Source organism: Typopeltis vanoorti, chromosome 5 (assembly GCF_054136105.1).
Source record: "Typopeltis vanoorti isolate ZY-2024b chromosome 5, IOZ_Tvanoo_1.0, whole genome shotgun sequence".
In the NCBI taxonomy this organism is placed as follows: Eukaryota; Metazoa; Arthropoda; class Arachnida; order Uropygi; family Thelyphonidae; genus Typopeltis; species Typopeltis vanoorti.
Window position 1 is genome coordinate 49,995,782 of NC_143553.1, and position 498,332 is coordinate 50,494,113.

General features: G+C 36.2%; 2 protein-coding genes and 1 pseudogene across 5 annotated transcripts; all 3 read left to right on the forward strand.

Moving 5' to 3' along the window:
• The first annotated feature begins 27,514 nt into the window (after nucleotides 1–27,514).
• On the forward strand, nucleotides 27,515–164,650 carry LOC150106395 (uncharacterized). Of its 3 annotated transcripts, none has more exons than XM_090392421.1 (7): nucleotides 27,515–27,563; nucleotides 35,589–35,690; nucleotides 80,325–80,409; nucleotides 106,854–106,942; nucleotides 120,672–120,787; nucleotides 142,023–142,179; nucleotides 160,835–164,650. In XM_090392421.1, the coding sequence occupies exons 2-7, from the start codon at nucleotides 35,606–35,608 to the stop codon at nucleotides 160,960–160,962; spliced, it is 660 nt and encodes a 219-aa protein (XP_090248547.1). In that variant the 5' UTR covers nucleotides 27,515–27,563; nucleotides 35,589–35,605; the 3' UTR covers nucleotides 160,963–164,650. The 3 variants fall into 3 exon arrangements, with proteins under 3 accessions (XP_090248547.1, XP_090248546.1, XP_090248548.1); XM_090392420.1 differs by lacking the exon at nucleotides 27,515–27,563 and adding an exon at nucleotides 27,739–27,964; XM_090392422.1 differs by lacking the exon at nucleotides 27,515–27,563 and adding an exon at nucleotides 28,367–28,516.
• A 39,502-nt stretch (nucleotides 164,651–204,152) lies between these two features.
• Nucleotides 204,153–485,542, forward strand: LOC150106396 (protein SERAC1-like). Of its 2 annotated transcripts, XM_090393115.1 has the most exons (15): nucleotides 204,153–204,224; nucleotides 215,133–215,237; nucleotides 228,267–228,390; nucleotides 252,791–252,900; nucleotides 277,092–277,253; nucleotides 306,269–306,399; nucleotides 319,950–320,078; nucleotides 334,421–334,703; nucleotides 361,230–361,383; nucleotides 378,168–378,426; nucleotides 412,218–412,318; nucleotides 429,066–429,163; nucleotides 449,603–449,791; nucleotides 477,184–477,327; nucleotides 485,203–485,542. In XM_090393115.1, the coding sequence occupies exons 3-15, from the start codon at nucleotides 228,290–228,292 to the stop codon at nucleotides 485,400–485,402; spliced, it is 2,061 nt and encodes a 686-aa protein (XP_090249241.1). In that variant the 5' UTR covers nucleotides 204,153–204,224; nucleotides 215,133–215,237; nucleotides 228,267–228,289; the 3' UTR covers nucleotides 485,403–485,542. The 2 variants fall into 2 exon arrangements, with proteins under 2 accessions (XP_090249241.1, XP_090249242.1); XM_090393116.1 differs by lacking the exon at nucleotides 319,950–320,078.
• Nucleotides 301,630–301,767, forward strand: LOC150106397 (5S ribosomal RNA; annotated as a pseudogene).
• Nucleotides 485,543–498,332: the final 12,790 nt, after the last annotated feature.

A 498,332-nucleotide genomic window follows, 5' to 3' on the forward strand; every position in this document is an offset into this window, starting at 1 on the left:
ATTTGTTGAAGCACGGGGCTTAAAGGGTTTTAAGATATGTTCTTCCTTGTCGTTATATCAGTTGCTTTAATATCATTTTTGTTCTAGGTTTTTATCAGAACTTTTCAGCCCCCCCGTCGTAATTGAATTCGCTGTTTTGATTACAAATAACTTGCTAAAGCGATATGAGAAATTGGTTTCAAATCAATTTTTCAACTTTTGCATCTAATTCGTAAATTTGAAATGTATTATTTTATCTGAATTGCATCTTCGTTTTTAGCACTCTATATTAGAGCTTCACACACACACACACACACACACACACACACACACACACACACACACACACACACACACACACACACACACACACACACACACACACACACACACACACACACACACACACACACAATCTCATTTATTTATTTAAACCCAATACATATTTAAACTGTTTATTAAATTATTATATGATAAATATTATTATTATAGCTTATTACAAAGTATACATATAAGTTATTGATATACTTAATTTAAATATTTACTCTGCTTATTATACTTATTATTACCCCCTCAAAAAATAATGTATGAAAGTAAAGACGGGAAGGCATCTCTTATATTCCCTACTGTGTACCTAAACTCAGGGTAATATGAGCGTAGTTGCAGTTTAAGTTGAAAGCAGCTGCCATCTGTTGGTGCAAGAAAAAAGTATGCTATGTTAAACGCGTATAATTTTTTTTTTCTGTGTGGGTGTATGTGTTCTGAGTTACTGAGAAGGAGCGAGTTCTATGGTATATCTGGAAAGTCAACCGCTTAAGAAAAGATCAATGACGATGAGATTTACGATTTACGTTGGATTATTGGTATAGCAAATATTTGCTCATTTCGTCCATCTTGGTCAGTGGTTTGAAAAAGAGAAGCCTATTGGTTTTATAGACATTAAAGTCACCTAGGAAGATAACTTTACTATTTCAATTAGCTGCTTCAGAAAGTCGAGCTTAAGGAATAAGAAGGTGAAGAGGTCAGCTTGGTTTGGAGAAACTGGATAGTGGTAAATGTAATAGGTGAATGTTGGTGAATTGGGCAAGTAAACCTTAAGCTAGACCAGTGGAGGTCAAAAGCAGAACATTCTAAATTTCGCTTTCTTTGGCAAGCAGTTTCAGTCTCACCAAGACACGTGAGACTTTTGTAGAGAGTAATCATGCGTCTATAATTTGGACAGTGAAGGTGAACTATGGTGTTGTTGTAATTTGGGTTCTATTAGCAAGAGGAGATCTGCTCTAGATATGTGGGAGAATAGACTTTGGATGCTAGTTGCCGTCTCTCTACTCTTCCTCCTTGATATGAGATGTGAAATCCATTAATCGCTTCCTATATTAAAGGAGTTGGTCCAGTTAAATCAAGAATACTTCCAGAAACTCTCATGTGAGGCCATCTTGACCAAAGGATTTGTTCTTTCTCAGAACAAAATGTTATTTTTAATTCCTTCAAATTGGTAATTTCATATATGCTCTGATCTTTGGGGGGAAAAAATTATTTCTCTCAGGATTACTTAAATGGTCTCAAAAAGAGGTTCACGAGGCTGTAAATAGTTTGCTAGTATCTCATTATTTCTGAACTGATTTTATTTAGACATTCTCTGATGTTGCCATTTTGCATTCTTATTGCCTAGATCCAGTTGCTGCATTTTTTTTTCCCAAGAAGGTATATAGCAGCATCTCTGAAATGTTTATATATATTTTTGTGCCATGAATTAAGTAGGAGACCTTTGTCAGAGAGTTCTAAATATGCTAGTATGACTTGGAGGATTGATATATATATATATATATATATATATATATATATATATATATATATATATATATATATATATATATATATATATATATATATATATATATATATATATATATATATATATATATATATATATATATATATATAAGACTTTCTTCCGGAGATACTAGATGTGATTTTTTTAGCTGTGTGTCTGCTACAGTTTCCAGTCTTGAGAGATGAAACACATAGCCAACCTATATATGAGTTGTATTTATTTATTTATTTATTATACTCATTAGTACACATGATAGCATTATCAAGCGATGAATAACTTGCGATGGTACTAGTATAATAAGAAATCTTTCTTCCACTGATCTAGCATCACTGAAGTTTCACAAAGGTATGTTAATCACCTTTCATATCTTATCCAAAATAAAATAAACCAAATAAAAAATAATTCTTCTTACTCCTTTTATCATTATCAAGCGATGAATAACTTGCGATGGTGCTAGTATAATAAGAAATCTTTCTTCCACTGATCTAGCATCACTGAAGTTTCACAAGGGTATGTTGATCACCTTTCATATCTTATACAAAATAAAATAAACCAAATAAAAAATAATTCTTCTTACTCCTTTTATTCTCAATGGGAGCAAGCAGAATTCTTTTAGCCATAACGTTTTGAAACTCTATGGGCAGCTGGTCTCCATCTTTAGCATAACTGATAGTGAGCTAGAATCTATTATTGAACTAAGGCCATTTAGAGGTAGAGTATCACAGATAATCATAGCATCTCGTAGGACGATTGATTTTCCTACGAGAATAGGAGAATAACAAAAATGACCGTAGGTCGATTTTTGTTACAGTTATCCATTGAAAAATCCTATTTAAAAAATGAAAAAGGGGTGAAGAAAGGCCTAGAAAAAGTTTCTCTAGTCGACGATTAGAAAGGACCTGTGACACTCTTTCTTCAGGCAGTCTTGCTCTATATTTACGAAAAGGACATTTTGATTAATAAACATACTGCATGTGAAAAATTAAGAAGCCGCCGTAGTGCAATTGGAAGAATAGCAGAACATTCTGCCTGGAAAAGACCTGGGTTGTTGGTGATGATGGGCGCAATGGTGTAGCTAGAGCTTTTGCCGCTTGGGGCGGTCCCTGAGTTTTGCCGCCCCTCTCAATACACACCAAAAATACTACAGAAAGTCAAAACGATGTATAGGGAAATAAATTAAATCACTATATTTATTTTTGAAGTAAAACTTTAATTTCAACATTCTAAAATGTTATTTTCTTGCTTTTCTGTTAGCAAAATCGTCGATGATATTGGCGAAGTCTATTTCATAATAATGTAGGTAATTCTTAATCTATTTTATTTAGAAAAACTCCTCTCACGACTAGCAACACCTACAGCAATTGTGAGGAAAATTCACAGTAGTAATACAATATTTGGAACTGAATTCTCGAGACTGTATTTTAGAATTAACTGCAAAAGTTCAAAAAGGTTCAAAGTGCGCCCGGGGAAGACCGCTCCCTCCGCTCCTCCCTAGCTACGCCTCTGGATGGGTGGCAGATGGCGTTGATGGTAGTAATGTCGTAGTTGGAGAGTTGAGTAGTAGAGAGGATGAGATATATTTAGCGAAGTAGAGTAGTGTGCCCTTCCACGATGAGTCCTTGAACTCTCTGGAGGTGTTACGTAATAATAATGAAACAACTTTTGCAAATGGAAGTAATGTTGAAAAGACTGCCATTCTTAGAACTAAATGCATCTACAAAGAAGAATTTAAAGGGGCTTATCCCATGTAGTATTATTATTTTATAAGATAAAAATAAAATTTATTTTTTTAAAAAAATCTTGTAATGCTTATGAAGACACAAAAGGAGTAGGCAGAATTATAATCTAATTTTATAACTAATTTTTTTTCAAAAAAAAAAAAAAAGAAGAAGAAATCGGCAGTGTCTGTCCTCCACCTCTAGTCGTTGTTGGAAAGTGCGTTTATGAATGCATAGAAAGGGGGGGGGGGACAGCACTGGTGGTATCTTCTAATGCTAAACCCTGACTGGTGTATTATCGTAATTAAGTCAGAAAAAGTGTAAGTTCTACTGGTGATTCTTCAAACTCCATAGGAATCTATCTTTATAATTACTTAACAAAGAGAAAGAAATATTTTAATGCGTTTTTTTTACAAAAGTAGTAGCCAGCACTATTCTAATATTACAAATTTGTGAGCCGGTGGGGAGCCAGACTCCAGTTTTCACTATCAGTGATGTAATGCATTCCCTCGATATTCTACATAAGGAATCCTACTTCCTAACTCTAATTAGTATTTACTTATTTGTACTGTGTTTCTCTTTTCGATTTTATTAAGTACTTATATGAAATCAAATCAAAGACGCGAATTTATAATCGTGGGAACACTTTACTTTGTAATCTGCAATTGCAAGCAAAAACCTAGAATCGAATCAGCAAATCTGAATCTTGCTTGAAAGTACCTCACTGTCCTGAACATTACTGAGTCATTATTCTTTTTCAGTGAAGAACAAGATTTTCAAGGATACGTGAGGGAAAGAGCCTTTAGACGCTTATATTTAATACCTATGAGAGCTCTCCGTAAACGCATTTACCAAATACGCACTCGCAACATTAACAGTAGCGCATTTCACACACTCGCCACATGCAACGCGAAGAATGTTAATATTAGATTTGCTTACTAGCAATACCCTCCAGCGAGTCGTATCAAATGTCTTGACAAAATGTAGAAGTATCTTGGTATATCCATTACTGCTTATCGAACTGTGCTGTAAGCCTATTATAGAGCATGAGCAGATAGCTAAGAGTTTCTTTCCGTAACTCAATCAGCTTTGAAGGTGCCCTTTGGATGGAAAGGAGTGGGTTGGAATCCCATCTAAGTCACGAAGATCCTTTATCAGGGCTTTTTACCTGAACGTATTTAGTCAGTCTCATATGGAAGCAGCAGGTTTTCCCCTCTCCGAAACCCAAGTGTTTCGTCCCGAAAAACAGGCAAGCTGACCAGAAGAATACACGCAATATATAGGCATAGAAAACCATGAGAATAAAGATTAACTCCTGTTCTCTCTGGTATGGTTTCGAAAACCTGCATTATACTATATAGGTCTACGCGCAGGCATAAAACAGAGAGATTTGTCTTTGCACCTTGAGATGCAATTCCTGAGTAGTCTTTCCAATACTTTGATGGCAATACCACCAGAAAGACTAAGTGGTCTGTAATTCATTGCATCAGTTTTAGTTTTGCTCTCCTTCAACTTCTTAATAAATCTTACATGTTTCGAGACATGTTATATGTCTTACATGTTATTTCTTACATGTTATATATATATATATATATATATAGTTCAAACATAGTTTGAACTTGAAACATAGTTCAAGTCTAAAGATGGTACAACACCAGTGCAACTCATTGTAAAGGTGGGTAAATTTATATACAATATCCCCAAGTTAAAAAATTAATTTCATATATATATACAGGGTGTTCGGGATAAATTTGACATATTTATAATTAATTATATTTTTCCGTAAGTTACATGTATTAACACACACTTCTCTTCATTTAAGTTTGGACCCTTCTTCATTCATATACAAGATGTCAGAAAGGATGGATAGCTGGAACCCACCTGAATCATGGAAGAGAATAACTTGTATCATGATGATTCGTGCCCGCCATCAAAATAAGGATATTACGACTGCTGCCCAATGCTCCCTGAATACAGTAAAAACAATCAGGCATGAACTAGAGACTTGCAATGGTGACTACGAGGATGTAGCAAGAAGAAAGATCCCTAGCAGACGATCTGATTGCGTTCGTACAGCAGAATTCCTCGCAAATCTGCAGGAACAGGTGTTGAAGAACCCTGGCATTGGAATTCGGGCTTTGTTCGTGGAGTTGCTAACTGTAGTCAAGCCCTGGATAACAAGGGTAGCCAATGGTAGGCCGTATGTATGGCAGCAGGATTCGGCCCCTTGCCACACCTCTGGGAAAAGTCAAAAATGGTTGTCTGAAAATTTCTACGACTTTACTAGTCCAAATGTTTGGCCTCCAAACTCCCCAGACCTTAACCCCATGGATTATTTTGTATGGGGCGCAGTTGAAAAAGACACCAATCGCACTTCCAGTAATACAAAAGCCCAGTTAATGGATAAAATTAAAACAGTTTTTGCGGCCCTTCCCAGGGAGACTGTAGCATCAGCTTGTTCGAGGTTCCGAAGCAGAATTGAAGCTGTGATCGATGCTAATGGTGGTTATTTTGAGTAAATCTTGTTGATAGTATTGTAATTAACTCTGCCTGTAATGTTTTTTTGTCAATTCATTAAATTTAATAGATACAAAGAAGATTTTCTTTTTCCTTACGAAACTGTCAAATTTATCCCGAACACCCTGTATATATATATATATATTAGGGTTACCAAGTAATTTTATATATATATATATATATATATATATTAGGGTTACCAAGTAATTTTATAAACTTCGTTATTTTACTCCTAATCCCAAGTAAGCAAACAGTTAAGTTTGCGCCTGAACGTAGTTCAAATCTAAAGGTGGTGCAACACCAGGGCACCTCATTGTAAAGGTGGATAAAGTTCTGATCACTATTCTTAGAATTTTCCATAATGTAAACCACATCTCACTAAGAGATGTATACTGTTATACATTATGGGTGGGGGATCACTACCTAGACCGGTTTCAACCTTTTTTGAGGTCTCCTCAGTGAGTAAAATAACCAAGTTTATAAAATTACTTGGTAACCCTAATATACATTATATTATACATTATTCCCAAGGTAAAAAAATTTATTTACATATATATATATATATTTTTTTTTTCAGGTCTCCACAGTGAGTAAAATAACCAAGTTTATAAAATTACTTGGTAACCCTAATATACATTACATTATTCCCAAGGTAAAAAAACGTGTATGTATATATATATATATATATATATATATAATATGAAACGTTTTTTACCTTGGGGATAATATATATTATATTAAGGATACCAGGTTATTTTATATACTTGGTTTTTTTACTCTTTCTCCCAAGTAAGCAAAACAGTTAAGTTTGCGCCTGAACGTAGCTCAAGTCTGAAGGTAGTGCAACACCAGGGCAACTCGTTGTAAACGTGGGTAAAGCTCTAATCACAATTCTTTATTTCCCATAATGTAAAACACATCTCACTAAGAGATGTATACTGTTATACATCATGGGGGTGGGTCACTACCCATACCGGTTTCAACCTTTATTGAGGTCTCCTCAGTGAGTAGCTAGACCCTGAAATATCAAGGTATTGACAATTGACATTTATGTCTTTAGGGGTGAAGCAAGATGCTTTTCATATTCCCCGCTATCTGTTGTGGTTACAGTGAGGGTAAAATTTATGAGCAGTTTGCTCGCCCTGAATGGGCATTGAGATTATGCATCGCTATGGAATGCTAATATAGCTTTTGGTCTTCTATATTTGAATATGTCCGTTGGATCGTATGCTGCAGCTTGCTGAACCAAATCGTTGGGATGTGTGGACGTCTTTAGGAAAAACTTGGTTGCTAAGGATTGTAGAAAAGAGAAAATATAGGGAATATTTGTGTCTCTGTGGAGCTGATTGTTTCTAACATACCACGGGGCGTTCAGAATCATTCTCAAGCACTTGTTCTGCACTCGCTGTATTTTGATAATGTTAGCATTAGAGGTGTGGCTCCAGGCCGGAATATCAAAGTTTAACAACAACAACAACGTTACTGGCTTGCTGGGTGAAGCATAAAATGCTTTTTATTTTCCCCTTTATCTGTGTGGAGAAGCTTGATTGGGGAGGTTGTGAGACTTATGCTCGCACTTTGTGAGCTATGGAGTTAGCTCTGTTCTGCTGAAAGCAGGATTGCCTTGGGTCTTTTGTGTTTTTGATAGTCATGTTCACTATAACTGGAAGCTTGTCTGATTAGTGGATTGGGATGAGAATGTGCCTTGCTGAAGAACTTTTCCGCATGGTCATGAAGGAGAGAACGGATGTCAGGGGTTTCGGTTTCTCTGTGGATCTGCGTGTTTCTGACGAACCATGGGGCGTCTAAGATCATCCGCAGGCATTTGTTTTGTATCCTCTGTAGTTTCTGGATGTTAGATTTGGATGTGTGACTCCATGCCGGGGATGCATATGTGATTACTGGTCGAATTACCATTTTATATAATAACAGCTTGTTGCGTTTATCCAATTTGCTGTTGCGATTGATCAGGGGATAGAGTTGGGCTATGGTTCTGGATGTCTTTGTGCCTATGAGCTTGATATGGCTGTTGAAATTTAGCTTTTTGTCTAGCTGCACTCCAAGGTATTTGGCTTCTGTCTGCCATGGTATCTTTTTTCTGAGAAGTTCAATATCATCTTGGATGAAGGCTTTGCGTCTGGTAAACAGTATAGCTGAGCTTTTGACGGGGTTTACTTGTATCCTCCAGTCGGAGAACCATTTCTCTAGCTTTGTGATAGTATCCTGGAGACGACTGATCGCCAGGTGTGGGCCGAGAGATCTTGTCATTATGGCTGTGTCGTCAGCATATAGGGCTGTGATGGTAGTCCTCAGGTTCTGTGGAATGTCAGCCACGTAGATTGTGAAAAGTAAAGGAGCCAGGATTTTGCGCCTAGTTGAGATGGTGCCATTTATTTTTATCTGCATGGATCTGTCAGTGAGGTATGATTTTATTAGATGGGTAAGGTTTGTTGGAATGTTGGCCTGAATGAGTTTATAGAGTAATCCTTGATGCCATACCTTATCAAAGGCCTTGGCAATATCCAGAAAAACTGCAGCTGTGTGAAGGTTCTAGTTGTATCCTTGAGTGATATGCTCCACTAGTCGGTGTATTTGTTGCACTGTGCTGTGCATACGGCGGAAGCCGAATTGTTCGTTTGGAATTATTCCTAATCGGTCTGATTTTTCTTGTAGTCTTGAAAGGATAATTTTTTCAGCAATCTTTCCCAGGTTGGAGAGCAGGCTTATTGGACGGTAGCTTTGCGGGAGTTGCGGATTGTTTCCTGGCTTTTTTATTGGTATGATGTCTGCTGTTTTCCATGTAGAGGGGAAGTGTTGTATCCTCAATATTGCATTGGTTATGTTAACCAGGTGCATAATAGCCTTTCTAGGAAGTAATTTGATGATTCTGTTAGTAATTCCATCTGGCCTTGGAGCTTTTTTGTTGTTTAGATGCTTTATGATGTTGGTTATTTCAACTGGAGTAGTGGGGGAGATGCTGGTTGGTTTGTCTTCGGACTGATTTAAGGTACGCTTGACCTGCTGGTGGACTTTATATATGTGGGTGATGTTTATATTATCATATGACGGGCTGCATTGTTTTTCTAGGTTTTCTGCTATTGCTTCTGCTTTTTCTTTATCAGTGTGCGCCGTTCCATGAGCAGTTTGCATGGGCGGTAGGGGATTGTGTTTAGTGTGCAGAATCTTCAGAAATTTCCATATTGTGTGATCTTCTGGGTTGAGTGATGATAGTTTATTGTCCCAATCCTGATTCCTGTGGATTTGAAGTGCTTTTCTGACTTGGTTGTTCAACTTGTTCAGAGTTTTCTTGTCCTGTGGGGCTCTTGTGTTGTGGTATCTTTTCCTGGCTTTGTTTTTTGTTCTGATGAGGTCCATTATGTTTTCTGGGAGCCGACCGGATGGGTGGTTGGTTGTGGTTTTGGTGACTGCTTCTAGTGCTTTTTTAATTTGGCTTGTTAAATTGCTTATTGCTTCATCTATGTCTTCTTTTTTGTGGATGATTGGTACAGGGCCAATGTATTCTGGTAGGATTTTAGCTAGCCTATCCCACGATATGAAGGTGTGCTGGTGGGCCAGTTGATCATGTGTGCCAAGTTTGATCAGGATTGGGTTGTGATCGGATGATAGCTCATTGAGCGTCTCTAGTTTGCATTGATAACTGATGTTTCTAAGGATAGCTATGTCAAGTACATCTGATCTGCCATGAGGGCTGTAATGAGTGTGCTCAGTGGGTCCTGCTACCACAACTGAGTTAAGTGTTGAATAGTTGTGTAGTATGCGACCACTTCTGTTGTTGGTGGTGCTGAACCATGCTGTGTGTTTGGCGTTCAAGTCACCTGCTATGATGGTGGGGTCTGTGGTGCCGAGGACTGCATCCAGGTCTGTTGCCAGTAGAGGATTGCTTGGTGAGTTGTAGGCAGCAAATATCTTGAGGCTTCCAGCATTGTTTGTGTGGACTTGTATTCCTGTGGTTTCCAGGTTTGTAGTCTGTGGGTTGGATATGACATTGTGGTGGAGGTATGGTTTGATGTAGATGGCAGTGCCTCCCCCTCTGGAGCTGAGTCTATCCGTTCGGTATATTGTGTATCCTCTCACTTTTGGGTTGTTGGCAGGTCTTAGGTGGGTCTCGTTGATCAGCATTATGTCCGGGTTGTGTCTTTGTGCGAATTCCTGTAGTTCTAATGTTTTGTTGGTGAGGCCATTGGCATTCCAGGCTGCAATTAGAAGCGAGTTAGGTTTTACTTTTGTTTTATTCATAGTTGAGTGCTGTGAGTATGGAATGGGTTCCTTGCAGGAATCTCTTTGTGGAGGATGGAGTTGGGTTTGTTCTGCTGAATTCCTGGAGCATAGTGGCTAGCGAAGCAGTCACTATTGCTGTGATGTTGGAGCCTATTTAATTGCTTTGTACTGTGTCCTTTGGGCGGGCTGCTTCAACATAGGTCTTGGTGGAAGGTTGAGCCCTTTCCCGACTTTTATGGCTTGGGTTTTGATGGTTTGATGACTGTGCAGCAGAGATGCTTTGATTGGTGGTCCAGATTGGGGGAGGTTGAGCGGGTCTTGTAGTTCCGTGATTTCTGGGCTGGTGGCTGCATCCTTTGTAGTTTGCTGGGTGGGGACCACCACAGTTGGCACATTTGGCTGGTGTGGTTCTTGCTTTTGTGCATGTAATGGTTTGATGCTTCTCGCCACACTTCAGGCATCTGAACTCGGCTTTACAGAGTCTTTGGGCATGGCCAAACTTTTGGCAACGATGGCATTGCCCTGCTGATGCCCTTTTCCTGAGTGGCTCTGTTGATATTTTAAGTCCACAGACCGCAGTTATGTCATAAATTTGTCTTTGAGTGTTCTGTATCTCAACCAATACTAATGGCATTGGTTGTTTATCGGATCTGTACATCCGGCTGACTTTGACAGGTGTTAGGCCCTGCTGGGTAAGGTCAGCCGCGATCTCCTCGGAGGTAATGCCTTCGGTGACACCTCGCAGTACAACCTTTAGATTTCTTTCGCTGCTTAGTGCGAAGGTGTGGTACTGTAGTTTGTTGTTATCCATCATTTTTGTTATTCCTCTATAATCTGTCACTGTTGTTGGTTGAATTTTTACACCTTCGTCGGTGTTTTTGGCCCAGGAGTATCCAATTTGATGTTCTCTTAGGTTTCTTGCAACTGTGGTCCATTTTTCCTTTTCACGGAGAATTACCGTTGGGACCTTTTCCCTTTTTTCCGGGACTGTTTGTGAGGGAGTTTCGTTTTCCACCTGATCATCCTCGATTCTACGTCTCTTGCACGTCTGTTCTCCTGTGAAGACCGTCTGACTGAGGTTCTCGGGCCGGGAGATGGATGTGTCATTGATCTCTTCCACTTCGCCGTCCATATCATCGGATTCTTCCGGCTGTGTGTACAGGTTTAGGAAACCTGGCCATTCAGTATCAAATTTTTTAAGCAGTAATTTAAACAATTTTAATGCTTGTTCTTTGTTTAGAAGCGCTAGCAGATCAGTAATATTATCCATGTCTGTTTTATTTGTTGTTATATCTAGTAGGTAGTGATTGGAAAATTGCTTATGATCGCAATTAGAAATCCCGCAGGTCTTGAGACCTGCCAGAAGAAATTTTGTAGAGGATATTGCAGATGAAAAGGATTGCCAGCAATATCGAGCAATTAGCTAAATGCACAAATCAATATCATATGAAATTTCAGAAAATGAAGAACGCTTACCTCTATATATATCATTTATCATTCAAAACTATCGCACTGAACTAATACGCGAGCCGCCATTTGCATTCACAAGTATCAAAACTCTCTCCCTCAGATCGAAATCATTATATCAAAGTTTCTAGTAATACGGAGCTTTATCAACTTTACCTATACAAGTTGCTACAAGGTGCTTTTACTTTGAATAAGAAACTCTGGATGAGATAAAGATGTGAAAAGTTTTTTACCTTGGGGATAATATATAATAAGGATACCAAGTCATTTTATAAACTTAGTTTTTTTACTCCTTCTCCCAAGTAAGCAAAACAGTTAAGTTTGCGCCTGAACGTAGTTCAAGTCTAAAGGTAGTGCAACATCAGGGCAACTCGTTGTAAAGGTGGCTAAAGCCCTGGTATTGCACTACCTTTAGACTTGAACTACGTTCAGGCGCAAACTTAACTGTTTTTACTTGGAAGAAGGAGTAAAAAAACCAAGTTTATAAAATTACTTGGTATCCTTAATATATATTATCCCCAAGGTAAAAACTTTTCACATCTTTATCTCATCGAGAGTTTCTTATTCAAAGTAAAAGCACCTTGTAGCAACTTGTATAGGTAAAGTTGATAAGGCTCTGTATTACTAGAAACCTTGGTATTTCAGGGTGTAGCTACTCACTGAGGAGACCTCAAAAAAGGTTAAAACCGATCTGGGTAGTGCCCCCTCCCACCCATAATGTATAACAGTATACATCTCTTACTGAGATGTGTTTTACATTATGGGAAATACTAAGAATAGTGATCAGACCTTTATCCACCTTTACAACGAGTTGCCCTGGTGTTGCATTACCTTTAGACTTAAACTACGTTCAGGCACAAGCTTAAATGTTTTGCTTACTTACTTGGGAGAAGGAGTAAAAAAAACCAAGTTTATAAAATTACTTGGTATTCTTATATATATATATATATATATATATATATATATACAACCAAAGACCAAATATAAAAGTAAAACCATTATATAATTTAAGAGAAGTTCATAGTGTTTTCCAAAGTTTTGTCCAATTCTCGTCGAACAAATCGTCTCGACTCCTTTCTTTGCTCTTAATATCTAAGGCCGAATGTCGTCCTATAAGTAAACACAGATCAACATACTTTGAAAGATCGAAAATTCTTAAAGGTGGTCCAACGAGTTTGATGAATAAAAGTGCCAAAACTGTTTTAGACTTCAAAGACGCACAAAATCCGCGTTCACATTCAAAACATGTACCAAACGCAACAGTTTTTCTGGCTATGTCTTCTCGAGAATGTATTCACGAAATCCACGAATCATTTCTCTTTCATTTAGTTGCAGTCTGATTGACAAATTTCTAATTTCCGCCTCTACGAATGTTAGCTGAGCATCAATATCTTCAGGCCAATGTTTTTGGTCAAGCAAGCGAGCCCAAAGTGTTTTTTCAATTGACTCTTTCAATTTGGTATAAAATGTTTTTGGGTCAATAGGAGGATTATTTTTCGGAGCTTTTTCGTGAAGTAAAACTCCACGAAAGTGCAGATCGCGTACAGCAGCTGCAGCACATCTATAATAGGGTCCATAATTCTGTCTTCTTTCTTCAAAAACTTGTACACGTGCATTTATTTTTTGATTTACCTTGTAAAGGTTCATATCACTGTCTTGCAAGTCCAAACTTAATTCAAACAATTCTTAGAGAGTGTCACACATCAATCCTAGATCCAATAAAAAGTCTGTAGATGTTATTTTTCTTCTTAAGCCATCATAAGTACATTAATCATTTTTATCTCTCCTAGGATCTTGCATCACATCTTCAAAATGATGCACTAGAGATTCGAAATGATTCCACACAGCCAAAACTGAACGGAAACTAGATGACACCCATCGAGGTACTTAAAATTCTTCCAATTTTCAGAAGCTCGACCTCTAGTGATTCTACACATAAATGCAACTCTCCACTGTTTTTTGGCGAAGCATGGTATAGGACATAAAGTTTATCAATAAATGATTTCAGTCTATTGATTCCTGAAATTTCCTTTACAGTATCACTTACTGATAACTCTAGTCTGTGATAGCACAATGCCAAACCATAAGAGAAGGAAATTTTTCTGACAGCAATTTTTTTTTACTCCACTATTACACCCTAACATTACAGCAGGGTCATCGCATGCTAGAGAAACTAAATATTTTTTTAATAATCTTCTGTCATTCCATAATAGTTAAGACATTGGAGTAAGGAATCAAATGCACTTTTTGCCGTTACGTTTTCAATTTCGATCAAGTCCAAAAATAAATTTATGGGTGAATTAATTCCAACACCTTCGATACAGCATCGAATATACACTATAAGATGGTTTTATTGCTTATTGTTGTTGATTCATCAGTTAACAATGAAATTATATTTTTGGATTGAACGATTTCTTTAAACACATTTTTTCTCATTTCTTCACTTCCATGATTCACAATATTAATACATGCATTTATTGAATGAAGAATACAACCCATTTCAATTCCGTTCAGTTCTTGCAGATCAATTTCACTTTCAAAATTATGGAATGATTAGTTTTCCTTTGCTACTTTATATGCAGTTCGAAAAATTTTTACGGTTATTTCTTTTTGATGAGATAATGATTTTAAAAAACCTTTTGAAGGGTCTTTTTTTCGGCTTCAGAAACAATATATAGAAATTATTTTACCTTGGGTATAATAAATGTTAAAGATACCAAGCTATTTTAAGGGTAAGCTAGACTTGCATTACGTGCATGCGCAAACTTGACTTATTTGTCTGTTTGCTTACTTGGGTAATGGAGTAAAACTATGTTTAAAATAGCTTGGTATCCTTAACATATATATACAGTATATATACACACTCTTCTCACGATATCTGATCCACAATATCCGCTTACTTCCTATGTGATTATTGAAAAATAACTTCCCATAAGCATCCTTCGAGGTGCACTGATAATTCATCCACCATGCAGTTTCTCATACCAAAGTTCCAGGATGGCCATAAATAAACTTCCACTATTGAGAGCTTTATGTAGTTCAATCTAACAACTGGAATATCACTAAATTTGGTAGAGAGACTAATCAAGACATAGAAAGGCTTCCGCGGGAAAAAAAATTAATTGGATCAGCTGCCGAAGAGAGAATATGGCACTGTTGTAGCCCAGGAAGAGAAAATTTCCCTTAAACGAAGTTGAACACCTGTTTGCTGCCATCATAAGAGCTATAAAATGAAGGGGAAATTGCATAAAGGTATTCCTATTGATAGTCGTATTCAACATGTGTTCAACTTTAGCTTACTGCACATTACTTGTAAGCTAATTTTACCTTTAACGAGTGCAATGCATCAGCCGCTCTTCATGTGTTTAGAACTGGCCAGAACTTGCGTCAAGTCCTCTGTTAGCTAGCAATTAAATCGATAATTCTGAGTTTTAAGAAACAGGATCTTTGGGGAAGTTCGACCAGGCAGAGAAGGAAATCAGTCCACGGGTAACTGTAGAAGTTACCGCAAATTACCGTTTGGTGTGGCTTTAGAGCAGAGTTTATAATATGGCTGTTTTTTTTTTTTTTTTTTTTGAAGACATTCTCCAATGGGCCAAGTAGCCTGTACCATTACCGCAGGTATATCGAAAGATGCTGAACAGTTGTATCATTGCGCAACTTCAGAGACGATGTCCGGATGTGATCATTTTTATGAACACATAAAAATATGATCATAATGAACATCTTTTTATGAGAACAGTTTTTATGGGAATATCTCCCCACGTTGCCCGACAGGCACAGCATCTTCTATGGCATCACTTCACAGAATAAAGAGTGAAGCCTTTTATTGTGAAGAGTAAATAGTTGCTTCTTTCCAGTTGCATGGCTACCTTTCCCCCCTTAATATTACTCCACTTTAATAGAAGCCACCATTTATCTATCGAAGGCCAACATCTATCGTGTCTCGACATTGGCAGTCTTAAAGGACAAAGTGTCACAAACTATGGTGACCATTCCTTCAAACATGCTACGTTCTACTGCTATGTACAGGATGCAATTTTTGGTCCACGAGAACGGTGGCTACGTTGAAATAAATCCTCTTTCGCATGGGTGAATTGAATGTGCTCGAATTGTGCAACGAGTTTGGGACAACACTTATGCTCCAGTAAATGTAACACCATAATTACTGTGCTAAATTAAATTAATATTAAATATTTTATTGCTATGTTATCATAAGTGCAATGCATAAAGGTAGTATTTCATTTCATTTCAGTTTAGTCTGTTATTCGTTTGTCTGTCTAGTTTTTATAATGCTTTTTTACGTTGCAGCGCCTTATTTCCCCTATTGGAGCCTTATCGAATATTTTTTTCAAGGAATCCATCTTCCCATTTTTTAATAGTCTCCCTAACAAATGTAGTGACATTCCTGTTGTTAGATCGAGCTACATAAGGCTCTGAATAGGGGAAGTTTAATTATGGCCACCCTGTGTATACGCGTTAACTCTCGTCCACAAAAGATTGTAAGCTATACTACAATAGTAATATGGATGGACTAAGTATATACTTTCCAATTTTCTTAAATTAAACTCTTTTTTGTTTGTATTTATTTTTTACATAATCAGAAACCATGCTCAAGAGACCAGATATGAACTTTTTCAAGCCACTTCATACCTCCAGTCTGTGGTGCTGGTCTTGTGGCAGATGATGAAATTCATACCACTGTCATCTCCCAAGTCACAACTGCATGATAACTCTCACCATTTGAAGGCAGTCAGCTAATTGCCTGACTTACAGTCAGATAATCGGATGTTATTACTAGATAATCAAATGTTCTTATACCGCGAGTCCTTTCCACCACATGTTGCTTAAGGTAATTATCCCTCAACTCCTCTATAAATACTTTCCTCATCCTGCATGCTTTTCTCCCTCCATTCAATATTTCTATAGTTGAAATCACCCGAACTGATAGTCCTCTTTGTACCTATGAAATTTTATCAGTATTTGCAATTCATAATCCTCTTCAGGTGTATTTTGTCTTGTTGAATTCTGTCTCCCATAAATAATTTCAAATCCATTTCCATATTGCTTATTACTTACTGTACATCAATGAAGTTTTCCTCTCGAATTATTTCAAAAAATTTCAGTATGAATTTGAAACTGTTGTGTTCTGAGCTGATGATGTATTATGGCTTATCGTTCACTGGGATGTTACTTCATCATAGCCTTGCAACAAATTATCATAACTTGTAACAAAGCAATAAATGCGCATTATTTTAATTAGATTTTTTTTCATATGGTCTATATTCCTCATGCTCTTCATTATTTTCAGAAGGCATATTTTGAAGCCATAGAAAGTTTTCAAAATTATTTGTGCTATTCACAATTTTAAAAAAATATATATATAAATTGTATCATCCAAATTGTTACACTTGCCAGAAAAATATAAAAAATAAGGTGCACGTTCATAGTAGACAAATTTGTGGATTTCTCGTTAATAGTATGTCCGGAATTCTAAAACAAATATCATTGTTCACAACTCAAACTAGCCAGTTCTTCTTCAATAACATGTCTGATGGTTTTTTGATCCAGCCAAAAGAGATTCAAATTGTGTTCAGAAAAAAAGAACACAAGATGTTCATCTAACATCACAGTTCAAAATAGTCCACCCTGATCCAAATAATTCCTTTGACTAAATTACGAAATAATTCGAACCTGAATGAATTCAAACTATCCTCTACCCCATTCAGAAGCACTTACTTCTATCCAATATTTGGTACTGGACTACTTGTAACATGCAGTTCAAGAAAAGGAAATCAGCAGATCTCAAGTTTTATGTGATTAAAACAACAGTTCTGCTCTAAGGGTTCATTGCGGCTCGTAACAGCTACAAAAAATCCATCAAGAAATCCAGAAGCGATTTTGAAAGGCCAAATCCAAAAAAAAAAAAAAAAAATTAATGGATATTGTTAGGAATGATAGATGCAACTTCTATACTTCGATACTCCCTACTCTCACACTCAGACGGCACCAAACACCTAATGATACGACAGTTTCTTGCCATCATCCTTCTCCAACTTTTATATAGATAGCCATGGCAAATTACTTTCCACAAAATCCAGAACAGCAAATTGCATACCTCCTTTTGTCTTTTGATAAAAAGCAATCAAAATGATTCTGGATAGCATACAGATAAACAAGTCCACTAGTGCTTAATGCATTTCCAGTTCTGCTCAAAAGTGCTTTGCTGCTACTCACTGTTGTTGGAAACAGTAGTGGAGGAGATCACCAACAGCAAATTTATTTTTTCACTACCTGAAAAAGTCTCATTACCACGATTATTTGCCAACGATATGAATTCTGACTACTCTCAACTCACAGCAAAACGCTTAGTCGTCATTCTTCATCTTTGGATACACGCCATGGAAATGTTTGGAAAGCTAACATGGCTGCCATTAATATTTGCAAGGGCATTCATATGGTCTAAAACAAAGGCCAACTTACTCTTCGTAATGGATTGATCATTTCTTCCTTAGTCATTGAGTTGATGGTGAGGCTTTCTTATTTTTTCTTATTTTGACGTTGGTTGAGAAAACAATCTGACGTTGTTTTCTCAACCAACGTCAGATTCCAATCATGGTTCTGTAGTTTTGCCCACTGCCTTCCCTGTATATAAAAGACAGTTCTTTCACTAACTAGGAATCCTATCCTTAGTTTTGGCTATGATAGCAGCAATCAGTTAACTCCGTTCGTCTTCTTAATTAATTATCGAGCCCTGCAGTGCACATTCAATTCCAGTTTTAAGATATTCCATAATAATGCCTTAAATTCAGATCTCCTTTCCATTCTTAGAGTCAGAATTTATTTCTCACATGAAAGATCTTATTTCAATGGCCCTTAACTGGATGACCCTCAATTCTCCTAACTCTTCTGACCTTTCTCATAAAAAAAATCACATTCATAGCCACCTCAGTTTCCGAACGACACTGTGTCCATTCCTGCTCATGACACTACGTCTCACCTGTGCACCTACCAACACAAATTCATCCAACTGGGAATGCTCTTACATTTTGGATGGTACACCAAAAATCTCCATAAAAATGTGTGAAGTGTCTGAAAAAGAGCAAATTAATTAACTGACAACTGCTTTCTTAGACGTTCATCCCAATCACTTTGTCATGTATATTCTTGTTCAACCTCTTATGACTAGGGTCATCGTAACCCACTAAACAACTAAGGCAGTGCCTAGGAGCGGAAAGTTTAGAGTTCGGCAACACCGTCAAAATTATATCTGAAAACTTTTTTTAATTTTACATATTTTCTTGAATTTAAGGGAGGTAAAATAGTGTTTGACCAGGAGTGACATATACTCTGATAACCATGCTATAGACGCATATTTTCATGGGCAATGTTTTATTATTATTATTATTATTATTATTATTATTATTATTAAGAGAGACTTCCAGAGCGTCAGTGCCTCATCGAGGGGAAGCCACATACTACACATACTAGCTGTCATACTTGTTCTGGAATTCCTTCACAATATTTGCACATATAACATCCAGTCAGTGGCGGATCGTGGCGTGAAATCGTGGGGATGCTGCAACTTTCGAAATATACATACACAGTATGTATATGGTTATGTAGAGTGTGTTTGGATAAAATATCAAAATTATCGTAAAAATTTAAATTTAAGTAATTCAAAATTACTTAAAAATAAAATATATTCTTCTTATTTTGTTTCATGAAAAAATATTGTTTATTATCGATAAAATTATACAGTTTAGAAAAAAAATCAGCGAATACCTTTTATTCCCTAATAGAGAGTAGGCGAGGCCTTTAAACCCTATCTAGCTTTTGGAGACTGAGTAGGCAGTTCAATCTCCATCGGTAGCCAATTAGAGATAGCTGTCCCATGTCTATCACTAATTATAAGCGGCTACTGATGAAGAGACTAGTAACCAAGTGCTGCCATCTCTTGGTGCCTAACCATAACAGGATGTGTTATTGTCTGAAATAATGTGGGTACTACACTCGATTTTCTTGAATTGATGGGATGAAAAACCCGAGTTTCCGGGAGGAAAAACCCGCTTGCCCGTCCAGAGATCGACTAACTCGGGAACTGGCCGAAGATAGGCTTAGAAAAAGTTCCTCTAGTTGGCGACTAGACTTGAACCTAAGTTTAACTTCGAGCGGCCAAGCGCAGAGAACGCAAGCGCAACTTCCACTGAGCTACACAGGCTTCTACACAGTTTAGTATAATTCAAAATTACTTAAAAATAAAATCCATTTTCATAACCCCAATAATGTTCTAAAATAAAAACTATAACAAATGTTATGTATTTAATATAAAATGTCTTTGTAATGTTCAAATATTTAAAGAGATGGAGTAAACACGATAAGCGCTATGAACACTCTACTACTGGTACAAACTGCATATACACAACATTAGAACTGTGCGACGGACAGTGCCTCATTACGCTAATAGCTCTCATCTCACTATGACGTGCATATGCTTGCGCACTTAGCAATATGACACTGTGGTAAACACAGTGCTGCTAGCGTTCTTTGCCCTCCTAAGTGCTACAAGATGGATTTTAATTATTTTTATACAAAATAAGTGTATTGTGTAAGATTGTTGATAATAAAATTAAATATTACAAGCAAATATAAATAAATTAATAAATATATTTATATATCGAGAAAAATTGGGTGTGCTGCAGTTCCGCAGTGCCTATGCATGTGCTGCCCCTGAATCCAATGGCAATCATCTCATTCACGCAACCTATATGAGAGAAATATCTAGTCCTTGCTTCCTTTTCTTGACGGGATTCAATCTCAGCTTTCAAGGATGCCCTTGCCTCCTTTCCACCACCCTCCATAAAATGAAAAATTCCACTTATTGAAATCCTGAGCTACCTCCCCGTGGTGCACCCTGGGGTGTTGGAAATCCTAACCACTATCGCGCCTGGACCCAACATCACTAACAGAGCTCTGGCAAACACTTCAGAACCCTGGTAAGGAGAAATGTATATGCGACCACAGCAAAGATGCTGCTACAACACCAGAAATGACCCACACTCACTTTTCTATAGTGGCAGTAAGGCACCAAGTGTGGCCAGGACTGCTAAGAATCTTGCAGATGAAAACAGGCCGGCTCTTAAATCTATGAAAATGGCAATCGGTACCCTCAATACTCGAACTTTTGGCAAGAGACTACAGAATAGATTTATTAATCAAAGAACTAACCAATATCAACTTGGATATCCTGCTAGTGAATGAAACAAAAAGATTGAAAGAACTGACAGCAAGATGGTACAATGGCTCACAGATACTCCTTGGAGCATCCTCAAACAATGGCAAACAAGGCAGAGTGGGCTTCATTGTTAAATCTAAGCTCACCAAGTCGATACTTCCTTGTAACATCATATCTGAAAGAATAGGTGTACTGGTAATTGGAATAGAGAACAATGTAACAATAAAATTAATATCCTGCTATGCATCAACATCTGTAGCTGATAATCAAGAAATAGAAAATTTTACATGAATCTTTAATAGGCATTAAATTACAAGTCAACCTACACATTCGTCGGTTGTCACTTTATTGTCAAAATAGGATGTGGAAAAGAAAACGAAAAGTTCATAGGACCACATGGCCTAGGAGAAAGAAATGAAGAGGAGGGAGAGATTAGCTGAATTTGCTGCAGCTGAACAACTCTTTATCATTAACGCTTTTTTCAACAAACGCCTAGGAAAAAGATGGACTTGGCAATCACCGAAATGGAGACACATAAAATGAAATTGACTACATTTTAACAGACTGTAAAAGACTGGTACAAAATGTTGGTACAATAGGTGAAACATACTTCAACATAGATTCTGACCACAGACTCATCAGAGCCATTATAAGAATAGACCACAAAACAGAACAACATATCAGGGCAACATCAAACCATAAATGACAACCTAAACAAATAGACTACCACAAGTTCAGGAAGTGCATAGAAGAGACCGAATGGACTATTAAAAACTGTTACATAAATGATAACTATATTGACTGTATTAATAAATTCAACAAGTGCAAGAAAAAATCAGAAATTCCTGTGAAACAAAAGAAAAGAGAACGACTCTCACCTCAAACTATAGAACTACTGAAAAAGAGAAAAGAACTGAAGAAAAATGAAGAAAATTTTCTAGAATACAAAATTATCTGTAAGTTACTAAGGAAAAGAATTCCAGATGACTACAAAGCTTTCAGGATACAAAAATTAAGAGAAGCAATGCAGGCAAAAACCAGCCTGAAAAAAAATAGAGAAAGACTTAAATTTTAAGCAGAATTCCATCTGCTTTACAGGATCAAAATGGAGAAAAACATACTAATAGAAAAAGAATAGAAGAAATTGTGCACAATTTTTATAATGATCTCTACGCAACTAAGTGCCAAGTTTCAGAAGCTCTCATTCCAAAACCAAGCAATATGCCAGATGTACTTCCAGAAGAAATAGAACATGCCCTTAAGAAAATTAGTAAAGGTAAAGCCTCTGGACTTGATCATGTTAAGGATGAAGAAATCCAACAAGGTGGACCAATTATTTTCAAAGCCTTGGCTGCCAGATTCACGTGGTACTTCAAAGAAAGAAAGATTCCAGAGGAATGGGAAACCTCAAAACCATAATTCTAATCAAAAAAGGGAACAAGGAAGACATAAAAAACAATTGTCCAATCTGTATACTCTCTCACATATATAAGATCATGAACAGAGTAATACTGAACAGAATCCAAAACACTCCAGAAGACAACTCCAGCAGAGAGCAGGCAGGATTCAGAAGAGGCTTCTCCACAATAGATCATATCCAGGTCATTTCACAACTAACAGAAAAATGCAGATAATGCCGAATCCCTTTATGTTTCCTCTTTATTGATTGATTTTCGAAAAGCATTTGATACCATAGAACACAATGCAGTCATCAGTGCCTTACTGGAAATAAATGTGAACCCTACTTATATCCACATGATAAAAGAAATTAACAAAAATCAGACCACACAAATAACCTTATTTGATCAACCTATAAACATAGATATAAAGAGAGGGGTCCGCCAAGGCGATGTGATCTCCCCAAATCTATTTACCAGCACTTTAGAATACATTCTGAAAAAATGGACCTAAACGGAGGAATAAGCGTAGATGGTGAAAAGTTTCAAATTCTTATGTTTGCCGATGATCTAGTACTGATATCCCACAACCCAAAAGACCTAGAAGAAATGGGTGAAAAAGTATACACAAACAGCAGTAAGATAGGCTTAGAAATGAATCTAGAAAAAACAAAATGGATCAAAAACATCTACACAAGTGACAGTCACCTATGTATTGATAACATCCCTATACAACAAGTTGACTCATGCAAGTACTTAGGACAAACAATAAAAATCAATAACGATTTATCTGAAGAACTAGCAAAAAGAAAGAAAGCTGCATGGCTATCATTCAACAGACTAAAAGAAACACTTACTAATCCAAACCTTGACATCTCTCCGAAGGCAAAACTATTTAATAGTGATATTCTACCATCACTCACACGTGGATCAGAAACGTGGAACACGGCAAGAAAAAAAGAAGAGACTCTCAGAATAACTCAGCGTGCAATAGAACGCAGGATTTATAACATCAGCAGAATGGAACATGTTAGAAACTCGGAACTAAGAAAGAGATCAGGCATAAAAGATGTGGTAACTACAGTATATGAAAGCAAGATGAGATGGGCAGGTCACATAGCCAGACTCAAGGATAACAGTAACAGAAGGACATATAGAATACTCAACTGGCAACCAAGAATAAAGAGAAAACCAGGAAGATCACCTACAAGATGGGAAGATCCACTAGTAAAATCTATGGGTATAACATGGAAGAGAGGCTCAAGATCGAGATTGTTAGAGGTATGGAGAAACCCTGAATGAAACACGGGTCCATCAAGGTAATCAAGATAATGATCCTTTCAGAAGGTTATGTCTCAATGATATCACCCTCTTTCTCCCTTTTACTAGTATCGACAGTCTACTAATTCTCAATCTGTCTTCATAATCAGCATCCCACAATCCTGATATTATTTTAATATGGTCATTTGCACTCTCTCTCTCTCTCTCTCTCTCTCTCTCTCTCTCTCTCTCTCTCTCTCTCTCTCTCTCTCTCTCTCTCTCTCTCTCTCCATGGCATCAGAATCACCACAGAAACAAGGAGACCAGACATGCGCACAATACTCCATGTGAATTCTTATCAAGTTTGTATAGAGGCAAAATGATATTCTTTTCTTTACATGGCAAAGTTCGCTTCAACATTGCAATTATCCTCTGAGTTATATTTGCAATCTTTGCTGTATTGGCCCTAGAACTTCAACTTCTTATCTACTAAAACTCTAGGATCCCTAGCCCGATCAGTTTCTTCTAACATAATCCCACCAGCATAATATGACATTGAATATCTAATCTAACCGAAGTTCATGACTTTGCATTTACTAACATTGAGCTGACAGCCATTTACCAATGTCCCCAATTCCAGCCTGTTCAGATCATTCTGTTTATATCTTTGTATCATCAGCAAATAGCTGTATGTCACTACCAAATCCTTTCCCATGTCATTAATGTATAGACTGAATAACAAATATGTGTACCAAGGACTGATCCTTGTGATACACCACTGGTTACGTTAAATCTTGCAGACTCACATCCCCCCATATACCACTTTTTTGATATTTGCAGTCAGTCATCCTCTTATTCACGCTAAATAGTTTATAATCTAATCCCATATTCTCCAATTTATGCAACAGTCTTCTATGCTGTATTCTGTCAAAAGCCTTGAGAAAATCCTAGAGGATCATGGTATTTGCATTCCCTTTGTCTAACGCAATGGTAACATTATTATAGAATGTGAGCAAGTTACTAAAACATGACATTTCCTTAGTAAATCCATGCAGTTCATTGCAAATGCACATTCTCTGTCAACCCATTTCTGAATGCGAACCCTGACCAACTTTTCGAAAATCTTCACCACCACTCCAGAGATACTAGTAGATCGACAGTTGGATACAGCAGTCCTTGTACGACCCTTGCGTAATGGGATTACCATACATTCTTTCCACTCTTGTGGAATCTTCCCTGTTCTGAGACTCAAATTATATAGCCTTCTGAATTATTTCATCATTCCTCCACTTTCTTCACAGACTGGAAGAACATGTGAAGATGCTGATCAACATCCATTTACTTGTCAGTTTCAAAGATAAGTTCCGTTAATATTATAATCTTTAGCTCTTCATGAAGAACATCAACAGATTCCCCCTATCGTACACGCATTCATGTGCGATATATTTTACGACATTTCGAGTTGATATTTAGAAAAAATGTTCGGCGATCCCTTCGAGCAGTACATTATAACTCCTCCTGATATCCATATCGAGGTTGAGGAAGGGATGATTTCCTGTTATTAGCAAATTCAGTAGAGTACGTTTATATTTTTATTTAGTAAATATCAATACATTATATTATCAACACATTTTCTTATTGTGTAAATAATGTCTATTGCTGTAGTACAATTTATTATTTATTTCGTATGGGGATTCCACGGCCGTAAGCCGCTTTTTCGGGGAGGTACGGCACCATCTCATTTCCCCCCCACACACACATCACCCCAACTCCTCTTGTAGTACAATTAAATATATCTAATTACCTTGTATGCAATAATAAAGGTTTCATATTTGACCATCAAATAAAAAGCACAGTAAGAGCAATGCTTTCGATTAGCTTTTAAAATAGAAAATTTAAAAGTAGTGATAGCTCTTGTGATGAATACGAAGTATCATTAAGTTTGTATACTTTACATTTGTGTCAGTTTAGTTTGCATTTGCTTTTACAATACGTAATCAAGGCTGTTGCAACGAACCAAGTTTTTAGCGAGGCAAAACGGACAAAATTATATTTCAACCATAAAAACACTTTTTTTTTGTTTTTAATTCACGTATTCTTAAATTTAGAGGCGGCAACATACTGTTTAGAGATATGTTAAATAAAGATTATTATTATTATTATTATTTGACACCTCCAGGGAGTCCAAAGACTCATCGAGGGAGAGTGTGCCAACAGCATCGAACGATGGGCCCCTTCCAACTACTAACCGCGCTCAAACTTACTTAACTGAGCCATTAGTAGCAGAGGCTCTACCAATCGACCAACCTTTGCCGGCATGATAGACATTGTGAAATAAATTGGAATGAATACATTGGTGAGAGAGATAATAAGGAAATCAGTCTGGCAGAGCTTGATGGAAGATGCAGAATGGAAAATCCCTTTGGGATAGATGGCTTGCCTGTTGAAATGATCATCGCTTCTTGTAGTATAGGGTTGAAATAGTAATATGATATGTTTAGACTGATCTGAATACCTAATGATTGGACCAAGGAGATTATCGTTCCAAAACATAAAGGAGGCCCCATAAGGGGAGCATAGTAATTATAGAGGAATAACATTAATGTATCGTACAAAGATTTACGAAAGGATAATGGTTGGACATAATAGACTAGACTTCAAAAGAAATATGATATCTTAAATGAACTTGAGGTGATATCTGTTTTAGACTACATTGATCCAGTGGCGGCTCGTCTAGAATGGCTTCAGGACTGCATTTAATGCAGTTCTGCAGTCCTTATGGAAACACGCCACTGCATTGATATTTATAAAGTGAGATGGAAACAAAATGAGTGAAGGAACACTCTCCAGAGAGAAACGGAGATATCGACCTTAAGGGAGAAGTAAAAGAGGACGGCCTTTGAAAAGATGCGAAGAGACCGTAACAGGCACTACGCCTATTACTAAAAAGAATGAAGAAGAAGAAAAAAGATAATGGCAGCAGGAATAAAAGATGACAGAAGCACGTCTAAGAGAAGCCAGTTCAGTTTTAGAAAAGGGCGATCAACTGTTGATCTGATTTTTGCTGTAAGAGAAATGATGATAAGACACTGGGAATTTGGATAAAGTCTGTTTACGGCATTTTTTGATTTACAAAAAAAGTCTTTGACTGGGCTACCGGGGGAAAGTATGGAAAATTTTGAAAAAGATAGGCATAGAAAAAGGAGAAATAATCATGATAAAGAATATATATATTAACTCTAAAAGCTGTGTGAAGACTAAATTTGGTAATTCGGAGTGGTTTACACTTAAAAATGGACTGCGACAAGGAATTGCGTTATCTCCATTGCTTCATTGTGGTGATAAATAGTGTCTTAGATATGGTTAATGACTAGAAAGGAGAAACAGAAAAAAGAGCAAAATGAGAAACAAATCACCACATCATCTGCACCACAAAGTTTTAAGGACAGTACTGACAAAAAAAAACAAGAAAAGAGAGAATAAGAAATATGGACATTAGGAATAATTTAGCACTAAAAAAAAGTGTCGAAGAAATGCTTATGAATTTAAAACAAACCAAGAAGAATGTATAAAATGAAATTTTGGAGAGACCAAGAGGAAGACAGCGAAAAAGGTGGAGGAACCAGGTAAGAGAAGAACGTGAAAACTGAAATCTGAAGTGGCGAATTATTTATGACGGGAGGATAGAAAGAAATGGAAAGATTCTATCTGCCTGACCTGTTAGTTTCTGTCGGAACATTTGTTGCTAAAGTAAAGTAGCATAGTACTTGCCTAGGAGTGGCATATACTCTAACAACGTTTCTGCCATTAATTAGCAACACCAGCAAAATCCTGCAGCTGGAATTCGTGTAACACTTTTTTTTTGGTCGGAAGAGTCGCATTTTATATATATATATAAATTTTACGTGAGCTCGTAGGTGTGTACGTTAGATATGTCTTTTTTGAATAATTACAAAAGCCACGAAAATATCTTTGGGTGTTTTGTCTTGTGATTTTGAACTATCAGATTAAAGTTTTCCGTCACGTTATTTTCAGCTCTATTTGAACTGACAAGATTTATCACTTGGATGTGTAGTTTGATATAAAGTGTTGTAGAAATAGCGTATAATGTTAATGACTCTATGTGATACTTGGTTTTGTTGTTATTTCACTACTAAAAATATAATAATGATGAGACTGTTCAAAGTTGAACATAATGGAGAATTTTATTGTTTTTGCATATTATATTAATATTTTCTTAGAACATATTAACAATTCATTATGTCAATTTTGAGATATGCATGTTTGCGATTGCCGTACACTGCTATTTCATTGACAGGTATGTGGTAATTATAATGCATATGTTATTAAACAAATATTTTGTATAGTCACTGTGGTACTACTGTACGGTATCAGTACAACATAACTGAATAATAAACATTTCCTTGTGTGAGACAAGGTTAAACAGTTAAAATAATTACTTGATAAACGAACTGTACAGAAATCGTTTTAACTCAACAGGGAGTTTACGGGGTTCGGTTCACGGGTCTATTATAGAGCGATCAGGGAAGCACTAAAAGTATTGGTGAAGTATGAAGAAGCATTCTTTGAACTTACTGCCGAATTTTGAGAAATGTTACACAAATTATTTTCGAGAAGTTGTTTTGAGAAATTACCCAAATGAGAGAAGAGTATGCCATAGGTGTCACGGTTGACCGTGGCAAGTCCAATCGGTGATAAATAGTGTTTCTCAGAATTCCATGCACTGTTAACTGGCTTTGTGGCCATGGTATATAATTCTACATGTTGTACCATCAGTATATTCTGAAACTAAGTTTCATGATGCTCCTGATTTTAAAACAATAATAAAAAAAATAGCAAAGCTTATTAGGTAATAGAGCTACTTCACTTTCCAACGAGAGGCCAGTTAACTTAGGAGAATCCATAACTCTTATTTTTTTCCCACCCATTTTTGGTTCAAACATGTTTTATAAATCTTTCACCATTTCTGCTTAAGTGACATTCCACCTCAGATCCTCTCTGCTGAGACATTTTTTATGCAAGTAATGTCATTTTTTTAATCTTCACTTTTAATGTGATTTTGCAACTGATGTCATATGTTCACCCTCCAAATTTTCATCAGGACTCTCATATTTGTAGTTTTAGTCTTCAATTAAATATTTCATTTCATTTTAACAAAACCTTTTGTTGTTATTATTAAAACACTGTGGCACACCACTTGGTCTAATTTCTCATATATTCCATATAAATATATTCAGCAGTAGGACTCCTACCATTCCATATTTGCATATTAGCTGTTGCCATATTTAACATATGTTTTAATTCTATAACTTTATTTTTTGACAACTCCTTTCATCCTTTGCTGAATTTTATAACAGATTTTACAGCAGTTTTGTGATTTAATTAAAGATTCCTAGAGTCTTGAAGTCTGTGTTATTTCAATTGATATAGGCATTATTTGCATAATTGCAACATATTTATGCAAATCTCTTTTCTCTCTGATTCTTCAAACCAAGGAATAAGAAAGTATTCTTATTAATATCACTGATTTTGATATTATGAAATCAAAATCAGATTTGAAATTTTGATAAATGTTGCTCTGCTTCATAATGTGATTCATATAGATGAATAAGAGCCAAGATAGCTGCCATGCTTCTTGCCTGACACCTGATTTTACACCAAACCATCGTACAACATTCCATTCTAAGTGCTAACTTAAAATGTAGGCTACTTGTTATTTATTCTTATGATATGACACTAAGGATTCATTTTGGGAGAGGACACCCCACACATTAATCTAAACCCTGTTATCTTTTGCCCATACTGATAGTCTATTTAAATCATCCTGCATGATTAATTATTATCCTGCCCAATTTTGCATCATCAGCAACAGCTGAAAATGTTTACCTTCAAATTATTTCCTATATCATTTATGTACAAATTAAACAGTAGTGGTTCAAGTACACAGCCTTGCAGCACACTAGTGACCTTCTTTCTCCTGAATTCTGCTTCTCCATATAACTGCTTTTTGGTATCTCTCAGCTACCCTTAAATACATATCATCAGTTTCATATCCATCCCCATTTGTTCTAATTTGCATAACAGAGTTCCATGTAGTATTCTGTCATGCTCCTTTGCAAAATCCAACATAATTATCAGTCATTCCCTTTATCCAACTCGGCATTCACTCTATAATAAAAAGTTAGTAAATTACTGAAACATGCAGAGCCATGCCAACCCTCATAGAGTATCATATTTTTATTCACCCATTCCTGAATTCTCGCTTTAACCCACTTTTTTGGTGTGACCAACCACTCTGTAAATACTTGCAAAGTGGTTACTCAGTTATATTGCTTGCTTCTGTCACTGTTGTGTTCTGCTGTAATGTTTGATTTGTGCAGTATGACCTTTGCTGTTCTTGTGCCAATAAATCATAAATCGATCAGTCTGTCATGTTACTACCACCTGCACTGGTTAAAGTTATCCTTCCACAGTCGTTCTTCTTCCTACTTGCCATAGAACAAAAGAACTCAGATTTCATTTAGCCTGCTCAGCTAATTTCTTTCATAATCTGATTTTATCTTCCTTATCATGCTGGTCACCTTTCTCCTTATATCCCCCCCCCCCCCCCACACACACACATAATTTTTGTAGTACCTGCTTAAATGATACTACTCATCTATCTAACTCCCACCTGATTAAACTTCCTGATCTTGGGTATACATTCTGATATTGCTTTCTCCAGATAATATCCCTTGACTATCTTCCATGCACTGCCAACATCTTTCCTTGCAGTCTTTTATGCCATGGCACAGCTTCAAGCTTTTTCCTAAGCTTGTCAATTTCACCTACTTTGTAGTTCAACATTTACCTCTTTTTAAGAAAACACCTTCTTTTGCAACCTCCCAAGTCAAGATTACATGATCACTCTCACCAATCAGAGGCAATGTGGGCACCTTGGTAGTGGATAGCTTTTCTGATCCTGTGACCAGATTCAATACTCTTATATCCCAAGTTCCCTCATATGTTGCTCAAACAATTATCTCTCAGCAGGTATATAAATTTCATCTCCTTCCTGCAATGTGATCTTTTCTTCCTTCCAATCTGTCTATAGTCGAAGTCATAACATGTTTGTCCTGCACTCCTTGTACTAATTTGATGATGCATGTTTTCCACATAATCCTTCGAAACCTATAGTAGCAACCAACTCTAAATTTTGTCATTTTATCTTCAATCTCACTACTGCAGCACTTCAAAAAACTTATATCTGCTATCCTCCTTTCTCCTACTTTTTTGGCTGCAATTCATCTGCACAAGAATGATTCAAAAATAAATTTGAATTCTTAGCAAACCGTGTAGATTGTAGTGCAGCTTGTTTCTCTGTATATATGTGTATGCTCCAGATGATGACCTTGATATGAAGGTCGAAACATCGAGTGTTCATTTAGTTTATATTAAACTAAAGTTTTGCTCTAACACGGTAGTTGTCTCCATAATTTTCCATAATGTAAGGCATTAGAGTAGATTGTTTAGCTTTAGAAGGTGGTGAATGGATTGTCAGAAGTGGTTGTGAGTGCTTAGTCACTGAATGAGTTTGAGAGTTATGGTAGTTATTGTGTGAATAATGAGTCTATTACAGAATATGTATATATCTCCATGGAGATAACTGCATAATAATATATATATTTTTTATTATCAGTCATTCAATTGAAACATACATGGTGGACATTATTTTTTAAAACAATAGTTTCACAGATGTAAAGAAAATTAGAATTTATTAAATACTCCTCTATATTTTGTTTATTTTCTGTAGCATAATAATAGCATCATTCAAGGAGAAAGTAGAATTGGCTACATTTTAAAACATGAACACAAGAATGAGTCATGCAAGATGTGTATACTTCCAAGTGTCTTGGTTACAGCTGAGTGCATAGGAAGAAACACTATTAAATTCCCATGGAAACAAGTATAGTTATGTAATTTTTAAATGAATAAAAAATAAACAATGCCAATTAATTCCCAAAACTTAGACATAGGCATACAGTCTGTTCAATTAAGACTAGAGCAGTGGCATGGGGCACACAATTCAAGAAATGTATGATCAAATTTAAACCTATTGTTGTACAACATATTTGTTTGATTGCAATAAACTCTGAGTCTAGTGTTGATGCCATAAGAAGCAAGGCTTGAATCTTCTGATTTCTGCAAAATGGTCAGTCCATCCAAAGTAGCAAAGTTAACAGGAAAAAGGGTGTTTGATAAACATTAGGCAAGAACAGAGGAAATAATTTATCCTTAATAGGCAGTACAGAAGAAAATAATTTCCATGCTTATTTGAAAGTGGTGTACAGATTGTATTCGCTAAGAATCCTTGATTCTGAGGTCCCTTTGCGGTCTTGGAAAAGAATAATGATTATCGATTATTTTCTGTATCATGATTTTGTTATAGCCATTGAATGATGATAGTGAATTTTATTTTATTTAATTCTTCTAACAGAAGAACAAATTGTGAATGTCCTGTGCATAAGGCTTTTGATAATACATGTCTTTTGTGAAGGATGATGTGAAGCTGTGTGGATATACCTGCTAGGGAAGGATGGCTTCCTGTAAATGGAAAATTCAGTATTACCAGTAGAGTTATATTACCAGTAGAGTTGCAAAGTATTTGGCTATGTTGTTTTAGCAATATCTTTTCAATCTGGTTCCATTCTAAAACGAAACTACTTAGATTTTGAACAAATCAACTCTTTATACACGCTCATTAATGAGTGTGAATGAAACAATAGTCGTTCCTTTCTGAATATGTTAATACTCTATATTATGATTCTTAAATTGCTGAAATTAATATTTCAAGAATGAAGTAAGTGAAATTTAACTAGATGTTCTCTGCCAAGGCAAGTAGCGCTTGAATTAGTTTAAAAAATGCCAGTAAATCCACTGTGAGAAGTAGACAGTATGAAAAAAATTGAAGAATGCATGAGGCAACTAAGGCTTTGAGATGAGCATAGATGACTGTTAATTCCTTTTGTATTCTCTGGTAGTTTTCTTTGCTTTGTGCACAGGTGGTGGTTGGTTAGTATAATACTGAGGCAGCTAGGGTAACAGACCACATTTTTTATATGAATCAACTCGGAGAAGATTATAAAATTGTAGTGCATTAATATCATTAGGATTAAGGGTTAGATCATTTTGGGAAGGCTTACTTACAAAGATTAAAAAAAAAAATTTTTTTTTAATCTCTGGATTCACATCCACAGCTTCCAATAAGCATCATGGCTATATTTTGTAAAGAAATTACAACATTAGACTATTGTATTAACTAAAAACAAATTTATTATTTCCAGTATTTTGGCAAAGTCAAATTGCCATCATCAGGGAATAAAAAACATAAGATACTGCATGCAGGCACTACACATAATAATGAATATGAATCATGTTAGCTGAGAGTAGGCCTAAAGTCCTAAATGGTGCCCTCTAGTGGACTAAATTGGGCATTCTTGGTTGTTGGACTGAAGTGCAGAGGATAAGACCTTTACAAATTTGGGGTAGTTTCATGCAATGAAATTTGTTGATGTTATGATAGTTTCATAAGGCAGAAGCAGATTCAAGGATAAGTTTTTCATATTTATATTTGTTGCAATGGAGTAGTGGCTTTTTTCCAGTGTATTCTATGGCAGGTGTATAAAGTATGGTCAGCAAGTTATGAGCAATGATAGTGATGGAAATGGATATAGTTTTGTGTTCAGCAATTCTGATGTTGGCTGTCCTTCCTGTTTGGCCATTGTAGGATATTTTATAACTGCAAGGGATGTGATAAAGACTGTGGTGCTGGTCTTTGGTGGAGTGGATAAGGGATGCTAATTTTTTATGTGATCTGTAGGTGGTTTGCAAGGTTGTATTTTTTTAAAGATTTTTGTTACTTTTTCAGATGTCTTGGATATGTATTCATATGAAATAATGATAGCTTTGGTGTAGTCTCTGTTCTGGAGAGGATGTGTGGGTTTAGGGTTTAATATTTTTTTGGATATGATAGGAATTGTAGCCATTGACTAAGAAGGTTTTGTGAAGATGGTCAAGTTCATTAGAGAGGGCATTGTCATCTGAACTAATTAATTTAGCCCTGTTATATAACATTTTAATAATTTCATACTGTTGGCAGTGGGGGTATGTGATTGAATGTACCTGCTGGTGTGTGTGGGTTTTCTGTCAACAGAAAGCCAGTGATCCATCAGGCTGGTGTGTAATTAAAGTGTCTAGGAAGGGGAAGCTGTTGTCAGTTTCTTTTTCTAATGTGAACTGAATTCTGGGAAGTTGATTGTTTAGATGTGTTAAAAATATGTTGAGCATCCAGGCCATGTGGTCAAATAGAGAAAACATCAACAAAGCATAGCCAAATAGTGGATCTATATGGGGAAGAGTTTAGTGCTTTTTCATCAAATGTTTCCATAAAGAAATTAGCCAGAGAGGAGAAAGTGGAGAGCACATGGCTGTCCCTTCTATTTGTTTGTAGAATTTTCCTTGCCAAACAAAATAGCAAGAGTTCATAGTGAACTTAAGTAAGGCTGAATGATCCAGAGGAAAGTTAGTTTGAATAAGTTCTAAAGTGTCTTTAAGTGGTATATTGGTGAACAAAGAGGAGACATTAAAACTGACCATAATGTCAGTTTGTTGGAGTGTGAGATTTTCTGTATAGGCTTTATGATTTTCTACACTGATGTTATGGTCAGTTTCAATGATGCCTGTACACCAATGTCCCATTTAAAGATACTTTAGAACTTATTCAAAGTAAATGCTGTATGTTGAAGCCTCATTTGATATGAGATAGTTCTTATGGTTTGATATTTTCTAGAAAAGTAATCTTATTATGATAGTGTTATTATTGTAATAATGTGAATCAAGAATGTATACACTCTCTACCAATAATTTTCTGGACACTAACAATTTACAGTTGATCAGCAGGCTATCCCAAATATTGGGTATGTTCACCTTTGGCTGTGATCTTTGTCTCCATTCCTCCATCAAAGCAGCACTGAGTTCAGCGACAGATCGAGGGCATACTGCTCCGGACCTCAATCACCACTGTAATTTGTCCCATAGGTGTTCAGTGGGGTTGTGGTCAGGACTCTGTGCAGGTCAGGGCAGTCATTTAAACCCATCTCTTCATGTAGCATGGGGCATTGTAGTCTTGATAGTAACATGGGTCTGTTCTATAAAAACTCCACAGTGTAGGCAGCACCTGATTATCTAGAATATCAAGGTACTGAGCTGCCATCATAGAACCATGGACAACAACCAGTGGTCCCACTCCACACCATTACTCCTCCACCACCAAACTTTACTGTGGGTATAACACTGTGGTAACAAGCATTGCAGTCTGCCTCCACACCCTGTCATCAAACTGGAAACAGGTGAACCTTGATTCATCGCTCCAGAGTGCCATTTTCCATGCCACCAATGTGACAGCCCACGATGACCCCCCCCCCTCTCGAAGTCACTGAGTTCATGTCATGTTTCCATATCACCTGTATTCAACTGCTATGATGAAATACTGCTTCCTACTATCTGTACATTATATGTAACATAAAAACCATTGTATGTTAATAACATACAATGGTTTTTATGTTATTAACAAACCTGGAATGTTCCATAATTTTAAATAACATATGTGTTTGGACAATTATTGGGAGATAGTATTCATGTGATAAAACTTTTCTGCTAGATAAATAATTTGAGGTCAATAACTAGTTGATGTTGTAAATTCTATCTGTTTAATCATGTCAGTTTTGCTTGAAAATAAATACCAAGTTTGGTATTAATTTTCAACCAAAGTCTTGTAGAGTATATGTTCTTGTTTTCATTTATACCATTTTAAGTGCACTTTAATTTTTTAGCAGATATAACTGTTAATGATTTAAGAAAAGTGAAAAAATGTTCCATTTTAGTGTTAGCCATTATTTACATGAATCCAGCTAAAAGTGATGGATCAGACTGCTCTCCTCATCTAGAACATTGTGAGAAATGTTTACCTGGAAATTTTGCCAACAGTAAGTTTTATTTTTATTAATGTATTTTAATTCTTGCCTTTTTTTTTTTTTTTTGCTCATTTACTTTATAATTTATCACGTTTTAAAATTCCATCTTTGAATTATCAGCGTGAGTTGCGCCAAATATCTACTATAAATACATCATCATCATCATCAAATTCCTGCCATGTACCCTCAAGGGGTGTACAGGATATGACAGTACTACATGAAAAAATTACATCATTACTAACTTCCTATCTACAATTTTCCTCCAAATCAGTCTGTTGCTTGTCAAGACTCCAACATTATCAGATCTTATATTTCTATCGTCTAAGGCACTTTGTACCGTATCAATCCACCTATATCTTGGTCTTCCTCTGGGTCGTTTTCCTGCCAACCTGGCAGAGAACACTTGTTTTGCTAATCTTTCCTCTCCTATTCTATTTAAGTGACCATACCATCTGAGATTAGCTCTGCTAACACATTCCTGGATGCTGACAATGTCAAGTTCTTTCCTAATATCCTCATTTTTAATATGATATTGCCATTGATGCCATCTGTTCACGCCTCTAATCTTTCTCAGGACTCTCATATCTGCGGTCTCTAGTCTTTGGTCAAGTGTTTTACTTCTGACCCAGCTCTCAGATCCATAAGTTAAAATTGGTTTGAACACAGTCTTGTATACAGCTAATTTAGTGTTCCGACTAATTTCTTTCTTATTCCATATGAATTTATTCAATTGACTTCCCATGATACCAGCTTTGCTGATTCTGTTGTCTATTTCTATATTTAGTTTACCATCTTCAGTAAAAATTGTGCCTAAGTAGCTGAAATGTTTTACTTGTTCCACAGGTTCTCCATTCACAACACAGTTGACATTTTCAATGATTCTGCCTATTTTCATTGTCTTTGTCTTTTTATTGCTGACCTTCATACCATATCTATTACAACAGCTATTCAATTTAGTCAAAGACTCTTGCAGACTTGTAGCGGATTTATTTAGAAGTATAACATCATCCGCATAAAGCAAAGAGCTGACATTAACATCTCCAATTTTGATATCAGGTTTAATACCACATTCCTTCATAATGTGATCCATATAGATAATGAATAACAGAGGGGATAATGTACATCCTTGTCTCACACCAGATTTAACATTAAACCATCTTCCTGTACCTCCTTCAATTCTAACTGCTGACTCACAACTCAAATAAAGACTAAGTATTGCTTGATATAATGCCCCATTGACACCATATAACTGCAGCGTATTGAATAGCTTCTCTCTTGGCACCTTGTCATATGCCTTTTCCAAATCGACAAAACTTAAATACAGATCTTTGTTATATTCCCATGCTTTCTCGACTATTTGTCGTAAAGTGAAGATCTGATCCTGACAGCCTCTATTTGGCCTGAATCCAGCTTGTTCTTCACCAAGCTTTTCTTCCACAATTCTTCTCAACCGTTTCTCAAGTATACTTGCATAGATCTTGCCAGGAACACTCAGTAGGGAAATACCTCTGTAATTCTCACATTCAGTTTTATTTCCCTTTTTATATATGGGTACTATGAGAGCTCTACTCCAATCATCGGGAATTCGTCCCTCTGTCCAGGCTTTCTGAACTATGCAGTGCAGCCACTGTAAGACTCTTATACCACCATACTTCAGCATTTCTGGTCGAATATCATCTACTCCTGCTGCCTTTCCACATTTCAAGCCTTTGATGGCTTTTTCTACTTCAAGTATGGATATGTATTCCTGACTGCATGCCTGGTCAGTGTTTTTTTATCACTGTGCTGTCATCACTGCTTGTTTCATTTAGCAGTTTTTCAAAGTAATTACTCCATACTTCAAGGATATCTTTTTCTCCTGTTTTCATTTCACCTTTATCATCTCTAATTCCTTTTACAGCACTCTTTCCTCCATTCCTAAGCTTCTGCAACAACCTCCAGAATATTTTGCCACCTTCTTGATATTTATTTTCTATATTCTTGCCAAAGTCCTCCCATGACTTTTGTTTAGCTAGTTTTACACACTGTTTAGCTTTCTTACATTTGTCTCTGTATTCTGTAAGAGTAAAAGCTGACTTATTTGCCAGGAACTTTTGATATGCTTTCTTCTTTTCCTTCACTGCCTCTTTAACTTCCTGTGTTCACCAGGGAGTTCTGATTTTTTTATCTTTGCACACAACCTCACCACATGCCTCTCTGGCAGAATCAATCAATGTTTCCTTCAGAGTTTGCCACTGAATCTCCAAGGTTTGATTCCTGTTCTCAAACTCTTTCATTTTCTTTTCAATAATATTTCTGTATTTTAGTCTACAGTTTACATCTGAGAGCTGCTCAACTTTTATTCGCTTTAAAACTTTCTTACATGTTATTCTTTTCAATATGAAATTCAATTTTATCCTGCTCAAGACTAAATAGTGATCACTTCCAATTTCAAATCCTCTGTACACTCTGGTGTCCTGCACCAGGGAGAAAACATCACTATCAACAATAACATAGTCAATGAGACTTTTCTTATTCCTGGCCTCTTCTCTCCATGTGAATTTGTGCACATTTTTATGTTGGAACATGGTGTTAGTAATAACCAGTCCATGTCCTGAGCAGAAATCCAACAGATATTTGCCATTATTATTAGCTTTGCTCTTTTCTCCAAATTTTCCCAAAATATTTTTGTATGTCTCACAATCATTTCCTACTCTACTATTTAGATCCCCAACAAGGACCAACTTTTCCTTTTTCATTGTGTCAGTTGCTTTTTCTAAAGCCTCAAAAAATTCCTCCACTTCTACCTTAGTAGAACCTTCTGTGGGACCATAGGCACAAATAAGTCTCATTGTCCAGTTCCCCATTCTCATATTTGCCCACATTACTCTACTTGAGACTGACTGCCATTCAAGAAGATTAGCCTCGTATTTTGTGTTGAATACTATGGCTACTCCTTCTTTTCCTTGATTGTTATTGCCTGAATATAACATTTTGTATTTATTGCTCAGAAAGATCTCACCAGTTTTGGTCTTTTTTGTTTCAATCACCCCTATTATGTCGATCTGGTACTTATCTAATTCCTCAGCTAGCTCCATTTCTTTGCCATTCAGGCTTCTTACGTTGATAGTACCGATCTTTAACTCTGGTGATGTTGAGTTGGGGTTTGTTTTCAGATTTGTTCCAGTAGCTGACTTTTCGCTGTTCGCCCTGGTTCCCTGGCGAAAACAACGGGGGCCTTGTTTAACCGGGCGACGCCCCAGCCTGCATGAAATTTTGTCATGTTGTACCATCATTCTATATTTTGGTTTAACCAATAAGAATACAATTTGGTCGGCTAAATCCCAAATTGCCAGCCCATCCTCGTTCGTTCAGTATCAAAGTAGATACCCAACAGGGTGCACCACGAGAAGGTGAGGATTGGACATTAGGTCAGAAACCCTGGTCGGTTCTCCGCATTCCTTTAAAGGCTATGTGGAGGTCTCCTCTCAGTTATACAGCTTTGATCCTTAAGCACCCATAAATACTTATGTATAAAATGTCCTGTTATAGCATTTTGAAGAGAATTTCAGCCTTTGAGATGAATATGCCAATCATAAACTTGGCAGCTATAAATTCCAATATGTGCTCAGCAGCACAAGTTCACATTTATAACTCTGATTGCTGAAGATAATTTTTTGGTGTACTTCCTTCTCCATATTGAGAAACACTAGGTCACTGATTTGCAACTTGCAAAAGTCTGTTACTCCACACACTTTTTAAAAAAATTATACAAAAATCCAATGTGGTATTTCTAAAATGGGGTGTTGTCTTGGGATTTTTCTGAACTAGAAAGATTTAATTGATATGTTGCATACAAAAGGAAGGCAATGGGAAACCACCTTGCATCATTATCTCCCTAGTAATCAGCTGCAACACTCTTAAGAGAAGAAGCCACAGGATTAAGATTAGGTTGCATACAAAAAAAAAAAAAAAAAATCAAAGATACAAATTCCTTTTTTTTTATATGTCAATACTTTTTCATACAGTGCATAGACAAAGCTATTTTGCTTATTTAAAAGCTTGCAGTGGTCAGAAATCAAGTTTTGACTCCAGAGCAAAGAACAAGTTTTCTTTTCCACATTTCTTCTAGTAAGTAATGAGTTATTTCCTGAGTTGCATCAGACATCATGGAGATACCTGACATTTCTTCTTTTCATCTTCATCCATCTTTGTCAAACATAGTATAGAACATGATCAAATTGACATTCTGCCACTTCCAACATAGAAATCGTAGAGGTGGAGGTCCAAACCACAAATGCAAGCTTCCTGAAAATATACTCTGTATGTAACTCTGCAAACAGTTACTGGAAGCAGACTTAACTGAAATTCTAGGCACAAACCAAGCAGCACTAGTAACAGGAGACCTAAACACCAAGCACACAGCCTGGAACAGCAAAACTACAAACTGAAAGGAACCTCCAACAACTTTGCTGCCACCAGGAATATTGTTATTCTAGGAACTGCAGAACCCACATACTACAATGTGATGGGACTTCCTGATGTCCTTGACATAGCAATACTACAAAATATTGCATATAAGCACTGATAAATGACCTCAGCTCTGACAATAACCCACTTTTATTCCAACTGGGCTAGTAACATGAAAATATCCAAGATTGGCTCCCAACTGTCAACTGGATGAAATTAATGACCACTCTGCTCAAATATGTTGGCTCATTTCCAACCATCGAACTCAAGGAAAAAATCAACCACTCAATTTTGAGCTTGGAAAAGCAGATAATTACATTAACAGGTGGATGTGCCATGAACAAACTCTGACCAACTTTCTAACAAGATTAAACATCTCATCCATGAAAAAGAACAGATTCAGACATTAATACCACAGAATGCTGGCCCCGGAAGAATCAACGAGTGCTGAACAGGGCTAATGAAATTCAGTATGTACTTAAAAACACTCAAAACCAACAATGGGGAAGGGAACAAAACTCCAGTCCATAAACAGAGAACCAGATGCACTGGAAAATGACTAAAACTCTATGCACAGCCCATAAACCCTTCCACCAATCCATAGTGAACATAATCTGGTTCAGCACAATGCAGACAAAGTTGAAGCTTTTGCTGACAGACTAGAGAAGCAGTGTAGTTAAATTACACCCACATGAATCTAGACTTTAAGACTAAAGTACACACCCAGATACGTTATGCTCTAAAATGCATAGCCTGTAAAAATCCCATCCAAGTGATATCTTCTGTTGACTTACATGAAATCATCACCAAACTTGAAAATACAAATACGCCAGACAGAGAGTATTTCTAACAAAATCATCAACATCTGCTGTATAAAGCCATATTGTACATTGTTGCTGTTATTCATTCAATTAAGATATCACTAATTCCCTGCATGATGGAGCTGACATAATCTTAATTCCAAAACCAGGAAAAGCAGCACAGTACTCCAAAAACTACTGCTTATTCAGCCTGCTTTTCTGCCTAGGAAAAATAGTTGGAAGTGTATTACCAACAGTATTGCAGAAAGTCATCACTGAAGAATTAGAATTCTGGTAGAACCACTCCACTGAAGAAGTTCTCAGAGTTGAGGAAAACATAAGCATAGAGTAGAAATAGAAGCAACACACTGGGGCAAACTTCCTAGATTGTTTCCAAAGTATTCAACAAAATATATCACAGTGATCTTCTTTTCAAATCCTACTACCTACAAACTTCAAGTGAAGCTGCAGAGAATTAGATCAGCTGAAAGCATAATCACAGTAGGCATCCACAGGGTGCCCTGTCATAACTTCTGTTCTTTGTCATCTATGTGGCTGACATTTCACACACAGTTGCTACCACAATGCTGCTATATGCAGATGATACCAGTAATGGTATGCTTCGTTTGTTGCTAATCTAGGTCAGAGCTCCCTCTGACCTAGATTAGCAACTGAAAAACTTCGGAATGCAATCTCGGAACTAGAACAATGGTTCAAAAAATGGCAAATTGATGTCTATGCAGATGAGCACTACAGTGCTATTCACAAGAAGACAAGTATCCCTAGGGTGAAGTGGTAATGTTTGGCATCCTTGTTGCATTGCATCCAGTAGCCAAATACTTAGGGATACAATTAGATAAAGAGCTTTGTTTCATGACTCATGTCAATCAAAAGCAAATTGGTCAGTTATGATAGTTATACCCATCACTCAACCAGCATAGCTGGCTAAGCACAGAACTTAAACTACTCCTATACAAAATACTGTTCAGGCTAGTTCTGCTATGGCTTATCATCATGGAGCCACATAGTGGATTTGAACATTAACCAACTACAGATAATCCAAAACAAATGTTTACAAATAGCGTTCAGTGCATCATGGTTTTGTAAGAGATGTCTCAAAAAAATTGCACCAAACAGGTAATTTATTTTTAAAAAAACTTGCCACCATTAGCCCACAATGGGTGACCCAAGTGCTCATCAATCACCCTTAATCCAACAATTACTTTGCCTAATAAGAGACCACAGGTCCAATCAGTTCATCATGCTAGAATATTTATCAGTGATATCATTTTTATCCACCTCTTCACCCTCTCCAAAATTATTTCATATCCCACTGACCAGATGTAGTCTTGTCGGAGCTTTATACAGAGGAACAACCACCCTTTTATCTCTCATGGTCAGTTTCCTCCTTAGTATTGCAGCAGATCTCTGAGTTTTCTTCACAACCTTTGCAATATGTCCTCTGAACCTGAACTTCAAATTTCTACAGTCACCCCGAGATCCCTTGCTTTCTCCGGTATGACTCCAAGAAATGGATATGAAGCAGTCCATATGTCCCCAAATTTCTTGTCTTTAGCCATATTAAAGTAATATCCTCATTCATTTATCCACCTTTCCAGCTTATTCAAATCCTCTTGAAGAAAACAACGGTTTCTTACTAATAGCCCTCCCAATGCTCACATCATCTATAAACATTTGAATATCTCCCAGTAGTTCAGTAACAATATCATTGACATAAAGATTGAAGAATAATGGTCTCAGACTGAACACTGTGGAAACTTCATTTGCAGCCTTCCTACTCCATTTCACTTAGTTTTAATCCTCTTCTTAATTGCACACAAACTTCACTCCACAGATGTTCTTTTGTCCTTTTCCCACTGTTCACATAACGCAAAATTTTCACCAACTGATTTCTTATAACACCTTTCAGAAGTTGATAAGTCTATCATATCACTTCTCTTTTTTCTGTTTACCAGTGTCTGCAATGTGTTTTCAGTCTTTCTTCATAATCTACATTCCCTTATCCCAATATCATCTTTCAGCCCTCCTTTGCACTCTTTCTACAGGTTCTTCACTAAATTTAACACGTGAACCACAGTAGTAGGTTTTTTATTACATAAATATTTCGTCCTAGATATCTTAGGACATCATCAGTACAGTAGAACAATACTAGGAATAACACAAAGGATAGGGTGCGTACGTACAATGGAATCCAAATTGCGTGCAGTGGTGCATTACAGCCTGAACTTAAATTGAATTTAATTAAATTAAATTAAAATTAAATTATTTTTACACAATTTTGTATGACAATTTCCCATACTTTGGCAAGAACATCATTGCGGTTTAGATTTGGTCTGTGAAATAGGGCTTCAACACTTTCTTTATATAAGCATTCATATTTATTTTGATTTAACAGGTCTACAGTTTCTTTATGGGGGATATTGGTGAAGAGAGAGACTATGTCGAAGCTAATTAGCATGTCAGTTTTGAGCAGTTGAAAGTCTTTTATTTTGGCGTGAAATTATGTGGAATTTTTTATTGGGGATGGAGAAGGTTGGATAAGAATTTTGATAACTTGTAAGTAGGGCTGCTAATTGAATCAACGACAGGTCTGAATGGGACGTTGTTCTTGTGAAGCTTGGGTAAACCATATATTATCGGAGGTCTAGCATGGTATCGACATCGTCTCTCTCTTCACCAATATTCCCCATAAAGAAACTATAGACCTGTTAAATCAAAAATTTCTGTCGGATATTGTTGAACTTTTCAAATTTGTTATCACTTCCGGTTACTTCACATGGAAAGGAAAAATCTACAAGCAAGAGGAGGGAACAGCAATGGGGTCCCCCTTGTCACTCAACTTGGCAGATCTGTTTATAGAACATCTTGAAGAAAAAATTCTCTCGTTTGAACCCAAACCAAAACTCTGGCTTTGATATGGCGATGATATCTTCACAGTCTGGAGTCATTCCAAACAAGAGCTACTTCAGTTTTTAGATAAAATCAACCTTCTTCATCCACGCATCAAATTTACATTAGAAAAAGAATCCCCACAGGGTTTTTTTGGATTTACACATCCAAAGAAAAGAAGACGGTTCCATCTCCATCTCTGTCTATTGCAAGCCGACATTTTCAGGTCGCTACATTCACCATACTTCTGCTCGTCATCCCACTCAAAAATTTGGCATCATAAATCATTGGTAACCAGAGCACACGGATTTTGCTCCTCCGAGGATTCTCTAAAACAAGAATTGGAAATAATCAAAAACACAGCCACTCTAAATGGATACAATCTCAAAACAACTCAAAAAAATCATCAGCAACTTCTCCACACATCAACCTAGACAAGAACAAGCCCATGGGATTCCCATATCTTATATCAAAGGCATCTCCGAATGGATCTCGAAAATTATGAAGAAATACAATCTTGCTGCCACCTACAAACCCATCAACCAGATCCACAACTTGTTACCTTTGCCTAAAGACAAACTTTCACCTGTGATACTACCTGGTGTATATGAGGTTCCATGCTCCTGTAAACTCTCTTATTATGGACAGACAGGCAGATCAGTTTTTAAACGCATTTCGGAACATCAAGACCATATCCGCCTCATCAAACTGCAAAAATCAGGCCTCGCTCAACACAGAGTTGAAAACCCAAACCACAAGATCCACTGGGAAAAGACAAAACTCCTACACAGATCTTCATATAAATATGAACGCTTATATAAAGAAAAGTGCTGAAGCCCTACTTCACAGACCAAATCTAAACCGCAATGATATTTTTGCCATCCCTAAAGTATAGGAAATTGTCATACAAAATTGTGTAAAAATAACTTAATTGTAATTTAATTTCAATTTAATTTAATTTAAGTTTAGGCCACAATGCGCCACTGCATGCAATTTGGATTCCATTGTATGTACGTGCCCTATCCTTTGTGTCATTCCTAGTATTGTTCTACTGTACTGATGATGTCCTCAGATACCTAGGACCAATTTTTACGTAATAAAAAAAACCTACTACTGTGGTTCACGTGTGTTAAATTTAGTCATGAATTCTCCACAAGTTTCTCTATATAATCAAATACAGGTTCTTCATCTCTTCAGAACCCAGTAAGCCAAATCTGCACATTAGTCCAGGTGTGGTCATATCAAAGTCTTGTAAAGAGGCAAAATAATAGTGGAAGTGGCCATTACTTGATTAAATTTAAGTTCTCAGATTTTCTGAAATTTATCCGTTTCTTTTGTCTTTATTTCTTTCAAATACATCATTATGCAACCTAAAGAATCAAACTTGTGTCATCACCTGCCCTGTTATTTTATCCTCTGACTATTTTTGATATAACATGATCTCTACTGTCCACATAATGGAAAATATTTACCAACTGATTTTCTATGACACCTTTCAGAAGTTTATGAGTCTGTCATATCACTTCTCTTTTTTCTGTTACCAGTGTCTGCGATGTGTTTTCAGTCTATCCTCATAATCTACATTCCCTAATCCCAATATCATCTTTTGGTCCTTCATTGCTGGCCTGGTTGGCTGAGTTTTCTCCAGCCAAAAGGCTGGAGAAAATCCCGCCATGGGCATGGATGTTTGTGGTTGTCTGTAAAAATACTAGTGGTGGTGGTCGGCGGTAGATGATGAAGGTAACTTCAGTTGGTGGATTGGTGTAGGTTGTTGAAGAAAAAAAGATTATTGAAGAAAAAATGAAAGAGTTTGAGAACAGGAATCAAACCTTGGAGATTCAGTGGCAAACCCTGAAGAAAACATCAATTGATTCTGCCAGAGAGGCATGTGGTGAGGTTGTCTGCAAGATTAAAAAAATCAGAACTCTCTGGTGGACACAGGAAGTTAAAGAGGCAGTGAAGGAAAAGAAGAAAGCATATCAAAAGTTCCTGGCAAATAAGTCAGCTTGTGCTCTTAGATAATATAGAGACAAATGTAAGAAAGCTAAACGCTGTGTAAAACAAGCGAATCAAAAGTCATGGGAGGACTTTGGCAAAATATTCTGGAGGTTGTTGAAGAAGCTTAAGAATGGAGGAAAGAGTGCTGTAAAAGGAGTTAGAGATGATAAAGGTGACATGAAAACGGGAGAAAAAGATATCCTTGAAGTATGGAGTAATTACTTTGAAAAACTACTAAATGAAACAAGCAGTGATGATAGCACAGTGGTAAAAAAACACTGCCCAGGCATACAGTCAGAAATACATATCCATTCTTGAAGTAGAAAAAGCTATCAAAGACTTGAAATGTGGAAAGGCAGCAGGAGTAGATGATATTCAACCAGAAATGCATAGTTCAGAAAGCCTGGACAGAGGGATGAATTCCCGATGATTGGAGTAGAGCTCTCATAGTACCCATATATAAAAAGAGAAATAAAACTGAATGTGAGAATTACAGAGGTATTTCCCTACTGAGTGTTCCTGGCAAGATCTATGCAAGTATACTTGAGAAACAGTTGAGAAGAATTGTGGAAGAAAAGCTTGGTGAAGAACAAGCTGGATTCAGGCCAAATAGAGGCTGTCAGAATCAGATCTTCACTTAACGACAAATAGTCGAGAAAGCATGGGAATATAACAGAGATCTGTATTTAAGTTTTGTCGATTTGGAAAAGGCATATGACAAGGTGCCAAGAGAGAAGCTATTCAATACACTGCAGTTATATGGTGTCACTGGGGCATTATATCAAGCAATACTTAGTCTTTATTTGAGTTGTAAGTCAGCAGTTAGAATTGAAGGAGGTACAGGAAGATGGTTTAATGTTAAATCTGGTGTGAGACAAGGATGTACATTATCCCCTCTGTTATTCATTATCTATGTGGATCACATTATGAAGGAAAGTGGTATTAAACATGATATCAAAATTGATGATGTTAATATCAGCTCTTTGCTTTATGCGGATGATGTTATACTTCTAAATAAATCCGTTACAAGTCTGCAAGATTCTCTGACTAAATTGAATAGCTGTTGTAATAGATATGGTATGAAGGTCAGCAATAAAAAGACAAAGACAATGAAAATAGGCAGAATCATTGAAAATGTCAATTGTGTTGTGAATGGAGAACCTGTGGAACAAGTAAAACATTTCAACTACTTAGGCACGATTTTTACTGAAGATGGTAAATTAAATATAGAAATAGACAACAGAATCAGCAAAGCTGGTATTGTGGGAAGTCAATTGAATAAATTCATATGGAATAAGAGAGAAATTAGTCGGAACACTAAATTAGCTGTATACAAGACAGTGTTCAAACCAGTTTTAACTTATGGATCTGAGAACTGGGTCAGAAGTAAAACACTTGACTAAAGACTAGAGACCGCAGATATGAAAGTCCTGAGAAAGATTATAGGCATGAACAGATGGCATCAATGGCAATATCATATTAAAAACGAGGATATTAGGAAAGAACTTGACATTGTCAGCATCCAGGAATGCGTTAGCAGAGCTAATCTCAGGTGGTATGGTCACTTAAACAGAATGGGCAAGGAAAGATTAGCAAAACAAGTGTTCTCTGCCAGTTTGGCAGCAAAACGACCCAGAGGAAGACCAAGATATAGGTGGATTGATACGGTACAAAGTGCCTTAGACGATAGAAATATAAGATCTGATAATATTGGAATCTTGACAAGTAACAGGCTGATTTGGAGGAAAATTGTAGATAGGAAGTTAGTAATGATGTAATTTTTTCATGTAGTACTATCATATCCTGTACACCCCTTGAGGGTACGTGGCAGGAATTTGGTGATGATGGATTGGTGTAGACAGAGAGTTGTAGAGTAGGTTCCCTCTCTCAATGAGCCTTTGGACTCCTTGGAGTTGTTATATAATAATAATGATTTTGTGAAATTTTGTTTGCATATTTTATGTATGTCATTTTTGAAGGTCATCTTCCTTATTTTTTCATATAATGTGATCACTGGATATCTTGTTTTATTGTTATTCTCCATATTTATACAACTTGATCAATATTTAGACAAACTATACTCTAATACTTTCATTAGTTTCAATATGTTCTGTTAATTTATCACCTAATTGTAACTTTATTTTTCTGTTTTTATGTAAACTTTTTATAGCATGTACTACATGTAATGGATGTTGTTTTTTCATTATACTCCATAAGTTTTCTCTGTATTTTATCAAAAGCCTTTGTGCAATTTATAGGCAGGGGATATATATATATATAAAAAAAATTATAAAATTTATATATATATATATATATATATAATATATATAATATAATTTATATATAATATATATAAATATTAAAAATGTGAACAAAGATAGAAAATGCAGTAAAAGAAAGAAACAGCATGTAGATAATTCCTTCAAAAACAAAAAGAGAAGAAATTTACAAAAGAAAAGAAAGGAAAAAATATATCTAAAACCATTACTGTGAAAAGAGCTTACCAGGATTTTTGGGATAGAATTATTAATCAAATAGAAGATATATATGGAAGATGAGAAATAGCCTACTAAATATTATTATTATTATTACTTGACACCTCCAGGGAGTTCAAAGACTCATTAAGGAAGGGCATCTACCAGTGGTGGCCTGTGAAAATTTTAAGTGGGGGTGCTGCTTATACAAAAAAAAAAAAATTTTTTTTTCCTAATCGGTAACCAATTTATTAATAAATAAATTTACATATTAAAAAAATTGCTTTTTAAAAATATTTCACCCTCACCATGAACAAACACAAATAATAAAAGTTTCGTATCTCACAGAAATAACACGTGCAAGCATACGATACGCTGCCCAAACGAGTAGTGTCGGAATCACTTGTAACGTGCAATCACAAGCGCAAATGAATATCGGTGAGATTAGCTGCAATTGGCTGAACGTGATAATTCTTACACTGCATTAGATCACAGTGCATTTGTTTCATGTAACGATAATTGAAAAAATATAATTATTTTCATATTTTCAACAGTGACACTCGTCATAATTCAGCCTTGTATCTATAATAAATAAATAATTATATGTTATTTTAACAAAATAAAATAAGATTTACAAAACATTGTTCACCCTCACCACGAACACACACCAATAATAAAAGTTTCGTATCTCACAGAAATAATGCATGCAAGCATACGATACACTGCCCAAACAAGCAGTGTCGGAATCACTTGTAATATGCAATGAGAAGCGCAAACGAATATCGGCAAGATTAGTTGCAATTGGCTGTCTGTGATAATTCCAACACTGCGTTAGATTGCAGTGCATTTGTGTCATAATCTAAAGCTTTAATCAAACAATTCCAATTATTAACTATTCAATCAATGTCAAAACATAAGCTGTAACCTTTAACATGTTGTATTGCATTTATATAATGTTGTAAACATTGTTATTATTTCTAAACACAAACAAAATTTAATTTTTTCATTTTTTTCTTGGGGATGCTGCAGTGTCACAGTGCTTATGTACGAGCTGCCACTGGCATCTACTCTACAACTGTATCTCCACCACCCACAATCCACCAACTACAATGAACCACAACTACACCAACGCTATCTACCGCCCACCTTTACCACTAGTATTTTCACAGACAATCACAAACATCCAAGCCCATGGCAGGATTTGAACCCACAGCCTTTTGGCTGGAGAGCAGATACGCTAACCACTTGGCCAACCAGGCCGGCATTTCAATGTAACACATTTATTAAGAGATAACTGTACCATTCATTCTAAATAAGTAACAATGTACATACAGTTGAAAATATTTAATTAAAGTAGATTAATTACATATGTTTCAATTCCCATGTTGTGGATCGTCATTAGTATAAAACAGTAAGAAATTAAAAAAATTAAACAACAATGAAGATACACTGCTTAGAAAGAAGTCAACATACATCATAGTATGAGAAACAAATAAAATGGTGTCTACCTTAAGATGTAGCCTTCTTTCACTGTGATGACTGTGACAATCCTACTGGGAATACTTTCCACAAGCATATGATAGTGATCAATGGGAATTTTGAGCCATTCTTCCTGTAGTCATGTAATGAGGTCCTGGACACGTGTGAGGCAGGTGATCCCTTGACCTCACTTGATGCTCCAGTTCATCATGCAAATGTTCAATAGGGTTAAGATCAGAGCTCTGTGGTGGCCACTCAAGAGTGGTGACATTCATGTTCACAAACCATGCAGTTACAGCAGCAGCATTATGACACAATGCATTGTCTTGCTGAAAGAGACAATAGTCATTTCCATAGAAATGCTACAAAGTAGGAAGCATTGCATTGCCAGAATATTCAGATGCCTCTTGGAGTTCAGCTTTCATGGCAACACAAACAGAGGTCTGAGGCCAAACCAGGAAAAATGGGACCATACCATCACACCACCACCACCACCTCTGAATTTCATAGTTGAGGTTATGCACTTCGGTAAGAGACATTCACCAGATATTCCCCACACCCACACCTGTCCATCTGTTTGGTAGAGGGTGTAGCAAAATTCATAACACAGCTTTCCAAGTTCCATGTTCTACTGTACATGCTCTTTGCACCACCAAAGCATGTTGGTTTTCAAGCAGTCTGGCATATTACAGGCTTTAGATTGCCTGAAAATTAATATGTAACCCCAACTGTTTTTGTTCAATTTGTGTTCTGGTCAATGTTCAGACCCTACATTCAGTGTGTCAGCTGATGAATGGTGGTTTGTACATATTATCGTTTGTAGCACCTTATGGTCACTTTCAGTGAATGTAGTGGATCGTCCACTGTGGGCAGCACTTGCAGTTGACTCCCTGCACTTCCATCTCAATATTGTATCACTGATTGTTGATGTGTGATGGCCCAATTTGTCGACAGTTTGCTGATCAGATAGTCCTGCAACATGGCATCCTGTTGCAACACCTCTTTCAGACTCTGTCAGTTCCCTTCTAGAAGTATTTCACCTGGATACAGTTGCACTGACTTGGGAGTGTAGGATATCTGCTGTTTAATGATATCAGATTTTATTTGTTATTTTTTTTAGTGGCAGCCGATTTTGATTAAATTATGTACAATATCTGCTGTTTAGCGTTAGCAATATCAGATTTTCTTACACTAATTTTTTTAGCTGCGGCTGATTTTGATTAAATGAATAAATAAAAAGGAAAGGATAACTTTTGATTTTATTATTTTTCATGTAGTTAAATATTTCCAAAATGTGTAGCGGAAAAATGCATTATTTCTTGTAATAATTAGAAATATTTATATAAGAAAGCTTTATATACTTGCGGCCAGTCGAAAACTGTTTTGATTTTGATATTTATTTGTAAAGGATTCGCTTCTAATGTGGTTTTTATTTCTATAAAATAAATTTGGGGGAAGAAAATATTGAACTTTCCAACAACGTTTTCACGCCATTCGAGAACTGCAGGCTTGTTTACAAAAAGTGACTTTCATCTCACCATTGTGTTGCTTACCACATAAGGCAGTACTGTGTTTGCAAATTCAACTAATTCAACTCCCTCTTTGTACTTCCAAAGAGGGAGTTGAATTAGTGCGAGAGAGAAAAATAGGACAGCTGTTGCATTCATTAGAACAGAGAGAGAGCGATGATGTCCTAGAGAAGAGTTGGAAGTTTTAGGGGAGAAAATAGTTTTAAGGAATTTCTTAAGCCAAAAAGGTGGATAAGAGTGTTAAAAGAAACAAATAGTAACAAAAAAACATAGTAAAAAAAAAAAAAAAACAGATAGAAACAAATCCCAAAATTAACAGATGAATTTCCTTTATATGAAGTAACATTTTGATAGATAAAAGTGATTATATAGTTTCTCCCGAAGCAAAGGAAGCTCTTTCTTGATATGGTATGGATCAATCGTATTCCAGATAAGCGCTGCAAACCGGTAAGAGATGAACTTTTTGTATTTAAGGATAATGATGAAGCTTTGCAAAGAAACTTTACAAGGGAACTTTAAAGTTATCTTCGTATTCTAAAGAAATAATTATTATTATTCAGACCTCCATGGAGTCAAAAGATTCATCGTGGGAGGTCCTTCCTAGGAAACACAGTCTATCATACCACTCCTTGAACTCATTGACCGTTCTCGCTCTCTCACCACTCTGAGGCAATGCATCCCATGGTTCAACCACTCTCCATACGAAGAAACCACTCCTCACCCTCTTTCTCACAGCTTCCTTTTGTAACTTCCAGGGATGGCCCCTTATCATCACTATTCCTGCTGTTCCACCAAGTGAAAGAACTCTCCAGTGTCAACACTGTAACCACCTCTCAACAGTTTAAAAGTCTCAATCATGTCACCTCTCCTTCTATCTACCAAACTGCAGTCCACATTCCGTCAGCTGATCCTCATAACTAACATTGTAAAGTCCTGAAACCATCTTTGTTATCCGCCTCTGTACCCTTTCCAGAGTTAATTTATCCCCTTCAAATCCTGGGGACCAAATTTGATAACAATAGTCTAAGTGTGGTCTGATCAGGGTCTTATACAATGGAATGATAACTCTTTTATCTCTGCAGGTCAGTGTCCTCAATATTGCAGCAGTCCTCTGTGTTACCTTCACCACCTTTGCAATATGTCCCCTGAATTTCAGGTTTCTATCAATCATCAACCCCAGATCTCTTGTCTCCCCTGCTTCCTCCAGTACAACTCCTCCAATAGAGTATGAAGTGTCCCAAACCTCAAGACCTTACATTTTGCTGCATTAAACTGGTACCCCCATTCTTTTGCCCATCTATCTAGTTTATTTAAATCCTCTTGCAGGGCTACCATATCTGCACTATTACTAATAACCCTTCCCAGCTTCACATCATCCACAAACAACTGAATATCTCCCTGCAATCCACTGACAATGTCATTGATATAAAGGTTGTTATAAAGCATAGGTGGCCAACAGCAGGCCACATGCAGCCCGTAATGTGATTTTGTGCTGCCCGCGGCAGGATAAAAACTATATTAAATTATATGTATTATCAATTTAATTTAGCTATTAGTTTCGACTGCAGTTTTTCTGATTAATATACTAATTATATTCATTATTTCTGATGACGGAAACAATTTATATTCTCAAAACGAAATCAAAATTGCTTTAAAAAGATTATTCAATTTATAAAATCTACTGCTTCTCTGTGCGAGTTGTAGTAGTTTGAGTAGTAGATTTCTATGCGCTCCAGAGTAACGTATCAATGAATGTCACTTGCCCTGCTCTGGTTACAGTGATCAGTTTCTGAAACTGAGTTTCACCATTAACTCTTATTATTGCAGTTTGTGTCCCTTGGTCAGTTACTTCAGCCTTTGTGTACTATGAGTAAGGAACGTAAGATTTGTGAAGAAAACAGGTCATTTTAGGAGAAATGGGAAAATGAATTTCTGTTTATAAACAATAATGACAACAAACCACAGTGCCCTGTGTATTTGCAAGTACTGTCTGTGCACAAGGAATATAACCTCAAACTCCACTACATACAGCACCATACCGCTAAATTCCAAGAATACGTTGGACAAGTACGTGCTAAAATTGTACGTAATTTGAAGAGAAAGGTTAGTGCTCAGAAATCTATTTTTACTAAACCAACATCAATATAAAAAAGCTCACTCTTGGCATCTTTTGTTGTAAGTGCAGAGATAGCAAAGCAAAAAAATCGTTATCTGATGGTGAATTTGTAAAACACTGCGCTGTAACATGGCACGTGCATTTGGGGAAGATAAAATTGCCAGTGAGTTTGAAAGCATCCCACTGTCTAAACAAACTGTAACAGAAAGAGTCAAGGAAATAGGTTCTCACATATTAAATAAATTAAAAAGTGTTATCAAAGATTCAGCTTACTTCTCATTGGCTCTGGATGAATCAACTGACATAACAGATGCATCTCAATTTTCATTCGAACTGTTTCCAAATACTTTGTTATTAATGAAGCGCTACTAGCATTAGATTCATTACATAATACAGCCAAAGGTCAAGACATTTATGATGCAGTTATGAAGGTTGTAAATGGTACTGGTGACATCAACAATCTTACAGTTATTGTGACAGATGGCACCAAATCAATGTGTGCTACTCAAACAGGCTTAGTTGGCTTACCAAGGAAGGCTGGAATCAATTGCCCTGTATTGAACTGCATTATACATCAAGAGGCTCTGAGTGGTAAAATTCTGGAGATAGAGAATGTTATGAAAATGTAATGTGTGAAGCTAATTAAGGGCAGAAATCGGGCTGTGACACACCACAAGTTTCTTTCTTTTCTAACAGAAATGGAGGCAGAATATGACGATTTAGTGTTGTACATACACAGAAGTACATTGGTTAAACAGAGGGAACTGTTTGAATCGGTTTTTTGTTTTGAGAAAGGAAATAAAACAGTTTTTAGAGGAACACAAGAAACAAACAAAGAACTAATCACAAAACTATGTGATCCTCATTTTAACAGCTTACTCGTCTTTCTAACAGATATCACATACCACATGAATGAACTCGACGTGAAGTTAAAGGGACATAACCAAATGTGATATCTGTTAGAAAGACAAGTAAGCTGTTAAAATGAGGATCACATAGTTTTGTGATTAGTTCTTTGTTTGCTTCTCGTGTTCCTCTAAAAACTGTTTCATTTCCTTTCTCAAAACAAAAAACCGATTCAAACAGTTCCCTCTGTTTAGCCAATGTACTTCTGTGTACAACACTAAATCGTCATGTTCTGCCTCCATTTCTGTTAGAAAAGAAAGAAACTTGTGGTGTGTCACGGCCCGATTTCTTCCCTTAATTAGATTCACACACACTTCATTACATTTTCATAACATTATCTATCTCCAGAATTTTACATGAATGAACTGGACGTGATGTTAAAGGGACATAACCAAAAAACCTCAGATTTAGTTGGACACCTAGATAGGTTCACAAGTCGACTGAAGGTTTTTAAATTCACCTTAGTCAGAGGAAACTTGGAACATTTCCCTTCCTGCAGGGAGTTGATGGAGGAGATCCATGACATCAAGTTTTCTGTGCCAATGTTAGACCAACTTTTGGAACAATTCAGTAAGCAATTTTCTGACTTCAGTGACACATGGGCCACAACTGACATTATTTAACAACCCAATGAAATGCGACATTTCAGAGCAACATGACACTATTTGATTGGAGTTGTGTGACCTTCAAAGTGACCCTTTTTCCAGTCAAGGGTGGAGATCGGTATTGACTTTTGGAAACTGGTACCAAGGGAAACTATGAGAGCAGTTAAATTGTCACAAAGAAGCCGACTGACTGATGACCACCTTCAGGATTTGTTACAAATATCGTCATCGTTGTTGATGAACTTGTTACCGTACATGAACGCCCCCAGTGTTCTCATTATGTTGTGTTACATGTAAAATACCAGAAATACGTAATTTAATTTAACAACTTATATTTAAATCAATCAGGTATTTTATATTGTTCTCCCAGTAGTAAAATAATTTAACAAATATATTAATTCAATACATATAACTATTGCCTTGAAAAAATGCAGAGTTTTTTTTTTTATTTAAGTTATGTCTAAAAGTGTGTGGCCCGTGACGCTACCACTCATCATATATTGGCCCTCGTATAGAATGAAGTTGGCCACGCCTGTTATAAAGGATGTTAAACAATATAGGTCCTAGTACTTATCCCTGTGGAACCCCACTCGTAACCTTCTGCCTCCTTGATACTGCCCCAACATACACATCTCTCTGATACCTGTTGGACAGCCAATCCTGAATCCAGTTGACCAACCTGACATCCAAACACATGTGCTGCAACTTAAATATCAGCTTATCATGTGGCACCTTGTCAAATGCCTTTGCTAAATCCAAGAAAATGGCAGTATATGCCTTTCCCTCATCAACTGCTCTTGTAACTTTATTATAAAAGGCTAGCATATTACAAGAGCGCCCCTTAACAAATCCATGTTGACTCTCATAGGTAACATTACCCTCATCTGCCCAATGCTGTATACAGTCCCTCACTAATTTCTCCAAGATCTTAACAACTACTGATAACACACAAACTGGCCTATAATTAGACACGTCCAGTCTGCTGCTGCGCTTATGCTATGGCACTATCTTACCTTCCTTTCATTCCTTGGGCATCTTCCTGTAGCCAGACTTTCATTGAAAAGCCAGGTCAAAGGAGCTGTCATTTCTTTAGCACATTCTCTCAAACTTGTGGTGAAATACCATCCAGTCCCACAACTTTACTCACATCCGGTACTCAGTATTTGGAACACGCTCTCCTCCTGCACGTCTAAAACCTCGAACCTGCTCTATCCCTCTAGTATTAAAATTTACTCCTCCAGGATGAAATACTCCAATAAAGTGTTCATTGAACAATTCCACTATGTTTTCTGCATCGGTCACTCTATTCCCATTTTTATCCCACAATCATTTCTTCTCCTACTGGCCACATAGCTGAAAAATTCCCTATTTTTTTTGGATCTTAGGGCTAATCTCCTCTCATATTCCAGTTTTGCCTTCCTTACCATACTAGTTACTCTCCTGGCCTGTGTCTTATATTCTTCATGCATCTGCTCTTCACCTGTCTCATGAAAGGAACTAATATTGCAAGAAATAAGTTTTTTTATTTAAAGAAAGCTTGTACAAAAATTATTATTTTGTTTTAGAGGAAAAATGGGTATGGCCATTATTGAGAGCTGAAGAAACTGTGTTATGAGCTTAAGATTTGTATATTCTCACGTCCTGTGATTTTGAAGAGAAGGAATCTTATGTAATGTTTATGTTCTTTAACTGTGTCAAATGTGCAGACCTTTATTCTCTTTAGGAGATAAATCTAATTAAAATGCAAAATTGTATATAGCACTTGCAAAACATAGACATTTTACACACACCATTTAAAATAATACAGAAAAATCTACACTAATATTATTTGTAAATAAATATATCATTTTCGAATTTCCTTTGTCTCACTGAATTTCTTGTGTATTACATGTAATAAAACTTATATAATTAAACAGTATGATTCTAAATAATAATTTCCCAGATTTTGGGCATAGTCCATTGTTAATGTTCAAATTCGAGTGATACTGAAGTACTTCGGGAGCTTTCTTTAAAGAGATGCTCATATTTATGGGAACATCTACATAGCAGTTTGGCATCACTCCAAAGGATCCTATGGCTAGTATTAGCAATCTCATGTTCTACTAGACCTGATTTGTTCTGTTTCTTGGAGGAAGTGTAGGATTGGTGTTTTTCTATACACTTTTTTGGATACCAGTCTGACATTTCCTCCAAGATACAGAGAAAATTGGGTCTAGTAAAACAAGGGGTTACTAATAGTAGCCACAGGATACTTTGAAGTGGTGCCAAATTACTACGTAGATGTTCCTCTGTGCCAAAAATCTGGGAAATTATTAGAACTATGCTGTTTAATTGTATAAATTTTTATTATATGTACACATGCTTCAAATTTTTTATTTATTTTTCATAATCACACACATGGACACTTCAAGTAATCCTAATAGTATAATTTTTTACCTAGCTGTCTTGTGACTGCATATAAGCAGAGATTCTGTCCTCCATATACCTTCATTGTTGTTTAATTTTTGATTTCTCTTTTATGCTGACAATGATACACAATATGTGAATCAAAATATTTGTAATTGCAGTAAACCCTTTTTTTTTACAGACTTCGGATTTAATGGACAAAATTTCTAGTCTGTATGTCACGTGAAAATTAACACCCTGTTAATTTTAAAATGCTTTTAACCAAGATTTGCTTATAATTAAATTAACAGGTTATTTTTTGTTATTAATTTCCTGTTATTTTTAACAAATTTTGGCGAATAGGTCATATGTTTGAAAAACACTGTATTAATTTAGCTGACATAAATGAGTCACCGCTCATAAAACATGTTTGGCGAATTAATAGCACGTGATCACACCAATCGTGCTGTAATTGGTTCTTTTGTTGCATGGTGTGACTTTCTGTGGCAGTTTTAACGCGTACCAGCTGATTTTCCGAAGCGTGCTAAGCCACCCCAATAGTGTGCATTTGTTTACTCTCGGTGAATGGTTTATGTACGTACGCATTTTATAGACCTATTCAATATAAATTTAAAATTGGATATGTATGAATGGTAAAACACATCTTTGTAACCCTAACTTTAAAATATGGACAACAGAAAAGAGTTAATTTAACGTTAAATCAAAAATTAGAAGTCATACAAAAGTTGGATTCAGGAGTGTCTGTGTCTCATATATGTGAGCAATATGGCATAAAAAAAAAAACTATATCGGACATTGAAAATAACAAAGACAAAATAAAAAAATTTGTGATAATATGTGGTGTAGGTGAAAACACCAATCCCCGAAAACATATGAAATTGGCACGTGAAACTTCAGTTGAAGAAGCATTGTTGAAGTGATACGCACAGCAACGTTCTTGTGGGGTTCCAGTTAGGGCAGTTGAATTGAAATCTGCAGCAATTAAATTAACAAATCAAATGAACACGCCATTCAAAGCAAGCGATGGATGGCTTTGGCACTTTTGCAAAAGGCACTGAATTATGAATAAACGAATTTACGGTGAAGTTTCAAGTACTCCAACAGAAGATATTGAACCATTTAGGCAAAAATTAATAGAATGTATAAATAACGAAATGCTATTACAGTCTCAGATTTATAATGCTGACTAAACTGGGTTTTGTTCTGCTGTTCTGTGCCAGAAAACACACAAACCTTAAAATATGAAAAATTGGATCTCGCCGCTGCTTTGTGCTAATGCCGATGGATCGCATATACTGACACCTGTAATTTTTGGCAAATCTCATAAACCTACATTTTTAAAAAATATAATGAATCATCTGCCCCTTTCGTATTATAACTCTAAAAAGGCATGGTTCAACTCGAATATTTTTCAAGACTGGTTTTTTAAAGAATTTGTACCTGCAGTCAGGAAATTTCAAGTCGAAGAGCTTGGAATACCACCAGAAGATGCGAAATGTTTATTGCTTTTAGACAACGCTCCTGCTCATCTATCCGAAAATATTTTATGTTCAGGAGATGGCAAATTTAGATGTATGTTTTTGCCAAAACATACATCAGTTATCCAGCCCATGGACCCAGGGATAATTCTTGCAACCGAACGAATATACTGCAAAAAGTTTTAGATGAAGTAATGGTTGTATTTCAGGATGAAGATAATGAAGAAGATACAAGAGGTCTGCATACCTTACAAAACTTAAAAAGTTACAGTTTAAAATGTGCGATTTTTAATTTTTCAGCAGCATGGAAAGAAGTGGAAGTTCAAACATTGAAGAATGGTTGGAAGAATTTGCTTGAAGACGAAGATGCAGACTTGGATTTAGAAGGACTAGAGGTTAGTGATTACTGCAGGACAATACAGAATATTGGTGTGCAGGAAGTAGCTCAGGAAGATGTTTCACAGTAGTTAGATGAAGGTGATCCTGGAAATCATATCATGACTGAAAATAAAATAGCAGATGAGGTTATTGCCTTGGAAGATGAGGATGGGAGTGGAGTTTACAACACACCCAAGTGTTAAATTATCAGTGATTAGATTGCATCTCGACGATCTAATAACATTTATTGACAATTCATCAGATAACGAAATTCAGCCTTATTACACACATTTTCGTAATTTTAGGGAGTTAATTATAAAAAAACTTGATAGTTTTTTCAAAGCAGGATTACTTGAACCAAGCGCCTCCACATCGAACATTAACTTCACGCCAGAATGGAAGTGTCTGGATATATCATCATTCAAAGATGAATAAATAGGAAAAATATTTTGTTTTTATAAAATTTAAATTTATTTTTGTTTTTAAGAACATTGTTTATTTGTTTATTTAAATATAATTAAAGCTTATTTTGGGGAAAATGTTTGTTTATTTATTTCGATATAGATTGTAGACTTGTTTTTTAGAGTGTCAAAACCACAGTGAGGTTATAAGCAATAATACATGTAGAAAACTTTTCATAGATACAGTACTTAATTTTAATTACATACGTTTCTACACAAGTAAAAACATGTAAATTAGCTAATGTGTCAATTTTTTAACATACACATTTGGAAAATCTACTTTATTAAAGAACAGACTTGGATTTAACGGACACCCCCTCGCCCGAATTAGTCAGTTATATCGAGATTTTACCGTAATCCATCTTAATTAAATATTTTTAACTGTCTACATGTTAGTTATTCAGTATATAACACGAGAAACAATGGATAGAACATCATAAGATTTATTGTTATGACCCAAGTTTGTTAATAAAAAAATTAGAGTGACGAAAGTACAACTATAGAACTGTTTAGATTAGAACTAAAAGAAGTGAAGGTATCAAAAAATAGAAAATTAGTTGGATTAAATGGCATTAATACAGAGCTTTGGAAGTATGATGGAGAATACTTACATCAAAGATTCTTAAAGTTAATAGATATGAGGGTGGTCATAAAAGTACTTGGCCTAACAACGAAAAAATGAATTCATAATTTCAAAATTATTTTTATTTTTCAACAACATAATCTCCCTTAAGACTAATACATTTATTCCAGCAATGCTGCAGCACCATTATCCTGTCCTTGTAGTGGTTCTCAGTAAGATCTACAAATTACCCCTCTACAGCTGCAATCACTTCTTGATTTGAAGAAAAACGCTGACCAGTGAGGAAGAGTTTTAGTTTTGGGAAGAGATAGAAGTCAGAGCGAGGAGCCAAATCTGGGATGTAGGGTGGATGATCCAACAATTCATAGTGCCGATCCCTTAATTTTCCCATTGCCAAAACACTTTTGTGGGCAGGTGCAATGGCCTGATTAAAGATGATTTTTTCTTCTGCAAACCGGGTCTTTTCTCACGAATATTTTCTTCTAGTTCTGGTTAAAAATTCGGAATAATATTCCCTGGTTATTGTTTTACCCTTTTCAAGATAATTAATAAACAAAGGCCTTTAGCATCCCAAAACACAGATGCCATGACTTTTCCTGCTGATGGAACCGATTTTATATGCTTTGGTGCTGAACACAACAGGCTTCTGTCCACTGTTTTGACTGCTATTTGGATTCTGGTGTGTAATGGTGAATTCAAGTCTCATCCATAGTAATAAATTGATGCACAAAATCAGTTTTATTCTTGTTAAAACACTCCAAGCACTGTTCAGAGATTTTCATGCAAGTGCGTTTTTGATCTGCTGTAAGCAAGCGTGCCACCCCATCTTGTGCAAAGCTTTTTCATATGCAATTCTTCATGCAATATATATCCTACACATTCTTTTGAAATGCTTATAGTCTCAGCAATTTCATGCAATTTGATTCGCCAGTCATCCAATACTATATCGTGCCCTTGATCAATGATTTCTGGTGGTGTTACACTTTTTGAACGTCTTTCACGTGGATCATCTTCAAGGCTGGTACAGCCACATTTAAACTCGCCAGCCCATTTCTTAATTGTTGAAAACAAAGGAGAAGAGTGCCCATAAACTTTTATGAATTTCGAATGAATTTCTTTTGGCTTTAAACCTTCTTTTACAAAGAATTTTATAACTGCATGATACTCAATTTTATCCATTTTTAAAGGAATGCAGACAACACTTTTGTTTTACAGCTATATAAAACAAACTGCTTGATAGAATGACTTGCAATTTCACATGGATGCTTATGACAGATGTACAAAGTTAGAAAGAAAAAATCTTGCGAATAGTGTTGCCATCTGTGGTCAAGGCCGAGAACTTTTCAAACCACCCTCGTAACTGTTAGAGGGAGCATGACATTCCAGCAGATGGTTAAAAGCAAAGATTATATCTATATAACCTTTCAGAAGTTTCCACTTATAGACCAGTCTGTATAACTGCAGTTGTACTCACAATGTTGGAGAGATTGGTGAATAGAATACAAGATTGGGTTGATGAGTATAGTATTCTTTATGATAGTTAGCATGGATTTATAAAGGGTATGTCTTGTTTTAGTAGTTTACGTGCATTTTGTGATAAGTGTGAGATAAGACAGAATCATATACAGTGATATTTGTGGACTTCGCAAATGTGTTTGATAGATTACCACATGATAAGTTGGTATACAAGCTGCAGACAGTGGGAATAGATAGTATATTAGTTAAATGGATCAGAGATTGTTCTCTGAACTATACTAGCAAGTTGTGTATGATGAAGCAGTGCTTTGCTTACTCTTAAAAAAGGAGTATAACCATTGCCATGCCCCAGAGTTCTGTTCTTAGACCCATGCTGTTTAACAGGCTTGTAAATGATATATCATGTGGACTGACTGAAGATGTTCCATTATTTGTTGATGATGCAAAGTTGGAGAGAATTCTAAGTAGCTTTGCTGATGTTAATTCCCTTCAGGAAGATTTGAATAGAATTTTGACTTGGCCAAATTAGTGGGATTGTAGTTTAAATATTAAGTGCCTTATATATCTGCACTCCAAAAGTGCATTTTGGAGTGCGGATATATGACTGTGCTGTACTGCAGGACGTGGATGAGATTTGAAATTTTGGAGTGATAATTGACAGCAGACTGAAGTTTAGAAGGCATATTGAAAACGTTGCAAAGACTGCACATCATAGTGCTTCTATGATACGAAGTACTCTAACATGTACGGATAAGGAGATAGTTGTGCCACTGTGTAAAGCACTGGTCAGAATATTGTGCTCATATTTGATCATCTGGTTTTCATTGTGATCTAGAAACATTGGAGAGGGTTCAGAGAAGGGTGACTAAGACAATATCAGGACTCTGAAATGCTGACTATGGAGAGAGAGAGAGGTTGAAGAAATATGTATTAAAAGTTTGATGGATAGGAGAAAAAGAGCAATATGATAGAGATGTTTAAGTTAGTTAGGGAATTTTATCAGATTAATCCAGAAGGGATTATAAAAAGAGTAAAAGGTGAGAGGCAAAGAACCAGAGGCCATCCTAGGAAGTTGTGTAAGCATGTGGTAAAGATGGTGGGGGGGGGAGAATAGATTTTTTACATGGAGAATTTTTTCTTTTTTTTTTTTTTCAAAGAAAGTTGCAAAGCCATTTTACATTGGCCAAATCTGAATTGGAACAATTGTCTCTCTCTCTCCCAAAAGTTTGGAAGATTCTTATTTTATGTAGCCATCAAAAATAGTTTTTAATAGTAGTATTTATTAATATTAATTTCTAGCATGTGGCAACAGTTTTTAATTGGTAAACCACCAATTGCTGTATGTACCTTGTATTCCCGTTTCTTTGATTTGCTTGTTTCTACACACTGATGATGTAGTGTTATTTTCAGTACGATATATCTGTACTTTCATTTCATTAAAGTTAATTACTGTGGTTATCGTGTAATTTGTTTCTCATTCTATGCCAACAGGAAAATTGAAATGATATGAAAAGAAAACTAAAAAATTATTTACTGATATTTTTACTTCATTGTAATGTGTATATATAAAAGAGTAAAATATATATGATAATTTTAATAAAAATGCTATATAGTAAAATATTAAAAAAATTTATGTAGTAAATATTTTAACAATAGATGTAGTGAAAAAATGCACACTTCATTAAATAACTTATTTCATACTAAGTAGATATGTCAAAATGTGATGTAATGTCTGCTCTGTACACTTGTTTACCGAGGTGGTTAGGTTATGGTATGAAAGTGAGAGTGCAGAGGGAGAGTAGCAAAATGTTTTGTGACCAAGTGCCAGAAATGAGAAATGTGAAAAACATGGAAACTGAAGTAATGAATGCTAATGATGAAAAGCATAATGAAAGTTTATTTTGCACTTGGTTAGACTATAATAAATTTAGTTTAATCCTTTATCCAAGTGAGAGCAAACAAAGTTTGTGTCTAAAAATTTCTTCAGGACTGAGGAAAGGTAGTGCAATACTTTCCTCAGTCCTGAAGATATTTTCAGGCACAAACTTTGTTTGCTCACACTTGGATAAAAGATTAAACTAAATTTATTATATGAAATGCATAATCTTATGCTTTTCATCTTAAGAATGTTGAAGTGAATGATAGTGGACAAAATATAAATGAGGGTATGAAAGAAGTGGTTGAAGATAATGTGCTATTGAGGAGGAAAATAGTGCACTTATGCTGAATCCTTCTCAAGTTACTAAGTACATCAGTACACTTGTTTACTGAGGGTGGTTGGGTTATGGTATAAAGGTATAAATATGGCATAAAAAAGGTATAAATATTATGGTTACGAGAAGTAACTGGCATGTGATGCAGCTAGGAAAATAATGAAAGGAAAAGTGAGTGGGAAGAGTACAAAATAGCAAAAAAAAAAAAAAAAAAAACTGAGAATAAGGGAGGGAAAATATTGTATAGTGATTCAGTGATAAGATTTTCACATTCATGAGAATGTGACAAAAACATTTCCCAGGTGCCAAGATCAAGGCTGTCAGCGATGCTATTAGTATACCGTGAGGAGAAGTGTTCATTGTTTTGGCAGGTGTGAATAATTTGAAAGGTGAAAAATATGCAATGAGAGAAGATATGATTTCTAGAAGAAGCAAAAAGAAATAGCTTGAGTTAAGATTCTAAATCTGCTGCCAGAATATTATTATTATTATCTCCAGACTACATTGAAGGTAGAGACTCATCGTGGGAGGTCCCACTGTAGAACACATGGCTTATCATACTGTGCCTTAAATACTTTAACATTATCTGCAGATACCACACTCTCAAGTAACATATTCCAATCATTCGCTCTTCTTCATCCATAAAGGGGAGGGCACTCATGAGGCAACAGTAGCATTGGTGTGTAAGAAGTGCTTTGTATTCAGATAAGTTATTCTTGAAATAATTAATTGTATATGAGGGATTGTTTGAGTAAGAGCTGCTATAAAAGTTGTGCGCTAGTATTATTAGTGTGTGGGATATTTTGCTTAAACTTGATTACAAATTTGTTGTTTTTGGTCCTTAGAGTAGTAACCAGCAGAGGAAAGATGGTGGCAGCTTTGTCATTGCATGACTTTAACTTAGACTTCAGTCGTTTCGTGAAGTGCGAGGTGTGCTATATGTATTCTTTTGATTACATAGATGGTTTGTGGACATTTAGGGCTGATGGAAGGAGAGTATGTGCAAAGTGTGAGCTAAACGAGGATTTGATGAGTGCTAATATGAATTTGATGACAGAAAGTGTTAGTAGTGAGAATGTCGTGGGAAGAATGAATGCTCGTTCGAAAGAGAAGCATGGTGTGAAAGAAAGGTGAAAAATTGTTAAGGAAGCATTGAAAAAGAAAACAAGTGATTTGAAAACCGTAATGGATGATAAAAAGAATGAAAGCAAGGCAAATGTGGCGGAAGGAAACAAAATTGAGAGAACGAAAGAAACCGGAAATAACGTGATGAAAGGGGAGGGAAATGGAAAGAATGAATGAAAGTGAAAGTTGGACGCATGGACCGAAAGTACAGAAACTCAAAAGGATGAATGAGAGTGAAAGTGTGAAGCGGGAGTTGAGAGTTCGAAAATTAGAAAGATTGAATGATAGAGAGAATGTGACGCGAGATTCGAAAGTTGAATTAGTTTGGATGAGGCAAGAGATGAAATGGATGCGGAGTGAAATTAAGAAAATTCAGGTGAAAACGATTTCAACAAATCAAGTAGGTACGAAAGAGTTAACGAAAGAAGAGTGAGTGGCATTGTATGGCGACTCCATTATTAAAAGTGTGCTGGATGAGAGGATGCACAAGGTATGTTTTCCAGGCAGTAAAATGAATAAAGTGATTGAAGCATTGGATATGAGGTGGGAGTGAGCGAAGGAGTTGATGGTTTTAATAGGTACGAATGGCTTTATAGAGGACAAAGAGCATGTCAGAATGGATATCAGGAGGCTGCTTAGATGGATAAAAGAGAATAATGTGACAGTAAGGGTAGTAAGCGTGTTGCCTAGGTGTGACTGTAGTGAGATGAGGCAGAGAGCAAGGATTATGAATGGTATGTTGGCTGAAATGTGTGAGGAGAGGGGAGTACAATTTGTTAATGTGTGGAATGAGTTTGAATTGCGAAATGAACTGTATGGGAGCGATGGACTGCATTTGAGTGGTTATGGTGTGAGTCATTTGGAGAGAGACTTGCTGGAAGGTAAAGAAGTGAGTATAGAGAATGAATCAGATCAAGTGGGAAGTGATGTGGAAGAGCAGAAGAGATTGAAGAGGTGGTTATGAATGAGGAAGTGTCAAGAATATGGAAAATAAGAGAACGGGTATGCAAGATGAACAGGGAAATGGGGAGGCTCAGGGTGGACAGGGGTACACAGCGTGAGAAAGGTGGATGCTCCGAGAGCATGTGTAGACAGGAAAGGAATGGGATGACCTGGGATCAAGAAGAAACAGTTGGAATTGAAGAGAGTTCTGAAATGAATAAGTAGAAAGAGAAATGGCCCCAGTCGAGCTTGGAGAGATCACATCGAATGAGTGTTATCATTGGAACTAGCTGTAGATCCAGGAATGAGCTGTTGTGTTTATATACAAATGCTAGAGGTGTAAGAAACAAGGCAAATGAAATGGTTGCACTAATTGAGTCGGTTTACCCAAAAATTGTTGAAATAAGTGGGACATTGTTAGATGAGGATGACATCCTGACAGGAATAGAGATGGAAGGATACAATGTGTTTCGTGAGGATAGAATGGGTAAAAAGGGAAGGGAAGTGCTATTGATGATAGAGAAAGAGTTATGTCCATACAAAGTAAAGATGCAAGACGGAAATAGTGCCAGTGGTTTTGAGGCAGTATGGTGTGAGATAGAGGTGAATAGAATGAAATACTTAGTTGGATGTTGTTATAGACCAGGAAATGTGGATGGTAGTGACTATGAAATGTATAATCCAATTAGCCAAGCTATTAAGAAAAAGTGATCATTATGGGCGATTATAATTATGGCAATATAGCCTGGAATGATGAGATAGTAACTGGAAGTTGTAAAAATAATCATAATTAAAATTCTGAATATTTTTACGTATTGTTTATGTTAACATGTTTATTAGTTTTAGTTTCATAACACGCATTATCGGCACTTGTGATGTGCCCGTTATGAAAATTGTTTTGTCAAAAGTGATATGTAAAAAAGTTAAAAAAAATTGATGTACTTAACAAATTTGATATTTGTATTACTTACAGGAATTTTATTGTAATTTAAAATATTAAGTTTTGTGTTTTTATGAAGACATTCTCTCTTGTCGCTAATGGAGACAATGTGTCAGCCATTATTTATACCTAACTTCTTGCTTACCAGTTTCATGGAGTGCGCATGCTCGCTGAGAAGTTGGATGTGTGATTGACAGATGACAAGGAAAGCGTTCGGTATCCAAGTAATGGCTGTAAACAAGGATAGCGTTCGGAAGGAATTTAGAACACAGGCCAGCAGATATTTAGGTTCAGAGGAACTTAAGTTTTTTTTATGTGACAGTCGGAGGAAAATTAATAGTATATTCCGAAAAAGGAATCGTGGAACTATTAAGTTGTAATGTGGAATAAGTATTGATAAATAAAAGGGAAATATTGCTATAAATCGTTTTAAAAGGAATATTGGAGGAAACACTAATTGAAAGATTTATAGTAGATTCCAGAAAAGGGAATCGCAGAACTGTAAGTTTTTTTAATTGGACGAGTTAAGACTGTCAATAAGCATTTAGTAAATAAAAGAAGAATTTGCTATTTACATTCTAAAGGAATGTTCGAGAAAACTCTGATTAGGAAGTTTCATCTGTATTGAGGACGCTGAATCTGATTATTATTTCTACTGAAGAAAAGAGACAGAATTAAGTTCCGAAGAATTAATGTGTGCTACATAAGTGATGAGAAAGGATCCTGTAAAAATGAAGAATAAAGTCATATGTCTTTAGAGAAGGGCCTTCACACAGAGAGAGAAACTGACTATGAACATTATTTCATTTGTGAAAACAAAGTGTTTATCTAGTCTTAAGTGTAAGTTTATTTTAAAAAGGCCTTGGATCCAGTTAATTTGTAGTTAGTTATGTAATATTGTTTGAAGTGTATATATATTGTTTTTGTTTTATTAAATGTGTTTATTTTGTATTTGGTCTTGAGTCAGTGATTATTTGGATTCTGAAAGAAAGAGTTAAGGTCATTGCACCAATTGGAGTGAACCCTTGTGCATATATAGGTACACTTGAAAATTAAAAAAAAAATTGTTAGAAACAGAGATCAGCTCTATGGTAGGATTAATAATATGATAATATCTATGAATATCCTCTATATAAAAATCCGCCAATCCAAGCAAATAAGAAAAGAGTGATCATTATGAGCGATTTTAATTATGGCAATATAGACTGGAATGATGAGATAGTAACTGGAAGTAAAGAAAATGAGTTTCTTGCGTTTTTGAGGGATAACTACCTCAGACAGTATGTAACAGAGGGCACATGAGGTGATTACGTGGGTGGTTACCAGCAGTGTGACGACCTCTGTAAGAAAAGGGTATATGTGGAACTACAAGGGGGTGATTATGAAGAGCTCAGGAGACAGGTTGCAGGTGTAACATGGAATGAGGAGTTAATTGGAAAAGAGATCAATGCAGCTTGGGGGATTTTTCAAAAACTATCTAGTAGATGCAATGTCGAGCCTGTGTAGCTCAGTGGATGTGGTGTTTGCACACCACGGCGCTTGACCGGTTGAAGGAAGACTTGGTTTCGAGTCTAGTCGGCGACTAGAGGAAATTTTTCTAAGCCTTTTTTAGAGCGGTTCCCGAGTTAGTCGATCTCTGGCACGGGCAAGCGGGTTTTTCGTCCCGTAAACTCAAGAAAATCGACCGTAGAACCTACATTATTTCAGACATTAAATATATTGTGTTAGGGTTAGGGACCACGAGATGGTGGCACATTTGAGCCATCTCCCTTCACTGTGTACCGCTTAATTAGTGATTGTCTTGGGCCATCTATCTCTGATTGGTACCAGTGGAGATTGAACTGCTCACTCAGTCTCCAAAGTTAGGGCTAAATGGCCTCGCCTACTCCCATATACGGGAATAAAAAGGTGTTAGCTGATTTTTTTTTTTTTTTTTTTATAGATGCCATGTCTAAATGGGTGAGAAGGTTAAATAAGGTAGGTGTGAAATGAATGAAATTAAAGAGATTAAGCATGCTGTACAGAGAAAAGGGGCATTATGGAGGCAGCATAAGAGAAGTGGAAATAACCAATTCTATGAAGACTACAAAGACCAGGCAAGACGGGTGACTTGGTTGGTGAGGGTAGCTAAAGAAAGATATGAACAGCAGTTAGCTAATGAAGCCAAAAAGAATCCTAAGGAGTTCTTTTGATATGTAGCCAACAAAAGAAAGAATGATTATGGAAGGATGACATTGATTGGAGAAAATGGTATAAAGACAGCTGTTGCAGAAGATGTGATGGAGATACTTAATGAGCAGTTCATGAAGGTCTTTCAATCTTGTGAATGTGACTTCATGGAGAGATTCAGAGCAGTTGATGATGGGGAAGAGAGACTGTCTGTAAGTGAGCAAGAAGTGTATGGGGAGTTGAGCAAACTAGATGTAAATAAGGCTGTTGGACTTGATAATATATCACCACGTATTCTGAAGGAATGTGCCAGGGAGTTGATGCCAGCCTTGACATATGTTTTTAATATGAGTCTTGCACTTGGTCAAGTTCCTAAGGAGTGGAAGATTGTCCCACTTCATAAAGGAGGTGATAAAACTCAAGCATCGAACTATAGGCCTATCTGTGTCAGGTGTTGTAGTTAAGTTGTTGGAGAAGCTTGTGAGAACTAGGATCCAGAATTGGGTTGACAACCATGGTATTATCTTTGGTGGACAGCATGGATTTGCTAAAGGAAGGTCATGTTTTAGTAATCTACTTACATATTACAATAAGGTGACTGCTTCCATGGACAGAGGAGACGGATACACAGTAATATACTTAGATTTTGCGAAGGCTTTTAATAGATTACCACATGAAAAGTTGATAGTCAAACTGGAGTGGATAGCATTGGATATTCAATTGGTGCATTGGATTGGAGACTGGCTATCTGATAGGTATCAACAAGTTGTGTATGGGGGGAGCGATATTCAGGAAAGGGAAAGTTACTAGTAGTGTGCCTTGGGGTGGTTTTAGGGCCATTGCTGTTTAACTTGTATATTAATGATATTGGTGAAGATTTGGATGGAGATATTCAGTTGTTTGCAGATGATGGAAAGTTTGGACGAACCATGAAGAGTAGAGAAGATGTTGACTTGAATAAATTGAGTGATTGGGCATGGGAATGGGGATGAGAGTTCAATGTTGCAAAAAGGTTTTAAAATTTGGAAAACAAAAATAGGATGCAGAATTTATGCTTGGTGAGGATATATTGTCGGAGGTGGAGGAAATAAGAGATCTAGGAGTGATAATGGATAAGGATCTGAAATTTAGGGGACACATAGCCAAAATTGTGAAGACAACAGAAAAGCTTCTAGGAATGATGCGGAGGACACTGACTTGAAGTAGGGAGATTCTTGTTCCATTGATTAGGCCACACATGGACTATTGTGCCCAGATTTGGTCACCTGGTTTTCAGAAGGAAGAAGAGATGTTGGAGAGGGTCCAGAGGCAACTGACTAAGGTAGTTTCTAACCTCTGGAATGTCGAGTATGAGGAAAGATTGAGAAGATGCAACTTGCAGAGTCTGGTGGACAGGAAGGGAGATATGATAGAGACCTACAAGTTATTAAGGGGTTGTTATAGGATCAATGCTGGATAGGTTCTACAGAAAATATTTGGAGATCAGGGGAGAATCAAAGATCATCCCTGGAAGCTGTATAAGGAGGGTGTGACTAAGGGAGTGATAAGCAGGTTTTTTTCATGCAGAGTTGCGAATGATTGGAATGCTTTGCCTGAGAGAGTGGTGTCTGCAGAGAATTTGAGTGTGTTTAAAGCATGATATGATGAGCTGTGTGTTTGATAAAAGGACCTCCTAGATGAGTCTTTGACTCCATGGGGTCTTGGATAATAATAATAATAATAAAAACCACCCTCCTTTTCTCACATCCTCCTTATACAATTTCCAGGGATGACCTCTTTCCCCCTATCTCCCACCATTCTGTGAAAAGCCTCTTCAGTGCTAATCTGATAAGAACCCATTACCAACTTATGTCTGTATCTTATCATCCTTTCTCCTCTCTGTTAGACAAGTGTTTCCCAAACCTTCAGTATCCACATATTCCCTTTTAAAATTTCAGTAACACTGGGGTACCTTACCCCCCCCCTCAGACAAAAGCAATTTGGCCAAAGTTATAATAGTACTTCATTCAAATTAATAATATTAAAAATTCAAAATAATAGTATTTCATTCATTTTAGAAAAAAAGTTATAAATCTGCAGATTTATAATCTGCAGAGAATTTGAGTGTGTTTAAAGCATGATATGATGAGCTGTGTGTTTGATAAAAGGACCTCCTAGATGAGTCTTTGACTCCATGGGGTCTTGGATAATAATAATAATAATAAAAACCACCCTCCTTTTCTCACATCCTCCTTATACAATTTCCAGGGATGACCTCTTTCCCCCTATCTCCCACCATTCTGTGAAAAGCCTCTTCAGTGCTAATCTGATAAGAACCCATTACCAACTTATGTCTGTATCTTATCATCCTTTCTCCTCTCTGTTAGACAAGTGTTTCCCAAACCTTCAGTATCCACATATTCCCTTTTAAAATTTCAGTAACACTGGGGTACCTTACCCCCCCCTCAGACAAAAGCAATTTGGCCAAAGTTATAATAGTACTTCATTCAAATTAATAATATTAAAAATTCAAAATAATAGTATTTCATTCATTTTAGAAAAAAAGTTATAAAGGTATTTATTTTTTAACATTTATGTTATAATAAACTAGCAACTTGAATTTTTTTTTAAAAAAATATTAAATAGTTATATAAATACAATACATGAAAGTAGATATTTAAGAGATCTGACTTGGGTTTAAACTTTTAATGCAGACAGTTCAAACCATGCAGTTGGAACATGATTATGCTGTTATTTAAATATGCCCTAATGGATGTCATTTAATACATGCTAAGAGACAAAAGTTTCCTTTCCATTTTCTGGTTATTGAAAAATTAATTATAGAACAGACATGCACTTATTTGCAATAATATGGCAGGAAAAAATTTAAAAGCTAAACAAAAGCAATACAAATTAAAAAAGTGCCACATACCACACTTTGGGAAATACTGCATTAGACTGTAAATTGCATCTTGACCTTTCTTCATATTTTCTGCTCTTGTTCCAGAGACTAGAAAGAAACCTTAGTCAATTGCCTTATACAATGAAATCAGAATCTCCTTTCTTCAAACTGATGCCCTCCACATTCCATCAAATTTTGACCGGCACAATCTTTCCCGCCTTCCACTCCTTTGGAACTTGACCAGTGCAACTCTCATATTAAACAAATATGTCAAGGCAGATGCCAACTCCCTGGCACATTCCTTCAAAAACGTGGTGATATATTATCGTCTCACAGCCTTATTAACATCAAGTTTTCTCAGTTCCCCATATATCTCTTGCTCACGTACAGTTAGTCTGTCCTCATCAACTGTTCTCAAACTCCATGATGTCACATTCACAAGAATTGATACTGGTATTATGTCATGGTCAACTGTGAAAGATATTGTTAATAATGCAAACACTATGGGATTGCAGAGAAAGACTCCATTAAAGTGGTTAAGCCAGTAGGGGCAATTTTTACTGCTTTCTGAAAATAATCTGCTAAATTGATTTGCATAGTGATGTGAAAGATGTAGATGCCTTACCAGAAATATATAAGATGTGGACCATATTTTCTGATCTGGAAAAATAAGATCCAGGTTACACATTTGAATTTAAAGCAATAGAAATGAATCAGTTATGAGGAATGGCAACATTTCTGCTAAGAAATTCCTAGGCACATTTGAAGAACTTGTCTGAGTTATTCACCTTTCCGGGTGTTCAGTTTTAACGAAACAATGCCCAAAAGAACATGCATTATGAAGAATGAATAGAAGCTGCCAGGACACAAGGCATCAAAAGATCATATAATGTTGATAGTGGGATTGAATGCTTAAGGAAACTTCAAATTGATGCTCCTTATATATCATTCTGAGGACAAAGATTATGATTTCTTTGATTCTTAGTGATTTTTTTGTAAAGAGTAGCAATTGAAAAGTATGTATGACTCCCACCCCATTGAAAATTTTCAATATTGGTTTGTAAATTATTTTACACTAGCTTAGTGTCTTCAGACTAAGAACTTGGTGAAGATGAATCGGTTGTTGATAACACATCAGCTCGTAACTGAGACTTTTAGCATTTCTCCAGGATTCATAAAAGCAAATTTTTCCTCCCTGCCTCCCACTTCTGAATACTCATCTTATTGGTCCAGTCAGTGAATCAGTATATCATCAAAATCTTTAAGACCAAGTACCATAATCTCATGTTCAAACAATGTTTCATGCAACTGATAGTGACATTAAGATTTCTGGAAAAGTTATATCATAGATACTACAGATAACATTAGCAAAATGTGAAAGAATACAAGTTAAAAATTGTCAGCAGCATGGAACAATTTGAGGCCCTAATTGTGCCCCAAAGAATAGAAACCAACAAATGACAGCAAGGAACTGAAGTGGCAGCTTGAAGCAAATCAGAAGCAACATTGAAAAATGTGGAAGAGTTTGTCCTCTCTCATTCCAAAGAACTCTTTGAGAAATTCCTTAACATCAATAAAGCAGTTGCCTCAGAACTTTTCTGTATAATAACTACAAAAGAACTTGCAGTGCAGGAAATGTTGATGAGGCACACAAACTGAAGCCACTGTTTTTTGCATATGCATGACGATGACAGAACATTCAAAGTTGATTAGATTCTCATATTGAGGCACATGGGCCATATTAGAAGCAAGCAAAAGTAGATTTTTTTAAAAGAATTGACTTGCTTCTAGATTAGAACATCAGCTATATGCTCTATTTATAATAGCAACATTTAAATAATTTTATTGGTGTGTGTGTGGGGGGGGATCCTCATTGCTCCTCTTACTGCAACATGTACTTCAGATTACTTAATCGAAGATTTGAAATGGTAAGTAATTAAGTTTATTTTATCTTAGTTTTGACTTCAATATGGTAGTCATCACCATATTTTTTTCCATAAAACTGCTTGGTACCATATAATGAAGGGAGTTGATGTTGAAAGTTTTTCCACTTGCTTTTACTATAAATTAAAGGTGCCAAGAAATTATATTCTTGGCTTAATCCTTTATACAATTGTAAACAAAGTTTGCACATGAAGTAATTTCACAACTGGGTAACTCAATAGAGGCTAATGACTTCACATCACTTGCCTTACTATCCCATAATGCAAAGTACAACATATCCTTACAGACATGTATAATGCTATGCATTATGGGAAGTGTCACTACTCAAACTGGTTTTGACCTTTATTGAAATGGAAAAGTAAAGGGGTGCTCATCATAGGCCTGGGGGGGGGGTGCAGGAGAGCCTGATAATATTAGGAGAAAGAAAAGACAGATAGTATGAGAGATAGAGAAAAGGCCTCAACTCATTTATATCATCATATAGCCAAAGGCTATCAATTTTCCTGTTTCACCAATCACATATAGATGAACAACCAAAAGACCAGTTAAAGCTAAAGTGCAAATATGACTGATACCCAGGTCGTTAGCCTTATCTGAGTTAACCTTGAGTTGGCCTTCTCTGCATGGGATTGCTCTGCAGTCATTCATGCAATTGACTATAAGACCACATTGAATTAAGAGGATGGAACCATTTAAAAAACCTCTCATAGCAAAAATAGATAGAATTTTATCTCACCTGAGTGAATATTGCTTAATGTGGATGGTTACACCATCGGCTCCCAACCGGTAGCACGTGTGCCCCTGTGGTACGTGCAGGCCATTCAGGGGTACATGAAAAATAACCAGTAATGATGGAAAAACAAGTAAAGTAAACAAAATGCGAAACGTTAGTTATGGAACAATAAATGTCGGTATTTAAAAACAGCTATTTTAAAAACAAAGGGTACAATTTGTGTACCCCTTTTAAACCCCTTAGAAATGGGTTTAAAAGGGGTACACAAGTGGAAAAAGGTTGGGAACCACTGGCCTAGACCATCTAGTCAAAAATTTGATATCTCCTAGAACAGCGCTTCCCAAACTGTGGGCTGCGGCCCCCTTGGGGGCCGTAGGTTTTGTTGAGGGGATCCGTGAAATAATGAAAACAAATTTAAAATGTTTTAAGACTAAGTATATTTTTTTTTTTATTTTAAAAGAAACGTATTTAACTTTTATTATTTTTTTTTTGTTATTTTTTATATTTTAATGGAAAAATTCACACATTGCTGTTGGTTCACAAACTTTGCTTCCTGCGTATTTCGGCGCTTAACGAATATTAGTAAATATTGCTTATTCATATGTTTCATTTCAAAGCAGTGGTTAATTGTATTTACTTTGAATGCTCTCCAGGGAAGTTCCAAATCTTTCTGTCCCTTTCATAACGCGTTTGTAATCAGGGACTGTTGATATTGACTTTATATACATATCAAAACTCGTTTTATATTATCACTGTCATCCGAGCTAGTTTTCTGTTACCAATAAAAGTTTCGCATATACTTCACACATGAAAAAAGCTTAAAAGTTCATGTGGGGATAGGGGATATAGTAACTCGCTTGCAGTGGTAAACAACACGCCCTCCCTAAGAGCCACTATAAAAATAAGTACTTTTATTATGCCAGTGAATAATGTATGAGGAGTCTGTGTAATATATTTCTCAACAAATAGTGCAATTAGAGACAACTGGGATAAAAACATGCTAATTGATGAATCACATGTCCCCTTATACAGAAACTCTGCTGTATAGACTGAAACAAAACCATATGTTGCTTGGGCAAACACAGTATATAACAAACTATTGTTATTAATTAGATGTGTGCGAGTCCGATTTCCCAAGGCAGCAATAAAATTCAACCGAACGTGTTAAAACTAAGTAATATATATATATATATAATGAATGTTATGGCAGTTTCACATATGGAATTCGGTTGAAGAGAGTTAGCATTTCAACTCAATTGTCAGCTATGCTTTTATCTTTCGGTTGCGCGATCTTTTGTTAATACCGCACCAATCATATGCACGTTTTAATAAACAGACTGCCTTTGCTGTCTGTTTCACGTTAGGCTTAATTACCGTAAAAGGAGAAAAGTCACAAAAGTGAAAAATGTTCCTGGTCTGGGGGATTCCCTTATTCAGGTAATATTCACTAATTTCATGTTATCAGTCTGTGGTGTGCCAGTATCGGTAAGTGGTGATATTATTTGATCTATTCTACGTTAAAAAATTTAACCCTGAGATGGATAAGTGGATGATAAAAAATAAAAAAAAAAATCCCGCGAACAATCAGAAGAAGCAGAAACAGACTAAAAAAAAAAAGGACAGTATTTCATATTTTACCAGAACAGCCCGCATCATCTTCAGAACCAAACGGTAAGAGGCAAAAAATGTAATATGTGCATTTGATTTTTGCAATATTCGCTATGTATGTTTTGTATTAAATATAAATAATACAATAAATATTATAATAATATATCTCTCTGTTACGATTTTTTTTCGAGGGGGGCCGTGAAATATTTTAATTTTTGCAAAGGGGGCCCTGACATCCAGAAGTTTGGGAAGCACTGTCCTAGAATGCTTTTTTCTAAATACAAAAATTGTCTGACTGAACAATAAAATTTCCACAATACAATATTATAAAGCATTTGGTTGTCATATTGCTGGTTTTTTCAAATTCATGTTTCTTTCTTCCATAAATGGTATTTTAATTCATTAATTATCTCATCTCATCTTCTTTATACCCTGTTTTGCCTTATGGTGTCAAGGGTTTATTAATCATCAGACCTCAAACCCTTCACAGGATAAGGTGGTCACCCCAACGCCCCTGGTGTATTCTATGACCTGTAGTGTTGAGTTCTCAAGACCGGTTTGCCTGCTTTGCAGGATGAAAAACCAGATAAACTGGGGGAAAAAACCCTATCCCACTCCCAAGACCAACTAACTTGACTATGGATGAGGAAGATCCTTCAGCTCCTCACGTCACCAACGGGAATCAAACCTAGGACATTCCTTCCCCAGGCATATGGTTGTGAAGCACACAGCCACTAGGCTAACCGTGCGGATTCATTAATTATAAAAATCAAAATTCTCTTCCCATTGCTGACAGGTGGTGGGTACTGCAAAAAAACTTGTTCTGTTGTAATTAATGGAATGCCCAACACATTACATAATTTGTTCCAAATACAATGAGCAAGAGGGCAGCTGTAGAATTCATGTTCTAGTGTTTCCAATCAGTAACAGATGTCACAGATTGGATCTCCAATGTTAAAGTACTTCCATTTTATGGTATTGACTGGGAGACGACTATATGTAATTCTCCAAGCAAGATCCCTTCTGTTAGGGTATCCTTGGAACTTCAATAAGTTATGAAACAAATATTGTTGTCAGTACCCAACTGTGGAAGTTCACAGCAAAAGAGATTAAAGGTTTCTTTATACCAAATTTTATTATTTTTTTTAATGGAAAGACTGTCATTGCCATAGCGTTGTAGCAGTCTTAGAGTTAAGCACAGAGTGTTGTAGTATCTCAGCTTTTGGACCCTTATTAATCATTTATTCTAAATGGGGGAAAATGAAAACCCAGGTAGAAAGTCTGCACATGTGTGATTGGTCTTAACTATTTTGTGGATTTTTGAAGCTGTATCACTTAAATAGCAGAATTTCAAGACTGGAAGCCCAATTCTTTCATACTTCTTTGATAGTTGAAGAACTTCTTTTTTGATTTCTTGATATCGGCTGGACCAAAAACATTGAACAGGCTTACTGTATAATTGCTTATCTTCAGCTTCTGTGATGTCTGTAATAGTAATTATGTACATCTGAGCAGGAAAGATTATGGTTTTGAGTACTATGGCTTTAGAAGAAAAGGAAAGTGGCCCTATTTTTCAGTCCTCTAAGGTTTCAAAGTTTTTGCATGTAATTTCTTGAACTGGTAATATTAGGTATGTGGAGAAGGGAATTCCAAGTATAACGAGGGGCTCACTCTTAGGGGTTAGTCCAAAAGGAATGCCTCCAAGATCCCACTTTCAAAAAATTTTTAATTTTCTCTTGTCTGCATTAATAGTTAATCCACTGATCTTGCTGAATTTTTCCAAAATATCAAAAAAGATACATATGGAATCATTATCCTTCAAAGTGCCCATTACGTCATCGGCATATGCTAATACCGTATTTTCCTTCGTAGTTGAAGGAACTGTTATTCCTTGCACAGCATGTGTATTGTCGACTTCCTGTAAGAAAGGTTCAAGAACCTGTGGAAAGAGCAACGGACTGAGAGGGTAGCCTTGCTTGGCTCCTTTTCAAATTTTAACCGGGTCGGACAGGAACTCATTTACTAGGAGTCAGGTAGTTGAATTGGCTCTTTTGATAACAGATAGCAGCGTTTTACCTACACCAGTTTGCTGGAGGATGCGGAACAGAGAGGAATGGTGGACATTATCAGATGCTTGAGTAAGGTCTACCTGATAGCACTGCCATCGACTGCTTTTTCATATTAACTCAGCAGATTAGATCATGTATCAGAAATAGATTAAATTCTCCTGCTTTCCTGGAACTCCATACACCTGTGTGTGCTTTTAATTATGTATCTCATTCCCACTTTGAGCCTGTTATTGATAATGCAGAAAAATATCTTGTAGCCAGTATTAAATAGAGAAATAGGTCTCCAACTGCTGATTAAGGTGTGATCTCTGTTAGGTTTTGGAATGAGGACAGTATGGCTTGGTACAAATTCGCTTGGTATGTGTCTTGATGAGAGAAAAGAATTAAATAGCGTAACGTGAATGGTAAGAATAAAATCCCAGGCTTTGCAGTAAATGGGAGCCAGATCCAGAAGTAATACCAAGGTCTAAGTAATGCAGAAATCATATTTCCATATACAAGTAGCCAAAAGGTGTCACACCTTATTACTTAAATACTTTGGATTAGAGATAGACGTTGAAAGTTTTTCCACTTGGTTATACTATAATTTAAAGGTGCCAAGAAATTATATTCTTGGTTTAATCCTTTATCCAAGTGTAAGCAAAGAAAGTTTGTGCATGAAGTTATTTCATGACTGGGCAACTCATATAGAGAGGCTAATGACTTCACATCTCTTGCTGTAGTATCCCATAATGCAAAGCATATCCTTACAGACATGTATAATGCATATCTACATTTATATTGCAGACAATATAAATGTACATATGCATTATACATGTCTGTAAGGGTATGCTTTGCATTATGGGATACTAAGGCAAGTGATGGGACGTCATTAGCCTCTATATTCAAGTTGCAAAGTCGGGAAATTACTTCACGCAAACGTTGCTTAAACTTGGATAAAGGATTAAACAAAGAATATAATTTTTTTGGCACCTTTAATTTATAATGAATGGAAAGATATCACTTGCTCTCTTCAAAGATTGCTTGCACTATGATTTGCATTATTCATTTACTTGTACTCGAACTGAAACAAACTGATATTTACAAAAACATATTTAATGTAATGTTTTCAAACATGTCAAATCATTGAATATATAGTAATCTCTCACTTATCCAACTTTCTAGTAACCAGATGTAGACTTAAATTTAACACATTACATTAAATGTTTTTGTAAATATCAAAAACATATTTAATGTAACATGTTAAATTAACTAATCTTGAATGGGTAAATACTTGAACAGCATTATCATTTAACATTCAATTAACTAACTAGAAAATTGATTTTCCCGAGTGATTTTGTGTTGCAAATTTTTTGCAAATGTTTCACATTAATATTTATAATTTTCACTGACATTCTTGACATGCCTATTGTTTGCATATAGTAAGGCAACATATGATTGAAAACAAGAATATGGTTTATGAAGGATAATGTTTAAAACTTAATTTTAAATAGTGGCAATTTTGTTTTAAGTGGCTTCTACCCAGAAAAGCTTTTTGTAAATCTAGAGTTCAATTATACCATGGGTGATACAAGGATTTTTTTTTTTTTTTTTTTTTTTAAAGTCTGTAGGATACCCTGCTCTGGAGACCAAACCTGGAACTTTTTCAAGCCACTCCAGGCCTCCAATAAGAGGGTGGTTGTCTTTCACTGGATGACGAAAATCAGCTACCACCTAAAGACAATTACAAACAACAAACATCCATGCCTATGACAGGATTCAAAGTCGACCTGCTAATTGGAGAGTAGATATGTTAACCACTTTGCCAACCAGGTCAGTGTTTTGAAATTTCAGGGTTTGTTGCTTTGTTAGTCATCAACATGATGTTTTGTACAGTTAATATGCCAGTTAGCATTTTTCATTGTTAAATATGTACCATTTTGAATTTTACATTTCATATAACATCTTATTAATATAAATTTTATTATTTTACAGATACAAATTGCACATGTTGTAAAAGTGATGGCTTTTGCCAACACCAGAACTTCTGTAGCCCATGTCCACCTGGAACATACTGCAAGTGTGTAGTTTAAAAGCATTTGTTAGTATAAGTTTTTGTGAATTCATTTTTTAAAACACTCCCAAAGTAAGGTGCACTCCTTTCAGTGTGCTTTACTTTTATTTTTTAGTAATACTATAGTTATGTTTATGCATTTATATGTATAAATTATTATTATATAACACCTCCAGGGGGGTCCAAGGACTCATCGAGGGAGGGCACCTACTCTGTAGCTCTGCCTCCACCGACTACAATGACCCGCAACTACACCAACGGCATTTACCACCCGCCACCACCACTGGTATTTCCACAGACATCCACAAACATCCAAGTCCATGGCGGGATTCGAACCCGTAGCCTTTTGGCTGGAGAGTAACCACTCGGCCAACCAGGCCGGCATTTACTTTCAATTGTTTTTTTTTTTTAATTGTAATTTAATTTTAATTGTATTTTAATTTACTTTTAATTGTATAGTACTGTGATTTTAAAAAAAAATTATTTTCAAAACTTGCATTGATTACTGCTATTTATCATTTCTGCTTTTATTATTACTGCTATTTATTATTTATTATGTGGGCATATCAAGGCCTTATAAAGAGGAATAACAGCTTCCTTATCTCTACTTGTTAATATGTTCTTCAAATAGCCAAGTAATCTTATGGGCTACCTTAGTAACCTTAACAGTATGTCCTCTAAACTTTAACTCTATCTACCACCATTACCCATAAATCTCTAGCTTCATCTATTTCTTTGAGTGCGGTGCCATCAGCGTGATACACAGCTTATAATCAATTTATCCCAAAATGCATAACTTACATTTCTCAACATTGTTGGAAGTTTATTTTTCACTTGGTTAGACTATAATAAATTTAGTTTAATTCTTTATCCAAGTGTGAGCAAACAAAGTTTGCGCCTGAAAGTATCTTCAGGACTGAGGTAAGGTGGTACAACACTGGGCAACTCGTTGCAAAGGTGGAGCAAGCTCACAACACTCCTATCTCAGTATCTCCCATAATGCAAAACACATCTCCTTGCAGATATGTATAATGTTATGCATTAAGGTGGAGGGCCACTACCCAGACTAGTTTCGACCTTTATTGAGGTCGAAAGTATCTCTTCGGTATCTCTCCTGGCTCCCACTGAAGGTATCTCTTCAGTGGGAGCCAGGAGAGATACTGAAGAGACACTGAAGGTATCTCTTCAGTGGGAGCCAGGCCCGAGTGGAGATACCTGGCAGAAGCATTAGCAAGGTCATCTCTACCTATAGGATTTGTCAAACGGTGTGCCACCTTTTTATTAAATTACTCTTGATTTAGAGAAAGATGTTGAAAGTTTATTTTTCACTTGGTTAGACTATAATAAATTTAGTTTAATCCTTTATCCAAGTGTGAGCAAACAAAGTTTGCGCCTGAAAGTATCTTCAGGACTGAGGCAAGGTGGTACAACACCGGGCAACTCGTTGCAAAGGTGGAGCAAGCCCACAACACTCTTATCTCAGTATCTTCCATAATGCAAAACACATCTCCTTGCTTGGGCCTGGCTCCCACCGAAGAGACCTCAATAAAGGTTGAAACTAGTCTGGGTAGTGGCCCTCCACTTTAATGCATAACATTATACATATCTGCAAGAAGGAGATGTGTTTTGCATTATGGGAGATACTGAGATAGGAGTGTTATGAGCTTGCTCCACCTTTGCAACGAGTTGCCCGGTGTTGTACCACCTTACCTCAGTCCTGAAGATACTTTCAGGCGCAAACTTTGTTTGCTCACACTTGGATAAAGGATTAAACTAAATTTATTATTTCTCAACATTAAACTGACACCCATTAACTTTTGCCCATAATGAGAGCCCATTTAAATTGTCCTACAAGCTCTCCACATTGCCTTGATTTAACTATTACTTTACCTAATTTTGCATCATCAGCAAACAACTGAATATTTCCTTTCAGGTTATTTCCTATATCATTTAAGCACAAATTAAACAACAACAATTAGTGTATAGAGGCTTAAGTGCTGTGAAGACATAATGTTGGAGGTTTAATAGATTTTTTACAACACTCAGAAAGGATTAAAAAGAATTTAATACTTCCTATATTTCGTTCTAGTCACTAGGACATCTACGGGGATTACAAAAATAACTAATGTAACATAACACAAATATCATACAATACTAAGCCCAACCACGTGGGTGACACTAAAGTCCTATCTAGGTGGAGCGCCCTCTAAAGACGGTTGCAGGTGGCCTGGAATATAAAGTAGGATCTCTGGTGATGAGTGTTTCCCAAATTTTTGGAAGCTTAATGCAACCGTATTTATTAAGATTTGGTTGATTTCTAAGAGCTGCTGCTGCTGCTTCTAAGAATAGTCTCTCTTTCTTGAATTTGCTGTGATGGAGCTTGGTGGTTTTCTTCCATGATACTCTGTGGGTGGTGTCCAAGACATGGTCAGCCAAGCCTGAATGACCATAGTTGTGTTTACAGATGTAAGACTTGTGTTCCTCTAGGCAGATGGATGCTGATCTGCCTGTCTGTCCAAAGTACGCCAGCTTACAGGAACAGGGTACTTTGTAAACTCCAGGGAGAGAGAGAGGAGGGAGCTGATCTTTTGTAGAACGGATAAGGGTAGCAAGTTTGCGGTGGGGTTTATATGCTGTGTGTAGGTTGTACTTTTTTAGAATCTTGGCTATTTTTTCGGATGTAAAAAAGTACAACCTACACACAGCATATAAACCCCACCGCAAACTTCCTACCCTTATCCGTTCTACAAAAGATCAGCTCCCTCCTCTCTCTCTCTCTCTCTCTGCCTGGAGTTTACAAAGTACCCTGTTCCTGTAAGCTGGCATACTTTGGACAGACAGGCAGATCAGCATCCATCCGCATAGAGTCATTCAGGCTTGGCTGACCATGTCTTGGACACCACCCACAGAGTATCATGGAAGAAAACCACCAAGCTCCATCACAGCAAATTCAAGAAAGAGAGACTATTCTTAGAAGCAGCAGCAGCAGCTCTTAGAAATCAACCAAATCTTAATAAATACGGTTGCATTAAGCTTCTGAAAATTTGGGAAACACTCATCACCAGAGATCCTACTTTATATTCCAGGCCACCTGCAACCGTCTTTAGAGGGCGCTCCACCTAGATAGGACTTTAGTGTCACCCACGTGGTTGGGCTTAGTATTGTATGATATTTGTGTTATGTTACATTAGTTATTTTTGTAATCCCCGTAGATGTCCTAGTGACTAGAACGAAATATAGGAAGTATTAAATTCTTTTTAATCCTTTCTGAGTGTTGTAAAAAATCCATTAAACCTCCAACATTAAACAACAATTATATTTATGTATGGCATTAACATTTAATGAAGTGGAAGTAATAAGGTTTGCTTGTAGTTTTCTGTATCCAAAATTAGTGTTATAGTTGCATATTTGTGTATGTTTAAAAAATATAAGCTGAAAAGACTTACTTAGTTGACTGAAAATGAGAATTTTTACTGCTTTCAAGCCCACTGCCATGAACATACAGATTTTTTTTTTTTTTTTTTTGCTTGTTTCTATGCTGATGATGTACTGTTATTTTTAGTATGAAATGTCTGTACTTTCATTTCATTAAAGTTAATTACTGTGGTTACCTGTAATTTATTGTTTATGAAAATAACACCTAATAGTGGCAGTTTCCCTTACTTCGTGACTGAAGTGGAACCAGAAATATCGTTCACACTGGAGCATGCATGAGTGAAAAGAACATGATAACTGCGAGGGTAGTCTAAAAAGTTCTCAGCCTAACAATGAAAAAACAAATTTATAATTTCAAAATTATTTTTATTTTTCAACATAATCTCCCTTAATACTAATACATTTATTCCAGCTATGCTCCATTGCCATTATCTCATTCCTGTAGTGGTTCTCAGTAAGATCTGCAAAATACCCCTCTACAGCTGCAATCACCTCTTGATTCGAAGAAAAACACTGACCAGTGAGGAAGAGTTTTAGTTTTAGGAAGAGATAGAAGTCAGAGGGAGCCAAATATGAGATATAGGGTGGATGTTCGAACAATTCATAGTGCAGATCCAGTATTTTTCCCATTGCCAAAACACCTTTGTGGGCAGGAGCATTGTCCTAATTAAAGGTGATTTTTTCTTCTGCAAACCGGGTCTTTTCTCATGAATTTTTTCGTCTAATCTGGTTAAAAGATCAGAATAATATTCCCCGGTTATTATCTTACCCTTTTCAAGATAATTAATAAACAAAATGCCTTTAGCATCCCAAAACACCAATGCGATGACCTTTCCTGCTGATGGAACTGATTTTATATTCTTTGGTGCTGAACACAACAGGCTTCTGTCCACTGTTTTGTCTGCTGTTTGGATTCTGCTGTGTAATGGTGAATTCAAGTCTCATCCATAGTAATAAATTGATGCACAAAATCAGTTTTATTCTTGTTAAAACACTCCAAGCACTGTTCAGAGATTTTCATGCAAGTGCGTTTTTGATCTGCTGTAAGCAAGCGTGCCACCCCATCTTGTGCAAAGCTTTTTCATATGCAATTCTTCATGCAATATATATCCTACACATTCTTTTGAAATGCCTATAGTCTCAGCAATTTCATGCAATTTGATTCGCCAGTCATCCAATACTATATCGTGCCCTTGATCAATGATTTCTGGTGGTGTTACACTTTTTGAACGTCTTTCACGTGGATCATCTTCAAGGCTGGTACGGCCACATTTAAACTTGCCAGCCCATTTCTTAATTGTTGAAAACAAAGGAGAAGAGTGCCCATAAACTTTTATGAACTTCGAATGAATTTCTTTTGGCGTTAAACCTTCTTTTACAAAGAATTTTATAACTGCATGATACTCAATTTTATCCATTTCAAGGAATACAGACTACACTTTTGTTTCAGACAGCTATATAAGACAAACTACTTGACCGAATGACTTGCAATTTCATATGGATGCTTATGAGAGATGTACCAACTTAGAAAAAAAAAAAATCATGCCGATAATGTTGCCATCTATGGTCAAGGCCGAGAACTTTTCAGACCATCCTCATAATAAACAACTGGAGGGAGCTGTGTAAGTAAGTGAGAGAGAGGGAGAGATGCAGATATGAGTGATGTGGAAGAGTTTTTTTTGGAACTAGTGAGAAAATGTTCTGTTAATAACAGTCTTTCAGAAAGATGTTTGAAAAGTTATTTAGCTGTCGGGTTATAAAAGTAACTGAAATAATAGTTGTGGAAGAAATTTATAGGAACTTTGGAATTTAAGAAATGAAGTTTCTCATATAGGAAGAGAAATATTTATTGGATATTAAATGTTCCATTAGTATACTAATGATTTAATGGCTGTTTCGTGAAATAGATATAGCTAATTACTTTTTAAGTGTTCAATAATTTTTTATTCCTTTTCTAGACACACTCGTCACACATCTTCCCTCAGTCTGCCCCTCCTTCACTGTCTACCAGAAACCTATATGCAGGCCAATACATACATGAAAATTCATACCACCATCCAACACAAAAACTAGGGGGGGGGGTATCAGCTCCCTCAAATACAGAGCCCTAATAATTTGCTCCAGTGAACAAGTTCTGAACCAAGAATTTGAAATTATTAACCAAACATTTGTAAAAAATGGCTATAATAAAAAAACAGTTCACAAGATCCTCCATTAAAAGCAAAAAAAGTTACGTGGGCTATCAAGGCCATAATCTTTGGAGTGCATGGTCATCAGACCACTCACTCCAAACACGCCACAGAATTGACTGGAAAGGCACGCACTAAGTGCCTTTCCAGTCAATTCTGTGGCGTGTTTCATCATCCCAATCTGAACAAAAATTATGGATTAATTATTCCAAGAATGTGGAAGACTCATCTTCAATCGTATAGCAACCAGAACAACTCTAAACAGAAGAAAATCCCAATATAAAAGGACTGTAGAAATTGTTTAATGTAGTTCCATTTTTCTTCTCACCAGAGGTCAGGCTAGGATAAATAATTAACAAACATTAGATTCATCTTACTTTTGTATAGTGCAGCATCATGTAGCTTGTACAAATGTATGTTTTCCTGATGATGGCCTCAATACAGAGGTCAAAACATCGATTGTTACTTGCTTAATTTTAATTAAAGTAATATTCTAACATGTGTGTATTGTGTCTCTATAAATTCTTCGCTATGAATGCTGACCACCGTATAACCTTAAAAGAAAGAAAGATAGTTATAACAAGTTCTTTGAGATAATTGTCTATCAAATTACACCATGAATGAATCAAATAAATACCTGATTTGCATGAGCTGAAGTATAGTCTACCAACTGGTTTGAATTTCATTCCTTGGTGTAACAGTTTCTTCTTAAATAGCTATAAACGAAGACCAAATGACAATAGCAACAATCTTCATACCTCTACTGATGAGCCTGTGGAAGTAATTGGAATCTTTAGAAGGCTAATGGTGTAAAGTAGCTAATCATTTGGAGGCATGATGTTATTATAGTTTATTGTGATGGTTTACAAATGATTTGAATTAAATGAATAGCAGATTTTATCAGGATAGGAAGTTAGGATATTAAGAAACATTTATTAAATATGACCATGAAGAAAAGCCCAAAAATAAGGGGGGGGGGACTTTATTATGAATTCAAAAGTGACAGTCTGTAGACAGGAAAAGTAAGTAGCATCCACGGAATCTCCATGGAAATGCCACATAATAATAATAATAATCTGTTAAAGCTATTAAAAGTACAGATAAATCGATAATAAAATAGATTTCACAAAACAGAAACAGGTTGCACAAGAGTATTTACTTTTGAAATATAAGCTTGGAAAGTGACAATTTATGAAAATACATCCCTTATCCTGAGAATTGCCTTGAGCTTAAGAACAGCAGATGCCGTGAATGTTCCTATATGCTTGCCTTTTACAGCACTTTTAAATAGGGTTTTCACTGGCTTGACAGCTATTTCAAAATGTTGGTTCTCATCAGAGAATAGGCAAATACCCTCTATTGGTAGGAACAAAAATCCTACCAATTTTGTTAACAATAGTCCTTATTGCTCTTGCTTCGTGACCGAAATGAAAACTGTGATGACTGTCACAGTTTTTATTTCAGTCATTTCAAACTGGAAGTATGACTTATGCTGAAATATGTGCAAGTGAGAAGATCATAACAGTGGTAGCAGCTGCAGAGAAATATAATGAATTGAATTTTGCAATTTGATAATGTATAATTCTGTTTTTGAAATTGTTTTGAAAAACACATAAAAGCTATAACTGTTATGTTCCAACTCTGACTACAATAGAGCTGCTGACAAGAAGATATGGTAAGTTGACTTTCTAATGGATTTTTTCTATCGACCTTTCCTATAGAAAGAAAAATAATAGTTGTGAATTTTTTAAGAGTTAAAAGAAAAAAAGTGAAGATAATTGTCATGCATTATAAATTTTAGAGAAAACCAATGACTAAAATTACCGTATTTTCCGGTGTATAAGACGCACTTTTTTACCTTAAAAATTCATCTTAAAAATGGGGTGCATCTTATATAATGAAGGTAAAGAATGTTTCCTCTTTTCAAAGTCGTATGCACTCCCTTTTATGTTCCAAGATCTTTGTAGGCGGTTAATGGTGCAATCAAATTGATTCGTGACTTTCACGTGACTTCTAGCACATCATTGGCTAAGAACAGGGAGTCCCTATTCAAGTTTCATAATATCTTATCTGAGTAATCAGTTACCGATGTTTATCAGTATTGAGTTGACGTGTTGAGATATTTTGTGTTCAGTTTGATATTTCCCTGTAGATTTTAGTGATGGAAAAAAAAGCAGGCGACATTCATATACTTCAAGTTACAAATTGCAGGTTGTAAAATATGCGAAAGAACACAGGAATAGGGAAGCTGAAAGACATTTTGGACCTCCGCCTACAGAAAAAATTATTAGAACTTGGCATGGTCAGAAGGCGATTTTGTACAATTTGCATAATGAAAAGCGCGCGGAACGTGGAAAAATTGCGAAGTGGCCAGAACTAGACTGAAGTTTTGAAATGGGTGCAAGAAAATCGGCAAAATGGCATTGCCATTTCAATAAAAATGATTTTTACACATGCAGTCAAAGTAGCCTGTGAGCATAACATTGAAGATTTTAAAGGTGGTGTGTCATGGTGTTACCGTTTCATGAAAGACATTTTGTACGCCTACAAAGACAGTGGACTTTGTAGGCATACAAAAACAAAACTCAGTCCAAAAATGCCAAAAGAATATGAAGACAAAATTATTTCTTTTCATAAATATGTGATTCAACATCGAAAAAAATTACAATTTTGAAATGGGACAGATAGCCAATATGGATGAAATGCCCCTAACCTTTGATGCTCCCTCAAATAGAACTGTAGTTGAGAAAGGTGAGAAAAGCATTATAATCAAAACCAGTGGACACGAAAAAACGCACTACACTGTAGTTCTTGCATGTTGTGCTGATGGTACGAAGCTGCCGCCGATGATAATTTTTAAGCGGAAGACTCTGCCTACAGAAAAAATACCAACAGGACTGATTGTACATGTACATGATAAAGGTTGGATGGATGAAAGTGGTATGAAAGTGTGAATAGATAAAGTATGGAAAAGAAGGAATGGCATACTACCAAAGAAGAAAGCTCTTCTTTTATTTGATCAGTTCCGGGCTCGTCTGAAGGATTCAATCAAACAAAAATTCCAAGAGTGCAATACTGAATTGGCTATCATACCAGGAGGACTTACATCACAACTGCAGCCACTTGATGTATCTTTAAACAAACCCTTTAAAGTCTTTATGAGGGAAGAGTGGAACAAGTGGATAATGAATGCCGGTGTACATCAGCTAACACCAAAGGATGCCCTGAAACGGCCATCATTCTCTCAAGTGTGCGATATGAAAATGATGATGATGAAAAACAAGAGGAAGAAGAAAGAGAAGAAATTAATGATGATAGAGAAGAGTCAGATGACAGTGACATGGGTTTTGCAGGTTTCTGAAAGGTCAGTTTACTATTAAAAATTACCTATTATTTTATCCATTTTTTTTAAATCATACTTTAAAGTTTAGGTTTTTTCCAGAAAATTGTATTAAATTTCTTGGGTGCATCTTATACATAGGAGCGTCTTATACACCGGAAAATACGGTAAGTGTTTTCTGTGACTGTAAAAGGAATGTTAAGAGGTTGAATGTAGAATTTCTGATCAAGTGGTGAAATTTCTGTTTCAGCCTGAAAGCCCATTCAGCTTTCACGGATGACTAAGTTCTCCTTCCTGCCACAAACTGAAAAATTGCTCTTGTATCTACGCTGTAAGATTCTCTTACTATCTCATATGTTTCTATCTTATCTCCTCTCCTTTTATTCCTCAAACATTGCATCACACACATGCAAGAAATCGCAAGAACTGCAATGACAATGCTCTGTGCAAGCAAACGGTTAAGGGAAAAAAAAAAGACAATCCATTAACAAGTTTCTTGTAAAGCAGGGGATTGTATTCATTAGGGAAAACAGCATCTGGAAGGCTGAGAGTAAAGAACAGAGATTGATGGAATGAAAGTAGATGATACATTTGGATGATTGTATGAAGATGATCTGTTTGGAGGTTGACTAGTGACTGCTCATGTTTTTGCACTATCAAAGGAAAGTAGAAGAATGGTAGTGCCAGTTCAGCAGATCGGTGCCCATGAAAATACCTATAAAAAAAGTATGATGCAGAGATAGTATCTATGAGAAATTGATCAGACGTAGTATGTAAGAAAGGTGTCCTTTCTGGCATTCGTATAGCGAAGGTATGTAAGTTCTTTTCACTTAAACTTTGATATCATCTAGGTCTAGCTACTCACTGATGAGGCCTCAAAAAAGTTTGAAACCGGTCTGGGTAGTGACCTCTCCTCATAATGTAAAGCAGTATTACATCTCCTAGGAGCTGTGTGTTTTTAGATTATGAGAAAATATCAAGAATAGTGAGGGAGCTTGCTCCACCTTTGCATCGAGTTGCCTTGGTGTGGTACTACCAAGTGGTCACTTACGCTTGAATTTGCCGATAGTTCGTCGGCATGAAATGCTTAGATCGTAGTTTTCGATCTTAGAGTTTCACATACTGGCTGAAAAACAATAAGGGATTTTTATCTCCTTTATTTATCAACTTCGCCAGAAAAAAATAGCCGTTTGGCTTTTCATCTTAGTTATAATATGTTATAATATAATATGGTGGCACACCTTTCTGGCATTCGTATAGCGAAGGTATGTAAGTTCTTTTCACTTAAACTTTGATATCATCTAGGTCTAGCTACTCACTGATGAGACCTCAAAAAAAAAAAGGTTGAAACTGGTCTGGGTAGTGACCTCTCCTCATAATGTAAAGCAGTATTACATCTCCTAGGAGCTGTGTGTTTTTACATTATGAGAAAATATCAAGAATAGTGAGGGAGCTTGCTCCACCTTTGCATCAAGTTGCCTTGGTGTGGTACTACCAAATGGTCACTTACGCTTGGATTCACCAATAGTTCGTCGGCATGAAACGCTTAGTTTTCGATCTTAGAGTTTCGTATACTGGCTGAAAAACAATAAGGGATTTTTATCCCCTTAATTTATCAACTTCGCCAGAAAAAAATAGCCATTTGACTTTTTATCTTAGTTATAAAGGTGTCACCTATTAGGTGACTGCCCCGTACTGCATAAAATCAAAAATTCTTAAGGATTTGGATGCTCTACACCCAAAATGTGAGAAGAGTATTCTATGGTCACTTTGAAATGGAATTTGTCAAGTGTTTGTTGAGAAGTATTATTTTGAACAAAAAAAAAAAATAAAAAAAATCCAAGTTTTTTGGATGTTGTGGATGTAATGATAGGCTCTATGAACTAAATTGGGTTCATAAAAACCCAATTTAGTTCATAGAGTTTAAGAACACTTTAGTGTCCTTCAGCCTAACAACTAAGGTGTTAGGCTGAAGTGCAGAAGATGAGAATTTCCAAATTTCTAGCAGTTTCATGCAACCATATTTGTTGAGGTTAGGGTAGTTTCTTAAGGCAGAAATAGATTCAAAGAAAAGTCTTTCATATTTATATTTGCTGCAATGGAATAGAGTGGCTTTCTTCCAACATATTCTATGACAGGTGTCGAAAGCATGGTCAGCAAGTCCTGAGTGGCTGTACTGATGCAAATGGATATAATCCCTATGTTCAGCAATTCTGATGTTGGCTCTGCCTGTTTGGCCATATTAGGATAGTTTACAACTACAAGGGATGATAAACACCTGGCATGTCTAAAGACTGTGGCTGGCCTTGGGTAGAGTGGATAAGAGATGCTGATTTTTTAAATGGTCTGTAAGTGGTTGAAAAGTGTTTCTTTTTTTTAAGATTTTTGTTTAGTTTTTTGGGATGTGATTTGCATATATAGAATAGTTGATAGCTTTGGTGTAGTTTCTGTTCTGGAGAGGGGGAGGTATGTGGGTTTGGGGTTTTCACATTTCTTGGATATGGTAGGAATTGTAGCCATTGGCTAAGAAAGTTTTATGAAGGTGGTCAAGTTCAGCAGAGAGGGTACTGTTATCTGAAACTAATTAATTTAGCCCTATTATATATTAATTCCATACTGTTGACAGGAGGGACAGAGGGGTGACTTTGTGACTGGATCTACAGATGTGTGGATTTTCTTTAAATAGAGAATGCCAGGGATCCATCGGGCTGGCATGTAATTGAAGTGTCTAGGAAGGGGAGATGGTTATCTTTTTCTAATGTTAACCAAATCCAGGGATGTTGATTATTTAGGTGTGTTGTTGTTTTGTCCTTTGAAGAGTCTTAGATATTTCCATGTGCTCCTTAAACTGCTTTGGCTATGTTGATGATTTTGTTCGTATAGAGATGTTGTTCAGGATTAGGGTTTATTGCTTGCAAGGCCGCTGTAATTGCTGAACAGGTAAAAATGTGAGTGGGTGTCAGTTCAGTATTAGGGCAGTTATTGCAGTTTCTATATGTTCTCGTGTGCATCTGTATTGATCTTCATTCCTCTAAAATGTTCTGTTCGGAGTCTTGCTATCGTGGTGGGGGGTTTTCTGTCAACATTGATTTCGGGAATTTGGTGGTGTATCCCTGATTTTAGTGGAATTAGTTTAGATTTTGCTAGTGCATTAGCATCAGCAAGAGTTATCATGTGAGTTTCTTGGTTGAGTTCTCTGGCCTCTTTTGCTAATTTATCAACTGCCTCATTGTAATCAATGTCTACATCAACAGGAATCCATTGTAAAATGCAACTTTTTCCAAAACGCTTTAGTTGATTTAAGAGTTCATGGGTGTCTTGTGTGAACTTGGTATTGCCATTTTTGATTGCCTCCATAGCTGATCTTGAGTCACTGTAAATTATAATTCCCTCTGATTGTTGAGATGATGATAATTTTAAGTAGGCTTCGAGTGCTTTATTTATTGCATAAAGTTCGCTGGTAAAATTGGAAGCAATTCTCCCAGATCCAACTTTTATTGAAAGTTTTTCACCTTTTGGGAGTAGAAGGAGGGCGCCAGTGCCTCAATTAATCATATTGGTGTCTGACGATCCATCGGTATAACAAATAATTTGTTTGGAGGATGAAAGAAGGTTGATAATATTTAGGCCTTTTTCTTTGAGCGTTTCTTTTGATTCTTTTTTTGTACAGGATTTGGTAAGGTTTAGATTTATGGAGGTATTTGAATGTAAAGAACTGGAAAATAGCGTTTTATTGCCCTGATAGTGTCATCATATTGTAAAGTTGATGATCTGTGAAGTCTGCATTTTTGATTCCAATGTTCATGTGTTTTTAGGGAGATTGTTTTGGTAGCTTCTGATATTATTAATAAATTTTATGGTTGCAAATTTCCATCTGTCCTCCAGCAGGACAAGCACACATTTCTGTTGGGCTCTGATGTTGTTAGTAAATGAGACTGCACAAATGATAATCTTGGATGCATTTGCTTGTACTTTGCCTAATTTTTCCTTTTCCAATGAAGCCGAAGGTGACCAGATAGGTGCTGCATATTCCATTATTGGCTTTATTAGTGTTGTGTAAGTAGTTTTGAGAATTTTTGGCTTTGTGCCACAATTTGTTTCGCAAAGCCTTTTCAATATATTTAGTTTTTTGAGAGCCCTGTTGGAAGTGTCAGAGATGTGTTGAGCAAAACGTAATTCCTGATCAAGCATAATACCAGGGTATTTTGGATTTGCATCTTTTTCAGTTAGCCTGTTGTTGATCATGACTTTGAGATTGTAGGAATATCTATTTTTCCAATCTGTACTAAAGATGCTTAGGTTTAGACTATTCATATTTGGTCTTTATATACTGTAATAAATATAAAAAGTTATTCTGATTATAAGATCATCGGTTTAATACACATATGTACAAGAATGCGACTAGTTTCGTTAGCATACTGTCTAGCTTTGTCAAGACTAAAAAGGTGAAAAAAAATAATAAATGCAAAAAAAAACGAAAGAATACAGTAACCATTTTAAAACGGTTAGGCAACCAAATTTGACAGCTCGCGTGACAATGTATGCATGTAGCGAGATGCTTCAGTCATTATTGTGAATACGCATTACATAGTTTTTAGCGTACTGTAGTTCCGCTATATTTAATGAATTAATCAGATTTTTCCACGTATCTTTCAATACTCGTCTGTTCGTTGATTTCTGTTCAGATTATTTCCTGTTCGTAGGATCATTGCTGCTTTGAATATTCGGCATCTGTAATCATCCTCTATATATGGCACTGAGCTGTTTTCCCAATCTATTGCGTGGTTGAATGATATAATCACGTAATCACAAGAAAGATATTTATTTAACCAAATATTTCGGTCTGGAAATAGCAGACCATCGTCAGTGGTATTACAAGAACAGTTTAAAAAATACAAGCTAGAATACTAACAATAGATCGTTAAAATTAGAACGGCGCGTGATGTTATATCACTAAGTATGAAACGGAATATTTTGAAGTAGAAACATGATTGAATTTGCTATTTAAAAAATAAATAAATAAAATAAAAAATTAATTAATGAGTAATCTTGATTGGACTTTCCCAGATTTTTGATATAGATATACAGTCATTACGATTCAGGTTGGGGCGATGGAGCAAGGCCTCTACGCTTTCCTTGAACAAACGCTCGAACCTATAATGGGATCTATGTAAGAGGCGAGTTCTGGACCAAAGGATGCTGTGGTCAGTTTCAATCCCGTGTTGAGCCAATCTAGACTTTTCAGGTTTGTTGTGAAGAATGGATGATTGATGTTCTTGGATTCTTTTTTCAAGAGAATGTCCAGTTTGTCCAAAATAAGAGAGATCACAGTTGCACGGAATTTGATAAACTCCAGGAAGAGATAAAGTTGAGCATTTGTCATTAGGAGAAGGAAAATGAGAAGACAATTTGTTAATAGGTGAATATGTAGTTGTTAAATCATATTTCTTTAAAATTCTTGCGATAGGTTCTGAAATACCTGAGATATAAGGAATAGGCACTCGACGTATTGAAACTTTGTTGTTTTGTGGAGGATTATAAGAACTGACCACAGCATCCTTTGGTCCAGGACTCGCCTCTTACATAGATCCCGTTATAGGTTCAAACGTTTGTTCAAGGAAAGTGTGGAGGCCTTGCTCCATCGCCCCAACCTTAATCGTAATGACTGTATATCTATAAATTTAAAATAAATCAAGATTACTCATTAATTTTTTTTTTTTTTAAATAGCAAATTCAATCATGTTTCTACTTCAAAATATTCCGTTTCATACTTAGTGATATAACATCACGCAGCGTGTTCTAATTTTAAAGATCTATTGTTAGTATTCTAGCTTGTATTTTTTAAACTGTTCTTGTAATACCACTGACGATGGTCTGCTATTTCCAGACCGAAATATTTGGTTAAATAAATATCTTTCTTGTGATTATGTGATTATATCATTCAGTCTTATGTCGCAAGTATCCTTGAAACGACATATTGCGTGGTTAGAAGTTGAGAAGTGATGCGCCAAACCTGCGGTATCCATTCTGTTGTGATTTACATCTCCAACGTGTTACTTCTGTCTAATTTCCAGGCTTCTTGAAGTTTGGCCTATGTAGGAAAGTCCACAAGTGCATGGTATTCTATAAACTCCTGCATATTTGAAAAATGGAACGCTGTCTTTAGGGGATCTTAAAAATTGTCTAATGGTTGTAGTCGGTTTAAACACAACTCTGATGTTGTAAGGCTTCAAACTTCTAGCTATTTTAGTGGAGATTGAACCAACATAGGGGATGACTACGAATGAAACGTACTGAGTAGCTATCCTTTGTTGTTGGAGGTTATTTTTATAAAGCAATTTGTTGATTATGTTTGGAGGATAACCATTTTGAGGTAGCAATTTCAATATTTGAGAAAGTTCTGTATGTATATCTTCTTCGTCTGTGACTATGTTTTGGGCTCTATTTCGTAACATACTGATGATGCTGTATTTTTGTGTATGATGATGATTGGAAGTAAAATGCAGATACTGTCCAGTATCTGTTGGTTTTTTATATATAGTAAGTTTAATATTATCATTCTCTTGTCTTTTGACCAGTATATCTAAAAACGGTAGTTGTTGATTGTTTTCCAATTCTAAAGTAAATTTGATTTTGTTGTGAAACGAGTTGATTTTATTTAAGAACACATGTAAGCTTTCTATTTTTTCTTTCCAAATAATAAAAACATCATCTGCGTATCTCCACCAGACTGATGGTTTTAGAACAATGTTGGCTGAAATTTCATTGTCTAATTTCTCCATGAACAAGTCTGCACATGGTGGTTACAGGGGGCTGCCCATGGCTAGACCTTCTAATTGTTGATAAACGATGTTGTTGACTTTAAAGAAATTGGACATCAGGCAGTGATTGAAAAGTTGTGTGATATCCCCAGGAGAGAATGATAATATTAAACTTACTATATATAAAAAACCAACAGATACTGCGCGGTATCTGCATTTTACTTCCAATCATCATCTTACACAAAAATACAGCATCATCCATATGTTACGAAATAGAGCCCAAAACATAGTCACAGACGAAGATGTACGTACAGAACTTTCTCAAATATCGAAATCACTGTCTCAAAATGGTTATCCTCCAAACATAATCAACAAATTGCTTTATAAAAATAACCAACAACAACAAAAAATAGCTACTCAGTACGTTTCATCCGTAGTCATCCCCTATGTTGGTTCAGTCTCCACTAAAATAGCTAGAAGTTTGAAGCCTTACAACATCAGAGTTGTGTTTAAACCGACTACAACCATTAGACAGTTTTTAAGATCCCCTAAAGGCAGTGTTCCATTTTTCAAATATGCAGGTGTTTATAGAATACCATGCACTTGTGGACTTTCCTACATAGGCCAAACTTCAAGAAGCCTGGAAATTAGACAGAAGGCACATGTTAGAGATGTAAATCATAACAGAATGGATACCTCAGGTTTGGCGCATCACTTCTCAACTTCTAACCACGCAATAGATTGGGAAAATAGCTCATTGCCATATATAGAGGATGATTACAGATGCCGAATATTCAAAGCAGCAGTGATCCTACGAACAGGAAATAATCTGAACAGAAATCAAGCAACAGTATTGAAAGATACATGGAAAAATCTGATTAATTCATTAAATATAGCAGAACTACAGTACGCTAAAAACTACGTAATGCGTATTCACAATAATGACTGAAGCATCTCGCTATATGCATACATTGTCACGTGAGCTGTCAAATTTGGTTGCCTAACTGTTGTAAAACGATTACTGTATTCTTTCGTTTTTTGCATTTATTATTTTTTTCACCTTTTTAGTCTTGACAAAGCTAGGCAGTATGCTAGCAAAACTAGTCGGCGTTCTTGTACATGTGTATATTAAACCGATGGTCTTATAATCAGAATAAGTTTTTAATGCTTAGTTTTATTTTATATAGGTTGATTTTGAATTTAAGTTCATCTGACCATTTTTCTAATCCTCTCATGGATTTATTTAGAATCTCTTCCAATTTTTGAATTTTATCACTAGTGTGCCAGATGGCTATATCATCTGCTTAGCAAGTTACTTTTGTGTCTTCTGTAAGGTAAAGATGAATGTTATTGACATATAAAAGGAATAGTAAGGTACTGAGCGCTGGGGAACACCAGCCCAGGTCCTCCACTCTCTAGATATTGCTGCATTGATTCTAACTTTGGATTCTTTCTTCCTCTCATGAAATCAGTGATCCAGATTAATGCATTTCCTCTAATTTTGATATCATCTACTATTTGTATTAATTTTTTGATCCTAACACAATCAAAAGCAGAAGTCATATCAAGGAATATGGTTGTTGTCTTTTTTTGTTGGTTTTTCCTGAAATGAGTCTATTATTGTTTGGTGGAAGTAGAATAATTGATCTGTCATCGAATGACGCGCTCTATAGGCAGTTTGGTAGAAGTTAATTTTTATATTTTTTGTGAGCTAGTGCATGAGTCTGGAGTGTATGATTAGTAATTTTATAGAGTATACTAGTTAATGCAATAGGTCTATAGCTTTGACATTCTGCAGCATTTTTGTCAGGTTTTAGAATGGGTATGATAACTGATTTTTTCCATTCTTTGTGTGTGTGTGGGGGGGGGGGGAATCGGAGAACCCATGACTGTCCTTTCTATTTCTTTCTAGAATTTTTCATGCCAAATAAAATAGCCAGAGTCAATAGTGAACTTAAACAAGGCTGAAATATCGGTAGGAAATACAGTTTGAATAAGGCCTAAAGTGTATTTAAGTTGGACATTGGTGAACAGAGAGAAAAATTTGAAACTATCCATAATGTCAGTGTCAAGTTTTTTTATACTGGCTTTAAAATATGCTGAGTTTTTTTTGTTTATTTTTTGTGTGTGAAGGAGTGTTGTTAGTATATTGTAAGAGCACTTTCACTAGTGTTTGGATAATTTGTATGTGGTTGAATGAATGGCATCTACAATTTCAACTTCTCCTCTTTGTTCACCAATATTCCACTTTAAGACACTTCAGAATTTATTGAAACTGAATTTCCTCCAGATATTTCAGCTTTGTTTAGGTTCACTATGAACTCTAGCTATATTGTTTGGCAAGGAAAATTCTACAAACAGAGGAAACAGCCATCTGCTTCCTCATCTAATTTCTTCATGGAAACATTTCAAGAGGAAAGCTGTAAACTCTGCGCTATATAGATACACTGTTTGGCTACACTTTGCTGATGATGTGTTCTCAATTTGGCTGTGTAGCCTAGATACTTTGAACATTTTTAACACCTCTACGCAATCAACATCCCAGGATCTAGTTCACATTAGAAAAAAAACTTTATATAATAGGGCTAAATTAATTAGTTCAAATAACAGTGCCCTCTCTGCTGAACTTGTACACCTTCACAAAACTTTCTTAGCCAATAGCTACAATTCCTATCATATCTAAAAGATATTAAAACCCCAAACCCACACACCCTCGACAGAGCAGAGACTACACCAAGTTATCACCGTTCCACATATCCATACCACATCCAAAAAACTAACAAAAAATCTTTATAAAATACAACCTTTCAACCACTTACAGATCATTTAAAAAATAAGCATCCCTTTTCTACTCTACCAAAGACCATGCATAGTTAAGTTAAGGGGATAAAAATCCCTTATTATTTTCCAGCCAGATGCGAAACTCAGAGATTGAAAACTATCCAAAACTAAGAGTTTCATGCCGAAGAACTATCGGCGAGTCCAGGTGTAAGTCATCTCCTGGGTAGTACAACACTAGGGAAACTCATTGCAAAGGTGGAGCAAGCTCCGTCTCTATCCTTAATACTTTCTCATAATGTAAGATGCAGCTCCTAGGAGATGTATTACTGTTTTACATTATGAGGAGAGGTCACTACCCAGATTTCGACTTTTATTGAGGTCTCATCAGTGAGTAGGTAGACCTGGAATACCAAGGTTGTGAAACTGAACTTACATATACCCCTACTAATAAATTGCCAGAGTGGTGTACCGATATATTATTGTTACTACGATAAAGAGCCAAGCGGTTATTTTTTTTGGCGGTGTAAATTAAGGGGATAAAAATCCCTCATTATTTTCCAGCCGGATGCAAAACTTCGAGATCAAAAACTATCGAAATCTAAGAGTTTCATGCCGAAGAACTATTGGCAAGTCCAGGCATAAGTCATCACCTGGGTAGTACAACACTAGGGCAACTCATTGCAAAGGTGGAGCAAGATCCGTCACTATCCTTAATATTTTCTCATAGTGTAAAACGTAGCTCCTAGGAGATGTATTTAAACCTTGGTAGACCTAGAATACCAAGATTTAAATGAAGGGGTATATGTAAGTTCAGTTTCACTTAAACCTTGGTAGTCCAGGTCTACCTACTCATTGATGAGACCTCAATAAAGGTCGAAACCGGTCTGGGTAGTGACCTCTCCTCATAATGTAAAACAGTAATACATCTCCTAGGAGCTGTATTTTACATTATGAGAAAATATTAAGGATAGTTACGGAGCTTGCTCCACCTTTGCAACGAGTTGCCCTAGTGATGTACTACCCAGGTGATGACTTACACCTGGACTCGCCGATAGTTCTTCGGCATGAAACTCTTAGATTTCGATAGTTTTCTCCGAGTTTCGCATCCGGCTGGAAATTAATGAAGGATTTTTATCCCCTTAATTTAATTTACACTGCCAAAAAAAATAGCCTTTTGGCTCTCTTTATTGTAGTAATAATAATATATTGGTACACCGCTCCTGCAATTCGTTAGTAGGGATATATGTAAGTTCGGTTTCACTTAAACCTTGGTATTCCAGGTCTAACTACTCACTGATGAGACCTCAAGACAGGTTTTACATATCCCAAAAGTTAGAGCTGTATGTTCAAGAGATACGACACACTGCAGTGAGCAGTATGCTCACCGACCACAAAATGGTGATACTAAAAATAAAACTCCCAGAAGCCCTTGGAGGCCTCCCCACCTTTCCCAGTCTATTTAGCAACAGGCTACAGCTCTTCTGTGATGAATGGAAAGACATCAGGTGGGACTTGGAAACCTGGCAGCAGTTCAAGTCGCAGGTAAAGGAACTCTTTCAAGAGTGTGGGCGCGAAAGGGCCCAACAACAACGTAAACGTCGGAGGGATCTCTACAGGGAGCTAGGTTGGTACCACATAAACGAGCATTGAAGAGTCCCCTGTGGAGATCTCATCAGACAACTGGAAATTGAACTGCAACAAGAGCGGCAGAGAAGAGTCGAAGACCTCGATTTTCGAGCGAGACTATCTCAGATATTTGGAAAGACCTTCCGCCGCATTGTACAACCGACAATGGGTGGCGGCAAATGACGATCGAACGGTTTGCCAGATCCGAGAGAACGGCCAAATGCTAAAATCATCTCGGGAAATTCTACGACATTTCTATCAGCACTACCTCGGAACCTTTTCTGATCAGCAGGGCGCAGATGACTTTAGCGAGTGGGACATTACATGTCTTCCCGATCATTGTAGTTCTCTGCATGACAGGCCGATTACTGCTGAAGAAATAAAAGCAGCCTCCAAAACAATGAAGGAAAGAAAAAACCCTGGCTTAGACGGATTGGGGATTGAGTTTTATCGAGCTATCTGGGAAGTCGCTTTACTGATATTAGTAAAAATGTTTAACAATTTCCTCACTTCGGGAATTATCCCTGAGGATTTCGCTAAAAGTCACACAGTTTTAATTCCAAAAAAGACCAGGATCGAACTTTAGCAAACAGCTGGCGACCGTTCTCCCTCACACATTTGGATTATAAAATCTTTGCCAAAATTATCTGTACCTGCATCAAATGCGGTATAGAAAAAGTAATAACGAGCTCCCAAGTTTACGGAGTCCCGGGCAGATCGATGGAACTAAATCTCTTTCTCATAAAAGATCTAATCCGTCTTTGCAGAAACAAAAGCTATCCTTTAGCACTTCTCTCAACAGATCTGGAAAAGGCATTCGATAGCATCAGGCATGCGTACTTGCAGGACATCCTTCAAAAAATAGGGGTGGGACCTAGGCTTCAGCACGTAATCAAAAACATGTACGCAGAAGCCTCTACCCAAATATCTATTAACGGGTTCCTCTCAAATCTATTTCTTATAAAAAAAAAAAGGGGGGGGTAAGGCAGGGTTGCTGCTAAGCCCTCTCCTTTTTTCATTAGCACTGGAACCCCTTAGCCGGAAAATTGATAATACCCCCCTCAATTAGAGGAATCCCGTTACCCCCAGTTTCAAGACAGAGCAAAATTGTAGCATATGCCGATGATGTAGTGGCTACGCTCAGAGACTCTGAGTCCATCTACATCTATTTCATCATTTTCCAAAAATTCAGCATAATCAGTGGTCTCCGCATAAATCCCCCCAAAAAAACTAAAATTAAAATTTTTGGAGATTTCTATAATACGTGCCTTCCCTATGGTTTAACACTGCAAACTCAGTCTCTTACATTACTTGGCGTTCCATTCCCCTCGACTTCAGTACTGCCTGTCTCAAAACTACTGGAAGCCTGTGCGGAAAAACTAAAACTGTTCAAACCCAACTTTCTCATTTTACAGAAGAGCAATAATTATCAAAACCATTATTACGCGAATGTACATGCATACAATTAATATTACTGATGTTAAGGGAATAGAAGAAAATCAGCTTTACAAACCATTGATAGAATTTTTCTGGAATAATAGAAAACACTAAGTCAGGAAAGACTATCTAAATTTAAAAAGTAGTCAAGGGGGATTCTCACTTCCCAGTTTAAAATGTTTGTTTTACACAAATACTCTTAAAACCATACGGAAGGCTTTAAAGTCTAACCATATTTCAGGCAACTTAATTAAATACTTCCTAGGACATTTCCTTCCCTACTTCGGGATCATGGGTCATGCTGGCCCCTGCGCAGAGGTTGTGCCTAAATTGTATTATTCACTTAGTAAACACATCAAAAAATTTAAAACAGAGGGAATAGAGATATTAAAATTAAAATCACAAGCAGTATACTGGGAATTTTTCCAGCTTTCCAGATGTGATAAGCCAAATTTAGATACAAATATGTAAATCCTATTCCAAAACATCAGGAATAGCTGGGGACAGCCATTTCAAGGGATTTAGCATGACGAATAGCCTTCGGACAACTCCCTGTGAAACTGACCAAGTCCCGCTATAGACCAAGTCTGTGCGACCCCTTCTGTGACGTCTGCCAGAGCGTTGAAACGGTAGGACACTTCTTTTACTTTTGTCCCCCTGCCCAACATCCCGATGCTGACACTAGAACAGGTCATACATCTGCAAATCCCCCCCCCCCCCTCCAGTCAGAAAAATCCAAAAATTGATAATTTTTCTGATCAACGTGATCAAGTATCACATCTGGAAAGTGTGGAAAAAAGTGCGGGATGAAAGCATAATCTACAAAAGAGTCATAAGCGGGCTCTATTTCTATCTGCCAAAGTTTCTATCCCAAGAAAGGCATCTCCTAGGAGATTACAAATTTGCTAAACAAATGGTGCAAACCACCCATAATATGTTTCCTTATACAGAGGCAAATAAAACCCTGTCTCTTCCTATAAGGTAATCCACAGGTCTTACAGTTCAACAAACAGGAGGGGGTTGGCCTGAGAACCCGAGCAGCGAAGGCTTACGTCAAGGCAGTGCGGCTCCTCGTGAGCTGCATCACTCTGGCCAGGTTCTTTCTCCAAATCTCCGTTCTCAGGTTTTTTTTTCTCCCCTCAGTTACCCTTCAAAACAGTGGATCCCTTTAATTCGGCACTAAGCTAATCAGTTAAATTCCAAAATGCAATCCTATATAATTTAAGTTTAAAATGTTTTCAGTTTTTCTTTCTTGTAGGAACAGGAGACATCTACAGACACCTGGTTTAATTTAATTTAAGTCACGTGTTTTTTATATAGAGCAATAGGTGTTAAGAGATGACATCTTCAGACACCTGGTTAAATCTAGTTTAAGCTATGAGGTAAAGTAAAGTACGTTTACACCTGGTTTAATTTAAGTCACGTGTTTTTTATATAGAGCAATAGGTGTTAAGAGATGACATCTTCAGACACCTGGTTAAATCTAGTTTAAGCTATGAGGTAAAGTAAAGTACGTTTACACCTGGTTTAATTTAAGTCACGTGTTTTTTATATAGAGCAATAGGTGTTAAGAGATGACATCTTCAGACACCTGGTTAAATCTAGTTTAAGCTATGAGGTAAAGTAAAGTACGTTTAAAGTTTTTTTTCAGAACAGGTGAAAAGAGATGACATGTACGGACCGTTTAGCCACAACCTCTTGGTTACATAGCTAAACAGGTTGACTGAGGCCTCTTTATTATCTCTTACTATCATACTCTACCTTTCGTTCTCTTCCCCTCTTACTACCTGCTGACCCTCAGCACTCTTTATACTCCAAAGGCCGATGATGAGAGACATGAACTCCCATGCTTACTCACTGATAAAACCTCAATAAAGGTCGAAACCGGTCTGGGTAGTGACCTCTCCTCATAATGTAAAACAGTAATGCATCTCCTAGGAGCTGCGTTTTACATTATGAGAAAATATTAAGGGATAGTGACGGATCTTGCTCCACCTTTGCAACACTAGTTGCTCTAGTGTTGTACTACTACCCAGGTGATGACTTACACTTGGACTTGCCGATAGTTCTTCGGCATGAAACTCTTAGATTTCAATAGTTTTCAATCTCCGAGTTTCGCATCTGGCTGGAAAATAATGAGGGATTTTTATCCCCTTAACTTAATTTACGCAGCGAAAAAAATAGCCTCTTGGCTCTTTACCAGCCATAGTGTTTAGACCTATCATCTGTTTACCATGTCCCTTATAGTTGTAAACTATCCTACTGTGACCAAACAGGCAGACAGCCACATCAGAGTTGTTGAAGATAAGGATTATATCTGTTTCCTTCACTACACCCACTCAGGACTTGCTGACCATGCGTTGGACACCTACCATTGAATACGCTGGAAGAAGGCCACTCTGTTGCATCACAACTATACATATGAAAGCTTTTCCCTTGAATCTACTTCTGCTTTAAGACCCTAACCTCAACAAATTTGATTGCATGAAACTGCCCCAAATTTGGGAAGCTCTCATCCTCTACATCCTCCATACTTCTGCCCAACAGCAGGATGCCAGTTTAGCTCAGGCACTATTTTCAGGTGACATGCTTTATCTTTGTTACTTAGTATAGTGCCTGCATGCATGTATCCTATTATATTTTGTTCTCTGATTGTGGCAATTTGACTTTGCCAAACTATCATCATCATCATCAAATTCCTGCCATGTACCCTCAAGGGGTACATGGCAGGAATTTGATTTTAATATATTATATTAAATATATTAGTCTATATTATTATATTAATATATTAGTCTATGTTGTAATTTCCCTAGGAAATTACAACATAGACTAATGTTGTAATTAGAACTTGAAAGTACTTAAGAACTTGAAAGTACTCCTGCATTGATAAAGAAATCTGAATGGTAGCTATTACTAACAGAAAGAGAAGTCTGTTTGGGTTGAAATTATTTCAGTAAATGTAACTTTTGCATCTATAGAGAATCCTCTCACAATTTTCTTTTAGTCTGATTAAATTGCCTTTACATCCCTTGAAAAATTCAATATAAGAAACAACCACATTTCAGATTTCATCAAAATTGGTTCAACTGTGATCTATATAGCTCTGTGTTGGAGGAATATAAGTTATACTATAGTAGCAAATTATAGGCTGATTAAGATATTGAAAAAGTTGTTTAGGGATAGAATTCAAAAATGGGTAGATAGGAATATGATAGTACTTGTATTTTGTGTTTTTACATAATCCAGAAACCCTGCTATAAGATTAAACATGGAACTTTATCCAGTCACTTCAGGCCTTCTATTAGCAAGGTGATGTTCTCACACTGAGAAACAAAATTCATCTTCCACCTAATGGAAGGAAAAATCATGTTACATATTGAAAAAATTCTTCTACATCAATCTTATAAAACCTCTTTAGTAACAAGTGTTTATATCATGTCCCTTCTTTTATACGTATCAATGAAACTTTGCAGCAGACAGCACTGTCACCATGTGTCACTTCTCAGGATTCTCTCCATCTCCTCAACCTGCAAGAAATCCAGGGAACCAAATTGTGCACAACATTGTTCAAGATATAGCCTCAAAGCCTTATAAAGAGGGATAATAACCTATCTATCTCAATGTGTTCAACATCCCAAATAATCTAAGTAAGGCCATATTCCAAAAGTGAGCAAAATTCCTCCAAAAAAGTAAATTTTGCTCACTTTTGGAATATGAACTTCAACTGCCTCATCATTATTACTTCCAAATGCCTAGCATTTCCTGCAGTCTGGTTCTGGCAACGTAAATTTTATGCATCTCCCATTCATTCCAGTAGTGTACTGTGAGAAAGCCAATGATTTCAGATAGCATGTAATCTTTTCATCCTAAAATGCATAATTTTAGGATGATTTAAATAAACAGCCATTATCCTCTGGCCAAATAGTCCGTTTACTCAAATCATCCTGTAGGATCTCTACATCACCTTTAGTAACTAATGCTTTTGTCAATTGTACATAGAATATAACAACTGAATATTCCCCTTCAACTTATTCTCTATCATTAGCGTAAATTTTTCTTTAATGCGTCTCATAGCCACGAAAGTTTATAAACCTATGGTACATAACCTTTCATGGTTTTTTATTTTATATATATTTTTTTTAATTTAATTTTTACATAATCCAGAAACTCTGCTCTTGAAACCAAACACATGGAACTTCAAGTTAATTCAGGTCTCCAATAAGTAGGGTCAATAGTCACACATGCCATGTGATAAAACTTGAAGACACAAGGGGGCCATCCCTGGAAGTTACGAAAGTAAGCTGTGAGCTAGAGGGCGAGGAGTGGTTGCTTTGCATGGAGGGTGGTTGACCTGTGGAATGCATTGCCTGATAGAGTGGTGAGAGCAAGAACGGTCAATGAGTTCAGGGAGTGGTATGATAGACTTTGTGTTTCCTAGTAAGGACCTCCCACAATGAGTCTTTTGACTCCATGGATGCCTGAATAATAATAATAAATGTGCAGGATTTGATCTTGCAGCCCATTGGAGAGTGGATATGCTAACTACTCAGCCAGCTACGAACATGTAATTAAACAGCAGCAGCCAAAATACTCGTGAATACAAAAAAAAAAAAAAAAAAAAAAAGGAAAGATAACAAGATAGTGATGAGGTATTGTTTGAGTCCATGCCCTAGGCAGGATTTGAACCTGCAGCCTCTTGGGGCTGGAGAGTGGATATGCTAATCACTCGGCCAGCCAGGCTGGCTTGATTTTTCTTAACACCTAAATATCATGTTTCATTAAAAGTTTTCCATAGAAAATTCCTCAAAATTAAATTAGTAAAACTACAGATTTAAGTTGTGCATTTCATTGTATCATTTATGCTTTTTTTTATATATATAGTACTTCTGGATGTATATCCTGCATTTCTTGTGCTGCTGGATTTTTTGCTTCAGAAAGTGGTTCAAAGGAATGCTTCCCATGCCCTGTTGGTAAGCTGATGCCAATTGCTAAGATAATGTTTAGCGATTTGTATTAACAAAAACTTAATTTATTTTCTTTTGTAGTTTTTCACATCTGTTTATATAAGAGTTCTTTTATTAAAAGAAAATGGAAAATATAACAAATATCCAGCATTATACTTAGTAGGTAAACGGCACTTGCCATTTGAGTTTTCATCAGAAGTTTTAAAAGTGATCGATAGCTTATGAAATTGTATACCTTCAGCATGAACTGCCTTTGGTATTACCCTCTTGTTTTGAATATTGGTAAACACTCATCAGAATTACTACTCAAATTATATTGGGGAGGGGGGGGGGGGTTTCAAAGTTCTTAATTTATTATTTTCAAGTACATATTAAAAAAAACAAACAGGAATTATTAATTTTTTTCTCCCCATTACTGTTCTGCAAACATAGCATAGCTACAACCGATATAGAAGGAATTATAATCTCTCTCTCTCTTGGAAGGACATATGGAACATATTTATCTTTTTTTTAGAGTGTAAGTTAACATAGTGTTTGGTTTCCTGGTACTGTATGTAGAATATTAATACAAATACTCATCAGAGTTATTAGTGAGAAGTTTATATCATACTATTTTTTTCTGAATTATCAAGTTATAGTTTTCATTTCAAGCACATGTTTTTAAACCTAAATCATTACAATTATTAGTTTTGTATTCAGTACCATAAATTAGTCCTGTGTTTTGGTCACATAAGATGGTGACATTACCAGGCTGAGAGAGCACCATGATCTCTGGTACTGGGCAGCGTTCATGTTCTTTAAGTAATGTAATATATTCATTTGTAGATTAGATGGCATGTTGCATAGTTATTAATGCTCCTTGAGGGATAAATAATTTTTACATATTTTAATTGATAATATTAGATTAATTTATTGTAGTTTTTGTTTTAAACAGGTGTGTGATTGAGTTATTTAGTTTGTAAGTAAACCTTGTGTTTTTTGTATAAATACAATATTTATACTTGGTTGGCCGAGTGGTTAGCATATCCGCTCTCCAGCCAAAAGGCTGTGGGTTCGAATCCCATCATGGGCATGGATATTTGTGATTTCTGTGAAAATACTAGTGGTGGTGGTGGTGGTGGTGGGCAGTAGATGGCGCCTGTGTAGGTGATGACGGAGAGATGCAGAGTAGGTGTCGTGTAATAATAATATTATTATTTTACGATATTATGAAGGTGGTTTCTTGTACTGTGAGCTGTAGCTGGTCTAGCTTATGGCTAAATCCAGCTCTGGAATAGGGGTAAGAGATTGTCCCATACTCTTTGAAGGGGAATGAAAAAGGTGTTAGAGAATTATGTATCGATCAGTACAAACTATTATCACCCTCTCTTATTTAAAGCTCTGCATTCTCAAGCTGGAATCAGACAAAACATTCTGAAGACATTGAAATCCGGAGTCACTCATGATGTTTTTCAGTACAGCCTCACAAACCAAGTCATATATCTGTTTTTTTTTTGCCGATCTGGTTGGCCGAGTGATTAGTGTATCTGCTTTCCAGCCAAAAGCTGCAGATTCGAATCCCGCTGTGGGAATGGGTGTTTGTGATTGTCTGTGAAAATACTAGTGGTGGTCTATGGTAGGTGACGTTGGTGTGGATGATGAAGGTAGTTGCAGTTGGTGGAGACAAGGAGTTGTAGAGTAGGTACCCTCCCTCGATGAGCTTTTGGACTCCCTGGAGGTGTTAAATAATAATAATAATACTTTTGGTATGGTTCCAGTGCGTGGTAAAACAATGGTAGCAAAGACCATGGGTGATTTGAATTTGCGGGATTTTGTACAATGTATTCATTGATAATATTGAAAATTAAAGGATATGTGGAAGGAAATTGAAACTGGAGAGAGAGAATGTGTATTAAATGTTTCAGAAGTGAACACCTATTAGGTGACGAGAATGGAGCCAAATGTGTGATATTATATTGATGGTAGGATGGAAAATGTCAAATGTGTGACCTGGGAAACAGAGGAGAATGAATTGGACATGAATAACGAAATAGCATGCTTGAAGTTTATCCTTCACAGGACAAAGCACAAATTGAAAAATTGCAGAAGTGGCCAGAGATTATGCAGGCTGAGGGAGAAAAAAAAAGTGGATCATCCAAAGTAATAATCAAAACTGAGCAAACAAACAAGAAAAACAAGTTAAGGAGAAAATTACGTAAGAAGACTCAGTGCTCAGGGAAGTACTTAATGAAAGTGTAACAAAATAGTGTTTCCCTGATGCAAAAATTCACAATATTACTAATATCATCTGGATTCAAAAGGTAAGGTGAAAGACCTAATTGTCTTGTTGGCACAAATGATTTGAGAGGAGAAATATTCTATGAGGGAGGATGTAAGCGAGTTGTTCTCCTGCCATGCTATGATACAAGTGAACTGAAGAGGAGGGCATTGGTAGCTATGAATCAATACATAGGGTATGCAGAAGTTATGATGTAGGATTTGTGGATCTGTGGTTGATGGAAAGAAGGATTTGTATAATGCTGATGGATTGCATCAAAATGATTTGGTGTTAGGTGTCGAGAGAGAGAACCTTGTTCACCAGGCATGCTGAAGCACAAATTCAGGAAAACTTAAGAGCTAGGATGGAAGCACATGAGTTTGTGTGAAGGCACCCATGATGCTAGTGCGTGTGAGAATGACCGAGTGTGGAGTCTAGTCTCTCAAGCAAAAATATTGAATAGGGTATTCAATTCATGAAGTAAAGGTTGGTGTGGCCTAAAAGGATGCAGTTTCTATATACTAATGCCAGAAGTATCAGGAACAAAAGGGAGCATTGGTTAGTGCAACCTCACCAAAAGTTATAGGCATTAGTGAGACTTGGCTAACACAGATGATGTAGTTACAGGGATAAAAAGTAAAGGGTTTAGTATTTTCAGGGAAGATAGGGGATGGGAACTGCTGATGATAGCAGATGAATTGCAGCCAAGAAGAATAGGAGGTAGGCAGGAAGGTGTTTGTTCATTTGAAACAGTCTGGTGTGAGATCAAGGCTAGTAAGATAAAATATAAGTTGATTGTTGTAGACCAGGGGGATTCCACGAATGATCTGGAAGACATGCATTGGCAAATTAGTACAATGAGTACAGGTTGAGTGATTATTATGGGGGACTTCAACTATAGAGATATAGAGCAGAAGGAAGAAAGATCACATGGCAGAAAGGAAATGAAATTTATATACCTGCTGAGAGATAATTACTTGAGGCAGCATGTGATGGAGACTAGCAGAACGAGAGTATTGGACCTTGTCATAGGATCAGAAGAGCTATCTGTAACCAAGGTGACCACATTACCTCCAATTAGCAAAAGTGACCTTGGAGATTGTAAAACATGAGGAATATTCTGTCAAGAAGGGGTATATGAGGACAGTTCCATAAGTTTCCAGCCTGACTAACTTTTAGAAGTGATAGAAAGAAAACAACTTTGTCACTTTTCAACATAATCTCCCTTTACTTCAACACAATTTTCACATGTATGAATTAACATTTCTATGACCTTGAAAAAATAGTCTCTACTTTTATCTGAAAAAATGACCTAAAACTGCATCTTTCACCTAATCGTCATATGTAAATTTTCTTCCTTGAAGGTCTTTCTTCAGTTTCGAGAAGAGGTAGTAGTCACTGAGTGCTAGATCTTGTCTGTAGAGTGGGTGTTCAATCTTCTTGAAGCCACAGTCCTTCACTGCAGCCTTCACAACACTAGCCATATGGACTGGACCATTGTTGTGAAGCAGGCGAACAGCATGACTCATTTTTCCTCATCTCTTCTCCTTGATGATGTCGCACAGTTTGTGCATGAGTGAAACATAATATTCTGCATTCATGGTGGTATTCCTTTCCTTGAAGTCAATCAAGAGAATTCTGTGGCAGTCCCAAAAAATTGTTGCCATGATCTTCTTGGTGCACTCATTGACCTTAGCTTTTCTCAGCGGTGCTTCACCTAGTTTGCAGCACTCCATGACTGGTGACAATGGACTCTAGCACTTTCCTCTGATTCTCTTGGCAAAGCTCTAAAAATTTGCAGGAACAAGTCACACAATGCTCTATCTGAAGAAAGAAGTCAGGGCATCCACCTTGCACTGACCTTTGTCGTGTGAAGCTTCTCATTAATGATGCAAAAGATGGCTGTTACAGAAAGTCCCAACCTTGCTGAGATTTCTTTGAGCGTCACCCATCTATCATTCAGCAGTTCCTTCTCAACAAGAGAGCAAATTTCCCTTAGGCATCACTTCCACAGGCCAACCATAACGGGGATCACCTTCAATGTTCTCTCTTCCTAGGCGAAACCGTTTAGCCCATTCCTTCATGGTGAAATATGAAGTAGAAGCTTCCCCATGTGTTCCTCAAACGAGTATCTCCAACTAAATGATGCAGGGAGAGAGTTGAAACTGGTACACTAACCTCTCCATAGATAGTGCTATCAGTCACACACAGCATTTTAAAATTGGGCTCGAATTTTGTATGTCAGGCCGGAAACTTTTTGAACCTACCTCGTATGTGGAACTACAAGGCAGATGATTATTACAAGCTTAGGAGCAAGGTTAAATCTGTGCCATTGCATAAAACATTGCAAGGGAAGGATGTTAGTAGTTCTTGGAAGATAGTTAAGGGTCATCTAGAGGAAGCAATATTAAAATTGTATACCTAAGGTAAGGAGGGTTAATCAAGCAGGAGCTAGATGGATGAGTAATATCATTTAAGCATGAGCTGCAGAAGAAGAAATGCTGTGGAGAGTATATGAGAAGAAAGGTGACCACAATGGCAATGAAGACAAAATCAGGTTATTATTATTCCTGATACCTCCAAGGAGTTCGAAGACTCATTGCCGGAGAACACCTACAACTGTCTCATCCACTACACCGAACCTCTACTACGAATCATCTCCATCAACGCCATCTACCGCCCACCTCCACCACCACAACAACTAGTATTTTTTGTCTGTAAATTGCATGTGTTCTGAAGGTCCGATTTGTCTGTATGCGGGATGAAAAACCCGAGTTTCCAGGAGAAAAAACCCTGCTACCTCCGTATGAGATTGGCTAACTCACCTTCGATTGTAATCATCCAGATAAAGATTCCTCCCGTCGCGACGAGAATTGAACTTAGGCCTATTCCAATCGAAGGGCGCAATGTACCGTCGTTCTTCCAATTTGCTGCGGAAGTTACAAGAAGAATCTAGCCAAGCAGGCCAAAGGGAATCCAAAAAGTTATTTTCTTATGTGGAAAGTAAGAGGAAGAATGACTATGGAAGATTAACCTTAAGGAGTTATGATAGTTATGAGGTGACAAAATTCAGATAAATAGTTGACAAAATTCAGATAATAGTTGAGTTACTGAGTTGACCCACTTTGCAAGGGTATGTCATCCAAGTGAGGTTACTGCTGTAACATATGTGACAGAGACTGATGTGGGGACAGAAGTGGAAGAATTGGAGGTTCTTAGGATGTTGTGGAATCTCAGTGTAAATACAGCTATGGGATTAGATGCGATGGATATCAGCTAGGATTTTGTGCAAGTGTGCAGAGGAACTAGCAATGCCTCTGACTAGGATCTTTAATTTATGTTTTCACCTCTGGTAGAGTTCTAAGGGAGTGGAAAGATGGCAAAATGATTTCTTTACATAAGGGAGGTTCTTAGACTGCAGTAGCAAATTATAAACCAGGGGTTACCACAACGTGGCTTGTGAGCCACATACCGCTCGCATCCACAAGTCATGTGGCTCTTCATGATCTACCAGGAAAAAATTAACAAAAAGAGAAGAGGAGACAACAATAAAGAGGAACAAAATAAAAAAAGAGAGAAGAGAGAGAAATAGGGTTAATAAAAAATAATGCAATAAAAAAAGTTTTAATTCGAAACACATTAAATGAAGTTTACTTTGAATAATTGAAATAATTTTAAAATCAAAACACATAATTGTAGTTACTTATTTACTAGTAGAGGTCTTTCTTGTATCCATTTTCTTAGTAAGCTCCTTTAAATTATGTGTGTGAAAAGATGACCTCTCCATTGCTTCTGCCTGGTATCTCCACTTCAGGGCATGGCTCCCACTGACGAGACCTCAATAAAGGTTGAAACCGGTATGGATAGTGACCTCTTCCCCTAATGCATAACATTATACATATCCGCAAGGAGATGTGTTTTGCATTATGGGAGATACTGAGATAGGAGTGATGGTAGCTTGGCCACCTTTGCTACGAGTTGCCTGGTGTTGTACTACCTTACTCAGGCCTGAAGATATTTTCAGGTGCAAACTTTGTTTGCTCACACTTGGATAAAGGATTAAACTAAATTTATTAAAAACGATTCTTAATTGTAGATCCATTTAAGTGTAAACTATTAGCTTTATATAAGTTCTTCATGCCATCAAATTTAATTCAAGGTTCACAAACCTTACACAGATCCCTTTGCTCAACCTACACTTTCACTTTGACTTATTGGCAATCATGGCCCTACTCCTCATATCAGAGGTTTGTAGTTTTCTTAGATCTATTTTTTATACTTTAAAGTTTCATTATTCACCCATTTGCTATAAAATAATGAAGCATTATTGTATGAAAACTACCAGGGAGGTTAAAGATTCAAAACGGGAGGCATACCATTTATCATGCCTATTCTTAAACTTCTTTCACTGATGATGCACCTGGCACCTTAATAAGTATTATGAGTTGAGCATTACTGTTAGCCTCTTTTTTTTGGCCATATTTCTAGTGAGGCCCCTATTTACCATTTCCTAATATACACTAGCTGGAATCACTACACGCCATAATCTTTTACAAAAATCTTTGCATTTTTCATTTTATCCTTACTTTTGGTAATTTTCAATGCCAGCTTGCACCATTTAGGTACTTTTTAGGATTTATCAGCAATAGTACTAGCATGGTATTGGGTTTTTGTTTGCTCTTTGAAACCAACAGTCGTCAGGCCAGAGAAAAATTTGATTCAGGTCACTAATAAAAACTGACACTATATGTGCTTGTGAACAGAGTCTGTCTTTTAACCATAGTGTAGTACCACAGGTACCTTATGCAGACGTTTTGAAAGTTTTCAAGGGTTCATATACCATACATGGTTGTGTAGTCAGTTATAAATAATGGATATTTATCCTTAATAATTTTCACTGTCAAGTCAAAACATTTTTTTAGACCTTTTTCTTCAGCATTCAAGGAGGGTTTTAACAGTAACGTATACTTCATTTAAGGTCAGAGCTAAGTAACTGGAAGGAGACCTCCACATCACCTTTAAGGAGTATGGAGAACTGACTGGAGCTTCTAACCTAGTAGCCAATCCTCACCTTCACGTGGTGTATCTTGGTAGTAGGTATCCACTGTGTACTGAATAAACAAGGATAGTCTGGCAGTTTAAGACTTGGCCAACTAAATCATACTCTCTTGGCTTAAACTAGAAATACATTTGATAGTATGACATGATGAGATTTCATGCAGGTTGGGGCATCACCTGGTTAACCAGGGTTCCTGTTGTTTTCTTCAAATTACACTGAATACCAAAAAAGTCAGCTACTGAAACAAACTAAAACCTCAGAAGAACTGAAGATAAGAGCCATCAATATAAGGAGCATTAATGGAAAGATAATTGAGCTTAAAGAAGAACTGGAAAAGTACTACATGTACATAATTAGTTGGCATCGCTGAAACAAAGAAGACAAAAACAAGTGAAATCTTACTAAATAAAAAGTATAGGATGTTATGTTCAGGCAGTAATGATCAAGAAAGGAAGGAATAGCGATAGCATTCAACACTAGACATGAAGATAAACTTCTTGATTGGAAGGCAATTTCAAGTAGAGTTATATGGCCAAACTTCAAAGGGTTCTCCTACATCCTTTTGGTTCCTTGTATGCATACTAAAGAAATTATGGAAGCTATTGGCATGAATGTTAACTTACCTGCACCAAACATAACATTATTCCTCCGTGGCAGGTTTGCACTCCCCCCCACCCTTCAACTTCTCACTTTGTCAACTGTAGTCGTTTAATGCAAACAGCCCCACAGTCTGATTTTTTGCCCAACTATACTGATGGTTCAAGATCTCAGACCTCTGTTGACTGTGCTGCTGTGTTTTCTGACATTACTATCTTCATTCAGATCCCACTTGACTGCAGTAATTATACAGCACAGTTGCATGCCATTCAGCTTGCACTTGTTTATATAAAAGAAAACTGCTACCAAAAATGTCCAATTTATACACTTATTGAGTTCTTCACAGGCTATCTCCTCTCCTGTGTATAATCCACATATAGTGCTTTGCAAAGTTTTGCAACCATTGTACAAAATGAAAACCTACTTTTGATGTTCACTTATGCTGGATTCCCAGCCACATTGGAATTAAGAGAAATGAGACTGCAGATGCAGCTGGTAGATTAGCTCATATTTTTTTGACGTACTGTTTGACAGTACCATATACAGACTACAGACAGTCTATAAGATCAAAGCTAATTGCCCAGTGGCAATCATGCCAGTAAGCACTGAGAAACAAATTTCATGAGATTACACGTGAAATTAATGATATTTTTAACTTTTTACAAATAATTAATTTATACAAACACATCTGATTATAAATTCTATTTATATGTAGATACTGCATTCCTTATCTTAATTTTTGCACATACATATTTGCTAATTTATCTCTTTATGACTTTATTAATTACCTTGTGTACTGCTGTAACTTTTGATTTGGCACAGTATGACCTTTGCTATCTTCGCTCCAATAAATCATAAATCAACCAACCAGCCTAAGGAAGAAGTGGGGAAATTTTTTGGGTCATTAGAGTAGGCAGCTGACATAAAGTAAACTGGAAAAAGTGGTACTTGGTGGAGAACTAAACAGCAGAGTAGGAAGTGAATCCTGCCATTCATATAGGATCATTTTAGGAAAATTTGGAGAAAAGGACAAAGCTAATAATAATGGTAAGTATCTGTTGAATTTCTTCTCAGGATATATTATAAACTAGTCATTACTAACACCATGTTCTAACATAAAGATGCACAAGTTCACATGGACAGAAGACTCAAGAAATAAGAAAAGCTTCATTGACTCTGTTATTGTTGATGGTGATATCTGCATGCTACTTTCAGGATACAGGAGTGTAGAAGATTTAAAATTGGAGGTGACAATCACTTAGTTTCAAGTGGGTAAAAATGAATACCACATTGTGAAAAGAACAGTATGTAAAAAAGTTTTAAAAATTAAAATTGAGCAGCTTGTAAAGGTAAGCTGTATACTCAACTACACAAACATTATTAAATAAAAAAATGAAACTATTTAAAAATAAGAATGAAACCTTGGAGTCTCAGTAGCAGACCCTGCAATAAACACTGATTTCATTCAACTATTGGGTGGGTGTGTGGGGGGGGGGGTCATGTGGTGAAGTTGTCTGCAAGGATAGGAAAATAAAAATATTATGGTGGGGGCAACAAGTTAAAGAAGCAGTCCTGGAAAAGATGAGAGCATACTAAAAGCTTCTAGCAAATAAGTTGAGAGTTAACCTATCTGTAAAAGTAGCAAAACAAAAGTCATGGGAAGAGCTCAATAAGAATATAGAAGATAAATATCAGGAAGGTGGTAAAATGTTCTTAAAGTTATTGAAAAAGCGTAGAAATGGAGGAAAGAGTAATGTAAAAGGAGTCGGCGATGATAATGGTGACATGAAAACTGAAAAAGGATATCATAGATCTGGAGTAATTACTCTAGACATCTAATAGACTGTTTAAATGAAACAAGGAGTAGAAGATATTCAAGAGGAATGCAAACAGGACTACATATCAATACTTGAGGTCAAAAAAACCCATAAAAAAACTAATTGTGGAAATGCAGTTTGAAATAGATATTTGACTAGAAATGCTCATATATGAAAGCATGAAAGTTTTTCAGTGGTCACACCGCATAATTCTGAGGTCCTGGTCAAATTCTAGATAATTGGAGTAGAGCTCTCATTGTTCCCATCTGTAAAAAAAAAAAAAAAATAATAATAATGTGGGAATTACAGAGGAATTTCTCTACTAAGTTTCCTGGTAAAATTTATATAAGCATACTTGAAAAGACACCAAAAAAAATTGGGGAAAGAGCAAGCTGAATTCAAGCCAAATAAAGGTTGTCAAGATCAGATTTTCATTTTACAGCAATTAGTTGAGAAATCATGGGAACATAACAATGATCTATGCTTAAGTTTTGTAGATCTGGAAAAGACATATGACAAAGTGTCTAGAGAAAAGATTTTACAGAGCAGTACATTGTCTATATTTGTTGTATGTCAGCAGTTAGAATTGAAGGAAATGCAGGAAGATTTTGATGTAAATTCAGCATAAGATGAGGATGCATATTATCTACAATCATATTCATCATCTATATGAATTGCATAATGAGAGTAGCATGAAACTAGATATTAGAATTGGATATATCAGACTTAGCTCTTTGCTTTATGCAGATGATGATTACTCTTAAATACATCCAAAAGATGTAAAAGGGCAAATAATGACAGTTTTATTTTAAACAGTATGACATTAGATTGAGGTAGGCAAAATGAAATATTTAGTTAGGTGTTGCTACAGACCTGGTAATGTGGAGGACAATGACAAGGAAATGTATAGGCAGATTATCCTAGTAAATAAGAAAAGAGTAATCATCATCATCACCAAATTCCTGCCATATACCCTCAAGGGGTGTACAGGATATGATAGTACTACATGAAAAAAAATTACATCATTACAACTTCCTATCTACAATTTTCCTCCAAATCAGTCTGTTACTTGTCAAGACTCCAACATTATCAGATCTTATATTTCTATCGTCTAAGGTACTTTGTACTGTATCAATCCACCTATATCTTGGTCTTCCTCTGGGTCGTTTTGCTGCTAACCTGGCAGAGAACACTTGCTTTGCTAATCTTTCTTCGCCTGTTCTGTTTAAGTTGACCATACCACCTGAGATTAGCTCTGCTAATGCATTCCTGGATGCTGACAATGTCAAGTTCTTTCCTAATATCCTCGTTTTTAATATGATATTGCCATTGATGCCATCTGTTCATGCCTCTAATCTTTCTCAGTACTCTCATATCTGTGGTCTCTAGTCTTTGGTCAAGTGTTTTACTTCTGAATCAGCTCTCAGATCCTTAAGTTAAAACTGGTTTGAACACTGTCTTGTATACAGCTAATTTAGTGTTCCAACTAATTTCTCTCTTATTTCATATGAATTTATTCAATTGATTTCCCACCATAGCAGCTTTGCTGATTCTGTTGTCTATTTCTATATTTAATTTACCATCTTCAGTAAAAATCGTGCCTAAGTAGCTGAAATGTTTTACTTGTTCCATCGGTTCTGCATTCACAACACAGTGGACATTTTCAATGATTCTGCCTATTTTCATTGTCTTTGTCTTTTCATTGCTGACCTTCATACCATATCTATTACAACAGCTATTCAATTTAGTCAGAGAATCTTGCAGACTTGTAGCGGATTTATTTAGAAGTATAACATCATCCGCATAAAGCAAAGAGCTGACATTAACATTTCCAATTTTGATATCATGTTTTATACCACTTTCCTTCATAATGTGATCCATATATATAATGAATAACAGAGGGGATGATGTACATCCTTGTCTCACACCAGATTTAACATTAAACCATCTTCCTGTACTTCCTTCAATTCTAACTGCCGACTTACAACTCAAATAAAGACTAAGTATTGCTTGATATAATGCCCCATTCATACCATATAACTGTAGCATATTGAATAGCTTCTCTCTTGGCACCTTGTCATATGTCTTTTCCAAATCGACAAAACTTAAATACAGATCTTTATTATATTCCCATGCTTTCTCGACTCTTTGTCGTAAAGTAAAGATCTGATCCTGGCAGCCTCTATTTGGCCTGAATCCAGCTTGTTCTTCACCAAGCTTTTCTTCCATAATTCTTCTCAACCGTTTCTCAAGTATACTTCTTAGATCTTGTCAGGAACACTCAGTAGGGAAATACCTCTATAATTCTCACATGCAGTTTTATTTCCCTTTTTATATATGGGTACTATGAGAGCTCTACTCCAATCATCGGGAATTCGTCCCTCTGTCCAGGCTTTCTGAACTACAGTGCAGCCACTGTAAGACTCTTATACCACCATACTTCAGCATTTCTGGTCGAATATCATCTACTCCTGCTGCCTTTCCACATTTCAAGCCCTTGATGGCTTTTTCTACTTCAAGTATGGATATGTATTCCTGACTGCATGCCTGGTCAGTGTTTTTTACCACTGTGCTGTCATCACTGCTTGTTTCATTTAGCAGTTTTTCAAAGTAATTACTCCATACTTCAAGGATATCTTTTTCTCCCATTTTCATGTCACCTTTATCATCTCTAAGTCCTTTTACAGCACTCTTTCCTCCATTCCTAAGTTTCTTCAACAACCTCCAGAATATTTTGCCACCTTCTTGATATTTATTTTCTATATTCTTGCCAAAGTCCTCCCATGACTTTTGTTTAGCTAGTTTTACACAGTGTTTGGCATGCTTGCATTTGTTCTCTATATTCTCTAAGAGCAAAAGCTGACTTATTTGCCAGGAACTTTTGATATGCTTTCTTCTTTTCCTTCACTGCCTCTTTAACTTCCTGTGTCCACCAGGGAGTTCTGATTTTTTTATCCTTGCAGACAACCTCACCACATGCCTCTCTGGCAGAATCAATCAATGTTTTCTTCAGAGTTTGCCACTGAATCTCCAGGGTTTGATTCCTGTTCTCAAACTCTTTCATTTTTTCTTCAATAATCTTTGTGTAATCAAGAGTAATCATTACAGGTGATTTTAATTATGATATAGATTGGAATGGGGAAGCTAAGATAATGAATAAGTTTTCTCAAATTTTTGAGAAAACAGCTACCTTAAGCATGACAGAAAACACAAGGACTGTTGGTCTTGAGATTTAATCATCTCATCAGAGAATATTGTTATAAATCTGTCTCCATTTGGTGGGAGTGACCATGAAATTATGATCACTTTTGTGATGACTTCTGTGGGAATGAGATATATATGGAATAAGGTTTATGACACATATGGCATAGCTTGTAGCTGTATCATGGAATGAGGAATTGGACTCATTGCTAGTTGTACGTTACACAAAATCTATCTGACAAAGTCAACATCTGAACATATTCCAAAAGTCAGTAGATTATTTTTCCATACTTTCACAAATGGAACACTCTTTGCTGGTACAATTCAGCTATCTTGTCACTCAGTATCGTTGCACTCCTTCTCGTTTCACTATTATATCCGGGCAGCAAAGTTACCACTTTCCCAATGTTACTGTTATCCTTCACCTCCTGCGACAACTTCTTCAAATCCCTTTCCACGTTCTTTGTCTCAATATCCAAGTCGTTTGTCTCCACCACTGCCACTAATTCTGATGCCCATTTGTTCCTTCTACGCAAAGCATCTGATATTCATTTCATTGTACCACCTGGAAAACATATCTTATTTATTTTATTATTTACCACACCTTTACTGATTGAATCGCCATATTTTGCTGTTATATTTCCTACTGTGATATCAGATGAATACTCCTTGAGGTTTAATTAATGAAAATAATAGAAAATGTTAATAATCAATTTTGCTTTATTAATATTGTTGAAAATTTTTCTATGCTTTTGTTAACAAAATCCAGTTTTACTGATTTGTTTAATTGCGTATTTTTTGAAGGGTATTATCAGCCAAATGTAAGCTTTGAAAAATGCCTACCATGTGATGATGGTTTCTATTCCTTGAAAGAAGGAGCAACAACATGCACAATCTGTCCAGAGGGGTTCTACTGTCCAGTAAGTGCTGAAATTAAAATGTGCAGTCAGATTATCTTCTTAGATGATTTACTTGGTTATAAATCAGTTTCAGTATATTATAAGAATTATATTATATTATATTATATTATATTATATTGGAAGAACGACGGTACATTGCGCCCTTCGATTGGAATAGGCCTAAGTTCGATTCTCGTCGCGACGGGAGGGATCTTTATCTGGTCGATTTCAATCGATGGTGAGTTAGCCGATCTCATACGGAGGTAGCAGGGTTTTTTCTCCCGGAAGCTCGGGTTTTTCATCCCGCATACATACAAATCGGCCCTTCAGAACACACGCAATTTACAGACAAAAATTACTAGTTGTGGTGGTGTTGGAGGTGGGCGGTAGATGGCGTTGATTCGTAGTAGAGGTAAGATGTAGAGACAGTTGAAGATGTCCTCCCGTGATGAGTCTTCGGACTCCTTGGAGGTATCAGGAATAATAATAATAATAATAATAATAATAATTATATCATTTATACTTCTGATGTACTCAAGGATATCTTTTGCATAACAATATTCCAAGAGCACTGCCTCATCCCTACTTTTAATATTTAATGAAGTATCACCTGTGCATGTGAATAAATTATTCAGAAGTCACACTTTAGTTATTTTCTTGATGCAAAAACCAAGTGAAGAATGCCTGCCCGCCCGCAGTGTGGAGGAACATATTGGCAATAATTTGGCACATATGATGAAATACTAGACTCAAACTCATGTCAGCCATACCATGAGTTGGTTTTGCTTATTTTATTTATAATTAGGTGAGTTGCTGTTGGGAAGGCATATTTTATGAGAAGTCTAGAAATAGTAGAATTACTGATGCAATTGTAAATTAGGTCAACTCTTGATCCAGTTTGAGAAAGTGCTCTCCAAGAAGGTGGGTACCATTAGTAAAGGATGTGTATAAAACTAAAAAAAGAAGAAAATTTTGAAAGAAATTCTAAAAACTCAGTATCAGCAGCAGTAAAAGGTATTTGGAGAATTAGATAAATAGTTAACAGAATTTGCACCTCTGCATCATGATTGCAAGGACAGCATGTTTTCCATTCTGATCATGGGCTTTAACTGAAGTGAGATAGCCTGATATGGAAAAGGTAGGGTTTGCCCACAGAGGATTTCGTATTTTTTTTTCATCTCAAAAAGTCAAAACCAACTAGAGAATAACAACAGGCATGAGACTGTAATTTGAATTAATATTGATATTACATGTAGACATTTGAAAACTGAAATTTCCTTGCATGCCAAGTAGTTTTGGAAGCAATAATGCATCTCAAGAAGAGAGAGATAAGGATGATTGCCCTACTAGGAAATCAGTGATGAGGAAAATAAAGTGAAAGCTAGATATGATGAGAAAAAGTAAAATCAGAATATCACTGAAAATTAATAAAATATAAATTCTATAATGTATTTTATTCTCAAAGAGAGTAGGTAGAATGAATTCCTTCATTCCTGACAAACTTTGGAAGATTGGATGGCAGCTAGTCTCCACCCTTCAGCTTATTGATAATCAACTCAAAGCTGTGAAAGAACCAAGACTTTTAGGAAAAGGATTACATCAGACAAGTGTCACTATCCTGTGGTCCTATATTCATTTTTGAGCTGTGGGTGTTAGAAACCTCATTTTCCCAGAGGGGGAAGCCCTACTTGCTTGTGCCAAAGATGAGTGGAAACAAGTCAAAGAAAGATCTAGAAAATGTTCCTGTAGTTGGTGACTAGAATCAAACCTATAATGGTCTGTCTTTGGTAATCAAGCATTATGGAAGCAAACCCACTTCTGAGAGGCTACAAAGAAAATTAATAAACTAATTTATCAGGAGAAAATTAATAAAAAAAAGTAGAAAATGTATCAGGAGTTCAGTTTGCGGGATCTTTTCAAGAAAGCAAGGATAATTGGAGGAAAATACTGTATGGTTCTATTCTTGATCCACTCTTGTCTAACCTTCTAATGAGTATCTGTAGATCCACTACCATAAAATAGCTCAGTGTTTTTTTTACAGCTAAGGTAAATTTTTTATGCTTAATAGTTCATTGTCAAGGTTTTTTACTTTCTTTTTGTGTATGCGGTCCTATCATTTGTATATTCTGTAAATTGCTCTTTTGATTCTGAGTGGTTAACTCAAATCTTAAAAAACCTGAAACTAAACTACAAATCAACTTTCACAAGTTTGAATTCCAGGATATATATATATATATTCATATTTGTGATCATAGGCTTTTACTCGGTTGTTGTGATACATTTTAAAACATAGATTTAATGACTTAAAAAACCGAGATAACTTATAAAGATTTAATCATCATCATCATCAAATTCCTGTCATGTACCCTCAAGGGGTGTACAGGATATGATAGTACTACATGAAAAAAAATTACATCATTACCAACTTCCTATCTACAATTTTCCTCCAAATCAGTCTGTTACTTGTCAAGACTCCAACACTATCAGATCTTATATTTCTATCGTCTAAGGTACTTTGTACCGTATCAATCCACCTATATCTTGGTCTTCCTCTGGGTCGTTTTGCTGCCAACCTGGCAGAGAACACTTGCTTTGCTAATCTTTCTTCGCCTATTCTGATTAAGTTGACCATACCACCTGAGATTAGCTCTGCTAATGCATTCCCGGATGCTGACAATGTCAAGTTCTTTCATAATATCCTCGTTTTTAATATGATATTGCCATTGATGCCATCTGTTTATGCCTCTAATCTTTCTCAGTACTCTCATATCTGTGGTCTCTAGTCTTTGGTCAAGTGTTTTACTTCTGAATCAGCTCTCAGATCCATAAGTTAAAACTGGTTTGAACACTGTCTTGTATACAGCTAATTTAGTGTTCCGACTAATTTCTCTCTTATTTCATATGAATTCATTCAATTGATTTCCCACCATAGCAGCTTTGCTGATTCTGTTGTCTATTTCTATATTTAATTTACCATCTTCAGTAAAAATCGTGCCTAAGTAGCTGAAATGTTTTACTTGTTCCACAGGTTCTCCATTCACAACACAGTTGACATTTTCAATGATTCTACCTATTTTCATTGTCTTTATCTTTTCATTGCTGACCTTCATACCATATCTATTATAACAGCTATTCAATTTAGTCAGAGAATCTTGCAGACTTGTAGCGGATTTATTTAGAAGTATAACATCATCCGCATAAAGCAAAGAGCTGACATTAACATCTCCAATTTTGATATCATGTTTAATACCACTTTCCTTCATAATGTGATCCATATATATAATGAATAACAGAGGGGATGATGTACATCCTTGTCTCACACCAGATTTAACATTAAACCATCTTCCTGTACTTCCTTCAATTCTAACTGCCGACTTACAACTCAAATAAAGACTAAGTATTGCTTGATATAATGCCCCATTCACACCATATAACTGTAGCATATTGAATAGCTTCTCTCTTGGCACCTTGCCATATGTCTTTTCCAAATTGACAAAACTTAAATACAGATCTTTATTATATTCCCATGCTTTCTCGACTATTTGTCGTAAAGTGAAGATCTGATCCTGAGCCTCTATTTGGCCTGAATCCAGCTTGTTCTTCACCAAGCTTTTCTTCCACAATTCTTCTCAACCGTTTCTCAAGTATACTTGCATAGATCTTGCCAGCAACACTCAGTAGGGAAATACCTCTGTAATTCTCACATGCAGTTTTATTTCCCTTTTTATATATGGGTACTATGAGAGCTCTACTCCAATCATCGGGAATTTGTCCCTCTGTCCAGGCTTTCTGAACTATGCAGTGCAGCCACTGTAAGACTCTTATTCCACCATACTTCAGCATTTCTGGTCGAATATCATCTACTCCAGCTGCCTTTCCACATTTCAAGCCCTTGATGGCTTTTTCTACTTCAATTATGGATATGTGTTCCTGACTGCATGCCTGGTCAGTGTTTTTTACCACTGTGCTGTCATCACTGCTTGTTTCATTTAGCAGTTTTTCAAAGTAATTACTCCATACTTCAAGGATATCTTTTTCTCCCATTTTCATGTCACCTTTATCATCTCTAAGTCCTTTTACAGCACTCTTTCCTCCATTCCTAAGTTTCTTCAACAACCTCCAGAATATTTTGCCACCTTCTTGATATTTATTTTCTATATTCTTGCCAAAGTCCTCCCATGACTTTTGTTTAGCTAGTTTTGCACAGTGTTTAGCATGCTTGGATTTGTTCTCTATATTCTCTAAGAGCAAAAGCTGACTTATTTGCCAGGAACTTTTGATATGCTTTCTTCTTTTCCTTCACTGCCTCTTGAACTTCCTTTGTCCACCAGGGAGTTCTGATTTTTTTATCCTTGCAGACAACCTCACCACATGCCTCTCTGGCAGAATTAATCAATGTTTTCTTCAGAGTTTGCCACTGAATCTCCAAGGTTTGATTCCTGTTCTCAAACTCTTTCATTTTTTCTTCAATAATCTTTGTGTATGTTAGTCTACAGTTCACATCTGAGAGCTGCTCAACTTTTATTCGCTTTAAAACTTTCTTACATGTTATTCGTTTCAATATGAAATTCAATTTTATCCTGCTCAAGACTACATAGTGATCACTTCCAATTTCAAATCCTCTGTACACTCTGGTGTCCTGCACCAGGGAGAAAACATCACTATCAACAATAACATAGTCAATGAGACTTTTCTTATTCCTAGCCTCTTCTCTCCATGTGAATTTGTGCACATTTTTATGTTGGAACATGGTGTTAGTAATAACCAGTCCATGTCCTGAGCAGAAATCCAACAGATATTTGCCATTATTATTAGCTTTGCTCTTTTCTCCAAATTTTCCCAAAACATTTTTGTATGTCTGACAATCACTTCCTACTCTATTTAGATCCCCAACAAGTGCCAACTTTTCCTTTTTCATTGTATCAGTAGCTTTCTCTAGAGCCTCAAAAAATTCCTCCACTTCTACCTTAGTAGAACCTTCTGTGGGACCATAGGCACAAATAAGTCTCATTGTCCAATTCGCCATTCTGATATTTGCCCACATCACTCTACTTGAGACTTACTGCCATTCAAGAAGATTAGCCTCGTATTTAGTGTTGAATACTATGGCTACTCCTTCTTTTCCTTGATTGTCATTGCCTGAATATAACATTTTGTATTTATTGCTCAGAAAGATCTCACCAGTTTTTGTCTTTTTTGTTTCAGTCACCCCTATTATGTCGATCTGGTACTTATCTAATTCCTTAGCTAGCTCCATTTCTTTGCCATTCAGGCTTCTTACGTTGATAGTACCGATCTTTAGCTCTGGTGATGTTGAGTTTGGGTTTGTTTTCAGATTTGTTCCAGTAGCTGACTTTTCGCTGTTCGCCCTGGTTCCCTGGCGAAAACAACAGGGCCCTTGTTTAACCGGGCGACGCCCCAGCCGGCATGAAATTTTGTCATGTTGTACCATCATTTTTTTATTTTAGTTTAACCAATAAGAATACTTGGTCGGCTAAATAAAGATTTTAATGAGAATAATACAACTAGTTTCGGCTTATAACAGCCTTCCTCAGGTGTTCATAAAGGAAAAGAATAGAAATAAACATTAAAGTATCTAAAACAACTGGAATTACAGGTAAAAATTGCCACACATAATTGATACATAAAAAAGTTGTATTTTTTCAAGTTGTTCTAACAGGCGTGCCATTGTTTATTGCATGTGTGCGTGCAGGCTCACGTGAACGCCAATATTGAATAACTGCAGCATGGCTATCTGGGATGTTATAACTCAAATTGTTGTTTAAGTGGACAGGGTTCAGCAGGATTTCCCTTGATTCTACAATTTTTCTCTCAAACTAATCATCACAGCGAAAAATATTTTCTGATCTATCCCAGCAAACAAAGTGACTTTGTTGATCATCATTAGGATTATTTGAAAAAAGAACATGACTGGATAACACAGTTGCATGAGATCTTTTGTAAGAGATGTCTCTCTTATGCTCTTCTATACGTTGTTCAGTAGATCTGTTAGTTTGTCCAAAAATAAGGGATATTGCAATCACACCATAATTTATGTTGAATTTTTTCTTGATAATTATTCATAAGACTATTACACTTTTTTTATAAAATCTTTATCAAGTAGCTTTATTTTTATCCTCCTACATGTTTCGCCAATCCATTTCTATTGGCATCCTCAGGGAATACAAATCAGTAAGCAAAAATGAAGGTTACAGACTAGGTTATAACCGATGGTTCTAAATCATACAAAAAATTGGTATTGTGCGTGACAATGTGCGTGTCTCGTTAACGTGATTTATTCGTAATGACTCATGACGTAATTGTTATGAAAGTTCATTTCTTTGATATTTAATGATCAGATAAAAGTTTTCCAAATTTCTGGTAAAATTAGACCTTGATTCTTGTTTAGGTTTTCAGTTTTACGGACAACTGTAGCTGCTTCTTTAAAGGTTCTTGAATGGTAGTTATCTTCTATGTATGGCATAAGGCTCTTATCCCACTCAATGTGATGGTTAGTAGAGGCAAAGTGGCATGAAAGGCCTGAAATGTCTTGTCTGTTATTTCTGACATATCCTATGTGTTCTTTCTTTTTTTTCTGATATACCACATCGACAACGTGATGACGTCCAATACATCAGTACAATTACGATTCCTTTTGTCAACAACCTTTCCAAAAAATTAGCTAACCTTTAAAACCACATAAGATCAGAGTGGCATTCAAACCAATCAACACTATTCGGAAATTTTTAAGATCACCGATTCTACAAATACTCTGGAGTATATAATATTCCTTGTTCATGTGGTATTAGTTACGTAGGTCAGACATCTAGAAGCTTCGAAACGAGAAAGAAAGAACACATAGGATATGTCAGAAATAACAGACAAGACATTTCAGGCCTTTCATGCCACTTTGCCTCTACTAACCATCACATTGAGTGGGATAAGAGCCTTATCTCAAGATTCTATTAAAATCTCAATCTTTAGGAAATCTACATGCACATAGATAGATAGATACCTGCATGCATCCTCACATCACTATCCTGCACAGAAAGTGGGTATCATCTCAACCCTAGCACATCGTGCTAGATCTATACTGTCAGATGATGAAGAGCTAAAAAATGAACTACAACATCTACAAAGAACCTTTACAAGTAATGGCTACTCGTTGAAAACTATTAATAAGCATCTATACCTCTGCCATCAAAACAACTCAGAAACACAAGACAACCCCAAAGGTTATATCTCCTTACCATACATCAGCTCGCTCTCCACAAAACTAAGAGGAATTTTGCGGAAGTTCAACATAAAAACCTGTTTCTCTACTCTTCCTAAACTAAGTTCGATTTTAAGCAAATACAAACAAGCTCACACCCATCTACAATTCCCAGTAGTGTACAAAATCACGTGTGAACTGCAGGAAGCAATACTATGGCCAAACTGAAAAATCTATCCTCCTACGTCTGGAAGAACACCAGAGGGACATTGCCTACAAAAGAACTAGAGCAAGTGCCCTGTATTGTTTTCAGTAAATACAAATGATGAAGGCTGTCAACATGAGATAAACTGGACAACAACTTCAAACCTTCATATATGCCATGACGAAGTGGAGCACCGCATAGTCAAGTCTAAGGAAATTGTTATGGACCCTCATCACATAAATAATAACCTTAGCTATAATCTACCAGACTCTTTCAGCTCTGCTATCTGATATTGGCACACTCGTGAAATCAGACGCATGCAGCAGCCTAACAATAGAACTTCAACACAGACTGTAGCTACAGTTCAAGGCTAACTGAATTTTATAATAGTCGTTTTTATAGTGATACGATGTTTATTTGTTTTCTATGTTCCCATATATATATCACTTATCCTTTTAGTTAAACTTAACCATTTTACTCATTAAGAGATTGAGTCTTCAGACATCTTTATAACCAAAAGAGAAAAAAAAAACTTTAATTCACGAAAAAAAAAAACCTAAGTTTTTTTTTTTCGTGAATTTTTTTTTTTCTTAGCTATGCAAGTGCCAATATATATATTTGGTATCACAACAGGCTATGAAACCACCTTCTCTACACTACCTCTTTTAATTATATATCTAAATAATATTTGTCCTTTCTGGATAAAATTCTGAGATTTTATTTTCTTGAATCCACAGAATTGATAGAGTGGTGAGAGCAAGAATGGTCAACGAGTTCAAGGAGTGGTATGTGTTTCCTAGGAAGGATCTTTGAAAGTGAAACTTTGTATTTCCTAGGAAGAATCTCCCACCATGAATCTTTTGACTCCATGGAGGCCTGAATAATAATAATACAGAAATTGCTCCTTCCTTATAACAGCAATAAGTCAGAACAGAATAGCATATAACAGAATGAGTCATGCTGAACACAGTATATCTTGTTTTCATTTAAAACATTCCAAATAACTTTAATCACTTGAGAAAGAATTTACTTTCTATATGAAAGTCATACTCATTGAAGAAAACTAAAACCATATCAACAGCTACAAATTCGCCCTTTAGATGGAGAATCTTAAATTTATGACTTGCACACTCTGCCAAGTCTCTTTCTCTAATTGTGAGGATATATGGGCTAACAACGACAATAAACTTCACACTTTTTTAAGGATTTCCTCTGTCTTCCATTTCTAACCTTTCTTCTAATTGCTATTCATTCTTCATATATTGAAGACACAGAGATCACAATTATCATTGTATCGTGTTCTATTATCTTGAAATCTATGAATGCTCAGAAATGCAGTAGAGCAACTTCCTTTCTAGTCCATCATTGTGCACTGCCTTTACTGTTTTCACTGTTTTGTTTGTAATGCTGGCAGAATTTATAATACTGATAATTTCATAAGGTTTATGCACTGAGGTAAGTTCATTTAATTACTTCTAAAATGAGGATGCTGCAGTCCGTTACTTATTACCCATACACAGCACTAATGTACTATAGGTTGATTAACCAACCACTCACGTATAATGGGCTCAACATTAAAAAGAGAGAGAGAGAAAAAAAAAAGTTGTTTTTAGCATATCCTCTAAGATTGGCATAAGTAACAGTATAACAATTTTTTTAAAAAATGTTTGTCAGGATACAAACAGCACAAAAATTTCAAAAATCTGATATCTTATGTCCTGTCCTGGCAAGTGTCATCTTCTCTAGGAGGATTGGCTATTATTGATCTCTACCTGAGATCCATAATGTTCAGTAGAAAGATAAGATGGTTAGACTCGAATCTCTTCCATCTCATAGTTGGTATCCTATGTCTATAGATGTGTGTGTTCATGGTGCCAATTTGCCCATTTTGAGGAATGAAAAACCAGAATTTCCAGAATAGTTTCCTCCATATTAGACTGGCTAACTCACCTTTGACTGAAAAGCCCTGATGAAGGTTCCTTGTGTCATAGACAATTTGAACCCAGGGCTTTGCAACCAAAGGGCTCTGTCAAAACCAGCTGAGCTATGGAGGCTCTGATACCTCATCCATAAATATAATTAAGCTCTAATTTCTAATCTCCAAGCAAGAGATTATATCGTTGTATCCAAGCAAGACTTTCAGTAGCCAAAAAATCTCAATGTCTTGCTCCGTGACATGCCAAAAGAGACAAACATTTAAATAACTATTATAAAATAATAGCATTTCATAATAAACTTTTATAATTTGATTCATTTCTTTTATTATTTATAGTATATCCGAACTTTAATACAAATATCCTACACCAGCCATGTATTGCAAAGTATGAATGTGTTATTCTGTATTAAAACAACCCACTGACTTTTTTCATGCAACTCCTGCTCACCAAAAATTGTACACTTATATTACATTAGCAATTTGGATGCTCTGAGATTTAATATTTTTTTATTTTTTAAATAATCTGGAATCTCTGTTCCAGAGATCAAATGTGGAACTTCAAGAAACTGAAGCAACAAAATTACTGGCATTATTACAATGCTTGTATGTTGTAATAGTGCATGGCCTAGAAACAGTACTGTAAACAACATAAATTCACATATAATATACATACATGATATTCCCTAAGAATTGCAACATTACGGTAAGCAACTTAACATGTTTAAATACATGTAAGTTTCTTTTGTATTATCACTACTGCTTAACCACATAGAGATCTCACTACTGATATATGCAACTGCGTTACTAAATGTGAACAAGTGTGTTCATACACATACAAGTGTGTGTATATATATTTATCACATAACAAAAACATATTGTTCATTAATGAAATTTTTACTTGGTATATATAATACTGTAAAACACAAACATAAGCAAAATGACTGTGAGATTTTTTACACTACATTTCATCCCTTTACCTCTTATCCACGTAACTCTGTAAGTGGCATTCCTCGTGTCCAGCATTCCAGAAATCTGCCACTACCTTATTCTTCTTTGAACACGCTCCAAAATTTCTTCACCTCTTTGAAAACGAGGTTGTTAAACCAACACACAACAGTAAAAATGCAGTTTGATGGTCTTGTATAGTGGAGCTATAACCTCTGTTTTTTCATGTCAATGTTTTCATTACTGCCATCTTCACAGTTCCCTTGTCTATTTTATTCCCAGATCCCTTCTTCCACCTCTTTCACTATATTCCAGTCAGCTGAATACAGTCAACTCTTACTATAGTAAACTTAGAAACATCGGAAAGATATGTTATAAATAGTGTGTTATATATGTTGATTCCTTTCCTTATTGTGATTTATGATGGCATTATTTAGGTAGGGGATATTACTCTCTGGTTTTCCTTTATATGCCCTATCAATACTCAAACTACCTATCAATTCTGTGGCCGTCACTTAGATTGCTCACGTGTGCGAATTTGATAAACAAAGAAACTGCCCCTGGATAGAGTCAATTCCTTTATTGAAAATCTGGAGTTGTCTCCTCGTTAGGTTCTGGAAAATTTGTTTGTTAATGCTGCGCCATCCAGAACCCTTAGATCAGAAATAACTTCTTAATCAATGAGTGAACTCTCATGTGTATAACACACATGGTTATACAATTTATATAATGATAGTTTCCAAGTTAGCTAAATCCCTTATTTTAAACTCTCCTTGCAGTTGTGATCTTCCCCAATTGATTAGTTCTGCTCAGGTTCTACTTGATGAGTGGTGCATTGGATTCATACATCAGGCAATTTGTTAGGTAAAAGAAAAAAGATTTATTCGTCAAACTATCACAATACAAATTTACAAGACTTGTCATATGACTAAAGTAAATCTTTCTCCTAAGTTAACAGACCTAACTATACAATACTTCAGTATTCCTAGTTGAATTCTATCACAAGACAATATTAATTATGAATCAATTCACTGATTTCTAACAATCGGATCTACAATTTCTGTCAATGTTTAACTTATCGAACTTCAAGCATTACTAAACTATAACATACTATATACAAATTATCACCACACTATATCAGAATTCACTCTCAGAGATCAACATTCTGGTATCAGGCTAAGCCCTAAAGTCCTGTTTCATATCTTATATAGGTCCCACTAATGAATAATTTTGCACATTATTACACACAAAGTCCTTTTATACACACAAGGGAAACTAAAAGATTCGTATGTTACCGGGACCTTCGGACTTCGTCGGGTCTGTCTCTCGATCCTTACAATTCTTTCCACAGCTCATTCCTTCTTCTTCCTCACAGTTGTCTTTCGAATGGGCCAGCCTGGAACTTGCAATTATGAATTATCCTCTCCGATGTAGAAGAGAACAGCTTGCATTGATTTTTTCCGCTTTACTGACGAAATTCTCGCTTCTCGGCTGCATAACTGCTTCTAGATCTCATTCTGTTGACCACTCTCACGTATTCATCTCAGGGAATAACTTGAGGTGGGCCCCTCGAGTGACCTGCGCCAAAGTTGAGAGAGAAGCAACCAAACTGAAGAGCACAGAGAGTAAGAGCCTACGAGAGAGAGCAAGCTAGCAGTGTCAAGCTTTTTATATCATACCTTGAGTGGCGCTCCTACAGCATCATACCTTTCCGCTCGGCACTACTCCTTTGCATGCAGTTCCGGTCCTTCTCCTCACATCTCCCGGGAAACTCCTGTGCACAACTTACTCCGTGCGTACGTGACTCCGAATATCTCGTTTGCAAACTTTGAATTCACTTTTGCATACTAACATAATTCTCATTAATTTTTCTTCCATTGTTAAATTTACAAGAACAGATAATATTATCTTACATAGAACAGTCCAATATTAAAAACATTTATTTAATAAATTTTTTCAAGCAATTAACATCTCTACTTATATACAAGTATTTCTCTCAGTGTTTTGATGCTTGTAAAATTCTGAATGAGATATTTCACAACGGAATCTCTTAATTAAGATTTAACAATAGCGAATTTTTTGCACAATAACATTGTCTGAGGCTTCATCAGCGAGAGTTGACTATACACAGCATCACATGTTTTTATCTTCTAAATTTCAAAATTTTCACTTTGTAATATTGAATTAGTAGCCCCACTGTCTTCCACAGGGGATGCATATCACACACACACACACAAAATGCATCCATTCTCTGCAGACACTACACTCTTAGGCAATGCTTTCTTTGCAAAAAAAAAAAAAAAAAAAAACCTTTTTCTCACTCCTTTACTTGCACCCTCCTTATACAGCTTCCAGGACAGACCTTCAATTCCCCATCTTCTATCATTCTATGAAAAACCGCTTCAAAATATCACTAGCATATCACACCTCCCTTCCACTAGCTCTAAATTGCATCTTCTCAACTTTTCTTCATGCTCAACATTCCAGAAACCACTTTAGTCAATACCTCCAAACCCTTTCCAGTACCTCTTCATTTTTTTAAAAACCAGGTGACCAAATCTGTGCACATTAGTCCATATATATGGACTTATACAATGGAACCAGAATCTCTTTACTTCTTCAAGCCAGTGTGTTGCTGCATCATTGTCAGAATTTGTTGTATTGTCCTCACGATTTTAGCTGTATGTCCTAAAAATTTTAAATCCCCCATCCACCATGCCATCCAGATCTCTTATTTCCTCCACCTCTTCCAGTATTCCTAACCAAGTGTATACTCTAAATTGCATCTTTATTTTCCAAATTTTAAAACCTTACACTGCATCTTCTTTGCAACATTGAACTGGTTCTCCTACTCTTGTGCTCATTCACTCATTTATTCAAGTCTTCTAGTAAAGAAACAACATTGTCTCTACTCTTCATAGCTCTTCCCAACTTTGTGTCATTTGCAAACAACTCAATATCCACATTCAAACCTTTCCCAATATCATTAACATACAGGTTAAAAAGCAATGGCCCTAAAACAGATCCCTCGAGGCACACCACTAGTACTTTCTTCTGGGATATTGCTCACCCATACACAAGTTACTGATCCCTATCTGTTCTAGTTTAACTATCAACTTATAATCTATTAAAAAGCCTTGTATTGTAATAAGTAAGTAATCTGTAAGTAATACAGTCATACCCTGAAGTTACGCGGTAGGTGTGACCTACAAAAAAAAGCACGTAAGTCGAATTCGCATAGCTCGGGGGTATAATTTTGCATGTAATTTATATATACAAACATACAAAATATTAGTTAATTGGGACCAAAGGTTTACAAAAACACCTATATTTTTTTGAAGAAATATAATCATAATTGTAGTTTTTCGTACATAAAAAAAAAAGAAAGTTATTTCTATGTCGATCGTTTCATAAAATCTAATAGATTCATCCGATGGCATAATGTCTTTTTCTTGTCACGCAAAATTTCTTCATAGCAAGCCAATGATTTTTTTATTCCTTGCCTTGTGGCTACAATTCGTTCCCCGTTAGAATCTATGTCCTCCAAAATCTGTAAACCTTTCTTTTATGATTGTTCTTACTGTGGATTCGTGTAGACTGAACTTCTTTGCTAGCTCACAAATTTTCATTCCGCCTTCAAAAGCCTTAATAATGTTGAGTTTTGTTTCCAAAGTCGATGTTTTTCTTTTCTTGCTAGCTATATCAGAATCGGACTTGCTTCTTTTGGACAACATTATTATTTTTTATGTGATAAAATTTTTATCAAGAACATAACATTAAACATTTGCAAGGTTTGTAGACTATAAAAATCGTGTATGAATGGAGAATGTGCGAAACACGTCAGTGCTTGTTCACAGCATGTGCGACACTGGCGAATGCGGCCGGCGCCGGAAACATACGACTAGTGGTGAAGCGGAACGGGAATACGTACATATAAGAAACCGCATAACTCCGAATTCGCATAAGTCAGGGTATGTCTGTATTACAATAAGTAATCTGCTTACTTATTACAATAAGTAAGTCAGATTACTAAAATATGACCTTCCTTTAGAAAATCTGTGCTGTCCATCAAAGAGAATACCACTGTTGTCAACCTAATTTTGGATCCTGTATTTATCTTCTAAATCCCTTGGTTTTCACTAACATCTCAAACACTTTAACCTGACACACATTTTGGCCTGTAATTTAAATCTTATTCTTTCACTTGCCTTCCTTCCTTCCACTTCTTTGGAACTTGACCCAGTGTAAGTTATTAAACAAGTATGCCAAAGCAGATGTCAACTCCCTGCTACAAAATTGCTCAAAACATGGTGATATATCAATTCTTAAACTTTATTAAAATGAAGTTTATTCAATTCCCCACATATCCCTTCTTCACTCAGTCAGTCTTATCTACCTTTCTGCTGCTTTCAAACTCTGCATTATGTCACAATTCATAAGGATAACATACATTTATGAACTGTTCATTGAATATCTCAACTATATCCTCTGCAACAGTTATCTTTTTACCATTTTCTTCAATCACTGTCATCCTTCCATAATCATTATTTTTTCTTCTGGCTACATATCAAAATAACTTTTTTTTCATTAATTAACCACTGCACCTTTGCTACCCTTACCAACCAAGTTACCCTCCTTGCCTGTTCTTATGCTCCTCGTGGAGCTGATTCGTGACCACTCATCTTATGTGAGGGCTGCAGAAATACCACTTAAATATACTGGTCACAAAAGAAAATTTCCTTGCCCATAGTATGAATTGTGGTAAAAGGTGTGTTTGTTTTTTTTTTCTCCCACCCACGAAAGGTTGTTTACAAACCTATAATATATTTCACATCATGGGTTGGCTAAGGATTTTTTTCTTTTTTTTTTATCAATTTTATATATATTTTTAATGTATTTTTTAAAACCATACTCTATAGACTGAACATGGAAATTCTTCAAGCCACTTCAGGCCTCCAGCAAGTAGGGCGGTGGTCTAACACCAGGTAATGAAATTCATTACCTGGTGTTAGACCTGCAGCCTGTTGGTTGGAAAGCAGGTACAATACCCACTCTGCCAACTATGCTGGCTACACCATGCATGCATACATACATCACTGTTTCACTTTCATTAACAAAGAGAACATCTTTAATAGAATTTAAAACAGCCAAATTCAAATTACGTGCAATAATTTGTAAGATTTGGCATGTGTCTTTTTAATTTTTGCCACTAGTCCTTTGTTTTTTTCCAAGTATGGTGTATGCTTCTTTGGTTCCACTGCCTACAAAGTGCAAACAAGAAGGGTAACTAGTATGGTAAAAAATGTGATAGTAAATCCAAAAGACTATTTTTTGTTATGTAGCAAGTAAAAGGAAAAATGACTATGTAAGATGACTTTAAACAATGCTGATGGTAGAAATGTGACAGAAGCAAAAAAAGATAGAGTTGCTGAGTAGTTATTTTGCAAAGGTGTATCATCCAGGTCAGGATTTACAGTTATTGATGTGACAGATGCATATCAGAATTAAGGTTGATGAACAGGATGTGTCCAACATATCAAAATATATCAGTGTGAATACAGCAGTTTGACTGGATGACATGTCAATCTATGCACTACATGAATGTGCAAGAGAATTTGACATTGCCTCTGATTAAGTTGTTCAGAGGAAAATGGGTGTGAAGTTAGTAGCATGGATGGAATGACAGACAGACACCAGAGAGTAATATATGGTGGAGTGGAGTCTAGGAGGATGACTAGTGGAGTACCTCAGGGTTCTGTACTAGAGCCGCTACTGTTTAATTTGTATATGAATGATAAAGGGAAAGATTTAAGGTGGGGGGGGGGGGGTATTCACAGTTGTTTGCTGATGATGCAAAACTGGAGAGGAGAATAATTGATAAAGGTGATGTAGATATTCTGCAGTCCATGCAGTTAGCCGAGTGACTATGCGCTTTGCAACCATATGCCTGGGAAAGGAGTGTCCTGGGTTCGATTCCCGTCACTGACATGAGGAGATTAGGATTTTTCTCAGACATAGCCAAGTTAACCAGTCTTGGGTGTGGACTGCAGGGTTTTTCTCCCCAGTTTATCTAGAGTTTTTCATCCTCCAAACTGACCTTGAGAACTCGATGCTTCTACAGACATAGGATACACCGGGAGGCATAGGACTAACCACCTTATCCTTGTGTACGGTTGCGGTTAAATGAATAGAAACCCTCGACACCGTAAGGTAAAAGAGGGAAGAAGAAGATATTCTGCAGTGATTTAAATAAATTGGCATTGTGAACAAAGGATACTATTAGATTGTCAATTTAATGTTGCAAAATGTAAGGTTATGCATTTCAGGTTGAAAAGATTACATATGGTATATCACATTGATGGTACTAGATTGCAGGAAATTGATGTGGCTATCCAGTACCATCAATGTGATACACCATATGTAACCTTTTTCACCCGAAATGATTAACCTTACATTTTGCAACATTAAATTGACAATCTAATAGTATCCTTAGGGACTTAAGGATAATGATTGACAGGGTTGCAATTCAGAGGGCATATTGCAAACGTTGTTAAAATATCTCATAAATTGCTGTATTTTTCACTCTTGGTAAGTCATCAGTTTGGTTTGTTATTAATAGTTCACTTTAATTAAAAATTTGAGTTGCTCTTTAAAAATTAAAACTAAGCAGATCAACTTTGATGTCAAAAAAACACTACCAAAGGCTATGATTCGGCCACATCTTGACATGCACAGATTTGGTCATCTGCGTTTCTTGGGGATCAGGAGGTGGTTGAGAGGATTCCAGAAATGAATGACCTAAGCTGGTGACAGGTGTGGGAATTGCTCCCTATGATGATAGGTTGAATATGTGTGGCTTACAAAGTTGAGTTGATAGGCAGAAAAGAGGGGGACATGATAGAAACTTATAAGATATCATCATCATCATCATCAAATTCCTGCCATGTACCCTCAAGGGGTGTACAGGATATGATAGTACTACATGAAAAAAATTACATTATTATTAATTTCCTATCTACAATTTTCTTCCAAATCAGTCTGTTACTTGTCAAGACTCCAACATTATCAGATCTTATATTTCTATCGTATAAGGCACTTTGTACCATATCAATCCACCTATATCTTGGTCTACCTCTGGATCGTTTTGCTGCCAACCTGGCTGAGAACACTAGTTTTGCTAATCTTTCTTCGCCCATTCTGTTTAGGTGACCATACCACCTGAGATTAGCTCTGGTAATGCATTCCTGGATGCTGACAATGTGAAGTTCTTTCCTAATATCCTCGTTTTTAATATGATATTGCCATTGATGCCATCTGTTTATGCCTATAATCGTTCTCAGGACTCTCGTATCTGTGGTCTCTAGTCTTTGGTCAAGTGTTTTACTTCTGACCCAGCTCTCAGATCCATAAGTCAAAACTGGTTTGAACACTGTCTTGTATACAGCTAATTTAGTGTTCCGACTAATTTCTCTCTTATTCCATATGAATTTATTCAATTGACTTCCCACCATACCAGCTTTGCTGATTCTGTTGTCTATTTCTATATTTAATTTACCATCTCCAGTAAAAATCGTGCCTAAATAGCTGAAATGTTTTACTTGTTCCACAGGTTCTCCAGTCACAACACAGTTGACATTTTCAATGATTCTGCCTATTTTCATTGTCTTTGTCTTTTTATTGCTGACCTTCATACCATATCTATTACAACAGCTATTCAATTTAGTCAGAGAATCTTGCAGACTTGTAGCAGATTTATTTAGAAGTATAACATCATCCGCATAAAGCAAAGCGCTGACATTAACATCTCCAATTTTGATATCATGTTTAATACCACTTTCCTTCATAATGTGATCCATATAGATAATGAATAACAGAGGGGATAATGTACATCCTTGTCTCACACCAGATTTAACATTAAAGCATTTTCCTATACTTCCTTCAATTCTAACTGCTGACTTACAACTCAAATAAAGATTAAGTATTGCTTGATATAATGCCCCATTGACACCATATAACTGCAGCGTATTGAATAGCTTCTCTCTTGGTACCTTGTCATATGGCTTTTCCAGATCGACAAAACTTAAATACAGATCTTTGTTATATTCCCACGCTTTCTCGACTATTTGTCGTAAAGTGAAGATCTGATCCTGACAGCCTCTATTTGGCCTGAATCCAGCTTGTTCTTCACCAAGCTTTTCTTCCACAATTCTTCTCAACCGTTTCTCAAGTATACTTCTTAGATCTTGTCAGGAACACTCAGTAGGGAAATACCTCTATAATTCTCACATGCAGTTTTATTTCCCTTTTTATATATGGGTACTATGAGAGCTCTACTCCAATCATCGGGAATTCGTCCCTCTGTCCAGGCTTTCTGAACTATGCAGTGCAGCCACTGTAAGACTCTTATACCACCATACTTCAGCATTTCTGGTTCGAATATCATCTACTCCTGCTGCCTTTCCACATTTCAAGCCTTTAATGGCTTTTCTACTTCAAGTATGGATATGTATTCCTGACTACATGCCTGGTCAGTGTTTTTTACCACTGTGCTGTCATCACTGCTTGTTTCATTTAGCAGTTTTTCAAAGTAATTACTCCATACTTCAAGGATATCTTTTTCTCCCGTTATCATGTCACCTTTATCATCTCTAATTCCTTTTACAGCACTCTTTCCTCCATTCTTAAGCTTCTTCAACAACCTCCAGAATATTTTGCCACCTTCTTGATATTTATTTTCTATATTCTTGCCAAAGTCCTCCCATGACTTTTGTTTAGCTAGTCTTACACAGTGTTTAGCATTCTTGCATTTGTCTCTATATTCTCTAAGAGCACAAGCTGACTTATTTGACAGAACTTTTGGTATGCATTCTTCTTTTCCTTCACTGCCTCTTTAACTTCCTTTGTCCACCAGGGAGTTCTGATTTTTTTATCCTTACAGACAACCTCACCACATGCCTCTCTGGCAGAATCAATCAATGTTTTCTTCAGAGTTTGCCACTGAATCTCCAAGGTTTGATTCCTGTTCTCAAACTCTTTCATTTTTTCTTCAATATTCTTTGTGTATTTTAGTCTACAGTTCACATCTGAGAGCTGCTCAACTTTTATTCGCTTTAAAACTTTCTTACATGTTATTCTTTTCAATATGAAATTCAGTTTTATCCTGCTCAAGACTAAATAGTGATCACTTCCAATTTCAAATCCTCTGTACACTCTGGTATCCTGCACCAAGGAGAAAACATCACTATCATCAATAACATAGTCAATAAGACTTTTCTTATTCCTAGCCTCTTCTCTCCATGTGAATTTGTGCACATTTTTATGTTGGAACATGGTGTTAGTAATAACCAGTCCATGTCCTTAGCAGAAATCCAACAGGTATTTGCCATTATTATTAGCTCTTTTCTCCAAATTTTTCCAAAATATTTTTGTATGTCTCACAATCATTTCCTACTCTGCTATTTAGATCCCCAACAAGGACCAACTTTTCATTTTTCATTGTGTCAGTTGCTTTTCTAAAGCCTCAAAAAATTCCTCCACTTCTACCTTAGTAGAACCTTCTATCGGACCATAGGCACAAATAAGTCTCATTGTCCAGTTCCCCATTCTCATATTTTCCCGACATTACTCTACTTGAGACTGACTGCCATTCAAGAAGATTAGCCTCGTATTTTGTGTTGAATACTATGGCTACTCCTTCTTTTCCTTGATTGTCATTGCCTGAATATAACATTTTGTATTTATTGCTCAGAAAGATCTCACCAGTTTTTGTCTTTTTTGTTTCAGTCACCCCTATTATGTCAATCTGGTACTTATCCATTTCCTCAGCTAGCTCCATTTCTTTGCCATTCGGGCTTCGTACGTCGATAGTACCAATCTTTAACTCTGGTGATGTTGAGTTGGGGTTTATTTTCAGATTTGTTCCAGTAGCTGACTTTTCGTTGTTCGCCCTGGTTCCCTGGCGAAAACGATGGGGGCCTTGTTTAACCGGGCGATGCCCCAGCCTGCATGAAATTTTGTCATGTTGTACCATCATTCTATATTTTGGTTTAACCAATAAGAATACAATTTGGTCGGCTAAATCCCAAATTGCCAGCCCATCCTCGTCCGTTCAGTATCCAAGTAGATACCTAACAGGGTGCACCACGAGTAGGTGAGGATTGGACATTAGGTCAGAAGCCCTGGTCGGTTCTCCGCATTCCTTTAAAGGCTGTGTGGAGGTCTCCTCTCAGTTATACAGCTTTGACCCTTAACTTATAAGATATATATATATTAAAAAAACCTTTATAAGATATAAAGGATTTTATAAAAATTGAAGCAAAGAAAATTTTTCAATGTACAGTATAGTCAGGGAACTACGAGTCATCCATGAAAGTTGTGTAAGGGCATGGTTAGCAAAGGTGTGTGGACTAGAATTTTTTTGCATGGGGAGTAGTGAATGAGCCGAATGGATTGCCAGAATTATTTGTGAGTTCCCTTAAAGTGAATGAGTTATATGGAGGAGAAGTATGATAGGTTTTGTGTATATAATATCTAGTTTGGGTCTCCCATGATGAGTTTCTTGACTCCATGTAGATTCTGTAAAATAACAATAATAAAACAAAAACACAAAATTTATGTGAATAAGCTTTTTCCAGTACATGATGGAAGCGGTGGTGGGGGGGGGGGGGATACACACAGAGAGAAAAAAAAGACAAAAGGAAATGAAAAATAAGGCTATGTTAAGCATCATTTGCAAAATGTAGATTTATCTCATGATTAATAATGAGACAGATTGTCATTGGAGAGAGAGTGATTGCATTGCCAATAAATAAGTTTAAGAGGGCAACTTTGTGCTACATGAAAGCACACAAACTATGATAATTGCATTTTAATTAACTTATATTTCCTTTGTTTTATTTCATTTTCTTCTAAATTCAGAATGGAAAATTTCAAAATTTCTTATTAAAATTTTTCTTAGTGTACATATTGTGAGCCATATCAGTGTCCTAAACATGCCTTATGTCCAAAAGGTCATGCCATACCTGTTTACTGCAGCAGTCTGTTCTATGTAATGGAAAATAAGAAATGCCGCTTGTCAAATGCAACAGTTGGTATAGTTGTATCTTTCACTCTTGGTAAGTCATCAGTTTGGTTTGTTATTAATAGTTCACTTTAATTGAAAATTTAAGTTGCTATTTAAAAATTAAGAATAAGCATTAAATCTTTATAGTATATTTATTTCATGTGAATGTGTTATGTCACCACTCTCGTTACTTTGTTGTAATTTATACTTGTTTTTCCTTATTTAGATCTAATTTGCTTTTACCCTAATTACTCTCAAGGTTTAAACCTAAATTTTGCCTTCAGTACACAATATAGAAAGACTATCTATATATCTGGCCGATTTCTAGATTAATCACATGTATCAATTACTCGGACAAAGGGTTTACCCTTTGTTAGGGGGAAAAATCCTTTGTGGTTACTGTCTGAGATTATCTCCAGATCAGATAACTGGCAAATTTATTTGTTATGCTGCGCCAGCCAATATCTTTATGTCAGAAGGAACTCTTAACCAGGGAAACTCTCTCAGATAACATACAGAGGTGAAGAATCTAACACTTATTCTTAGCACCGAAATTCTCAATATCAACTATGTTTAATATCGTTTGCAATCGTGGCTCTTAAACATCTATTCTACTCTGCTTAGGTTCCGTTTTTATGAGTGGTAATTTGAATTCATTCTCAGGCTAATGTCAGGTACAAAACATAAAGCACATTTATTGAGATCTTAAGGTTATACATTTACATTCATGCATTCAGTCAATTTTATATCATTCTAAAGTAAAGAACTAGTTAAACCAATTAAAACACAAATGGACATAATCATTAGCTCCTTCTATAAGATTAAGCATTAAACTGCACATTATACAAGTCTCAAATTTCATCCATTCAGTTCTCTTCTAAATTACGTTAGTTATTCACATAAAATACCTGTCACAAATCTATAAACTTTCTCTAACAAAATGCTCAGTGGAGTTAAGCCACTGCTATCATCGATAATCACCTAAGAGTTCTATACTACATTGTCTTTGCTCACTAACTATATAAGAATTCTTCACTCTAAGTGGGAAAGGAATAACAAAATTCTGTACATTACCAGCTCTTGGGAAGATTAACAGATCCGTCACTTAATTCACATTTTCGTCTTACACAGCCCGATCCTTCTTCCTTGAATTGGGATCAGAACATCTCCGCTTGGCCTTTATCCACGTGGTTACTCATAGAGGTCATCCTACTTGGCTTTCCTGAATGTCTGGCGATATGCCCACATCTGTCCGGTTCCGTTGTCACTTGTCCTCGTCAGAGCTGCTGGTTCAGCTATTCCATCCCGAGGAGCTAGCTAGTCAGGGCGCTGGAACTGCGGGTGCTGACATCTAACATCTCAGGGTGATCCGGAATCCATCAGGGGGTGAGAGAGAAGCCCAACATCCAACCATGTAAAACACCCAGAAAAGGTCAGGAGAAAAAAAAAAAAAAAAAACAGAAAAAGTCTTTTATTCTGCACCATTGGTGCCCTCTTTACTGCCATGTTCTTCCACACGGCACTGGTCTTCTTTGCCCGCAAGATGATCCAGTATACCGCGTCTCCTTGTGTAGCATCTTCCGGGAAAATGAGCTAGCGCCACATTTCCATGTATATGCTTATGCCTCAAGCCAAACGTTCATCCAAACAGTTTGCCCGCGAACTTTGGACTTTTGTTTACACTTTGATAAACATTTCATTTCACATAGAATACCCTTTTATAGTTATATTTTACAAACTGGAAATCTTTACTTAGATTAAAAAAAAACAAGTTTTCTTTTATGATTCTACATTTAAAGTTATTTATAGCCCTATTTACAATCCTTTTGTTTGCTTAAGTACAAGTTTCTCTTTGTTGATATGTTAGACTTGTTAAATCTTGAATGAATAAATTTTTTTTTTATAAATTCTCCCATTCAAGATCTAACGAATGTTAAGGATGGGAATATTATTCTTTGATACTTGAAAGGAAGTTGTGCCTCTGTAGCACAGTTGATAGGATGATGTGACATGCACTCTGGCTGAAAAATGTGTAGGTTGATACCTGGAATGTAGACTTCAGAGTTTGGTGGATAGGAGGAAAAGAGGTGATATGATAAAGATGTTTAAGCTAGTGAGGGACTATTATCAGATTAATACAGAGGGAGATTATAAAGAGTAACAAGTGAGAGAGAGGAAAAACCAGGCCATCCCTGGAAGTTGGGTAAGAGTGTAACAAAGAAGGGTGTGAGGAGTAGATTTTTTTTTTTTACTTGGGGAATTGCAGGTGAATGGGGAACACATTACTAGAATATGTTGTTAATGTAAAGATTGTTAAGGATTTTAAGATTCAGTACAATAAACATGTTGTCAGTTGAATGCCGGCCTGGTTGGCCGCGTTGTTAGCATATCCACTCTCCAGCCAAAAGGCTGCGGGTTCGAATCCCGCTTTGCGCATGGATGTTTGTGATTGTCGGTGAAAGTACTAGTGGTAGTAGTCAGCGATAGATGGTGTTGGTGGTAGATGATGAAGGTTGGTGGAGTAGTGAGATGTAGAGTTGTAGAATAGATGCCCTCCCTCGATGAGTCTTTGGACTCCCTGGAGGTGTGATGTAATAATAATAATAATATAGTAGCATCATAACTTTTATTGGTTTGCCCAATTAATTTTGCCAGCCCAATGAATTTTGAAAGAATAATTATAAAATTTACAAATATAAGCGAACATCTAGATTGTGTGTTTATCAGCTAAGAATGAAAAATGTTTTATGCCCCAACTCATTCCATCTTATTTTATTTAAGTCATTGGCATGTTCAATGGCTGAATAACTTTTATTATTATAACCTAATAATGTGATGATAGTGATTAATCCTGTCTCTGAAATCTGCCATGTCTGTTAATGTGTGTGTTCTTGCCTTTTTATGTTTTGTAGGGATAACTCCCACCATTATGAAAATTTACATTAGATACTTACGAAGTTGTAAATAAACCCCTCTCTAACAAACCCAAAAGTACGTCTTAAATAGGAGGGTAGCACTAAATGTGGCAGCAACTGGTAGATGAAAAGCAGCTGCCCAGAATATTGCTTGATGAGCAGTCTTGCAATTCACTGAATAGAAACTCCAAGTTTTATGAAGAATTAAATTAATACATATGGTTATATATCACACAAAAGATTTTAACTTGTGACAAAATTAATTATCTATGCTCTTTTCATTTAGATGAAATCTGCAGAATTTTTAGTTGGTACCTGTAGTTTGAAAAGTAGCAATCAAACTCATTTATGACAAGAAAGCTGTATATCAAAGTTGATGTCCTTGACTCTTACTGTTTAGATAATATCTACAGGAATTTGATTGGGTCCTCTGTTATTAAGTGGGATCAGCAAAACTTATGGTACTGTAGGTTATGACAAAGCTATCTGTGTATTAAATTTCATGATCATACTTGCAAAAGTTGGTTGGCCCTTCATGTTACGAAGGACCGATTACTTACAGTTGGAGTTAAGTGAATTTTGTTTGTCAGACAAAAAAATGGCTCAAACTGACAAAAAATTAATATATTATTCCGGAACAGCATTCTAAAATTTTAAAACTAAAATTGTTAAATATCATACAATAATAGACTACTAATGGGAGAGTGCGTGCAATATACAGCTTTCCCTGTTCTCAGCCCATATTTTTGTGCTGTAGTCTGTTCCAAAAAAAAAGGACTTGGCACACCTTCCAAGCATTCCCACTACAAAATGATATATTCCTAGTTGTAGGAAATACCAACTAGACCAACAGGTGGTAGATTACTTTTGTCTGTTGAAATATGAAATACCAGCAACCTACTTATTAGAAGCCTGAAGTGGCTGGCAAATGCTGTGCTTGGGCTCCAGAGCAGGAGTTCTGGTTTCTGTTTTCCACTTCTCCATGCAGTGTTGATACCTTTCAAGGTATCAGCACTGCATGAAGAAGTGGAAAACACTTTCAAGGACATGCCAAATGCATTTAGAAACTAAGATTTCCATTTTGAGGGTACAGCACTAAAAACAAACCAATGCTGTAGGCTGTTTGTTAGATAGTTCATGGACCAAACCTATCAGTAACAAGTCAGGAGGTTTCCTGATCAGTTGCCACATGCTTTGCCAGTCCAAGCAGTGGTCTGTGGGAGACACTGTTGTTATTACAATATGGCAAGAAGATCCATATGGGTGTCATAACTATAGAATCACATGTACCACAGTAAAAATTAAATTTATTATGCAGATATTTCATCTTGTGTATCATAAGACATCATGTTGTGCAAACAGTAACCAACAATAAGGAATTAGAATAACAAAATGGTAGAATGCATGCGTTAAATTAGAATCCCTCTATGTATACAGTCTTGTGTTCATGGGTTAACACTATTTAGCTGAAAATAAATTAAAATAGATTAGTTAAACATAAAATATAAGAGACTATAAATTTATTTAATACAGTTGAGGATAACAATTTCATGCACTTCTGGAACAGTAAGGCAGTCATTATAATTGAGGTTAGGACAATGAAGTAAAGCTTATCACTTTCTTTGTCTATACATTCATGTTTATATATGGATCTAGCAGCTAGTGTTTTCAATTCCGTTTTGTGCCAGGCCAGATTTATGAGGTTTGATAATCTGGATGTGGTCTTGATATTCAGAGACATTTATTGACGGATCTTCCTGCCATGTTGCACAATGTCAGGTAGCAATGAGTTTATATTTTATCATAATTTTTGCTGCCCTTTCAAAGATGCCTCTTATATATAGTATAGAAGTAAACTTCTTGTCTGGGTGCTATATGGGAGATGCAATTATTTTTTGAGTTATTCAAATGGATTATAACTATTTAATGAGGCTGTTTGGTTAATAGTTTACAGTTCTTGTTTTAGAGATTCCTCAGAAGAAGAACAGGTGTGAGAAGTATTATATGAGGGAGGATGTAAAGGAGTTGTTAGAAGAAACAAAACTGAAGAGCAAGAAGGTGAAGATTGTAAGCATCCTGCCACATTACGATAGGCAAACTGAGGAGGAGGAGAGCATTGGTAACTAATGAATCTATACGTAGGTTGTGCAGAAGGAATGACATAGGATTTGTGGATCTCTGGTCTATGTTTGACAGAAAGAAGGCTTTGGATAATGCTAATGGACTGCATCTAAACAGTTTTGGTGTTAGTTGTCTAGTGAGAGCTTTGTTCACCAAGCATGCTGAAGTACAAATTCAAGAAAACTTAAGCAATTATTGTGGAAGCAGGTGAGTTTGTGTGATGGCACCCACAATGCTATAATGACCAAGTGTGGAATCTAGTCTCTTAAGCAAAAGTATTGAATTAGGTAGTCATTTCAGAAAGTAAAGGTGGGGGAGCGGCCTAAAGGGATGCTGCAATTTCTATATAATAATGCAAGAAGTATCAGGAACAAAACGGAAGAGTTTTTGGCATTGGTTACTGCATCCTCACCAAAAGTATAGGCATTAGTAAGACTTGATTGACAGCAGATGATGTAGTTCCAGGGATAGAAAGTAAAGTATAATATTAGAAAGTTTTCTACCTTGGGTATAATATATGTTAAAGATACCAAGCTATTTTAATCCTGATTTTTACTCCATTTCCCAAGTAAGCAAACAGACAAATAAGTCAAGTTTGCGCCTGCACATAATGCAAGTCTAAGTGATCCGTAAAGTAGTACAAGTCTAGGCAACTCATGGTAAAGTTGGAATAAGCTCTGATCACTATTCTTAATATTTGCTCTTAATGCAAAGCCCATCTCCTTGAGGAGATGTATGATGCTATGCATTCAAGGCAAGGGGACCACTACCCTGGTATTTACCTAACCTTGGTATTTCTAGCCTGGCTCCAACTGATGAGACCTCAATAAAGGTCAAAACCAGTCTGGGTAGTGGCCTCCTTGCCTTTAATGCATAGCATCATTCATCTCCTCAAGGAGATGGGCTTTGCATTAAGGGTAAATATTAAGAATAGTGATCAGAGCTTATTCCAACTTTACCACGAGTTGCCTAGACTTGTACTACTTTACGGGTCACTTAGACTTGTATTATGTGCAGGCACAAACTTGACTTATTTGTCTGTTTGCTTACTTGGGAAATGGAGTAAAAACCAGGTTTAAAATAGCTTGGTATCTTTAACAAAGTCTAGTATTTTCAGGGAAGACAGGATGGGGAAGGGGGGGCTGCTGATGATAGCGGATGAATTGCAGCCAAAAAGAATAGGAGGTAGATGGGAAAGTGACTGTTCATTTGAAGCAGTCTGGTATGAGATCAAGGATAGTAAGACAACATACAGTTAGTTGTTGCTATAGGCCAGGGAGTTCCATGGATAATCTAGAAGACATGCATTAGCTAATTAGTATAGGGCAAGTGATTATTATGGAAGATTTCAACTATGGAGATATAGACTGCAAAGAAGAAAGATCATGGCAGGAAAGAAATGGAATTTACATGCCTACTAAGAGATAATTGATAACCTGCTACCTTTTCCAGAAGACAAACTTTCACTGCTGATGATACCTGGCATATACTAAGTACCATGTTTGCACAACATGTCTTACTATGGACAAACAGGAAGATCTGTCAATAAATGTCTCTGAACATCAAAACCACATCCAGATTATCAAACCTCACAAATCTGGCCTGGCACAAAACAGAATTGAAAACACTATCTTCTAGATCCACATATAAACACGAATGTATATACAAAAAAAGTGCCGAAGCTCTATTTCATTGACCTAACCTCAATTGTAATGACTGCCTTACTATTCCAAAAGTGCAGGAAATTGTTATCCTCAACTGTATTAAATAAATTTATATAAATGTGATGGAGGGGGGGGGCTAGGGGTGTGAGCATATTGGACCTGGTCATAGGGATCAGAAGAGCTATCCATAACCAAGATGACCATATTGCCTCCAATTTGTGAAAATGACCATGTCATCTGGACTTGGGAGATTGTAATACATGAGGAATATTCTGTCAAGAAGGAGTATATGTGGAACTACAAGACAATTGATTTTGACAAGCTTAGGAAGAAGCTTAAATCTGTGCCATTGCACAAAACACTGCAGGGTTAGGATGTTAATAGTGCATGGGAGATAGCTAAGGGTCATCTAGAGGAAGCAATATTAAATTGTATAACTAAAGTAAGGAGGGTTAATCAGGCAGGAGTTAGATGAATGAGTAATTTTATTAAGCAGGGTATATAAATCGAAAGATGACCAGCAAACTCATGAACAGTACAAGGCTCAGGCAAGAAAGGTGACCAGCATGGCAAGGAAGACAAAATCCAGTTGCAAGAAGAAACTAGCCAAGCAGGCCAAAGGAAATCCCAAAGAGTTCTTTCATTATAATAAATTTAATAACTAATATTTAAGGAATTGACAGCGTATACTGGAAATATAGATTAAATAAACTTTAATATACACTTTCCGATATTTCGGCGAACGTCACGTTGCCATCTTCTTGGGAACTTACTAAAAAGACACGTGCACACAAGTACTAATACAACAAATGAGACTGAGGCTAGGACGCTAGCGTTTTCCTAAAGTCCTGATGGTGCTCCCTGGTGGGCTATATTGGTAGTTCTTGGCCTTTGGGCTGAAGATCTTTTGATAAAAGTTTCCCAAATTTGGGGCAGTTTCATGCATCCAAATTTGTTGAGGTTTGGCATGTTCCTAAGGGCCGAGGCTGATTCCATGAATAGTCTTTCATACTTGAACTTGCTGCGGTGTATTACTGTGGCTTTCTTCCATCTTATTCTGTGGCGAGTATCCAGAGTGTGGTCTGCAAGCCCAGAGTGGCTGTACTGGTGAAATCGGATGTAATCCTTGTGTTCTGAGATTCTGATATTTGCTGTCCTGCCTGTTTGGCCAAAGTAGGACAGTTTACAGCTGCAAGGGACCTGGTATACACCAGGTAGGTCTAGGGGAAGTGGTTGGTCTTTGGTGGAGCGGATAAGGGATGCCAGTTTTCTATGTGGTCTGTAACAGGTGGTCAAGTCATGTTTTTTTAAGATTTTATTGATTTTTTCCGAGGTGCCTCTGATGTAGGGAATAGTGATGGATTTAGAGTAATCTTTTTTGTGAAGGGGAGGGGGTGGTGGGTTGTGGATAACTGGGTTAAGTATTTTTGGATTTTTTGGAGGGGGTAGCCGTTGGCTGAGAAAGTGTCACAGATGTGATTTAGTTCAGTGGTTAGGGCTTGATCATTAGAACAGATTATTTTTGCCCTGTTGAATAATGTTTTAATAACTCCATATTGTTGTGAGGGGGCGGGTGGGATTGTTGGTGAATGTATCTGCCTGTATGGGTGGGTTTTCTATAAACTGAGAAAACCAAGGTTCCATCAGGTTGGCGGGTGACTAGTGTGTCTAGGAAGGGGAGGTTATTGTTTTCCTCTTTTTCCAGGGTGAATTTGATTCTAGGGTGTTGGTTGTTCAAGTGTGTTAGGAAGGAGAGGAGTGAATCCGGGCCATGTGGCCAAATAGCGAAAACATCATCAACATAGCGAAGCCATATGGTAGGTTTTTGTGGGGCTGAGTTTAAGGCTTTCTCTTCAAACATCTCCATGAAAAAGTTGGCCAAGGGTGGGGAAAGTGGTGAACCCATGGCTGTCCCCTCTATCTGTTTGTAGAATTTTTCCTGCCAAACGAAATAGCCTGAGTTCATTGTAAACTGAAATAGGGCTGAGATATCGGGAGGAAATTTAGCTTGGATTAGCTCTAAGGTTTCTTTGAGAGGGACATTCGTGAATAGGGAGGAGACATCAAAACTGACCATTATGTCATTGTGTTGGAGTGTAAGGTTTTTTATACTGGCTTTGAAGTGGGCTGAGTTTTTTATGTGTGATGGTGTATTGCCAGTATAGTGTGAGAGCGCTTTGGCTAAATGCTTGGCTAGTTTGTAAGTGGGGGAATTAATGCCATCCACTATGGGACGTAATGGCACATTTTCTTTGTGTATTTTTGGGAGCCCATATATGCGGGGGGGTCTAGAGTTATAGGGTTTTAGTCTGTTGGTAATCTCCACAGGCCAAGAAGTGACCTTCTTAAGGAGCCTATGGAGTTTTCTAATTTGTGAGCTGGTGGGATTGTAATCAATGGGGAGGTAAGTGGAGCGATCTAATAATAAAGCCTTGAGCTTACCTGTGTAGTCTTTAAGATTGAGTACCACAGTGGCGTTCCCCTTATCCGCTTTGGTGATCACTATTTTTTTGTTTCTCTTCAATTCTTGTAGTGTCTTGTATTCACTAATGGATATGTTGGATTTTGGAGGTTTTGCTTTATTGAGAACACAGGCTACATCCAATCTAATGTCGTTGGCGATGTGGGTTGGAAGTTGGCGAATCCCGCGTTCAATTTGAATCATTAATTCCTCGGCCGGTAATTTCCTAGGAGCAATGGCGAAGTTGTGACCACGTCACAGAGCGTGGATTGCTTCTGGCTTTAAGGTAGCTGACGATAGGTTAACAACAGTGTTGGTTTGTAGTTTCGACGCCGAGTTCTTTGTTAATTTATCAAACTTGTTGATATGTCGGCTTCGTACTCGTTCAAATTCTTTTTTAGCTGCCATACACGAGACGTCATGTAGGACCGACCAAAGCTCGTGATTCAGCGTATGTGAAAGCTCGTTTTCCAGCGTTGCTATAGCGCTGTTTATATCGGCTAGGGAACCGCGTGTAGCGGTAATTTGCTCCCGAAGTAATGCCTGGCTAGCGCGGTTGTAAATACGGAGAGCTTTCTGTGAGATGAAGCGGTGTTTGAATTTAACACAGTTCATTTTCTTTGTGTATTTTGTGCAGGAAAAATTCTACAAACAGATAGAGGGGACAGCCATGGGTTCACCACTTTCCCCACCCTTGGCCAACTTTTTCATGGAGATGTTTGAAGAGAAAGCCTTAAACTCAGCCCCACAAAAACCTACCATATGGCTTCACTATGTTGATGATGTTTTCGCTATTTGGCCACATGGCCCGGATTCACTCCTCTCCTTCCTAACACACTTGAACAACCAACACCCTAGAATCAAATTCACCCTGGAAAAAGAGGAAAACAATAACCTCCCCTTCCTAGACACACTAGTCACCCGCCAACCTGATGGAACCTTGGTTTTCTCAGTTTATAGAAAACCCACCCATACAGGCAGATACATTCACCAACAATCCCCCCCCCCCCTCACAACAATATGGAGTTATTAAAACATTATTCAACAGGGCAAAAATAATCTGTTCTAATGATCAAGCCCTAACCACTGAACTAAATCACATCCGTGACACTTTCTCAGCCAACGGCTACCCCCTCCAAAAAATCCAAAAAATACTTAACCCAGTTATCCACAACCCACCACCCCCTCCCCTTCACAAAAAAGATTACTCTAAATCCATCACTATTCCCTACATCAGAGGCACCTCAGAAAAAATCAATAAAATCTTAAAAAAACATGACTTGACCACCTGTTACAGACCACATAGAAAACTGGCATCCCTTATCCGCTCCACCAAAGACCAACCACTTCCCCTAGACCTACCTGGTGTATACCAGGTCCCTTGCAGCTGTAAACTGTCCTACTTTGGCCAAACAGGCAGGACAGCAAATATCAGAATCTCAGAACACAAGGATTACATCCGATTTCACCAGTACAGCCACTCTGGGCTTGCAGACCACACTCTGGATACTCGCCACAGAATAAGATGGAAGAAAGCCACAGTAATACACCGCAGCAAGTTCAAGTATGAAAGACTATTCATGGAATCAGCCTCGGCCCTTAGGAACATGCCAAACCTCAACAAATTTGGATGCATGAAACTGCCCCAAATTTGGGAAACTTTTATCAAAAGATCTTCAGCCCAAAGGCCAAGAACTACCAATATAGCCCGCCAGGGGGCACCATCAGGACTTTAGGAAAACGCTAGCGTCCTAGCCTCAGTCTCATTTGTTGTATTAGTACTTGTGTGCACGTGTCTTTTTAGTAAGTTCCCAAGAAGATGGCAACGTGACGTTCGCCGAAATATCGGAAAGTGTATATTAAAGTTTATTTAATCTATATTTCCAGTATACGCTGTCAATTCCTTAAATATTAGTTATTATGTCTAACCAGCGTATAAGCCTCTCAACAAGTATAATAAATTTAGTTTAATCCTTTATCCAAGTGTAAGCAAACAAAGTTTGCACCTGAAAATATCTTCAGGACTGAGGTAAAGTGGTACATCCCTTGGCAACTCGTAGGAAAGGCAGATCAAGCTCTCATCACTCCTTGTCTCAGTATCTCCCATAATGCAAAGCACATCTCCTTGTGGACATGTATGCATTAAGGGAAGGGCCAGTATCCAGACCAGTTTCAACCTTTAGGTCTCGTCAGTGGGAGGCAGACCCAGAGTGGTGATACTAAGTCAGAAGCAATTGAGAGGTCATATTTACCTATACGAGTTAACAACTGGTGTACCACCTTATTATTAAATTACTCTGATTTAGAGAAAGATGTTGGGATGGATATTACACTTGTTAAGTAGGTCGCTCATTAACAGATATCAAAGCTGCTGGACGGATATCAAAAAGCAGTATATGAATGGGGAACTTGTTAAAAAAAAGATGAATGATATTGGGAGAGTAGAGGAGGCTATGAAGAATTTGAGGTGGTAGATATACAATTTGCATTTGAGTTGGTAGGAGTACACCCTCCATCCAGCCACTACGAACCTCATAACCCTTGGTACTACAAAGGTACCAATACTTGGTTAGGCTATAATAAATTTAGTTTAATCCTTTATCCAATCCTTGTGTAAGCAAACAAAGTTTGCTTACAAAAGCTACGAGTTGCCAAGGGATGTACCACCTTACCTCAGTCCTGAAGATATTTTCAGGTGCAAACTTTGTTTGCTTACACTTGAATAAAGGATTAAACTAAATTTATTATAGTCTAACCAAATGCAAAATAAAGTTCCAACTTCTTTCATTATGTGGCAAGTAATAGGAAGAATGACTATGGAAGATTAACCTTAATGAATGATGATGGTCACAAGGTGACAGAAGCAGATAAAATAGTGAGTGACCACTTTGCAAGGGTATACACCCAAGTCAGGTTACTGCTGTAACATATGTGACAGAAGCAGATAAAATAGTGAGCGGTCACTTTGCAAGGATATACACCCAAGTCAGGTTACTGCTGTAACATATGTGACAGACTGATGTGAGAACAGAAGTGGATGAATTGGAGGTTCTTAGGATATTGTGGAATCTCAATGTAAATACAGCTGTGGGATTAGATGGAATATCAGCTAGGGTTTTGCAAGAATGTACAAGGGAACTGGCAATACCTTTGAGTAGGCTCCTTAATTTTAGTTCTCAACTCTGGTAGAGTTCCAAGGGAGTAGAAAGAGGGCAAAATAATTTCCTTGCAAGAGGGAGAATGCAGTAGCAAATTATAGACCAATCAGTATCTCAGGCGCGATGGTAAAATTACCGGAAAAATTGGTCAGAAAGAGTACAGGCGGTCCCCGGGTTATGGACAATCCGAATTCCACCGTTCCATACTTATGAATGGACTTTCCATAAGGATAATTAAATAATTAAAGTAATAATTTGGGAATTTGTTTCTTCCGCACATGTAAACAAACCCACATTCGTAAGCGGTTCGTTGGCACAGGATCTTTACGCTAGCGGCTAGTCTCATTGTTTATATGGTTGCTTATGCACAGCATGACTTACGTCTTAACTTAAATTTCTCCTATTTAAACTTTTTGTATGAGTTTGTTGTTATGTTCTGTTTGTTTGAATTAAAAGAGGGAGCACAATAGTTTCTGTAACTTATTATTACAGTACAGGGGTATTATTATTACAGTATTATACTGTATTATTATTATTATTGCTACATATGAGCCATTATATTATTATTATTACCGTAAAAAAAAAAAAAAAAAAAAAGTATATGCGCTGTTCATCAGGGATCTGAGTTCTGTACAAATCCGACCTAAAGACATTCTCAGGAATGTATCTCGTTTGTAACCCAGGGAATGCCTGTGTTTAACAATGGATGGATAAAAATATGATACTGTATGAAGGACAACATGACTTTGTCATGCCATATTAATTTACTAACTTTTTATAATAGAGTAATAGCTGAGTTGGATAAGGGAAATGGCTACATGATGATTCCACTGAATTTTGCAAAAGCGTTTGACAGAATACTGTATGGAACTCTGTTATAAGAATTAGAACAAATGGGGATGGATATTACACTTGTTAAGTAGGTCGCTCACTAACAGATATCAAAGCTGCTGGACAGATATCAAAAAGCAGTATATGAATGGGGAACTTGTTAAAAAAAGATGAATGATATTGGGAGAGTAGAGGAGGCTATGAAGAATTTGAGGTGGTAGATATACAATTTGCATTTGAGTTGGTAGGAGTACACCCTCCGTCCAGCCACTACAAACCTCATAACCTTTGGTACTACAAAGGTACCAACTGGGACAACCTCTGGAACTTTGCTCTTCCTTTCCATGATCTGGCTACTACATCAGGGAATAATTTCAGTGACTCAGAGTGAGTCACTGAAATTATTCTCATCAGCATGAGGGCCATCATTCCTCATACAGCCCAAAATTCTTATCCACTTTGTGAGCTGTGGTTTAATAAAAGCTGTACCAAATAGTTGAAGGAAAAAACTTAGCTTACCACAGATAGATTTCATTAAGACCGATATGCAGCCTATGCCAAAGCATGCAATAAATACAAAAGCTATCGACAAATCCACATCTGATTGCATAAAGACCAATAGGAAACCCCCACCTCCTATCCATATGGAACTATGGCTTCTGGTCCTTTTCAAACGTTATTGGATGCAACTTCTGCTGACCTGTATATCCTCCCCTCTCTCTCACTCACTCACTCATTCAGGTGGTATCACTGTTACAGCACCTAAAAATAAAGCTGATTTCCTGACATCGCTCTTCTCATCCAACTCCTGCATAGATGACTCCTACCATACCATAACCTGAACACTGTCTCCTGTCAAAAAGACATCTGAAGCAGACTAAATAATTTAGATACTAAAATGTCTTTTGGTCCCAGTGGCTCTCTCCATTTCTAATCAGATTTGTCCCGAGCAAACTCCTGCCCTATTTGTCTCTACAATGTTTCATGCTCAGCTAGCTCATATCCAGCCTACCCCAAAAAAAGGAAGATGTCTGCCATCCTATTGCCATCACTTCAGTTCTCTCCTTGGGGGGGGGATGCAGAGACCAAGGAAATGACTAGAAGTGGAGCTGCTGCTGCAGATGGAGATCTTAAAGCAGCAGCAGGCAGAACTTGATGGTATTGTTTCTGACATTACACAGGATTGGAGGTGAACACCACTTGTTCTTAAATGTGGTGTCACCCAGAGCCTCCTTTTTGAGATGTAAAAACCTCCTTAAGGAAACGTAGCACTTGTAAAAAAAACAATCTGAGAGAGATCCAACAGATTGGGAGGATTAGTAGGATTAGAAAATTTCTTTCTTACCTTCCAGATGTGGTACTTAAGCTCATTAATCATAAATACCACTAACTTCTGCTTGTTGTTAGCTGGGTGAGTGAATTGCAGGAAGATGACTTGCTCCTGCAGTAGGAGGGGGATGTGGAGCACGTCGCTTAGCCTCCTCCACACCAAGATGGAAATGGGACACCGTTAGAAGGCGTGCTCTATGGTGTCCAGGCTCCCGCAGAAGTCACAAAAGGGGTTCAGGTGTTGTGGAACCGCCAGATGTTGATGTTGACTGGAAGGTGTCCATACGTAATCCTCCAAGCCAGGTCTTTTCTAGATGGGTAGCCTCGATGTTTGGAGAGGTGGCCGAAGAGGATCTCGTTGTTGTAGATCCCCAGATCCGGAACATCGGTACGAAGGATGTTAAAGAAATGTTCATACCATGTATAACTGTTCCGGATCCCGGTGATGTTCACACCCGACGAGCAGAGTTGTTGCATAAACTGGCACAGTCTGTTGTAATCTTCTGGAACAATGTCCGGCTTGGGACCCTGGTGGACTGGGATACCAAAAAAGGGGAAGCTTGAAACCCAAGAAATACCTCACAGGATAGCTGCAGGGATGTGTAGTCTGCAGTATGCTGTTTAGGTGGAAAGCGGTGTTGCTTAGGTATCTGATGTTAAGGGAGGTGAGGCCAAAGCCCCCCAGCTTCTCCAGAAGTTGAAGGATCTTAATGTCAACTTCCTGGCATAGACTGCCCCAGAAGAACTTCAGGGGCTTCCTGTAAAGCCGGATTTCCTGATCCTTACTGATGTTGGTAATGTTCAGGACGTGCTGAAGCGCAGGGCATATGATGGTCTTGATGACAGAGGCCCTAGAGGAGAGTGAGAGCTGTCCATTTTTCCAGTCCTTGAGTTTCTCGATGGTGTTGTTTGTTGAGATGTTCTATGTTGAGCAAGGGCTGTTCTTCAAACGGTACCCCCAAGATAGTAAGGAGGTCGGCAGTAGGGACGAGACCTGCAGGGATGTTGTTCAGTTTCCAGACTCCATATGCTTTGATCTTGGTTTTGTTGGGGTCGGATGTTAGCCCCGGCACTTTGAACTTATCTAAGATGTTATAAAAATTCAGTATGGAGTCATTGTCCCTAAGAGTGCCCACCATGTCATCTGCGTAGGCGATTACCTTGGAATCATCCGTGGTGAGAGGAAGTGGGCTTCCTCTAACCGCATGAGAGTTGTTGACAGCCCGCAGGAACAGTTCAAGGGCTAGTGCAAAGAGCAGTGGACTGAGAGGACACCATTGTTTTACCCCTTTCTGGATGGTAATGGGGTCAGATAGGTGTCCGTTAATGAGGAGGCGAGTGGAGCTGTTGTTGTAGCCTCCTCTGATGATGTTGAGGAGTCCACTGCTGACCCCAACTTTCTCCAAGATGTTGAAGAGAAAGGAATGCCAGATGCTGTCGAACACTCGGTTGAGATCAATAGTCAACAATGCCATAGAATAGTTCTTGATGTTAACCAGACGTAGCACTTCTCATGAGGATGAATTGAACTTCATCGATCGACCAGGAACACCATACACTTGTGTGCTTTTGATGACGTACCTCATCCCGATCTTCAGTCTATTGTTGAGAACATGGACGAGGATCTTATAGAGGTTTTTATAAAACCTCTATAAGATCCTCTATATAACCTTTTATATAACCCTTTATATAAATATTTTATATAACCTTTTATATAACCCCTGTTTTTAGAGGCCGAAGACTCTAATTTTCAGAGTCCAAAGACTCTAAAAATGATCCCGTAGTGCTAAAAAGCGCTGCCAGCAAGTTAACGGTTAATAAAATAAACAAGTTAGTAAAAATGTTAAAAGAAACACAATAAATTTAACCGAAGTAACTATGATACTGCAAAAAAAATTTCGCGGCCTTTGAACAGGAACACAGGGGAAAAAATGCAGGAACAAGAGAACATTTGAAGTGCGCGCCGCTCCTTATATCTCATCCGCGAGTGCCCTCTCTCTCTCTGCCTTCGTCACTCACTTAGCTATCTCTGATTAGTCAGGTATCGATGATGTCATATCCTTTTCTTGACGCCTCTCTTGACAGAACTGTTACGGCAGGGGTTACCGGATGACTGTACGGGCTTTCTGCTGTGTCACTGTGGACTCTTACATAGTGATCTGACCTTCCGTTGATTGGTTAACATATGACTCTGATTTGTTCAGCATAATTTTCCCATATTGGGCATGATTCTAAAATAGTATTTGGACTACTGTGCAACAATATTGTTAATTAAGTTGATATACCTTTTGATTACAATTTATTTATTACTTCATTACCCCTGCTCTTGAGAGTATAAGCATGTCTTTATCGTAAGTCACTATTTTCTCATGTTGGGTCTGAAACAAATGGCTGACTGATAGTGGGCCAGTTATTTCCGACATAACACCACATAAAGTGTTTATAGTTGAAAATTGTCTTCTTTTTTTTTGCTGGGAAAGCACATTAAAAATCATAAGTGTGTTAATCTCAAGCTGAGCACTTTATTTTCTGGTGAGTTATATACATAATTAATATGTAATGCTTTTTTATGTAAAAAAAATAATTTTTATAGTAATGGCCACTTAGAGGGCTTTTGCGATATGGTTGAAAATGAAATTAGTGAATTAATTGATGGGGAAATAGATTTAAATGAGGAGGAACTGGTACAGTTAATAGATAACGTCGAACCAAATGGTGGGGGAAATTCTCCCGAAGATTGTGATTAATCCGTTAAAGAATTCAGTTTAAAGAAATTAGCAGAAGAATTGGACTTGGCAAGAAAATTAGGAAGTTATTTTACAGATAATGATCCCTCAATGGAGCGTTCCGGAAAATTCACGAGACAGTTGGATATTTGTTTAGCTCCGTATTATGAACTTAATAAAAAAATTGCAGCATAGTAATAAGCAAGGTCTTATTACTGACTGCTTGATAACTAAACCAGCCAAAGTATGCAATGAGAATTATACAAATGATGTCCCAGAGATTTCAAGTGATGATGACGTCCAACCACTCATAAATAAAGAACATCTACGAAATGTTAGTTTTATAGACAATGATGACGATTAAAACATTCACTTTATTTTATTTTGCCTAAACATTTATGCATTATGTGCAATGAAGTTTATGCACAATTTGTAATTTTTATAATTTTATACTATGTATTTATTTAAGTTTGTTTTCTTAACTTACCTGAATTACCTGAATTAAATAAAAATATATTTTTGTTGGATATGTCGTTGTTTATATAATTAAAAAAATAAACGATTTTGGAACATAACCGTACTTTTTCTACGTGATCTGAGTCTCGCATAACGCGGCATTTCTGTGGAACCTAACATCCACATTATACAAGGGTTACCTGTATAGTGAACCTTGTGCTATTATTATTGTTATTATTATTATGATTATGTGACACCTCCAGGGAGTCCAAAGATTCATCGAGGGAGAGTGTGCCAACAGCATCGAACCATTTAAATCCCTTCCAACTACTAACCGTGCTCAAACTTGCTTAACTTTTTGCAAGCCATTAGTAGCAGAGGCACTACCAATCGAGCAACCTTTGCTGGCTATAACAAACTGTTTCAGTGATCATTAAGCCACTTGGGAAAATTTTACATGTTCCTTCTCCTTCCCCCATGCTTTACAAGTCAGTCACATTTGTTAGGCTGGGATACTTTTCCCAGATGATCAAATTGTTATTGAAGAAAACTGGCAAAATTGAGAAATGCAAAATTCAAGAAAATTATCTTTAAGGTACATAATCATAAATTAATTACTCCTGTTGGTATTAGTGGATTCTTGCTATAGAGAACTCACAGAGACTACAGGAGTATTTTGTTGTAGTGGACAGTTGTATAAATAGCCGGTTTGTTTACTCCAAGTGGATAATATCTCTGCTCAGTATGACAAACTAGATAATATTGGTAACTCAGAGCCATCTGATCATTGTTATGTTAAGTTTAAATAAAAACTTATAGTGATATTATAAATACAAATTGCTCTATTCTTAGAAATGGACCATAGCATTTATAAAGTGATCACTCTGGCTATTTTGTTGTGGATTGTGATTATATCAAAATTAGATTTTCTGTACAGTCTTATTATTGGATGATTTTTTTCTGGTTAATTTAACATTAATGCATAAAAAGGAGACTAAATTGATATATTTTGTAATTCTGAACAGTTTTTTTTTTTTTTTTTTCAGTTCTACTTCTGCCACTAATGATGTATGCAAGCTTGCGGTTCTTTCTCAGGATTCGATTACGTCATTGGGAATTACTAGAACAAGATTGCTTCGCACAAAATCTTCAGCCTGTTTATACAGGTTTATAAATGTGTGTGTAATAATTATTAACATCTGCATTGGAGAATATTATTATTGTTGATCTGGATAAGTTATGTCACTAATCATTTTAGAAATGAATTGTTCTCAAATTGAATTCAGTTCAGTTTTATTTAATTTGATTTGCACTTGGACACACTTCTATACAGATTTCTAGTCATTCTACTTAAATGATGATTACAGCCTCAGATTAGCTCTTCTTACATATTTTTGAAACATTAATAACATTAAGTTTCAGTCTAATATATATATATATATTATACTATAGTATATATATATTTTTTTGTTTGTTTGTTTTTATGATTCTGTCACTGATGCTATGTGTCAACTGATTAGAATTCCTACATCAGTGATTTCCAGTTGTTAATCAGCTGTTTTGTTTCAGACCTTGCTCTCAGTTCAGTTTGTAAAAATTAATAGAACACTGTATAAATTAATACCTATAATTTCTCATGATGCTAGTCTTGTGATAATTCTGTTTCCCTATTTAATTTCCTCAGTTATATATGAGTGACTGAAAAGATGTTAAAAGTGCATATTTTCTCTTTTCATTGTTTTAATCCCTTTGCTGATTTTATATTTAAACCTAATTTGAAAAAAATAGTTGTTTGATTTCACTAATCATTTTTAATGACTGTAGTCTGTGATATTAACTGAATAGAATAAAGAACAGAGTATGTTTTAAATGCATTTTTTACTATCCTTAAAACTTAACTTTTTTTTCTTCTTCCTGTAAGTTCTACTTATAAAAAAAAAAATTAAAAAAAAAAAAAAAAATATATATATATATAGGAGATTGAGCAAGAACCAGAGCTGCCCTCTTATTCTTTCCCATCTTATTATGTCATAAAAATTTCTATCATATTCTAGAAAACTGCTATTAACTATCATTTGAAAAATCCTTTTATTATTATTATGTGACCTCCAAGGACTCAATGTGGGAGTGCACTCTACACTCATTTCACCATCACCCATACTACTTAATTCTCCAAATACACACAACAATACTACTACCACCATCATCAATGCCATTTATGTTGAGCCACTAAGCTTACATGCTTAATGAACTTAGTGAAACACCCAACTGTCGTGAAAACAAAAGGAACACATTACAAAGTACATAAAGGTAAATATCGATCATGCTACTGCCTGTAAGATTCTTCACTAATTTTTTGTTAGCACTGATGCATGCTATGGTTGTGAAGTTGGTTTCACATTCACAAACATAAACCCATCCTAAGACATGTTTGGTAGTAGTGCTACATATAAGTTGTTATTACAGGAGGGCCCTCTACTCCACTATTTAATCCTTCAACGACCTACAACTCACCACCTCCACTATTCAATCGTTCAACTACACTACTACTCTCATTGCCGTCTACCCACAACCAACAACAATAGTATTTTTTTGTCTGTAAATTGCATATGTTCAAATTAATTGGGTGGGGAGAAGAAATTGGATAATTTGTGAAGTTCTTTCTGTGAACTTATTTCATGGTGGAAGGCTAATATTAAGAATATAATAAGTAACAATGTATTTTTATCATACCACCTCTTCTTTTCTCATGTAGTTTATAACCTCTCTTGCTTTTCATATTCCTGTATTATCTTAATTCACTCCCCCCTTTTATTTTTTGTTACCTTCTGCACTTCATCCTCTCTCAAACTTAGGCAACCAAATCTGTCTAAATAAATAAATAATAATATGATAAATATTTAAAAAATTGCAATGGTAGAAGAAAAGACCAGAAATTCTTAAGCAGAAAGATGATCACCTATTTGATGCACTTTTTAAGTTATGTGAAAGAGATTATATCATAATATATATTTAATACCAAACACAGTAATGAGGCCAAGACAGTATTAGGTTACAATGACATAGTTTAATAACAAAATTAAATTAGTAATTGCAAACATTTAATTTGAAGCCTTTAAATTGGATAAAAAAGGTATTTGCACCTGATACATAAAATTTAGGCCTTTACTTCTACTTTTAATCTTGGTGCTACATAGAAATAATTTCCAGAAATCCAAAATCATTAAATGTTGCAGCATTTGTTTCTTGCTTTTTTTGACAGTATATGTTTTGAACAGTATAATTATTTAAAAGGTTCCATTAGTTTAGGTAAAAGCTGCTGAATTTAAATATTTTGCTATATGTAAAATGTTTGCTTTCTCACTTTATAATAAACCTAAATTATTTCTGAAGAACAACAAAATTTCCTGTTTAAATAGTAGAAACAAAAGGGAAATTATTTTTTTATAAATTTTCTTTCTAATAAATCAAGATAGTTTATCCTCTTTGTGCTTGAAGGCACAGTTCAGTGACCCCCCCCCCCCAAAAAAAAAAAAAAAAAACGTTCTTATAAACATGTATTCAACTGTAATTTCATATCATATGTAAATATTCATTTGGATCAATCAGGATTACATAAGAATACAACAAAGCATCTTGTCCTAGTGTTTTGTTCTCTTTTAGTCTTGATAGTCAGCTGTAAAGTTAAGAATTTGATAGTGATGTATTCTTGGTGATGTTGGTATGATGATATTGTTTATATGATATAAAATGGTTTTTAGTTATCCTGAAGCCTTTAAAATTGTTCTTGCAAGATTATCTTCATAAATCAGCCTGATAGTAAAGCGATGCATGATATCACTCTTGTTTCAAGATCAGTCTCACTGCTCAAGCTGGTCAGCTTTATAATAGAATTATTCATGGTATTACCACCAGACTGCTATTAAATTGTCTATTCTCTGTGACTATTGCTTAATATGTGAATATTATACTTGCAAAAACAATTTTTGCTTATATATTATTTGCTTATTATTATAATTATTGTGCTTATATAAAATAACATCCTTGGCATAAGCCTGTTAGAAAACCAGCATTAGTTTTTTCCAGTCTGGAAATATTAAAGAACCAGTGGTTTGATGTTACATACCAACTACTGTAATAAACTGACGATTAATTCTAAATTACACGTAAGATATTTCATATTCCATTTTAATGTGAATGAAATTGGAAATCTAAATGGATCAGGATTACTCGTTCATGAGACATGTACATATAATTCACTATTTGTATGCATCATGTTTCAAGACTAAGAAAAGCTTAATTTTTGTTCTCTGATGGACTTGTATGCTGAGTATTATTTTATAATATCTGCCACCATGTAGCACATGTAATAGTTTGTGGAGTGATGAATGAAGCCGGTTACATTATCAAGGAAATATCAATCTGTGATTGTGTTGCAAATACTATGAAGTGTTTCATTATAAATATATATTTATGTCAGCTACTCGAGTTTTTTTTTTTTTTTGCGTGCGTGCGTGTGTGTGTGTGTGTGTGTGTAAGATGGAGTACAGAACAACAACTACTGTAATAATTTGAATATTGAAAAACTGCTTTCTAGGAGTTTGGTATTTCAATTATAAATAATTATTGCAAATAAGTTGTACATTAATTATTTAATAGTTAAGGCAAAATGAATGAATATGAGTGCATAAAGTTAATACACTATGCTGGTATTTTATGTTATTTTTACCTGGTAATAGTATGCAGTAGTGCTGTGTACTGATACTCATTCGTTTATTTATACCACCTAATTCTGTCCTTATTTACAGTTTGGGGAAAAATAAAATGTAAATCCAATACAAATAATAAATTATTTTGTAATAAATTAGTATTCACTTCCTTTTTTATACTATAGTAGTAATTCATTCCTGTTATTCACACTAAAACTACTGGCCTGGTTGGCTGAGTGGTTAGCATATCTGCTCTCTAGCCAAAAGCACTGTAGGTTCGAATCCCACCATGGGCATGGATGTTTGTGATTGTTTGAGAAAATACTAGTGGTGGTGGACAGTAGATGGCATTGGTGTAGATGATGGGTGGATGAGGTTGAGTGATGGAGACAGAGTTGTAGAATAGGTGCCCTCTCTTGATGAGTCCTTGGACTCCCTGGAGGTGTCACGTAATAAAAGTCACCTTTGAAATGGTATTTTTTTTTTAAAGTTAAATCTACATGTTACAACAGTAATCATCATAAATCTCTATGGACCAAGACTTGTCTTAGGAAGTCCTCATTATCATGTACGCAAAGCTCAGCAAACTGTGCTTGAAATTTATTTACTGTTTCTGCACTAACTTGATACACTTTCAAGCTATGCACTCCACTTTACAAAAAATCTGCTCATTATTTTGCCTACTTACTCTTACATAGAGATAGCTCATGTTCTACCCTGCACCCTTCCATTTGCTGAAAAATCTGCTGCACTAATTTGATAAAAGCTCCATACCAGTGCATGTCTCAATCATATCACCAATTCTTCTGTTGCATTAGGCTTTGCAGGCCCTCATTCTACCTTATTCATCATTCTAGAGATATAACATTACTTTAGTCACTCTTCTCCAGACCCTTTCCCAAATCCCATCATCAATCCATCCATCTAGCATGTGACCAAATCTGTGCACAGTAATTCATATGTGGCCATGTGAAGGTCTTATGTAAAAGCATGGTAACCTCATTACTTCTACATATTAATGTCCTCCTCATCATTCCCATAACCTTGTTATAATCATCATAGCATGGCAGTGTGGTCCTTAATGTTTTGCTTCTTTATTATTCCTTTTGAAAAAGTTCATTGGTACAGTATGTTTGCACATGACTAAATATTGTATAACAGAATAACCAATCTTCACTAAGTTGTCCATATCATCTCTAGATATGAATGCCCATAAAAAGAAATAATTGATTTTAAAATTATCTGTAGTTGATTTGTATATAGCAAATGCAAGCCTAGTTAGTTGAGTGGATAGCTTATTCAGCTCCCAACAGCAAGTTCTAATTTTATTGTTTTGGATGTTCATGGATACTTTAAGTGGTAGTTGAATTTCATTGCCTGGTGTGAGAGACCAGTGCCCATTTATTGAATGCATGAAGTGCTGTTTAAAGCTAAAAATAATTAACTGGAAGGAGACTTCCAAATAGCCTTTTAAGGACTGTGGAGAACCAACTTGATACTTATAATTCTTATAAGTATCAAGCTTCTGACCTAATGTCCAGTCCTCGCCTTCTCGTGGTACACCCTGTTATGTATCTACCTGGATACTGAAGGAATGAGGATGGGCTTGGAATTTCAGATTTAGCCAACTAACCATAATGTAAAATGATGGTACAACATGACAGAATTTCATGTCGGCTGTGGCATCACCCAGTTAAACAAGGTTCCCATTGTTTTCATCAGGAACCGGAGTGAAAAGTCAACTATTGTAACAAATCCCAGAACACTTCCTAACTCAGCATCGACAGAGTTCAAGATAAGAAGCCTCAATGGAAAAGAAATGGAACCAGCAGAAGAATTGGATAAGTACCAGATTGACATAATAAGCATGACTGAAACAAAGAAGACAAAAACAGGTGAGACCTTTCTAAGCAACAGATACAAAATGTTATATTCAGACAATAACTTACTCAAGGAAAAGAGGAGTAACTATAGTATCTAACACTAAATACAAGGATAATCTTGAATAGCTGACAATATCAAGTAGTCATGTAGGCAAATATCAGAATGGGAAATGGACAATGAGACTGACTTCTGCTTATGGTCCCACAGAAGGTTCTGTCAAGGAAGAAATGGAGAAATTTTTTGAGACATTAGAGAAGGCAGTTGGCATAACGAAAAAGGAAAAGTTGTTCCTTGTTGGAGATTTACACAGCAGAATAGAAAATGATTATCAGATATATAGAAATGTTTTGGAAATTTGGAAGAAGGTGCAAAGCTAATAATAATGGTAAATGCCTGCTGGATTTATGTTCAGGACTAGTTATTACTAACACCATGTTCCAACATAAAAATGTGTGCAATTTCACATGGAGAGAAGATGTAAGGAATAAGAAAGACTCATTGGCTGTTGTTGTTGAGAAATAATGTTTTCTCACTGATGCAGGACACCACTGTGTACAGAGGATTTATCCTGCTCAAGACCATTTAGTCTTGAGCAGGATAAAATTGAATTTCATGAAAAGAATAACATGTAAATAAGTATCATTGACTATGTTATAGAAGTTTTCCACTTGGTTATGCTACGGATTATATATTTGGTTTAATCCTTTATCCAAGTGTAAGCAAACAAAGTTTGTGCCTGAAGTAATTTCAGGACTGGGGAAACTTGTGGCAAAGGTTGTATGACTTCACATCACTTGCCTTAGTATCCCATAATGCAAAGCACACCTCCTTGTGGACATGTATAATGCTATCCATTAAGGGAAGGGTCACTACCCAGACCAGTTTCGACCTTTATTGAGGTCTCATCAGTAGGAACCAGACTCAGAAGTGGTGATACCAAGGTGGAAATAATGCAGAAGTCATATTTCCATATACGAGTTTCCAAAAGGTGTCACGCACCTTATTATTAAAATTCTGTGGATTAGAGATAGTTGATGGAAGTTGTTTTCCACTTAAGTAATTTCAGGACTGAGACAACTCGTGGCAAAGGTAGTATGACTTCACATCACTTGCCTTAGTATCCCATAATGCAAAACTTATAATATAATGTAAAAAAATATAATGCTATGCATTAAGGGAAGGGTCACTACCCAGACTGGTTTTGACATTTATTGAGGTCTCATCAGTGGGAGCCAGACCCAGAGGTGGTGATACCAAGGTGGAAGTAATGCAAAAGTAACCAAGTGGAAAACAACTACGATCAACTATCTCTAATCCAGAGAATTTTAATAATGAGGTGTGACACCTTTTGGCAACTCATATATGGAAATATGACTTCTGTGTTGAGGTTGACTGTAAGGATAGAAAAATCAGAACTGCATGGTGGACTCAGAAAATTAGAGGCAATAAAGGAAATCAAAGCATATCGAAAATTCAGTCAGCTTGTGCTCAGAGAATACAGAGGGAAAATGTAAGAAATCAAGCATTGCTTAAAACTAGCTAAACAAAATTCATTGATAGACTTTGATAAGAACATAGAAAATAAATATCAGGAAGGTGATAAAATGTTCTGGAGGCTATTGAAAAAGCATAGAAATGGAGGAAAAAAGTACTGTAAAAGAAATCGGACATGATAAAGGTAACATGAAAACTGAAGATAAAGATATTCTAGATGAGTGGAGTAATTACTTTTGAAAGACTAAGCTTTGTTAATCCAGAAAATGAGAAGGTGCCAAGAGGTTACATGCTGTACAAGGAACACCATGGGCAGTTAGAATTGAGAAGGTACAAGAAGATGGTTCAAAGTAAAATCAAGTGTGCGACAAGGGTGCACATTATCTCCACTGTTATTCATTATCTATATGGATCACATTATGAAGGAAAGTAGTATTAAATCTGATATTAAAATTGGCGATGTTAATCTTTTTCTCTTTCCTTTATGCAGATGATGCTATACTTCTGAATAAATCCAGCACAAGTCTTCAAGATTCCCTGAATAAATTAAATAACTGTTGTAATAAATTTGGTATGAAAATTGGCAATAAAAAGACAGACGATGAAAATAAACAGAAACATTGAAAACATCAACTGTATCCTGAATGGTGTACCTATAGAACAAGTAAAACATTTCAGCTATTTAACACGATATTTAATGGAAATGGTAAATTAAATATGGAAATAGACAACAGAATTAGTAAAGCTGGTATGGTAGGAAGTCAGCTGAATAAATTTATATGGAATAAAAAAAATTAGCTGTATATACAAAATAAATCCAAACCATAAGTTCAAACCAATATTAACTTATGGATCTGAGAGCTGAGTTAGAAAATAAAACACGATCAAAGACTGGAGGCCTCTGATATGAGAATTCCGAGAAAGATTACTGGAGTGAACAGGTGGCATCAATGGCAGTGTTACATTAAAAATGAGGATATTAGGAAAGAACTTGCTATTGGTAGCATTCAGGAATGTGTTAGCAGAGCTAATCTCAGGTCTTCACAACCTTTGCAATATGTCCTTGAAACTTCAAATTTCTATCCACACTCACCACAAGATCCCTTGCTTCCTCTGCTTCTTCTCACACACCAAGTGAGTGTGAAGTATGTATCCCCTTTCTAGATCCCAAATTTTAAAACTTTACATTTAGTTGCATTAAACAACCCCCATTCATTTGCCCAACTTTCCAGATTATTCAAATCTTGAAGAGCCAAAACATCAGCACTATTACTAACAATCCCCCAAGCTTCACTTCATCTGCAAATAACTGAACACCTCCCTGTAGTCCTGTGATAATATCATTGACATAAAGATTGAACAATAATGGTCCCAGAACTGAACCCTGTGGAACTCTGCTTGTAACCTTCCTTCTCCCTGATACTACTGCTCCCATATACAACTCTCTGATATCTATCAGAGAGCCAATCACCAATTCAATCCACCAATCTCATATCCAAACCCATATGATTCAACTTAAAAATCAACTTGTCATGTGGTATGCTGTCAAATTCCTTGGAAAAATATAACAATAAATGACAGTGTATGCCTTACCCTCATCAACTGCTCTTGTTTCTCTGTTGTAAAAGGTAACCAGATTACTAAAACACCCTTTAACAAATCCATGCTGGCCTGCATAAATATTAGCCTCATCTGCCCAATTCTGTATACGAGTTCTTACCAATTTCTTCAAAATCATAACAACTACAGAAGAAATACGGACTGTCCTATAGTTTTATACCTTCATTCTTTCACCACCCTTATGCAATGGTACTAATTTACCTTCCTTTCACTCTCCAGGAACCTGCCCTGTTGCAAACTTTCATTAAATAGCCAAGTTAATAGCACAGTCATTTCCATAGCACATTCCCTTAAAACACATGGGGAAATTCCATCTAGACCCCTGCCTTATTGACAATTAGCATACTTGGTATTTAGAAACAATTCACCAGTTATTATACTTCTAGGAATAAAGCCTGTAGTACCAGGATAGAACACACTAGTAAAATGATAATTAAATAGCTCAACTATGTCATTTGCTTTGTTCACTTGATTCCCATCTCCACCCAGCAAAGTAGTCCATCCACTATCATTTTTCCTCCTACTCACCACATATCAAAAAAACTTCTTGGATTTCATTCTCCTGTCATATTGTAATTTTTCTCTCCTTACAATACCAGTCACTTTCCTTGCCTGAGCCTTATATTTTTCATGCAACTGTTCTTCACCTCTTATTATTACGGGCGACTCCAGGGAGTCCTTAGACTCATCGAGGGAGGCCCTAAATCATGTCCACACAACTATACGACATTCTCACAGTATCTATCATACCTTGCCTTGAACTCACTCACCGTCATAGCACCCACAACAGACTCTGGCAGCTTATTCCACTCATTTACTACTCTAAAAGTAAAGAACCCAGCTCTAACACCCCTGCTAACCATACTCTTGCCCAGCTTCCATAGGTTTTCCCTAATTCTCCCACCACCAGTCCTGATCTCAAAAATATCCTCTGTATTATTCCTATAGAAACCCTTTAGCAATTTGAATGTCTCAATCATATCTTCCCCCCTTTTCCACCTATCAGCTAATTTCTGCAACCCACAAATCTTCAACCTGTTCTCATATGGTTCATTCCATAGACCCACTATCATCTTAGTCACTCGCCTCTGGATCCTCTCCACCTCCTCCCCATCAAGAAGGTACCTAGGTGACCAAATCAAGGCTCGGTATAGAGATACAATAACTTGCTTACTTGCTTGTCTCTGCTTGTCAAGGTATTTTTCAACAACTTATGCATTCTATAATTTCTGTTTTTCTTCTGTGCTTCCCCTTTTATTCCTTTTGTCATCCATTTGACTCCAAATTGCTTTATCTTCTGCATTCGATGTATACAATCTGTCATTGCTGTCAACAATTTTTTCTTAAGTATCTCCCCATACGCGAATGACTGTTCTTCAAATTCTTTCATCTGTTGTACTACTGCAAGCTAGTTCCTAAGTCTGTGATAGTCACCTTACTTATAATTCCACATATTTTCTTTGTTTTGATATCTCCACATGCCTATTCATCCTCCAAGTCAGGACTACATGGTCATTCTCACCAATGGGAGCATTTATGACATCTGAATCACAAGCAGATCCTCTAATGCTATTACTAAATCCAACACTCTTGATCTTTGTGTTCCCTCCACCACATGCTTCCGAAGACATTTGTCACTTACTTACTATTATAATAACGAAATTAACTCACGTAAAATATTCTTGATTAGTAGAATTTTCGCCTGAGTATCACAGACATCATCAGTACAAGTACAAAGGCTAATTAAACAATAACTGATATATTCACAGTGCGCCACCTAAGTAGCTAAGGTTAAATTTCCTAAATTTATTTTTAAAAAATAATTTATATATATGTGTGTATACAATTACAAAAGCTAGTAAAGATTTGCTGATTTATAGAGTACTATCTCCCACAAGGGAGAAAGATGTTGACCATCATATCTGTTTAGGTTAGGGGAATAAAGTAATGTTTCACGTTTCTTTGTAAAGCCGTTCCATGAGGAACCGACTTTTGTGAATGACTTTTGTTTTTTTCCAATGAACTCTATGTCTAGTGTTGATGGCATGATCTGCAAGTCCAGACTGTTCAGGTTCAAGGTACTGAGTATACGACTTGTGTTCTTCTAACCATATCAGAGCAGATCTTCCTGTTTGTCTGAAATATGATAACACACAAGAGCAGGGAATCTGGTAGACACCTGGATAGCTGAGATGTGGAAGCTTGTCCTTTGGAGACATGAGGAATGTAGAGATTTTTCTGACATTCCTCATGTCTCCAAAGTCTACTCATGGTATTTCCTTACTGAAACAGTTGTCCTTCAAGAAATCCAAAAATTCATTTCCCTTATGCATGCAGTGTCCTCTGCTCAGTGTATGTCACTATAGTTGAAGCCCCCATAATGATTGTTTGCTTTGCACTTGCCAAACTAATTTGCTTAAACATTTTCTGCTCATCACCATCTATATTCCTTGATCTGTAGCAATATCCCACTAAATATCTTTGCTTGTAAACATATATATCACACCATATACTCTCAAAGCCATCGGTGTTATTTTCACTGATATTCTCCATCCATGAGAGTACACAATTCATTTCTTATCATGAGTAACACTCAACCACGACACTTACCTTCCCTATTCTGCCGAAATATGCTATACCCTTCAATTTCTATCCCTGTTAGAACACCCTCCTCAGTTAACAAAGTTTCACTGATACCAACAACTATAGAAGAGAGAGAGTCAATGCCACAAATTCATCCCCTTTATTCCTAATGCTCCTAGCATTTGTATATAGAAAAACCAGTGTATTGCCAGTATTCTTGTAGCCATTATTACTCAACCTGGTTCTGTAATATATATTCTATTACAGAGCCATCTCAAGCCACTATTGAATAGTGGCATGGGGCAGGGATGGCATGAGGCTATCCCTGCAACATTCCTCCTGTGCAATTCTAGTTTACCTGTCCTAACACACTCACTTGCCCAGTCTCTCCAAATTCCTGCACTCTTCTGCATTCAAATGTAATCCATCTCTTGCATATAGCTCTCTTCTGTCCTCAAATGTACTCCATGCATCCACATATTCCAGATCTCTTTTCCTGCACATTTTTGCTATCATCTCATTCATCACTCTAATTAACACACGTGAACCACAGTAGTAGGTTTTTTATTACGTAAATAGTTTGTCCTAGGTATCTTAGGACATCATCAGTACAGTAGAACAATACTTGGAATGACACAAAGGATGAGGTGCGTACGTACAATGGAATCCAAATTGCATGCAGTGGCGTGTTACAGCCTGAACTTAAATTAGATTAAAAATTTTGTATGACAATTTCCCATACTTTAGGGATGGCAAGAACATCATTGCGGTTTAGATTTGGTCTGTGAAGTAGGGCTTCAGCACTTTCTTTATATAAGCGTTCATATTTATATGAAGTTTTGTATTTTCCCAGTGGATCTTGTGGTTTGGGTTTTTAACTCCGTGTTGAGCAAGACCTGATTTTTGCAGTTTGATGCGACATATATGGTCTTGATGTTCCGAAATGAGTTTAAAAACTGATCTGCCTGTCTGCCCATAATAAGAGAGTTTACAGGAGCATGGAACCTCGTATACACCAGGTGCACAGTTTGTATACACAGCATAGGTGGAAGTTTGTCTTTGGGCGAAGGTAACAGGTTGTGGATCTGGTTGATGGGTTTGTAGGTGGCAGTAAGATTGTATTTCTTCATAATTTTCGAGAGCCATTTGGAGATGCCTTTGATATAAGGTATGGGAATCCTATGGGCTTGTTCTTGTCTAGGTTGTTGTGTAGAGAAGTTGCTGATGATTTTTTGAGTTATTTTGAGATTATATCCATTTAGATTGGCTGTGTTTTTGGTTATTTCCAATTCTTGTTTTAGAGAATCCTCGGAGGAGCAAAATCTGTGTGCTCTGGTTACCAATGATTTAATGATGCCAGATTTTTGAGAGGGTGGTGAGCAGAAGTGTGGTGAATGTAGCGACCTGAAAATGTTAGCTTGCGATAGACAGAGGTGGAGATGGAACTGTCTTCGTTTCTTTGGATGTGTAAATCCAGAAAGGGGATGCCCTCTGGGGATTCTTTTTCTAATGTAAATTTGATGCGTGGATGAAGAAGGTTGATTTTTTTTCTAAAAACTGAAGTAGCTCTTGTTCGGAATGACTCCATACTGCGAAGATATCACCGACATATCGAAGCCAGAGTTTTGGTTTGGGTTTAAACACAAGAATTTTTTCTTCAAGATGTTCTATAAACAGGTCTGCCAGGTTGGGTGACAAGGGGAACCCCATTGCTGTTCCCTCCTCTTGCTTGTAGATTTTTCCTTTCCATGTGAAGTAACCGGAAGTGATAACAAATTTGAAAAGTTCAACAATATCCAATGGAAATTTTTGATTTAACAGATCTACAGTTTCTTTATGTGGGATATTGGTGAAGAGAGAGACTGTGTCGAAGCTAATTAGCATGTCAGTTTCCAGCAGTTGAAAGTCTTTTATTTTGACGTGAAATTCTGTGGAAATTTTTTTTTTTTATTGAAGAGGTTGACTGGCCTATGTGGGGATGGAGAAGGTTGGATAAGAATTTTGATAACTTGTAAGTCGGGCTGCTAATTGAATCTACGATAGGTCTGAGTGGGACGTTGTTCTTGTGAAGCTTGGGTAAACCGTATATTCTTGGAGGTCTAGAATGATATGTCTTGAGTTTTTTGAAGTTTCTTCATCTAAAGACTTTGTTTCATCGAGTAACTTGTTGTTTCTTCAGCTGTCTTTTTGTGGGATCATAGTCAAGTTTTGCTTAAATATTTTGGTCTCTGAGTAATAGATTCATTTTTCAGTCATATGAAACAGTATCAAGAACCACTGTGGTATTTCCTTTGTCGGCTCTGGTAATGATTATGTTTTAAGGAAGTAAGAGCCTTCAGTTCTGAAGGTGGAATGTTTAAGACTGAAGGTTTGGCATCGAAAATTATTTTTGCTATTTCAAAACAAAGTTTTTTGGCTTCAATATTGGGAAGGTGGCTGATGTTTCTTTCAATGTTGTGTATGAAATCTAGATATGGGAGACGTTTAGGGGGGTTGGCAAACTTATGTCCCCTTGTTAGAACATTTAATTCATCTTCTGTTAAAGAAAAGTTTAAGTTTTTTCTTCTGTTGAAAAAAAAATTCTTGCGTTTAAACCCAAACCAAAACTCTGCTTCGATATGTCGATATCTTCGCAGTATGGAATCATTCTGAACAAGAGCTATGTCATTTTTTAGAAAAAATCAACTTTCTTCATCAATGCATCAAATTTACATTAGAAAAAGAATCCACACAGGGTATCCCCTTTCTGGATTTACATATCCAAAGAAGAGAAGACAGTTCCATCTCCACCTCTGTCTATTGCAAGCTGACATTTTCAGGTCCCTACATTCACCATACTTCTGCTCACCATCCCTCTCAAAAATCTGGCATCATTAAATCATTGGTAACCAGAGTACAATATCAGATTTTGCTCCTCTGAGGATTCTCTAAAACAAGAATTGGAAATAATCAAAAACACAACAACTCTAAATGGATACAATCCCAAAACAACTCAAAAAATCATCAGCAACCTCTCTACACATCAACCTAGACAAGAACAAGCCCATAGGATTCCCATACCTTATATCAAAGGCATCTCCGAACAGCTCTCGAAAATTATGAAGAAATACAATACCTGTAACCTTCGCCCAATGACAAACTTTCACCTATGCTACTACCTGGTGTATACGAGGTTCCATGCTCCTGTAAACTTTCTTATTATGGACAGACAGGCAGATCAGTTTTTTAAACGCATTTTGGAACATCAAGACCATATCTGCCTCATCAAACCGCAAAAATCAGGCCTTGCTCAACACGCAGTTGAAAACCGAAACCACAAGATCCACTGGGAAAAGACGAAACTCCTGCACAGATCTTCATATAAATATGAGCGCTTATATAAAGGAAGTGCTGAAGTCCTATTTCACAGACCAAATATAAACCGCAATGATGTTATTGCCATCCCTAAAGTATGGGAAATTGTCATACAAAATTGTGTTAAAAATAACTTAACTGCAATTTAATTTTAATTCAATTTAATCTAATTTAAGTTCAGGCCGCAACATGCTATTGCACGCAATTTGGATTCCATTGTACGTACGCACCCCATCCTTTGTTGTCATTCCTAGTATTGTTCTACTATACTGATGATGTCCTAAGATACCTAGGATGAAATATTTTCGTAATAAAAAATCTACTACTGTGGTTCATGTGTGTTAATTTCAGTCATGAATTCTTCACAGGTTTCTCTATATAAACAAATTTTGTTCATCACTGCTCCTTCTCAGCTCAGCATTATCATACTCAGGAAACATGCTCACTATCTTTCCTCAGACACGTTTGTGCTGCACTATCTCTAACATCAACCTTAAATCTTACACTACATGATTCATGCTACCGCTCAGGTCATTTTTTCCAATCATTACTATTATCTCCTCTACACTTTCACTCTGAAGTGCCATTGCCACACTCTGTATTGTTCCACCAGACAAGTACTCCTCTGGAATGTTACTCTGCATACTTCGAATCATTGAATTTCCATACATGATTCCACGCTGAACAAATTCATTCATCCTTCTCTCGCTGGCATCCCCGAATTTTACAGCTTCCAATCTCTCTCTTGTTTCTCTCCCCCTCCCTCTCATCCCTCTATCCCTTCCTTCCACACACGCTCTCTTGACTTTCTGCAATTTCCTCTCTTCTACTATCTCTCCCATTCTCTCACCTTCCTATCTCCCTTGCTTTCTGATGCCATTCTCTCACACCTCTTATTCTTCTTGCATTAGCCAACCTCTCAAGATCTTCATTCACCCTCCTCAACTCAGTCTTCATTCCTTCTATTTCCTTTCTCAGCAGATCGATTTCTCTCTTCACACATTCTGCTTAGTTTATATTTTCACACACAATCATGATATCACACAAACCATCTCTCTCTGTCCACCAAACTGCTCAAGGCTAAATCCATATATGTCTTTAACATTCTCTCCACCCTGCAGCACACTACTAGAATCAACAAACTGAAAACCACCCATTATTGAAGCACTATCTCTGCTGTCACTAAATCCTGAGATTGAGACACTTATGTCTCCCAGCACCTCCTACTGCCCACATTTCATGCACACTCCTGTCTCTTACCTGCTACATTTTTAAACAACAGGATGTGTGTGTGTGTGTGTGTGTGTGTGTGTGTGTGTGTGTGTGTGTGTGTGTGTGTGTGTATATATATATATATATATATATATATATATATATATATATATATACAGGGTGTTCGGGATAAATTTGACAGTTTCGTAAGGAAAAAGAAAATCTTCTTTGTATCTATTAAATTTAATGAATTGACAAAAAACATTACAGGCAGAGTTAATTACAATACTATCAACAAGATTTACTCAAAATAACCACCATTAGCATCGATCACAGCTTCAATTCTGCTTCGGAACCTCGAACAAGCTGATGCTACAGTCTCCCTGGGAGGGCCGCAAAAACTGTTTTAATTTTATCCATTAACTGGGCTTTTGTATTACTGGAAGTGCGATTGGTGTCTTTTTCAACTGCGCCCCATACAAAATAATCCATGGGGTTAAGGTCTGGGGAGTTTGGAGGCCAAACATTTGGACTGGTGAAGTCGTAGAAATTTTCAGACAACCATTTTTGACTTTTCCCAGAGGTGTGGCAAGGGGCCGAATCCTGCTGCCATACATACGGCCTACCATTGGCTACCCTTGTTATCCAGGGCTTGACTACAGTTAGCAACTCCACGAACAAAGCCCGAATTCCAATGCCAGGGTTCTTCAACACCTGTTCCTGCAGATTTGCGAGGAATTCTGCTGTACGAACGCAATCAGATCGTCTGCTAGGGATCTTTCTTCTTGCTACATCCTCGTAGTCACCATTGCAAGTCTCTAGTTCATTCCTGATTGTTTTTACTGTATTCAGGGAGCATTGGGCAGCAGTCGTAATATCCTTATTTTGATGGCGGGCACGAATCATCATGATACAAGTTATTCTCTTCCATGATTCAGGTGGGTTCCAGCTATCCATCCTTTCTGACATCTTGTATATGAATGAAGAAGGGTCCAAACTTTTAAATGAAGAGAAGTGTGTGTTAATACATGTAACTTACGGAAAAATATAATTAATTATAAATATGTCAAATTTATCCCGAACACCCTGTATATATATATATATACATACTGCATGCATAGCAGATACAAAATAGTGAGAGATTTATATCTTATTGTCTATATCTTTACAACACCAGTTTGAAGGTTCTTGCTTCAACTAATAAGCATTTTCTGAAGTAAGTTTCCTTCATAATTAAGGAGACTGAGGTGATTGCAGTATTATTATTATGATTCAAGACTTCTATGGAGTCACAAGACTCATTGTGGGAGGCCCACTTAGTAAACACTGTATTGTACCACTACTCCTTCACTGTTCGTGCTCTCACCATTCTATCAGGCAATGCATTCCAAGGTTCAACCACCGTTCATGCAAAGAAACCATTCCTCACCCTCTTGCTCTTGACTTCCTTTTGCAACTTCCAGGGATTGACCCTTGTCCTCACTCCTTCCCTCTGTTCCACCAAATATAAGAACTCCCTAGTGTCAATCCTGTAACTACCTCTTAACAGTTCAAATCTTTCAATCATCACCTCTTCTTCTTTCTATCAAACTTTGCAATCCACATTCCCTCAGTCTGTCCTCATACCTAATATTGTACAGTCCTGATATTATCTTTGTTATCCACCTCTGCATTCCATCTCCCATTCATTTGCCCATCTGTCCATTTTATTCAAATCCTTCATTTCTCTCCTTAAAAAATTGACTGTTAGTATTATAATTTTAAAACTACATTAAATAGACAAAAAAAAAAAAAAAAACAGGTAATGTTATCAATTAATGGATTCAAATGAGCCAAGCTGATTTATTGTAGCTAAAAATATTAAATTTGACACACACTTGCTCTGAGGAGATCAGAAGTTACATGACAAACCAAATGAGCTGAGAACACATACACAAATATGATATAATAATTCAACAAGTTCTCTCATTGGTAATTTTAAACAACACTCCTACTCCATTTTCGGTTAGCCAACCTTCTAATCATTGAACTCAGTTCTGCAGTTAGTCACCAAAGGCAAAGTACTTAACTGCATTTAATTTATTTTGGCTGTGATATTAAGATATCCTGTTCAGAGTAAAATAACATTTTGAATTGTAAAGGCTTAAAATACTTTAATTTTGTAAAGAATGGTATATAACAGTATTCAAAATTTTGATTTCAATTTTCACAAAAGACTTTCTAAAACATTTTGATACTATTATCATGCTAACATAATGTTATTCAAAGAGATAGTTGAAATGCAGTTGTCTCTAATAGCAAATCTATAATAGACACACTTTAACAAACTACTGAAAAGCCAACCAATGTTCCATAGGAAAAATGCTATGATAAAAGAAATTCACGCAATTCATGTGGATCCTACAAGATTGTTATAGGGAGTCAGTTGTAGTAGCCTAACGTATTTTTCTTCATCCCAGTGCTCCAATCTCAACAAGAATGATGACCTAAAAATCTAGTATATTTATGACCCATATGCAACTCACTTAGCACTATTTCAAGAGACAATATAATAATAGAAATGTAGATCATCAAATCCCCAGTGCAAGTACTTCCAAGCAGAAAGTATTATAACCTCAACCATATATTGGAAACAAAAACCAGTAAAAATTGGACTGTAGGCTAGCACCTAATCTGGTTCTTTAAGCAGGATAATAGGACTCCTAAACGACTGTGCTTATAGAGAATTAAACTCCAGCCAACTACTGAAGTAAATTTTACATATATTTATTTAGAATTTTACTTCCTGTTCTTGTGAAACATAGACCCTCTATCTCATTTGGTCTCTTCTTTCAACAGTTGTAATTTCATATAAAGATTTTTCTTGTATGTTGTCCATCCAACTCTTTTGATATATTCCTTTCCTTTTTGCACCCTTAACCTTCCCCAACATAATTGCTTTTTTTTTTCCCCAATGATTCATCTCCTCACAAATATATATGTATATACATACATTTATGTATATATTTAATTTTTTTTCTTTAATATGTTTTCATTTATATTTTTGTGTTAATTTTTATTTCCTTCCTTCACTAGAGATTAGACTTGGTTGGTCAAAATAGTAGTGCCAGTACAAACTAGTGAATTGTAATATAGCTGGTGTCACTCCTGATAATGATCTTAATATTAAACAAAACATCTGCCTGAAAGTAGACTGAAGTTCAAGTCTAGTCGCCGAATGGAAGAACTCTTACTAAGCCTATCTTTGACCATTTCCTTAGTTAGTCATCTCTGGTACAGGCAAGCGTTTTTTTGTTTTTTTCTCTCCCAGAAACTCAGGTTTTTTATCCTGTAAACTGAAGAAAATCGACCATAGAACCCACATTACTTCAGACAGTAACATATCCTGTTAGGGTTAAGTACAGTGGCGACCGGTGAAATTTTAAGTGTGAGTGCTGCCTATACAAAATAAAAAAAAAAGTTCTTTTTTTCCTAATTAGTAACCGATTTATTAGTAAAAATATCTGTAGATTTATTTATTAATAAATTGGTTACTGATTAGGAAAAAAAAAATTATTTTATTTTGTATAGGCAGCACCCCCACTTAAAATTTCACCGGCCGACACTGGTTAGGTACCAAGAGATGGTAGCACTTTTTTACCTATTTCTGATTGGCTACCGGTGGAGATTAAACTGCCCAATCACTCTCCAAAAGCTAAAGCTAGATAGGGTTAAAAGGCCTTGCCTATTCCCAATAAGGGAATTAAAGATATCAGCTGATTTTGTTATCAATAATATTAATATTCTAGTACTATAATGTAATAATATAATGATAAGAATATATTACAATCAGAGTTGAAAAGAATCAACACAAAAAAAAATCACCCATACCATAAACAGACATCAGAGAAATGAGCCTCCATAGCTCAGTTGGTATAGACGAAGCCCTTAGGTCAGAAAGACTTGGGTTCGATTCCCATCCATGACGTGAGGAATCTCGACTAAAGGTGAGTTAGCCAGTCTTATACAGGTAGAGGGTTTTCCTTCACCTGGAAACTCATGTTTTTCTTCCTTCAGAACAGGCAAACTGACTTGTGAATACAGGCTTATGAACTTCCTTCAGAACAGGCCAAACTGGCTTGTGAATACACACGGATCTACAGTCATAAAATACATACTTAATACCTATAAGATGATATAAACTGAATTTAATAGGGCGAGATTTTGATACAGGAATGTTAGAATACTAGTTTCACCATGTAATCGGTGGCTTCATCTGGGCAAGATAACTTGCCCAGATGAAGCCACCGGTTACGTGGCAAGATAACGAAGAATAAAAAATATCAAACTCATGAACACGTGGAGCGTGTATATTAGCAATTGGTCAGTCATTGTTAAGCAGGTGCATCTATAATTGGCTGCGAAGTTGAACTCTGATTTGCTGAGCGATCTTATGAGTGATTTCCAGATGTCACCAAGGATCAACCCTTGGTTTCTGTTTAGGCTACCTCTTGAGTGGATCACTACTGCGGCTTCTTTTATTGAACAGGAGGTGTAGTCGTCATCTATGTATGGCATAGTACTTTTATCCCATTCAATATTGTGGTTGTGTTGGAAAAATGGAAAGCTAAACTAGAATTGTCTTCTCTGTTGTTTACATTTCTAAACTTCTAGAAGTTTGACCTCTGTAATTCAATCCACAAGAATATGGGATGTTGTAAACTCCAGGGTGTTTATAGAAAGCAATCTTGTCTTTTAGTGACCGTAATATTGCGAACAGTCTTGGTTTGAAGACAACTCAGATGTCAGCAAAAGAAATGGAATTGGAAGTCCTATAATGAGTTTCTTAGGTTTGCTGTTGAGAGGGAGGTGGAGAAAAGAATCATTATTTTTTTCGGATAACCATTGTCTGTTAATGGTTTGAGGATAAGATCTAATTCGTCTGTTAAAACTCTGTCATCTCTTATGATATAGACTGCTCTGTTTTTTAGCATATGTATATAATGCTTAACTTTTGTGAAATATGGTGTGAAGAGGCAAAATATACGTAACGACCTGTGTGAGTTTGTTTGCGGTAAACACATTGGTGTACCTAGAGCTTTTGCTGCCCGGGGCAGTCCCTGAGTTTGTTGCCTCTCTCAATACACACCAAAAATACTACAAAAAGCCAAAACGACGTATAGGGAGATTAATTAAAACCTATGTCTATTTTTGAAGTAAAACTTTAATTTCAACATTCTAAAATATTATTTTTCTTGCTTTTCTGTTAGAAAAACGTTGATGACATTGGCGAAGTCGATTTCATAGTCAGGTAGGTAATTCTTAATCAATTTTATTTAGAAAAACTCCTATTACAACTAGCAACACTTGCAGCAAGTGTGAGGAAAATTCGTAGTTTGGAAATAAGTTCTCGAAACTGTATTTTAGAATTAACTGCAAAAGTTTCTTTTCAACTGTCATATGTCCATGTTACGTAGAAGGTTGTTGGTTTCTATGTGGTTCATCCAAGTAGGGTCTGAGTCTAACTGACGTTAAGTGGATGTGTCCGAAAGTAAAACCGAGAATTTTGGTATATAATCTCTGGCATTTAAAATGACAGTAGAGTTGCCTTTGTCTGCTTTGAGGATGATTATCTCTTCGGGCTCCTTCAGATCTTCCCGAAAACGAACAAATAAATTCCGAAATTGTATCCTGGACCCGATTATATCACTGTAATTTTTGATTAAAATTTACGAAAATATACCGAAAGAAAAATGTAGTTCATTAGAAAAAGCATTAAGTGACAAAGAAAACAAAGACATTGAAGCAGAAGAGCTACAAATAGAGCTGAAATTATTAGAAAAATAGTACCAGAAATGGTTTTGAAGTGGATTTATAACAACAACCTTGAAAAAGTCTGCAGATTCACCGATTGCATTGAGAATACTATTGACTTTGCCCGTTTCAGTTGCTAAGGGAGAGAGAGAACATTTTCTAAATTACAATTAATAAAGAACTGCCGGCGATCAAGCATGAGTCAAGAAAAACTAAATGGTTTGGCACTAATTTCAATAGAAAATAATATTGCTCAGTCTATCAACATTGATGTACTGTGACAGGATTTTGCTAAAATGAAAGCCAGACGAGTCCCTTTTAGCAAAATTAATGTAAAGAATATTTGAATAAATCTCTTAACTTTAATTACTATTTTATATTATTTTGAAAATTTATATAACTTGAAGAAATTTGTATAAGCAGGACTAATCCGTAGGTAACATTATACTGTAAAGCGGTTTTCATTTGTTTTTCATTTCCTGTTCGTTTCATTCACACTTTATTCAAAAAAAAACTTTTTTGGAAGGGCGCCGAGCATTAATCGCACACACAAGAAAAATACAATGCGCCGGTCCTGCGTGCCAGAAATCGACTAACACGATCCGGTCGAAAATAGGATTAGAAAAAGTTCCTCAAGTCGGTGACTAGAATTGAACCTAAGTTAAGGTTCCCATAATGTTTTACTAAAATCTGGAACATTCTGAAATTTTTACTTATAAAATCCGGTACATTTTCTAAAAAAACGGGACGTTAAAAATTAAGAAAACCAAAAATAAAACTATTATATATGTTGCACATTACTACTATAAACATGCATTAACATCAAATCCTCTTTAACAAAGGATTATTAATCACAAACAGATTTAATTAGTAAACTATTTATCAGATTTATGGGCCTGTTCAAGAATTTTTTTTTTCTTTTGATATTTGATCATAGAACTCAGCACAAGAGAAATTCTTAAAATATGTGTTTACAATGATTAAAACTTTTACTGTCTCAATTTTAAGTCCGTTTTTTTCACCTGTCCGGGGCGCATTTATTAATGAAAAAAAACGTTCAACAGCTGCATTAGTTCCTGACAGTGCTAAACAAAATCTAATTAGGCATTGAATACTCCCAGAATTGATACCCTTCTCTGTAAAATGAGTACATTTCACACCCTGTATCACTGACGCTTTGATCTTTCTGTTAACTTCACACTTCAAATTTGCTTTCACAATATTTTTTCACACGTACAAACTCATAAAATAAGTCCTCTTCATTCACAGTAAAACTTGCTGACACTGTCTGCATGAATATGTAGCTTTCTTGTATGTTCTTCCAAGTCACAGGATCCTTTCCCCTTCAAATTCATCCAATCCATAGACAGAAGAAATGTGAGAAATTGTGTACACCACTCCTGAATATATTCAATATAGGTGCAGGAGAAATCTACTGCATAGCTTTCAAACTTTTCAACTTATGTGTCCTTCTTTTTCTAATTCTTGCTACTGTTTTCTCACAGTAGTTGTAAGAAACTTTTCTGCCTTCCTACAATTTAACCTTTCCACCAGTTTGTTTGTTGCATCCTTCACTTCAATTACTGTTATATCTTGCTTTTCAATACATGTATCATAAAATGTTTTTAACTGGCTGGCAAGGAAATGCAGAAGTGTAATTGAAAGTGGATTTTCAAAGAAAATTTTTGAGACTCTTATGGCATTTGTCAATAGAAAGAAAGAAAATATGTTCCCTTCAATGAAGGGAACATATCAATAACCCTCTGGATTGCAGGCAAAAGAGAGACCATCTTGTCTTGCTGCTACCCAAAACAATTTTATACTCTGTGTTTGTGAATTCACAAAATGATTTAAGTTCCTCAACTCGTACACAATATATGTGGAAATGTTGGTAAATCTTGTTAATTATTAACTGAAGATCGATAGGTAAGCAGTCTGCACAGCATTATGTATCAATTGTGTAGGGCGACATATGACATTCTTGCATTTTGAAGTACAAATTATTCTTTACTTTTCTCTTCTTTCCACCAAAGTTTGTATTTGTATTATCTGCTAATATAGCAATAACCTTTTTCAGGTTATTGATCTAACTTCTGTTCCAACACATAAGAAAATAAAACTTCTGAAGTTTCACCACCTAAATTAACTAACTCCAACACATCCACCTTCATACTTTTTTCTGGATGATAGTATTTAATGACCAGAGGCACTAATTTCATGTCAAAGTGGTTTGATGAATCGATTAGTACTGATATAAAACGAACTTATTTTAACTCTTCCTCAATCTGCTTTGTCGCTAATGGCGCAATAACATTGGTTATTATTGCCTTGCACTTTGTTTGCGAGCACTGAATTTATCGTTGAAAATTTTTTTCACGATGGTAGTTGTATGGAGAAAATGTGCAGTCCATGGAGTTAATGCTGTGGTTATGCACCCCTTTGTGATACGCAAAGGTTGTTTCCTGCGCTGCCAGTGATAACTCTTTTCCCCTTTCACTCTTGGTTTTCACAATTAAAAAAGTACTTATACTGCAGTTGGAAGCATTACTTCGATCAGCAGCTCTATGTTTTTTCGTTTTCACGTGGTTGACTACGTCTGACCGACCACCATGCGAAATGCAAAATTTACAGTTACATTCTTTTCTAATATTATCATTAATACTGCACTCTTACGTTTCGGCATTATAGGGGTAGAAAACGACAAAAATTACAACACGCAAAGTATTGATCAAGTAAGATATTGTTATAACAGAAGCATGGGAAAAAAGAACATCTCCATTAGTTACTATCAGTTATTATTAATTAGTTATATTATTTATAATACTAATGATTATTATTATAAATAAATAAATAAAATTTATTATTATCAACATTGTAATAGAAATTGGTACTAAAAACGAGATAAAATCAGTTTATCCATTTTTACCTGAAGAATACTTAAAAAAGCGGGACTTTTGGAATTAACTCGGGACATTTTTATAAAAAATGGGACTGTCCCGGTAAAACGGGACGAATGGGAACCCTAACCTAAGTCTAATTTCGAGCGACCAAGCGCATCAGACGCATGCGCCACTTCTACTGAGCAAACAGGAATGCTGCTGTTAGAAATAACGTAGTGTAAATGAAAACATGATGATCAACTTGGCTTAGGGCAAACCTTGTGTATTGTATCCTTTCGCGCAATAACGATAAAGACATTTTCTAATATATCTGTTTAGCTTTTCTAGAATGGAATTCCCTCGTAAGTAAAAACTTGCGAATTATTTCTGTCTCAAAATCTCTGACCTATTACACCCAGTTTATATTATCTTATAACATATAGTGGTCGAAAAAACATTCAGCATACTTAAACCCTCATTAAGAGGGCTTAACCAGTCCTAAGGCACGGTTGAGGAAAGGGGGAAGGCCACACAAATAAAAAAAAAATCAGAGAAATCACTCTTAGTCCGGACACCAAAAGGTTTCCCCGATGAAGTATAGTATCTCATCAAAACTGCACTATTTCAAACGTATATCTAGCATATCTAAATAAATTAAGGTAAAAATTAGCCCTCAAACATAACATAACATAAAAGAAAGAGGTTGCCTATAGAAAGACCTCATTAAATGTTCTGGAAACATTAAAAGCAGCTGGTGTTTGGCCACACCTCTTCAATCATATTTCCCTAAGGTGAATGGTGAATAAAATATAGGCTAGAGAAATTGATGTCGTAAGATACTTGTAGCTGTAAAAATCATATTAAAAATCACATTTTAGTGGGCCTTTCAGGTAATGAAGATGCTTGCTGTAGATGACTTCTCTTCTTGTTTTTGAGAAAATTTTAGTGAGATCCTGTCTGTGAAAATACTAGCGGTGGGCAGTAGATGGTGATGGTAGTTGTTGCAGTTTGCTGCAGTTCGTGGATTGATTGGGATTGGTTGATTGGGTGCCCTCCCCTTAATGAGTCATTGGACTCCTTGGAGGTGTCATGTAATGATAAAATAAAATTAGTGAAACAGTTTTAGACTCTGATTATTCCCAGGTTATTCGATTTCTGACATGTGCAAGAAAGTTTTTTTTTCATATTTCCCCGCATAACTCTGGTTTTTCTTACAGTTAACTCAAGAAAACCGATAGTGTAACCTACACTGCTTCGAACAATAGCCGACCTAGTTGGCCGAGCAGATAACATATCTGCTTTCCAGCTAAGAGGCTGTGGGTTCGAATCCCGCGAAGGACATGGATGTTTGTGATTGCTCTACTAACCAATTATATGTACTGCTGTGATCTGTGTCCTAGCACAGATGATCTTATATGTCTTTGCGTCATAATAAATGAAATAAAAAACGTTCAGACAATAACATATGTTACAGTTATTTACGGTTATAGACCGTGAGATAGCACTAATATCTGCAGTCTCTTCACTGGATGCCATTTATAATTAGTGATGGTTTTGTGCCAGCTATCTCTAATTGGCTGCGGTTGGAGATTGAACTACCCCTATAGTCTCCAAAGACTTAAATATGGCAAAGCAGCCTGGCCTACTCCCTGTACAGGCAATAACAGACATTAGCTGATTTATGTTAATCTCCCTGTATGAAGATTTTAATATAGTACAATGGTACTCTGGGTAAGCTATCAGTAATCCTAGAAAATGAACATAATAGGTCTGGAAACTACTTGAAGCATCAGAATATCAAAAGATTGCTGAAGTCAGCAAAAGATAACCATATGGCAGAAGATGTGATGATACTGCAAGGAAAGGTGATAGCATGTTTAAAGAGCTCTATTAGGGGAAGGAATGTAGGCGATGTGAATATAAGTAATGTAATCGTATGAAGTGTGACGAATTATCTATATGAATGGATATGGAATGATTCAAGTGAAGATGCTGCTGAAAACAAGTTAGAAAACCATAGTGATGTATGTAAGTTCCAAAAAACGAGGAACTGTGAATGAACAGTAGAATGATATAGGTGAAAAAACCAAAACCATATGTTAGGGTGAACACACAGAGAGAGAAAAGAGCAAATGCGAATGAGAACGGGGTGTCAAATGAAGAAGGTGTAGAGGCTGGAGATAGGACGAGAGAGGAGATATAGAGAAGATGCAGGAGAGTAGAGGAACAGAGAGAGAGCGAGAGAGATAAATGAACCTAACTACAGTAAATTCTGCAAGCAGCAGCGAATATATGCATGACAGTAATAAATGCATGATATGAATTAGAAAGTGGGGAAAACAAAAGCTGTTATATAGGAAGATATTAAGATAGGAGATGTCTCAGGTTCAAAAGCAGCATACAGAATCTGGTTATAGACACAATCGACACAATTATGTTAGTGTTCTTTACGAATTCCAGAAGTATTACAAATAATGGGGAAAGACTTTATCACACTGAGTTGCACAAACATTGTTGATGAGTGAAATGTGGATGGTTCGCAGAACGTTACTGTCTATAAGGGTGAAGCATAATGCTTTTAATCCCTGCTATCTGAGAGGTTACTGTGTAGGAAAAAATTAATGAGCTGCATGCTCAGCCCGAGTTGGGCAAGTTATAGATCTTGAAAGGGAACTAGGATGGCCTTAGGTCGTCTATATTTGCATAATTCCGATTCATCATAATTTGCTGCTTGTTGGACTAATTCATTTGAATGTGAGGACGATATTGAGAAATATCGACACAATTATGTTAGTGTTCCCTTATATCTACTCTTTCACTGCAAAAGATTGCAGGAAAGAGTAGATATAAGGGATATTTGTGTCTCGATGAAGTTGAACATTTCTAATGTACCATAGTGCATTTAAGATCATGCGTAAGCATTTGTATTGCAGTCTTTGGAGTTTAAGGATATTATTATATATAATACATATTTGAGCTTGAAGTATGGTTCCAGGTGAGGGACGCATAAGTGATAATGGGACGAATCATTAACTGGTAGAGGAGCAATTTGCTTTTAATATCTAGTTTGCTGTTCCTATTGATAAGAGGAGAGAGCTGAATGATAACTTTTGATGGCTTTGCACATAAGGATTTTATATGTGGGCTGAAGGTTAGTTTTCTATCTAGCAGTACGCCGAGATATTTGGCTTCTGTTTTCCAGGGAATCCTGATGTTAAATAGAAAGACGTCTTCTTTGGGAGATGTTGAATTTTTTGTGAACAGAAGATCACTGCTTTTTTGAGGGTTTACTTGCAGTCTCCAAATGGAGAACAGTATTCCAGTTTCAGAAGGTTATCTTGTAATTTCTTTGTAACAAGATGCGGTTTAAGAGATCTGGCCAGTATTGCTGTATCGTCGGCATAGAGAGCAATGATAGATGAAATCGGGTTATGCGGGATGTCCGCCATGTAAATCAAGAAAAGTATCGGCGCCAGAATGGATCCTTGAGGCAATCCAGCCAAGATCTGCCGCTGGGTAGATACTGCCCCATTTAGTTTAACTTGTATGCGTCTTCCAGAAAGAAACGATTTATGAGGTGAATCAGATCCAATGGAATGCTGGCTAAAATAAGCTTGTATAAGAGTCCAGAGTGCCATAATTTGTCGAAGGCCTTTTCTAAGTCAAGAAAGATTGCTCCAATGTTTTGATGCTAGTTGAAGCTGGTGGTAATGTATTCAACTACTCTATGGATCTGCTGAGAAATGCTGTGGAGTTTGCGAAAACCAAACTGCTCTATAGGTAGGATATTTAGCTTGTTTACAAAAACTTGAATTTTGGAGGGGGTGAATTTTTCAGCGATTTTGTCCAAATTGGAAATCAGACTGATGTAAATAGAAACCACATCTGCCAACTTCCAAGCATAGGGAAAGTATTTAAATCTAAGCATGGCATTTATTATTGTTGTAAGATGTACAGTGGCCTTTCTGGGTAGCAGTTTAATAACTTTATTAGGGATGCCGTCAGGTCCAGGAGCTTTTTTATTTTTTAAATTTTGTATGATGTCGTAGATTTAGGCTGGAGAAGTAGGTGTGAGTTGGCTGGTACAAGTATCACACTGTTTTAGTAGGTATCTGACGCGGCGGTGGATTTTATAAACATGATTGTAGTTCAGATTATCATATGAAGGGCTGCACTGCTTTTTCAAGTTTTTGACTAGAGTTTCGGCTTTTTCAGTATCTAAGTAAACTATGCCTAAATCCGATTTGAGAGGAGGAAGAGTTTTGTTATTATTTTTGATATTTCTTAACAGTTTCCAAACGGTTTGATCACCGGGTGAAATGGAAGCTAATTTATCTTCCCATACTTTGTTTCTGTGGGCCTTCAATGCATCTCTCAGTGTACTATTCAACCGGTTGAGTGACTTTTTATCTTGGGGAGCCTTGGTATTAATGTATCTTTTTCTTGCCATATTTTTCTCCCTGATCAAGCCCATAATATCTTCTGGAAGTATTTTAGGCTTAGAAGTAGGCGTATTTGAAGTGATAGATGATAATGCTGCATTGATTTGTTGAGTAAATTTATTGATTGCAGAATCAATTTCTTCTTTAGAGTTAATATGAGGAACAGGACCAAAGTAGTTTGGGAGCACATTGGATAATTTTTCCCAAGGTATGAAGGTGTGAGGCGGGGTGGAACAGTTCCTTCTGATTGCCTAATTGGAGCAGAATAGGGTTGTGGTCAGAGGTTAATTCGTCAGGTGAATTCAAGTTGTACTGCAATTTGACATTTTGGAGGATAACTATATCTAGGACGTCAGAGGAGCCAATTGGACTGAGATGAGTTGATATTGAATGACCAGCCACAGCTATGCAATTGGAACAACTTGAGTAGTTAAACAGTATCCGGCCATTTCTGTTGGTAGGTTTGCTGTTCCAGGCAGGATGTTTTGCATTGAAGTCTCCAGCGATGATGACCGGTCCTTTTACTCCAAGGATGGCATTCAGATCTGAGGTCAATAATGGTTTTGATGGAGGGTTATAGGCAGTTAAAATTTTAGGTTTCCAATTGAGTTTGTGAGGATATTAATGCCTGTGATTTCGAGGTTGGTGGTTGTAGGGTTGGTTATTGAATGATGGTTTATACAGTTATTGGTAAGGGTAGCTGTACCTCTGCCTCTATAACCAAGTCTGTCGTTTCTGTAAATCTGATATCCTCTGATGTTTAGGTTGTCAGCAGACCTCAGGTGAGTTTCATTGATTAGAAATATATCTGGGATACATCTATTATTGAATTCCTGGATTTGCAACACTTTGTTTTGATACCATTGACGTTCCAAGCGATAATCCTAAGCGACTCTGGGGTGATTTTTTTCCTATGCATCAGAGGGTACGGATAATATGGATTGGGTTTGCTGTAAATATCTTTTTGTAACACTTAGTGATGAGTTTGAGTTGCTGAAATCCTGCAGCATATTTAAAAGAGAAGAGGTGATAATAGCTGATAGATTTAAATGTGGATTAGCCAGGTTCCGGTTTTGTACTATCTGTTTGGAGTGGGCCACTTCGGCATATGTTATTATTTGATGTTGAAGAATCATTTTCTTAAGTGGGCTCAATTAATGATGAGCGAGCACCTGTTGTCATGTGCTTACTTTTGGAGGACCGAGGAGCTTGAATATCAGGGACTCTCGCACTAGATGATGAGGTAGGTTGATTATTTGGATCGTTCCATCTGTTTTTTTGGGGTGATGTATACACCCTCTACATGTATACCGCCACAATTAGCGCACTTAGCCAGGGTGGATTTTGGCTTGGTGCAAGTGTTTGTGAGGGTGATTCTGGCCACATTTTAAGCATTTGTACTGGGCTTTGCACAACTTTTGTGCATGGCCAAATTTTTGGCATCTGTTGCACTACCCAGAAGATGCTTTCTTCCTCAATGGTGATTTTAAGTCCACAGATTCACTGTAGATTGTATGTCTTTGTAAATATTATGAACCTCTACTGAAACTAGAGGCATAGGTGTCTTATTTGACCTGAAGATTCTACTGTCCCTTATGGGAGGTTGATCCTGTGAGGTGAGGTCAGTGACTATTTCATCCGTGTCAATATCCTCGGAGACTTCTCGTAGGACTACTTTCATATTTTTTTCGGAGGTAAGTGAAAATGTATGGTACTGAATTCCTCTTGCGTCCAGCTCCTTTGTAAGATTTCTCTAATCAGCCACAGTGACATGCTGAATTTTTATGCCCTCATCTACATTTTTGGCCAATCTAAAATTTATTTGCAGGTTAGTCATGGTGGTTCTTAGGGTTATCCATCTCTGCTTTTCCCTTAGGATGATCGGTGGAACCTTCTCATTGGGAGAGGCGGAGTAGTCTGAACTGGGAGCGTCTTCGTCCATACGAGCATCATTTGCTAGTTCAAAAGCGAGAGTTTTTCACTACTTACGAGCGTGAGTTTCTCCTTGATCAGAGGGATTAGAGGCAGACACCAGTAGATTGAGTTTTTCCTCCATTTGAGGAGAGTCTTCATTCTCTTCATCATTATCCCCGGGTAAAGAATATAAGTTTAAGTAGCCAGGCCATTCTTGTTCAAACTTTTTAATGAAAGTGAGTGCTAGCCCTTTGTCAAGAGAGTCGATGATAATGTCGGGATCACTTATGTTAGTAGGCCATTTTAGCTTGAACTTCTTTTATAGTTTATTAATGAGTATGATAGCCTGCTCTTCATCAAGCAAGTCAGTGACAATGTCTGGGTCATGCACGCTTATATCGATTTAATTGTATATGAGCGCAAATAGAAATCCCGCAGGTCTAGCGACCTGCCAGTAAAAATTCTGTAGTGAATCCTGCAGCCGTAGAGTCTACCAGCTAGACAATATGTAAGCGCAAAAATAGGGACACGGTCAACTGGGCGATGGTCAAATGGGCGACGGAATAAAAGATGAAATATGCAATTCTATTCTTTGATCAATTTCCAGCTAAAAATGAGTTAAAAGAACGGTATAAACAAAAAAATTGAAAAACTTGCTTATAATTTTTATTTCTGAGCTTCGCTGCGTAAGGTGTCTTGTTTGGCAATTTATCATTTGGGCGTTTGGTGTGCGGTTATTTACTTTAATACGCATCCATTCGCAAGATATTTTGACTTCTATTAAACAGTAAGACTATTGTTTGTTTGTTTATTACATCGTTTCCGATATTTGTGTCAACGTTACAGTTACCACGTGTAAAGAACAAGTTTCAGAAAATAAAAGGTATGAATTCAAAATTTATAATCTTAATCGTATACTAAAAGGAAAAAGAAAACCAGGACGTCCTCTTAAACGATTCAACGAATTTAGAAGAATTTAGGCCATATTAGGCCTAAATCCTTGATACCTATGATGATGATGATGATGATCGTATACTAAATTGCATACGTTACATCTAAATTAATTTAAATAAATTTCAAACTCTTGATTATCTTGAAAATAATAATAATAATGATCTCTCAAATGAAACAAATTGCAAAGTACAATTATATTGAAGTATAGAAATATTTCACTATTGATATAATTAAGAATTTTTTCAGTACTATTTTTCAAACAGTACTCAAAAAATTCTTAATTATATCAATAGTGAAAACTTTTTTTAATTTTATTTTTATATTTATATTTCTTGTCTCTATTCTTCAGAAATGGATAATTCAAGAATATTAAGTCAAAGACACAAGGGAAAATATGCTTGGAATGGGTATATTTATGTTAAAGACAAGATTGATAAGAAAGGTTCAATTCAATTTTGGCAATGTGAAAATAAAAACAAAGGATGCAAAGGTAGAATCTGGACAAATGTCAGTGATGGATCGCTAATTTCTGAAAAACAGGAACACACATAATATCGTAATTAATAACTTTTTCAAAATTCTTTGGTCAGCTTCATCGTAACGTCTATGTTTGTGCTCATGTTGAAAACCTGCTACTGCTCTTTCATAATCAATATCATATGTTTTTTGAATTTTTTGTAGTCCATTTATAAAAATCCATAAATTTGGATGACTTGCGCTGCTGCCAAAGCTCAATTGCAGTTTTCGATGACAGGCTTCCCCAAAATTATTTGTCCTATCGGTTCCATTTATTGTTCTTTGGTACACAGACCAAATGTTTGAGGGAAAAATAAGTGGATCCCTGATTCTGTTATTCCTTAGACGACCTATGTATGTGTTCGTAAACCATTCTGAAATTGGTTTAAATTCATTGGAAAAATGATTCTAAAGTTCAGAAATAGCGTAAATAATATCTTGTTCTGGAACGAAAGCAAGCGAAGTGATCATTTTTGAATTTAAAGCAAACTGCGCATCAGAATCATATCTGGTTAAAAGACTGCATGAAGCTAAATGCTTACGAAGATTTTGTACGAGATGAAAAAAGCAACCATTTATGTTAGCTTGTGTAAATACTATACGTAACGCTTGATGAATGGCAATTTCAAAATCAACATTTATGTTTTCGGGATCTAGTAATGGCCACATTTCATGTATCATATAAAATAATTTTGTGTATGTTTCAAGATTCTTATTAGGTAATAAAAAAAAAAAAAATCAGCTAACGCCTTTTTATTCCCGTATATACGGGAGTAGGCGAGGCCATTTAGCCCTATCTAACTTTTGGAGACTGAGTGGGCAGTTCAATCTCCACTGGTACCCAATCAGAGACAGATGGCCCAAGGCTATCACTAATTAAGCGGTACGCAGTGAAGAGAGACGGCTCAAATGTGCCGCCATCTAGTGGTCTCTAACCCTAACACAATATATTTAATGTCTGAAATAATGTGGGTTCTACGGTCGATTTTCTTGAGTTTACAGGACGAAAAACCCGAGTTTCCGGGAGGAAAAACCTGCATGCCCGTGCCAGAGATCGACTAACTCGGGAACCGGTCGAAAAAAGGCTTAGAAAAATTTCCTCTAGTCGCCGACTAGACTCGAAACCAAGACTTCCTTCGTGCGGCCTAGCGCGGTGGTGTGCAAACGCCACATCCACTGAGCTACACAGGCTTATGTAATAAACAATAAAAAAACAGGGAAAACAGGACCTCCATCTTTTCTAGCCAAAATAACAAAAATTTGAGCAAAAAGAGGGGAAGAAAGTAAAAATGTGCAATCCATAAATAATTCATTCTGCTTTGGCTCTACACTGCATGCCTTTCACGACCAAAAATTAATATTCTCATGGGGTCGACCTGTTCTGATCCAAAATAAGCCAATAAAAAACGTTCAAATTGTAATGGACTGAATTCATAATTTAAGTATTCTTCAGGAATAATCATTGTTTCCCAAAAATCAGGATTAATTGGGGCTTTTAAATTTTTAAATCTTCTTTGAATATTTCTGCACAGACTGCTATGATTTGGAAGCATTCCTTCTGCTGCAGAAGAAATTTTGTAGAACTTGAGTTCTGATTTGTGATGGGTTGCTCATTGTCTTATCCGCTAATTTTTTGACTGTTGTACTAACTCTGGCCGCATTTCCAGAACTACTGTTTGAAAAATAGTACTGAAAAAATTCTTAATTATATATTGTGAAATATTTCTATACTTCTAGATAATTGTACTTAGCAATTTGTTTCATTTGAGAGATAATCAAGAGTTTGAAATTTATTTAAATTAATTTAGATATTACGTATACAATTTAGTATAATTAAGATTATAAATTTTCAATACATACCTTTTATTTACTGAAACTTGTTCTTTGCACGTGGTAACTGTAACGTTGACACAAATATCGGAAACGATGTAATAAACAAACCAACAACTAGTCTTACTGTTTAATAGAAGTCAAAATATCTTGCGAATGAATGCATATTAAACTAAATAACCGCTCATATGATAAATTGCCAAACAAGACACCTTACGCAGTGAAGCTCAGAAATAAAATTTATAAGCAAGATTTTTCAATTCTTTTGTTTATACCATTCTTTTAACTCATTTTTACCTGGTAATAGATCAACAGAATAGAATTGCATATTTCATCTTTCATTCCATCGCCCATTTGGCCATCGCCCAGTTGCCGTTGTCCAGTTCTCCGTCGCCTAGTTGACCATGTCTCGAAAATTATACTGTATATATATGTATAAACAGAAAGAGAAACAGAGATGGGTGGGGGATGGTGTTTTACATAAATATAGAATTGCAGAATCAGAGATAAAGTGTTGCTTTATGAGTGTAGAAGCAATTATACTCTCAAAAGATTAAGTATATGGCATTATCTGAAGCTGTAGAGCATGAGTTGACAGGATCAGATATTTAGTTCAATGTTGTACTGTTAATATAGCCGTACTTATGCACAGGCGTATGCGACTCTAGCTGGGAGCCCGAAAAATTACTGCCAATTTAAGAGTCCCAAACAAAGAAAAAGGCGCCTCGAAGCACTCTAATATCTCGAGCCCCGTCCGCCTCGGGTAAAGTGTAAGTACAGTCTTGATGGTTGACTGGATAGGATGGTAATATTGGTGGTGGTGGTGATCGAATCGAATGGATAGATGGTGGTGATCGAGTCAGTATCGTTGAAAGTGCTTTTTTGTTGGTGCATGCATTCAAGGAGAGGTAGTATAAAAGGGTATTCTCGGTCTCCCGCAATGACTCCTCATATACCCCATGGAGCCTCCAGTGCAATAATAATAACATTTTCTATATAAAGTGCTTGGAAAGAAACAATCTCTGGTACAACCTCACAATTTCTTATCATATCGCTATTTTCTACATTCTGACTTTCAACAAAATATCACACGACCTGAAATACACTTTAATTCCTCATTTTCCTTACATTTTCTGCATACATTCCCTCCACTATCATCTAAACAGACTCCAACCGCTCTCTGCACAGCATACATCTCACGTATAGTACATTGAATAATCTCCTTTATGTTACAATTTTTGAACAAATATGGGGAACCATTATTATCATTGGTATAATTGATGTACAATTTCTTTGAATAAGAGTTCAAATTTATTGTCTGAAGAAATTTGTATTTCTGATGGAATTATTGTAAGGTAGGCATTGACAAAATCACCATGTAGTTGGAATAAATTACCTGAAAGAGTTAAAAAACAGAATTCTTGGTTAATAAAATATAATTATCAGCTGAAGTGGAAAATTAGTTCACTATCTCTGGACAAACTAAGAAATTGGACAATAGAATCAACACGCAAATATCAAATATTGCTCTCCAAAGGAAGAGAAAAATCAAAAACATTAACAAATTTAATAGGCAGACCTGTTGTAGATTTAAATTAAATTCGATGCCCAAAACGTGAAAACATACCATGTACTTTTATATGTTTTTGGAAACATAGCCAAAGATTCTGTGCTTATATCAATGCTCAAAAATATATGTATTGGTTTAAAAAATATAAAAATGTAACCGTTAATATTACTACAGTAACAAATTCCCAACGGTCACAAATCAATAAACTTTCAGATGAGAGTCACATTGTCAAAAACCACATGATGGCAATTTTGCAACCATGGTAAGAACCTTTGAACAACAGTGCAAATTTAACAATAAGAAGATTAAGGAACAAAATATAGATTGTATTTTTCACTTTATTTATTTTCTGTATGTTAGATTCGGTAAATAATATTTCACTCAAATAAATGTGTAAATTTAAATGAACAAATGGGTGTCTTTGATGTGTTATGCAATTTAAGTCAGACTATACATATACATATCCAAGACTGCTGTTGTAAATTACCGACCGATTAGCATATCAGGAATCATTGTCAAGGTCTTAGAGAAATTAGTCAAGAAAAAGAATACAGGATTGGATAGATGAAAATGGGATATTGTATGGGGGACAACATGGTTTTGTGAAGGGTAGATCATGCCTCAGTAACTTGCTCACGTTTTATAACACAGTGACGGATGAATTGGATAAGGGTAATGGGTTTGCAGTGACTGCTGGACCTGGCTAAGGCATTTGACAGGATACCGCATGGAATTCTAATCCGTAAACTACAACATACGAGAATGGATATAGTGGTGGTGAGATGGATAGGTGGGTAGTTGATGGAGAGATATCAGAGAGTAGTTTATTCAGGAATAGAGTCCAAAAGACAGCCTGTGACTGGTAGTGTGCCACAGGATTCTGTTTTTAGACCACTGCTGTTTAATTTGTTCATTAACGATACAGGGAAGCATCTAAGAGGAACAGTTCATTTTTTGCTGATGATGCAAAGTTAGGTAGGGCAATAGTGAATGCAGAAGATGTCAAAATCTTGCAGGAAGACTTGGAGAGATTGAAGTTCTGGGCTAATGAGAATGGATGTCAATTTAATGTGGCAAAATGTAAGGTTATTCATTTTGGGGTGAAAAGATTAGCAGCAGTATACCACATTGGTGGAACTGTACTCCAGGAGATTGATGAGTAAAGGGACTTGGGAGTGTTGGTGGAGAGGGAGATGAAGTTTAGGGGGGGGCACATTTCAAAAGTGGCTAAATCAGCTCATCAACTCACTTGGTTGTTGAAAAATACCTTAACGAGCAGAGACAAGCAAGTTATTGTTCCTCTGTACCGAGCCTTGATAAGACGTCATCTCGACTACTGTGTCCAGATTTGGTCACCTAGGTTTCTTCTTGATGGGGAGGTGGTGGAGATGATCCAGAGGCGAGTGACTAAGATGATAGCGGGTCTATGGAATGAACCATATGAGAACAGGTTGAAGATTTGTGGGTTACAGAAATTACTTGATATGCGGAAAAGGGGATATGATTGAGACATACAAATTGCTAAAGGGTTTCTATAGGATTAATTCAGAGGATATTTTTGAGATCAGGACTGGTGGTGGGAGAACTTGGGGACATCTATGGAAGCTGAGAAAGAGTGTGATTAGCAAGGGTGTTAGAGCTGGGTTCTTTACTTTTAGAGTGATAAATGAGTGGAATAAGTTTCCAGAGTCTGTTGTGGGTGCTATGACGGTGAGTGAGTTCAAGGCAAGGTATGATAAATACTGTGAGATTGTCGTATATTTGTGTGGATACGATGTTTAGGGCCTCCCTCGATGAGTCTAAGGACTCCCCGGAGTCGCCCGTAATAATAATAATAATGGAGCCTGTGTAGCTCAGTGGATGTGGCGTTTGCACACCACCGCGCTAGGCCGCACGAAGGAAGTCTTGGTTTCGAGTCTAGTCGGCGACTAGAGGAAATTTTTCTAAGCCTTTTTTCGACCGGTTCCCGAGTTAGTCGATCTCTGGCACGGGCATGCAGGTTTTTCCTCCCGGAAACTCGGGTTTTTCGTCCTGTAAACTCAAGAAAATCGACCGTAGAACCCACATTATTTCAGACATTAAATATATTGTGTTAGGGTTAGAGACCACTAGATGGCGGCACATTTGAGCCGTCTCTCTTCACTGCGTACCGCTTAATTAGTGATAGCCTTGGGCCATCTGTCTCTGATTGGGTACCAGTGGAGATTGAACTGCCCACTCAGTCTCCAAAAGTTAGATAGGGCTAAATGGCCTCGCCTACTCCCGTATATACGGGAATAAAAAGGCGTTAGCTGATTTTTTTTTTTTTTTAATAATAATACTCGAAAACCCCGAAGTGATACTCTCTAATAGAATGTTGGTGTCATAAGAACACAGAAGGACCGTGCAAAAGATCAAAAGGGAAGATATGAGAGTCATGAAAAGACAACACGTTGGAACTTGGTAACATGGAAATTAAACTAATTACAAAGTATACTATAGAACTAATATTCATTTGAAATATAAGAAAACGCTAAGGAAGAGGTCCAACCCAAACACTCGATTTCTCACCTAAGTACCACAAAATATCGATCGGTAATGAAACACATCTTTAAGGTAAGATAAATGTCACACGCACAATTTATTTATTTATTTGCTCAGTTATTCTGTTAGAATATGTAATTAACTGAATTCTAAAAGTAAATAGACAAAAATAATCAATCAATTTGAAAAAAAAACAGAGAGGGAAAGAGAGAGAGAGAGAGAGAGCCATATCAAAACTGTGCATCGAGAGATGCGAAGTGACCGGTCGTTGGCGGGTATTACTATAGGAAGTAACACGTAGTCTCAACAAAACGGTGCTTAGACTTCAACTCTATAATGTCATTTTGCAGAGAACCGTGGGAAAACATAATATGAGGCAAAATGCGAAAGAAATTAACGAAACATACAGTAACCATATGGAAAAAAAGACTCAACTGCATTTTCAGAGCTTGTGTTTGTGTTTTGTGCTGTGAATATATGGTTAAAAATCAACAATCTGGAATATCTATTGTTTTCGTAAATTCTCTAAAGACTGTGTAATTCAGTGGATATACGGTTTGCACACCACGGCGCTTGACCGCATGAAGGAGGACTTTGTTTCGAATCTAGGCGTCGACTAGATTAAATTTTTCTAAGCCTTTTTTCGACCGATTCCCGAGTTAGTCGATCTCTGGCATTGGCAAGCCGGTTTTTCTCCCAGAAACTCTGGTTTTCATCCTGTAAACTCAAGAAAATCGACCGTAGAACCCACATTATTTCAGACCACGAGATGGTGGCACCTGTTGAGCCGTCTCTATTCACTGCGTGCTGCTTAATTAGTGGGAGTCTTGGGCCACCTATCTCTGATTGGCTGCCAGTGGAGATTGAACTGCTCACTTAGTCTTCAAAAGTTAGATTGGGCTAAACGGCCTCACTTACTCTCTATACGGGAATAAAAAGGCGTTAGATGATGATTTTTAAGAATTTCTAGACTAAGTACAAAGTTGTAATCCATTTAAGTCTCCGTTTATTTTAATTTATTTTTTTAAAATGCCGTTTGTTTTTTCTTTTGACTGTAATCTAAAAAATACCCATAGCCAAACATTTTGTAAAAAAAAAGATAACTTAATTAGAAAAGTAATAAAGGTTAAGATCTTAAATGTAGACAAATCAAAATATTCAGATGAGTTATGTATATGAGAAAAAAAAGTGTGTGTTTGAGGGACACCAGCATATAATTAAATTATTCAGAAAAGGTCTAAGCGCTGTCGCCATCTCGACTCTACTCTACTCTAAGAATTCCCATAGTGTTTTATAGGAAAAAATACCCCAAAATATATTGGAAAATTATTATAACCATTTATAGACAATCAAACACAAAACTAGACGACAATGACGATGTGTGGCACCCTGGGAAAATTCCAAGATATCTTCTCACAAAAACATCGCCCATAATCCCTTAGGCAAACCAAAACACCACATGATGTCACTGAGACATATTTTCCCCAGAAATTTCCAAACACATAACGTCACGATTCCTTATCTCGAAACGTCACCCAGAAGGCTATACGCGAACCAAACAAACCATGTGATGTCAGCGAAATTCCAAATATTCGAAACTCTCTCTTATAACTATCCATCACCCATAATGCCATATGCAAACCATTTACTTATCTACATCTCATAACACACATTCCACGACACTGATGTCGCTTCCCCCATTCACCCTACCCCTGTTTGGTTTAAAGTGTCCCACCAATAACGACACGAATCCTTATCCTTTATCTTATATATAATATATCTTCCTTTTCCATTCAAAACAATAACATCACTTATTTACAACTAACAAATGATGTCACTTATCTTAATCTGATAACAACACACATCCACGTAACAGACGTCGCTTCCCCCAATGACCTTACCGCTATTTGCTTTAAACTGCTCCACCAATCACGACACGATTCCTTATCTCCAACCATCACCCATAATTCCATACATGAACCAAACAAACAACGTGACTTCACTGACACATATGTTCCCCAGAAAAATTCTAAACATTCCAAGCTCATGACGTCATCATCTGAACAACCAATCACGTCACGATTCCTTATCTTATCTTGATCTTGATCTGGTCACTAGTGGCCACACTACTACTTGCTTGGTTTGTGGACATGAACGTCGGGGCACAATTGACTGTCCTACACCGAGTCCTGATTTTAGCCATATTGAACATCTGTGAGATGAATTGGAGCATTGGATGTAGTCAAGGGACGTACGCCCCACAACACTCCAGTATCTCATGCCTACAGGAAGAATGATCCAAAATCCCCATTGAGAGCTATCGTACGCTTGTGGAAAGGGTTCCCCCTAGAATTGTTGCATTCGTTGCAGTGAAAGGAATTCCTTCATCTTCTTAGGGTGGGTGCTATTGCAGTTTATTTCTGATACAATGGTGTCTGTTGACTTCTTTCCAATAAGTGTACATGTGTGTAATACGAATAAATGTATGAATGAACTATGTAAAATTATGTAAAATAATAAATTCTGCTATCATTCTGCCCAATGATGTAGTGTCTCTTTCTACTGTTAAGTAACTTATATTTCCTTGAAGTATAGAAGATGATTTTAATTATCTAAGTGATAATCATTTTACATCTACTTTCATTTATAGACATTTGTGCATTTATTTAATTATGAAACTCGATTCTCAGATGGCTGCAGATGTATTTATGCACATACAGTTGTGAATTTTGAGAATCCACTTTCATATACATTCATCGAAAAGTTGTTCCCTGGTATGGAGTTGTCGAGATCGTATTATCCCTATTTTGCAGGCGAGGAGGATAGTCGTATTCTGACTAACCCTATGAGAGTGGATTCAGTCTCCATCTATAGCCAATCAGAGGAATATCATTCATTTTAAGTGGCATCCAGTGAAGAGAAGGCAAACAAGTTTCGACATCTCTGGCGTTATCATTTGAATAAGTATGGATTCGTCTTGAGTTTACGTGACGAAAAACTCGAGTTTCCTGGAGAAAAAACTATGTGCCCTTGCGATAGATTGATTAACTAAGGTACTTGCTGTCGAAGAAAGGCTTAGAAAAAATGTTCTTCTACTTTGCGACTAGAATTGAACCAGCTGTGAATTCTAGAGGTCACTTTCTCATACATTATTAGAAAAGTCGCTAACGACTTTTTCCCCCTTATAGGGAGTAGATGTGGCCGTTTTTTCCCCTATTTTGGAGGAGGGGGTAGCCGTAATCTCACTAGCCCTATGACTTGGTCAGTCTCCACCGGTTGTCATATTTCGTGTTGCCTATTGTAGAATCGTTAAACTTTAGTAGCGGTGCGTCTTTTCTGATGACCCCCGACGCAACCGAATCCACTTGATTCGTCGTGTAATATTACCGGAAGTGCTGGTGATGGTTTGTTGACATCAAGTTACAGAGATGGATTAGATTTTTAATGAAGTTGTATTCTGCTTCTTTTTTTCATGGTTTTCTTAGTGTTTTTTTTTTTTTGTTTTTGAAGTAAGTTTTTTGTAATAATAATATTATTATTATTGCATTTTTAATTGTTGGTGTGTGGTATGTTATTCCTGGATTTTTGTTTTTCTGCATTTTTCGATCGCTTCTCGAGTTAGGCGATCTCTGGCATGGACAAGCGGATTTTTTTTCCAGTAAACTCAAGAAAATTGGCCGTTTAACACATACTATTTTCAGACATTAAGATACTTTGGTAGGGTTAGGGACCACGAGATGGCAGCACTTGTTAGTCGTCTCTTCACTGCGTAGCGATTAACTTAGTGATAGCCTTGTGACAGCTATCTGTGAATGGCTGCCAGTTGAGATTGAACTGCCCACTGAGTGTTTAGTGGGCAGTTCATTTTAGTCCTGTCTAGTCCAAAAGCTAGACAGGACTAAAATGGCCTCGCTTACTCCCTATACGGGAATAAAAGGCATTAGCTGATTTTTTTTTCCCGGAGTTTATACATATACAATATTTGTGTTATTGAAAGTGAAATTCATCTCTTATGAAGAAATGTCGTGCGTTGTTATTTTGTTAGAACGTTTTCTAAGCCTTTTTTCGACCAGTTCCCGAATTAGTCGATCTCTGGCACTGGCAAGCAGGTTCTCTCCCCCCCCCGCAAAGGAATTTTTCTTCCCATACACCCACACTATTTTCAGCCACTAAAAATATTGTGTTAGGGTTAAGGAAAACGAGATGGCGGTGCTTGTTAGCCGTCTCTTCACTACGTGCAGATTAAATTAGTGATAGCCTTGGGCCAGCTATATCTGATTGACTACCAGTGGAGATTGAACTGCCCACTCAGTCTCCAAAAGGTAGTTAGGAATAAAATGGCCTCTCCTCTTTATATGTAATAGCAGACGTTACCTGATGATTTTTTTTACTCATAAAGTAGTTAACTGGGCTTATATTAAGGGACAGTAAAATTTTCTCATTTGTGTTATGGTTCCACTTGGTATATCCAGCTGTTTTACTGAGAAATTTGATTTCTGCTGTTTGAATCTGTTTTTCATTCTTCTATTTTATGGTCTATGTTTCACTTCCATATAATAAAGTTGGTTTAGACAGAACATTATATAGTCTGATTCTAGTGTGTTTTTGTACCAAGGATGGCTTACTATATTATATATTATGCCGTTTAGTTTAACAGAATTTTATATTTTAATGTCTATATCTTTTTCATCTTCATATGATAAGTCGCATCCCCGGATTTGAAAGTATTTACTTGTTCTAATATTTTATTATCTATCACTACTGTATTTTGCTTCTTACTAGTTTTTCTCCTTTGAAATGCATTATTTTTGTCTTTACTTTTGATATTTTCATACGTAAACATAAATAAAAATGGTTAGAGCATCTAAATTGAATGGACAATAGCAGACTGCCAAAATTTCTATACGGATATAAAATAAATTAAAAAGGAAGAATTTCAAGGCCAAGAAAATGATGATATGAGACCGGAACAAGCCATTTGGCCTAAAATTAATGACAGGAAGAAGAAGAAGATGAGATTTCGACTCATAATGGTTTCTAATGTTCTGCGTGGTGGCGTATCATGTCACCGTCGCTACATCTGTCACGTGGTTGCTTATGTTTTGGTTATCGGGGAGTAATGGCAGGTTTCGTAGAGAAGTTCCTACTTATGAATTAAGGTTTGTTAAGAGAATACAGTTTAGTGATCTGTTTACATCCTGTAATAATAAGATATCGAATAATAACATGGGTGACTGGAATCATCATGAATTTCTTTATATGTACTCTGAAGATGGGAAGAGCTATAGTACATTAAGACGATGTAGCCATACTGCAGAATGATTTAAATCGACTGTCATTATGGTTAAACGATAATGTTTTTTTTTTCTTTTCTTTTAATGTAGCAAAGTGTAAAGTTATTTACTTTGGGTCGGAAAAGCTTCAGTCTGTGTGTTCTATTGATGGGGTTTCGTTGCTGGAAATTGATGAAGTTAGGGATCTGGGAGTTATGGTTGATAGGAAACTGAAGTTCTGAAGTCATATTACAGAAATTTGCAGAACAGTTCAGATTATTTGGATGCTCAAAAATACGCTTACTTGCAGAGGCAGAAAAGTCATTATTCCTCTTAATAAGACTGATACTTTCATACTGGACTGTTGTGCTCAGATTTGGTCACCTGAGTTTCTTGGAGTTATGAAGGTGGTTAAGAGGATTCAGAGGCAAGTAACCAGGATGGTTGCAGGCCTGTGGATGTTTCTGGCTCCTCATGAGTCTTTGAGCTCCATGGAGATACCTGTTAAAGCAATAATAATAATAACATAATATGATAGTACAACATGAAAAGTTTACATTATTACTAACTTCTTATCAACAGTTTTCTTCCAAATTGATCTGTTATATTTTAGGACTCTGGTATTATTATTATTATTATTATTCAGACCTCCATGGAGTCAAAAGACTCATCATGGGAGGTCCTGCCTAAGAAACACAAAGTCTATCAAGACTCATTGAGGGGAGATCCCCCTCCCCCTGAGAAACACAAAGTCTATCATACCACTCCTTAAACTCATTGACCGTTCTCGCTCTCATTACTCCATCAGGCAATGCATTCCATGGTTCAACCACCCTCCATGCAAAGAAACCACTCCGCACCCTCTTGCTCACAGTTTCCTTTCATAACTTCCAGGGATGGCCTCTTGTCATCACTCCTTCCCGCTGTTCAACCAAGCGAAAGAACTCCCCAGTGTCAACCCTGTAACCACCTCTCAACAGTTTAAAGTTCTCAATCATATCATCTCTCCTCCTCCTCCTATCCACCAAACTCTGCAGTCCACATTCCCTCAGCCAATTCTCGTAACATTGTACAGTCTTGAAATCATCTTTGTTATCCGTCTTTGTACCCTTTGCACAGTTAATTTATCCCCTTCAAATCCTGGGGACCAAATCTGAGAACAGCAGTCCGAGTGTGGTCTGATCAGGGTCTTATACAATGGAATAATAACTGTTTTATCTCTGCAGGTCAGCATCCTTCTCATTATTGCAGCAATCCTCTGTGTTACCTTCACCACCTTTGTAATACGTCCCCTGAATTTCAGGTTTCTATCAATCATCAACCCAGATCTCTTGTCTCCTCTACTTCCTCCAGTATAACTCCTCCCATAGAGTATGCAGTGATCCATCGATGTTTCCCAAACCTCAAGACTTTACATTTTGCTGCATTAAACCGACACCCGCATTCATTTGCCCATCTATCTTGCGGCAGCCCAGCAAGAGGATTTATTCAAATCCTCTTGCTGGGCTGCTGCATCTGCACTATTACTAATAATCCTTCCCAGCTCTGCATCATCTGCAAACAACTGAATATTCCCTTGCAATCCGCTGACAATGTCATTGATATAAAGGTTAAATAATATAAGTCCCAGTACTGAGCCCTGTGGGACCCCACTTGTAATCCTCTGCTTCCTTGAAACTACCCCACCATACACAACTCTCTGAATACCTATCGGACAGCCAATCCTGAATCCAGTTCACCAATCTGACATCCAGACCCATGTGCTGCAACTTAAATATCAGCTTATCATGTGGCACCCTGTCAAATGCCTTCGTTAAGTCTAAGAAAATGGCAGTATATGCCTTTCCCTCATCTAATGCTCTTGTAACTTTATCATAAAAGGCTAGCATATTGCTAAAACAAAAGCGCCCCTTTGCAAATCCATGTTGACTCTCACAGATAACATTACCCTCATCTGCCCAATGCTGTATATGGTCCTTTACTACTTTCTCCAAGATCTTAGTAACTACTGATGACACACAAACTGGCCTATAATTAGACACTTCCAGTCTGCTACCATCCTTATGCAATGGCATTATCTTACCTTCCTTCCATAGAATGGAAGGAAGGTAATATAATATAAAATATAATAATGGGCACCTTTCTAGCAGTCAGACTTTCATTGAAAAGCCAGGTCAAAGGCACTGTCAGTTCCCTAGCACATTCTCTTAAAACTCGTGGTGAAATACTATCCAGTCCCACAACTTTACTGACATCCAGAGTACTCAGTATTTGAAACACACTCTCCCCTTGTACCTCTAAACCTCGAACCTGCATTATCCCTCTAGCATTAAAACTGATTCCTCTAGGATGAAATACTCCAATAAAGTGTTCATTGAACAATTCCACTATGTCCTCTGCATCAGTCACTCTATTCCCATTTTTATCCCACAATGTCATTCTTCCACAGTCATTTCTCCTCCTACTGGCATAGCTAAAAATTCCCTAGGATTTTCCTTGGATCTAAGGGCCAATCTCCTCTCATATTCCAGTTTCGTCTTCCTTACCATATTAGTCACTCTTCTGGCCTGTGTCTTATACTCTTCATGCATCTTCTCTTCACCTGTCTCCTTATATCTCTTCCATAGCCTCTTTTTCTCATGCAATTCCTGTTTAATGTTGTTTGTCATCCACTTTACTCCAAATTGTGTCCTTTTGTTCACTTGTGGTATACGACTTACCATTGCTACTAACAAATATTCTTTCATAATTTCCCATGCACTAATGATATCCCATGCACTAATGATATCCTGTTCCAATTCCTCCCTCCATGAAACTTCCCCAGGTTGACGTCTTAGACTATTATAATCACCTGCCTTATAATTCCACATATGTTCCAGTCTCTTTGATACTCCTGCATGTCTATTCATTTCCCAAGTCAAAACCATATGGTCACTCTCTCCAACTGGTGGAAGAGATGTCATTTCAGTTATTATCAACTCTTCTGGTGCTATAACCAAATTCAAAACTCTTGAACCTCTTGTGCCCTCTATTACATGTTGCCTAAGACATTTGTCCCTCAAGAATTCTAGAAATTCCATTCCCTTATTGCTATTATTACTGGTATTGTCTGATCTTATATCTAACTTTCATTGCACTTTGATCTGCATCATTCTGCTTAGATTTTGTTCTTCCTCTGGAACTTTTTCTTCCTATCCTAGCATCAGACACTTTTTTTAAACTAATCTTTCCTCTTGCCATCTGTTTGAATGACTATACCACCTATGATCAGCTCTGATCACTTGTCCTGAATGCTTACAGTGTCAGGTTCCTAATATCTTAATTTTTAGTATGATTCTGCCATTGATACCACCTGTTCACTCCACATTTTTATCAGAACTTATTATCTGTGATCTTTGATCAAGTGTTTTACTTTTAACTTTAATTTGACATCCACAAGTTAAAATTGCATATTCTTATTCTTACCTGTTTTCAAAATCCTTTTTATTGCTGATTTCATACAAAGTTTGTTGACAATGACAGCAGCCATTTAGTTGAGTCAAGAAATCTGCATACTTATGATGAATTTATTTAAAAGTACAACAATATCTGCATAATAAGATGAGCTTAACATCTCCAGTTTTAATATGAGGTTTAATCCCATTTCTTTCATAATGTGATGCATATAGATGATGAGCAGCACTCTTAACTTCAATCAAATTTAACATCCCACTAACTTCCAATACCTCCTTGAATTCTTGACTTACAGCTTATATATGGACTGTTTATTGCTCTGTATAATGTCCTTTTGCACCATGTAATTGTAATGTTTTGAACAGCTTTTCTCTTAGGACCTTGTTATATGTCTTTTATAGATATACAAAATTTCAATACAGATGATTATTATATTCTCAGTATTTCTTAACTGTTAGTTTTAAAATGAAAATCTGATTTTCGTCATCATCATCATTAATTTCCTAATCTTCCAAAGTCTGTTCAGGTTACTATGACAGTACTACATGATTAACTTTACATTATTATTAATCTCCTATTAACAATTTTCCTCAAAATCAATCTGTTACTTGCGAGCACTTCAATATTGTCATATCTCACATTCTGTACCTCTAAGGCACTTCTGACTGAATCAATCCACCTAGACCTTGGTCTTCATCTAACGCTCTTTCCTGCCATCTTAGCATGAAACGCCTGTTTTTGCTAACCTTTTCTCACCCATTCTATTTAAGTGGCCATGCTACCTTAAATTAGTTTTGCTTACACGTTCTTGAATGTTAACAATATCAAGTTCCTTTCTAATATCTTCATTTTTAATATGATTCTGCCATTGATGCCATCAATGGCAGAATCAGTTCATGCCTCTAATTTTTCTCAGAACCTCATATCTTTGGTCTCTAGTCTTTGATCAAGTGCTTTATTTTTAACCCAACTCTGAGATGCATAAGATAAAATTGGTTTCAACACTGTCTTATATATTGCTAGTTTGGCATTTTGGTTAATTTCTCTCATTCCATATAAATATTTTCAGCTGGCTACCCATCATCGCAGCTTTGTTTATTGTGTTGTGTATTTCAAGAGTTAACCTACAATCTTCACTAAAAACTTGCTCAAATAGCTGAAATATTTTATTTGTTCTATAGGATTTCCATTCAGAATGCAGCTGAAGTTTTTTATGTTCCTGCCTATTTTCATTGTTTTGGTCTTTTTATTGCTGATTTTCATGCCAAATTTGTTACAGCTATGCAATTTAGTTAGTGAATCCTGGAGACTTGCCCTAGATGCGTTTAGGAGTACAACAGTATCTGCATAAAGCAGAGAGCTTAGTTTGACATATCCAATTCTAATATCAGGCTTGATGCCACTGTCTTTCATAATGTGATCCATATAGATGATGAATAAGAATGGAGATAATGTCCATCCTTGTCTCACCCCTGATTTTTACATCAAACCATCAGCCTGTATTTCCTTCAATTCTAACTGCTGACTAACAACTTAAATATAAACTGTGTATTGCTCCGTATAATGTTCCATTCACCTGATATAATTGTAATGTTTGAAAAGCTTTTCTCTGGTCACCTTGTCATATGCCTTTTCGAGATCTACAAAACTTAAAAATACAGATCATTGTCATATTCCCACGATTTCTCATCTGTTTGTCTTAAAATGAAAATCTGATCTTGACAACCTTTATTTGTCCTGAACCCAGCTTGTTCTCCAAGTTTCTCTTTCTCAATCTCTTTTCAAGTATGCTTGTGTAAATCTTACCAGGAACACTTAATAGAGAAATGCCTCTGTAATTCTCACATTCAATTTTATTCCCTTTTTTATAGATGGGTACTATAAGAGCTCTACTCCAATCACCCTGTGTGCCCCCTGTTAGTAGTTTTCTACTGGGTACTGACCATACGAGGATGGGCTGGCAATTTGGGACTTAGCCGACCAAATTTTACTCTCTATTGGTTTAAACCACAAATGCATATGATGGTACAACATGATGAGAAATCTGATTGTGATAATCCATATATACATATGATAATAATATGTACAATTTAGAAGGTCTGGTCAGAAAGGTCAAATGTTGTTGACTGGAATAGGGCTCTCATAGTACCCATCTCAAAAAAAGGCAATAAAAGAATGTGAGAATTACAGTGGAATTATTGTGCAGTATGCCAGGTAAGATTTATCTATGCATAACTGAAAAGGGCCTAACCTAAAAAAAATTGTGAAACTGAGAACAGTTCAATGAACAAGCTGGGTTCAGGCCTGATATGGGTTCTCACCATAAGATTTTCACTTTTAAGACAAACAATTATGAATCTTTCTTTTAAGATTCGTTGTGTTGTGTCTCCATAAATTCTTCACTATGAATGGAAACAATTACGAAATCATGGGAATATATTAATACAATTATATAATGATTACAATAGTATTAATAATGTTACATTATTATAATAATAATATAAAAGTTTTGCAGTGCAGCCCAGTAAAACTTTTATACCACCATATTTTAGCATTTCTAGTTGGATATCATCTTCTCAAGCTGCCTTTCCAAATTTCTAGTTTCATTTCTAATGGCTTTTTCTACCTGAAGTAGAGAGATATTTTCTACCCGAAGTAGAGAGATATAATAGGTTTACTAAGCTTTGTGGAAGCTAGTTATTTTTGATTTTTACAGTTCAATGACATGAAGTGTCATACTGTGCCAGGACACAAGTTACAGCAGTACATATGGTAAACACTTAGTAGGACAGTGACAAACAATCCTGCCCTTGGTGGGATTTGAACCCTCAGCCTCTTGGCTGGAGAGCAAATATGCCAACCACTTGCCCATCTAGGCCTGCCTTTGTGGAAGTGATACATGTGCACAATAAAATATGAAATGATGAAATAAAAAGAAATAAGATGAACATTGAGAAAGTCCTAATCAAACTGTCATAGGAACACTGCAGTTCTAATGGAAATTTGCTATTGTTATTATTATAATCATTTATTATGTGACATCTCAAAGGTGTTGTCATGGGAGGGCACTCTGTTACCACACAGCTTACTGTCTCTATACATAATTCTCCATTTATATTCTATGCTATCACCATTCTAATAGGCATTTTTGCCTGTTAACTGCATGCATTCTCTTGCTGATTTGCATGTATTCAGGATAAAATGATTTCAGGAGGAAAATTCTATATCAAACTATCCATTACAACAACCTGTTCTTATGGACCCTGCAAGTTTTCTGTAGTGAGTCCGACTGCATATATTATTATTATTACAACACCCTCCATGGAGTGGGCAGACTCATCATGGGAGGTTCATTCATCTAACAACATATTTATCATACCGAATCTTAAAATCCTTAACACTCCTTGCATTAAAAACACATTTTGGTAATGCATTCCATTTGCTGGCAATTCTCCATGTAAAAAATCTACTCCATACACCACCTTTCATCAAACTCTTACATAACTTCATAAGCATTTTTTTTTTTATAATCCCCTCTGGATTAATCTGATAAAATACTCTAACTTATATGTCTGTCATATCACCTCTTTTCCTCATATCCACCAAACTCTGCAATCTGCATTTTTTCAACATCCTTCCATAGTCACCATTCCAAAGTCCTGATATTGTCTTAGTCACTTGTCTCTGGACCCTCTTCAATGTTTCCACATCACATTGAAAACCAGGTGATGAAACCTGAGCACAATAGTCCAAGTGTGATCTGACCAGTGCTTCGTACAGTGGCACAACCATGTGTGTGTGTGTGTGTGTATATATATATATATGTGTGTGTGTGTGTGTGTAGAAAGTTTTTTATCTTGGGTATATTTGAAGCCGCAAACTTGACTGACTTGTCTGTTTGCTTACTTGGGAAAAAGGATTAAAAACCTAGTTTATAAAATTGCTTGGCATCTTTAACACACACACACACACACACATATATATATATATGGTGGTGCATGGATATGATCAAGGGGGTGTTTGAAGAAAGCAGTATCAGAATGTATACCCAGAGTCAGAAGGATAAATTAGGTAAGGGTAAGGTGGATGAATAGCATCATTAAGCAAGAGTTGCAGACAGAGAAAAAGTTGGGAGGTATAAATTTGCTGACCTGGTTGGCCAAGTGGTTAGTTTATCCACTCTCCAGCCAAAAGGCTGCAGGTTTGAATCCTGCTGTGCACATGAATGTTTGTGATTGTCTGTGAAAATACTAGTGACATTGGTGGAGATGATGCAGTTCGCTGTAGTTGGTGGATTGAGTGGAGGAGTCAGAGAGCTGTAGAGCAGGTGCCCTCCCTCAATGAGTCTTTGGACTCCTTGGATATGTCACGTAATAATAAAGAAAAAGGTAATCAGCATGCCTGCGAGCAGTGCAAAATACAGGTGAGAAGGGTGACCTATATGGTAAGGAAGGGCAAAGCTAATTATGAGAGAAAGCCAGTTGATGAGACTGAAATAAATCATGAAGAGATATTTTGCTATGTGACAAGTAAAAGGAATGATAACTATGGAAAGGTGACTAAAAAGTGCTGATGTAGAGAGGTAACAGAAGCACACCAAGTAAGTTACTGAGTGAACATTTTGTAAGGGTTTGCAATATCTAGGTAGTGATATTGCAATGTTGGATTTGACATTGACTAATGGGAGAATAGAGGTTCAAGAAATAGAGGTGTTTGAGTAGGAATAGAAATGGAAGAGAATGATGTTTTTCATGAGGACAGAAAGGATAAGAATAGGGGAGGGATGCTGTTGATAATAGCAGGGAATTATGTCCACACAAAGTAGAAATGCGAGGTGTAAATAGTTGCAGCGGTTTTGAGTCAGTATGGTATGAGGTGGACGTCGACAGGACGAGATATTTACTATCCATCTCGAAGAAATATGCAAATCTATAATTGAAGAACCAGGTCTACAAATAAATGGTATGAATATCGGCTATATTAAATATGCATATAATATTATTATTCTTACGGAATCTAAAGCGCAATTGGAAAAAAAAAATAAAAATTTTAAATGAAGAGTGCAAAACCTTTGGAATGAAAATCAATCTAAGCAGAACTAAAACAAATAGAAAATATTTCAATAAACTTAGAAAATCATACACTTGAACAAGTAAAACTATTTACATATCTTGGAAGTCCCATTACTTACAACCTTGACACACAAAAACAGTAAAATACAGACTTAACAAAGGATGCTCTAATAAATAAATGAATGAATTGAACAAAATATGGAAAAATGACAGCATTTCAAAAAGCCTGAAACAAACTCTATAAAATCATTATTATACCTACAGCAATGTATGGAGCTGAGATTGGAGCATGGAGACTCGATCAGAAAGAAATACAGAAAATCAGAGCATTTGAAATGAAATGCTTAATAAAAAAATATAAGATTCACTGGTCAGAACACAAAAGAAATGAGCAAGTCAAACACAAACTATAGAGAATATGTTGTTGTGGTTATAGCCTTTCGGCTGTTTAGGGGCAGCTCTATATACATGCCACCATCTAGGGAAATGACTATGAGCAAGGTGGTTTCCCGTTCCCTTCCTTGCCATACTATATCCTATGGCTGTATCCTGTGTGTTCATGGGGCTGGTTTGCCCGCTTGCAGGATGAAAACCCTCCAGATAAACTGGGGGCGGGGGACCCTGCTGTTCACGCTCAAGACTGACTAACTTGGCTATGGTTGAGGAAAATCCTCAAGTTCCTCATGTCGTCAACAAGAATCGAACCTAGGACACTCCTTCCCCAGGCATATGGTTGCAAAGTGCATAGCCTCTAAGCTAACCATGCGGACATAGAGAATATATCATAGCTGTAATTCATAAACAGCAATTAAGATAGTTTGGACACCTCCAATGTCCTTTCAGAGAGTACCAAATATAATCTAGAATGGAATCAATGGAAGAAGACGATCAAGTGGCAGACCAAAGAGAACTTGGCTACAGTCTTTGAAAGAAAGGTCAGCTTCAGAGGTTTTATAATAAATTTAGTTTAATCCTTTATCCAAGTGTGAGAAAACACAAAGTTTGCACCTGAAAATATCTTTAGGACTGGGGTAAGGCAGTACAACACTGGGCAACTCGTAGCAAAGGTGGACCAAGCTAACATCACTCCTATCTCAGTATCTCCCATAATGCAAAACACATCTCCTTGCGGATATGTATAATGTTATGCATTAAGGGAAGGGTCACTACCCAGACTAGTTTCGACCTTTATTGAGGTCTCTTCAGTGGGAGTCCAGAAGTGGAGACACCAGGTAGAAGCAATGACAAGGTCATCTTTACCTGTAGGAGTTGCCAAAAGGTGTGCCACCTTTTTATTAAATTACTCTGGATTTAGAGAAAGATGGAAAGTTTATTTTTCACTTGGTTAGGCTATAATAAATTTAGTTTAATCCTTTATCCAAGTGTGAGAAAACAAAGTTTGTACCTGAAAATATCTTCAGGACTGGGGTAAGGTACTACAATAAAATAAACTTTCAACTATCATCATCAGCTTCAGAGGAATAACGAAATGGCCAGAGATAGAGCCAGATGGCAAAGATTTGTTCACAGGGGGGACTCAACTAATGGATCTCATCCATTAGATGACAGATGAGGAAGAAAAAGAAGACTGGAATGAAGAGATAGCATTTGGGAATAAAGAATTGAATCAGTTTAAGGCACAGTTGGATGAGCTTTGTGTGCGGTGTGCGTGTGTGTCCCACAATGAGTCTCTGAATTCATGGAGGCAAGATGTTAATAATATGTACAGTCATAACACAATAGAGGACAACTAATCTATGGTATACTTTTCTGCTTAAAATGAACTCTAGAACATTCTATTGAAATTTGTTGGTTATGTCATGGAGTATCCTGCAAAAATATATGTTTATGAAACAGAAATTTTGAAATGGGTACACTGTCTTTTGTTACATTTATACATTTAAAAAAAGTTTCTTTCTGGACTTTGTCTGGTTTACCAACTAGAAAAACATCATTTTGGTATGGATAATTTTGCTGACCTCTTACTGTTTTATGAGTCCCATGGTTTCAGTGTAATTTATTCAGTTACAAAATAATTAAAAATGAAATTCTCTAGTTTGGGAAATAGTCTGCATTCAGTGAAACAGAGATATCATATTAATAGAATTTTTTCCCCCTACATTATGTTGTTTAAAAGAGTATTTCAAGTGTATTTCAAAAGATTGTGTTCGTTTTTGTCAAACAGAATCTCAACCCTGCAAGTTTAAATTGGTTAGATCAAATTTTAACTTTATTTATTATTATTATTATTTTTTTATGTTTCTTTCAGAAAATACATTTTGGTGATTGTCCTATTTATCAGTGCAAACAGTAATTTATTGAATAGAGAATATGATGAAGTGATGGAAGACAATCTCCTTAAAAAGAACCAGTGGTAAATTAAATTTAATATTTTTCTTATTTTTAAAATTATTAATTTTTAGAAACAGCAAATTTCAAATATTTTGAACCATGAAGGGTTTTTTGTGTGTATTTTGTAGAAATCGAATATCTTATTTGTGTTTTATACAACTAAACATTGTTTTACTTTTCATTCTGAAAGGGAGTAGATGACATTCTTTACCCTCATTGGAAATTTGTAGGCAGCTGGTCTTTGTCTTTCACTGTAATCAGGGTGGAGTAAGGTTTCCATGACATGCTAGATAATAAAAGGTAATATTCCTAACTCAACATCTCGACATATGAAATGTTGAGTTATGAGAAATTGTTTCTGGGAGGAAGAAACCAACATGCCTATTCCATAGATCATCAATATCTGAAATCAGCTGAAAGAAGGCCTATAAAAAACCTCAATTGTGCTATAACAAGGTGACACATACCTTCAACAGGGAAGATGCATATACAGTGGTGTACTTGGATTTTTAAAACTTATGATAGGCTGTCACACGACAAGCTCTTAAATAAATTGAAACAGATGGGATTGGATAACAGACTTCTGAGTTGGATCAATGGCTGGCTGTCAGATAGATATCAGAAAGATGTATGTGGCAGTGCGGTCACCAGTGGTGTGCTGCAGGAGTCAGTTTTGGGACCACTGTTGTTTAATTTGTATATTAATGATATTGGGATGAGTTTAACTAGTGATATGCAGCTGTCTGCAGATGATGCAACTGTCTGCAGATGATGCAACAGTGGGGAGAGCAATGCAAATGTTATGGCCTTACAAGAGGAACTTGAACAGATTGATGAATGGACAAGTGGAACTGTCAGTTCAATGTTGCAAAGTGTAAGGTTTTGAGATTTGGTAAGCAATAATGGGATGCAAAGTATACACTTGGTGGGGAAAACTTTAACAGAAGTAGAGGAGATCAGAGATCTAGGAGTAATAGTGGACAAGGACCTGAAATTCAGGGGCCACATTGCACAAGTTGTGGAGACGTCATATCAGATAATGGCAATGATGCGGAGGACCCTGACAGACAGAAACAAAGAGGTTATGATGCCATTGTATAAGGCCTTGATCAGGCCTCATATGGATTACTGTACACAGATTTGGTGTTGCCAGGTTTTCTTGGTGATGAGGATATGTTAAAAAGGGTCCAGAGAAGATTCACGAAGGTAGTCAGTAGTCTTTGGAATGTGGAGTATGAGGACAGATTGAGAGAGTGTAAATTGCAAACTTTGTGAATAGGAGGAGCAGGAAGAGGATATCATTGAGGCATATAAGCTAGTCAGGGGTTGTTATTAAGTTAATATACAGGAGATTTTTCATAGAATTGGAGAGGGGTATAGAACAAGAGGCCATTGCTGGAAATTGTATAAGGAGGGTGTGAGCAAAGGAGTGAGGAGAAGGTTCTTTATGGAGAGTGGTTGGTGAGTGTAATGCATTGCCTTAGTGTGTTGTGAATGTAGACACATTGAATCAGTTTAAGGTAGGTACAGTTGGATGAGCATTGTGTGCAATAGTGTTTATCTCACACGATGAGTCTCTGACTCCATATAGGTCAGATGTTAATAATAATAATAATTAAAAGTTCCCTTACTCTGTGACCAGTTGAACCTTTCTTCTGCTTACCTAACATCATAGGAGTTACCATAAGGCTACATACGGAACTTAACAGGGTCTCCTTAATTTAATATTAACTTTAATCATTAAAAAAATTAAACTAAAATATTAACTTAAAAAATAATTTAATAGTTGTGCAGTAACAACATAAAATATTATAGATTATAATAATGCATGTGGATGAGGACTTGATTCCATAATATTACTGTTATGGAATCAAATGGCTTCCATTGGAAAAATAAAATAATTTTCTAAAAAAATTATAACTGTGTCATTGATAATAATCCTGATGACAGAAAAGTATCAAGATTTACTAGAAAAAGTTTTTATTTTATTCTAAAGAACTCACTAGAAAGCCAAAACTATAGTGAAAAAAAAAGTTCCATGCTTGGTATCTAGTTCTAGGATTATCTTGTCCTTAATACATTCCTAGTACTGCAAAGTGCCATAGCCTTTCAACTTTACAGGCATGATTGACATAAAAAATGCAAAATCACACTGAGTATATGTTGAAAAATTTATAAATCTAGTGATCAGTCCCACTTATAAATTTACCAAACAGCTTAATTTCTCTCTCCCTCCCTCCCCCCCTCCTCTCCCCCCATCATAGGCAACCTTCATCCTTGATGCAAAACTCAATTCATTTCAAAACTGGTTTATTAAACCTCATTTTCTAAACCAGTTTTGAAATAATTTAGTGGTATATATGAAATGAAAGTTTTTCAAATACATCATTAAAAAACTAGCTACTACTAGCTCTTTCAGTAATGATGATGATGTATTTTTTGCTGGAAACATCTGAGTTCAAATCCCATCTTAGACACAAAGAGCCTTTAATAAAGGCTTTTCAAGTGACAGTTAACTCTTAACTGTCACTTGAAAAACAGATAAACTAGCCAGAAGAACACACATAATCAACAAACAAAATACCCTATGTCTTTGTTGCTTTGATTGTAAATCAAAACAACCCAACCACTAAAAGAAAAACCCTTGATTTTATTAAATTCTGTTTCCTCTCCTGACAATATTGTTATTATTAGTATTGTTGTTAATACTGATAAGTGTATAGTCAAAAGACTCATCATGGGAAACATACACTTTCACATACAGAGCTCATTAAACCGTACTTTAAACTCATTCAGCATATCTGTATTCACCACCCTCTCAGGCAATGCATTCCGCTTACCAAGTCATAGGTCAGATGTACTCTCCACTCTTCATGCAGTTTAAGCAATGATGGAATGCAAAGTACACTTAGAGGAAAAGTTCTGAAGGAGGTAGAGAAGATGAGAGATCTGGGAGTGATGAAGGAAAAGGATCTGAAGTTTAGGGACCATGCTGCATAAGTTATGAAATTTCAGATTATAGTAATGATGCAAAGGACCATGACATGCAGAAATAAAGTGGTCGTAGGTCCTTTATATAAATAAACCTTATATGGATTACTGTGTGCAGATCTGATGTGGGGAGGATGAGGATATATTAGAAAGGGTCCATCTAAGGTAATAATCAGGTTTGGCATCCTGTTCTGTCTCTGTCTCCCATTCTATTGGAAAACTTCTTCCACATTAACTTGGTAACAACACTTTACCAACTTATATGTCCCAGTCATATTCCCTCTTCTTTTCTTGTTCACAGGCTCTGCAAAGTGCATTCCCTCAATCTGTCCTCATACCATACATTCCAAAGTGTAAGGTTCTGAAATTTGGTAAACAATGATGGAATGCAAAGTACACTTAGAGGAAAAGTTCTGACGGAGGTAAAGAAGATGAGAGATCTGGGAGTAGTGAAGGAAAAGGATCTGAAGTTTAGGGACCACACTTCATAATTTAAGAAGTCTCAGATTATAGCAATGATGTAAAGGACCATGCCATGCAGAAATAAAGAGGTTATGGTTCCTTTATATAAAACCTTATATGGATTACTGTGTGCAGATCTGATGGGATGGGGGGAGATGAGGATACTACCTTAGTTGAATCCTTTCTAGTATATCCTCATACCCCCCCCCCCCAAACAGATCAGCACATATTATGGATAGGGTGTAATTGATGAGATATTGTTTAAGTAATCGATATTTATTACAAATTTAACAAATTATAAATTTTAGCATGAACTAATTTTAACAAGAATAGCCAAAATATACTAGAAAGGATTAAACTAAGGTAGTATCCTCATCAACCCCCTCCATCCCATCAGATCTGCACATAGTAATCCATATAAGGTCTTATATAAAGGAACCATACCGCTTTATTTCTGCATGTCATGGTCCTTTACATCATTGCTATAATCTGAGACTTCATAACTTATGCAGTGTGGTCCCTGAACTTCAGATCCTTTTTCTTCACCACTCCCAGATCTCTCATCTTCTTTACCTCCTTCAGAACTTTCTCTCTAAGTGTACTTTGCATTCCATCATTGCTTACCAAATTTCAGAATCTTACACTTTGCAAGACTGAAGTGATAGGGTCCACTCATTTGCCCATTCATACATTCCATTCAGATCCTCCTGTAAGGCTAAAACATTTGCTTGACTCCTTATTGTTTTCCCCAATTTTGTATCATTTACAAACAGCTGCATATCACCAGTTAAACCCATCCCAATTTCATGTTAAACAAATGGTTCCAAAACAGATCCCTGTGATATACCTCTAATGACTTTCCTCTTTTTGAATACTGTGTCCTAAGTCCCCTTTCTAACTCACTAATCTATCAGATCATCCCAAAACTAATGTCATTTTTAGCATTAAGTTTTGAAATGATGTAAAAGATAATTCACTTGCTAATTTAATCAAGTATATGCACTGCTCAAAACAATTAGGGGATATTTTAGTTTCTGTCGGATAATTATAAATTTCTGCAAATAATTATAACTATTGGGTACTTTATACATGAATAAATATTTCTTACTTACGGATAGGGTGTAATTGATGAGATATTGTTTAAATAATTCATATTTATTACAAATTTTACAAATTATACATTTTAGCATGAAATAATTTTAACAAGAATAGCCAAAAACTGTTTTGTTAATTTTTAATAAGGCGTATGATCTCCATTAACAGCCAGAATAGCAGTACATCTGGTTTGCATGGACTGGATAAGATGATCAAACAGTTCTTGCGGGATATTTCCCCACTCTTCTGTGAGAGCAATTTCGAGCTCTTGAAGCGATCATTTCGACAAGTCTTAACATGATTTTGTATGTAGTTGCATGTTCTACACTGTTGTATATTAAGAATATTTTAAAATAAATGTGTTACATTTGTAAATTATTTTTATAACTTTATAATTTACAAGAAAACCAAAATATCCTCTAATTGTTTTGAGCAGTGTATATTCTTCATTTGAATCAGTAATGTCTTCCAATGTATGAAAGCTTCATAATGCATGCATATTCAATCTGTAGAATTCAGGAGGCAAAGAAGTCACATATGCTTAATTTCAGTGTTTCTGATGTATTGTTTTTCATTATTGAAATGTTGCAAACTTCGAAACAAGTGGTAATCTGAAGGTGCAAGATCAGGAGGATGTGGAAGCTTTTCCAGCCGAGTTCCTCAATCTTGATACAGGTGATTCTTGCACTATGAGGGCATGCATTATCATGGTGAAAAACAACATCCTTTCGATTAGCCAGAGAACACCTCTTTTCTTTTAGTATTTTATTCAATCGATTGAGTTGTTCACAGTATACACTGTGATTGTTTAGTTTTGTGGCAAGAGTTCAAAGTGTATAATACCAGATATATCCTACGAAATGCTTAACAAAACCTTCTGAGGGTGAAGATCTTGTTTTGGCTGAGGTTTATCCTGTTCTGTTGAATGAACCCATTGCCTTCGGCACTTAACATTCTTGTAAAGTATCTACTTTTTTTATCACTGGTGACTACATGACTCAAAAATGGGGAATGAACCTGTCGAAAATGAAGAGCAGTGTAGATGTTGATGAGCTCTCTCTTCAATTGTTGTTTGTCAGTTCACGACATGAAAAGACATGACCATCAAATGGCGTTTGATGGTCAAAGATGATGAATTAAAATCTTTTGCTAAATTTTTGCATTGCATTTTGAACAGTTTCATTGGCATTTCTTGCAATAGTGGTTTCCAGCATATCATTATCGAGAGAGACAGGGCTTCCAGAGCAAGGGAGTCTTTCAAGCTAAAGTCCCCTTGCCGAAATTTTTGGAACTATTGCTCGCACTTTCGCACATTCAAAACATTATCAGCATACACTTCTTGCACATTTTTTACAGTGTTAGCAGCATTGTTGTCTTTTTTGAACTCATAAAGCATGATGTACTCTTTAGTGACCTCCATAGTAATAAAGGTTTATTTAAACAAAAAGTTATGTATGGTGGAATTCCTTAGAATGAGGCAGCCTCAGCTTAGTGGCACTCATAAATTTATTATTATTTGACACCTCCATGGAGTCCAAAGACTCATTGAGGGAGGGCATTTGCTCTACAGCTCTGCCTCCACCACTCAATCCACCGCCGACCACCACCATTAGTTTTTCCAGAGACAATCACAAACATCCATGCCCATGGCGGGATTCGAACCCGCAGCTTTTTGGCTGGAGAGTGGATACGCTAACCACTTGACCAGCCATGCCGGCCAATAAAGCTTTAAAAATTCCTGTTTAGACAAGCTGGGACACATTTGAACAAGTACAGTATTAAAAACGACATTACTTTTGGGATGACCTGATAGTATCTAATTCCATCAAGACTTAGTTACCAACTTGTCATTTAGTAATTTTTCAAAAGCTTTTGCAAAATCTAAATATATTACTGTATATGCATGTCACTTTTCTAATGAAGTCATAACTTTGTTGTAATATATAAACAAATTGGTAAAACATGATTTCTGTTTAACAAACCCATGCTGACCATCACAGAGAATGTTTTTATCATCAGTCTACTTGATGACAATTCCATATCAGTCTGTAATTTGTATCCTAAACCTTATCACTGTGAAGTAGAACAGTTTTGTACCCTTTCATCCACTCTTTTAGGACATGTGCAGTTGCAAACCATTTATACCAAGGCTGCTGTTAATTCCCACATTCCCTTAATAGTAAAGAGTAAAGATATGTGGCAATATGTTATCAACTCATATTGTCTTATTGTCATCAAGTTTACTTAATTCCTAATATACCTCCTGCTCACTCACTAATAATTCCATCCCCTCCTATTCCCGCTATGCTTGAGCTTCTCATGACATCACGCTAATGAGAAGGAAATACCCTGATGAATTACTCACTGAATACCTTTGTTTTCTTTTGCAGCAATTATCAACCTACCATTTTTATCCATCAATGTCATCTTACTATAATCATTGTTCTACTTGTCACATATTGAAAGAAATCTCTAGGAATTACTTGTGCTAATTTGATAATTTCTGTTCATAATTGCACTTTTGCAATCCTTGGGTCATCTTCCTGCCCTGTTCTTTATACTCTTCATTCAGCTAATTATAGCCATTATTCATCTAGCCCCCCCCCCCACCACACTTTCTTCCAAATTTATGCTTTCTCTCTTTATTCATTCATTTGACATTTACTTTATTTCATTCTTTTGATGTTCAGAATATATGTGTAGATGATGAACGTAGTTGTAGTTAATTGATTGAGTGGTGGAGATAGAGAGTTGTGGAGTAGATGCCCTCCCTCGATGAGTCTTTGGACTCTCTGGAGGTGTTATGTAATAATAATAATAATAATCACACATTAATACTGTTAAACAGTCCTAGCCTTTGGTCAGTTGCCAAGCAGCATTTATATCTTTTCTTCTTAGCTCCCATTTGCTCATTCCACACTATATCTCCAAACTGTTGATTTAGCTTTTCATAATCACTATCCTTGTAATTTTCCCATATATTCTTTCCTCATCAAGAAATCTAAATAAAGCTGATCACCACTCAGGTGATCGCCTCATGATTACTCTTGCCAAATGGTGCAACACCTCACTCAGAATCACATCCTCTGATGAAATGATCTGTGACTCCATCCTTATTTGCTCTTCATTAGATGCTGCCTGTGGAAGTTGTCTCTCGAGAATCAAGCAGTTCATTTTCTTTATTCATATATGCTTCTCTTCGTTCCAGTTTGTATTACCATCATTAATATCACCCATAATGATCACTCTTCCCTTTGTTCACCAATCTGAGTTGCCTATATGCAGTTGTATTTCATCATTACTTTTTTTTATTGTTTATAGCTGTCATTTCATGGTAAAAAATGTATGAACAATTCACTGGTACTTCAGTAGGCTCTCCCTTCCTACAGCTACATTCAAATTTGCAGTTGGCTGGGCTGTTTTGGTGATGTGTTAAATATTTCACCTTATTCCCCCCCCCCCCCCCCCACACACAGAGAGAATAGAATTTCTATGCATTTAAAGATCCTGTCTCTAGAAGCATACACTTTACTACAGAAAAGAAATTAATGACTTAGACAGTTTAAATTCACACTTTTGTAATTGTTCATTATCATTTTTTGTTTTCAGATCTTCCTCCCTTTCGCATACACACAGTGGTAGAAGATACCAATAATTGCAGCATTACCCAGCTCAATAATTTAATATCCTTAAAACATCAGCACACAAGGCCAAAGCCATTTGCTTAAATTCCTCAAATACCTCATAATATACCTCAATATTTTATAATTCACCTTTTTCCATTAAGTTTTCTTAAGTGTGCTCCTCTCTTTTTTTTTTTTTTTAGTTGAAAGAAATTAAGAAAATGCAGTCTTGCATTTTCTCTTCTCATCTTCCTTCCTATCCTTTTCCTCCTACTAATTAAATAACATAAAATGGATTCACATTGCATATGTATTAATTAGTATAAAATTTTTGCCCTAGTATCAAGGGCATCTTCTGTATGACTTTCAGATTAAACAAGAACAGAAACCAGTATATTCAACAGAATTTCACACACGAACTGCACATACATGATGTACATTGTCATGGTCTAATTATATTAAGGTTCTAATAAAATTAATTTTTACAAGATTTAAAAAAAACTCTGTAAAAACATTCTAAAAGATTATTACTTTTATGAAGAGCTTTAATTTTCTTCCAAAGAACTTGGTGTCTGGTGATGATAGCATGCTCCGCAAGTCCTGATTGCTCTAGCCCATGGAACTTAAAGTAGTTTAAATGTTCATCATGATGCACAGCTGCAGATCTACCTGTTTAGCCAAAATATGGTAATCCACACCGGCAAGGAATTTGATATATACTCCAGGGTAGTCTAAAATCAGATGTTTATCTTTAACTGAGCCTAGAAAAGTAGATAACTTGTTAATAGGATGGAAGGACACTTGTAAGCCAACTAATCTAAATAGTTTAGCTATGCCTTCTGAGATTCCTTTAACATATTGAATGGTGACATGATGGACCACCTCTGTCACCATTTCATTGAGAGGCAGATGACAAGGAAACTGTAATTATTATCTTGTTGACATATGATTTGGTAAAATCATTAGTAAGAAAGGTGGACTTGATGTGATTTATTTCTTGGGAGAACAGCAATTCAGTGGAGCAAAGAGAGTTTCTCAGTATACTAAAGTCCTAATCCTGCCAGATTTTTGACAATTATGATGATGTGAAAGAGAATAAATGTAAAGTTCAGTATGTGTTTTCTTTCCAGATACTGAGAATCTTTTAGATCTCCTATTATTTCCATCTGGTGATGAAGTAATTGGAGATCTAAAAAGGCAATCCAATTGTTCTCTTCTAATTCAAGAGTGAACTGGATACAATGATCAAGGTTGTTGACCACATTGACAAACTCTTGAAGGTCTGTGCAGGACCCATGCCAAAACACAAAAACATCATCAACATATCTGTCCCACAAGGACGGCTTAGGAAGATACAGTTCAGTATACGTTGTTCAGATCTTTCGATGAAGTAGTTAGCTAGCGTAGAAAAAAGAGGACTACCCATTGCTGTGCCTTCAGTTTGTTTATTTTCCTATGTGATGTAGCCAGAATGAATGACAAAGTCAAATAGGCTGACAGTATCTGTTGGTTAATCTTGCTTGAGAAAGTTAAGTGTTTCATCTAAAGGAACATTTGTGAATAAGGATGCGATACCTAGGCTGAGAAGGAGATCACCTGAGCAAAGACGAAGCCTTGATATCTTTTCTTTAGTGAGAACCATTTTTGACAAATGAAGACTTTCCTATGAATGCTGAAAGCATTTGGGATGATTGTTTTGTAACATGGAGAACCCATGTAGTCCACTGTAGGTCAAAATGGAATATTTGTTTTGTGGACTTGGCAGTCCATAATGAGGTGGATGCCCATGGTAACACTTCAATTTCTTTTTGGCTTCCTCATCCCAAATCAATCTCAAACATTATAAGAGTGTTTAATTTCCTAATCTGGGTTGCAATAGGATCATTAGCAAGAGGACGACGTGTGGAATAGTCATGTAACATTAAAGTTATTCTCTAGTATTCATTCCACTCTTGAACTACTAATATTTTCCCTTTGTCTGCCTTTGTAATAATAAAATGATTATGCTTTCACACAGAGAGTAAAGCCTTCATTTTCTGGATAAGACAAATTGGGTAGAGGAGGAGGTTTGGAATAGTCATGTAACATTAAAGTTATTTTCTAGTATTCATTCCAATCTTGAACTACTAATACTTTCCCTTTGTAATAAAATGATTATTCTTTCACACGGAGAGTAAAGCCTTCATTTTCTGTATAAGACAAATTGGGTAGAGGAGGAGGTTTGGCTTTGAAAAGTATTTGTGCTATTTGAAACTGAAGCTGGTTAGCAACATATCGCATAGCGCTTGTCCTCCTTGCTGTTTCACATCCACTCATGCTGTCTCAGATCTCTCCCTCATCTCCCCCTCTCCCAATAATAATTTCCTCCAAATGCCTCATATTGGTTCTATTCCACTGTACTCATTGCTTTTTTTTTTCAGTTCAAATTCATATATACGTTCCTAAACTGTAGTCCAAATTTTGGTTTAATAGGACCATTTTTAGATAAAATTAGAAAAAATCTTGTTTTGTTGTGATTCAGAATAACTCTTCTATGACTGATGGAATTTAATAAAATTTATTATTTAGGATCTCTACTAGAATTTGTTATTTCAGTTTTAGCTTCAGTCAAACAATTATTAGTGGAAAAATTAGGCAGATTCATTCGACTCATTATGAAAGTATATTTTAGGGGTATCAATGCTAATAAGCTCTCTGCACACTCTGAAATTATTATCCTTGCTGTTTTTATATAAGTACTTATTTTGAACACATTGACCAAGTATTAATGTGAGTTTCTAATGCAAAATTATTATATTCAGACCCCCCCCCCCCCAAACTCCCTGATGGAGTCAAAAGACTCATTGTGAATGTTACCAGTTGGAATGAACAATCCAAATTATGCAAGCCAAAACAGAAGATTCAGTTGTTTACTTTTCTGAGTGTTCTCAATGATCGCTTGCATTCATTTCTGTAGTAGTCTCAGAGGACTTTGATCTGATAACAAACTTTATAATATAAACTTTATAATGTGGATTTTGGTTTATATTAAACTAAAGTTTTACTCAAACACGTTAGTTGTCTCCATAATTTTCCAAAATGTAAACTTTATAATAGTGTTATTTATATCCATATCTCAAGCTTTGATTGTTGTTTAAAAAAAAAATTTAAATCTTAGGAAATGTGCAATTGTCACTTCAACTCTCAGTTACTACAGGTAATCCTTGTATAAAGCAGTACTTATACAACGCGGTTTCGATAAAAACACGGTCTACAAATTGCAGTAATTCTTTATCTTTTTATATATTTTTCACCGTGTGACTTAAAAATCAAATTTTATCTTTGTTAAATTTGTGACTGCCCGTATCGCGCATGTAGTTATATGTAGTGAATTTATATTAGGGGATATATACCCTTCAGCATGCATGTGTGTCAATTGTTTACCATATAAAGCGTTTATTGTTGAAAATTGTTTTCGTTTCTGCCAAAGAAATGAAGACAATTCGTTTCTTTTTTATTTTCTGGCGATTTACATACATAATTAATATGTAATGCTTTTTTTATGTAAAAAAAATTATTTTTATAGTAATGGCCACTAAATGGCCATTACTATAAAAATGGCCACTGCAACAAAAGGAAGAAATCAACATTGAAAAGAAAATTCATAAAAATTGAAATTTTGGATCGGTTGAAAGATGAAGAAAAACCAGGAGTTGTTGCAAGAACTTTGAATTTAAATGAATCAATAATTCGAACAATCAAACAAAATGAACATAAAATCTGAGAAGGTATTTTTGCTGGGTCAACGATAAGTGCAAAGCGCGTTGCTCGTGTACATGATATTCTAATGGAAAAAATGGGGAAATCTCTAATGATTTGGATAGACGATCGCACTCAAAAGAAAATTCCTTTCGATGGAAATCTTATTAAACAAAAAGCTCTCGAAGTTTATAAACATCTAAAAGAACTCGAGCAAGATTCTTCAGAAGAAAGTTCTCAGTATGGATTTTGTGACAGTAAGGGTTGGTTCGAAAACTTTAAAATGCGGTTTTCTTTGCAAAATCTTAAAATCCAGGGAGAATCAGCAGACATAGAAGTTGCCTGGAAATACATAATTAATACATATTAATCAATTCTCCAATTGATTAAAAATCATTGAAGGAGGTGGTTATAGTGAAGAATTCAGTTAAAGAAATTACCAGAAGGATTGGACTTGGCAAAAATGTTAGGAAGTTATTTTATGGATAATGATCCCTCAATGGAGCGCTCCGGAAATTCATGAGACAATTGGATATTTGTTTAGCTCCATTTATTTATTATGAACTTAATAAAAAATTGCAGCATAGTGGTAAGCAATGTCTTATTACTGACTTCTTGATAACTAAACCAGTCAAAGTATACAATGAGAATTATACAAAAGATGTCCAAGAGATTTCAAGCGATGATGACATCTGGCCGCTTGTAAATAAAGTACATCTACGAAATGTTAGTTTTGAAGACAGTGATGACGATTAAAATATGCACTTTATTTTATTTTGCCTAAAATATTGCATTATGTGCAATGAAGTTTACTTACAATTTGTAATTTTTATAATTTTATACTATACTATGCATTTGTTTCATAGTTTATATGTTTTCTTAACTTACATGAATTACCTGAATTAACTAAAAATATATTTTTGTTGGATGTGTCATTGTTTATATAATTAAAAAAAAAAAAGTAGGGTTATGTTCTGAAATGAACATAACCCTACTGAGTCTCGCATAACGCGATTTATATAACGCTGCATTTCTGTGGAACCTAACATCCATGTTATACGAGGATTACCTGTATTTTAATTTTATTGAAATCAAGAATCTGATATAATTTGCCCATATTAATTTGAGTTATTCTTTTCTAGATAGAGTTGAAAGTGAAGAAATTATGACACTGTTTTCCAAACAAATGAAGTTTCTCAGAACTGTTGCCTGGCATAACATTAGTCGAAAAAGAATTTTTGTTAGTGTTCTTTCTACTTTTATTGGGTTGGTTGAATTATGTTATTATTTTAATAAATTAAAATATTCAAATTATAATTTTTTTTTCTGTTAATGCATTTTTTAAATTTGAAAAATGAAAATAGTATTTTGTCCTGGTGTTAAAAACACACACCATTCTCAGGTTTAGGATTTTGTTGTTGCGATTATTGAAACTTAGCATTTAATTAGAAAGCATTAGTTCCTTTACATTTAAACTTTTAGGTTTTAGAATGATAGAGAAATGGAGAAAAGTTCCGAGATGAGTTATAAGCTTGGGATTACTCTGTAGTCTTTTGAGATTTTGACACAAGCTCTGACATCTAATGACTTCAGCTCAAGGACAAGATTTGTTCCAAGGTGTGTGACTTCTTCAATTTTTCTTGGGTTTGAATCCTTCAAATTAGACACAATTTGGGACTAAAATTTTTCTCTACCATTGATTACAATATTTTGTTCACATTCTTCCACATTTTGCTGTGATGTATCTATAGCATCTGAAATGTTCCAATTCTTCTAGAATTCTCTTAATGTCTGCATGCCTTTTCATTATTTGTCATAACGCATTATACAAACATAAGCTTACAGTACTTTTAAAAAAAGGTCTTAAAGTTTGTGATCCATTGGTTGAATCAGTGAGACGCTGTTTGTGGATAAATTATGAATCATGGTAATATGCAAAGTTTAATGTATTTAATGTATTATTCATAAATGGGAAAGCCTGCTTTTAGTCTGAAGATATTGCTCTGTTGCTGGTGTAAAATTATTTGGAAACCAATCTTGAAAAGTTTCATGAGTCACATATGCTGTTTGATTACTACTCTTAACAATCACTGGGAGTTGAGGCTCAATCACATCCTTCAATTTCCACAGGTTCTTGGAGCGATAGTTGAGGAGTAGCTTCATATTGAAGTCTCCAGAGACATTTTATCCAAGCATCGATGTTAGATGACCTTTTAATGCCTTGTGTTTTTTTTTCAAAAGAGACTAGTTTTGTCATGGTTGAATTGCAAGGCAAATAAACCTGTACAAGTCCATCAGAAGTTGTGATGAATAAGTTAGCTTCAGCTTTGTATGCTGATGCATCTTCTCCATGTTTAGTAGTTGGTTTGATAATAGTTCAATTCTTATAATCCTAACTACCCATAACTTGCTTTTAATTCAAATGTGCAAGTTGGATCTCTTTTTCAGATAAAAAAGTATAGTGTACACCTTCTCATAAATCATTTCCGCTAGCTTATCTAGATCTTTTCTATCTCTTTCTCTGCACATCACTTCAGCAGTTTCTTTTCAGTAAACAGTAAAATAACCACCCTTGGTTGAAACCACTTTTAAAGAGCCTTTGGATCTCATTATTTGTCCTTTCTGATGATAATGTCTTTCACATTAGAGATAGATGTTGAAAGTTTTTCCACTTGGTTATATTGACAAATTAAAGATGCCAAGAAATGATATTCTTGGTTTAATATTTTAAGTTCTGGGTATTGACCCTTCCCATAAAACGCCTCCGTAGCGCAACTGGAAGAACGAGTACGTTGCGCCCTTCGATTAGAAAAGGCATAAGTTAGATTCTCGTCATGACGGGAGGAATCTTTATATGGACTTTTTCAATTGAAGGTGAGTTAGCCGATCTCATACGGAGGTAGCAAGGTTTTTTCTCCCGGAAACTCTGGTTTTTCATCCCTCATACAGAAAAATCGGCCCTTCAGAACACATGCAATTTACAGACAAAAAATACTAGCAGTGGTGATGGTGGTCGTGGGCAGTAGATGGCGTTGATGTAGGTGATTTGTAGTAGAGGTTCTGTGTAGTAGTGGAGACGGAGAGTTGTACAGTAGGTGTCCTCCCACGACGAGTCTTCGGACTCCTTGGAGGTGTCACGAATAATAATAATAATAATCCATATCATTATACATGGCCAAGAATATGTGCTTTGCATTATGGGATACTAAGGCAAGTGATGTGAAGTCATTAGCCTCTATATATGAGTTGCCCAGTCATGAAGTTACTTCACGTGCAAATTGTTTTTGCTTACACTTGCACGTGAAGTAACTTCATGATTAAAGGATTAAACCAAGAATATAATTTCTTGGCACCTTTAATTTATAGTATAACCAAGTGGAAAAACTTTCAACATCTATCTCTAATCCAGAGTATTTTAGTAATAAGGAGTAGCACCTTTTGGCTACTTGTATAATGAAATATGACTTCTGCATTACTTGAACCTTGGTATCTTCTAGGTCTGGCTCCCATTGATGACATCTCAGTTTTTGGAAAGATAAGTACTTTGGTTTTCTTTTGTTTGTATTTCACTTTGTTTTATTTTTCTGGTGCTAGTGGTGGTTTTCTCCCCACTAGCACTGTTTTTTTTTAAAAGTAAATATTAAGATTGCTGGTACTGCAGTTAACATCTGCATTATGGATTACTTTTGGCGGTATCACGGCTGCCATTTTATAGTAGCTCAAATAGAGCATTTGCTGGTGGTAGTGTAGAATTATTTCTATATCAGTTTTTCTATATTCAGTTTCTATATTCAGTTTTTGGAAAGATAAGTACTTTGGTTTTCTTTTGTTTGTATTTCACTTTGTTTTATTTTACTGGTGCTAGTGGTGGTTTTCTCCCCACTAGCAATGTTTTTTTTTAAAAGTAAATATTAAGATTGCTGGTACTGCAGTTAACATCTGCATTATGGATTACTTTTGGCGGTATCACGGCTGCCATTTTATAGTAGCTCAAATAGAGCATTTGCTGGTGGTAGTGTAGAATTATTTCTATATCACGAGATTATTTAATTCTCATTCTTACGACTGAAAGGTTTTTTCCCCCTCTCTTAAAATCAAATGCAGAGGTTTTAGTCTTTTCCCCCCACCTTAGATAATGGTACCAATTCCTCCAAGCGTTCAAACTCTAGGAATTGAAATTCCAGGATGTGAAGAAGTGAGATTGGTGACTAAGGTTTTAAAAGCGATAGCTGCTGCTGTTAATAAGATTTATTCTTTCGCCCCATACGGCGGAGGGAAATATTTAATTGTAGCTAAAGATGTGGAAACAAGGGACATACTATTGCAGGATTTTATTTTCAAAGGCAGTGTAGATACAAAGATATAAAAACTTTAACAGATAAATATCCACTTCTTTCTTATTGGATCTTTGGAAAATTTAACACAGCTGGAGTAGGAGTTCTTATTCTTATGCTCTTCCTTGGGTCATTCTGTAATATCTAAAGGGATGCAGATGGGAGAATCTTGACAATAGACTGGAAATACTGTGGATATGTATTAAGCTTTATAATTGTTTATGCTCCATCCAATGGAATAGTTATACGAAAATTCTTCCAGGAATTGGAGCCATATTTATATGGTGCTCACTACATCATAACAGCTGGAGACTGGAATTGTATTGAAAACCTCACAGTAAACAAAATAGGAGGACACCCCAAGAGTGGAAAAGAGGGATATGCAAAAGCATGTCCTGACAGTGCCCAACTTGTAGACATATGGGGAATTTGCAATTCTAATCTCCAGGCTTATGTGAAATATGGATCAAGGTATTGGTATAAAGTCTTGATTGAATTTATATCTCATCTTCCCTTATAAATAGGATAATTCAGATTAAACATCTTAACATCAACATGTCAGATCATAATCTAGTTCTACTTAAGTTCCACAGTATGGAACAAGTAGAGATCAGTTCTGGACCATGGAGACTTCCACCAAATTTTCCATTGATCTTTTCAACCAAATTCCAGACCCTCTGTTCAAATTGGAATAATGTTACCTGGAATTGGGATATGTAGTTAAAATTCAAGCAGGCAGTAAAACGGAATATGATGGAATGGGGAAACTAACAGGCTTTCCTCAAAAGGAAAAATTTGAAAAACCTGTATAAAGAGAGAAGTTGGTTCATAACAAACCAATGCAATGGTATAGAATGTTGCAACATCATTAGAAACATTAGCATAGAGATAGAAGTGGAAAGGCAGACACAAGTAGAAGAAAGCAATTTTAAGATAAGAATACAGTAGCACTTAGCAGATAGCCCTTCAGCTGTATTCTTCAATAGACATTTCACTAAATTCTGCAAAGGAAGGACTCACACAAATCTGCGTTGATGGTGAAGACATGTCCACCACTCAAGTTATCCTTGACTCCTTTCAAAAACACTACAAAAATCTGTTTGAAGACAAATAGTACTGTTGGAAATTATAACTCTTGAAACATTAATGGTTTTCCTGTTTATATTCAAGATGGGCTTGACAGACCCAATACAGCATCTGAAGTTACCACAGCCTATGAAGAATGCCAAACAAGAAAATCCCCAGAACCTGATGGTCTAGGGATAGAATTTTAGTGCAAGGCCTGGGATTTTATTCTTCCCATTCTAGTTATACTATTTAATTCTTTTCTTTCATCAGGACACATACCAAGTGAATTTGAAGCAAGCCATAGCATCCTCATTCCAAAACCTAATAGAGATCACACCTTAATCAGCAGCTGGAGACCTATATCTATATCTAATACTGACTACAAGATATTTTTTTGCATTATCAATAACAGGCTGAAAGTGGAATGAGATACATTATTAAAAGCACACAGGTGTATGGAGTTCCATGCAGAGCAGTAGAATTTAATTAATTTCTGTTACATGATGGCAGTGCTATCAGTATACTTTACTCAAGCATTTGATAATGGTCTAGCATCGCTTTCTGTTCTGCATCCAACAAATTGTTGCAGGTAAAAGTAGTGGGTATAGAGACAAAGAAGAGAATGATAAGAACATTAGTTTGGCCAGTTTTCACATATGGAAGTGAGGCCTGGGTATTCAAGAAGAGAGTAAGAGAACAGATAGTGGCCTTTGAAATGTGGTGCTGCAGAAGAGCCCTGAAAATCTCATGGACAGAGCATGTGACAAATGCAGAGGTACTACAGAGAATGAAAACACAGACATCTTTATTGCAGTAAATGAGACTGACAGGATATGTATTGAAGGAATCAGCAGGAGACAGAGAACACTAACAGCTTTAGAAGAAAAGATTATGGGAAGAGGATCAAGAAATAAAAAAAGAAGGCCATGGTTTGATGATATAAGATCATGTACAGAATCATGTGATTATGCTGAAACAAAAAGAAGAACTGCCAACAGATAGGACTGTTTTTCCACTTGGTTATACTATAAATTAAAGATGTCAAGAAATTATATTCTTGGTTTAATCCTTTATTCAAGTGTAAGCAAACAAAGTTTGCATGTGAAGTAACTTCACGTCTGGCCACCTCGTAGATAGAAGCTAATGACTTCACATCACTTGCCTTAGTATCCCATAATGCAAAGCATGTATCTTTGTGGACATATATAATACTTTTCATTATGGGAAGGGTCACTACCCAGGGGGGATGCTCATCATAGGCCTAGAGTAGTTAGTATACAGATGCAGGAGAGCCTGATTAAGAGAAAGAAAAGGCAGATAGATAGTATGAGAGATAGAGAAAAAGGCCTCAGCTGTTTTATACTATCAGTTTTCCTTTATCACCAATCTCATATAGATGAACAACCAAAGACTAATTTGAAACTAAAGGTGCAAAGATGACTGATACCCAGTAGGTTAGCCTTATCTGAGTTAACAGCCTTGAGTTGGCCTTCACTGCCTGGAATTGCTCTGCACACTGCAATTGATTATAAGACCACATTGAATTAAGAGGATTGAACTATTTAAAAAACCTCTCATAGCAAGAATAGACAGAATTTTATCTACTCCTGGTGAATATTGAAAATGTAGGTGGTGTACACCATCTAGTCAAAAATTTGATAACTCCTGGAATGCTTTCTAAATACAAAAATTGTCTGACTGAACAATAAAATTTCCACATTAGAATATTATAAAGCATTTGGATGTCATATTGCTGGTTTTCAAATCCATGTTTCTTTCTAACCTTCCATAAATGGTATTTTAATTCATTAATTATAAAAATCAAAATTCTCTTCTTGGAACACTTGGATAAAGGATTAAACTAAGAATATAATTTCTTGGCATCTTTAATTTATAATGTCTTTCACAGGTCACCATATTAAATTATATGGTGTAGTATCAGCTATATCTTTACTATAAGGTCTTTCAGCTTATTCGGCAATATTAAGTTTTGTATTCAAATAAAATTTTAGGTGCACTAGTTTTGCTTTTGTTTGAAACACTGACTAGCATCACTCTTTTTTTTTTTTTTTTTTTTTTTTTTTTTTTTTTTTTTTGTAGGGCATCATAGCTTGATAAACAGTTTACCCATTCAGAAATTATATATGAGAATCACTGAAGTCCTGTTTTAAAAATGATGCTTGTTCAAATGTTCCAAAATCCTAAAACGTGCATGTGACCATAGAATGTTTTTGACTGGCCTGTGAACACACTCATCTACAGATATTGGAGGCATAGGGCTAACCACCTTATCCTTGATACAGTATGGTTAAATATAGAAAAATCCTCAACACCACAAGGTAAAAGAGGAGGGAAGGAATAATAATAAGAAAAAAATGATATATATATATGTATTATATAAGCTACAATGATGCTTGTGCTATATAACTGATATATTGGAGCACCATCAGTCACACTTTTCTACTTTAAATTTGATGGCTTAAAAGATAGTGGTTTTATTTTAATAGATGGATCAATAACAGTTGATTTATAAAGAAAGAAATGAAAGGAATAGGTCAATAAATGTGAAGCATTGTTTGCATAAATATTTATAGCATCTTTCTTTTTTGTTTGATTTTTATAAAAAAAGCATTGCAGTATTTATTTTTCAATGGATTCTTTCCTGTTATGATAGCCACACACACACACACACAAAGAATAAGTATGTGTGGCTATCATAACAAGCTTGTTTAAGAGGGAAGTAGTTTGCAGTAATTTAAACAAAGTGGTTATTGACAGGTGCTTAAGGGTCAAAGCTATATAACAGAGAGGAGACCTCCACGTAGCCTGCAAAGGAATGCGGACCGACCAAGGCTTCTGACCTAATGTCCAATCCTCACTTTCTCGTGGTGCACGCTGTTAAGTATCTATCTGGATATTGAACGGATGAGGATTGGCTGTCAATTTGGGATTTAGCCGACTCTTATTGGCTTAAACCAAAATTTCAAATGATGGTGCAACGTGACAGAATTTCATGCTGGCTGGGGCGTTTTCCTATTTAACCAAGCCCCCATTGTTTTCACCAAGGAACCAGGGCAAACAGCGAAATGTCAATTACTGGAACAAATCCTAAAACTTAACCCCAACTCAACATCACCAGAGTTCAAGATCAATACTATCAACATAAGAAGCCTGAATGGCAAAGAAATGGAGCTAGCTGAGGAATTGGATAAGTACCAGATCGACATAATAGGGGTGACTGAAACAAAAATGACAAAAACTAGTGAGATCTTTCTGAGCAATAAATACAAACTGTTATATTCAGGCAGTGATGATCAAGGAAAAGAAGGAGTAGCCATAGTATTCAACACTAAATACGAGGCTAATCTTCTTGAATGGCAGGCAGTCCCAAGTAGAGTGATGTGGGCAAATATCAGAATAAGGAATTGGACAACGAGACTTATTTGTGCCTATGGTCCCACAGAAGGTTCTACTAAGGTAGAAGTGGAGGAATTTTTTGAGGAAGCAACTGACACAATGAAAAAGGAAAAGTTGGTCCTTGTTGGGGATCTAAATAGCAGAGGAGGAAATGATTGTCAGACATGCAAAAATATTTTGAGAAAATTTGGAGAAAAGAGCAAAGCTAATAATAATGGCAAATATCTGTTGGATTTCTGCTAGGACATGGACTGGTTATTACTAACACAATGTTCCAACATAAAAATGTGCAAAAATTCACATATAGAGAAGAGACAAGGAAGAAGAAAAGTCTCATCGACTATGTTATTGTTGATAGTGATATTTTCCCACTGGTGCAGGACACCAGAGTGTACAGAGGATTTGAAATTGGAAGCGATCACTATTTAATCTTGAGCAGGATAAAATTGAATTTTATATTGAAAAGAATAACATGTAAGAAAGTTTTAAAGCAAATAAAAGTTGAGCAGCTCTTAGATGTGAACTGTAGGCTGAAATACACAAAGATTATTCAAGAAAAAATGAAAGAGTTTGAGAACAGGAACTATACTTTGGAGATTCAGTGGTAAACCCTATATAAAACACTGATTGATTCAGCCAGAGAGGCATGTGGTGAGGTTGTCTGCAAGGATAGAAAAATCAGAACTCCATGGTGGACACAGTAAGTTAAAGAGGCAGTGAAGGAAAAGAAGAAAGCATATCAAAAGTTCCTGGCAAATAAGTCAGCTTGTGTTCTTAGAGAATACAGAGACAAATGTAAGAAAGCTAAACACTGTGTAAAACTGGCTAAACAAAAGTCATGGGAGGACTTTGGCAAGAACATAGAAAATAAATATCAAGAAGGTGGCAAGATATTCTGGAAGGTTGTCGAAGAAGCTTAGAAATGGAGAAAAGAGTGCTGTAAAAGGAATTAGATGAAATTAGATTAAATGATCATTTAATTAGATTAAATGAAACAAGCAGTGATAACAGCACAGTGGTAGAAACACTGACCAGGCAAGCTGTCAGGAATACATATCCATACTTGAAGCAGAAAAAGGCATCAAAAGCCTGAAATGTGGAAAGGCTGCAGGAGTAGATGATGTTCGACCTGAAATGCTCAAGTATGGAGGTATAAAAGTCCTGCAATGGCTGCACTGCATAGTTCAGAAAGCCTGCACACAGGGACAAATTCCAGATGATTGGAGTAGAGCTCTCATAGTACCCATATATAAAAAGGGAAATAAAACTGTGAGAATTATAGAGGCATTTCATTATTGAATTTTTTTTTCTGGCCCCTTGAGGAAGTTGACACAGTTGATACTTTTGCCATCTAGTGGTGAAAACAAAGTACATCCGGTCTTCCTTCCTAAGGGGGATCTGAAAGTAGCCTGAGTTCAAGTCCAACTTTGAGAAATATCTTGCCCCCCCCCAGACCTATCAACAATTCCTCTATCTTATGCATAGGAAAGTCAATGGGCCTGGTGACCTTGTTCACCTCAGGCAAGGCTAAAATGAACCTCAAGCTACCGTTAGGTTTCTCTACTAGAATGAAGGGACTGTTCCACTGGAAGTTATATTTTTCGATGATCCAAGCTCTCTCATAGTCTTCCAACAATTTTTGTAGTTTATCCATGTGCTTAAGGGGCGTCTGATATTGCCTAACATACACAGGAAAATCTGACGTGATTTGGACAGCATGTTCGACCTTGTTAGTACAAGACAAGGAACTAATCTCTTTAGTGAACACGCTGGGAAAGCGTTGGAATATCAATTCAAAAAACTTCTCGATCGCTGTTCTTTCATGTTCAGATTTCGATGAGCTGACGGCATCATGCACCATTTTCCTTTTCCACTCATCTGAAACTCCCTTCGAATCTTCCACTTCAATTTCTAAAACCTCTCTCGTCTCCCTCTCACTTCCTGCTCTAAACTTAGGTTGGAACCTTCTTCCACAAAGGGATATCGTTTCACTAGCAAAGTCACACATGAATTGATGTTTCTCCAAGAAGTCGAGACCCAATATGATCTGGTTGCTTGTATCTGCGAGTTCAGGGAGGACCAGCAATTCATGAGAGAGAGCCTGACTGAGAACCAAGGTATTGTAAACTTCACATTCACTTTCATCTTTGAGAGGAGCTCAACGCTGGCAATTCCAGTGATCTTAACAGGTTTGTGCAAATCGATAAGGCAATCAGAAGAAATCTTGTTAAATTTCTTGACCAGTGACATTGGTATAACAGATACTTGGGCTCCAGTGTCGAGTAGGAAGTTACAAGGGATCCCCTCTGCAAGGGACAATAGCATTCGTCCTATTTTCTCTGCAACCACTACATTTTGCAGACACCCAAATCAGGAGAACTGGGCCTGCCAACTGACTCAACTGGGAGCGCGGCTGAGACCCCTTTGTTTTCCTCTGAATTTGACTTGCCACCATGTCCCCCGCATGATTGGACACCTTGTATAGAGAATTTTGTTCTTAAACATTGATCGGTAGATCCAATAGGTTCATGTCCCGTCTCATGTTTTCTACCTGGCATTGGATTTACCCCTTTTTTCTTCTTTTTTTCTCAGGTGTGATTGTACCCGAGAGATTTCAGAAGCTCAGCTCTTTCACCGGAGTCAGAATTGCTCCTGCATCTCGAGTGGTGGGGTAACTGTGAGCCAGGCTTTTCCAGCAATAATTGCCTCAAAGAATTGGCATGAGAAATTTTCTCCAACACTCTTTCCCCTCTCCTTAGCTAATCTATAACATCCATCTAAGTCATTCACGCATTTCTTATATATTACTTCTTGTAACTCATCACATAGTCCTGATCTGAATTGCTGGAAAGCTATCCACTCGAGGTGAGACTTTTCCTCCATGGACACTCTCATAGATCGAGTGATGGAGAGCAGTCTGTTCAAATAACTTGTTACACTTTCCCTTTTTCCCTGCACACACCTATAAAGTTCCCAGAAGGTTAGAAATGGACCCTTTTCACAGGAGAACTTAGAAATCAGCACTTCCTTAAATTTTGCATAGTCTAAGGTCTCCTTCAAGATGGGGGAGGAGTAGAGGAACTTCTTTGCCTTCCCTACAAGTTTACTGCGCAGGAGGACGATGAGCTGGAAGTCAGTCCACCTGCCTATTTTCCTCAACTCTACGATGTAGCTAAAGAAAGCTAAGACGTCGTCAGTATCCTCCCCAGAGAACTGCGGAAAGATTTGTTGGGGGTTAATGGTCCTGAAAAACTTGCAATAATTCATCCCAGAACTTGATGGTTCATACTTGTATGTAGGTTTACACGATATTGTCCCGTGTTTTTTTTTCACACAAATTTCTGTTATCTAAACTTTTTGTACCAAAATTGCCTGATCTCAAACCAAAACCAACTCACCTTGATTTACAAAAATTTATATTCCTTTTCCCCTTCCAAAAAAAAATGTTATTTGTTTAATCGAGTTAATCAAAATCCTTTGGGCTGTGCCATTGTTAGTTTTCGCTATTATTGTTTGTTTTCTTACGTTTTAGTGTTTCATGGTATGCTAGAATTCCTCTCTCTTATCCTTACTCAACTCCGTTCAAAAATTGTTAGCTGTACCTGCAAATATAGTAATTTATCTATCCTTGACCCCTCTGCTACTATAATCTGCTTTAACTAAATCCTATCCCTTCGGTTGGTTATGAGTGCAAAGCTCATCAGACAAAGAGTCTATCTCGGGCTAGAGTCAAGCCTCTTTGAATGCAAAATCCGGAATTAACTTCCTTTCAGAATTAAGAAAAATGTGTTTCCTATACAAGAGAAATCTTATTTCCTATACAAGAGAAATCTCCTTGTCATGGAGTTAACACACAGACTATTTTATGATTCTAGAATCCAGCAAACAGCAATCCCAATTACAAATCCTTAACAAACTTATTCTACATGCAGACGTAGCCAATCCCTCGCGCTTGAATTCATACAGGTTCTGATTTTAGTTAGTGGAGCATTGATTTTAGAGATCAGGCAACTTTATAAGGTAAAGAAAACACGAATGTTTATTCATTCTTTAGCTCGATGTATATTTATCAAAAGTTCACTTAACTAAACTGAATTGCACTTGCACGTTACAATTATTAACTAGACAAAATAGAACTACAATCAATACATCACATTATGAGACAATATCAAATTTAAGTTGTGCGTGCTGCTTCTACTCATGTAACACAATTAAGCTAGCGATTATTTCATTCATCTAAGGCTATCAGACAATGGCATACCTCAACAGTTCAATGTCAAACTCTACTACTATGCACTTTTAGAGTTACAGTAATTTATTGATAGGTTAAGTACTAGAGTCCTGTTACTAATTATCAAGTCCTATCACATAATATATCAGCACTTTTCTGCACTTCAGCTTAGTTCAGAATGCAATGGAACTAGAAAGATTTTACATTACTGACCATCTGGTTCGTGCTGGTATCTTCTCCTGATCAGTCCTTTGTGAGCACATGACTTGTTACCTCATTCTACTGCCTGTTGTCTTCGGACATGACCCTCTAGTGACTATGTTCACGAATCTCCCTCTTGCTGATGTGGGGAAGACTGCTCTGCCTGGACAGGTCCTCGTGATTCAGCATGAAGCTTCGGTTCTTGCTGACTGTCTCGCTGTACTGTAGATATGCCTGGACTGGACCGCTGCCTGGTCGCTTAGCTGCCGCTGACCATCATCCTTCCTGACCACTCCTGCCACTTCTACCGGTACCCGAAAGCCAAAGGGAGATGAAGAGGGAAAAAAAGAGCCTCAAGCCCGCACCACTATGCTTCTTATATCTCCACGTTTCTGCTCTCTCCCTACGTTACTGATTCCGCTCGGCACCTAAGTCCCTTGCACTTGGTACTATCTTCTCAACATAGATGTCATGCGTGCACCTCGGACCTCGTGACTGCCACGGGTTATGTCTATATGCCGATTACTTCAATGCAACTTTCAATCTAACCTTTCCTGTTCTAATATAATTCTCACAAAAATCCGATTCCTTTAACAGTTAACAATATAGCGAAACAGAGGAATTCACAAAACAAAGAACTAATATGTTATTTACAATTTCATTTATACCTATATACAAATACTTCCTTAGGAAAATTTATTTGTATCCTAGTTAAATCCTGAATGAAATGTTTTATGATAATTTAAACCTTTCATTCGAGATTTAACAATATGGAATGAAGGTCAGCATTAAAAAGACAAAGACAATGAAAATAGGCAGAAAAATTGAAAATATCAACTGCATTGTGAATGGAGAACCTATAGAACAAGTAAAACATTTCAGCTACTTAGGCACAATTTTTAGTGAAGTTGGGAAATTTAATATGGAATTAGACAACAGAATCAACAAAGCTGGTATGGTAGGAACTCGACTGAATAAATTTATATGGAATAAGAGAGAAATTAGCCAAAACACTAAATTAGCTGTATACAAGGCAGTGTTCAAACCAATTTTAACTTATGGATCTAAGAGCTGGGTTAGAAGTAAAACAGTTGACCAAAGACTAGAGACTGCAGTTATGAGAGTCCTGAGAAAGATTAGTGACATGAACAGATGGCATCAATGGAAATATCATATTGAAAATGAGGATATTAGGAAAGAACTTGATATTGTCAGCATCCAGGAATGCATTAGCAGAACTAATCTCAGGTGGTAAGCGGAATAGGAAAGGAAAGATTAGCAAAACAAGTGTTCTCTGACAGGTTGGCAGGAAAAAGACCCAGAGGAAGACCAAGATATAGGTGGATTGATAGAGTAAAAAGTGCCTTAGAAGACAGAAATATAAGACCTGATAATATTGGTGTCTTGACAAGTAACAGACTGATTTGGAGGAAAATTTCGTCCTACATGAAAAATTTACATCATTACTATGTAAATTTTTCATGTAGTACTATCATATCCTGTATACCCCTTGAGGGTATATATCAGGAATTTGATGATGATGACGATAGTTATTAATTGTCACTCAACACTTCAGATATATCCACCAATTAAAACTCATGTTCAGTTGCTTGTGCTTGTTCTAAGATAACGGCTTGCATTCTCTATCTCTCTTTCTTTAAAAAGTTATTTTTGATGCTGACTACATGTATTTTGGTCATTATGAAAATTTCAGGTAAATTACATTAATTTAAGCTAATGTAACATTTTGAAATATATGTATTATATAAGCTACAATGATGCTTGTGCTATATAACTGATATACTGAAGCACCATCAGTGACATTTTTCTGGGTTTTCATTCTTTCAAGAGTATAATTTTATACTCTTCTTTCTTATATATCTCACATTATTGTTTGCTTTTGTACTTTTTTTTTTTTCATGTTGTCATTTTGTGTGCTTTATGCATGGTTCCTACCAATCTTTTGTATTCTGTGATCATAGTTTTAGCTTTTTATTTCTTTTATTTTCTAGTTTTAATACAAACTGTGGATAGATTTTATGCATTATTTCAGGATTACTTCTAACAGCTATATTTTGATATCATTGTGAGAAAATTCAGTTCTCCATCATGAAAGTTTTGTTGTTTTACTGTTTGCAGTAGCAGGCTTCAAATAGCATTGGTTCTATGGAACTTAGTTATGTCTTTTTTATATTTATAGTTCTTTGTAACACATCATTTCATTATAGTGGTATTTCATATAGTGTGTTTGACCACCAGTATGGATTTTGCTAATCTAGATCCACAGGAAATCTCCTGGCCTACATCACACACACTTCTGGACTCATTCCAATGAAAGGTTTAGAGATATCTGTGGTGGTGCACTCGACATCTCTAAGGCTTTTGATAGGATCTGGCATTGAAAGCTTCTCAACAAATTACCTTCATATGGACTGCTTTTGTCCTTGTGTAATTGGATTGCCAGTTTTCTCTCAGATCAATCCTTACATGTGAGGTGATTTGTTTTCTGTTTTCATATTTTCTTGTTCATACAGGTGTCTCTCAGGACTCCGTCATTTCACCCACTCTCTTCTTCAGTTATATAAATGACCTGCTCTCATTGACTGCAAACTCTATTCATAGTTTTGCTGGTGATAGTACTTTCCACTCATCCTGCCTCATACGACAAGCCTTGCAGTGCACAAACATATCACGCTTCAAAATCATCTGTTATAAATGTCCTGAACACTGATCTCCACAGTATCCTTGATCAGGGTGAAAACAAGCTAGTCAACATCAGTGCTTCCAAAAAACAGTTTTGCCTATTTTCTTACAACAACAACAAAAATACCTCATATTTTCTCCGCTTACTTTGATAATGCTCAACTCAGCATCAAGATCAAATCTCTCTTTTCGGACTGACTCTTACTCCAAACGTTTCCTGGCATAATCATATCACTTCTGTAGCATCATTAGCTTTCAAAAAACTTGGATTTCTTTTCTGCTCAAGACAGTGCTTCTTTTCTGACCAATTAATCACATTGATTAATGACATCTCTTACAGACTTTCTTTAGCACCACTTTTTCATAGATCATTTTCTGCATTGTTTCATGGCCACTGTTAGAAGAACTAGCATCCATTACATGTCCCATTTCTGCCAGATCCACAGGATCTTGAGCAATAACAGATGCTCGGTATCCTTCTATAATCGAACTGCATACCCACTAAACCTACTACTCCCAGTCATCTTTCATTCTATCCACCTCAGTTCTGTGGAACAGCTTTTCTTGTGAAGCATTTACAGAAGACTACAACCTCCAGCAGTTTAAGAGATATCAGTAATATGTAAACACAGAAAAGAGAGAGAGAATTGAATGCAAGTTCTTTTAGCATAAATACTAATACATTACCATATATATAGCAGTTGTCCACAACTGTTATATGCATTGTATTGGCATTTATGAACAAGCTGGGTACTTTATTATTTATATACTATGCTTAAGAAATAGATTTTTTTTTAAACCATTCCAGTTTATTTCCTTCACTTCTAAGTTCTTTTCTATTTTTACCGATTACCTTGTTTTGGTTTTACTAAAATTTATCTTCATTGCATAATCCTTGCTGTTTTTATGTAGGTTTTTAGTTTTCCTTATTATCTGTAAATAATACTATATCATCTGCATATAGTATATTGGGAGGTTATATTGCGAGTGGTCACATAATTTAGCGCTCGTGTAAAATTAATGATTTTTTATCTGTTTTGTTGTGTTTTTTCCTTAGAAAATTAGTGTATTATAATGTATTATGTAGATCTTTTTGTTTTTAGAGTATTTAGTATCTTTATAACATTTTTATTGTTATATCAGCATGGCACCAACAGAATGAACAATGTCAACAAAGACCACTTTGTCTGGCCATTTGAATTTGCGGAATTTTATTTAGTGTAGTGTGTGTGAAATGTATTCAACAAGAAAATTAAAGAATATGTGGAAGGAAATTGAAACTGGAGAGAGAGTGTGTATTAAGTGTTTCAAAAGTGAGTGTCTGTTAGACGATGAAAACACAACAAATACTGACACATGATGGAAAATGTTGTTATTAATATCGAACATGTAGCCTTGGAAATAAAGGAGAATGAAATGGATATTGATAAAGAAATAGTGCGCTTAAATGTTATCCTTCATAGGACAAAGCGACAAAATGCAGAAGTAGCAAGAATTAAACGAGAGTGAAAAAGAAAGAAGCACGTGATCCGAAGGAATAATAAAGACTTACCAAACAAACAAGAAAAACACGTTAGGGAGAAAATTAGTATGGAGACTCGGTGATCATCGGAGTACTTAACGAAAGTGTGACAAAATCATATTTCTCGGGTGCAAAAATTCACGATATTAGCCATGCCATCTGGAAAACTTGTCTTGGTTAATACAAATGATTTGAAAGGAGAGAAGCATTCTATGAGGGGAAGATGTAAAGGAGTTGTTAGAAGACAGAAAACTGAAAAGTGAGAAGGTGAAAATTGTAAGTCTCCTACCTTGCTATGATAGAGGCGAACTGAGGAGGAGGGCATTGATAACTGAAGTCTCTACGTAGATATGATATAGAATTTGTGGTGCTGTGGTCACTTTGACAGAAAGAAGGATTTGTACAGTGCTGATAGACTGCATCTAAATGGTTTTTGTGTTAGATATCTGGAGAGAACTTGTTCACTGAGTAAGCTGAAGTGCAAATTCAGGGAAACTAAAGCAATCAGGGTGGAAGCAAGTGAGTTTGTGTGAAGGCACCCATGAAGCGAGTGAGTGTAAAAATGACCAAGTGAGGAATCTATTCTCTCAAACAAAAATATTGAATGGGGATAGTCAATTCAGAAAGTAAAGGTGGGTAGGGGACTGAAGGGATGCTTCAGTTTCTATATACTAATGCCAGAAGTATCAGGAACAAGAGGGAGGAGTTTCTGGCATTGGTTAGTGCAACCTTGCCAAAAGTTACAAGCATTAGTGAGACTTAGCTAACAGCAGATGAGGTAGTTACAGGGATTGAATGTGAAGGATTTAGTATTTTCTGGGAAGACAGAGAAGATAGGATGGGGGAGGAGTACTACCGATGATAGCATATGAATTGCAACCAAAAAGAATATGAATCAGGTGGGGGGGGGTGACGGCTGTTCATTTGAAGCAATCTGGTGTTGGATTAAGGCCAGTAAGACAAAATATACAGTTGATTGTTGCTATAGGCCAGGGAGTTCCACAGATAATCTGAAACACATACATCACCAATTTAGTACAATGAGTATACAGAGGTTGAGTGATTATTATTGGAGACTTCAACTATGTAGATATAGACTAGAAGGAAGAAATATCACATAGCATAAAGGAAATAGAATTTGTACACCTATTAAGAGATAATTACTTAAGGCAGCATGGGACTAGTGGTGGGAGAGTATTGGACCTGGTCATAGGATCAGAAGTGCTATCCATAACCAAGGTGGCAACATTGCCTCCATTTGGTGAAAGTAATCATGCAGTCTTTACTTAGGAGATTGTAAAACATGAGAAATATTTTATCAAGAAAGCGGCAGAACTACAAGGCAGGTGATTATGTGAAATGCTTACAAAGAAGCTTAAATCTGTACCATAGCATAAAACACTGCAGAGAATCTAAGAATGTTAGTAGTGTATGAGATATAGTTAAGGATCATCTAGAGCAGGCGTGGCCAACTTCATTCTATACTAGGGCCAATATATGATGAGTCATAGCATCACAGGCTGCACAGTTTTAGACAGAACTTAAATTAATAAAAATAAACTCTGCATTTTTTCAAGGCAATAGTTATATGTATTGAATTACTATATTTGTTAAATCATTTTACTACTGGGAGAACAATATAAAATACTTGTTGATTTAAATATAAGTTGTTAAATTAAATTTAATTACATATATCTGTTTTTTTTTATATGTAACACAACTTAATGAGAACACTGTGGGCATTTATGTGTGGCAACAAGTTTATCAAAGTCGATTTTCAACGATGATGACAATATTTGTAACAAATCCAGAAGGTGGTCATCAGTCAATTGGCTTCTTTGTGACAACAATACTTTCCATGTGCTGACAATACTTGCAAACACACAAGGCAATGTGGTTTGTTGTCGTTATTGTTTATAAACAGAAATTCATTTTCCCATTTCTCCAGAAATGACCTGCTTTCTTCACAGATTTTACATTTCTTACTCATAGTTCACAAAGGCTGAAGTAACTGACCAGGGGACAGTTACTTCAGCCTTTGTGTACAAACTGCAACAATAACACTGTTAACTGTGAAACTGAGTCTCTGAAACTGATCACTGTAACCAGAGCAGAGCAAGTGACTTTCAATGATTCGTTACTCTCGAGCGCAAAGAAATCTACCGCTCCCACTACTACAGAGAAGCAGTAGATTTTATAAATTGAGTAATCTTTTTAAAGCAATTTTGATTCCATGTTGAGAATATAAATTGTTTCCGTCATCAGAAATAATGAATATAACTAGTATATCAGTCAGAAATCTACGGTCGAAACTAATAGCTAAATTGATAATACATATAATTTAATATAATTTTTATCCTGCCTCGGGCTGCACAAAATTACGTTACGGACGGCCAGCGGGCCTGCTGTTGGCCACCTATGATCTAGAGGAAGCAGTATTAAATTGTATACATAGGGTAAGGAAGTTTAATCGTGTAGGAGGTATGAATGAATAATATTATTAAGCATGAACTGCAGAAGAAGAAAATGTTGTGGAGGGTATATAAAGAGACAGGTGACCAGCAAACTCATGAACAGTACAAGGCTCGGGCAAGAAAGATGACCAGCATGCAAGAAAGACAAAATTAGATTATGTGAAGAATCTAGCCTAGAAGGCCAAAGGAAATCCCAAAAAGCACTTTTGTTATGTGACAAGTAAGAATGACTAATGAAGATTAATCTTAATGAATGATGATGGTCACAAGGTGACAGAAGCAGATAAAATAGCCTAGTTACTGAGTGATCACATTGCAAGGATATATTATCCTAGTGAGGTTACTGCTTTAACATACATGAGAGGCATTAATGCAGGAACAGAGGTAGATGAATTGGAGGTTCTTAGGATATTACAGAATCTCAACGTAAATATAGCTGTGGGATTAGACAGGATATCAGCTTGGGTTTTGCAATAATGTGCAAGGGAACTGGCAATGCCTCTTTAAGTCTCAGCTCTGGTAGAGTTAAAAGGGAGTGGAAAGAGGGCAAAATAATTCCCTTGCATAAGGCAGGTTCTAAGACTGCAGTAGCAAATTATAGACTAATCAGTATCTCAGGCATGTGGTAAAAGTACTGGAAAAATTGGTTCATAAAGAGAATTCAAGAATGAGTGGATAAAAATATGATACTGTATGAGGGTTGATATGGCTTTGTGAAGGGTCGATCATGCCTTAGTAATTTATTCTCTTTTTATAATAGAGTAACAGCAGAGCTGGATAAAGGAAATGGTTACATGGTGATTCTGGTGGATTTTGCAAAGGCATTTGACAGAATATCACATGGAACTCTGTTATGCAAATTTGAACAAATGGGGATGGATATAATGGTGGATAAGAGGCTGGCTGCTCGACAGATATCAAAAAGTGGTATATGGAGATACAGAAATGAGGTGAAAACCGGTTGCTAGTGGTGTGCTGCAAGGTTCAGTGCTGGGACCATTGCTGTTTAATTTGTACATAAATGATATAGGATATAACCTGAAAGGAAATATTCGGTTGTTTGCAGATGATGCAAAATTAGGTAGAGTAATAATTAATCAAGGTAATGTGGAGAGCTTGCAGGACAATTTAAATAGGCTGTCAGTATGGGCAAAAGTTAATGGGTGTCATTTGTTATGTAAAGTTAAGCATTTTGGGATAAATAGATTACAAGCTGTGTATCACATTGATGGTACGTATTCCAGGAAATAGGTGAAGCTAGAGATTTAGGGATGATGGTAGAAGCACGTTAAAGTTTAGAGGACATATTGCTAAGTTTGCTAAGATAGCCTATAAGATTACTTGGCTATTGAAGAAAACATTAACAGGTAGAGATAAGGAAGTTGTCGTTCCTTTTTACAAGGCCTTGATATGCCCACATCTGGATTACTGTGCTCAAGTCTGGTCTCCTGGGTTTCTTGGGGGATGATTAAGTGATGGAGAGGATTCAGAGCAAGAAGTGACCTAGAAGGTGAGTAGCCTGCAGAATAGTCCCTGTGAGGATAGATTGAAGGTGTGTATATTGCAGAAGTTGGTTGATAGGGGAAAAAGAGGGGATAAGATAGAAATATTTAAGTTGCTTAAAATGTTTTATGGGATAGATGCAGAGGAAATGTTTCGCTACTTGGCTAGTGGGACCAGAACACAGGGTCATCCCTGGAAGTTGAATAAAGGCGTAGTTAGTGGGGTGTGAGCACTAGATTTTTTGCTTAGGGAGTTTTGAATGGGTGGAATGGGTTGCCAGAGTCAGTTGTGAGTGCTTTGTCTGTTGATGGGTTCAAGGAGAGGTGTGATAAACTGGGTCTCCCTTGATGAGTCTTCGGACTCCGTGAAGGTGCCTGTATAATAATGACGATAATAATAATAATAATTTATATGATATAAAGTTTGTCCACTGACAGCTGTTCCTTTTTTTTTTCTGTGATACTCTTTTACCATTTCCTTCAGGCAAAAGGTAAACAAATATAGTGAAAGTAGACATCCTGGCATGATGTCCACCTCTCTCTCTCTCTCTCTCTCTCAACTAGTATTTTGGAAGTTTCAACTGTTCCATTTATTGTTGCCATTGTATTTTTATTGTATTGCAGAATGATATTGAGAATTTTTTTCTCTTTTATTTAATTTTTTCTAAAATTTCCGATAGTTTATTTCTGTTTATTGAGTTCAAAAGTCTGCTTAAAGTAATGAAGTTGTGAAGATTTCTGCTGCTTTTTGAATTCTGTTTTGTAGAATTCTATAAATAATTTACATATATGACTTAATGATTACCAGTCATTAGGAATGTCTCCAGAACTAAAAGACTTGGTTGAATAACTTTTTTGTTATTATTGTTATTTTTTTAATCCATACAAGTCACCCCATCTTGCCTGTGTTTTGTACTGCTCATGGACTTGCTGATTACCTTTTACTTTATATTTTCTCTACAACTTTTCTTTTTCTACATCTCTTACTGAAAATCATGCTATTCATCCATCTAACTCCTACCTGATTTATGCCTAGCCTTGTGTATATATTTTGATAGTGCTTTCTTTAAATATCCCTTAACCATTTATCATGACTGCTAACCTCTCTGTCCTGCAAATTCTTTCATGGTACTGCACTACACTGAATCCTCAGTTTGTCATAATTATCTGCTTTGTAATTCCATATACATCCCTTCTGAAAGTCAACACTATTGCATTCCCAATTGGAGGCAGTATGACTACATTTGTTACTGTTAAGTTCTCTGATGTTATGACCAGATCTAGCAGTCTCGAACCTGTAGTCATTTCCATTACATGTTATCTCAGGCAAATTATCTCTTAGCAGCTGTATAAATTCCATCTCCTTCATTCCCTGAAATCTTCCATGTGCTGTATCCTCGACTTTCCAGTGTACATTACAGTGTAGCTTCACTGGTGCTTAAAAGTTATAATAAATATAGTTTAATCCTTTATCCAAATGTGTGCAAACAAAGTTTGCACCTGAAAGTATCTTCAGGACTGGGGCAAAGTGGTACAACACCGGGCGACTCCTTGCAAAGGTGGAGCAAGCTACCAACGCTCCTATCTCAGTATCTCCCACAATGCAAAACGCATCTCCTTGCGGATATGTATAATGTTATGCATTAAGGGAAGGGCTACTGAGATAGGAGTGTTGGTAGCTTGCTCCACCTTTGCAAGGAGTCTCCCGGTGTTGTACCACTTTGCCCCAGTCCTGAAGGTACTTTCAGGCGCAAATTTTGTTTGCACACACTTGGATAAAGGATTAAACTAAATTTATTATAGTCTGACCAAGTGAAAAATAAGTTTTCAACATCTTTCTCTAAATCCAGAGTAATTTAATAAAAAGGTGGCACACCGTTTGGCAACTCCTATAGGAGGACATGACCTTGCTAATGCTTCTGCCTTGGTATCTCCACTTGGGCCTGGCTCCCACTGAAGAGACCTCAATAAAGGTCGAAACTAGTCTGGGTAGTGGCCCTTCCCTTAATGCATAACATTATACATATCCGCAAAGAGATGTGTTTTGCATTGTGGGATATACTGAGATAGGACTGTTGGTAGCTTGCTCCACCTTTGCAAGGAGTCGCCCGGTGTTGTACCACTTTGCCCCAGTCCTGAAGATACTTTCAGGCGCAAACTTTGTTTGCACACACTTGGATAAAGGATTAAACTAAATTTATTATAGTTTGACCAAGTGAAAAATAAACTTTCAACAGCTTAAAAGTTAAGTAATGTATTAACTCATTATGAGTTAATTTTTTTAGCAGAAATTAACTAATAATTTCTGCTAAAGTTGCAGAAATGTTATGTGTTTGCCTATTAATAAATAGTTATTGTTACTCAGTATGAATTTCTATCTACTGTAAATTTATAGTGGGTTGTCACTTAGGTGGTAGATGCTATCAGTTGGTGTGTAAGACCACTAACCCCCTTGTTGAAACACTGAAGTAACTTAGAGAAGTGTTCTTAAAAACATAATTCCCAGATAATCATCTCCCTCATTCTCTACTCTGTGTTAGAGTAATAACTTCAAAATAAAATCACTACTTTATGTTCTAACCTTATATTAAGGTCATCATCAGGAATAACTGCTCCCCCCCCCCATACACTCATCTATCATCTACATAATAATTCACTATAGTTTGTATGGCATTCTTATTTTGGTTAATCTTTGACTCTATCCTGACTTTTGGAGAGAAACAAATAAATAAATAAATACAACTTATACAATAAACAGCTCTACTTCAATAGCTATGGACAGCCAGGGCTTAATTCTCTAGTGTCCTGTTAATTGTAAGAAATTATTATTGGCCTATAATTTTATTCATGTAGCATCTACTATTTGATCATTTTTGTGCTTGCTTTTGGAAATTGTTAGAGTCTGCAATCCTGTTCTTTATTATCTTTGTCACAAGATGTTACGTGGGTTGCAGATGGGCCATCCATCCATACCATTGGGACTCTTAGGTTGTCATTCTCGTTGATATGAGGATGATGAAGTAGCATCTCACATGCTTCTTTGAAATTTCATTTATCTCAGATTTTGGTATGATGTAAGGAATGGGTGCCTTTCTGGTCATTGCCAAAGAATTTATTAAAATTATTATTCCAACATAGTAATTATCCCCATAATTTTTACATAATGAATGCTGATCATCATTTAACAATGAAACAAAGGATAATGTGCTAAAGCTTTGTGCTCAACCATTCTAAAAATGACTTTAATGTTTCATCTTAATGGGTGGAAATAGACATCTTGAAACAATAATTAAAAGAGGAGAGAGAGAGAATTTAGAAAGATAAGGCATCTGACTGTGCCAGACCAAACTCACTCTCCTTTCACTGGTAGGATACTTATTTTCAGCTCTTAAGCTGCAACATGAATTATAGCTTTCAAGTATTTAGACATAATCTTAACATGGAGTTAGTACTAAGTGCTGATGAAAATGCGGGATTTGACAAATTTTAAAAAAGCAGAGTTAATATTAGAGATGCAGTAATATTTCAGATGCATTAATCTCAGAGAATCAGATTAATCCATTCGATCCCTAACAAATCCAATCAGAATGAATTGGAAATACTATGATATGGAATTTGGATTATTACAAGATAGTAATGATATTGCTGAATGAACTAAGAGTGGAAACCAAATTTGAAGAGTATATTTTTGTAGGGCTGTTAAATTAGCTATCCCTAAGCAAGGACATTACTATACATGCATGAATATTTTTTCATGCATGTCAAAACAATGTCGAAGATAGAAAGTTGGTAAAAAAAAAAAAAAAAAAAAAAAAAATTCAATTACATGCATATTAAAATTGAAAACACAGTGAGCTTTAATGATGCTAGAAATTTTGCAGAGTTTGCAAACCATCTGATTCATATTATTGTTATTATTATTATTATTATATAACTCACAAATAATACATCATAAACAATGAAAAGTTAGTAATATGTTTGATTATTGCTTATCAAAACCAGCATTCATTACCATGAAATCCATTAATGTCTAATCAGAAATTTTTGGGTTGCTTGTTTTTTTATTAACTGCTGTTAGTATCATACAAAAGAATGTTGTTGTTGATTTAATAATCTATAATAAACTTTTAGTGCATTGTACAGTAAATATTGCAAATTTTTATATTAAATAAATCCAACATGGTGGAAACATGAGATTGTTTTTTTTTATATAGGAGTAGTTATTTTATCTATTACTATGATGGAGCACTATGGCCTTTCCATGTTGATCATCAACTTCCTATTCAGGATGAATCATATATATATTTACCTTCTAATCGCCATGGTAAATATCTCATTGTTTTTTTTAGAGATTATTTATTATCTTTTTCTATTAGTATGTATCATATATATACGTAAGATATATAAAAACTACCAGACACAAGTTATATCTGTCATCAATCACTGAGGGAGGGGGGGGGGGGTTGAATGAGAAGTATTTGTATTTGAATTCAAATGTGTACTTAAATATGAAACTTATGATATAGATACAAGTTTGGCTGATGGACAGATACCAAAAATCTCAGCAACTCTTTTTAATATTTACCTAAATGAAATAATAATAAAATGGAATAAAAATTCCCATCAAGGTATTAAACTTTCTCCTATTGTGAACTTAAACACTCCTTTTTGCCGACGACCAAATAATAATTACAAATTCTGAAGATAACTTACAGAAAGCTATTTTAGATCTAAATGAGATAGCCAAAGATTACGGTATGATAATATCAACAGAAAAATCAAAAACTATTGCTTTTAAAGGACAAGATCCAGCAAAAACTAAGATAATAATAGATAACATGATCTTAGAACAAGTGAATTCATTTAACTACCTAGGATGTATGATCACATATGAAAATGAAAAAGATATAAACGTAAAAATTGCAAAATATTTAAAAATAACAGGTGTAATGAACTCTATATTTAAACCAAACCTAGTTCAAAAACAAACCAGACTAAAAGTATACAATACATTAACCCTACCAGTCTTATTGTATGGAAGTGAAATCTGGACAATAAAACAAAAAGAATAAAGATTAATAACAGCAGAAATGAAGTTTATGAGAAAAACTGCAAAGTATACTCTATTTGATCACAAAAGAAACGAAGAAATTATGAAAGAATTAAACCAAGAATCAGTAATAGAAAAAATTAAAAAATATAAACATAAATGGATGGAACACGTTCAAAGAATGAAAATAGAAAGATTACCAGAACAAGTCTTAAAGTACAAGCCATTAGGAAAAAAAAAAAAACAGGACTTCCTCTTAAACGATTCAACGATGACTTCTAAGGCTGGAACAGGCCACGCTAGCCCTAAATCCTTGATATGCATGATGATGGTGATGATGATTATGTAACACCTCCAGGGAGTCCAATGACTCATCTAGGGAGGGCACTCTACAACTCTGTCTCCACTGCTGTCCAATTACCATCATCTACACCAGTGCCATCTACTGCCCATCATCATCACTAGTATTTTCATAGACAATCACAAACATCCATGCCCACGGTGGGATTTGAACCCGCAGCCTTTTGGCTGGAGAGCGGATACGCTGACCACTCGGCCAACCAGGCCAGCATTAGTATATCTTTTATCTTATTTAAGTTAAGGGATATTACATCCCATATTGTTTCATAGCCGAATAAGAAACTCAAAGAGTTTCATGACGAATATAGTAAATATATATAAAGTTTGGCGAGTCCAAGCGTAAGCTAATACGTGGATAGTGTTACAACTGACCCTTTAGGGAGTACAACACTGAGGCAACTCATGGTAAGGGTGGAGCAAGCTCTAATCACTATTCTTGATATTTCCCCATAATGTGAAACCCAGCTCCTAGGAGCTGTATTACTGTTCTACATTATGAGTGAGAGAAGGTCACTACCCAGACTGGTTTCAACTTTTATTGAGGTCTCATCAGTGAGTAGGTAGACCTAGAAATACCAAGTTTGTAGCAAACAGAACTTACATATACCCTACTATGAGAATTGCCAAGAAGGTGTCCTAATAAATTTTTAATTATATTAAGAGCCAAAGGCTTCAATTCGGTGACATAATCTTTTATCTTATTTTTTATTTTTTTTACACTTTTTTTCATTTCAGTACTTATTACTAGATTCCCACTGGAGTTGTTGAATTCTCTTCAGGATTCCTGTAGCTGTATGAAGTCTTACATTGTCATGTAGGAGCATACTCCTCTTGTCAATAGGCCTGCATGTTTTCAGCATATTGCATCTTGAAGATTCAATAAAATTTCACAGTATTATGTAGCACTCATGTTTTCATGTGTCTGAAAATGGGCATGTAGTATTCCCTGGGAATCATAAAATACTGTAAGAAAAGTTATGGCATCACTGAAAGGCTGATGGCATAACTTTTCTTGCCAGTGAAATGGGATGTTTCCACTTCATCAGCAGGATTGCATGATGCATCTCTTTATGAGTGTCTATTGCAAGAAGACTTTTTGGCCATAAGAAAGCCACACAGCATGCTGTTTGGTGATCATTCTCATGTAATTGTACACCACTCGAGCACAATTGCCATTTTTGATTGCTGTCAACAGCTACAAAACATATATGTGCATGATTGAGGCTGTAATGGATGTTAAAGATGTTTCCACTGCAGGTCTTGAATTTTCTCTCTAGGATTCCTGTAGCTGTATGAGATCTTACATTGTAATGCAGGAGCAATACCTGATTGCTGGCCTGTTTGGCCGAGTGTTCAGCTTATCTGCTCTCCAACCAACAGGCTGCAGATTCGAATCTTGCTGTGGGCATGGATGCTTGTGATTGTCATTAGGTGGGAGATCAATTTTATTGCATGGTGTGAGACCACTGCCCTACTTACTAGAGGCCTGATGCAGCCTGAAAAAGTTCCATGGTTGGTCTGAGCAGGATTTCCTGTGTAAGAAATAAATAAAAAATGAGAGGTGTATATATATATACACACACACACACACACACACTAGGAGGGCTCTGGCACCCACAACGCCCAACCCCTGAAGTTCCGGGCTGGTAAGCCAGTTCTCCTTCAATTCTGATGACTCGAGACATGAGACAACAATGTGTTTGTCTCATGAAGGCAAATACATTGTTGGACGTTTCAAAACAATTAAGAGACAAAAAACGTGACATAAAAACTTTTCAAATTTCAGCATATCTTTTTATATATATATATATATATATGTGTGTGTACATATATATAAAAAATAGAAAAAAAACCTTACAATATCCACAGTATGAATACACTATAGGTTTATAAGTCACACAAAAAAATTACTCCTCTTGTCAATTAGCCTGGATGTTTTTGGCAAATTACATCCTGATGGCTCAATAAAATTTCCCAGTACGATGTGCTATTTACATTTTCACGACACTTCTGAAAATGGTCCTGAAGTACTCACTGAGAATCCCAAAAGACTAATAAGCCTTCCAGCTGATGGCATAGCCTTGCTTGCCAGTTAAGTGGAATGTTTCCACTTCACCAGCAGGATGGTAGGATACATCTTTTTATTAATGTCCTTTGTAGGAAATCTTTTTGCTCATAAGAAACGTGCAACAGCATGCTGTATGGTAATAGTGCTTGAGCAGCTGTACATTGTTCGAGCACAGTCACCATTTCATACTCCTGAAAACAGTTACAAAACATGAACATGCTCATCTACTAAAGTACTGTCATCATCATCATACGCTGTGATGCATGCTGAAAAGTTTTCACTTCGAGTTCATTTGTCCTGCTTTGTTTCTGATTTACTGATTTACCTTCCCTCATATTAATGTGTTTCCTAAGAAGAACCTCCCACGATCAGTCATTTGACTCCATGGAGGCCTGAATAATAATAATAATTAAATAAAATTTTGTAATTAGGAACATCTCCAGATGACTGGAAGAAATCCATTATATTTGCATATTAAAAAAAAAAAAAGAGAGAGAGAGATTAACAAAAATGTTCAAATTATTGGAAATAGAGGAATAAGTGCCTTGTATTCCAGATTAAAAATACATACAGCAATATTTAAAAAGAAGATTACTGTATAGAAAAACATTTAATAGAAGAACAAGAAAATTTAGAAAATGTTATTCATGTATTGATTCAGTCTTCACTTGAAAACAGCTAATTGAAAAACAAAGACAATTCAACCTAAATACTCGCATCCTATTCATAAATTATGAAAAAAAAAGTTTCTAGAAAAAAGAAACAAACTGAAATATTACCTAAAACTATACTATCTTTACTAAAACTATACTATCTTTACAGTTAATACACGCAATTGGCAGAATATATATGAAAATAATGCTATAACGGTAAAAACCTATAACACACCTACAGAATGGATAAAAATAAATAAAAGAGTAATGCGGGGATGTAGCTTATCTCCAATCCTTTTTAATATATATATTAAGGAGATACTAAAACACTGCAGTGTGTAAATAACACAGGAATACAGTTAGAACCAAATTACAAATGTAATACATTATTATATATAGATCAAATCTTAATTTTTGATACAGAATATAAACTATATTGTTAGCTGTATACAACCTTCAGTATGATTGAAAATATTTTCTGAGAAAACCAAAGATATGCCATTTAAAGGAGGAGAACAGATAAGAAACAAAGTCATTCTGAATAACAGACTAATTGAATAAGTTAATTATTTTTAATTATCTCAGCTTTAATATAAATTAGATTGAAGAAACAGATCCAAAACACAAAATTAATAATCCTTACCTTCATGGTTACACAGTGATCAGCATTCATTATTAAAACTTATGGAAACAACTACCGTGTTATAGTAAAACTTCAGTTTAATATAAACCAAAATAATCACCTAACATTTCGAACTTCATATCAAAGTAATCAGCATACACATATTTACAAATAAACAAGCTGCATTACAATCTACTTGGTATGCTAAAGTCATAGTAATTTGGTCAACCATTAAAACTACTGGCCTGACATCTGGTAAATTCACCAAAATTTTAGGCATGATTAATGATATCTTTAAATTAAATTTAGTATGAAGAAATACAAGATTAAGAATATTCATTGTTTAGCTAAACCCAGGCCATCCTCATGTAATATATATTATATAATGAGGATGGCCTGGGAATTAGGGATTTAGCCGACCAAATTGTACTCTCTATTGGCTTAAACCAAAAATTTATATGATGGTACGTGATAAGATTTCATGCCGGCTGGGGCATAACCCAGTTAAACAAGATCTGTGCTATTTTTGTCAGAGAACCAGGGCAAACACTGTAAAGTCAGCTACTGGAACAAGCTCCAACTCAACATCTAGAAAAAGAAAAATACATCCAACAGCAGAAGAATGGAAGATAGGAACCATCAATATTATGTTGTGTCGGAAAAAGTGTTGATTCACTTTTGATGAGTCATCCTTTTTCAGACCCAACATAAGGTAACGTCAAAAAGGATGGATAAGGACATACTTATGCCTCCAGATGAAAATTATGCCTTTTATGATCTAGAACATGTATATAATCAGTTTTGTAGATATTAAGTAATGTTAGAGAAGCCCATAACTTGAACAGAGAATGTTTGTGAATTATTTAAGATAGGAAATATATGTAAAAATGTTAAAAAGATGTATATAAGTTGATACAAGTATTAGGCCATGTCAAAGACAGTTCGGAGCCGTGGTAACCAATCGGCTGCCACTGCATGCATGACGACACCACCAACAGAGGGCACTGACTTGAGGTATATAGGTTTTGGCGCGGAATTCAATCGTTCTCTTCTTTTTCGTCTATTCCTGGGTTCCTGAGCGGAGAGCTGTGAAGCTTGCCGCCGTGCGCAGCAAGAAATTCCCCTTGCTGTACTTGCCACGTGGATCGTAGCTACAACTAAAATGCTGCCAGTATTCCAGAAGAAAGGGCCGCTGGTGAACCTACGCCAATGTATAAGTCAGTGAAGGAGTGTTCTTTTCGAGCAGAATAAAAGAATAGTGGAGACGCCATTGAAGCATATACAGTGAGGAGATCCGAATATCTAACCATGAGGGTCCCAAAAAACAACCAGGTAGAATCAGTTCAGGAATTTGAAATTGGAACTGACCATTACTTAATACTAAGCAGAATAAAAATGGATATCACATTGAAAAGAACAATATGTAAGAAAGCTTTAAAAAGAATTAAAGTTGTGCAGCTTTTATAGGTAAATTGTAGACTCGGCTATACAGGAAAGAGACCCGTGAGGAAGATTCAAAGAGTGCTTACAAGTTATAAACTAATTTGGAGGAAATTTGTGGACAGGAGATTAATAATAATTTAAACTTAATCGTGTAGTGCTGTCATAGTAAACTGAACACTCCAAGACATATCAGGAAATTGATGATGATGATCATGCGGTTGAGAAAGAAGAAATCTGTTAATATGTTAAGGTTTTCCTGGCTTGATATATCCATGCTTTTGTGTATGAACAGTACTGTCACTTGCAACTTTTTTTGGCAAGAAATTACTACATAATTACTATTTTTGTACAACAGTTTTGGGTGCTTCTTCAGATTAAATAATAATAATAAGGTATTCACAGAAAGATTTGTGAATACCTAACAATTGTCATTATTCATATTAAACTTAAGCAAGACATTGAATATCATAATGAGGTAGAATCAGTTCAGGCATGTGGCTCATTGATGCAATGTACTGTATAGCTTCTCTCAGCATATATAAAAGATCTCATAATTAATATGTAGATCTTTTATATATGCTGCCCATAACTGATTTAAGATGAGACCTTGGTTTTTATGACATTGAGTAAGACATCATATCATTCCTCTTGCTTCTTTCTATGCACATAACTGTTGAATTCTATATATGGCAGTGTAATTAGTTTTTTCTTTGGTGGTGTGAAATGCCAGTCCTGATTTTATGTGCCAGTTTTTTCTCCATATCCTTAACATGTTCTTTTTAACAGATTTCTCCATACTGATTCATTTGACAAAATGAATGCTGTAAATACAGAAGATTTTGTATACACTTGGTCATTTAAGAGGTGGATGTAGTTGTTTGAATAATGACAGTTGTTAATTTAAAAATCTCTCTCTCTGTGAATACCTGTTTTCTATTTGTTTTTTTTTAATCTGAAAAGTACACAAAATGTTGTACAAAATTAGTAATTAAATAGTAATTTCTTACAAAAAAAAAGTTACATATGGTACACACCAGACACAAAAACATGCATCTTTTACTGTGCTTCTTGAAATGTTGGCAGTTAAAAGTCATCAGTTAAAAAAAAAGGTATGGTGAAGACTCTTTCAGACAACAGGGTAGGTGGGAAGACAGTGGAGGGTGCAAAACTCCATTTTCCTCTACACATTTTAGAAAATGTGTAGATGAAAATGGGGAAATGGTGGTAGCCAGTTTGGTGTTGGGTATCACCTATAAATTATCTATAAAAAAGGATGCAGAGATGGAGCATCTATGAAAAAATGGCCTCAAGCAGTCATTTATTAAGCAGACCATCCTCTTCTTAATAGCATCAAACATTCTTAGGATTTTGGTGCACTACTACCCCAAATGTGAGAACATCCAAACATTATCAGATTTCTCTACTCTGACTGACCTGCACTTCTGATCTTTCCTGGCACAACCACATTTCAACTATAGCTTCTGCAGCCACCAAAAAACTTGATGTCCTTTTTTGCACAAGACACTACTTCACAGCTGCTAACTCTATACAAAGCCCAAATCTGCCCAGCCATGGAATATTGCTCCCATATTTGGGATAGAACATCAAAATCCTCTCTAAGATTGCTTGATTCTATCCAGAAGAGGACAATCTGGCTAATTAATAATCCCTCTTATAATTAATAATCTCTCACATACCCACTTCAACCCCTCTCTTACAGACGTTCAGTTTCTGCCTTGTGCCTCTTCTACAGATACTTCCATGAATGGTGCTCTGCTGAATTTTCCACTATTATTCCACCATTCTCCTCCAAGATCATTAAAACAAGAGCCACTGCTAACCAACACCCTTTTACCGTCCATCTTAAAACTCACCAAACCAACTTCACTGCCTCCTTCATTTCATCTGCTTCTATCCTTTCAACAGTCTCCTCCAGTCTGCCTTTCCCAAAGATTACAACCCTCATCTGAGCAAAATGCAAATGAAATCTGTTCATTTTGATGTTCAAGCAAAATGTGAACAGATTCCTCCTTTCTTCTATTCCTCTTGTCCACACATGGCACTGATGTGCTGTAGTTCTTGTGGCCTTTCGTGTGTAGATTAGATATTAAAACAGTATTCTCATGTTTGGTATTTGTGAGATTTATAAAGCATTAGGAGTTTAGCTTAGTTTAGGAGAGTACATGAAGTTGGTAGTAATAATAATAATATAAAAAATATATAAAATTGAAAAAAAAAAATCCTTAGTCCACAGTACAATATGTACTATAAGTTTGCAAATAGCCTTTCGTGGGTGATAGCAATGTTTAAAAAAAAAACATGAAAAGCAGAAAGGACGACATAAGATGTTAGCTTTACAAGAAGGTCTTTATGTGAGATCCAATCACATATCTTGGAAATATCAAGAGCAACCATGTGCATTTCTCCAAACTTTTTAATGGCTTATGTTCATAGTAATGTTGGTAACAAAATTTGCTTTGTTGAATGAGTGATAGAATCCATATTGTGATCACTAATTAATTGATGGTCCTAGTGAAGAGATAGGCTGTTAATGACCTTCATTATTTTCACAAGGATCAAGGTGAGGGCAATGAGAGAATAGTTTGATGGCTCACTTTAATTCCATTTTTTAAGAACAGGCTCCCAAATTAACCAGATGTTGTTCTTCTTCTGCAGCTTTTCCCACTTAAGTAGGGTTACTCTTTGTAGTGAGTCTCCTCCACAACCTCCTGTCTTGGGCCCTTTCCTCCATCTCTTCTTTGGCTGCCCACACTTCCTTCTCCCCTGCACATCCATCTCAACCTTGCCTCCTGTATCTTTGCTCCTAAATTCATGACTTTCACTGTTCCCCTTACATAGTCATTTCTCAGACAGTCCTTTTTAGTCACACCACACATCCACCTAAGTATTCTCATCTCCATCCTGCTGAAGATATTTTTCCTCAGGGCCACAGTTTCCATAGCATACGTCATAGCTGGTCTCACTTCTTGTACATTGCAAAACTTTGCAATCTCCGCCACAGTTTCCATAGCATACGTCATAGCTGGTCTCACTACTGTCCTGTAGATTTTGGATTGATCGGCACCCTCTTATCACATAGCACTCCAACCATCTCTCTCCAGTTCCTCCATCCTGCTTGTATCCTGCATCCCACTTCCTTCTCAACCTCACCATCCTCTTTCATTATTGAACCTAAGTATCTAAAGTCACTGACCTTTCTGATGACATTTCCTTCCAGCTCCAGATCTGTCTCCTGGCTGCCTTCCAATTTGCAACACATATACTCTGTCTTACTTCTGCTCAGTCTCGTACCTCTCTCTTCCAGTACTTTCCTCCAACTTTCCAGTTTAGCTGCCACTTCTTTTGATTCTGCACACAGCACGATGTCATCTGCATACAACATAGTCCAAGGTGCATTCTCTTACCTCCTCCATCACCCTCCATCACAATATTAAACAGGAACGGACTTAATGCTGGCCCTTGATGCAAGCCAACTTTTACTCGAAAACTTTACGTCTCTCCCACGCAGGTCCGAACTCTTGTCTTCACATTTCTGTACATCTCCTGCACCAGCCTGACATAATTCTCTGGTACCTTCTTCTCCCTCAGACACCTCCAGACTTCTTGCCTTGGCATTCTATTATACGCTTTCTCCAGATCAATAAATACCAGATGTAGCTCCCATTGCTTCTCTCAAAACTTTTCCATCATCTGTCGTAACCCAAAGATAGCATCTGTCGTCGATCGACCAGGCATGAAGCCAAATTGCTCCTTTGCAATCTCCACCTCCTTCCTCAGTCTTCCATCAAGAACCCTCTCTAGGATTTTCATTGGGTGGGACATCAACTTTATTCTTGTGTAATTCTTACAGTCTTGTGCATCCCCTTTACCCTTGTAGATGGGGACAAGAGTACTCTCCCTCCATTCCTCGGGTATATTTTCCTGTTGACAAACTTTTATTAACAGGTCCCACAGCAGGTCAGTTCCCTCTTTCCCCAGTGCCTTCCATGCCTCCACTGGGATCCTGTCAGGTCCCACCGATTTTCCATTCTTCATCCTCTTTATGACCTCCTTCACTTCCACTCTACTAATGTTCTGCACCATCCCCTCATGAGGCTCCCCATCTTCTCTGTGAGTCCTTGCATTTTCTTCATTCAAAAGCTCTTCAAAGTATATTCTCCATCTCTTTCTTATATCCGCATCCCTCCTTAATACCCTTCCTCCAGAGTCTTTGAGCTGCCTCACATGTACGATGTCCTTTGATGCCTTATTTCTACATTTTGCCAATCGATAAATCTTTCTCTGTCCTTCCTTTGTTTCTAATTGATCATAAAGGTCTTGATATGCCATGGCCTTCACCTTTGTAACAACTCTCTTGGCTCCTTGCTTTTTCTCTCTGTCCTCTTTCACCCTTGACTCATCCCATTTCTGCTTTGCCTTCTTCTTAGCCGTTACTGCTTCTTGTACATTATTATTCCACCACCAACCCTCCTTCTGCTCTAATCTTTTCAGATGTTTCACCAAGCACCTCAATTGCACAGCTTAGAATTGCTTTTGAATTATGCCTCTGCCAATCTTGTACACTTTCTAGTCCATCCGAAATCCTCTCTAACACCTTCTCCCTAAACCAGTTCCTCACACTCTCTTCTTTTAAGCAAAACCACTTAATTGTCTTCCTCCCATGACTTCTAAAGGTTGTTATCTTCGACTTTATTTTAAAGTCTGCGCACAGCAGCCGGTGTTGTTGCACCACTTGATCTGTTGGGATTACCTTACAATTTTTTACTGCCTTAAGATGTTTTCTTCAAGTCAAAACATAGTCAATCTGTGAACTGTTGTTGCCACTTCTAAATGTTATCAAATGCTCTTCCCTCTTACAGAAAAAGGAGTTCAATTGCCAGATCAAACGCTACTGCATAGTCCAAAATCCTCTCTCCTTCCTGGTTCATCATTCCCACTCCATGGCCACCATGCACCCGTTCACAGTCCCTATTCTGTCTCCCTATGTGTCCGTTCAAGTCTCCTCTGACAATCACCATGTTGTTTTCTTCTAGTTCCCTCATTTCTTCATCTAGCATGTTCCAGAATTCATCTTTCTCCTCTGCTGCACAGCCAACTTGTGGGGCATATACACATAAGACGACCAGTTGCTCTTCTCCAAGACCCAGTTTCATTCGCATGATCCTGTCGTTCCTCCTACCCACTTTCAGTACTTTGGCTTTCATTCTGCCACACACCACAATTCCGACATCATGTTTTCCCTCTTTATTCGCTCCAGAGTAGAACAATTATCCGTCTCCTAGTTCCTTCGCCTTTTCCCCCTTCCACCTTGTTTCATGCACGCATAAAATATTCAACTTCCCCTTCCTCATCATGTCTGCCACCTCTCTTCTCCTTCCAGTCATGCTTCCAACATTCAACGTTCCCACTCGCAACATTCTCTCCACTTGCTGGGCTCACTTCTTTAACCGCACCTGCCCTTGTCCACTTCTTGCAGCTGTAGGGCGATGTGGCTGCACATCGCTTAAGGGGTACACTCTAGCCCTTGTACCACTTTCTTTTTGACTCATTTGATCATAGCTAGCAGTGAAGTTTTATGACCGGATGCCTTTCCTGACATCAACCCTCGCCATTTATCTGGGCTTGGGACTGGCACCTATTGGGGCTAGCTTGCCCCAATATGTGCTGCAATAGGCGAAATGACATAGCAAGATAGGAAAGATTCACCCCTAGTCCTCGAATACTCTAATAGCATTGGGGGGTAAGGAGCAAGAAGAGAAGGGGAGGGACCAGTCTACAGATAATATAACAGATGTATATTACATGAAGTAAGGCATAGTCCAGCATCAGGTACCTCGGGTTTGCCATGCCCGTACTCACTAAAGTGAGCCCATGAGGAACGAATTAAGTATTATTTCTTGAGCCCACATTTTTGTCACACAACTATTGCTAATTTTGTATTCCTTCCTTCTGTCCATGAAATGTCTAGTATTTCTCTTAATGTGTCACCTGGAAAATATATCCTATGTATTCTGTTATTCATCACATCTCTAATGATTGAATCCCCATATAATGCCACCTGATCATCCATTGTCACTTGATTATGAAAAATAAGCAGATTACTATGGCAAGACCTTTCCTTCAATAAACCATGTTGTCCATTATAGAGTATCATATTAGTATCCACCCAGTCTGGAATTCTGTCTTTCACCCATATCTCCAATACCTTAACCACCACTCCTGAGATGCTGATTGGCCTATAATTTGCTACTTTTGTCTTGGAGCCTCCTTTATGCAATGGGACTATTTTGCCCTCTTTCCACTCCATTGGTACCTTTCTTTTACTAAGGCTTAAATTAAATAGCTTGGTCAGAGAAGCTGATAATCCCCTTGTACATTCTCAAAATACAAAGGCCTATGGAAGATGAGATATTTTTAATTAATCCAAAATTCATCTGTAAATTCAGATGAATCAGCTTGTGGCAGTTTGTGTAACTGACATTTTCCAGCAGAAAGCAGATATACATTCAGATTTTCAAATTGCATGCAAAGGGTCAAGTGGTAGCACTCAACAGGCTAAAAGGCTGCACAAAATGAATTGTGTTTGAAGGAAGCTCTTTTCATGAAGGAATAAAGTTGCGAACAACGTAGATGTCTTTTAATGTCTCAAATACATTAGATGATTTCATGCAGGGGAGAATTATTGGAAAGCTTGAAGAAGGCAGCAGAATTACTGATATTGCCAGACAGTTTGGGATCTCACATAGCATTGTATCCAGGTGCCAGGCAGAGTTTCAAGCCAATGGAACGTGTTCCAGATGTTTGCTAGGTCACCCTCACTCTTCCATAGAGCATAAAGACAGATTTTTGACAGTCAGCAAAACATAATCAACACACCACAGCAAGTCAGCTCCATTCAAGCACAGGCACATAGATATATTGACAAACTATGTGTCTGCAACAAGTAAGCATGTAGTCTGCTTCCCTTTATCCACAGCTGATCATAGAGCACATTTTCAGTGGTGGTGTATCCATAAAAATTGGACAAGACACCAGTAGGCTGTGCACACTTTACAGATGAGAGGTGTTTTAGTTTTTCCTCCAATCCTAGCTTAAGGTGGTACTGCTTATCGTGACAAGGAATGTCTTGAAAGGGGAATAGATATGCTGGTGCTGGAGTCATGGTGTGGGGAGGCATTATGCAGAAGGGGCTTACTCAGTTTCAAGTGCTGGAAATAGGGACTATGACTGGTGGATTGCAATGAAATCCTTTGTTATGTTTGATTGTTCCATGGTGCCATAGGCAAAGAATTCATTTTTATGATAACAATGCCACACATCATACATGAGCAGTGGACATACTTCTGGAGAATAAGGATATTAATTGAATCGAGTGGCCAGCATGCTCCCCGGATCTCATTCCCACAGAACATATTTGGGTTACAATAGGGAGGTACATTGCTGCTTGAAATTCCCCTCCAGAAAACAAACAAGGCTTTATCCTTGCTCTGAAGAAGGAGTGGCTAGTTTCCCTCAAGACCTCCTGAATCATATGGTGCTAAGCATGGTACGATGTTGTGAGAGCTGCATTTCAATTGACAGTTGACATTTATGACTTAAGGGGTGAAGCGAATAGCTTTTCATATTGCCCGTTGTCTGTTACGGTCGCACTGAGGGAAAATATTATGAGCAGTTTGCTCGCCCAGAATGGGCATGGAGATTATACATCACTGAAGGAAGTTAAAATGGCTTTTGGTCTTTTGTGTTTGAATGTATCCGTAGGCTTGTAGGCTACAGCTTGCTGAACTAGATCATTGGGATGAGTGGACGTCTTTAGGAAGAACTTTGCAGCTAAAATTTGTAGGAAGGAGAAGATATAAGGAATATTTGTATCTCGGTGAAGTTGATGATTTCTGATGAACCATGGGGCATTTAGGATCATTCTCGAGCATTTGTTCTGAACCTGTTGCAATTTGATAATATTTGTAGTGGAGGTGTGGCTCCAGGCTGGAGAAGCATAAGTAACTATAGGACGAATCGTCAGCTGGTATAAAAGCAGTTTGATTTTGATGTTTAGCTAATAAACGGAAGGTAGATCTGAGCGATGGCTTTAGATGCCTTTGTACATGTAGCTTTGATGTGTTGGTTAAAAGTTGATTTTTTGTCAAGGACGATACCTAAGTAATTTGTTTCCGTCTGCCAGGGAATTTTGGTATTGAATAATAAGATGTCTCCTACAGGAGATATCGACCTTTTTGTGAAGAAAATAGCTGAACTTTTTAGGGGATTTACTTGCAGTCTCCATTTGGAGAACCATCTTTCTAATTTTAGAAGGTTTCTTGAAGTTTTTTAGTAACAAAATGTGGTCGGAGAGATCTGACTAATAATGCTGTGTCATCTGCATACAGGGCCATGATGGATGTCATTGGGTTGATGCCTTTGTACATGTAGCCTTGATGTGTTGGTTAAAAGTTAATTTTTTGTCAAGGACGACACCTAAGTAATTTGTTTCCGTCTACCAGGGAATTTTGGTGTTGAATAATAAGATGTCTCCTACAGTAGATATCGACCTTTTTGTGAAGAAAATAGCTGAGCTTTTTAGGGGATTTACTTGCAGTCTCCATTTGGAGAACCATCTTTCTAATTTTAGAAGGTTTTCTTGAAGTTTTTTAGTAACGAAATGTGGTTGGAGAGATCTGACTAATAATGCTGTGTCATCAGCATACAGGGCCATGATGGATGTCATTGGGTTGTGCGAGATATCAGACATGTATACAGAGAACAGCAATGGGACCAGTAGTGATCCCTGTGGCACTCCGACCAAGATGGGTCGCTGAGATGAGGTAGTGCCGTTAATCTTGACTTGCATGGTCCTGTTTTGCAGATATGAACTAACTAAATGTGTCAATTTCATTGAGATACCAGCTGAGATAAATTTATGTAGCAATCCAAAGTGCCATATTTTGTCAAATGCTTTGGATAGGTCGAGGAAAACAGCTCCCGTGTATTGACGCCACTTGTAGCTGGTAGTAATGTATTCCACAATTCTGTGGATTTGGTGAGTAGTACTGTGGTATTGCCGAAAGCCGAACTGCTCTTTAGGAAGGATGTCTAGTTCATTTATTGAGGCTTGAAGACGTATGAGGATGACCTTCTCTGCAATCTTCCCTAGGTTGGAGATGAGACTGATTGGACGATAATTTTGAGGCAGGTGAGGATCCTTGCCTGGCTTATGTATAGGAATTACATTGGCCAGTTTCCAGGTGGAAGGAAAATAGTGAAGACTTAGGATTGCATTTATAATTATGGTCAGGTGCACTACTGCTTTTTGGGGCAGAAGCTTTTCAGTTTGGAGTGGACATATTTTATACTAAAATGTCCCTCCACATAGTTTTTTTTTGTAAGCACTCTAGATTAATTCCATAACTGCTTCCTAAGAAAATTTCTAACTTTTGCCAAAAACATATTGCAATTTAATTTGTATGAAATTTATAACACATTTTTTGTGTAATGTGATTGATTAGTATGCTGGAAATATATTTGTGTCCACATTTGACTGTAGTTATGAAAATTTTTTCATTTACAGGTAAAAATGTAGTTTGTCCTAGATTTTGGACACCTGTGTATATCTTTTTTTGGGGTGCTTAAGGGTCAAAGCTGTATAACTGAGAGGAGACCTTCACATAGCCTTTAAAGGAATGCGGAGAACCGGCCAGGGCTTATGACCTAATGTCCAATCCTCACCTTCTCGTGGTGTACCCTGTTGGGTATCTACCTGGATACTGAACAAACGAGGATGGGCTGGCAATTTGGGATTTAGCCGACCAAATTGTATTCTTATTGGCTTAAACCAATATACAAAATGATGGTACAACATGAAAAAATTTCATGCCGGCTAGGGCTTCACCCGGTTAAACAAGGCCCCCGTTGTTTTCGCCAAGGAACCAGAGCAAACAGCAAAAAGTCAGCTACAGGAACAAATCTGAAAACACACCCCCAACTCGATATCACCAGAGTTAAAGATCGGTACTATCAACATAAGAAGCCTGAATGGCAAAGAAATGGTGCTAGCTGAGGAATTAGATAAGTACCAGATCGACATTATAGGGGTGACTAAAACAAAAAAAAAGGCAAAAACTGGTGAGATCTTTCTAAGCAATAAATAAAAAATGTTATATTCAGGCAATGACAAGCAAGGAAAAGAAGTTGTAGCCATAGTATTCAACACAAAATACAAGGCTCTTCTTCTTGAATGGCAGGCAGTCTCAAGTAGATTGATGTGGGCAAATAACAGAATAAGGAATTGGACAATGAGACTTATTTGTGCCTTTGGTCCCACAGAAGGTTCTACTAAGGTAGAAGTGGAGGAATTTTTTGAGGCTTTAGAGAAAGCAACTGACACAATGAAAAAGGAAAAGTTGGTCCTTGTTGGGAATCTAAATAGCAGAGTAGGAAATGGTTGTCAGACATACAAAAATATTTTGGGAAAATTTGGAGAAAAGAGCAAAGCTAATAATAATGGAAAATACCTGTTGGATTTCTGCTCAGGACACGGACAAGTTATTACTAGCACCGTGTTCCAACATAAAAATGTGCACAAATTCATATGGAGAGAAGAGGCAAGGAATTAGAAAAGTCTCACTGACTATGTTATTTGATAGTGATGTTTTCTCCCTGGTGCAGGACACCAGAGTGTACAGAAGATTTGAAATTGGAAGTGATCAATATTTAGTCTTGAGCAGGATAAAATTGAATTTCATATTGAAAAAAATAACATGCAAGAAAGTTTTAAAGGGAATAAAAGTTGAGCGGCTCTCAGATGTGAACTGTAGACTAAAATACACAAAGATTATTCAAGAAAAAAATCAGAGTTTAAGAACAAGAACCAAACTTTGGATATTCAATGGCAAGCATTGAAGAAAACCCCTGATTGATTCAGCCAGAGAGGCATGTGGTGAGGTTGTCTGCAAGGATAGAAAAATTAGAACTCCATGGTGGACACAGGAAGTTAAAGAGACGGTGAAAGAAAAGAAGAAAGCATATCAAAAGTCCCGGCAAATAAGTCAGCTTGTGCTCTTAGAGAATACAGAGACAAATGTAAGAAAGCTAAACAGTGTGTAAAACTAGCTAAACAACAGTCATGGGAGGACTTTGGCAAGAACATAGAAAATAAATATCAAGAAGGTGGCAAAATATTCTGGAGGTTGTTGAAGAAGCTTAGGAATGGAGGAAAGAGTTCTGTAAAAGGAGTTAGGGATGATAAAGGTGACATAAAAACGGGAGAAAAAGATATCCTTGAAGTATGGAATAATTACTTTGAAAATTTGCTAAATGAAAGAAGCAGTGATGACAGCATAGTGATAAAAAACACTGACAAGGCATTCAGTCAGGAATACATATCCATACTTCAAGTAGAAAAAGCCATCAAAGGCTTGAAATCTGGAAAGGCAGCAGGAGTAGATGATATTCGACCAGAAATGCTGATGTATGGTTGTATAAAAGTCTTACAGTGGCTGCACTGCATAGTTCATTGGAGTAGAGCTCTCATAGTACCCATATATAAAAAGGGAAATAAAACTGAATGTGAGAATTACAGAGGTATTTCCCTACTGAGTGTTCCTGGTAAGATCTATGCAAGTATACTGGAGAAACGGTTGAGAAGAATTGTGGAAGAAAAGCTTGGTGAAGAACAAGCTGGATTCGGGTCAAATATAGGCTTTCAGGATCAGATCTTCACTTTACGACAAATAGTCGAGAAATAATGGGAATATAACAAAGATCTGTATTTAAGTTTTGTCGATTTGGAAAAGGCATATGATGAGGTTCCAAGAGAGAAGCTATTCAAAATGCTACAGTTATATGGTGTCAATGGGGCATTATATCAAGCAATACTTAGTCTTTATTTGAGTTGTAAGTCAGCAGTTAGAATTGAAGGAAGTACAGGAAGATAGTTTAATGTTAAATCTGGTGTAAGACAAGGATGTACATTATCCCCTCTGTTATTCATTATCTATATGGATCACATTATGAAGGAAAGTGCTATTAAACATGATATCAAAATTGGAGATGTTAATGTCAGCTCTTTGCTTTATGCCGACGATGTTATACTTCTAAATAAATCCGCTACAAGTCTGCAAGATTCTCTGACTAAATTGAATAACTGTTGTAATAGATATGGTATGAAGGTCAGCAATAAAAAGACAAAGACAATGAAAATAGGCAGAATCATTGAAAATGTCAACTGTGTTGTGAATGTAGAACAAGTAAAGCATTTGAGCTACTTAGGCACGATTTTTAGTGAAGGTGGAAAATTAAATATGGAAATAGACAACAGAATCAACAAAGCTGGTATGGTTGGAAGTCAATTGAATAAATTCATATGGAATAAGAGAGAGAAATTAGTCAGAAAACTAAATTAGCTGTATGCAATGCAGTGTTCAAACCAGTTTTAACTTATGGATCTGAGAGCTGGGTCAGACGTAAATCACTTGACCAAATACTAGAAACCGCAGATATGAGAGTCCTGAGAAAGATTAGAGGCATGAACAGATGGAATCAATGGCAATATCTTATTAAAAACGAGAATATTAGGAAAGAACTTGACATTGTCACGATCCAGGAATGCATTAGCAGAGCTAATCTCAGGTGGTATGGTCACTTAAACGGAATGGGCGAAGAAAGATCAGCAAATCAAGTGTTCTCTGCCAAGTTGGCAGGAAAGTGACCCAGAGGAAGACCAAGATATAGGTGGATTGATACGGTACAAAGTGCCTTAGAAGATAGAAATATAAGATCTGGTAATGTTGGAGTCTTGACAAGTAACAGACTGATTTGGAGTAAAATTGTAGATAGGAAGTTAGTAATGAAGTAAATTTTTAATGTAGTACTATCATATCCTGTACACCCTTTGAGGGTACATGGCAAGAAGTTGATGATGATGAGGCACGATTTTTAGTGAAGATGTTAAATTAAATATGGAAATAGACAACAGAATCAACAAAGTTGGTATGGTAGGAAGTCAATTGAATAAATTCATATGGAATAAGAGAGAAATTAGTTAGAACACTAAATTAGCTGTATACAAGACAGTGTTCAAACCAGTTTTAACTTATGGATCTGAGAGCTGGGTCAGAAGTAAAACACTTGACTAGAGACCGAAGATACGAGAGTCCTGAGAAAGATTAAATGCGTGAACAGATGGCATAAATGGCAATATCATATTTAAAACGAGAAAATTTAATAAAGAACTAGAAATTGTCAGCATTCAGGAATGTGTTAGCATAGCTAATCTCAGGTGGTATGGTCTCTTAAACAGAATGGGTGAGGAAAGATTAGCAAAGCAAATGCTCTCTGCTAGGTTGGCAGGAAAACAACCCAGAGGAAGACCAAAATATAGGTGGATTGATATGGTACAAAGTGCCTTAGACGATAGAAATATAAGATCTGATAATGTTGGAGTCTTGACAAGTAACAGACTGATTTGGAGGAAAATTGTAGATAGGAAGTTAGTAATGGTGTAATTTTTTTCATGTAGTACTATCATATCCTGTACATCCCTTGAGGGTATATGGCAGGAATTTGATGATGATGAAGTCTAGTTTTTGATTGAGTTTTTCTTCTTAATCCTTCTTCTTGTTTTTGATAGGTTTTAAGTCAAAACTTCTTGACTTTTTGTTGTTTAGCCATTTTATTCTTTCCAATTTGGGGTTTATTTTAATTTTGGCTCTGACCAGTCTGTGGTCACTTCCTGTTTTTACTTGATTCACTACTGAGGTATCTTGAACTATTTCTTTATTATTACACAGTATATAATCTATTTCATTTTTTATTTCTCAGTTTGGACTTCTCCATGTCCATTCTCTCAAAATTTTTGAGAAATATGATTACAACTAAATCTATGCCTAGAAGAGGGGAAGACACCAGAAAATTGGAAAAATGCTACTCTGATACTGTTATTTAAAAAAAGGGGACAAAGAAGAAGTAAAGAACTATAGACCAATTAGTATTCTCTCTAATCTGTACAAAATTCTCACAAAAGTAATAATAAACAGGTTAACACCTCTTCTAGACTCAAATCAACCAGTAGAACAAGCAGGATTCCATAAAGGCTTTAACACAATTGATCATATTCATTGATCATATCAATTGAAAAGAATAAAAAATTTTTCCATGTCCATTTCTACCGTATATGTGTGGTCCTGTTGTATCTATTTGATGAATGGAATGACCTACTTTGGCATTAAAATCGCCCATTACTATAGTAAAGTTTTGATTGCTATTTCTTTTTTTTTTTTATCTAGAGTGTGCTGCAGTGAGTCATAAAATGTTAAAGCTGTTAAATATATATAGGTCAGTAATTCCACTTTGGAAGGAACAATGGTGACAGATCTTCTGCCTCCTGCTCAAATGACATAACAGTCAGACCTGGTCACAAACTCCATTTTTGTTCCCCCCCCCATCTTTTGCATTCAGATGTTACTATTGTAACACTACCCACTGCCAACTCTTATATAGGCAACCAAGGCTTCCCAACAGTTCTTCTAAGAATAGTTATTTTCTCCTCCTCTTCACAGCTTCAGTACTCTCTCTCTCTCATTATTCTCCTTTTCAGCGACAACCTCTCCAGATGCCAGATGTCTACTAATTCATCACATTCAGTTCCATCTATCTCTTCAATTTATTCCATGCATTTTCAGCTAACTTCTCTTTGCGCATCTCTGCCAACATGCTATTCATCTACTTTGTTCACCATCTTAGATGAACTGAGATGATGAACAAAAATAATAGTCAGTGTACTCCTCATATCTTCAAAGAAAGAAAAGATAATCAGCTTGCTTCTCAGATACAAGTAGTGCACTAATTATCTTTCATTGAAGCATATTTTAATATCCACCTTAATACTTGCCTTCTATTCTTTTGTTTATATAACTATACCACCAGCTTTCCTGCTTGTTCGTCATTTCCAAAGCTTGACATTCTACTTCCATTCTACCAGCTGCATTTACTTGCTTACTTTCACTTGTACCCTCTTTCTTTTGCTTGTATTCATACTCTCTCTCTCTCACCTTCCCTCCCGCCATTCCTCCCCCCCCCTTGCTTGCCGGCATTCATTTTCTCTTACTTTCTATTGTTCATTTTTCTCTTGCTTGTTAACATTCATAATCTCTTTCTTACATGTGCTCATAATCTTGTGCTTACATATACTCTTGTTTGTCCTTCTGCCTATTACCACTTAAAACTTTATGCTCTTCTCTTCTTTTGACTTCTGTTAGTCATTTATTTCTCAATACTGCCAACTCTTATATAGATAAGAGTTGGCAGTATTGAGGACTCAGCTTCCTAACAGTTCTTTACTCCTTCTCTATTCACAGCTGCTCTCATTACTTTCCCTTTCAGCCACAACTTCATTACTCTCTCTCTCATTACTCCTCCTTTTACTTGCTCCTTTTTTTTTTTTTTTAACAGCTACTGTGATCTACTTTAAACCCAAAAATTCATAAAAAAAATGCAGTCCTATTTGGAATACCTCATTTCTATAACTAAACCACCAGCTTTCTGTTTGTTTGTCATTTCCAAAGCTTCATTCTTAATCCTCCTAGAAGACATTCTTTGAGGTTAACATGCTGCACTTCTGATGATGAACCATCCTCAGGAAATCCATGTCACTTAATTTGTTTGAACTACTTTGACTATGGTCACAAAGATTGATTATAAAAGATTCGAACTTATTTGAGATTAATTATTCTAAAAGATCACATAATCTAAATTAATTATTTAAGTGCCTCCATGGTGCAATTGGATGAACTACAGGATATTGCCTCTTTTAATTGGAAAAGACCTAAGTTCAGTTCTCCTCTTGACAAGAATAATCTATAATCTTTATTATATAGGCTTTTTTTTTTTTTTTTTTTTTTTTTTTTTTTTTTTTTTAGTTAAAGATGAGTTAGCCAACTCACATGAAAGCAGTAGGTTTTTCCTTCCAGAAATCTTCATTTTATTTTTTTTTAAATCTCATATGCAGGCACATCAGTCAGAAACATATGCAGTTTACAGACAGAAAGTACTATTGGGGAGTAGTAGTAATGGATAATGCTGTTGTGTGTATGTGTGTGGGTTTTGTGGAGTAATGGGCTCTTTTGAAATGAGTCCTTGGAGGTGTTACATAATAATATTCTAAGAGATCAATATCTGTGTCGATCTTCTAGATTACAATGCACGTTAAGAAAGTCACATTAAGCATATATTAACATGAATTACAAAACAGTATTTTACTCTAATATGTACACTGATAGTGTGTTTTAATGGTTTTGGGAATTGCAGCACAGAGAGTAATTAAGTTTAATCATACAAAATATTTACATGTTATATTTGAATAATGAAACAGTATAATTATTATTAATTATATGAAGAGCCAAAGGCTTCAATTCGGCGACATGAACTTATTTAAGTTAAGGGATATTGCATCCCATATTGTTTCTTAGCCGAATAAGAAACTCAAAGAGTTTCATGCCGAATATAGAAACTATATAAAGTTCGGCGATTCCAAGCGTAAGCAAATACCTGGAAAGCAGCACCTGATCCATTTAGGTAGTGCAAACTGAGGCAACTCATAGAAAGGGGCCTCCTCTCATAATGTTGAACAGTAATACAGCCCCTAGGAGCTAAGTTCACATTATGGGTAAATACCAAGAATAGTGATCGGAGCTTGCTCCACCCTTTCTATGAGTTGCCTCAGTTTGCACTACCTAAATGGATCAGGTGCTGCTTTCCAGGTATTTGCTTACGCTTGGAATCGCCGAACTTTATATAGTTTCTATATTCGGCATGAAACTCTTTGAGTTTCTTATTTGGCTAAGAAACAATATGGGATGCAATATCCCTTAACTTAAAAAACAGTATAATTATATTTTTTTTAAAATACAGTGCATATTGTTGAGTATACACTTTTTTTTTTTGGTCATTATTTTAGTGATAGGTGATTATAAAGAGATAAATGTGATGGCATAATTCCATTGTCTTCAAAATTGGAATAAACTTCTATGAAAAAAGCTGGATTGACATTTCTCATTTATTGTTTTTGGTATTTTTTATACATAGAGGATGTCATGTATAGATGGAGAATCATATAGTGCATTCCACTTTCTAAATGAAAAAATGGTGTAGAGTATAAGTCCTTGCAAATATCACATTATGATAATACTAGAATATTAACCTTGTTGGATGTGTCCTGTTTGTGCTATACTATATTGTGTCAGCACATCTTTCACAGTTTTTTTTTTTTTTTTTTTTCCCTGTAACTAGGTATTTTAGGTTGTGTAGCAGGTTGTACTAATAAAAATATTGTTCCTTTGCTAAGAATATCCCATTCATTTTTCATTTAATATGCTGCCTGTTTGAATGCTGGGAAAAAAAAAAATAAAACGAAAAACCTGTAACCCCAAAAATGTTTATCCCTCATTCTAAGCTTTTATATATATTTTTATCTTTTTAAATATCTTTGAGCGCTATTGAGCCAGCCTTTTGGTCAAATTAAGCTCAAAAATTGTCTGTCAGTATTTATTCTTATTTTATAAGAAGATTATAAGTTGCATTATAATTTATAACTGATCGTGCACATGGAACCATATCCTATTACCTTTGCTAACATAAATGATACTAATACTACTGAACTGGACTTCTGTTGGTTCACTGAAATTTATATTTTTATTTTTATTCACAAATTAAAATTTATTTTATTCATTATATTTACATAAAATTGGACTCAACCCTACTTCAAAAATTCTAATTTGTATTATGGGAATTGGCCATATTTTGTCGCTTGAGTTTTTTGGGAATGTGGAAGTGGCTGAATTTGTGGGTTGCAAAGTTTAGCTAATAGACAGAAAAGATAAAATATGATAGAAACACACACAGGTTACTAAATGGGCTATACAGTAGATGCTAAAGAAATTTTTCGGTGCAAGACTAGACTGGGGAGAACAAAATATCATCCCTAGATATTCTATATGAATGAGGTTAACAAGGTTATAAAGATGAGATTTTTTGCTAGAAAGGTGGTAATTGAGTGGACAGAGGCAGTCATAAAAGCTTTATTAGTGAGCGACTTTAAAGATATACGATATTCATTATGTCAATAGTGGTTAGTGTGGGTCTCCCACAATGCTTCATTTGACTTCTTGGGGATGCCCATGTAATAATAATTATGTACAATATTTAATTTTGAGTATTATGCAAAGTCATGCTAGTTAATTAAATATTTGAAAATATAGTTAAAAGATAATTAATGTTATTTCTAATAATATATATTTTGAACTTTCAGCCAGTATTACTGTCGACACTGAAATTAACCAGGTGGTATGGTTTCCATGGAGAAGACCTGATAAATGCTTTCATTGGCATCTTTTAAAGCTTGCTCAGTCAAAAGATAGAGTTATAAGGCATTTAGCAATTAAAGCACTTTCTGAGTTGCCTAATTTGAGTGGTAAGTATTAAAACTCATTATAAAAAATTAGTAAAGACTTTTTTTTTTCCAAAAAATTATTTTAGCAAACAAGCAGGCAATTGTTGTAACCATTAAATAACTTCCATTCATGGAGGTCCTAGAAAAATATTTGTAGGACATTAATTGAATTTAGTATAAATGCTTGCTGGCCTGATTTGTTAGCATATCTACTCTCCAACTAACAGACTGCAGATTTGAATCCAGCCATGAATTGAATGTTTGTTAATGTCTTGTGGTTGGAGATGAATTTCATCACTTGGTGTGAGACCACTGTCCTGCATATTCTATGCCTGAAGTGGTGTGAAAACTTCCATGTTTGGTTTCTGTGCTATGTAAAAAATATAAATGCTCAATGCTCAACCTACAAACACCTAGGCCTTTGTAGCTCAGTGGAAGTGGCATTTGCACCCTTTGTGCTAGGCTGCCCAAAGATAGACTAAAGTTCAAGTCTAGTTGCCGCTAGAGGAACGTTTTCTAAGCCTTTCTTCGACCAGTTCGTGAGTTAGTTGATCATCTCTGGCACAGGCAAGCAGGTTTTTTTCTCCTGGAAACTCAGGTTTTTCATCCTGTAAACTCAAGAAAATCGACCATGGAACCCACATTAGGTATCCTGTTAGGGTTAGGTTACCAAGAGATGGCAGCACAAGTTTGCCTATGTCTCTTCATCTCTTCCTCGGTTGCCACTCATAATTAGTGATAGTCTTTATCTCTGATTGACTACCGGTGGAGATTGAACTACCCTCTCAGTCTCCAAAAGCTGGATAGGGTTAAATGGCCTCGCCTTCTCCTTATAAGGGAATAAAAGTCATTAGTGGATTTATTTCTCTTTATTTTTTTACTCAGCCCACCCACGGAATGAATATACTGTAGGTATACAAAAAAAAGTGTGCTGTGGGTTTTTGTACTTAGATACAGTACTTTATTGTTAATGATTTTATTTACTTGGAAAAGAATATGCTGTGTTCAGGCAAAACAGATGTTGTGAACATCAGAATTTCATTTTATGACAAGTGGTTGAGAAATCAGATAATGGCATATGACAAGGTACCTAGGGAAAAACTTTTCAAAACACTTATATTGGATGTATAAGTGTTTTGGACTTATATACAGTTATATTGGATAAATGGAACATTATACAAAGCAATACATAGTCTGCAATTAAGTTGTCAGTGCAGTAATTGAAGGAAATTCAGGAAGATTGCTTGTTTGGTGTAAAATCAGGGGTAATGCAATGATGCACATTATCCCCCCTCTTATTCATCACCTACAGTATATAGATTGAAGAGGCGGGGGGGATAATGTACATCATTGCATTACCCCTGATTTTACATCAAACAATTTTCCTGTATTTCCTTCAATTCTAACTGCTGACTGAAAACTTAATTGCAGATGCTGTATTGCTCTGTATAATGTTCCATTTATCCCATATAATTGTAATGTTTTGAAAAGTTTTTCCCTAAGCACCTGGTTGAGAAATCTGGTCATAATTTCTCAACCGCTGTCATAAAATAAAATGATGATGTTCACAACATCTGTTTGCTCTTTTTTTTATGAAAGAAAATGGCATTAAACCTGATATTAGAATCAGAGATATCAAGCTTAGCTGTCTGCTTTTCTCAGATGATGTTGCACTCCCTAAACACATTCATTCCATGTCTCCAGGATTCTTTAACTAAATTGAATTACAGCTGTTACAAATTTAGCATGAAAATCTGCAATAAAAGGACCAAAATTGAAAATAGCCAGAAACATAGACAACTTCAGTTGCATTCTTAGTGGAGAGAATCTATAGATCAAGTAAAATATTTAAGCTATTTAAGCACAATTTTTATATATAAGACGGCTAACGAGGTTATTCCAAAAATTAAATACAATTAGAAAAAACCCTGGATGACTGAATCAATACTAGAACTTATGAATGAAAGACAAAAAAAAGAAAAGTACACAACAGTATAGAATAATCAGTAAAATTATAAAAAATGAATGCAAGAAGTCTAAAGACAAGTGGCTAAATGAAAAATGTAAAGAAATAGAGGAATTGGACAAGAAAACAATAGTAAAGAAATGCATAAGTCAAACCAAGCTCTGACAAATAAAAAGAAAAATTTCAACCATAATCCTTGTATAAAAGATCAAAATGGAAAAATGCTACTAGAGACACAAGATATCATAAAAAGATGGAAAGAATATGGAAAAGAACTGTTTGATCTGATCGCACAGACGCACCAGATATACAAAATATGGATGGTGAACCAATTACATATGAAGAAATAGAATACTCTATACCCTCTCTATACTAATAGAACACTCTAAGTCAAATGAAAACAGGTAAAACACCAGGCCCTGATCTGATCCCTGTTGAATTGTCAAAGAAAGTAAATAAAAACACATTTAATGACCTAAAGGTTATTTTTAATAACATCTATGATACAGGATACATTCCTGATGATCTAAGGAAATCCATCTTTGTCACTATTCCTAAAATTCCAAGAACTTTTTGAATGTTCAGAATATAGACTAATAAGTTTAACAAGCCATGTTACAAAATTACTATTGAGAATAATCCTAGAAAAAATAAAAGACACTTTGTCAGTAAAAATAGAAGACACTCAGTCAGGTTTTCAAAAAGACAAAGGTACAAGAGAAGGAGTTTTCAATTTGAAAACATTATGTGAAAGAAGCCTTGATAACCAGAAAAGCATATCTTTGTTTTATTGATTACCAAAGCATTTGATTCAATAGATCACAAGAAATTAATACATATCCTACAGAATAACGAGTTAAAAGGAAAAGATCTACGTATAATTACAAATATATACTGGAATCAAATGGCCTCAATAAGATATAAAAATGCATATTCTGACAACTTTGAAATCAAAAAAGGAGTAAGACAAGGATGTGTCTTATCACCCTTACTGTACAATATACATAGTGAGCAAGTTTTAAAAATATTTCAGAACTGAAGGGTGTAAAAGTCAGAGGTAGGAACTTCAACAACTTCAGGTATGCAGATGACACAGTCCTTATAGCTGAATCTGAAGATGATCTTCAAAACTTAGTCACAGAAATTTACAACAGAAGCTTAGACATGGGATTATTTATTAACCTAAAGAAAACAAAGTGCATGATTATATCAAAAGATCCAATCAATAAGAAACTAAACATAACTGTTAACAAAAAGAAAATTGAACAGGCTCAGTCTTTTGGGACAAATGTTTACAGACAGAGGAAATTCCCTTAAAGAAATAAAAAAGAAGAATAGAGATAGCAAGAAATACCTTTATTGATATGAAAACTGTTCTAACATCCAGAGACATTAATATAGATACAAGAAAAAGATTAAGCTCCTGTGTAGCTCAGTAGAAGTGGCGTTTGCACTCTACAGCGCTTGACTGCACGACGAAAGGCATTCAAATCTAGTCGCTGACTAGAGGAACTTTTTCTAAGCCTTTTCTCAACCGGTTCCAGAGTTAGTTGATCTCTGGCATGGGCTAGCAGGTTTTTTGTCCCATAAACTCAAGAAAATCGGCCGTCGAATCCACACTATTTTCAGACATTAAATATATTGTGTTAGGGACCACCAGATGGCGGCACTTACTAGCTGCCTTCTTCACTGCATGCCAATTAATTAGTGATAGCCTTGGGCCAGCTATCTCTGATTGGCTGCCAGTGGAGATTGAACTGCCCATTCAGTCTCTAAAAGTTAGATAGGGCTTAAAAATGGCCTCGCCTACTCCCTATATGGGAACTAAAAGGCATTAGCTGATTTTTTTTTTTTTTTTTTTTGAAAAAGATTAATAAAATGCTATATCTGGTCAAACCTTTTCTACAACAGTGAAACTTGGACTCTAAATAAAGAAGCAGAGATTAGAAGCTTTCAAAATGTGGACCATCAGAAGAATGTTGAAAATACCATGGACAGAGAAAATGAAAAATGAAGATGTTTTAAAGAAAGCAAAAATGAAAAGAACATTAAAAAATAATTAAAGAACGAAAACTTAAATATTTTGAACATCTAACTAGACAAGAAGGCATTCAGAAATTAATATTAGAAGGGAAACTGGATGGGGAAAAAAAGAGAGATAGGCAGACCCATGAGAATGTGGTTTGAAGACATTAAGGACTGAGACTGGCTTGAATTACCATAAATGTTCCAGAGCAGCAAAAGAAAGAAAAAAGTTCCATGACATGGTTGCCAACCTCCTGCTAGGGGGGAATGACACTTTAAGAAGAAGAAGCAGCACAAGTTTTAGTAAGATGACAAATTAAATTTGGAAATAGACAACAGAATAAGTAAAGCTGGTATGGTGGCGAGCCAGCTGAATAAATTCATATGGAATAAAAGAAAAATTACCCAAGCCACCAAACTAGTAGTGTACAAGACAGTGTTCAAATTAGTTTTAAGTTATGGACCTGAGATTTTTGTTAGAAATAAAGCACTTATATACAGATATGAGAGTTCTGAAAAAATTTAAGGTCCTGAAGGCATCAATGGCAGAATCATGTTAAAAATGAGGACATTAGGACAAGAACTTGACATTGGTTGTATTCGGGAATGTGTGAGCAGGGATGATCTGAGGTGGTATGAACACCTAAACAAAATAGGAAAAGAAAAGTTAACAATGCCTGTGTTTGATTCCAAAATAGCAGGAAAAAGACCCAGAAGAATAAGACCACTGTCTAGGTGGATTGATTCAGTCAGAAATGCCTTAGAGGAATGAAATGTTAGATATATTGAAGTATTGACAAGTATATTGAAGTATTGACAAGTATATTGAAGTATTGACAAGTAATAGACTAATTTGGAGAAAAATTATTCCATATAAATTTATGGAATAAAAATTTATTCCATAAATTTATGTGGAATAAAAAATAAACTCTTTTATTCCATATAAATTTATTCAGCTGGCTACCCACCATATCAGCTTTGCTTATTCTGGTGTCTACTTCTAGATTTAACCTGCTGTCTTCACTAAAAACTTGAGTTGAAATACCTAAATCACTGAACTATTTTACTTGTTCTATAGGATCTCCATTCAGAATGCAGCTGAATTTTATATGCTCCTGCCTATTTTCATAGTATTGGTCATTTTATTGCTGATTTTCATGCCAAATTTGTTACAATTGCTATTCAATTTAGTAAGAGAATCCTGCACTAGATGTGCTCAGGAGTACAACATCATCTGCATAAAGCAAAGAGCTAAGTTTGACATCTCCAATTCTAATATCAGGCATAATGCCACTTTCTTTCATAATGTGCATTCATGTCTTACCCCTGATTTTATATCAACCCATCTTCCTGTATTTCCTTCAATTCCCGCTGCTGACTGACAACTTAAATGTCTGTTATATGTTGCTCTGTATAATGTTCCATTCACCCCATATAATTCTAGTATTTTGAAAAGCTTTTCTCTTTGCACCTTGTCTATTCTGTCTCCAGATCTACAAAATTTAAATACAGATCCTTGTCATATTCCCACTATTTCTCAACTATTGGGGTATTAAAGTGAAAATCTGATCTTAACAACCTCTATTTAGCCTGAAACTTGTACTCCAAGTTTCTCTTCCACAATCTTTCTCAATCTCTTTTCAAGTATGCTTACATAAATCTTACTTGGAACATTTAGTAGAGAAATTCCTCTGCTTTATTCCCTTTTTTATTGATGGGTACTATGAGAGCTCTACTCCAGTCATCGGGAATTCGACCTTCTGACCAGGCCCTCTGAATTATGAAGTGTAAACATTGCAAAACTTTTACACCTCCATACTTAAGCATTTCTGGTTGAATATCATATACTCCAGCTGCCTTTCCACATTTTAAGTTTTTGATGGTTTTTTTCCCTATCTCAAGTATTGATATGTTCTCCTTTTTGCATTTCTCTTGAAAATTTTTGAGTACACTTCTGTCACTGTTTGGTTCATTTAATAGTCTTTCAAAGTAATTCTCCAGACATCTAGGCTATACTGATCCTCATTTTTCATTTCACCATTATCATCTTTGGTTCCTTTCACAGTACTCTCTTCTCCATTTCTAAGCTTCTTCAATAGGCCCCAGAACATTTTGTCATTCTCCTGATATTTATTTTCCATACTCTTACCAAAGTCTTACCATGACTTTTGTTTAGCTACTTTTATACACAGCTTAGCTCTCTTACATTTTTCTCTGTATTCTTTTAGGGCATCTGCTGACTTATTTGCTAGGAACTTTTGGTATGCTTTCTTCTTTACCAGGACTGCTTCTTTAACTTCTTCTGTCCACCACAGTGTTCTTATTTTTCTATCCTTGCAGACAACTTCCCCACATACCTCCCTAACTGAATCCATCAATGTCTTCTTCAGAGTTTGCCACCGAGACTCCAAGGTTTGGTTCTTGATTTTAATTTGTTTAATTTAATTCCTTCAATGTCTGTATAGTCGAGTCTACAATTTACTTATAAAAGCTGCTCAACTTTAATTCTTTTTAAAGCTTTCTTACATATTGTTCTTTACATTGTGATATCCATTTTTATTCTGCTTAGTACTAAGCAATGGTCAGTTTCAATTTCAAATCCTCTGTACGCTCTTGTATCCTGAACCAGCATAACGATATCACTGTCAAAAATAATATTGTCAATGAAGCTTTTCTTATTTCCTATGTCTTCTCTCCATGTGAACTTATGCACATCTTTATGTTGGTAATGACTAGTCCATGTCCTGAGCAGAAGTCTAGTGAATACTTACCATTATTATTAGCTTTGTCCTTTTTTCCAAACGTTTCCAAAATGTTTCTATATGTATGGTGAGATTCATTTCCCTCTACTTCAGATCTTCAACAAGGATCACTTCTGTTTTTTTTAATGTCTGCTGCCTGTTCTAATGACTGAAAAAATTTCTCCACTTCTTCCTTAGAAGAATCTTTCTTGGGACCATAGGCATAAATAAGTTTAATTGTCCATTTCCTCATTTTGAAGTTTGCCCATTTAACTCTACTTGAAACTGCCTTCCAATCAAGAAGTTTATCTTTATGTTTGGTGTTGAATGCTATTGCCACTCCTTCCTTTCCTTAATCATTATTGCTTGAAAATAACATCCTATACTTGTTATCTAGTAAGATCTCACCTATTTTTGTCTTCTTTGTCTCAATAATGCCAATTATGTCCATGTGATAATTTTCCTATCCTTCTGCAAGTTAAATTTCCTTCCATTAATAATCCTTATGTTGATGGTTCCTATCTTCCATTCTTCTGGTATTGAGTTTATTCTTCTTTTTCTAGATGTTGAATTGGTGCTTGTTCCAGTAGCTGACTTTTCACTGTTCATCCTTGTTCCCTGATGAAAACAACAGGGATCTTGTTGAACTGGGCTATGTCCCAGCCAGCAGGAAATCTCATCATGTTGTACCATTATATGCATTTTTGGTTTAAGCCAATAGAGAGAGAGTATAATTTGGTCAGCTAAGTCCCTAATTGCCAGCCCATCCTCATTCATCAGTACCCAATAGATACTAATTGGGCACACCACATCAAGGTGAGAATTGGACATTAGGTCAGAAGCCCCAGTCGGTTCTCCACATTCCTGAAAGACTATGTGGAGATCTCCTCCCAGTTATTTGGCTTTGACTTTTAACCCACTCCCTTATTTTTTATTTTCCATATACATATTTATACACAGAAACATAACATTAGTACCATTTTCAGCAGTGCCAAATTAGATAATTATTATACTTAAATTTTAATGACCTATCCTTCAGCCATAACAACTGTCTAATTCTATTTGAAATTATGTAAATTCACTATTTCTTTATCCCATTGATGAAGATTATCTCCATATTTTATATCTGAATGGTAAAAAATGAGTTTCTTATATTTTTTTTAACTCTCTTCTTCATTATCTTTTTATTATGTTCTCTAGTAGAGCATGGTTCAGCCTGATGAAGTACACTCCTGCTGTCAGTCTTATATATACCCTAAATTACCTTATAAACTTAAGTTAAATTTCTTCTCTGTCTGCTGTTAGACAAATTTGTCAGATTACGTTTAACCAAATGATTCTCATAATTATCATGATACAATCCTTGTACATGCTTATTCAGTCTTCTTTGACTACCCATGATTTTAATGACATTCATTAAAAACCTTGATAAATAAATCTGGAAGCTGTAATCCAATATTACCCTCACTGAAAACTTGTGTAATTATCATCACTTGCTTTCACCTACAGTCAAGCCATCCTTTAATTAATTGCACAATTTTCTGAACATTGCTGGTTGTCTTATCAGTATTAGTCCTGAACTTAAATTTCCTATCAACCAAAATACTGAAATCTTTATATCGAACTTTTTTTTTTCTATGCTTTCATTTGTTCACATTAAATTTTAAATCCCATTTCCTCATCCACACTTTCAGTGTTGTAAGATTATGCTAACTAACAGCATAATCTTACTTAGTCAACTTTACATCATTAGCAATTTATTATTATTGTTATTTAAACCAACCAACCAATTTCCCACCCATGTGACTAGATCAGTGGTGGCGAACCTTTTTACGTGCACGTGCCAAAAGTTTACAAATCGAGTTGCTGACGTGCCGGCGCATGCCAAAAATTTACAAATCAAGTTGATGAAGTGATGGGCAGTTTTTAGTAGGGGAAAATTAATAGAAAATCTATTAATTAATTTATAATAATATATAATATTTTATTTATAATATTTATTTATATATAAATTTATAATATTATTCAGTGTAAAGTTGATTATTGTATTATTAAATTCATTTTAATGTTGGTTTGAAAAAAAAAAAAAAAAAAACAGTAGTGAGAAAAATATTTATGCATTGTAACTCACCATAGAAGTCAGCTGAGCAGGAGAAGCTCAACTTGTCGGCGAAATGCTTACCATATTTACTCGAATATAACTTGCCCTCACGTATAACTTGTACCCCTGATTTTACTTTACGAAAAAAGACATCAAAAAGTTTTGCATATTACCACGCACACGAAAAATGTTTAAACATGTTCACGTCGACGCGATAGTAACTCGCTCCCCCCTCGGTTAAAAACACGCCTTTCCCAAAGCCATTATACTGCAGATGCAAGACAAACAAGTGTAGTTTTATTGTATCACTGAATAAGGTAGAGCGGCTTTTGCAGTCTATGTAATATATTTCTCCACAAATAGTGTGATTCATTAGTGAGCACCATTTTTATTCCAGCTGTCTATTGCACTATTATTGTCCCCTCCCACAGAAACTATGCTGTACAGACTCAAGTCAACAACTGTGTTTCAGTGCAACCATATATTGCATTGAAACACAGTATCTAACTAAAAACTATTGACCAATTTTTCAATTACATGAAATAAGTGTTTGTTTTATTGCATTTGAAATTCTCGATGTCATTATGACAGATCACAAAGACTAATTTCAAATAAAATTCTACCACGAATTGAAACATTCCATATAATTATGGTGACCATACGTCCTTTATTTAAGAGGACAATCCTTTATTTCACTGCTCTGTCCTTTAGATTTTTTTTTTCTAAAATGGCCATTTTGTCCTTTATTTTGTGAATTGAAATAGTAAATTGAATATTAATACCAACATATTTAAAGATGCAATTCATAAATTTTACCAAACCTGCATTGATTATTTAAATAACTGGGACAGCTTTCTTTTACTGAGAACTGGGACAGCTGTTTTGTCGAAATGGAAGTAATTGAATGGGTCCTACTACAAGAAATCCCTATGCAGGCAAAGATCGAGGAAAGTGTTTTGTTCATTTCCAGTCACTGGAACTTAAATATAAATGACTGCGAACTATTTGATGAAGTTTCGTGTATTAAAAGTTATGTCACTAATGAAAAGATCAAAGAATGGCGACAAAATGACATAGTAGGGTTCAATATTTTAAATATTTCACAGATAAACACTTATCTTAAAAACATTTTAAAAATTGTTGAATTTTGCTTATGTCTCCCTGGATCTAATGCCCCTACTGAACAAGTATTTTCATTAGTGAAAAATATGTGGGCCAGTGGGAAAAAACCAATTAAAAATCAAAACATTGAAAGCATGCATTTATACCAAATGGAACTTTGGCATGAATTGAATACAGTTTTATGAATTTTTAAAACACAAACCTGATTTTTTTAAAAAAGTTCATTCTTGTGAAAAGTATAAAAATTAAATTTTTTTTAAGTAATAATATGATTGCTTAAAATGCTATGTATATGCTTATATTTTACAATAAACATTATAAAGCTTTTTAGTTTTAGTGAAACAAATAAACGCAACCTGTTTTTTTTATTTATTTATTATGAAACCATTTCTGATTTGTCTTTTATTTTCTCCAAAAATAAATGGTCACTGTACATATAATGCGTGTGTGAGTTCACCAGCCAGCTCAACCCAAACAAGCAGGAATAAAATTCAACCAAGGGTTGAAACTTTGTGTGAGTTGAGCTCGCTGGTAATGAGAAGTTCTGCAGAACAATAAACAACACCCCGTCGTGAATGTGTTAAAACTAGGAAATATGTAGTAAATGTTGTTATGACAGTTTCAGATGTTATGGAATTTGGTTGAAGAGAATTAGCATTTCAACTCATCAATTGTCGGTTGCCTTTGTCTTTAGGTCGCGCGATCTTTTATTACTACTGCATCAATCATATGCACATCTTCATAGCTGCTCTCTCATATAAAACAAAATTTAACTTGTACGTATTGTAATAATTAAAAAAAAAAGTTGAATAATTTATAAGCGTATAAAAGGATAACACCTGTAAATCGTTGATGTGCCAGCAAAATTCTTGGACGTGCCACCTCTGGCATGTGTGCCATAGGTTCGCCATCTATGGACTAGATGATTCATTGTCTATGTTATGCTATTAAAGTCTTCTAAAATTCAAATAAATCACATCATAGCCATACCTTTGTCTCTTCTGTTCTCGTAGATTATTCTGTTTGTGTTTGATTTTCATTTACCTTGTTGCCTCAAATATGATAAAGACCATATGAATGTGATAATGACCAGGTAAAGAATGATCTAGGCAATCATCAAAAGATGAGATGTATAATTTTGCAATAGTCTTCTTGTACAGTAACATCATTCGTTATCATTACAGTGAAACCTAGTCCATTTCCGTCATAATTTAACATTCATTAATTTTTACCAGCTTTTTTTAATGAAGATAGTGTTACACCCTGATAACCAAGAATGTAAAAATTTCAGTTATCATGGTGTAACAAGAAAATAAAAATATAAAATCATATGTAAGTAGCTAATACAAGATATTTAAAGACAGAAAATATGCTTGCATCCAAGTAAAATAAATATAGCAGAAATTGTTTAACTAAATATTAAAAAAGGGAATCTTATTACAAAAAAATAAGGATATGAAATAAAATAGGTTAAGTAAGACAAAGAAGATTAGAGATTAAGAATTTGTATGTGAGAGGCTAGTTTAACACTCGAAAAAAGGAGATTAAAATATTCAAGTAAATTCTAAAAAGGGGATTAATTTAGTATAGAGGCTAGCTTAAAACAAATGACGATCGCTCAAGGTCAATTCCCAAAGTGAGACGTCGTCGCGTGCAAGCGAACCATAACATGTTTTGAGCAGAAAAACGACACTTTAATTGGTGAGTGAGATCGGCTCCAGTAAGGAGGAAAGAAAAGAAATTAAAGAAGGTGCCGATAGGGGCCATGAAGATAAAAGGGTTAGGAACCCCCCCCCCCACCACGAGGCTTTTTTTCCCTCAGAGTTTCTTCACGAAATTTTCTTATAGGTAACACGGGTTTTCCTGAGTGACAGCGTAGGAGTTATCTCCGTCTGATGCAACAAGGAAACAAAGTGTGCGGGAATTCGATCCCGTATTCCTATTGCAAGAGACAAGGAACGGCGTATAGTTACAAGAAGGAAGGAATTGTCTATGTATCTCATCATCCAGTACTCATATCAAGGGAAAGAAAAACCATCTACATAGCCTGCTAGGGGGCATCATCAAGACTTTTAGGAGAACAATAGCTTCCTCACTTCATTCTCAGTTACTGTGTTGTAGTGCCTACGTGCACGTCTTTTTTGTAAGTTCCTTTTGAAGATGGCAACGTGACGTTGCCGAAATATCGGAAATATTTATTAAAGTGTAATTTAATTTATATTCTTATGTACGTTGTCAATTCCTTAAGTGATTTAGTAGTTCCTTATCTTTGTTAGTGTTCTTCAATAGCCAGGTAATCTTATGCATGATCTTCTATCTTAACAACCTTACCAATGCCCTCTAAACTTCAACTCTCCATCTACCACCACTAAATCCCTAGCCTCATCTACTTCCTGGAGTACAGTACCATCAATGTTTTACACAGCTTGTAATCAATCTATCCATAACTTTACATTTCTCCACATTAAATTGATATTCATTATCTTTTGCAAATACTGACAGCCTATTTAAATTATCCTGTAAACTCTCCACATCATCTTGATTAACTATTGCTCTACCTAATTTTTGATCAGCAAGCAAACTGAATATTTCCTTTCAGATTATTGCCTATATTTTTATGTACAGATTAAACAGTAATGGTCCTAGCACAGAACCTTGCTTCATGCCATTAGTCATCTGCTTTCTCCTGGATTCTGCTCCTCCATATACATTTTTTTGATATATATATTCAGCAGCCACCTCCTTTATCTACATAACAAGTGTCATATCCATTCTCATTTGTTCTGATTTGCATAACAGAGTTCAATGTGGTATTCTGTCAAATGCCTTTGCAAAATCCAGCATTATCATCGTTTAGCCATTTCCTTTATCTAACTCAGCTGTCACTCTTATAAAAAGTTAGTAAATTACTAAGGCATGCCTGACCCTTTGCAATGCCATGTTGCCTCTCATAGAGTATCATATTCTTACCCACCCATTCTTGAATTCTCTTTTTGACCAATTTTTTCAGTACTTTTACCATCGCTCCTGAGATACTGATTGATATATAATTTGTTGCTGTAGTCTTAGAACCTTCTTTATGCAAAGGGAGGTTCTAAGGAATTATTTTTCCCTCTTTCAAATCCCTTGAAACTTTACCAGAACTCAGACTTAAATTGAAGAGCCCTGTCAAAGGCATTGCCAGTTCCCTTGCACATTTTTGCAAAACATGAGCAGATATTCCATCTAATCTTACAGCTGTATTTACATTGAGATTCTGCAATACCCTAAGAACCTCCAATTCGTCCACCTCTGTTCCTACATCAGTCACATATGTCACAGCATTAACCTCACTTATGCTTGAGAAGTTGTCACTCAGTAGTTTGACAGTTTCATCTGTCATGGTCACCCCTATCATCAGCACTCATTAAAGTTACCCTTTCATAGTTATTCTTTCTCCTACTTGCCATATAACAAAACTCTTTGGAATTTCCTTTGGCTTGGCTAATTTCTTATCATAATCTGATTTTGCCTTCCTTGCCATGCTGGTCACCTTTCTTGCCTGACCCTTGTACCATTCATGAGCTTGCTGGTCACCTTTCTCCTTATATACCTTCCATAATAATTTCTTTTTTTTGCAGTTCATACTTAATGATAGTACTCATTCATGTAATTCCTACCTGATTTACCCTTTTTACCTTAGATATGCAATTTAATTTTGCTTCCTCTAGATGCCCCTTAACTATCTCCCATGCACTGCTAACATCTTTCCCTTTATGGGTTTTATGCCATGGCAAAACTTCAAGCTTCCTCCTAAGCTTGTCATAATCACCTGCCTTCTAGTTCCACATATATCCCTTTTTGACAGAATATTCCTCATGTTTTGCAATCTCCCAAGTCAAGAGTGCATGGTCACTTTCCCCAATCAAAGGCAATGTGATCACACTGGATAGCTCTTCTTATCCTATGACCAGGTCCAATACTCTCGCATCCCAAATAATAATTATTATATAATAATAAAATATGAAGTTGTCCAGTATGTCAAGAAAGCATAAAGGAATATGTTTAGAAACTAAAATGTAGTTTGGATAGAAGCTGGAGAGAAGAAAATCCATGTAGCATAATCATTGAAGTTAGAACAATCAACTTTAAAATCAGTTTTAAATCAAGCTGAGAAAATTAAGAATTCTTTGAAAATTGTGACCTTACCACATCTAAATTAACACGTACACAGTGACATTATAGAAAACATGGAAATAATGTTAAATGTTTGGATACATGATTTTACACAGTGACATATGCCACTCACAATGGAGGTAATTCAACACAAAACATTGAACTTATTTAACCATTTAAAGGCCCAGGAAGCTGAAAAACAACCAAAACTTTTGTGGCTTCTTGCAGATGATTTGAAAATTCAAAAATCACGCAAGAATTCATAGTATTAGGCTGATGGGCAAAGCCACGAGTGCCAATGCTCAGGCAGCAGCAGAATTTTCTTTACATCTTCAAAACTATGGTGGAGTAAGAAAGCTGCCATTCTGAAATGCCTTGTGCTTGCTATGATGAAATTTTTCAAACCTATTTGCCCATATTAAGGAAGCCTAATAGAAGAGACTGGTAATAATTTGACTTATTTACCTATTGATTTCTCAGCTATTTTTGTCATGATTTTTCTCAGTATTGTGAACAAAGTAATTTCAAACCCAAAGCACTTTTACTAATGGATAGTGTTCCAGGCCATTCCCAAAATCTTATCTCACTGCAAAGATGTATTCCTGTCATATTGATGTTTCTTCTATTAAACACAACTTTGCTGCCACAACCAATAGATCAGGATGTTATAAGCAATGTTACTGCCTGCTATTTGAGACATGCTTTAAGTCACTTTATTGAGTCTAATGATGGTCAACAGTCAGTCAAAAACCTGTGCAAAATGACACGAAATTAGTCAGCAGTATCAAAGAAGCCTGGGATGACATAAAAGATCAGTCTTAATGGTGTTTAGCAAAGTGTCACCCAGTATTGTTTAAGAACATGATGGAGTAGAATGTGAAATTCCTACAATTTTCACAGTTGTTGTTCAAATGGCACAGACAGTAGGCTTTGTTCATGCCATTTGAACAACCTGATAAAAGTTGATGTATTAAATATTCAGGACTTTTTGAATAGCTATGTTACATATATAGCTGTTAATAATTGGTGGATTTTTATATAGATAGAGTATATTCATAGATATTATCTTATATTTAATCCTACCATAGAGAATGATCTCTGTTTCTAACAATTATTTTTTTTTTATTCCGAGTGTACCTATATTTTATTATGTGCACAAGGGTTCACTCCAATTGGTGCAATGATCTTAACTCTTTCTTTCAGAATCCAATTAATCACTGACTCAAGACCAAAATACAAAATAAACACATTTAATAAAACAAAAACAATATATATACACTTCAAACAATATTACATAACTAACTACAAATTAATTGGATCCAAGGCCTTTTTAAAATAAACTTACACTTAAGACTAGATAAACACTTTGTTTTCACAAATGAATAAATGTTCATAGTCAGTTTCTCTCTCTGTGAATCCCCTTTTCAGAAGATATATGACTCTATTCTTCATTTTACAGGATCCTTTTTCATCACTCATGTAGCACACATAAAAATCTTCCTGACTTAATTCTGTCTCTTTTTAGTAGAAATAATAGTCAGATCAGGCGTCCTTAATACTGATGAAACTTCTTAATCAAAGTTTTCTCAAACATTTCTTTAGAACGTAAATAACAAATTCTTCTTTTATTCACTAAAATGCTTATTGACAGTCTTAACTCTTCCAATTAAAAAAACTTATCAAATAACAGCCCATTCACGGAGAAAGAGGTCTTGTTTACAGAGATGACGAAAAAGCAGAAGCACTCGTTCAATCCCTCCAACTTCAGTGCCGTCCTAATTATGCACAAGCGGATCTAGTCTTCATAGAAAAAATACACCGTAAGGTACGGTGTATTTCTGTGCTTCGGAGACCTTGTAGCTGTGAAAATATCTGCCCCACCTCACCTAAAGAGGTCTATTCAATCATCAAGAAGCTCAAAAACAAAAAAGCCCCTGGTCCAGACGAAATTACCAACAAAACAATCAAGGCCCTCCCACACAAAGCTGTCATGCATTTAGTAGCCATAATCAATGCAATTCTGAGAATTAATTATTTCCCCTCAAGATGGAAACAAGCCGATATTTTCCTTATTCTCAAGCCTGGTAAAGCACCTCAGATGCCACAGAGCTATAGACCCATCAGTCTTCTATCATGCCTAGGAAAAATAGCAGAAAGAGTCATTCTCAACCGACTTAATGAGGAGGTGATTAAAAATAACATCATTCCGAAAGAACAATTTGGTTTCCGTACTGGACATAGCACTACACATCAAATTCACAGACTGACTGAGTTCATCACTACAGGCTTTAACTGGAAACAGCACACAGGAGCTATCTTTTTAGATGTTGCAAAAGCTTTCGATACAGTCTGGCACAAAGGTCTCATCTACAAATTAATTGCAGCCAACATCCCTCTTTATCTTACCAAAATTATTAACTCCTTTCTACAGGACCGTAAAATTCAGGTTAAGTTGCGTGGAATTAGATCCTCACTGAAAAAAATCACTGCTGGTGTTCCTCAAGGCTCGCTGCTCTCACCGCTGCTTTTTAACATCTTTGTTTCTGATGTTCCTAGCACATCACTAACCACTATAGCTAGTTATGCGGATGATATGGCTATTCTTAGCAGATCTCTCAGGCCTAATATAGCTACTCAGCGATTACAAACTGCAGCAACAAATTTAGAAGACTGGTTCAAAAAATGGAGAATATCTGTAAATGCCGATAAAAGCACTGCCATTCTTTTCACAAGAAGACAAGCATCTCATGTTGGAGAAGTTAAACTTTTTAACACAGCCATCCCATGGAGATCTAGCACCAAATATCTGGGCATTCAACTAGATAACCGTTTAAACTTTAACTCCCACATAGTTTATGCATGCAAAAAAGCAAACTCTGCAATTGCACAACTCTATTCTCTCCTCAATAGAAGAAGTCAAGTCAGCACTGATAACAAACTACGGATCTACAAAACAATTATCAGACCATCGTTAACTTACGGATCACCAGCCTGGGGGCACACTTCCCCCACAAACATCAACAAGCTACAAGTTATACAAAACAAGTGCCACCGTATGATCTTCAACGCTCCGTGGTTTGTCAGAAATACTCTCTTACATCGAGATGCCGATATTCTAGATATTCCCACTTTCCTCCATAACAGTGCTGCTGCTTATTTTGCCAAAGCAGCTGTTCATCCAAATCAACTCATTCAAGAGTCATCTAATTATGACGAACACGATAGGTGGAAACACAAGCGCCCGAAAGCTGCTTTGCTTATCGATTCTGGTACCTCCGTACAACCCTAAATAGGGTGAGCCAGGTGCTCGCTAACACTTAATTCATGACTACTCATACAGATTAAGGGATCGAAGTCCACGGGACTGTAATCCATCTAGCCAAATCAGGTTATCAAATCAGGTTATCACGACCAAAAGCGCCATCATACCACAGGTATTGTATTTACTGGCCATCTTCATCCACGTGGTGGTTTCCTGCTGCAGGGAGTTAGTTTCTGTTCGTGATATGTGCGCATTCGTTTTGTAAAAAAATCTAACTTTGTCCTCTCTTACTTAGTATGTGCTGCTTGTATTGGTTATGTTTGGTTCTGTATGTATGTATTTAGGAATTGTGCATTGTATGGAAACCGACGATACCATACAAACCGAGACATCCAGCAATCGCACCGATGTTGTCCGCGTATGGCGGATACCATGTTCGGCTGCATTTTCCCGCCAGTGACGGAACCCTAACAGTAGCCAAAAATATGGAGTCATGATAGCGTTTGTGTGGTGATAACAAACACGAAACGAATACCCAACTCATTTTTACTTCATTTCTTGTATGCTTTATTTATATTCTCCTCAGTGCTGCTTGTGCTTGTTAAGTGTTATCGACTACTATTCAACCGACAACATTGCATCGTGCATGGGATATATTTAGTTCCGCCGCATATGCCCTTCCAGCGCCCGTAATATTACGAAAGATACGTCAGCTTCTCTAACAGGTTTCATCTGTGGTGACATCCAGCAAAAGTGCTTGTTATTTGTGTTATAGCTGTTTTCTTTATATCCTAAGAACCTCTTTACCAGAGAAACTTCAGTTCCTCTGGTAAAGGAATGTTCGTTTCAAAATCGGCAGGCGCAATTATTCCACTAGCGAGAAGCTTTCCTCCATTACCCATCGGTGCGTCATTGTGACGTCTGCCTGATGTACCATCCGCTTCATCCCCCTTCCGGTGACGTCACTTCCGTTTGCGAACGAGGACGAGGCGCCTGTTAACGCATCACGACGTGCACAGCGGTCGCCCATAGACTTCCATGTTAAAAAATGGACAGTTGGAAAGGAAAGAGTCCCTGTTAAAAATTGGATTAATTCAAAAATTATGGATTATCCGTTTCGGCGCTTGGTTGCGCTGTGACATTCGAAAGGTAGGGAATTGTCATATATAAGGTTTAATGCTTTTGGGGAAAAAAAAAAAAAAGAGGGAAAAAAAAAAAGAAGTTTCTCGTAATGAATTAAAGTTTTGTAATACATCTGCTTCATTAACTAAGGTATAGTAGATGTAAGGAAAATAATGCTAGATGACATGCTGAATGGAGACAGGTACACAACCTTGAAAGAAAAGGCTGAGAACAGAAGAGAGTGGAAGAAAAATTTTTGCTACTAAGAGAAGAACCTGCTCATTTGCAGAATACTTAAGAAGTAGATGTGCATGATAACGAAATAATGTGCTATAAAAAACTACTGAAACATTCCAGCCTGTCTCATAAAACTACTGCTATTTAAGGCTTGCTATTACAAACAGTAAAAGCCCAGAAACATTCACAATAGTGAACAGAATTTCCTAGCAAATGACATTACTGTCCATAGAGTGGACAAAGGAAATAGTGGTAAATCAAACAATGACAGAACAATGCTTATATATTATGGCTATACATAAGCAAAGAAAATGGCAGGAATCATAAATTTGACAGAACACAAAACAACAACACGAGAAGAGTATGAATGCAAACAATAATGGGAAACATATATGAAATAACTAGAAGAGTATGAAATCATAAAAAATGAAAATGCAGAATTAAATTTAGGTTAAATTTTGAAATCTTACCTTAGCATAATTTATTGTCACTTTAGGATGAAGTTGTTTATTGAAGAGATCTGTTTTAATCACTTTAAATTGTTATAATGAGATGTCATGTGATCATAAAAAAATAGCAAGAGAATTGACCCTAGATGCATTTTTAAAGAAGCCTTCAAGTAAGCAGTAGTGTTATTCAATGTTATTTTTCAGCAAAAAGAAATTTTCCAAACCCTATTAATGTTCAGCATATTAATTCAGCATCCAGACTGATGTTATTATTATTACGGGTATCTCCATGGAGTTAGTAGACTCATCACGGGGGAGACCCAAACTAGCAAAACAATATCTGTCATATCTCTTCTTGAATTCATTTACAAACGAAGAACTCACAACTAAGTCAGGCAATGAATTCCACTCATTCACCACCCTCCAGGCAAAAAACCTTGTTCTCACATCCTTGTTAACCACACTCTTCTTTAATTTCCAGGGATGACCTCTTGTTCTTCCATCACTATCACACAGCTGAAACATTTCCCTTGCATCAGTCCTATAAAAATCATTCAGCAATTTAAATGTTTCTATCATATCACTTCTTCTCCGCCTATCAACCAACCTCTTCAATCCACAAGCTCTCAATCTATCAATGTAGGGAGCATTTTTTACATCACTCACCAACTTAGTCACTCTTCTCTAAACCCTCTTATAATGAATTATGCGCACACTATAACATTAAAAGAATATTCAAAAATTTAACTCAAAAATTCTTAATCAGAATAGTTTTTATCTGAAGGATAAACAATCTTTTAAAGATGAAATGAGCTGTTATTCACTCAAACTTCATACTTTTAATTAAGCATCGAACACTGTATATTTTACCACATTTCTTTAATCAGTTTAAGAGAGCTGTCCATCCTTGGATCTCTGTCCAGTTAGGAAGCTAACTTGTTCATATCAACTGTGGGAATTGCTTTTAGTTTTTTTCCTTTTTTTAAATTTTTTTTAAAGTTATTTTTTCAGTAAAGTATATGGAAACTTTCATATAGAAAGTAAATTCAATAAGCATTAAAACTGTTGATGTGGTTTTATTAATTTCTTAAATAAAGCTTGCTGTGACTTCCATATAGAAAGTAAATTAAGTCATTGAAGTGTTTTTGAATGAAGATAAGATATAATCCATTTAATATTCTGATTTAGCGTGCAGATAGAATTTCATGGGGTGCTTAAGGGTCAAAGCTGTATAACTGAGAGGAGACCTCCACATAGCCTTTAAAGGAATGTGGAGAACCGACCAGGGCTTCTGACCTAATGTCCAATCCTCACCTTCTCGTGGTGCATCCTGTCGAGTATCTACCTGGATACTGAACGAATGAGGATGGGCTGTCAGTTTGGGATTTAGCCGACCAAATTGTATTGTTATCGGTTAAACCAAAATACAAAATGATGGTACAACATGACAAAATTTCATGCCGGCTGGGGCATTGCCTGGTTAAACAAGGCCCCATTGTTTTTGCCAGGGAACCAGGGCGAACAGCGAAAAGTCAGCTACTGGAACAAATCTGAAAACACACCCAAACTCAACATCACCAGCGTTAAAGATCGGTACTATCAACATAAGAAGCCTGAATGGCAAAGAAATGGCGCTAGCTGAGGAATTAGATAAGTACCAGATCGACATAATGGTGGTGACTGAAACAAAAAAGACAAAAACTGGTGAGATCTTTGTAAGCAATAAATACAAAATGTTATATTCAGGCAATGACAATCAAGGAAACAAGGAGTAGCCATGATATTCAACACAAAATACGAGGCTAATCTTCTTGAATGGCAGGCAGTCTCAAAAAGAGTGATGTGGGCAAATATGAGAATGGGGAACTGGACAATGAGACTTATTTGTGCCTATGGTCCCACAGGAGGTTCTACTAAGGTAGAAGTGGAGGAATTTTTTGATGCTTTAGAAAAAGCAACTGACACAATGAGAAAGGAAAAGTTGGTCCTTGTTGGGGATCTAAATAGCAGAGTAGGAAATGATTGTGAGACATACAAAAATATTTTGGGAAAATTTGGAGAAAAGAGCAAAGCTAATAATAATGGCAAATATCTGTTGGATTTCTGCTCAGGACATGGACTGGTTATTACTAACACCATGTTCCAACATAAAAATGTGCACAAATTCACATGGAGAGAAGAGGCAAGGAAAAAGAAAAGTCTCATTGACTATGTTATTGTTGATAGTGATGTTTTCTCCCTGGTGCAGGACACCAGAGTGTACAGAGGATTTGAAAGTGGAAGCGATCACTATTTAGTCTTGAGCAGGATAAAATTGAATTTTATATTGAAAAGAATAACATGTAAGAAAGTTTTAAAGCGAATAAAAGTTGAGCAGTTCTCAGATGTGAACTGTAGACTAACATACACAAAGATTATTGAAGAAAAAATTAAAGAGTTTGAGAACAGGAACCAAACCTTGGAGATTCAGTGGCAAGCCTTGAAGAAAATCCTGATTGATTCAGCCAGAGAGGCATGTGGTGAGGTTGTCTGCAAGGATAGAAAAATCAGGACTCCATGGTGGACAAAGGAAGTTAAAGAGGCAGTGACAGGAAAAGAAGAAATCATATCAAAAGTTCCTAGCAAATAAGTCAGCTTTTGCTCTTAGAGAATACAGAAACAAATGTAAGAAAGCGAAAGACTGTGTAAAACTAGCTAAACAAAAATCATGGGAGGACTTTGGCAAGAACATAGAAAATAAATATCAAGAAGGTGGTAAGATATTCTGGAGGTTGTTGAAAATCTTAGAAATGGAGGAAAGAGTGCTGTAAAAGAAGTTAGAGATGATAAAGGTGACATGAAAACAGGAGAAAAAGATATCCTTGAAGTATGGAGTAATTACTCACTCCATACTTCAAGCAGGACGTAAGTCGATACATTAAATCAGCAGAGTTATAGGGGTTAGGGGCTTAACCGTAATTAGTATACTGTCATTTTAATTTTTAAACCTTATTATAAAACTGTACTGTGTGTTACTGCCGCTATAAAACAGGAGAATAATCACCCAAATCTTCCTCCACAATCACATCTTCATTACCTTCCCCATGTGAAGGACCAGGCTGCAGCTCTTCAGGTGTAACCTTTTTTTTTTTTTTTGATGAAAATGTTCAATGTGCTTTGCTTATTCCTCTTCTTCTTTTTATCATAAATTTGTTTATAGCAAGCAAATGCATCATATACTTTCCTTTCTATTATTACGTAGCATTCAACATTGGGGGTCCATGTCTTCAGCCATTTTGAGAACATCGCTAACTGCAAAGAACATTTCTTCAATACCCTTCACTGTAATTGCTTAACTACCTCTTTCTGTTTCTCTTTCCCTCTTCCTTTTCTCGTTTTCCTCTTCTGCAACAGTTCCTCCAGTTCGACCAATTCTTCATTGGTGAACTCTTCCGGGGAACTTTCTATGAGTTGAATTATGTTGTCATCATTCACTTCAAGATTCAGATTGTTTGCTAGGCCCACTATTACCAACTTCCAAAATCATGCCCAAACCTTTTTAATGTCTTTTTCCATATGCCACTCATACATTGAGAGGTCACTTTGTCCCAAGCCAGCAATATTTTTAATAGCATGATAAATATTGAACGTTTTCCAGAATTGCATGAGAATCTGGTCATTTCCTTCAGTAGCAGAAATGGCTTGTGAAAAAGTTCTTCGTAGATAATAAGCCTTAAACACTGCAAGAACTCCCTGATCCATCGGTTGGATCAATGAAGTGGTGTTTGGAGGGAGAAACATAACCTTGAACTTGAAGATCACTGCTATAAGACGGATGACTTGGAGCATTATCTAGAATTAATAAAATTTTAATGAAACTCTCTGATTTCAATCTTTGAGTTTCGTATTCAGTTTTAAAACAATGTGGGATTTAATATCCCCTTAATTTAAATGATAAAATTTTAATTTCTACACTTTCACACAATAGCTATCCATTTCATTCGCATAATAGTGGATTAAGGCATCCTCAAGCAATTTTTGAGTCATCCATGACTTCTTATTGCTCCGATAATGAACTGGGAGTATGCTTCCTAATGTTTTTGAAGATTAGTGGATTCACACTGTGCCATATCACAAATGGTTTCAGTTTATATCCAGCCACATTACCTGTAACAGAATCATAATACAGGCATTAAGGGCTTTGAAACTAGCTATAGATTTTAGCTTTTTTGGACGATGTCTGCTCAGGCATTTTTTTCCCGAAACAAGGACTTCACATCTATATTAAATATTGCTGTGGCAAATAATTTTCCTCAGTAATAATTTTATATCCAATTTTTCCAAAAACTCCTTGGCAGCCTTCTTAGCACTTGCATTTTCATATTATGCAGTGCAAAATGCTGCTTGAATCTTGTGAATCAACCGGAAGATGCGTTGAATTTGTAGTCGTAATCAGGGTCCTGCTTTCTCTTTCAACAAGAGACTTAGTGCTTAGCGGTTATGGTCACAATGCTAAGGGGTATGTGCTTTTGGTTCAGGTCCTCTATCCATGATTCAAGTAGCTTTTCCATATCACCAATAGGACCTTGTCGTTGCTTCATCACTATCGTCAATTTAATCGAAGCAGATCCTTTCACAGCCTCTACGATTTTATCCTTATTTTTCAAAATAGTCACTGTAGAATGAGACCATCCAAAGTCATGTGCGATCACACTGACAGGCTTACCAGCTTCATGTTGCTTTATAACTTGCAACTTCGTTTCAAGATCAGTTGCTTGCCTCTTTTTTTGTGATTCTTCACTAGGTTTTTTGGTTGTGCTGTAGGGGCCATGTTGCATGAAACATCGTGAAATATTTAACGATAATACACAAATAACCTATTTTTCAAACACAAAAAATCAACAGAGGAACTGTTGAAAACACATGCCGATTGCCGAGGGAGGTTGCTGCTGAAAGCGCTGTTGCCACTGTGCATGCTTTACCTTATGCTTGCTCGCTTCCATCTTGTTCGAAAGTATAGCCGAAAATGTTATTTATTCCTTTATGGGATCACGGACGTAACTCGAGGGATGACTATATATATACATACATACATATATATATATATATATATATATATATATATATATATATATATATATTTTTTGTAAATTAAAGATTTTCTTTTAGTTATAAGGGTATTAGAAGACTGAATCTATAATAATAGTTTATTGGTTAATTTAAGAGGAGCATATTGCAGCCAGCGGCCAGATTGCATTGAATACACCGGTTCTCGTTAATTAAGTACTTCATTGTTCGATCACCGAAGTTAAGTAGCGTTGAGCTCGGTCAGTACTTGGGAGGGTGCCCACCTAGGAACACCGGGTGCTGCTGGCTTACTTTTTGGAGAGTGAATTAAGAGTGACTGACCTGCAGAGGGAGATAGATGAGTTGAAAGAGGAGGTGGAATGTCTTGTGAATGAGAGCAGAAGTATGAAAGATAAGATTAGGAGAATGGAAGAGATAAATGCAAGGCGAATCAGAGTAGGAGAGAGAGAGAATTTAGGGAGTACGAGTGAGAGGTATGGGGGTGCTAGAAGAGGAGAGAATGGAAACAGTAGAAGAGAGGGAATGAGAGAGAGGTATGGGAATGCTAGCAGACAAGAGGATGGAAACAGTAGGAGAGACGGAATGAGAGAGAGATATGGAAGTGCTAGAAGAGGAGAGAATGGAAACGGTAGGTGAGATGGAATGAGAGAGAGGTATGGGAATGCTAGAAGACGAGCGGATGGAAACAGTAGTAGGAGAGACAGAATGAGAGAGGGATATGGAAGTGCTAGAAGTGGAGAAAATGGAAACAGTAGGAGAGAGGGAATGAGAGAGATGTATGGGAGTGCTAGAAGAGGAGAGAATGGAAACAGTAGAAGAGAGAGGTATGGGAATGAAAGAATAGGAGAGAATGGAAACAATAGGAGCGAGGGAATGGTAAGAGGTATAATGTATGGCGACTCAATGATCCGTGGTGTTCAAGATAGGATGCGTGAGAAGTGTTTGCCAGGAGGAACAATAGAAAGGGTGGCTATGGCAATTAAGAGAGGTGAAAGGGTGGATGAGATGATTGTGATGGTAGGAACGAATGACTTGAGTGGTAATGTAAGTCGGGCAGCGAGAGATATGAGATTTTTGCTTGAGACTGTACAGAAGAAGACAGAGAGAGGAAAAATAGTGTGCGTGTTGCCTAGGTATGATAATGATGAGCTGAGCAGAAGAGCGGTGATATTGAATGGCATAATAGCGAGAATGTGTGACAAGAGAGGACTGGTATATGTGGATGCCTGGAGTGTGTTTGAGGAAAGAGAGGAGTTGTATGCAAGAGACCGTTTACATTTGAATGAGGAAGGGCGTAGGCATCTGGAGAGATTGCTATTCTGAACGAGTCAGTGTGTCCCAGGGAGGATGATAGCAGGGGTGGCCTCTTGTGGGAATGGATACTTGGGAGAAGGGATACAATGTCAGGTAACACTGAGCCCAGTGGAGTCCAGAAGAGATAATGCTGGGTATAGAAACAATAGCATTTATATGCTGTATACTAATGCCAGGAGTATCCGGAATAAGGGAGAGGAATTGGTGGCGCAGATAGCATCAGCCTGGCCAAAAATTATTGCGATCACTGAGACGTGGTTGACAGAAGGGGATATAACAACAGGAATAGAAGTCGCTGGGTATAGCATTTTTCGTCAGGATAGGAGGGGAAAGCGTGGTGGTGGGGTACTGCTTATGATAAGTGATGACCTATGTCCTCTAAGAGTGGAGAATTTGGAAGGAAGTGAGACAAATGATTTTGAGAGCGTATGGTGTGAGGTAGAGGTAGGCAAGACAGGATATTTAGTGGGGTGTTGCTACAGACCCAGGAGCACAGAGGATGGGGACCAGGAGATGTTTAGACAGCTAAGTTTGGCAAGTGCAAGAAGAATGATTGTTATGGGAGATTTTAACTTCAGTAGTATAAATTGGAGAGAGGAAGATGCATGTAGCAATAGGGGAATGGAATTTCTAGAATTCTTGAGGGACAAATGTCTTAGGCAACATGTAACAGAGGGAACAAGAGGTTCAAAAATTTTGGATTTGGTTATAGCATCAGAAGAGTTGATAATAACTGAGTTGACGTCTCTCCCACCAGTTGGAGAGAGTGGCCATATGGTGTTGACTTGGAAAATGAATAGACATGCAGGAGTATCAAAGAGACGGGAACTTATGTGGAATTATAAGGCAGGTGATTATAATAGTCTTAGACGTCAACTTCGGGAAGTTTCATGGAGGGAGGAATTGGAAGGCCGGGATATCACCAGTGCGTGGGAAATTGTGAAAGAATATTTGTTATCAGCAATGGTAAGTTGTATACCACGAGTGAAGAAGAGGACGCAATTTGGAGTAAAGTGGATGACAAACAATATTAAACAGGAATTGCATGCGAAAAAGAGGCTATGGAAGAGATATAAGGAGATAGGTGAAGAGATGCATGAGGAATATAAGACACAGGCCAGAAGAGTGACTAGTGTGGTAAGGAAAGCGAAACTGGAATATGAGAGGAGATTGGCCCTAAGATCCAAAGAAAATCCTAGGGAATTTTTTAGCTATGTGGCCAGTAGGAGGAGAAATGACTGTGGAAGAATGATATTGTGGGATAAAAATGGGAATAGAGTGACTGATGCAGAGGACATAGTGGAATTGTTCAATGAACACTTTATTGAAGTATTTCATCCTAGAGGAGTCAGTTTTAATGCTAGAGGGATAGGACTGGTACGAGGTCTGGAGGTACAGGAGGAGAGTGTGTTTCAGATACTGAGTACTCTGGATGTCAGTAAAGCTGTGGGACTGGATGGTATTTCGCCACGAGTTTTGAGAGAATGTGCTAGGGAATTGACAGTACCTTTAACGTGGCTTTTCAATGAAAGTCTGGCTTTGGCAAAGGTGCCCAGGGAATGGAAGGAAGGTAAGATAGTGCCATTGCATAAGGGTGGTAACAGACTGGAAGTGTCTAATTATAGGCCAGTCTGTGTGTCATCAGTAGTTGTTAAGATCTTGGAGAAAGTAGTGAGGGACCGTGTACAGCATTGGGCAGATGAGGGTAATGTTATCTGTGAGAATCAACATAGATTTGTGAAAGGACGCTCTTGTTTTAGCAATATGCTAGCCTTTTATAATAAAGTTACAAGAACATTAGATGAGGGAAAGGCATATACTGCAATTTTCTTAGACTTGGCGAAGGCATTTGACAGGGTGCCACATGTGATAAGCTGATATTTAAGTTGCAGCACATGGGTCTGGATGTCAGATTGGTCAACTGGATTCAGGATTGGCTGTCTGATAGGTATCAGAGAGTTGTGTATGGTGGAGCAGTTTCCAGGAGGCAGAGGGTTACAAGTGGGGTCCCACAGGGCTCAGTACTAGGACCTATATTGTTTAACCTTTATATCAATGACATAGCCAGTGGATTGCAGGGGGATATTCAGTTGTTTGCAGATGATGCGAAGCTGGGAAGGATTATTAGTAATAGTGCAGATGTGGTAGCCCTGCAAGAGGATTTAAATAAGCTAGATAGATGGGCAAATGAATGGGGGTTGTCAGTTTAATGCAGCAAAATGTAAGGTCTTGAGGTTTGGGAAACATCGATGGGATGCTGCATACTCTATGGGAGGAGTTATACTGGAGGAAGTAGGGGAGACAAGAGATCTGGGGTTGATGATTGATAGAAACCTGAAGTTTAGGGGACATATTGCAAAGGTGGTGAAGGTAACACAGAGGATTGCTGCTATTATGAGAAGGACACTGACCTGCAGAGATAAGAGGGTTATCATTCCGTTGTATAAGTCTCTGATAAGACCACACTTGGACTATTGTTCTCAGATTTGGTCCCCAGGATTTGAAGGGGATAAATTAACTGTGGAAAGGATACAAAGACGGATGACAAAGATGGTTTCAGGACTGTACAAGGATAGTTATGAGGATCGGCTGAGAGAATGTGGACTGCAGAGTTTGGTGGATAGAAGAAGGAGAGGTGATATGATTGAGACTTTTAAACTGTTGAGAGGTGGTTACAGGGTTGACACTAGGGAGTTCTTTCGCTTGGTTGATCAGCGGGAAGGAGTGATGACAAGAGGCCATCCCTGGAAGTTACGAAAGGAAACTGAGCAAGAGGGTAAGGAGTGGTTTCTTTGTGTGGAGGGTGGTTGAGCCGTGGAATGCATTGCCTGATGGAGTGGTGGGAGCGAGAACGGTCAGTGAGTTTAAAGAGTGGTATGATAGACTTTGTGTTTCTCAGGGGGGGGCCTCCCCTCAGTGAGTCTTGACAGACTTTATGTCTTAGGAAGGACCTCCCTCGATGAGTCTTTTGACTCCTTGGAGGCCTGAATAATAATAATAATAATATATATAATATCCTGGGATACAAATCTGTGTGCAAGTTTGAGTTTGATTTCAGGTGTTTCTTTTTATTTTGAAATAAAAGAGTTAAACCACTCAGAATGAATAGAATAATTTATGAGTGGTGCAAATGACAGGACTGCATGCACAAGAAAGAAATTAAAAATACCTTCCCCACCTACAGTTCTGTGCCTCATGATTTTGATTTCCTTTCTTCTCTTCCACAATTTTCTTTGTTCTGTTTCTGTGATTTCCTGTTTTTTTTTTTTTTTAAATCTCTGTCTCTTTTCCCTAAGTTCATTAAATGAAACTTGTGCTATAACAAGCTATTTCTCTAGTTCCTAGGAGCTCTTTGTAGTGAACATCTACTGTATTCCAGTATATGGTTATTAATAGACATCTGTCATGCTCATATTCAGTGTTTATAATTACTTTATTTTGATCTGAATATTACATAAATATATGCCGTTTTCAGATGCTGAATATCTAGAAGTAGCCCAGGCCTGTGATTTAAGAACTGCTGTTGGTTTAGCAAGATCCCATATTGCTGATCAGCGCTTTTTTCTCTCTTCCCCTCATGCTTCTTTATGTGGTCAACAAGCACAAGTTAGTTATTATTTCATTTAGAAATATATATGTGTTATTTAAGTAGTTAATCAACAGTAATCTATTTGCAATGAAATATTTCACATTTTGTGTGTGTGTGTTTAATAAGCATATTTTCAGATTTTATTTTTGAAATAATAGTGCACCTGTATTTGTGAATACAGGTTAATTGATAAAGAAGTTTACAGTTATTTGATTTTCATCTTGTTTTTTTTTTTCGGAAAGAAATTACAATACAGAAGATGTAATAACGACATAAATTTAATTTTTACTTTCAATATTTTGCTAAGGTTAAACTGGCATCATGAGTGAGGGTCAATATTTTGGTGCTGATACATGCATGCAGACTACTTGAATAAGTGAGATTGAAGTAGAGAAACAGAAGAAGACCTATAATTCTAATTAGTGCCATCTAATGACTTGATTTATTGTTCTTGCCTGTTGGGCTGATTATATTATCTGTAGATGCTGCATACTCCAGGATAAGAGGGAATTAATAGGTTCATGGACATCCACAAATAATCAGCCCAATGTCAAGGACACTCAATCAAGTCCACTAGATCATGCTAGTTAGGACTAAGCCTTCCTTTTTTTTTTCCCTGCTCCATTCTCACTTATATGTGCCTGTGTACATATATCTTTAAAAATGTGTTATTCCCTCGATGATGCCAGTTTAACTTGAGAAATAGTGGAAGTATTAAATTCTTGGGTTGAGAAAGTGGTAGAGATGATCCAGAGGTGAGTGATGAAGATGGTAAGCGATCTGTGGATTTTGCTCCCTAGAGCAATTGATTGAGGGTTTATAGGTTGCAGAAGTTTGATTGGCAGAAAAAGAGGAATATAATAAAAACATTTAAGATGCTAAAAAGGTTTTATGGGATTGATGCACATGAAATTTTTCAGTACTTGACTAGAGGGGAGCTGATCCAGAGGTCAGCAGAGAACAATACAATACACCACACTCCTACTCACTTTCCCTGAAATATGAATAAGAGTATATGAATTGTATTGTGAATATGTTCAAGGAGAAGTGCAAATAGATATTGTGTGGGTCTCCCATGATACAGAAGTTCCTGTACAGTAATAATGATGATGAATCTGTTTAGTTGTAATTTCCTAAAATAACAAGATAAATAATAATCAATATATAAGCATGAACCTGAGAATTATGACCATTTTATTATAAACTATCAGATGCACATTATCAAACAGTATTTCTGTCATCATTAAAAAAAAATGTTATCTGCTATTACTATCTGCCTTTGGACATATACCATGGAAAGATTTGGAGATACTTATGTGTTGAACTTTATATTTCTAAAACATTGTCTTTCACCCTTTGTAATTGGGTTGCTAGCTTACTCATCAAAGATTTTCAACCAATGAGTACTCCAGGGTCTGTATTTTTACCCATCCTCTGCTTACTGTATATAAGCTGTTTAATTGAAGCTTCAGTTCTAGGAAGATGCCTGGAGAGTAGAAAGAATGCAAAATAGTTCCATTGCATAAAGGTAGCAAATTATAAGCCAATACCAATCAATATTTCAGGAATGGCAGTTAGGTTAATGGAGAAATTGGACAAAGGCAGAATTCAGGACTGGGTGGACTGGAATATGATACTCTGTAAGAAGCAACATAGTTTTGTAAAGGATAGGTCTTGCCTGATTAATTTCATCACTTTTCATAATAAAGGATAATTGAGTTGGATAAAGGAAATAGCTACACAGTGATATTTCTGCATTTTGCAAAGGCACTTCACAGGATTTCACAGAGCCTCTGCAGCTCAGTTAGTATAGATGAAGCCCTTTTGTCAGAAAGACCTGGATTCTATTCCCATCTCTGAAGCAAGGTACGTTTATCAGGTTTTTTTCAACTAAAGGAGTTAGCTGATCTCGTACAGAGGTGGTGGATTTTGCCTCCTTGAAACTCAGGTTTTTAATCCTTCAAAAAAAAAAAAAAAAAAATAGCAAACTGATCCCGTGAACACATATATCTATAGACATAGAACACTTCGGGAGAGTGATGGTAGCCTGCACTCCCCCCCCCCTTCCCCAGCTAAATAGCAACTTCTGACCAATAGCTCATCTCAGATCCAAATGCCAATTCTGGTATCCTGGATACTCCCATATAACAATAACAACAGTAAATTAAAGGTGCCAATAAATTATATTCTTGGTTTCATCCTTTATCCAGTGCAAGCAAACAAAGTTTGTGGGTGAAGTAACTTCATGACTGGGCTACTTGCTTCTATACAGAGGCTAATAACTTCACATCAATTTCCTTAATATCCCATAATGCAATGCACATATCCTTATGGACATGTATAATGCTATCCATTATGGGAAGGGCTGTTACCCAGACTGGTTTCAGCTTTTATTGAGGTCTCATCAGGAGCCAGACGCAGAAGTGAAATAATGCAGACGTCACATTTCCATATACAGGAAGTCAAAAGGTGTCACACCCTATGTTGAAAGTTTTTTCACTTGGTTATACTATAAATTAAAGTGAAAACCAAGTGAAAAAACTTTCAACATCTATCTCTAATCCAGAGTATTTTAATTTTAATAATAAGGTGTCACACCCTATGTTGAAAGTTTTTTCACTTGGTTATACTATAAATTAAAGTGAAAACCAAGTGAAAAAACTTTCAACATCTATCTCTAATCCAGAGTATTTTAATAATAAGGTTTCACTACTTGTATATGGAAATGTGACTTCTGCATTACTTCAACCTTGGTATCACTTCTGAGTCTGGCTCCCACTGATGAGACCTCAATAAAGGTCAAAACTAGTCTGGGTGATGATCCTTCCCATAATGCATAGCATTATACATATCTGTAAGGATATGTGCATTGCATTATGGGATACTAAGGCAATTGGGGTGAAATAATTAGCCTCTATATACAAGTAGCTCAGTCATGAAGTTACTTTACATGCAAAACTGTGTTTGCTTACACTTGGATAAAGGATGAAACCAAGAATATAATTTCTTGGCCTCTTTAATTATAGTATAACCAAGTGAAAAAACTTTCAACAACAACAACAGGATTTCACTTAGAACTCTGTTACATAAAGTAGAGCAAATGGGAATGAGTAGGAAGCTGGTGAACTGGATAAGGGAGTGACTGATTGACAGGCATCAAAGAATAATACCTGTGGGAATTGAATCGAGGAGAAGGCAGGTGACTAGTGGTGTACCACAGGGTCTGCAACTGTTTATTTTGTACATCTGTGAAATGAAAAGACAATATTCAATTATTTGCTGATAATGCAAAACTTCAAAGAGTGATAGACAATGAACATGATGTAGAGATCCTACAGGACAATGGACTGGCAGTATAGGCAAATGATTATGCTTGTCAGTTTAATGTAGTTAAGTGTAAGGCTAGTAAGGAGTTAAGGAGAGTAAGGCCATGCACTTTGTGAAGAAGTGAACAGGAGCAGCATACTACATTGATAGAACTTAACTGCAGGAAATTGATTAGCTAGGAGTGTGAATTATGAGCAGGGAGTTCATGTTTAGAGATCATATCAGAGACCTGAGAGTTAGAATGAATCACTTACCAAGATATTTAGGATTGGTGTAGTAGAAATATATAAGAGGGAAGATAGTGAGTATGTTGCCTCAGTATGATAATGCAGAGAGGATTAGAAGAGCAGATAATGAATGAGATGATAGCAAGAATGTGTAGGAAGAGAGGTCTGAAGTATGTGGATGTATAGAATGCATGCATCTCAGGACAGAAGAGAACTGTATGCAGGAGTTGGATTACATTTGAACAAAGAAGGGCACAGGCATTTGGGGAGACTGTTGTATTCTACCCAAGTTAGTGTGTTAGGGCAGCGAAACTAGAATTGCAAGGGTGGAACTTAATAGGGATGATGTCACGTGAGATAGTGGCTTGAGAAATGAGAGGTTCTATTGCAGAGTTAGGTGGAGTATGTGGAGAGTAATAATAGCTGAATGAATATTGGCACTGCACTAGTTTTTCTGTGTACAAATACTAAGAGCATTAGAAATATAGGAATTGAGTTTGTGGTATTGATTGACTCAGTCTCTGCAAAGATTGTTGGTATCATTGAAACTTGGTTAACTGAGGAGGATGTTCTAACAGGAATGGAAATCAAAGAGTAGAGCATATTTTGGCAGGATAGAGAAGCTAAACACAGCAGTGAAGTGTTACTTGTGATAACAGGTGGATCATGCCCTTTCAGGGAAATGACACTAATGGCTTTGAGAGTATGGTGTAAGAAAAAAGTTTATAAGACAAGATATTTAGTGGGATGTTGCTATAGACCACTATCTATATAGAAAATATAAATTTTGATGAGCAGGAAATGTTTAAGCAGATTAGCTTGACAGGTGCATATGAGTGATCATTATGCAGGACTTCAGCTATAGCTATATAAACTGGACAGAGGAGGCAGCATAGTACTAAGGGAACTGAATTTTTGGACTTCTTGAGGGAACAACTGTCTTAATCACCCAACTGGCCATGGCATGTATACACGTCAAGGTTACCATGGATGCAAAGTGCATATTAAAATTGTAATACCATTGATATTACATTGAAATATGTGATGGATACGAAGTGTATGAGAAGTGATGTATTTTATCCATATTGATGGCAACATGGTTAAGCAGCATGTGGTGGTGGGAACATAAGGATCGAGTTTTGAACTTGTTCTTAGCATCAGAGTATCTGATTGTGACTAAGATGTCATACTTGCCTCCAGATGATGAGAGTAACCCATGTAGTCCTCACCTGGAAGATGAACATGCGCATAGAAGTATCAAAGCAGAACTTGCTATTAAAATGGGATCCTGTCTTATTTTTTGAAAAACCTTTATGCAGAATTATAAGGCAGGCAACCATCATAGACTTAGAAACCAGCTTGCAGCAGTACAATACATGAAAGAATTTGAAGGTAGAGAGATCAGTAATGTTACTGATCTCTCTACCTTCTAGTTAAATTGTTAACAAAAAATTGTTGACAGTAGTGGCATATTGTATACCCCACATTAAGAAGATAATGCAATTTAGAGTCAAATGGATGCATAGAAAAATTAAATAGGAATTGCAGATAAGGAAGAGATTATGGAAGACATATAAAGAAAGAGATGGAGACCAGTTGCATGAGGAATATAAGGCTTAGGCTAGGAATGGCAGGCTAGCATTGCAGTACAAGGAGTTTTTTCATTATGTGTCCAGTAAGGGGAAATTTTTCTGTGCACTTACCTTGCTGGATGGAGACAGGACTTGTGTGACCAATGCAGATGACAAACCTGAGCTGTTTAATTATCACTTTATTAGTATTTCATCCTAGTACATCAGGCTTTATTCCTAGAGGGATAAGGAGTGGTGAAGTGTTAGAATTGTATGAATAGGATGAATTCCAAATACTAAGTATGCTAGTTGTCATTAAGGTGGGTGGTGGGACTAGATGGAATTTTTCCATGTATTTTAAAGGGAGTTCTGTAGAATGGAGGGGGGGGGGGAGATTGTGCCAGAGCATGAAGGTGGTCTTAGAATTGAAGTATCAAACTATAGCCTTATTTGTATTTCTTCTGTAGTTGTTAATATTTTGGAGAAATTGGTAAGAACTCATATTTAGAATTGGACAGTTGGGAGCAATATTATTTATGCAGGCAGCTTGGATTTATTAAGGAACACTGTATAACTGAGAGGAGACCTCCACATAACCTTTAAAGGAATGCACAGAACCAACCAGGGCTTTTGACCTAATGTCCAATCCTCACCTTCTCGTGGTGCACTCTGTTGGGTATCTACCTGGATACTGAACAAACGAGGATGGGCTGGCAATTTGGATTTAGCCGACCAAATTGTATTCTTATTGGCTTAAACTAAAATACAAAATGATTGTACAACATGACAAAATTTCATGCCAGCCGGGACATCACCCAGTTAAACAAGGTCCCCATTGTTTTCACCAGGGAACCAGGGCGAACAGCGAAAAGTCAAATACTGGAACAAATCTGAAAACACATCCCAACTCAACATCACCAGAGTTAAAGATCGGTACTATCAACATAAGAAGCCTGAATGACAAAGAAATTGAGCTAGCTGAGGAATTAGATGATAAGATGAGGAATTGATGACAATCAAGGAAAAGAAAGAGTAGCCATAGTATTCAACACTAAATACAAGGCTAATCTTCTTGAATGGCAGGCAGTCTCAAGTAGTGTGATGTGGGCAATATCAGAATGGGGAACTGGACAATGAGACTTATTTGTGCCTATGGTCCCATGGAAGGTTCTGCTAAGGTAGAAGTGGAGGAATTTTTTGAGGCTTTAGAGAAAGCAACTGACACAATGAAAAAGGAAAAGTTGATCCATTTGGTCTAAATAGCAGAGTAGGAAATGATTGTCAGACATACAAAAATATTTTGGGGGAAATTTGGAGAAAAGAGCAAAGCTAATAATAATGGCAAATACCTGTTGGATTTCTGCTCAGGACATGGACTGGTTATTACTAACACCATGTTCCAACATAAAAATGTGCATAGATTCACATGGAGAGAAGAGAAAAGGAATTAGAAAAGTCTCATTGACTATGTTATTGTTGATAGTGATGTTTTCTCCCTGGTGCAGGACGGCAGAGTGTACAGAGGATTTGAAATTGGAAGTGATCACCATTTAGTCTTGAGCAGGATAAAATCGAATTTCGTATTGAAAAGAATAACATGTAAGAAAGTTTTAAAGCGAATAAAAGTTGAGCAGCTCTCAGATGTGAACTGTAGACTAAAATACACAAAGATTATTGAAGAAAAGAGTTTGAGAACAGAAACCAAACCTTGGAGATTCAGTGGCAAGCCTTGAAGAAAACCCCTGATTGATTCAGCCAGAGAGGCATGTGGTGAGGTTGTCTGCAAGGATAGAAAATTCAGAACTCCATGGTGGACACAGAAAGTTAAAGAGGCAATGAAAGAAAAGAAGAAAGCATATCAAAAATTCTGGCAAATAAGTCAGCTTGTGTTCTTAGAGAATACAGAGACAAATGTAAGAAAGCTAAACACTGTGTAAAACTGGCTAAACAAAAGTCATGGGAGGTCTTTGGCAAGAACATAGAAAATAAATATCAAGAAGGTGGCAAAATATTCTGGAAGTTGCTGAAAAAGCTGAGAAAGAGTGCTGTAAAAGGAATTAGAGATGATAAAGGTGACATGAAAATGGGAAAAAGAGATCCTTGTAGTATGGAGTAATTACTTCGAGAAATTGCTGAATGAAACAAGCAGTGATAGCACAGTGGTAAAAAAAAAATTAACAGGCATACAGTCAGGAATTCATATGAATACTTGAAGTAGAAAAAGCCATCAAAGGCTTGAAATCTGGAAAGGCAGCAGGAGTATATGATATTCGACCAGAAATGCTGAAGTATGGTTGTATAAAAGTCTTACAGTGGCTGTATTGCATAGTTCAGAAGGCCTGGACAGAGGGACGAATTTATGATGATTGGAGTAGAGCTCTCATGGTACCCATATATAAAAAGGGAAATAAAACTGAATGTGAGAATTACAGAGGTATTTCCCTACTGAGTGTTCCTGGTAAAATTTATGCAAGTATATTTGAGAAACGGTTGTGAAAGAATTGTGGAAGAAAAGCTTGGTGAAGAACAAGCTGGATTTAGGCCAAATAAAGGCTGTCAGGATCAGATCTTCACTTTACGACAAATAGTTGAGAAATCATATGAATATAACAAAGATCTGTATTTAAGTTTTGCCGATCTGGAAAAGGCATATGACAAGATGCCAAGAGAGAAGCTATTTAATATGCTACAGTTATATGGTGTCAATCGGGCATTATATCAAGCAGTAGTTAGTCTTTATTTGAGTTGTAAGTCAGCAGTTAGAATTGAAGGAAGTACAGGAAGATGGTTTAATGTTAAATCTGGTGTGAGACAAGGATGTACATTATCCCCTCTGTTATTCATTATCTATATGGATTACATTATGAAGGAAAGTGGTATTAAACCTGATATCAAAATTAGAGATATTAATGTCAGCTCTTTTTGCTTTATGCAGACGATGTTATACTTCTAAATAAATCCGCTACAAGTTTCCAAGATTCCCTGACTAAATTGAATAACTGTTGTAATAGATATGGTATGAAGGTCAGCAATAAAAAGACAAAGACAAAAAATAGGCAGAAACATTGAAAATATGAACTGCTTTGTGAACGCAGAACCTGTGGAACAAGTAAAACATTTCAGCTACTTAGGTATGATTTTTAGTGAAGATGGTAAATTAAATATGGAAATAGACAACAGAATCAACAAAGTTGGTATGGTAGGAAGTCAATTGAATAAATTTATATGGAATAAGAGAGAAATTAGTCGGAACACTAAATTAGCTGTATACAAGGCAGTGTTAAAACTAGTTTTAACTTATGGATCTGAGAGCTGGGTCAGAAGTAAAACACTTGACCAAAGACTAAAGACTGCAGATATGAGAGTCCTGAGAAAGATTGGAGGCATGAACAGATAGCATCAATGGCACTATCATATTAAAAACGAGGATATTAGGAAAGAACTTGCCATTGTCAGCATCCAGGGCGTTAGCAGAGCTAATCTCAGGTGATATGGTCACTTAAATAGAATGGGTGAGGAAAGATTAGCAAAACAAGTGTTCTCTGCCAGGTTGGCAGGAAAATGACCAAAAGGAAAACCAAGATATAGGTGTATTGATACGGTACAAAGTGCCTTAGATGATAGAAATATAAGATCTGATAATGTTGGAGTTTTGACAAATAACAGACTGATTGATTTGGAAGAAAAATTGTAGATAGGAAGTTAGTAATGATATAAATTTTTCATGTAGCACTATCATATCCTCTATACCCCTTGAGGGTACATGGCAGGAATTTGATGATGATGATGATGTTGTTGTTTTAGAAATCTAGTTACCTTTTATAGTAAAGTAGCAAAAACAGTGGATGAGAGTAAGACATACACTGTTTTTATTATTATTTAGATTTTGAAAGGGCACTTGACAGAATGCCACATAACAAGTTGATATTTAAGTTGCAATATATGAGTTTGGATATCAGTTTAGTGGATTGGATGGATACCTGGCTTTCTGATAGATATCTGAGACGTGTGGGGAGGGGGTGCAGTATCAGGAAGTAGGAAGGTTGTAAGTGGATTACCTGGTCCATTACTATTCAATATTTATGTTAGTGATATTGTTATGGGATTGTAGGGAGATATTCAGTCGTTTGCAGATGATGTAAAGCTTGGGAGGATTACTAGTATTAGTGCCAATGTTTTGACTCTTTCAGAGAATTTGAATCGGCTGGAGAGGTGGGTCGGTGAATGGGTATGTCAGTTTAATGCAACTAAATGTAAGGTTTTGAAATTTTGGATCCTCAGATGGTATGTTCATATTCACTTGGCAGAATTATACTAGAAGTGGGTGAAGCAATGGATCTTAGCATGAAATTTGAAGTTCAGAGGTCATATTGAAAAAGTTGTGAAGACATCTTAGAGATTGCTGCAGTATAAAAGAGGACATTGACCATAAGAGGATCAATGTCCTCCCTTGGGATGGCCAGTCCTATTGTATAAAGCGTTAATCAGACCATATCTGGATTTTTATGCTCATATTTGGTCATCGGGATTTGATGGGGATGAAGTAACCTTGGAGAGGGTGTAGAGACAGGTAACAAAAATATCAAGATTGTACAATGTTATATTCTTCTTTTATGTGGTCAGTGGTCTGTGTGACTGCCTTATCTGTATATCTCTGTCTTTACTTTAGCCTTACAGTTAACATTGATTTTTGTATCACTTAATATCAGATATTTGTTTGCCGACGAATTTGTATTGATTAAAGACTGCGCCAGCCGGCAACTAAATTCTGATATGTTATCCAAGAATACTTAAAGAAAATGCAGGGATCAAGAAGTAAGCAGTCGTGGTCCCGATTCTCATATGACTATTGGGTTCCCCCTTAATGCACAGTACATAATTTTTCAAACGGTAGCTCAATCCACAGAAAGCATGACAAACTCATTTGATTACATTTTAAGAAACACATTTATTATTGCACAAAGACAAGTATACATGTTAATCAAATCCTTAATCTTAAAAGAGTCTGGGTTCCCTTTACTTAATTAATCACAAACAAAACTTCTATACTATAGTACCTTACTTGACATAAATTCCTCACTTCTAAACGTACATCTATTCTTAGACTCTTATAACTAAGTTACCTAATGTTATCACACATGTAATATTTCATATATACACAAGACAACTCAATACTTCTGACATGAATTTCTCTAGGATAATACTTCTTAATCCTACTTAATTCCCCCTCCAAAATTTTAGTTAACAATTAGTTACGTTCTGACCATATAACATTACTGTTCTTAAATCACACAAACAGTTCGGACCTCGGCCTCCTGTTCGGCTGGAGCCTAATATGCTTCCTTCTCAACTGTAGACAAAAGTGTCCAAATCACAGACTGTTCCTATAACACTACACAGAAATAGCATGCTTCCTTAACTTCTGTTTCCCTACTCTTCGGTTACTTTAATTCAACATTTAACATAAGAAAATCTTCTGCTTACCGTTGTTGCCTTGAACTGGTACTTTGGTCGGCTTACTGTACCTTCACTGATGGCGGTCTTGCTATTCCTTTGTTTCCATACGAACCGAAAAAACTCGTACACAGATTTGAACACTGACGTTGATTTCATCAGTGGCTCTTTCTTCTTATGGATCTGAATACATTGTAGTTGCAGCCTTCGCCCACGTAGCACACATAGCAAGGGGGATTCTTGCTACACGTGGCGGCAAGCTCTGCACAGCTCTCCGACAGGACTAGGTGCCGACGAAACCCGGAGACAAGAGATAAGAGAGCGATTCGAATTCCCGCCGAAACCTTTATACTCCAAAACAGCTCCCTCACGCGGTGGTGTTGTCACGCATGCGGTGGCTGCCGATTGGACGCCGTGGCTACGAACTGCTTTTACATGGCTTAAAGTTTGCTCTAGCTTATACATATTTATTTGGCAATTTATACATGATTTTATATTTTTATTCATTTACAAATATTCTCTACTTAACTCATGGGTTATTTCAACATTGTTTAGAGCTTACACACTTGGATATTTACATGCACTTGGATTGTTAAAAGGCACATTCTCTGTTCGGAGGCATAAGCATGTCCTTATACTCTCCTTATGAGGTAACTTAATGTTGGGTGGGAAAAAAGGATGACTCATCATTTTTTTCCCGACACAACAACAACGTTGGTTATGAGGATATAGTCTGAAGGCATACAGACTGCAGAGTTTGGCAAATAGAAGACAAGGAACGGGGGGGAGGGATAAGATTGAGTCATTTAAACTATTCAAGGGTTATTATCGGATTGACACTGGGGAGATTTTACATAATGGTAGAATGATTGGAAGAGACATGGGCTGAGGCCATGGAGAGTGGTAGGATGGAATGAATTGCCTGAGAGGGTTATGAAAGTGCAAATGGTGGACGAGTTTAAGGCTTGGTACAACAGACTTTGTGTTGACCACCAATGATCTCTCATGATGAATTTTGTGACTCCATGGAGGGCCAAGAAAATAATATTGCAAAGGTGGCCAAAATTGCACATCAGATTACTTGGTTGCTGAAGAACACACTGACAAGCAGGGACAGGATATTATTATTCCATTCTATATGGCCATAATAAGGCCTGGACTACTGCATGCACTGGTTGCTGGAATCCATGGGAATGATGAACTTTTGGAGGATTCAAGTGATCAAGATTCTAGCAGGTCTGTGAGACACAAAGACATTGATATGAAAAAGAGGAGAGAGGCATGATAGAAACATAAGTTTTTACAATGCTTTACAGGATTAACACCCAAAACTTTTTATTTTCAGTACATGGCATGAAGGGAGAGAGCAAGAAGTCATCCTTGGAAAGTATGGGTAATTCTGTAAGCATGCAGTCAACAAAGGGTTATAATTAGAAATTTAGCTTGGGGGAGGGGGGGGTGAATGGGTTTCTAGAGGTAGTTATGAGTGCTTTGGCATTAAACGAATTCAATGAAAAATATGAGTATTGTGTGAATAATGGTTAGTGCAGGCCTCTCACGATGAGTCCATGGAAATGCCCAAGAAAATAATAATAATAAATGACCTCTTTATTGACAGTTTGATCACAATACATTCCATCCTTCTTCTTCATTTGACAAATTTTGTAGTGCATAATCAAATCATTTACAACTTCAGGATCTTTTGACCTCTGGATTTTCTTGCTGTTCTCTAGTGTGACAGGGATAATTTTATGAACTTCAGAACTACCAAAACATGATGCTATCTTGTTTTTTACAAGGAAGATCTCACTTTACTCACCTCTGCTTTTGAATCCAGATTTTTCCATCCATAAAGCACTGCCAGTAACAACAGTATGCTTTAGTTGGAAAGACCTGGGTTCTAAATTAAGAGGAAATCAGGTAAGATCTTCCTGGGTTTGATCTTCTCTGAAGATCACATTTATCTTCTTGGAATGACCGACTTACACCTCTAGCCCTTTCTGGCAAAAACATATCTTAACCAGTAGCCTCTTCCGCCTCTAACAATTTGGAAAACTGAAGAGGCTATTGAGGCATTACCTAAAATCCCCATAAATATGCTTGATATTATCTAGAAGAAGGCACCGACCAAGTTTCTTTTCCTCCTCCTTCATTCCTGCTACTGCTGTATTGTTGGAACACTCTTTCCCCTTATGCGTTTCCCAAGGAATACAATATACAAGCTTTTAAATCAAATGTTTTGGCTTACGCTGGAAGAAAGCCAAAATAATACACCATAGCAAGTTCAAGTTTGAAAGACTTTTCATGGAATCAGCCTCAGCCCTAAGAAACAGTCCAAACCTCAACAAATTTGGTTGTGTGAGACTGCCCCAAATTTGGGAGACTTACATCAGGAGACCTTCAGTCCAACGGCTAAGAATATCTACACAGCCCGCTAGGGGGCACCATCAGGACTTTTAGGAGAAACAATAGCTTCCTGCTTTGTCCTCAATTACTGTGTGTGTGTAGTGCCTGCATGCACATCTTTATTTTAAGTTCCTTTGAAGATGGCAACATGACGTTGCCGAAATATTGAAAATATATATTAAAGTTTAATTTAATTTATATTCTAGTGTACGTTGTGAATTCCTTAAGTTAATTAATAAACAACCTTTAGCTGTTAAAGAAAATACATCAACAGATTCTTTCTGTCTCCTTAACTTCTTGCCCACACATGATGCTGAAGTCCTGCAGATTTAAGAAGCACAAAAAAAGGGAGACCTACTAGGAAGAAAAACAAATGATATTGACATGTAAAGCAATTTATGAAATAATTCATAAAACATGTTAAGATCATCTCTTTGTTTTTATATATATCAGCATTTGAAATCTGAGGATTAATGCAATGGATAATAGCTTTCCATATATTTTTAAACTTTTAAATATTGATGTATTATCGACACATAAACTTTGATCACTAGATAATACACTAAACTTTTTTCTTAACAGAATTCCTTGGAGAGTGAATTCACATACCTTCTTTCTTCATTACCCCAGAGTGATGTTAATCCTTGTGTTCAGTATTTTACAAAGAATGCAATTAAAAGTGGATTCTCTTTTGTGGATGATGAAGATAATGTAAGTGGTTACTCTTTACTTCATCTCTGATTTGAATTATATCATATGTACCCTCAAAGGTTGAACCCCTTGAAAGCTATTAACAATTAATCTGTTACTTCTGAGCACTCTGATATTATCATATCTGACATTTCCTACTTCTAAGGCACTTCATATCGAATTAATCCACTTAGATCTTGGTCTTTTTCTGGTTCTCTTTCCTGCCATCATGGCATCATCAAACAGCTGTTTTAGCTTTGCACACCCATTCTATTTAAGTGGCCATATCACCTTTTATTAGCTCTGCTCATACATTCTTGATTGTTAACAATAATAACTTTCTTTATAAAATTATCATGATCATCATCAATTTCCTGATGCGTAGCTTCAAGGCATACTGAGGCTACTATCAAAATATGATTAAGTTTACTTTATTACTAATCTCCTACCAATAATTTTTCTCCAGACTAGCCAATTACTTGTCAACATTCCAATAGTGTTGTATCTAACATTTCATTAGATACAAAAGTGACCATACCACCTTAGTATGCCCTGCTCATGCATTCTTGAATGCAAACTTCCTTCAATTGCAAAAGTTCCTTCCTAATGTCTTCATTTTTAATATTATTCTGCCATTGACTATTGGTTCACTCCCCTAATTTTTCTAAGAACTTTCATCTCTGTGGTCTCTAATCTTTGATATAGTGCTTTATTTCTAACCCATCTTTCAGTTGCATAACTTAAAACTGGTTTGAATGCTGTCCTGTATGCTACTAGATTGGTGTTTTGACTAATTTCTCTCTTATTCCATATAAATTTATTCAGTTGGCTCTACACCATACTAGCGTTGCTTATTCTGTTGTTTATTTCTAGATTTAACTTGCCATCTTCACTAAAAACTGTGCCTGAAAAGATCAAATATTTTACTTGTTCTATAGGCTCTCCATTCAGAATGCAGCTGAAGTTTTCTATGTTCCTGCAAATTTTCATAGTTTTGCTCTTTTTATTGCAGTGTGTCATGCCAAATTTGTTACAGCTGTTATTCAAGTTGCTTATTAAATAATTTAAGGAATTTACAACACAATATAAATTAAATTTAACTTTAATCTATATTTCCAATATTTCGGCAACATCACGTTGCCATCTTCACGGGAACTTAAAATAAAGATGTGCATGCAGGCACTACACACACACACAGTAATTGAGGACAAAGCAGGAAGCTATTGTTTCTCCTAAAAGTCCTGATGGTGCCCCCTAGCGGGCTGTGTAGGTATTCTTAGCCGTTGGACTGAAGGTCTTCTGATGTCATCATCATCAAATTCCTGCCATGTACCCTCAAGGGGTGTACAGGATATGATAGTACTACATGAAAAATTTACATCATTGCTAACTTCCTATCTACAATTTTCCTCCAAATCAGTCTGTTACTTGTCAAGACTCCAACATTACCAGATCTTATATTTCTATCGTCTAAGGCACTTTGTACCGTATCAATCCACCTATATCTTGGTCTTCCTCTGGGTTGTTTTCCTGCCAACTTGGCAGAGAACACTTGTTTTGCTAATCTTTCCTTGCCCGTTCTGTGACCATACCACCTGAGATTAGCTCTGCTAATGCATTCCTGGATGTTGACAATGCCAAGTTCTTTCCTAATATCCTCATTTTTAATATGATATTGTCATTGATGCCATCTGTTCATGCCTCTAATCTTTCTCAGGACTCTCATATCTGCAGTCTTTGGTCAAGTGTTTTACTTCTGACCCAGCTCTCAGATCCATAAGTTAAAACTTGTTTGAACACTGTCTTGTATACAGCTAATTTAGTGTTCTGACTAATTTCTCTCTTATTCCATATGAATTTATTCAATTGAATTCCCACCATATACCAGCTTTGTTGATTCTGTTGTCTATTTCTATATTTAATTTACCATCTTCACTAAAAATCGTGCCTAAGTAGCTGAAATGTTTTACTTGTTCCACAGGTTCTCCATTCACAACACAGCTGACATTTTCAATGATTCTGCCTATTTTCATTGTCTTTGTCTTTTTATTGCTGACCTTCATACCATATCTATTACATCAGTTATTCAATTTAGTCAGAGAATCTTGCAGACTTGTAGTGGATTTATTTAGAAGTATAACATCTATGTTTTACTTGTTCCACAGGTTCTCCATTCACAACACAGTTGACATTTTCAATAATTCTGCCTATTTTCATTGTCTTTGTCTTTTTATTGCTGACCTTCATACCATATCTTTTACATCAGTCATTCAATTTAGTCAGAGAATCTTACAGCCTTGTAGCGGATTTATTTAGAAGTAGTATAACATCGTCCGCATAAAGCAAAGAGCTGATTAACATCTCCAGCTTTGATATCATGTTTAATACCACTTTTCTTCATAATGTAATCCATATAGATAATGAATAACAGTGGGGATAATGTATATCCTTGTCTCACACCAGATTTAACATTAAACTATCTTCCTTCAATTCTAATAGCTGACTTACAACTCAAATAAAGACTAAGTATATTGCTTGATATAATGCCCCATTGACACCATATAACTGTAGCATATTGAATAGCTTCTCTCTTGGCATCTTGTCATATGCCTTTTCCAGACCAACAAAACTTAAATACAGATCTTTGTTATATTCCCATGCTTTCTCAACTATCTGTCAAAGTGAAAATCTGATCCTGACAACCTCTATTTGACCTGAATCCAGCTTGTTCTTCCACAATTCTTCTCAACCGTTTCTCAAGTATACTTGCATATATCTTACCAGGAACACTCAGTAGGGATATACCTCTGTAATTCTCATTCAATTTTATTTTCCTTTTTATATATGGGTAATATGAGAGCTCTACTCCAAACGTCTGGAATTCGTCCCTCTGTCCAGGCATTCTGAACTATGCAGTGCAGCCACTGTAAGAATTTTATACCACCATATTTCAGCATTTCTGGTCAAATTCAAGCCTTTGATGGCTTTTTCTACTTCAAGTATGGATATGTGTTCCTGACTGCATGCCTGGTCAGTGTTTTTTTATCACTGCTTGTTTCATTTAGCAAATTTTCAAAGTAATTACTCCACACTTCAAGAATATCTTTTTCTCACGTTTTCATGTCACCTTTATCATCTCTAACTTCTTTTACAGCACTCGTTCCTAAGCTTTTTCAGAAACCTGCAGAATATTTTGCCACATCTTCTTGATATTTATTTTCTGTGTTTATATAGGAGACAGGATCATGGCCTAGAGACTGGAAGAAGTCTGTTTTCATACCACTACATAAGAAAGGAGATATGAAGGTGTGCAAGAACTATAGAACTATTAGTTTAATATCTCATGCAAGCAAAATTTTATTGAAGATCATGCTAAATAGGATTGAGGCCAAAGTTGAGGCAGAGATGTCCGAGGAACAATCAGGTTTTAGGAAAAGTAGGGGCACCAGAGATCAGATCCTTTGCCTTAGACAGATCATAGAAAAATATAAAGAATTCAGACTCCCTCTGGTAATGTGTTTCTTAGACTACTTTAAAGCTTTTGACTGTGTTGAGCATGTGAAACTGTGGGAAGTAATGAAAAGAATGGATTTTCCTGAACACACTATCAGGTTGATAGCCAACTTGTATAAGGAGCAAGAAGCCACAGTAAGAACAGGTGTTGGATTGACTGACTGGCTTCAAGTTAGAAAAGGAGTTAGACAAGGGTGTTTACTTTCTCCTCACTTGTTTAATATATATGCAGAGGACATCATGCATGAAGCATTGGATGAGCTCAGGACAGGAATTAGGATAGGAGGTAGATTGATCAGTAATCTGAGGTACGCTGATGATACAGTACTCCTTTGTAATGACATGGAAGAACTAGGGCTAATTCTTGACAAAGTTAACAAGATCAGTAATAACAGAGGACTTCAACTCAATTCTAGCAAGACAATGATCAGGTTAAACAAACAAACAGAGAATCTCTTGAGAAACAAGTGTATCTTGATGGAGAAAGAATTGAGGAAGTCAGCAAGTTTGAGTACCTGGGATCCATTATTAATGTGAAGAATGGCTGTTCAGAAGATGGCTAAAACAACAGTCAGAGACCTGTCTAAAATCTGGACTGATGGATCTATCTCCATGGGAACAAAGTTGAGGATTTTAGATGCAGTTGTTTTTCCAGCAGTGACTTGTGGATGTGAGACTTGGAACCTAAAGAATCAGATAAGAAACGGATATCTGCTTTTGAGGTGTGGTGTTACAGAAGGCTGTTGAGGATATCATATACTGAAAGGCATACAAATGAATGGGTGTTAGAAAAGATTAGTAGAACTTTAAGGCTCCTTAAGGATATTGACAGAAGAAAGTTAAAATATTTTGGACACATAGAAAGGATGGAAGGAGAACTTCTCAAAACAGTAATAGAAGGTAAAATTCCTGGAAAAAGTTGCAGGGGTAGACCATCAATGAGATGGATGGTGTGTGTGGAGTGACTGATCTTTAGAGAGTTGAGGCTGCCAGAAAAGCAAACAACAGGACTACATGGCGAGGCCTGGTGTGGAACATCACCGAACATCGGAGTGACTATACGGCATCTATAGATGCCCAGTGAACATATAGATAGACTTTTATTTTATTTCATTTTTTCAAACTTTCTAAGACTATCATTTGGACTACTATTTCAAAACTTTGAATTTTTTTTTTTTTTTTAACCTAGATGGCGCCATATTAGGACTTTAGTCTTGTGTTGCAAGCTGCAATTACTTATACTAGCCCCACTGTTACACCGGATTGTGGTTGTTTTGCATTTGTAACAAACTTTGTGTTGTGTGCTCTGAAGATGCTGATATAATACCAGCGAAATATTAGCTTTTAAGTTAATAAATAGTTATTTTCTTATCCATCTGTGTTCATATCAAACCGTGAAATCTATTACAAAAATGTCTGACGAACACATAAGCCTATTCACGCCTATTATTTTATTGTTAAGCATAATTTTGACATTTTGAATGGTGTTTCCACACATTTCCATAGTTTTTGTTTCAGATATTTTAATTTAAAATTTTTTTGCTATTTCATTTAGATGGTTAGTTGCAATTTGGAGTTTATCTTCTGAATTTGAAATTAGTACTTAATCATCTGCATAAAGTGTTGTATTTAGCTGTTTATTATTTGTTAATTCCCTCCTGGACAGTTGTTTTTCATTCTTTTAGGATTCTGTTTATATAAATGTTGAATAGGATTGGGGATAAGCTACAACCTTTTCTTACTCCTTTATTTATAGTTATAGGTTCTGATATTGTTCCATCTGCAAATTTGATGCAAATTTTTGTTTCTCTGTATAGACTTTTTATTGCTTTAATTAATTTAGAAGGTATTTTATTGTATTGTAATATTTTCCAGAGTAGATTTCTGTTCAAGTTATCATATGTCTTTTCATAGTCAATAAATAGAAGAAAAGTGGGCATGGTAAATTCTTTTCTTTTTTCTATGATCTGTTGCATTATGAAAGATACATCTGTGTATCCTCTCCCTCTTCTAAAACCACACTATTCTTCTTCTAAATAATTTTCTGTATGTTTAATTAGTCTGTTCTTTAAGATGTTTGCATATAGTTTAGATGCAGTAATGTTTCTGTAATTTCCACATTTGTTCTTGGGACCTTTTTTTGTGAGTACTCCAGTTTCCCATTTTTTTGGGGATCTTTTGATATTTCCAGATATTATTGAAGAGTTTAAGTAGGCTTTCTGTCTGCATATTTAAAGAGCTCAATGCATATTCCATCCAGGCCTGGGCTTTTTCTGTTTCTTGAGTTTTTTAATTATTTTTCTAATTCTTCCATTACTATTCCTTTTGTACTTTCCTGTATATTGATATCTTCAATTTTGTGAGTTTTGTCATTGTTTTGTATTTCCTGTTTTTCATTCCACAATATTTTATAGTGTTCTATCCAATCCTCTTTGGAAATTATATTATTTCCTAGTTTGTCATTTTCCACTGTTTGTAGTTGCCTGAAAATTTTATAACCTGTTCTTTGTGGTCCAGTGATATCGTGCTGTAATGATTTAACATATTTACTCCAATCATCTTTGTGTATACTTCTGGAAAGCTTTCTGACTTCAGTCCATAATTTCTTATATTATATATAGTCAGCAGTGTTTTTATTTTGCAGATAGATTTTAAAACTGTTTTTCCTTTTGATTAATTCCTTTAAGTCATCATTCCAAGTTCTGAGCCATTTTTTGTTTTCCTTGATTTGTATCCTGAACTTCCTTCTTCTGCTTTTAGTATGATATTGTTCAAGTCAGTTTCAATATTGTTTGTGGTTGGTTTTATTTTATCTCTTATTCTGCTTTTATATAAGTTTCTAATACTCTCTTGTTCTAGGAGGCAAAATTTAAACTGTTTATTAGATGTTGGTTCATTATCTTTTTTTCTTTTGAAGTATGTGGTTCTTTTTATGAATTCAAATCTGCTTTCAACTAACATGTGATCACTATCAATTTTGCTTCCTTTAAAAACACTTGTATCCATGATATTATTATTTAGTTTGTTGTTAATAATAATGTAATCTATTATTGGTTTTGTTCCTCTTGCTTCCCATGTGTACTTATGTATATTTTTAGGCCTGAAGGAAAGTATTGCTGATTTTTAAATTGTTAAATATGCAGAAGTCTCTTAATAAAATTCCATTGTTATTGATTACTGATTCTCCCTCTGATCCAATGCATCCTGTTATTGGGTTACTTCCCACTTTAGCATTGAAATCTCCTATCAAGATTGTTGCTTCATTTTTATTTGTTTCATCAATGCATTCTTGAAGTTTTCCATAAAATTCTTCCATATCTTCCTCTTTTCCATCTTCTAAATTCCAATAATATTGAATTTTTGATTCATAATTTGCATTCTGACTTTGATTATTCTGTCTGATACCCAAATATAATCTGAGATTTTGGGTATCAGACATAATCCATTTTTTATTAATCCAAATTGCAACCCCAGATGAAGCCCGTTTGTCTTCTGGGACTCCAGAGATCATAACATGATCTTCCAGAATTTGAGATCCCTTCTTTTTATTTTTTTCCTCAGTTATTGCTGCTATATTAATGTTTCTATTTTTTAGTTCTCTGTTTAGCTTGTCGATTTTGTGTGTGTGTGATTCCACAGACATTCCAAGTAGTTATTTTTAATTTTTCAAAGAGAAGTCCCTGACCATTAGCCAGGTCATTTCTGATTAAATCCATCCTATTTTTCTTCTTCAGAGCTTTGCGAGTAATGTAATTTCCCCTGAATAGGCTACCAATCTTTTACAGGATGAGTTCGGTGATAGAGCTGCCACCTTAAGGTCTCCGAACCTGTCTGTTGGGAGGGAAAGCAGGCCCCCACTGTGCGAGATGGAAAAAAACATATTATAATAGGAAAGATTCATCCATAGCCTTCAATTACTCTAATAGCATTTGGGGGAAGAAGCAAGCGGAACAATAAGAAAGAAAGAAGAGTAGGGACCGGTCTACAGATAATATACAGATGTATATTACATGAAGTAAGGCACAGTCCAGCATCAGGTACCTCAGGTTTGCTGCTCCCGTACTCACTAAAGTGAGCCCTTGAGGGTAATTTGACAAAAATTATTAATAGGATGTTAATAATAATGTATACTTAATCATGTAGTGCTGTCATAATAGCCAGAACACCCCTTGAGGGTAGAAATCAGGAAACACGATGGTGGTGATATCTATCCATCGGAAAAGTGTTGTTTATTGTTATTATATATTTCCGATTTCAGTATATTGTTTTTTATCATCTGTAAATCATTTCAGTCCATTCCAAATCTTTGTCAGATCGTGTATGTTTATCATGAGATAGTATCTTTTTTTTTAAAAAAAAAAAATCTATGAATCTGAGTTAGACCTGTTTTTGTACTGTAATCAATTTAACTTAAGGTCATTCTGAGTTTTAATATTGCATTGGTTATTCTTTTTACACTCCTAAATTTGTATTCTTTTTCAGCTTTTTATCCAATATTATTCTAAGAAATAATTTTAAATGATTGGTCAGGTACCTTAATTTTTCTGTAACCTTCACATTAGATAAGTTTGTCTTTTTTCATAATGGGATGCTTTTTAAGATTTCCATAGTTTCAGGAAACTTACCATAATGTTAAATTCTTTAACAATTTGTTTAGAATTAAATATAGACTGTTAGAAGTCACATAAAACTAAACGAATTGTTAAATAAATGAAGCTGTACCATGATTTTCTACTTTCTAGTAGAAGCACATGTAATTTAAATGATCAGTTGTAGTCATTTAAAAGTTATGGGAGCTCAAGTGCAAGTATGTCATAGAAAATGTTTGTGTTCATTTGGTTACCAAGTAAATTAAACTTGACAAGAAATGATATTCTTATTTAATTCTTTATCCAAGTGAAATCAAATAAAGTTTGTGTGTGAAGTAGTATCCCATCTACACTACTTGTATTTATATATGACTTCACATCAGTTGCCTCACTATCCCATAATGCAAAAACACCATGGGAAAGGGTTGCTTACCCAGACTGGTTTTGACTTTATTGATCACAGTGGGAGCCAGACCCAAGAAGATACCATGGTTGAATTAATGCAGGAGTCATATTTTCCATATATACAAGTAGTAAAAAGGTGAATAATTTTATTATTAAAAAAATACTTGAGATCAGAATGAAGTCAACAGCCTATATATTGTATTTATATATTTATCTTGTTTATTCTTCAAGTACATCAGGTTTTTATCATGAAATTAAAATGGAACAAAGAGTCAATGAGTTTATATTAAGCTAATTAAAAGTCCATGGAAAATTTGCAAATGATGGCATTGGTTTATGGCAATAACTATCAGGTGCACATGTTTTTTATTGGAATATATGGTTCTGCCATATCAGGAAATCAGTAGAAGATATTGAATATCTTGGTTAATCAAAAATTAACACACCAAAAAAAAAAATAAAAAATAAGTATTGGAAATCATGACAGTAATCAGTGCAACACTCATAATGGTGTCTGGAGATCTGTGTATTAATATGGAGATTATTCATCAAATAATTACCTCAGATTCAAAGAAAATGAAGGTTTATGCAGTTTTTTCCACGTGCATTTAAATGATGGTCAGGAAAAAAAAAGTGTTGTTGAATATGTTAGAAAACTCATTGAAGCACTGAATGAAATCCAAACCTCATTAATTTTGATCTTTTGTAGGTCATGAGATGGGATATTTTAACACGTTTGCACTGGGCAGTGTCTGCACATGCATTAACTGCTGGCAGGAACAAGCTTTAGCACATATATGCCACTGTTGTGTTATGTATTTGCATTTTACACAAAACTTATATGGCATGTTAGCTGAAACTTTTTTTAGTAGAATTTTCATCTAACATTTGTAAAATTAGCATTTGAGAAGTGTCTTAATAATATTGAATATCTCAAATGTACTTTGAACTGATTTCAAGTTTTATTTATGTGTGTGTGTGTTCTCATGTGCATCGTTTTGCTTTACATAAATTGTGTTTTCTGTACCCGATGATTGCATTATAAACATCTGTTGTACATATTTTCTGTCATTGAAATGTCATTCCAGTTGTCTCTAAATTACAATAGTTGTTGCCAAATATAGTACAAAGACTGGAATGACATTTTAATGACAAGAAGATTAGCTCTTTCCTATAGTTATTTCTAATGACAGATTAGCTCTTTCCTATAGTTATTTCCCAAGCTACCAAATGTCTACAGCAGCTGTTTATTATCTGTTAGTTATTTATACTTTGCAAACAAAGCTTTTTCTTTCTCTCTTTGTAAGTTTTTTTTTTTAATTATGCCATTATAAATTCACTCATGCATTATCTGGAATTTATAGGATAGCACAAAAAAAACAACAAATGACAAGAAGAGCTGCCGAGACAAAATAAATGAAGAATGTAGGATTCGTGAAAGGGTGGTTAATTCAAATGATGATTGAAAATTATTTATGTATCCTATTACTTTGTAAAAAGTGCATATTAATCCTCAGTAAACAAAAGAAAATTCCTAGCAAACTGATAGATATAAATATAATAAGCACAACAAATTTTACAAGATGATTTCCTACTTCATCAACCTATATGTATTCCTGCCACACCTAAATTAATCAGCTGATCAACGTTATTAGTTCATTAGATTAGCTCTTTCCTATAGTTATTTCCCGAGCTACCAAATGTCTACAGCAGCTGTTTATTATCTGTTAGTTATTTATACTTTGCAAACAAAGCTTTTTCTTTCTCTCTTTGTAAGTTTTTTTTTTTAATTATGCCATTATAAATTCACTCATGCATTATCTGGAATTTATAGGATAGCACATGCTATTTGCTCCACCTGGCATCTTATAGGAGACACATATAATCAGGGCTGCATTTACCATTAGGCACATGAGGTGCAAGCTGGGGGCCACACCTTACTCCTCACAAAGAACAATAAAAAAAAACAGCGTAGTTATAGATGCAAAATAAAATACTTATTTTTAAATATCAAATTCATAATATAAAAACTAGAGGCCGCTGAAAATTTTGTGAGGCCTCCCGCTTCCATTTAAAATACATTATTCTTTCCTTAGAATATAAAACTAACAGGAACTCCTGTATTCCATAAAATTCATGTATGTAATCACACCATTTCTTTGCTGGATGTATATATACGTCCAACAAACCTGGATAATATTCTATCCACCTGTTGAAAGAACATGGATAAGAAGTGCAGTTTGACTGTCATGTCCATTAGAAGGAGCAGTAATCCTTCACGCTGAAAAGAACACTTAACTAGATTACCTGCCGTACGTAGTAGCTATGTTCAGTTGCCTACAGCTAGAAATGCAGTTGCTTGCCGTTTGCTCAGTAACCGGAATCTAAGTTATATCAGACTAAATACCTATGAATTATATTCATTTTTGCTGCTTTTTTTATCATATAATTATAGTTTTTAATGCCAACGCAAAATAATAAATCCTTTCATACTTTCTTCACTTCATATTGTATCACTTTGGAAGATCAATGTCACTATCAAATTTTTTGCTAATTATTTTAATTGCCAATACATTTTAAAATTCTCCCAGAACTTGATTGAAGATAATTATTTTTGTCAAACGATTATTTTATAAATTCATGAAAATCCGAATCTAAAAATGAATACAGCCTCCATCTGTTCCAAATTAAGTTTTATTTTTTATTCATAATCTTAGTTCAAAGGTTAGTTCACAGATTGCGCAAAACTCCATGCCTCACTTTTACGTTTTGCTTTAGAGAGAATCATACATAAATCTTGAATCATATCATGTAATGCATGATTTTTATAACGTAATCTGTAGGTTTTTGCATTTCAACTTTCTTTACTATAAATCGAAATAAACGGCAGTTTTGAAGTCAACTGTATTATGTACATATTTTCGGCTAATTTCGATATTATGCGACAGTTTTGTTTTATTCAAAATGTATATAATTACTTTTCATCTTCAACAAGAAGATAGGGTATACTCCTTAAACATTTAGAAAAAAAATCTTTAACAGTTAAAAGATTAAGTGAAACGAGGTGGTCCACAAGAGCTGACGCTATATTGGCTTTGAAACATGGATATAAACAAATTAAAGACGCATTACTTGAACTATCCATTTCTCCCCATGAAAAACCTATTTCTAAATTAGAGAACTCATCATTGACTGAACATTTTGACAAACTAGAAACAGCAATTTTAACAGTTGTGTGGGACAAAATTTTACAAAGAATTCATGCTACTAGTAAATCTCCACAAGATCCCGATATGGATTTGTTTTTAGGTAATAATTTTTACAGTCTTTAGTTAGTTTTATTTTAGATATAAGAAATAGTTTTGCTGCTGTAAATGAAGAAGTCAATTTATTAACAGATGAGACAAAATTTAAAGATGAAAAGGAAAGAGTTAAAAAACGAAAAAAAAGAGTGACGAAGTTTCACAATCTAACAATGAGATTATATTACATGGGAAAGAAAAGTTCGCTGTGAACACTTTTAATGTCATTTGCGATAAGCTAATTTTGAAAATTAATGAAAGAACAAAAAGCTATTTCGACATATTAGATTTGTTTGACATTTTTTTGAAGAAAGATATAGATCAAGACAAGTACAGGACTAGTATTTTACTAAAATTTTACAAACTTATGGGACTGATATTGATCCAGAAAAATTTACTGATGAAGTTAAGCAATTTTTAATAATGATAAAGGAAGAAAATTCTTCAATTAAAAATATGTACAAATTTATAAACAATGGGGTTAAGGTCTACTTTTCCGAACGTAGAAAGAGTTTTAAAAATATTTTTGACGATGCCTATTTCAAATGCAAGTGCTGGACGCTCATTTTCAGTATTGAAACAAATAAAAAATTATTTAAGAAGCAACTTGCACCAAAACAAAACAAGTGACCAGTCGTTATTATGCATTGAATCAAATAATGGACTCAATTAATTATGATGACATTATAGATATATTTGCTAAAACCAAAGCCAGAAAAAAATAACTTTTAGTTATTAATTTTTTTATTTAAATTTGAACTGATTTATTTTTATACTTTTTTTTTAAAATGTAAATATATGTATACCAATGTTGCATTGTGTTATTAAAATGAGTTATTATGGAAATGCTGACTTTTATTTTCAATAAACTAAGAAAATGTTTATTTTTGAGGCCTAATAATGATGTTGCGCCTAGGGCCTCCAAAAGTATAAATGCAGCCCTGCATATAATATCACAAATGTTAATTATTAATCATTTGTTTGCCATTGATGAAAATATTTTTACTCTCACTTGTTCTTTCCTTTGCATTTCTCATTCTCAACATGGCTTATTAATTATAATTCACATCTTTGAATTACACCTTTCAGTAATTCAAATATACCAACCAAATTTATCATTCTTCTTAGTTATTGTTTTCTAATATATCCTAAAATAAATGCATTAATTTCCCCCCCCCTACACTTCTATGTGGAATTTGTTACAATCAAAGAACCATCACAATACATGGTACATTTGTAAAAAGACGAGCATGAAGTTTTGTGGGGCACAGTATTTTCTCTTACCTTGCCAGATGGTTAGGGTGATGGCAAGAGTGCCAATTGCCTGGATGTGAATGTGTTAAATATGATCACAAAACTAAGTGACTAAGTACAGAATGGAAGATGAAAAATTCTTCTGAAGCAAAGAGAGAGAAAAAAACAAAAATTCACTTAAAGAATCAGAAATCAAAACAATACTGATTACTAATAATGAAGAGGATACAAATCCTTTGATGTTTATCTACTAGTATGCGAAACTCTAAGAACTATGAGTTTCATACCGAAAAAACTATCGGCAAATCCAAGTGTAAGTAACCACTTGGTAGTACAACACCAAGGCAACTCGTATCAAAGGTGGAGCAAGCTCCCTCACTATCCTTGATATTTTCTCATAATGTAAAAACACAGCCCCTAGGGGATGTAATACTCTAATTACATTATGAGGAGAGGTCACTACCCAGACCGGTTTCAACCTTTTTTGAGGTCTCATCAGTGAGTAGGTAGACCTGGAAGATAACAAGGTTTAAGTGAAAAGAACTTACATACCTTCACTATATGAATGCCATAATGGTGTGCCTGTATATTATAACATAGAATAAAAGCCAAAAGGCTTTTATTATAATATGTATGTTATAATATGTTATAATATACAGGCCTAGGGGCTGTGTTTTTACATTATGAGAAAATATCAAGGATAGTGAGGGATATTGCTCCACCTTTGATACGAGTTGCCTTGGTGTTGTACTACCAAGTGGTTACTTACACGTGGATTTGCTGATAGTTTTTCGGTATGAAACTCATAGATCTTAGTCCTAGGTTCTTAGAGTTTCGCTTACTGGCAGATAAACATCAAAGGATTTGTATCCCCTTCATTATTATTAAGGTTGCCAGAAAAATAGCCTTTTGCTTTTATTCTATGTTATAATACTGATTACTTTCTACAATAATGAAGAAATTTGCACAAAAGTTTCATTCCAGGTGTCCAGTCTGCTATTACTGCCAGCTCTTTAGACATTCTATGTTTGCTGCAGAGATTCATTCATGTGCAGTCTCAGTGCAAAAAGAAGCTGGTTGGTTTCTCTTGGTTCGCAGTTCTTGAAAACAGTGGCAGGAGCTATTTGGAATTAAAACAAAATTTCAAAAATATATGACATTTTTCTTTTTTATTGCACCAATCTTGTTTTCCAATGCTATATTATGTAAATTATGTATGTAAATTAATTAGTTGTGTTTACTGGAAGGTGATAATTAAGAATTATAAAAAAAAAAAAAAAATAACAAAGGCTTATTTCAGGGATGTTATTGTTTTGGTGGAGAAGGTTCAGAAGATATTGGGAGTAATTATCGTCCAAGAAGAATGAATCCAGAAATGGTAGAACGATTGTGTCTTCAGGCACTTCTTAGTCATTCGTCTATCCCTAATCATCGAACAGCCATGGTTGAAAAAGGGGTTCTTCAGCTGTTACACAAAATTCACATGAAACATAGAGATAATATAGAACTTCAGATCATCATTTCTCAAATAATTGGAAATCTAGCCATTGAAGAGAGTCTTCACTGGCATTTATATATGGCAGGTAGACTTACTTTTATTTTTTATTTGCTTGATTAAAAACATAATACAAAGAGAAAGAAAAAATTTTAATCACTTTTTTTCTGGCATGATAATATTTGAATGTAACATTCCTTATAGTAATTTTCTTTCATCTGCTATCTTGAACCAGATAACAAAATAAAAGAGGAATGTTTTGACCATCAAAACAGTAGTACTTTTAAAATTGTTATGATATGTATACATACACTTAGTCTAGTCATAAATACTGTTACAACTTGAATAGTTCATAAACCATTAATCTCTCAATAAATCATTTACAGCTTTCAGCACATACAAACCACATGTATAACGTACATGTAGCAGCACTCAATGCTCGAAATGTCCCTCATTTGCCTTCACGCATGCCCAAAGTCTGGGAGGCGACATATCGATGGCAGCACACAAATCCAAATGCTGCCACTGCTCACTCCAAATTCACCTTTGGGCTGGCAATGCTGGGATGTCATTTCTTGCAGGCTACTCAAGAGAGATCTCAAGTTCCAACCACAATTTGCAGTCTAATGTATTCAGATTGGGACTTCCACAGCCAATCAGATGGTGATATGTGGTCAGGCACATTCGCCTGCAACCACTATTGTATGGTCCTTGCCCTGTGTGCAGGGGACTGAGTCCTATTGGAAGGTCCACTGCCTACCATGAAACAAGATGTTGTTCAGGGGCCATACCACAGGTTCCAGCATGGTGTCTTGATACACTTTGGCAGAGGTTTTGACCCTTTTCTTGCAGAAATGCAACTTGGAAATCCCTCCCCCGTAAGTAAAATCATCACTGATGTGGGGCAATTACCTCTCTGAATCCTGGGTGCTATGGCACATGCTGTGTATATGATTAGGTATATGATGACCATCCGGGCATATACCTAATCATTTTAGCAGTTAAATGACTCTTCAGTGGTGAAAGTCTTCCTATCTGTGAAGAAACTATCTCTGTGTCTGTTCGTGTACTGCCTTTGATTTTATCACCATCTGCCACATAAGTTGTGTTAGGAAGTGTCCAGTAGAACGACGATAGGTTCTCACCCCCAGGTCATCAGTTAATACATGTGGCATTATTTCCATGAAACATTAATCTCTAGCAACATCACTTTCTGCATTCTCACAGGATTATGGTGGAGGTATGCCTTCACAGCTCTCACAAGCTGTTGTGTCCTAACACAGTGTGGTCAAACCTTATCTTTGGCAGTCGGATACATCTTCCGTATCATTAAAATGGTTAATAGTCCGATGCACAAACATCCTACTGAACCCGAGTGTTTTTAGCATGCTGATAATAACAAGTGGCTCCATTCCAACCTTGTGAAGTACTATTACAGCTATGCAGTTTTCATAATCTCCTCACTGCATATTAACCCATACAACTAGACAACTTTCTCTCTCTACTAATAAACATGTGAATGTTGGCTGCACATAGTGTCACTAACAGAACCAGGCCTGTGCAATTCTGTGGGTAGTGCAGAGCTGTGCAGAAGTTGTAACAGTATTTATGGCAAGACTGTATATATATTATGATGCAGTCAACTTGCACTACAGGATGCTAAAGGGTTACAAGTATATATACTATAGTACATTTTCAAAAGTTTCACCACTCTGCTACAAAGTATATTATACATGAAAAGAAATTACATTATTGTTTTAATCCTTTACTCCCAAGCATAAGCAAACAACACAACCAAATTTATGTGCTGAATGAATCATTTAAATAATTCTTATTGACATGGAAACATTCCCTGCTCCAACCAAAATTCCCAGCCAATATTGAATCCCTGTTCTTCCATAGGTATATGCCAAGCTGATGCAGTTCTAGAGAAGAGCCAAGTGTACTATACAGGCTGACATCCAAAACTCCATCTTTCTATACTGCTTACACCAAAGCCCAGAACAGTTGTAAGAAAACTATCAAGATGTTGAAAACTGACTTTGAGAGAGCAAAAAAAAAAAAAAAAAAAAAAAAAAGCAGGAAACTTGCATCTTGCCCAAAAAACAAGTCATATCTTCTAGTCTCTAGCCAAAGCTCTTGCCATAACTTCTGTTCACTACTACACCCAAATGTTACTATTTAATTATTACCTACAAAAAAAACCAACCCTCTAGCTTCCTACTTCTTCTCCAATCCTTGCATAACTGATTGTGTTAAATGTTCCACAACCATTCCAAACACTCAGCATTCAATGCCTCATTTGACCTTTCACTAGAAAGAGATCAGAAAATTCTTGTACGAATTGGATACCATAAGTTTCCTGGCCCTGATGTCATTTCTATGATTGTTATAACAGTTTGTGTTCTAGAGTTGACTCCCACTCTATGTCATCTTTTTACACTCTCTTATTCCACTGGTATCTATTCTATTCTATAGTTTGGAAATCACCCCGCATGCATCCTATTCCTAAGAAGAGTGATAAATCTTTATCTCCAAGCTACCATCCAGTTTCCCTCACCTCAGTTCTTTCTAAGTAATGGAAAGAACCATCATCATCCATCTCCTATACTATCTTTGAAAGCTCTTAACTAATAATTGACGGCTAATATAAATTCTGTCATCACTGCCATTCAACAGGGGATCTACTTATGTTTTCTATCCCATCTTGGACAAACACCATAGAAAATTTGGTGAATCTTAAGTGATTGTCTTTGATATTTCCAAAGCAGTTTTATATATATAAAAAGAACAGGGAGTACTGCAGTAGAAGAAATCTATTGCAGTTGACCAATTGAGTACACAGTTTTGCTGATGATAGCACATTACAGTACTCTTTACTTTGACAAACGTTGTCAAGTACAAATCACTGCAACCTGCAGAACCTTAGCCTCTACTACTACCATAAATTCTGATCTTCAAAACATTCGCCAACGTGTTTTACATAACCTTGTCAACTTCGATGTAAGAAAAACACAGCTCTGCTTTATTTTCTGCAAAAAGAGTACCCTCTTCTTATGTTTGGCAAATCTCTATTCATGATGAGATCTACCATTCTTGAGATAATATCAATTTCCTGATATTTACCCTCAAGAGATATTCAGCCTACTATGACAGCACTACATGATTAAATTCACATTATCATTAATCTCATATCAACAATTTTCTTACAAATTATTCTGTTATTTGTCAGCACTCCAATATTGATGTATCTAACATTTTGGTCTTCTTAGACACTTCTAAATGAATCAATTCACCTAGAATTGGATTCATTTAGAATCCAATTCTAGGTGAATTGATTCATTTTTATCACCACTAGAAGAGGTGATAAAAATTCACCTCTGAATTTTTATCACCATCTTTGCATAAAACACCTGTTTAGCTAACCTCTCTTCTCCCATTCTGTTTAAGTGATTGTACCATCTTATGTTAGTCCTGATCACACATTCTTGAATGCAAACAATGTCAAGTTCCTTCCTTCCTAATTACTTCATTTTTAATATGATTCTGCCATTGATGCCATTGCTTCAGGCTCTTAATTTTTCTTGGAAATCTCATATCTCTGGTTTCTAATCTTTGATCAAGTGCTTTATTTCTATAACCCAACTCTCATATCCATAACTTAAAACTGGTTTGAACACTGTCTTATATACTGCTAGTTAGCGGGTTTAGCTAATTTATCTCTTATTCCATATAAATTTATTCAGTTTGCTCCCTGCCATACTAGTTTTGCTTATTCTTCTGTACATTTCCAAATTTAATTTGCCATCTTAACTAAAATTTGCCTAAACTGAAATATAGATTCTCCATTGATTCTGTTGTATAGATTCTCCATTGAGAATACATCTGAAGTTTTCAAAGTTTCTGCTTATTTTTATAGTTTTGGTCTTTTTATTGCTGACTTTCATGCTAAATTTGTAACAGCTGTAATTCATTTTGGTTAGAGAATCCTAGAGACTTGCAGTAGACATCTTTACGGAGTACAACATCTTTTAAAACTTAGCAAAGAGCTAAGTTATGATCTCTGATTCTAATATCAGGTTTAATTCCACTATTTTTCTTAAAGCAATCCATGTAGAGTGGGGATAATGTACATCCTTGTCTTATCCCTGTTTTTATATCAAAACATCTTCCTGTATTTCCTTCAAGTCCCACTGCTTATAACTTAAATATAGACTATGCATTGCTCTGTATAATGATCCATTTTCTCCATATAACTTGTAGTGTTTTGAAAAGCTTTTCTCTACTTTTCTCGTATGCCTTTTCTTCATCTACAAAACTTAAGTGCAGATTGTTGTTGCATTGCCATGATTTCTCAACTATTTGTTAAGTGAAAATCTGATGTTGATAACCTGTATTTAGACTGAACCCAGCTTGTTCTTCAAGTTTCTCTTCCACAATTTTTCTCAACCTGTTTTCAATTATACTCTCATAAATGTCACATGGAAAACTTAGTAGAGAAATTCCTCTGTAATTCTCACATTCAGCTTTATTGTGTTTTTTTATGGATGGGTGCTATGAGAGCTCTACTTTTTTTTGATTCCTTTTCTCCATTTCTTAGTTTTTTTTTTTTTTTGGTAGCCTCTAGTACATTTTGCCTCCTTCCAGATGTTTACCTACTTTTGTTTAGCTACTTTACACATCAGTTATTTGTGTTACTTTTTTTAGGGTGTCTGTTGACTTATTTGCTAGGAATATTCAATATGCTTCCTTCTTGTCAATGACTGGTTCTTTAACATTTTGTTTCCACTGTAGTGGCCTTATTTTTCTATACTTGCAGACAACTTCATTACATACCTCCTTAGCAAGTCAATCAATGTTTTATCAGCATTGAAGGTTTAGTTCTTGTTTTCGAACTGTTTCAATTTTTATTCAGTAATGTGTCTATAGTTGAGTCTGTGGTTTACTGTTCCACTTTAGTTCTTTTTAAAACTATCTTACATACTGGTCTTTTAAATTTGATATTCATTTTTATCCTAATTAGAACTAAGTGATGGTCACTTCCAATTTCATATCCTCTGTAACTGTTGTATCCTGAACCAGCATGAAGATCACTATAAAGAATGACATAGCCATTGAGACTTTTCTTATTTCTTTCATCTTCTCTGCATGTGTTACAATAATTTTAATCTCAAATCTCTCTTGGCACAAACATATTACAAATATTGCCTCCTCTTCATCCAAAAAATTTGGTTTTTCTCTTTTGCTCGAAGTGTTTAGTTTAACTCCAAACAGCTCTTAACCCTATACAAATCTATCTGACCATTGAATATTGTTCTCACATCTGGGATAGTGCCACTAAGAAAAGAGCAATTAGATTAATTAATGACTTCTCACTAATAAAATCCTCTCACTTTCAAACAAGCATTGAGTTTCTGTTGCTTGCATCTTCTATAAATAATTCATGACTGCTGTTCATCAGAATTGGCATCAATAACCCCCCCCCCTCCACACACACACTTCTTCTAAACCAGCCAAATACATGCAAACAGCCATTCAGTGTGCTCTCATTCAACTCCAAATCGACAATAAATTTCTCTTCTTCATTCCTTTACACTGTTGCCCTCTGGAACTATCTCCGACCATATGTGTTTACCAAAGAGCACAACAGTGCCCATATCTTCAAGTGAAAGTTGAATAAGTGCCTTCTTCTCTATCTGTGTTACTATGAGTTGACAAACCTTTAATGAATGGGCTCTCCTTACATTAAAAAAAATATATCAATAAAATGTTGGAGGTATTTCTGATATATACATGTTCAGTGTATACTATATTATACTATACAAGAATATAATTTCTTGCCAAGTATAATATAGTAAATTTTGTTTAAAATAGTATTATGACTGGAACGTTTCATTAGATTTTTATAGTGGATGGGTTTGGTATAATGATTGTAAAATAAAATTTAATGATTGTAGTGACAAGACGGAATAACTCTAGAAGCCTAAACTGTTAAATTGTAGCAAATCTACTGATTGAAGAAGTGCAATCAAAAATGTAAAATATATGTAAACCTATAGTACATTCATACCACCCTTGGTATGAATGTACTATAGGTTTACAAATAATCCTTTCGTGAGTGGGACTAAAAAAAAAAAAAACTCAAGCATATCCCCTCTCCTCCTGATATTCACAAGGCTTGCAAATTTCATTTCCCCTGTCTGTCTTCATATCCTACATTCCAAAGACCACTTACTGCCTTAATGAATCATCCCTGCACCCTTTGTAATATATCCTCATCACCATGAAAACAATGTGATCAAATCTTTGCATAATAATCCATGTGAGGCCTTGTTGAAGTTATTGTTGAATTATACAATTCAACGATTACTTCTTTATTTCTACATATGATTTCTCTCTCTCTCTCTCTCTCTCTCTCACTCAACTATCTAACATATCTGTGCTGAGTAGTCACAGATGCTGGACATGCATTATTTTCCTTCTGCTTTGTCTTATTTTTTATTTTTTTAATTAAGAGAAGTAGTATTATTAATTGTGCCATTATTTCTCAGATATCTTTGTGAAGTCAGACACTCATCATGGGAAGCCAGCTTAACTGTTGCTCACACAGTACATATCATACCTCTCCTTGAATTTGTTCACTGATAGATTTTCCAGGGACAACAAAGTGTCGTCCATGGAAAATCTCCCATAAATTTTTCAATGAAGACATATTGAAAAAAGTCTTCATTGTCAGTCCTATAAAACCTTTTAATAATTTATATACTGTATCATGTCCCCACTTATACACCTGTTAGCTTGTTTTTGAAGTCCATAAACCTGCGACTAATCTTAGTCACTTTCCCCTGAATCCTCTCCACCACTTCATACCAGTTAATCCAGGTGGCCAGATTTGCATGTACCAGATGCCTTATTAAAGCCTTATAAAGTTAAATAATAACATCTGTACCTGCTTAACAGTGTGTTTCTCAACAGCAGCTTAATCTGTCTGTTTTGGCCACTTTTCATAAAGTCCTCCAAACTTCAGCTCACTTTCATTTCTTACATTTCAAATATGGAAGTATAAAAGTTTTCCAATGCCTACCCTATATAATCAAAGGGCCTCATCAGAAGGACAAATTCCAGATTATTGTAGTAGAGCTCTTATAGTACCCATCTAAAAAAAAAAAAAAAAAAATTTGTGAGATCTGAAGAATGTGGGAATTACAGAGGAATTTCTCCACTAACTGCTCCAAATAAGATTTATGCAAAGAGGTTAAGAAAAATTGTAGAAGAGAAACTTGGAGAAGAACGAGCTGAATTCAGACAAAATAGAAGTTATTGAGATCAGATTTTCACTATAGTTACAAAATTATGCGAATATGACAAGGATCTTAACTTTGTAGATCTGGAAAAGGCATATGATAAGATGGCCAGAGAAAAGCTTTTCAAAATGCCTTAATTATATAGGGTAAATGTACCATTATAGAGAGCAATACATAATCTATATTTAAGTTGTAAGCAATTAGAATTCAAGGAAATACAGGAAGATAGATGGTTCGATGTAAAATCAGGGGTAAGACAAGATGAACATTATCTGTGCTCTTATTCATCATCTATATGGATCATGTTTTGAAAGAAAATGGCATTAAACCTGATATTAAATTGGAGATATCAAACTACTTAGCTCTTTGCTTTATGTAGATGATGATGTACTCCTGAACACATCCAGTACAAGTCTACAGGATCCTTTAAATGAATTGAATAACTGCCACAAATTTGGCATGAAAATCAGAAATAAAAGGACCCAAACTATGAAAATAGGCAGGAACATGAAGCGCTTCCACTGCATTCTAAATGAAGAACCTGTAGACCAAGTAAAATATTTCTGCTATTTAGACAGTTTTAGTTAAAATGGCAAATTAAATTTGGAAATGAATAAGCGAAGCTGGTATGGTGGGGAGCCAGTTGAATAAATTTATATGGAATAAAGGAGAAATTAACAAAAACATTAAACTAGCTGTATATGAAAAAAAAAAAAAAAAAAACTCAGAGGAAGACCAAGGTCTAGGTGGATTGATTCAGTTAGAAATGCTTTAGAATAACGAAATGTAAGATAGCACAATATTGAAGTGCTGTGGAAAATTGTTGATAGGAGATTATTAATAATGTCAACTTAGTCATGTGGTGCCGTCTTTGTAGCCTGTAAATACCATTAGAGTACATATCATGAAACCAACGATGATAAGCTTCCTTTTCACATTAATTCCCACATCCCTGGCCCCATATTCAGATCGCAGATCATGATATATTCATCCCAAAGTGCATCACCTTATACTTAAACATGTTAAACTGACAGCCATATTTACCTTTGCCCCAAATGTCAGTTTATTTAAGTCAACCTGCAGGATATCTACATATTCTTCATTAGCAGTTGCTTTTCCCAACTTGTATCATCAGCAAACAGCTGAATATTTCTCTATAAATCACGTACTATATCATTGATGTATAATTTAAAAAATCAGAACAACAAGTACTAAGATAAATTTAGTTTAATCCTTTATCCAAGTGTAAGCAAACAAAATTTGCACCTGAAGTATCTTCAGGACTGAGACAACTCGTAGTAAAGGTGGACCAAGCTCTCATCACTCCTTGTCTCGGTATCTCCCATAATGTAAAGCACATCTCCTTGGAGACACATATAATGCTATGCATTAAGGGAAGGGCCACTACCCAGACCAGTTTTGACCTTTATTGAGGTCTTGTCAGTGGGACACAGATCCAGAAGTGGTGATACTAAGGCAGAAGCAATGGAGAGGTCATATTTACCTATGCGAGTTGCCAAAAGGTGTACCACCTTATTATTAAATTACTCTGGATTTAAAGAAAGATGTTGGAAGTAGATGAAATATCATCTACTTATCTCTTAGTAGCTATTTAAATTCTATTTCCTTCCCTCCTTGTGACCATTCCTTCTTCCAGTCTTTGTCCCCCCATAATATTTATTCGACTTATTGCACTTATTGCTCTAATTTTCTGATGTATGCTATTTACATTCTCCTTTATACCCCATGGCCTATAGCAGCAACCAACTATATATTCTGTTTGCCTCTATCTCACACACCCCAGATATCCTGAAATGTACTACTTTCTGCATCCCTGTTCTCCTATACTTCTATCTCATGATTAACACTGTCTGAAAATACTATATGCATTCTTACCCTATGACTTTATCATCTTCCATGAACCAAGTCTCACTAATGCATGTAACTTTTGGATAAGGTGAACTAACTGCTGATGAAAGCTTCTCACTTGTACTTCAAATACTTCTGGCATTAGTATACATAAACTGCAATAATTGCTTCTTTTCACAACTTCCCTTATGTCTTATGTTGATATTCTCACTAAGTAAATTTAAGAAACTTGGGTGGGGGACTACATTCAGCATCATGTGATCACTGTCCCATTTTCGTATTTCAAGGTTGCCTGGACATACATTCACTTCTACCCATCCCCCAAACATTCTAGTTTCCTACACTTGCAAACTTTCACACATACTGCACTCGCTGGCTGTTAAGATCATTATTGTTACACATGATTTTGTCATGCTCACCTCAAACACTCCTCTTATCATGGAATCGCCATTCAAAATTTGATCCTTATTTTTCCCTTTTTCATACTCTGCTTTCTTCCCCTTTGCATCTTTCTTTTGCTTCCATGCCATACTACCTGGTTGGCATTTCTCTAGCCATTCTGTCTCAATGTTTGTTCTGTGAGAACCTCCATGTACATGTGCCGTCTCTTATTATCATTTGGTTGTTCTCTTCATTTTCCAATGTTCCATTTTTGTTATCTTATACTGCATGCACTCTCTCTCATTTCCAATGCTTGGAACAACTTCACCATGATTCACACTTGCATTTTCTTGTCTTTATCATTCATCTCACTGCTATAATTTTACTTACTCTCACCATACTTCTGACACTCGCTCTCGAAACAACTTTTGACACACATACTCACTTGTTTTACTTTCCTTCCACAAATCTTTCACTCTATGAATGAAACACATTTGAACTCGGTGCAGGAAGAATGCATGTGCAATGTTGTACAATACCATATACAGGCAGCCCTCAGTTTATGATGGTTCAATTTACGGCAATTCACAATAACACCGGATGCCTTGTGTGCTTTCTTACTGTAGTGTGGTCTGACTGAGAAACGATGCTAGCAGGCACTCTAGGGTTTGAATGTTTACCGAGCTACTACGACGTATATGTATCAAACCTAGTTTTACTGTTGAATCTACCTAATTTTTCTATTTAAATTTTTTTATATATGTACATATTTAAATTGATCAAGTACATAATTACATACCATGTCTGATAAAAGAAGTGCAGAAAAGTTAGCAGAACTTGGTGTTAAGAAGGCACGGAAATCGATCACACTTGAAAAGAAGATGAAGGTGATTCAAAGAATGGAAGATGGGCAGACACGTGCAAATGTCTTAGAAGTATGAACTTACCTCCATCGACTGCTACTACAATTATGAAAAATGCAGATTGAATAAAACATTCTGCACAACAATCTACGGCAGTACTAAATGCAAAACATGTAAGTTATAGCAGGGGTAAACTTCATGAAAAAATGGAAAAATTATCATCATTATGGGTGGATGACTTGAATCAGAAAACATTCCTCTGATGCAGGCTGTTATAACTGAGAAAGCAAAAACAAGTTTTGAGGATCTTAAAAAGATGGATGGAGGCAAAGATACATTTTTAGGAAGCAAAGATTGGTTCATGAGATTTAAGTCTCGAAGTAAGTGCCATAGTGTCAAATTATGTGGTGAGACAGCAAGTGCAGATGTTGTGGCAGCGGTTGCTTTTCCTAAAGAATTTCAAGACTGTGTAGAACAAGGAAGTTATCTTTCTGATCTCATGTTTAATGTTGATGAGACTGGACTCTACTAGAAAAAATTGCCATCATGCACCTTTATTTCCTGTGAAAAACGTTCTGCTCCAGGTTTTAAAGCTGCAAAAGATAGACTTACGCTTTTGTTGGGTGCAAATGTCTCCGGAACTTTGAAGTTTAAACCAATGTTGGTGTACCATTCACAGACACCACATGCCTTCAAGGGTCTAAAAGCCATGCTGCCAGTCTATTGGTCTATTGGAAATGGAACAAGAAAGCTTTGGTTACACAAGACATTTTTATAGATTGCTACACAAATTATTTTTGTCCTACTGTGCTTTGCTTCTGTAAAGAAAATGATTTGCCAGCCAAGGCATTGCTTCTCTTGACTAAAGCCCCTGGACATCCTCAAAACCTTGCTGAAGTAAGAACACCATTGGATGTCAAGGTTGTTTACATGCCCCCAAACATTGCTTTTGCAACTGATGGATCAAGGGATTATATCAATCTTCAAAGCCTATTACCTCCATATAACATTTATGGAAATGGTAAGAGTCTCGGACACTTCAGGAAAAACTATTAAAGACTATTGGCAGTCATTCGATATTTTGAATGCATTAACAACATCAAGGCAGCTTGGAACGAAGTGTCAGCAAAGTGTTTAAAAGGAGCATGGCAAAAACTTCTTCCAGCATTTATACATGACTTCGAGGAATTAGAGCAAGAGGAGAATGTTATTGAAGACGTTACCAAGCTTGCATGAGAGTTGGGATTGGATGATATTACAGCTGAAGATGTGTCAGAAGTCTTAGAGCCATGATAAACCGCTTTCCAATGAAGACTTAAAAGAATTAGCCGAACAATTAAGTCAACATCCAAAGGAGGAGAAAGAAAACAAAGAAGGTCCTCTGAGAGATATAAAAATGGCCAATTTACAGCGTATCCTTGCAAGCATAGAGACATTGACTAACGAACTCTGCGAAATGGACTATGATTGGGAACGGAGTGCGAACGTAAAAAGGAGTGTAATTGCATCTATTCAACCTTACACTGAACTTCTTAAAGAAAGAAAAAGAAAATCTAGGCAGTTAACACTGGAATCTTTTTCAAAAAAATGCAGGTGATCCGAAACCAGGAACTTCAACATAGAAATATGTAATATCTTTTCGAAGTTTCATATTTTTTTATATAATTGTTTTGTTTTTGTTATTAATAATTTTATTTTAACAAATATATATGTATGTATTATCAAAGCTTTAAATATAATGATGTTACACATACTTCATGTGCATATTTTTTGACTGCACGGAACATAATTTTGTACCTCCCATTAAAATTGGGTTCGGTTTACGCCTGTTTTTTCAAGAAGAACAGAAGTGAGGTGTAAACCAAGGACTGCCCTGTACACTTCTTATAAAAAATAATATATCTGGAAAACACGCAAACAATCAAACACTCATAAATGGGTAATCTCTGTCATCAGCTAATCTGCTTTTATATAATTTCTCTTTGAGAGCCATTTACAATAGTTAGCTCTCAAAAAATTCACATAAGTTTATATCTGTTGAAATCTGTCTGTTGAAATCTTACATATGATAGATTTATATTTCTGCTATAGCAATGCTAGGTCCTCTTTAATTTTAACACAATAACATCTTGCTGTTTTTATCTCTTGCTGGACACCTGAACACATTACCTCTGCCTATTGTCAATGATTTGTGACTGTAGCAAATGTACAGCCCACTGCTACAAATGAAGCAGCAAACCAATGAGGACAAGTAACAGCCTTGGAAACAGAAGACAGGTCAGTGAATTTTATTCTTATGCTAATGTAGCAGCTAAAAGTAAAATCCTATGTTCTCTAGAAGCACTGCTTTTACATATGAATACTGCATTAGCAAATGACAGACTGAATAAACGCTTCAATGACTAGTGCTGCCGCTTATATTACTTTCCAAGGAAATGAGACTGTAATCTTCACTACCAAAGCATTTGACAACATTCATGAAGATTATGCTGGTAAGGAATATAACCAACCTCTCCTATGTGTTAGAAATATTTCCATCCTAAGTGAATTCCAGATTTTATATACTTACAGTTAAGTCTGACTCTTATTGTATCTGTATTTCATAATGCCATCTCTGTATAAATATGAAACCATCCATCCTTAAAATACTGTTCTCAAGTTCAGAATGGCACAATGATTTATGATTTGTAAATCTGTATGGATCACAGGAATAATTTGCTTTTTGAAATAATATGCTATAGTGAATTTCCTACAGAATACCATTTTGTCTTATGGTGATCTGGTGCTGGTTTTTGTTAAAATTTGTTATAACTGTGCTTGCCATAGCTAACTGTGGAGATACAGACAGTGATAATGTCCATACATATTGTAATCTGACTGTAAATCCATCAGACCTACCTTCTCCTCCTTTTTCATTCCATCTACTTCTGTTCTGTGATCTCAGACTCCTACTGTAGAAAGCAAGCATGGTATTTTTTAATCTACCTCTTCCTTTAAACATAGTGATGGTGGTTTTGGTCTTGTACTGGTCAGTGAAAACTTCTGCCACCTAAAGACTTTCACAGCTATCCATGCTGTAGCAGGATTCAAACCTACAGCCCTTTAGTTGGAAAGTGGAGATACTATCATCGTTGCCACTCAGGCCACCTATTTGTTCTCCAAAAGACTACAACTCAGTTATTCAAAAAATAATATAAATAGGTTCCTTCTTTCTGTTAATTTCTGTCTACACATGCACTAATTTGCTCTAAGTTTTGAAATATCTTGTGTTTGGGATTTGTATTAAAAAAAATAATAAATCTGTCATTTATTTTCTAGCTAGATACAGTCAACTTGCACTGCAACAGACATCACACACTTAGGAAACAAGAGTAGTTTGCTCCACATTGGTACCGGTTTCCATAAATTAAGGAACAAAGAGAAAAATTGCAATAATACAGGGAGGGGACATGAAAGTCAGGTACATTATGTAAAAAAGTAAGGCTGAGTAGTCTGGTTATTGCATACAAATGAGTGAGTGATGCTTTCAGTGTATATGCAAATGACTATGGCATAAAAGCAGGTGTTGTGGAGTGGTTTTTCCATTTTGTGTCTAGAGTGAGAACAAGACATTTCATTATATCAGAATTCTTAGATATGGCTGCAAGACATCATTTAACTGATGAATTTGGGTGGTGAGCCATTGTAAAACTAGACGCCAGCCAAAGTCAGGTAGAGATAGTCAGATGGTTGCATGTGAGTCATTCCATGGTCCACAGACTGTGGAACCAATTTCAACAGTCACAAACAGCATCCTGGAATACAGTGAAGGATGGCCACAAGCTAAAACCAGTGTTTTACCAATATCTTCTTGACAAAACAGAAGTTCTACCCCAAATCAGCCCCTGATCAATTGGAATCAGATACCAATGTTCTTGTAGCTGATGTGAGGGTAGTGCAGAAGGCTTCACAAAGGTGGTCAGTAGTAGGCAAGCAGTAGTCTGCCTGCCCCTATCCCCATGCCACAAGAGAGGACAATCAAAATGAGCCAGGCTTCACATCAATTGGACCAAAGATCGATGCGGTCAGATTGTTTACAGATGAGTCCCAGTTTGCTCTACAAAGTGATACTAGGCATGCTCTGATCAGGAGAGAACCAGGGACATGTTATCATCCCTCTAATATCTGTGAAAGGGACACTAATGGTGGAGGGAGTGTGATAGTTTGTGAGGCATCTCATTGAGTGGACACAACCACCTATATGTATTTCCTAGAAGAACCGTGAATACTACAACTTATCAAGACAAAGTTTTGGACCCCTATGTTCATCATATGTGGGTAAAGCAGAAGACATTTATCATACAAGATGATAATGCTCATCCTCATTGAGTGAAGTTCTTGGATCAATATTTTCAAGAAGGGACTATTGTATGTTTGGAATGGTCAGTCATGTCTCCTGAGCTTTATCCTGTTGAACATGTCTGAGATGCTCTGAGTAGACGTGTTGCTGCTTTCAAACCCCTTTCCCTCAAAATATAAATAAAAATAAAAAACTTTGAAGGACTTAAAAGAGCTCTGCAAGTGCAATAATTGTTATTGCCAACTGAGTTCCTATATACCATCATAAACAGTATGAAACATCATGGTGAGTGCTGCATTGCTTTGAGGAGTGACCACGTTCTTTACTGAGGCACTTTGACAATCTCGTTTTGAACTGCTGTTTTTGACCATTGTCTGCATGTACCATTTGTTACTGAATTAAACTATTTATTGACAATTTTTGTGTAGTGTGCTTCTTTCACATCTTGTATCATACTGCTTTTCAACGAATTGCCTCAAAATTCCTCATGCAGTTTTGAGTTATTGTAATTTTTCTCTTTGTTTACTAATTTAATTGCAGATTTGTTAGAGTAAATTTTCTTTAAAATAGCATTGATGCCACTACTTTTTATAGTGAGAACTGATTGTTACAGCTTGTTAAAAAATTGACGTATGTATCATTATTTATTTATTTATTCTTAATGCCAAACTGTTTTTTCATTTGTGTAGCCAGTAGGTCATTGAAATAAATCTGTTGTCAGGCATTAAGGCTGTTTTAATTGCCTTAATAGAATAGAAAAGTGTTTCATTTGGAAGAATGATGTGAGAGTATGCTCTTTGATTGGAAACTACCTGAGTTCAGTTCTTGGTATGATGACATAAATCTTTATATGAACATTTTTGTTTGAAAATGAGTTAGCCAACCTCATGAAGAGGTATCAGGATTTTTTATTCTCCTGGAAATTCAGGTTTTTCATCTCACATATAGGCAAATTGGCCAGAGAATATCTGCAGTGAAATGTAGGCAGAAGATAATGTGTATCGATGCTGGATTATATAATGTATTATTATTTTTGCATGAACACCTCCATGGAGTCCTGAGATTCATCATGGGAGAACCAAACTGTCAACACAGTATCTGTCATACCTCTCCTTGAAACCACAGACAAAGCATTCACAACTTTTGCAACCCATTCTATTCTTTCAAAACTCTCTAAGCAAAAAATCTAGTCTTCACACCTTTTACCTAACCACACTCTTACCCAGTTTCCAGGGATGACCTCTTGTCCTGTCCCCTCTAACCAAGTGACAAAATATTTTCTCTGTATTAATCCTGTAAAATCCTTCAATTAAGTTAAATATTTTTATCATATCTCCCCCCACTTTTTTTCCCCTATCAACCAGAGGTAAGTGAACAAGATGGTGAGTGGTCTTTTGCAAGACCATTCACCATCTTGGTCAATTACCTCTGGATCCTCTACACCATTTTCTCATTGCCTAATAACCCAGGTGACCAAACTTGAGCACAGTAATCTAGAGGTGGTCATATCAAGGCTTTAGAAAGAGGAATGATAACTCATTGTCTTGTTGTTGCTGATTTTCATACCAAGTTTATTACAACAGCTTCAATTTAGTCAGGGAATCTTATAGACATACTGGATTTATTTAAAAGTATAATATCATCTGCATAAAGTAAAGAGCTGAGATTAAGATCTCCAATTTTGATATCAGGTTTAATACCACTTTCATTCATAATGTGATCCATATAGATAATGAATAACAGAGGGGATAATGTACATCCTTGTCTCACACCAGATTTAACATTAAACCATCTTCCTGTACTTCTTTCAATTCTAACTGCTGACTACAACTCAAATAAAGACTAACTATTGCTTGATGTAATGCCCCCATTGACACCATATAACCATAGTGTTTTGAATAGCTTTTCTCTTGGAATAATGTCATATGTCTTTTGCAGGTCTACAAAACTTAAATATAAATCTTTGTTATATTCATATGACTTCTCAACTATTTGTTGTAAAGTGAAAATTAGATCCTGACAGCCTGACTCCACCTTGTTCTTATCCAATCTTCCCTTTCACAATCCTCAACCATTTTTCAAGTATACTTGCATAAATCTTACAAGGAACACTCAGTAGGGATATACCTCTGTTATTCTCACATTCAGTTTTATTTCCCCTTTTGTATATGGGTAATAAAAGTCTTACAGTGGCTACACTATGCATTTCGGCCACTGTAAGACTTTTATACCTCATACTTGAGCATTTCTGCTCAAATATCATTTACTCCAGCTGCCTTTCCACATTTCAGGCTTTTGATTGCTTTTTCCTCTTCAAGTATGGATATGTTTTCTGATTTGCATGTCTGTTCAGTGTTTTTAACCACTATGTTGTCATCACTATTTGTTTCATTTAGCAATTTTTCAAAGTAATTACTCCATACATCAAGGATATCTTTTTTTTTTTTTCAATTTTCATGTCACCTTTATCATCTCTAATTCCTTTTACAGCACTCTTTCTTCCATTTCTGAGCTTTTTCAACAACCTCCAGAATATCTTGCCACCTTCTTGATATTTATTTTCTATGTTCTTACATTTGTCTAGTTTAGCTTTCTTACATTTGTCTCTGTATTCTCTAAGAGGTCAAACAGACTTATTTGCCAGGAACTTTTGATATGCTTTCTTCTTTTCCTTCACTGCCTCTTTAACTTCCTGTGTCCACCATGGAGTTCTGATTTTTTTATCCTTCCTGAATCAATGTTTTCTTCAGAATTTGCCACTGTATCTCCAAGGTTTGGTTCCTATTCTCAAACTCTTTCATTTTTTTTTATTTTGAATAATGTTTATGTATTTTAGTCTAAAGTTCATATCTGAGAGCTGCTGAACTTTTATTCACTTTAAAACTTTCTTACATGTTCTTCTTTTCAATATGAAATTCAATTTTATCCTTCTCAAGACTAAATGGTGATCACTTCCAATTTCAAATCCTCTGTACACTCTGGTGTCCTGCATCAGTGAGAAAATATCACTTCTCAACGATAACATAATCAATGAGTCTTTTCTTATTCCTAGCCTCTTCTCTCCATGTGAATTTGTGCACATTTGTATGTTGGAACATGGTGTTAGTGATAACCAGTCCATATCTTGAGCAGAAATCCAGCAGATATTTACCATTATTATTAGCTTTGCTCTTTTCTACAAATTCTCCCAAAATATTTTTGTATGTCTGACAGTCATTTCCTACTCTGCTATTTAGATCCCCAACAAGGGATCTAAATCATTTGCTTTTGCTAAAGCCTCTACTTCTACCTTATTAGAACCTTCTCTGGGACCATAGGCACAAATAAGTCTCACTGTCCAGTTTCCCATTCTGATATTTGCCTACATCACTCTACTTGATATTGCCTGCCATTGAAGAAGATTAGCCTCATATTTAGTGTTGAATACTATAGCTACTCCTTCTTTTCCTTGATTGTCATTGCCTGAATATAACATTTTGTATTTCTCAGAAAGATCTCACCAGTTTTTGTGTTTTCTTGTTTCAGTCACCCCTATTATGTCAATCTGGTACTTATCCAATTCCTCAGCTGATTCCATTTCTTTGCCATTCAAGCTTCTTATGTTGATAGTACCACTCTTGAACTCTAGTGATGTTGAGTTGGGGTGTATTTTAGGATTTCTTCCAGTAACTGACTTTTTGCTGTACACCCTGGTTCCCTAGCATAAACAGTGAGGGCCCTTGTTTAACTAGGTGATGCCTCAGCATGAAATTCTGTCATGTTGTACCATCATTTTATTTGTGGTTTAAGCCAATAAGAATACAAATTGGTCGGCTAAATCCCAAATTGCCAGCCCATCCTCGTTCATTCAGTATTCAGGTAGATACCTAACAGGGCGCACCATGAGAAAGTGAAGATCGGACATTAGGTCAGAAGCCCTGGTCGGTTCTTTGCATTCCTTTATAGGCTATGTGGGGGTGTCCTCTCATTTGTACAGCTTTGACCTTTAAGCACCCCAAATACATAATATATGAGTAAAAAATATTATTAAAAAGTTTTTATTGAAATCTAATGTATAAAATGAACCATCTATGCAACACTCTATGTTGCATATATGGTTGAATGGTATAAACATTTAATGCTGAATAGTATAAACATCTTAAGCATTCTTAAGATGCTTATACTATTCCTGGGTAAATTCCTCAATGCAATATGGCATTACCTGTTGGGGCAGAGACTATTATAACAATCTGCTTCCATTAATAAGAATACAAAACAGAATAATTAGAGCCATAACTACTACCGACTTTGCACATTCAACCAATGATCTGTATATCATTCATAATATTCTACCATTTCAGAAACTATATCTCTATGGTTGTCTGTTATATGTAAAAAGAAACACTGAAAGTTTCTTGGTATGTAATGTAGACTATGGACTGCGCTGCGGTTGAAACACGCTGGAAGTACCTAAGGCTAACAAAGAAATTTTTCATAAATCTTTCGAGTACATTGCGACGAGCAGCTATAATAAACTTCCAAATGAAATTAAATCTATAATCTCAGAATATGTATTCAGAAAAAGATTGAGAAACTACCTTATGGGAATAAACAATGTTGACAATTACTTTAAATGTATAATATAAGAGATCATTATAACTCATATATCATAACCAATTAAGGTATTGATTTACAAACTGGTTCATTCAATTAGGTATTAAAATATTAACATGTACATTATTATAACTGGTAAAGGAGCCCTCTTAAATGCAGTCCCCGGACTCTCAGTGTCCGGGGACTGCAGTTTTGAGCTAATTACTTTTCTACTAACCAGTATGGCTATGGCCTTTGGTTACACATATTTGCATTAACTAACTTACATTACTCTAAACCAGTTACTTATCATAACTATGAAACCATTCGAAATATATTATATTCTACTTGCATATATGAGAAAACTTTTTATTAACCATAATAAAAATAATAGCCAAAATAAGTGTTAGTACCAACAGAATATGATAGTAATACTTGAATTTTATTTTGTAATATTGTACTGTGCATTGAATTGTATTGTGAAATATTGTCATAATTATACAAGTTGAATAATATAATATGTATAATTTGTATACGTGATATGAATAAACTGTTAAAAAAAATGAACCATATATGCAACACTCAATCCTGAACTTTATAAAATGATATGTTGGAATATCACTCAAATTGAGACCCAATCTCTCCACACAATCTATCATACCTCTTCTTGAACCCATAAACAGACAAGGCATTCACAATTGACTCTGGTAACTCATTCACAACTCTCCAAGTAAATAATCTGATCCTCACACCACCTACTAACCACACCTTTATTCAACTTTCAGGGATAACCCCCCTTGTTCTGGCCCCTCTAGCCAAGTGCTGAAACATTTCCCCTGCATCAGTCCTATAAAACCCTTTAAGCAACTTAAATGTTTCCATCATATCCCCTCTTTTTTCCCTATCAACCAACTTCTGCAATCTACGCACCCTCAATCTGTCATTCATAGGGAACATTCAATTCACCTTCCTGGTCACTCAGCTTTGAATCCTCATCCCCTAAGAAACCCAGGGGACCAGACTTCAGCACAGTAATCCATATGTGGGCATATCAAGGCCTAATAAAGAGGAATAACAATTTTCTTATCTCTACATGTCAATGTGTTCTTTGGTAGCCAAGTAATCTTGTGGGTTACCTTAGCAATATGTCCTCTAAACTTTAACTCTCTGTCTACTGCACCCTCTAAATCTCTAGCTTCATCCATTTCCTTGAGTACAGTGCCATCAGTGTGATACATGGCTTATAATATATTTTTATATTATAAAAATTCATAACTTTACATTTCTCAACATTAAACTGACACCCATTATCTTTTTCCCATACTGACAGTCTATTTAAATCATCCTGCAAGCTCTCCACGTCACCTTGATTTACTATTACCGAATTGAATGGAGATCCACACTTCTTGGGCTCTACTCAAGAACTATCTGGTTAGAGGCAACATGTGAGTTACAGAAAGCACACAACATAAATATTTAAGGGTGTCTTGGATTTTATCATCTCATCAGAGAGTGTTATTATAAATGGAGTGTTAAATCTTCCTTCAGTTAGTAAAAGAAACCATGAAGTGATCATCTGGGGAGTTATAAGACTGGTAATTATGAAAAGCTCATGAGACAGCTTACAGCTATATCATACGTGGAATGAAGAATTGGATAGAATGAGGATCAGTCTGCTTGAAGAACTATCTGATAGATTCATTATGTGAATGTATTCTCTGTGTTAGAAGATTAAATAAGGTAGATGCAAAATGGATGAATGAAGAGGTGAAGCATGCATCCTGGAAAAAGAAAACCAAGAGTTGCATGAGAAGTACAAACAGCAAGTGAGGAAGGTGACTTGCTTGGTAAGGGTAGCAAAATTTCACTATGAACAGCAGTTAACTAATGAGGTCAAAAAAATAAAATAAAATCCTGGGAAGTTCTTTGGTTACCTGGCCAGTAGAAGAAAGAAAGATTATTTGAGGGATGGCATTCTATCTACATGTTCACTGGGCATCTACAGATGCGGTATGGTCACTCCAATGCTTTAGGCCTTGCCATGTATTCCTGTTGTTTGCTTTTCTGGAGACGTCACCTCTGTGAAGAGTTGCTCCACACACACACCATCCATCCATCTCATTGATCGTCTACCCTTTCCTCTTTTCCAGAAACTTTACCTCCTATTACTGTTCTGAGAAGTCCTCCTTCCATCCTTTCAATGTGTCCAAATATTTTAACTTTCTTTTGTCAATATCTTTAAGGAGAAATTCTACTGCTCTTTTCTAACACCCATTCATTTGTATGCCTTTCAGTATATGATATCCTCAACAGCCTTCTGTACATCTCAAAAGCAGATATCTTTTTCTTATCTGACTTCTTTAGGTTCCAAGTCTTACATCCATAAGTCACTGTTGGAAAAACAACTGCGTCCAAAATCCTCAACTTTGTTCCCATGGAGATAGATCCATCCTTCCAGATTTTAGACAAGACTCTGACTGTTGTTTTAGCCATTCCTAATCTTCTTCTGACATCTTCGGAATAGCAATTCTTCGCATTAATAATGGATCCCAGGTACTCAAACTTGCTGACTTCCTCGATTCTTTCTCCATTAAAGTACACTTGTTTCTCAAGAGCTTCCCTGTTTGTATTTCCTTGGAGAACCATGATCTTTGTCTTGTTAGGATTGAGTTGAAGTCCTCTGTTAATACTGATCTTGTTAACTTTGTCAAGAATTTGTCCTAGTTCTTCCATGTCATTACCTCAGATTACTGATCAATCTACCTCCTATTCTTATTCCTGTTTTGAGCTTATCCAATGCTTCACGCGTGATGTCCTCCATATATACTAAACAAGTGAGGAGAAAGTAAACATTCTTGCCTAACTCCTTTTCCAACCTGATAGTGTGTTGAGGAGAAACCATTCTTTTCATTACTTCCCACAGTTTCACATGCTCAACACAGTCAAAAGCTTTAGAGTAGTGTAAGAAACACATTACCAGAGAGAGTCTGAATTCTTTATATTTTTCTATGATCTGTCTAAGGCAAAGGATCTGATCTCTGGTGCCCTTACCTTTCTTAAAACCTGCTTGTTCCTCGGGCATCTCTGCCTCAACTTTTGCCTCAATCCTATTTAGCATGATCTTCAATAAAATTTTGCTTGCATGAGATATTAAACTAATAGTTCTATAGTTCTTGCACACCTTCATATCTCCTTTCTTATGTAGTGGTATGAAAACAGACTTCTTCCAGTCTCTAGGCCATGATCCTGTCTCCTATATCCTTGTAATCAATCTATGAAACACTCTTATCCCTCCATTCCCTGTGGCCTTAATTAACTCTGCTGGGATTTCATCTACACCTGGGTCTTTAATGCTGTTAAACTGCTTAACTGCTCTTTCAACTTCATGCCTAAGTGGAGGAGGTTCCAAATCAAAATTTTCCTGGTGAGAGAGCTCCTTCACATTTTCTTTATCCATTCTATTGTACAGTTCCTCACAGTATTCTTTCCATCTGTTTTTGATTTCTAATTCTTCTGTTAGTAATGCTCCATCCCTATTTTTTGATGACATTCAATTTGGGCTTAAACTTGTGCTTTAAGTCACGAACTAAATAAAACATCCTTTTTAAATTATACATTTTTGGTCGTTTTATAATAGAAATACAATTTTATTAATACAGACCAGTATTTTACAATGCTGATATTTTACTTTAATGCAGTATTTTACAATAAAAACATTTTTATTGTAAAATACTGGTTACTAAAATACTAGTGTAAAATATTTTACAATAGAAACAAATGTTTTTATTGTAAAATACTGGTCTGTATTAATAAAATTGTATTTCCAAAACATCCTTTTATAATTGTGCCTCCTCATCTGGAACTTTATCTCTTCACATTTATTAGTGTAGAACCTTTCCTTGTCCTGTGGCTCTTCTGATTTCTCTATATAATCTCTTATATTCTTCTGTCCCTGTGTCTCTTTGTTTTTCCAACTGCCTTCTTTTGATTAGTTCCCATGTTGAATCTGATATCCACGAGTCTCTTGGTCTTCTTATTGGGCCGAGATACTTGGCTGTATCCTGTATTATCACCTTGGCTCCTTCCCAAAGCATTTCTGGTAAGTTCTCCTCATTGGTTTCCAAAAAATCATCCAACTGAGTTGATATTTCTTCTGTGAATCCACTAGGAATTACTCTAACATCCAATCTAGTGGAATGTGACTGACCTGGAAGTTTTCAGAGTCTTAGTCTTACTTTGGCTCTTACTAGCTGAAATGAAAGACAAACATCAGAGATGTTTGTCTTTCACTGCTGGAGAACCAGGATGTGATCAATCTGGTGCCTTGACCTATCCATGTTAGATATCCAAGTATAGGTCCATCGTGGGTGTTTCTGGAAGCAGGTATTGGTAATAACTAATCTGTTAGCATTGGAAAATTCCAACAGTCCTTCACCACAGGTGTTGTGTTCACCTAGACCAAACATGCCACACTCCGGCCTAACTCTCATACTCTTTCCCACTTTTGCATTTAAGTCTCCTAAGATGTAAAATATGTCTCTTCTTGGTAGGCAGTCCAAAACAGTTTGTAAGTTTTTATAGAATTCCTCACTCTCTTCTTCAGGCCTATCTGTGTGGGGTGCATAAACTATCACAATTGATACATTGGTAGGCTGAGCCTTAAGTCTAATAGAAAGTATCCTATCATTAATGGGGTTATAACCAAGAAGGCTTCTTGCCTGAGCTGTCTTCAGTATCACAGCTACTCCATGATGTTTTGAGTCACCACCTGAGTAAATAACTAGCTTACCATCCTGTCTTTTGAAGTGACCTTCTCCATTCCATCTGGTCTCTGTAATTCCCAGGATATCAATTTCATATCTATCCATCTCTTTACAGACTACCTCAAGAGTATCCATCTGTAGATCCTGAACATTCCACATGCCTATGTAAAATTCTCTTCTAAGATTAATGTTATACCTTCTCTGTTGCTCATTCATAATATCACTGACTTTTGATGGAGACTCGAATATAATTCTCGAACAGGACCATCTGCCTAAGCCCTGAACATGGCTCTGATTATTCTGTGTAATAACCGATGCAGCATGAGATGTATTATAAGGCACAACCATATTAGTATTTTGGGAGTGAAGTCACTGCAAGAAGGAAGTGGTAGGGTTACAGAGGCCCTTTCCACATAAGATGAGATGAAATAGCAAAATAGGAAAGATTCACCCCTAGCCCTCGAATACTCTAATAGCATTGGGGGAAAGGAGCAAGAAGAAAAGAAAGAAAAAAAAAGGGGAGGGACCAGTCTACAGATAATATAACAGATGTATATTACATGAAGTAAGGCATGGTCCGGCATGAGGTTCCTCAGGTTTGCCATGCCCGTACTCACTAAAGTGAGCCCTTGAGGTAAAAGAGGTGAGAGATGGCATTGGTTGATGAAAATGGTAGAATGATAATAGTCGAGATATGAAATGAGCAATTCATGAAAGCATTTCTTCTATGTGAATGTACATTATGCAGAACTCAGGTGCAGTAGGAAGAGGGACTGATGGTGAGTAAGCAGGAAGTATATGGGGAATTTAAATTTGGTGTTAATAAGACTGTAGTACTTGATGATATGTATCACCGCATATTTTGAGAGAATATTCCAGTTCCAAAGAGTTAATGACAGCTTTGGTGTACCTTTTTAACATGAGTCTGAGTTGGACATAATGTAGAAATTTTTTAAGATGTCCATTCCTGATGTTACCTCACCCTCTGAAGATGAGCATAGACCTTCCACAAGTTATGCAACTGATAAACCATCTTGGAATGCTCTTTTGCCATTCCTAAATTTGGAGAATTTCTTGTTGATGACATTGCCTCCACTGCCACCTATGATGAATTGTCTGATTAATAAAGTAGCAGCTTTGAATTACTTTTACTCCATGTGCTTCCAGCTGATTATTTTACTGGTTAACATAATGAAGCTCCAGGTACTCATGTTGTTTCATTATTTATTATAGTACAGCACAGTACTGTATATATATATATATATACAGTCATTTTATGTTATAATTTTTACATTGTATTATATCATTATAAACAAAAAGTAAAATTAGTTAAAAATAAAAAATCTACACATATTAGCATTCAAGCATGTTTATTATTATTATTATATGACACCTCCAGGGAGTACAAGGGACTCATTTAGGAAGGGCACCTACTCTACAACTCATTGTCTCCACCAACAACTACAACGAACTGCAACTACCATCATCATCCACATCAATGCCGTCTACCGCCTACCACTGGTATTTTCACAAACATCCATGCCCAAAGTGGGATTCAAACCCGCAGCCTTTAGGCTGGAGAGTGGATGCACTAGCTGCTTGGCCAACCATTTATTATAGTACAGCACAGTACTGTATATATATATATATATACAGTCATTTTATGTTATAATTTTAATTTTTACATTGTATTATATCATTATAAACAAAAAGTAAAATTAGTTAAAAATAAAAAATCTACACATATTAGCATTCAAGCATGTTTATTATTATTATTATTATATGACACCTCCAGGGAGTACAAGGGACTCATCGAGGAAGGGCACCTACTCTACAACTCATTGTCTCCACCAACAACTACAACGAACTGCAACTATCATCATCATCCACATCAATGCCGTCTACCGCCCACCGCTGGTATTTTCACAAACATCCATGCCCAAAGTGGGATTCAAACCCGCAGCCTTTAGGCTGGAGAGTGGATGCACTAGCTGCTTGGCCAACCAGGCTGGTGTTCTGACTTACAACCTTTCCAACTTATGAAAAGATTGTCAGAATGGAATCCCATTGTAAATTGAGGATCGACTGTAATGTGAATGAGGTTTTTAATGGAATGGGGGAAGACACAGGGAGAACAGAAGGCCATCCCTGGAAATGGCATTAAGGAGGATGTGAGTAGTAGATGATTACTAATCACCTACTAGATGATTAGTAGGTTTTTTTTGCATTGAGAGTGACAGGTGATTGGATTACACTGTCTAAGCATGTGATAAGTTTGGAGATAGCAAATGCATTAAAGACACGATGTGATGAGGTATATGCATGTGATACTGGGACCTCTCATGATGGGTCTTTTGACTCTGTGGTAGTCTGATGATAATAACAATATACTATTAAATATTGGTTGTCAGTAATTCTGCTTGTGCAGCATTTACAGTTTTAATAAATTCATTTGTTTTATATGGCTAATTGGCAGAATCATTTCTTATAGATTTTTACAGAGAATCTTATTCAAATTTTCAGGCTGGATTGGTGTCTTATCATCCTGGTTTCATTCTGATCATCCCCAGCTTTGCTTATCAGCTCTTCGAGCTTTAGCTAACCTAGACAAGGATCAAGAGGCCTCCACTCTCCTAGAGGATGGCATTTTTCTTTTCCACCCTCAACACCGAACAAGGTACATTTGTTATTACTTATTCCAATGAAAGCTAATAATTTCACAAAAAATATGCATACAATTTATGACCATCATAAAAAAAGATCTGTTTTTTTTGCAGTACCATTCCCATATAGTAACATCATGGATTACTTGCATTTCCTTATAGTAATTTGTAACATGTAATTTTGTGTCAGCTTGAATTGTTTTTGCTGCTAAAAATTGCCAATTGAAACCAAAATTGAGATGACTTAACAAATTATAGTATAGATTTTGAATTTTCCTGGAGATAATCCAGGCACTTTGCTCCAGAGACTAAACATGATTTTTTTTTTTTTTATTTGGGTCTCTAATAAACAGAGTAATAGGTGATGGGGAAAAAAAAAAGAAGTGAGAAATGGACTTTTTAAAACATTCATAAATATCTGTTGGACAGAAATTTAAATCCATAGTTTGTAGCTTAGATTAGAAAACAACAATGCTGTTCTACTCAATCTGACAATAAATACCAAATAACATTAAATTCCATCCAGCCAGAATGAAGTTATTAATGTGCATCATTTTTTATTATATTACCATTGAAAATTTTCAAATTCCTAAATTAATGACCCGGCAAATTTTAATAAAGATCTCAAAGATTAAATTTCAATAAAATCCATCTGGCCAAAGCAAAAGAATGTGTTTGGATGAACAAAATTAATGTAATACATGTTGATGCATTTTGCAAAAAGTGCCTGGAAAAAAGGGCTGCAAGATTATTCATGTTTATAGTCGATGCCACATATGTGCTGCCTTGCCCTAAGCATCTGGATGCCAATACTTGATTAGTTTTACTTTTATAAGGGTAGAATTAGTCTTTTATATATACAAGGTGGTTCAAAATTCCACATACAAACTTCAAGGGGAGGTAGGGAACATCAAAATCAACCATATTCACATAGGAAAGCATGACCGGAAATGCCACCCAAAAGTGATATGTGACGCTGCTCGCCAGCGCTCCAGGTGAGCAGTTGGGGCTTCCTCATTCAAGCTTTCGACATTATACGAAGAACATGCATTGTTTTACAAACAATGAGATGGCAGACCTCCACCTCGTTTATGGGTTAGCTGACAATAATGGATGAGCCACTGTACGAATGTATTGCAAAATTTCCCAAACAGACGTGTACCACATCACTAAATGTTTGCGCATTTGCATCAGAATTTGTGTAACTATGGATCATTCAGGGATCGCAGGTATGATAATGGGCAGCCACGATCGACACGAAATCCTGCCATGGAAGAGGAGGTGTTGCATGCGATGGACAATAATCTAGAGACAAGCACACGTGCTGTTGCCTCTGCTATAGGAGTATCTCGATCCAGGGTATTGCGGCTTTGCACTCTGAGTCCTTACATCCACTTCATCTACAATGGGTCCAGTTACTGATGGCCGAAGATTATCCTCAACATGTGGAATTCGCGCAGTGGTTTCAGCAGAAAAGTGCTGTACACCCAGATTTTCCAACTTGTGTGTTTTCACAGATGAAGCTTCATTTACCTGCAAAGGAGTCTTCAATCACCACAATGCTCATGTGTGGGCCCATGAGAACCCACACGCTGTGTGATCACATGCTGCACAACAACGCTTCGCCATTAATGTATGGACAGGTATCATCGCTGATTGTTTAGTCGGCCCATACCTGTTACCACTCTGACTGGACTCCCAGAAGTATCGGATCTTTCTGGAAGAAGTTCTGCCGAATTTACTGAACAATGTTCCAATGACTGTACGTCGGGGCAGATGTGGTTCCAACACGACGGGGCTCCAGCCCATTTTGGCATTTCTGTGCATCAGTATTTGGACAGGTCCTTTGAGGCTCGATGGATTGGCCGTGGTGGACCTGTCGCATGGCCCCCACGCTCACCTGATTTATCGAGCATTAATTTCTTTCTGTGGTGAACCCTTAAAGCCATGGTGTACAAAACTCCTGTTGCCTCTGACATGGACCTCATGGCAAGAATCAATCGGCACTGCTAATATCCACAAAACTCCAGGTATTTTCGAAAATGTACGGCAGTCAACGTGTCGTCAGTGTCAGGCATACATCACTGCTAATGGTCATAACTTTGAGCACCTGATGTGAAACCATATTATGTATTCAACTACTATTGAACTGTTCAGTTAGGCCTAATAAAGTTTTTTGCACTACTTACTGCCTTGCGTTATTTCTGTATCTTTGTGTGTCTGTTAGTACCTTCCGGTGATGTTTCCGGTCATGCTTTCCTATCTGAATATTGTTGATTTTGATGTTCTCTACCTCCCCTCAAAGTTTGTACATGGAATTTTCGATCCACCCTGTGTATATATTTTAATATATACACAGGGTGGATCGAATCGGCACTGCTAATATCCACAAAACTCCAGGTATTTTCGAAAATGTACGGCAGTCAACGTGTCGTCAGTGTCAGGCATACATCACTGCTAATGGTCATAACTTTGAGCACCTGATGTGAAACCATATTATGTATTCAACTACTATTGAACTGTTCAGTTAGGCCTAATAAAGTTTTTTGCACTACTTACTGCCTTGCTTTATTTCTGTATCTTTGTGTGTCTGTTAGTACCTTCCGGTGATGTTTCCGGTCATGCTTTCCTATCTGAATATTGTTGATTTTGATGTTCTCTACCTCCCCTCAAAGTTTGTACATGGAATTTTCGATCCACCCTGTGTATATATATATATATATATTTATATATATATATATATATATATATATATATAGCTGGTAATTTCATTCTTCAGAAACGGTCTTAAATGCTATGCTTTGATTAAATTATTTAAGCAAAGGATTCATATGTAAAGCATATAAGCATATCTTGGATTTAACTTCTAAAGTATCTTAGAGAGATAGTACTGAGTTTATGCATTGTATGATTCGAGTTTCCTTACTGTTTCACTGTTTAAACCACATGATCTCCAAAAAAAATTATTAAAGAGTCCACCAACTTGATCTCACATCACTGACCTTGCGTGTCTCTTCAGAGATCAGGTAGGACATTTAAAAAGACAAAAAATACAATAAAATAACAATTGAAAATTGTGTGTGATGTAATACATAATATTCTTTGCAAAAGGAAAGTTCAGTCTGTAACTATCAGAATTCAACGACAACACATTATATTTATTATCAGTTAATAAATTATTTAACTCAATCATATGGTATATTGAGAAAGATAACTTCCCAAAACTGGGAAAATTTAAGAGAGTTATGATGATGAACAAGTGCATCATAGCTTGCTTTATACAATCTTTCTAATAAAAATTGTGTCCTGTCCAGTGAACCCATAGCTATTAGATATGGCATGACTGGCAAGACAGCTTAATGATTCTGATAAGTCAGTTATCAATCATCAACCTGGAGTTATCCTGATTCATGAGAGAGGCCACATATCCAAGGATTTCCGTAAACCCCTGAATAGCAGAGAGAGGCAGATATTTATCCTTAGGAGAGTGGCAAGAATAAATTTAGTATATAAGTTGGATGGAAGAAGACTTGAAGATTAATCGGGCATAGAAGTCTGGCAAGTTTCTTAGCCACACCTTTTATATGAGAAATGGACGCTCTAAAAATTTAATTTGAAGAAGGAATGTGATGATGGCTCAAATTATCAATAACTAGTGATAATGTTAGAATTGTAGCTATTAGTAATGAAAGTAGAAGAGAGTCATCATTGGAGTATAAGAAATGTGCATGATGCACTAAGGTTTTAATGATGTCTAACTTCTGAGATGATTGATGATGAGAAGTAGTATCAGTGTATCTCCTTTTACTGCTTCTCTTCCTATATCCTGAAAATTCATCATGCACACAACTTATGCTCCGCTGACTCTCTTCTAAAGCAGAATTCTGCTTCAATATAGGTATGTAAGCTGTCGCATTTGTAAAAAATTATAGACAGAAACTCAAACTTATGTGAAAGTGAATTTATTAGAAGTAAAATTTTTGTATAAGTATCAAAAGCATCTTAAGTACATTAACAGTGGAAGATAAAATAAAATGCAGTGAAATAATTAATTTTAAAAGCACCACTACAGACAGTCAGTAAATTCCTAATTTGAAAAAATTTAAATCAATAAAAATAAAAAAATTACCTCAAGGGCTCACTTTAGTGAGTACGGTAGTGGCGAACTCGAAGTAACTGATGCTGGACTGTGCCTTACTTCATGTAATATACATCTGTATATTATCTGTAGACTGGTCCCTACTCTTCTTTCTTTCTTGTTACTCCTCTTGCTTCTTATCCCCAAATGCTATTTAGAATAATCAAGGGCTAGGAGTGAATCCTTCCATTTTACTATTTTCTTTCATCTCACATAGAGGGAATCTGCTTCTCCTCCTAGAAGGTAGGTTCAGAGGCCTTAAGGTGGCAGCCCTACCACTGAACTCATCCTGCAAAAGGTCGGTAGCCTATTCAGGGGAAATTACATTACTTGCAAAGCTCTGAAGAAGAAAAATAGGATGGATTTAATCAGAAATGACCCGGCTAATGGGCAGGGACTTACTTCTCTTTGAAAAATTAAAAATAACTACTTGGAATGTCTGTGGAATCACACACAAAATTGACAAGCTAAACAGAGAACTAAAAAATAGAAACATTAATATAGCAGCAATAACTGAGGAAAAAAATAAAAAGAAGGATCTCAAATTCTGGAAGATTATGTTATGATCTTTGGAGTCCCAGAAGACAAATGGGCTTCATCTGGGGTTGCAATTTGGATTAATAAAAAATGGAAAAACAAAATCTCAGATTATATTTGGATATCAGACAGAATAATCAAAGTCAGAATGAATTATGAATCAAAAATTCAATATTATTGGAATTTATGTACCAGTAGATGGAAAAGAGGAAGAGACAAGAATTTTATGGAAAACTTCAAGAATGCATTGATGAAACAAATAAAAATGAAGCAACAATCTTGATAGGAGATTTCAATGCTAAAGTGGGAAGTAATCCAATAACAGGATGCATTGAATCAGAGGGAGAATCAGTAATCAAACAATGGAATTTTATTTTAAGGGACGTTTGCATATTTGACAATCTAAAAATCAGGAATACTTTCTTCAGGCATAAAAATATACATAATTACACATGGGGAGCAAGAGGAACTAAATCAATAATAGAGTACATTATTATTAACACCAAATTAAATAATAATATCAAGGATACAAGGATTTATAGATGGAGCGAAATTGATAGTGAACGCATTTAAGTTGAAAGCAGATTTGAATGCTTAAAGAGAACTACATACTCCAAAAGAAAAAAGATAAAGATTCAACAGCTAATAAACAGTTTAAAATTCACCTCCTAGAACAGGATAGTGTTAGAAACTTATAATATAAAAGCAGAATAAGAGATAAAATAAAACCAACCAATATTGAAACTGACCAGAAAAATATAAAGTAAACCATACTAAAAGCAGCAGAAGAAAGCTTAGGATACAAATCACACAATATTGAAACTGACCAGAAAAATATAAAGTAAACCATACTAAAAGCAGCAGAAGAAAGCTTAGGATACAAATCACAGAAAAACATAAAATGGCTCGAAACCTGGAATAATGAGTTAAAGGAATCAATCCTTTAAAACAGGCTTTTAAAATCTATCTGCAGAACAAAAAGTGCTGACTATATACAATATAATAAATTACAGACTCAGAAAGCTTACAAGAAGTATATACGCAGAGAAGATCGGAGTAAATATCATTAGAGCATTATATCACTGGACCACAAAGAACAGGTTTTTAAATTTTCAGGCAACTACAAACAACAGAAAATGACCAATTAAGAAATAATCTGATTTCCAAAGAGGATTGGATAGAACACTACAAAATATTGCAAAATGAAAAACATGAAATAGAAAACAATGACAAAACTCACAAAACTGAAGATATCAATATACAGGAAAGTAAATAAGAAATAGTGATGGAAGAATTAGAAAAAGAATTTAAAAAATCAAGAAATAGAGAAAAAGCCCTAGTCTAGATGGAATATGTATTGAGCTCTTTAAATATGCAGACAATAGCTTAAAAGAAAACCTACTTAAACTCTTCAATAATATCTGGAAATATCAAAAGATCCCAAAAGCATGGGAAATTGGAGTAGTAATAAATATTCACAAAAAGGTCCCATGGAATGTGGAAATTATAAAGGTATTACTCTTTTAATAACAGCATCTAAACTACATGCAAATATCTTAAAGAATAGACTAATTAAATACACAGAAAATTATTTAGAAGAAGAACAGTGTGGTTTTAGAAGAGGGAGAGGATGCACAGATGCCTCTTTTGCAATGCAACAGATCATAGAAAAAAAGAAAAGAATTTAACCTTCCCACTTTCCTTCTATTTATTGACTGTGAAAAAGCACATGATAACTTGAACAGTAATCTACTCTGGAAAATATAACAAGATGATAAAATACCTCCTCAACTAATTAAAGCAATAAAAAGTCTATAGAAGAAACAAAAATTTACAGATTGAACATTATCAGAACCTATAACCATAAATAGAGTGAGACAAGGCTGTGGTTTATTCCCAATTCTATTCAACATTTATATAAACAGAATCTTAAATGAATGGAAAACATTTAGAAATTTAGAATTTAATTATAAATTTAAATTTGTTTTCCATAAATTTAATTCAAAGATGGAATTAAATTAACAAATAATATACAGCTAAATACAATACTTTATGCAGATGATCAAGTACTGATTTCAATTCAGAAGATAAACTCCAAATTGTAACTAACCATCTAAATGAAATAGCAAAAAGATTTAAAATGAAAATCTCTAAAACAAAAGCTATGGCAATGTGTGGAAACACCATTCAAAAAGTCAAAACTAGGATTACCAATAAATAATAGAACAATTTAATGAATTCCATAGTGATTCACAATTGGAAGAAAGACTACAAATTTGCAATAGAATTAATGGCATATTTAAAAGAAATTTTGGAAAACAAATGACTAAAGAAACTCAATTAAGGTTACATAATATGACCTCTAAAACATCTTTCAAATTTGGAAGTGAAACTTGGATTCTAAAACAAAAAAATAAACAAAGATTGGAAGCAGCACAGATGAAGTTTCTAAGACCTCTCCTGGGACTCGCAAGATTAGATAAAAAGAAAATCATAGAAATATGAGAATGATTACATACAAAAAAACATCATACAAGAAATATACGAATACCAGCAAAATTGGCTACACCACATAGAAAGAACGAATAACAATAAGATTCCTAAACCAGCACTAGAATATAAACCTATAGGAAGAAGAGATGTAGACGTCCAAGATTAAGATAGAAAGATCAACATCTACAGAGCAGAAACAGGACATAAAGAAAAAAAAGTAAATTGTTCAGACAATGACAAAAAATAAAAAATAATTTTTTATAGGTTCTTTTTTTTTATTGGATTCTTTGAAAGAAAACTAAATCAAAAGTAGATTCCTTGTAAGAGTGTTATGCAAGAAGAGCTGTGAGGCCTTTCTTCACCAGCTGGACTTAAACATCTTTGGTTATCCTCTTTATAAGATAATAATCAAGAATTTACATAAGATTGATACAATAATATTTCCTATAAAGGGGATAACTGAAAGCCATCAGATCTCTTTAAGTTCATTTAGTCTAGAAAGACCTCATAATTCTCCTTGCATAACTGCTCTACAAGGAATCTACTTCACCTACAATCTTAATTTGCCTTAAAGGAGGAGAAAAACAATAAACTAATCTTTTTAGTTGCGTTAATTCTTTGTCAACCAAATGGTAGTTTATGATTTTCAGTTTTTAGAAAAGAAACATCTACTGATTGTTTATAACGATGCTACTTCTCATCGTCATCATCCCAGGCAAAAAGTTGGAACCATTAAGACCTTATTACATTGTGCTCATAATATACTTGAGAAAAAGTGGAGAAGGATTGTGGAAAGAAAGCTTGGTGAAGAACAATCTGGATTCAGGCCAAATAGATGCTATCAGGATCAGATTTCAATTTACGACAAATAGTTGAGAAATCATGGGAATATAACAAATATCAGTATTTAAGTTTTGTAGATCTGGAAAAGACATATGACAAGGTACCGAGAGAAAAGCTATTCAAAACACTACAGTTGTATGGTGTCAGTGGGACATTATATCAAGCAATACTTAGTCTTTATTTGAGTTATAAGTCAGCAGTTAGAATTGAAGAAAGTACAGGAAAATGGTTTAATGTTAAATGTGGTGTCAGAAAATAATGTGCATTATCCCTTCTGTTATTCATTATTTATTCATTATCTATATGGATCGCATTATGAAGGAAAGTGGTATTAAACCTGATATCAAAATTGGAAATGTCAATCTCAGCTCTTTACTTTATGCAGACGATGTTATACTCCTAAATAAATCTGCTACAAGTCTGCAAGATTCCCTGACTAAATTGAAAAACTGTTGTAATAGATATGGTATGAAGGTCAGCAATAACAAGACAAAGACAATGAAAATAAGCAGAAGCATTAAAAATATCAACTGCATTGTGAATGGAGCACCTGTAGAACAAGTAAAACATTTCAGCTATTAAGGCACAATTTTTAGTGAAGATGGTAAATATGGAAATAGACAACAAAATCAACAAAGCTGTGATATGGTAGGAAGTCAACTGAATAAATTTATATGGAATAAGAGAGAAATTAGTCAGAACACTAAATTAGCTGCATACAACACAGCGTTCAAGGCAATTTTAACTTATAGATCTGAGAGCTGGGTTAGAAACAAAACACTTGACCAAAGACTAGAGACCACAGATATGAGAGTCCTGAGAAAGATTAGGGACATGAACAGATGGCATCAATGGCAATATCATATTAAAAATGAGGACATTAGAAAAGAACTCGACATTGTTGGCATCCCGGAATGTGTTAGCAGAGCTAATCTTAGGTGGTATGCTCACTTAAACAGAATGGGAGAGGAAAAATTAGCAAAACAAGCATTCTCTGGCAAGTTGGCAGGAGAAAGACCCAGAGGAAGAGCAAGATAAGTAGATTGATATGGTAAAAATGCTTATAAGACAGAAATAAAAGATCTGATAATGTTGGAGTCTTGACAGGTAACTGATTGATTCAAGGAAAATATAGATAGGAAGTTAGTGGTGATGTAAGTTTTTCATGTAGTACCATCATCTTGTACACCTCTTCAGGGTACATGTCAGGAACTTGATGATGATAAGAAAAGAGTGATCATTAAGGGGGATTTTAATTATTGAAATATAGATTGAAATGAAGAGACAGCATCTGGAGACAAAGAGAATGAATATCTTGAGTTTTTGAGCAACAACTACCTCAGTCAGTATATAACAGAGTGCATAGAGATCAAGGGTCTTGGATTTGATTATCTCCTCAGAGGACTTTATTATAAGTGAGGTGTTCATTCTTCCTCTAGTTGCTCTTCCTCTCGTGGCCAGCCGTATCAGAACTTCTTTGAGAAGGGATATATGTTGAAATATAAGACTGCTGATTATGATAAACTCAGAAATCAGTTTGCAGCTATATTGTGGAATGGAGAATTGGATGGAAAGAAGATCAATGCTGCTTGAGAAATGTTCAGGACCTGTCTGGCAGAGGCAATGTCTGAATGTATTCCATTCTCAGGAGGTCAAAGAAGGTAGTTGTGGAATGGATGAATGAAGAAGTGAAGCGTGCAGCAGCAGCTCTCAGAAATCAACCTAATAAACCGTATTTATTAAGATTTGGTTGATTTCTGAGAGCTGCTGTTGCTTCTAAGAATATATTCTTAGAAGCAACAGCAGCTCTCAGAAATCAACCAGATCTTAATAAATACAGTTGCATTAAGCTTCCGAAGATTTGGGAAACACTCATCACCAGAGGTCCCACCTTACATTCCAGGCCACCTACAACCGCCCTTAGAGGGCACTCCACCTACATAGGACTTTAGTGTCACCCACGTGGTTGGGCTTAATATTGTATGATATTTGTGTTCATGTTACATTAGTTGTTTTTGTAATCCCCATTGATGTCCTAGTGACTAGGATGAAATATAGGAAGTATTAAATTCTATTTTAATCCTTTCTGAGTGTTGTAAAAAATCCATTAAGCCTCCAACATGAAGTACATCCATAAAAATGAATTCCTCTCCTACAGCACCACAAAACAATCAAACGTGATGTTGAAGAACTTCATTGCAATATTGCTCACCAGCCATAGTTCCTTTTTCTGACACTTGCAGCTTTGTGTCTCCATTAAGCATAATCATGCCAGCACCTTCGTATATATCCTTTTCAAGAACATTCTCGAAGTTTCACTTGCATGCCAGATCAACTGTTGTTTAGCAGGTACTCATGCAAAAATTTGAATGTGTACTCACTTTCTACTCGAAATTGTCAGTTATACAAATTGCCAGAAGATGATTCATCTAAATTTACGGTTGTAAACTACAGAAATAGTGTTCATCCCTAGGTTTTGGACACCAGTATATATCACCATGTGTCTTGAGGAAATATTCCAGTGAATTACCAACAGCATTAGCTTACTTCTCTAACATGAGTCTTCAGTTTCCCAAATTCCAAAAGAGAGGAAGAAGGAAAATTATTTTCCTTCATAAAGGGGGGGGGGGGGGGTTTATAAGACTAAAGCTTCAAATTACAGGCTTGTCTGTTTATCTGGAGTTGTAGTAAAAGGTGTGTTAGAAAGGCTAGTGAGGACCAGGATTCACAATTGGGTTGACAACAATAACATTCTCTTTGATGGACTGCATAGGTTTTCTAAATGAATATCATATCTTACCAACCTATAATCGGAAGCTCTGTAGCTCAGTCAGTATAGACGAAGCCTTTTGGTCGGAAAGACCCTTCAATACCTATCCAAGACGTGAGGAACCTTTGTCTGGTCTCTTTTGACTAAAAAGTGAGTTAGCTGGTCTCATATGGAGGTAGGGTTTTTTTTTTTTTTCACCTGGAAATTCTGGTTTTTTTTCGTCCCCCAGAACAGGCAAACCGGCCCCATGAACACAAGCATTACAGACATAGGACACACCGGGAGGCATTTCACCAACCACCTTGTCCTTGAGACGGGTGCAGTTGTGAAGTCCACAGCTAAAGAACCTCCATGATTCGTGAAAAGCTCAAGACAAGAATCAGTTTATATCATAACACGATGATAGATGCATTGCACAACGAGGTTGCATACAACTGTATATTTGGATTTTGCTAAAGCCATTGAGAAATTGCCACATGACAAGCTGGTAATTAAACTGGAAGAGATGGAATTAGTGCAACTGGAGATTGGCTATCTGATAGGTATCAGGAAGTTATGTATGGGGAAGGGGAGTGATATCCCAGAAGAGGAAAGTTTCTATGGTGTGCCCCAAGGGTGTGTATATGGGGCTTTTTAATTTTTATGTAAATGATTGGGGAGATCTATGAGAAGAAGAATGGATGTTGTAGCTTTACAAATGGACTTTGAATATGAGTTGGGGCTGCCAGTTCAGTGTAACAAAGTGAAGGGTTTTAAAGTTGAGAAGCAAAGATGAGATTCAGAGTATAAGATTGGTAAGAATATCTTAGAGAAGGTGGAGGAGATGAGATATCCGGGGATGTTGGTGGATAGGGACTTGAACTTTTAGGGACATTTTGTTAAAGTGGTGAGGATAGCTTAGTGCTTTCTGGCAATGATACAGAAAACACTGACATACAGGCATAAGAATGTTATGATTCCATTGTATAAGGCTTTGATTAGGCTGCATATAGATTACTATTCACAGATTTAGTCGCTTGGTTTTCAGAAAGATGAAAGATGTTGGAAAGTATTCAGACAATTAACCAAGGTGGTTTCTGGTCTCTGGAATGCTTTAGTATGAAGATAGATTGCAGAGTCTAGTGGATGGAAGGAAAGGATGGGGGGGGGGGCATGATCAAAACATATCAAAACAAAACAAAAATATTACTAAATTAACATGGAGCAAATTTTTCATACAGTGGGTGGAGACAAAGGGAGAACAAAAGGTCATCCCTGGAAGCTGTGTAAGGAGGGTGTGACCCAGGGTTGGGGATTAGGTTTTTTTACATGGAGAGTGGCAGCCGGTTAGAATGCAGCCTGAAAGTGTATCGAATGTGGAGATAGTGAATGCATTCATATTCCAGTGTGATTTAGGACCTCCTGCACTGAGTCATTTGACTCCATGAAAGTCTGATAATAATTACTCATCTGGCACCTACCCAAGCGTGTGCTGGTAAATTTTAACCAACTAGCTTTCTAAAAAAAAAGCTAAAAAATGCAGTGGGTTTTCTCTTTGAGAATTGTACCTCCCCTTTCCCCAAAGTTATCATAAATTAAAAATGCTAAGAAGTTATATTCTTGGTTTAATCCTTTATCCAAGTGTAAGCAAACAAAGTTTGCACATGAATCACTTCATGACTGGGTTACTTGTATATAGAAGCTAATGACTTCACATCATTCGCCTTAGTATCCCATAATATAATGCACCTATCCTTAAGGACATGTATAATGCTTTGCATTATGGGAAGGACCACTATCCAGACCAGTTTCGACACCTTTATTGAGGTCTTGTGTGTACACCTTATTACTAAAATACTCTGGATTAGAGATAGATGTTGAATTTTTGGTATCTTCACTTCTGGGTCTGGCTCGCACTGATCAGATGTTAATAAAGGTTGAAACCGGTCTGGGTTTCGACCTTTATTATGCCTTTCGCATAATTCAAAGTATTATACATGTCCGTAAGGATATATGTGCATTACATTACATTACATTACAGGATACTAAGGCAATTGATGTGAAGTCATCAGCTTTTATATACATGTTATATTCTTCGTTTAATCCTTTATCCAAGCGTAAGCAAACAAAGTTTGCACATGAAGTGACTTCACATGTAAAGTGTGTTTGCTTACATTTGAATAAAGGATTAAACCAAGAATATAATACTTCTTGGCAATTTTAATTTGTAGTATAACCAAGTGGGAAAACTTTCAAATTCTGTTATCAGCAAACACACTTTATTTTGCCAGGATTGCTTATTGTTTGGATAATGGCTTTATTAGGTTCATGACAATTCTAGAAATGTAAAATCTCTACTTTTCTAGATGTTTACAACCTTTTGCTAGCAGAGGCGATCCCTACACAGACTGCCACATAGGGAAGGGGCGGGGGGGGAGTTGTTGAAATAAGTGTGCCCAGGCTGGATTTTCTGTGTCACCATATACAAGCCCAAATGCAACCAGCCATTGTTGACTGAAGTGCATAGCGCTCTATAGTTTATAGTTATAATTGATTTAACAGTTGGCTTATGCAAGCAAGCTAGCAGTCTCCAGCACATACGCCACAGCATCTACTCTATGTCATGGAAACAAGCCTACATTCAGCCATTCCCCAGAAAAAAAAGAAGAAGAAAATCCTCCACCTTTTTAGCATTAAGAGAGAGAGAGTAATCCTATTATTAGATTACACCTCAGCTCACTGTTTTCATACCTAGCCAATACACTAACCAGTTTCCCATCTGCTCTATTATTTTCGACCTTCTGCAGCAACTTACTTAAATTCCTTTCATAATCCTTTTTCTCATCTTCCAAGGTATGTGTTCTCACAATCAGAACTAATTCTGATATCTGATTATTCATTCCTTCTTGCAAAATCTCAGTTATCTCATTGCATCATTCAGAAAATGTGCCATATACACCCTTTAATTTCACCACAATGACAGCCTAATCTGCCTAAATACATACACCTCCTAAGCATAAAAAACTTATTGTTTAATACTGACCATATACAAATATTTTAACATTCTTTGCCTACCAGTTTCGCTACCAAACTGTCTAGCTTTTTCAAGCATTGACGGAAAAGTATAAAAAATACTAGTAAATGCAAATTGAAAGGAACATTAAAAACGTTGTAAACACTCTAGTAGCTAAGGTTGCACGTTCACGTGACAGAGACTGAGTGGACTTATTGTTCTTAATCATTATCACGCATGCGGGTTTGTTGTAAACGCATAATGTGATTGCTAGCTGTAGTTCAGATGGATTTAGAGAGAGAATGAGGTTTTTCCATGAACTGTTAAGAATAGTACCCTGGTTTCTGTTGAAGTTTCCACCAGTTTTTAACACTACTGTTGCTTCCTTGAATGAACGATGTCTATAATCGTCGTCTAAATATGGCATGGAGCTATTTTGCCACTATATTGTATGGTTAGATGTACAGAAATGATGTGCTAAGCCGGAAGAAATACTTCTGTTGTGGTTTACATCACCAACATGCTCTCTCTGTCTGATCTCCAAACTCTGTGAAGTTGTCTGATGTAGGCGAGATCACAGGAGCAAGGAATGTAATATACTCCTGATATTTGTAGAATGGCACCTTGTCTTTTGGTGATCCTAAAAAATGTTTGATGCTGGTGGTTGGTTTGAAGATCACTCTGATGTTGTGGGCTTTTAGTATGCTGGCTATTTGATAAGAAATTGACTTGATGAAGGGCATCACTACAGTAGAAATGTGCTGGGAGTTTGGTTCTTCTTGTCTGGGATTGTCACTGTACATGATGATGTTCGGAGGGTATCCATTTTGTGATAATGTTTTGGCTATTAGTGAGATTTCAGGCTGTGTATCCTCCTCTTATGATATAAACTTACGTGCTATATTTTTCAACATATGGACAAAGATCCCACCATAAAAAATCACAATGAAACAAACCAACTAATCCATAATTGCAACATTTGGCCAGAAGAGGTGAAGAGAAGAATAAAATCCTCACATCCCATTACTTCCAGACTATTTGGGACACCTAAAATACATAAAAAGGATACACCTCTCCACCCAATCGTTGATGGGAGATCATCCCCAACTTACCTTTTGGCTAAGCATATTGTAAACTTATTAAATAACAAAATAAGATCAACAGAATCCTATATCAAGAATAGTCAGCATTGTGTAAATAAACTCCAAGCCATTAAAATTGAACCAACAGACATACTAGCCAGTCTGGATATTGTGTCCCTCTTCACCAATGTACCAGTAGAAGAGGTAATAAACATCATTCAAGACCTCTTTCCTCTAGACATCACACAGATGTTTAAACACTGCCTTCAGTCTAATTTCTTCAAGGTTAATAACACCACATACCAACAATTAGAAGGCCTAGCAATGGGAAGTCCGCTATCACCATCTTGTGCAGACCTTTTCATGGAAAAACTCGAAAAAGAAATTCTCTCAACAATCTCCCCTAGACCATCTATATGGTGGAGATATGTTGACGATATTTTTATTATGTGGCAAGATAGCTTAGAAAACCTAAAATCGTTTGTGAATAAAATCAACTCCATACATAACAAGATAAAATTCACTATGGAAGTTGAAACAACAACCATCTGCATTTTCTAGACATCTTGATAAAAAGACAATCAAATAGTGTCAGTTTATCTATTTACAGAAATCCAACAGACACTGGAAGATACCTTCATTATACTTCTAACCATCACAAGACACACAAACTAAGCATTATCCATGTGTTGAAAAATAGAGCACGTAAGTTTATATCAGAAGAGGAGGATACACAGACCGAAATCTCACTAATAGCCAAAACATTATCACAAAATGGATACCCTCCGAACATCATCAAAAAATATATATACGGTGACAACCCCAGACAAGAAGAACCAAACTCCCAGCACATTTCTACTGTAGTGATTCCCTTCATCAAGTCAATTTCTTATCAAATAGCCAGAATACTAAAAGCCCACAACATTAGAGTGATCTTCAAACCAACCACCAGCATCAAACATTTTTTAGGCTCACCAAAAGACAAGGTGCCATTCTACAAATATCCAGGAGTATATTACATTCCTTGCTCCTGTGGTCTCGCCTACATCGGACAAACTTCACAGAGTTTGGAGATCAGACAGAGAGAGCATGTTGGTGATGTAAACCACAACAGAAGTATATTTCTTCTGGCTTGGAACATCATTTCTGTATGCCTAACCACGTGATAGAGTGGCAAAATAGCTCCATGCCATATTTAGATGACGATTATAGACATCGTTTATTCAAGGAAGCTGCAGTAGTGTTAAAAACTAGCAGAAACCTCAACAGAAACCAGGTACTATTCTTAACAGTTCATGGAAAAACCTTATGCTCTCTCTCTCTAAATCCATCTGAACAACAGCTAGCTAAGTAATCTCATTATGTGTTTACAACAAACACGCATGCGTGATAATGATTAAGAACAATAAGTCCACTCAGTCTCTGTCACGTGAACATGCAACCTTAGCTACTAGAGTGTTTACAACGTTTTTAATGTTCCTTTCAATTTGCATTTACTAGTATTTTTTATACTTTTCCGTCAATGCTTGAAAAAGCTAGACAGTTTGGTAGCGAAACTGGTAGGTAAAGAATGTTAAAATATTTGTATATGGTCAGTATTAAACAATAAGTTTTTTTATGCTTAACTTTCAAACGACCAAATATGTTTAATTTGAACATACACCTCCTATTCCATAGAATCCATACTTTCTATTCACTGAAGTTATTTCTTTCTTTCTTCAGTTGACCAGTTTCATTCTTCTGAAATTTCATTCACTTAATTTCACTATTCATTCACATTTGTTACTGGCATTTCTCTCTTTCTTCAAATGTTCCATTCTGTCATCAGAATTGTCATAAAATCATCATTAATTTTGTAGTTTATTTTTCATTTATTATTTACATATAAAATTTATTTACTGAATTCAAAATACTCAATTATATTATTATTTTGATTTGTTCAGGGAGAAAAATGTCCATGCTGATATTATTTTTATCCATGGGTTACTTGGAGGTGCATTTAAAACATGGCGCCAAAATGATGAAAGAAAGAAAGAAATTGAAATGAAATTAAAGAAACAGGAAATTATACCAAAAAAACAGTCTTTGCATCATGAACATGTACTATTTCAGCATAAGCAAATTGAAAATGCGTATCACTCTGGATCAGAATATATGGATGAAGCTTTTCCTATAGAAGATTACACACAATGTTGGCCTAAGGTTTGTGTAATCTTTAATGCTTTCTGTGATATATTTTATTTTAAAAATATTAATTTTGATGTGCTCACTACATACTGGAATTTAAACATTTTTCATCAATCACAGTAAGAAGAAATTGTTAATGAGCAATTCTCAGAAATGCTTGTGAAAACTAATAATTGTTTACGGAATGTTGACAGAGCTGTTGGATAGAATGGAACTGTTGACTGCTTTCTGAAGATCAGAAGGTGGAATGGGAGTACCTATACAACCTCATAACAAGCATATTAATCATCAGTTGTAGACTGTTCTTTATATATGCACAGTCTTGTCATAAATACTCTTACAACTTCCACACACCCCACAATGCACACAGAATTGCACAAGTCCATTTCCATTAGTGGCACTGTGCACAGCCAACATTTGCATGTGTATCAGTAGAGAGTTGTCTAGCTGTACAAGTTAACATGCAGCAGGGAGATTATGAGAACCGTGCAGCTATGATAACACTTACAACATTGGAATGCAGCTGCCTGTTATTTTCAACACCTAATAACATTCTGGATCAGTAGGATGTTTGTGTATCAGACTATTAACTGTTATAACAATACAGAAGATGTATCTGACTGCCAAAGAAAAGGTTGACTACTCCTCTACCATAATCCTGTGAGAATCCAGAAAGTGATTTTGCAAGAGATGAACCTTTCACGGAGAACAATGTAACATGCACTAATTGATGGCCTGGGGGTGTGAGTCTATTGTCGTTCTACTGGACATTTCGTAACACCACAGCTTATGTGACAGAGGGTGATAAAATCAAAGCACTTCTCTGGCAGTACATGAACAACAGATGCAAAGATAACCTCTTCACAGATGAGAAGATTTTCACCATTGAAGAAATGTTTAACCATCAAAACAATCAAGTATATGCCCTGGATGGTCGCACAGCATGTGCCATAGCATCCAGGATTCAGAGAGGTCATCGCCCTGTGTCATGATGGTTTGGTGGGGGGGGGTAATGTATCAGGTGGTATCCAAGTTGCATTTCTGCAAGAAGGGAGTCAAAAACCTCTGCCAAAGTGTATGAAAACACTGTGTTGAACCTGTGGTTATGGCCCTGAATAATACTTTGTTTCACAGTAGGCAGTGGACCTTCCAACAGGACTCAGCCCCTGCATAGAAGGCGAATGTGCCCGACCACATATTGCTATCTGATTGGCCATCTGGAAGTCCCAATCTGAATCCATTGGACTTCAAATTGTGACCAGAGCTTGAGAGAGTAGCCTGCAGGAAATGACAGAAGGTGGATTTGGAGTGAGGAGTGGCAGTGTTTCTGTTGGATGTTGTGTTTCCCATCATCGATATGTGGCTTCACAGACTTTGGCTGTCCATGAAGGCAAAAAGGGGGGACATTTTGAACATTAAGTGCTGATATATACACACTATACATGTGGTTTGTCTATGCTGAAAGCTGTAAATGATTATATATATTTATATAATCATTTACATATTATATAATTATTTATTATACAATTATATATATAGATTATATTATATATATATAGCAGTCCCCAATTTTTGCAGCTCAGAGATTAAAAAACTGCTCCTGTGTGGAGAAAAACACATCAGTGTTGCATATGGACATGTAGTAAAGAGAAAGAAGGATCCTCTTGTCATGTATCTTGAACAGCTGGAGGTGTGCCTTTGGGGAAACAATGCATGGAAAATAGTACATATATAAGTAGATGGAATAAAATAGGAGAATGAGAAGCTGGTTCAATAAGTTTTAATCTGGACAGTAAATGGATGTTGCCTAGCAGCTATTTGTGTTCTTACAGATGTGAAGAATAATGTAAGTGATAGTGGCCAGTTCAACAGAACAGTGTCTGTGAAAATATGTATAGAAGAAGAAGCAGAAACACTAAGTCTACAAGAAAGTGATTGAAAAATGTTTGTAAGAGAGAGAAGTCATCAACTGTGTGATTAGGTTGCCTTCTTCTGGGTAGCTTCAGGAATTTTTAGAGAAGTTATTACTAGAAATTCAATCATCTAGAGCAGTGTCTCCCAAACTTTCAGTTTGGGAGACACTGCTCTAACTTCTAAACTGTCCCACTTAGCTTAGAAGTGCAAAACCAGGGAAACTAGAGATATTAGGGAGGATGCAATCAAGCATGTGCAGGCTACCTAGGATAAATGAGTGTATGTATGGAGGTTATGCAGTGCTGAATGTGATTACGCAGATTTCAGATTCGAATAGGTTCGTAATGACATTACGCAAGGGTAGTGTTTCTCAATCTTCCTAAGCCCAAGGACTAATAAAATGCTTAAAACAATTTTTTGTAATTTTTTTAAAAACCTATGTGGGATTACCAGCATTTGGAAAAAACTGTGGCATTTATAACATAATAAATCTAAAAGCATGTTTTGAATAAATATGGAAACATAATTAATTAAACTGGAAGTAAATGATTAAAAGTGTGTCATCATTGAACAAAGTTTTAATTTTTATTAAACAAATAAATAATATGATATAATTATGTTACTGCTTATTATTAATGAGATGGTTGAGTTTCTCGGCCTTTGCAGAGTTGCTGGATATCTGGCTCAATATTGGTTAACTTCAGTCGAAGATCAACACACACACACACACTAAGACAATTTCTGTATTTTGTTTTTATTTGAAGGGCTGATTAAAATCCTTTCTCACAAAAATAGGTCGTAGAAAATTGCATGACGATTTTCAATGCTTCAGATAATTCAGGAAATTCACTTCTCACTGAAGGCAAGATCCAGAATCGAGCCAAACCAAGATCACGGAATTGCATTTTAAGCCCACTGTCACTTGAAAGCTCAATTAACTGTTATTTTTTAGATAACGAAAGGTTGTTCTCTTGACTATAATCCTGAAATGGATTGTGAATCCACAGAATTTTCTTATAAAAGTTATTCAGAAAATATGTTTTTCAAAATTCTGTTTCAGAGTTACAAACCCTTTCCAGAAATTCAGAATCAACAAAAATATCATTTTCCACTAAAAAGGATTCCAATGTTGGAAAAGACGCAAATTGTCTGTCTTTTACATAACTAATCCATGACACCAGTTTTTTCTCGAATGGCTTTATTTTGTCGTAGGCATGAAGAACAGTTAAAGAATTTCTCTGAAGGAAGAGATTTGGTTCATTTAATTTCGAAAATATGTCTGAAAGATAGGATAGTGTTGATAAGCATGCTTCGTCAACAAGGAGTGATGCAAAATCAGAATTACATTCATTTACAAACAGTAAAAACTTCATGCCTTAATTGAAATAATCTTGTTAGTACTTTGCCCCTGGAAAGCCAGAGAATTTCAGAATGAAGCAAAAGTTGTATATATTCACTGCCCATTTTCATCGCAGAGTACTGAAAATAATCTGTTATTTAATGGTCAAGCCTTAATAAAATTAACTAGCTTTATCGTGTTGTATAGCACAGTTTTAAATTCTGGTGGCATTCCTTTGGAGGCTAACACTTCCTATGTATGAAAAAACAATGTACCCAATTCATATCCGGCACAAGCTCCATCCATGCATTTTTCCCACTGGATCTCTTTGTGTATTATTGTATTATGTAATTATTGAGAGTGTGAAATATTTCTTCTCCAGTTGTTCGGGATGACAAAGTTCTACAAAACAGAATATCGTCATGAATGTTGTTATCATGTGCATATCTTACATAACATGTTAACTGTGCATCATTTGTAACATCAGTAGTCTTGTCTATATAAGGACTCTTCTTAACTCTTTTGATTAACTGAGATTCTATGTCACCTGCCATATCATTAATTCTGCGACTGAACAGTGTCATTTGAAAGAGGAATCAAATCAACATCTTTTAGTAACTTGTTGCCAAACATAGTTTTTACCACATATTTTATAGCTGGAAGTAGTAAATTTTATCTGATAAAATGAGGTTTCCCTGTTTTCGCTATGCGCAAACTTTAGAGATATGATGCTTCCAGTGCCTTGTTATTAATTGAACCCATGGCCGAAACTATATCTTTCCCATGATTTAGTGTCGCTGAAAAAAATTCAGTTGGCTTATTTTTTACATCACAATGTTTAGTTTCTAAATGTCGTTGGAGTTTCGCATGAAGTTGAAGGAGTGCATAGGTTTTATGCACTCCTTCAACAACACTTCATAACACAAAACACATTGAAGATTCTGTTCACTTTCATCTCCACACCAAGTAAACCCGAATTCCAAATATGAACTGTTATATTTCCTACAGTAATTTTTCTTTGAACTGCTTGTTTCTTCTACTTTAATAGTATCAGATTTACTCACTGTTACAACACGTGTATCACAATTAGAGTTAGCATCACCTGTTTCATTTGCTTTCCTTTTCAAAGTCCTAGTTTAAGACACTTCCATTATTAAAAAGCATTTCCAAACAATATATAAATACTGAGGTTAACTCACAACACACTTTGTCCACGTATCACTTAGCATTTCTGAAGATAGATTGAGTCTTGGTTGAAGGAGGAAAACCTTCAATAATAAAAACAATAAACAAAAGCAATTGAAATGTGGATAACACATGTTTACTTCAAATGTGATATTGTTGTTCACTTTACCTCCTCTTTCATTATTCGTCATTCTGCCACTATTTGTTTTTTTTTTTAAGTATCCATTTTATTTCAATAATTTTTACTTATTCAATTTTAATTTGTTTTGTTCAGGTAATTAAAAAATATTTATTTATTTATTTAATTTAAATCTACCTGCAGACCACCTGTCCCATCATAGTGGACCAGGTTGAGAAATACTGCACAAGGATAATTGTGGGTACAAGAGGATGTTGAAATGCACGTACACGAATGCCAGAAGTATCAGGAATGAGGGAAAGGAGTTTTTGGCATTGGTCAGCTTGACTTGGCCAAAAATTATAGGCATCAGTAAGACCTAGTTGATAGAAAATGATATAGTTCCAAGAATTGAATGCAAAGAGTATTGTATTTTCAGGGAGGATAGAGGGAATAGGACAGGAGGTGGGTTATTACTGATGATAGCTGAAGAACTGCAACCAACAAAATTAAAAGTTAAAGAGGATTTTTGGTCTGGAGGAGATGGTTCATTTGAGGCCATCTGTTATGATATAGAGGTCGATCAGACCAAATACAGGATAATTCTAAATTATTGTCAGAGTTTCCATGGCCTATAACTTTCAAACTGGAAACTATAAAATAAAACTGCTTACAGAATATGAGAGTGTAACTCAAAAAGTTTTATTTGGCAATGCATTGATGTCTGGGAGATAATATGACGGCATACTTCAAAATGGCGACTCTTCAAGAAAAAGCAGTGCATACTTCGGTTTTTTGAAACAAAGTCCCTAATCACAATAGAGATTAGGGACTTTGTATGGAAGTATGGAAAACATCCACCTTCAGATAACGTACTATCCAACATTGGTTAAATCAATTTCAAGAGACTGGTAGGGTTCCACACCAAAAAGGAGCAGGAAGACATCACTTTTCAGGAAGATGTTGATCAAATCCAGGAAGCATTTTATCAAAGTTCACAAAAGTCAACTAGATGAGCTTCTTTATAGTTAGGTATACCACAAACAACTGTTTGGAGAGTTGTTCACAACTGCCTTCAACACTTGCCTACAAACTATTGATTGTGCAGAATTTATAGCTGTACAATAAACCCTGCTATTTCCAATTTGCCCAAGGCATTAAGATATAATCATTTCCTAGTGCAGTTTCACTCCATTAAACTTTTATCATGAGTTTTTCCGAGCACTTAAGCCTTAACACATGGAAAGTAAGAATAAAAACAAGTAATTATTTGAATTCATATTTAAAATGAAACCTTTATTAGAATAATTTTGACAAAAAAGTATTAAAAAATAGTTATTCTTAGAACAAAATATAATACTGTTTGGAAAGAAGTCAATGGACACCGCCATGAACAAGGTGCATCGTGCCAAGTATTGATTCATGTGTTTTTAGCTGATATAAATTGGAGAAATATGATGCCCCAAGACAGTGCAGCCGAGTGTGGGTGAAATGGCTGTGAAAAGGGAACTGACAGAGTTTGAAAGAGGCATTGCAATAGAATGTTATGTTGCAGGACTATCTGTTCAGCAAATTGCTAAAAAATTGGGCCATTTCAGATCAGTCAATGATACCATACTGAGATGGAAGCACAGGGAGTCAGCTGTAAATACTGCCCGCAGTGGACGAGCGACCACGCTCATCAAACATGGCTGTAGGGTGCTACGAAGGATAATATGTAAAAACTATCATTCATTGGCCAACACGCTAAATGCAAAGTTCAGGGCATCAACTGGAACACAAATCCACACAAAAACTTTCAGAACTGAGGCTCATAACATGGATTTCCATGGTTGGACTGCAGTATGCAAGCTCCACATTACCTGAACCAACATACATTGTCATCTTCAGTGGTGCAAAGAGCATGCACAGTAGTACATAGAAGCTTCAAAATCTGTGTTATGGAGTGAGGAATCATGCTACGCCCTCTACCGAAAAGATGGACAGGTGTAGGTGTTGCAGATGCCTAGTGAATGTCTCTTACCAGAGTGCATAACCCCAACTATGAAATTTGGAGGTAGCAAATGTGATGGTATGATCCTGTTTTTCCTGGTTTGGCCTCAGACCTCTGTTTGTGGAGTCGTGAGCTTTAAACTCTGAGAGGTATCTGAACATTCTGGGCAATGCAGTGCTTCCTACTTTGTGGCATTTCTATGGAACTGACCATTATCTCTTTCAGCAAGACAATGCACCATGTCATAAAGCTGCTGTTGTGACTGCGTGATTTATGGAGATGAACTGGAGCTTCAGATGAGGTCAAGGGATGTTTGCTTCACAACAGTCTAGGACCTCATTACATACCTACAAAATTCCCATTGATCCCTCTCTCATGCATTTGTGGGAAGCATGCCCATAGGATTGCTGCAGTCATTGCAGTGAAATCCTACATCTTGTTAAGGTGGGCACCATGACTGTTTGTTCCCCACACTGTGGTGTCCTCTTCTTTTCAAGGAGGGAGGGGAGAGAGAGAGAGAGAGAGGAGTGTGTGTGTGTGTGTGTGTGTGTGTGTGTGTGTGTGTGTGTGTGTGTGTGTGTGTGTGTGTGTGTGTGTGTGTGTGTGTGTGTGTGTGTGTGTTGATACTCCAAATTTTAATTATGTTTATGCATATGCACTACCTGTCTGAATAAAGTTAGCTAATTTACAAAACATAGGCAATCAAAACATAAGCAATCATTTAAACTAGCTCTAATTTTGGTGCATATTTGATTATTATCAGAAAACATCCTTTTTATGCTGGATTCTATGTTGGATGGTGTAATTCATCAATACTGAAATAGTCATAGATGAATTGCACGTTCATCCCTCTTATTCTGTCTTCTTCAAAAAATCTTATTTCATTTATAACCGTATTTTCGAATACAGTCATACCCCGAAGTTACGCGGTAGGTGAGACTAACAAAAAGCGCCTAAGTCGAATTCGCGTAACTCGGGATATAATTTTGCATGTAATTTATATATACAAACATAAATTGGGACCAAAGGTTTACAAAAACACCTATATTTTTTAAGAAATATAATCATAATTGTAGTTTTTTGTACATAAAAAAAAAAAGTTATTTTGATGTTGATGGTTTCATAAAATCTAATAGACTCGCCTGATGTCATAATGTCTTTTTCTTGTCACACAAAATTTCTTCTTAGCAAGCTAATGATTTTTTTATTCCTTGCTTTGTGGCTACAGTTCATTCCTCATTAGAATGTATGTCCTCCAAAATCTGTAAACCTTTCTTTTATGATTGTTCTTACTGTGGATTCCTGTAGATCGAACCTCTTTGCTAGGCTCACAAATTTTCATTCCGCCTTCAAAATCCTTAATGATGTTGAGTTTTGCTTCCAAAGTCAATGTTTTTCTTTTCTTGCTAGTTGTAGAAGAATCGGACTTGCTTCTTTTGGACAACTTTATTATTTTTTATGTGATAAAATTTTTATCAAGAACATAACATTAAACAATCGCAAGGTTTGTAGACCATAAAAATCGTGTATGAATGGAGACCAAGCAAAACATGCCAGTGCTTGTTCACAGCATGTGTGACACTGGCGAATGCAGCCGGCACCGGAAAGATACGACTAGTGGTGATGAGTGAAGTGGGACTGGAATACGTACATATAAGAAACTGTGTAACTTTGGATTCGCGGAGGTCGGGGTATGACTGTATTTGAGTTTTTTGTGGAAGGAATTATCAGTTAAAAGTCTTTTATTAATTGCTGACTCATGTTCATCTTTTAATGACTATATCTTATCAGGCAGTTTCGTATTTTGGAAATCAAACACTGATGGTCTGTTCCACTGATGGTCTTCTAAGGTTGAATTCTACTCATGATTTGCTGAAGGAGAAAGATGCTTTATTAAGCAAAATATAATTTACACTATAGTATCTTTACTAAGTGTGTGAAATAATTCACTGTTATCCTGTGTCTTGTTTTGCAAATACTGAAGAACCTGTATTAAATTTGTATGCCTCTGTGAAATATGGAGTTTCAGTGCCATATGCAATTCTCTCTTTCAGAATTTTGATTGCCAAGAGTTTCCATCATAAATTTTATGGCAGTATCTAAAATTAAAAAATTTGCTTCTTTGCATCGTAGTGTTGACCACTAACTTTATAGGCATTATAGCTGCATATAATAAATTAAATTTATCCTCACAGAAATTAATACTTAAATTTTGATCAATAAAGCTTTGCACTAAAAAAAATCTTTCAAGCACTGCTAAACTGTTCCGAGTCATGGAGTCTAATAGCATGACAATTTTTTTTTCCCTAGCTTTTTTTGCTCGTTTTTGGTTGCTGAACTTCTAAAAATTTCAACCACTTATTATTATTATTTTTTTTTAAATACAAGATGAGATAAATAATTGTGATTCAGATCATGAGGAACAGTATCTGTAAGACCTTTTTCTATAATTACACCATTATCTAAAATGTAAGACTGTTTTCACTTAATTGAATGCTAATGAATTCTATTATTCTTTAAATCAGGCATGGGCAACCTTTCCTAGTTTGGAGACCAAATTATCATTCTGTCTCCGAGTCAAGGACCGGACCAAATTATTAAATAAAATAAATTAATATTAAATGAATTAAAACAAATTGCTACTTCATATTTCATTTATTTATAATATAATGCTTTGGTATAAAGCTCTACATAAATTTTATAATATAGTGAACGACATAATTTAATGTGAAGATTGGCCTTGTACTTCAACTACGAGACTATCAATATTGACGTTAATATTACTTGAGGATAATCGCATAGAATTTTCGAGGTTTTCGTCCATTATTCTTGTCTGAATTTTTGATTTATTGTATTTCATCCTTGAAAGAAATTGTTCACACATATATGTGCTGCCGAAAAGACAAATGATTTTTCTTGAAAAGGTGCATAAATTTGTATATTTTTCTTCCACCAAATAAAATTTTTAAAATTCCGTTAAAGCAATGTTGTTAAATTGTGATTTTAGCACTAAATTTGTCTGAAGCTCAATAAGTTCCATCTGTAAGTTTTCTGGCACATTATTTACATCAGCATCCATTGGACGAGCAAATATAGCGAATGTGGAGTCTTTGTTTTTGAAGTCAGCAAACCTTGTATCAAATTGCTCTATTAGTGCCTTCAGTTCATCTCCATAACAATTATAAGGGATATTTTTATGAGTTGCTAGAGTAGGAAAACGATAACAATTTTTAGCACTTATCTGACTTTCCAACAATCTTAGTTTATTACAAAAAGCTTTGACATGTCCATGCAGTTCATGAACCAATTGTCCTTGTTTTTGCACTTTAAGATTCAGTTTGTTTAGGTATCTGGTGATATCTACAAGGAATGCTAAATCATACACCCACTCATCATCTTTTACTTGGTTAATTGTGTTTCCTTTTATGTCCATAAAATCTTCAATGTCTTGTCTCAGATCATAAAATTGTTTTAACATTTTACCTTTTACTCAACCACCTCACTTCACAATAATAAGACATATCTTCATAATCCGAAAATAGGTCTGCCAAATACCCCTTAAATTGGCAGTGATTAAGTACACGTCACTTAATAAAGTTAATACTGGCTACTACAACTTCCATAACATTTGTGAATTTAATCGATTTTGCACACAGATTTTGTTGGTGGATAATGCAGCGAAAATTTGTTAAATTTTCCGGATGGATCTGTAGTTCTATTGCTCTTTCATGAACTATTCCAATAAATCCCTTCTGTGCACCAACCATTGCAGGGACTCCATCAGTGCATATGCCAGTTAGTGAACTCCGTTTAAGCCTAAATCTCTCAAAGACTGTGTTGACTGTTTCAAATATATCTTCACCGGTAGTTGTTCCTTTTAACGGCTGAAGCACCAATAATTCTTCTGTGATGTTGAAATCCGCATCAACTCCTCGAATAAATACTGCTAGTTGTGCTGTATCGGAGGCATCGGTGCTGTCATCCAAAGCAATTGAAAATGCTTCCAATCTAGCAATCTTCTCTTTTAAACTTTTTTTGATATCATCAGCCATAATTTCTATCGTCGGACAACAGACAAACGAATATTCTCGAAGTCTTTTTTCTTTTCAGGACATATTATACTTTCAACATCCAGCAGACATTCTTTGATAAATTCTCCTTCACCAAATGACTTAGAATGCTTAGCAATTTTTTCGCTTACCACAAAGCTATCTTTGACAATGCTGTGGTGCTGCATTCTTTGCTTGTTGAACATTTGCTGCTGGGTATCCAAGTTCTTCTTCAACTTCTGTATTTCATCTTTTCGTAGTTGTCCATCAATTTTTGGGTGATCCGCATGTCTCAAAGTAAAGTGTCTCTTCAAGTTGTATTCTTTGTTGACGGATACGGATTCGTTGCACAGCAAACATACAGGCAAACCTTTATTCAGAATAAAATAATAATCCTCCGTTGTCTTGAAATTGATGATTCTCTGCATCTACTTTTCTTTTTTTTGCAATAACCCCTGACATTGTCCCAAATTTATAAGCAATATTCAGAACTGTCAAGCAAAACTGTCTTCTACACCGCACACACTGAACAGAACACATCAACGCAGACACAGAACATAACATCAATGCAGGCACTGAACAAAGCACAACACCAATGCAAGTACCAAACTGACACGTTGTAACATGTTCACACACGCCGCTAGTCAAAGTGAGAAAGTGACCTTGGTTGGACAAAGCATAGTGTGTTTTGCGCAAGTCATATGACGTCAGCTTAATGTGAGTTAGTAGAACACACCATGTTTTCTCCCACCATGAATCAGACAAACTTCGCTGAAATAGATTAGGGCTGGATCAAAAGAAGTAGAGGGCCAGATCCGGGCCAGGGGTTGTCCATGTGTGCTTTAAATGAATGCAGTATTTACTTTCTCTTTGGTGTGCAACAAAGTGTCTGGTAAATCTGATCTGATGTTCATATTTTGAGAATTTCGTTACATTTGCATTGTTATAACAATCCCACAGTTGCAAATTCAGTAATATTAATGATTTATAGTTGTCAATTTTATAACCTTTATATGAATAAATCGTAAACAATTGTTTTTTAAATTAGTACCAAAAAAACTGGTATTCTTTTATCAATACTGATCTTTGAATGCTAGGAAAAATGACTGGGATCGTGGTATTGTAAGCCCCACTGCTGCTACAGCCACAACCCATCATAACTATCTAAACTACACCCTGCATGATTACTTCTTCAACAAAGGTGTACTTGTGCTTTTGTGTGATTCAGTATTTTTTACCAGAAGATGCATAATCCTGAATCCCCCTTTTTGGCCCTTCTGTGACTCAAGAATTCTTGGCTTCATTATGTATCATCCATTTGTTGTTTCTACTGCTCCTTCAAATTACAAAAATCTTTCTGACCTCTGTGCCTTCTTATCCTTGAATCTTGATTTTCTTCAATTCATCTTCCCAACGGAAGTAATCTTTCGTGGTGATTTTAATGTCCAAAACGTTGGCTCCTTGTTTCCATTTTCACCAGACTGGAGATGATGCTGGGGTATTTGATGTAAATAGTGACCTAAAACAAATTTTCCATCTAACAATCACTAACAATTCTCCACTCACCTTAACATCCTGGATGTTAAGGTGAGTGGAGTTCTTCTTCTTCCAAGTACACTGTTAAGGTGACCACTCCTCTTCAGATTGTAATCTGAATTACCTCTGTAATTCAGATCATATTCTCATTCAGGTTTCATCTCTAGTGAAATGTCCTCCCTTCAGCCATTCACAACTTTGTATGGCAGTGTGCAACTTTGGCTGTACACTGCCAACTGGGAAGATCTCCCAAGACTTTTACTCCTCTTTTCTGTGTTCACACTATTGCTTCCGTTTTCCAGATCCAGATACTTGTGATCTCGTTACAGAAATTATCCATATTAGAACGAAGGTCTTCGTTTCCTACTCTGTTCAAAATTCCCATCCAGTATCCAAGCTGTGATATCCCAGGAAATGTGTCAGAGAAGTCCAAGGGGAAAAAATATTGTTAATTGGCTTGAGACAAAAACTGTAACTTCATTCATGGTCTACACTTAGACTGCTGCATTGGAAAAAACTATCATTAAGAGAGCTGTGCCTGACTGCCTGACTCTGAAAGGATTAGTACACATGTCTTCTACACCAGCAGTTGTGCTCTCTGGTCCCTTGTAACTGTTGAGCATAATTGTTGTCCATCTGTGCTCACACTTCTCTCTCTCTCTCACCTAGGTGAGAGAGAGAGAGAGAGAGAGAGAGATTAAAACTGACCTTATTTTCTTTTCATCAAACTCCTGCATAGATGACCAAGGCAAATCATCTTCTACTTTATCCAGAATACTGCATCGCGTCCTTGCTTTTGCTTTCTGCCAGAAACATCAGAAGAATTTTAACGACCTAGATATCAAAAATGCTTTTGGTCCATGGTATCTCAACAGATGTGCTCCTGAACCAACCTATTCTTTGTCATCTGTTCGCTATATTATATTCATCTAGCATCCACTCCATAGCATGAAGGCAAGCTGATATCAGGAGGCTGTTGGTTATGCCAAGCGTTTGAGAGAATGTGGATACAGAGTTTGGTGGCATAGGAGGAAATGAGGAGATATGATAGAGACCTTCAAGTTAGTTAAGGGATTCTACCAGATTAATACAGAAGGAATTATAAAAAGAGTGGATGTTAAGATGGAAAGAACAAGAGTCTATTCCTGGAAATTGTATAAAGATATGGTGAAGAAGGGTGTGAGGAATAGATTTTTTATGTGGAGAGTTATTGGTGAGTGGAATGCATTACTGGAGAGCATTGTGAATGCATGGAGTGTTTAATAACTTCCAATTTCATTATGATTGACTTGTTGCTGGTTAAGTAGGCTTTCTACGATGAGTCTGTTGACGCTATGGATGTTACTGAAATTTGATCCCTGGAGAACTGTCAACCAATTATTAACCACAAGTATGGATTCTGCCAGTCAAGATCCATAGTATTTCCATATTCCATAGTAGATACACCAACATCACCCACCTCTGGACAACTGCCATGGAAAGGCTTGGAGAAATCTGTGCTATTGCACTTAGCATTTCCAAGGCATTGCGGAGAACCGACCAGGGCTTCTGACTTAATGTACAATCCTCACCTTCTCGTGGTGCACCCTGTTGGGTATCTACTTGGATACTGAACGAACAAGAATGGGCTGGCAATTTGGGATTTAGCCGACCAAATTGTATTGTTATTGGTTAAATCAAAATAAAAAATGATGGTACAACATGACAAAATTTCATACCGGTTGGAGCGTCGCCCGGTTAAACAAGGCCCCCGTTGTTTTCGCCAAGGAACCAGGGCGAACAGCGAAAAGTCTGCTACTGGAAAAAATCTGAAAACGCATCCCAACTCAACATCACCAGAGTTAAAGATCGGTACTATCAACATAAGAAGCCTGAATGACAAAGAAATTGAGCTAGCTGAGGAATTAGATGATAAGATGAAGAATTGATGACAATCAAGGAAAAGAAGGAGTAGCCATAGTATTCAACACTAAATACAAGGCTAATCTTCTTGAATGGCAGGCAGTCTCAAGTTATGTGGGCAATATCAGAATGGGGAACTGGACAATGAGACTTATTTGTGCCTATGGTCCCACGGAAGGTTCTGCTAAGGTTCTTTATTATTCTGTGTTTCTGATACTGGGGATGGCATTAGCTTGGATGTGTTGAATTTGTAAAGAACAAAATGGCAAGCTATGTGATCTGATATGATATAAATATCTCATTGCAACTAGTTTTGCATTAGATGATGTTGTAGTGTGGATTTTTTCTTCAAAAGCAAGAGAAAAATTTTCTAGTTGGCACCCTAAAAATATTTATGGATGGTGTTGAGAATTTTTCCAGTGTTGGAGAAAAAAATTTGGGATTGATAATGCAGGCATGCTGGGAATGTCTAGAATTTTTCTGTGGTGCTGTTTATTAAGTGTGGAGGAGGGGATGAGTAGGCCCTATTTTGAAATCAGGCTATAAGAAGCTTTATCTCTTGTTGTTTATTAAGTGTGGAAGGAGTTATGAAGAGTTTTGTTTCTTGTCATGGAATTGTGTAGTATATTAGAATACATTGTGAAACTTATTGTAAACAGAATTTTTGCTGAGAGGATGGTAGCCATTGAGGGTATTTTCTTGGTTTGTTCCATTCATAGCATTTCATGTTATATTGGTTGATGTGTGACACATTATAGTTTTTTTTTTTTTTTGTACCTAAGGATTTTTTCTCCATTTTTATATATATTTTTAGATAGTCCAGGAACCCTGCTCTAGAGATCAAATATGGAACTTTCTCAAGCCACTTCAGGCCTCCAATAAGTGGAGTGGTGGTTGCACACCAGGAAATGAAATTCATCTCCCACCTAAAGACAATCACAAACATCCGTGCCTGGGATTTGAACTCACTACCTGTTGGTTGGAGAGCAAGTACACTGGCCACTTGGCCAACCAGGCTGACTATTCATGAGATATAATATTCTATTTTGAGAGCAAATTTTAATGTAGAGTAGAAATTGGTAAAAGACTGTTTGTGTATATCTAGGAAACTGGAACCTGTGGCTGAAAGAAGTGTTTTTAGGAGTTCTAGTATGTAATAAAATGTGTGAGGCATGTTGATTTAGATTTTCAAGATTTGTAGTAAGAATTTGCTTATTTGAAGATCTATGACAACATTGACATTTGTGTAAATCAGTGGAACTTCAAAGGATGCAAAAATTTTCATTTCATTTTGAAGTGAGTGGAGAACACTAATAGCCTAAAAGCAATTCTGTTGATTCTGACAGATATTTGATTAATAATGCAGTGATTCTTCCCCTCTGCTGTTGAGCACTGTGAGTATACTAAAATTCTCTAAGCATTGCTTATAGATTTTTAGCTCTATGAATATTATATCATATCACTAAAACCAAATAAAATTAAAAATATAGCAGAAATCTCACATAAGAAATTTCTGACACAATTACTACTATATTTTCAGTATCAAAAACTGTTCTTAACAATGTCCTACAATATATTTACATATATTAGAACCCTATAACATTCAACAGGAGATAAGACTGGTGTTAATTAAGTGAAGCCTCCTTTATTGTGCTTTATAAACAGCACAATATCAAAATTCCACAAACAATAACTGTGCGTACTAGCACAATCATCTCCCCTGCAAACACACATACACCTTCAACAAAAATTATAGTTCATCAAAAAAATGTTTATCATTTATCAAGATATGCACACACTTTGGGGGATACCAACTACAAAATCATCATCATCAGATCTGTATGCACAATAAAAAATCATCAGCATGTTTTCCTAGTATATACCTCCAAAGGGTGTGTATCAGATGTTATGATAGTCCAGCACAAGTAATATTTTATAACTCCAGTAGATACTCAGTACAGCAAACCCAGAAATATCTCTTTACAGCACAAGGGTTTAAAAAATAAATTCTTTATTCTCTAATGAATTTAGAAAATAAAGAACCGCTCCATGAAAGGGTTCTCATTAATTGGGGTAATAATTATGGCTTCTTGGCCTTATCTTACACCCAGCCTCATCAAGCCTCTCTGGATGATCATTTCTTACTCTAGCAATTTAGCTTATCTGTAATTTACTCTCTTCCCCTATACATGGCAAAGTTTCAAGTAGGTATAGTTCGCAGTTATGAAGTGTATTTTAAACATGGAGCTGCCAGGAACTAGTTAACTTCCTTTGTCATGATATAAATTCCTATTTTCTTCCTGATTTACACTTATGTGTAGACCCATGCTTTATTGTGCCATTGTTTGAAACCAAATCTGATGTAATAGGGTGATTAACCCTTATTCTCATAGTGTGCTATTGTATATTGCATGTTCTCTTTTAGCCAGTTTTCCTGTTTTGAGGGACAATAAAACCCAAGTTTCCAGAAGGGAAACCCTCCACCTCCATATGAGACCAGTTTACTCACTATTTGATTGAAAAGGCCTGATATAGGTTGCTCACATCATAGACAGAAGTCAAACCTTAGTCTTTCCACCCAAAAGGTTCATCTAAACCAGCTGAGCTATGGAGGCTGTTTCACATTTAGTATTATGTTATTTTAGTTTAAAAAAAAATCAAATATTAATTGAGGCATTAGAAACATTGGCCAAAATGTAAATCTAATTCATGCTGTGAATTGATCTCATGATATGGTTAAAAGCATCAAAATTGTGTTTGCTATTGCAATAAAAGAGAATAAAAAAATTAGTGGGAACAGAATTAGGAAGTAAACAAGTAAGGCAAAAGCATATAGAATTTTGACTATGGTTTATGGTTTATTATTATTATGACTCCTCCATGGTGTCCAAAGATTTGTAAGAATTTGTTCTGGATTATCTGTAATTGGATATCATTTGAATCCCCCATGTGACTTCATGTAGGTGATCCATATATTAGGACTAGCCTTATCTGCATCTTGTATAGGAATATTTAAGCCCAATGCTTAGCCAACTTCACTGTTGAGTAATGGCTATAGTTGTCCTATATGTTTTTGAGCATGCATTAAGTGAAGCCCTTTATCTAGTTGTACACTAAGTACTTGGCTACTGGTTGCCATAGAATGTAAGTGTTCAAATGTGATCACTTCATCCTCTGGGGGATACTCATTTGCATGTGAATAGCAATGCGCTCATCTACATTTATGTAGATGAGCGCATTGCTCATCTACATAAATGTTCAGAGTGAGGTTCAAAATGCAATTTGAACGCTATTTGAGCCCTTTTGTAATTTGAGTATCGTCTGCCTATAGGCAGACAATACTGCAATAATGGTTGTGATGGTGGCATCTGTGTGTGGGATGTCAACCATATAAATAGCAAAGAGCAGAGGTGATAGCAAGGAGTCCTGGTGGATGCCTGCTGTGATTTTGTGTTTAGATGATCTGATTTGGTGCAGCTTCACTTGGAATTTGCAATCACTTAGGTAGGATGAGTTTATGAGTGTTTGGTGAGTTTGACCAGTCCCAGTGGGAATTTGGCCTCCAGAAATGAGAAAAGAAGCCCATTGTGTCCTGTTTTAGTCCAGAAAGATTGTGCCTATATGCTGCTTCCAGTTCTACTCTATGCTGATGTTCACCACTGTGAGAACTTGTTGTTTGGTGAAGTGCTTCTCTCAGAATTCAAATTTTTTTGTTGATTCTTTTGTGAATTTCTACAGTCTTGTTCATATTACCCTCTCAGCTGTTTTTCCTAGGCAGGGAGAGCAGGCTCATTGGGCAATAATTTTTTTAGAATAATTTTTTGTGCTGCTTTTCCTAGTTTTGGGATTAAGATTACATCAGCATGCTTTACAGCATGGGGAGAAGTAGTGAAATCTTAATGCATCAACATTATCAACTGTGTAGCAAATGTTGGTTGGATAGGGTTTTCATAATTGAACATTTTAGCATGGTAATGGTACTTATTGATAAAGTCTAGATCTGTGTGGTTGTAGTTTGCACTGTGGTTCTTCTATAGGGTGTTGGCAACAGCATCAGCTTTAACTGTATCAATGTAATCCAGACCACGTTCTCCACAAATGTAATGGGAAGGATTTGTGGTCTATGTGTAGACCTTTAATTATTTTCCAGAGCATTTGGTCTTCTGTGTTTTTAAGGACTGAAGTTTCCTTTTCCACTAAGTGCATACCAAACTTCATTCATAACTCTAATGAGCAATTATTGGTATTCTGGGGCAACAGTTCTATGGTATTGGCACTTGGCTATGTTCTTTTCACTGATGATGTTTCTGATCTTGTCCAGGAGTTGGTTGGAATTTGTGTGACAGTTAAGAAAGTTGTTGTCTGCTTTTCCAAGCTTGAAATTGAGTCATCAGTTCTTCCTTAGTGTGAAGTAAAACTGGGTTATTGTTAGAGCTGAGGTTGTGTATCACAATTATTTGGTATTAATGCACGATATTTTTGAGCATAGCGATGTCGAGGACATCAGGAAGTCCTGCCACATTATCATATGTGAATTCTGGAAGTCTTAGGATCATGATGTTCCTGATGGTAGCGAAGTTGTTAAGGGTTATACTATTTCAGTTTGTGGTTCTGTGTTCAAGGTTATGTGCTTGACATTCAGGTCTCTTGCTAATAGCACTGCTTGGTTTGTTGTTAGAATTTTGGTTAAGTCTGTCTTCAGTAACTGCTTCTTTGGACAATTGTATATGGAGTATATTTCAAGTGGCCTTCATTTATGGTTTGAACCTTCATCCATATTGGTAGTGGTGTGATTTACAATTTCATTGTGTTCTATATTATATATGACAACAATTGTTGTGCCAACCCATAAGTTATGGAACATGCTGTAGAAATGGCCCATCTTTATGTTGCAACTGCATAAGTTTTTTAACATCACCAGATTTTTTTTTATTAGTTCTGAAAAATTACATCACATAAATACCTTCCATTTTCAGCTTCACAAAAGACATTCCCTTCTACAGTATGTTCCATATTATTTTCCATATTATTATGGGCCACCCTGTAGTTCCTGAGCTTTGAGTTGTCAGCTGGTTGGAGGTACATTTTGTTTACGATTACCTAACCATGTAATAAGTGATAAATACTTGTAGTTCATGCATTTTATTTTCTAGACTTTTTGGCATTCCAGAACACAATCTGCAGAGAATTAGGCCTTCTGCATGTGTCTCACAAGCTTGTTAATGGAATCCTGGTTGGTGTTTGCTTTTCTGAACATCTCACTCAAAGTGGCTATTAGAGTTGAAGCTTTACTGGATTTGGTTGGCTGCTGTAATTCAAATTTTTCTGCTGGTTTGGATGCCACAACCTCCATGCACTTGGGTGATTTGGTGTTCCATTAGAGGAGGGTTCATCTACATTTTTTGTTTTGGATGACCATGCAACTGTTGATGAGGCTGATTAATTTTCTTTTGCTGGTTTTTGGACCAAGTATTACTTGCACTCTTTATTTGGCATGATGTGGGCCACTGCTGCAGTTGGTGCATTTTGCTGGTTATGTTTTTGACTTTTTTCAGTATTGTGAGTGGCCAAATTATTGACTGTGGTAACATTGCCAGTAGATGCCTTCTGTTCTAATGGTACTGGTTTTACAGCCAGGTGATAGATAGTTTTAGGCTATAAATCTCATTTTCGCTTGCTTATTTCTATGAGAATGAGCAGCATTAGCTGTTTGTCTGCTTGGAGCATATGGCTGACAAGGTTTAGTCCATTTTTGCTTTATTATTATTATACAGGCACCTCTGTGCAGTCCAAAGACTCATTGCAGGAGACCCAATCTATCCACAAAATCTATCATACCTCTCCTTAAACCCATTAACAGACAAAGTACTCACAACTGACTCTGGCAACACGTTTCACTCATTCACAACTCTCAAAACAAAAAAATCGAATCTCCCCCCTCCCCCCTACTAACCACACCTTTATTCAACTTCCAAGGATGACTCCTTGTTCTGGTCCCTCTAACCCAAGAGTGCTGAAACATTTCCCCTACATCTATTGTATAAAACCCTTTAAGCAACTTAATTGTTTCCATCATATAACCTCTTTTTCTCCTATCAACCAACTTCTGCAATCCACACATCTTCAATCTTTCCTCATAGGGAACATTCCACAGAACATTCACCATCTTGGTCACTTGCCTCTGAATATTCTCTATGGCTTCCTCATCCTCAAGAAACCCAGGAGACCAGACTTGAGCTCAGATGTGGGCATATAAAGGCCTTATAATGGGGGATAACTTTCTTATCTCTACTTGTTAATGTATTCTTCAATAGTCAAGTAATCTTATGGGCTACCTTAGAAACCTTAGCAATATGTCCTGTAAACTTTAACTCTCTGTCTTTCATTACTCCTAAATCTCTAGCTTCATCTATTTCATCTAATGTCAAGAAATTGACATTAAACTGACACCCATTAACTTTTGCCCATACTGACAGCCTATTTAAATTGTTCCTGCAAGTTCTCCGCATCACCTTGATTAGTTATTACTCTATATATAATTTCCCATCATCAGCAAACAACTGAATATTTCTTTTCAGGTTATTTCCTATATCATTTATATACAAATTAAACAGCAGTGGTCCCAGGACCTTGCGGCACACCGCTAGTTACCTGTTTTTGCTCGATTCTGCCCTTCCATATACCACTTTTTGTTATCTGTCCATCAGCCACCCTCTTATCCACTTAACCAGCGTCATATCCATCCCCATTTGTTCTAATTTGCGTAGGAAAGTTCCATGTGGTATTCTGTTAAATGCCTTAGCAAAAATCATCAAAATCATCGTGTAGCCATTTCCTTTATCCAACTCAGCTGTTACTTTATTATAAAAAAAGTTAGTAAATTACTAAGGCATGATCGATCCTTCACAAAGCCATGTTGATATTCATACAGTATCATACTTTTATCTACCTATTCTTGAATTTTCTTTTTTACCAATTTTTCAGTACTTTTACCATCATCCCTGAGATACTGATTGGTCTATAATTAGCTATTGCAGTCTTAGAATTTCCTCTTATGCAAGGAAATTTTGCCATCTTTCCAATCCCTTGGAATTCTATCAGAGCTGAAACTTAAATAAAAGAGCCTAGTCAAAGGCAGTGTTTTGTGGATAGAAGAAAAGAGATGATATGATAGAGACATTTAAGTTAGTGACAAGAATATATCAGATTAATACTGAGAAGATTATAAAAAGAGTAGAAGGTGAGAGGGGAAGAACCAGAGGCCATTCCTGGAAGCTAAGTAAGAGTGTGGTGAAGAAGGGTGTGAGGAGAAGACTTTTACATGGATAATTGTGAGTGAATGGAATGCATTACCAGAATGGTGCGGTTCTTGGAAGTTGGTGGATTGAGTGGTGGGGACGGAGAGTTGTAGAGCAGGTGCCCTCCCTCGATGAGTCTTTGGACTCCCTGGAGGTGTCACATAATAATAATAATAATATGTTGTTAATGTAGGGAGTCATAAGGATTTTAAGATTCACTACAAGAAACATGTAGTCAGTTGAAAGAACCTCCCACAATGAGTCTGCCAACTCTATGGAGGGTGTAGTAATAATAATAATATGAAAAATATACGACTTCTGCATTCATCTAGAAGTAAGATTAAATTGTGTACCTAGGTTAAGGAGGGTTAATCGGGTAGGAGTTAGATGGATGAGTAATATCATTAAGCATGAGCTGTAGAAGAAGAAAATGCTGTGGAGAGTATATAAAGAGAAAGGTGACCAGCATGGCAAGGAAGGCAAAATCAGATTATGAGAAGAATCTAGCCGAGCAGCCAAGGGAAATCCAAAAGAGTTCTTTTTATGTGGCAAGCAAGAGAAAGAATGACTATGGAGGATTAACTTTAATGAGTTATGATGGTCACAAGGAGACAGAAGCAGATAAAATAATTATTGAGTGACCACTTTGCAAGGGTATATCATCCTCTTGAGGTTACTGCTTTAACCAATGTAACTGACACTAATGTGGAATAGAGGTGGATGAATTGGGACTTCTTAGGATATTGCAGAATCTCAATATTAGATGGGATATCAGCTAGGGTTTTGAGAGAATGCAATTCTGCAATCCACATTCCTTCAACTTTTCTCCATAGCCAACATCCCAGATTCCTGATATTGTCTTAGTCACTCATATCTGGATCATCTCCAATGTTTTCACATTACAATGAAATTCAGGTGACCAAATCTTAGCAAAATAGTCCAAGTATAGTCTGACCAATGCTTTATACAGTGGCACAACTACCTCCTTATCTCTACACCCTCTGTCCAAAAAGAAACCGAACTTTTTTTTCAAAAATAGAAGAAACTAGTGGCGCCACCTGTTGTATCTTTTTGTTGTCGAAAGCGGCAACCTTCATTAGTGTTGTGTCAACTGTTTATGACATTTGTTTCATTAGAAGCTGAGTTATAGTGCCAAGAGTGACAGTGTGTTTTGACAAACGGTCAGAAAATGAGTTTCAAACAGAAAGCTGCGATTGATTTTTGTGTTAAACTTGGTAAACGTTTTGCCAAAATGCATCAAATGCTTCAAAAAGCATACAGTGATGAATGCTTATCCCATACTTAAGTTTACGAGTGGTTTAAGCGATTTCAAAGTAGTCGTGAGATGCTTGATGACAAAAAAGCTGGGCCATCCAAAAACTGGACTTTGCGAAGTTAACATCCAAAAGTGTGTGATTTCATCAAAAAAAACCCGAAATCGACCGTGAGATTGATTGAAGATGAATTTGGGATTCCAAAATCAACTGTGCACAACATTTTGACTGAGAGTTTGGGCCTTCGTAATTTAAATTCGCGATTTGTTCACCACAAGTTGACCAACGATCAACAAATGTATCAAATTGAACACTGCAAGGACCTCATTAAAACCGCTCATAAGGACTCAAACTTCCTTGAAATGATTGTTACTGGTGACGAAACTTGGTGTTTTGAGTATGAGCCTGAAACAGAGTGCTGAGTGGTGACTGCCAGAAGAGGGGCATCCGAAAAAAAGTCGCTTGGAGAAGTCAAAAGTAAATCCAATGCTGATTTGTTTCTACAATTCCAATGGCATTATCCATCACAAATTCATTCCGCCTGGCCAAACGGTCAATGATGAGTTTTATCTCAAAGTTTTGAAGCAGTTGATCGCGAGAATTCGTCGTGTACGGCAGAATATTGTGATGACCGACCGTTCGTCAAAACACACTGTCACTCTTGGCACTATAACTCGGCTTCTAATGAAAGAAATGTCATAAACAGTTGACACAACACTAATGAAGGTTGCCGCTTTCGACAACAAAAAAGATACAGGTGGCACCACTAGTTCCTTCTATTTTCGAAAAGTTCGGTTTCTTTTTGGACAGAGGGTGTATGTGTCAGTGTACTTCTTATCATAATGGCACTATGATGTGCAGTCTTTGCAATGCTGCAGTATGCCCTCTTACCTTCAATCTACTGTCAACCACCACTCTCAAATCTCAGATCTCATTCACTTTCTGCAGTAGACCACCATCAGTATAGTACAGAATCTTATATTCACTCCAAAATGCAACACCTTACACTTATTACTGTTAAAACTACAGCCCTACTGCTTTGTCCAATTCATAAGTATATTCAAATCTTCCTGAAGGGAATTAACATCACTGGTATGACTTATAATTCTTCCCAACTTTGCATCATCAGCAAATAATTAAAGATCCCCAGTCAGTACACATGATATATCATTTGCAAACAAGTTAAACATCAGGGGCCCAAAAACAGAATCCTAGGACATGCCACTGGTTACCCTCCTTTTTAAAGATGCTGCTCCATCATACACAACTTGCTGCTATCATTCAGAGAGCCAATCAATAATCCATCTAATCCATCTGCAGCAGATGAGAATAAATATACTATTTATTCCCATCTGTTGCAGTTTGTACACCAACTTGTCATGTGGTAATCTATGAAATGATTTTGTTTAAGTCCAATAATATCACTGTATATTATTCTTCCTTATTATATTACCTTATCATAATTCTCGTAGATAAGCTTATACGTTGGTTATGCATTATTAAAACACTTAAGGAATTGAACAACATAGTTAAGGATATAAATTAAATTAAACTTTAATAAATGTTTTCCGATATTTCGGCAACGTCACGTTGCCATCTTCTAAAGGAACTTACAAAAAAAGTTACGTGCACGTAGGCACTACAACACAGAAACTGGGAATGAAGAGATGAAGCTATTCTCCTAACAGTCCTGATGGTGCCCTCTAGCGGGCTAAGTAGGTGTTCTTGGCCGTTGGGCTGAAGGTCTGCAGATGTAGGCCTCCCAAATTTGGGACAGTCGCATACAACCAAATTTGTTGAGGTTTGGAGAATTTCTTAGGGCTGAGGCTGATTCCATAAAGAGTCTTTCAAATTTGTATTTGCTACGGTGTATCACTGTAGCTTTCTTCCACCGTATTCTGTGGCATGTATCCAGAGCATGGTCCGCAAGCCCAGAATGACTGTATTTGTAAAAACGGATGTAGTCCTTGTGTTCCGAAATTCTGATATTCGCTGTCCTGCCTGTTTGGCCAAAGTAAGACAGTTTACAACTGCAAGGGACCTGGTAAACACCAGGTAGGTCTAGGGGAAGTGGTTGGTCTTTAGTGGAGTGGATAAGGGATGCCAATTTTCTGTAAGGTTTGTAACAGGAGGTCAGGTCATGTTTTTTTAAGATTTTGGTAATCTTTTCTGAGGTGCCTCGGATGTAGGTACTTTCCAAAGCAAGACCACCAAAAACCAACATATCCAACAAGGAATATAAAGCTCTACAGGAAATGAAGAATAATAAAGAATTAGTTATCACCAAAGCGGATAAGGGAAATGCAACTGTAGTACTTAACCAAAAGGACTACACAGGTAAGCTGAATGCTCTTCTATTAGATCGGGCCACTTACCTCCCTATCAATTACAATCCCACCAACTCTCAAATTAGAAAACTTCACAGGCTCCTTAAGAGAGTCACTTCTTGTCCTGTAGAAGTTACCAACAGATTAAAGCCGTTTAACTCTATACCCTCCCCCCGTATTTACAGACTCCCAAAAATACACAAAGAAAATGTGCCATTACGTCCCATAGTGGATGGCATTGATTCCCCCACATACAAATTAGCTAAACATTTGGTCAAAGAGCTCACACACTATACTGGCAACACACCATCATACATAAAAAAACTCAGCCCATTTCAAAGCCAGCATAGAAAACCTTACACTCCAACACACTGATGGAGTGTAATGGTCAGCTTTGATGTCTCCTCTTTATTTACAAATGTCCCACTCAAGGAAACTTTAGAGCTAATCCAAGCTAAATTTTCTCCCAATATCTCAGCCTTATTTCAGTTCACAATGAACTCAGGCTATTTCGTTTGGCAGGGAAAATTCTACAAACAAATAGAGGGGACAGCCATGGGTTCACCACTCTCCCCACCCTTGGCCAATTTCTTTATGGAGACCTTTGAAGAAAAAGCCTTAGCCTCTGCCCCACAAAAACCAACCATATGGCTTCGCTACGTTGATGATGTGTTCGCTATTTGGCCACATGGCTCTGAAACACTTCTCTCCTTCTTAACACACTTAAACAACCAACACCCCAGAATCAAATTCATTCTAGAAAAAGAGGAAAACAACAGCCTCCCTTTCCTAGACACACTAGTCACCCGCCAGCCTAATGGAACCTTGATTTTCTCAGTTTACAGAAAACCCACCCATACAGGCAGATACATTCACCAACAATCCCCCCCCCCTCACAACAATATGGAATAGTGAAAACACTATACAACAGGGCTAAACTAATCTGTTCAAACGACTTGGCCCTAAACACTGAACTAAATCACATCCTCAACACTTTCTCAGCCAATGGCTACACCCCCCCCCCCAAAAAAAAATCCAAAAAATATTAGAACCTACAAACCACAGATCCCCTCCCCCCCTCCACAACAAGGATTACTCTAAATCCATCACCATTCCCTACATCCGAGGCACCTCAGAAAAGATTACCAAAATCTTAAAAAAACATGACCTGACCTCCTGTTACAAACCTTACAGAAAATTGGCATCCCTTATCCGCTCCACTAAAGACCAACCACTTCCCCTAGACCTACCTGGTGTTTACCAGGTCCCTTGCAGTTGTAAACTGTCTTACTTTGGCCAAACAGGCAGGACAGCGAATATCAGAATTTCGGAACACAAGGACTACATCCGTTTTCACAAATACAGTCATTCTGGGCTTGCGGACCATGCTCTGGATACATGCCACAGAATACGGTGGAAGAAAGCTACAGTGATACACCGTAGCAAATACAAATTTGAAAGACTCTTTATGGAATCAGCCCCAGCCCTAAGAAATTCTCCAAACCTCAACAAATTTGGTTGTATGCGACTGCCCCAAATTTGGTAGGGGCAGTCGCATACAACCTTCAGCCCAACGGCCAAGAACACCTACTTAACCTGCTAGAGGGCACCATCAGGACTGTTAGGAGAACAATAGCTTCATCTCTTCATTCCCAGTTTCTGTGTTGTAGTGCCTACGTGCACGTAACTTTTTTTGTAAGTTCGTTTAGAAGATGGCAACGTGACGCCGAAATATCGGAAAATATTTATTAAAGTTCAATTTAATTTATAACCTTATCATAAAATGCAATTAAATTGCTTAAACAGGACCTACAATTTACAAATATATGCTGACCATCATACTATGTCAATCAATCCAATTTTGTATTATTTTCTAACCAATCTCTCCAACACCTTGACTACAACTGCAGTTATATATACTTTTCTATAATTGGAAACTGGTCCTAGAACCATGCTTGTGGAGCAGTACTATTTTGCTTTACCTACTGTGACACTTTCATTAAATAACCACATCAAGGGCATAAGTAACTGTTGTGCACATTTCTTAAAAATAAGTGGTGATATGTCATCCATTCCCACAGGCTTATTAACATTTAACCCATTCAACACTTTATACAGCTCTCATTCTTTCACTTCCAATCCTCCTAAATGATGCACAGCATCATTTACACCATATGATATATACTGATAAAGTGTTCATTCAATAATTCTGCTATATCCTGTGCATTGGTTACTCTGCTGCTGTGACTATCCACCATTGTCAACCTGCCATAATTATTTTTCCTATATAAAGTAGTAAAATTATGTATCACCATATTATTAAAATACATTGGATTAGAGGTCGTGGAATGGTTTTCTGTTTGGTTACGAAGTATATTATACTTAACAAGAAATATTCTTGTTTTAATCCTTTATCCAAGCATAAGTAAGCATAGTTTTAATACCTAATGGCTTAATGAAACACATACAGACTGTGAGAGAGAGAGAGTACATTTTATTTTCATTGTCAGAAACTTAAAGATAAATACATACAATAAATACAATAAAAATAAAGTTACATGCTGAGTAACTTTATTTTCCAGAAAACATTATTATTGAAAATAAAGTTATTCTGCAATTATAAATATTATTTCATTGAAATAAAATTATCATTAAGTTTACATTATTATTTATGTAATAATATATTATTTTGTTGATGATTATTATTGAGAGAGGTCTGCAGGTGGCATTGAAGGAAGATGACTGATAAAACTCCTCAAGCCAAGATAAGTTTGATTTTTTGTAATCTAGATGAGATCATGCATCATCAAATTCCTGATATACAGGGTGTCCCAGAATTAGCTATCTATTTCAGTGAAATGGGACGAATTTTTTAAAAACTCATGTTTATCATGTTTAATGTGTGTTATAAATGTAAATTTCTGAATTATTTCATAATTTTATTTTCATCTCCTTTCAGAACTCTAACCCTAATAACATATCCAAGACAATAGTTCATAGAATTTTGCATTCAACACTGATGAAAAAGGCTTATCACATTCAGGTACTGCATGCCCTAAATAGAGCAGCAAGATGTGCAGAATTTCTGAATCAGATCGAAAACAGGGGTTTATTGGATAACATTTTATTCAGTGATGAGGTGACTTTCCACACATGTGGTAAAGGCAATTTGCACAATTGTCGTATCTGATCCAATGAAAAACCATCTGAAGTCATAGAATGGCAAAGCGACTCTTCAAAAGTTAATATGTGACTTGGAATGACTAAATCCAAAATTTATGGTCCATTCTTCTTTCGGGAAGCATCTGTAACAGGTACCATCTACCTTGAAATGTTTCAGCAGTTTCTCGAACCACAGCTTCTTGATGATGGCATTCTTGATAATGTTGTGTTTCAGCAAGATGGAGCACCATCTTGCTGAAATTTCATTATGCACTAATTGGACTTGGAGGACCTTGACCTTATCCTCTGCATTCCCCGGATTTGATACCCTTGGATTTCTTTGCATGGGGTTTCATAAAAACAAAGATTTATCACCAAAAGATCAATAGGTTAGCTGAACTTAAAGAATGCATTCAGTTGGCAGTGCAGGACATAACTCCTGAAATGCTTCAAAATGTGTTTTGAAATGCTAAGGATAGATTTGAAATTTGCAGGGATACAGACGGAGACATTGAATGTTCTCAATAAAGATTTGACTTATGATTTTTAAATCTATCTGTTTTTGTATCATAATTAGGTAATAAACATGAAATTATATCAGATTTTAATTGATTTGTCTGATTTCACAGAAATAGATAGCTAATTCTGAGATGCCCTGTATATACCGTTGGGGGTGTACAGGATCTTATGATAATACTATATGAAAAGTTACATCATTAATAACTTCCTGTCAACAGTTTTTCTCCAGATTAACCTGTCATCTGCAATTTTTTTTTTACATATGATTGTTGATAAATGCATAGTGTTTGTTATCGTTATTGGTAGGTTTTATTACAATTTTTCTGTGATGGCAGTTTATAGTAAATGAAGGCAAAATTAGCAACAAGAAACACACAGCAGAAAAATCAAATGTGATGAGTGGTATAGAACAAAAGGAAGTGATGAGCATAAAATTGAGAATGGTGTTGACCAGAAAATTGAGCAGGAGAATATAAATGCTGATAATATGATTGTAAGTACAGAAGAAGCAAATGCAAGTTTGATTGCTAATAAGAAAGATAACACAATTGCCACAGTACAAGATTTGAAGAGATGATTACTATGAGAAACAAGATGATGTGTACACAAAATAATTAGATATTTTGGGGCTATAAACAAAATAGTAGAAAAGAATAAAATGAAATATGGTGGATAAAAAGCAGTGGCAAATTACCTCAGTGTAGCCCTACATGGAGATTCAGTTAAGGGGTCATTTAGTAAAGAGGTAGTTGATGAGGGAATATACCGGGTTTGTTTTCAAGGAGAGTGGATGAATAGAGTGACTGAGGTTTGGATCTGAGAAGTAAGCATGTAGTGAAGTTAGTGGAATTTGTGGGAGCAAATTATTTGGTTGAGCACAGGGAGAATGTGAGGATGGATATCAGGAGGCTATTGAGGAGAGTGAAGGACAACAGTACTGTAGGAAGGTTAATTAGTAAGTTGCCTCTAAATGAATTTGGTGAAAATCAACAAGAGAGACTGTGGCTAGAGGGACGTGCAATGAATGTAAATGTATCAGCAGAAGTCAGAGGTGATGTAAATGAGCAGGAAAGTGGACCAGATGAGACTGAAGTGATTGTGAATGGAGATGAGAGTAATGTAAGTGATGAGAATGTGAGAACAGGAATGCAAGTTGGACAGAAAAACAGGAGCAGCCAGAGAGGTTATGGAGACACAGCATAAGAAGAGTTAATTCTTGAACATGATGAATGTATAGAATTGTTATGTTTATTTACAAATGCCAGGGGTATCAGAAATAAGGGAGATGAAATGGTTGCATTGATTGAGTTTCTTTGCCCCAAAATTGTTGGAATAAGTGAAATATGGTTTGATGAGAATGATATCCTGACAGGAATAGAAATGGAAGGACATGATGTTTATCATGAAAATAGGAATGGCAAGAAAGGTGCTGCTAAAGAGCAGGAGAATTATGTTCACACAAGGCTGAGATACAAGGAAAAATAGTGACCTTGGCTTTGAAGCAGCATGATTTCAGGTGGAGATTAACAAGATGAAATATTTTGTTGGGGATTACCAGTTTTTTGGAACTGTACACCATGGTATGATATATGGCATCTTTATTAATAGTGACACATGACATATGGATGCAGTATCATTTTATTTTAAAAGTTCTGGGAAGGGGGGGTGGGCGGTCTAGAGGATGGAGATAGAGAAATGTATAAGCAACTTGGCTTAGTGAGCAAAAGAAGGGTGATCGTTATGGTTCAATTATGGCAATACTGACTGGAATAAAGAAATAGTATTCAGGAATACAGAGAATGAATTTCTCGAATTCTTAAGAGAGAACTGTCTAAGTCAGTATGTAACAAAGCACACGCAAGAGTTGAAAGGATGTGATTGTTAGTGGAGTGGAGTATCTAATCTTACCCCCAGTTGGAAAGAGTAACCATGAAGTGTGATCACATGGGGTTGTAGCCAGTCATGCTGCTTAGGCATTAATCAAGAACTATTTAACAGTAGCAATGTCTGAATGCATTCCAAAATTGAAAAGGTTAAATAATGTAAGGGTAAAATTGGATGAATGAAGGGGTGTTTAAGTATGAAATCTGGAAGAAAAAGATACACTGTTGAAGGCAGCACAAGATGATTGTCAGTGATAATCAGTTGCATGAAGAACAGAAAAATCAAGTTAGAAAGATGACTTGGTTGGTAAAGACAGCAAAAGTATTAGCAGAAATTAGCAAATTGAGTGAAGAAAAATCCTATTTTACAATATGTGGCAAGTAGAAGACAGGATGACTATGGAAGGATAATGTTAGTTGAGGACAGTAATAAAGTGGTAACTGATGCAGAAGATATAGTTGAAGTATCAGCAAAATATTAATAGTTTATTAGGGTATTTCAGCCTCATGAATGCAACATCATTAGAAGCTGGAGTGTAGAAGGTATGGTTGAAGAGGGACTGATAGTGAGTGAGCAGGAGGGATATGAGAAATTAAGTAAACTTGATGTTAATAAGGTAGTAGGACTTGACAATATGTCACTACGTCTTGAAGGAGGGATCTCCCAGGGATTAATGCACACCTGTTCTACATGAATTTTGAAACAGGTAGAATCCTAAAGAAATAGAAAGTGGGAAGAATTATTCCACATAGATGGGGGGGGAGTAAGACTGAGGCTACAAATTACAAACCAATTTGGGTGTCTGGAGGTTGGGGATCAGGTGCTAGAGAAATTAGTGAGGAATGGGATTCAGAATTCATCATCTTGTTGTAGTACATTAGCAGAATGGTAAAAAATGACCACCCTTTAACATTCTGCTTCTGTACTGCAACAAGATGATGAATTCACTGAATAAGGGAAAAGCATATACAGTGGTAAACTTGGATTTTTGAAATACTTTTGATAGACTGCCACATGACAAATTGGTATTAAACATTGAAACTGAAGAGATTGAATAAGAGACTAGTGAGTTTGATAGTTGATGGCTGTCAGATAGATATCAACATGATGTGTATGGAGAGTGGTATCCCAAAAGGAATGTCACTAATGAAGTGCTGCAGGGGCCATTATTTACCTTGTATGTTAATGATATTGGCTCTGACTTAACTGGAGATATGCAGTTTGCCAATGATGCAAAGTTGGGAAGAACTATGAAAAGCAGAGCAGATTTTGTGGTCTTGCAGGAAGATCTCAGTAGACTGTGTGAGTAGGAAACAGTGGAGCCATCAGTCTAATGTTGCAAAGTGCAAGGGCTTGAAATTTGGTAGACCAGGTTGGGATGCAGAGCATAAAATTAACGGGAAAATTTTGAAGGGGGTTGAATAGATGAGAGATCTGGGGATGATGGTTGATAGAAAATTGAAGTTGAGAGGTGACATTGTTAAAATTCTAAGAACATCACAGTGGCCTTATACAACAACTGCAACAACAATATATCAAGGCCTTATACAAGGGAATAAAATATCTTTGCTTCTGCATGAGGACCTTGATATGTAGAAGCAAAGAGGTTATTGTTCCCTTTTATAATGTCATGATCTGACTACATATGAACTATCATGCACATATTTGGTCACCTGGTGTTCATGGGGATGAGGATAATATTAGAGAGAGCCCAGAGAACATTCACTACATTGGTGACAGGTCTATGGAATATATGGACAGATTGAGGAATGCAGCTTGCAGGGACTTGTGAATAGAAAATGGAGAGGGGATATGATTGACACATATAAGTTGGTGAGAGATTGTCACCAGATTGATGTGGATGAGAATTTCAAAGAAGAGAGAGAGAAGTGAGAATTGGGTAGAGCAAGCATCCATCCCTGGAAGCTGTATATAAGGAGAGTGTGAGCAAAAGAGTGAGAAATAGATTCATTACATGAAGAGTTGTTAGTGAGTGGAATGCATTGCCTGAAAGTGTGACAAGTGCAGAAACTGTGAATGGGATTTAGGCACAGTTTGAATGATTTTTTTTCTTTTTCTTTTTCATGAAAGTGTGGATCTGTCACCTGGAGTGCTTTGATTCCATGGAGTTCTGATGTTACTACTACTAACTACAGGGCGTTTCACTTGTAGGAGATCCCGAGTTATCATTTATTACAGACATAACATACAAACAAGTCAGTTGGAACTATGGAAGTACTGACATGGATATGTTTAAGTGTAACATGGTTCTGGCATGTTTCATCTGCATAGTGCTGCATTGCAGCCACCACAGGAACCATTACCAACTTCTGACATTAAGTTCCCCACACCCTGATTAGCTCAGTGCAGTAAACATGTACACGATTGAACAGAAAATGTTCTCGGGCAAATCATTCAAGGTTACATGCTCAAATTTCAGAAAACAGTTTAATGTTGCAGCACCAAAAAGTGTGATACAGAAGATGATGAAGATGTTCATAAAATGAACATGGAAGTGTTTTTTATCGAATGAAATTTTGGTATTAATTTAGGATCTTGTTTTTTATCTTTTTATTATTTTTCATATTTTTTGTTATTTTTAAAGGAGATTTTTTTTTTACATCCACAGTGACACTAATATTTGTATGACTATCTTTTATGGTACAGTTGATGTAGAAAAATCAGAGCCGTGCAGCTGAGATGTGAGAGTCTTGTACACATACCTTCCACACAGGGATTCCCCAGACTGGAGTCCAAGTATGGCCTTGGACGATGCCTCCCTGTATACTGCTATACTCATAACCCCCTCTCCAGGCATGTTTTGGCAGAGTAAGCAGTAGCAGCAGAATTATTCACCACCTGATCGGGACACCATAAATGTATTTCTGTAGTTCTTTAAAATCTTCTTTGTACATGAACAACATATTTCAACCAGCGAGAGTACACATTGTACTTTCACTTGAGAATCTCTGTCATACTGAGAATTCCAATTGCATAGCCATCGCAGGAACAGGACTACACAATCAGATACGCACAAAATATGATGCCTGCTTGCTTACAAAAACTCTTTGAGGTAAACTCCATTTTTGTGTTAAATACTGTAATATATCTTCATTGGTTATTAAAATATAGCCTCTTTAATCTCTGTAATGTGACATCCTGTATTATAAGCTAAAATTTGAGAATAATCATTTAAAGCAAAATGTAAACAGTGACCATTTCATTTGAAAATTGTACACCTCATTATTATTATTATTATTTTGCTTCTTTTTATATTTTTTGTTGCTGTGTTGATTTAATTGATAGGACTGGCTTGCTCGTGATTGTCCTCATGTCAGAATTCTGGCTTTTGACTACGATACCCATTTGAGTGATTGGAGAGCCAAGTGTCCTGTAGAAAGTGAAAAGTAAATATCTCTTTCATGGATTGCAAAATATTTCTTTAAAGAGTTTCAAGCAATACATCAACATGGCTTCTTTTTAGTAATTATTAGATTTAATAATATTAATCTTTCTGCCTTTTTTCCTGCATCACTTTTCTGCAAAACATTTATCTGCTTTTAAGTTTTTGATGAATGTTAATCTTGGCTTAATGAACTGAAATCAGTGTCTATAAATAATGATAATGATTAATTTCTGATGCCCATTATTGTGAATCCATAGAGAATCAAAGAAGAAACAAATTGTTATAGTGCAAGATTTCCGTTAGCAAATACTATCCAATCCGATATGAATGGCCAGCTATTGATTATCACTCATGTTGATGTTTAATGGAGAAAACATACATCTAGAAATAATAACTAACTAAATTTATGTAGCTAATAAATTATTCCACCAATATTTCTCATTTGTCATCAAGGCATCTTCATAGGCATTATCACTATGTTGTTTACTGGAGAAAACACACATCTAGAGATAATTAATTAAATTTATTTAGTATTAGCTACATAAATTAATAATTTATGTAGCTAATAAATTATTCCACCAATATTTCTCATTTGTCATCAAGGCATCTTCATAGGCATTATCACTATGTTGTTTACTGGAGAAAACACACATCTAGAGATAATTAATTAAATTTATTTTTAGTTAATTATTCAGCTAATATATTTTTCCTTGTAACCAAGGAATAATATATTAGCAGAATAATTGATTACATTAAATATATGTATTTAATAAATATAAATATATAAAATGTAAAAAAAAATGTATATATAAACTTCATATGAGATTTTGTAAAACATGTAGCACAGTGGTGCTATGGTGTGTGCATGTGCAAGGAGAAAGAAAGAAGAAACTTGTTTGTTGAACATCTGGAGGTGGTAGTACTCAGGGAAAACAGTTTAAGAAAAACTGTTCCAAAGAACAGAAGTAGATAGAATGAAAAAAAAAACGAAAAATAGCATTTTGATAAATTTAAAGCTGAATTGGGTATGAATATTGACCCAACAGCTTATGTTTATACAAGCTTTTTGTAAAGAAGCCTTGATAGCTCATTCAGTAATATTAATTTACTGACTAAATCCTTTCCACCCTTTGGTTGGAAAGATCATATAAAACACAAAGAATCTCTTTTCAGGTGAGGGCAAGTTAGCCAGCTTCCTAATTGAGGTAGCCATGTTTTTCCTCCAGGAAAACTCAATTTCTTCATTTTGCAAAAGGCAACTCAGTCATAAGAAATGCATGGATACATATCCCTAACTGCAACTGCATATCCTTAACCACAGTACATCACACTGTGGCTTATGCTTATGAAATTCATTAGGTAGTAGCAGTTTTTGACAGTCACCAACATGATTAAAGACATTAATTCACAGACATCTGTGTGATTATCAGTTTCATCCATGCTACTGAAATCTAAGCTTCCACCTATAAACATCTCTTTTGTTGATCGACATACCAGGAATTGGATCACAATCCTATGAACAGACAACTCAGAAAACTAAATTCACTACTAGATGAAGTTGATATATGACTTATTTGATATACGATATATATGATAATTGATATTTGAATCTGAGAAGTCATTGAATCAATGACTTCTCAGAAAGGACCACACAACATCTTTTTTGATTCCTATAATCCTAGGTCAGATAACATGGAAACAGTATGTCAAGCCCAAATCCCATACATTTCTGGCATCTCAGAACCAATTTCCAGAATTCTTAAGAAATACAGTTATAGGCTACCTTTCTTCCTATCAACAAATTTCCATCATGGTTTCCATCTTCCAAAGATAAATGCTCTGTTCTGACTCTTCCTGTCTTCCTTATGACTGTCATCATTGTTACTTTGGACAAACTGGATACTCAGTGGAAAAGAGAATACAAGAACACCAATCTTACATCAACAACCAGAAATCTGGCTTGGCACAGCATGGAATAGATATGGACCACAATATTCTATAGTCTGAAACATGCTTACTTCATCTGTGACACTATAAATTTGAACATTTGGTTGAAGAAAGCTCTGAAATCTTACTTCACCATCCAGATTTAAATAAGAATGATTGCCTCTCTATCTAAGATATCACACATCATTAAAGTTTCTTTTTTTTATATGGTTAATGATTAACCAATAATATGTTTTCTCAGTAATACATTTGCCTAACTTTATATATAACATCACACAGCTCTCACTGTTTCATATCAGTCCATCGTTTGCTTTCTTCCTTGTAATTAAGTATCGTTCCCACTGATGATGTCCTGTAAAATTCAGGTTGAAATATGACTTTAAATAAATATTATTTACTTATTTCCTTGTGTTTTTGTATGAATTAAAGAAACTTCATGGCACAAGTATCTCTTAAAGAACAATGATTAAAGATGTAATGTGTTGGAACATGTAGTTGGTGCCTAAAATGACATAATTTGGACTATATACCAACATTGTATTTCTTTGTCATTGTCACTTTATTAGAAAAATTTTGTAAGTCTATAAGATCTTATAACAAAGCATTTCTGTATGACCTTAAAGTTTCATCCTGAATTCTTTAAATTAAATATTCCAAGAAATTATATTCTTGGTTTAATCCTTTATCCAAGTATAAGCAAACATGTTTGCATGTGAAGTATCTTCACGGCTGGGCCACATGTATATAGTGGCTAATGACTTCACATCAATTGCTTTAGTATCCCATAATGCAAAGCACATATTCTTTCAGATGTGTATCACATTCAGATGTTATCTCTGCATTATGGGATACCAAGGCAATTGATATGAAGTCATTAGCCCAGTTGTGAAGATAATTAATGTGCAAAGATTTGCTTACACTTGAATAAAGGATTAAACCAAGAATATACCAAGAACCAACAATTTAGCTGGCCTAGTAGTAGTGGCGGTGGGCGGTAGATGGCGATGGTTTAGTTCCGGTTCATCAGTTGGCAGAGTGAGTGACAAAGATAGAGTTGTAGAGTGGGTGCCCTCCCCTCGATGATTCTTTGGACTCCCTGGAGGTGTCACTTAATAGTAATAATATAATTTCTTGACATCTTTAATTTATAGTATAACCAATGAAAAATCTTTCATTCAACATCCTTAATTCTTGTTATCATTAACATCTTCAGAATATTAACTGGTTATAATTTAATGCATGTATTTTAGCTGATGATGTAATGTACAATCCTGTTATCTTCACTCCTTATTTTTATGCTTAACTATAATCATTTCATTTATGGAATTCACTTACAAACAAGGATTGAATGGCAATTTGGAATTTTGCCAACCAAACCATATTCTGCTTTGGCTTCAAACAAAAGCCATCGGTGAAACAAGATGGCATACTAGTTGGAGTGTTGGCCAGTTAAACAAGTCCTGCCATTTACATCAGGGAACAAAAATAAATAGTGAAAGTTGGCTACTTGAACAGACTCAAATTTGACGTTATGAGAATTGAAGATAGGCACTATCAGTACAGGAAGTATTGATGGAAAAGAAGTGGAACTCAATGAAGAAATAGAGAAGTACCGTGTCAGCATAATTGAGGGATACCAAAACAAAGAAGACAAAAAACATAGATTATTCTAAATAACAAATACAAGATGTTGTATTAAAACTAATGATAATTGAATACCATTATAATATTTAGCACTAAACACAGAGATAAACTTTGTTAATAGCAGTCATTTTCAAGTTAAGTGATGTAGGCAAACATTAAAAGGGGAATTGGACAGTGGGACTTAAAATAAAATCAGCTATTGAAGAAGCAGAGGAATTTGTCATTAACAGAAAAAGTTGGTTCTTGTTGGAGATCTAAACAGCAGAGTAGGAAATTAAACAAACATATAGAAATGTGTTGGGAAAAGGAAAAAAGTTGATAATGGGAAGCATCTGCTGGATTTCTGTTTGAGACATGGACTAGTCATCACTAACTAATTGAACTAAGAAAGACGAGATTAACACTAGACTGTAGTGTGAAATACATAGAAAATAAATAACATTCTGAGAAGAATTACTGGTGAGGAAGAGATGAAGAATGTTTACAGAGCAGTTAGGATTATATGGTATATTTTTAGGCATGGGAACAATTTATGTTAGGTTCACCTCATTATCTGCATCTGCTGATCATCATCTGGATCAGTGCAGTTGGAAAAGGAAAGCCAAACATTAAAATGCTTAGTGAAAATTACTTTGCTATTAGGAAAGTCAGGTTTAAAAAAAAGGGGTATCAAGAAGTCCAGAATGGTTGGTGGCATATAGAGATAAATGAATTTGACAGATGAAAGCAAAGAGAATTTCAAAGAGAATGAAAACTCTAATGGTTTTATGATTTACGAGGGTGGTCTGGAAAGTTCTTGACCTCGACCATAGGTGGCAACACTATCGGCAAGATTTTTTTTGAAATATAAGTTTTTGATATAAGTTGATACAGCTGTCTGAAGCAAAACTGTTGTCTGTATTCCCTTGAAATGGATAAAATTGAGTATCATGCGATAATAAAATTTTTTGTAAAAGAAGGTTTAACGTCAAAAGAAATTCATTCAAAGTTCATAAAAGTTTATAGGCACTATTCTCCTTCATTTTCAACAATTAAGAAATGGGCTGCCGAGTTTAAAACATAGCCACAAGCCTTGAAAATGATCCATGTGAAGGACGTCCAAAAAGTGTAACAACACCAGAAACATTAATCAAGTGCACGATATGGTATTGGATGACTGGCAAGTCAAAGTGCATGAAATTACTGAGACTATAAGCATTTCAAAAGAACGTGTAGGATATATTTTGCATGAAGAATTGCATATGAAAAAGCTTTGTGCAACATGGGTGTCATGTTTGATCACAGCAGATCAAAAACACACTTGCATGAAAATATCTGAACAGTGCTTGGAGCATTTTAACAAGAATAAAACTGATTTTGTGCATCAATTTATTACTATGGATGAGACTTGGATTTACCATCACACACCAGAATCCAAAAACAGCAGTCAAAACATTGGACACAAGCCAATTGTTCAGTGCCAAAGAAGACAAAGTCGGTTCCATCAGCAGGAAAGGTCATGGCATCGGTGTTTTGGGATGCTAAAGGCATTTTTTTTTATTAATTATCTTGAAAAGAGTAAAAACAATAACCAGGGAATATTATTTCGATCCTTTAACCAGACTAGATGAAAAAATTCGTGAGAAAAGACCCAGTTTGCAGAAGAAAAAAAATCATCTTTCATCAGGACAATGCACCTGCCCACAAAAGTGTTTTGGCAATGGGAAAATTAAAGGATCTGTACTATGAATTGTTGGAACATCCACCCTATTCCCCAGATTTGGCTCCCTCTGACTACTGTCTCTTCCCAAAACTAAAACTCTTCCTCGTGGGTCAACGTTTTTCTTCGAATCAAGAGGTGATTGCAGCTACAGAGGGGAATTTTGCAGATCTTACTGAGAACCACTACAGGGATGGAATAATGGCACTGGAGCATCGCTGGAATAAATGTATTAGTCTTAAGGAAGATTATTATTATCTGAGACCTCCAGGGAGTTAAGGACTCATCGAGGGAGGCTGTAAATTACCCAACCCAGCTATCACACCCTCTCTTAAATTCATTTGCACTAGATGCACTGATTACCCCTGAGGGCAAATTATTCCACTCACTCTCTGCTCTCTGGGAGAAAAACCTATCTCTTACCCCTTTCTTCACTGAGAACAACATTAACTTCCATGGATGCCCCCGTGTTCTCTCCCCACCTTCCATATAACGAAAAATTTCATCATCTGAAATGCTGTAACACCCATTCAAAAGTTTATAGACCTCTATCATATCACCCCTCTTTCTCCTGTTAACCAGAGTCTGCAATCCACATACTCACAATCTGTCCTCATAATCTAAATCCCATAATTTGGATATAATCTTTGTAACTCTTCTTTACACCTTTTCCACAGCTTCTTTATCCCCTTGGAACCTGAAACCAGATTCGTGCACAATAATCCAGGTGTGGTCTTATCAAAGCCTTATAAAGAGGCAAACTTACTTCCTTATCCTTAAATGTCAAAGTTTGCTTCAACATAGCAATTATCCTCTGAGTTGTATTTGCAATTTTTGCTATGTGAAACTTTAAATTCTTTTTGAACTTTAAATTCTTATCCACCAATACACCAAGATCCCTTGCATCTTCAGTTTCTTGTAGCATAACCCTGCTAATATAATATGCCGCTGGAACTCTAATCACACCAAAGTGCATAACTTTACACTTACTAACATTAAACTGATAGCCATTTTCGTTTGCCCAGATTTCCAGTCTATTCAAATCATTTTGTAATTGCTGAATATCAGTAGCATCCCTGATTGCCCTGTCTGTCTTTGCATCATCAGCAATCAATTGCAAATCTGATGATAAACCCTGCTTGATGTCATTAATGTATAGATTGGACAATAATGGCCCAAGGACTGAACCCTGAGGTACACCACTGGTTACCTTAAATCTGGCAGAATCACACCCACTGTATATCACTTTTTGATATCTGTCTGTCAACCATCCCCTGATCCAGGTCAATAGAGTATATTCCAATCCCATATTCTCCAGTTTACACAACAGCCTATCATGTGGTATCCTATCAAATGCCTTAGAAAAATCCGACATTATCATTGTGTATCCATTCCCTTTATCCAACTCGGTCGTAACATTGTTATTAAATATGAGCAAATTGCTAAAACATGACCTTCCTTTAGTAAATCCATGCCATTCCCTGCAGAGTATAGAATGCTTGTCTACCCATTTCTGTATGTGATTTACTGGCAGACTCGACTCGCACAAAATTTGAATTTTATTTCTGTTTGTTTGCGTTTGAGCTGGCAGGCGAACTCACACACTCATTATATGGCATGTTTCAATTCGTTGTAGAATTTTATTTGAAGTTAGCCTTTGTGATCTGTCATAATGACATGAAGAATTTCAAATGCAATAGAATAAACACTTATTTCATGTAATTGAAAAATTGGACAATAGTTTTTAGTTAGATACTGTGTTTCCAGTGCAACATATGGTTTTGCTTGAGTCTATACAGCATAGTTTCTGTGAGAGGGGACATGTGATTCATTAGTTACCTCTGTTTTTATTCCAGCTATCTCTAATTGCACTGTTTGTTGAGAAATATATTACACAAATACAAAAGCCTCTGTACCTTAAAATAAATAACTTTTATTATTAAAAGACCAGAAGATAAATGATAAAATATATATACAAAGAGCCAACAAGTTTCGCTAGCCACTGTCTAGCATTTTCAAGGCTGAACTGGTGTGAAAACAAATGCATTGAGTTACATTTCAAAAAAAATTTTTAAACCAACTACCATGATCAGACAAATCTTAGGATCACCTAAAGATGAGGTACCTTTCTTCAAATGTCCTGGAGTATATGAAATTCCATGCACGTGTGGCCTTTCTTACATTGGTCAGACTTCGAGAAGTTTTGAAATAAGACAGAAGGAACATGTGGGAGATGCCAATCATAATAGAATCATCACATCTGGTTTAGCACATCATTTCTCAACATCAAATCACGTTATAGATTGGAAAAACAGTTCTATGCCTTACATCGAGAATGACTACAGATACAGAACTTTAAAAGAAGCAGCTGTTGTATTACGCACAGGCAATAATTTAAATAGAAATCAGGACATTGTTCTTAAAGACATATGGAAAAATCTCATCATCTCTCTCAGTTCAACAGAATTACAATATGCAAACAACTATAAAACACGTGGTCATGTACCGGTATCTGACTGAAGTTTTCGAACACATGCACGCCTTCCAACAGAATAATCAATTGTAACGGCCTAACAGTTACTGAAGTGTATGTTTTTTTGAAATGTAACTCAATGCATTTGTTTTCACACCAGTTCAGCCTTGAAAATGCTAGACAGTGGCTAGTGAAACTTGTTGGCTCTTTGTATATATATTTTATCATTTATCTTCTGGTCTTTTAATAATAAAAGTTATTTATTGTAATACATCAGACCAAATATGTACAAGTTAAGCCTCTGTACCTTATTCAGGAGTACAATAAAACTACTTGTTTTTCTTGCATCTTCAGTATAATGGCTGTTGGGGAGGGCATGTTGTTAACCACAAGGAGTGAGTTACCATCGGCATGACGTGAACATGTTAAACATTTTTCATATGCAAGGTATATGCAAAACCTTTTTAATGTCTCTTTTCATAAAGTAAAATCAGAGGTGTGAGTTATACTTGAGGGCAAGTTACATTCGAATAATTACGGTAAGTGTTTCACTGACAAGTTGACATCCTTCTTCTTCCCCTGCTCAGTTGACTTCTATGGTGAATTACATTGCATAAATATTTTTCTCACTACCATTTTTTTTTTTTCAGAACTAGCATCTTTAAAATCAATTTAATAATACAATAATCAATTTTACACTGAATAATATTATAAATTTTTGGTGATCAGAATGGGATATGTCAAAAAATTAGCACAAACTAATTTAATGATGTCGGCCTGAGGAAACTACAATATGCTACAAGATTTCATTAGTCCAGTGATTGATAACTAATTTAAACATACTTTTATATTTGTTAAATTAATTTTTCCCCTATTAAAAACTGCCCAGCATGTCAACAACTCGATTTGTGAATTTTTGGCATGCGCACATAAAAAGGTTCTCCATCACTTATGTACAACATAATTGAGTACAACACAACTTATGTACAACATAATCATTACTGGCTTCCTGTTCCACAGATTTCTTCGAAATTAATCTGTCATGTCTCAGCTTTTCAATATCCTCATATCTAACAATTTGGGATGTTATTAAAGGAAAAAATGCACACGGAAGTTTTGGTCTTCCTCCAGGCCTTTAGAAAGATTTGCAAAATGTTTTGCTTTCCTTTCCTCTCCCATTCCATTTAGTTGAATATACTACTTTAGATCAACTCTACTCACACATTCTCAAATGCAACAATGTCAAGTTCCATTCTCATATCTTCATTAATATGATTCTACCTTTGATGACATCTATTCACTCTCCTAATTTTTCTCATACCTCTCATACCTATGATATCAAAAGACTGATATCATAGCACTGGTATCATTCTCATACCAAAAGACTGGCAAAAGGCAATAGTTATTCCTATATGCAAGAAGGGCAATATTAATAACTGTGAAAATTATAGATGAATTAGTCTCCTAAACTCTGGATATAAAATCTATAGTAAAATTCTGATAAATAGACTCTCTCAATTCTATGAAGAATTGAGACAGATAGGAGATAGGAGAACAGCAGAATGGATTCAGGAAAGGCTGCTCTAGTGCAGATGGATACTTTACCTTAAAAATTTTATTGGAAAAGCATAACAAATGCAATGTGGAAACCTGTATTGCTTTTATTGATTATTCTAAGACATTTGACAGAGTTAGCTACAATAAACTTTTTGAAATATTAATAAATGACAGAGTTCCTCATCACCTAATTAAAGCGACCCATGAAATATATATAGACAACATGATTACAGTAAAAGTTAATGGATGAATCTCTGACTGGGAACCTATAAACAGGGGAGTAAGGCAAGGCCTTATCACCCATTCTCTTTACAATCTATATGAATTCTATAGTAAGACATTGGAGATTCACAGTACATGGTTATATCCCAATTAACAAATGCACTAATATAGACACAATACTGATTGTAGATGATCAGGCTATACTTGCAACCTTTGAAACTGATCTGTAATACTCTGTCCATCATCTTAATCTAATATAGATGGAAAAATTTAATATGGAAATCTCATAAGAGAAGACAAAGGTACTTGCCTTTAAGGGAAGAGAATTAGTAAGAAGTAAAATCTGTTTAGACAATACAATTATTGAACAAGTCAGCTCTTTCAAATACTTGTGATATCACCTAACCTACAGAGAAGAAAAAGACATAGAAATGAAAATTACAAATTTCAATGGTGCTTTAAATATTCTAAATCAAGTTCTTAAACCCTCGAAGGCACAAAAACATACTCGGATTAGAGTTTATAAAAATTGGCAAGATCAGTGCTTACTTAGGGAAGTGAGACATGGAAATCAGAAAGGAGAAGAGAGAAGAATAACTGCAGCAGAAATGAGATTTATGAGGAGAACCACAGGATACACCTTGTTAGTTCATAAAAGAAATAAAGTAATCATGGAATAAACGAATGAACAACCAATAATAGAATATATCCACAACTATAGATGGAAATGGAAACAGTGCATTGAAAGAATTGACAGTAGTAGAATCACCAAACAAATCCTTGAATACAAACCTGTGGGGAAGAGATCAGTTGGAAGACAATATAATAGATTGAATGAGATCATAACAGGCCCCGAGGCTTAATACAAGATCGGAAGATGATGATGCTTCACACTTCTTGCACATGCAACATCCATTGGCACCTCACTGTCAAGTTCTCTTTTATTAACTTGCATGTTATATCTCCTTTCATTAATATATTCCTCAAATTCTAAAGATCACACCTCAGTCTGTCCTAATATATACATTTCCATATGCTGTCATGTTGTTCTACAATCTCTAGATCTTTTCAGTGAGCCCCCCTATTGCCTCAAAACACATTTGTGCAGAGTCATCCAAATGTTATCTTATCAGACTTTATAAAGTAGGTGAATAGCGTTCTTATTTATGCAAGTTACAGTACACTTATCTAATATGATGACTTAACTACAATAGCAATGTAGGCCCTAAATTTTAACACACTGTCCACTATCACCCACAAGTCTCTTGCTTCATTGACTACTTGCAGCAAACGTCACTAGTGGTGCTGCAGGGTCAGTTTTGAGACCATTGTTATTCACTTTGTATATTAATGATATTAGGATGGGGGTGACTAGTGATATGCAACTGTTTGCAGATGATGCAAAATTGGGGAGAGCAATGCAGAATGAAGCAGATGTTATGGGCTTACAGGAGGACTTGAATAGATTGCATAAATGTGTAAGTAAGTAAGTTGAACTGCCAGTTCAATGTTGCAAAGTGTAAGGTTTTGAAATTTGGCAAGCAACGATGGGATGCAGAGTATACACTCGGTGGGGGAAACTTTAAAGGAGGTAGAAGAGATGAGATGTGGGAGTGGTGGTGGTGGACAAGGACCTGAAATTCTGGGGTCACATTGCACAAGTTGTGAAGATGTCACATCAGATAATGGCAATGATGCAGAGGACCCTGACATGCAGAAATAAAGAGGTTATGATGCCATTGTACACACACGGACAAAGAAATTAGCTCACCTGGAAGAAAACATGGTGCAACGGCGAAACTAAGCAAATAGCTAGAGTGCGGGGTGGTATGCAAATGATCCAAGTTTGGTGCAATTGCACATGCCCACACACCCTGCGGTGGCGCTGCAAGCACGAACCGGCAGCCTTATAAAGCCGCCGTGTAGTTGATAGCCGATTAAAGTGAAATGCACCGACTGACACAAGCTAGAGTACAGAGTGACAATAATGCCGGGTAGATGCCAGAGACGTCGATTTAAGCGACTTACGGACTTTGACAGAGGCATGATCATCGGCCTGAAAACCGGAGGATGGTCATCATGCCATATAGGCGTGCACATGAACTGTTCTGACCATACTGTCCGACAGTGTTGGGAGCTGTGGACACGTTCCGGCACTGCCACACGACAGAGCAGCACCGGTCGGATCAGGAGGACCAACGCTAGAGAGGATCGTGCGGCAAGCACAGAGGGATCCCACGGTGACCCGGTCCACTATACAGGCAGATGTAGGGGCTCCTGTGTGCCCAAGAACCATTTCCCGATGCTTGCGCAAGTGAATCTACAATCTCATCACCCCTTGCGTGTGTTCCCATTAGCACCGCAACATCGCTGACTCTGTTTGCAGTGGTGCCAGGCGAGAGTGACATGGAATGCCACAGACTGGCGATGTATGGTCTTCAGCGATGAGTGCCGCTTCGTCTTGGGGACAAATGATCATCGTGTCTGGGTGTGGAGGACCCCTGGTCAAAGACACAATCCCGACCTCACTATCAAGCGCCACACCTCCCGCACTGCAGGCATTATGGTCTGGGGAGCCATAGCCTACGATAGTCGATCACCCCCTCATAGTGGTACATGGCGCATTAACAGGGCAGCAGTATGTGGACGACATCCTATGGCCCCACGTTCTTCCATTCCTGACCAGGATACCAGGAGCGCTATACCAGCAGGATAATGCCCGTCCGCACACGGCTCGGGTTGCCTAGGCCTGCCTACGTCATGTACAGACACTTCCATGGCCTGCCTGGACTTGTTCCCTATCAAGCATGTTTGGGAGCAGCTGAAACGCCAGCTCCCACTGTGCCGCAATATCCGGGATTTGGAGCACAGCATCCAACACGTGTGGGTCAGTCTGCCACAGGACAACGTCTGGCATATTCGCCACCATGCCGGACCATATTGCAACATGTAACGCCGCATGAGGCAGTGCAACATGCTATTGATGATGACCGGATTGCGTATCACAGATCCCTTTGTAATTGTCCTTCAGCTCTGTTTTTGCCATCATGTTCATCACTCACCTGTATCATTACACCAATAAAATTTCAGTTGAATCCTATACTTCCTTCTTGGTGCGCTAATTTCTTTGTCCATGTGTGTGTGTGTGTGTGTGTATAAGGCCTTGATTTGGTTGATTTGTAATGCATTGCTTGATTGTGTTGTGAATGTTGACACATTGGATCAGTTTAAAGCATGGTTGTATGAGCGTTGTGTGTACCTCCCATGATGACTCTCAGATCCCATGGAGGTTAGATGTTAATAATAATAAATTCCCGTTAGTAGGATATTCTGCCTGTTCTTCATCCACAGTGCAAAGCTTTACATTTAAAAACATTAAAGTGATACTCATTGCAGTTTAACCAGATAACCTTATGTTATCTGGATAAACTGTGATGCAAATTATAATGCCGTGTTCCTTATCACTCTCACTAACATCATCCTCAGCAAACAACTGCATATCACTCAGGACTTGCCCCATTATCATTAATATATACTAAACAATAATGACTCAAGTGTAGAACTGTGTGATACACCACTGGTCACTTTCCCTTTTATAATTATTTCCTTCTCTGCATCCGAAAATTATGATTTCTCTTTTATTCATAGTCACATTCGAACAGCTGTTAACCCGACACAAATCAAAAATTCAGCCACCCATTGAATTCTGTCCTCACACTTTGGGTGGCACTTCTAAGAGCTTCCCAAAAATATTTGATTCAACAGAAGGGAAAAAAAAGCAATTAGTCTGATTAATGATCCATCTCTCACCAGTTTACTCCTTTCACTTTTACACAGCTATTCAATTTCTGTTCTTTGCATCTTCTATAAATACTTCTGTGGCTACTTTTCATCTGAACAAGCATTGATGATTTCCTGTCCACTAAATCTATTGAAATGTATGCAGCAACTAATTAACACCGCTTCACAGTTCACCACCAAACTCAGTGAACAGATTTCTTTTCTTCATTCATTCCTCCTCCTTGCTATCCTCTGGAGCAGTTCTCTCCACTTTTTAAGTGACATCCACATGCAAAGGATCTTGCAAAGTTTGCACTGCTGAAGGTGGGATAAGGATAGTTTTTTTTTTTTTTTTTTACTAATTTTATATATATTTTTTATATTTTTATTTATTTTTTACGTAGTTCAGAAACCCTACTCTAGAGACAAAACACAGAACTTTTTCAAGTTACTTGAGGCCTCCAATAAGTGGGACAGTGATCCCACAGTGGGCAATGAATTTCATCTCCTACCTAATGAAAATGACAAATATCCATGCCTATAAACTGGAAAGATCTTCAGATCAAATGAGAACAAGTTTCTTCTTTCTCCTCAACTTTCTACACATCCACTGTTTGGCATACTATATGCTGACCAGCTTTTCATGTAGGGGTTGGTAGTTCATCATAAAAAAAAAAGAATTGAAAAATCTCTCCCAGAAAATAATACCAAAAAATAACAATAAACAACAGAAATTCAATCCCTCTGTTATACCTGATAAGTTAAGAATGTTAAATTTTCACTTATCATGGTATAACGAGCAAAGAAGTAAAAACCCTGGAAAATGATTAAGTAAACATGCTTGTTTCTAAGTAGGTATCGTTGTGAAATTTAAAAATATTGAATACATTAATTTAAGAAGAAAGAGATAATTAATCAGCTCAAGAAGAATTTATAAAAAAATCAAAAATAAAGGGAATTTAGATAAATATGTATAAAACAAAGTTGCGAGATAAAGTGCAAATTAAGAGAGTTATGGTTTTTGTGTTGATATTAAATTCAATATAAGAATAACTTGTTAAAAAAACATAAAAATGAGCTCGAAGTTCGGGGGGGGGGAGCAGGCAGTTGCCCCAAGCGGTCGCTTGCTTGGCACGTGGGGTAAACAGACAGGAGAGAACGGACGTTGTGAGGTCATGTGACAAGAAATCGAGGTGCCGGATGAACAGCAAAGTTTTGGTTTTTTACCAATAGGGTGAACATATAAAAGGGTTAGGACCTCACCCCCCCCCTGAGGGGTTCTCTTGGTTTTTTCATTGTGTGGAGTTCTGGATTTCCTGGAGTAGTGCAGGTTTAGCCTGGTGCTGGTTCGGGGATGGCTGCTGAACAATACCTCTAGACTAGGATCGGGTTACCGCGGGTAATCCTATCCTAGATTCCCGCAAGGTAACTTCAGACCATGGCATTAAAAAGTCAGCAGAAGCATGCGCCAATATTTAAGCTGGTAATTACTATGAAGTCCTGACCCGGGGAAGATTGAAGGAAACAAAGAATTGGCCTAATGAAACAGAAGATAGACTGAAGCAGATGCAGAAATATGGAGGTACCATCGAGTGGAGATAAGTAAAGTTTGTTATTTATATGATTGTAATCTGAATGTGTAATGATATGTGAACCTTTATTAGTGAAGGACTTAGATACAATTATAGGTCAGGACTATATAGCACGTGTATTTTATAGGAAGTCATGAGTGAATAGTAACTAAGTGAATCTGAATATTTGTATGTTGAAGAATGCTTAAAATTACCAGTTGTTAGTATGGAAATTAATTAATGGAATTTAGTAGCAATTAGATGTTAGAGAATTATTAACTCGTGTGTGAATTATTTGAGGAAAATTGTGTTTTATAAGAAGTCATGAGTGAATAGTAACTAAGTGAATCTGAATATTTGTATGTTGAAGAATGCTTAAAGTTACCAGATGTTAGTATGGAAATTGATTAATGGAATTTAGTAACAATTTAGATGTTAGAGAATTATTAATTTGTGTGTGAATTGTTTGAGGAAAATTGTATTTTATAGGAAGTTCTGAGTGAATAGTAACTAAGTGAATCTGAATATTTGTATGTTGAAGAATGCTTAAAGTTACCAGTTGTTAGTATGGAAATTAATGCAATTTAGTAACAATTTAGATGCTAGAGAATTATTAACTTGTGTGTGAATTATTTGAGGAAAATTATGTTCAGAGATCGTACCTGATGAAGTTAAGCTAATTAATTGATTTAGATTAGAATGTGTCTTATTTAGAGTGATGATTGTTCATGTATGTTAACTATAATTTTAGAAACTAATAAACCTTGCTTGAATTTAACTAAATATATGAGTCTGTGTATAGAATTCGATGCACCACTTGTGAAATTTATTACGGATCTGAGCGGGAAATTAATTGAGTAAGGTTAAGGCCACGATTGCAACCCTAGGTCACATGAGTATATCTTCTAACTTACTTCTTGATTGAGTTATTATCTTTAATCTAATAATTCTAAGTGGCACAGTCTAAAAATATAAATTTCTTAGGATTTTAAGAGAGGTAAGGTTCGAGGACTCTGTCACATTGAATCTTGGCTCTACCCTGAGGCTATTTCTTTGTGTGATAGAGACGCCACGTGACCCATGTAGAAGAGACATCACTTTTAATGGCTTGATATAGAGATTTGAGGATCGATATATAAAAAGAGGAAAAGGAAATATAACACCCCCCAAAAAAACATTCAAGTCAAAAACTTGTTCAAATGGATTTTTCCAAAAAACAAAATTGTCTTTACCAAACTTTCATGGGTGGAATTCACTTAAATGTATTAACTAATAGAAAATGCAAGAACATATTTGATTTTGTAATTTCTCCTTCCTCATTCATATAATTATTCCATTTAGCATAGTAGCCTCATGCCAAAGTAAAAAGATAATGTAATATATTTCCAATTGATTTTGGAATGCACTTTTCAATTATTGTTACTTTCCTTCTCTGTTAGCATTTGCTTGGCCTTGACTTGTGACTAATATCACAGGTTCCTACATACTACTGAATAGAGTCAAGAGTTTGAAACAATGAAACGATGCTCTGTAACAGAACCTTCAAAATGCTGTGCCATGATTAATACTGGACTATTACAAGACCTTTGATGATTCCATATGATCAATTTGCATTTCTGTATTTGCATATACCTGCAATCAATAGGTTACAGAACTACTATTATCATTTCATTTAACACTTTCTATTCAAAGTGAGAGCCAGAAGTTTCATAGATCATACGGTCTCGAATGGAATATATTCATTTTCCCTAAAATACAGCCATATCTCGGTCTTTCACTGATGTCAAGAAAATGGAATCAGTTTATATTTAAAAAAGTGTATTTGTTGAAAAAGTATATGTTTTCTTAATTTCAGGCATTCATTAAATAAAAGAAGTGATGAACTTTTAAAAAAGCTTCTGCTTGGAGGAGTTGGAAAGAAGCCAGTGATTTGGGTAGCTCATTCAATGGGAGGTGAGTACAGCAGCAATCTCATAACCTAAAATATCAGAATTCAAAATTATTTTCATTTTATAGAATTCTGCCAGAATAGAGGTAATGTTCTTCATTCATCATATGAATTATATTTATTATATTATCATTATTACCCCCTCCATGGAGTCGGCAGACTCATCGTGAAAGGTTCATTCATCTGACAACATCTATCATGCTGATTCTTAAAATCCTTAACACTCCCTTCATTAATATGTTCTGGTAATGTATTCCATTCACTCACAATTATCCATGTAAAAAATCTACTCCTCACACTCCTCTTCACCACACTCTTACACAACTTCCAGGGATGGCCTCTGGTTCTTCCTCTCTCACCTTCTACTCTTTTTATAATCCCCTCTTGATTAATCTAGAGGGGAAGAAATTACTCAAACTTCAACAAATTTAGTTGCATAAAACTATCCAAATTTGGGAAGCATTCATATTTCAGTCCAATAGCCAAGAATACCCTTTTTAACTCACTGGGGGGGTTTCTGTTTAGGACTTTAGGATTATGTTTGGTTGCCATGCTTTATCTTCATTTACCCAGTGTAGCATGTACGTGTTCCCTGATGATCACAATTTGATTTTGCTGAAATATTGGAAATATTAATTAAAATTTTATTGTGATTAATATTAGTATGTTGTAATTTCCTTAAAAATAGTTATGAATGGCCAACGTATAAGCCTTACCACCACATAGTAAGATGTAATAAAATTAATGTACACAGTGGACCAGAAGTCCTTAAACAATTTTAATATAAAATAATAAAAAAAAGTTACTGTGTTGTAAAGGGATAAAAAAAGTGTGACCTATGTGTCAATAGATAGGCAAATTTCTGAAATTTTCTCTGCAACACCACTCTAGCATTTAAGATCAGGAATTGTGGGATATCACTTGTTGATATGAAATTTAAAAAATAAAGGGGGGGGGGAATTGTCTCAATCAGAAGCTCTCTGTGTTAGTCGACCCTTCATAATAAAACCAGTAACCCATAACCAATAGAACAGATGATGAAACTTTTTAAAATTTTGTAAAGTATTACAAAATTTTAAAAAGTTTCATCATCATCCAAGAAGTGAAGGCTGACCATATACAGGTGAAGTGAATGTTTCATTCACAAACTAAGTATTACTGCAGAGTCCCTCTATGTTAAAATGAGCTTCTTCTGGAGAACTGCAAATCTTAAGAACAACTGTCTTTCGAATTTTTCGGAAGATTGCATCTATTCTCTTCCTAGATGAAGATGTGTATGGATGTGGATGCTTTGGAAAAGGATGACAAACTTCATTATCATTATCAAATTCCTGCCATGTACCCTCAAGGGGTGTACAGGGTATGATAGTACCACATGAAAAAATTGCATCATTACTAACTTCCTATCTACAATTTTCCTCCAAATCAGTCTGTTACTTGTCAAGACTCCAACATTATCAGATCTTATATTTCTATTGTCTAAGGCACTTTGTACCGTATCAATCCACCTATAACTTGGTCTTCCTCTGGGTCGTTTTCCTGACAACCTGGCAGAGAACACTTGTTTTGCTAATCTTTCCTCTCCTATTCTATTTAAGTGACCATACCATCTGAGATTAGCTCTGCTAACGCATTCCTGGATGCTGACAATGTCAAGTTCTTTCCTAATATCCTCGTTTTTAATATGATATTGCCATTAATGCCATCTGCTCATGCCTCTAGGAATGAGTGTTTTACTTCTGACGTGTTTTACGTGCTGACAAGTGTTTTACTTCTGACCCAGCTCTCAGATCCATAAGTTAAAACTGGTTTGAACACTGTCTTGTATACAGCTAATTTAGTGTTCTGACTAATTTCTCTCTTATTCCATATGAATTTATTCAGTTGACTTCCCACCATAACAGCTTTGCTGATTCTGTTGTCTATTTCTATATTTAATTTACCATCTTCACTAAAAATCGTGCCTAAGTAGCTGAAATGTTTTACTTGTTCCACAGGTTCTCCATTCACAACACAGCTGACATTTTCAATGATTCTGCCTATTTTCATTGTCTTTGTCTTTTTATTGCTGACCTTCATACCATATCTATTACAACAGTTATTCAATTTAGTCAGAGAATCTTCCAGACTTGTAGCGGATTTATTTAGAAGTATAACATCATCTGCATAAAGCAAAGAGCTGACATTAACATCTCCAATTTTGATATCATGTTTAATACCACTTTCCTTTATAATGTGATCCATATAGATAATGAATAACAGAGGGGATAATGTACATCCTTGTCTCACACCAGATTTAACATTAAACCATCTTCCTGTACTTCCTTCAATTCTAACTTCTGACTTACAACTCAAATAAAGACTAAGTATTGCTTGATATAATGCCCCATTGACACCATATAACTGTAGTGTATTGAATAGCTTCTCTCTTGGTACCTTGTCATATGCCTTTTCCAAATCGACAAAACTCAAATAGAGATCTTTGTTATATTCCCATGATTTCTCCACTATTTGTCGTAAAGTGAAGATCTGATCCTGACAGCCTCTATTTGGCCGGAATCCAGCTTGTTCTTCACCCAGCTTTTCTTCCACAATTCTTCTCAATCGTTTCTCAAGTATACTTGCATAGATCTTGCCAGGAACACTTAGTAGGGAAATACCTCTGTAATTCTCACATTCAGTTTTATTTCCCGTTTTATGTATGGGTACTATGAGAACTCTACTCCAATCATCGGGAATTCGTCCCTCTGTCCAGGCTTTCTGAACAATGCAGTGCAGCCACTGTAAGACTTTTATACCACCATACATCAGCATTTCTGGTCGAATATCATCTACTCCTGCTGCCTTTCCACATTTTAAGCTTTTGATGGCTTTTTCTACTTCCAGTATGGATATGTATTCCTGACTGCATGCCTGGTCAGTGTTTTTTACCACTGTGCTGTCATCACTGTTTGTTTTATTTAGCAGTTTTTCAAAGTAATTACTCCATACCTTAAGGATATCTTTTTCTTCTGTTTTCATGTTACTTTTATCATCTCTAATTTCTTTTACAGCACTCTTTCCTCCATTCCTAATCTTCTTCAACAACCTCCAGAATATTTTGCCACCTTCTTGATATTTATTTTCTATATTCTTGCCAAAGTCCTCCCATGACTTTTGTTTAGCTAGTTTTACACAGTGTTTAGCATTCTTGCATTTGTCTCAGTATTCTCTAAGAGCACAAGCTGACTTAATTGCCAGGAACTTTTGATATGCTTTCTTCTTTTCCTTCAGTGCCTCTTTAACTTTCTGTGTCCACCATGGAGTTCTAATTTTTCTATCCTTGCAGACAACTTCACCACATGCCTCTCTAGCTGAATCAATTAGCTTTCTTCAAGGCTTGCCACTGAATCTCCAAGGTTTGATTCCTGCTCTCAAACTCTTTCATTTTTTCTTCAATAATCTTTGTGTATTTTAATCTACAGTTCACATCTGAGAGCCTCTCAACTTTTATTCACTTTAAAACTTTCTTACATGTTATTCTTTTCAATATGAAATTCAATTTTTTCCTGCTCAAGACTAAATAGTGATCACTTCCAATTTCAAATCCTCTGTACACTCTGGTGTCCTGCACCAGGGAGAAAACATCACTATCAACAATAACATAGTCAATGAGACTTTTCTTTTTCCTTGCCTCTTCTCTCCATGTGAATTTGTGCACATTTTTATGTTGGAACATGGCGTTAGTAATAACCAGTCCATGTCCTGAGCAGAAATCCAACAGATATTTGCCATTATTATTAGCTTTGCTATTTCCTCCAAATTTTCCGAAAATATTTTTGTATGTGTCACAGTCATTTCCTGCTTTGCTATTTAGATCCCCAACAAGGACCAACTTTTCCTTTTTCATTGTGTCAGTTGCTTTTTCTAAAGCATCAACTTTAGAAAAAGCAACTGACTGCCTGCCATTCAAGAAGATTAGCCTCGTATTTTGTGTTGAATACTATGGCTACTAGTTCTTTTCCTTGATTGTCATTGCCTGAATATAACATTTTGTATTTATTGCTCAGAAAGATCTCACCAGTTTTGGTCTTTTTTGTTTCAGTCACCCCTATTATGTCGATCTGGTACTTATCTAATTCCTCAGCTAGCTCCATTTCTTTGCCATTCAGGCTTCTTACATTGATAGTACCGATCTTTAACTCTGGTGATGTTGAGTTGGGGTTTGTTTTCAGATTTGTTCCAGTAGCTGACTTTTCGCTGTTCGCCCTGGTTCCCTGGCAAAAACAACGGGGGTTTTGTTTAACCGGGCGATGCCCCAGCCGGCATGAAATTTTGTCATGTTGTACCATCATTTTTTATTTTGGTTTAACAAATAAGAATACAATTTGGTCGGCTAAGTCCCAAATTGCCAGTCCATCCTCGTTCATTTAGTATCCAAGTAGATACCCAACAAGGTGCACCACAAGAAGGTGAGGATTGGACATTGGGTTAGAAGCCCTGGTCGGTTCTCCGCATACCTTTAAAGGCTATGTAGAGGTGACAAACTTTTCTCTGGAAACACCACATAATGTATATAGCATTTGCAGAGGAAATGGTTATATAATTGAACAGATGAAAATTTTATTTGTGGTGAGGCAACATTTCATCTCTCTGGAAAAGTGAATTGGCAAATGGTGAGATTCAGAGTTATGAGAATTCATATCATATTACTGAATGTGTGTGGGACAGCACCAAAGCTCGTGTGTTATGAGTTATTGTTCATTCATATTATCAGATTCTTTTCTGAACTGATAATAACAAGGGAAATGTATTTGGGCATACTTCAACTCTTCACTTACAAGTGGAAGATGTCAAAGACACAATATACCAGCTGGATGGAATTCTCCCCACTAATGGAAGATGTGCTTGTGACTCACCTTGATATGAAATGTCCAATCAGTGGATCAGAGGGTGGTCCTATAGCATTTGCTCTCTCCCACAGTCATCAGACATTATACTAATTGACTATTGATTTGCATGGAAGTCTATAAATGATAGAGTGTACTCTACTGAGGTTGATAGTACTTGAGAATCTGAAAATATATATCAAGAATATTTTCACAATCATTGATAAAAGCATGCTTGCTTACTCACAGCAAATATTAGAGTTTCAATGGAATGTGACTGTCTAACAAACCATGCTCATATTGAGATATACTAGATGAATGCTAGCTTCATGAACCCTCTGTCTGTTGGCGTAAATCATAATTTTTTCCCTCATGCATTGTTAGTTTTTTATTTTATTTATTTAATTATTATATTTTATAGTATAACAAGACTTTTAGTTCTCCCTGTATGTATCAATAAAGAATACTAAACTAAAATACATACCTTACAAAATAAACAACGGGATAAACAAGAAAAGTATTGCAGCATGAAAGAATAAATAAGATGGATAAATTCCATCTTGTTCACATTGAAAATGAATACAGTCAGAATCAATGGAAAATAACAATGAAATCAAAGTTGGAATGAACTCTGAGGAGTAGAGCAGATGTTGTGTCCTTACAAGAAGCCTTGAATTGACTGAGTGAATGGGCATGAGAGTTGGAATGCCAGTTCAATGTTGTGAATCGTAAAGTTTTTAAAATTTGGAAAACGAAAATAGGATTTAGAATTTACTCTTGGTGGGATATATTGTTGGAGTTGGAGGAAATAAGAGATTTTGGAATGATGGCAGATAAGGATCTAAAATTTAGAGGACATATTTGCCAAAATTGTGAGGACAACACAATGAATTCTAGGAATGATGCAGAGGACACCGACTTGTAGAAGTAAGGAGATTCTGGTTCCATTGTATAAGGTTCTGATTAGGCCACATATGGACTACTGTGCACAGATTTGGTCATCTGGTTTTCAAAAGGATTCAGAGGTGACTGACTAAGGTAGTTTCTGATCTCTGGAATGTTGAATATGACGAAAGGGTGAGAAGATGTAATCTACAGAGTCTAATGGATAGGAGGAAAAGAGATGATATGATAGAGACATACAAGTTGATAAGGGATTATTATAAGATTAACATCGAAGAGGTTTTTCATAAAATGGTGGGAGATTGATTTAGAACAAGAGGTCATTCCTGGAAGCTGTATAAGGAGAGGGTGAGCAAAGGATGAGAAGCAGGATTTTTGCATGGAGAGTCGAGAATGATTGGAATGCAGTGCCTGAGAGTGTGGTACCTACAGAGAATATGTTTAAGGCATGGTATAATGAGCTGTGTGTATGACAAAATGGACCTTCTAGATCAGTGCTTCCCAAACTTATGGATGTAAAGGCCCCTTGGAAAAATTAAAATATTTCACGGCCCCATCGGAAAAAAAAATTGTAATACAGACATATATTATTATAATATTTATTGTATTTATATTCAATACAAAACATACACAGCGAATATTGCAAAAATCAAATGCAAACATTACATTTTTAACATCTTACATACACATTTGACATGGCACACTTAGTCTTCAAACATTTTTTAATTTGTTTTCATTATATCATGCCCCCCCCCCACACTCAACAAAACTAATGGCCCCCCAAGGGGGTGGCCGTAGCCCACAGTTTGGAAAGTGCTGTTCTAGATGAGTCTTTGACTCCATGGGGTCTTAAGGTAATAATAATGTACAGAAATGCAATGAGGATATAGTTAGTTACTAAGACCATGAGCTGTAAAAAAGGTGAGATCTCTCTAAACGATAATCCTTAAATATTATATTCTGGCAATAATGATGAGGTAAAGGAGGTATTAGTTATAGATTTCAACAGTTGAAAGATTTAATTCTTTGTCCAGTAGAGGACAAAAAGCTAGGTGTTATTCTGTGTGAGGCAAAAGAAAAAAATATAAGTTTTTTATATTAATTTTTATGGATTTTATTACAGAGTAAATTTTGCCTGAATTAGTTGGGATTGAGTGTGGTGTGTTTGCATTTTCAGGTGTTTGAGTTGGAAGTACTTTTCTAATATATTGCTATGTGTGTTGTACCATTTTTTCTATATTTTCAGTTATGGCAGATGTCATGCTTCTATTTACTGACATGTTGGCACCCATCCTACCATCATTTTAAGATTGCAAATAGAAATAAATATATTATTATTATACAGGTATCTCCGTGGAGTCAGAAGACTCATCATGGGAGATCCATCATTATCATCTTACACACTTACCATCATTCATACTGTACCTATCATACTTCTCCTTAAACTCATTCACTGATGAAACACTCACAACCACCTCTGGCATCCCATTCCATCCATTCATTGCTCTCCAAGCACAAAACCTAGTCCTAACACCTTTACTAACTACACTCTTACACAATATTCACTGGTGACCCTTGTCTCCTCTCCCTTCTTGCCATGTACTGAAAAATGTCTTCGGTATCAGTCCTATAAAACCCCTTTAATAACTCGAACGTTTCTATTATGTCTCCCCTTTTTCATCTGTCAGCTAATTTTTGAAGCCTACAGACTGTCAATCTGTTCTCATAGCATTCCGCAGCCCTGCCACAATCTTTGTCACTTGCCTCTGGATCCTATTCACAACTTCATCAGCATGGAACCTGGGAGTCCAGATCTGTGAGCAGTGAGTGATCCATGTGTGGCCTTATTAAAGCCTTATATAAGGAAATAATAACCTCTTGCTTGTTAGAGTGTTCTTCAACAATACATTATATGATGTGCTGTTTTGGTTACCTTTGCAATATGCCCTCAAAACTTCACCTCCCTGTTCACAATCACACCCAACTCCCTGGCCTCATCAGTTTCCTACAGTTCAGTTCTATCAATATAGTATACAGCTTCTGATCTCTTCCCAAAGTGCATCACCTTACACTTCTCTATGATAAACTGGGAGTCATTTACCTTTGTCCATACTGCTAGTTTGTTTAAATCTTCCTGCAGGATCTCTACATCACCTTCATTTACCATTACTCTTCTTAGTTTAATATCATCAGCAAACAACTGAATATTTCCTGTCAAATCATTTCCTATATCATTGCTATACAAATTAAACAATAGAGGACCAAGTACTAAGCCCTGTGATATATATCACTGGTCACTTGCTTTCTCCTAGACTCATCTCCTCCAGAAACCACTCTTTGATATCTGTCCATCAGCCATCCTCTATTTCAAATCATCAAATTCATATCCATCCCCATTTGCACCAATTTATGCAATAAAGTTCTATGCAAAATCTAACAGTATTATTGAGTAGACATTTCCCCTTATCCAACTCCATTGTCACTTTAATTATATAAAGTAAGCAAATTACTAAGGCAAGATCTGCCCTTCACAAAACCATGTTGTCCCTCATAGAGTATCATATTCATATCTACCCAGTCCCGAATTCTGTTTTTCACTAATTTCTCCAGTACCTTAATCATCATTCTTGAGATGCTGATTGGCATATAATTTGCTGCTTGTCATAGAGCCTGCTTTATGCAGTAGGATTATTTTGCCTTCTTTTGACATTCCTCTGTAGTGGGAAGGCGCCTTCCATTGGCACCTTCCCACTACTGTGGCTTAAATTAAATAGCTTGGTCAGAGGAACTGATAATTCCCTTGCACATTCTCATAATACAAGGGTGGTATGCCATCTATTCCCATGGTTGTGTTTGTATTGAGGCTCTGCAATATTTTGAGCATCTCCATTTCTTCAGCCTCTATTCTCCTATCAATCATTGTCACATCATTGTTATCTCTCCATCATCAGCACTTTTTAGTCATCCTTCCATAATCATTCCTCCTTTTACTTGCTGCATGGCAAAAGAACTCCTTAGGGTTTTTTTTGGCCTCATCAGCTAGCTTTCTCTCATAATTAGCCTTGGCCTTTCTTACCATATTGGTCACCCTTCTTTGCCTGCACTGTATACTGCTCATGGGCATGCTGATTACCTATTTTTTGTGTACAACTCCTCTTAATGAAGCTATTCATCCATCCATCCATCTAACTCATACCAGATTTATCCTTCTGACTCTAGATATACATTCAGATATTGCTTTCTTCAAACATCCCCTTGACCACCTCCCATGTACCAACAACATCTCTCCTCTCAAATTCTTATGCCATTGCTTTGCTAAAACTGTCTCCTCAGCTTGTCATAATCACCTGCTTTGTAGTTCCAAATATATCTCTCTTCTTAATAGAAAATCTGCATGTCTTATAATCTCTCAGGTCAGGACTACATGATCACTTTCTCCAAGCAGAGGCAGCTTATTTAGATTGGTCACTGTTAAGTTCTCTAATGTATGATCAGATCCAGCACTCTTGAACCTCTTGTCTCCCTTCATTGCATGTTGCCTCTTGTAATTATCCCTCAGCAGCTGTATAAATTCTATTTCCGTCCCTCTGTGGCCATTTCCCCCTCCCAATCTATGTACTGAAATCTCCCACAATAATTACACAACCTGTATACATCATGTTAACTTGTGAGTGCATGATATGTACATTCTCCTGTGTATCTCCAGAATTATAGCAGCAGCCAATTACATATTTAGTCCTGTTGGCCTCTGTGAGATAGAGGCCAACACCCAAATAGCCTCAAATTAACTGCCCTCTGAATCCTTATTTCCCTGATGTACTTGTATTCTTTTTGGCTTTAATTTCTTTGCTGTCATTAGCAACCCCCTCCTCCCCATCCTGTTTCTTCTGTCTTCTCTAAAGACACTATGTCTCTTGGATTCTATTCCTATGATTATATCATTTGTGGCCAACTACATCTTACTAATGCCTATAACTTTTGGCCAAGTTGTGTTAACCAATGCCAAAAACCCCTCAACCTTATTTTAAATACTTCTGGCATTAGTATACATAAACTGCAATACTCCCTTCATCCCACAATCTCCCTTACACTTTGTGTTACATAGATGACTAAAGTTAACCTGGGATGCTACATTTTGCATCATGTGATCACTCTCCCACTTACTAACTTCTAGGTTTCTTGGACGCATGCTCACCTGCATCTCCCCCCCTAAACATTCTAGTTTCCCCGACTTTGTACTTCCGAACTCTCACTGAACAACACTTTCTGAAGACTCCTGACACCAAATCCATTAGATGCAAGCCATTCATCTTATATAAATCCTTTCTTCCAGCAAAATTACTCCACAAACTCCACACCATTCCTCCTGCTGCACAATCTGTACACTGATTCATTTGTGATCATAGCTCTCCATCTCACCTTACCTCTATCATACCATGGCAACAAACTCACAACTTTTACTTTCTTGCTCTTCTTTTTTGCATGCAAATCTTTCAAGGAAGTGAAATCAAGAAAATATTTCATATCTTCTCACATACCACACTTGTCACCTGCTAAATCATTTGTACCAACCCAAATAAACATCTCTTTCACCTTAACTCTCTGCATCCTTACAGCATCACTGACATCCTTTATCTTAGCCCCAGGAAAACATGATTTCATCAAACTCTCCTCAAGGACTCCTTATATTACTGAATCGCCATACAAAATCCTATCTTTATTTTTACACTTTCACTTTTTTATTCTCTTCTTTCTTTCTCTTCCTTTTCTTTCACTTCTGCATCTTACCATCCACCAAGCATTTCTCCAACCATTCAGTCTCACATTTACTTCTGTGAAGAACTCCACATAAGTACACTATCTTTTCCATTACATTCTGGTCATTCTCTTCATTTTCCACTATGTCATTTGTAAAGTCACTCATACTGCTTGCAGCATTAACTACACCAATCGCATTAACATACATTTCGTCTTTCAACCCACCACTTTTACTCTTCTTACTCTTTTCACACTCATGACGTTTACTCTTGAAACACTTTTCCCAGTTTCATTCTCTTTCCAAAAATCTTTTTGCACTTTTAAAAAAAAAATTTTTTTTTTTTTTAAAGATATATCTGGACCACACACAAAAGGTCACAAGACTATAGCACACTAGTGCCATGTGGGGACAAGAGGAAAAGAAAGGACGGGTCTGTTCACATTTTGCTTGAACAGCTGAGAGTTGTTATCTTTAGGGAAGGCAGAATGGGGGAGACTATTCCAAAGGACAGAAGTAGATGGAATAAAAGAGGAGGCAGCAAAGTTGGTTCGGTGAGTTTTAAGATGGACTGTAAGAGGTGTTGGTTAGCAGTGGCTCTTGTTGTAATGATTTTGGAGGATAGTGGAGGAATAATAGTGTCCAATTCAGCAGAACACTGTCCATGAAAATATCTGTAGAAGAGGCACATATATTATTTATGAAACTGAACGTCTATGAAAGAGGGATTGAAGTGGGTCTATGTGGGAGGGATCATGGATAGAGTTGAGCAATCATAGAGAGGATTTTGTTGCACCACCTCAAATATCGGAGCAATATTCCATGGCTGGGAATATTTGAACTTTATATAGAGTTAGCCGCTGTAAATGTGTGAAGTAGTGTCTTATGCGAAAAAATACCCTTAGTTTTTTAGTGACTGCAGAAGCTATAGTTGAAATATGGTTGTGCCAGAAAGATAGGAGGTGCAGGTCAGTAAAAGAAGAGAAATCTGATCGTGTTTGGATATCTCAGTATTACTGAAGGTAAGGGATGCATGCTCTTCCTTGCGAGCGATTAGACAGAACTGAGTTTTGGTGACACTGAAGTTTACAAGGTTGTCCTTGTCCCATTGGGACATAGTTAGGAGATCTGAGTTCAGGTCACTAGTTGTGGTAAATCTTGAGGATTCTAGTACTTGAACACTACAAAGGTTTGTCAAATGAAAAGGAGGAATGGAGTGTATTATTTTCAACAAAGCTATAGTTAGGATTCGAAGTCTGTGAGAGCAGGTCATATACAAGAGGAAAAGAGTGGGTGAAAGAACAGAACCTTGGATTACTCCTGCATTGGTGGGGAAATGTGAGGAGAGAAACCTTCCACCATGACAAGTAATGAGCAACCACTGAGAAAGTTGGCAATCCAGTTGCAGAGAGGGGAAGGCAGACCATAGGGTGGTAATTTGGTGAGTAGGCTCTTGTGCCAAATCTGATCAAATGCTTTTAAAATGTCGAGGGCAACCACGTGAGTTTCTCCAAATTTCACCATGGCTTGAGTCCATAGGAGAGTGGTGAAAGCAAGAAGATCAGCTGTAGATTGCAAGTGGCGGAATCTATACTGCTGGTCACTGATTAGTTGGTATATCTCTAAATGATTCAAGCATTGGTTGTTGATGAACTTCTCCATAATTTTTGAGAGAATAGAAGTGAGAGCAGTTGGACAGTAGTTCGTTGGTTGACTTTTATCACCTTTCTTTGGGGTGAGGATGGATTTGGATCTGTTTCCATGTTTTCAAGTAGAACAGTTGAATAGGATAGATTGAAGAGGTGATACAGGAAAGGTGTTAGTTCTGGGGCACAATTTTTGAACACAATAGGTGGGATACCATCAGGACCAGATGCTTTGTTTGTGTTCAGGTTGTTAAGGATTCTTCGAATTTCTTTTTGTTCAAAGACTATGTGGGATGGAGGAAACTGCCTAGATCATCAATGCAGGAATTGGAAGAGAAGAGTGATGCAAGTAAGTTGGCCTTGTCCATTGTGAGATGACTACAGTACCATCTGGATGTGAGAGCGGTGGAAACCTGTGTGGGAAGAAGTTGCACCCAATGGCCATGGCAAGGGACCAGAAGGAGCAACTGCCATTTGACCAGGAGGCATGTTTGCAGCATTTGGCCCTTTCAAAGTCTGACTTGGACTTGGTGATGTTTCTTTTACAACTGTTGCAGGTTGAGTGGAGGCAGAGAGGGCAGCTAGAGTTTTGGTCCTGAGCCTATTATGGTAAGCAGGGTTTTTTTTTCTTTTTCGGCATTGGTACACTTTTTTGAGAACCAAGGCTTGGATTGTGGCTGAGAGTTTGGACTGGAATAGGGGGTGAAAGCCTTCATTCCTCTGAGGATGATTTCTGTTATTTGGTCTGAGCAGAAGAACTGAAGCTATGCTATGTATTTGGATCAGAAGAACTGAAGCAGTAGTTGGACCATGGTAAGGAGGAAAAGAAGTCACGGCAGTCTTCCCAGTTCACTCTTGTAGTGTCAAAGAACATAAGACTTAACTGGCAGAAGAGCCTTGTATGAGGTTGTGGTCCAAGTTTCCAAGAGGAAAACCGACACCCACAGTATACCTGGAAGGGGAGCTTGTTAGGAAGATGCCAAATGCGTTGTCAAATTGGATGGGGGGGGGGGGAGTTGTTTGGTATTCTGGTGGGAAGATTGATGATCTGAGATAGGTCATTGCTGATGCTGCAGCACTGACCTATGACATGGTGTACCGAACATAATCATGCATGTTAAAATTACCTGCTGTTGTTTTGCACATCAGTGCCATAATGCACAATATAGTGTACAATGAAACAAATAATACATCTTTAAAAATCAGAAAATTAAGTGTATTACTCTTAGTTAATCCCACAGACACTCATAAATATATAATGATGCAAAAAGAATGATTGCCGCTATGTGTAAGTAGTGAATATTGCTAATATTTACTGCTTTCAGTCTCATTCATGTATGAATGTATTCACATATGCATACAGATGAAAACAGATAAACAAAATTAGAACAACACTTAAATGTAAACACGTGACAATACATGCTGTTAACTGCTGGAGGATAACTCCATCTATTACTTCCACTTGGTTATACTATAAATGAAAGATACCAAGAAATTATATAGTTTTATCCAAGTGTAAGCCAACAAAGTTTGCACCTGAATTATTTTCAGGACTGGGGAAACTTTTATATTGAAGTTAGTGACTTCACATCACTTGCCTTAGTATCCCATAATGTAAAGCACATATGTTTACGGGTATGTATAAATCTGCAAGGATATGTCGTTCTTGTTGAGGTTCAGTCTGTGAATGTGGGCTTAGCAACTTTCTTTGTATAATCTTTCAAGTAAAAAATAACTTTTGTGTAAAACTTACATTTTAGTTTAGTTTTAGGTTTTTAGTTTATTTTTTAGTTTGTATACATACCCTTAAGGGAATGTGCTTTGCATTATGGGATACTAAGGAAAGTGATGTGAAGTCATTATCTTCAATATACGAGTTGCCCCAGTCCTGAAAATAGTTCAGGTGCAAATTTTGTGTGCTTACACTTGAATAAAGGATTAAACCAAGTATATAATTTCTTGGTATCTTTAATGAGGAGTGTTACTTAGGATGACTTCCCAAAATTGGGAAAGTTTGAGATAGTCATTCTTGTTGAGGTTCAGTCTGAGAATGTGGGCTTAGCAACTTTCCTTGTATAATCTTTCAAGTTGAAAATAACTTTTGTGTAAGACTTACATTTTAGTTTAGTTTTAGGTTTTTATTTTATTTAGTTTGTTTTATTTTTTAGTTTTATTCCAGCTGGATTAAAACTGAAGTCATACACAAAATTTATGTTTTACTTGAAAGACTATATAAAGAAAATTGTAATTATAGAGATCGAACCTCAACAAAACGACTGTCTTTCTCAATTTTGAGAAGTCATCCAAAGTAACACTGCTCATTATTGTTCTAATGAATTAGTAATTATTATTATTTAAAATAATAATATTTTATTATTATTTTAAATAATAATAATAATAAATTATTACCAACACTCCTATCTCAGTATCTCCCATAATGCAAAACACATCTCCTTGCAGATATGTATAATGTTATGCATTAAGGGAAGGGCCACTACCCAGACTAGTTTCGACCTTTATTGAGGTCTCTTCAGTGGGAGCCAGGCCCAAGTGGAGATACCAGGCAGAAGCATTAGCAAGGTCATCTCTACCTATAGGGGTTGCCAAATGGTGTGCCACCCTTTTTTAATAAATCACTCTGGATTTAGAGAAAGATGTTGAAAGTTTATTTTTCACTTGGTTAGACTATAATAAATTTAGTTTAATCCTTTATCCAAGTGTGTGCAAACAAAGTTTGCACCTGAAAGTATCTTCAGGACTGGGGTAAAGTGGTACAACACCGGGCAACTCCTTGCAAAGGTGGAGCAAGCTACCTACACTCCTATCTCAGTATTTCCCATAATGCAAAACACATCTTGCGATCTCCACTTGGGACTGGCTCCCACTGAAGAGACCTCAATAAAGGTCGAAACTAGTCTGGGTAGTGGCCCTTCCCTTAATGCATAACATTATACATTATACATATATTATGTATAATATTATACTTATTATACATAAGTTTGCACCTGAAAGTATCTTCAGGACTGGGGTAAAGTGGTACAACACCGGGCAACTCCTTGCAAAGGTGGAGCAAGCTACCTACACTCCTATCTCAGTATTTCCCATAATGCAAAACACATCTTGCGATCTCCACTTGGGACTGGCTCCCACTGAAGAGACCTCAATAAAGGTCGAAACTAGTCTGGGTAGTGGCCCTTCCCTTAATGCATAACATTATACATATCCACAAGGAGATGTGTTTTGCATTATGGGAGATACTGAGATGGGAGTGTAGGTATCTTGCTCCACCTTTGCAAGGAGTTGTCCGGTGTTGTACCCCTTTACCCCAGTCCTGAAGATACTTTCAGGCGCAAACTTTGTTTGCACACACTTGGATAAAGGATTAAATTAAATTTATTATAGTCTAACCAAGTGAAAAATAAACTTTTAACATGTATGTATGTATGTATTATTTAAAATTTATTTTTTAGTTATAGATGGAGTTATCCTCCTGCAGCTAATAGCATAATATTGCCACATATACTTACATTTTAAGTGTTGTTCTAATTTCGTGTAGCTTTTTTTATCTGTATGCAATGTGAATGCACATAATAAACAATATTTCCTTACATAAGTGTCATTATTCTATAATTATTTTTATCATCATTTAAATATTGCATTTTGCACAGCATCATGCAACATTTTGTAGCATGTTGTAGCTACTGCATGTATGTTTCCCTTCAGTTAAAATGCGGCAGGTAAGAGACGAGAAGTGCATCTTTGCATGAAATATAAACAGTAAGAAGGACTGAGTTAGTTGGATGATTTCAATATGAGTAACTCTGGTTGTGGTGCAGCAAAAATGAGTAGGTGCCAGCAGAGAGAGAGATGAGACGCATGATCAAGAGGGAGGAAGGTGAACATGAGGTGGCAATGGACTTGAAATTAGGTAGCATGACTTGGAGATATGGAGGGCCCGAAGGATAGTTGACTATATCAGTGAATTTTGAGTGAGGGAAGAATTCTTGGTCTGGGTGGGTGGGGGGAGCAATATTAAGAGAAGTGGAGGGTATGAAAAATGAGTTGATTCATGTGAAGGGTAAGATTACCAAACTTGAAATGCTAGCTGATGTGATTAGATGAACAAGAGTAGGAGTGAGAGAAAGTTATAGGAACATGAGAAGAAGAGAGAATGGAAGAACCAAGGAAAGAGAGAAAATTAGAGAAATTCAAGAGCGTCGAGGAGCTAAGGATAGATGAGAAGGCAAATCAGTGAGAGAACAAGAAAGGAGAGTGTCAGAGGAAAGAGGGATGCAGATGAGCAAGGAATTAATAATGTGAGGAGGTCTGGAATATGTGAATGTTTGGAATACATTTGAATGTAAGTGAGGGTTGTACGTGAAAGATGGACTGCATTTGAACATGAAAGGATGTAGATTTCTGCAGAGATTACTGTTCTCTGGAAAAGTGAGTGTGCTAGGGCAAGGAGGAAGCTATGTCACAGTGGATGGTATCAAGGGCAACTTCTGAGAGAAGAGATAGTCACTTAGAAGATGAAAGAATGTATGGTATGTTGCAGAGTCGTATGGAGTCTGGAGGAAATAATATTGGATATAGAAATACTGATAATGAATTCATGTTTCTTTATACAAATGCCAATGGCGTTAGGAAAAATACGAAATGAATTTGTGACTTTGATAGCCTCAGCCTATCCAAAGATTATTGAAATCATTGAAATGTAGTTGAAAAGAAGAGGAGGCAGGAATAGAAGTAGAAGAGTATAGCATAATTCTGCAGGATAGGATGCTTCATACTCAGTTGGCTGAATTATATTAGAAGTGGAGGAAGCAACTGGTCTTTAGATGATTGTAGATAGAAGTTTGAAGTGTAGAGGATTTTTTATTATTATTATTATTTCGGGCGACTCCAGGAGTCCTTAGACTCATCGAGGGAGGCCCTAAACATCATGTCTACACAACTATGCGATTACATTCTCACATTATCTATCATATCTTGAACTTGTTCATCGTCATAGCACCCACAACAGACTCTGGCAGCTTATTCCACTCATTTACCACTCTAAAAGTAAAGAACCCAGCTCTAACACCCCTGCTAACCACACTCTTGCCCAGCTTCCATAGGTGTCCCCTAGTTCTCCCACCACCAGTCCTGATCTCAAAAATATCCTCTGAATTAATCCTATAGAATCCCTTTAGCAATTTGAATGTCTCAATCATATCTCCCCTCCCCTGCCTATCAACTAGTTTCTGCAACCCACAAATCTTCAACCTGTTCTCATATGGTTCATTCCATAGACCTGTTATCATCTTAGTCACTCGCCTCTGGATCCTCTCCACCTCCTCCCCATCAAGAAGGAACCGAGGTGACCAAATCTGGGCACAGTAATCGAGATGAGGTCTTATCAAGGCTCGGTACAGAGGTACAATAACTTGCTTGTCTCTGCTCGTCAAGGTATTTTTCAACAACCAAGTGAGTTGATGAGCTGCTTTAGCTACTTTTGCAGTGTGCCCCCTAGACTTCATCTCCTTATCCACCAACACTCCCAAGTCCCTGGCCTCATCAATCTCTTGGAGTACAGTTCCACCAATATGGTATACTGCTGCTAATCTTTTCACCCCAAAATGCATAACCTTACATTTTGTCACATTAAATTGACATCCATTCTCCTTAGCCCAGAACTCCAATCTATCCAGGTCATCCTGCAAGACTTTGACATCTTCTGCATTCACTATTGCCCTACCCAACTTTGCATCATCAGCAAACAAATGAATTGTTCCACTTAGATCCTTCCCTATATCGTTAATGAACAGATTAAACAGCAGTGGTCCAAGAACAGAACCCTGCGGCACACCACTAGTCACAGGCCGTCTTTTGGACTCCACTCCTGAATAAACTACTCTTTGATATCTCTCCATCAACCAACCACCTATCCATCTCACCAACCCTATATCCATTCCCATATGTTGTAGTTTACGAATTAGTATTCCATGTGGTATCCTGTCAAATGCTTTTGCCAGGTCCAGCAGTATCACTGTAAATCCATTTCCCTTATCCAGTTCAGCCGTCACCTTGTTATAAAACTTGAGCAAGTTACTGAAGCATGATTTACCCTTCACAAAGCCATGCTGTCCCCTGTACAGTATCTCGTTTTCATCGATCCATTCCTGTATTTTTCCCTTGACTACTTTCTCTAAGACCTTGACAACGACTCCTGATATGCTGATCGGTCGGTAATTTGCAACCATAGTCTTGGATCCTCCTTTGTGCAGTGAAACTATTTTCCCCTCTTTCCACACCTTCGGGACTAAGCCAGACCTGAGCCACGATATATTGCAAACGTTGTGAAGACAACCTAGAGAATTGCTTCAATGTTGAGAGGATGACCAATAGAGATAAAAGGATAATGGTTCCATTGTTCCATTATATAAAACTCTGATCAAACTACATCTGGATTGCTGTGCTCAAATTTGGACACCAGGATTTGATGGGGATGAAATAGACTTGGAAGTGGACCTCTCATGATGAGTCTTAATGACTTTATGGTGGTCAGGAATAATAAGAAGAAGAAGAATAGCAACTATAAGGTTGAAATCTGAATAAGGTTACTTCAGTAGCCTCTCTCAGATTTCAGTCTTAGGGCAGTGAAAGTACTGTCATAGTAACCTGAGCATCTCTTGTACAAGATGGCGTTTAAACCAGTTTAAGTTATGGATCTGAGAATTGAGTTAGAAATATAGCACTTGATCAAATTCTAGAGACCACAGATATGGGGGTTCTGAGAAGAATTAAGGGAGTGAACCAATGGCAGAATCATGTTAAAAAGGAACCTGACATTATTACCATTCAAGAATCTGTCAGCAGAGCTAATCTAAGGTGGTATGGCCACCTAAGTAGACTGGATGAAGAAAGGTTAGCAAAACAGGTGTTTGATGCCAAGATGGCAGGAAAGAGACCCAGAGGAAGACCAAAGGTCTAGGTGGATTGATTCAGTTAGGCATGCCTTAGAAGCATGAAATGTTAGATATGACAAGATTGAAGTTCTCATAGAACTTCAATCTTGGGGGGAAAATTGTTGATAGGAGATTAATAATAATGTAAACTTAATCATGTAGTTCTGTCATTGTAACATGAACATACTTTGGGGATTCAAATCAGGAAATTGATGATGATAATGAAATAGACTTGGAAAGGGTGCAGAGGCAGATAACGAAAATGATATTGGGACTGTATACAGCATTGGTTTTGAGGATAGGCTGAAGGCATGCAAAATGCATAGTTTCTTAGATAGAAGAAGGGTGGATATGATTAAGACATTTAAGTTGTTGAAAGGCATTTACTGAATTCTCGTGGGAGATTTTTCATGTGTTAAAATGAGGGGGAAGGTACAAGGAGCCTTTCCTGGAAATTTCAAAAGGAAGTAGTGAGTAAGAGTCAAGTTTTTTACTGAGTGATAGGAGCAATGAATGCATTGCCTGTGAGGGTGGTGAAAGTACAAATGGTGGATGCACTTAAGCAGTTCTTTCATAGACTTTGTCTAACATTGTATAACATGACCTTTCATGATGAGTCTTAATGACTTCATGGTGGTCAGGAATAATAATAAGAATAGCAACCATAAGGTTTTAATCTGAAAGAGGTTACTTCAGTAGCGTCTTTCAGATTTCAAACTTAGGTGGTGAAAGTGCAAATGGTGGATGAGCTTAGGCACTGTTTTGATAGAGTTTATGTTGTCTAACATTGTATAAGGTGGACCTCCCATGATGAGTCATAATGACTTCATGGTGGTCAGGAATAATAATAACTATAAGATTAAAATTTGAGTGGCTACTTCAATAGCCTCTTTCAGATTTCAGCCTTATAGTTGCTATTCTTTTGTAAATCTAGAAATATTAATGGAAAAAAAAACAGTTATTAAATAAAGCTCTTAATTTCCATCATCCATATCTATTCTTGTCTTCGATCTTTTCTCAGTTTTAGTTATTGCTACTATATTTGTTTTCTATCCTTTTAATTATTTGTTGATTATTTCATTTCTTTCATATAAATAATTGTAATATAAATAATACAATAATATAATTGAATTCCTCTGGCCTATCAAAGTTTGATAACTTGAATTGAAATAATCACTAAAATTTTTGAACAATCTAACTTTCATTAACATAGGCTCAAAAATTTTAGTAATTTCATTAATTTTTAATGAAACATGATCATAATATCCAGTATCCTGTTTATTTAAATTCTAATGTGTTTTCAAATTTTCATTATAATTAGGATTACTTGTTAAAGAAATGCTACTTAAAGCTGTGAACAGTAAAGAACAGAACATTAAAGCATTAGCAGAAAATACAGTAGGGATTGTGTTTTACAGTGTTCCTCACAAGGGATCATCAGTGGTAAATATGAAACCCACTACAAAACTTCTTTTCTGGCCATCAGCAGAATTAAGAGAACTTAAAAGAGGTTAGTTTTTATGGATTAAATTAAAATATTCCTGGTAGTATTTACCTGTAGCAGTAATTATATATATATGAGGTGATATCAAAAAGTTTCGAGACTAGCTCTATTTACCAGAAATTACTTTATTTATCTATGTTTACACACCATAACTTTCAAAATAGTCTACTTGCATAGCAATACAGCACTTCCAGTGTTCCTGCCACTTCTGCAATGTTTCCTGGAAGTCTTCTTTTCGAAGCATGTCAAGCACTTTCTGCGATTCGTGCTGAATCTCTGTAATTGTGTCAAACAGCAACCTTTGAACTGGATCTTCATCTTCTTGAAGAGGGCGAAGTCTGCAGGAGCCAAATCAGGCAAGTAGGATGGGTGTGGAAGTGAGATCATGTTATTTCCAGCGAGAAACTCACATGTGAGGAGAGCTTCGTGACAGGATTCATTGTCATTGTGGAGCATCCAGTTTTTCATGCACCACAGATCTGGTCGCTTTCGCTGTCGAATGTCCTCCCTCAGATGCCTTAAAACCTGCTAGTAGAACTCGTTGTTGACAGTCTGGCCCCTGTGGACGAATTCTTGATGCACAATGCCGCAAATGTCAAAAAAGACGATGAGCATGCGCTTGGTCGAGCTGCGGATCTGCCTTGCTTTTTTCAGTCGTGGAGATGATGGGCTCTTCCACTGTGAAGACTGTTGCTTCATCTCAGGGTCGTACCCGTACACCCAAGTTTCGTCACTGGTAATGATCCCCGACATGAAGGACGGGTCATCCACGACACACTGACAGAGTTCTTGGCAAACTTTGACGTGGTGTTCCTTCTGATCCTGGGTCGCAGCCTGGGAACGAACTTGGCGGTAACATGGCTCATGTTCAAATCACACGTGAGGATTGCCTGGACTGTTCCGTATGATACACTGACAATGGCCGCAATGTTGCAGAGTGTTCTCCAATGATCCTCATGCACAAGTTGCTGAATGGTTTCGACATTTTCAGGGGTTGAGCTCATTGAAGTTCTTTCTGATCTCTCGTCATCTTCCAGTGATGTTCTTCCGCTCTTGAAGCACTAGTGCCACTCAGAACACCTCGAACGACTCATTGCAGCATCGCCCTAAACTTTCCAAATCATGTCAAACGTCTCTGTGGCAGATTTGTCCAGTTTCATGCAGAATTTCATGTTCGCTCTTTGTTCTTGCTGTCCATGATGAAATCATCGACGTGGTTACGCACATGGTCAGAATAGCACCAGTTACACAACTCCCAATGTACACAAGACGATGTCTTTTGGACACTGATTTATGATGGTCGGTGCTCACTGTGGCTGTGCGTGCTGTCATCTTTTGGCGTGTTACAAAACTAGTCTTAAAACTTTTTGATACCATACCGTTTTTGATATATATATATATATATATATATATACCATATTTACTTGAATGTAACTCTCACTACTAACTAAATAGCTGTATGACTCTTGTCAAATCCTTCCCAATATCATTAATGTACAAATTGAATAACAGCGGATCAAGCATTGATCCTTTATGCCACTTGTTATTATTATTTTAATCTTTGTACTGGTTATGGGCAGTACTACCCTTACATCGCATCCAGACTTGATATAAGCCTAAGCCTTTACAAGTGTTTTACCCTATGCCTGTTCTAGTTATCATTGTAGTCATTCTCTGGTGGCAACACCATTCCACCAGTGTGCCCTGTAGGGCCCTCAAGGAAAGAACTTTTATATCCTTCTGCATAAGCCCAAGCTGTTTTATGTCCTTATAGCTATCTGCACTCCATACGGCATGTAAAGAGATGGTGGCGCTGTAAACCTCAGAGTTTCCCCATGATCCTCCCGTATCTTACTAACTAAATCTTGGTTATTCTTATAATAGTTTACCTTATTATTATGGCTATAGGCTAGTGGGTGCTCTGTTTCCACCACCTGGGCATCAACTACCCAAATGTCACCATCTCTTTTAATCACTAAGTCTGGCTTACGCAAACCTGTGGAGGTACTATAATGTGGTTCCACAGCAGTGTCCCAACCTTTGTTCAGAATGGAGACTACTGCATCATGCCTCCACACATGGACCCTGTGGGTGCAGAATGAACACTGGGCTTTATAAGACAATGTCTCACTGTAATGGCAGCCAGCCCTACAGTTTGAGTCGTCACTACCCCCATCGAGCTGTGCGGGCTCGAGTGGGCAGGGCATTGATCCTTGTCCTGATAAGGTCAATATACTCGAGGCACCAGATATGACTCTTTTAAAGGAGTCAACTACAGAAATCTACAGAAAAAATCTACAGAACAGTGAAGCAGAGATGCCCATCTCTTGTGTTCTGTGGGTACTGACTCAATTAAGGTACCTTGATAATGGGACCAGACTTTAGCCTGCCTAAAGTCTTCTTGTATTAACGTTCTATAGAAAGCCTTCAGGATCAGATCCCCTGTATACCACTTTTTGATATCTATCAGTCAGCCATCTTCTTATCCATGCTAATATTGTATAACCCAAACTCATTTTCTTCAATTTATGCAACAGTTTATCATGCTGTATTCTGTCAAAAGCCTTAGCAAAATCCAAAAGTATCATGGTGTATCTATTCCCCTTGTTTAGTTCAATGGTAACATTTATTATAGAATGTGAGCAAGTTGCTAAAACATGACCTTCCCTTAATAAACTCCATGTTGTTCATTGCAAAGTTGCAAAGTACAGATTCACTGTCAACTCATTTCTGAATATGAGCCCTAACCAAATTTTCCAAAATCTTCACCACCACCACCACTCCTGAGATACCAATTGGTCAATAGTTGGATACATCGGTTTTTGCACCACCCTTGTGCAATGGAATTACCATACATTCCTTCCATTCCTGTGGAATCTTTCCTGTTCTGAGACTCATATTAAACAGCCTGGTCAAAGGAATGGCCAGTTCAGCTGAACACTCTTTTAGCACATGCTGATATTCCATCAGTCCCTATTGCTGAATTCTTAGTCAATTTGTGCAACACCTCTAATACCTCGGCCTCACACACCTGCGTTTCTTCACCGTGTAAAGGTAACAGTGACCTCAATGTTGTGTTCGCCAGGTTGATAACTTTTAACAAAATGGGCACTCATTAACTAAACAACCTCTTATGCCTCTGTAACCCGTACGCCATCTGGATTTAGAAGAGTTATCCTTTCATATTCATTCTTTCTTTTACTTGCAGCATATTGATAGAATTCTTGTGGGTTGTCTTTAGCACTCAGAGCCAGTTTCTTTTCATACTCAGACTTTGCATTCCGTACAACAGTTGTGACTATTCTAGCCTGCTGCTTATAATGTTCATAATGGACGTCATCCTTATGCAAACGGTAATCCTTCCACATCTTCCTTTTCTTACGAATCTCTTACTTAATAAGATTACACATCCATTTGACTCCTACTCTATTTATTCTTTGAACTCTCAGGACGCATTCTGATATTGCATCATTTAGGTATTGTTTCAATGCTTCCCATGCACTGTCGATATTCTTTCCATCCAGCAAATGATCCCATTTCACTGAACTACTGAACTCAGTATACTCCTCAGTTGGTCATAATTTCCTGCTTTGTAGTTCAGCATGTAACCTTTCCTGAATGGAACATTCTTAAACTTAGTCACTTCCCAAATGAGTACCGCATGATCGCTGTCACCAACCAGAGGTAGAATAGTTACATCTTTAACTGAAATTGTCACCAACCAGAGGCAGAATAGTTACATCTTTAACTGAAATGTCCTCTGACACTATAATCAAATCTAACACTCTTTGTCGTTGAGTTCCTTCTGTCACATGCTGCTTGAGGAAGTTGTCCCTCAATAAATGCATTTTCATTCTTCTTATGAGATTCTACTGCTACTCAATCAATATTTGGATAATTAAAGTCTCCCATTATGATTACTCTTTTCGTGCTCATCTTTTGTATTTGGTGATGCATTTCTTCATCACTAGCAACCGATCCGCCTGGTCTGTAGCAACACCGCACTATGTAATTGATCTTGTTAGATTTCACCTCACACCAGATGGCTTCATACTCAGTGCCACATGAAATATTGTTAGTAATAATACTACAATCATAGGTCTCAACTCTAACTGGATTCAAGTCATCCGATATCATTAGCAGTCCTCTCTATCCTTCCTAAAAATACTATATCCTTGATACTCGATACCAGTTAGTAGGTCTGATTCTGATAGCCAGGTCTCACTAATACCTACAATCTGAGGTCGCAACATATTGGCTAATGCAACAAACTCTATCCCTTTGTTTCTGATACTCCTAGCATTCATGTACAGAAATAATAAACTACCTGTTTGTTCTTTTGTATTGTCTTATCTGCAGTCTGCCTGACACAGTTGAACAATTTGCAGATCTCTGTTCTCTAATGCCTTACACGTGTAGACATCTTTGCACACATTTGATTGGTCCGAACTGGACAAACAAAAACCCGAAATCATTCTCTCCTCATCAGCATTTCCATGACAAAGCCCATTCACATCATTAACACAGTTATATAATATTGTTGCTCTTACACTCACATTCACACCATTCCTCCCTTTATAATTTAGATTCCCTGACTCTTTGTTTTTGGTCTCATACCAGTTATTAGTTTTTCTTGGCTCCTGATACCAAATGCATCTAGGTATAGGCTGTTCCTCTTTTATTAGATAAATGCAGAGGAATTATTGCACAAGGATAATAAGTGATGGCAGAGCAAGAAGTCATTTCTGAAAAATGCACAAAGGTTATATTAGCGATGAAGTGAAAAGGAAATTTTTGTACATTGGTAAATGTATGGAATGCATTTCTAAAGTGAGTGATAAGTGCTTAAACGCAGAATGTTTCAAGGTAAAGTATGATAATTATTGTAGTTTGTGAGTATTTAGCCTCCTGTCATTAATCTGCTGATTCCATGAAGGCCTGGAAAATAGTTATAATAAACACTTGGTATCCACAGAATTTTTATTCATTGGTTTAGAATTATGGCTGAGGCAAATAAAGCTATGAGAATGTATTATGTTTGTTCTCTTTATGTGAGTGTTTTCTAACTAGTTTTCCTGTTTAAATTGCAAACGAGGACAAATTTCTCCAACTTCATCTGATTACTTACTTACTGACTGGCCTTCAATTTGTTGTTCTGGTAATATGCAACAGTCTAGTTACAATGCTGACCATATCGATATCCCATAACAAAATACATCACCTTTTTGTTTTTTATTGTTTTCTTTGAGATTCATCATTTGTCCGGTATTTCTTGTTGACCTACTTCTGACTGCTTATCCATTTTCAAAATAAATGTAATGATGTGTGTTCATCAGTGTTAATGACTCCACTTGTATGGAGTATTGGTGTACTAATACTCCATACATATATATGTATATTCTCTCACACACACACACATTCACCAACATATATACACCATATAAACAAAACAAAGATAAGTTTAATAACTTTTTCTAAGTAGATATTTCCTACTTAATATCTGCCTGTGATAGGGTTTCTGCTCAAGAATTTCTGGAAATAATAGAAATATTTCTTGAGGAATTCAAGATTTTTTATAATCTTTTCCAATCTGAAACTCCCATTTTCATGCATAAGAAATAAAATATTGGGGATATTCTCCAAGTTTACCATAATCCCAGTCCCATCATATTGCTGTGTGTGTGTGTTATTATTATTATTATTATTATTATTATTATTATTATTATTATCTGAGACCTCCAGGGAGTCAAAGACTCATCGAGGGAGGCTGTAAATTACCCAACCCAGCTATCATACCTTCCCTTAATTTCATTTACACTAGATGCACTCACTACCCCTAAGGGTAAATTATTCCACTCACTCACTGCTCTCTGAGAGAAAAACCTAGCTCTTACCCCTTTCTTGACTGAGAACAACCTTAACTTCCATGGATGCCCCTGTGTTGTCTCCCTGCCTTCCATATAACGAAAAATTTCATCATTTGAAATGCTATAACACCCATTCAAAAGTTTATAGACCTCTATCATATCACCCCGCTTTCTCCTGTTAACCAGAGTCTGTAATCCACATACTTGCAATCTGTCCTCATAATCTAAATCCCATAATCTGGATATAATCTTTGTAACTCTTCTTTGCACCCTTTCCACAGCTTCTTTATCCCCTTGGAATCCAGAAACCAAATTCGTGCACAATAATCCAGGTGTGGTCTTATCAAAGCCTTATAAAGAGGCAAACTTACTTCCTTATCCTTAAATGTCAAGGTTTGCTTCAACATAGCAATTATCCTCTGAGTTGTATTTGCAACTTTTGCTATGTGACCTTTGAACTTTAAATTCTTATCCACCAATACACCAAGATCCCTTGCCGCTTCAGTTTCTTGTAGCATAACCCTGCTAATATAATATGCCGCTGGATCTCTAATCACGTGAAATTGAGGATAGTAAAATAATTATAAATATTTAATTATTTATAATTATTTTTTGAATAAACACTAATTTTGCTTACTTTATTGTGCTCTATTACTTTATTACCCATCACAATGAATAAAAGTACTATTAATGGTTGCAGTATTTAACAAAAAAAAAAAAAAAAAAATGGTGGTAATCAGACACTCATTATCAAGTGTGTTCCTAAACATTGCAACACAAAGCAGCAGGATCAGAAAGTAAACTTCATCATCTTGAATATATTAATGGCATTCACTTAATAAAGAGCCAAGTTTTAACTGACAGCTGTTTTTTTTTTATTAACACTAGATATATTTCTTCAACATATTTCACTGATAGCATCTTCAGGAACTTATTTCTTCCTACTTCAGGAGGGAAATGGAATTTATACATCTAAGAGATAATTACTTGAGGCAGCATGTGATGGAGGGAGACTAGGGGTGCAAGAGTACTGGACCTGGTCATAGAATCAGAAGAGCTATCCATAACCAAGGTTACCACATGGCCTCTGATTGGTGAAAGTGACCATGTAGTCTTGACTTGGGAGATTGCACATCATGAGGAATATTCTGTCAAGAAGGGGTACATGTGTAACTACAAGGCAGGTGATTATGACAAGCTTGGGAAGTAGCTTAAATTTGTGCCATGACATAAAACACTGCAGGGTAAGGACATTAATAGTGCATGGGATATAGTTAAGGGTCATCTAGAGGAAGGAACATTAAATTGTATACCTAAGGTAAGGAGGGGATAATCAGGTTGGAGTTATGAGTAATATCATTAAACACAAGCTACAGAAGAAGATAATGCCATGGAGGGTATTATGGAGTAGACCTTAGCTGAGAAGGCCAAAGGAAATCCTAAAAAGTGCTTTCATTATTAAAAGAACACGTAAGACCACAGTAATAACTTTTAATTAATAAAGATACAGATATTTCATACTAAAACTAATAGTACATCTTCGGTGTCCCACAAACAGTTATAGGAATGGAATACAAGTACCAAACATTCGGTGGATCACCTATTAAAATACAATTGTTGCCACGTGCTAGGAAATGATAGAAAATAATAATTTTCTATCATTTCCTAGCACGCTGTACTATAAACTAATAGTACACTGAAGATGTACTATTAGTTTTAGTATGAAATATCTGTACCTTTATTAATTAAAAGTTATTACTGTGGTCTTACGTGTTCTTTTAATAATTATACTATGCCACAGGTACCTCTAAAAATAAACTTTTTATTTTTAGAGGTACCTGTGGGTGATGATGTGATAATGGGTGATGATGGTCACGAGGTGACGGAAGCGGATAAAATAGTCTAATTACTGAGTAATTAATGTGGGAACAGAGGTGGATGAATTGGAGTTTCTTAGAATGTTCCAGATTCTCTATGTAAATACAGCTGTGGGATCAGACAGGATATCAGCTTGAGTTTTGCAAGAATGTGCAAAGAAACTAGCAATGTCTCTGACTAGGCTCTTTACGTCTCAGCTCTTGTAGAGTTCCAAGGGAGTGGAAAGAGGGCAAAATAATTTCCTTACATAAAGGAGGTTCTAAGACTTCAGTAGTAAACTATAGAACAATCAGTATCTCAGGAAGGTGATAAAAGTACTGGAAAAATTGGAATCAAAAAGAGAATTCAAGAATGGGTGGATAAAAATGTGATACTGTATAAGAGTCAACACTTTGTGAAGGGTCGGTCATTTACTCTCTTTTTATAATAGAGTAACAGCAGAGTTGGATAAAGGAAATGGCTACATGGTGATTCTGCTGTATTTTGCAAAGGCATTTGACAGAATATCATGTGGAACTCTGTTATGCAAATTACAACAAATGGGAATGGATATGACACTGTTTAAGTGGATGAGAGGCTGGCTGCTGAACAGATATTAAAAAGTGGTATATGGAGGGGCAGAATTTAGGCAAAAACAGATGACTAGTGGTGTGCTGCAAGGTTCAGTGTTAGAACCATTGCTGTTTAATTTTTGCATAAATAATATTGGAAATAACCTGAAAGGAAATATTCAGTTGTTTGCTGATGATGTGAAATTAGGTAGAATAATAGTTGATCAAGGCAGTGTGGAGAGCTTGGAGGATGATTTAAATAGGCTGTCAGTATGGGCAAAAGATAATGGGTATCAGTTTAATGTGGAGAAATGTTATGCATTTTGGGATAAATAGATTATAAGCTGTGTACCACATTGATGGCACTGTACTCCAGGAAATAAATGAAGCTAGAGATTTAGTGGTGGTAGCAGTAGTCAGAGAGTTAAAATTTAGAGGACATATTGCTAAGGTAGCCCATAAGACTACTTGGCTATTGAAGAACACATTAACATGTAGAGATAAGAAAGTTGTTATTCCTCTTTATAAGGCCTTGATATATCCACATCTGATTACTGTGCTCAAGTCTGGTCCCCTGGGTTTCTTGGGAATAAAGAAGTGGTTGAGAGAATTCAAAGGTGAGTGGCCTGTGGAATGTTCCCTAAGAGGATAGATTGAAGGTGTGTGGATTGCAGAAGTTGGTTGATAGGAGAAAAAGAGGGAATCTGATAAAAACATTTAAGTTGCTTAAAAGGTTTTATAGGATTGATGCAAGAGAAATATTTCAGCACTTGGCCAGAGGGACTAGTACAGGGGGGGGGGGGTCATTCCTGGAAGTTGAATAAAGGTGTAGTTACTAGGAGTGTGAGGGACTAGATTTTTGCTTGGAGAGTTGTGAATGAGTGAAATGCTTTGCCAGAGTCAGTTGTGAGTATTTTATCTGTTAATGGGTTCAAGGAGAGGTATGATAGATTTTATTGATAGTTTGGGTCTCCTGTGATGAGTCTTTGGACTCCATGGAGGTGCCTGTACAACAACAATAATAATAATTTACCATAAGTAAAAAACATAGCCAAAAAAATTCAACGTTTCCCAACAGTCATTATTTCTATAAATTGATAAAGACTAGAATGATAACTTGTTTAAGTTAAGGGGTATATATATTCCATATCGTTTCTTAGCCAAATAAACAAGTTATATGTCACCGAATTGAAGCCTTTGGCTCTTCATATCATATGTCTAGAATGATAATTTAATCACATGTATTATTAGATATCTTATGTGCAGTCTCTAAATTGTTGTGTAAACTCTGTATGTGTGCTGGCATAGGAGAGGTCATTAATGTTACACATATTAACTAATGATTTCCAAATGTCATAAAGGATCAATCCTTGATTTCTATTTAGTGTGCTTTTGACAAATCTATTTTGTATGATGATACAATGGCTATGAGCCCCTTTTACAGGGAGGTATTGCACCATCTCAATCCCTCCTAATTTTATCCGGGCTTGGGACCGGCATAGCTGACAAATCAGGCCTATGGCTGGGTCTTATATATTCCTGACTGTAATCTATGTGTGTGTTCATGGGTCTGGTTGCCTATTCTGGGGGATGAAAAACCCGAGTTTCCAGGAGAAAAAACTACTACCTTCATATGAGACCGGCTAACTCACCTTTCGTCGAAAGAGACTAGATAAAGATTCCTCACGTCACAGACGGGAAACGAACTCAGGTCTTTCCGACCAAAGGGCTCTGTCTATACCGACTGAGCTATGGAGTCTCTCTGACAAAATGACAGAATTTTGACAAATGATCTCAGAAGACTCCTTGAACATCCTGTTGAAATAATTCTATTCTGAGTAAGGCATGAAGGATGTGCGCTGCGGGTCCACTCTTTACTTCCCTTTCCTTTTCAACATTGCTTACGTGTTCTATTTTTATGGATTTTGAAACTTCTCCCAGCTTAACATATGTACACCTTTCCATAAGAACATGGATTCCCGTATACTCTTGGATATTTGGACTATTTTCCTTGATGCATTGTCATGCCTTTCTGATTAATTTCTGAGTTATCACTGGATGGTTCATCAAAAAATAAGGGGTTTTTTTTACTTTTTTTGAATAGTCCAAATATCCAAAATAAAATACTTGCCTGTATGTATCATCCAAATCATTGCAGTCTTTTTCAATTGATAGAAATAACAGCTGTTGAGAAATGTTTAATTTTTTTTTTTTTTTCATTTATGTTAAATAACTTCCTGAAGATGCTATCAGCCATATAGACATTGAAACATGTTGAAGAAATTCATCTAGTGTTAATAAAGAACATTTATGAGTTAAAACCTGGTTATTTTATTAAGTGAATATAAATTTACTCATAGTGAATTACCTAAAAATGTTAATGGCATGGAAAAGAAAGAAAAGCAGTAAAGATGATTGCCAAATACTGCTAAAAGTAAATAAATTAGTTGCTAAACTTGCAAACAGTAGGCAGAATTGTTATCGGTACCATTACAGAGAGCAATTTTATTAGAAAAAGTTTCTCTAAAGGAGGAAACTTATTTGGTAACTGCAGTTACCAATAAGAATAATAAGTTAATAATTTGTGGTAATGGTTCTGCAACAAAGGCCTATTCTTTAGTTAAACAAAGATTCAAGATTTGTTTTGAAACAGATGGAATTACAACTACTAGTCATAGCAAATCTAATGTGAAATATTCAGAAAATTAATAAAGAATGAAAAAAATAGAGCTACAAATCATTTTGGACTGCAAAACACATTGGAATAAATATGTTAGAAAGTAGGACTGGCAGAGTTCTAAGGAAAGCTCTCTTATTGGAAGAACAAGTATTCAAAAATTGCTGAAAATATATACAGTTTAAAATTAAGACACTCAGTTAAAGCACTAAGCAATCATAATGCATATCTTCTAATAAGTAAAGAAAGTTTTGGATTCTCTTTCGTAATTTGGAAACCTAGAAGTCTCTTTTGAGTAATATGCTTTTGAAAGAAACTGAACTGCAATTTTTAAATGTAAAGTCTTAATATCATTTGTTGTTTAAATAAGGTCAATGATGATTTTTGTGTTATGACAAATGAAATTATGAAATCTGCAAAATGGATAAATGGAACAAATTTTCAAAGTGCTCTTAAGTAAAAGTTTGAAACAAAAAATAGTACAGAATATAATATGAACAAAGAAATGGAAAATGAAAATTATGATCTTGGAGAATTAGAAGCAGATTTAAAAAACAGAGATAGTGAGAGAGATATTTATTTTGAAGACAAAATCAAATCCATTCTAATCAAACAAAGTATCTTTGTAAGTGAAATGGATTTATATGAAGCAACATGAATAGAGGTAGCAATATGAGAGAAATTTTGTACTTTAGGCTGATTTATAACCAAGGTTCAGATTTTTCAGCCAAGCAGTTAATACTGTGTTTTTAAACATTCTATTTTTAACGATAAATGTATTAATATGTATAAATTAATGTGTTTTGGTATTAATCTTTTTCCCCAGAACCAGTAAGTACTTAGAATTTCTTTTATGTTAATCTCAAACTCAGTAATTTTCAACAAATATATAATATAGTAATAATAATAATTTAATAATTTTGAGGTTGAACAGCAGAAGAATGTGAGAGGGAAGATAGTAAGTGTGTTACCTGTTTAATAATAATTTTAATTTACATTAAATTAATGTAATAATTTTTTATTTATAATCATCAAGCTTTGTGTCTTTTTTGAAATATCTAATACTAATTAAAATTTACTTTTTTTCTCATATACTAAAAGTAAAGTTCATTATTATAGCATTTTATGACTAGAGTAAAACAAAAAAATTCTTATTTAAGAGAAACTGCAAATCTTAAATCAATAAAATAAAATTTTCAGGAATTCTCAAAAAAGTCAGAAGTGGGGAGAGAGTAGTGCGGAAGTGAGAGATGCAAACAAGAAAGAAATGAAGAAGCAGTGAGAGGTGTGATGTATGAAGATTCAGTGATTCATGGAGTGCAAAATAGAATGCTATCAGAGCACTTGCCTGGAGGAGCAATAGAGAGCTTGACTATAGCAATTATGTGAGGTGAATGAGATAGACGTGATGGTGAGTACAAATGACCTGAGAGGTCATGAGAAATTTGAGTTATGTGCTTGAGGTTGAACAGCAGAAGAGTGTGAGAGGGAAGATAGTAAGTGTGTTACCTAGATATGATAATTCAGAGCTGAGAAGAGCATCAGTAATGAGTTACGTCATAGTGAAAATATGTTGAACGATCAGCTTGGGTTATGTGAATGCACAGAGTGCATATGAGGATATAAGAGAGCTGTATGCAAGATAGAGACTGTATTTGAACAAGGAAGAACAGCATCTGGAGAGAATGCAGGGAAACTGGGAAGTTGAGAAGAGCAGGATGGATGGAAGCAGGAGTGGCCTGTTGTGGGAATAGACATTGTGCAGATTGGGGAATGTATGTTGTTATGCAGTCAAATGCAGTCTGGAGAACATAATAATAGTTATAGAAATACTGACAATGCATTGATGTTTCTTTATACCAATGACAGAAGTATCAGGAATAAAGAAGATGAATTAGTGGTATTGATAGCCTCAGCCAGTCCAGAGATTATTGGGATCAGTGAAACATGGTTGATGGATGATGATATACTGACAGGAATTGAAGTAGAGGATATAGCATAATTTGGCAAGATAGGAAGGGCAAACTGGTGGTGGAATATTGTTTATGATGAGTTGTGGCCTCTCAACAGGAGGGAAACTACACTAATGGTTTTGAGAGTATTTTAATGGTGGGGGTGAGTAAGATAGATACACACAGATGCACTAACTTTTCCCTTTTGCTGGAACAGATTGGTACAAGTTGTGTTTTCCTTGCCGACACAAACAAAGCTATTTGTGCACTAGAAGAGGAGCTTGCCACTATGCTGAATGTGACTTTGTGCCTGAAGTATCTTCAGGACTGGGGCAGCTCGTGGTAAAGGTGGACAAACTTCACATCACTTTCCTTAGTATCCCAAGTGATGTGAAGTTTGTCCACCTTTGCCATGAGTTGCCCCAGTCCTGAAGATAATTCAGGCGCAAACTGTGTTTGCTTACACTTGGATAAAGGATTAAACTAAATATATAATTTATAGTCTAACCAAGCGGGGGAAAAACTTCCAATATGCTGAATGTGACCTTTGGACAATCCTTTCAGACATATCTCCAATACTTCAGCAACCAAAGGATTTCAGAAAAATAAAATGTCGGCAGGATGGGTTAATCCTTATGAACATCCAGCACAACTTCAACATACAAGCCTATTCCTAAACTCTGCTCTGTGTTACCTTCCACCACTTTCCTTTCCAGGGGTTTATCGGGTTCCTTGCAATTGTTTTCTCTCTTACTTTAGACCAGGGGTGGGGAACCTTTTTTAGTATCAAAGGCGAAAATTGCTAATTTAAAAACTTCCGTGGGCGACTGGAAAATTTTAACTCTTATATATAGTGTATGTAGTGTGCTGATGTACATATGAGTACATCAGCAAAGGGGCAAATTGAAATAGACTCGCTAACGAAATTTCGCCTGCGGGCGAGGGGTTCCCCAACCCTGCTTTAGACAAATAGGATATTCTGTTGAGAAGAGACTGCAGGAACATCAATTGTATATCTTCTATAAAAAGCCAAAAAAAGTATGGTTTAGCACAGAGGTGATGCTGACTATAGAATCTTTTGGTCCAAGACAGTCTTTTATTGAAATTGAAATTTGAGTGCTTATTCCAAGAGACTTCTGAAGCAGCATTACATTTCATTGTTCTCACTTAAACCAGAATTTGTTTCTTTTTCTAAAATTCAGGAATCTTCCTTATTAACTGCTAAATTAACTTTTATTTTAACTTTATACCTGCCTACTTGTACTTTTCCATGCCTCTGGTGTCTAGTTTATATCTTTGAAATCCGTTGTTGTCAATCTACTTTTCTGAATTGTCACTTCATTGAAGATAATCTATAAATTTCATATTGAAATATCTGCTTAATAAACTTCTTATTGCTATGTATTCAAAGATGATTTTGGCTATGCCACAAATGCCTCTGAAAACTCACTTCCATCAGAAGACTATTAAATAGCTTAGATATCCAGAAGTCTTCTGGTCTTATGAATTGTACTCAAAAGCTGAAAGACTCCAGAACTAACACCTGTCACTTCAATTTTTTATAATCAGCTGCCAGTTATCCCAATAGGCAAACATGTGTATAATGGAGGCAAACATATGTATAACCTATTCCTCAAAAGAAAAATAAATACCTGCGATTCAACTACTTACTTGATCACACTCAACTCAGTCCTCTCCAAAATAATAGAGAAAGTCATCAGCAGTCAACTTCTCAGCTATCTGGAGGCCTATGCTGTTCAGTAACCACTAATATAGATTCCAGTACTCTATATCAAGGCTGGTCTATTAGCCTACATCAACTGCTGCTGGACACATGATATGGAAAGGCTTGGAGAAACATATACTGTTGATCCTGACATTTTCAGAGCATTTGATCCTGTCAGACATTGAGGACCTCAGTAAATTGCCATTTTTCGGTCTACCCTTTATTCTCTGCACTGGGCAACCAGCTTTTGCTACAGTTGTTCACACTGTGTGTGTGGGTGGGTGGGTGGATGGGGCTGGCTTTCTCTTTTTGAGCTTCTCCACTATTGCAGGAGGTGCTTTGTGGCTCTGTTCTGTCTTCTACCATCTTTCTTTTATACACAATTGACATATTCTTAATCACCAGTAATCTTAACCATAGCTTTCCTGATGATGGTTGACTCCATTCATCCTACTGATTTGTAAAAATCACTCAGTGCACAAACTTACCAAGCTTCAGGATTATCTGCACCTAGGTGCCTTAAGCACTGATCTCCATACCATCCATCAACAGAGTGAGATAACCTTATCACCTTCATTGATACAAAATCTAGTCTTGCTTTTTCTTGCAAAAGAGGTCTCAACTCACCTACCCTCATATCAATAATACACAAATCACCAGACTGGATCAAAACTCTCTATCTCAACTGACATTTACTTCTAGTCTCTTCTGACATAAAAATTGGACAGGCTTTTCCTCGAATTTCACCCATCTAACTACCAACTCTGTTTGTATTATAAATTAAAGATGCAAAGAAATTATATTATTATTCCAACAACTATCTGTAGAAATTGTTCATATTTTTGGGGTTTTGGTGTACCTAAAACCTCAAAAAAAAAAAAAATGTTAATGCTGTCCAGAAGGAAGCAATTCAGATAATAGATAATCCCTCCCTTACTGAATCATTTCAATTGCTATTTTGTACTGAGCATTTCAACTCTGCCTTTGTTACAGGCACCTAATGGATGCTACTCCATTGAACTGATCGAACTACAGCTGCCAACTATTCAAGAAAAATGTCAATAGGTTTATTCTTTCCCAAATCTCTCCTAATCCCCCTCTCCATACACACACAAATACTGCAAGTAAAAGAAAGAATGAATTTGAAAGAATAACTCGAATGCAGATGGTTTGCAGGTGGCTGATGCAGAAGTGATTGTTCAACTAATGAGTAGCATTTTGCTAAAAGCAATCATTCTAGTATATGCAACATTGAACTCACTGCTACCTCTTCACTGTATGAGGAGGAAGTACTAGAACTGTTGCACAAACTGAATAATAATTCTGCATTAGGAACTGATTGGATATCAGCACAGATGTTAAAATGATGTTCAGCTGAACTGGCTATCCTTTGACCAGGCTATATAATTTGAGTCTCAGAACATGGAAAATTCACATGCTGGAAAGATTGTAATCCATACATTGCACAAGGGTGGATCAAAGACCAACAATGTATCCAACTATCGACCAGTCAGTATCTCAGGAGTGGTCGCGAAGTTGGTTAGGGCTCATGTTCAGAAATAGATTGACAGAGAATCTCTACTTTGCTATGAAGAGCATGGGTTTACTAAAGGAAGGTCATGTTTTAGCAACTTGCTCACATTCTATAATAATGTTACCACTGAGACAAGAGGAATGGATACACCATGATAGTTTTGGAGTTTGCTAAGGCTTTTGACAGAATACAGCATGGAAAACTGTTGTATGAATTGGAGAATATGAGATTGGATTATAAACTATCGGCATGGATAAGAGGATAACTGACTGATAGATATCAAACAGTTGTATATGTGGGATGTGAATCTGAAAGATTCCAGGGAACCAGGGGTGTGTGTGTGTGTCTCAAGGATGTTATTCAATCTGTACTTTAATGACATAGGGAAGGATTTGTCATGTGACATACAGCTGATCGGACATGACCTTTCCATGGTGGAGATGCTTGTGTGCTTCGATGAGGTTGTGAGCTATGCTGGCGGTAGCATATTTACCAGAAGGGCCACCCAAGCCAGACAGGTCTCAAATGAGAAGCTAGACTAACTGTGTTCACCTGTAGGAAACTACAGTTGGGCTCCCTGCAAGGGCCATAAACTTAGGTAAGAAACCAATGGACAAATGACAAAATACTACAAATCCACCGATGCAGCGGTGCTGGCAGATGACCATGGCCAGGGCACTGGTGTGAAATATGCATTGACCTGAACTTGAACATAAATCCAGAAATCATCACGGCTCAACTAGATATTAAACTGGCTGCCTTGTATGTACAAACAGGCCACCAAGTTGGCAATTTAGAAATAATTGCATGCGAGTTATCACGTGAGATCTAAATTGCAGTGCTTTCAAAGCTACGACTTAAAGACTCTAGCTCTAGAACAATCCAGATACCAGACAGTGACAACAGAATCATATTCCTGTACTCTGCTGGTGAAAAACTTACAGAAGGAATGGAATTTGTACTCTACAGTAAAGTAGCGAAAAGCATCCTGGCATTCCAGCCACTTTCAAGCCAATTAGCTGTGCTGACACTAGCTGGCACTGTACAGACACATCATTGCCATATGTGCACCAACTGAAGTTACTCTAGATGGCACAAAAGATGCATTCTACAGTCAATTCCAAGATGCCATCAACTCCACATGCAAAAAGGACCTAATCATCTTAGCTGGCAATTTTAATGCTTATGTTGGCATTAACACAATTGTCTGGGAAGAGACACTTGGAAGATTTGGACTAGGCCAAGCAAATGATAATGGAATAAATGATAACGACCAATGACCTGCTCGTCCCAAACAGTTTCTTCAGACACCCACAAAATCATCAGATTACCTGGCGAGCATCCAATGGCAAGGATACATCAGGCTATTTTCTCATCAACATTCACTATCAATTATCCATGAAAGATGCGCGAGCAGTGCATGACCCTAATTTGACCACTACTTAGTCCAAGCAAGAATACAGCTTTGGCTAAAAATTGCTAAACATCCAAAAGGCACACCCATGTAATGCATGAAAGTTTATTTTGCACTTGGTTAGACTATAATAAATTTAGTTTAATCCTTTATCCAAGTGTGAGCAAACAAAGTTTGCACCTGAAAATATCTTCAGGACTGAGGTAAGGTGGTGCAACTCCAAGCAAAGGTGGACCAAGCTCTCATCACTCCTTGTCTCAGTATCTCCCATAATGTAAAGCACATCTCCTTGTGGACATGTATACTGCTATGCATTAAGGGAGGGCCACAACCCAGACCGGTTTTGACTTTTATTGAGGTCTCGTCAGTGGGAGGCAGAAGCAATAGGAGAGGTCATATTTACCTATATGAGTTGCCAACAGGTGTACCACCTTATTATTGAATTTTCTCTAAATCCAGAGTAATTCAATAATAAAGTGGTACACCTGTTGGCAACTCATATAGATAAATATGACCTCTCCTATTGCTTCTGCCTTAGTATCTCCACGTTTGGGTCTGCCTCCCACTGACGAGACCTCAATAAAGGTCGAAACTGGTCTGGGTAGTGGCCCTTCCCTTAATGCATAGCAGTATACATGTCTGCAAGGAGATGTGTTTTGCATTATGGGAGATACTGAGAGAAGGAGTGATTAGAGCTTGGTCCACCTTTGCCCGGAGTTGCCTGGTGTTGCACCACCTTACCTCAGTCCTGAAGATATTTTCAGGTGCAAACTTTGTTTGCTCACACTTGGATTAAACTAAATTTATTATACCATATAATGCAGTTGGTCCATATTAACCTGACCCAACACACAAGAAAGAATTCCAGTTCACACTATCAAATTGATTTGCTTCTCTCACCAGCAGATGACGTGAACACAGAAGCCAAACAACTTTCCAAAGCCATCTGTGAACATGCCAAAAAGATTTGCCCAATCATGAGAAACCGAACTCAACTATGCATTACAAATGAGTGCTTGCACCTGATTGAGCAATGGAAGCATGCCAAGTTTGTCAATGCTCTCTGCAGACAGCTCAACCAAGATGTACACCAACGGCTCAAGGTAGAAAAGGGAGGGCACACTAGAACATAGTAGCAGCCAACCTAGAAGAATCTATGTGGAAAAAGGAATACCATACACTGTATTCAGCACTTCAACATTTAAGTGTCATAATGAAAGTGATTAATACCGACATCTAAAGCTGATGGGACGTATGTATGATCACTCACAGAAAGGTTACAATGGTAGTGCTAATTCTCCCAACAACAGTACAACCATGTTGTACTGTTGTTTGTTGAGCATATCATGCTTCAGATGCCACACCCCTACATAACTCACTAGTCTCATATCCAATCCCATCCATTTCAATTTAGTTACCAGCTTGTCATTTGGCAGTCTGTCAAAAGCCTTTGAAAAATCTAAATATAACAATGTGTATTTAGTATATGCATCTCTCTCTAGTGAATTCATCACCTTGTTGTTGTAGTACGTAAGCAGATTGATAAAATGTGACTCTACTTAACAAACCCATGCTTGATGATCTTAGAGAATACTACTATTATTGACCTAGTTCTCAATCCAAGTCCTCACTAATCCCTCTAACACCTTAGCCCCATTCGCACACTATAATTTGTAACCTCAGTCTACTCCCCCCCCCTCTTTGTGTAATGGAACAATTTTACCCTCCTTCTGCGCCTTTGTAGCTTGCCTTGTTGGAAGTTTCATGTTAAACTGGTGTATCAAGAGTGCCATTAATTTCTTGAAGCATTCCGACAAGACACATGATACATAATGAGCAAAGTGTGACAAATAGATTTTTTCAGGCTGGTGAGTATCTGCAGACTTGACAAAATAGAATATATTTTTTATTTAATAAAAAATAACTTTCTCAACAATTTTTTTTAACTTTAAGAAAACCCAGAATATAAAAGACTAATAGTAACAAAAATTAATTTAACATCTTATATTTTCTTTAAAAAAAAAAAAATCGTGCGTATGCTTCTTCCTATTCTTTAAAGGTACCTATGGCATAACTATAAGCAACAAACTTGCATGTTAACCATAGTAAAAAACTTTAATGAAAATACAGATATTTTGTACTGAAAATAACAGTATATCATTAGTATGTAGAAAAAAGAAGCAAATCAAAGAAAAGGAAGACAAGATACATGCAATAATTAGTTTACCAATTAAAAACAGCTGCTGCAAGCTTGAAATGAATATCAATTTAAAAAAAATAATATCAATATTAATAAATAACATTAAAACTATTTTTTATGTTTGTATAAATTGAAAATCTGATAAAACTCTCTCTCTCTGGGGGGAGAGAGAGAGAAAGACAATCTTTCTGCTTCAGGTTAGGCCAATGTAAAAGGAGCTTCATAACTTTCTTCGAAAAGGGGGGTTCATATTTAAAACTGTATCTATAGTGAAGACGAGCTGTGCCAAACCAGACTTTCAAGGATCATTATTTTTTTTTTTTTTTTTTAACAGAATGCCCTCTGCCCAAAATATGTCAAATTAATTTCACAAGGGATCTGGTAAACACTAGCTAATGCTAGAGGTGCGAGTTTGCCATATATAGATGGCAACAGATGAGAAATTTTGTTGATAAGAAAATATGTGGAAATAAGGTGGTACTTCTTCAAAATTCCACCACTAGGTTCAGAGATACCAGAAATATAAGGAATTGGAATCCTGCAGTTTGTTGCAGAAAGCTTAGGCACTGGAACACAGGAATCAATTATCTGCTGGATTTGATGAGGGCTGTAACCATTCCATTAAAGTTTTGATAGTGAGAAGTTCTTGTAATTAATTAATAGAGCATACATTGTGCTCTGTTAATTGATTAATGACTTGATAATACCAATTTTTTTTTTAAAGTTGTGATGAACAGAGTTTTGGATGTGAAGTTGTTTCATGTACTTTGCATTCCTGTTCTTTGATTTGCTTGTTGTTTCTACGTACTGATGATGTACTGTTATTTAACATCTACTAACATCACCCTCCTACTTTATGAATTTTTCTTGGCTCGATTCTCTAATTTCTGTTCATATTGCACTTTTGCTGTCTTTGTCTAAATAAGTCACTTTGCTGGCATGCTCTTTGTGTTCTTCTTGCAACTATTTATTACCAGTATTCTTCTTATGTTGCATAACTTTGCCATAGCATTTGTCAAAAAGTGGGTAACACAATTATATTGAACCTTCTAGCATTTTTACCACATAGTTAGCTGAGTGTAAGTCTTCTTTCCAACCTACAGGTGATGGTTTTGGATTCCACTGTATCACTCAATTTTTGTGAATATCTTTAGATGGTAGATGATTTTCTGAAACTTTTACTTAATTCGTGACAGAAGCAACATAGTTCAAATACACATAAATTTACAAAAAAAAAAAAAAAAGGATTATATATTGGAATTAAAAAGAAAAGAAAAAAACAACAACACAATTTACATCATAAATACACTAAGTAAAAGTACTAGAAGGTCCATCAAATTTTTGCTGCCCAGAATTTGGCCAGATCACAAGCATTAGGTGTGTCACATTAATCAAATCTTCCATTGTACAACTAAAGGGACATAACCTACAGTTCAAGAGGAGAGCTATAGTTTGCTCCTCCCCACATTCACATAGGGATGATTCACATGAGAGCCTCCACTTTTTGACGTTATCCTTGCATCTTGGATGAGCACTGCATCGCAGCCTATTTAAAGCATTCCAGGTAGTCCAGTTTTCTCTGTGGCCTGGTGGAAGACTTTCAGATGGTACAATTCAATCTGTAAAGTGATTGTTTCTTGTCTTCCATGAGGCTAGTCTTGATTTTTGGAGTGGTTCAGTAAGGCTTTCAGTGGTATGAAGAAAATTCCTCGATTTTAACTGTTGATGAGCAGGTTGATATTCAAAAAGAGGACGATCTGTAGTAGGCATGGATGCCTACCACAGATCGTCCTCTATTTGAATATCAATCCATTAGCCCATGCTTTCATAAGTGAGAGCATGGGCTAAAATTAACCCTAAATCTTTAGGTGTTGGACAATGATCTGAGTAAGTGCTCTCCCAAGTTATTTGTAGTTTCTTTCCTTGTTGCTTGTTTATTCTTTAAATGAAAAGCACAGACTTGGGTTTTCAGGGGATTAAGTTTCAGCTGGTTTTCACTATAGTAAGGGCTGAGTTCAATCAGTGCTTCAAAGGGCTTTTGTTCTACACTCTCAAAATTATCTGCCTGAGTGGCAATGGCACGATCATCAGCATAGATAAAACTTTTTATATCTTTTGGGAGAGATTGGTCATGTGTATGGATGTTAAAAAAACATCGGGGTGATAACACTACCTTGAGGGAAGTGTTCTTCTGAATCCCCCAACGACTACGTTGTCCTTGAAATTCAATAAAAAAATCTTCGATTCTGAAAAAGGCATCTAACTAGTTGAGTTACCTTATAATCTTTCCGTCATTTTGTACAGTTTACTTAACAAGATGCAGTGGTTAACCATATCGTAAGCAGCAGTTAAGTCTATGAAAATACCCCTGTTATTTTCCGGTTCTCAAAACGTTTTTGATCCACAAAAAATTTTGAGGATCATTCAGTCAAGAATCTTATATATATGACACATTAGAAAAATAGGTCTATAATTTTTGGGATCACTTGCATCTTTCCCTGGTTTGAGAACTGTAATAACTCTAGCTCTTCTCCAAATTTTTTTGGGTATTTTGCAGGTATTAATACAATTGTTGAACAAACTCAGCATTCAGTCTTTGGTCACAGGACCAAATTCCTTGATTTGCTCAATACAAACTTCAATCAGACTTGCTGCTTTTCCTTTCTTACAAATTTTAACTGCCCTATTAAGTTCTTTCATTGTAAAAGGTGTGGAGAAAATATTGATTTCTTTTCCATATTCCCTCTGAAGTCCTGTCTTTTGTATTCGAACCTGATTTATAGGTTTGCCACTTTTAAGAAGTTGGTGTGCTATTTGATTTGTTGAAACATTAGAATGTGCTGAAGTTTTGTTCAGGTCATTGCTGAGGCGTCTAAGTAGCCTCCAAGCTTTTTGGCTACTCCTTCCTATATCTATTTCATTCATTAACTTTATCCATTGTTCGTATTTTGCTTCAGATATAGATGTAGTGTTACACCCTGATAACTTAAGAATGTGAAATTTTCAGTTATCATGATGTAACAAGAGAAGAAATAAAAACTCTATATAGATAACTAAGTAAGCAAGCTCGTTCCTGAGCAGATATCATTAAGAGCCTTTGAAAGTAACGAATACAAAAAAATAAAAAGAAAGAAAAACATGCTTGCATCTAAGTGAAAAATATAGCTGAAATTGTTTGTTGAACTAAATAAAAAAAAAAGAAGGGAAATTTATTACAGTTGTGATATGATAAAATAAGGTTAAATTTGATTTGTTGAGACAAATCAAATTTAATCTTATTTTATTTAACTTATCAAATTTAACCTTATTTGTCGAGGTAAAGCAAAGAAGATTAGTCATAGGATTTTGTATGTGAGAGACTAGTTTTTACACTTGAAATAAGAGATTAAAGATTTGAGTTAATTCTTAGAAAATTTTGGAAAGAGGATTAATTTAGTATAGATGACATATAGGTTAGCTTAAACAAAAACCAAAGCTCAAGGTCATAATTCCTGAATTGAGACTTTGTCACATGTCAGTTGGTCAGTGAAATTGACTCCAGTAAAGGGGGGGGGGGGGAAGAAATTGAAGGAGGTGCCGGTAGGGGGGGTCATCGTATAAAAGGGTTAGGAACCCCCCTCCCCCCCCCAAAGGGGCTTTTTGTCTCAGAGCTTTTCTTCATGAGTCTTTGTATAGGTCTAACTATATTAACTAACTATACTATACTATATCTAACTAACTATACTCACGCTGTTTTCCTGGGTGACAGGTTGGGAGTTTTCTCCGTCCAACACAATAAGGAAACAGAGTGTGTGGGATTTCAATTCCGTGTTCCTATTTTGTAAGAAATGAGGGATGCCGTTTAGTTAAAAAGAGAGAAGATAATGTCAGTGTGTTTCATTATTCAGTGATCATAATGAGAGAAAGAAAATTCTATAAAGAAGTCAGTGCCCACGTGGTGAATTTCACAGCCATAGAATAGATGATCCTATGTGTCCTTGATTGAAGAATGAAAGGTAAAGATTGTGAAAGCCCATCTTAGTGCCAAAAGAACTTAGGAGTGATAAGTTATAGAAGAGTTCGTCCTAGGAAGGTAAAATATCGGAAAAAGGTAGAGACCAGTGTAGAAGACCCAAGTCAAAAGGTACTGTAAAATCTCGTGTCAATTCAAACCATATGTAACTGTAGTCATTGTTCAATTACTGAACAGTTGAAAGGATTAATGATAATTATACTAGGACTTTAGTATATGTCAAACTAGAATAAAAAATGAGCTTGTTATTATTAATTAATACATAATTCATGTGCCTAGAGATTTATGCATGTACATTGTATTTTAATTAAGAGAGTTTTAAAGGTCAAAAGTGTGTATTAGCTCAGCGAAAGGATAATTTTAATCCATATTGTCTTAGTGAGAAAATTGGAGTAACTGATTATATATGTCCTAGAAAATACAGAATTATAGCGTGATCAAACCAGTAAGGGGTTAAACAAAGGATGAACTAGTACATGTATCTAGGATTATACATGTTTGTATGTATAGAATCTGTTATGGTGATATGATCACAATTCTCATGTGGGATCTTAACCTAATACTTGTGTTTAGCTAGTGAAAATTTGTATTATATATTCTTAGTATTGAATTGAATTGAATTTTATTTGATAAAGAATGAATTGTACCATGTTTAAGAGTTCAATAAACTTTTGTTCATTGAAAATACAGTTGTCTGAGATTGCTGCTCAATGCACCACTTGTAACAACGTATGAACCTAATCACACGGGAGGGGGGAGGATTTGTTAAGTTACGAGATAAAGGTCACAACTGCATATTAGTTTCACACTCAGACATATTTTGGTAATTGCTCCTTGTTTTTGAATCGTATATCTTAAACTAAATGTCCTGAAAGGTGCAATATAAAATAAATATTTAGGGACACTAAGGGGAGAAGAAGCTTGAATATTTGTATTTGGGTGATATCTCGTATATAAATAAGATTTGGACAAAGACAAAGAGTTTCACATGTAAGGATAGGTGAAAGCCTAATAATCGTAAATTGGGACACAACAGTAGCAAGCGGACAACAGGTTGTTGAGCAGTTATCTCAGGAGTTAATCCCTGGAAATAGTTAATTCTACATCCTCTTGAGATGGCTTCTTGGGAGCATATTCAAACGGCTTCAATGAATTGGTCATAGGTCTCTGGAACTGGGTTAATGTTCTTGATTTTCCTCATCTAATAGGCTTGAAAATTTTTCCCAGTTTGCCTTTTTAAAATTATATCTTCGTCTAAAGTGAACAATTTGGGGTCGAATTGCTGCTAGTAGTTGACACATTATAGGTTGATGTTGTGAATTTGGAATAGGCATATGAATAGCTTTTACACACTGGTGGGCTACCCTCTCACTCACAAAGATGAGATCTGGGTTATAGTCCCCACTTCCATCTTCTGTTGTAAAAGGAAGGAGGATGTTTACTATTGTGGATAAGAGATAGCTGGTATGATTCAGCCCATTCCAACACAGCCTCTCCGTTCATATCATCTTTTGGTTAAAGTCACCAATGAAGAAAGACACTTTCTGCCTGTTAAGATTGCCAGGATGTTTAAAGGAGAAAGTTACATTTGGGGGTTTGTAGATGGAATAGATGGCAGAATTACTACTCAATTATATGGCAATTATCTCTACATCATTCTCCTCTGTAATAGATATTGCAAAGATCTGAAAGTCTGGTCTGATGAAAAGGGCACTACCATATTTGCTATGGGAACGTTCCACTGCCAATTTCATTCCTGGAATTTTTGGACATCATTGATCTCTCTGTGTACACAGTATATTACAATTTAGTTCTTGATAAAGTTTATGCACGAGTTCTTCTTTATGTAATGATAGACCCCTCTATATTCACAGAAATTATCATCATTTTAGGCTCTGATAAAATTGTATCCTGCCTTGAAAGTTTATTTTTCACTTGGTTAGAGTATAATAAATTTAGTTTAATCCTTTATCCAAATGTGAGCAAACAAAGTTTGCGCCTGAAAGTATCTTCAGGACTGGAGGTAAGGTTGTACAACACCAGGGAAACTCCTTGCAAAGGTGGAGCAAGCTACCAACACTCCTATCTCAGTATCTCACATAATGCAAAACACATCTCCTTGCAGATATGTATAATGTTATGCATTAAGGAAAGGGCCACTACCCAGACTAGTTTCGACCTTTATTGAGGTCTCTTCAGTGGGAGCCAGGCCCAAGTGGAGATACCAGGCAAAAGCATTAGCAAGGTCATCTCTACCTATAGGCGTTGCCAAATGGTGTGCCACCCTTTTTTAATAAATTACTCTGGATTTAGAGAAAGATGTTGAAAGTTTATTTTTCACTTGGTTAGAATATAATAAATTTAGTTTAATCCTTTATCCAAGTGTGAGCAAACAAAGTTTGTGCCTGAAAGTATCTTCAGGACTGGAGGTAAGCTGGTACAACACCAAGGCAACTCCTTGCAAAGGTGGAGCAAGCTACCAACACTCCTCTCTCAGTATCTCACATAATGCAAAACACATCTCCTTGCGGATATGTATAATGTTATGCATTAAGGGATAGGAGTGTTGGTAGCTTGCTCCACCTTTGCAAGGAGTTGCCCTGGTGTTGTACCACCTTAACTCCAGTCCTGAAGATACTTTCAGGTGCAAACTTTGTTTGCTCACACTTGGATAAAGGATTAAACTAAATTTATTATACTCTAACCAAGTGAAAAATAAACTTTCAACATCTTTCTCTAAATCCAGAGTGATTTATTAAAAAAGGGTGGCACACCATTTGGCAACCCCTATAGGTAGAGATGACCTTGCTAATGCTTCTGCCTGGTATCTCCACTTGGGCCTGGCGCCCACTGAAGAGACCTCAATAAAGGTCGAAACTAGTCTGGGTAGTGGACCTTCCCTTAATGCATAACATTATATAACATTATACATATCCGCAAGGAGATGCGTTTTTCATTATGTGAGATACTGAGATAGGAGTGTTGGTAGCTTGCTCCACCTTTGCAAGGAGTTGCCCTGGTGTTGTACCACCTTACCTCCAGTCCTGAAGATACTTTCAGGTGCAAACTTTGTTTGCTCACACTTGGATAAAGGATTAAACTAAATTTATTGTATCCTGCCTTCTGAGAGCCATTTTAAATAGATTAGATTAAAAGCTGTAGGCACAATAAATGTGTAAAACTTGCTTCTGGAGTGGAAGGAACAGCCACTGTTAACACCGTTGCATGGAATGTCCAAATGCATAAATCACACATTCTACTAGGAGGCACCGTCCATGTCTCCCTTCTGAAACTGTTCCATAGATTTATTAAACAAATGATTGAACTGTGTGAAATAAATGATATATCCGTTTCATAGTTACAGACTGAGTTTAAAAAAATTAATGCATATTAATATGGATTTTGACCATCCATGCTTAGATGAAATTAGAATACTTTCTTCCCTGTTCTTTTGTTTTTAATATTTATTCTGTTTGAATTTTGATTGTTTTAGTTTATATATTTTTTCTATGATTCTAATTGTTTTGGTATATATATTGCAATTTCTTTGAAATGAAATAAATCATGATAAATTATCATCCCTGAAGATTCTCCTCAGCTCCTAGAACTACACAAAAAGTTCAAACAATTTGTTGACGACTATCATATACCATGCCTAAGTTTTGGAGAAACAAAGAAAAGCAAACTAGGTCTTAGATGGTCTGCAGTGTTAGTTTCCTCAGATTCATCAGGTAAGTAAATATATAGAACACTTTTATTAAAAAACCAGGTCACTGTAATTAGTTTTAATTTTATATTTACTAATGCACTAAGATTATCAAGGGAGGAATGGGAAAAAATGTGTGTGAAAGTTCAGCCATGATATGCAAACGTGATGAACATATGAATGTCTTCGAACATGATTATGTATGCGGTGGAGGAGTGGAAAAATATTATTATTATTATATGGGCACCTCCATGGAGTCCGAGGACTCATCGCAGGAGACTCAGTCTATCCACACAATCTATCATACTTCTCCTTGAACCCATTAACAGAAAAAGCACTCACAACTGACTGTGGCAACTCATTTCACTTTCACCACTCTCCAAGCAAAAAATCTAGTCCTGACACCCCTACTGATCATACCTTTATTCAACTTCCAGGGATGACCTCTTGTTGACCCTCTAGCCAAGTGCTGAAACATTTCCCTTGCATCTATCCTATAAAACCCTTTAAGCAAGTTAAATGTTTCTATCATATTCCCTCTTTTTCTCCTATCAACCAACTTCTGCAATTCACACACCTTCAATCTATCCTCATAGGGCACATTCAACATGCCACTCACCATCTTGGTCACTAGCCTCTGAATCCTCAAATATGCTTTGGGTTCGGACCTTTTGAGTATGTCTGGGGAGGGAAAAGAGAAAGTTCTAGAACAAGACCAAATAAATTGCATATCTAATTATAAGAATAGGCTAGGTGGTAATTTATTATTATGTCTATACTCAAATGCCAGAAGCATCAGAAAAAACAGGGTTGAGTTCATTGTTTTAATGAATATGATGTGGCCTAAGATTGTTGGCATTAGTGAAACCTGGCTATCAGAATCAGATATGGTAACTGGGATCGAGTGTAATGGGTATATTATTTTTAGGAATAACAGAAGAAATAGGAAAGGAGGAATACTATACGATATTATGAGTACTGCTAATGATATCAGATGACTAAAGTTCAATTAGGGTAAAAATGCAAGAAAACAGTGATGGTAACAATGTCCCATGTAGCAATCAGTTTATCTGGTGTGGCATAGAGGCTAACAGAATGAAATATATGGTGGGGTGTTGCTACAGACCTGGTAGCTCAGTTGCAGGGAACAAAATGCATCGTCAATTTAGCCTTATGGGTACCAAAAAAGTGATTCTAATGAGTCACTTTAATTTTCCAAACATTGATTTGAGTAGAAGAGGAATTTATTGAATTGTTGCAAGACAACTTTCTCAAGCAGCATATGAAAGAAGGAACTTCAGTTTAAAGAGTGTTGGATTTGCTCATAGCATCAGAAGGGGTCTGTGTTAAGAATGTGGCAATTTTACCACTAGTTGGTGACAGTGATCATGCTGTGCTTTCTTGGGAAGTACTAATTGTATTAGTGCTCCAAAAAGAACAGGTTACATGCTGAACTACAAAGCTGAAAATTAGGATAAACTTACAAGAATACTATCTTTGGTCCCATGGGTATCAGTTACTGAATGAGAAAAATATCAGCAATGCATGGGAATCTTGAAAAAGTGCTAAAACGAAGTTTTATCTGAATGTATCCCTAGTGTTAGAAGAATAAATAGGTTGGGAGTGAAATGGATGTGGAAAGAATATCGTAATAATAAGAGTGAGAGGAGTTATGAAATATATAAAGCTCAGGCCAGAAACGTAATGAACATTGTGAGAAAAGCTAAAACGGAGTATGAAAAGAAATTGGTCATGCAAGCTAAAGGCAATTCAAAAGAATTTTATCATTATGCCACAAGCAAAAGAAAGAATGAATGTGAAAGAATAACTTTATTGAATGCAGATGGGTACACGAAGTGTCAGAAGCTAAGGAGATTGTTCAGTTAATGAGTGCTCACTTTGCTAAGATATATCAACCAGGTGTATGTAGCACAGTGCTACTGCTACGTTGGATGAAGAGTTAGAGGTTCGTGAAAATGAGGTTGAAGAGCTGTTGCATAACTTGGATAAGAATTTGTCTATAGGGACAGATGGAATATCAGCCTGTTTGCTAAAGGAATGTTCAGCCGATTTGGCTAGGCCTTTCACATATTTGCATAACTTGAGTCTCAGCTCAGGAATGGAAGGAATATATGATAGTTCCATTGTACAAGGGTGGTGCAAAAACTGATGTAAAACTACTGACCTATCAAGTATCTCTGGTGTGATAGTGAACATTTTAGAGAAGTTGGTAAGAACTTACATACAGAAATGGGTAGACAAACAAGCTATACTCTGCAAGGAGCAGTATGGGTTTACTAAAGGAAGGTCATGTTCAATTTGCTCATATTTTATAACAACATTACTGCCAAGTTGGATAAAGGGAATGGATGCACTATGATAATGTTCTAAGGCATTTGATAGAATATCACATGACAGGCTGTTACATAAACTAGAGAATATGAGATAGGAATATAAACTCTTGACTTGGATCAGGGAATGGTTGACAGACAGATATCAAAAAGTGATATACAGTGGGTGTGAATCTGCCAAAAGGTCGGCAGTAGTGTATCTCTGGGTCTATCATCAGATGTGCAATTATTTGCTGATGATGCAAAGATAGGCAGGGATACTACTGATATTCAGCATTTACAAGATGATTTGAATAGGCTGAAAATTTGGGCAAACGAAAATGGCTGTCAGTTTAATGTTAGTAAGTGTAAAGTTATGCACTTTGGTGGGATTAGAGTTCCAGCGGCATATTATATTAGCAGGGTTATGCTACAAGAAACTGAAGATGCAAGGGATCTTGGTATATTGGTGGATAGGAATTTGAAGTTCAAAGGTCACATAGCAAAAGTTGCAAATACAACTCAGAGGATAATTGCGATGTTGAAGCAAACCCTGACATGTAACAATAAGAAGTCATTTTGCCCCTTTATAAGGCATTGATAAGGTGGATTACTGTGTGCAGATTTGGTCTCCTGAATTCCAAGTGGATAAAGAAGCTGTGGAAACAGTACAAAGAAGAGTTACAAAGATTATATCCAGATTATGGAATTTAGATTATGAGTATGTGGATTACAAACTGGTTAATAGGAGAAAGAGTGGTAATATGATAGCAATTTATAAACTTTTGAATGGGTGTAATAGGATATTGTCTGATGAAATTTTTCATTATATGGAAGGTGGGAAGAAAACACAAGGGGCATCCATGGAAGTTGAGATTATTCACAGTCAAAAAAAGGGGGTAAGAGCTAGGTTTTTCTCACACAGAGCAGTGAGTGGAATAGTTTGCCTTTAGGGGTAGTGGGTGCATCTAGTATGAATGAATTTAAGAGAGGGCATGACAGCTAGTTTGGGTGATTTATAGCCTTCCTCAATGAGTCCTTAACTCTCTGGAGGTCTCAAATAATAATAAGTACAGTACTTGATATAAGCACGCTCTACTTAGTAGTACTATCCATTCATCCTACTCATTGGGCCATTCATTTGCTCAGATATCACTGGCTTCAATACCATCTGCAATCAGTGCCTTAAATGCTGATCTCTGTTCCATCCTTCAGCAGGAGAATGATAACCTTGTCACCATCAGTGCCACCAAAATGCAGTCTTACCTTTTCTCTTGTAAAGAGCATCTCAGCTCACCTTCCCTTATCTGCAGTATACACAAATCACTAGACTGGATCATGCTCCTCCCCTTCCCTGGCTTGACATACCTCTAGCCTTTGCTAAACCCATTATCCAACTAACTTCCTCAGCCTCTAAAAAAGTAGAAATTTTTTTCTGCTCACCTTTCTGTTTCTATTGATCTTGTTGAAACAAGAGCAACATCTACCCAATAGCTCCTCCCCCCTTTCAATATATTTACAAACATGATACGCTTGCTTCTCCTGTTTCTCTTTTATTCTATCTACATTTGTCCTCTTGGACAACCTTCCTCATGAAGGATTCCAAAATAATTACAACCTCCAACTTTTCAAAAAAATTTCAATAAACTTCTTTCCTCAACTTCACCTGTCAACCCCCACACATACATGCATACATTGCTTGGAAAGAAGCCAATGGACATCCCCATGACCAAGGTGCATCATACCAAGTCAGTGCAACTGTGTCCAGGTGAAATATAAAAGAAAATTATTTCAAAATCTTCAATCACTGACGCTTCACTTCTGATGGCATCCTATTTAATAGGATTACAGATAGCTAAACATAAAAAAACATATTCCATTGGCGAAGAACTCATTAAGCCTTCTTTGATTGCTGCTTGTAATGAAGTATTAGGCCAGTCTGTGGCAAGGAACATGAAAGACATCCCATTGTCAAATGATACAGTTGAAGGCAGATATCTCATATGGCAGAAGATACAGAAACACAATTCATTGAAAAAAATTAAAAAATCAAAATTGTTTGCATTACAACTGGACGAATTTACAGATATTTAGAACAACAGCATTTTGCTTATGTATGTATGATATATTGATCATGATGAAAGTGACATGAAGGAAGACATTTTAAGTGTTTCTGAATACCAGCAGTGAAATTTTCAAAGTTTTAAATGGTTTTATTGAAGAGAAAGGTCTCAAATGGAAAAATTGCATTGGAGTTTGTACTGACAGTGCTGCCTGTCTTACAGGTAGAAATTCAGGTTTAGTCACTAAAATTAATATGTTATTGCCTGCCATATCTAATATTAGATATGGCAGGCAATAACTTATTGTCAATGCATTGCTTCATTCATAGGTAAAACCTGGCCTCCAAAAAATGGCACCTGAGCTTAATGAAGTTATGTCTCAATCTGTTAAAATTATTAATTATATAAAAGACAGTGCTTTATCTTGTATTTACAAGACTGTTAAAAGCATCGTGCAATGAAATGGGCTCTGATCATCAAAATCTTTTTTTTCCATTCGGAAGTTCATTGGCTGTCTTGCGGTAAAGTTCTCAAGAGGTTATATGAACTCCGAAAGGAAGTTGAGCTGTTTCTAATTGATAAGAAAAGTGACATTATTTCCAGGAGAAGAAATGAGTAGCCAGGCTGATATATCTCAGTGACATATTTTCTTACATAAACAAATTGAATTTAAAACTTCAAGGTCCAGATACAACATTTAATGCTTGGAACAAGATCAAATCATTCAAAAAGAAATTCAAACTCTGGCTTAATATGACTGCAGAAAGAAATAATGAAATGTTTCAGTCATACTCAGATGATTTCTTTTCACAGAATTCAGTTTCGGATATTATTGCATCCCACTTGAAGATGTTGTTGTTGTTGTCGTTTGAAAAGTATTATCCCATACGTGAGGATCCCTGGAAGCAAAATATGTGGATTGTGAACCCCTTTGTTGAACACAAAGAGACAGCTCCTTCCCATGAAGAAATCCTTCAACTTATTGAATTATCATCGGACGAAGGACCGGAAAGTACTTTTAATTCTATGTGTAATCAAAATTCTGGATAAGAAAGAAAAAATGAATATCCATTACATGAAATAGCAATGAGATTTCTTCTTTGTTTTTCCACTACATATCGTTGTGAAACTGCATTTTCTGCCATGACTGTGCTTAAAATGAAACAGAGGAACTGACTGTCACCGTTGGGCCATCGCTTCTATTCATCCCAGAATTAATAAGCTAATGGACAGAAAACAGTAACAAAAGTTTCACTAGCCTAACTAAACCTTCAAAAACTCAATTTTAATAAAAGAAACTAAGTTTAACTTTTTCAATAACTTATAATTGCTGTGTTAAAGTACTGTGTTTTTAAATTCAAAAGATTAATTAGTTGGAACTAGTGTTTAGAATTGAGAGATTCATACATTTTTATTTATTAAATTACATACATCGCATGTTTGGCATGTGTATGTGATAAGTGTTTTGCTGACAAGTTGACACCCTGCTGCTGCTTCCCCTGCTCAGCTGACTTCTATGGTGAGTTACAATGCATAAATATTTTTTTCATAACGTTTTTTTAAAAACCAACATTATTAAAATCAATTTAATAATACAATAATAATTTTACACTGAATAATAATATAACTTTTTTGGTGATCAGAATGGGATATGTCAATGAAAATCAGCACAAATGAATTTAATGATGTTAGCCTGAGGAAACTACAATACACTACAAGATTTTATTAGTCCAGTGATTGATAACTAATTTAAATGTAATTTTATATTTGTCAACATGCCACACCATATACATAAGTGTACTAATACGCTTTATGATTATGCCATTAGAGGGTGCCAAATTATTATTAATACTTACGTTAGTTTAATGTATGAACTTTAAAAAAAAAATTGGAAAGGTATTTACGAGTAAATTTGTTGGGACCAGGCCCTTGTCTTATAAAAAAAGAATTTACTGGGTCATGGTCTCACAAAGGTTGAGAACCACTGCTCTAGCATATCCTGGAGTGTATGAAGTTTCCTGTGACTTAGCCTACTAAGGACAGACTAGAAGATCTTTGTGAAGATCTTCCAGTCTGTCCTTAGTAGGTGGAGAACACAAAAAATACATTCACTACCATTATTATGACAAGTCTTGATTGGCAGACCTTGGACACCCTCTTCACACAGGATTAGATGGAAGGAAACCATTGTGCTATATAAATATCATTATAGGTCAGAAAGATTTTTTTTTAGAAAAAGTAGTAGCTATGAAGCATTATGGCTGCATTAATTTGCCAAAAATTTGTGAGACTGTTATCCTAAGATCAATACCTATACAACTGTAATACTTCTTTTTTCACATTAGAGGGTGCCAAATTAAGACTTTAGATCTTTTGTCCGTTACGATTTGAACTGTTTCACTTATTAATGGTTGTGTGTAAATTATAATGTGTTCTTTTTGCTCTGAAGATGCTGATTTGAAATCTAGCAAAATTTTAGCCAGTTAATAAACATCTTTTTATAATTTAATTAGTTTGGTGTTGTAATACCATTAAAATAAGTTATCAATAAGCACTTTTGTAACATAATTGGGTACATTGCATCCTTTGATTGGAAAAGAACTGAGTTCATTTCTCGGTGTGACAAGAAGAATCTTTATATTGTTTTTTTTTTTTCAGTTGAAGGTGAGTTAGCTGATCTCATACTGAGGTATCAGGGTTTTTCTCCTGGAAATTATGGTTTTTCATCCCACATACAGGCAAAAGAACATACACAATTTACAGATAGTGTATACTAGCGGTGATGAGCAGTAGATGGTAGTAGTTGAAATTAAGTAAGGGAGATGGTGAGTTGTAGTGGAGTAGTGTGCCTTCCTATGATGAATCCTTGGAGATGTTGTGTAATAATAAGGAAGAAGAATAAACAATCTGAAGTCTTTCCCCCAAATTAATCATCAGATTTGGTTTCCAATAAGTGATCACCTTAGCCCGACAAAATAAAAGTTGATTATGTACTGACAGATATCTTATATATTTAAAATTATTAAATGAAAATTATAGGCTTAAATCAGTTTGAATCCAGATAAGAAAACTACACACACACGCACACACGTGCACTTGTGCACACATATACAAATATTAATATACTGAAATTTTAAGAGGAAACTTTGATAGAAGCCAGTATAATTTAGTAGGAAAACAGTAGTGTTTTTCTCACTAAACAGTCTTATACCTTGCTAGCATTTTCAGTTGTTTACATTCCATCCAAAAAAACACCAGGATCATTCTGGTAAATGGTATTTTATGTTTTAATTTACTCTGTAATTTTTATATCCTTTCTTTGATGCAGCAAACTAAATTCATTGATCAGTATTTTGTTTAAGAAAATTTTACTGTGGATTACTTTTTATGAAACATTTAAATTTCTTATTGATATATTTTGTTTAAGAAAATTTTACTGTGGATTACTTTTTATGAAACATTTAAATTTCTTATTGATATATATATATATTTTTTTTTTTAATGTAGATCCTGGTTTTGGAGAGTTCCATGAAATTGATGTCGATCATCTGAATATTTGTAAACCTCACAATCAAGATTCACCTGTATATCAGCTGGTAGTGGAATTTATTTATAAAAATATCTCTCATTCCACTAAAAATCTTATTGATAATGTATCTTCTGCTGAGTATACAGAAGCATCTGCCATTATAGGACTGTTGGAATAGGCTATAGAAGCTTGGAAAAATTTATACACATACTTTGTAACTATTATAACCATTAAAACAATAATGAAGTACTGATTTTAAAAAAATTAAAGAGAAGCTTTATCTTATTTGAAAAAATAAATTTCAAAATAAAACCTAACTTTTCAAGAAAATTATGGAATGTTCTTTTATATTCACAATTCATTTTACCTAAGTAGAGGAAAATAAAACCCTATAATAATTTAGGTGTGTGCAACAACAATACTTATCAGCTTTGTAATGGGAAATGGAAAGATATTATTATCATTACCATCTCAAAGGACTCATCCAGGGAGGGAACTTTACAACTCCCCACCACTTAATCCTTGATTTTTGCACTTAGGATAGTGAAAAATTAAACACAGTGCCCTAAGAACAAAAATAAATTGGATATTTAAAATAATAATAAAATATAGATAGAGCCTATAAGGTTTCAGTTTGGCTAGATCGTATAATGTAATGAAGTTTATATCCATCAGTATTATATAGTTGAATGAAGGAAACATAAAAATATACCATCATCAGTTCCAGATCTGTACCCTCAATGGGTGTGCAGCATATTATATAGTAGTACTACATAATTAAGTTTACATTATCACTAACTTCTATAAATTTCTTTCAAATTAATCTGTTATTTTTCAAGTTTCCTACATTGTTAGATTTTATGTTTTGGTTTTCTCTTCAGGTGTTTCTTCTTAACTTATCCTTATATCGGACATCAGTTTTACAGACCTTTCTATTGTGTTTAAGTGAATCACATTATTTGAGCTCTGCTCAGACATATTTGTGAATGCTTATGATGTTATTTATCTTAGGATTAGCAGTATTAAATACAACACCATAAGAACAAAATTAAATTGGATATTTAAAATAATAATAAAATATGGAGCCCTGAAAGGTTAGATCTTATAATACATAATGAGAATATAAGATGATATAAACTGGGTTTAATAAGTTGGAGATTTTGATACAGAAATGTCTGCCTACTCGCCACGTAACTGGTGGCTTCATCTGGGCAAGATAACTCTACACAAAACAGCTTAAAGAACAAAAACAAAGCTACCAGTTACATGGCGAAACTAGTAGGCTGACATTTCTGTATCAAACTCTCTGACCTATTAAACCCAGTTTATATCATCTTATAATATATAGTGATTGAAAAAAAAAACATTCAACATAATGAGGATTTTGATATTCATTATATAGCTGAATGAAAGAAACAAACATTTCCAAATTTTACCAATAAGAATAAACCTTCCTCATAGGAAATGCCTTAGTTTGAACTACTTATACTTAATAGACAAGAACTCTGCCCATGAGCCCATATAGTCACCTTTTTATTACTGCACTAACTGTTCAAACTACTTCATAACCAAGCAGAAACCTAAGAGTTTTTGTCTGGTTATGAGAGTACTGATATGAGAGTTTTTGCCTTGCCTTACCTGGTCTTTAACAAGAACCAACGAAACAACTATCAGGCCAGTGAAACCTAATCAGTGCACTTATAAAAGGCGATTGTATGGGCTCCTAGGTAGAGTTTGTGTCTTTTAAGTAGTGCAAACCAAGGAATTTCCTATGCCAAAGGTTTATTATTCCCATAAATTCTCTGGTAAAATTTGGAAACTAATATGTTTCCTTCATTTGGTTATATAAATGACAGATGTAAAAAACCTTCATTATATATTATAGGATATTTAATTTTCAGCTGGCAGTATTTTGCTGAATTTTAACAGATATGTACAGTCGGGTAGTAGAGAAAACAATTCAAAAATTGCATACAGTGTAATGTTGCATTAAAGAATTTAAAGAAGTTGACAACTGTTAGATTGTTTTAAATGATCCATTGATCGATTTCCATACTTAATTTGCAATTTTCACTCAAAATTGTACCTAAATAACCAAAATATGTACTCTGTCTAAAGGTGCCACACTTTAAGGCTTGTAAATTTATTTACTAATATAACATCACTCAGCTAATATTTCCAGTTGGAATATTAGGAATTATGCTGTTTTCCAAGTGGTAAGCATACCTGCTCTTCAGTCAATAGGTTGTGGGTTCGAATCCCTCCATTGCTTTGGATGTGTGTGTAAAAGCCTGCTCTAGATGAGCTTGTATAGCTCCTCAAATTTAAATGGCTTGTCTTTTATTTAAAAAAAAAACTTCAGTTATATCTTGGCCTCTTTCTTGTAGTACTTGGTTATAAGTTGATCAGCTAGTTAATTCATAATTTTCAGCTTTGTTGTTGACCCCAAAACCCTTAAATATCTTTCAATTCATTTCAGGCTTCTACTTTAGTGAGCCAACTCCTTTTATACATATCTTAAATTTAATGCTTTCCTAATTTCAAATTCAACAAACATATCTTGCTGAAGTACAGGTTCAGAATATTTTTAGAAATCCTTCATTAAGTAATTGGATGCATGTTTATTTTTTTGTCCATCATTTAAACAAAGTATTTCATTGGTAATCAGTAGCAGAAATATGTTTCCTTATGAATTTTTAAAACAAGAGATGTGTTTTCTCTCATATGCAAGCTGCTGGCTTTTACAGCCACATAACCCCTACCCAGATACTAATTAACTATCCACCCATCCCTTCGCTCAATTTCAAAAGCAGTTTGTTATGCAGTGTCCACCTTTGCAAAAATCTAGGGGGGGGGGGGGGGGATCGGTATACAAGAATCTCTTCTGTTGACACATTCTTATTGAACAACCAGCCGAAGAGATATTAGCTCCTTGGTGCAGTTCCTTAATTTACACGGTGATATTCTATCCAATCGTGCAGCCTTATTAAATTTAAAACAAGCTTACTTAAAATTTCAGAAGCTTCACTTTCATGTACCTCGTATCCCCCCCCCCCTTCCTTCTCAGTTGTATCTGACATCCTAACTCCCTCCCTCGCTAACATAAAATACTGAATGAACATCTCTTTTCTGTTATATTTTCAAAGGATATGACTAGTGTACCATCTCCAGCCACTAAAGTGTATCTGCACCTTATTTTCCTTGTGTAACTGAATACCCTCTTTGTATCTCCTTCATAGCATCTTCTGCAGCTCTGCATAACTTTATGGTACACCAACTTCGTTCTCACTCTTTTTATATTCCTAACTTTAGAGATACAATCTCACACTGCCATCAGTAACTGATCTGAAACCAACTCCCAGTTACTGATATCCCTTCTCTTCAAATGATTGTGCATGGTAAATCAGCAGTCAGTTTCTTCAGTTTGTAATAGTCTTCTGCTCTGTAGTTCTGCACTTCTCTTTTCTTCAGTGAAGCGTACACTTGCTTAGCCACCTATATCAAACCACTCACTTTGACTATTAAGATCCTGTGAGACATTGTTAAATCCAACATACAGGACTCATGTCTGGTATGTTCTTTTCACCTGAGCTCATCAGTAATTACCCCCCCCCCCCCCACACACACACACCTGTTTTATCCTTTCTGATAAATGTTAGATCCATCATATTCTGTTCCCGTGTGTGTATACACACACATGCCATCATCCTATGTGAACCATATCTCACTGGGGATGGGGGGGGGAACAAATTTTATCATGACTACAAACTCTATCTATTTATTCCTAATACATGCATTGGTATATTAAACATAACAGCTTGTCACAGGTCCTCTTTTCCTTCCTATAAATCCTCAATCTATTATTCCAAATTATTGACTTCACTGTTCCCACTGAGGCCATCCCTGAAGCCTTATTTCTTGTGACACATCATGAGAAATAAATTAATATTAATTCATTTTCATTACTGATTTTGTTGTGAAATATTTCTTTTTTTAAAACAATATAGTCTCCGTTATAACTATTTTTATGTTATTCTGATTAACTGTCATTTCATCAAAACTCAAGAATGGAAACTACTCCTAAATTTCTATTCATTTGTCAGTTAAAGCAAGAGTCATTCTGTGAGACACTTACTTGCACCAGGAGAATGGGGAGAAAGCCATACAAATAAAAAGGAACTTAAGCCTCATGGCTCTTTCTCTGATAATATCCATATCTATTTTCACTTAGCAATCTAGCATCACTAAATGCAAATCCATGTGCTCTAAAAGGAGGAAATACAAGAATAATAAACCAAAACATGGCTCTAAGAAAATAGACTGCATTGTGTGTGGGAGGAGGAGTTATTCCACAGCAATTAATTTAAACCACAATATGGTTTTACAAATTACCTTGCCAACAAGTTTGTGATGTCACCTACACAGGTTCTACTATCAGATCTTTGTGGGCAAGACTACTTCCGTGACTGCAACATCCCAATTCAGAACATTTAAACAATAAAAAACGCAACAACCAAAGGAAAACCAGAATACAAAATACAGGAAAAACAGAAATAGCTGCCCATGCCCTTGAACAGAAACATACCCTACAAATCAACAAGGCCATAATAGTAGACATACAGGAAAACGAAACAATGCTTAGAATATCGGAAACAATAGCCATAAAATGTGACAAAAACTCAATAAACGTCCACTGACCCTACATAATTTCCAAGAGTTGGAAGCTCCATAACATAAAAATTAGGTCACGACTCCGAGACAGAAACACCAAGCCGACATGATATATAGCCTCCACTTCCCCCACGAGCTCTGAAGATGACGCACTGTTGAAACGGCTCGCAACCTGTTCTCCCACCCTGATCTTATCTCATATTATCCTTCTCCTTCCCCAAAAATTTTTATGTTCACCCCCATCCCTAAGTATTCTTTGCTCACCTTTAATAATTTAAAAAATATAAAAAAAAAACAGGTTTTTCAAAAAAGTTCACATACCCCTTGCCTTGCCAGTAATTCTCCCACATCTCTCAAACCCCACTTTTTCGACTCCCCTTCCATTCAGTCCTACTTCCTTCCTTCAACAATGAATATGAATATATATTGCCATGTGCTGGGATGCCACTAAGAAAGAAGACAGCCAGCCAGCAACATCCCACAAAGGTATTGCTGGTTTTTTCTTCCTCTATATATATTTTTTTTTTTTTTTTCCCCTATATTCTTCATATATCTGTCCATATAAAACATAATGCCCTAAAATTTTAGTAAAAAGCCAATGACATAAAAAAGGGGTCCTCCTAAACAAAAATAGACTAAATAGCCATAAAAATAATAATTTATTCATGCATATAATTAAAACTGGTTTGAGGCTATATATAGCAGGCGCAGCCAAGTTTCCTAGACTCAAGAGCCATTATCCCAAGATCCTAAAATCTAAAAAATGTAATTATTAAAAACAATCAAATTTAGACTATGTAGATATTTATATATATATACAGAGTCCATCAAAAATTAAAAACAATCAAATTTAGACTATGTAGATATTTATATATATATACAGAGTCCATCAAAAAAAAAAATATATATATACACACTTTAACAGATGTCATCTATGGACTTTTTTTTGAAGTTGGATTGAATTATAGTAGCAATATGTAGTATGATGTTCTCTCAAAAGATGTCGTTACTCATATGAATACTAGCATCAACACATGACCGATAGGACAGTCAAACAAAATGACCAAGACACGATTGTCATTCGAGGAACACAAGACCATTTTAAAGTGGTATTTCAAATTTGAGAATGTTGTTGAAGTTCAATGACAATGAAGCCATGAGTTTGCAACATGCCTGACAATTGCACGTATTCATGATAAGTTTGAGACCCATGGTACTGTATGATGTGCATAAGGGAAGATCTGGGAGGCCTCACACAGCAACAAGTCCTGCTTCCTCGGCTATGATGTTGAAACAGTTTACACGGAAGTCTACTATACAATGTGCACGTGAGACAGGACTTAGCAGTACAAGCATATGATGCATTCTTAAAGCAACTAAATGGAAAGTTTACATCCCAAGATTATTACATGCAATGAAGGTGATCCTGATCAAAGAATGCAGTATTGTCAGTGGTTTCAGCATATGGTAGATGAGGATGAGGAATATGGTTTGGTCTAATGAAGCACAATTTAAGCTTAATGAAACAGTGAATTGGCATAATTGTGTTTACTGGGCTCAAGAAAATCCGGGTGTTCATGTGGACAAGGCAGTCAATCTACCGGGGCTCAATGTTTAGTGTGGATTGTCATCTAGGATTGTTGAATAGGAGCATTCTTCTTTGAAGATACTGTTACTGGTCAAGTGTACCTAGACATGCTACACACATCCATTTTACCTGCCATTCATGCAACAGTATAGATGGTGGCCAATAAAGACTGAAATTATTGCTTAGAGTACTAAAGCAAGGGTTCGCTAGAGAACTGGAAAGAACTTATGTGGGCTGAATGTGTGTAATCAAAATTCTTGGGAATTTTATGCCACATTTATGGGAATGATCAATTTCTCTTCCAACAAGATGGTGCACTACCACTGAGAAGTGAGAGAGCTTACCTGGATGAGTTTTGCAGGGACAATGGATAGGATGAAGTGCAGTTGAGTTTTCCCCACGTTTACCTGATTTAACACCCTTGGACTTCTACCTATGGGGGACTAAAGGATGTAGTGTACTGTAGAAAACCAGCAGCCCTTTGGAAAGAAATTGAAACAGCATGTGTAGCAATCCCACTGGACACTTTGGCCAACGTTGCCCAAGCAGTAGTTCGCCATAATAATAATAAGTGTCTAGATGCTAATGGTAACCACTTTGAGCACCTTGTGTAATTGTAGAAGTCAAAGGTAACCTGTATTCATCCCTTGATATCTATAAGTTTAGTATTACAATTTTTATACAGGTTTTTCTTTTGCTGAAGTGTATACATTTTTTTGATGGACTCTGTGTATATGTGTGTGTGTGTGTGTGTGTGTGTATATATATATATATATATATATATATATACACATTTTTTTAAAAGAATTGAATGACATAAACCGAGAGTAAAGGGAAAAGATTTAATAGTATCAGAGGACTAGTTTCGGCTTTTTACAGCCTCCTTCAGGTGTTTTCATATAAGAAAAGAAAAAACATTAAATATTGAAGATAAAAACCGTGAACAGCGCAGAAAAGTCACTATACATATTTAACGTGACAACGTTGTATACGTATTCAAAGTAACGTATTCAAAGCTGTTCTTTTGTTGGCCACATTGTTGGGCGAGTGCGTGCGTATAGCATCTTGTGAGCACCAGTATGTGATCACAGCAGAATGACAGTCTGGGAGGTTGTAGCTTAAATTATGTAAATGTACAGGGTTGAGGATGATTTCTCTAGATTCAACAATTTTTCTCTCCAATTCGTCATGGCAATGGAAAATGTTAGATCTATCCCAAAGGATTGTATGACTATGGTTTTGATCATCAGAATTGGCAGAAAAAAGGATATGGCTGGATAAAGCACTGGCACGTGTTCTCTTGTAAGTGATGTCCCTCCTGTGCTCCATACGCAATTCAATAGACTTATCCGTCTGGCCAAAGTAAGGAATGTCGCAGTCACACCATATCTTGTATACACTGGGATATTTTTGATTGTGATGGCTAGGCTTTGAAGCACTAAAAATTGTACTCTTTTTAGCGCTTCAAATTTCCTAATAAGTTTTAATTTGAAGCACTAAAAAAAGAGTACAAAATAACCTGAATTTCTCGAAACCCCACATCAACCCTGACAAAGTTGTAATTAATAAATCATCTCACATCCTTTCACATGCAGAAAAAAGTATCCTCAGCAAGGGTTTAAAGTTTATTCCTTCTCCAAAATCTATCCCAAGAGAATCACTCCTCACCAAGATAGAAAAGGCTGCTTCCTTCCTCCCTTCACAAGATGCAAAACTTCTCCATATTGAATCCATCTTTATCATTAATAATGCTAAACCACCCACAGATAACATCTCTTCGTCGGAACGACAGGCTCTTAAGAGTTTAAAAAATAACAGAAACATACTCATCCTTCCTGCAGATAAAGGCAATGCCACAGTTGTGCTTAACTTTGAAGATTATAAAAATAAGATGCTTGAATTACTACAGTGACACTTACTCAATTCTTGAGAGAGGTCCCACTCGCAAACTTCAAAATCGTACTAACAATTTATTAAAAACAACTTCTGAACTGTCTACAAACATTCGCCTTTCTCTTTGCTCTCTCCATCCGCTCATGCCATGCATATATGGAGTTCCCAAGATCCAGAAGGAAAATACCCCACTTTGTCCCATTGTTGAAGGCATTGATTCACCAACATACAACCTTTCAAAATATCTCACAAAATACCTTAAATGTTTTTCTGGCAAGTCTTCGTCTTTTATTAACAACTGCGGATTTTGTATCATACATTAAAGATATTACTGTTCAAGAAAATGACATCATGGCTAGCTTTGACATAGTATCCTTGTTTACAAATGTTCCCACAGACGAAGTCCTGACACTACTCAAAGATAAGTTATCTAAAAAAAAATGTTAGCCTTACTTACTCATTGCATCAAGTCTGGATACTTTAGGTTTCAGGACACTCTACAAGAAAAATCATGGTCTAGCAATGGGTAATCCTTTATCTCCTGTATTTGCCAACATTTATCTGGAAGATTTTGAAGTTAAATTTATCTCTTCCTATTCCTTAGCACCTAGAATTTGAAAATGATATGTGGATGACATTTTCCTCATTTGGAGCCATGGACATGATTCTTTCTTGGGTTTCCTTGAACATCTCAATAGTCAACACCCGAATATCCAATTCACAGCTGAGTTTGAAACTAATGGTTCCCTGCCTTTCCTGGACATGAAACTGACCCGTTCTTCTGAAAAACTTAAAAGTTCGATGTACAGAAAACCTACACACACCAATAGATATCTCCATAGTCAGTCCCATCATTTCCCTCCTCAGAAACTTGGAATTATTTCTACTTTAGGACATAGAGCTTGCTCTCTTCTTAACGAACCAGATGAACTTCATAAAGAAATCAATTTTCTTAGATCTCTTTTCAGACTGACTGGTTATTCTCAAAAAATTACTAAAAAAATACCTTTTTAATCCTCCTAGTCACCATACTGAAGAAATGATGTTAAAGGCAATATATCTATACCATACATAAGCTCTCTCAAAAATTAGCCAAGGTTCTCAAAAAATATAACATTAGAACTTTATTCACTCTGCTTCCTAAAATCCGCTCTTTTAGTGAGCCATCACAATAAAAAATATCCCAGTGTATACAAGATATGGTGTGACTGCGACATTCCTTACTTTGGCCAGATGGATAAGTCTATTGAATTGCATATGGAGCACAGGAGGGACATCACTTACAAGAGAACACGTGCCAGTGCTTTATCCAGCCATATCCTTTTTTCTGCCAATTCTGATGATCAAAACCATAGTCATACAATCCTTTGGGATAGATCTAACATTTTCCATAGCCATGACGAATTGGAGAGAAAAATTGTTGAATCTAGAGAAATCATCCTCAACCATGTACATTTACATAATAATTTAAGCTACAACCTCCCACTGTCATTCTGCTGTGATCACATACTGGCACTCACGAGATGCTATATGCATGCACGCACTCACCCAACAATGTGGCCAACGAAAGAACAGCTTTGAATACATGTATACGTTGTCACATTAAATATGTATAGTGACTTTCCTGCACTATTCACAGTTTTTATCTTCAATGTTTAATGTTTTTTCTTTTCTTATATGAAAACACCTGAAGGCGGCTGTAAAAAGCCGAAACTAGTCGTGTGATACCATTAAACCTTTTTCCTTTACTCTTGGTTTGTCATTCAATTCTTTTAGAAAATATGTTTAACAACCGAGTAAATCAACCTGGTGTAGCTAGAGCTTTTGCCGCCCCTCTCAATACACACTAAAAATATTACAAAAAGTCAAAACGACGTATAGAGAAATAAATTAAAACACTTTTTGAGGTAAAACTTTAATTTCAACATTCTAAAATGTTATTTTTTTTGCTTTCCTATTAGCAAAATCGTCGATGATATTGGCGAAGTCTATTTCATAGTAATGTAGGTAATTCTTAATCAATTTTATTTAGAAACTCCTCTCACAACTAGCAACACTTACACCATTGTGAGGAAAATTCTCAGTAGTATTACAATATTTGGGAAAGAGTTTCTAAGACTATTTTAGAATTAACTTTAAAAGATCAAAAAGGTTCAAAGTGCTGCCTGGGGTGAACTGCACCCCCCCCCCCCTTGCTACACCACTGAATATATAGGTATCAAATGAATTTTTGTCTTTTATGACAATAAAACCCAAAACCACCTTGTGAGCTGGGATTTGACTACTCTTGCTATATAGTGAAAGGTCAGTGTGTTTAAGATTTTTGAGACTGATTTTTGTGTATTTATAGTATGATGAATTTCCTGATATTTTGTTGAAATATCGTATTAGTACCATAAAATGGTGCCAAAATCTTGCAAGAACCATACAGCAGCAATAAAGAGCAATGCTAGTGAAATTGCTAACGAAGTGGCCTGCTGTAGTGAATAGAATCATGCCATTTCAGAAACTAACAAAGATATCATGTATGAATTAACTGTGGAAATATCTAGACTAAAAAAAATTATTAGATGAATGACAAGGAATTGCAAAAAAGTTGAAAGGCATTGGAAAGATAAGAGTAAGCAGCAAAAGGAGACAGCATAAAAGCAATAAATCAGGTAAGTTTTCATATAGAGATAATCTCATAAGTAAAATCCTTTCTTTCACAGTTACACAGTGATCATCATTCATGATCAAAAAATTATACTGTGTTATAATAAAACTTCAGTTTAATATAAACCAAAATAATCACTTAAAGTTTTGACCTTCACATCAAGGTCATCATCTGGAATATACACAAAGTAACAAGCTATTACAATCTACATAGTATGCTAAAGTCACACTGATTTGGTCAACTGTTAACACTACTGGCCTGACCTCTGGTGACACAATAAATAAAACCTTACATCAAAGCTAGAGTCCTATTATTTGTTAATTGATACATTAACATGAGTCTCATCCACGATGAGTCTTTGACTCCATGGAGGTTTTTTTATAATAATAATAATTAACATTAAGCTACAGAGCAACATGGTGTCACATAATTACTCAGATAAATTAAAACGGTATAGATGGTGGCTAATAAAGACTGAAATTATTGCTTAGAGTGCTAAAGTAAGGTTGCGCTGGAGAACTTACGTGGGCTGAATGTGTGTAATCAAAATTCTTGCGTATTTTATGTCACCATTATTGCTTAGTTAGGATGGTTGATTAAAATTTCACAAGCTTCCTTGAATTTGCATTCATACCAGGTTTTTGTATGATATAAGGAACAGATACCTTTCCAATCAATTTGGTGGAAGAGCATGATCCAAGAGATCTGCTTGTGTTGTGTTTTCTTTTTTTATGGATTGGAATTGTGTTTCACTAATATAAGGTAAGTTACAGGTGCAATGGTTTCTATATACCCCAGGATGGACCAAGGGAGGGAGGGATTCTAATCCTATGAGGAGTAGAATATGTTTTTTAATTTTATAGGTGGTTTAAAAGTAGCAATAAGATTGTAATGGCGTAAAATTCTATTTTATTTTATCTGATTTAATGTATGGGATAGCTATGGTTTTACTGTAATCTATATTATTTGTACTTTTCGGTTAAGCTTTATGAAGAATTCTATTGATGATATTCTTGCTATAGTCATTGTAAATAATTTGTAATTCTTGTTTAAGAGCTTGTTCATCAGCAAATTGTTATAGCTCTGTTTTTGAGGGTGTTAATGTGAAGGGTGGTGGTAAGAACATGTATATACACACACAGCATGTGTATTTATTTATATATATACTAGGGGCTCTGTCCCATGATGCCTACGCTGCCCTCCCCCCCTCGTTTCTTTTTTTGCAGCTCAAGCTTAATGGTGTTATTCATCCATTTAATCCCTACTTGATTTATTATTCGGACTCTAGGTATAGTCAGCCATTGCCTCCTGCAAACACTTCTTAACTGCCTCCCATGCACTATCAACATCCAGCCCTTGCAGTTTTACATGCCATGGCACTGAACCAATCAAACTCTTAAGCTTGTCATACTTACCAGCCCGATAATTCCACATGTACCCTGTCTTAATTGTAAATTCCACACCTTTAGCCACCTCCCAAGTTAAGACCCTATGATCACTTTCACTAATTGGTGGCAATATGGTCATATTCGTTACAGTCAGATCCTCAGATGCAATTACTAGGTCAAGCACTCTGAAATAATGAAAGCAAAAATTTTACTAGTATTGGAAGCAATGTCGTGTGATTGTAATTTAACAGGATCAAATACATAGAATGTTTTTACAGACCTTGTAGATCAGTTGCTAGTGACGATGAAATGCATTACCAACTAATGATGGGTGTGAAACAAATAATTATAATGGGGGACTCTAATTATCCTGAACATTGACTGGATAATAATGGTGAAATCTCATAAGAATGAAACCAAATTTAATAACCTGTTGCAAGACAATTTCCTGAAGCAGTATATTGCAGAAAACTCATCACAAGAAAATTGAAATAATATTGTAATGATACATATTTGAAGGGGAAAAAAAAAAACTTAAAACAATAAAAGTTTTAGAAAATATAGTTTCTTTCTGTGTTGTTTATTTAATTAGATACTTCAGGTTCTGTAGACAGCATATTCATTTTTTTTTTTTTTTTTTTTTTTACAAAATTGATAGAGTGGTTAGTAAAGTCACCAAATTTAGAATGTTTATTTTTCTAACGTGTCACTATTTTTGTGTGCATTTAAGATACACATCCAGATGTGATATATTGTTGTAATGAAATAATTCAGAAGATAAAGTGCTAATTATAGGATATGCATGTATTTTGGAACTGGCTCCACTTTTTCAACACAATAAAGAGATGTTGACAGTTGTATTGTTTTACAGAGCTAGTTTAAGATTATGTGTGTGCACCTCTGAGTAATTAA

Bases quoted from the DNA above. Each gene is read 5' to 3' on its own strand.
- LOC150106395 (XM_090392420.1), top strand. From the start codon at position 27,907: ATGTCAATTTTGAGATATGCATGTTTGCGATTGCCGTACACTGCTATT. The intron at 80,410-106,853 runs GTGTGTAGTTTA...TTATATATATAG, and splicing joins CCACCTGGAACATACTGCAA to TACTTCTGGATGTATATCCT. The intron at 106,943-120,671 runs GTAAGCTGATGC...TATTTTTTGAAG, and splicing joins ATGCTTCCCATGCCCTGTTG to GGTATTATCAGCCAAATGTA.
- LOC150106396 (XM_090393115.1), top strand. From the start codon at position 228,290: ATGACACTGTTTTCCAAACAAATGAAGTTTCTCAGAACTGTTGCCTGG. The intron at 252,901-277,091 runs GTAAATATCTCA...TTGAACTTTCAG, and splicing joins TTTACCTTCTAATCGCCATG to CCAGTATTACTGTCGACACT. The intron at 361,384-378,167 runs GTACATTTGTTA...TGATTTGTTCAG, and splicing joins CACCCTCAACACCGAACAAG to GGAGAAAAATGTCCATGCTG.